General features: G+C 53.1%; 32 protein-coding genes, 1 long non-coding RNA gene, 1 other non-coding gene and 3 pseudogenes across 75 annotated transcripts; 21 read left to right on the top strand and 16 right to left on the bottom strand.

Moving 5' to 3' along the window:
* Positions 1–1,080: 1,080 nt before the first annotated feature.
* On the top strand, positions 1,081–9,134 carry PRDM7 (PR/SET domain 7; the record flags this gene model as incomplete). Its single annotated transcript, XM_036311476.1, is given in 8 exon segments — positions 1,081–1,130; positions 3,200–3,356; positions 3,952–4,053; positions 4,253–4,524; positions 4,947–5,014; positions 6,126–6,319; positions 7,315–7,328; positions 8,793–9,134. Coding segments are annotated over 8 exon segments (1,199 nt in total), but the record flags the coding sequence as incomplete, so codon positions are not given.
* Positions 9,135–20,098: 10,964 nt separating this feature from the next.
* MZF1 (myeloid zinc finger 1) lies at positions 20,099–28,923 on the top strand. Of its 4 annotated transcripts, none has more exons than XM_036311427.1 (6): positions 20,099–20,364; positions 21,876–22,319; positions 22,560–22,746; positions 23,383–23,450; positions 23,548–23,668; positions 27,659–28,923. In XM_036311427.1, the coding sequence occupies exons 2-6, from the start codon at positions 21,936–21,938 to the stop codon at positions 28,786–28,788; spliced, it is 1,890 nt and encodes a 629-aa protein (XP_036167320.1). In that variant the 5' UTR covers positions 20,099–20,364; positions 21,876–21,935; the 3' UTR covers positions 28,789–28,923. The 4 variants fall into 4 exon arrangements, with proteins under 4 accessions (XP_036167320.1, XP_036167315.1, XP_036167317.1 ...); XM_036311422.1 differs by having other exon boundaries at positions 27,584–28,923; XM_036311424.1 differs by having other exon boundaries at positions 21,805–22,319; positions 27,584–28,923.
* A 1,980-nt stretch (positions 28,924–30,903) lies between these two features.
* Positions 30,904–33,990, top strand: UBE2M (ubiquitin conjugating enzyme E2 M). Its single transcript, XM_036311451.1, has 6 exons — positions 30,904–31,570; positions 32,571–32,665; positions 32,794–32,832; positions 32,924–33,027; positions 33,331–33,394; positions 33,478–33,990. The coding sequence occupies exons 1-6, from the start codon at positions 31,462–31,464 to the stop codon at positions 33,616–33,618; spliced, it is 552 nt and encodes a 183-aa protein (XP_036167344.1). The 5' UTR covers positions 30,904–31,461; the 3' UTR covers positions 33,619–33,990.
* Positions 33,991–34,418: 428 nt separating this feature from the next.
* Positions 34,419–36,780, top strand: CHMP2A (charged multivesicular body protein 2A). 3 transcript variants are annotated; one of them, XM_036311446.1, is made up of 6 exons: positions 34,419–34,575; positions 35,163–35,359; positions 35,985–36,164; positions 36,232–36,362; positions 36,437–36,498; positions 36,588–36,780. In XM_036311446.1, the coding sequence occupies exons 2-6, from the start codon at positions 35,192–35,194 to the stop codon at positions 36,713–36,715; spliced, it is 669 nt and encodes a 222-aa protein (XP_036167339.1). In that variant the 5' UTR covers positions 34,419–34,575; positions 35,163–35,191; the 3' UTR covers positions 36,716–36,780. The 3 variants fall into 3 exon arrangements, with proteins under 3 accessions (XP_036167339.1, XP_036167340.1, XP_036167341.1); XM_036311447.1 differs by having other exon boundaries at positions 34,420–34,575; positions 35,175–35,359; XM_036311448.1 differs by having other exon boundaries at positions 34,421–34,575; positions 35,159–35,359.
* Positions 36,781–37,251: 471 nt separating this feature from the next.
* TRIM28 (tripartite motif containing 28) lies at positions 37,252–43,053 on the bottom strand. Of its 2 annotated transcripts, none has more exons than XM_036311402.1 (16): positions 42,368–43,053; positions 41,924–42,039; positions 41,609–41,741; positions 40,169–40,304; positions 39,983–40,099; positions 39,786–39,900; positions 39,528–39,674; positions 39,342–39,456; positions 39,156–39,265; positions 39,033–39,069; positions 38,889–38,934; positions 38,565–38,814; positions 38,037–38,477; positions 37,857–37,943; positions 37,640–37,777; positions 37,252–37,568 (listed from the first exon to the last, which is right to left on the bottom strand). In XM_036311402.1, exons 1-16 carry the CDS (start codon positions 42,726–42,728, stop codon positions 37,392–37,394), a joined length of 2,526 nt encoding a protein of 841 aa, XP_036167295.1. In that variant the 5' UTR covers positions 42,729–43,053; the 3' UTR covers positions 37,252–37,391. The 2 variants fall into 2 exon arrangements, with proteins under 2 accessions (XP_036167295.1, XP_036167296.1); XM_036311403.1 differs by having other exon boundaries at positions 41,924–42,036; positions 42,368–43,052.
* Positions 43,054–55,325: 12,272 nt separating this feature from the next.
* LOC118657428 lies at positions 55,326–57,198 on the bottom strand (annotated as a pseudogene).
* ZBTB45 (zinc finger and BTB domain containing 45) lies at positions 57,047–62,872 on the top strand. 2 transcript variants are annotated; one of them, XM_036311432.1, is made up of 3 exons: positions 57,047–57,138; positions 59,231–60,503; positions 61,636–62,872. In XM_036311432.1, exons 2-3 carry the CDS (start codon positions 59,231–59,233, stop codon positions 61,890–61,892), a joined length of 1,530 nt encoding a protein of 509 aa, XP_036167325.1. In that variant the 5' UTR covers positions 57,047–57,138; the 3' UTR covers positions 61,893–62,872. The 2 variants fall into 2 exon arrangements, with proteins under 2 accessions (XP_036167325.1, XP_036167326.1); XM_036311433.1 differs by lacking the exon at positions 57,047–57,138 and adding an exon at positions 57,849–58,628.
* An 862-nt stretch (positions 62,873–63,734) lies between these two features.
* On the top strand, positions 63,735–72,260 carry SLC27A5 (solute carrier family 27 member 5). Its single transcript, XM_036311414.1, has 10 exons — positions 63,735–64,509; positions 65,489–65,698; positions 66,003–66,161; positions 68,202–68,326; positions 69,565–69,759; positions 69,836–69,926; positions 70,737–70,935; positions 71,211–71,308; positions 71,418–71,548; positions 71,638–72,260. Exons 1-10 carry the CDS (start codon positions 63,741–63,743, stop codon positions 71,812–71,814), a joined length of 2,154 nt encoding a protein of 717 aa, XP_036167307.1. The 5' UTR covers positions 63,735–63,740; the 3' UTR covers positions 71,815–72,260.
* A 2,402-nt stretch (positions 72,261–74,662) lies between these two features.
* ZNF446 (zinc finger protein 446) lies at positions 74,663–80,705 on the bottom strand. 4 transcript variants are annotated; one of them, XM_036311443.1, is made up of 7 exons: positions 79,223–80,705; positions 78,278–78,658; positions 78,008–78,194; positions 77,736–77,830; positions 76,437–76,521; positions 76,099–76,200; positions 74,663–75,960 (listed from the first exon to the last, which is right to left on the bottom strand). In XM_036311443.1, the coding sequence occupies exons 2-7, from the start codon at positions 78,617–78,619 to the stop codon at positions 75,548–75,550; spliced, it is 1,224 nt and encodes a 407-aa protein (XP_036167336.1). In that variant the 5' UTR covers positions 78,620–78,658; positions 79,223–80,705; the 3' UTR covers positions 74,663–75,547. The 4 variants fall into 4 exon arrangements, with proteins under 4 accessions (XP_036167336.1, XP_036167334.1, XP_036167333.1 ...); XM_036311441.1 differs by having other exon boundaries at positions 78,278–78,743; positions 79,223–80,704; XM_036311440.1 differs by lacking the exon at positions 79,223–80,705 and adding an exon at positions 79,036–79,215 and having other exon boundaries at positions 78,278–78,743.
* An 818-nt stretch (positions 80,706–81,523) lies between these two features.
* LOC118657419 (zinc finger protein 324A-like) lies at positions 81,524–87,242 on the bottom strand. Of its 2 annotated transcripts, XM_036311419.1 has the most exons (4): positions 86,715–87,229; positions 84,457–84,583; positions 84,065–84,181; positions 81,524–83,485 (listed from the first exon to the last, which is right to left on the bottom strand). In XM_036311419.1, the coding sequence occupies exons 1-4, from the start codon at positions 87,177–87,179 to the stop codon at positions 82,101–82,103; spliced, it is 2,094 nt and encodes a 697-aa protein (XP_036167312.1). In that variant the 5' UTR covers positions 87,180–87,229; the 3' UTR covers positions 81,524–82,100. The 2 variants fall into 2 exon arrangements, with proteins under 2 accessions (XP_036167312.1, XP_036167313.1); XM_036311420.1 differs by lacking the exon at positions 84,065–84,181 and having other exon boundaries at positions 86,715–87,242.
* Positions 87,243–91,892: 4,650 nt separating this feature from the next.
* ZNF132 (zinc finger protein 132) lies at positions 91,893–97,689 on the top strand. Its single transcript, XM_036311413.1, is given in 3 exon segments — positions 91,893–92,239; positions 93,857–94,025; positions 95,293–97,689. Coding segments are annotated over 3 exon segments (2,238 nt in total). The 5' UTR covers positions 91,893–92,053; the 3' UTR covers positions 97,176–97,689.
* A 4,345-nt stretch (positions 97,690–102,034) lies between these two features.
* ZNF584 (zinc finger protein 584) lies at positions 102,035–106,466 on the bottom strand. Its single transcript, XM_036311445.1, has 3 exons — positions 106,224–106,466; positions 105,120–105,246; positions 102,035–103,680 (listed from the first exon to the last, which is right to left on the bottom strand). Exons 1-3 carry the CDS (start codon positions 106,239–106,241, stop codon positions 102,701–102,703), a joined length of 1,125 nt encoding a protein of 374 aa, XP_036167338.1. The 5' UTR covers positions 106,242–106,466; the 3' UTR covers positions 102,035–102,700.
* Positions 106,467–106,599: 133 nt separating this feature from the next.
* Positions 106,600–111,164, top strand: LOC118657435 (centrin-2). 8 transcript variants are annotated; one of them, XM_036311459.1, is made up of 3 exons: positions 106,600–106,736; positions 107,711–107,774; positions 108,284–111,164. In XM_036311459.1, exon 3 carries the CDS (start codon positions 108,329–108,331, stop codon positions 108,821–108,823), a length of 495 nt encoding a protein of 164 aa, XP_036167352.1. In that variant the 5' UTR covers positions 106,600–106,736; positions 107,711–107,774; positions 108,284–108,328; the 3' UTR covers positions 108,824–111,164. The 8 variants fall into 8 exon arrangements, with proteins under 8 accessions (XP_036167352.1, XP_036167349.1, XP_036167346.1 ...); XM_036311456.1 differs by having other exon boundaries at positions 108,187–111,164; XM_036311460.1 differs by having other exon boundaries at positions 106,658–106,736; positions 108,279–111,164.
* A 3,037-nt stretch (positions 111,165–114,201) lies between these two features.
* RNF225 (ring finger protein 225) lies at positions 114,202–116,443 on the bottom strand. The gene is made up of 2 exons (XM_036311449.1): positions 116,028–116,443; positions 114,202–115,737 (listed from the first exon to the last, which is right to left on the bottom strand). The coding sequence occupies exon 2, from the start codon at positions 115,724–115,726 to the stop codon at positions 114,758–114,760; it is 969 nt and encodes a 322-aa protein (XP_036167342.1). The 5' UTR covers positions 115,727–115,737; positions 116,028–116,443; the 3' UTR covers positions 114,202–114,757.
* A 210-nt stretch (positions 116,444–116,653) lies between these two features.
* Positions 116,654–122,593, bottom strand: RPS5 (ribosomal protein S5). Its single transcript, XM_036311450.1, has 6 exons — positions 122,449–122,593; positions 121,725–121,833; positions 117,786–117,995; positions 117,526–117,654; positions 116,871–116,969; positions 116,654–116,774 (listed from the first exon to the last, which is right to left on the bottom strand). Exons 2-6 carry the CDS (start codon positions 121,830–121,832, stop codon positions 116,706–116,708), a joined length of 615 nt encoding a protein of 204 aa, XP_036167343.1. The 5' UTR covers position 121,833; positions 122,449–122,593; the 3' UTR covers positions 116,654–116,705.
* A 6,016-nt stretch (positions 122,594–128,609) lies between these two features.
* Positions 128,610–133,806, top strand: A1BG (alpha-1-B glycoprotein). The gene is made up of 8 exons (XM_036311434.1): positions 128,610–128,695; positions 128,786–128,821; positions 128,972–129,253; positions 130,166–130,438; positions 130,678–130,986; positions 131,871–132,167; positions 133,082–133,351; positions 133,670–133,806. Exons 1-8 carry the CDS (start codon positions 128,662–128,664, stop codon positions 133,675–133,677), a joined length of 1,509 nt encoding a protein of 502 aa, XP_036167327.1. The 5' UTR covers positions 128,610–128,661; the 3' UTR covers positions 133,678–133,806.
* Positions 133,807–135,731: 1,925 nt separating this feature from the next.
* Positions 135,732–143,391, bottom strand: ZSCAN22 (zinc finger and SCAN domain containing 22). 4 transcript variants are annotated; one of them, XM_036311436.1, is made up of 4 exons: positions 143,303–143,391; positions 141,842–142,019; positions 140,181–140,619; positions 135,732–138,373 (listed from the first exon to the last, which is right to left on the bottom strand). In XM_036311436.1, exons 3-4 carry the CDS (start codon positions 140,581–140,583, stop codon positions 137,349–137,351), a joined length of 1,428 nt encoding a protein of 475 aa, XP_036167329.1. In that variant the 5' UTR covers positions 140,584–140,619; positions 141,842–142,019; positions 143,303–143,391; the 3' UTR covers positions 135,732–137,348. The 4 variants fall into 4 exon arrangements, with proteins under 4 accessions (XP_036167329.1, XP_036167332.1, XP_036167330.1 ...); XM_036311439.1 differs by having other exon boundaries at positions 141,866–142,019; XM_036311437.1 differs by lacking the exon at positions 143,303–143,391 and adding an exon at positions 143,089–143,201.
* A 3,949-nt stretch (positions 143,392–147,340) lies between these two features.
* ZNF274 (zinc finger protein 274) lies at positions 147,341–206,339 on the bottom strand. Its single transcript, XM_036311475.1, has 14 exons — positions 206,216–206,339; positions 205,744–205,816; positions 203,647–203,773; positions 202,622–202,717; positions 190,031–190,522; positions 188,109–188,206; positions 187,253–187,379; positions 185,560–186,471; positions 179,815–179,893; positions 179,067–179,256; positions 156,793–157,299; positions 153,403–153,529; positions 153,044–153,139; positions 147,341–150,972 (listed from the first exon to the last, which is right to left on the bottom strand). Exons 2-14 carry the CDS (start codon positions 205,774–205,776, stop codon positions 149,609–149,611), a joined length of 4,248 nt encoding a protein of 1,415 aa, XP_036167368.1. The 5' UTR covers positions 205,777–205,816; positions 206,216–206,339; the 3' UTR covers positions 147,341–149,608.
* ZNF544 (zinc finger protein 544) lies at positions 166,090–179,188 on the bottom strand. 3 transcript variants are annotated; one of them, XM_036311417.1, is made up of 5 exons: positions 179,067–179,188; positions 171,763–171,854; positions 170,413–170,539; positions 169,728–169,811; positions 166,090–168,010 (listed from the first exon to the last, which is right to left on the bottom strand). In XM_036311417.1, exons 2-5 carry the CDS (start codon positions 171,793–171,795, stop codon positions 166,227–166,229), a joined length of 2,028 nt encoding a protein of 675 aa, XP_036167310.1. In that variant the 5' UTR covers positions 171,796–171,854; positions 179,067–179,188; the 3' UTR covers positions 166,090–166,226. The 3 variants fall into 3 exon arrangements, with proteins under 3 accessions (XP_036167310.1, XP_036167309.1, XP_036167311.1); XM_036311416.1 differs by lacking the exon at positions 179,067–179,188 and having other exon boundaries at positions 170,413–170,796; XM_036311418.1 differs by lacking the exons at positions 169,728–169,811; positions 170,413–170,539; positions 171,763–171,854; positions 179,067–179,188 and adding an exon at positions 169,316–169,696.
* Positions 206,340–206,807: 468 nt separating the features above from the next.
* Positions 206,808–210,589, top strand: LOC118657436. Its single transcript, XR_004968012.1, has 3 exons — positions 206,808–206,867; positions 208,320–208,547; positions 209,775–210,589. It is a non-coding gene; the product is annotated as an uncharacterized LOC118657436 (long non-coding RNA).
* Positions 210,590–220,938: 10,349 nt separating this feature from the next.
* On the top strand, positions 220,939–222,377 carry LOC118657448 (annotated as a pseudogene).
* Positions 222,378–224,037: 1,660 nt separating this feature from the next.
* Positions 224,038–238,742, top strand: ZNF329 (zinc finger protein 329). Of its 4 annotated transcripts, none has more exons than XM_036311428.1 (3): positions 224,038–224,187; positions 231,607–231,733; positions 236,901–238,742. In XM_036311428.1, exon 3 carries the CDS (start codon positions 236,921–236,923, stop codon positions 238,538–238,540), a length of 1,620 nt encoding a protein of 539 aa, XP_036167321.1. In that variant the 5' UTR covers positions 224,038–224,187; positions 231,607–231,733; positions 236,901–236,920; the 3' UTR covers positions 238,541–238,742. The 4 variants fall into 4 exon arrangements, with proteins under 4 accessions (XP_036167321.1, XP_036167324.1, XP_036167323.1 ...); XM_036311431.1 differs by having other exon boundaries at positions 236,776–238,742; XM_036311430.1 differs by having other exon boundaries at positions 231,562–231,733.
* An 18,358-nt stretch (positions 238,743–257,100) lies between these two features.
* ZNF135 (zinc finger protein 135) lies at positions 257,101–264,296 on the bottom strand. The gene is made up of 3 exons (XM_036311421.1): positions 263,242–264,296; positions 262,997–263,123; positions 257,101–260,163 (listed from the first exon to the last, which is right to left on the bottom strand). The coding sequence occupies exons 1-3, from the start codon at positions 263,272–263,274 to the stop codon at positions 258,272–258,274; spliced, it is 2,052 nt and encodes a 683-aa protein (XP_036167314.1). The 5' UTR covers positions 263,275–264,296; the 3' UTR covers positions 257,101–258,271.
* Positions 264,297–267,987: 3,691 nt separating this feature from the next.
* On the bottom strand, positions 267,988–268,122 carry LOC118657472. Its single transcript, XR_004968021.1, has one exon. It is a non-coding gene; the product is annotated as a U4 spliceosomal RNA (small nuclear RNA).
* Positions 268,123–278,005: 9,883 nt separating this feature from the next.
* Positions 278,006–296,168, top strand: ZNF606 (zinc finger protein 606). 8 transcript variants are annotated; one of them, XM_036311405.1, is made up of 7 exons: positions 278,006–278,065; positions 280,243–280,344; positions 281,233–281,349; positions 281,595–281,704; positions 290,528–290,654; positions 291,068–291,163; positions 292,964–296,168. In XM_036311405.1, exons 2-7 carry the CDS (start codon positions 280,314–280,316, stop codon positions 294,937–294,939), a joined length of 2,457 nt encoding a protein of 818 aa, XP_036167298.1. In that variant the 5' UTR covers positions 278,006–278,065; positions 280,243–280,313; the 3' UTR covers positions 294,940–296,168. The 8 variants fall into 8 exon arrangements, with proteins under 8 accessions (XP_036167298.1, XP_036167297.1, XP_036167301.1 ...); XM_036311404.1 differs by lacking the exon at positions 278,006–278,065 and adding an exon at positions 278,072–278,368; XM_036311407.1 differs by lacking the exon at positions 278,006–278,065 and adding an exon at positions 279,264–279,315.
* A 1,164-nt stretch (positions 296,169–297,332) lies between these two features.
* CUNH19orf18 (chromosome unknown C19orf18 homolog) lies at positions 297,333–305,282 on the top strand. Of its 2 annotated transcripts, none has more exons than XM_036311511.1 (4): positions 297,333–298,323; positions 299,517–299,619; positions 302,699–302,865; positions 304,846–305,282. In XM_036311511.1, exons 2-4 carry the CDS (start codon positions 299,579–299,581, stop codon positions 304,908–304,910), a joined length of 273 nt encoding a protein of 90 aa, XP_036167404.1. In that variant the 5' UTR covers positions 297,333–298,323; positions 299,517–299,578; the 3' UTR covers positions 304,911–305,282. The 2 variants fall into 2 exon arrangements, with proteins under 2 accessions (XP_036167404.1, XP_036167405.1); XM_036311512.1 differs by having other exon boundaries at positions 297,333–298,898.
* A 1,917-nt stretch (positions 305,283–307,199) lies between these two features.
* LOC118657468 (zinc finger protein 345-like) lies at positions 307,200–325,102 on the top strand. 3 transcript variants are annotated; one of them, XR_004968019.1, is made up of 4 exons: positions 307,200–307,428; positions 312,259–312,385; positions 320,144–323,006; positions 324,395–325,102. XR_004968019.1 is itself a non-coding variant. In XM_036311510.1 (3 exons), exons 1-3 carry the CDS (start codon positions 307,396–307,398, stop codon positions 322,456–322,458), a joined length of 2,475 nt encoding a protein of 824 aa, XP_036167403.1. In that variant the 5' UTR covers positions 307,200–307,395; the 3' UTR covers positions 322,459–323,835. The 3 variants fall into 3 exon arrangements, 1 of the variants encoding a protein (XP_036167403.1); XR_004968020.1 differs by having other exon boundaries at positions 320,144–323,021; XM_036311510.1 differs by lacking the exon at positions 324,395–325,102 and having other exon boundaries at positions 320,144–323,835.
* Positions 325,103–328,900: 3,798 nt separating this feature from the next.
* Positions 328,901–347,471, top strand: LOC118657437 (zinc finger protein 271-like). The gene is made up of 3 exons (XM_036311461.1): positions 328,901–329,134; positions 332,207–332,333; positions 341,080–347,471. The coding sequence occupies exons 1-3, from the start codon at positions 329,102–329,104 to the stop codon at positions 343,905–343,907; spliced, it is 2,988 nt and encodes a 995-aa protein (XP_036167354.1). The 5' UTR covers positions 328,901–329,101; the 3' UTR covers positions 343,908–347,471.
* A 6,669-nt stretch (positions 347,472–354,140) lies between these two features.
* On the bottom strand, positions 354,141–360,817 carry LOC118657441 (zinc finger protein 883-like). Its single transcript, XM_036311469.1, has 3 exons — positions 360,613–360,817; positions 358,433–358,559; positions 354,141–356,224 (listed from the first exon to the last, which is right to left on the bottom strand). The coding sequence occupies exons 1-3, from the start codon at positions 360,643–360,645 to the stop codon at positions 354,657–354,659; spliced, it is 1,728 nt and encodes a 575-aa protein (XP_036167362.1). The 5' UTR covers positions 360,646–360,817; the 3' UTR covers positions 354,141–354,656.
* Positions 360,818–364,635: 3,818 nt separating this feature from the next.
* Positions 364,636–366,778, bottom strand: LOC118657443 (zinc finger protein 501-like). Its single transcript, XM_036311472.1, has one exon. It carries the CDS (start codon positions 366,494–366,496, stop codon positions 365,219–365,221), a length of 1,278 nt encoding a protein of 425 aa, XP_036167365.1. The 5' UTR covers positions 366,497–366,778; the 3' UTR covers positions 364,636–365,218.
* A 9,237-nt stretch (positions 366,779–376,015) lies between these two features.
* Positions 376,016–405,273, bottom strand: LOC118657440 (zinc finger protein 256-like). Of its 3 annotated transcripts, XM_036311468.1 has the most exons (6): positions 405,119–405,273; positions 403,385–403,511; positions 393,647–393,849; positions 385,038–385,164; positions 377,522–377,962; positions 376,016–376,619 (listed from the first exon to the last, which is right to left on the bottom strand). In XM_036311468.1, coding segments are annotated over exons 1-6 (936 nt in total). In that variant the 5' UTR covers positions 405,155–405,273; the 3' UTR covers positions 376,016–376,617. The 3 variants fall into 3 exon arrangements, with proteins under 3 accessions (XP_036167361.1, XP_036167359.1, XP_036167360.1); XM_036311466.1 differs by lacking the exons at positions 393,647–393,849; positions 403,385–403,511 and having other exon boundaries at positions 376,016–377,962; positions 405,119–405,251; XM_036311467.1 differs by lacking the exons at positions 393,647–393,849; positions 403,385–403,511; positions 405,119–405,273 and adding an exon at positions 386,732–386,880 and having other exon boundaries at positions 376,016–377,962.
* A 1,023-nt stretch (positions 405,274–406,296) lies between these two features.
* Positions 406,297–407,827, bottom strand: LOC118657444 (annotated as a pseudogene).
* A 528-nt stretch (positions 407,828–408,355) lies between these two features.
* On the top strand, positions 408,356–410,298 carry LOC118657447 (zinc finger protein 215-like). The gene is made up of 3 exons (XM_036311473.1): positions 408,356–408,402; positions 408,531–408,765; positions 409,981–410,298. Exons 1-3 carry the CDS (start codon positions 408,356–408,358, stop codon positions 410,173–410,175), a joined length of 477 nt encoding a protein of 158 aa, XP_036167366.1. The 3' UTR covers positions 410,176–410,298.
* Positions 410,299–423,086: 12,788 nt separating this feature from the next.
* Positions 423,087–445,592, top strand: LOC118657442 (zinc finger protein OZF-like). Its single transcript, XM_036311471.1, has 5 exons — positions 423,087–423,291; positions 426,130–426,256; positions 430,224–432,249; positions 438,319–438,530; positions 445,554–445,592. The coding sequence occupies exons 2-3, from the start codon at positions 426,223–426,225 to the stop codon at positions 431,912–431,914; spliced, it is 1,725 nt and encodes a 574-aa protein (XP_036167364.1). The 5' UTR covers positions 423,087–423,291; positions 426,130–426,222; the 3' UTR covers positions 431,915–432,249; positions 438,319–438,530; positions 445,554–445,592.
* On the top strand, positions 441,736–458,764 carry LOC118657438 (zinc finger protein 345-like). 4 transcript variants are annotated; one of them, XM_036311463.1, is made up of 4 exons: positions 441,736–441,980; positions 442,083–442,118; positions 443,392–443,518; positions 455,998–458,764. In XM_036311463.1, exons 2-4 carry the CDS (start codon positions 442,089–442,091, stop codon positions 458,148–458,150), a joined length of 2,310 nt encoding a protein of 769 aa, XP_036167356.1. In that variant the 5' UTR covers positions 441,736–441,980; positions 442,083–442,088; the 3' UTR covers positions 458,151–458,764. The 4 variants fall into 4 exon arrangements, with proteins under 4 accessions (XP_036167356.1, XP_036167358.1, XP_036167355.1 ...); XM_036311465.1 differs by lacking the exon at positions 442,083–442,118; XM_036311462.1 differs by having other exon boundaries at positions 441,736–442,118.
* Positions 458,765–467,607: 8,843 nt separating this feature from the next.
* On the top strand, positions 467,608–482,748 carry LOC118657459 (zinc finger protein 154-like). Its single transcript, XM_036311499.1, has 5 exons — positions 467,608–467,849; positions 474,459–474,550; positions 474,983–475,241; positions 478,660–478,786; positions 480,072–482,748. Exons 3-5 carry the CDS (start codon positions 475,209–475,211, stop codon positions 481,397–481,399), a joined length of 1,488 nt encoding a protein of 495 aa, XP_036167392.1. The 5' UTR covers positions 467,608–467,849; positions 474,459–474,550; positions 474,983–475,208; the 3' UTR covers positions 481,400–482,748.
* Positions 482,749–489,974: 7,226 nt separating this feature from the next.
* Positions 489,975–499,323, top strand: LOC118657460 (zinc finger and SCAN domain-containing protein 4-like). The gene is made up of 6 exons (XM_036311500.1): positions 489,975–490,493; positions 490,851–490,979; positions 492,819–492,964; positions 495,382–495,763; positions 496,709–496,874; positions 497,726–499,323. The coding sequence occupies exons 4-6, from the start codon at positions 495,383–495,385 to the stop codon at positions 498,454–498,456; spliced, it is 1,278 nt and encodes a 425-aa protein (XP_036167393.1). The 5' UTR covers positions 489,975–490,493; positions 490,851–490,979; positions 492,819–492,964; position 495,382; the 3' UTR covers positions 498,457–499,323.
* Positions 499,324–506,576: the final 7,253 nt, after the last annotated feature.

The following is a 506,576-nucleotide window of genomic DNA, read 5'->3' as shown; positions in this document are numbered from 1 at the left end:
GGAGACAGAAACATCAATGTGAGAGAGGAACATCCATCAGTTGCCTCCCGTGTACACCCCAAGAAGGATCAAACCCGAAACCTTTGGTGTAAAAGATGATACTCCAACCAACTGAGATGCCCAGCCAGGGCTAGGCCGCTCGACACAAATAAAAGAGAAACATGCAAATTGGTGTCACTCTGCCAGGCCCATCAGCCAATCAGGATACGCATGCAAATTAACCCAACAAAGATGGCAGTTAATTTGCATAACCAGGGCAGCCGATGAGGGAAGACTGAAGGCTGATTAGGCTTGGCTTCTCCTCTGTGGCTGGATCAAAGGCCTGGGACCCGGGTGCCAGAGGAAAACTAGTGCCAGCAGCCAGGGGAAGGAAGGCCTATTGCGTGAATCTTCGTGCAACGGGCTTCTACTTTAAATATATATATTGAACAGAGGATGAAGTACAGATGGGGTTTTGTCTATTTTTTTAAAATATATTTATTGATTTCAGAGAGGAATAGAGAGAGATAGAAACATCAATGATGAGAGAGAGCCATCGATTGGCTGCCTCCTGCACACCTGGGGGATGAGCCCGCAACCCAGGCATGCACCGTTGGCCGGAATAGAACCAAAGACCATTCAGTCCGCAGGCTGACGCTCTATCCACTGAGCCAAGCTGGCTAGGGCTATTTTTAAACATTTTAAGAAAATTAGCTGATGCTCCCAATAAAAGCATAAGCCTAATGAAACCTCAGAAAACATTTTCCAATCATCCTTCGTCTGTCCTGGGATTACTCTATAATTCAGAATTCTGAAAGATAAGAATCTCCAGATTTTGAAACAATTACCGACCAAAACTGATTTCTCACCCGGCAGGTGTGGCTCAGAGACTCAGTGTTGACCTATGAATCAGGAGGTCACAGTTCGATTCCCGCTCAGGGCACACGCCCAGGTTGTGGGCTCGATTCCTGGTGTGGGGTGTTCAGGAGGCAGCTAATCCATGATTCTCTATCATCATTGATGTTTCTATCTCTCTCTCCCTTTCCCTCTCCCTTCCTCTCTGAAATTATATATAATTATTGATTTCTCACCATCTTTTAGCTAAACCTTCTTGGGTGGCCTTCAGAGTGGAACAGAATAAACATCAGAAGGTGAGTATTTCCCAAATCCTGTTGAAAAGAAAATCTTCCTCCTGGATGCAAATGCAGGGAAGAGGAGGAAAAATCACAGTGCACCCTGGGAACTGCCACCTTCCTTTCCTGACCTCTTCAACAAAATGACCAATATCATCTTAGTCGTTAATAACATCAGCAACAATAGTAGCTACCACGGGTTTTATCTTCACAATGCTTCAGACTCTATGAATTCTACGTGAATAAACTCACTTAAACCTTAACACAACCCTATGAGGTAGGTACTATAACTATCACCATTTCTGATGAGGAAACTGAGGTTTCAGACATATACAAGTGTTTGACTGTATGTCTGAGATCACAGTATCCGTGGTCATGCAATCTAATCCATAGCTTCATCTCAAACCACTTACAAGCTCATTAAAATTTCCATAGTTTTATGCACTTTCCACTGTCTCATCCATACATGATTACATCTTTCACTGACTGATGATTCCAAACGCAGTTCTTCTCTGCTATGCTGCAGTGAGAGATACACTAAGACTTCCGACTTGCAGAAGCTCACTGACATATAGGCAGTTTGCACGGTGCATGGACCCAGATGAAGAAGGATATAGCAACCCCAGCATCAGAGCCTCCCAGTCAAATAAAAGAAAGCATCTCTCAACTCTGGGGAGCTTCAAGTTTGACGATTCAGAAATAATTAACAATAAAGTGACTTAGGAACTTCATAGAGATGACACACTATTCAATAGAAGCTCATCTGGAACTGGTTTTGAATGCTCATTCCAGCCAGAAGAAGTATGGCTTCTTTCTCTGAGCTCTAATTAGGCCAGTGTCATCTTGTTTGAATCATTGGCTCCGCCTGCCTACCTCTGCATTGTGAGCTCTTTGGTTCACACCAGATTCTTCTCTTCTCAGAAGTCCCAGGCCCAGCTCAGGGTCCCTGAAGACCCCCTGAATGTTTGCTGAAAGAGTGCTTTCAAATTTACAAATTAAACTAGAGTAGGGTCAAAGAATAATGAAGATAAATTACATGTGATTTCAAATATAGAGATGGCTGAGAGGTACATTGATAGCAGGACTGTAATCTTACATTCATACTGTATCAAAGTGCTCACAGAACACTTTGGTGAACATCATTATATTTCATGTTCATTATAACATTAAGAATTAGCATGTTATAGGTCAGGAAAATGAAGAGAACTAGCTAGTAGCACAACCTTATTCAAACAGAGAATTGCTGGGAACCAACTAATCTAATTACAAATATTCTTTCCATGATATAGTAAATTGCACATTTTAGCATAATTTCCTTTATTGTCATGATAGGTTTCTGCCAGCCATTTCTTTTTTTATAAAATATGTTTTTACTGATTTGAGAGAGAGAGGAAGGGAGAGAAGCATCAGTGAGAGAGAAAAACATGGATCAGTAACCTCCTACACAGACCCCAACCTGGGAACTAACCTGTAACTGGGGCATGTGCCCTGACCGGGAATGGAACCGGCAACCCTTCAATTCAACCAACTGAGCTACACCAGCCAGGGCTCTGCCAACTATTTCTTTCTTCCTTTTTTTCTTAATCCTCACCCAAGGATATTTTCTCATTGATTTTTAGGGGGAATAGAAAAAAAGAGGGAGAGAAAGAGAGAAATATCGATGTGAGAGACACACATAATGACTGGTGGCCTCCTGCATAAGCCCAGACCAAGGCCCAGGCCAGGGAAGAGGAGCCTGCAACCAAGGAACTCGCGCTTGATGAGAATTGAACTCAGGACCCTTCAGTCCGCAGACCGACACTCTATCAACTGAGCTACACTGGTTAGGGCCCAATTATGACTTATTCTCCTCCCAGTATCCTTCACTCTCACTGTTCTATAAAAGAAAGAGCCTTAAGGCATGGGTTCTAGTCTTCGATTCAAAACCCACATTGGCCATTTCTTTTTCCTCTAATATTCATACTTCCCAGGTATTTCGAAGAGTTGTTGAAGTGTTCATTAAAGTCATCTATGTCAAAATATATCATAAACCCTACAAAATTAAATAAATGCATATTACCTTTTAATATGTGACTTTCACACTGAAGGCAAAGTCCAGGGCGCCATTAAGTACTGAGTCTAGTTTGAAGGAATTGTCAGGAACAGCAAATTTGTTGACCACAAGTGGCTCAGAGCAGACCCAGAAACCAGTGCCCCCTCCTGGAGAAGCAAGTACTTCCGGACAGCACCCTAGATCGAAATTGGGTAAGTTAAATAATTTGGAGATTTCAGTTCCACTAATTCTTCTAGAAAGGCTGATCAGTATAGCCTAGGTATGTGGGGTGGACTTTCCATAGGCCTGGATTTGAAACTGGAGTTAGCACTGAAGCTTTGAGCTAATCTTACAAACTCTCTGAACTCCTGAATGCTAATGTGTAAAGTGAACATAAGGAAACATGGGGCACATATAGTTTGAAAGCATTAAATTATATTTCAAACAATTGACACATACAAGTTGTCCAATAAATCCATCTGCGATAATAGCAACCATATTATCTTGGTGTTGTGTGCCCAGGTCTTTACTCAGTGCCTAACACATAATGTGCCCTCAATACATACTTTATGAATGACCAAAGCTTGGAAGGTTGAACCTGATAATGGGATCATCTAGAAACTAAAATTGAATCAGCCACCGGTAGTCAGTGTGGAGTGCTAGTCTTTTAGTTAATGGAGGAAAATACCAGATACTATAATAGAACAGGTGATCATTTGATGGGAGGACATTGTGTGTTTTCTGATAAGATAGGGACTCATGTTCCAGACCTCATCCCCTCAGTTCACCTGCTCTTCTCCCATGTAGACCTCAGGAGAAAGCAGATCGAAGTGAAGATGTATAGCTTACGAGAGAGGAAGTGTCGTGTCTACCAAGAGATCAGCGAGCCCCAGGACGATGACTACCTCTGTAAGCTCACCCTCACCAAGGAGCATGTTATGTCCTTGATGCAATAATTTCACCTGGTCTTTGGGTGCCCAAATCATTCCCTTCCTCTCGTGACCGGGAGTACAGGATTGAGGCTCACTGATGTGACCTCTTTCCGAAGCTCTTCATGTCCAGGAACATGCACTGCACCCTGACTAATCCCTGTTGCTCTTGCCTCCAGATTGTGAGAAGTGTCAGAACTTCTTCATTGACAGCTGTGCTGTGCATGGGCCTCCTACATTTGTAAAAGACAGTGCCGTGGACAAGGGGCATGCCAACCGCTCAGCCCTCACTCTGCCCCCTGGGTTGAGAATCGGACCATCAGGCATCCCTGAGGCTGGGCTTGGAGTGTGGAATGAGGAATGTGATCTGCCCGTGGGCCTGCACTTTGGCCCTTATGAGGGTCAGATCACAGAAGATGAAGCCACAGCCAACAGTGGCTACTCCTGGCTGGTGAGAACTTTACCTCTTCCCTGTCCTCTGGCTTCCCGTCCCTCCTGTGGCTTGGGGGGCCCCACCTTCTACATGCTGGGACATGGCTGGGGACCATATGGTTAGTCAGCTCTGTGTACTGGGCGGACTTTGCATGAACATGGAGCTCCTCTCTGAGGATCAGAGGGTAAATGGGAGCAAAGTGGTACAGACTCCTCCCTTGTGGGGCTCCTGCTTAGTGGACAAATCGACTCCGACGTGTAGATGAGAGTAAGAAAAATATCCTGTGATCACCATTGGCAGTTGAATCACCATGCAGGCTGAAAGAGATTTGATGACAATAGAGTAATTATTCTATTATGTACACACAACCACACACACACACACACACACACACACACACACACACACACACAGCCTTTAACTTCTTTTCTGAAATGCAGATCACCAAAGGGAGAAACTGCTATGAGTATGTGGACGGAAAGGATACATCTCAGGCCAACTGGATGAGGTAAGGTCACTAGGCTTCTGGGTGCCAGAGAGGACACTCATGCCTCACAACCCACACGTCTGTCCTTCCCATCATGCCTCCCTAATGGTCTCCCTCAGTCCTCTGTTCCCCTTTTTTCTCCATACAGTGATCTTCAACATCAAGAGACATTTAGGAAAAGAGGAGGTAAAAGTATAGCATATGTCCTCAAAATACAAGTCTCCAGTTTGGGCACTGACTGGGAAAACCTTGATGACCCTGGATTACTCTGTGATTTATCTAATGGACATTAGTTAAACACCTACTATGTTCCAGTTTAGAGGAAGGAATTCATTACTTACACAGATCACACAATCCATGACCCTAGGGAGGACTTACTGCAGATGGACATGAAACAACATTTTATTTCATTAATATTTAACTATAATTTTCCTATTTTTCAAGAAGTGCCCAGTGCCCAGATAGCCTTAATCCAAGGATAGTCTAAACCTGTGAGGGCAGCACATCATCCCAGCCTCAGTTCTAACTACAACTGGGTGTTGGAGCCGGCAGAGTAATAGTGCTCACGGCCCTTTCCTGCGGGGCTCTCTTGTATCAGGGGACACAGATTATGAATAAACTACTATTGTTCTCTGTTATTTTTCTAACACAGAGAGACCTCCACGTTTCTGTGGGAACCTGGGGGAGGCAACTGAATGATGCCTTCAATAAAGTGTGGGGAGACTCAGGAAAGGCCTCTGCAGAGAAGGTAGACTTGGACTGAGTGTTGAATGATGTGAGCTGATCCAGAAGCAGAGTCCTAGATCAAGCCCCGAGTTCTGCGGTGTGACACAGAACCTGATTTAGAGCTTAGAGAAGCTAGAGGACACCGGGTTTGATGGGGAAGTCTGGAATGAGGCTTTGGGAATGACATTAGGCAGGATGAGCACTGTGAGCAGGACTTAGAGACAGGAATTCACATGACATTGTGACAGAGGCTCGAACATTGAACAGAAGTTTCCCCAGGAGCATGGGTGTGGGTGCCATCAGAGCTGAGGGCCTTAAGCGTCAGTGAGGAGCTGGACACAAATATGACAGGTAGCAGAAATTCATCACCTGTGATTTTCTTTCCTTTCATCTGCCTCAACCCCAGGTACGTGAACTGCGCCCGGGATGACGAAGAGCAGAACCTGGTGGCCTTTCAATATCACAGGCAGATTTTCTACCGAACCTGCCGGGTCGTGAGGAGGGGCTGTGAGCTGCTGGTCTGGTATGGAGAAGAGTATGGCCAAGAGCTGGGCATCAAGTGGGGCAGCAAGTGGAAGACAGAGCTTGTGGCCGGGAGAGGTGGGCACCACTCTTCTGCAACATGGAAAGAAAGAATTCTTAGAAGTTTTCAGGGTCCAACTCTCAAGTGGAGTAAAATCCACTCTAGAGTCAGCAAAGCTTCAAATCAGATGCTTCAGAAATGGATGACTCATCACATAGGTCTTTGATTCTTAGGAACAATTTTAATATTTTTATTTTTGTTCTAATTTTTAAAAATATGCTTTTATTGGTTTTAGAGACAGAGATGAAGGCAGAGGGAGAGAAATATCAATCTGCTGCCTCCTGCATGCCCCCTACTGGGGATCAAGTCCACCACCCAGACATGTGCCCTGACCAGGAATCAAACTGGCTACCCCTGGATGAACGGGACAATGCTCAACCAACTGAGCCACACTGGCCAGGGCCAATTTGTGTTCCATTTTTAAAAAATACTTCATGCACAAAATGCACAGCCTCATATAGTGCTGAAAGGGTTAGAGGCAAAAAAAAAAAAAAAGTTTTTAGGCACTTAACCAGCTCTCTCACCTAGGTGGTTGTTTGTGGGGGTTTTTTTTTTAAACACTTTTAGCTGTTTCTTCTTCACTTACTGCATATTTCTAAATGAAATGTGTGTGTTAACATGCATTCATTCATTATTTCAGTGACTTGTCATGTGAATTCCTACTCGGTGCCACACAGGGCTCTGGGAGCTGGAAAATACAGATTAACACGATGTCAGAATCACTGCTCCTGAGCAGCTGGCTGGTGAAGGAGGGAAACCCAGGCAGATATATGTGCATGTGCTTAATATTACACAGTGATTAGCGCTTCGGAGAAAACGGGCCCAGGACTAGTGCCTAGGGATCAGTGTGAGGGTAGGGTGTATGTGTCGGATTCCAAAGATCAGGGAAGGGCTTTCTCCGGAGACAACATTTACAACAGCTGTGGCACAGGGTCCTGGGCAGAGGGAGCAGCTGGTGCAGGGAAGGAAAGGGGTGCGGTGTTGAGCTGGCTGAGGGCTACTCCCGTCTCAGTCTCAGTACAGAGGGTGAGAACGGAGGTTGGACAGATGCCTAGCAGCCTGGAAATACAGTGCCTATGACCCAAGCTGAGATACTGGGGACTTTCTTGAGTGAGACGGGACAATTGGGCAGTTTTCAGCTGCAGAGTGGCATGTTCTAAAATTATGCTTTGTGAATTTTTTTGGAAAATAAACTTCAGTGGGGAATCCCCTCCGAGATTATTTCAACTCCAAGTGAGAGAGGAAGGCGGACTGGCTGGAGAGGGACGGGAATCGGGAGTGTAAGAAGCAGGTTGGGGAAATATTTTTGTTGTTGTTATTAATCCTCACCAGAGGATATTTTTCCAATGATTTTTTTTAAGAGAGAGTAGAAGGGAGGTAGAGAGACAGAGAGAGAAAGACATCAATAGCTTGCCTCCCACACACCCCAACCAGGGCTGGGGATTGGGCTTGCAACCAAGGTACATGCCCTTGACTAGAATTGAACCCAGGACCCTGGAGTCCCCAAGGCGACGCTCTATCTACTGAGCCAAACTGGCTAGGGCATGGTTGGGGAGATATTTTGAAACAGGACTTCCTATTGTATTTGAAATAGGCTAACACTGAAAGAAATCAAGTAGGAATACTGTGAGAGGAAAGACATATTTCCGTTTTATGATTTGTGGAAAACTGAGAGAGAAGCAATTGCTAGTTGGGGCCTATGGTTCCTCTATTTTTAAATGTTTTTAGTGATTTGAGAGAGAGAGGAAGGGAAACGAAGAGAGAGATAGAAATATCAACATGGATCAGTTGCCTCCTGCTGGAATAGAGCACAAATCCTGGGCACGTGCCCTGACCAGGAATCGAACTGGTGACGTCCTGGTTCATGGGTTGCTGCTCAACCACTGAGCTACCTGGCCAGGCCTGTGGTTTTTCTCTTTAACATGACTTAGAAGATACATGTATATGGAAAGGACACAATAGTCCCACCCATATAAGGAGTGAAATGGCTTCTATGGTCCTTGATCTGTAAGACCTTTTTTCTTTTCAATCCTCACCCCAGGATATTTTGCCATTGATTTTTAGAGAGAATGGAAGAGGGAGGGAAAGACAGAGAGAAATATCGATGTGAGAGAAACACATCGACTGGCTGCCTCCTGCACACGCCCTGACCAGGGCCCAGCCCGGGGAGAAGCCTGCAACCAAGGCACATGCCCTTGCTGGGAATCGAACCCAGGACCTTTCAGTCCACAGACTGGGGCTCTATCCACTGATCCACACAGGCCAGGGCTGTAGAAAAGAATTTTGATATGGGGTCTCTGGATTTCTGAAGAAGATGAAGTGCAGACAAAGAAAAAGAAAAATAGACTGTGAAGGAACACTTTGTGGGAGGCAGACCTTCCACTGTCAACACAGTAAGAATGATTCCGGGGACAGGTCTTACCAGGAGACAGAGCGTACGGCACAGGCAGCCTTGCCCACACCTGCCCTGACCAAAACTTTCTCCTTCAGCAGAACCAAAGCCAGAGATCCACCCATGTCCCTCCTGCTCTGTGGCCTTCTCCAGTCAGACATTCCTCAGCCAACATGTGAAACGCAATCACCCCTCTAAGATTCTGCCAGGAGCACCTGCAGGAAAACACCTCCAGTCAGAGGAACCCGGCCCAGAGGGTCAGAATCAGCAGCAGCAGCAACATCCTGGTCCACATGGCTGGAATGACAAAGCTGAAGGTCAAGAGGTCAAAGGAACGTCCAAACCTTTGCTTAAAAGGATCAGGCACAGGGGAACTTCAAGGGCCTCTTTCAAGCCTCCCAACAGACAAACAGGGAGCTCCAGTGAGCGAGAGAGAATAATGGAGGAAGAGCCCAGCACAGGCCAGAATGTTAATCCAAAGAACACAAGCAAATTATCTGTGGGAGTAAGAATGTCAAAAATTGTAACAATCAAGCCTGGAGGGTGTGGGCAAGGCTTCAATGATGGCTCACATATCAACACACACCAGAGAACATACTCAGGGGAGAATCCCTATGTGTGCAGGGAGTGTGGGCGAGGCTTTAGAGATAGGTCGACTCTTAACAGACACCAGAGGACACACTCAGGGGAGAAGCCCTATGTTTGCAGGGAGTGTGGGCGAGGCTTTAGAGATAGGTCGACTCTCATCAGACACCAGAGGACACACTCAGGGGAGAAGCCCTATGTGTGCAGGGAGTGTGGGCGAGGCTTTAGAGATAGGTCGACTCTTAACAGACACCAGAGGACACACTCAGGGGAGAAGCCCTATGTGTGCAGGGAGTGTGGGCGAGGCTTTACAGATAAGTCACATCTCATCACACACCAGAGGACACACTCAGGGGAGAAGCCCTATGTGTGCAGGGAGTGTGGGCGAGGCTTTACAGATAAGTCCAATCTCATCACACACCAGAGGACACACTCAGGGGAGAAGCCCTATGTGTGCAGGGAGTGTGGGCGAGGCTTTACACAGAAGTCACATCTCATCAGACACCAGAGGACACACTCAGGGGAGAAGCCCTATGTGTGCAGGGAGTGTGGGCGAGGCTTTACACAGAAGTCAACTCTAATCATACACCAGAGGACACACTCAGGGGAGAAGCCCTATGTGTGCAGGGAGTGTGGGCGAGGCTTTACACAGAAGTCAACTCTAATCGTACACCAGAAGACACACTCAGGGGAGAAGCCCTATGTGTGCAGGGAGTGTGGGCGAGGCTTTACAACGAAGTCAGATCTCATCACACACCAGAGGACACACTCAGCGGAGAAGTCTATTTTTGCAGGGAGGGTGAGTAAGTCATTAGCCCTAAATCGCACCTCAGCAGCTGTAGGTCAAGTGTAGGCACCACATACCTCATACCGCAGCTCTGAGGGGGCTTCAGAGGAAGACTGCTGGCCCCTTTCCCTCCCCAAGAGTGTAATTAGTACAGAAGTAACTGGTCAAACATCCTCCACTTTCAAGAGGAGAGGCAATAGACAAGCAGTTCCTTAAGTGCTGCCAGGATGTCAACACCAATGTCCCCCATGGGTGTTTTTTTTGCCTCGTTTTAATAAAGTTTGTGTCCAGACAAACCTGAAGCCGACATGCCTCATTCCTCTTATCACTGAAAGCAGAGTTCCAGGAGGGCCTCAGAGAACCCTCAGCCACAGACCTGAACCCGGGAAGGCGGAATCTGGCGTCAGTCCAGTGAGGTTCCTGCCAGGGAGAGGGATTGAGACAGACTCACCAGGAACGGGAATAGCCCCCACCAGCCCCTTGGCTTCTCCTGGCTCCTCCCCTGATTCCTCCGACCTCTGTAGCCTCAGAGGTGAAAGCCAGGGAGGGCGTGTGCAGGTGCGTGTGTGCCCGTGTGCGTGTGTGCGCATGTGCGTGTGCGTGTGTGTTGTGTGTGTGTGTGTATTTGTGCGTGCGTGTGTATGCCCCTGCACGCACCTGTGCTGCCTCAGTCTGGGCACTGGTCGCCCTCACCCTTCTTGCTGCCTCTGTAGCATCGGCATCTCGCCTGGGGCACAGCATGTGGGCGCCAGGTCTGTCCACAAGGGTTTGAGTCTCAGCTCTGCCTTCACTACTGTGTGACCTAAGGCAAGACCCCCAAGGTCTCTGCCTCTTTCCAATCTATGAAGTGGGAGGGTGACCTGGCCTTTGGAGTGCCATTCAGAGTGGGGTCAGCACCAGCGCCTCTGGCTCAGGGTGGCTAGAACGCGCGTCTCTCGGTGAACAGCGTCTGCCAGGCCTTGAGGTGACAAGGGAGGCAGAGGGCGTGGGGCCCGGGAGCCAGTTCAGAGCTCGAGCAGCCCCACTGTTCTGCGTGGACTCGGCTGCCTGAGCAGGAGGCGTGGGGTCAGGCATGGGCCTCCCCCCAAGGCCACCCCCTCCCACTGAGGCTGGGCAGGCGGCACCGAGAGTGACCAGGACACAGGCCCTCGCCACCCTGCTGAGAGCTGCTGGGTGCACCTCACCTCACAGTGTGTGCGACGCCCACCTCGCAGCAGCTCCTGGTGCTGGCCTTGTACCTGGGTCCGCGGGTCTAACCCTCCCCTGACCCGTCTGAAATCCTTAATTGCACGTTTCTTATGGGGAGTCTGATGGGCCATGGACCCGCGTGAGCAGAGCAGGCAGGCCGTGTTGGTCATTCCTGGCCACCGATTCACAGGTAACGTCCACCGAGGCCAGGAGCACCGACCCTCGTGGGCCCATGGATGGGAGTCCAGCGAGGCTCCAGGGAGCAGGTAAGCGTCTGCCTGGAGAGGCGACGGGGCCACAGCAACCGGAGGCCCCGCTTTCTTTACAACAGAGCGGACATCAATGCAGGGAGCAGGCACACGCGGTGAGGGCCCGTCACCCCCAGCCTGAGGGACCAGCACAGCACCTGTTCCTGGAGGAGGGCTCCTGAAGGGGCACCAAACCCACGACCTGGGACCATGACCTTCCCTCTCCCGCCCGGCAGGCGTGGCTCAGGGCTTGAGCATCGACCTATGAACCACGAGGTTAGGGTTCAATTCCTGGTCAGGGCACATGCCCGGGTTGTGGGCTTGATCCCCAGTGTGGGGCCTGCAAGAGGCAGATCATCAATGATTCTCTCTCTCTCCCTCTCCCGTCCCCTTGGAAATCAATAAAAATACATTTTTAAAAAATGACCCGCCCTACCTAGTTTGGCTCAGTGGATAGAGCATCGGCCTGCGGACAGAAGGGTCCCAGGTTCGATTCCAGTCAAGGGCACCTGCCTGGGTTGCAGGCTCAATCCCCAGTAGGAGGCATGCAGGAGGCGGCCAATCAATGATTCTCTCTCATAAATGATGTTTCTCTCTCTCTCTCCCTCTCTGAAATCAATAAAAAAAAATTTTTTTTAATGGCCCTTCCCTTGCCATGACCAGGCTTGTGAAGAGAGTCTACATGAACTAGGTGATTTCAATGATAAGTATCCATTATTCTTTTCTCTTTTTCATGCTTTTTAAGGAAGGAAGGTGTGTGTCTTCAGTTTTGTTTTCTTTCCCTGTGCAGGCCCCACCCCCAACCCCAGAGAAAACACCATGAACTGTCCATGTTCTGTGGCATCCGAGATGGGGATGGGAGGGCAGATCCTGGCGTCGCTGGGTGAGAAGCTGGGACTGAGATACAGTGGGGAGGGGACCCCACACCACCAGGTGCTGCTCACTCCCCCCCGCCTCCCCAGTGTGGCCATCTGCCCCCATGATGGCCCCCACTCCACCTCTGTCTCCCAGGCCCATGAGGTCCCTCCTTCACAGCAGGGCTGACCTGTGCTGTGCAAATGGCATGTGGCTCCCAGACCAAAGTCACAAAAAGGCACTTTTGCCTCAGCCTTGCTCACAGGGTCTCAGGGCCCCATGAGCAGGAACTGGGAGTGTGCACCCCCCCACACCTGGCAGCTGCTGGAGCTGAGTCCCTGTCCTGTCCCAGGGACACCTGCTGCCTCCAGGGCCACTCCAGCTGCACCTGGTGGCTCCTCAGCTCCTGCACCTGGCCCTGTGCTTGCCCTCGATGGGGCCGGCCACAGTCTCGAGGCAGAAAGGACATCAGCCGCCGAGGCAACAGGACAGCCTGGCCACTGCCTCCATCACACCCCCCGCTCTGTGACCCCAGCGGCTGCCACGGGTGTTGTGGGCTCCATCTGCTTTCGCTCAGCTCATCTGCCCCCAGGTAAGGGCACGGCCAGCTTGGCTGGGGACCATCGCTGGGCAGGTGACAGGGGTCACTCGCCAGAACGGTCAGCCAAGAACCCAGACCAGCTGACCACCCTCCACATCCAGGTCCAATGAGCCTGGTCTGAAACTTGGCAAACTTGTCTTGACTCCCAGACATGCCCGGCTTCTGGCTGGAAGCACACTGATCACCAGGGGCAGCTCCTGCATTGAGTGTCTGCCCCCTGGTGGCCAGTGCGTGTCATAGCGACTGGTCTTTCCACCATTAGGTCAATTTGCATATTACCCTTTTATTATATAGGATTAACTCTATTTTAAAATTCTGCACACTTTTCCATAACATACGTAGTTGAAGTTGTTTCTTATACAGTGGGGCCTTGACTTACGAGTGTCCTGACTAATTAGTTTTTTGAGATATGAGCCGTCTCTCGGCTGATTTTTTGCTTTGAGTTGCGAGCTAAAATTCGGGTTACAAGCCGGCTTCAGATACCCCACCGCGAGCTGGCGCAGCGAACGTCACAGTGAACGCCACGTCAGCCCGGCACCACGTGTCTCACTCGTCCACTTTATGATCTGACATACGAGTAATCTGAGTGACGAGCTCCGTGACAGAACGAATTAAACTCCTAAGTCAAGGCCCCGCTGTGTGTGACGATTTTGACCGAATTTTCTGAAATGCAAAGGTTTTGGCCATTTCAGACCTCAGGTTTCTGCTGGTGATGTGTAGTTGGTTTTCCAAGAGGTTCTTCTATCTTTTCATGGAGGTAAAAATACCTCAATTATAGCCACTCCTGCTGCCTTACCATTTCCATTTCCTGTGCCAAGCTCATTGTTTTGCATCGTAGTTCTTCAGTTATCTTCTCCACTTCATTTCCACAACATTCGCTTGTCAGAGTACTTCTTAGTACGGTCCTTCAATGCTAAACCAAATCCTGTTTTCATCTGTGTTTGGAGGTTTCCAAGGTTGACTTCTGTCTTCCCTTGAAAACTGGGTCGATTTTGCTTGGAGACACTTCTTTTGCGCCGTCCTGAGCCACCAGGACCTGCCGAGTCCACGAAGCATGTTCAGCCCCCGTTGCATTGAGGGCTGCACCTGGGGGCTGAGAGGGTGGAGGCGGGCAGAGCACGCCTTTCACGCGATGGAGGAGCTCTGTGGTCGTGCGGAAGCGCTAAGACTCGCTGGCAGGGTGATTCCATGCGAGGCAAGCTTCGGAGCGCAGAGCGGACAGCAGGCGCTGGAAGGAGAGGAATGGAACATTCCGTGGAAAGGACACTCTGACGGCTGTTTCCCTGCCCTCCGACCTCCACAGGCAGCCCTCGCGCTCTCCCCCTCCCTCCCCTTCCCACCTCGTGGTGCTTTGTCCCCACAGCAAACCTCTGCTCACCGCCAGCACCAAGTGTCCCTCACCACCAGGAGGGCACCGCCGCCTCAGGCCTTCCAGGGACCAACTCCAGGCATCCCTGCTCAGCACCCGCTGCTCATCCAGCTAGAACACGGGAGCACCTTCCCTTGCTGTCTGTAATCTGGTGGCCCATGTGGTGTGTCTGCAGAGTCAGGTCGACACCCCAGAGCACCTGTTTTTAAAATGTGGGGACAGGAAAACAGGCTGGAATGAGGGGAGATCATGAGACTGTCCAGGGGAGAGGCTGGGCTGCAGCCAGTGTACTGAGAGGCAGTTCTGAGGTGGCCACTGAGCCCTGAAGACTGGACTGGATCTCCCAAAGAGCTGGGACCGGAGGCCATGCGGCACAAAGGCTGGAGAGAAGCCACGACAACGTGCCACAGAGGCCCAGGGAGGAAAAACATCCCCAAATCCAGGACGTGGACCTGGTACCAAAAGCCACAGTGGCCACCCTGGCCCGGTGGTTCTGTTGGTTGGAGTGTCACCCTGTGCACCAAAAAGCTGCAAATTAGATTTCCAGTCAGAGCACATACGGGAAGCAGCCAATCCATGTTTCTCTCCCACATCAATGTTTCTCTCTCCCTCTTCCTCTCAAGAAAAAAAAATCAGCCCTCGCTGGTTTGACTCAGTGGATAGAGCATCAGCCTGTGGACTGAAGAGTCCCAGGTTCAATTCCGGGTCAGGACACAGGCCCAAATTGCCTCTGCCAGTTGGAGAATACCACCCTCCTGTGCCCCAACCCTGGTGGGCTGTGTGTCACTGTAAAAAAGGAAAAAAGAGCCAAACCGGTGTGGCTCAGTGGATAGAGTGTTGGCCTGCGGACTGAAAGGTTCCAGGTTCCATTCCAGTCAAGGGCATGTACCTGGTGCGGGCACATCCCCAGTGGGAGTGTGCAGGAGGCAGCTGGTCGATGTTTCTCTCATCGATGTTTCTAACTCTCTATTCCTCTCCCTTCCTCCCTGTAAAAAATAAATAAAATACATTAAAAAAAAAAAAAGTAAGGCTCTTAAAAAAAAAGAAAGAACACAGTGCACAAGACACGAGAGCCATGGGTGAGAAGTGGCAGTGTCTGTCCTCCAGAAACAAAATGTCATCGGACACCAGGCCCAAGCCCCCATCACGCAGGCCAGCTGCCGAGGTCTGTCCTGCATGGCCTGTGGCCTGAGCCACTCGCCCACCAGTCGGCCCCACCTGAGGTGAACTCGGGCTTCCTGCCAACTCCCGTGGGGCCGGCACCACAGGGCCTCCTGACGAGGCCGCGGCCCGAGCCTGCCGCCTCCTTTCGCGGTGCCGTTCCCGGAGGGGCGAGGGCGCAGTGGACGCCCCGGGACACCCGCAGGCGGCGCTCCCGGGTGGGGCCGTTCTCTGTGAGGACCCGCAGGCCAGCGGTGAAGTGGGACAGGGCCTGGGCCGGGTGCTCAGAGCTCAGCGCACCCACACCAGCTTCCTCCGGCCCTGCACCCACCACAGCCTCAGTGAGAGCCAGTCCGGGCCTGTCGGTCAGGCCTTTCCCTGCCTCCCAGGCCATCCCAGAGCCGCTGGCATCTCCATCCTCAGCCTCCTGGGGGGTTCCACAGGGTGGGGGTTCCACGCGGGTCTGCAACAGGCGGGCAGCATCGGCCTCCACCACGTCCCCGAGGCCCACGTGGCTGGCTAGTGCCCCGATGCCGCGGCGAACCGGGGGTCGGTGTCGGGCGCCACAGTGCCAGGGGGCACGCACTCAGGCCAGAGCTTCCTCCAGGCTCTGTTCATGGTGGCGGGCTGCAGGTCTGCCCAGGCGTGGGCGATGTTGTCCACGGCCCTCATGACGGTATAGCTGCGCCAGAACTCCCGCGTGGAGGGCCGGCCTCCGCCAGCCTTCTCCTGGACCAGCTGGCCCAGCGCGCGGCGCAGGTAACGGGCCTTGAAGGCGGCGATGACACCCTGGCTCATGGGCTGGACCAGGGCCGCCATCTTCCTGGGCAGGAACTCCACACGCACGTGGGCGGAGAGGCTGCCCAGGTGGGAGGGTGGCAGGGGGCGCCGTCCAGGAGCAGCAGGACCCGGTGCGGGAGGCCGTGGCTGGCGCAGTAGCTCTCCACCGCAGGGCAGAAGCAGCCGGTGAGCCAGTCCTGGAAGATGCTGGGTGTCAGCCAGCTGCTGCGGTTGGAGCGCCAGACCACAGGCGGAGGACGCGCGGGTTCTCGGAGGGGGACACCAGCAGCGGCTTCAGCCTGAAGTCACCAGCTGCATTGGCCCCCAGCAGCAGGGTCAGGTGGTCCTTAGGGGCCTTGGGCCCGGGCCTGGCTGCCCCCTCCAGCGCCAGCAGCATGCGCCCGGGCAGCCGCTTCCAGGAAAGGCCCGTCTCGTCCATGTCGAAGACTTGCTGCGAGGAGGAGCAGCCCTCCTCCAGGATGTGGCACAGCACGGAGGGGTAGCAGGCAGCGGCCTGGGCGTCAGCCACCGCCGGCTCATCCGTGAGCAGCAGGTGGTGGCGTGCCTTGAAACGGGCAAACCAGCCATTGCTGGCACCAAAGGTCTCAGCCTGGGCGTCATCGCCCTGCTCCTGCTGCAGCTGGGCGAAGAGCCGCCGCGCCTGGGCCTGGATGAGCAGCGTGCTGACTGGCAGGTGCCGCCGTCTCTGCTCCTCGATCCACAGGCTCAGCCAGCGCTCCATCTGCCCCATCACCACACCCCGGCAGCGGGTCAGCTGCTTGGCGCTGACAGGCGCCGAGGCCTGAAAATTGGCCCGGATCTTGTCTTTGTTGACACGGATCGAGGCGACTGTGGAGGTGGCCAGCCCCAGAGCCCGGGCGATCTGCGTCAGCTTCTCACCCTCTTCAAACCTGCGAAGCCCCTCCAGCTTCACGTGCAGGTGATGGACTTCCGGTCCCGCTGGGCACTGTGGCGGAGGCCGATCCCACCCAGGGGTGCCGTGCCCGACACCTGACGGTGGGGGGTTGTCTTCACTCCGCCTCGGAGCGCCAGGCACCTCGACGAGCTCTGTGCCCCTTGCCCCGCCTCAGTAGCTCCCACTGTGCCCACAACGGCAGCCTCATGACCTCTCTGTAAGAGGGGGACACACAGGCATTACTACGTGAGCACGTGGGAGTCCCACCACTGCCCAGCTTTGCCACGCACTGACACGGAGCACGGAGCCCGCTCAGAGGCATGCCTGGCCCTTCTCCCCGCTCCCCGCCCGCTCCCCACTGCTCAGAGAGCTGCACACTCATTTTCAAGCATTTCTGCATCCAGGAGAGCGTGTCACTTACTACTTTTAGCTCACGACATCAAAACACAGGTGAGACTTCACTCTTTCTTCACCTCCCAAACCTCCTATAACCACACGGGAGCCAAGAGCATCCAGAAACCATCACCACCTCCCAGACACGGACGGGCAGAAGAGCGACCCAGCTCCATGCTTCTCCTCAGACATCGGTCCTCAGTGAGGGAGGCGGGACCAGGACATCTCATCCTAACGCAGGGGCCTATGAACAAATAACTGTACGCGGCAAGAGGCACCGCGGTGCGATTGATTATCCTGAGAGGGGAGGGAGCCCTGGGTGAGCCCAATGGGCCCTCAATGTGGTCACGGGGTCCTTGTAAAAGAAGGCGGGGTGGGCACTGAAGCCCAGAGCCTCCAGCGGAGCCAGTCCTGCCGGAAGCTTGATTTTCTTTTTTTTTCTTTAATATATTTTATTGATTTTCCACAGAGAGGAAGGGAGAGAGATAGAGAGTTAGAAACATCGATGAGAGAGAAACATCGACCAGCTGCCTCCTGCACATCCCCTACTGGGGACGTGCCCGAAACCCAGGTACATGCCCTTGACCGGAATTGAACCTGGGACCCTTCAGTCCGCAGGCCGACGCTCTATCCACTGAGCCAAACCGGTTTCAGCTGGAAGCTTGATTTTCGCCCAGAGGAACCCACTTAAGATTCCCGAGCTCCGAGATCTAAGACATTTAGCACTAAGTTAGTAGTGATATGCGACGCAGTCACAGGAAACTCACGCGGAAGGGAAACTCCCTAATTCCTGCTCCCACCGCCCCCTGAGGGAGAGCCACAGCCTGGCCAGCTTCCTGGAGGGCGTCAGGGGCCCTCCTCTCCTTTGCTGAACCCGGACCCGGGCCTTTGCTCCTGTGGCTCCTTCGGCCCAGAGCTGGGGCCCTTCCCTCCTGTCTGTATAGCCTGCTCCCTCTCCTGCAAACCTCTGCCGGACGGTGCCCTCCCCGCCTGCTTCATTGTGCATCTGTCACAGGCGGCCTGCGGACTACAGCCTGTCTGCCCAGCTCTCTGGAATACACCTGGCACTTTGCAGGCAGCTAGTGTGTCTTACTGAGTAAGTGATTACGTGAAGCACATTAATGGGACGAGCTTCCCGCCTTATCCCCTTTGCATCTGAACGCTGTGAGAGTAACGGCCGCCTGGCTGGTCTGGCTCAGTGGACAGAGTGTCAGCCTTTGGAATGAAGGGTCCTGGGTTTGATTCCCATCAGGGGCACATGTCAGGGTTGCGGCTGGATCCATACTGGGGTGGGGGGTGGGGGCGTGCAGGAAGCAGCCAATCAATAATTCTCTCTCATCATTGTTTCTATCTCTCCCTCCCTTCCCCTCTGAAATCAATAAAAATATTTTTTTTTAAAAAGAGGAAAATAGCCCTAACCGGTGTGGCTCAGTGGATAGAGCGTCGGCCTGCAGACTGAAGGGTCCCGGGTTCGATTCCGGTCAAGGGCATGTACCTTTGTTGGGGGCACATCCCCAGTGGGGGGTGTGCAGGAGGCAGCTGATACATTATTCTCTCTCATCATTGATGTTTCTCTCCTTTCCTCTGAAATCAATAATAATATTATATATATTAAAAAAACAACAACACGCAGTCGGATTATTGCCCTAGAGGGCAGCAGGTGGCCCGAGGTGTGTGGTGTCCTGCTTTGTGCCCTACTGGGTGACACAACTCAAACCCTGGGCTCTCTTTTCTCAGGACAGAAAGCATTTGCATCCTATTGACCTTTGCAACCTAGCAGCTACTTCACAGCGTCTGGACTCTGATCAAAGTAGCAGGAAGCAGTTGCTTTGCTGAGGGAGTCACACAGGCTCCCGGTCATCTTTGTTCTCTTTGTCAAGTTTTGGGTGAGTTTTCCTCACAAGTCTCCCTCCAACTTTCTCTCTTGTTGCTGTCACCTTCTCTTAATCTTTGCAAACCTCAGTCCATCTTACTGTGCCTCTGATTTCTGTCTCCTTCTCCCTTCTGGTGTCGTCCTGTGTCCCTGTCTGTGCCTTGACTCTCCATGTCTGCACTTCTGGTCTCTCTCCTCTCTCCCTTCTCTCCCTCCCACCCCTTACTGCTCTCGCTCCCTGTTGCTAATTATTCTGGCCACCGGCCTCCCAGGGCCTGAATCCCCGACCCGCTGGCTTCTCACCACATTCTCTAGGTCTGAGAGAGCAGAGCCCTTTCCCCGCTGTCTTCTGTCTGTTCACAGGCTGGAGCCTCTCACCTGCAAACTCTGGGTCCCTCCCTGCCCCCGGTCAGTCACCCCTCACTCCCCCCTCGTCCCTCCCCTCTTTATCCCAGTCCCCTCCCTACGCCCTCATTCCTCTTACTCGGGCTTTTCTGACGCCCGGGGTTGCGCTGGACCAGAGTCGGCTCCACTGGTTACCATGGACACGCAGGGACGCCTACCGCCTGCCGACAGGAACGACCGTCGCGATGCGCACGCGCGCAGGGAGGGCCGGCTGACTACACCTCCCAGGAAGCTCCGGGCCCAGCCTCTCCTCCCCCCGGTGTGCGGGCGGTGCACCTCCGCAAATCTCCGCAGGGGCTGCCGTGGAGACCGGGGCCGACGGCGTCTCAGCGAGGGCCGTGATTGGAGCAGAGCAGCTAATCCTCGGGAGGCGTGGGAGGCATGCGCGGTTGGAAGGCAGCGCTGCCGCGGGTTCCCCCCTGAGAGGCTTGCGCACGTCGCTGGGGCCCCAGACGCCTGGAGCAGAGGCGGGGAGCACGGGAAGCGGCGACCGGAAGTGTGACCTGATGGTTGGGAACAGCGCTACCCCGGGGAACAGGGTGGGAACAGAGGCGAGGGCTGGGGAAGGGCCCGGAGGCGCTGGGACTGCTGTGTAGTTTCCCCGGGAGACATAGTGCAGCTGGGAGGGGAGCCTGCGAGCGCGCATGCTCAGGAGAGCGGCCGCTGAGCGTGGGGGTAAGGGCGGGGACGGGTGGCGGTGCGCACCGGGGATTCCGGCCGCCCTGCGGGACCGGGAACGCGGGACAGGGACCTGGGCGCTCCCTGCTGGCGAGCCCGGCGCTGTCGCCGAGGCCCGTCAGTCACCGCATTGCCACGGCGACGGGAGCCCCGCCCCCGGTTGCCATGGCGGCACCTGGACCTGCCTGGCTCCCTAGAGCGGAAGTTGCCCGCCGAGGCTTCTGGTAAATGTAGTCCAGCAATCTCCGCGAGGCCCGGCTGGCTGGACGATGGTCCAACTTTCTCCCAGGGTTTTGGGGTTGACCTGGGACCTAGAGGAGCGGAGGGTTGGCTCACAGGATCAGGCGGCCTCTGAAACCGATTCCACACCCTTAATGAACAGATTCCTGCACAAAGCCCGCGCCTAACAGCTGCAGGAGCAGCGGAGTGAGGGCGGGGGGGATGCTGGTCGTCCTTATTTGCAGATGACACATTCACCGAGACCAGCCTCCGGTCCGTGGTCGCAGGGCTGGTGTGGGCCCCGGGAAGCTGCCCTCTCACCTCCCGCGTCCACCTGTCGGGAAGCTGAGGAGACCGTGATTTGCACGGCGTGATAAGCAGGGCTCAGAGGAGGGAGCTGAATTGGGGGAGGAGGCCACCTGGGGGCTGAGCCACACGGGTGACTTGGCACAGGTGCTGGGGGCGACAGGTGCAGGGAGACTGCCCTGTGGAACCAAGATGGCAGGGGAGTGGTCTGAGACCGGGTGGAAGTGGGGGTGGTGCAATGATGGGCTGGCTTAGAGGGGTGGTAATGGGGCTGATGCCCGGGTGCTGGGTGTTGGTGACAATCACCTGTGAGAGGGAGAACTACAGGGCAGGGATGAGGTGATGTACATAGAAAGAGAGCAGAATTGCCCTGACTGGTTTGGCTCAGTGGATAGAGCATCGGCCTGTGGACTGAAGGGTCCCAGGGTCGATTCCAGTCAAGAGCATGTACCTTTGTTGCCGGCACATCCCCAGTAGGGGGTGTGCAGGAGGCAGCTGATCTGATGTTTCTAACTCTCTATCCCTCTCCCTTCCTCTCTGTACAAAATTCAATAAAAAAAAATTTTTAAAAAAAAGGAAAGCAGGATTTAGGGGAGAGAAGAGGTAACTTCTGAGCCTAAGAATTCTTTGGGGCTGGGGGTGACCGGAGATTCTGCAGGCACAGCTAGAGAGGCCAGGGACTGGTGGCTCCTCCAGGGCCTGTGATCACCTCCCTGAGCCTCAGTGTCCTATCGGCCTTCCCCCAGGCAGGACTGAGGATGGGACAGCGCAGCATACAGTCGGCACTCAATAAGCATTCACTCCGCTGTCATTGCAGCAGCCTCATCCCATCCGTCCCCAGGGTGAGCAGTAGCCTCAGGGCCAAGCCATCTTTCCGATGAGGCCGGCAGCACTGTGCTCCCCAGGGCACACAGCCCCGGAGGACGAGAGCCCCATCGTGGTGAAGCTGGAGGAGGTGGAGGCCACCCCATGGGATCCCGGCCCAGAGGCTGCGTGCTGGTGTTTCTGGCACTTCTGCTACGAGGAGGCAGCAGGGCCCGGAGAGGCCCTGGCCCTGCTCCGGAAGCTGTGCCGCCAGTGGCTGCGGCCGGAGGTGCACTCCAAGGAGCAGGTGCTGGAGCTGCTGGTGCTGGAGCAGTTCCTGAGCACACTGCCCCCCAAGATCCAGGCCCGAGTGCGAGGGCAGCGGCCGGGCAGCCCCGAGGAGGCCGTGGCCCTGGTGGAGGGGCTGCGTCGGGAGCCAGGAGGACCCCGGAGATGGGTGAGTCGGTTGCCCTGAACATAACATGGGGCGTGCCGTGCTCAGCTGGACACGTGTCCCATGCGGGGTCATGGACACAGGGAGAGATGCAGGGCGGGTGTCGACACAGGACACCCCCTGCGCATTCCCCGGGGGATGGGTTCCCTGAAGGACCTACTTAGTCCAGACCTTGAAGTCCTGCATTGGGGTCCAGCCCCAGCTCCCGGCCTGGGCCCCTAATGAGACGGGGCACCTCCCCAGGTCACAGTCCAGGTGCAGGGGCAGGAGGTGCTGTCAGAGAAGGTGGAGCCCTCCGACTTCCAGCCCCTCCTGCAAACCAAGCCTCAGACTACGGAACCTGGGCCTGAGACAGAGGTCACCACGCAGAGGTCGCCACCAAGCCCTCAGGTGAAAAAGGAGCCTGAGGACCCAGCTGAGGACAGGCAAGGTAGGCAGGGCCCAAGGCCTCACTGGATGGACCTGGGAGCTGGGCCTGGACATCCTGAAGCCACTGGGCCAGGCACCTAATGGGTGGGCCATGGCCATGCACTGGGCCCCTCCTCCCAGCCAGCAGCTGTCAGGACCCCTCCCAGCCAAGCCTGACTGTCGGCTGTCTCCATGCTCTCCCCTGGCAGCATGAGACGAGCTGCTGGGGTGTCCACGTGGGGGAGGCGTGCGGGGTTCCCTCCGCAAGGAGATCCATTGAGGGATGTCAGCCGGTCACAGGAGAGGCGACAGCAGGCTGGGGGGTATGGGTGGGTGCAGATGAGGGAGGGCCCCAAAGTGCTGGGGGCCTGACCCTCCCGTGCACACCTCCCGGGCAGGTGCCACAGCTGGCCACCCCCTCCACCACTCCTGTGGTCCCTTGGGCAGTGCCCCCCTCCCACCTTCACTGTCTGTATGCCCAGGTCTCACGCAGGCGTGCAGGGCACAGACCTGAGCCGCCTCCTCCTGGGCCTTCCAAGGGCCCCTGGAGCTACCCTGCAACCATCCCTCCCCACCTGGATCCCAGTACCCAGCGTGCCACTGGGGAGAGTCGTGGGGTGGGAACCGTGGGACCCCTCACCCCATCCCTCCTCTCCAGAGTTTCTGGGTTCTGAGGCTCCGGTCAACCCCCAGGAGGCCGCTTCCAGTCTCCTGCCTGAGGCCCAGGTGAGTCCCACAGACCAGGAGCCTCAGCTGGTGGAGGTTGGGAGGTCCCTCCCTGGGCCTCGCGGGGAAAGACGAGCCGTGGCCACTGTGGTTTCAGGACTGTGGGATGTTGCTGGACCAGGCCTCTCCCCACAGCAAGACTGAGCCTGAGGGCTCCTCGTGGAGGGAACACCCTGGGGCCCCATGGAAAGAGGAAGCTGGGGGCATCCCCTCCCAAGGTGAGTGAAGACGGGCACGGTGGGGCGGGCCCTGTGTGGGCAGAAACCTATCTGCCTATCCCATTCCTAGCCCTGCTCCCCACTCCCTGGACCATCCCTCGCAGCATCAACCTTCAGCATCTCCAAGCCTCAAAAGCCCCGCTCTCCCCTTCATCCAGCTGCTCCCCCACCTCAGTGACGCCTCCAAGACCCAGGCCTCTGTTCCCCAGCCCACACCTCCCAGCTCTGGCATCCCGTGGCCAAACTGGAGTGTCGGCATAGGGAGGGTCAGGAATGGCAAGGACAGGTTAGCAGACGGGGGCGGGCAGCACAGCGGGAGTCACACCATCTCCCAGGTGTCCGCTGGGCACTCAGCCCGAGGCTGGCCGTCACCCAGGTCCTGGTCTCTCTTCCTGTTTCCGTGACCCCTCCTTCCTGGTTCCTTCCCGTATTCTCAGACCTCGCTCTGAACTCTGGTGTGGGACTTAAGTAATGTTCCGAGAGACACCCATCTACACACCCCCTCACACAGAAGCTTGCCGGATAAAGGATTCGTTTTATTAACGCTCTCACGGGGTTTTTTTTAATATATTTTATTGATTTTTCACAGAGAGGAAGGGAGAGGGATAGACAGTCAGAAACATCGATGAGAGAGAAACATGGATCAGCTGCCTCCTGCACACCCCCCACTGGGGATGTGCCCCCAACCAAGGTACATGCCCTTGACCAGAATCGAACCCGGGACCCTTCAGTCCGCAGGCCGACGCTCTGTCCACTGAGCCAAACCGGTTAGGGCTCTCACAGGTTTCTGTATCACATGTTGGTGAGCCTTACCCATCTGAGAAGCACATTCAATCGTGGGACACTGGCTGGAATGGTTTCTTTGATTTCCTTCTCATTGTTTCGTTCCGACTCCAATGTTCTTCTCACTCTGACCGTCGTCCCTTTCTTTGTATTCTGTGGTCCAGAGTCCTTCACTGACGTCTTCCAGACCCTCCGTGGAGACGCTCGTATCTGCTCGTTGGTTTTAACTTCCAGGAGGTTCCATTCCCTGAGCTTTCGTTTTTATAGCCACTTCCTGTTGTCCTCACAGTTACAGTGTCTTTCCTTATTTCTCTGAGAATAGCAGTAACTTGTTCTAGGTTTTCTTCTCCCAATATGGTCTCTGTTCCCTCCAAGTTGTCTGCTTACGTTTAAGACGGGGACCACCAATCTGGGGGCTCAGAGCAGGTGGGTGAGGGGCTGGGAAGGACATGGAGGCATCACTCCCCAAGACTCACATCTTGGGGGATATGAGTGGGAAGAGGGGGTGTCAGTGACGGATCTGTCGGGTACTCTGGCTGGTTTGGGGCACCCGAGCCCCCCAAGAAGGCACTTCCAGCCTTCTGCCAGTATCCCAGGAGAGGCTGCTGCTCAGCACACAGTGTGACTTCACTTAACCCCTTAACTTCCTCAGTTGGTCTCCTGCCTCAACCCAGCCTTTTGCCAGGATGGGAGGAGACCCAGAATCCAAGCGACAACAGAGCCCGCTGTCCCCTCAGCATCCTGTGCAGACAGCCTAGAGCTGGTCCTTGCCCTTGCCCAGCTGCTATCAGTCTCCCTGACCTGCATGGCACCCCTCACCCTGCACGGCCAGATGTGCCTGGTACCTCCGACTCCTGAACTTTCTGAATCTTCTTTGGGGTAAAACAGGTTGATTTTGTTTGTTCCCCCGCTGCTGACTTAGTGTTCGCCTTCTCCAGTCTCTACAGTCATCTGCCCCTCGGCTTTCCAGAGGACAAAACATCAGTGGTGTTTCCTTTTCTCTTCATCTTTGGGGATTTGATGCCTTAAAAGAAAAACAAAAAGGATTTTATTGTCGTCTTACTGCTGTTTCAGGATGGAGCAAATTTAAATTGTTTTCCACTCGTCCCCGTCTGCTGGTCACCAGCAAGGATCCTAACTCACTCTTTTTTCATCTCTTTGTTTCAGAGATGCTGGTCCCCCTTGGAGGCTTTGGAATAATTTAGCTTCCTCCCCAGACTGGTTAGTTAGCTCAGTGTGCTGGGCTGGGTTCTCCCACTGGGAGCTCGCTGGTCCCTGCCCTCAGCCTAGTCCTGGGTGAGGGGCGGCCACAGGGCCCATCGAAACCCTGCCGTGAAGGTGCACCCAGGCCCCAGCCCATCCAGGGCGCTCCCTCTGCAGCCCAGGTCTGTGGGTGGCCCGGCGGACCCACCCCGGACCCTCAGCCAAGGCTCTATAGCTCACCGCCAGCTGTGGATCCTGGGTCTCACCAGCCGGCCTTTCTTACTTGGGCGCTGCCCACAGTGTTCTTAAGTCACCTTCTGTGTTTTGGAGCCGAGAGCAGGATCGGGCACTTGCCCTTGCTGCTGTTTAATTCTCAGCTGCCAGCGAGGCCCAGCCTGTGCCACGGGGCTGGCTCCCCCTCTAGCTGGGCCTGCTTCTCAGTTCACCCGTCTTCCCAGCCCACCGGCAGCACCACCTCACAGCTCCATTCTCTCCTCAGGCTGCACTCCCTAGACAGCCGCAGCGCCCACCTTCAAACTGGTCCCTCAGCCTCCTGGGTCCCCATCAGCCTCCTGGCTGCTCGCCGGCACCTCCAGTGAGTGTTCTCTGTGTAGCCAGCATCTTCACCACAAGAATATTCCGAGTAACTCACACGTTAGAAAGTTCAAAAGGCAGAGGGAGTCCTCAGTGAGCCCCCCTGCCTGTGACAGCCCTGCTCCCCCGCAGCCAGCGTGACGTGTCCTCCAGAGCGCGTGCACACAGGAGCAAACACGCTCAAATGCACTGCTCCACGCCTGGCATCGCGTGCAGCCAGGGCCGTCCTTGGACGGCTGCAGAGCCCCACTGCGCACTGCGTCCGTCCAGGCTCCTGCTGGCGTTTGGGTTACTTTCCAGTGATGAACTGAGAAACCAAGTGTGTAGGTCACTTCACGGGGGGAACACAGCTGCAGGACCAGTGTGGGGAAGGTGCCATCTGACATCTCTTACAATACGGGCTTCCCGTCTATGTCCACCAGCAGTGCACGCCGAGGCCTGGTCTTCAGTGAGGGTGGGAGACCGTGGGTGCGTGCAGCGCTTAGGTACAGAAGGGACTACGCGTATTTTGTGGGATTTCAGTGTTCGTCACGTTTCCTTCCCTGTTGGCATCCTTTGCCCACGCGGATCAGGTTGCTGGTCTTTCGTGTCGGTTTACTAGAATTCTTAGATTAATTAGACCTTTGCCTCTGCGGTTTCTGATTCTCGTTTGTTTTATTTTTTATTCTTAAGTAGCTTTTGCTGTGCAGTTATCTCCTTTTATGTGGGTTAGCTGCCCTTTGATAACTTAGGGTTTTCCTGCTGCCATTGAAGCCGCTGGGTCTCCTCGGTCTGACCTCCTCCGGGCTTCCTCTTCTCCGGCCCTGCTGCTCAGTGGCCTCTGCTTGCACCAGGCCAGTCGCCCAGCATCTCCTGCTCTTCAGACACCTCTCCACGCCCCGTCCGATCTCATGCAGGCCCAGGGCTCCCTATGCCGTGCACAGGTCGCAGCACAAACATTCAGGTTCCCATGAAGACCCCCGACTCCTGCACCCACAGCCTGCAGGCACCCACTGCCCCTCAGAGGCCCACTCAGCTCTGTGCTTTCTGAAGGCACTCTCGCCCACCCGGACGGTGCAAGCGCCACCTTGCACCACAGCCCTTCCAGAAAGGTGATGATTGCAGACTGAAGTAAGACCCGGAAAGCTTGTCCGGCTTCTCAGTCTTCCTCCTCATGCAAGGTCCGTTCCCTTGTCGCTCCCTGGGGAAGCTGCACAGATACAGTCCCTGCCCCGGCCCGGCCCTCTGTTTGCCTCCTTGGTCAGTCAGGAGCCTCCAGTTCACACTGCGGACCCAGGGCTGGGATGCCCCGGGCACAGCGGGCTGTCACCGAGAGGGTCCCCTTGTGCAACACAGGGTCTGCGCCCCAGATGGACAGCGTGTCTGCCGGCCCGGGCGCTGTGAGCCAACGCCAGTCATGCTCCCGACTAGGTGGCTCCTCGCATGCGCTCATGCCCCCCGAAGACCCGGGAGACGAGCGGGACCGCACAGACAAGAATCCCCACCGGGGCACGGGCCGCATCGTGCGAGGTGGCCGTTGCGACGTGTGTGGAAAGGTGTTCAGCCAACGCAGCAACCTGGTGCGGCACCAGAAGATCCACACGGGAGAGCGGCCGTTTGTGTGTAGCGAGTGTGGCCGCAGCTTCAGCCGCAGCTCGCACCTGCTGCGCCACCAGGTAACGCACACGGAGGAGCGGCCGTTCGTCTGCAGCGACTGCGGCCAGGGCTTCGTGCGCAGCGCGCGCCTGGAGGAGCACCGGCGCGTGCACACGGGCGAGCAGCCCTTCCGCTGCGGCGAGTGCGGCCAGAGCTTCCGGCAGCTCTCCAACCTGCTGCAGCACCGGCGCACCCACGGCGACCCTCCCGGCCCGGGCGCCGGGCCCCCCACGCCGCCCGGTGCGCCCGAGCCCCCGGGCCCCTTCCCGTGCAGTGAATGCCGGGAGAGCTTCCCGCGGCGCGCGGCGCTGCTGGAGCACCAGGCCGTGCACACGGGCGAGCGGCCCTTCGCCTGCCCCGAGTGCGGCCAGCGCTTCCCGCGGCGCGCCAACCTCACGCAGCACCGGCGCATCCACACCGGCGAGCGGCCCTTCGCCTGCGCCGAGTGCGGTAAGGCCTTCCGCCAGCGGCCCACGCTCACGCAGCACCTGCGGGTCCACACGGGGGAGAAGCCCTTCGCCTGCGCCGAGTGCGGCCAGCGCTTCAGCCACAGCACCAAGCTCAGCCAGCACCAGCGGGTGCACACGGGCGAGCGGCCCTTCGCCTGCCCCGAGTGCGGCCAGAGCTTCCGGCACCGCGTCAACCTCACGCAGCACCAGCGCATCCACACGGGGGAGAAGCCCTTCGCCTGCGCCGAGTGCGGCAAGGCCTTCCGCCAGCGACCCACGCTCACGCAGCACCTGCGGGTCCACACGGGGGAGAAGCCCTTCGCCTGCCCCGAGTGCGGCCAGCGCTTCCGGCAGCGCGTCAACCTCACGCAGCACCTGCGCACCCACCGGCGCGAGAAGTGCTCCGGCCAGAGCGCCCAGCTCGCCCAGCACCAGCGCGTCCACAGCGCGCAGTAGGGCGCTCACCGACCCGGCCCACCTCGGCCTCTGTGCCCACGCGGGGAGGGGACGGTACACCTGCCCACGGGTTGTGAGGCCTCCGCCGCAGGGCCCGGCCCCGGTAGATGCTCAATAAACAGTAGAAGGAACCTGGTCTGGGTCTCCGCGCGGGTCCCTCTCCAACAACTAACTCCACACACCCACCCTTCCCACTGCGACCTCGCGGTCCCCGAGAGCCGTGACCCCCGAAGAGGGGCTCCTAGCAGCGCCAGCACGTCTGTGGGTGCCTCCTCTTAGGACTCCAGTGCAGTTTGCACAAGACACACACCCGCTGCCCGAGCCCGGTGCCGGGTGGGCCTGGAAGGCCTCGTTCTCCTTGGCTGGCAAAGCTCATCGGATGCAGACGAAGCAAGCCGGTGCCCAGCAGCCCAGATACGGCCTGGCGTGTGTTTGTCAAACTTTAAACCTGGGAAGACATCCCTGAGGTGAAAAAGCTGGAAGGTTTTATCTGGAAATACACATTCTTGCAGACTTTCCCGCATCCTCCTATGGGAACAGGGTGGGGGCAGGCCCCAGGCCAGTTCCCAGCCCTCCAGCGGGCATTCCCACCCCCGGGCTGCACGTCCACCCTCATCCTCTCCATCGTGCCCTGCCTTCCCGCCAGGCTCTGGCCCTGGCTTCCCTCGGGGCTTTTGCAGGTGCCAAGCGCTTGCTGCCTCCCAAGGGCTCGGGCCCCTGCACAGGCAAACTGGCTGTGCCCTCTGCACCTCCGGTGGCCAAAAGACGCAGCTGCACCGCTTCCAATCCGGCCCCCGCCTCAGTCCGGCCACCCCCTCCCACCCTCCCTCCCTGGTCCGGCCCCCATGGCCTCCTTTGCCCAGAATTGTTTGCACGGCTGAGTCGAAGCCATGACGTTAGCCCAGCGTCACCTCTCCACGGCACCCACTCCCTATGCCCAGGGACGGACACGCGGGCCAGAACCGCCACCCCCGAGACTCTGGCTGGGAAAAGGATGGTCATCCACCCGCACGAGAAGACCAACACGACAAGAGCAGAGCGGCCGGCAAGAACGGGGAGGCAGGCCCCTGACTCCCAGGACCAGTCCCGCCTGCAGCCTGGGAACGCCGGCGTGCACCCCCGCACATCGCCAGCACCCCGCTCTCCTGGGGCTGGAGGGGGCCTGTGGGTCGGCGGCAGGGAGGACGGCAAGGCCGGGAGGAGGGGCTGTTACAGAAACACAGCCGGGGTCAGTCCAGGGGGCCCGGGCGCCGAGGGGCCCGGCACTCACGGGGCACAGCCAACGCCGAGGCCGCGGTAACTCGCCGGTTGAGGGAGGGTGTGCGGTGGATGCCGGTCTGTCCGAGGACGAGGAGGGCGTCCGGGCGACTGCGCCGAGCTGAGATCCGCGCGCCTGAGACCGGCGGGCTGCGTCTCCCACAATGCTCCGGGCGCTCCGCTGGAGCTGCCCATCCCGGTCCTGCGCTCGAGACCCACCTCCTCACCGGCCGGAAGATTTCTGCGGTGACGCCGGAAATTACGGAACCACCCACGTCGCTGCCTCCCGCCCTCCGGAGCATGCTGAGCCGTGATTGGGGGAGAAGCTGGGCCCGCCCACCGCGCCCGTGGCGGCGCCGCGTGACCCCGCCCCCCAAGTTCCCCACATAACACTTCACCGTGCTGACCGTTCTCTGGTACAATAGGTGTTTGGTTACTTTAGCTCAACTAGCATCTCCGCGAGCGGGTGGTTGGGGTTTGCGATGGGACATGAGGGTGCTCCATCCCTTACCCTCCGGACAACACCCCTGGCCTCACCCCAGGCCCTGGCCCCGGCATCACCATGCCCCTGTCTGACCTCCGGGACAAGGGCCTCATTTGACCACCCCCCGCCGCGGTCTGCAGTAGGGCAAGTGGGAATGGCCGGAGCGCGACTGAGGTGGACTGCATCTGCCCCACTTAAAGATGGCGGCGACACCGTCCCCTGCCAGGAACCTCGAACGTTTCCGGAAGTGACCGAGGGACGCCCCGCACGAGCGGAAATACTCGAGCCCAGCCGAAGGAACCCGAACGCAGCCCCGTCGCTGACGAACGCTGGGCGGGGACCGCGGCGGCTGCGCAGGCGCACAGCGCAGGCCGGGCGGGAAGAGCCGAAGCGCGGACTGGAGGCGGAAATATCCGAAGTGGTGGGGCGCCCGAGGCCGTTGCGGACCTCCGCGCCGAAGCCGCTGCTGCCGCGGAAGCCGGCCTCCTCCAGGACACGGCCGCCGCCACTGCGGTCGCCACCGCCTCCTTTCACCTCGAGCCGCATCCTCTTCACGGAGGGAGCGAGGGAGCGGACAGGCGGTGCGGCCCAGGGAGCCCGCGTCCGCGGCCGCAGCGGGGCCTGAGCGACCGGAGCGGGCGAGGGGGCGGAGGGAGCGGCCGGTGGGGGCGGGGCGAGCGGGCCGAGGACAGCCGAGTCGGCCCGAGTGCCGCCGAGCGAGGCCGAGGCGCCGGGCCAGGCCGGAGCCGGACTACGGGAGCCGACGCGGGCCGCGCTGTGGGCGCGGAGCGGCGCGGCAGGCCGGACGGGCCGCGGCAGCAGCGGAGGAGGCCGCGTCGGCCGGTCCGAGTGGCGGAGGCGGCGCGGGCAGCGGCAGGGGGCCGGGCGGCCGGGGTCCCGGGCCCCGCGGCGGCGGCGGCGGCGGCAGCAGGATGATCAAGCTGTTCTCGCTGAAGCAGCAGAAGAAGGAGGAGGAGTCGGCGGGCGGCACCAAGGGCAGCAGCAAGAAAGCGTCGGCGGCGCAGCTGCGGATCCAGAAGGGTAGGGGTCGGGGGTGGGGTGGGGTGGGGTCGGAAGTCCGGGACCGGGGGCGGGGGGGGGGTGGCGAGGGAATCGGGGGGGGGGGCACTGCGCGCGCGGGGGTCGGTGGGGTCGGAGGTCATGGCCTGGGTGATGGGGACCAGCGGTGGGGTGATGCAGTCAGCGGCGTTTCAGGGACTGGGGGCACCGGATGGGGCATTCGGGGTGCTCAGAAAGCCGGGCGCCTGGTATTGGGGACCGAGGCGGGGTCCGGCGGGCACCTGGATGGCAGGCAGAGGAGAGGGGAGAGCAGTGGGCTGCGCTGGGGTCCCCGGGAACATGCGAGTCAGACGCGGGAGCAGGTTTCAGGGCTTGGGATTCATGTGGTCTGATTGGGTGACAGGAGGAGGAGGCAGGGCTAGGGGTGCCAGAGAGGATCAGACAGGACTGGTGGAGGTGGGAGGCCGGGGCCTCCCGGGTCGGGGGGTCAAAACGGAAGCTGGGTTTGGGGTGACAGGCAGGGAGAAGAGAGGAGGGATGGTTGGGACCCGGGATTGGTGAGGGGGTGATACGGGGTAAGAGGGGCAGGGTCCTTGAGTTTGGGTGGACAGGTGGGGGCCAGCAGAGTCCGCTAGATAATGGGTTATGGCTGCGGATCCTGGGGTTTGAGGCAGTCAGAGGCTTTTGGGGAACACCTGGGAGTGGGGCTGCTAGGAGCTGGGTTGGGGGGCCCGGCTGTTGAGTAAAGGGATTTGGGGCGGTGGGTCCAGAGGGCCTGGAGTTTACGCTCGGCAGACGCTAGGCCACAGGCACCTTTGAATTTGCATGTTTGGGGTGTGTGTGGATCCAGAAGATCCTGCTTGCAGACTGGGGAGGGGAGTAGGGAGAGGGTTGGGGATGTGGGGCACAGCCCGGGACAGAGCCCCAGGGTCCGGGAGGGACCGTGGGGCCTGCTGAACACCCTCCTCTCTCCTCCCCCTTCCTTGCCTCTTTGTTCCCCGTCTCTGCTGTACGAACCCAGACATAAACGAGCTGAACTTGCCCAAGACGTGTGACATCAGCTTCTCAGACCCAGACGACCTCCTCAACTTCAAGCTGGTTATCTGCCCTGATGAGGTGAGGACACACCCCGCCCCACACCCAGGCACTGGCTGGGCCCTGGCCGGTCCTGTGGAGGGAGACCTGGCTCACCTGCCAGGCCCTGCAGGACGCGCGCTAGGGCCCTCCTCCTCTCTTCCTCGCAGGGCTTCTACAAGAGCGGGAAGTTCGTGTTCAGTTTTAAGGTGAGTCTCAGGTGGGCTGAGGAGGCAACGGCTGAGGCCCCGCCAGACCCTGCTGGGCGCCTCTCCACCTCCCCTCTCTTCCCGGAGCCAGGTGGGCCAGGGTTACCCGCACGACCCCCCCAAGGTGAAGTGTGAGACGATGGTCTATCATCCCAACATCGACCTCGAGGGCAACGTCTGCCTCAACATCCTCAGGTGAAGGCGCGGCCCCCACCCCCAGCTCTCCCTGCCCTGCCGGCGGGGCCCCTCACGGCCTCTCACTGAGCCAGTGCCCAGCCCGTTCCTCCCGCTGTGGTCTGTGTCCCTGTGCCTCTGCATTGGTTTCCTTCCTGTGGCTTGACCTTGACTGTCTCCCTGGCCTGTGCTGCTCTGTGTACGCCTCCCCCCGGCCTCCTGGCCACCCTGTCCTGTGCCCTGGGCCTGACCTGTCCAGTCCCAGCAGGGCCTGTGGCAGCCGCCCCCCCACCGGCCCCTGAACCTCATGCTCTCTGCCCACAGAGAGGACTGGAAGCCAGTCCTTACGATAAACTCCATAATTTATGGCCTGCAGTATCTCTTCTTGGTGAGTAGGGGCGGTGGGTAGGGCTGGAGAGGTGGGCGCCTCTGCCCCTCAGGCCTGTTGACCCCCACTCCTACTGGCCACAGGAGCCCAACCCTGAAGACCCACTGAACAAGGAAGCCGCTGAGGTCCTGCAGAACAACCGACGACTGTTCGAGCAGAACGTGCAGCGCTCCATGCGCGGCGGCTACATCGGCTCCACCTACTTTGAGCGCTGCCTGAAATAGGGTCGGCCCACACCCACCCCTGCCAGGGCCACAGCCCCGGCGTCCCCTACAAATATTTATTGGGGGCCACAGGTGGAGGGATGGGGCAGCAGGTGGGGCCATTCCACGCCCTGGCCTTGCCTCCCCTTCCTGCCACCGGCTCCTAGTTATTTTTTTTTAACCACCATGTGATTAAGGTCGGAGCTGCCTCCTCCCGACCCGCTCAGCGATGGGAAATGAATTGGCTTGTCTAGCCCCCCGCTGGGTGCCGCACAGCCTCCCACTCTGGGCTCTGGGGTGGGTGGCCAAGGGGACTGGGTGGCTGGAGCCCCGCCACCCCATTCCTCCGCCAGTGGAGGTCCCGCCAGGCTATTAAAGGGGAATGTTACTGCATGGCCTCCGCCTCTTCCTTCTGTGGGGCGGGAGGGCGGGCGAGGTCCCCTTAGGCTCCTGGGACGAGAGTGTGGTCCCAGGGTGCCCAGTGCTGAGGGCTGGGTGGGGCCGTTCCGCTCGGGGTCCCGCTGCCAGTCGCCGCCCCGCCCCCTCTGCCTTGGGGGGGCCAGGGGAGGACCCTGCCTGCTGCGACCGGGTGCCTGAGAGCCGGGGACATCAGGGAGGAGTCCGAGTTCCTGAATTAGCCGCCCCTCGGTGCGTGGTGTGGCGGGATGTCGGACCTGCGGGTCCCGCGCTCCGGGCGTGGCTGGACTCGGGCGAACCTGTGCACACCCTCCGCCGGTCGCGGGGAAATGGGAACCAGTGCGCATGCGCCTGGGCCCCGGCCAGCGGCAGAGCGCGTGCGTGTTTTTATGCCTCCTCGCTTTCCGGGGGTGGGCGGGGCCTACGACGTCAGAGCGTTTAATCCGGAAACGGCGGCGGCGGCAGAGGCGACTGAACCGAGGGGCTGTTGGTGGGCGCTCCCGGGATTCGAGCGAGAGGCTCGTAACCCGGAAGCGGAAGCGGGTTCCCGTCCCAGCTTCGGTAAGTGGCCCCTACCAGGCCTCGGTCCCGGGTGGGCTCGTGGGCGGCCAGGTACGAGGGGGCCTCGCCCTTCCCGGGGCCCTGGCCTCACGGTCCGGGCGCCCACAGCCGCCTTGTTGTCGGCGCACGGGTCCCGCCCCCCGTTGGTGCACAGAGGCCCCCGACGCCCCCCGCGTCCCCCCCGTTTACCCTCCGCAACCGGGTTTCCTAAGCGTTCAGGTCTCCCGATCGGAATGGCGTCCCTACACTGTCAGCTCGGCACTCGGGGCCCCCACTACTGCCCTGAGCCCAGCGTCCAGGGGACCCCTGACCGCCCCCCTCCAGTCTCCCCCCGGGCCAGCCGGCGTCACCCGGCTGCAGGGCTCCGGGCGCCGATGGAGAGGAGCTGGCGTGGTCGCGCTCAGTCCGCACCCTGCTGTCGCCGGTGCCCCTGGGGCACCCACCCCCACACTTCGGGCCGCGCGCTCTGGCTTCCATTCAGCCTCCTTCCCTGTTCCCCCTCCCCGCTTTGAACACTCCCTCCTGTCTGGCCCCTCCATTCCTGCTGCCTTTGTCGCCGCTCTGGGCCCCATGCCGACCGCAGCTAGGCTTCCCACCAGGGGCGGGCCCCGCCGCCATGGACCTGTTGTTTGGGCGCCGAAAAACGCCGGAGGAGCTGCTGCGACAGAACCAGCGGGCCCTGAACCGCGCCATGCGGGAGCTGGACCGTGAGCGGCAGAAGCTGGAGACCCAGGAGAAGAAAATCATCGCGGACATCAAGAAGATGGCCAAGCAGGGCCAGATGGTGAGGTCGGGGCGGAGGCGGGGCGCCGGGCGAGGTGCTCGGGCACTGAGGGCGGCCAGCAGCGGCGGGCATCACCTCCAGGGAGGCAGGTGCTTCCAGGAAAGCGGAGGGAAGGGTGAGCTCGGCTCCCCCGTCTGGGGGCCAATAGGGCCGCCTCCCTGGAGGTGATACCCGAGGCAAAGCCTGAGGAATGAAGATGAAGATCAGGTGGCGATCCAGGCAGCACACGTCAGATGAGAAGTGATGGTGTGGGGAGGGGAGGGGAGCGGAAGGGCTGATTGCAGGAGACGCAGGCTCACCCTGCCTGAGCCAGAGCGAGCGGAGCCTGTGGTGGCTGAGGAGCTGGGTGAGGTGGAATGTGGGCAAGGCCAGGAAGGGGTTGGGGGCTGAGGGTCAGGCCTGGGGAGAGGTGGAAGGGCAGCAGGTTCTTGGCCACATGGGAACTCGGAACGGGTGCTGTTTTGTCTTCCGGGCACTTAATGTGTTAAGGGGGGCCTCAGGCACAGGGTCCGAGAAGTGAGGAGCCGTGCAGTGGCTGCTGGGAGCAGTGTGAGCACTGGGTTTAGCCACGGGGAGGCCTCGAAGTTCTCCACTGAACGTAGGTCCCTGCCACCTGTCCCCTCAGGACGCTGTGCGCATCATGGCCAAGGACCTGGTGCGCACGCGGCGTTACGTGCGCAAGTTCGTGCTGATGCGGGCCAACATCCAGGCCGTGTCCCTCAAGATCCAGACACTCAAGTCCAACAACTCCATGGCGCAAGCCATGAAGGGTGTCACCAAGGCCATGGGCACCATGAACAGACAGGTGCGTCCCTCCCGTCCCCCTCGCCGCCCCACACCTCGGGGCCACACTCACCCTCCCCCCATTGCAGCTGAAGTTGCCCCAGATCCAGAAGATCATGATGGAGTTCGAGAGGCAGGCAGAGATCATGGACATGAAGGAGGAGATGATGAACGATGCCATCGACGATGCCATGGGAGACGAGGAGGATGAAGAGGAGAGGTTTGTGGACACCAGGTGGGGGAGGGGATGGAGGCCTGGCCCCCAAGGGACTGACCCACGTTCTCCTTCCCCAGTGATGCTGTGGTGTCCCAGGTCCTGGACGAGCTGGGACTGAGCCTGACAGACGAACTATCCAGTGAGTGTGTCCGGCCTTGGGCCCTGACCCCACCCCGACCCCCCTCTGCCTTGCTGCTCTCACAGGGGCTCCAACCCCTCTCCCTGCAGACCTCCCCTCCACCGGCGGCTCCCTCAGTGTGGCTGCTGGAGGGAAGAAAGCAGAGGCCGCGGCCTCCGCCCTGGTGGACGCCGACGCAGACCTGGAGGAGCGGCTCAAGAATCTGCGGAGGGACTGACTGCTCCGGGCCCCCCAGGGGCCTGCTCGCTGTACCCCTTCTGCAATAAAAGCAATTGGACACTAGTCCCTGGGCCTGTGTGACTGGCCTCGTGTGGGCCAGACCGGGGTCCCTTGGGCAGGAGTCACTCAGGGCGGGTCAGTGTGGCTGCCCAAGGGATCAAGTGCCAGACACGTTGGGGGGGGGGGGGGGGGGGCTGGGAGGACAAGGATGGACTGACCCCTCCCAGGCTTCCAGCACCTCAGCCTCCACAGCATCACCTCCAGATGGGTGGTGCCCACTCCGCTTGGCCAACAGGAGTCAGCCCACCAAGCTCAGATGGTTACAGGCCAGTGCAGGACAAGCCTCGTGTGGGCCCTCCCAGAAAACGAGGGTGCTCCTCCATCACCAGGGCCGAGAGGGATGCTCTTCCCACTCCCTGGACATCGGACAGCTGGGAACGAGTGCCCCCGGCCCTACTCGGCCCACAGAGCTTGGGAGGGATAGATGTCGGCAGAGATCAGACCCAGAAAAACTGCCCCCACCAACCAGGACACGAACTTGTGACGTTTTTATTAAATCCACAGAAGTAAAAACCATATTGTGAGGGACCAGGGAATGGGGCTACCAAGGAATGGGAGCCAGACCACCAGAGGGGAAGGGCAGGGCTGACAGGACACACCCAGGCTGAGCTGGCTCAGGGGCCATCACCAGGGCCACTGGACAGCTCCTGGGAGCTCAGGCCGGCACCAGGCAGGCTCAGCGGTGGGGGCTCCACCAGCACAGCAGAGAACTTGGTGTCACCAAAGGCCTCATTCATCCGAGTCTCAAAGAAGCGCTGCAGGCCGATGATGGACTGCACGTCCGCCTTGTCCTGGGCACACACAGGTGGGCGGTGGGTTCCTACTCTCCCCAGCCCCAGCCCCAGCCCTCGCACAGACTCACCTCTGTCAGCTTGTTGAACTGCTTGAACATTCGGCCCACGTCCTGGGCAAACTCTTGAGGAGAGCTATAGGGGGGCGACAGCTTCTCCTGGAGGCGGGCGCGGATCAGCGTCAGGTCCAATGTGCCACCAGGCTGATCCTAAAGGCAGAGGCCACAGACTAAAGGTGAGGCCAGGCAGCCATGCCCCCCACACCCCACCCCAGGTCCCAGGACTCACCACGGAAAAGCTGGAGTCGGTCGCCAGCTGGTGCAGGGGCCGGCAGGGCTCGTGGCAGAAAAGGGCCAGCAGGACACGCTCACACTTCTGTGGACAGTCGGGCAGGACTCATCAGAGCACAGTTGCAAACGGGAGCGGAGCATGCAGCTGCTGAGCAGCCAAGGGAACGGCCCCCCTCACCTGCTGGTTGGCTGGCGAGAGCTTGGCCACCACACCACTGCTGTCCCCACCGTCCAGGCTCAGGCTGCCATCCTCCTCCTTCAGATCAGGCAGCACGTGGCAGAGCGAGCAGCTCCACTCCTCCCCGGGCACATCCTGCAGGGCCGGCAGGTGGCAGTCCAGGTGGAAGCAGAACTCGCACTGGTTGCACATGACCAGGTCGCCTGGCTTCTGACAGACGCGGCAGATGGTGGCACTGTCATCCAGGGCACCAGGGCCGCCAGCTGGGGCTGAGGTGCCCTCTGGAGCCACCACCTCCAGGCCGGAGCTGGTGCTGCCACTGGGGGAGACCAGGCGGGGACCCTCCGCACCGGGGCCCTCCGCCAGAGCCATCAGCACAGGCTTGGTCTCCGGGCCCTCGGTGGCAGGCGGGGCGCCGATGGCAGCCTCTGTCTCTTCCTCCTGGAAGGAGATGCTGGGGTTCAGCAGGGTGCAGGCCTCAGCAGAGGTCCTTTATTTACCAGCCACGTCAACTGGGGACAGGCTCACCTTGACAATGGCCATGCCAGGCAGGGGCTGGGCACCAGGGGTGCCAGGCGCAGTCCCCGGCTGCCCGGCAGCAGCAGCGGCAGCCCCGCGCTCAATGACGATCAGGTTGTAGTCCTCGGTGGTGCTGCCTGGGAAGACCTTGAAGACTGGCGGCTGGCTGTCGGCTGTGAGGTCAAGATCCAGGCGCTCGAGGCTCACCCGGGGCACCTTGCGCATGAGGCCGCTCACTTCACCCTCACCTGAGCGGGACCTGCGGGGGCAGCTTGGTGTGAACACCCCTACCTATCCCTATGCCCACCGGCTCCAAAGGACAGCCACACTCACCGTTTCATGCCTGACACATGGGGCTCTGCACTCATGTAAGAGTCATCTGCTCAGAAGACAGAGAGGGGGACGGTGGGTGGGTGGGTGGAGCTGGCGCCCTGGAGCTCTCCCACCTGCCCACAGACCAGACCCAGACCCACTCACCTGACGCGAAGCCATAGCCTTCCTGCACGTCCATGGGCTGCAGACAAAGCAGATGGACTTCAGTGGGCAGGTGTCCCAGAGGACCCCCCCCCCCTCCTCCCCAGAGGCCCTGGCCTTGCTCACCTGGCTGCCGCCAGAGCCCTGCTTGCTGCTCAAGGGTCCCGGAGCCCGGGGAGGGGCCATGGGCGCAGGGCCTGTGGAGTTGGTGCCAGGACGCTCCGCCACGATCTTGCCTGCAGGAAGGAGACACACATGAGGCACGGTTCCTGGAGAGACGGTCAGGGCGGCAAGAGGACGACCAGGACCCACCGAAGGCCTCGGCGCTCTTGGTCCAGGCGTTGAGGTCCCACTGGAACTTCATCTCGCCGTGGGGCTCCACGGGGTCCACGATCATCTTGAGAGCCCGGTGTAGCTGGAAGTAGATCTGAGGGTGGAGGGGGGGGCGTGAGCTCCTGGCAGGAGGTGCCTGAGCCCCCACGGGCACCCAGCACACACCAGCTTCTTGGAGAGCAGCAGGGCCGTGTTGTTGTCGCTCTCCAGAGCCCAGGAGGCGAAGCGCAGGATGTGCTCCTGGTGCTTCTGGATCTTGGTCATGGTCCAGTGCTGCCGCTCCAGGCGCTCCTGCTGCCCCTCCGTTACCTTCTGCGCCCGGGGGAGGGGGGTGTCAGGAGGGAAGAGGGCCAGGGCCCTCCCCATGCAAGGACAGGGCCAGCAGAGGGTGCCTGTCCCCGGGACTCCCGCCCGTAGGTGTACCTGGGCATCATTGACCAGCACGCGGCCCCGCTTGTTCAGCTCCTTCATGATCTGCAGAATAGCCATCTTAACGTCCACCTGGACGCGCTTCTGCACGTCGGACACTTGGCGAATGCTGGGGGAGGGTGGGCCAGGTTAGGTCTGTCAGGCAGATGGCAGCAGCTCAGGGACGCCCCCAGGCCCTGGCATTCACTTACGAGCTGCGAACCTCCTTGGTGTTCTTCTGCAGGGTGGCATGCTTGTCCCCGAGGCGCTTCACCAGCGAGGCCAGGAGCTTGCGCTGGTTCCTCACGGCATCCTCCAGGAACTGGTACCTGAGGGCAGACAGGTGAGCCTGGGCGCTGAGCACGGAACAGGCAGGGCCCCACCCCCGCGGGACTCACTGGTGGTCCTTGTGGGCGTTGAGCTGGCAGTCCCGGCAGGTGAGGGTGTCGCAGCTCTCGCAGAACAGCACCAGCGGCTCGTGCTTGTGCACGCTGCAGTAGACGGTGCGCTCCCCATCGCGGGACTTGGCTGGCCCTGGGGAACAGGCGCCGTGAGGACAGCGCATCCTCAGCACCTCCAGCTGCGGGGGCCTCACTCCCGTCTACTGTGAAGCCGAGGGCCCTGCAAGGGTGGCCAGGGAAGGGCACAGGCCCCCAGGCCAAGTCCTTGCTCTCAAAACCCTCTGCCCAAGCCCCGCTGAGACCCCCCACACACAGGTCAGTCCCACTTCCAGCTCCTCCAGGAGATGCAGTGAGGAGGATGGACACGCAGAGCTTCTCCGCCTCCAACAGCCCCCCTTCTCCTCCACTCAGCTGGCTGTCCAGCAAGGGGGGATTCCGGGGCTGTGGCAGCCCAGCACAAAGAATGTTTGCTTTCTGGCACAAAGGCGTCAAACCAGGGCCTAGAGACCACTGCTGGGGGTGGTGCCCTCCCCGCTCCTCCAAGCACAGGCCCACAGGGGCCTTGTGAGCCTGAGGCTGGGAGGTGAGATGTCAGCCCTGGTTGCTGGGACAGGTGCAGGCCCCTCCTGTGAGGGAGGGTGCGGAGCTCAATTAAACCACCCAATGGGGACACCTTCCTGTCCCACCTCCGAGCCTGTCACCACGAGGAAGCTGTTGGGGAATCCGGTCCTTTCCTCCCCAAATCCACAGACATCCCACCTACACCAACCCTTCCCGCCAGGCCGGGTCCCTCCAACACTGCCTCCTCCTGCGCCCTGACCTCTGCCTGAACCCCAGGATCCTGAGACCTCCCTCCCCCCTCCTCCCTCCTCCCCCCACCAGTACCGTCCTGGACCGGAGCAGCCAGGGCAACTACCGAAGGGCTACTCGTGGGGAGTTACAGACCAAAACCCAAGGCAGACTCAGGAAGGCATCCAGCCTGTCTTCACGCCACTGACAGCAGCCAGAGAAGGTGTGGAAGCCCCGATGACCTTGCAGATAAAACCCTCCAGGACTCACTGCAGGTTCCGGCCGGAGGGCTCTCTCAGCTCATGAGGTAGATACCGCCACAGGCCTCTCGCCCACAGTCCTGAGCCAGGTGCCAGGCGCCAGGTAACCCCAGGTCCAGGAGGCCCCTCGCTTTCCAGGTCCTCACACTCACTTCAGTGTCTGCACCTGCAGTCCCTCCACCAGCGGCTCTTCCCCTCCCTGGGGCTTCCCTGACCCACTCCCCCACCCCCTCTGGCCGCTCCCCTCCCACCTGGACCAGTAGAGCCCCCACTCCTGCCCTGGCCTTTGCAGTCCTGTCCCCCAGAGAAGCTCCAGAGCCCACCCCCCCCCCAGCCACGTCATCAGCGAGGACAGCATGCCCAGGGCGGGCCTCCCGCGGGCGCGTACCGGTGGAGCGCACGGTGTGGTCCTTGGTGTACTTCACCCGCTGGTGCGCCTCCACGCAGGTCTCACACAGGGGCTCGGAGCACTCCACGCAGTAGCTGGTGGCCGGGGCGTTGTCCTCGCAGCTGGTGCAGCACTGGGGGCGAAGGCAGAGTCAGGGCGCCCCCCAAAGGCTCCCAGTTACACCGCGGGCAGCCTAAGGGGCTGGGGCGGGTGGTGCCTTCCCAGGCGGCGCAGAGCCTCCTCGCAGGGGGAGAAGCCCGAAGCGGGTGCCGCTCCTCACGGCCCGGGCCTGGGGGTGGCTGGGGCAGCACGCACCTGGTTCGCGTCCTGGGAGTCCGCGGGGGCCTTGCTGCCGCTGTCGCGCATGAAGTAGTTCTCCACAATGTCTTTGGAGAAGCACTGCTGCTTGCACACGGGACAGTCCACGACTGCTGAGGGCGGGGGCGAGCCAGGCATTGCAGGTCGCAGCCGGGAAACCGGCCCTCCCCCGCCGGCCCCAGCCTCGGCCCCACGCTGGGCCGCCCGCCCCTCCCGCCGGAGCCAGAACCTTCCATCAAACTGGAAGCAGACACCCCTGCCCCCATCGCAGCGCCGGGCCCGGAACCCACGGCTCGCACCCGACCCGACCCGACCCGGCGTTTCCCGGCCTCCATCCGTCCTGCGGCCGAGGCGGTCCCCCCACCGACGCCGCGCTGAGCGCGAACCCCAACCGGCGCGCAGCCGGGGATGGAGATGGGGGAGGGGCCCGACGGGACTCACCGGCTCCGTCGCCCGCCGCCCCGGCGTCCCCCGAGCTGTTGGCGGCGGCCGGCGCGGGGGGCCCGAGGCAGGCGCTGCAGGCCGAGTGCAGGCAGGGCAGCAGGCGCGGCTCCCGCTCGGGCCGCAGGCGCTCCCGGCACACGCCGCAGTGCTCCAGCAGCTCCAGCGCCTCGCCGCCGCCCCCCGCGGGCGACGACGCGGAGGCCGAGGCCGAGCCCGAGGCCGCTGCAGGGGCCGCAGTCGAAGCCGCGGCCGCGGCGGGGGCGCGCTTATCGCCGCCCGCCGAGCCCTCGCTCGGGCCCGGGCTGCTCGAGGCGGCTGTCGCCGCCGCCGCCGAGGCCGCTGCCGCCGAGGCCGCCATTCACACGCCGCCGGGGGCGCCCAGGGGGGGGAGGAGGGGCTCGGGCCTGCCGCGCAGGCGCAGACACGCTCGCCGCCAACGGCTGGGTCGGCGCCGCCGCCGCCGCCGCGAGGCCGACGCTGCCGTGCGCCGCCTGGGACGCCGCCCGCTGCGCGCGGGGCGCTGCCGAGGCCCGGTCGGCCGCTGCCTGCTCGCGCTGCACCGCCGCCGCCGCCCGCGTCCGCTCCTCAATGGCCGCCGAGACCCCGGACGCGCGCCACGCGACCAGCCGCTCGCCGCGCGCCCCTCGCAGAAAGAGCCGCGGCTGGGGGGCGGGACAGAAATAACTGGCGCCGCCGCCGCCGCGCACGCGCTCTGGCAGGCTCGCGGCCGGGGGCGGAACCCAGGCGGGGGCTGCGCACCCGGAGGCCAGTGCGCACGCGCCTCAGCGGGGTCCGCTCACCGCCGCCTGCACCGCCTGGCCAAGTCCAGGAGGAAGGGGCGGGGCCTGCGTGACGTCGTCCCTGCCTGGGGGCGGGGCGCGCGCGCCGCATTTAAAGCGCGTTCCCCGCCCCTCCGCCGCGCAACCCGCCGCGGGTCGGCTTGATCCTGTCGGCGGACTCCGCCTCCACCGCAGGCCCCGCCCCTTCGGCGGCCCGGAGACGTCACTGGCATCGCCAGACGGGGAGGGGCCGAGACTGGGAAGGGAGGCGGGCCAGGGAGAGGGGCGGGGTCCCCATCCCAGAAGGCCGTGCTGTCCAGAGCCCCGAGGCTGTTTCCTATTTTTATTGTTTTTTAAAAATGTATTTTCGCCGATTTAAGACGGGGAGGTAGAGGGAGGGAGAAACAGCCACGAAGAAGGAAGAAAACACCGGAGGCACCGGGGACGAGAGGGCGTCACCCAGCGGCTGCCTCCCGCGCGCCCCGCACGCCCCGCACGGGGATGCAGCCCGCAGCCCGGGCCTGTGCCCTCCGGGCTCCCAGGCCGACTCTCAACCTCCCAGCCTCACCGGCCCGGCCCTATTTTTTAGTCTTTTTGTTGTTTAACGTCAAACACACGGGAACCGGTCCAGCCCGCCGGCTCCCAGGAGGCAGCACAGGCTCGGTCCGCAAGGCCGGTCCGGGCGGGCGGGCCGACCCTCCCCGCGGGCCCCGGTCCCGGGCGGAAGGAAAGTCGGGGAGGATCCGGAGCGAAGGGGCGGCCCCGGGCGGGTGCGGAGCCTCCGGGCCTGCAGGTCCAGCCCGGACCCGCTCGCCTCCCGGGCTCGCGCCCGCACGTGGCGGCGGGGGCGTGGCGGGCGATCGGGCCGGGTGCGGCTTTGTTCCCTGCGGGGCCGGGGCCGGGGCCGTGGGCTGTGTGCGCGCGGCCTTTGTTCCAGCCCCGGCCCCGCCCCTCCGCCCGCCGCAGGGCCCCGCCCCCCCTCCCCCGCCGCTGGACCCCCGCTTCCTCCCTGGGGTACCGGGACCCGGGAAGGAAAGTGGGTGCTGGCACCGCCCTGGGGGAGCCGGGCGTCCTGACTAACAGCTGCTGGACTCTGCACGGCTCATCGCCCCTGGGCTTCCGGGGGGGGGGGGGGTGTCCAGGGACCAGGGAGCCAGAAGGAGCAGGTGATGGTACAGAGTGTGGGCGGGGACCCCCATGCACCCTCTGAAACCCCACCGCCCCCAGCACCCGCAGGGGGGGCAGTTCCAGCAGAAGGAAAGGGCAGAGGCCTGAGGCTGGCGGCCCTGGGTGCAGGTGCGGAGGGTGGTGGGAGGCTCCGGGCTGCACAGACGCCTGGGGACCCTGTTACACACAGGCCCTCACTGGCCACTGGGCCTGTGGCTTCTCTCTCCTTTCTTCCTTTTTCTCTCTTTCTTCCTTTTCTTTCTTTTTCTTTCTCTCTTTCCGGACAGGGTGAACATGCACTAGGGTCTCTTGGGGCTCCCCAAACTCACAGTGGCTGCCTGCCCAGGAGCCCCCCGTCTCTGGCCACCAGGCCTGCAACTCTCTAAACAGTCCCCCCTTCCTCCCTCTGGGCCCAGGACATTCCCTTCCCAGCCCAGAGCCCCCCCAAAACCAGCAGAGTCGCAGCAAAGGCCTGAGGGCCCCTCACACCCCGGCCAGGCCACACCCAGCCCCTGGCTTAAGTGGGGTAGCCACACACTGCCCCCCCCATGGCTCAGAGGTTGGGCCTGGACCCATAAACCAGGAGGTCAGGGTTCCATCCCCTGTCAGGGCACATGTCCGGATTTGGGACTCAATCCCCAGGGGGGCCGGGCAGTAGGCAGCTGATGGGTCCATGATTCTCTCATCACTGATGTTCCTATCTCTCTCTCTCTCCCTCTCCATTCCTCTCTGAAATCAATGAAAATATATTTTTTTGAAAGTCCTAACCGGTTTGGCTCAGTGGAGAGAGCGTCGGCCTGTGGACTGAAGGGTCCCGAGTTCGATTCCGGTCAAGGGCATGTACCTTGGTTTCGGGCTCATCCCCAGTAGGAGATGTACAGGAGGCGGCTGATCCATGTTTCTCTCTCATCCATATTTTTAACTCTATCCCTCGGCCTTCATCTCTGTAAAAAATCAATAAAATATATTTTTTTAAAAAAAGAAATAGAAAATAAAACAGTGACAATCATTGACACCCAAAGAATCCACCCTATCCATGAGTCCTTGACGGTTCTCAGCCAGAAAAGTAGCCCATCTGTCAGCATCGGACGCCAGCCCCTCGCCAGCCCCTGGCTCTGAGAATCCGGCCCAGATCCCGCCTCCCAGGGGAACTGTCGTCCAGAGGAACACATGGGCCGGTTCTGCTTTAGATAATGACACGCTAGGATCTGGAAAACATCCAACCGATAACGAGATTCCTGAGCAGGCCAGGGTTATCCGTGTGGACACCCTGAGGTGCACAGAGGGTCATGGGGCCAGCGTGGCCATCCAGGGAGGGGGCACATGAGTGGGCAGGGCCGGCCAGGCTGTGACTGCCCCCGAGTCAGGGTGTGGGAACCCTAAAGAAAGCACGGCGATGTTCAAGGCCAGTGTGAGCCTGGGGGCCTGTCCTGGGTACACGGGGGCTCAAGGCCGACGTTACCAGCTGCAGGTGCAAAAGCGAGGACACAGGACACTTACTTTCCTACCCAGGGGAGCCTTCCATAGCCCACAGGCTGAGGTTCAGCCAGAGGCCTCCTTTGTCTAAATTGGTACAAAGTATGTTACTGACCAGCCGTATGTGGCTGCTTGGTCCACTGCTAGGTTTGTTTGTTTCTTTTTCAATATATTTTATTGATGTTACAGAGAGGAAAGGAGAGGGAGAGTGAGAAAAAAATCAATGAGAGAGAAACATTGATCAGCTGCCTCCTGCACACCCCCTCCTGGGGATAGAGCCTGCAACCCAGGTACATGCCCTTGGCCGGAATCGAACCTGGGACCCTTCACTCCAAGGGCCAACACTCTACCCACTGAGCCACACCGATTAGGGCGGGGCTGCTCAGCGGACAGACTATCGGCCCCAAGATGGAAGGGCCCCAGGTTGGGTTCGATTTCCGTCAAGGGCAGGTCACTCGGTCACAGGCTCAATCCCCGGCCCCGGTCGGTGCACCTGGGGGAGGCAACCAATCGACATGTCTCTCTCTCAAATCATGTTTCTCTCTCTCTATCCCTCTCCCTTCCACTCCCTCTAAAAATCAATGGGAAAATATCCTCGGGTGAGGAATAACAACAAAGATAATAAAAAATATATATATTCTTAAACACATCACTTGTAAAATAAATATATATATCCTTGGGTGAGAATTAACAAAAAATAAAATAAGGTGCTGGGTCACAAGATGGTCAGCTCACTGACAATGGTCGATTGTACACTGGGAACGAGAGAGCCCTGGGAGCCAGGTGTCCCGCGGGAAAGGCTGGGAAAGAGAGAGAGAGAGAGAGAGAGAGAGAGAGAGAGAGAGAGAGAGAGAGTTGGTTAGAGCGTCTTCCCAATATGCCACGGTTTGGGCACATACAAGAAGCAACCGATGAATTCCTAAGTCAGACGTGGAACAATAGGTTGTTAGGTCTGACCAAATAATTGAATCCAGCCCCTGGCTGGTTTCGCTCAGTGGGTAGAGCGTCGGTCTGCAGATTGAGGGGTCCCGGGTTCGATTCCAGTCAAGGGCACATGCCTGGGTTGCGGGCTCAATTGCCAATATTCGGCGTGCAGGAGGCAGCCAATCAATGATGGCCATCATTGCTGTTTCTCTCTCTCCCTCTCCCTTCCTCTCTGAATCAATAAAAATATCTTTAGAAGAAAAAGCCAGCCTAGAGTCCTTTAAGACCTCTGACTCCCAGTCCCTGGGTGCTGGAGCCATTTTGGGGCTTATCTCATAATAATAAAAGTGTAATATGCTAATTAGAATGCTAATTAGGCCGATGTCCTTCCAGACAAAGTGGGGGAGGGCAGGGGGGTGCGAGGGAAGCCAGGGTCCCAGGTTCCAGAAGGAAGCCTGTGCTGGTACCTGGCAGCCGGCAGAAGGATTGCCTACTCTTTTTTAAAAAATATATTTTATTGATTTTTTTGTAGAGAGGAAGGGAGAGGGATAGAAAGTTAGAAACATCGATGAGAGAGAAACATCCATCAGCTGCCTCCTGCACACCTCCTACTGGGGATGTGCCCACAATCAAGGTACATGCCCTTGACCAGAATCGAACCTGGGACCCTTCAGTCCGAAGGCCAACACTCTATCCACTGAGCCGAACTGGTTAGGGCAGGAAGGCCTAGTCTTGCACCAATTTCGTGCATTGGGCCTCTAGTAGATTTATAATCCCTCACCACCCTCAGCCTCCTCGTTCCTCCTTCAGCGACCCTAACACAAATTGATCTCTCTCTCTCTCTCTCTCTCTCTCTCTCTCCTCTCTCTAAAATCAATCAATAAAATAAAAATTAAAAACACTTTTGGGCTCAAATTTTGCTTTTAGTAAACTAAATACAGGAAACACACAAAAAAGACAAGGAAAATAAATTTCTGGCTTGCAGATGAGAGTGTCCCAGCGTGTTCTCCATGTTTCCTGGCCTTTTTAACTTTTCAAAATCAACCCCAGCCCTAACCAGTGTGGCTCAGTGGATAGAGCGTCGGCCTGTGGACTCAAGGGTCCCGGGTTCGATTCCGGTCAAGGGCATGTACCTTGGTTGCGGGCACATCCCCAGTGGGGGTCGTGCAGGAGGCAGCTGATCGATGTTTCTCTCTTATCAATGTTTCTGACTCTCTATCCCTCTCCCTTCCTCTCTGTAAAAAATCAATAAAATATATTTTTTTAAAAAATCAACCCCAACAGCCCAGGTATGTGGGGACCCTGGATGGTGGAGGTACTTGCTATAATAGAGATGATTTCAATGCAAGTCTCCTGCCCTCCCGGTTTCCTCAGGCAGGAGGCCGAGAGGACGTTCTTGATCTTTGCGTTTTACATATGAAAGCAAATTAAACCTTTCTGTGTTGCAAATATTCCTCACCCCTGCCCCACCTGATACTGGCTGCTTCCTTTTTCCTAAATCTTTTCTCCATCCGATCAGGGAGACTAAACACCTCCCTGCTGGCACCTCCCTGCTCAGGGGCCACCCTGTCTCAACTCTGTCCTGGTATCAGGATGTATTGTTTTTTAAATATATTTTTATTGCTTTCGGGGAGGGAAGAAGAGGGGGAGAGAGATAGAAACATCACTGATGAGAGAGAATCATGGATCAGCTGCCTCCTGGGCCCAACATGCCTTTTTCCTGGGGACATGCCCATTGTTCCAGGGAGGCTGCTGGCCTCCTGAGGTGTGTGTCTGGGTCGTGGATCCCGCATCCCACTCCTGGCACAGCCAGAGGGCTTGGTGGCTGAGGGCTGGGCTGCAGCCAAGGGCAGTGGGTGCAGGGAGCTGGGGGCCCAGGCTGAGGCCTGAGGGGAGGGAGGGCCCTGTCTCAGCTGCTGAGTTCACCTCTAATGCTCTTTCCTGTGAGTCTGCGATCCTTGGGGCTTCCCCGGCTCTTCTGTGGCCGCCCAGCCTGGTCCCTGGCCCCTTTTCACCCTTGGGGCTTCCCTGGCCCCTCCCTGGCCGCCAGCCTGGCTCTTCTGTGGCCGCCCAGCCTGGTCCCTGGCCCCTTTTCACCCTTGGGCCTTCCCTGGCCCCTCCCTGGCCGCCAGCCTTGTCCCCGGCCCCGACGGCCTCGGAGATACTGACAGGCCTGGAATTTTCAGTCCTTCAGGCCACGCCAGCCCCTCCCTGGCTCACTAAACTGGCTCACTAAACCTGTGCCCCAGGCGGCTCTCTCTAAGGAACACATTTAAGCCTCCTCACCGCCCTGTTACGGGAAAGGGGGCCTGGCCCTTGGTCCAGATCTGCCTAGGGCTGGTGTGTGGGTTCTTGACTTTGTGCAGGAGAAATTTCACAACAAAACTCCAGATGATTGCGAGGGAACATTTATTAAAGCCGGGGACAATCAGACAAGAAAGAATCAACAGGAGAGCTAAGCTGGGCTGCCCTAGCTTTCGGAGGAAGTCAGAGAGAAGGCAGCCTGGGGACCAGGTTCAGGGGTGAGCCTGGGACGAGCTGCTGGTACCCAGGGCTCCGCTGGTTGCAAGCCTCATGGGGTCCTTCAGGGTTCGGGAGACGCAAGGCTGTGGGGAAGAAATGGAGGAAGAAGAGGGGACAGAGAGTGGACGGACTGTAGGGAGGGCACAGCCTGGGCCCTTTGTCCTGAGTCCTGTATCTGGAATGCGGAAGCCCTAGGGGAGTCTCGAGGGAGGGTTTCAGTGTGTCAGTGTTTGAGGGGTGCTGCTTCAGGGCCGGGGCCTCCTAGGATTGGCCAGTGGCAGGGGAGGGAGCTGTCAGTCATCACAGCTGGTCCTGCTGTCGCCCACCTGGTTCGGCTGCTTTTCTGGGCCTGGAGCTCTGTTATTTCCAGGGAGGCGGCCTTCCGGGTCGGCTGTGAATTGCTCTGCGTTTGTTCAGCTCTTGTCTCAGTTTCCCGTTCATTCCACTGGTCCTGGCTCACCGGCCTGCGTCACCCCCACCCCTTCGCCCAGGGGCAGCTTCCTCACCTCTGTGGGTTTCTTTTCCTTTTTTTTTTCTTTTTTTTTTTTTAAATATATTTTATTGATTTTTTACAGAGAGGAAGGGAGAGGGATAGAGAGTTAGAAACATCGATGAAAGAGAAACATCGATCAGCTGCCTCCTGCACACCCCCCACTGGGGATGTGCCCGGGACCAAGGCACATGCCCTTGACCGGAATCGAACCCGGGACCCTTCAGTCCGCAGGCCGACGCTCTGTCCACTGAGCCAAACCGGTCACGGCCTTTTCCTTTTAAATCATCGATGCCAAAACACATACAAATAAAGCATCCATGCTTGGCCTGTGCGGCTCAGTGGTTGAGCATCGACCTATGAAACCGGAGATCACAGTTCAAGCCCTGGTTTCGGGCTTGATCCCCAGTGGGGGGGCGTGCAGGAGGCAGTCGATTAATGTGTCTCTCTCATCATTGATGTTTCTATCTCTCCTCCCTTCCTCTCTGAAATCAATAAAAATATTAAAAAATTAAAATCCTTATTGATTCTAGAGAGAGAGAGAAACATTAATGGAGGAAGAACTGGCCTGTTGCTTCCTGTACCATCAAACCCACAACCTGGGTATGTGTCCTGACCGGGAGTCGAACCCTCAACCCTTTGGGGTTTAGGACGGCACTCTAACCAACTGAGCCACACTGGCCAGGGCTGCCTTACTGATTTTCTAAGAAAATTTTCTCTCTCTTTCTCTCTCTCTCTCTCTCTCTATATATATATATATATTTATTTCAGAGAGGAAGAGGGTGAGAGAAGCATCAATGATGAGAGAGAATCATTGATCCGCTGCCCCCTACATGCCCCACACTGGGAATCGAGCCCGCAACCTGGGCACGTGCCCTTGACCGGAATCAAACCCGGCACCCTTCAGTCCGCGGACCGACACTCTATTCACGGTGCCAAACCAGCTAGTGCTGAACTTTCTCTTATAATTTGGAAAAAAAAATAAATAACCATAAACCCGTGCCCTGGGCTGCACTATTCCCCCAAATGCCCCCGTAACCACGGTGGCAAAGGCCTTTGGAGAGAAAAGCAAAACATGTCTCCCTCCTGTTCCGCACCCTCCCTCCTCAGCGTCCTCACGCATTCCTTTCCACCTGCCCTGATGCTGTTCCAGCCTCTATGTCTGGACAGTTGGTTCCCCTCTGACCCCCAAGTCCCCCTGCACGTCGGACCTCGTAGGATGGGAGAACAAGACGGTGGAGGTGCCTGACACGCTGGTAGGCAGAAAGGAGGCGTCTGGCCTGAGAGAGGCAATGGGAGGGTATTGGTTCGATGGAAACAGTGGCCTTGGCCAGACGCTTACCAAGTGTGGGTCCGGAGTCTCTGTATTTGATTTTAGGGAGAGAGGAAGGGACAGGGGAAGAGAGAGAAACATCAGCTGCGTCCTGCACGCCCCCTACTGGGGACTGAGCCGGAAACCCAGGCAGGTGCCCCCACCACGCAGCCTGGTGCCCTCTGTGCCTGGGACAAGTCCAGTCAACAGAGCCACACTCGCTGCAGCCAGAACCCCAGGCTGCGGCCTTGCTGGGTCTCACAAAGGCTGCGCCCAAGGGTGGGCCGGCCCAGGCCCTCCCGGGAGCTCTGGGGAGAAATCCGATTCCCAACTCATCCAGGTGGTCAGCAGGAGGCATCCAGGGCCCTGCGGTTGTAAGACTGAGCCCCTGTTTTCTCTCTTTTTTTTTTTCTTTTTAAATATAATTTTATTAGCTTTGGAGAGGAAGGGAGAGGGAGAGAGAGAGACATCAGTGATGAGAGAGAATCATGGATCGGCTGCCTCCTGAACGCCCCTCACCAGGGATTGAGCCCGAAACCCAGGCATGTGACCCCAACTGGAATCGAACCCGGGACCCTTCAGTCCACAGGCCGATGGATGTTGTTTGTTGGTTTGGGGTTTTTTGTTGTTGTTGTTAATCCTCACTTGAGGATATTTTTCCATTGATCTTTTTAAAAATATATATATTTTATTGATTTTTTACAGAGAGGAAGGGAGGGGGATAGAGAGTTAGAAACATCCATCAGCTGCCTCCTGCACACCCCCCACTGGGGATGTGCCCACAACCAAGGTACATGCCCCCGACCGGAATCGAACCCGGGACCCTTCAGTCCGCAGGCTGACGCTCTATCCACTGAGCCAAACTGGCTAGGGTGGCTTCTTCTCCTTGTCCCTGTCCCTGTCCTTGTACTTCTCCTTCTCCTACTCCTTCTCCTTCTTTGTAACAGCACATTTATTGGGCAAATTACAGCGGTAGAAAAAGTAAATTCTAGCCTTAGCTGGTGTGGCTCAGTGGATAGAGCGGCGTCGGCCTGCAGACTGAAGAGTCCCGGGTTCGATTCTGGTCAAGGGCACATTCTGGGGTTGTGGGCTTGATCCCCAGTCAGGGGGCCTGCAGGAGGCAGCTGATCCAGGATTCACTCTCATCGTTGATGTTTCTATCGCTCTCTCCCTCTCCCTTCTTCTAGGAAATCAATAAAAATATGTATTTTTTTAAAAGTAATTTCCAGAAGAAATGGGCTTAGGAAACAAGTGATGGAGGCAAAGGAAGGGTCCTTGGAGCTTGAGAGTGAGGAAGCTCATGGTGAAGTGTTGGGGGAGGGGGAGTGAGGGAGAGACGGCCCCTGTTTTTTTGCTGTTCTTTCTTTTTTTTTTTTTTAAATATATTTTATTGATTTTTTACAGAGAGGAAGGGAGAGGGATAGACAGAAACATCGATGAGAGAGAAACATTGATCAGCTGCCTCCTGCACACCCCCCACTGGGGATGTGCCCACAACCCAGGTACATGCCCTTGGCCGGAATCGAACCCGGGACCCTTCAGTCCAAAGGCCGAAGCTCTATCCACTGAGCCACACCGGTCAGGGCTTATTGCTGTTCTTCAGCTCTTCTCAGATTCCGGACCCCACACTCACCCCTATATTCCCTGTCACATGGCCCCTTCCACCTTCAAAGGCCACGGAGTCCTTCTAACTCAAGTGCCTCTCCTGTTCCTCCTCTGCCGTGGTCGGCAAACTGCGGCTTGCGAGCCACATGCGGCTCTTTGGCCCCTTGAGTGTGGCTCTTCCTAAGCCTGAGGAGCACCCTAATTAAGTTAATAACAATGTACCTACCTGTATAGTTTAAGTTTAAAAAATTTGGCTCTCAAAGGAAATTTCAATCGTCGTACTGTTGATATTTGGCTCCGCTGACTAATGAGTTTGCCGACCGCTGCTCTAAGGGCCTTGCTGATTGTCCTGGGTCATCTCCGTACTGTGAGGTCAGCTGACTCATAACCTCAGTGACAGCTGCCGTTTTGTGGGAGTTCCAGAGGGAATCCTGGAGGGGGCATCTTTAGAATTGTGCCCCCCTCCAGGACATGACTCCCGATGCATTAGAATCCAATGGAGTCGGGTCCGGGACAGGCTGACACAGCCGTGGGCACCTCCATTCCTATTTGGGTGGTAGAGGCAGCGGCTGTCTGTCCAGGTGAAGGGCAGCATTGACCTCTTGCCCTCACAAGCCCCCTGACAGAGGATGGGGGGGAAACTCGAGATCAGGGAGGGTCCCCGAGGGAGGAGGGAGGTGGTGGCAGGTGAGCAGTGTGAGAGGGGACTGCGCAGGCCAGCCTGGGGGTGGGCCCAGCAGGAGAGGGGTGGCTGAGGTTGAACGGAGCAGACACAGGGGACGAGGCAGGCCACGGTGAGGGGCCACTTTCTGAGCGAAGAGGAACGAGTTTTATTATTTATTTATTTACAAAAAATATATTTTTTAAATATATATTTTTTTACTGATTTCAGAGAGGAAGGGAGAGGGAGATAGAAACATCAATGATCAGAGAGAAAACCATTGATGAGCTGCCTCCTTCACGCCACCACTGGGGATCGAGCCTGAAACCTGGGCATGTGTCCTGACCGGGAATCGAACTGTGACCTCCTGGTTCATAGGTTGATGCTCAGCCTCTGAGCCACGCTGGCCAGGCTAGACTTGAGTGTTTTTTTTTAAATTTATTTTTTCATTTTTAATATATTTCTATTGATTTCAGAGAGGAAGGGAGAGGGAGAGACAGAAACATCAATGATAAGAGAGAATCATTGATCGGCTGCCTCCTGCACACCCCCCACTGGGGATCGAGCCCACAACCCAGGCAGGTGCCCCCAGCTGGAATTGAACCTGGGACCCTTCAGTCCGAAGGCCGACGGTCTATCCACTGAGCCACACCGGCTAGGGCTGGACTTGAGTGTTTTTTGTTTGTTTGTTTGTTTTTTAAATATATTTTTTATTGATTTTTTACAGAGAGGAAGGGACAGGGATAGAGAGTTAGAAACATTGATGAGAGAGAAACATCGATCAGCCGCCTCCTGCACACCTCCTACTGGGGATGTGCCCGCAACCCAGGTACATGCCCTTGACCGGAATCGAACCTGGGACCTTTCAGTCCACAGGCCAACGCTCTATCCACTGAGCCAAACCGGCTAGGGCTGGACTTGAGTTTTAATGAGCTTCCTCAGGTCAGGAAAGGCTGCAGGGGGAGGAGGGGTAAGCCCCGCCTGGCATATTCCCCTTCCCCTCCACCACATGAGGCTGCTGAGGCTCTGGGGGATCTTCTGACCCCCGCCTCCCCCCAGCCCCCAAGGGTAGAGCATGAGGTCAGGCTGGCCCCAGTGCCGCACACCATGGGGTGGGCCTGGTTCATGCAGGAAAGAAACAGGAGAGACCTAGGCTGCTCCCTGTGCCCAGACAGCTCTTCCCACAGCCTCTGCCCTCGTGGCTTCCGGCCTTTGGTGTCTGGTACCCCACGCCCTCCTGCAGAGGTAGGACCCATCCCACCCCTACCCCAGTCCCTTTTCTGAGCTCTGGGGCAGGTCTTTCAGGTCCATATGATTCCATTTATTTGTCATGACTCGCCCTGGGGCAGTTAGGCCTGGGGCAGGAGGAAGGGGCATAAGGGACATCCAATCAGGCTACCTCCACCTTCTACCTGGACCCAGGACCCAGGACCCAGGCTCAGGCACGAGGCAGAAAGTGGGCATCAAGGTCGGATGGGGTCTGCTCCCCCCCACTACTAGCGAGCCTTCCTCCTGTTTGCACCCCCACTCCTGCTCGTACCCCTCCTACTGCTTGCACCCCCACTCCTGCTTGCGCCCCTCTCCTGTTCACACCCTTCCTCCTGCTTGCACCCCCACTCTTTCTTGCACCGCGACCCCTGCTCGCACCTCCCGGCGTCCCAGAGTGCCTTCCGACCCTTTATTGTGGTGCAGCACCTCCAGCCCCTCCCCGTCCAACACAGGGGCCTGGCCCGTTGATTGACAGCGCAGGCCCCGCCTCCTCCCCGTCTCTAGGGCGACGCAGGAAGCGTACTGCGGCCCAGAGAATCCTCGCCGCCCGGCCGTCCCTGTGCCTGCGTCTTTTTTTTCTTTCTTGATGCTTCAATTTATTTCCTCTCAGAATTTAGGATCTTCCCCTTTATTTTTTATTTAAAAATATATTTTATTGATTTCAAAAAAATATATTTTATTGATTTTTTACAGAGAGGAAGAGGGATAGAGAGCTAGAAACATCCATGAGAGAGAAACATGGATCAGCTGCCTCCTGCACACTCCCCACTGGGGATGTGCCCGCAACCCAGGTACATGCCCTTGACCGAAACCGAACCCGGGACCCGCAGACCGACGCTCTATCCACTGACCCAAACTGGTCAGGGCAGGATCTTCCCCTTTAATTAACCCCCCAAACCTTCTTGGCAAGAGATGAACAAACAGAGTCACATCCAGAATCTCAATTCAAGGCGGGAGCAGGAAGTTGCAGCTCAGAGCACCAGGGAGTAAAGGCAGGAGGGAGGCCCAGCCCCGCCTCTGCTGGCAGGAGAGTGTGGGGAGCAGGGCGGGGCCAGCCCCCCATCAGAGGTTCTTGAGTCAGGAAGTGGGAGAATGAACACATCTCCCATCACTTGGTCCCCACAAGGCAGCTGCCTCACGCTCCAGAAGCTGAGAGAGGCACGTCAGAGCCCTGGGCGCGGCCACTACTGGCAGCCTGAGTGTAGCTCCCTCCATTCCCACCTGAGCGCCTCCTCCCCCACAGAACAGCTCCAGCCACAGCCTCCAGCAGATCCAGGCCCCCAGCGATGCCCATGTGATGAAGAAGGTCTGAGAAGGCGGCTCCCTTCTCAGGGTCAGGGGCTCGGGCAGCCCCTCGTGCTGCACATGGCACCTATATCTCTGCTCCTCTCCCGGGGGCACCCCCACGGCCGCGGCCGCGGCTGCCCACTTCTGGAAGGTCCCGTCCCCCCCAGGCCTGGTCTCCACCAGCTGCCTGTCCTGGGTCTGGTCCTCCCCGTCACGCTGCCAGGTCAGGGCGATGTCCGCAGGGTAGAAGCCCAGCGCCCAGCACCTCGGGGTGGCCTCAAGGTCAGAGATGGGGCGGCGGGTCCCGTGTGCCTTTGGAGGGTCTGCGCGCTGCAGGGTCTCCTTCCCTTTTTCCAGGTACAGGAGGAGCCACTTCACACACAGGCCCTCCAGGTAGCTCCTGTGAAGCTCTGCTGCACCGGCCGCCTCCAACTGGCGCCGGGTGACGTGAGCCGCCATGTGGGCCGCGGTCCGGGAGGTCAGGTCCTCGTTCAGGGCGCTGCAGCCGGCGCCATCGTAGGCGGATTGCTCGTACCCGCGGAGGAGGCGCCCGTCGGGGCCCACGTCGCAGCCAGACATCCTCTGGAGGGTGTGAGGCCCGTCCTCGCTCTGGTTGTAGTAGCCGCGCAGGTTCTGCAGTCCCACTCGGTAAATCTGTGCGGTTTCCTTGTAGATCTGCGTGTTCCGGTCCCAATACCCCGGCATCTCCCGTTCCACCCACGGCTGCTGCATCCACGGCGCCCGCGGCTCCATCCTCGGACTCGCCGCGTCGCTGTCGAACCGCACGAACTGCGTGTCTCCCAAGTAGCCGACGGCGAAGAATCGGGGCTCCCCGCGGCCGGGCCGGGACACGCTGGTGCTGAAATACCTCAGGGAGTGGGGGCCTGGGGGGCGGACGGAGGGCAGGGCCGGGGCTGGACACGCGCCTTCCCGGCCCTGCGCCCCCGCCGGGTCCCCTCGCTCCTCCCCGCACTCACCGGCCCAGCTGGGGGTCAGGACCAGCGCCCCCGAGAGCAGCAGGAGGGGGGCGGGGGCCCTCAGGACCCGCATCCTCGGTGTCGGGGGCACGATCTCCTGTGTCTGTGTCTTGGCTTCCCCCGGAACTGCGGCCTGGCGGCGTCGTCTCGTCTCCATGGAAACACCGGAAACGTGCTCCCCGGTAGCGCTCCCCAGGGCCGCCGCGGCTGCGGACTTGGGTTCCGCCGGCGTCGCGGCCGGGAAGCGCGGCCTTGCGGGTGGTGGCGGCCGGGCCCGGCGCCCGCGGTGGAGCTGGTGGTGAGGTTGGGCGGCGGGAGGCCGGGGCGCGCCCGGGAGCGGCCCCCACGCTGGGCCGGGAGCGCAGGCTGCGGACGGGAGTGGGCGCTGTCGGGCGCGGGCGGGGCGGACCGGGAGGCCTGGGGTGGGGGCAGCCGGCGCGGGCCTCAGGGGGACGCTGGGCGGGGGGCAGGGCGCGTGCCGGGCCGCGGGGCGAGGGCGCTCGGGGCTGTGCGTGGCGCGGGCAGAGGGGTGGCGGCGGCACCGCGGCGCGGCCGGGCCTAGGGGCCGCGTCCTCAGGCGGCCTTTGTTCCGCGGCGCTTGGGAGGCCTGCTGCCGCTGCACCGGGGAGTCGGAGCCTGGCGGGGAGCAGGGCGGGGGGCGGGGGGCGGAAAAGGAACGGCTGCTCCCCTGCGGGTCGATGCACAGGTTCCTGCCCCAAACCCCGCGCGCACATTGCGAGTCGTTAGACGCCGGGCGAACGGACCCGGGGAGGATGCTGGAGCGGAGGCCACAGCACGTGCAGACTTGGCGCATTTGCGAAATTGCCAGGAATTAATTCTTCGTACGGCGGCCTCTGAGCCGAGGCGGGGCCCGGACCTGTTAGGAGGGAGCAGGCGCCCCCTGGCGGCCGCGTGGGCGACAGACTGCGAGTGGGGGGTGGGGTGAGAAGGGGCGGTCCCTGCATCCAGCCAGCAGTCCCCGCAGGTGGGAGGGGGGGGGGCGGTGGAGGTGGGTGCAGTGGTCTCAGGGGCTCGTGCAAGGAAGGGGCGTGGGTTCTGGCCCCAGCAAAGAGGGTTCGGGCTGGAGGAGCTGCAGGGGTGAGTCAGATCTCCGTGGGCCAGGCCAGGCTCACTTCCTCCCCGACCTGGAGGTGTGTGGCCTGGGAGTGGGGTGAGCGTGGTAGATGGAGGGGAAACTGAAGCCGAGAGAGCGTGGTGCCCACTTGACGGGGGAAACAGAGCTGCTCAGATTCCCAGAATCCCTTGGGGGGTGTGTGGTAACCCCTCTTTCTAGTGCCTGCGGGTGGGCAGTGCGTGGATAGTGAGGCCACATTGCTCAGCGATGCTCCACCTGCACCCACGGTCACACACCCCTGCACAGGCCACACAAGCCCCTCTCTGCACTCAGGACCCCTCCGTATTCCCACCCATGGGGGGGGGGGGGCAGAAGCCACGTGTTTCCCTCCCGTGGGGCAGCTGCTTGGCCAATGCCCCTCCTACTCCGAACCCTGTGTGACTGTGCACACCCCTGGTCACTCAGTCCAGGGCACACCTGCCACCCCACCCCGCGAAGGCCTCCATGTTAAACCCCCGGTTCTGAGGCAGCAGACGGGGTCCCGGCCGCGATGCTCTGAGGTTGGGGTGTGGGGCAGGGGCAGATCAGAAAGCAGCCACAATGGAGGGGGTGCAGCCATCTGGGGTGGTCAGTGAGCCAGTGCAGGATGCAGGTCTCTGCCCTCGTCTCCGCAGAGCTGCCCCTGGAGGGGATTCGGGGAAACTGATTGATAGGTATTGGAGTTGGGGGGAGGGGGGGTGGGTGGGTGGTCTAGACAGGGGACCCGGCCCTGGAGCTTGCCTCGCCTGCCTGGGTAGTAAGCAGCACTGGGGGAGGGGGAGGCGGGGTGTACACCTTTACAAAAATATTCATTTTTTAATATATATATGTATTTTATTTCAGAGAAGGGAGAGGGAGAGAGATGGGAGCATTAATGATGAGAGAGAATCATTGATCGGCTGCCTCCTGCACGCCGCCTACTGGGTGGGGATGGAGCCTGCACCCCTGGCATGTTCCCTTGACCGGGATCGAACCCGGGACCCTTCAGTCTGCAGACCTATGCTCCATCCACTGAGCCAGGGCCCTGGGTGTAGAGTAGACCCTTGATATTCCCACCCCTCTCCCTGGGTCTGCAGGGAGCTGTGGAGATGGCAAGACAGGCAGGAGTCCTGGAGAGAGAGAGAGTGGGCGCTGGGTGGAGCCCTGCAAGGATCTTTTTTTTGGGGGGGAGGGGCGCTGCGGTTCGCCCTGTCCCGCGACCAGGGCTGGTGGAGCGGGGACACCAGGGCAGAGGGGGTCCCTGTCTGACCTCCCGCTCCCCCCTCATCCGGTGCAGATGGCGGCGGCCGAGGCGGTGCATCACATCCACCTGCAGAATTTCTCCCGCTCGCTGCTCGAGACCCTCAACGGCCAGCGGCTGGGCGGGCACTTCTGCGACGTGACCGTGCGCATCCGCGAGGCCTCGCTGCGCGCGCACCGCTGCGTGCTGGCCGCCGGCTCGCCCTTCTTCCAGGACAAGCTGCTGCTCGGCCACTCGGAGATCCGCGTGCCGCCCGTGGTGCCCGCGCAGACGGTGCGCCAGCTCGTCGAGTTCCTCTACAGCGGCTCGCTGGTCGTGGCACAGGGCGAGGCGCTGCAGGTGCTCACGGCCGCGTCCGTGCTGCGCATCCAGACGGTCATCGACGAGTGCACGCAGATCATCGCCCGGGCCCGCGCCCCCGCCCCCGCCGCGGGCGCCCCCGCGCCCCTGCCCCTGCCCACGCCCGTGCCCCCGCCGCTCGCGCCCGCGCAGCTGCGCCACCGCCTGCGCCACCTACTGGCCGCGCGCCCCCTGGGCCTCCCCGGGGCGGCTCACACCCGCAAGCAGCGCCAGCCCGCGCGCCTGCAGCTGCCCGCGCCCCCCGCGCCCGCCAAAGCCGAGGGGTCGGTCGCTGACCCCGCCCTGCCTGCCGCCCCAGAGGAGGGCGGGGACGAGGAGGAGGAGGAGGACACGGAGGACGAGACGGACGGCGAGGACGGCGAAGGCGGGGGCCCGGGCGAGGGCCAGGCGCTCCCTCCCTTCCCCGACTGCGCCACCGGCTTCCTCCCCGCGGACAGCGCGCGCGAGGAGCCGCCTGCGCCCGCCGGCCTCTCCGACTACGGCGCCGGGAGGGACTTCCTCCGCGCGCCCCCGGGGGCCGAGGACGTGTTCCCGGACAGCTACGTGTCCGCGTGGCCAGAGGAGGACGCCCCCGCGGCGGAAGGCTGTCCCCCCGAAGCCCCCGCCCCGCCGGACTGCGTCCTGTCCGGGCCCCGCCAGCCCGCCGTGAAGACCCCGGCGCCCCCCGTGGTCCTTTTCCCCTTTCACCTGGGCGCCCCCGGGCCCCCCGCGCAGCCCCCGCCAGCATCCTCCGAGCCGGCCCCTGCGCCCCCGACCGCCTTCTACCCGGCGCTCCAGCCCGAGGCGGCCCCCAGCGTGACTCTGGGGGAGGCCCTGGCCCCGCCCGCCGCCCCCGCCCCCGCCGCCGCGCGCCCCGCGGGCTCCGAGCCGCCCGCCTACGAGTGCAGCCACTGCCGCAAGACCTTCAGCTCGCGGAAGAACTACACCAAGCACATGTTTATCCACTCGGGTGAGAGGGGATGTCTCGGGGCGGGTGGGTTTGGGCACCGGGCGGGGGTGGCAACTCCGGCGCGGCCTGGAAATGGAGCCCCCAGGCGCTCCGTGTGGGCAGCAGGCGCTCCTGCCGGTTTCCTAGCCCCGCTTCATCGGGCGGGGTGTGTCCTGAGCCGGGTTGTGGAGCAGGAGCCTGCCCCGGAGCCTTGGGAACCTGGCGGTGGAGCCAGGATGGAGCTGGGGATGGTGGGGGGTCGGGGGCATGGCCAGGTGGGGAGAGGGTTGGGGGGTCATTGCCGGGGGGTGGGGGAGAGCAGTGCTGGCACCTCCTGGGCCCAGTGCCTGGGGCTGGATGCAGAGCAGTGGGCTCTGGGTTCGCTGGCCGTGGGGCAGCGTGGGGAGCAGGCAGAGAGGGGGTCTGACCCGGGCTGGCGGAGAAACTGGGCTCCCCACGGCTGCAGGGAGGCACTCGGGGACCTCAGCTGGTCAGGGAGGCGGCTCTGAAGCGAGGCAGCCGGGGGTTGTGGAGGGAGGCCCAGGTGATGGCCGGCAAGACCTGGGCGGTCGCAGGTGCAGGAGCCCCTGGGAGGACAGGTGTGTGCAGTGCCACGGGCGGAGCTGGTGTGAAAAGCCGGAATGGGTCCGGACGGCAGGTGGGAGTGGCGAGGGGAGATCTGGGCCAGGGGCTGGGTGGGTTTCGCTGTGAAAGGTGGGAAGGCACCCGTGTTCTGGGAGCGGAGTGAGAACTGAGATGCGGTTTACATTTGAAATCGCCCCCTGGCTGCCTTGGGGAGGAAGGAGAGGGCAGGGCCACGGTAGTACCAGCCAAGATTTGCCAGCTTCGCGGGGCCTGAGCCGGGTGCCAGGCCGGTTGGTTTGGGAGAACCCCTCCCAGGCACTGCCGCTGAGAAGGGCTTTTTGTTTGTGCCGAGGACTCCAAGGGCCAACAGCTCGCCTCCTGGTCTCAGCCTCGTGAGGGGGTCACCCTGCTCTGTCCCCCCCGGGACATCACGGTGGTCGGCGGGCAGGGGTGTGGGCAGCAGGGGTTCCAGCGGAAAGGGAAGGGGGGGGGTCCCTGCCTGGCAGAGGCGCCGGGCGGGGGGGTCTCCTTCCGGCTGACACCCGCGCGCCCCACTTGTCGCCCGCAGGGGAGAAGCCGCACCAGTGCGCCGTGTGCTGGCGCTCCTTCTCGCTGCGCGACTACCTGCTCAAGCACATGGTCACGCACACGGGCGTGCGCGCCTTCCAGTGCGCCGTCTGCGCCAAGCGCTTCACGCAGAAGAGCTCCCTCAACGTGCACATGCGCACCCACCGGCCGGAGCGCGCGCCCTGCCCGGCCTGCGGCAAGGTCTTCTCGCACCGCGCGCTGCTGGAGCGCCACCTGGCGGCGCACCCCGCGCCCTGACCCCGGCCACGCCGTGCGGGGTTGACCACGCCCACTGCCGGGCTCCTAACCTTCCTGCCGGGCCGGTCAGACCAGCAGGTACCTTGACCACAGCCGGCCACAGTGTCCCCTGAGCACAGGCCCTACCCCTGCTCCACCCTCATCCCCACTGACCAGGGGCCCAGCGCGCCTGACTCCTCCCACACTCGGATCCTTCCAAGTGGTGGCTGGTGGGGGATCCGACTGCCTCAGAACTGGATCGTCAGGCTTGGGGTGGGGCCCAGGATTCGTGCTCCAACTCGCCCAAGTGGGGTGGGGTTCAGAGCTGCTTCCCTACTTCAGCTTCAGACGGCGAGATCCGGGGTGCACTCCCCCAGCCGCCCTCACCTGGCACCTAAGGGCACCGGGATGGACCCATTGTGGACCAATATAGGACTGCCGCCGGGCCAAACCCAGGAGCTGTGAGCTCCCGGACTGGGGTTTCTCGCTCTCACTGGGGAAAGACAGAACTGTCCACTTGGTCGTCCGGGGCTGTCCTCTGGGCGGGAGGGGGCATGCATATGGCCAAGCCTGACTCCTGGCCCGCGGTCCTGTGGGCAGGGGACAGGCCAGCCCCTATGTCATAGGGGCCTATGAGGTGTGTCTTCAGAGAGGGAGGCCACGTGCGGGACCCACCCCCGCGGCCCTTACTGCTGCCTGGGAGGAACGTTTCGTCTCGAAGCCTGTTCCCCTCCCTGTTCTGATGGGCATCATGGGGGCACCTTATTCTGGGGGCCCAGGAGTTCTCTGGGGGCTGGCCTGCCATGAGGGGACCTGAGCCCTAGCACACCTGCCCTGGAGGCCAGGTCTGCAGTGCTGGGCGGGCAGGTGTCGGAGCTGCAGCCGGGACCCTGGGGTTGCCTGCTGGGTGGTGCCGCTTTGTCACCAAGCCCTGCGTCAGCTTGGCGGGCACCCCAGAGGGAGGCTGCTCCTCTCTTGCCTCCAGTGTGGGGGGGGGGGGGGGGGGGCCTAGGGATTTGGGGATGGTGCAGCCGGGAGTGGGTGATCTGCTGGCTTCCGGGCCAGTGGCAGCGCCTTTCCGAACTCCCCCATGACTGCCTGCCAAGGGTGCGGCAGAATCCGCCCCCCTCATGAGCAGGGGGCAGGTACTTCAGGTATTCCTTCCATTGTTTACTGAGCACCTACTGTATACCTGGCTAGCGCCCGGGTCCAGCCAAACCCCACCGCCCCACAGGTGAAGGGGGGGTCGCAGGTGAGGTGTGAAGGGCGTCAGGCTGTGTGGGCAGCCCACGGGCCCTGCTGTCCTGCTCGTGGCCCTGGCCAGCGGGTGTCCATCGAGGCAGAAGGACCCTGCAGAGCTAAACAAATAGGTGGGGTGAGGGGGGCCGGGACAGGTGGGGGCCGGTGGACAGGGTGAAGGTGAAGAAGGAACAATGTCAGTTACAAAATAGGAAGATGTCCAGCACAGCGAAGGGATTAATCGATGCTCAGCACCTGGACCGGGCCAGGGGCGGACTAGATAGAGGAGTGATCGCCTCGGAAGGCATGAGGGTGTCCAACCGCCCAGCCCACTTGGCTCAGTGGATAGCGCCTTGGCCCGTGGACAGAAGCGTCCGGGTCAAGGGCACGTTCAGGGGTTGCGGGCTCCAACCCCAGTTGGGAGCGCGCAGGGGGCAGCCGATCAATGATTTTCATCCTTGATGTTTCTATCCCTCTCCCGTCCTCTCTCTGAAATCAATAAAAGTGTTTTTAAAAAACAACGAAGTGTTTGGCCACACCCCAAGCGAATCTGCTGTTGAATGTTAACTATCTTTGAAAAATAAAAACAAGTTCTGGGGGCGGAGTCCCGCGGCGGGTCGCTCCGCCCCGATGCCACCTGAACCCCCGCCAGGGGCCAGAGGTCTCCCCGCGGCCCGCGCTCCGCTCGGAGGACAGACAGCGGGTGCCATGGGCGCGGGACGCCGGTCGCTGCTGCTGCTGCCGCCGCTGCTGCTGCTCCTGCGGGGCGCGGAGCTGCCCGCCTGGCCCATGGCCGCGGCCCCCGCGCTGCGCTGGCTCCTGGGCGACCCGGCCTGCTGCGCGCTGGTCGGCCTGGCGGCGCTGGCGCGGCCCTGGCTCCGGCCCTGGATGCCGCCATGGCTGAGCCTGGCGGCCGCGGCCCTAGCACTGGCCCTGCTGCCGCCCCGGCCGCCCCCCGCGCTGCGCTGGCTGCCCGCGGACCTGGCCTTCGTGGCTGGCATCCTTCGCGCGGGCCTGGCCATCCGCGCGCGCTTCCGCCGCGCGCCCCCCGACACCTTCGTGGACGCCTTCGAGCGGCGCGCGCGGGCGCAGCCGGGCCACGCGCCCCTGGTGTGGACTGGCCCCGGGGCCCGCGCGGTCACCTACGCGGAGCTGGACGCCCGGGCCTGCCGCGCGGCGTGGGCCCTGAAGGCGGAGCTGGTCGACCCCGAGGGCGCGGGGCCCCGGGAGCCCGCCGCCCTGCTGATGCCGGCGGCGCAGGCCGTCCCCGCGCTGGGCCTGTGGCTGGGGCTGGCCAAGCTGGGCTGCCCGGTGGCCTGGATCAACCCGCACGTCCGCGGGGCGCCCCTGGCGCACTCGGTGCTGAGCTCCGGGGCGCGGGTGCTGCTGGTGGACCCTGGTGAGGACCCCGAGGCTGAGGGGGTGGGGGGCGGGAGGGCACAGGGGCCAGGAAGGGGCCGCACGGGAGCCCCTTGAGCCCGCTCGCCCCACAGGCTGGGAAGGAATGCTGAGGGCGCCGGGAGGCTTGTTTTTGTGTTTTTTTGTTTTTTCCTTTTTAAAAAAATATATATTTTATTGATTTTTTACAGAGAAGAAGGGAGAGGGATAGAGAGTTAGAAACATCGGAGAGAGAGAAACATGATCAGCTGCCTCCTGAACACCTGCTACTGGGGATGTGCCCACAACCAAGGTACATGCCCTTGACCGGAATCGAACCCGGGACCCTTCAGTCCGCAGGCCAATGCGCTATCCACTGAGCCACACCGGCGAGGGCTGCTTTTTCCTTTTTTAAAAAAATATTTTTATTGATTTCTGAGAGGAAGGGAGAGGGAGAGAGAAACATCCATGAGAGAGAATCATGCATCGGCGCCTCCTGCACGCCCCAAACTGGGGGTCGAGCCCACAACCCGGGCAGGTGCCCTTGACCGGGAATCTATCCGTGACTTCCTGGTTCATGGGTCAGGTCAACGCGCAACCACCGAGCCATGCAGGCTGGGATCCTTCTTCTGCGCCATGGCTATTTCAATCCTTTTTGCCAATACTAACCTTTTTTTTTTAATCCTCACCGGAGGATATTTTTCCCATTGACTTTTAGGGAGAGTGGAGGAGATTGGTTGCCTCCTGCACGTGCCTTGACCAGGGTCCGGGCAGGGGAGGAGCCCGCAACCAGGGTACCTGCTCTTGATGGCAATTGAACCCGGACCCTTTGGTCCGCAGGCCGGTGCTCTATCCACTGAGCCACACCGGCCGGGCCATGGGGTTCTTTACAAAAGTGCAGAAGCGTCCTCTGCCGGCTGCACCCTCTGCGGCTTGGGTTTCCCCTCGCCACCTGGAAGGGGGGGCCTTGCCTCAGTTTCCCCTCCGGTGCGTCCCTGCAGACCTCCGCGAGAACCTGGAGGAGATCCTCCCGCAGCTGCAGGCGGAGCACGTGCGCTGCTTCTACCTCGGCCTCACCTCCCCGACGCCGGGGGTGGAGGCGCTGGAGCCCGCCCTGGACGCCGCGCCCCCGGGCCCCGTGCCCGCTGACCTGCGCGCGGGCATCACACGGAAGAGCCCTGCCCTGTTCATCTACACCTCGGGGACCACCGGTGAGGGCACCCGGCAGCCCTGCCCCAACCTCTGACCTTTCACCCTGACCTGACCCAAGCCCGGCCTCCAAAACACAGGCTGCGCTTCCATGGGGACATGTGGCCTGGACTCTGCCCCGAAATGTCATTGGAGGGATCAGGGCCAGAATCTTGCCTTTTCCTAGCGGGCAGCCGCTGAGGCCCTAATGGAGCTCTGGGATTCGACCTCTGAACCCCAAACCCAACCTGACCTCCTTAAAACCGCCCCCCCCCCTTGGAGACCCAGCCCTACACGCCCCCCACCCTCCCACTCTCCATCCCCCAGGGCTCCCGAAGCCGGCCATCCTCACGCACGAGCGGGTGCTGCAGATGAGCAGGATGCTGGCCCTGAGCGGGGTCACAGCTGACGATGTGGTCTACTCTGTCCTGCCCCTGTACCACGCGATGGGCCTGGTCCTCGGGGTACTCGGCTGCCTGGAGCTCGGTAAGCCCTTCCCTGGGGACGCCTCCTGTCCCCGGGGGTGCAGGCTGGGTTGTCAGGGTGACAAGGCCTCACAGGTCACCCAGCACCCTGGGTGCTCACCTGGGACAAGGAGCATACAGCAGGGAGCCCCAGGACCCCCGGGCAGAGGGGCGGGCACCCAGGTGGCTCCCCAGGGCTGTGTTGTGGTCAGGAGGTGACAGCAGCTGTGTGAGGTCACGTGTCAGTGAGGACGTGCTCAGCAAACACTGCTCTGGCCGCCTCCCTGGACACCTGACTAGGAAGTCACCTGGGGCCTTTCCATGGTCATTGTTTTTGTGGGGTTTTTTAAAATATATATATTTTATTGATTTTTTACAGAGAGGAAGGGGGAGGGATAGAGAGTTAGAAATATCGATGAGAGAGAAACATCGATCAGCTGCCTCCTGCACACCCTCCACTGGGGATGTGCCCGCAACCCAGGTACATGCCCTTGACGGAAATCGAACCTGGGGCCCTTCAGGTCGCAGACTGATGCTCTATCCACTGAGCCAAACCAGCCACGGCAAAGCATTGATTTCTTGTTCCACTTACTTATAAGTACTGCACGCTAACCGATTGCGCCACTGGAGCTCTGGCCTGTTCCACCTACTTATGCATTCATTGGTTGCTTCTGTATGTGCCCTGACTGGGAATCCAGCCGTCAACCTTGAGCTATCAGGATGACGCTCTAACCACCTGAGCTATTCAGTTAGGGCTTAAAAGGTTGCTGGGGTTTTTTTTTAGATCATGCGCAATTTCAAACATACACAAGAGCAGAGCAAAGCGTTTGATGAAGTCCCCAGTGTCCTCACCCAGCCTCCACAATGACCATGTTGCCAGTTTTATTTCATATGCACTTCTCTCCTTCCGGATTATTTTAGAACAAATCTATTATTTTAGAACAAAACTACTGCAGTAGGAATCTCTAACATACAAGGACTTACGTGAACAGCAACTCCATTATCATCTGATGTGCGCTTCCTGTTCACATTTCCCCAATTACCAAATTGTCTTTTTATCGCTAGTCTCCTCATTGGTCTCTGCTCCTCTGTGACCAGTTAGACTGGAAATTCCCTCTAGAGCTGTTGGTACATTCAGTTCAACTATTCTTTTGTTCTTTGTTTTGAGAAAGAGAGGGAGGGAGGGAAGGAGGGAGAGAGAGAGAGAGAGAGATTGTTGTTCCACTTATTCATGCATTCACTGTTTGATTCTTGTGTGTTCTGACTGAGGATCAAACCCCCAACCTTGGCCCACTGGGACGACACTCTAACCAAGTCAGCTACCCAGCCAGGGCCTTCAGTTAAATTATTCCTGGCAAGGCCTAGCCGGTTTGGCTCAGCGCATAGAGTATTGACCTGGGGACCAAAGGGTCCCGGGGTTCAATTCTGGTCAAGGGCAGGTACCTCAGTTGTAGGCTCCTCCCCAGGCTGGGGCCCTACATTGTCACTGTTTCTGTCTGTCTGTCCCTCTCTCTTCTACTCTCTCCAAACCAATGGAAAAAATATCCTCGGGTGAGGGTTAAAAATAAATAATTCTTGGCAGGAACCTGGGGGGTGTCCTTTCCAAGGACCCAGCACCCCTTCTATATGTTACCTCCCTGTCAAAAACACAGCATCAAAGAAGACACCACTGCTACTAACCAAGCTCACAAGCAATCGTCCCTTTGGGTTCAGGGATAATTAACCCATGTGAGCTCCCTTCCAAACACCACCCACTCACTTTTCCATCTACCTATCTACCCACCTATCCATCTGCTCGGCGAAACATTCATAAAATATGTATCATAATCAAGAACGACTGATGCTCACAGCCCTTACTGAGCCGTGCGCACTGTGTCGGGCACCAAGCTTCCCACACATTCTGGAGGCAGGATCTGAACCCAGGCCCAGCCCTCCTATGCCTGGCTGGACCAGGGACCAGAGAGGAGCCGGGATCACCCTGTGCTTCAGGGGCCACTGATCAAGGCAGCTTCTCACGGAGGCTGGAAGCAGGGCCTGAACCCGTTCCTCTCCTGCCTCCCAGGAGCCACCTGTGTCCTGGCCCCCAAGTTCTCCGCCTCCTGCTTCTGGGAGGACTGTCGGCGGCAGGGAGTGACCGTGATCCAGTATGTGGGCGAGGTACTGCGGTACCTGTGCAACGCTCCCCAGGTGAGGCGCCAGGCGAGGGCTCCAGGTGAACACCGTCGGTGTAAAACCGCAGCTGCCACCCTGGGCGGCTTTGACCGGTGGTTAGAGCGTTGGCCCGTGCACTGAAGGGTTGTGGTTCGATTCCCAGTCAAAGGCACGTATGTGGGGTTGCAGGTTCAATCCCAGGCAGGTCCTGGCACGTGCGGGAGGCAACCAATCAGTGTGTCTCTCTCACATCAACATTTCTCTCTCTCCTCTCTCTTTCTCTCTCCCCTTCTCTCCCTTCCATTCTCTCTGAAAGGCAATGGAAAAAATCTCTTCCTCAGGTAAGGATTAACCAAAAACAAATCAAACAAAAATAATTGCCCGGCTGACATGGTTCAGTGGTTGAGACTTGACCTATGAACCAGGAGGTCACCGTTCGATTCCCAGTCAGGGCACATGCCCACTTGCAGAAGGCAGCTGATCAATGATTCTCTCTCATCAGTGATGTTTCTGTTTCTCTCTCGCTCCCTCTCCCTTCTTCTCTGAAATGAATAAAGATATAATGTAAATTGCAGCTGTCACACCAGGTAAAGGTCTCAGGTACATTCAGGTGCAGGACTCAAGCCAGTCGCTCAGGTAACACATCCCAGACCAGAGCCACGTACAATGATCACCCAATATCCTGGCTTCTTGGATGATCCCCTGAGCTGCCTTGAGCAGGTGACTCACCTCTTTCAGCTTCAGGGTCCTCATTTGGAAATCAGGGGTAACGTCCGAGGGGATATTGTGAGAACTAAACGTGCAAAGTGGCTAGAACACGATGGGGCTCAGGGAAAACCCATTAGAGGGGCGCAGCCTCATCCGTACAATGAGTTACCCCGGTAACTGTCTCCAGGCAAGGTCCCCCGGTCCCCCCTAGATAAAGCCTGGAGGCAAGTCTCCAGGTAACTGCCCCGGAGGAAGGCCCCTAGTAACCCCCCAAGATGAGGCTTCAAATCACCCCCAGGTTACTTCCAGGTAAAGGCCCCTAACTAACGCCGCCAGCTACAAGCCCCAGGTGTCTATCCCCACATGAAACCCCAGGTGAGGCCTCCAGGTAGTATCTGCAGGTAACCCTCCAAGTACAGATGCCAGATATCGGATCCCAAGTGAGCCCCCCTGGAGCCCCCTGGGTATATACCTCCCACCCAGAGATAGCCTCTCAGGGAAGGGCCCAGGGCACCTCCCACCGACCGAGGGCACCTCCTCCTGACCCTCCTTGGGCATCTCTGCAGCGACCCGAGGACCGGACGCATACCGTCCGCCTGGCGATGGGCAACGGGCTCCGCGCGGACGTGTGGGAGGCCTTCCAGCGACGCTTCGGCCCCATTCGGATCTTTGAGGTCTACGGCTCCACGGAAGGCAACGCCGGCTTCGTCAACTACCCCGGGCGCCGCGGGGCAGTGGGCAAGACGAGCTGCATCCTCCGGGTGAGTGGGTCGGGGTGGCCAGGACCCTGGTGGGAGCTGAGCGCCCAGCGCCTCTGACACCCCGCCCTCCACGCAGGCGCTGTCCCCCTTCGAGCTCGTGCAGTTCGACACGGAGGCGGCGGAGCCCGTGCGGGACAGAGCAGGCCTCTGCGTGCCCGTGGGGCCAGGTACCTGGGGACCCTCCTGGGAAGCAGGGACCCGTCTCCTCCGCGGCCGGGGGTCGTGCTGGGCGGTGGTGTCTGCAGCGCTCACCCGACCCTGAGTCCCCGTCGGTCCGGCCCCTGCCCGGCCCCCTGCCTCTCAGCTTCTCGGTTCTCGCGGGCACCCCGGCCCCAGCCTCTCTCTGCTGAGCCTCCGGGTGCCCGCGGGGCCTGCTCTCTCCGCCTCCCAGGCACCCACCTTCCCCCACCTTCTCCTCGGGTGGGTCTTCTCTCCTGGCCACACCCTTTCTTCCCGCCACCGTTTGTCTCCATCCCTCAACCATCCGTGTTATCCTTTTCCTATTTTTAAACATATTGTTATTGATTTCAGGGAGGGAGGGAGAGAGGGAGGGAGGGAGAGGAACATCGATGATGAGAATCACTGACCCGCTGCCCCCTGCAGGCCCCACACTGGGGATGAGCCCACAACCCGGGCAGGTGCTCCGACCGGGAATCGAACCCTGACCTCCTGGTTCAGTCACTGAGCCACGCGGGCCGGGCATCCTTTTCCTATTTGTTTTATTTTATTAATTTAATCTTATTTCATGTTTTAGTTTTTTTCCTTTTCCCATGTTTAATGGGCACCCCATGCCACCCTCTCTCCCCGTCCGTCCCTCCTCTTCCGTCTCCCTGTCCCCGGGTCTCCCCGTCTCCATCCCTGGGTGTCTCTCCTCTGAGGGTCCGGGAGGTGGAGTCCACCTTGTTGGACTCTCGGGCGGGAGCCGTGGGCTCCGAGAGGCCTGTCCTGGTTCACGCCCGCCTCCCGCTCCCGCCCAGGGGAGCCCGGGCTGCTGCTGACCCGGGTGCTGGGCCGCAACCCCTTCCTGGGCTACCGCGGGCCCCGGGAGCTGTCGGAACGGAAGCTGGTGCGGAAGGTGCGGCGCGCGGACGACATTTACTACAACACCGGGGACGTGTTGTCCATGGACCGCGAAGGCTTCCTCTACTTCCACGACCGCCTCGGGGACACCTACCGGTGCTGGGCGGGGCTTCGGGGGCGGGGCCACCGGGACATTCTGATCCTAGAGGGAGGCGGAGCTTCTGGGGCGGAGCTTGGAGGCGGGGCCCCGGGGCTTTCAGATCCCAGGGGCGGGGCTTAGGGGGCGGGGCCACTGGGACTTTCAGATCCAACAGGGAGGCCGAGTAAAGAGGCGGGGCTTTCGCATTCCAGGGGGCGGGGCTTGGTGGGCAAGGGGCGGTGCCCCCTCGTTCCCAGGGGCGTGATCTCAAGCACCTGCTCTCACCCCGCAGATGGAAGGGTGAGAACGTGTCCACGCGGGAGGTGGAGGGCGTGTTGTCACTCGTGGACTTCCTGCAGCAGGTGAACGTCTACGGCGTGTCCGTGCCAGGTGCGGAGGGCGCCCCTCACTTAAACCGGCAGCAGCGGTGCGGGTGGAGGTGCGCTGTCCCGATGCGAGCGCGGGGGGAGCTGAGAGTGCCTGGCGGGTGCGCTTCCAGGGTGTGAGGGCAAGGTGGGCATGGCCGCTGTGCAGCTGGCCCCCGGCCGGGCCTTCGACGGGCAGAAGCTGTACCAGCACGTCCGCACGTGGCTCCCGGCCTACGCCGTCCCCCATTTCATCCGCATCCAGGTGAGTTCGGGGCGGGGAGGACCGTGGCTGGGAGGCGGGAGGTCGTGGCCGCGGGAGTCGCGGGTGGAGTTGCAGTCCCGCCCCTGCAGGACGCCCTGGAGATCACCAACACCTTCAAACTGGTCAAGTCCCGGCTGGTGCGCGAGGGCTTCGACGTGGGCGCCATTGCGGACGCGCTGTTCGTGCTGGACGGCCAGGCCCAGACCTTCCGGCCGCTGACACAGGACACGTACCGGGCCGTGTGCGAGGGCACCTGGAAACTCTGAACCGCTGGCCGGCGGACGGGCACGTGAAGGGGCCAGGCCAACGCTGACCGCTGTCGAAAAGCAATAAAAAACGGGAGCACTTTGCCATCGAGCTGCCGCTGCAATGCCAGAGGAGCCACCGTGCAGGTCTCACGTCTCAAGCCTTTTGACTGTGAAGACGGGGCCTAATCGACCTTGTGTCCTGAAGATCTGTTTGCAGGAATAACAAGAAAGCATTAGGACCAGTGGACTGGTGGCTACAGAGCTGAAAAATGAAAAACAATAGCACTGCCTTCCGTCTATGGATGTAACTGCGCCCCTGCCCTTTCCCGTGAATGTCCCTGGCCTCTGTCTCCTGATCAGAACACTACTGGGCGTCTGCCTGAGTCAGTACTTCAGGAATAGTTATCCCCTCCCCCCCACCTGCCTAATTTTCAAATAAACGCTAGTTTCTTCTCGCTTTGGAAGCCTCTTTCTCTTTATAATGTTTTTATTGGTTTCAGAGAGAGAGGAACGGAGAGAGAGAGAAAGATCAATCGGTTGCCTCCCGCATGCACCCCAACCGGCACCTAACCCCAACCCGGGCAGGTGTCCGACTCCAACCAGGGACCTTCAGGTGCAGGGAAGACACTCAGCCAACTGAGCCGCACTGAGGGCGACCGGCCCGGGCGGGCGTGCAGGCGCTGGACCGAGGCGCGAAGGTTGAGCAGGAAGAAAAGGGGGGATCGCCGGGGGGAGGGCGGGCGCAGAGGCCTCTGAGGTCCGGTCTGCAGGGTCTGCAACCGGACGTGCCCTCGGGGCGCAGTGGGCGCTGCAGACCAGAGGTCACGAGAAAGGAGCCCCCAGCGCAGAGGCCTCCAAAGGGTCCCCAAGGCTGAACGTGTTCCCCGGGGCATTGTGGAAGTTGCGGGCAGAGGCCAGCGGACGTCCACGCTCCTCGCTCCCGGCATGTGGAGTCGGAGCCGCTGCAAGAATCCACCAGGAACGAGGGGGCCCACCAGGGACTAGCGACCACCCAGGGCCACGGGAATTCCCTGAGGCCCACCAGGGACACCGAGACCCACCGTCCTCGTCACGTCCCCTGCGGATCTCGCCCGCTCGCCCACCTGTGACCGCTCCATCTCCAGCCCGGACGCTGCCGCAGGCCCAGTGTGAGCCCCGGGTCAGAAGGTCCTCGGATTCTGGGGGTGGCGGAGGCGGCCCCCGCCCTCTCCTGGCTCCAGGCTGCAGCCAGGTCCTGCCCTGCCCAGGCCATCCCCCGGGCCGCCCATGTCACACACACACACACACACACCCCCCCCTGCCCCTGCATGTGTCAGAGGCTCCTTCCTTTTATTTTGTTGTTTTGAAATTTCAGAGAGAGGAAGGGAGAGGGAGAAATAGCAACATCGCTGATGAGAATCATTGATTGGCTGCCTCCTGCACGCCCTACCCTGAGGATCGAGCCTGAAACCCAGGCATGTGCCCCGACCTGGAATGGAACCATGGAATCGTGACCGCCTGGTTCACAGGTCAGTGGCCAACCACTGAGCCACACCCGGCCCCGGGAGGGCTCCTTTGTGGAGTGCACCTGCTTCCTGGACACTATCCCCACCAAGATGCCCTTTAGTTTCAAAGTAGGAAGCAGCTGGAGGAGGTAACGTCTTCCAAAGACATGCATGTCCTAATCCAGTGGTTCTCAGCCTGCACATGAGAATCACCTGGGAATCTTTTCAAAATCCTGATTTCTGGGCCTCATCCTCCGGAAATTCTGTTTCTTTGTGATGGGGTGGGGCCACAACATTAGGAACAAAAAAAACAGAATTTCCGGAGGATGAGGCCCAGAAATCAGGATTTTAAAAAGATTCTCAGGTGATTCTCATGTGCAGCCAAGGCTGAGAACCACTGCTCTGAGGAGAAGGCAGCAGGGTCAGAGCTGGAGGGCCGGCAGCACAAGAGAGACGTTACCACCACTGCTGGCTTTGCAGGTGGAAGGGGCCGAGGGATGAGGCAGCCTCTTGAAGCTGGAAAAGGCAATAAAACGGCCCTTGCCAGTTTTCTCAGTGGTTAGAGCGTTGGCCCGAGGACTGAAGGGTTGAAGGTTCGATTCTGGTCAAGGGCTAGATCCCCAGCCCTGGTCGGGGCACGTGCAGGAGGCAACTAATTGATGTCTCTCTCTCACATTGACGTTTCTGTCCCCCCCCCCCCGCCCCCGCTTCCATTCTTTCTGAAAATCAATGGGAAAATTGGTGAGGATTTCAAAAAAAAGGCAATAAAATGGATTTTCCCCTAGAGCCTCCAGGAGTGGCCTGCCCTGATGACACCTGGATTTAACTCAGTGAAACTGTTTCACAGTCACGAGGAAACAAACGTGTGTTGTCTGGAGCCCCCACGCTTGTTGAAACTATAATTGCACTGAGAATGTCGGATGCCTGCGGGGAACCCAGCTGTGCCTCCATGGGCAGCAGGCCGCTGGCCCTTTGCTCCCCTGCTCTCCGCTGACCAACTGCATGGGCTATGGGGGCACAGACCCGACCTGCAGCTGTGCTGGGCGAAGGGACTTGTCCTCAGAGGCCCCTTCCTACTCGTGCTTAAAGGAGGCCCTGCTGGACCTGGACAGCACGATGCTCAGCAAAATAAGCCAGTCGGAGGAAGATAAACACACATGATCTCACCCATGTGTGGGGTATAATGATCAACATGAACTGATGACCAAGAATAGACCCAGAGACAAATGGCAGGGGAGGGGGTTAGAGAGCAACCACAGGGCTTGTGTGCAGGCACACCAGCAGAACCGATGGACACAGACACGGGGCGGCGGGGGCTTGCCCGGGTGGGAATGGCTGGGGGGAGGGGGTTCAATTGGAGAAAAAGGAGACAAATGTAAAACTTCAGACAAAAAAAAGACTTTAGAGCTTAAACAACAAGATCTAATATGTTCTATAACATGAGATAAACAATAAATGAGCGTGTCACCGAGAAAAGAAAGAAGTCCCTGCTCTGACCGAAGCTCGGCTGGTTGGAGGTTTGGATTTGATCTCCCGCCAGCGCATGGCACCCAGCCGGTGAACGCACACGTCAGTGGAACGGCAACTTGATGTCTGTCTCTCCTTCCCCTTCTCTTTAAAGTCAATTTTAACAAACAGTAAGTCCCCTCGGCGTCTGCTCAAGCTGGGACCCAGGAGCCCAAGGACAGCAAGGCGGGAGGGGCCGGGGCAGCGAGGCCGGAGCGCGGAGCCTCCTTCCGGGTTCGGGGCTCTGGGGCCCCAGCTGCCAGACGGGAGGAGGAGCCGCTGACCGCTGACCGTCTGACCGGCAGAAGCCAGAGGCCAGCGTCGCGGCCAGGAACCTCCCGACGGGGAAAGCGGGGTTCATTGCAAACCCACAGCCGCGGAGAGCGTGCGGCTCCCTCCCGGGCAACAGCGGCCCTGCCTCCCGGGCTCCTGCGTCTTCCAGGGGAGACCGGCCGCTCGGGGCGGAGGGAGGAGGTTTCTGAGCATCGCACCGGGGCTGGCAGGTCCCGGGGCAGGAGCGCCGTCAGCCTCCGTCAGTCCCACGTGGGGAGAAGGGAGCCGGGAGGTCACCCTGGCGACCCAGGCCCCAGGTCGGGGGAGGGGAAGCGGGCTTCCCGGCGCCGGTGGCTTTCGGGAGGGATCTTCCCGGGGACTCGCCCCGCTCCTGCGCCCTCGGCTGCCCCAGGTCCTCCAGGCGGCAGCCAGCAGCCTGCGTCCAGGCCCCGAGACCCGAGGCCCGAGGGGGGGCCGCCGCCTCCCGCTCAGGGGTCCCCGGGCCGGTGGCCCCGCCGGTGGATGACCAGCTGGGATTTCCAGTCGAAGCCGCGGCCGCAGTCCCCGCACACGTGGCGCTGGCGGGCGGCGTGGCTCTTGCGGTGGATCACGAGCTGCGACTTCCAGCTGAAGCCGCGCCCGCACTCGGCGCACGTGTAGCTCCGGGCGCCCGGGGGCGCGCGCCGGGGGTGGCGCGGGGCGCCCGGCTCCCGGGGTCCCTGCAGCGGCCTCGGGGCGCCCGGGCCGCCCTGGTGCGCGCGGTGGTGGATGACGAACACCGACTTCCAGTCGAAGCCGCGGCCGCACTGCTCGCAGGTGTAGGGCTTGCTGCGTGCGGCGTCCGGCTCCGGGGGCGGCGGCACCGACGCGGCGGACCCCGACGGGCCCTCGCGCTCAGCTCCTGGGAAGGACGGGCGGGCCCGGTGGCCCGGCGCTGGGACGTCGGTTCCCCTTCCCCCTGGGCCCCCGCGTGTGCGCCACCCCAGCCGCCACCCGCCCGGGTCGGGTGCCCGCGTCTTATGGGCGGGGCTGCGCTCACCCGTGCGGAGGCTGCCCGGGCCCTCGGCCCCCGCGCTCGGCGACCCCGGCTCCAACCCCGGCTCCAACTCGGCCCGCGGGTCCGGCAGGGGAGGCGGTAACCCTGATGGGGGCGGGTGAGAGCCCAGCTCACCAAGGGGCGGGGTGGGGCCTGGGCGCCCCACAGGAAGGAGGGAGAAGGTGGGGTGCAGGCAGCGGCGGGCGCAGGGAGGCGGGTGCAGGCAGCTGGGGGTGGGGGCGCGCAGGGTGCTGGCAGCTGGGGGGGCGCGCAGGGAGGCGGGGTGCAGGCAGGGGGGGGGGACGCGCAGGGTGCAGGCGGGGGCGGGGCGCCGTCCTCACCCTGGGAGACCACGGAGCCGTACTTCTCCAGCATCGCGTCCCAATACAGCTCCTTCTGCGACGGGTCCAGCAGCCCCCACTCCTCCTGCCCGGAGTTGGCCATCACTGCGAGGCCTCCATCCGCCCCCCGCCCCATCACAGCCTCAGATGACTCCGAGATGGGGTGTGAGGGCTGGGGAAGCCGGGCAGGGAGGGAGCGGCCCCACCCCACTTCTGGCCGGACAGACCGAGCTCAGGACCCCTGGGCTGTGGGAAGGCAGGGACAGGCCAGCCCGCCCCGCCCTGTGGCTTGAGCAGTGTGTCCAGGGCAGAAGACCAGGGGCCTCCGGGGCCTCCAGACACCTCTTCTCTCCCCCTGGAGACCCTCCTTGGGACAGCTGTGCAGGGTCACGGCAACCAGATGTGGGTGCCTGGCTGAGGGGGGCTCAGACAGAAGGTGCAGCCGCACCCCGGGGGGCAGTGATGCAGGTGCAGGTGCTGTGCATGGGCGGGGCAATGGGCTGTGTCCTCTGTGTGCACAGGGGAGCGCTTTGGGGCTCCCCCCACCCCCAGACGCACTCCTGGCCCTTGGGGTCCCCCCTCCTAGCCCATGGGGTGTCCCCTCATCAGCTCCCAGAGTCCCATCACTGGGAGGGGCTTTGCTGGGCTGGGAAAATCAGTGGTGACAGGGCAGGCCGCAGCCACAGGGAGCCACAGCCAGGACGGTGCTGGCTGGAGGTGAGGACTTGAACTCTGCCTCTGCCACCCCCTTGCTTTCCTAGGGCGCCATCAGGTGCGGAGGGAGCTTCCAAGCTCATCTGAGCTGGTCCTTCCACTGGCACGTGGAGGGGAGCGGCTGAGGAGCAAGTTGGGGGGGGGGGGAGCGGACAGGGCCTGCTGTCCACACTCAGAGCAAACACTCCAGGCAGCAGGGCCCGCGGAGCCCCCACACCCGGCGGAGGGAGGGGCTGCGGGCAGTTCCCAGGGGGAACCTCTCACTGGCCTCCGAGGGGCTGGGAGGCAGGGCTGCTGCGAGGTGCTCAGGCTTCTCTCCACGCTGGTCATCGTGTCCCTCCCCCCTGCACACCAGGGTGCAAATCCCCGGGGGCGCAACCCCCCACTGACTGCTCGGTGAGGAGGCCAGCCCCCAACGCTTCCCCTCACTCCGAGCCCCGTTTCTAAACCCCCCCAACTGCAGAGACCACCCGTCTGTCCCTCTATCCCGCTGTCCTGCAGGGAGATCTGACCCCGAGTCCAATCTGGGCAGCAGAGAGCCCACCATGGCTGGCCAAGGAGCCTGGAAAACCTGGGGCCGCTCACCTGCATCCTGGGCGGGTGGAAGGAGGCCGCGTCCGGTTCCCCAGGTCCAACTAGCCCCTCTTGGGACTGGACCGGATTTGGGGGGCTGGCGGAGGCTAGGAAGTGAGGCCGATGGGGGTCAGGGCGGCCCCGAGCTGCAGCTGCCGCCCTCCTCCGCCAGCAGGCACAGGGCTCACAGCCATCCTCGCGCCTCTCGGGCCGGCTCTGCAGCCCCTCGGGGTCCCCACCCGGCGATGGCTGCCCACACTCCCGCCAGGAGCCCCCACGCTCACCCATCTCCTGCGCCTCAGCCTCAGGCTCCCTCTTCACAGGGCAGCCTCCGAGCTGGGCACCCTCCGGCCCCTCCCCAGCGGCTGCCCCGAGGGGCTGCCCTCTCTCTGGGGAGTGGAGACTGGCCAGGGAGTCCTCTGCCTTCTGTGCCGCCGGGGGCACCGGCTGCTTCAGGACCTGGGCTGTGATCTGAGGGGGGGAGGCCTGTCACCGGGGGCTCCCGTCTCCCTCTGTCCGTCTGTCCCTCCACGAGGACGGCCGGCCGCACTCACCCAGCCCAGCAGCTGCCCGGGGTCCCGCTGGAGCCCCTCCACCAGGGCTGCGGCCTCCTCGGGGCTGCCCGGCCCCTGGCCCTGCACCCAGGCCTGGATCTCGGGGGGCAGCGCGCCCAGGAACTGCTCCAGCACCAGCAGCTCCAGCATCTGCTCCTTGGAGTGCGCCTCGGGCCGCAGCCACTGGCGGCACAGCCCGCGGAGCTGGGCCAGGGCCTCCCGGGGACCCGCCACCTCTCGGTAGCGGAACCCCCGGAAGCGCAGGCGCGCGGCCTCGGGGTCCTCCGGGGCGGGCGCGGGGCGCACGGAGGGCGGGCGCGGGGCGCCCAGCGGGGACGGCATGGTCGCGCCGGGGGCCTTCCTGGAGCCGCCGAGCGGGACCTGCAGAGACGGAGGGTCAGGGCGCCGACCTCGGGCCACGAGCTTGGAGCAGGTTGCCCAGTCCAGCGTCCAGGAAACAGCCAGCCTTTGGGGACAGGGAGCGGGGGAGAGGTCGGTCCCGGGTCAGGCGGTGCAGCCGCGAGAAGCGGGACCGGGTGGGGTGGGGTCGGAGGGGAAGGGCCCGTGGGCGGAGGTGGGCGTCCTGCGGGGTGGGCTATGGGGGGCCCCGGCGGCGCCCGGGGTCGAGGCTGGACTTGGGGGCTCCGTGCTCGCCGACCACAGCGCGCTGAGCGTGCCGCGCGCAGCCTGGACGGAGCGTGGGAACGGAGCCCCGGGCAGCGCGGAGCCGCGAGCCGGACACTGAGAAACTCGCCCACCTGGGGGGCTGCCCGACCCGGGACCAGCCTCCGGGGCTCGTCTCCCGCAAATGGGAGGAGGGAGGAGGCCTTCCCGGAGGAGGCGGGGGAGGCGGGGGAGGTCGTCGGCGGCCCCCGAGCGCAGGGAGGAGGGGCCGGGTTCCGGGAGGTGGGGAAACCGCGCGCTGCCCAGCCCCACCGCGCTCACCGCCGCCACCGCGCCGGCGCCGGAGGCCGCTTCCGGGTCAACGGCACCGCGACGCCCCGCCCCGCCCCTCCGTTCGTTGCCCTGGTGACGTCGCTGTGGCCAATCAGGCCCCTGCTCCCTAGGCACCACCCTCCCTATGGACTACATTTCCCATGAGCCTCCGTAAGCAAGGACAGGCGCGGCGTCCGCCGGCGGAGGCTCATTGTCAGAGGCCTCTCACGCTGAGAACTGCTCCCGTCCTCGGGGAGAGGAGTCTGCAGAGCAGCTCAGTTCGCGGGACTCCTCTCCCTCACTGGCGGCCGTCCTTTTTGCATCCGGGTCTTAGGACTCACCAACTGCTCGGGCCGTTAAAATCCTGCGCATGTGCAAAGCGGACCGGGGTCCTATTGGTTAAGCGAGGTGAGAGACCTGCCTTTTCGACCAATCAGAGTTGGCACACTGCGCAGGCCCCACCCCCAGCGCGCTGCAAGAAGCTCGTTTTTTTGGTCGCCGAGTCGTCGCCTTGGTAACGGCGTTCCAGCGTCCGCGCGCCAGAAGCAGTTTCTAAGGCAACAGCGGGAGCGTCGTCCCGCCCTGCGCGGAGGCCCGGGTTGTGTAATAGCTTGGCAGAGACTCGTCTCCGGGTGGTCGCACAAGGAAGCGGGGTCCGGCTAGGACGGCCCTCCTGACCCGTGGCTTTCTCCAGCGAGGAGGGTGCTGGTCCCTCCCTCGACCTCCGCGGGGCGCCCTCCCCTGGTGGGCACGTTTACCGAGGAGGAAACTGCCCCATGATTTACATCCCGAGTCTGACACACCTTCAGATAGAAGAACTGTACTGCAAGGTGAAGGATGGGGGGGTTGTCCAGGCTTATGGGACGTGCTCAGCCTCTCACTTACTTTGGGGGCCAGAACTAGTAAGCTGACCTTTATTTTTAGTTTATCTCAGTAGGCAATGTACTCGTTTTTAAAATCTGACCGGGTTGAGGCCAATTTTGCTTCCACACATCAAGTGGCTGGAACATAACCTATTCAATCCCAAAATGCATCTACCTGTTTGTCTGGTTTCTTCTGAGGCCGAGGAACCCCTGGCTGCCAGCTCGAGATAAAGAGCTGTGGTCTTTCTTCATCACCGACTGGAGGGGAGCTCTGAGCGGTGCATGGCTGGGCTTGTCAGCTCTTCCCAGCAGCATCATTAGATGGGGCTGTTGTGTGGGGGCTTAGGGAGTGGGGATCCCCCAGAAACGACTCTCACCGTTCCCACTTAGGTGCAGAATGCCCTTGCTATGGGCTCCTTCTCCATCCTCATCCTCAGGGTTTGTCTTAAACACTCTCCTGTGTGGTCTCTGTAGGCTTCTGAGTTGGGTTCAGTTCACCACCTTGACCCAGAAAGACCAGGGACACTTTTACCGTCACCGGCTGTTTGGGGTTAAGAGCAAGGTAGGCAGCCTGGCAGGAGGGGGCACCTCATGACCTGGGGAAACTACGGCACAGAGAGGGGGTGCGAGTTGGGGGCACAGAGAGGGGGTGCGAGTTGGGGGCACAGAGAGGGGGTGCGAGTTGGGGGCACAGAGAGGGGGTGCGAGTTGGGGGCACAGAGAGGGGGTGCGAGTTGGGGGCACAGAGAGGGGTGCGAGTTGGGGGCACAGAGAGGGGTGCGAGTTGGGGCACAGAGAGGGGGGGGGGTGCGAGTTGGGGGCACAGAGAGGGGGTGCGAGTTGGGGGCACAGAGAGGGGGTGCGAGTTGGGGGCACAGAGAGGGGGTGCGAGTTGGGGGCACAGAGAGGGGGTGCGAGTTGGGGGCACAGAGAGGGGGTGCGAGTTGGGGGCACAGAGAGGGGGTGCGAGTTGGGGGCACAGAGAGGGGGTGCGAGTTGGGGGCACAGAGAGGGGGTGCGAGTTGGGGGCACAGAGAGGGGGTGCTCAGCCGGGCCCAGCATCCAGACAGCTCACTTCCACCCCCACGCTCTGGTCTGCTGGCTGTGAGGGGGGGGGGGGGGCGGGGGGCCAGCCCACAGGAGGTGGAAGTCTGAGGGGAGACAGAGCGATGGCTCCCAGCCATGCTCCTCCCGTCTGCCCTGCTGCAGGTTCGCATCCCGGCCTCAGCACTGGCCTGGCCTGTTACCAAAGTCCAGCTTCCAGGAGCCTTTACGTCCTCACTGCCCTGACAGGAGGAGACAGGATGGGTCTCTGCCCGTGTGTGGCGCCCTCCTGAGGTCCCCCCCCTCAGTGTGACACCCCCACGCGGTGGGGACACTGAGGCAGGCAGGGGGGGTGGGCCCTTAGCACACCAGGGCCCGTGTCGACCTTCAGCCTCACTCCCAGGAAAGTTAATTGTCTTTTTACTGAGGGAAAAGGGTAGCAGTTGTACTCGGAACAGACACAGATGGTCAATCTGGCACAGCTTCAGCCGCCCTCCCACCCGGTCCGGAGCGGCTCCCGACAGACCACGTGGGTGGTAACAGCCCGCAGACCGGCACCAGGGCGTGTCGCCCCCCCCTCCCCCCCCCAGAGCTGCAGGGACTTGGTTTCAACCTAGGTCCCTGTGAGAGGCCACAGGTAGAGCTTCAGCCTGTCTGTGGACCATGGGGGGTGGGGGTGGGTCCCCTTGGCAGCCAGGGATGCACTGCCTCCACCCCCATCGCAGCACTCCCACTCCCCTGGGTCCAGGCATAACCCGGGACAAGGGGCGCCACCATGCGGCCTGCCCCCGGTTCTGACCGCCATGCCCCGGCCCCACCGAAGTGCCCGCCTCCTCTCCGTTCTGCAGAGCGGTCTCTGGGATGGAGGCGGCGCAGTGCCAATCCCGTCACCACTGAGGCTGGAACCCGAGCGCACGCACAGGCTTCCCCAGGGGGACCCCCGTTGGCCGTGGGAGGGGCTGCACGGGCGGAGCTGGGCCTCAGGCCTCTGCCTGCTTGGACGCCGGCCCGGTTGCCGGGCCTGCGGCGAGGGCGGGCCGGTCCCCGGGAGCCCCACGGCGCCGCCGCGCGGGCTTCTCCCCGGTGTGGATCCGCTGGTGGTGGAACAGAGCCGGGCGCTCGCGGAAGGCGCGGCCGCACTGCGCGCACACGAAGGGCTTCTCGCCCGTGTGGATGCGCCGGTGGCTGAGCAGCACGGCGCCCTTGGCGAAGGCCTTGCCGCAGTCGGCGCAGCGGAAGGGCCGCTCGCCCGTGTGCAGCAGCTGGTGCTGCGTGAGGTTGGAGCTGTGGCTGAAGGCGCGGCCGCACTGCGCGCAGCTGAAGGGCTTCTCGCCCGTGTGCACGCGCTGGTGCTTGAAGAGCGAGGAGCCCTGGCTGAAGGCGGCCCCACACAGCGCGCAGGCGTACGGCTTCTCGCCCGTGTGCGTGCGCTCGTGCTGGATGAGGTGCGAGTTGCGGCAGAAGCGCCGGCCGCAGCGCGCACAGGCGTAGGGCCGGCCGCCCGCGTGGATCTTGCGGTGCTGGCTGAGGTTGGAGCCGTGGCTGAAGGCCTTGCCGCACTCGCCGCAGCGGAAGGCCTTCTCGGCCGTGTGGATGCGCTGGTGCCGCACGAGCGAGGAGCTGTGGCGGAAGGCCTTGCCGCAGGCCGGGCAGGCGTAGGGCGTCTCGCCGCTGTGGATGCGCTGGTGCTGCGTCAGGTGCGAGGTCTGGCTGAAGGCCTTGCCGCACTGCGCGCACTCGTAGGGCCGCTCGCCCGTGTGCGTGCGCAGGTGCTTGAGCAGGTCCGAGCTCTTGACGAAGACTTTGCTGCAGGCCCGGCACTCGAAGGTCTTCTCTCCGGGCAGGAGGCCGGGGCCCGCCGCGTGCAGGGCCTCGCCCAGCTCCGCCCAGGGCGGGGGCTCCCGGCCGGCGGCGGCGGCGGCGGCGGCGAGGAGCGTCCGAGGCTCGTGCCAAGCTGCCCCCAGGCCTAGCTGCCCCGCGGGGTGGCCGGCCCCGAGGCCGGGGACGCTCTGGAAGGTCCTCCCAGGGGGCTCCTGCGGCTGTGCGCCCGGCTGGGCCAGGTCGGTGAGAGCAGCCCCTGTAGGTGCGCTGCCCGCGGGCGCCCGCAGCTGGGGCGTCAGCCGCAGGCTCACACCCGCCTCCCCGCTGCCCGGGCCCAGCAGGAGCCGCTCCCAGTAGATCACGGAGACCCCCGTGGGCTTTCTCTCCCCAGACGAGGAGCTGCCCCGACGCCCCTCCAGGCGATCTCCGGGCTCACAGGCGGCAGGGGTGCGGGGGACCCCGGGAGGTGTCAGGGGGCGCCTTTCCGGGAAGGGCCACGCTGCTTCCCCAGAACCAGCTCTGTCCTCTGCCAGGCGCTGCGAACCTGAGGGACCAGAAGCAGTGGGTGCCTGGGTCACCTGACCAGGAGGAGGGGACCCGGGCTGGCGGACAGGTGGGCAAGGGGCGCCCCAGGTCTGGGGCTGGAAGCTGCAGAGAACTCAGCCATCCTGTCGGCAGCGCCCCCGACTGGTGGCTGCCTGAGCCGAGAGTTTGATCAAGGACCCTGTTTGCTGCCTCCCCTCCTCCAGCACAGCCAACGCCAGGCCGGCAGCACCAGGAATGTCCCGGCCAAGGCAGGGTCCCTGGTGGCCCCGAGAAGCGGCCTGGCCACTGCAAGTGCTCGAGAAACAAGGAGCGCGGGAGGGAAAGTGAAGGGCCGGCCGCAGAGGAGGCCACGAGGGGAGACAGGGAAGGTGTGAGGCCAACACGCTGGCTGGGGTGGGATTCTGAGCTCTCACCGCGGCCTGGGTGCCCTCGGAGCTCCCCCTTTGAGGGCAGCCAAGGCTGGAGCCTCCAGGAGAGGCTCCTGGTGGAAGGAGAACAGGAGGGAGTGAGGGGGGAGGCAGCAGAGTGTGGGGAAGAGGGACCCCCCCCCCGGCCGGCCCCTGGGGGCCCCACTCACCAGGGCTGGGCCTCCTCTGGGCGTCCCTGGCCAGGGCCACATCCAGCCCCCTGAGAACCCAGGGCTCCTCACCCCGCTCGAGCTGGAGGACTATCCGAGGTCGGGAGGCAGAGAGTCCTGCGAGGGGCAGGCGAGCGAGTGAGGGGCCGGCTCCAGCTCATGCCAGCCAGCGGCCCCACAGGACTGTCCACGTCAGGGCTCCCAGGGACAGCTTCCTGTGCCCGTGGGGAGGACCGCGTCGGCAGGGCCAGAGGAAGGGCGCGGAGCCCAGGCCCTGAGGTGCCACGGCCAGGGGAGTGGGGCTGCTCCGAGGCCCCTGGGAGGAGAGGGGGTTCGTGCTGGCAGACCAGCCTGGCAACGACGAGCTTTCCCAGGGGGACCCAGGGCCTTACCCAGCGAGGCCACGTGGGCGAAGTTCTCCAGCATCACCTGGCGGTACAAGGCCCTCTGCGCCGAGTCCAAGAGCCCCCACTCTTCCCGGGAGAAGTACACGGCCACATCCTCAAAGACCATCAGCGCCTGCGACAGTGGGCGGGGGGAGACCGGTATGGCCTACGTTACGGCCCTGTGACCCAGGACTCCCTGTCCCAACGGCCACTTCCCCCAAGGGCCCGCAGACATCCCCCCTCCCCCTCCCCAGGGCTCTGCAGGTGCAGCCCCCCTCACCCATGTGGGCCCCTCTTTGTCTGGTCAGGGGTGGGACCCTTTTTTCTGCCAAGGGCCATTAGGATGTGTATAATGTCATTCACAGGCCATAAAATTATCAAAAAGTAGCCTGCTTGCCCGAGCCGGCTTGGCTCAGAGGATAGAGTGTCAGCCTGCAGACTGAAGGATCCCAGGTTCGATTCCGGCCAAGGGCACATGCCTGGGTTGCGGGCTCAATCCCCAGTAGGGGGCGTGCAGGAGGCAGCCGATCAATGATTTTCTCTCATCATTGATGTTTCTATCTCCCTCTCCTCCCTTCCTCTCTGAAACCAATAAAGAAATACATTTAAAAAAAAAAAAAAAGTAGCCTGCGCTATTTGGTCAAACATTTCATTAACTCACCCCTCGGGCCTTGGCAGGGCCAGATCAAATGACTTCACGGCCTTCTGTGGCCCGCGGGCCGGGCGTTCCCCACCCCTGGGACACCTTAGATGCCTCCTCGCCTGCCCGCTGGCCACTCCAGACAAGGCAGCCAGAGCCACCCCGGCCGCCCACTGGCTGCCACCCCACGGGCAGGCCCAGGCCATCCCACAGCTGGTGCTCCAGCTGCGCCTCCCCAGATGTGCTCCCACTGCTCTCGCCATAAGCAGCCGTAGGATTAATTCCTAGTTGTCCCACCGCACGGCCTCACTGAAACTGCCCGAAGGACTGGCTGGTCCCCTCAGTCTCCACTCCGGCGGGCAGACAGGAGCCAGTTCCTCCCCTCCTAGCCATGCCCCTTCATCTTTTTTAAAAATATATTTTTATTGATTTCAGAGAGGAAGAGAGGGAGAGAGAGAAACATCAATGATGAGGATCATGGATCGGCTGCCTCCTGTATGCCCTGCACTGGGGATGAAGCCCACAATATGGGCATGTGCCCTGATGGGAATCAAACCATGACCTCCTGGGTCATAGGTTGATGCTCAAACCACTGAGCCACGGTGGCAGGGCCATGGCCTTTCTATGTCCTTCTCACTCGGCTGCCACCTGCCAGACTTCCTGAGAGCCGTGGGCACTGCGGGCCTCCTCCTCTCCTTGGAGCACTGACTGCCCGTCTCTGGGAGGTGGTGACCCTCCCCGACCTGACTGCCTGCCTGGGCTCAGGACACCAGGACTGGCTCCAAGGTGGGGCAGACCCCTGCTGATTGCCCCCTGAAGCCAGATGTCCCTGCAAATTCCGGATTTTGTGTCCAGCAGCTCCATTCTTCCGGTGCTCAGACTAGGAAACCTGTGAAGGTCCGTCCCTCAGGACACCGCCCCCCTCACATACCTGGAACTAGATAATGGGCCTCTGTGCTGGGAATGCAACTGATTTTCCATCTCCAGTCTGGTCCGCCTGCCATCATCGCCTGCTCCCTGCACCCCTTACCCCACCACCTCCCCGCCCCCCACCTCCCACCCCCCAACTACCCTCCACGCGGAAACGGCGAGACAGGTTACACCTAACAGACCAGGTGGCTCAGGGTGGAGCGTCCACCTATGTCCCGGTCCCGGCACAGGCCCGGGTTGCAGGCTCATCCCCAGTGTAGGGCCTGCAGGAGGCAGCTGATCAATGATTCGCTCTCATCATTGATGTTTTTGTCTCTCTCTCCCTTCCTCTCTGAAATCAATTTATACATACACACACACATATTTAAAATTTCTGACCTAAAGCATCTCCAAACCTCCCGCAGCTCCCGCGCCCTCGCCATGGTCCACTCTTGGCCTGACCGGCCATCCTCTCCCCAGGGAGCTCCACGCGGCGCAGCTCTGGTCCGGAAGTGCCTCCCACCCCAGCTTTCCCACGTGGGGGACCCCCTCCCCCATCGGCCGCCAGAGGTGGGGACCCCGCCCGCGCGCGCTCCGCTGGCCTGGCACCGCGCCCGGGGCGCATCCGGGAGGGGAGACCCTTCCCGCTGGGGCTCGGGTCCGAGGAGGAGGAGGAGGAGGAGGAGGAGGAGGAGGAGGGGGTCCCCCTACTCACCTGCGTCGCCGCGGCCATCGGAACCGGCGCTGGCGGCGGCCCAGCCGGACCCCCGCTCCTGGCCTCAGTCCCCCGGTGCGTCCAGGGCGCGGACCGCCACGCACCAACCCTGCGGCGCCGCGGAGGCCGGAGAGCGCGCGGGTCGGCGCCGCCCCGAGGCCCCTGGGGGCTGCCCACGCTGCACCCGAGCGACCGCGGCTGCGGGGCGGGGGCGTGGCCGGGGGCGCGCGTGGATCGGGCCGGGCCCCACGCCTCCGGCCCCCAGAACCTCCCGGAGAACCGGCCGGGCCAGCCGCGCTCGGGCCCCCAGCACCGGGGACGGCCCAACAGCCCAGAGCCCAGTGACAGTCTCGGAGGCCGGAAGTCCAGCCCCGGCCAGCGCTCATTGGCCCCGTGCGGGAGGGGCTCACGCGCAGAGCCTTCTGGGAAAGGTAGTTCCGAGTGCTTGCAGCCCAAGGTATCCATGGCAACGGCCAAGCGTCACCGCGTGGGACGCTAGGAAGCGGAGCGGGGGCCCAGGGCTGCTTCCCCTGGCTCACTCCTGGGCGGGCTCCAGGCTGCGAGGCTCTGAATGAGGCGGATTAGTAAGAAACTGGGAAAATTCCTTGGAAAGTGGGGAAACTGAGACACTTAACCAAGGCCGAGCGATTCACAGCCAGAGAACAGACCCTAAGGTCTGCCTGGCTGGTGTGGGTCCGTGGTTGAGCGTCCACCTATGAACCACGAGGTCAAGGTTTTGTTCCAGATTCCCCAGTCAGAGCAAATGCCCGGGTTGTGGGCTCAATCCCCAGCAGGGGGCGTGCAGGAGGCAGCTGATCAATGATTCTCCTCATTGATGTTTCTCTCTCTCTCCTGCTCCCTTCCTCTCTGAAATCAATAAAAATACATTTAAAAAATAAAATAAAATGCTCCCCCCCCCAAAAAAAAAAAAAATCCTCACCTGCCCACCCTGGCCAGGATTGATCAACTGCCTCCTGCACACCGCCCATTGGGGATAGAGCTCAGTGGTTAGTGTCAGCCTGCACAACGAAAGGTCCAGGGTTCGATTCCAAGGGCACGTACTAAGGTTGTCGTTTCTATCTCTCCCTCTCCCATCTCTGAAATCAATAAAAATATATTTTAAAAAACATATGAAAAGGGAAAAAAAGGTAGAAGAGGCAAGATCACAGCAACAGGATTGAGCCTGGCAGGGAGCTCCAGCCATGGCACAGACAGGAGGAAACTAAGCTACACATCAATGTTTCTCTCCCTCTCTTCTACCATCTCTGAAAATCAGTGGAGAAATATCCTCAGGTGAGGATTAAAAACAACAGAAAGACCTTGCCCTGCCCTGGCTGGTGTGCCTCAGCTGGTTGAACTGTGTCCTGTGCACCCAAAGGTCACCGGTTGGATTCTGGGTCAGGGCACCCATAAAAAGAAAAGATCCTCCCCTCACATCTTCCCTAAAATTCCCACCTTTAGAAAACAAATTTAAAAACCTCAGATAAAGGAAGCCAGAGCATGCTCTCCTTAGAGCATGCCCACACCTTCCCCCAATTCTTTTCCGCAGGGCCCATCTTTGTTCTCTTTCTCCTAAGCTCTCAGGGCTCCAACAAGGCTTGCAACCAGGGAGCAGCAGGCAGTGGCAGCTTGTCCGGGCTACACCCCTGAAGGGCTCTCCTTCTGCCGCTGTAACTTGCTTCCTGCGTCCACGCAGCCCAGCGGGCTCACTTCTGCCTCTGTGACTTCCCCAAGGGCCAAGGCAGCGCTCTGCCAGGCTCACTCCTGTTGCTATGATCTTGCCTCTTTTATCTTTTTTTTCTCTTAATATGTTTTTTTTAAATATTTTTTATTGATTTCAGAGAAGTGAGGAGAGATAGAAACATTAATGATGAGAATCATTGATCAACTGCCTCCTGCACACCCCACATTGGGAATCAAGCCCACAAACCGGGCATGTGTCCTGATCAGGAATCGAACTGTGACCTCCTGGTTCATAGGTCGACGTCCAACCACTGAACTACACTGCCTGGGTTTAATGTTTTTATTGACTTTGGAAGGTAGAGGGAAATAGAAAAATCAATGATGAGAGAGAATCATCAATTGGCTGCCTCCTGCACGCCCCCTACTGGGGCTTGAGCCCAAAACCCAGTCATGTGCCCTGACTGGAATTGAACTGTGATCTCCTGGTTCATGGGGTTGACCCCCAACTGAGCCACACCGGCCGGGCCTGCCTCCTTTAGCTTAAGCACTTTTTATTTCACTGTTCCCATCCTATCCTATATAATAAAAGGGTAATATGCAAATCGACCAAACAGCGGATCCACCGGTCGCTATGACATGCACTGACCACCAGGGGGCAGATGCTCAATGCAGGAGCTGTTCCCTGGTGGTCAGTGCGCTCCCACAGGGGGAGCATTGCTCTGCCAGAAGCCGGGCTGACAGCTGGCCAGCTCACGAGGTGGCGGGAACCTCTCCCACCTCTGCGGCAGCGCTGAGGATGTTCGACTGCAGGCTTAGGCCTGCTCCGGAGCTCCCAGACATCCTGCAAGGGCTCCCGGACTGCGTGAGGGTGCAGGCTGAGCTGAGGGACCCCTCCCCCCATTGCACAGATTTTTGTGCACTGGCCTCTAGTCTTTAACAAATGAACTCTCAAAATCACTTGGACTCGTATCGTGAAGTTTCCTGCACGAAGTCAAGAACCCGCACATTCAGACTGTGCTGGGGCAGACCCTCCTGGGTCCCAGCCCCTCTCCAGTGACACTAGTGCGTTCCCTGTGCAGCTCACATCCTGAAACATGGGAAGTTGTCCTTTCCAGGCTGGGGGCACTTGTTCCCTCTGGGGATTTGGGGCCCTGGTGTCTCTGACTCTCTGTAGTTTGGCACCCCTGTCCCCGGCACTGAGGCCTGGAAGAATCCCATTTGCAGACAAGCTCTTTGCAGAAGGCCCTCTTTCAGGCATGCCCGGTCCTGTGCAGTAGTCCCTGGGCAGGCTCTCTGGGGCTGCGCCCAGGGACTCACTCCTGGCTGAAGCCGTTCATGCAGTGGGGACACAGGAGAGGTGTTAGGGGCAGACAAAGAGTACTGGGGACCATATACAACAGTGGTTCTCAACCTTCCTAATGCCGTGACCCTTTAATACAGTTCCTCATGTTGTGGTGACCCCCAATTTCACTGTTACAAATTGAACATAATTAAAGCATAGCGATTAATCACAAAAACAGTATGTAATTATATATGTGTTTTCCGATGGTCTTAGGCAACCCCTGTGAAAGGGTCATTTGACCCCCAAAGGGGTCGCGACCCACAGGTTGAGAACCGCTGATCTACAATGATAAGAAATATGAATCCTGCTCTGTTAACAGTGATGGTGCTGTTCTGATTAGAGAAAGCACATTCTAACCTGCCTGGGAGTTGTACGCCCTGGGACATGGGAGCTCATGTCGGAATGCAGTCCATCTTCCTGCCCCGAGAACTGCCTGTCATTATGGAAAGATTGACCACCTCGTGGCTGAAACAACGTGGTCTCGGAGGCACCTGCTCTTTACAACATGCGGCCCTGACTGCCTGTAATCTGGTCCTTGGGCACCCGGGGTGCCTGGAGGCGCCTATGCTCTGTGACAGCCATCCCCCTGGCCCCCCACCCCCCCACATGACTTGTGACCTGTCATGATTATACCTTGCCTACTTTCCCACGTACTCTTTGTCCTTCTACCCCATATAGGCGGCTGGCTTATGGAGAGAAGCAGAGTAGGTTTTCGTGGATGACCTGCTGCTCTCCCATAACTGCTAGCAGGACTGGAATAAAGGCTCATATATGAAGGCTCCTGGTTCAGTCCCAGCCTCCACCAGCACCAGAGGCAGCCCCGTGGAAACGCTGCAAAAAGTGGGTGGGTTGCCCTAACTGGTTTGGCTCAGTGGATAGAGCATAGGCCTGCGGACTGGAGGGTCCCAGATTCGATTCCAGTCAAGGGCATGTACCTTGGTTGCGGGCACATCCCCAGTAGGAGGTGTGCAGGGGGCAGCTGATCGATGTTTCTAACTCTCTATCCCTCTCCCTTCCTCTCTGAAAAAATCAATAAAATATATACTTTAAAAAAATAGATCACTGGGGAAGTAGGAATGACAGGCCTGGGGGATTAGGCACGGAATACCCATTGCAGGTTACAGATCTGACCCTTTACCAGGAATTAAGCAGCCAGGGTTGAATCATATGTGAGTGGAGTGGGGGCGGGGCGGGGGGAGGCTCACAGATAGGGCGCCCACGGAGGGACCAGATCACAGGCAACAGGGACGGGGGCGGGGTGCCTCCGGGACTGGACTGTTTCCGCCAGGAGGTTGTCAATCTTTCCGGAATGACAGGCAGCTCCGGGGACAGGCAGCCCGGACCCCGTGGTTGTCCGGTTGCAGGTACCGACGGAACTTCCCGAATGCCCCCAGGTCGGCCTGGTGCACCCTCCGCATCTTACCCTCCAGGACCGTCCTGAACGCCGGGGACGGGGGCTCAGGAGGGCCCTGGGGACACGGGGCTGGGAGTCCGGCCGGGCGGGGCCCGGAGACCCTTCCTCGCCGCTGCCTAGTCGCTCGGCTCACGCGCCACGCCCGCCCGCAGTCGGGGTCCCGACCCCGGAACCAAGGGCCTCGGTCTCGGGTTCCGCAAAGCCGACGCCACCCCTCGGGCCCGAGGGGCCGCCCCCTGGCGGCCAGGGGAACCCGGGCGGGGGGAGGCCGGACTCCCCTGCAGTCACGGGCGTCCGGGCAGAGGCGGGACCTCCGGACCCTCGTGCCTCCCCAGCTCCCGTTTCCTTGGGCGCGGGGAGCCCCCTGGGCGCGGCGCTCAGCCTGGCAACTGGGTCCCTAACCCCCGTGTGAACCTCAGGACCCGACGCGGAAGAAACAGTCGCTGCAGGGAAGTCCCGCCCCATCCCTGCACCGTCATTGGCTAGGGACCTCCCAGAAACGCCCCCCTCCTGATTGCTCATTGGCCGGCTCTTAGGGACGCAGAGCGAGCGGCTTGGAGGCGTCGTAGTTCGGGTCCATTCAGCAGCGACGCCAGGGCGTGCTCCCCGATCACCTAGGCAACGACCAAGCGGCACCGTGATTGGCTGAAAAAAAAGAGTTGTTGTTGGCGGCGAGCCTGGAGCCAATCAGGCGCCGAGGGGCGTTTCCAAGGCGGGAGCGCAGGGCGCGGGGCGGGGTTTCCGTAGCTGCTGCGGGTATTTGTTTCGCACGGGGAGCCCCGCACCGGCGGCCGCTGGAGCGAAGGAGACGGGCTGGGGAGTGTCGGACCTTCGCCGCGACTCTACAGACAGTCCCACCCCCGCGAACGGTGCCGCCTTCGGTTTCCCGGAACCGACGCGATGGGTCCCACGGCCTCGGAGGGAGGAAGGTCCCGGGTTCTCAGTTCCGTTGATACCGGGAGACCGAGGCCCCGAGTGCGACCGACCGACCGTTCGCGCGCGGTCGTCCACCCGGTGGTGTGCGGGGTCCGGTTGGACCCGCAGGGTCCGACCTGGCCGGCAGCGTCGCGGATGGACTCTGGGCAGGTGAGCGGGGATCCCCACCCTCACGGTCCCGGAGCCCCTGGGTCACGTGCAGCTGGGGGTTGGGGTCAGGGCGGGGACCGAGCCACCTGGGGTAGCAGCATGAAGCGTGCAAGCGAGAGGGGCAGGAGGGCTGGGGCCTGGGGTTAGGGCAGGTGACGTCTCTAGCTCAGCAGGGTGGGGACCAGTGGGTCCGGGATTTGTGTGTTAAGAAGAGTGAGGACAGCCCTGGCCGGTGTGGCTCAGAGGTTAGCGCGTTGGCCCGTGCCCCAGAGGGTCGCGGGTTCGATTCCCGGTCAAGAATACGCACCTGGGGTTGCAGGTTCGAACCCCCTGCCCCGGTTGGGGGGGGGGGAATGTGCAGAAGGCGGCCAATCGGTGTGTGTCTCTCTCATGCTTCTCCCCCTCCCGACCTCCTCTCCTTCCCAATCTCTAAAAACCAGTGGGAAAAATACCTCAGGTGAAGATTAACAATTTTTTTTATTAAAAAAAAATATTTTTATTGATTTCAGAGAGGAAGAGAGGGGGGGAGAGAGAGATAGAAACATCAATGATGAGAGAGAATCATTGATCGGCTGCCTCCTGCATGCCTCCTATTGGGGATGGAGCCCGCAACCCGGGCATGTGCCCTTGACTGGAATCGAACCTGGGACCCTTCAGCCTGCAGGCCGATGCTCTATCCTCTGAGCTAAACTAGCTAGGGCACAATATTTTTTTAGTAAAAAGAGAGAGTGTGTGAGGACAGGTCTGACTGGTGAGGGCGTGTGCAAGGGAGGAGTGTTTGAGATCGACTCAGGGTTCCACGGAGCAGAAGGTTGAAGCAACTGAGCATGGAGCGAAAGCATTCACTAGGCGCAGTGGTTCTCAACCTTCTGGCCCTTTAAATACAGTTCCTCATGTTGTGGTGACCCCCAACCATAAAATTATTTTCGTTGCTACCTCATAACTGTCATGTCGCTACTGTTATGAATCGTCATGTAAATATCTGATATGCAGGATGGTCTTAGGCGACCCCTGTGAAAGGGTGGTTCGACCGCCAAAGGGGTCGCAATCCACAGGTTGAGAACCGCTGCACTAGGGGGTGGTGGCTGTCTCTGGCCGCGGGGGTTTTGGAGGTCTGGGCAGGCCAGGTCAGTACTGGGTCCTGGTGGTCTTTCTCACGTCAGCTGTGTGCATAACAGAATATGGGGACTCCAGGGAGACGCCTGAGGTGTGGACAAGGGGTGGCGGGGAGGAGAGTGTGGAATGTATGGTCCCTGTACAAGGTAAGGGGATGTGAGCCAAGGGGCCCTGGTGCTCGAGGCTTGAGGAAGAAAGGAGAGCCCCAATGCTCTCGTACCTGGGGGACATAAAGGAAATGGGCCCGTGGCGGGAGGGGCAGCCTGCCTTTTGTTGCTCTCGGTTGGATTGGCCTGAATATGGTGACTGCAAGGGGTAGGGGACACCAGTGGTGCCGGGGCCGGTTACCTCCTCTGAAGTGGGGGCCTGAGGAGGAGGAGAGGGTGCGGGGAGGATGGACTGAGGGGGTCACAGGAGGAGAGGACAGTGGGAGAGGTCATCTGAGTCCCAGGTCAAGGGCCTGGCTGTGTCCACTGGAGCATTTGTGTGTCTGTTTCCCAGCCGGCCCTTTGGCCCCCTGGCTCCGCCGTCTCCTCATTGCAGAGCCCAGTGACCTTCGAGGACCTGGCCGTATTCTTCTCCAAGGAGGAGTGGGGGCTCCTGGATGAGGCTCGGAGGCGCCTGTACCGCGACGTGATGCTGGAGATCTTCGAGCTCATGGCCTCACTTGGTAAGACCCTGGTGCCGGCCGCGCCATGGCGACCAGCTTCCGCCCTGTGCCTTTCCCCATGGAAAGCTCTGTTTGTCCCAAAGCCCAACCATGGATGCTGCTTCCTCCCCAGGTTTCATGTTGCAGGAGCTGGGCCCTGGCTGTGTGCACGCCTCTGTCTCTTCCTGGGCAGCCTCATGAGTGGTCCTCATAGCAGTGGCCTAGGATCCTGTGGGAGCAGAGGTTGGGGATCAGGCACCTCCAGGCTGCCTAATGGACCCCACTGAGCCTGACCCGGTGTGGGGCCGTGCCCTGGTTCTGTCCCTCTTCCATAAGACGATTTTTCAAAACAGCTTTATTAAGAGACACCATAAGTTCACCCATTTAAAGGATATATTTATATAGGTGTCTGACGATCACAATCCAATTTTAGAATATTTTCATCACCTATAGGGAGACTTTGTACCCATTAGCAGTCATGCCCTATCCTCCCTCATCCCTTTTCCCCAAGTCCTGGGCAACCTCTAATCTACTTCTTGACTCTACAGACTTGCTTATTCTAGACATTTCATTTAAATGGAGTCACACAATATGTGACTAGCTTTCATTTAGCTTATGTTTCAGAGGTCCATCCATGTTGTAGCATAGACAGCATTCATTCCTTTTCATGTATGAAGAATATTCCATTGTATAAAACTTGTTTATCCAGTTGATGGGCATGTGGCTTGTTTCTATGAAACAGTGGCTGCTGTGAAAAATGCTGCTGTGAACATTCGCAGAGGAGTTTTTGTGTAGATATGTTTCCATTTCTCTTCGGTAGACACATAGGAATAGAACTTCCCAATTGTTTTCCAAAATGGTGGCACCATTTTACATTCCCACTGCCGTGCCCGAGTGTCCCAGTTTCTCTGTTTCCTCAATAACACTTGTTTTTTTTCCTTATAGCCATCCCAGTGTGTGTGAAGTGGTATCTCCTTGTGGTTTGGATTTGCATTTCTCTCACGACTAATAAGGTTGAGCATCTTTCATTTGCGTGTGTCTGCACACATTTTTCTCTTCAAGGAATGTTTATTCGTGTCCTTTCCCCCGTCTCTGTCCTTGCCTCTGGTGAGGCCTCCTTCATTCTGTGGCGTGGCTGGGTGCCATTCTACACAGTGGGCCCTTCAGTCTTAATTCTGTCAACGATCCCTTGGTCCCCTTCCTATGTGTGTCAGTTACACATTTCTCATGAAGTCACCCTTTGCACCACATTGAACATTCAGTTAACGAGAAATTTCTCTGTTTTTAGGTTGTTGGCATGAAGTGGAAGACGAGGAGGTCTGTTCCAAGCAGAACGTTTCTGTAGAAGGGGTCTCCCAGGTCAGGATCCCCAATACACATCCTTACACTGAGAAGACTGCTGCCTGTGACATGTGTGGCCCATTTATGAAAGACATTTTGCACCTCGATGAGCAACAAGGAACGCATCCTGAGGAGACCCCCCACACGTGTGGAGCATGTGCAAGGAGGTTTTGGCTCAATGCAAACCTTCCCCAGCGCCAGGAGGAGCGCAGTGGAGAGAAGTCCTGCAGGTGGGACAAGGACAGGGATGCATCTGTGAAGAGTGCTGTAGTCTCCCTATCAGAAAAGCCCTTCATGTGCAGGGAAGGTTGGAAGGATGTCTCAGACAGCCATGCCCTCCGCCAGCGCCCGGCCAGCCACAGCAGTGGGAAGTCACGCAGGAGGACAGAGTGCAGGGAGGCCTTCCCACACAGTTCCCACCTTGGGCGATCCCCAGGAGTCCATACCACAAAGAAGCTCCTCAACCACATGAGAACTCACTCTGAAGTGACACCATTTAGATGTCCAACAGTTGTAGATTCCTTAGAGGAGAAATCAGCCCTTGCTAATGACCAAAAATTCCACACTGGAGAAACATCTCGGGTGTGTAAAGAGTGTGGGAAGGCCTGTAGTTACCCATCGAAGCTGAGGGAGCACCAGAAATTTCACACTGGAATAAAACACTATGAGAATAGTGACTGTGGGAAAACCTTCAGCCGCAAACGCACACTTGTTCATCACCAGAGAATTCACACAGGAGAAAGGCCTCATGAGTGCGGTGCATGTGGGAAAGTCTTTAATAACAGGTCACACCTCACTCAGCATGAGAAAGTTCATACCGGAGAACGGCCTTTTGAGTGCAGTGAGTGTGGAAAAGCTTTCAACAACAACTTTGACCTTGTTAAGCACCAGAGAGTTCACACTGGAGAGCGGCCTTTTGAATGTAGTGAATGTGGAAGAGACTTCAGGCAAAGCTCCCACCTCCTTCGACATCAGAAAGTTCACACTGGAGAGTGGCCCTTTGGGTGCATTGCGTGTGGGAAAACCTTTAGCACTGGCACCACCTTCATTCAGCACCAGAGAACACACGCCAGGCAAAGGCCATATGAGTGCAGCAAATGTGGGAAAACCTTCAGCCGCAGTTCCAGCCTGGTTCAGCACCGGAGGATTCACACTGGAGAAAGGCCTTTTGAATGCAGTGAGTGTGGAAGAACTTTTAACAAAAACTCCAACCTTGCTCAGCACCAGAGAGTTCACAGTGGAGAGCGGCCTTATGAATGTAGTGAATGTGGAAGAGCTTTTAACAAAAACTCCAATCTTGCTCAGCACCAGAGAGTTCACAGTGGAGAGCGTCCCTATGAATGTAGTGAATGTGAAGTAGGCTTCAGCCGAAGATCCCACCTCCTGAGACATCAGAAAGTTCACACTGGATAGTGGCCCTTGGGGTGCAGCAAATGTGGGAAGGCCTTCAGCACTAGCACCATCCTCACTCAGCACCAGAAAGTACACACCAGGCAAAAGCCATACGAGTGCAGCAAATGTAGGAAAACCTTCAGCCGCAATTCCAGCCTGATTCAGCACTGCAGGATTCACACTGGAGAAAGGCCTTTTGAGTGCAGTGAATGCCTGAGGGCCTTCAGCACCAACTCTCACCGGATTTGTCACCAGAGAGTGCACACACAAGAAAAGCCCTACAAGTGCCGTCAGTGTGGGAAAGCTTTTAGTGAAAAATCCACACTTGTTCAACACTAGGTAGTTCACACCAGAGAAAGGACTTACGAGTGTGGCCACTGTGGGAAAGTCTTCAGCTGCCTCTGCAGCCTTGCTCAGCATAAAAGGATTCATACCTGAGAGGAGCCTTATGGATGTGAGTCCAACTTCATGCAGCAGAACCACCACAGAGAAATTACTTCATGTACCACGGATGTCGAGAAAACGTCAGGAGCTACTGTGCCCTTTCTGAGCAGCCGAGGAACCTGGACAGAGCTGTGTCCCCTGGAGCAGAGTCCACTTCCCAGCCTGCCTGGATCCCAGTATTTGCAGTGGTCATTTGCATACGCACGGAGAAAACATCTTCATGGGCCTGCCTTCCCCTTTCCCAGAGCTAATCGGGAGTCCTGGACCCAGTGGAATGGCTTCATTCCCATTGCCTCTGAGAAGGTTCAGGAATGAACTGGGCCGGTGCTGGGGGAGGGGCCTTGAGGGATGTCCAGTTGGGGCTCCTTGGGAAGATGTATGTTCCCTAAGGGTGGGTGGTATTCCATTGAAAATTTTCCCACTAGTCCCAGTATTGTTTTTCTGATGTTAATCTTCACAACTGCCACTAATTTGTTTTATTTTATAAAACCGACATTTTGTCTGGTCACCATGAAGACTAAGCCCTTCATATACTAGAGTCGCAAAGAGTCACTTTGCTTCCTTAGGTGACGTTGTGGACGAATGTTTGCATCCCCCAAAATTCACAGGTTTAAGCCCGGCCCCCTCCGTGATGGGCCTTTGAGAGGTAAACAGGGTTAGGGGAGGTCAGAGGCTGGAACCTGATGAAGGGATTACTGTCCTTATTAGAAGGGATGAGAGAGCAGAGCTTCCTCTCCAAACCATGTGAGGACAGCGGAGCGATGGCTGTCCGCAAGCAAGGAAGGGAGCGCTCATCCATCCACACGCCTGGACTGAAACTGCCAGCACCTGGATCTTGGACGGCCCAGCCTCTAGAAATGTGGGAAATTCCTGTGTGTAAGCCACCCCAGCTGGGGTACTGCTACAGCAGCCAGAGCAGACTGCGACAGCAGAGATGAGGAAGGTCCCCCTCACGGGCATCTACAGAGCAAAATGATGTCTGCCCTCGTGAACCAGTTCAGTCTTACAAGACAAGGTATCAAACAGAGCACTGAGTTTCAGCCCTGCCCCTGCTTAAGTAATGTGGAGACGTGCCCGTTTATTCATACCTGTCACCAAACTGATTTGTTTACTGTGAGAAAACAGACTGACGCTTGCCCTGCTGACATGGGGTCCAGGCATGTCACATACCAGTGAAAAAATAAGCATTTTACCTCTGTAGCTGAACTATAAAAGGCAAGAAACACTATCGTTGTCAGTATCAATGAAGCCCTGAGCCCTTTTGGTATACTGGTATGTCTTTAACAAGCACAAATGCAGCCCTGATTTCAAACGTCCAGAGTGGGGTGGAGGGTTCGAATCCTCCCTGACATCGAGGCACAGAGGACACAGAAAGGGAGAGAATGACTCTTCACAGGGCAGTGAGTGCAGGGACTCATGACGAGAGGCCATCTTGGCTCGGCTGTTGAAGGGGTGTCACTGGGAGAGGCAGAGAGGACCAGGGAGGGGCAGGCACCCATGACAAGCTGAGGGAACCCAAAAAAAGTGTCCTGGGGCCAGGAGCTGCTGTGTGGCTTCTAGAACAGAATGTGGGGAGAGGACAGTCCCAGGACGGAGGCTGTGGCCATGGGCTGCTGGTGCTGGTTTGCCAGGTGAGGTTTTGGCTAACATGATGGCATTAGGGCGGGATAGCGAGAAGCTGGGGAAATTCCCGGGCAAGTAGAATGGGGAAACTGAGACAAGAAAATTAAGGCTCAACAGTTTGGGCAGTTTGCAGCCTGCCTGTGAACTGCAAGACCTTATCCTCCCTACGCAAGGGCATTTGAGAGCAAATGGCTTACACCCGAATCTCTTACTAGGAAATACACAGCTTAACTCACCCTGGCCTGGGAAAGCAGAGAACAAAGACCCAATTCATGTCACTTGTGGCAGCTAAACCCACGGACGGACGAAGTTGGGGAGCCAGTAACAAAAACTCCCATGAAGCCAGACAGACCGAAGATGAAACAGGCCAAAGAATAATCCAAAACTCCCCTATACACCCATGTTGGTGCATCAGCATATTAAAAATGCCCCTGTCCCGTCTGGCGTGGCTCAGTGGTCCGATTTCCTGTCGGGGCACATGCCTGGGTTGTGGGTTCGATTCCCAGTGTGGGGCGTGTGATCAATGATTCTCATCATTGATGTTTCTATCCCTCCCTTCGCTAAAATCAATAAATATATTTTTAAGAAATGCACTTGGCCATGGCTGGTGTGCCTTAGGGGTTAGAGTGTCGGCCAGCATACCCCAGGGTTGCAGATTCGATTCCCTGCGTTGCAGGTTCAATAGCCGGCACATTCCGGGGTGCTTGCGGGAGGCCACGGATCAGTGTGTCTCTCATGTAACGCACGTGGTGAAGTCTTTCCTACAAAATCAAGAGCCCATGCCCTACAGGTTGGGGTGAGGCCGACCTGCTCGGTGCCGGTCCCTGTTCAGTAACAGGATGAGTCCCGCCCAAACTGGCACCCTGGACGGGCCAAAGGGTCCACGCCACTGGCTTTGTTGAGGATGTCCCAGCATCACCATGGCAACGTGACTCTCCACCCGTCCCCCATCAGGTTGGCTGCTGTTGGAGCCCCAGGCAAACACCAGAAGGCAGATTCAGGGCAGGTGCGGAGGGCCCTTCACCCGGGTGCAGGGGCCGCCCTCCAAGACCTAGGCAGGGCCACCCCCACACACACACAGCGACTGAGCTCTATGACCAGTGTCACCAAACCCCACTTGCTCGGAGACCTGAGCTCCACCTGGCTCAGCGGGACTTTAATTTTTAAAAATATATTTTTGTTGATTTTAGAGAGGAAGGGAGAGGGAGAGAGATACACGTACCCATGATGAGAGTCATTGATTGGCGGCTTCCTGCATGCCCCCTACTGGGGATGGAGCCCGCAACCCAGGCACGTGCCCTGGCTAGGATTCGAATCGTGAACTCCTAGTTCATAGGCTGACACTCAACCACTGAGCCATGCTGGCCAGGCTTTAATTTTATTTTTAGTTTTTTAGAGAGAGAGGAAGGGAGAGAGAGAAACACCCACCGGCTGTCTCCTACATGCCCCCTGCCGGGTCTGAGCCCACAACCCTGGGCATGTATGTGCCCTGATGGGGAATCAAACCGGTGACCCCTTTTTCTTTTTTTTACTGATTTCACCGAAGGAGAGCGAGATAGAAACATCAATGATGAGAGAGAACCATGGATCGCCTGCCTCCTATACGTCCCCCACTGGGTATTGAGCCCGCAACCTGGGCCTGTGCCCTGACCAGGAATTGAACCCTGACCTCCTGGTTCATAGATTGACGCTCAACCACTGAGCCACACTGGCTAGGCTGGCGACCTCTTTGTGCATGGGTCTACGCTTAACCACTGACCCACACCCGGGCAACTCGGCTGGACTTTAAATATGCTCTCACACAGACGCCCAAGTTGGAGGCAGACGATTATTACACCCGGGGAAGACGCCTGAACAGGCTTAGAGGTAAACTCCCTGAATGCAAGCTCGTCTGGGGTTCTTCCCGTGTGGTCATCACTCTTCCCGCCATCAGCAGGACGTTAGGTCGCCAAAGGAGGAACGCACAAGGCCAGGGTGGGGCCGGATTACGAATTTATTCCATCACCCCGCACGCCCGGCGGCTGAGCCTGGCTGGCTCCGGCCCCCAGCGACGGGAGTGAGCGGCTTTTAAAGGACTTTTGGTGGGATTTCTCCTGGGAGGAGACTCCTTTGTGCAGACCCCGAGGGGAGAGAATGGAGTGTGGTCTCAGCAAAGGGAAGGTCCATAGTGAAATGGCCCGAGAAGCCAGTCCTGGGGTGGGGGGTGGGGTATCAATTGCTCCATCCAACCTGACAGAGGAGGGCGAGAAGCATCACCCTGGAGAGAGGCAGCCCCGGTGGTTTCCAGCCCAGCACATAGTAGGACGACGCTCCCAACACAGTGCCCACCAACAGGAAGCACTTCGGGGCCAGGGACACAGCGATGGGCAGCGTACAGTTTTGCTGAACTGACGTTCTACTTGCGGCGAAATGTCCAAAACGTTTTAAAGCAAAAGGCCCCACAAACCAGGACATCTGGATCTGCATGTTGATTCAAGCACTTCTCTCCCTGGAGCCCAGAAACAGGCAGCAAAAGCAGCGAAGGCCGTGGTGTGCAGATGCCAGGACCGCTGGGTCACACAGGCCGCGTCCCGGGTGAGGCCACGGGGTGAGCACGCCCAGCGGGGCGAGGAGAACCCAGGAGACTGCAGACACGTGGTGAGCGTGACCCTGGCCACAGGTCACAGGCCCGCCGTTGGGGGGGGGGGGCGGGGAGGGTTAAGCAACCCGCAGCTCCCGAAACCACAGCTGCTGGAACATCTGTGGAAGCCCCTTGAGAGCCCGCTCAGACCCCCTCCCCCCGTGTGCAGTGTCCCTGTGCCCCGTCTCTTCCCACAGGCCCTGCGGGTTTTGTGGTTTGTCTATCAGACCTACTGCCGCGTCCGAGTTCAGACGACACAGCTTCGGAGTGACTCTGGGAAGAGCCTCCTCTGGCCAAGGCTGCGGACCGAGCAGCGTCCCCGGAACCAGGGCCCTGGGAACACGTGGGCCATCCGGTAGCAGCTCCCCCATTCCTGATCCACCAGGAAACCTGACAGCCAGGCGACACCATTCACCACCAGGCCTCTGGGGTCTCCCTGCAGGTCTCAGGCCTGTGAGCCAGGCCGGCCAATCAGAGCTGTGCCCTGCCATCCGGCCGGCCCCCCAGGCAGGTGGACATCAGGGAGGCCGCTCCCTCTGTTCATGAGCCCAATCTCGTCCTTTATCCCCTCACAGAGAGACCAGGATCCCCAGGATTAAAGGTGACAAGGCCTTTTTTAAAAAATGGTTTTATTGATTTGAGAGAGAGAAAGGGAAAGGGAAAGAGAGAAACATCCATCGATGAGAGAGAACCATCGATCTACTGCCTCTCTTGCTGGGGATCCAGCCCGCAAACGGGGCACGTGTCCTGACTGAGAATCGGATCAACAACCTCTGGGTGCACGGGATGTCCAACCCCCTGAGCCGCACTGGCCAAGCCAACAACAAGGCCTCATTGCTGTGCCCTCCGGAGCAGTGTCAACAGTACGAGGGACCGTTCAGCTTCCCCGCACGCCCCAGTGGGCACTGCTTAGCGACCGTTGGCCACAGCGGGGCGATGCCCACACCTGAACCAGTCGGGACGTAACGCCCAATGTGGGCTCCAACACTCAGGACTCTGTTCTACACGGAGCAGGGAGCATGGAGGTCTGCTGTCCCTGAGCACACTGGGCGGCAGATGCCACCTTGGGGAATGCCGGATGGCAGCGGCCTGGGCAGGTCAGCGTGCAGCACAGCTCCCGGAAGCTTCCCGCACACGCGACCCCTCCCGGCGGGGTGTGGGGTGTGCCTGGCTCACCTCTCAAACGGCTTCTCTCCTCAACCTCCTCCCTGGAGAGAGACCTTCCGCGTTGAGCAAGGTGCCGGCTGTGGCAAAAGGCCTTCCCACATCCCGGCCGCTACGACCCTGCTCCCGTGTGGACTTTCTTGTGCTGCAGGAGCGTGGAGCTGTGTTTGAAGGCTTTGCCGCACTCCGCACACTCGTGGGCCCGCTGCTCCGTGTGGAACTGCTGGTGCCGGTTGCGGTAGGACCTGGTGGTGAAGGTCTTCCCGCACAGGCCGCACTCGTAGGGCCGTTCGCCGGTGTGGGCCTTCCCGTGCTGGTACAGGCCGGAGCGCGTCACGTACGCTTTCCCACACTGCGTGCACGCGTAAGGCTTCTCTCCAGTGTGAACTCTCTGGTGGAGCACGAAGCTCTGGCTGTACTTAAAGAACTTCCCACATTCCCGGCACTCGTAGGGCCTGTCTCCGACGTGCACCTTCCGGTGCCGGATGAGGGTGGACAGAACGCTGAAGGCTCTGCCGCACTCGCCGCAGGCGTAGGGCCTCTCCCCGGTGTGGATCCTCCGGTGCAGCACGAGGGCGTCTTTGCGGCTGAAGGTTCTCCCGCACTCGCCGCAGCCGAAAGGTCTGACGCCCGTGTGCACCTTCTGGTGCTTCCTCAGTTTCGACGGGTAGCTGAAGGCCTTCCCGCACTCGTGGCACACGTGGGGCGTTCCTCCCGTGGGGCTCTTCCTGTGACCAGCCGGGGCCCCGTTCTCCCCGGGGGCATCTCCGCCTTTGGGGCACCCGCAGGGTCTCTCCTCACAGCGAGTTACCAGGTGGCCGAGGAGCGCGGAGGCCTCCGGGAAGGCTGTCCCGCAGCCGCTGCACCTGACTCCCTGCTGCTGGCGCCGGGAGCCGGGTGGCAAGGGCTCCCGGTGCCCCGTGCTGCTGTGTGGCCTCCCCTCACCGAGGGTGCCCTGGTGCCGGGGGCGGCCGGGCGGGGCAGGGCCGTCCTCCTCAGGCTCCCCTTGCCCAGGGTGCCTCTCTGGCAGGTGGACTCTGCAGCTCCTCACCTGCGGAGGGGCCTCCGGGTCGTCCAGTCTCCGGGGACACCCTGAAACAGCAAGGTCAGGTGCCAACAGCTGGGAGAGAGGGAGGAGGCACCTCCACCCCCATGTGCGTTCGACGCGCCCGGACAGGAGCCGCGACGGCCAGGAGGCGGCTGGGGACTGTTTGGGGGAGAAAGGGGCGAGGAGCAGGGCGGGGAGCGGGGTCTCCGCATCGCGCCCCTGCAGCAGGCTTCCCGCGGGGCCCGAGCTGCCGGTGACAGTGAGCTCTGCGAGAGGCTGCGTCTACGCCGAGGAAAAGACGGCTGAGCACAGGGAAGGGGCAATGACAGGGCGCAGAGGCAGAGAGGCAGGTCATGGGGCCTGGCCAGGGGAGAGGAGAAAGGAGGTGGGAAATGCCAGTGCACCAGACCCCGCAGCCAGCAGGCTGAGGTCCACCCCGAGAACGAGGCACCTCCGGCCCCACCGGCCGAGACCAGGACCCTCCCGGCTCCCGCTGTGCTGACCAGTCTCGCCCACCATGATGGGTACCCAGGGCTCCGCTTCACCCTGCAGTTGGGCCACCACATGGAACCCCGAAGGCACAAATCCTAGGAGACAGTGTAAGAGGACCCCCTCCCCACAAGTGAAGGCTGACCCAGCTGGCCACACACCCCAGGAAGCTCATGTCGCCATGGCAACCAGAAGGAACCTGAGTCTTAGAAAAGAAACCTCCCCCGTATATTTAAACATTCACTGAGGCCCGGCCAATGTCGCTCAGTGGTTGAGCATCGACCTAAGAACCAGGAGGTCCGGTTCGACTCCCAGTCAGGGCACAGGCCCGGTCACAGGTTCGGTCCCCAGGGTGGGCCGTGCAGGAGGCAGCCAGTGGATGATTCTCTCTCATCAATGACCTTTCTTTCTCTCTCTCTCTCTTTCTCTCTCTCCCCCTTCCTCTCAGAAAACAATAAAAATATATATTTTTAAAAAATTATAGAACAGCCCAAGCTGGTTTGGCTCACTGGATAGACCGTCGGCCTGTGGACTCAAGGGTCCCGGGTTCGATTCCAGTCAAGGGCATGTACCTGAGTTGCGGGCACATCCCCAGTAGGGAGCGTGCAGGAGGCAGCTGATCTATGTCTCTCATCGATGTTTCTAACTCTCTATCCCTCTCCCTCTCCCTTCCTCTCTGTAAAAAAATCAATAAAATATATTTTTAAAGAAATTACAGAACAGCTAAATAAATGGAAAGACATGTCATGTCCGTGGCTCAAGCCTGGCCCGGGGAGGGCCCTAGCGAATTCCTTTAGTTGGAAGAAGGCAAAACCCGGCGCAAGAGGCCATGGCTTCCGCAGGGTCACGGAGGGCGGCCGAGAGGCGGAGACCAGCCCACGCCCAGGGCCCGCCCCTGCCCTGGGCACCAACCCCGGGGCTTTAGGAGGAACAGGAACCCCGTGGGGAACAGCCCTTGGCGGGCCAGTGTGCGGGCGGAGCCTGAGGGCCTTACCCAGCGAGACGGTGAGCGCGAAGTTCTCCAGCATCACCTCCCGGTACAGGCTCCTCTGCGTGCGGGTGAGGAGCGTCCACTCCTCCCGGGAGAAGTACACGGCCACGTCCTCGAAGGTGACCGGGCCCTGTGGGGTGGCGTCCACTCAGCCTGGGGGTCCACAGCGGCCAGAAAAGCCAGCCCGAATGCAGACCAGGGGGTCCCGACCTGTCTGGCCGTGCCCCCCCTAAGCACCTCTAAAATCCTGATACCCACTCCCCCCTCCCCATAGCATATAATTCTTATTATTCAAAAAATGAACTGTTGCCCTGGCCAGTTTGGCTCAGCGGATAGAGCATCGGCCTGCGGACTGAAGGGTCCCGGGTTCGATTCCGGTCAAGGGCATGTACCTGGGTTGCGGGCACATCCCCAGTGGGGGGCGGGCAGGAGGCGGCTGATCGATGTTTCTAACTCTCTATCCCTCTCCCTTCTTCTCTATGAAAAAAAAATCAATAAAATATATTAAAAATAATAATAATACAAAGTGATATGGAAAAAATAGTAAACAAAGTTTCAAAACATAACAGAGATCTGATGTGCATAAATATGCCACAATATACGTTTATAAACTGTCCATGAGGCCCCAGAGCCATAAGAAATGCAAAAAACTCACTGTTAATAACTCAATTCTCCAGTTGCCCCCCTTAAACACCAAACTGCCCCCCGTGGGGCGTCTGTGGGGCGATGGGGACCCCTGATGTCGACGGGACACATCCAGCCCCGGACTTGGGGGTCCGAGCCCTGCTCCGCCCTTCCCTTTGCGCCCCAACACCCCCCCGACCCTGCACCCGCCAGGAGCACCAGCCGCACCCCATCTGCTGCCACCAGGCCCCCCGGATCCAGGGGTCACCCCTTAGAGCCCAGCCTTCTCTCTCCGGCACCAGAACCTGGTCTGGGGTCCCCCCACCCCCAGGCGACCTTTGCGCCCACCAGGCACCCAGCCCCGCGCCCCGCTCCCCGTCCGCGCTCCACGGCCAGAGAGACAGCGCGGAGAGCAGCCGCCCTCCGCCCCTCCCAGCCTGGCTCCCTCCTGGGCTCATCGGAACCGGACCCCCTGCCGCTCACCCGCGCCTCCTCGGCCATCGGAACCTGTGGGCGCAGCGTGGCTCGGAGCGCGTCATCCGCGGGGAGCGGGGCGCCGCGGGCGGGGAGCCGTCTCCGGAGGCGCGGGGGACGCGGCCTGACGCAGACGGGGCCGCCCTTCTCCTTCGCCGCCCGCGGGTCCGCCACACACTCTCCGGGAGACCGCACGGACGCGCCGCCGGAGCCACCGGAAGTCCCGCCCCGGCCGTGCTGCGGCCGCTTCAAGCTCGCACTCCATTTCCCAGCGCCCCACGCGGGGCCGCTCGCTTGTTGCCACGGCGACAGGGGAGCGCGCTCCCAGCCGCGGCTGGACGCACCGGAACTACATTTCCCACAGTGCCTCGCGGGGCGACCGTGACGTAGCAACCGACAACGGCCGGGAAAGGGGCGTTTCGGAGGGAGCCGCGCTAGACGCTTCGCTCCGTTACTACGGACCCACTCGGGGCGGCGGAGCAGGTTGCTGCGCGGCCGCCGGCGTCCGGGACACGGGAGCGGGTGAGGCGAGCGAGCGGGGCGGCCCCACGGCGACCTGCGCGCCCGGGGCCTGGCCGGTGGCGGGGTTAGCGAGGCGGGGGCTCGGGCGGGGAGAACGGCGGCGGCGGCGGGTCTGAGAGGGGCGGGAGGGGCAGGGACCCGGCGTGGAGTTGAGGGGACGGGGGGTTTCCTTTTTCATTTTTTAAAAATATTTATTTTTATAGATTTCAGAGAGGAAGGGAGAGGGAGAGAGAGAAACATCCCTGATGAGAGGGAATCAGGGAGCGGCCGCCTCCCGCGCGCCCCCTACCGGATCCAACCGCCACCCGGGCGCGTGCCCCGAGCGGGATCCAACCGTGACCTCCGGGTTCAGAGGTCGAAGTTCAACCGCTGAGCGACTCCAGCTGGTCCTAATTAATTAATTATTTTAAATATTATTTTCAGCCCTGACCGGTGTGGCCCAGCGGATGGAGCGTCGGCCTGCGGACTGGACGGTCCCGGGTTCGATTCCGGTCAAGGGCATGTACCTTGGTCGCGGGCACATCCTTAGTGGGGGGGGTGCAGGAGGCAGCTGATCCATGTTTCTAACTCTCTATCCCTCTCCCTTCCTCTCTGTAAAAAATCAAAATATATTTTTTTAAAAATAAAAAATATTATTTTTATTGATTTTATTTTTTTATTGGTTTCAGAGAGGAAGGGAGAGAGAGATAGATAGAAACATCAATGATGAGAGAGAATCATGGATCGGCTGCCTCCTGCACAGCCCCTACTGGGGGGCATCGAGCCCGCAACCCGGGCCTGTGCCCTTGACCGGAATCAGACCCGGGACCCTCCAGTCTGCAGGCCGACGCTCAATCCATTGAGCCACACCGGCTAGGGCTGGTCTTAATTTTTTATTTATTGATTCTTAGAGAGAGAGACATACACACACACACACGGATTTGTTGCATCTTCATACGCATTCATTGGTTGGCTCTTTTCTGTGCCCTGAGCAGGGATCGAACCCACAACCTCGGCGTACTGGGAAGACGCTCCCGCCAGCGGCAATACTCAGCCAGGGTGAGCGGAGGTGCTTTGTAGGGTGCTCCCCAGTCCAAGCCCCGCCCAGCCTGCCAGCCTCAGTTTACCCATCGGTCATCCTGGACACCTCCGCTCCCTCTGAGGAGAAGGGGGGAGCTGGAGGGGTCCCAGGAGCCTGAGGGGGAGGCCATGTGGCCAAGAGGATGGCTCTCTCCTGAGTCCTCTGGGCATCACCCGCCTGGTGAGGTCCCCTCCTCGGGCCTGGGGGCCCCTGTGCACCGTGGGTACACAGCAGGTGCCCAGTAAACACCAGTGGGTCAAAGCGTCCCCCTTCCTCTGCCGCGTCCTTTCCCAGAGGCTGAGCCCTTCCCAGGTCTAGGCCGCCCCTCAGTCCTTCCTGCGGGTTCTCGGCTTGGGCACACCCCTCCCTCCTCTGTTACCTTTCTCCCAGGCCCCGAAGAGACGCAGCCTCCTTGCTGGGCCTGGGCCTTGGGCTGGCTCCCCTTAACCCGCCTCCCTGGCCCCCTCGGCCGCCTGTTCCAGGGCAGAGCAGACTCGGGTCCCCAACGGCCTCCGGCTTTCAGAAGGCAGACATGGCAGCGGCGTCCTCCCAGCGCAAGAGGGCGAGTCCCAAGCCCGAGCTGACCAAGGAGCAGATCCAGGAGATCCGGCAGGCGTTCGACCTCTTTGACACAGATGCCACTGGGACCATCGACGTCAAGGAGCTGAAGGTGGCGATGAGAGCCCTGGGCTTTGAGCCCAAGAAAGAAGAGATTAAGAAAATGATCGGTGACATTGACAAGGAGGGGACCGGGAAGATGAACTTCAATGACTTCCTGACGGTGATGACGCAAAAAATGTGCGAGAAAGACACCAAGGAGGAAATCCTGAAGGCGTTCAAGCTCTTCGACGACGACGAGACCGGCACCATCTCCTTCAACAACCTGAAGCGCGTGGCCAAGGAGCTGGGCGAGAACCTCACGGACGAGGAGCTGCAGGAGATGATCGACGAGGCCGACCGCGACGGCGACGGGGAGGTCAGCGAGCAGGAGTTCCTGCGCATCATGAAGAAGACCAGCCTCTACTGAGCCTCCTCCTCTCCTCTCTCCTCTCCCCTCCTCTCCTCTTCGCTGGGAGCACCGTTCCCGTGAGCGTCTTCTCCTCTCCTCGCTGCGAGCACCGTTCCCGTGAGCGTCTTCTCCTCCTCGCTGCGAGCACCGTTCCCGTGAGCGTCTTCTCCTCCTCGCTGGGAGCACCGTTCCCGTGAGCGTCTTCTCCTCTTCGCTGGGAGCACCGTTCCCGGGAGCGTCTTCTCTCCTCTTCGCTGGGAGCACCGTTCCCGGGAGCGTCTCCTCCTCTTCGCTGGGAGCACCGTTCCCGTGAGCGTCTTCTCCTCTTCGCTGGGAGCACCGTTCCCGTGAGCGTCTTCTCCTCCTCGCTGCGAGCACCGTTCCCGTGAGCGTCTTCTCCTCTTCGCTGGGAGCACCGTTCCCGGGAGCGTCTCCTCCTCGCTGCGAGCACCGTTCCCGTGAGCGTCTTCTCCTCTTCGCTGGGAGCACCGTTCCCGGGAGCGTCTCCTCTCCTCGCTGGGAGCACCGTTCCCGGGAGCGTCTCCTCCTCTTCGCTGGGAGCACCGTTCCCGTGAGCGTCTTCTCCTCTCTTCGCTGCGAGCACCGTTCCCGTGAGCGTCTTCTCCTCCTCGCTGGGAGCACCGTTCCCGGGAGCGTCTTCTCCTCTCTTCGCTGCGAGCACCGTTCCCGTGAGCGTCTTCTCCTCTCTTCGCTGGGAGCACCGTTCCCGGGAGCGTCTTCTCCTCCTCGCTGGGAGCACCGTTCCCGTGAGCGTCTTCTCCTCTCCTCGCTGCGAGCACCGTTCCCGTGAGCGTCTTCTCCTCCTCGCTGGGAGCACCGTTCCCGGGAGCGTCTTCTCCTCTCTTCGCTGGGAGCACCGTTCCCGGGAGCGTCTTCTCCTCTCCTCGCTGGGAGCACCGTTCCCGGGAGCGTCTTCTCCTCCTCGCTGGGAGCACCGTTCCCGTGAGCGTCTTCTCCTCTCCTCGCTGCAAGCACCGTTCCCGTGAGCGTCTTCTCTCCTCTTCGCTGCGAGCACCGTTCCCGTGAGCGTCTTCTCCTCTTCGCTGCGAGCACCGTTCCCGTGAGCGTCTTCTCTCCTCTTCGCTGCGAGCACCGTTCCCGTGAGCGTCTTCTCCTCTCTTCGCTGGGAGCACCGATCCCGTGAGCGTCTTCTCCTCTCCTCGCTGGGAGCACCGTTCCCGTGAGCGTCTTCTCCTCTCCTCGCTGGGAGCACCGTTCCCGGGAGCGTCTTCTCCTCTCCTCGCTGGGAGCACCGTTCCCGGGAGCGTCTTCTCCTCTCCTCGCTGGGAGCACCGTTCCCGGGAGCGTCTTCTCCTCTCTTCGCTGGGAGCACCGTTCCCGGGAGCGTCTTCTCCTCTCTTCGCTGGGAGCACCGTTCCCGTGAGCGTCTTCTCCTCCTCGCTGGGAGCACCGTTCCCGGGAGCGTCTTCTCCTCTCTTCGCTGGGAGCACCGTTCCCGGGAGCGTCTTCTCCTCTCTTCGCTGGGAGCACCGTTCCCGGGAGCGTCTTCTCCTCCTCGCTGGGAGCACCGTTCCCGTGAGCGTCTTCTCCTCTCCTCGCTGCAAGCACCGTTCCCGTGAGCGTCTTCTCTCCTCTTCGCTGCGAGCACCGTTCCCGTGAGCGTCTTCTCCTCTTCGCTGCGAGCACCGTTCCCGTGAGCGTCTTCTCTCCTCTTCGCTGCGAGCACCGTTCCCGTGAGCGTCTTCTCTCCTCTTCGCTGCGAGCACCGTTCCCGTGAGCGTCTTCTCCTCTCCTCGCTGGGAGCACCGTTCCCGTGAGCGTCTTCTCCTCTCCTCGCTGGGAGCACCGTTCCCGTGAGCGTCTCCTCCTCTTCGCTGGGAGCACCGTTCCCGGGAGCGTCTTCTCCTCTTCGCTGGGAGCACCGTTCCCGTGCCCGCTGCTGTGCGGACCTGGCTTTTGGGAGCACAGATGTTTCTTCCCCACTAACCTCCCTGCACAGCTTTAGTAACAACCTCACACCCGCTTTCAGCTTTTGCAACTGTTCTCGGAAAAGTTCTTTGTGAGGTGACCTGCTGCTTCCGTTAATTCTCCGGAAAAGAACAAGAGCTCATCGGAGGGCTCACCCACCCGCCGTTCCGCCTTGTGCTGCTTCCCTCTGGCATGAGCCCACCTTATGGCGCCACAGAAAGACGTCGCAGGCAGACACACGTCGTAACTTTGTCACCACAGACAGCAGGCATCTCTACGACGGTTCTGGTTTGAATCGACACCTGAGTGCAGCTTTCTCTTTTAAAAGATCCAGTGAACTCTCTCACTTGCAATTGAATATTTTTTTCCTATGTTTTGTGTTAAAATAAAGCCTAAAAAAAAAAAAAAACATTCCCCGTGCAAGTGGAGTGTTTAATGGGCCTTCTTTACTGCGGCCCATTTTACAGAAAGAGAGAACCAAAGCCCCAAGTCCAGGCCTCTCAGGCACCCTACCAGGACCTGCGCTTTGGGGGTTCAGAGGACCTGGGGGGAGGAGCAAGCCTGGGACAGGTGTGGGGGGCGGTGCCCAGCAAGGAGGAGTAGGCAGAGGGAGAGCTGGGTGGGCACAGCTCCAGGCGGCCACAAAGGCTGTGAGGCGAGCATGGGGCCGGGAGGCAGGGCAGGCCCCATGACCCGGGCCCCCATGATCCGGGCCCCAGGCTGGTTTCAGCAGCTCCTTTGTTTCCGGCGCAGTGGGCGGGCGGGTGGGCATCGAGGTAGCAATCAGCAGCCGGGGATGCCCAGCAGTCCCCGGCTCTGTCATCAGCCCCATTTTACAGGAGGAGAGACTGAGGCCACAGGCTCCCAGCTGGGAGGGTGGAGAAGCCCAGCTTCCTTGTAGCCCCCAGGAGGAAGCTGGTTAGCGGAGGGAGGGGCCAGCCCCCCCTGGACCCTCAGCCACCACCTCACTGGTCCAGTTACCCCGAACTCAGTGCCACCTGTCATCTCCCTGAGTGTCCTTGAAGATACAGCGCTGAGGTCTCTTCCTCCAGGCAGCCTTCCTTGAACACACTCAGGCAGAGAGCATCATCTTTTGCTCTTCTGTGAACTGCCAGTCAAGGGTCCCTTTCTGGTCCCCCGGCTGGACCCATCCCTGGCAGGTCTGTCCCCTCCTGGGGCGCAGGAGGGAAGGGATGACGAGGGCGCTGTCTGGGACTCGATATAAACTAGATAATGGCCCCCACAGATGTGCAGACCCCGATTCCTGGGATCTGATACCTTCATGGCAAGATGGGCCTGTGGACGTGGTTGAGGGGAGAGTGTGCTGGCTAGTCGGGGTGGGCTCACTTCGTCGCAAGCTTTTTATTTAGTTTTTTCTGTTAATCCTCACATGAGGATATTCCACTGATTTTTAGAAAGAGTGGAAGGGGAAAGGAAAGACAGAGAAACATCGATGTGAGAGAGAGATGCATCGATTGGTTGCCTCCTGCACGCCCCCTGACCAGGGCCAGGGACCTGCAACCAAGGTACGTGCCCTTGACCAGAATCGAACCCAGGACTCTTCAGTTCATGGTCCAACGCTCTATCCACTGAGCCACACCGACCAGGGTCAGAGAGAGATACAGAGATACTACCCTGCAGCCGGGAGGACAGGCATTCACCCCTGGAGCCCCTGGGAGGAACGGACCTGTGATCACCTGGACTTCAGTCAGGGGAGACCGATTATACACGTCTGCCTGCAGAACTGCGAGGCCCTGCGTGTTGTTCTCAAGAACCGAGTTGGCAGAAGGATGTGGCAGCCGCCAGAGAATACGGCACATCACCAGCCTTGCTCCTGCCTGACCGGCCCCTCCCTGCGGGCTGGGCTCCAGTGACGGGGTCACGCAGGTATGGGACTGGGACTGGTCTGGGAAGACACTCCCTCGGTGCCCTGCTGCTCCCGGCTCCAGGCTTTCCCCCGGGAAGCGGCAGCTCCCATCCACAGGAGCTCCGCCAGCTGCCAGGTCAGGGTGGCGGGCGGCCAGCGGGGGGGGCCCAGTGTCCACAGGCATCCTGGGCGGCTCCCTGGTCCCCTGCGAGGCTGTCCCTCCCTCCCTCCCTGTGTGCCAGCTGCCGAGGACCCAGTGTCAACAAATCAAACGGGAGCCTTCAGCCCCATGGAAGTCACGTTGGAAAACGCTGGGTGCCCACGGCTGGCGTGGCTCGGGGGCTGAACGTTGACCTATGAACCAGGAGGTCACGGTTCCAGCCTCAGTCAGGGCACATGCCCGGGTTGTGGGTTTGATTCCCCGGTGTGGGCCGTGCAGGAGGCAGCCAATCCGTGATTCTCTCTCATCATTGATGTCTCTATCTCTCTCTCCCTCTCCCTTCCTCTCTGAAATCAATAAAAATATATTTTAAAAAAGGAAAAGCCAGGTGCCCACCCGCAACACACAGCACCCCAACCCTGGGCCTGGGGTGGGGCAGGTGACTGGAGTTTAGCTGGTGCAGAGGTGGCTGCCATCTACTCTGCTGTGACTAAGCCAGGAAGACTTCTGAGAGGAGGAGGCCGGGAACCCTAGGGCTGCCCGCCCTGGAGGCGGCTGTCCACAGGGAGGACCTAGTCTGCACCTGGGGGCCCAACAGGGATGCCAGGAAGGGGCACAGCTGGCCCCAAGGAACGAATAAATGGAGATGGGGTGATAGGGGCTCCGGTGGCCAGGGAGGCCCCGGAACAACCCCCCCAAATCAGGCGGCACTGACCCAGAGGGCAACTCTGGCCTCGTTGAGCCTGGTGACACGGCGGCCCCAGACTCTGGAACCCGGCCGCCCCGGCTCAGTGGCTGAGCACCGACCTGTGAACCAGGAGGTTCAGTTCCTGGTCAGGGCACGTGCCCCGGTTTGCAGGCTCAATCCCCAGTGGGGGGGCCTGCAGGAGGCAGACGATCAGTGGTTCTCATTGTTGATGTTTCTCTCTCTCTGAAGTCAATAAAAAAAATATATAAAGAAGCCAGGACCCATGGGGGACGTTGAGGCCTCCCTCTTGGCAACTCGGTACTCAGCACCCAGCTGGATGCAGCCACTGGTTGAATCCTGGATGTGCCCTGACCGGGGATCGAACCCCCAACCCTGGCGTATTGGGAGGGCTTCTAACCGAGCTCCCCGACCCGGCAGCGCTGTGAGCCCGTCTTGGAGGCTCAGGCCCGTCTGTCCTCCCAGGCCTGGACCCAGCCAGGGGCGCAGGGCGGCAGCCCAGGACCGGCCCTGACACAGCTGGAGCCACTCGCCCAGCTGCAGGCGGCAGAGAAGACAAACCCCCACCTGACACCTGGCAGGTCAGCCCTGTGCGCCCAGGTGGGGCGTTTCCAGCAGATGGCATCTGCCTCCCCCCGCCCCCCGCCCCCCCCCCCCCAGCCTCCTGCTCCCCAGGGCTCTGAGGAGGGCGGGGTGCACTCCGTGGGGCCCGTGTGAGGATCAGGGTTGGGGTGCCACTGGCAGGCCCCCTGCAAGGGGCGTCCCACAGGGATACGGACCAGGTAGCCCACTTAGGGCGCCTCTCAGCAGTCTTTTATTTTAAGCTTCTCCTGAGGAGACGTTTCCATTGGTTTTTAGAGAGCAGCAGGGAGAGGGAAAGAGAGAGAAACATGGAACTGGTTGGGCCTCCTGCACACGCCCCGGGGGGCACCCCGACAGGAGCCTGCACACCAGGTGCGCGCCCTGGACCGCTGACCAGAGTCAAACGCGGGTCCCTGCAGTCCGCGCGCCCAGGCTCTGTCCACTGAGCCGAGCCGCCAGGGCCCGCTGGGTCTTTGTAAAGATGGGGTCCGGGCGCCCCCCGCTGGATGCCCGCGGGGGTCGGGGTTACTTCCTGGGGCGCTGTGTCCGGTGGCGGTGACCCCACCAGGCCTCGCTCTGGAGACATGATCCCTGCGGCGCCGGGAGGGGCGGGGGCGAGGGGCTGGCAGGGCCCCCGGGAGGACGCGAGGTGCCCGGGACAGGAGCCCGGATCTGCCGGAGGCGCGTCTACCGCGCCCCCCACACCCGCCTCCTGCCCCGAACCCAGCCGGGGCCGCCCTCGCCTTCCCACGCGCGGTCCCGCACTCCCTCCGCCTCCGCCGGGTCCTCTGGGTCCCCGGGGGGCTCCGGCGTGTCCTCCGCGGCCCCGGGCAGCGTGGCGTCCAGGTCACGGCCGGTGGGGCCCGGCGTCCAGGCGGGGGTCCAGGGCGCCCCGGGCTCGGGCCGCGCGGGGAGCCAGGAGAAGCCGGGCGCGGGGGCGAACGCCACGAACTGCGGCCGCGCGGGGGCGGCGCGCGGGATGAGGAAGAAGATGTAGACGCCGGAGACCACCAGGCCGGCGGCCACGAGCGCGGCGAGCGCCACGGCGGCGTTGAAGGCCCAGGTGGGGCTGTCCAGGGTCAGGCGGCGCGACAGCGGGCGGCCGAGGCGCAGCGGCGGCGGCGGCGGGGGCGGCGGGCGCGCGGCGCGGGTCTTGCGGGGCCCGGGCGCGGACGGCGGGCGCAGGTAGAGGAGCCCGCGGCGCCGGTCGAAGCGCACGGAGCCCTGGCGCGCGGGCGGGGCGCGGGCCTCGCTGGGCAGCAGGCCGACCTGCGTGGGCAGCGCGGGCAGCCCCCCGCGCGGGGCCAGGCGCGTGGGAGCGCGGCACACCGGGCAGGCCACCGCCTCGCCGCCGCCCGCCGTGGCCAGCGACAGGCGCGCCAGGCACTCGAGGCAGAAGACGTGGCCACAGTCCAGGCGCTTGGGCAGCTTGAAGGCGCCGTCGAAGGGCGACACGCAGATGAGGCACTCGACGGGGGACGCGGGCGGCAGGATGGGGGACGCGCCCGGGCTCGCGCCGCCATCCCCGTCCTCCTCCTCGTCCTCGGTCTCGCCCTGGTCCGGGGACCGGGGCGCGGAGAGCGCGCCCGGGGAGCTGGGGCCGGAGCCCGGCGAGACCCGCGGGCGGCGCAGCCAGGGCGGCCTGGGGCAGGGCATCCGGACCGGGCCTGCGGGGAAGGCGGCGGGAGGATGGCGGCTCTGGGTGCCGCGGGGGCCCCCCTCAGATGGGAAAATTGAGGGGTTCTGCAAAGGGTTGGGGGTGGGGGCGAACCCAGGGGTCAGGGCGGGTTATGCCCCGGGGACGGGGGCTGAGGGGCTGACAAGCGTGGGGAGGGGGGTTCCCAGAGCCGGACCCACAGGCCCCGGGCGCACAGGGACCCAGGGGGGACCCCAGGGATGACGCCCACAGCAGGGGAAGGGCCACCACCGAGACCCCGGGGCGCCGGCGGCTTCCTACCTGCGGAGCCTCCTCCCTCGGCCGGCAGGTCAGCTTTGACCCGTCCCTGGCCCAGTGGCCAAGGGACACCGAGCGCCCCGCCCCGTGGGAGGTACCCCGAGGCGGAGTCACGCCCTCGGGTTCCGGTCTGACTCGTTGGACCGCCCGTCACGCCCACCGGCCGGATGTCTGGGGGCGGCGGGCAGGTGATGGCCCAGGGCCCTCAGGTGAGCGATGCCCTCAGCACCTCCTGGCGGACTCCCCACCCGGAGGCATCGGTGCAGGGAAGCGGGAGGCAGTGCCCCCTGCAGGCCGCCGGAGGGCAGGATGGGGACCAGCCCGAGGGACTGGAGTCTGCGGGCGGGAGGCAGCCGACCCTCCGGAGACTGCACAGCCGGCAGAGGAGCAGGAAGTGGCCGCAGCCGCACCCACCAGCCCCCTCCCCCCACCAGGGGCACCTCCGTGAGGACAACCCCGCCCCCACTTCCAACGGGCGGGACACTCCCGGTGGCGGGCACCCTGGCTGCCATGGTCCTGAGTCAGTGCTTCCCTGGGGAATCCCGGCCCCAAGATGTGCCAAGAATGTGGTCAGCTCTCAGGACTTGGGGACCCCCGCTCCCGCGACCCCCAAGGACAGACAGCGCAAAGGCAGGCAGTGCTGCCCGAGGGCAGAGGGTTTATTAGAGCCGCAGCCGGGGATCAGCGGTTGGACTTGGCCACGCGCTCCAGCTCGTCCTTCTTCTTGATGGCGTAGGAGTTGGAGGAGCCCTGCGGGAGGCACGGGGTTAGCTCCGGGGGGTTAGCTCCGGGCGGGCAGGACCCCCTCCCGCCCCCCCCACACACACACACAGCGTCCTCACCCACCTTGGCCGCGTTGATGAGCTCATCTGCCAGGCACTCGGCAATGGTCTTGATGTTCCGGAAGGCAGCCTCGCGGGCGCCCGTGCACAGCAGCCAGATGGCCTGGGGAGCACAGGGGTCGGCTAAGCCCGGGGCAGAGGACACCCCACACCAGGCAGGGCCGGGCCATGGCCCCCAAGGAATGCTGGCGACCACACTGCCGCTCAGGAGGCAAGCCGCCAGGTCTGGGGTCAGACTGGGGCCACTAAAGTGCAGACACAAAGGGTCCCCGACTCCTGGAGACCTGCCATGACAGGGGTGCTCCCGGCCTGGACCCTGGGTTGAAAATGAGCAGCTAGAGCACTGGGGACGGCTGCATACACAGGACAGAGGGAGCCCAGACTGGGAGGTAGTGGGAATAGAACGTCCATGTTCTCTGAGAACGTCAACTGATCCTCCAATGGTCCAAGAAACACACACAGTGACAAAATATACACCAGACTCAGCCCAATGCCGCCCCAAAGGTCCAGAGCTGGGATCTGCCCTGCACGGCCAGGAATCCAGGAAGGCTTCCCGGAGGAAGTGACACTCCAAGCAAAGCATGCGGCTGGGCGAACCTTCCCACTGGCCGGCCCCTGCCCCGGGCAGGACTCCTCTGAGGCCGCAAGCCCAGGCCCACCTGGTTCACCCGGCGCAGGGGGGACACGTCCACAGCCTGCCGCCGCACGGTCCCAGCGCGCCCAATGCGGGTCGAGTCCTCCCGGGGGCCGCTGTTGATGATGGCGTTCACCAGGACCTGCAGGGGGTTCTGGGAGAGGGGAGCCAATGAGCCAAGGCAGGCGGGACCGTCCATGGTCACCCCAAACCCTGAAGGCCCCCCCCCCCCCCCCCCCCCCCCCCCCGCGCACTGTGGGCGGCGGCTCTGCCCGGCCCGCCTACCTCGCCCGTGAGCAGGTGGATGATCTCGAAGGCGTGCTTGACGATGCGCACGGTCATGAGCTTCTTGCCGTTGTTGCGGCCGTGCATCATCATGGAGTTGGTGAGGCGCTCCACGATGGGGCACTGCGCCTTGCGGAAGCGCTTGGCCGCGTAGCGCCCGGCGCTGTGGGGCAGGTACTTGGCGTACTTCTCCTTCACCGCGATGTAGTCCTGGGGCAGAGGCAGGGACCCGTCAGGGCAGGGGGGACCAGGGGCCCGGGCGACCACGCAGGTGGCCCCTCGCCGGCGGGTCTGGCTGTGCAGCGGGAGGGGGCAGGTGGAGGACGAGAGAGAACGCCCCACACTCCCCGCTGTTTCCAACGTGCACCTCAAACTGCACAGGGACGTTCTGAGTTGGACGCTGTGGGGCTCGGGGCTGTGCTGTGCTGAAGGAACCCTCTAACTTCTGAGACGGTGCTGGTTTTTTAAAACACGTTTTTATTAGTTTTAGTGAGAGGAAGGGGAAGGGAGACTAAGAAACATCGATGTGACCGATAGAAACACTGATGGGCTGCCCCCTCGTGCTCCCCACCCGGGACTGAGCCCCAAACTCGGGCCTGTGCCCTGACCAGGAAGCAACCTGGTGCATGGGCCACACCAGCCAAGGCTCAAAATGTGTTCTTTTTTCTTGTTTTTTAATGGATTGATTTTAGAGAGAAGGAAGGGAGAGAAACACTGATTTGTGGTTCCACTTATCTATGCATTCATCGGTTGATCCTTGTCTGAGCCCTGGCTGGGGATCAAATCCGCAACCTTGGCACAAGATGCTCTAACCAACTGAGCTACCTGGGCAGGGCCCAAACCGTGGTTTTAAGAATCACACAGGCCAAAACTGGTTTGGCTCAGTGGACAGAGCATCGGCCTGCGGACCAAAGGGTCCCAGGTTCGATTCCGGTCGAGGGCGTGTACCTTGGTTGTGGGCACATCCCCAGTGGAGGATGTGCAGGAGGCAGCTGATCGATTCTTCTCTCTCATCAATGTTTCTAACTCTCTATCTCTCTCCCTTCCTCTCTGTAAAAAAATCAATAAAATATATTAAAAAAAAAAAAAAGAGAATCACACAGAAGTCCTTCCTATACATACATTTCCCAAGAAAATGTCTAGAAAACACGAAAATGTTGGGGAGGGGTTGGGACCAGGAACTGTTGTGTCCTATGAAACACGCCCCAGGCCTCTGACTCACACATGAGGACACGGCCCAACAATGCTTTTCTAACGACACAAGCAGCGCTGGCATCTCAGCGGATGGAGTGTCAGCCCGATACCCAAGGGTGAGGGTCCGATCTCTGTTCAGGCCTCAAACAGGAACCAACCAATGAATGAACTGGAACAGCCGGCCAGCATGGCTCAGTGGCTGAGCATCAATCAATGAACCAGGAGGCATTGGATCAATGATTCTCTCTCATCATCGATGTTTCTCTCTCTCTCCCCCTTCCTCTCTAAAATCAATAAAAATATGTTTTAAAAAAATTGGCACAATTGATGTTTCTCTCTCTCAAGCCAATAAAAGTTTCAAAACATAATAAAAATACAAGCAGTAACAGGGAAAGGACAGGGGATGAGGAGGCTGGTGTCTACTGCACGAGGCAGGTGACCGGTGGGCGTGTCCATGTCTCCGCCGGGCAGGTGACCCTGCGGACACAGCCGTCCCATCGAGGGTCTGGTTCACGGGCCCCGGCCCAGGGCAGAGAGAACCCGGGGCCACGATGACACCTGCTTCCCGTGAGGGCACCAGGGAAAAGTGAAGACAGGCGTAACATTTTTCACGGGTTGTACACACACATGACAGAGACCACAGGCGACCCAGAGGCTGAAGCACTTGCTATGTTGTCCTTTGAGTTTGCAGACCTGCAACGTCGTCCATGAAGGAAAACGATCCCCAAGACATTCAGAGTGAAAAAACGGGGCCGAGTTCTCCAATAGGCAGAGGGCGCCTGGGCCCCAAATACACGCAGAGGCAACAAAAATGCTTCTTTTAAAACGAGAAGGGGAGTTCTGCCCGGCTTGGCTCAGTGGATAGGGCATCAACGGGCAAACTGAAGGGTCCCAGGTTCGATTCCAGCCAAGGGCACATGCCTGGGTTGCAGGCTTGATCCCCAGTGGGGGGGGGGGGGGGCGTGCAGGAGGCAGCCAATCAATGATTCTCTCTCATCATTGATGTTTCTATCTCTTCTCCCCTCCTCTCTGAAATCAATAAATATATTAAAAAAAAAAAATAACGAGAAGGGGACACAATAAATATAATCCCACCTGGACTTCATTCATCTCCGTACAAACGCAATCACAAAGCAGTTTTTGTTTTGTTCTGTGAAGGGCCCACAGAAGCGATGCCGAGGCCAAGCGGACAATGTATGGGGGTGAGGCCTCCCATTTCCAATCTCAAAACCCAGTGCAGCTGCAGCAAACAGACCGTCAGGCGTGAGGACAGTCAAACGGAAAGAATCAAAGGGGCGGGAATCACTCTGGCCCGTGGGCTCAGAGTCTTGGTCCGATTCCAGGTTAAAGGCACCAGGTTCCCCGGCCCCGGTTGGGGCACGTGTGGGAGGCAGCCAATCGATGTCTCTCTCACTTAGATATTTCTCTCTCTCTCTCCCTTCCGCTCTCTCTAGAAATCAACGGAGGAAATATCCTGGGTGAGGATTTTTTTAAAAAAATAAGAACAGTGCAGGAATTCAAGGGCGCCACATCCATTCAACAGGGGAAATACCCTTTAACAAACGTTGCTTGTAAACATGCGTGTAGAGCATAAAACAGGTTTAAACTACAAACAGCCTATGGCCCAAGTTTGTTAAATAAAATGGGCAGAACTGACAAATAAAATGAGGTGCTGGGACAAATGGACCTCCACATGCAAAACAATGATGTTGGACCCTTGCACTTTAAAATGGTTGCCATGGTGATGTCTGGGTTATGTGTATTTTACTAAAAAACTGCAGCGCCCTGGCCCCAGGCTCAGCCGGCTGGACTGTCCGCTGGCACCAAAAGGCTGTGGCTCAGGCCCTGGTGGCGGCATGTGCAGCAGGCGACCCGTGGGCATTCCCTTCTCCCTCCAAAATCAGTGAGCAGCCCGGCCGGGGGGCTCAATGGTTGAGCGTTGACCTATGACCCAGGAGGTCAGGGTTCCACTCCAGGTCAGGGAACAGGCCCGGGTTGCAGGCTCCATCCCCAGTGTGGGGGCGCGCAGGAGGCGGCTGATTGATGATTCTCTCTCATCATTGATGTTTCCCTCTTCCCCTCTGAAATCAATAAAAAATATATATTTTTTTTAATTTTTATTTTTAAAAATATATTTTATTGATTTTTACAGGGAAGATGGGAGAGGGATAGAGTTAGAAACATCCATGAGAGAGAAACACCGATCAGCTGCCTCCTGCACACCTCCTACTGGGGATGTGGCCGCAACCCAGGTACATGCCCTTGACCGGAATCGAACCCGGGACCCTCCAGTCCGAAGGCCAATGCTCTATCCACTGAGCCAAGCCGGTTCGGCATAAAATATATTTTTATTGATTTCAGAAAGAAAGGGAGAGAGAGAATGAAACATCAATGAGAATTATTGATCGGCTGCCTCCTGCACGCCCCCTACTGGGGACCGCGCCTGCGACCCAGGCCTGTGCCCTGACCTGGAATCGAACCCAGGACCTTTCAGTCCCACTGGGCCAAACCGGTCAGGGCAATAAAAACATATTTTAAAAAAATAACAATAAAGTCAACAAGCATATCCTTTGGTTAGTATTAAAAAACAGGAAACTGTAGCAGCCTCTGTTCAGGACACGGGGGTGTGGTCCAGGCGTCTCCCGTCCACCTGTCACTTCAGCTCACGGCCAGCAGGGCAGCTCCACGTTCCGAGTGACCCCCCGGGAGGCCCCCCGCGCGCCCCCCACCCCGAGCCCCGCTCACCTGCAGGGAAATGTCATTGATCTGCACGTCGTCGGTGCTCCACTTGCCGAAGAGCTTGATGTCGGGCGTCTCCGCCACCGCGGGGGCGGCCGTCTCCCACTCGCTCATCCTGGGGGCACAACCGCAGGGCCCGCTCACCGCCTGGCACCCCGGAAGCCACGAGGTGTCCGGGCCGCTGCTCCACGTCCTGAGCCCCGAGGGACCCCTCCAGGGTCAACCAGGAGGAAGCGCCTGCCCCCCAGGAACCCCGGGTCCACCCTGCTGGGCTGTTCAAACCCAAACCCCGGGGTTCAGGGGGTCCGCGCCCCCGGGAGAGTCCTCAGCCAGGACCCCGCTCCCCCATCGGCAGCACCGACACGTGATCTGCCATCGAGGATCCCCGCGCAGAACCAGGCCGAGCCGACGGGCCGTGTCGGGCGCGAACGGGCACGAGGACTAATCCGTGTGCAGATCGGAGGGTGCACCGCGCACCTCGGGATAACGGGGGGCCCCCGTGTCAGCGCGGGAGGCAGGGGCGCACCCACTAGCCGCTGCCCGGCAGCCAGCAAAGCGACGGCGGCGGCCGGGCGCCCACGACTTCCCCGCGCCTCCCCGGGTCCGTCCGCACGTTTTCGGGAAGAGAGGCGAGGGCGCCCCAGGGCACCCCCAGGCCTCGCGGCCGACCCGTGGCTCCCCGGGAGACTCTGTTGCGCTCATCCGACCCCCGACCCCGCGGCGGCCTCACCTTAGGGCTCAGCCGGTGCGTTTGGGGCGTCTCGGTCGCTCGGCGCGGACCACGCGCTCCGCTGACACAGACAGGAAGAGGCCGCGGGCCGCGGGCCTACGCTTTTAACAGGGACGAACACTTCCGGGTCACCGGGCTGTACTTCTGAACCAATCCGGACCAAGCAGATAAAGGCTCTCTTGACGAACGCGGCATGCGTCAATTCCGGACGCATGCGCACAAGCAGAAGCGTGCCCACCAGACGGCCTGGCGGAAGTCGGACCTCTAACTCTTGCCCGGCCTTGAGGGATCCTGCGCACGCGCGGAGGCCTCCTTGAGGCCAGCGCCGCCATGTCTACTGAGGGCAGATGTCCCGCCAGGGTTCGCCGCTGTGTTCGGCCGCTGATTTCACGTCCCACCTGCTGCAGGTTTCGAGCGCGGCCAGTCGGTTCGGCACCGTCTCGTTTTCCGTGATGTCCGCTCCGCCGGCACGCACGCGCCAAGGGCTCGGGCGGCGGCGTGGGGTCCAGTGATGACGACCGCCCTCCGCTGGTCCCGGCCGCCGGGCGCCACGCGTGCGGCCACTTCCTCCCCGCCCCCGACACTCGCGAGCTCCGGGCTGCTGCGGGCCTGCGTCCCAGGAGGAGACATCGTTCAGTTCGGCCTCACCCATCACCCGTCCGGGGCCCCCCCATCGCTTCTCCTCTACCCCCGTTACCACGCGCGGGCGGAGGCCGGGGAGGGGCGCTGTCCTGTGGCCTAGGGCGGCGCCCAGACGGTTGCCTAGGGAACAGCCCCCACGCCCTGGGGTCGGTCCGGAGCCGGAGTTGACGCTGAGCTGAGGTCGCTGGACGGGTGCAGGGAGTCGGCGTGGTGGAGGGTCCCCGACCTCTTTGCAGCCATACCCAGTGACCCCCACCCTCACCCTCACCCCATCTGTTAGGCGCCTCTGGCCTGGGGTGGGCATCTGGTGGAGCCTGGGGCCCCCCACCTCCCGGAGCCCACCTCAGCACCCAAGGAGGGTCCCCCCACCCAGACCCCAAGGCCCTCAGCCAGAAGGGCCAACATCTGTCCCCAGCGCCCCCCCCCCGCCCACCCCCGGGTGCTCATCAGCTGTATTGCTTGTTGACTGATCCCTGAGGCTCACCCTGCCCCTCCCCCAAGCCCAGGAGCGTCTCAGAGACTCTGGGTGCCTTGGGCTGGGCAAGGGGTTCGATCTCAGTCTCCGGCAGGAGGCACAGGAGCTGCACCCCAACACCCCTGCCTGCAGCCCGCGGCCCATGGCCCTGCCCTCCTAACCATGGGCATGACCAGAGCAGCAGGCTTGGGCCTCCCAATGGGGAGTCTGGGGCTGGGGAGGGGCTGGGGTGGGTTTCTGGCCCTGGAGGCACCCTCCCCGGCCCTTGGGGGTGCTCCCTGGTCATGGGGATGCCCCCCACGAGGTGCTGAAGGACCCTCACACTCGGCAGGACCCAGAGGGCCCCCAACCCGGCCTCTTCCTCCTCAGAGGCAGACACGGGCTCCCCCTCAGAACCTCGGTTTCCCCCCGCAGCATGGAAGGGAGAACAGAATCGGAAAAGGTCCCCTGGTAACTGACGTAATACAGACGTCACGAGAGGGACCCTGCTTGCATTGAAAGGCTATGAATTCAGGAGTCGCACGGACACGGATTCCTGGTGGCTACGATTTGGGGGTGCAAGGCACCAAGTAAGGCAGAAACGGGGACCTAGAATTGGGGGGGACCCAGAGGCAGGAGTTGGAGAAGGACTGAAGACGAATATTGGGGGAGAACGAGGCATCCGATTTTGATGGAACTAGAGACGGGAATTTAGAAAATTATAGGTCACGAAAACGGGGGTCCCTGGCCATCGGGATGTGGGGGCCCGAAGACGTGGTGCCAGCATTTGCGGGGCTCTCGGGCTCTTCTGGGCTCTGAACATGGGCAGGCGGACAGCCTGGTACCCGACCTGAAGCCACGCCCTCCCCTGGGAACGACCAATCACGAGCATCCAAGTGCCTAGAAGGCGGGACGATGTGGGGAGTCTCCAAGGCAACGGCGAATCGCAAGCCGACGTCTCCACCCCCTCCCGCCCCCAGGGCTGGGGAAACAGGCTCCGCGGTCGCCATGGTAACCCCGACGCTCAGTTAAGTTTCCACAGGATCATTCTTTCCTCTCCTGACGGATTTCCTTCCTTTCTTTCTTTCTTTCTTTCTCTTCTTTCTTTCTTTCTTTCTTTCTTTCTTTCTTTCTTTCTTTCTTCCTTTCTTTCTTCCTTTCTTTCTTTTGTAATATATTTTTTTGATTTTTTACAGAGAGGAAGGGAGAGGGATAGAGCGTTAGAAACAACAAGGAGAGAGAAGCATCGATCAGCTGCCTCCTGCACGCCCCCCACTGGGGATGTGCCCGCAACCCAGGTACACGCCCTTGACCAGAATCGAACCTGGGACCCTTGAGTCCGCAGGCCAACTTTCTATCCACTGAGCCACACCGGCTAGGGCACCTCCTGCCGGATTTTCGACCGCAAAGGACCCGGCGGAGAGTCTGGTTCGGACCCGAGGCGGAACTACACCTGGAGCCCAGATCCGCCCACTCGGGGCGCCGCTGGGGTGCGAACGGCTGGACCCCTGCCCTTCAGGTGCAGGCGGGGCCAAGGCGGGTTGTTGTGTTGGTTCCGGGCTCTGGCTGGCCCGGTTGGGCCGAGACCTGGAGAGACAACCAGCCTGGGCACCTGCCCCGTCGGGCTTCTGGGGCCTATCGCCTCTGTGTGTGGAGTTCAGGCTGTGGGCAGGGGTCTGGGGGCTCCAAGTTCCAGACCTGGTGGGGGGCGGGGGGCTGGAGCCTGGCACACAGCAGCAGCGTCCCCTACATGTCTGCAGAGTGAACAGCCCATTTTATAAATTAGTTAAAAGCAGCCGCAGGTTTTCGAGCGTCGGCTGGACACCAGCCAGCCCTGTGCCCAGACCGTGACACGGATGGATTCATTTAGACCTCACGCCAGGGGTGGAGAGGTGGCAGCATCGCGTCTCTGTTATATTTTATTTTATTTTTTATTTTTTATTTTTTTTGCGTCTAGTGTACAGATGAGAAAATGGGGACTAGAGAGAGGAAGCCAGGTCTGGGCTTCATTCTTAGCCTTTAGGTCTAAAGGAATCTGAAAATGTTAGCTCCAGAGCCACCACAAGGATTTAAGAAAAAAAACAAACAGCCCTGGATGGTGTGGCTCAGTGGATAGAGCGTCGGCCAGCGGAGTGAAGGGTCCTGGGTTCGATCCCAGTCAAGGGCATGTACCGTGGTTGCGGCCACATCCCCAGTAGGGGGTGTGCAGGAGGCAGCCGATGCATGATTCTCTCTCATCATTGATGTTTCTATCTCTTTCCCCTCTCCCTTCCTCTCTGAAATCAATACAAAATACATTAACAAACAAATACATGTTTTTATTGATTTCAGAGAAAGGAAAAGAGAGGGAGAGAAAGAAACATCAATGATAGAGAGAATCATCTATCGGCTGCCTCCTGCACACCCTTGACCCCACAACCCAAGCATGTGCCATTGACTGGAATCAAACCCAGGACCTTTCAGACTGATGCTCTATCCACTGAGCCAAACCAGATAGAGCAATAAAACTATATTTAAAAAAATAACAATAAAATCGATAAGCATATCCTCTGGTGAGTATTTCAAAAACAACATAGCCCTGGCAGGTTTGGCTCAGTGGATGGAGCGTCAGCCTGCGGACTGAAGGGTCCCAGGTTCGATTCCGGTCAGGGGCATGTACCTTGGTTGCGGGCACATCCCCAGTGGGGAGTGTGCAGAGGGCAGCTGATCGGCATTTCTCTCTCATCGATGTTTCAGTCCGCAGGCCGACGCTCTATCCACTGAGCCAAACCGGTTCCGGCTCTCATCGATGTTTTTGACTCTCTATCCCTCTCCCTTCCTCTCTGTGAAGAATCAATAAAATATATTAAAAAAATAAAAAATACATAAAACTATAGCAACCCCTCGCTTCTTCTCTGAAATCAATAAAGAAATATATAAAATAAATAAATAAGGAATGTGTTCTGTCTCTGTGCTGGAGGTCAGAGTCTGCAGTCAGGGTGTTGGCAGGGCCGCGTCTCGAAAGGGTCGCAGGTGAAACCTGTCCTGGCCCCTGGCTCCTGGCTCCTGGCTCCTGGCTCCTGGCTCCTGGCTCCTGGCTCCTGGCAGGTCCAGGTGCTCCTGGCTGCTGCCCTCCAATCTGGGCCTCTTCCTCTTCTCCCTACGCCTTCCTCTTGTCAGGACACGGTCATTAGCCGTGGGGCCCACCCAGGGAATTCCCCATGAGCTCATCTCAAGATCCTCACTTCCATCTGCAAATGCTCTTTCCCCAAAGAAGGTCCCATCCACAGGTTCTGGGGATTAGGGTGTGGAAGCACCTTTTGGGGGTGCGGGCACGGTTCAATTACTACGGCCTCCTTCAGGGGGACCTGCTCAGCTGTGGGTGACTCGATGCCCAGGACACCTGTCCACCGATTGGTGGCGATTGGCCATCTGGCTGCCCAGGGCGTTTTCTCCCGTCCTGGTGGGTCCTTGGCCTCTGGATCTCTGATGATCCTGGAGGTCACGCTGAGTGCTGGCCGGGGGCCGGCTGTTGTGCAAACCGGGACACAAGGCCAGCAGCCATGACCCCGGATTCCCTGGAAGCCCTGAGGCAGGGTCAGGGCGGGTGTCCAGGTCCCACCGTCCCTCACGCCCGCAGCACAGAGAGCTGGCCTCCTGACGGCGAGATCTGGGTCCCGGCTGGGGGTTCCAGGATGCGCTGGTACCCATGCCCGGGTGCCTCCCAGGGGTGCCGTTGAGAACCATGGGCACCTGCCCTCTTGCTGCTCAGTGGCCTCTGTGTGAGGGGCCACAGCTCACTCTGGGGTTCCAGTTGTACCAGGAGGAAGGGGGTGGGAGGGTCCCCCACATCTGTGGTCATGGCTGAGGGGCCCCCTTCCCCGTGTGGGGACCTTGGACCCCAGCCTGGTCATGTCCCGGGACTCTCATGTGGACGGTGGCAGGGAGCCACGGGCCACCTGGGTGTGTGTGTGGGGGGAGCTCCCTGGCCACACAGGTGGGGGTTCGAGTGCCGGTGCCCCATCCTGCCGAGTCAGAGCTGCCCATCTGGAATTCAGTGCCCGCAGCGCCCCAGGGCTGGGACCCCACGAGGCAAAGTGGGCCGAAGACTAACACGCTGCCCGGGATTCCCACAAAGAGCTTTCTGCCTGGGCTGCGTGGACTGAGACACGTTTGTGGGAGAAAAATCCGTGTCCAGGGGCAGAACTCAGAGTTTCAGCGTCTGATGTGAACACCGGTGCGAAGATCCCTGGCCCAGGTTCACGCTTTATTCTTACCTAGCAATTCTGAAGACCTTGCTTTCTGGGGAAAAAAAAAAAAAAATATATATATATATATATATAGCCCTAACTGGTTTGGCTCACTAGAGCGTCAGCCTGCGGACTCAGGGGTCCCAGGTTCGATTCCGGCCAAGGGCATGTACCTTGGTTGCGGGCACATCCCCAGTGGGGAGTGTGCAGGAGGCAGCTGATCAATGTTTCTCTCTCATCGATGTTTCTAACTCTCTACCCCTCTCCCTTCCTCTCTGTAAAAAATCAATAAAATATATTTAAATATATATATTATTACTATTTTTTAATATATATTTTTATTGATTTCAGAGAGAGAGAGGGAGATAGAGTAGAAACGTCAACGATGAGAGAGAATCACTGACTGGCTGCCTCCTGCACGCCGCCCACTGGGGATCAAGCCCGCAGCCCAGGCCTTGCCGCAGCCGAGGCCACTGAGCAGCAAGAGGGCAGGTGCCCATGGTTCTCAGCGGCACCCCTGGGAGGCACCCTGGCATGGGTACCAGCTCATCCTGGAACCCCCCAGCTGGGACCCAGATCTCGCCTGAATGGAACCCGGGGCCCTTCAGTCTGCAGGCGGAAGCTCTATCCACTGAGCCACACCAGCTAGGGCTTAATTTAGTTCTTTTTTTTAATGCGTATTTATTATTGCTGAGGTTCCTAAAGCCGCAGGTGATCTCCCTGTCACCCCACTCTGCAAGGGCGCGCACATGCACACACACACACACCCCTGGCCTTGGGGAAGGACAAACACCAGGAAGAGGTCAGTGCCCGGCTCCACCCACTGCCCCCTCCCTCCCTGGGGCCTTATGACCTCCCCCCCTCACCCGCTGGAGCCAGGCTCACACCATGGCCACGCTGGCGGCCTTCCTGCTGCTCTGGGGTGAGGCGCCCTGGGCCCGGGTCCCCTGAGGAGGGGGGCGGGCGGGCGGGAAGGGGCAGGAATGGGGGCCTCACCGGCCTGTCCCCACAGGTCTCTCGCTGAGCCCGGCGGCCGAAGCGGCCACATGTGAGTCGGGGCCTGGGCTGGGGCGGTGGTGGGAGCACTTGGGACCTGAAGACGTGGGGTGCACAGGGACTTGGGGAAGGTGGGCGCACACAGGGGGTGCCCCTGTCCTCCTCCCTGGGTCTGACCTTCGCGCCCCCCTCGCCCCCCCAGTTATTGATACCCGGCCGGACCTGTGGGCAGAGGCTGGCTCGCTGCAGGAACCCTGGGCCAACCTGACCCTGGTCTGCCGCGCCCTCCTGGGCACCTCGGACTTTCAGCTGTTCAAGGACGGGGAGCTCCAGGAGCGGGTGCGCTTCAGTGAGGGGGGCTTGGAGCATCGCTTCCCACTGGGGGCGGTGACGGCGGACACGCAGGGCCTGTACCGCTGCCGCTATGCCATGGGCGAGAACAGATGGACCTCGCTGAGCAACCTGGTGGAGGTGACTGGGGCAGGTGAGTGGGGGGCCCCCTCCCTCCTCACTCTCCTTGTCGGCCCCACCCCGAGCGCCTGCGGGGCTTTGGGCCAGACCCTGACATGTCTGAGCCTCAGTTTCCCCGTCTGTAAAACGAGGGTGAATTTGCACTGACCCCAGAGGGTTTGTGAGGAATCCATGACTGAGTTCCTACTGTTCGCCTGGCGCACAGTAGGACCTGTCACACAACTTCCTCCTGTTTTTTGTGTTTTTTAAAAAATATATATTTTAATGATTTTTTACAGAGAGGAAGGGAGAGGGATAGAGAGTTAGAAACATCGATCAGCTGCCTCCTGCACATCTCCTGTTGGGGATGTGCCCACAACCAAGGTCCATGCCCTTGACCGGAATCGAACCTGGGACCCTTCAGTCCACAGGCCGACACTCTATCCACTGAGCCACACCGGTTTCGGCCCTTCCTCCTGTTTTATGTCCCTGTCCATCTCCCTGGCTCCCTCACTTTATTTATTTATCGATTTATTATAACACTAGAGGCCCAGTGCACGAATGTGCAGGGGTGGGGTCGGCCTGGCCCCAATCGGGGCAGATCAGGGCCAGGCCTGTTGGGAGGAGGAGATGGTGGGTGGTTGGTAGGAGGCCTGCCCCCCACCCCATTGGGGTTGGGGGGCTGATTGGGGGAGGGGCCCATGCGGGGGTGGGAGGCCAGGGGGAGGGGCTGCAGGAGGTTGGCTGGCCACCGGCCCCCTATTGGCTTGGGGGGGAGTGACCAGGGGTGGGGCCGGCTGGGGGGAGGGGCTGACGGCCGATCAGTGTGGTGGGGGCCCATCGGGGGTGCGGCCTGTGGGGGGAGGGTCTCCAGGCCCAGCCAGGCCATCCGGCCGCCTAAGTCCGGCCAACCATCCACCCTGCCCGCCCCCCCCGCTCCCCGCAGACACCCTGCCCGCACCCGAGCTCTCCAGCAAGCCCGTGTCCTGGATCTCACCGGGCCTGACCCCCACCCTGCTGTGCCGAGCGGGACTCGCGGGGGTGACCTTCCTGCTGAGGCGGCAAGGCGACGACCAGTTCCTGGAGGTGGCGGAGGCCCCCGAGGCCGTGCAGGCCACCTTCCAGGTCCACCGGGCCGGCAACTACAGCTGCAGCTACCGCACCCACGAGGCCGGCGCCCCCTCTGAGCCCAGCGCCACCGTGACCATTGAGGACATGCGTGAGCCTGGGGGCCACCCGGAGGGCTTCCTGGGGGAGGCGGCTCCCGGAGGCCAGGAGAACTGCCTTTACCTGGACGCCCCTGCCCAGGCCTGGGTCTGGGAAACAGTGGCCCACGCGGTGCGGTGGGGCGGCCTGGGCTGCCGCAGGGCGGGCAGAGGTCTGGGGGCTGGAGGCTGGGCCTCCTCAGGGAACAGGGGTGGGGGACGCCGGCGCCCCAGCTGCCCTCCTGCCTTGCAGCCAGGCCGCCGCCGCCCAGGCTGAGCGTGGAGCGGGAGTCCGGGGAGTCCGCCGCCGTCCTGTTCCCGTCGAGTCCCCAGGTCTCGCTGAGATGCGTGGCGCCCGTGGAGGGCGTGGAGTTCCAGCTGCGGCGCGGGGACCAGGAGCTCCTGGTCAGCAGCTGGGGCACCACCCCCGGCACCGTCAACTTTGAGCTGAAATCCCTGAAGCCCGCGGACAGCGGCCTGTACACCTGCCGCTACCAGCTGCGCGGGGAGGACCTGCCCTGGTCCCTGGACAGCGCGCCCGTGGAGCTGCTGCTAAGCGATGGTGAGCTGGGCGCTGCGCCCCGGGGGCGGGGGACGGGCGCTCAGGGAAGCGGGGGGCGCCCAGGGGAACGGGGTGTGTGTGTGGGGGGAGGCCCAGGGGAAGGGAGGGGCTCGCCCGGGGGAGGTGCCCGGCCTGATTCCCAATGAGCTCAGCAAGCTCGAGGCCTCGGGAGGAGGAGTGATTGAGTCAACACTCAAGTGTGGCGCTTGGCCAAGCAGGCGGCGCGCCGCGCACCCGGGGACCCCCCGGCAGAGCAGACGCCAAGTGGGACAAGACAGGACTCCCTCCCCCAGCCTGTTCCTTTAATTTATTTTTATTTTTTAAAATATATTTTATTGATTTTTGTACAGAGAGGGAGAGGGAGAGTCAGAAACATCCATGAGAGAGAAACATCGATCAGCTGCCTCCTGCACACCCCCTACTGGGATTGTGCCCGCGACCCAGGTACATGCCCTTGACCGGAATCGAACCTGGGACCCTCCAGTCCACAGGCCGACGCTCCATCCACTGAGCCACACCGGTCAGGGCAAGGCTGTTCCTTTTGTTTTTATTTTCATTGATTTCAGAGAGGAAGGGAGAGGGAGAGAGAGAGAGAGAAACATCAATGACGAGAATCACTGATCCGCTGCCTCCTGCGCGCCCCCCGCTGGGGATGGAGCCCTGTGACCTCCTGGCTCCCAGGTCTGCGCTCAGCCTCCGAGCCCGGCCGCGGGGGTTACAGACAAACAGATGGACAAGGACGCGAGGAGGAGACCCAGGAGGACCGGCGGGAGGGTGGGCGTCCGGGACGGGCGGGCGGACTGTTCCCGACGGAGGAGGCCTGCTCGGCGGGTCCCGGACCCCCCGCGCTCACCGGGCCTCCCGCCCCCCGCCTCCCCGCGCAGAGTCGCTGCCGGCGCCCGAGCTCTCCGCCGAGTCGGTGACCCCGCTCTCGGGGCCGGGCGCGCGGGTGAAGATGCAGTGCCGCGCGCCGCGGGCCGGGCAGCGCTTCGCGCTGGTGCAGGAGGACGCGGGCGGGCGGCGCCGGGTGCGCGGCCTCCAGAGCCCGGAGGGCAAGGAGGCCCGGTTCGAGCTGCGCGACGTGTCGCCGATGGACTCGTCCAACTACAGCTGCGTCTACGTGGACCCCGCGCGGCCCGGGGGCTCCGCGCCCAGCGCGCGCCTGGAGCTGCGCGTGGACGGTGAGGGCGCCGCGGGCGGCTGTTTCCCTGGGATGTGAGCGGGGAGGCGGCTGAAATCCCCCCCGTTTCCCGTGTTGTCTTTTAAAAAATATATTTTATTGATTTTTTACAGAGAGGAAGGGAGAGGGATAGAGAGTCAGAAACATCGATGAGAGAGAAACATCGATCAGCTGCCTCCTGCACGGTCCCCACTGGAGATGTGCCCGCAACCCAGGCACATGCCCTGGACCGGAATGGAACCCGGGACCCTTCAGTCCGCAGGCCGAAGCTCTATCCACTGAGCCACACCAGTCAGGGCTATTTTTTAATCTATTTTTATTGATTTCAGAGAGGAAGGGAGGAGAGAGAGAAACATCAATGATGAGAATCGCTGATCAGCTGCCTCCTGCTCGCCCCCCACTGGGCAATCCCGCTACCCAGGCAAGTCCCCTGAGCGGGAATCGAACCCGGGGCCTCTTGGTTCCTGGGACAGCACACTCCGTTGAGCCACGCCAGGCCCTGTGCGCGGGGTGAAGGGTTAATGTGCAGCCCTCGCGGCCCCGGGTCCGCCTGTCCCTCCGATGTCCTCACCAAGGTCCCCGCGCAGGAGGCTGGGCGCGCAGGTCCTGCCTCCCGACCTTCCGCTGCGCCGCGCTCTGCTCCGCGGGGAACACCATTTCCACCCTCATGTCTTCCTTCCCTCGCCTGGGGCCCTGCTGTCACATGCGGCCCCCCCCCCCCAAAGCCCCAGAACTGGGCCCAGGTCCGGGGGACTCTCAGGGTCCTGAGGACACCATCGGTTTCCAGGGACGAGGTGTGAGGGCGGTTGTCTCCGTTCAGGGCCAGGAAAGGGGAGAAGGGTGTGGAGGGGAGGGCCTGGTGCCGGGGTGGCTGCCGTTGGAAGGGGGACTGACCCGCCTGCCCCCCCCCCCCAGGACTCCTCCCCAAGCCGCGGCTCCGGCCCCTGTGGAGCGGGAAGGTGAGTCCGGGCCGGGACGCTGCCCTGCGCTGCGAGACCCCTGTGGCCCACCAATCCTTGGAGCTGCTGGCAGCAGGCGAAGTGGTGGCCTCCGCGTATGGCCCCTCCGAGGACCTGGTGCTGACCTACGTGGGGCCCCAACACGCCGGCAAGTACAGCTGCCGCTACCGCTCCTGGTGGCCCCTGGTGTCTGAGCTGAGCGACCCCGTGGAGCTCCAGGTGGCAGGTGAAGTCCCCCTGGGTTCTGAGAGCTGGATTCCTCCCCTCCACACCCCTCACCTCTGCCCAGCCTGCGCCCTCTATCGGGCGTGCCCTCCCGGGTGCATCAGTTAGTGCGCTCTGCTGGAGTTGGTGGGGGAAAGAGCAGGTGCAAAGGCCCTGGGGCAGCGAGGAGCTTGGTCAGCTGGAGCGCCAGGAGGGAGGCCTGGGCAGGGTTTTGGGGCAGCTGACTCATCTGCTTCCTTCCTGCGGGGGCTCCAGGAGGTCTGCCAGGGTTGTACCCAGGGCGCCTCCCTCTCCTACCATTTTTGTCAACTTTGTCTAGAACGCTGATCCAGCTGCAGACCTGGCTGCTGAGGGTCTCCTGGTTCCCTCTGGCCCTGCTCCTCCTGCTGCAGCTCGAGGCTGGACCATGCCCGGAGCAGGGAGAGTGTGTGTGGGGGGCGTCAGGAGGGCTCCCCCTCACTCCTCCCAGGAATTAATAAATGTGAAAAGACCTTAAAACATGTCTTTTGCCAGTAGCAGCCCTGCTGAAGGGCTGGATGCCCAGGGCTGAGGGAGGTGGGTGGGTGCTGGGTTGGGACCTCGGGGTAGAGGGGCCGAGGACTGGCTCCAGGGCCCACCTTTTTCATTTCCTTTTTAAATTTTAAATATGTTTTGATTGATTTCAGAGAGGAAGGGAGAGGGAGAGAGAGAGAGAAACATCCATGATGAGAGAGAATCACTGACCAGCTGCCTTCTGCACTGGGGATGGAGCCCGCAACCCAGGAATCGGACTGTGACCTCCTAGGTCAGTGACGGCGAACCTTTTGAGCTCGGCGTGTCAGCATTTTGAAAAACCCTAACTTAACTCTGGTGCCGTGTCACATATAGAAATTTTTTGATATTTGCAACCATAGTAAAACAAAGACATATTTTTGATATTTATTTTATATATTTAAATGCAATTTCACAAAGAAAAATCAACCAAAAAAATGAGTTCGCGTGTCACCTCTGACACGTGTGTCATAGGTTCGCCATCACTGGCCTAGTTCACAGGTTGATGCTCAACCACTGAGCACACTGGCCGGGCTGGAGCCCACCTCTTACAAAACCTCTTCCTCCACCCAGATGCCTCCCTCCTGGCTGCTGGCCCCAGCCAGTGTGCGTAGGGAGCTTGAGGCTCCAGACACCCAACCCCTCCCACCCGGACCAAACCAGCCCCCACCCAGGGAGGCAGTTCAGAGGCTGCACTTTGTTCTGTCCCGGGCTGAGCGGCCACCAGGTGGCGGTGCTGGGCTGTGTCCCCGCCAAAGGCCAGGCCTCCCATGGGGGAGCATGAAGCTGTGGGAGGGGCGGGACTCCTCTCTGTTCTGTCCCTGCGATCCCAGCCCCCTTTGCCCGCAGGACACTCTGTGAAATCAATGAAAACATTAAGAACAAAGATTCCGCCCTAGCCGGTTTGCTCAGTGGGTAGAACGTCGGCCCACAGACCGAAGGGTCCCAGGTTCGAGGGCACACACCTCAGTTGCAGGCTCAATGCCCAGCCTCAGGTCTGGGCAGTCTCTCTCTCTCTCTCTCTCACATCGATGTTTCTCTCTTTTCCTTCCATTCTCTCTAAAAATCAATGGAAAAGTATCCCAGGTGAGGATTAAGAACAACAAAGACTCCTCTCCCTACCCCGCCCCACCCCCCACTCCACCCTCTTCCTGCTTTAGACAGACGTGGGCACACACCTGGCGACAGCGGGCTCTGGAGATGCTGAGTGTCAGCGGAGGGAGAGCCTGCTCCTTGGGTGACAGAGATGGGCCAGCCGTGCAGAGGGAGGTGGAGACGCACGTGCCAGCCAGAGCCAGGCCAGGCCCTGGGCCAGGTGCTGCAGACAGGCCCCCCGGGTTGAGCGGAGTCACTTCTCCGGGTCCCTCTGCAGCTGGACTGCAGGCACACGTCCGTCTCCTCCACTCCCCGCAGCCTGTCCCAGGCCCGAGCCAGGTGCGTGCTGCAGCCATGTCCCTGGAAAGACATGTCCCACATCTCGGAGTTCCTCCCTCTGTCCATCAACTTCCTCTCCACCTGTCCGCCTTGGCGCATTGTAGGTGGGCATCTGTCCGAGTCCGGGTGTCTCTGGGACCCTCGTGGAGATACTGACACAAGATCTTTGTCTCCCCAGGGATTTGCCTTCTGTTCTGAACCTCTTTCCTTGGTCTTTTATAAAAAATATATTTTTATTGATTTCAGAGAGAAAGGGAGAGGGAGGGATAGAAACATCAGTGATGAGAATCATTGATTGGCTGCCTCCCGTGTGCCCCAAAAGTGGGGATGGAGCTGCAACCTGGGCATGTGCCATGACAGGGAATCAAACCGTGACCTCCTGGTTCATAGGTTGACGCTCAACCACGGAGCCAGGCTGGCCGGGCTGGTAACATTTTATTGAGGCCACTGCGTGCTGGGACCCTGGGAGAATCCGGTTGCTCTTGCCTTGTAGAGCCCATGGTGGTGGGAGACAGCCCAGAACACACACACACAAGGACATGCAGCCGCCTGGGAAGGCATGGGCCCCAGCAGATGCATTCAGCAGACAGGAGTCCGGGTCTGCTGGGTCCTGTGGGAATATCTGGTGGGTCAGAGAGTAAGACAGGGCCCTGCTCTTGAAGCTCACAGCATCTCGGGAAACACGTGGAGTGACTACCGTGTGGTAGGTTTAGGAGGCGAGCCGCAGACACAGATACAAAGGCACGTGGGCAGGAAACATGGCTTCTTTAAGAGCTGCGAGTCGTCCCCGTGGCCCGTGGGGCCCCATCACGAATGGCAGGCACCGGGGTTTGAGCTCCGTCCCTGAGGGCAGGACTTGGAAACCATTTCATATCACTGCGCACTCGCAGCAAGGGGACCACATCCGGGCGCACGTGAGGGTGCGTGGTGAGGTGGTTTGGCCCAAAGTGACTCCTGTCTGGGCAAACCCGTATCCTGTTCAGGAAGCTCTGCGGTGGAAGGTGAGGCATCAGAGAGCTTCCCATCGCCCAGAACAAGGTCAGATGCAGGGAGTGGAGAGGGTGGCCTGGAGGCCGGAGAGGCGAAGGCAGGAGGGGGCCCTGCTGGAACCGACGTGGGCGGCAAGGAGGCCGCACAGGAGGTCCGGATGGTGGAGAAAGCAAAGCCGAGGTGAGTGTAGGTAGAAGGAACAGGGCCGATGGCTGGTGGGAAGCGGAAGGAGGGGCAGGAGCCCAAACGGATGCCGCTCGGGGAGGGTCAGCAGCTCCCCCAGCGACGGTGGGAGCATGAGGGAGCGGGTCTGGGAGCCTCACAGAAGAGGCAGACACCCCGGCCGGCCTGGGCGTGGAGCACGAAGTGGAGGAGCAGCCGGTGGAAAGGCACAGCCCTGGCTGGTGTGCTCAGTGGTTAGAGCTCTGGCCCTTCCACCCGAGGGTTCGACTCCCCGTCAAGGGCACGTCCCTGGGTTGCAGGTTCTTCCCGGGCCCTGGCCTGGGCGTGTGTGGCAGGCAACCAGCCCATGTCTCTCCCCCATCGGTGTTCCTCCCTCCCTCCCTCCTACCCTTACACTCTAAAAATCAATGAGAAAAGTATCTTCGAGTGAGGATTAACCAGAAAAATAAAAATAAATAATAAAAAACGGAAGGCACAGAGGTAGCGTGGGCCGTGTGCCCCCGGGCTCGGCAGGCGAGGACCCCGAGTGTGAACCTGGGGCCCAGATCGTCGTCCTGGGACCACCGAGTCCTGACAGAGGCGCCACCCCTGCCCTGGCTGCGAGGACCGACACCGTCCGCAGCGCGCAGTCCTCTGAGACGGGCCTGGCGGGGACGGAGGGCGGCGGGTCCTTCCGGAAGCGGCCGTCTTGGCATCGCCCGGGTCCCCCAGTGCAGAGCTGCTCCCAGACAGCCCCAAGTCTGTCCTCGAACCTCCTCATTCCGGGGGCGTCCTCGATGCCCCACCCCATTCTTCTTGGCTCCTTGGAACTCGGGGTCTCCCTTCCACTCCCCGTTGCGCAGGAGGCCGCTGCCGGCGGGTCACCGCAGCACCGGGCCGTGGACCCGCAGGTGCGCCAGGAGGGCGGAGCTGCGGCTGAAGGCCTTGCCGCAGTCCCCGCACCGGTAGGGCCTCTCCCCCGTGTGCACCCGCTGGTGCTCGATCAGCGAGGAGCTCTGCGCAAAGGCCTTCGGGCAGACCTGGCAGCGGTAGGGCCTCTCCCCCGAGTGGACCCGCAGGTGCCGGATCAGCGCCGAGTAGTCGCTGAAGGCTCGCCCGCAGGCCTCGCACGCGTAGGGCTTCTCGCCGGTGTGCGTGCGCAGGTGCTGCGTCAGGTGCGCGCTCTGGCTGAAGGCCTTGCCGCAGGCGACGCACGCGTAGGGCCGCTCGCCCGTGTGCACCCGCTGGTGCTGCGTGAGGTGCGTGCTGCGGCTGAAGGCCTTGCCGCAGTCCCCGCACGCGTAGGGCTTCTCCCCGGTGTGGATGCGCCGGTGCTGCGCCAGGTGGGTGACGCGGCTGAAGGCCCTGCCGCACTCCTGGCACGCGTGGGGCTTCGCCCCCGTGTGCACCACCTGGTGCTGGGCCAGGTGCGTGCTGCGGCCGAAGGCCTTCCCGCACTCGCTGCAGGTGTAGGGCGTCTTGCGGGAATGGCCCTTCCGGTGCGCGTCCAGGGCCCGGGCGCTGGAGGAAGTCTTGCCGCACTCCCCGCCAGCACCGCCCAAAGGACCGGACTCCTCCGCGGAGGGCGCCTTGTCCGGCCAGGTGGCCTCTGACCACACGCTGGGGACGTTCCCGAAGGCACCGGAGTCACAGCCGGGCTGGTCCCTGAGGGCCGCCTCGGGAGGCCCCGGAGCGGCCCTGAACCCTGTCTCCGGGGCGCAGGGCTCGGTCCAGCCGTCCCCCGGGAGCCCCACCATCCTCTCCGAGCTGCCCTGGGGTCCAAAGGCGTCACCAAAGCCGTGTCCGAGGGACGCGCCCCCCGCGAGGGCCTGGGCAGCGGCCTCCGCCTCCTCCGAATCGCCGTGCTTGCAGCTCGGCCCTGGGGGCTCGGCTCCCGGCTTCCAGCCTGAAACATGGAGCCGCAGCGTCAGGCCTCGGGCATCAGCCTCCCTGACATCAGCCTCTGGACTCGCCCGGGGGTGGCCTCCCTCTGTGAGGGGACACGCGGGCCACTCCTGACACACCCGCTGGGCGCTGCTGAGAGCATCCAGTCCCTCACCCCCCAAATTCAGAGAGAGAGAGAGAGAAACATTGATGAGAGAGACAGCGATTGGCTGCCTCCCTCACACGCCCGACCCCAGGCGGGGATGGAACCTGCCGCCCTCCGGTGCGCAGGCCCGCTCTAACCACTGCACCGTACCGGCCCGGGTCTGAGGCCCGGCCTCTCCGAGGTGCTGGGCGGGCCGAGTGTGGCGAAGGGCAGCCGGAGGTGGGGTTGTGTTCCCACGAGGGAGCACCTGCCCCGGCCTCCCCTTGAAGGGAGCACAGAGCCCGGTTCCTGGAGGACCCCAGGAAGGAGGGGAGGAGGGGGCCCCGGCGATCCACCCCGGTCTAGCCCCCCGTTTCCTCATCTGTGAGGGAGGAAGGACACGCTGCGGCCCGGGCTGCTGGCCGCTATCAGGCTTCAGTGCAGTAGACACTGGCCATGGCCTCTTTCAGCTTCAGCCTGCGGTTCAGACCGGGAACGGAGGCCCAGCTGAGGGAAGCTCTTCAGTAACTGATGCGAGGCCACATCATCAGCCCAGAGAGGCCGAGTCACTGGTACAAGGTCACACAGCAAGTGGCTAAGCTGGGCTTCGGCTGGTGAATCTCATCGCCCTTGAATCCCCCAGGGGACCCCACTGGCCTCGGGCTGCCCCCCTCCCCGTCTCCCTCTGGTCCAGGAACCTGCTCTTCCCAGGACGCACGGGGTCCATACACACCACAGGGCCTCGGCCCCACCTCTCCATCTGGCTCTCCCTCTTCCTTTCAGCCCCGTGTTGCCTTCCTCTCCCTCCCTCCCTCCTCTCCCCGGCCCTATGACATCCGAGTGGGCACAGGCGATGGGACCAAGGGTGGGCACCTAGCCGACCTCTTCCAGAAACGCCTGCTTCTCGAGGAGCTGAACAAGCTGCCCCGACAGTGGCTGTTTCACGGGCTGCAGACGCACCGCCATCCCCATTTTACTGACAGGGAAACTGAGGCATAAGAGAGTCACACAGCCGCCCGCCCGCATGGCTCAGTGGTTGAGCGTTGACCTATGAACCAGGAGGTCACGGTTTGATTCCTGGTCAGGGCACAGGCCCGGGTTTCGGGCTCTATCCCCAGTGTGGGGCGTGCAGGAGGCAGCCGATCAATGATTCTGTCTCCTCATCAATGTTTCTTTTCTTCTTCTTCTTTTTTTTTAATCCTCACCCGAGGATATTTTTTCCGTTGACTTTTAGAGAAAGTGGAGAGAGAGGGAAAGACAGGAACACCAATGTGAGAGAAACACATGGGCTGGCTGCCTCCCGTTCGCCCCCGACCAGGGCGGGGAGCCTGCAACCGAGGTGCCTGCCCTTGACCAGAATCGAACACGAGACCCTGCAGTCCGCAGGCCCACGCTCTATCCACTGAGCCAAAATGTCCAGGGCTCAGAGCTCCTCATTGATGTTTCTCTCTATATATCCCTCTCACTCTCCCTTTAAAATGAATAAAAACATTAAGAAAGAAAAAAAAAAAAAAAGTGTGCTCCGCACAGTGTGAGCATTTGGGTGAATTACAAACAGGGGGGCATGCACTGGGCGGCCTGAACCCTGGCCCCTGCCCTCCCCCATACAGCCCAGCCCTCCCCCATACAGCCCAGCCCCTGCCTGGGGTGTCCTGTGAACACCTGCCCACGGCTGTACCCTCACCTTTCCGGTCCAGTGCCTGAGTCAGATCCTCCACCAGCATGGCGGCCTCCTTGCCGCTCCTGGGGCACTGGGCCCCCACCCAGGCCTGGATCTTGGGGGGCAGCGCACCCAGGAACTGCTCCAGCACCAGCAGCTCCAACATCTGTTCCTTGGAGTGCACCTCCGGCCGCAGCCACTGGCGGCACAGCCCGCGGAGCTGGGCCAGGGCCTCGTATGGGTCGGAGGCCTCCTCGTAGCAGAAGCGCCGGAAGCACAGGCGTGCAGCCTCCTCGGGGTGGGCCGCGTGGCCGAGGCTACAAGCCTGGACCTGGGAGAGGCTGGGGTCCTCATCCTCCACCTTCACCTGCAGGACGCCATCCAGTTCCCAGGGCACCGGGCTCAGGGGGGCCTGGGGGACGGCCATCGGGCAGGAGCACGCCAGCGAGCCTGGGAGCTGGGTCTGCAGGGAGATCAGAACGGTGTCATCAGGGAACCTGGGTGCTGCCTCACACCCAGAGCAGGACAGACGCTGGCCTGGGGCCTGGGACACGAGACGCACGCTCACAGGAAACAGATCCTCAAAATAATCAGGACAGCGCGACTGGCGTGGCTCAGTGGTTGAGCATCAACCTATGAACCAGGAGGTCGAGGTTCGATTCCCAGTCAGGGCACAGGCCCGGGTTGCAGGCTAGATCCCCACTGTGGGGGTGCAGGAGGCAGTCCATCAATGGTTCTTTCTCATCACTGATGTTTCTATCTCTCTCTCCCTTCCTCTCTGAAATCAATAAAAATATACTAAAAACATAATCAGCCCTAGCCAGTTTAGCTCAGTGGCTAGTGCACCGGCCTGCAGACCGAAGGTTCCCGGGTTCTATTCTGGTCAAGGGCACGTACCTCGGTTGTAGGCACCTTCCCGGCCGGGGCCCTGGTTGGGGCATGTGCAGGAGGCAACCCATTGATGTGTTTCTCTCACATCGATATTTCTGTCTTTCCCTCTCCCTTTCTCTAAAAGATCAATGGAAAAATAGCCTTGGGTGAGGATTAAAAATAAAATAAAATAAACCTCATTTGTTAAAAAAAAAAAAAAATTCACAATAGACTCAGAGGGTGGGAACTTTCTTTCCAATGAACAGATCTGAAAACAGACACAGAGAAGAAAAACATTGGCCCAGTTTCCTAATGATGGGATGGGCAGTGGCTGCGTCGAACAATCCAGGCAGCCCGACCCTATGGCCGGCCTGCTTAAAGTGCACGCCTCCCCCCTCCTCTCTCACATGCTCCCCAGGTAGCCGTGTGTGTGTGTGTGTGTGTGTGTGTGTGTGTGTGTGTGTGTGTGACGATGCTTAAACCTACTGAGCCACCTGGCTGGGGGGAAAGTGTTTTTTTTTTTTTCTTCAATTTTTATTTTATTTTTAATTTTCATTTCAGAGAGGAAGGGAGAGGGAGAGAGAGACAGGAAAAAACCTCAATGATGAGAGAGAATCATGGATCGGCTGCCTCCTGCACGCCCCACACTGGGGATTGAGCCCGCAACCCGGACATGTGCCCTTGACCGGAATCGAACCCGGGGCCCTTCAATCTGCAGGCTGACGCGCTATCCACTGAGCCAAACCAGCGAGGACAGAGTGGTTGTTTTCCATTTCTCGCTCCTTACTCGTACCCGACCGGATAATGGCACCCACCTCAGAGGGTGGTGGTGAGGTTACCCAAGGCGATCCATGATGTGTGTCCAGCGCAGGCCGGGCTCACAGCAAACACGCAGGGAACGTCCAACCTGATGACTCTGCAGAGCCTCAGCAGACGCCAGCTCCCAGAAGGCACTGGGGACACATCCATAAACCGCTGGTCACACGATTTCCGCTGCAGACAAGGCAAGACACAAATTCTTCGTCATATAATTAATAAACACTGCAAATCCTTCACATTTCAGCCCCCCTGACAAAAATGACAGTCAGTCGCACAGGTATGTGCACACACCCTACCTCAGGCAGCCTGTCAGTCATACCCCAAAATATTCCCAGGCACATACAATTTCTTTCTTTCTTTTTTTTTCTTTCAATGTTTTTATTTATTTCAGAAAGGAAGGGAGAGAGAGAAACATCAATGATAAGAGGGAATCATGGATCGGCTGCCTCCTGCGCGCCCCCTACTGGGGATCCAGCCCACAACCCAGGCCTGTGCCCTTGACTGGAATCGAACCCGGACCCTTCAGTCCGCAGGCCGAGGCTCTACCCACTGAGCCACACCGGCTAGGGCCATTTTTTTTTTTTTAATGTATTGATTTGGGAGAGGTGGAGAGGATGGGGAGCGCGGGAGAGAGAAACATCGATGTGAGAGATGCATTGGTTGCCTCCCAAACTCACCCCGAGCGGATACTGAACCTGCTACCGAGGCATGTGCCCTGACCTGGGATCGAACCCACAACCTGCTGGTGTCGGGGAGGCCGCTCCAACCAGCCAGGACCCCGCCAGGGCCGGGAGCACAGTCTCTGTCACACACAGACCGCCAAGCACACAACCTGCTGGTTGTGTGTCTCAGGGGGTGAACTTTGACCTATGAACCAGGAAGTCCCGGGTTTGCTTCCGGGTCAGGGCTCCATTCCCCCTCCCCCCCAATGTGGGGCTGTCAATCAATGATTCTCGTCATTGATGTTTCTCTCTCTCTCTCTCTCTCTCCTCTCCCTTCCTCTCTGAAATCAATAAAAATATTTAAAAAATAAATAAACAGATAAACACACAGTCTCGGGGCATTTCCACTGCTTGGTCGCCTCCGCAGCCAGGCCCACAGGGAGGCCCGGTCACCTGGGGCCAGGCGCCAGCCTCTGACGTCACGCCCCCACCTGCGGCCTCCCACGCCCCCGCCCCCGTCGGCGCCGCACACCCGGCCCGACCGTCAGACCCCGTCCCACCCACGGACCCAGCGCCCCTACCCGTCTGCCAGGCGCCCGCGCCGAGGCCTGGGGTAGACCCCTCGCCCCGCGCCCGGTTAGCGGTCCCCACCTTGGACCAGTTAGTTCCGCGCAGTCAGCCCCTCACACCCGCCCGCCCGCCCTCCCGTGCCGCGTCCAGCCCGTCTCGCTTTGGGGCGCACCGGGCGCTAGCGGCTTCCGGGCCCCACCCCAGCGGGAGTCCCCTCGGACCCACCTCACTGTGGGGCTAGGGGACACTTCCGGGAGCGGACGCTTAGGCGCCCGACTGAGGAGCCCGCCAGCGCGTCGGCACGCCGAACTACAACTCCCAGAATGCGCCGCGCAGCCCGCCGGGACCACAACTCCCAGAATGCGCCGCGCAGCTCACAAGAACCACAACTCTCAGAATGCGCCGCGCAGCCCGCCTGGACCACAACTCCCGGAATGCGCCGCGCCACACGGACCGGGCGTCGCCCAGGGCTACAGTTCATGGAAGGTGCCACGCAGGAGCCCACCAGCAGCCCGAGGCCCGCCGGGAGTTGTAGTCCAGGTGGGGCAGCGGGACGGTGAGTGCAGGATCTAGCTGGACCGTGCGTGGGAGGTTGAAGGTGTGTGTGCGAGAGGGTGAGGTGTGTGTGTGCTGGGTTGAGGGGTGTGGGTGCCGGGGTGAGGGGTGTGTATCGTGTGTGTGTGTGTGTATCTCACTGGGACCATGTACAGGGATCCCACGTGTCTGTCGTGTGTTTGCACACGACCTGGAGGCTGAGCTGTGTGTCACCGCTCCGTCCCTTTTCTGGATTTTGGCTGATAAACAGCGTGGCCACAGGAGCCTCTGTCCCAGATCTGCCCCCTCTCGTGACAGGGTCCTGAGCCCCACCCTGAGGTGAGAAGAGGAGGAGCGGCCGGGGCAGAGGAAAGGGCTCTGTCCCAGAATACGAGCTCCCTGTTTCGGATGCACGGTCCTCGTCCTGGGATGCGTGGTGCCCGCTGGGACCACTGACAGTTTTGGAAACTCGCGTGGACTGTCTGCCCGGGAACGTGGAGTCCGGGTGTGGCCAGGAAACCGGATGTCATTTTAATTAAGTCATTTCAACCAATTCCCTTTTCAGCAACCGCAGGGCGTGTCAGCACCTCGGACAGCTCCCGGTTCGCCCTGCAAGGGGGGTGGGGAGGGGGTGCTCTCTGAACGTCATACAAAGTGAATTCCCTGCTGTGTGACAGCCTGAGGCCTCCGCTCCGCTCTGCCAGGTGTGTGGACAGCAGCAGTGGCAGCAGATACCTGTTGGCATGCTGCTGCTGCTTCTTTAAAAAAAAAAATTATTATTACTGATTTCTGAAAGGAAGGGAGAGAAAACCATCAATGATGAGAATCATTGATCGGCTGCCTCTTGCACACCCCCTACTGGGGATGGAGCCTGCAACCCCGGGGGGCACGTGCCCTGACCAGGAATCGAACCCTGATAGGTCCATAGGTCGAGGCTCAAGCACTGCGCCACGCTGACCTGGTGTCAGCGTGCTTCCTTACGGGGGCTGTCAGGTGGGGGAGTGCTCTGCAGTCCCAGCTATCCTACATCCAGACCCTAGCGAGACTCGCAGGAGGGAAGGGCTGATGTGTGTGTGCATGGGGATTGGTTGCCTCCCACAGCACCCTGACCTGACCGGGGACCGAACCCGAGACCCTTTGGTGTGCAGGCTGATGCTCTAACTACTGCTCACCGGTCAGGGCGAGTAGCAGCTATTTTACATTAACCAGGTTCCGCTAACACACACACACACACACACACACACGTGCGTGCACCTGTGTATATATAGAGCAGGTGTGGCCAAGACACAGTCATATGGATGTTTTAATGCAGCGGTTCTCAACCTGTGGGTCGCGACCCTTTTGGCGGTCGAACGACCCTTTCACAGGGGTCACCTAAGACCATCCTGCATATCAGATATTTACATGACGGTTCATAACAGTAGCAACATGACAGTGATGAGGTAGCCACGAAAATAATTTTATGGTTGGGTCACAACATGAGGAACTGTATTTAAAGGGCCAGAAGGTTGAGAACCACTGTTTTAATGGGAGAGAGAGACAGTAAACAATGGAAGAAATGATTACACTTACTTTCATGTGAGAGTTTTTTATTTCTTGAACTGGTAGTACTTTTCCATGTTTCAAAATTCCAAAAATATCAAAAGATACAGAGTGAAAATTATTCCTCATCCCTTTCTCCTCCCCAAGAGCAGCTGGTACGTTGCACCCTTTCTCACAGCGAATGTGTGAGACACAAATGGGAGACACAGCACACACGGCTGCCACTGTCTCACTTAACCACGTGTCCTGGAGCTCTGCCCACGCTCGTACACGGAGACACCCCCAGTTTTTTTTTAAGTATATTTATTGATTTCAGAGAGGAAGGGAGGAGAGATAGACACATCAATGATGAGAGAGAATCGTTCATCAGCTGCCTCCTGCACGCCCCCTATTGGGGATCGAGCCCACAACCCAGGCATGTGCCCTTGGCTGGAATCAAACCTGGGACCCTTCAGTCCACAGGCTGGGGTTCTATCCACTGAGCCAAGCCGGCCAGGGCGACACCCCCAGTTTTACGGCCGGCAGTTCTCCACTTCACACCACAGGCCACTCAGCTAGGCTCCCCGTGGTCGACGCGAAGGTGGCTTCCGCATTTTTACTTTTGACATGAGGTGAGAAACGGTACATTTGCAGAGGTCTCGGCTGCCTGGGAGGCAGGGGGGTGCCCGCCCACGGCCCACTCTGAACCGTGGAAACAGCCCTTCAGGTGCTGCCGTCGCGGGGCCGGTGGAGGGGACGGGGCAACCTCAGGCCAGTCCCGGAGCCACCGAGAACACGGAGCCACAGCGGGGTCCCCCTCCCGGGAACGCCGGCCGGTGGAGCCGTTCTGAGTCTGTACCCCGCACAGCAGAGGGGCAGCGAGAAGGGACTGTCCGAGGGGGTTCAGGGCGCTGGCCTGCTGGTGGCCTGTCCCTTCCTCTGGGGCTGGAGGTGGGGGAGTGGGAGCAGGAAGAGCCGACGTGCAGGTGGTGAGGTCTGCAGAGCAGGAGGCCACCGAGGCCAAAGCTCATTTACCTTCTGGCTTGGGGGGCCGTGGGGGGGGCAATGGGGGGGGCAGACCCCGAGAAAGGGCCCTGGAGCAAGGGGCCGGCTCTGCTGCTGTTCTGGCCGGAAGTTAGAACTCCCAGAGGGGGACAGAGCAGCAAAGCTGTGGGTGAGGAGAGGATACGTGGGGAGGGCGAGGAGCACAAGACGGGCCCCGGGGCACTGTCCTGGGACCCCCAACATTTAAGAGGGGTGGGGAGGGGAGGACAAGGAGGTGGAAGGGATCAGAGGGGCAGGACCCCAGGATGTAGGAGGGCCCGGCCGCAGGCTGGACGACCCAGGGGATGAGGGGATGGGCCAGAGGCAGGGGTGTCTGACCCAGGGATCAGGCCTGTGAGGCTGGAGGAGGGAGGCGCAGAGGACGCCAGCTGCCTGTCACCCACTCTACTCCCCACGCCCGTGTCTCGGGGTGCAGGTCTGCACCATGCAGCCTGGAAAAGCTGAAGACCAGCTTTCCGAGCCCCCTGTCCTGAGGGGGGGGCCGTCCTGGCCCATGAGACGCAGTGGGCGTCTGCTGGAGGCCTGTGCGGGCCTGCCCTTCCCGCTTCTCTTGATCTGGATGCAAGGGCTGGGGCCACGGTCCCCCGAGACGCTGGGGGAGGTGGAGAGGCTGCAGAGCGCGGCGCTGGCCCCAAGGGGGCCTCCAAGGAGCCCCGACCTGCTGAAGCCACTCGGACGTCAGTGTAACGGGCGGCTCCGTGTCCTGTGCCCCCCTTCCTTCCAGGCCACGCCTTCCTGTGCGAAGGGAAGGCTCCCGCCCGCAGGGATCCAGAGGGCGGGGCGGCCGCGGAGGCTGAGCAGGGACACACACCCGGGCTCCGTGGGGGCCCTGCAGGCAGAACCTCAGCGCTGGCTGAGCCGCCAGACGCCCGTCTTTCCGGGACTCTGGGCTCCGCCGGCCTCACCTGCCTCCCGCCGGCTGCAGTGCCTCCCACCCCAGGGCCAGTGCTGCTTCCTTCCTACTTTGGATGGGAATGGCTGCAGCTAACTTCCCTGCGATGCCCGTGCCGGGGGAACAGCAAACAGGGAGGCCGCGTCTGTGTCTCGGAGGAAATGACTGATGTGCAGCAGGGCAGGTGCCGTGTCTATGGGGTCCACTTGGCTCCACTCTAGGTTAGAAAGCGGGAGATTCAAACCCTGGGCTTTTGTTTTTATTACATTTATTGGGGTGACACTGGTCAACACGATCATATAGGTTTCAGGTGTGGGCTTCTGTTACAAGATCCATACACTGCACCGTGCGCCCCCACCCAAGATACAATCCTCTCCTGTCACTTTAAAAATATGTTCTTTATTGATGTCAGAGAGGCAAAGGGAGCGAGAGATAGAAACATCAAAGATGAGAGAGAATCATGGATCGGCTGCCTCCTGCACGCCCCACACGGGGGATCGAGTGTGCCACATGGGCATGTGCCCGACCGGCAATCCTCACCCGAGGATGACTTTCCACGACTTTCTAGAGACAGTGGGTGGGAGGAGAGAGAAGGTTGACATGAGAGATACATCGTTCGGTTGCCTCCTGCACGTGCCCCTACTGGGGCTGGGGGGCCTGCAACTGAGGTACGTGCCCTTGACCCGGAATCGAACCCGTGACCCTTCAGTCTACGGGCCAAGGCTCTAACCGCTGACTAAACCAGCCAGGGCTATCACAGTGCTCTGTACGTCAACAACAGCGTGGACCAAGTTGGCCAGCTTGGCTTTGCTCAGGTTTAAAATTGGAGAGCAGTAAGATGATCGAGGCGGGGTTTGCAACTGTGAACATGAAGGTCCCGTGAGCATGCCCCGCGTCACACAGAAATAAACCATGTTCTCAGAAGTCTGGCCTCACCTGGCACGGACATCTGCGGCCTCCAGCAGAGCCCCCATACAAGGTGACGTCACACAATTCACGAGGAGCCCCAGCACACCTGGGGTGTGAGGCCAGATCAGAGGGCATTTCACCAGGCAAAGCGAGGAGCAGCTGGTGGGCAGGCTGGAGATGGCGACAAAATTCCCCCCCAGAACGAATATAGACGGAAGAAGAGCCCTCGCTGGTGCGGCTCAGTGGACAGAGTCCCAGGTTCCACTCCTGTCAAGGGCACGTGCTCCGGTTGCAGGCTCGATCCCCAGTGGGGGGCATGCAGGAGGCAGCCCATCAAGAATTCTCTCTCATCATTGATGTTTCTGTCTCTCCCTCTCCCTTCCTCTCTGAAATCAATAAAAAAACAAACAAACGTAAAACATTGTTAGCACAGCCCCGCCCAACCAATATACAGTTTGGGAAACGGCAGCTGGTGCTGGGCGCGGTGCCTCTCCCTTGGCAGCGTGGACATTATGGGATGGTGAGCAGCATCCCTGCCCGAGCCCACAAGACGCAGTGGCCCTGCCTCCTGCAGTCCTGACAACCAGCCGTCACCGATGGAGAACCAGCCGGCGGCTCAGAGCAGCGCCGGCTTTCCCAGGCAATGGCTTTCCCAGGAGCAGTGGCATCTCAGGGCTTCCGTGCCGTCTGCCTTGGGCATGAGGGTGGCTGACGTGGCTGATGGGGGTGGGGCAAGCTGCTCTGAAGCCCGCGAAGTGCAGACTGGCCCTGGGGACGCCGCGTGTGCCTATGAAACAATCTGTGTGTAAGTGTGAACGGAGACCCTCGGCCGGCTTCACGGGTGAACACACTAATCCCGCACGCTGAGAACTTCCCAGAAATGCAATGGCATTTTGTTTTGCTCAAAATTCTTCCAAGAGCGAGTCAACTCTCTGAAGATCCACCTCCCGCCTGGCAGGTTTCTCAGTGGTTAGAGCACCGGCCTGTGGACTGAAGGGTCCAGGGTTAGGTTTCTGGCCAAGGGCACGTACCTTATTTGCAGATTCAATCTGTGGCTCCCTTTGGGGCACGAGTGGGAGCAACCAATGGATGTGTCTCTGACACAACAATGTTTCTCTCTGTCTCTCTCTCCTCTGCACCGGTCCCTTCCACTCTCTAAAAAAATAATCCATAGGAAAAATTTTTTATTCTTCTGGTGAGGATTAAAAAAAAAAAAAAAATCCGGTCCCGGACAGGAATGCCCCTCTCAATGCTTCCCAACCTCAGACCCAGTTACTAGACGATGCCCACAGGCCCTGCCAGGTCCCCGGCATGACTGCTCGGTTGGGAGCTTCCGCACCGGCTGGGACACGTTACTCCATTACAGTTACTTTTGCTTCAATCATCCTGCACAGAACGGGGCCCATGTGGGCTTCCTGACGTGACCTGTGAACCCGTCTCAGGGTCCCAGAGGCAACAGAAAGTAAGAGTTTAAAGGGTGCACCGGGCTCCATAGACCGGAGGCCCCCCAAGCTCCGGCGTCTGGGGAGAGCGGGGGCGCCCAGGCCTTCCTCCCCGCGTCAGCCCCACGCGGCCCCTGCGCCGGGTCGGTCGCTGCGGTGCCCGTCCGCCTAGGGGGCCTCCTTGATGTCAAACACCACGGACGCGCCCACGGGCGGCTCCTCCACCGCAATCACGTGCACGGGCTTCCTGTCCTGCACGATCCCCTGGATGTCAAACAGCGCGAGCGCCTTGCTGGCAGGCGGCCCTGCCCGGGGCCCGTCCCCGGGGGCCTCGCCTGGGTGCAGGTGAGGCACCAAGCTGCGGCCCAGGGGCTGCTCCGGCCGCCGCCGCCGCCGCCCGCGAGGCCCGTCCCGCGTGTGCGTCACCTGGTGCCGGATGAGGTGCGAGCTCTGGATGAAGCACTTCCCGCACTGGCCGCAGCGGAAGGGCCGGTCACTGCGCGGGGCGCTCTCCCCCGGCGCCAGGGCCGGGTCGCAGCCCAGGGCGCCCGCCCACGGGTGCGCCGCGAGCGCCGCCTGCTGGAAGATGAGCCGCTGGCGGCACTCGTAGGGCTTCTCGCCCGCGTGCTTGCGCTGGTGCTGCGCCAGCGAGGAGCTGTGCCGGAAGCCCTTGCCGCAGTGGCTGCACTCGTAGGGCCGCTCCTCCGTGTGCGTCCGCAGGTGCAGGAAGAGGCAGGTGGTCCGCGAGAAGGCCTTCCCGCACACGCTGCAGGCGTAGGGCTTCTCGCCGGTGTGCGTGCGCCGGTGCCGGCCCAGCGAGGAGTTCTGGTTGAAGGCGCGGCCGCAGTCCTGGCAGGCGTAGGGCTTCTCGCCCGTGTGGATGCGGCGGTGCACGGTGAGGTGCGTGCTGTGGCAGAAGGACTTGCCGCACTCGGCGCACTTGTAGGGCTTGTCGCCCGTGTGGATGCGCTCGTGCTGCACCAGCGAGGAGTTCTGGCTGAAGGCCTTGCCGCACTCCTTGCACATGTACGGCCGCTCCCCGGTGTGGATGCGCTTGTGCACCGTGAGGTGCGCGTTGTGGTTGAAGGCCTTGCCGCAGTCCGCGCACTTGTAGGGCTTCTCGGGGGGGCCGGCCGCGAGCTCCGCCAGGGCCCCGCCGTCCCAGGGCGGCTCCGAGGAGCCGGGCTGCTGGCCGGGGGCGCGGGGATGGGCCCCCGAGTCTGTGGCCGGCGAGTCGGAGGGACAGGAGGCCGCGCTCCCGGGGGCCGCGGGGAACGGGCCCAGGTCTGCGCTCGGGGCACGGCTCTCCCCGGGGCCGGGGCTCTCGGGGCTCCTCCCCGGAGCGGGTGCTGCCTCGAGGCGGAACTCCGCGGGCCGGGAGCCGCCCTGGTCCTCCTCGCCCCAGCCTTCCCCCGGGGCGGGGCGGGCGGCGGCCCCCGGGAGGCCTGTCCTGTCCGCGACGCTGGACGGCGCCTCCTCAGGAAGGACCTGCCCCGCGGGCGGCGCGGGCCCTTCAGGTCCCGGGTCCCAGCCTGGAAGAAAGCAGAGCTATGAGGCCGGGAAGGAACAGGGGAGTCGGCCTGCCCCCCCCGCCCGCCCCCCCCCAGGCCGAGGTCTGCTCTGATGCCAACGCCAGTGCCCGGCTGCACCCACCGCTGCCCTCACCCATCCTCCGACCCCATTCCAGGCCCCTCCCCGGGCGGGGCGGCCGCCCAGAGCACAGGCGGAAAGCGAGGTACCCCAGCGACGGGTGGCCTTTATGTTAGTTTGTTTCTAAACTTTAGTTTTTACTTTTTCACTCACAGCTGACATACAATACCGGTACCGGTATATTTAGTTTAAATGGACAACCCAGTGATTAGACGTTATATCACATAAGTGATCAGGATTTTGTGTTTGAAAAGGGTCTGTCTGTAGAAAAAAAAAAAAAAATGCACCACAGGCAGAATTCTAACCTCCGGCCTGCGGTCCAGTCGCAGCCACGGGGGCACTGCCTGGAGGGTCTGCAGGCGGCAGGAAGGTCGCCATCAGCTGCCCTGGACCCTCACAGCAGGGAGATGGGCCCCGGCCGGTGTGGCTATTGGCTGAGCACGTCCAGTGCACCGAAGGTCACCGGTTCGATTCCCGGTCAGCGCACATGCCTGGGCTGTGGGTCTGGTTCCTGGTCAGAGTGCATGAGGGAGGCAACCAATCAATGTTTCTCTCTCTGCCCTTCCTCTCTCTAAAATCAATAAAAACATATTTAGGGAACATGTGGAAGCACCCTATCAGTGGGCCTCTCTCCCTCATCAATTTCTCTCTCTCTCTCTTGCCCCTCCTTCCCTTCTACTCTCTTTAAAAATCAATGGAAAAAATATCCTCTGGTGAGGATTAAAATAAAAAATACAAAAAAAGAAAAAAGAATCTGGGTTACCCGGGTGGTCTCAAAGCCACCCCCTCAACGTTTACGGGACGAGGGAGGAGGACGGGGAGCGCTTGTGCAGGGGCATCAGTCAGGAGTGCAGGAGCCTCTGAGCTGAGAACAGCCCTTGGACGATGGTCTGCAAAGACCCGGGACCCTCAGTCCCAGGACGCACAAAGCTGAACTTGGCCAGCAGCCCGGTGCGGCCTCCCAGTGAGCCCACCCCAGCCTGGCTGACGTGACTATGGCCACGTGACCCGGAGCAGGAAAACCAGCCGGGTCTGACAGACAGAACTTAGACATCAGTGTGTGTGACTGTTTTTATAAAACTTACCTTTATTGTTGAAAGTATTACAAATACCCCTTTTCCCACCATTGACCCCTTCTAGCCCACCCGCTCTCCCTGCCCAATGTGTGTTGTTTTAAGCTGTTATTTTCATGGTGATAGAAAACAGACTACACGCAGCCTGCAAAGCCTAAAACACTTGCTATCTGACCTCAGATGCTGGGGATCAAGCAGTCACCCCAACAGAGGGAGAGCCTGCCGTCAGGAGCTGGGAGCAGACGCTGAACGAAGCCTGGAGCAGCAGCCTGGGGGCTCAGGGCAGGCGAGCAGCTCAGTTTTATAAAACCCGAGTCACAGGCCACAAGCAAGCAGGGTGCCCACCTCAGGACACCCTGGGGAGCTGCAGGGCCGAGGCCCCCAGGCCCAGGAGGGCTCCCTGCTTAGTGCACTGAGGTGAAGGTGGACCCATTTTCTCTGGCTGCTGCAACCACCACCAGACTCAGCACCAGGGGAGCAGCGACCCGGGGCCCACGGGGACAGCGGCCCGGGGCCCACGGGGACAGCGGCCCGGGGCCCACGGGGACAGCGGCCCGGGGCCCACGGGGACAGCGGCCCGGGGCCCACGGGGACAGCGACCCGGGGCCCACGGGGACAGCGACCCGGGGCCCACGGGGAGCAGCGACCCGGGGCCCACGGGGACAGCGACCCGGGGCCCATGGGGACAGCGACCCGGAGCCCACGGGGACAGTGACCCGGAGCCCATGGGGACAGCGGCCTGGAGGCTGCCTTCCTCTGGACTTGGCCTCGCCCGCCCTTTCCCCTTTCTGGACCTTCCCCGTCACCTTTCGCTGTGAGCACTGGTCTGGAGGACCCGGCTCACCACCCATTCCCAGCAGCGCCCCATAGGGATCCCCACCTGGACAGCAGCCCTGGGCGAGTCCGTGCTCCACCACCCACAGCTCAGCGCCTCGCTCCAGCTGGGAGATGACTTCCGGTTTGGGAAGCTCAGGCCCTGGAAACAGAGACATGGAATGTGGGTTCTGCTCGGGACACGAAGCAGCAGCCCGCCCCCAGCCCTGGACCCCTGACCGCCAGGCGGGGAGTCTCACACAGGAGGAGGCTCTGCCACGGGACAGAGAAGGGCGGACACCTCCCCGTCCACACGTCCCTCAGGGAAGAACCCAAGGTCCTGGTCCCCAGCCCCAGGCAACTACGACCTGCTACCCATGAAGAATTAGTGCAGGAATCTGCTCTCAGCTCGGGCAGCGGCCTCACCCACAGAGAGCAGGTGCCCGAAGGTCTCCAGCATCACGTCCCGGTACAGCGTCCTCTGCGCCGGGTCCAGCCGCCCCCACTCCTCCGGGGAGAAGTCCACGGCCACGTCCCGGAAGGTCACCGGCTCCTGAAACATCACACACAGGATCAATCAGCTGGGTGTCCCCTCAGCGTTCGCAGGAAGAGGAGGAGACGGCAGCCAGGGTCCTGACAGTGCATGTTCTGGGGATGTGAGCCGGGTCTCGCTGGCACCTACGGGGCTTCTATATGTCCCTGTGGATGGCAAAGCGAGGACATGTGAGAGCCGCCAGTGAGATCAGAACCACCCCCGCAGACCTACAACTGGTCTCAGACAGGTGAGGGTGCGGACAGAGGCCGTCTGCACTCCTGCCTCGCAGATCTGTGGGCCACGGAACGGCTGCTGTCAGGCCCTGGGCCTGGGAGGGTTTGTTATGCATCTACAGTTAACACGAACCCTCAGGCTCAAAGCCAGGCCTGGCCGCTCTGACAAGAGGGCTACAGTGAAGAGTCGGAAACCCCCTGCCCTCAGGGACCGAGCAGGCTCCCAGGGCTGGCGTGGCCAGTGCGAGCGTTTAACCCGAGGCCGACACTGGAGGGGACAGGGGATGGGCCCCGTGTACAGGGGCAGCCGGACTCAACTGACTGTGGGGAAACGCGGCCTCAAGTGGTCAGAACTGCCCGTCTCTGGTGAGAAGCTGAAAATTAGGTCATGTTTTCAAGGGAAAACTCTTAATTTTTAGACACTGATACAATGTACCTAAAATGTGTCCCACAGCCCTGGCCAGTGTGGCTCAGTGGATAGAGCACCGGCCTGTGGACTGAAGGGCCTCAGGTTCCGTTCCAGTCAAGGGCACGGACCTCGGTTAGGGCTCGATGCCCGGGCCTGGGCAGGGTGCGTGCCAGAGGCAACCAATGGATGTGTGTGCCTCTTCCTGTCTCTCCCCCGCCCTCCCACTCTCTCTAAAGATCAACAGAAAAATGTCCTCGGGTGAGAACTGACAACAACAACAAAAAGCAGCCCGGAGCAGGGACCCACACGGCCTCCTCGTTTCCTGCCTCCTCGGGGCTGTGGCGGGGCCTGCGTGGCTGAGACACGTCCTCCAGGACAAGCAGGGAGCCGCGTGCACAAGCATAACGTCGGTCCCCTGCCTCACGTAAACGTAGGAGCCGAAGCGACTGAACTCTTAGAAGAAAACACAGGGATAATCTTCATGCCCTTGGACTTGGCAAAGGACTCTTAGAGACACAGCAAAAAGCACAAGCAGGAAGTAAACGGAACGCCCTCAACAGGAAAAACCTGTGCCCCAGAGGAGACTCCAGCGAACAGACACCCACGTAATGGAAGGTACTAACTGCAACACACACACTAATCCGATAGAAGATCTGGATCCAGAAGACACAAAGAAATCGTACAACTCAAGAGTAAAGGCCACATAACAAAGCTAACAAAGGAGCTAAGAGAAAACCTCCAAGCAGATGGAGCCCTGGCAGGGAGAGCGCCGTCCCCATAGGCCTCGGGTGCAGGGGTGAGCCCAGGTCCGGGCACGTGCAAGAACCCACCAACGGGCTGGACAGTGTCTCCAGGCCCGGCGCCCTCCCCTGCGCAGAAGGGCTGCCCATTGGCTTCTCCCTCAGGGCACCTGCCTGGGTTTCGGGCTCAATCCCCAGTGGGGGGCGTGCAGGAGGCAGCTGACCATGTTTCTATCTCCCCGCTGAGCATAGACCTAAGGACCAGGAGTCCCAGAAACGCCAATCAGAAAGGAGATATGCACCCCTATGTTCACAGCAGCACAAGTCACCATAGCTAAGATCTGGAAACAGCCCAAGTGCCCATCAGCAGATGAGTGGATTAGAAAACTGTGGTGCATCTACACGATGGAACACTACGTACGCTGCTGTAAGAAAGAAGGAACTTTTACCATTTGCAACAGCATGGAGGGACCTGGAGAGCATTATGCTCAGCGAAATAAGCCAGTCGGAGAAGGAAAAATACCACATGATCTCACCCATGTGTGGGGTATAACGATCAACATAAACTAATGAACAAGAATAGATCCAGAGACAAATGGAAGGGGAGGGGGGTTAGAGATGAACCAAAGGACTTGTATTCATGCATATCAGCATAACCAACAGACACAGGCCCTGGGGCAGTGGGGGCTTGCCCGGGTGGGAATGGCTGGGGGTGGGGGGGGGGGCGTCAATTGGGGAAAAAGGGACATATGTAAAACTTTAGACAAAAAAAAAAAAAAAATTATAAAAATAAGCAAACAAATAAATAATAATGATAAATACAAAATATATATATATATATATATATATATATATATATATATATAGAACCAGATGGTCACAGGTCAATTCCCAGTCAGGGCACATGCCCGGGGCTCAGGCTCAATCCCCAGTGGGGGCCGGTGCAGGAGGCAGCTGACCCATGTTGCTCTCTCACATCCATGTCTCTCTCTCTCTCTCTCTCTCTCTCTCTCTCTCTCGCTCTTTGTCCGCCCCCCCCCCGCCCCTTTCTGCTAAAAATCAGTAAACATATCCTCCAGTGAGCATTTAAAAAAAAAAAAAGTTCAAAGATGCCAGCTTCAGGAATTCTGACTTTTGTCTCCTTACAATGGGGAGAAACAGCACTTTTATTATTATTATTATTTTTTTAAATAAAGTTATTCTTTTTTAAAATTTATTTATTGATTTCAGAGAGGAAGGGAGGGGGACAGAGCGATAGAAACATCAACGATGAGAGAGAATCATGGATCGGCCGCCTCCTGCACGCCCCGCACTGGGGATCGAGCTCACAACCCAGGCAGGTGCCCTTGGCTGGAATCGAACCCGGGACCCTTCAGTCCGCAGCCCGACGCTCTATCCACTGAACCACACCAGCTGGGCGGCATTTTTTTTAAAAAAAAATTTGATTTTAGAGAGAGGAAGGGAGAGGGAGGGAGAGAAACATCAATGAGAGAGGATCAGGCATCAGCTGCCTCCTGCACCCCCCCCTCCCCCACGAGCCCGCAGCGCCCCGACCAGGACTTGAACCTTGACCTCCCGGTTCATAGGTCACGCTCAGCCAGACAAGCACAGGCAGCGGCCACTCCGCCTGGACTCGCCGGGGCCCGGGGTATCTCTCCGCCCCTCACGGGGGGCGGGGCCGCCTGACGTCTCCTCGCCTCCCGAGGGGCTGCCCGGCCCGCAGGCCAGGGTCCCGGGAAGGACCCTCAGCCGCATCCGAGCCCGGGAGGCGGGGGAGCGGCCGCGCACGCCCGCCTCGCCTCAGTTTCCCCGCGCGCCGCGGGGGTGAAAGGTCAGACGCGGAGGGAGACGTCCGGCCGGGCCCGCGGCCGCCGTCGTTACGGCTATTGTTACTGTTACCTGCGGCCGTCCCGGCGGCGGCCCCGGCGCCACCGCCATCGCCCACGCGGCCGCTTCCTCCTCAGGGTCCATCTGGGGCCGAGAGGTCAAGGACGAGAGCGCGGGGAGACCCCAAACCCGCGAGCCTCCCCCGCCGCAGGGTCCGCTACTGCTCGCCCACCGCGGGACAATGGCGGCCGCTCCGGGGACGTCCAGACTACAACTCCCAGAAGGCCGCGCGGCGCGTGGCAGCGCGCAACCAATGGGGTCTCCGGTTGTTGAGGCTTCGACCAATAGGAGGCTTCTGGCATCGGGCCAATGGGAGCCTCCGCCTACCGACTTCCGGCCAATGGGGCCCGAGGCGACTCCGGGATGCGGTGACACGAGGCGGTGGGGCGACCGGGGCCGTGTCGCCGGGGAGACGCGGGGGGCGGGGATGGCGTCCCAGCCTCCGCGGTCGGCACCTCTTCTCCGGCGGCTCCCGCCTGCGCCCCCCTCACAACACTCTCTACGCCGGAACTGGATGAGCTGGTGTTAAGTCGGGCGTTGGGGGGCCCCCTTTTTATCTTTTTTAAAAATATATATTTTTATTAATTTCGGAGAAGAGAGAGATAAAACATCAATGATGAGAGAGAATCGTGGATCGGCCGCCTCCTGCACGCCCCCTACTGGGGATCGAGCCCGCAACCCGGGCGTGTGGCCTTGACCGGAATCGAACCGGGACCCTCCAGCCCGCAGTCCGACGCTCTGCCCACTGAGCCACACCAGCCAGGGCCCCTTTTTATCTTTGGGGTACCTTGCTGCCTCGGACTCTAAAAATATTTCTACCGCCTTGGCTGGGTGGGTCGGTTGGTTGGAGCGTCATCCCGCACATGGAAAAGGTTGCGGGTTCGATTCAGGTCAGGGAGCGTGCCGAGGTTGAGGGTTTGATCCCAGTTAGGGCGCAATAAGAATCAACCGATGAAAAAAAACAAAAAGAATCAACCAATGATTGTGTAAGTGGAACAACAAATCGGTCTCTCTCTCTCTCTCTCTCTCTCTCTCTCTCTCTCTCTCTCTCTCTCTCTCTAATAAATCAATAAACCTGGCAGGTGTCGCTCCGGCTGGGAGTTGAGCCTTGAACCTGAGAGGTTCCCAGTTTGACGCCCAGTCAGGGCACGTGCCTGCGTTTCAGGCTCCATCCCCAGTAGGGGGCGTCCAAGAGGCAGCGGACAGATGTTTCTCATCAATTTCTATCGATCCCTGATCCCTTTCCCTCTCTCTCTAAAAGAAGTCAATAAAAAACCATATTAAGCCCTAACCGGTGTGGCTCAGTGGATAGAGCATCGGCCTGCGGACTGAAGGGTCCCGGGTTCGATTCCGGTCAAGGGCATGGACCTTGGTTGCGGGCACATCCCAAGTAGGAGATGTGCAGGAGGCAATTGATCGATGTTTCTCTCTCATCGATGTTTCTAACTCTCTATCCCTCTCCCTTCCTGTGAAAAATCAATAAAATGTATTAAAAAAAACATATTAAAATCAATAACAAATAAACCAGAGCCAAGGAACTCAAATCCAAGCAGAAGTATATTTAGAAAGTCACAGAGGTAGAAGTGACACGTGGAGGAAGTGAGCCAGCCAGGCTGCGTGGACTCAAGAAGCAAAGGCAGGTGACTCAGGGAAGAGGGGGGTGAAGGAAAGGCTCTGGCCGGCCCAAGAGAGAGAGCGCCTTAAATTGAACCTTATATTATTTATTGGGGTGGGGGAAATGCAGCATGATTTTTAAAAATATACATTTTATTGATTTTTAAAAAATATTTTATTGATTTCTTACAGAGAGGAAGGGAGAGGGATAGAGAGTTAGAAACATCGATGAGAGAGAAACATCGATCAGCTGCCTCCTGCACACCCCCCACTGGGGATGTGCCCACAACCAAGGTACATGCCCTTGACCGGAATCGAACCCGGGACCCTTCAGTCCGCAGGCCGACGCTCTATCCACTGAGCCACACCGGTTAGGGCCTGCAGCATGATATGATTTTTTGATGACGTTCTCTTATCTCAAGACTACAAGATGGAATCATGGCAAGAAACATCATGCACACTGAGGTGTGAGGACAGGTTCCTGAAAACCAGTATGAAGCAGGAACTCGATGACCCGTGTGCTTTCTCCATGTGTGTAGCCAGAGCTGCTGTTTCTTTTTGTTTGTGGTTTTTTTTTTTAAAATATATTTTATTGATTTTTTACAGAGAGGAGGGAGAGAGATAGCTAGAAACATTGATGAGAGAGAAACATCAATCAGCCGCCTCCTGCACACCCCCTACTGGGGATGTGCCCGCAACCCAGGTACATGCCCTTGACCGGAATCAAACCCAGGACCTTTCAGTCCGCAGGCCGACGCTCTATCCACTGAGCCAAATCAGTTTCGGCCAGAGCTGCCGTTTAAGCAGCTTAATGGAACAGGCTCTGTGGCTAACTGTATTCATGTTTGAAGAGGTATGAAACTTACAGAAAAAGGGTGAACACGGCAGACTGAGGCTGCACATGTTCAAGGTCCTAAAATGTAAAGTGGGCCCTTGGCTGTCACCCGGGAAGTAGGCTTTGAGTGTTGTCTGTGCCCAGTCTCTGGAAAGAAAAAAAAAAAAAAAAGTAAAAGAACGTTATTTGCACTGAGCCCCTGCTTTGCTTCTGGGAGTGTGGACTTTGGCACATGCTGGGCAGAAGGTGCCCGCTTGCCAGGTTCTGTGCTGTGTGTGACCACCTCAAAGGCGGGCCAGCGATGTTAACCTACACATGCATTTCCCCAGACTCTGCCTGAATTTTCCTTTACAAACCAACCGTGTATCCTCGGCACATCACCTGCACAAAACTACACATGGGGTCCCATGAAATCTGGAAAATCTCTGGATGTGGGGGGGATCCAAGACCAGGCAAGGGATTCTTTTTTTTTTTAATTTTTTTTTTATTGATTTCTGAGGAAGGGAGAGGGAGAGATAGAAACATCAATGATGAGAGACAATCATTGATTGGCTGCCTTCTGCACGCCCCCTACTGGGGATCGAGCCTGCAACCCAGGCATGTGCCCTCGGCCATAATCGAACCTGAGACCCTTCAGTCCACAGGCCGATGCTCTATCCACTGAACCAAACCAGCCAGGGTGAGGCAAGGGATTCTTCTGAGAGCCTTCACAGGGAGCTGCTGACACCCGATCCCAGAATTCTAGTCCCCAGACTGTGACAGAACAAACTTGTTGCAAGGCATCTCATGGTGGAAATTTGTTGTGCGGCCATAGGGAGCGAGTGCAGGCTCCATCAGGGGTCCCGTGCTGTGCTGTTCAGTGGGGATGCCCAGAGAGCGGATGAACCTCAGCAGACGGAAACTGGAGCTTCCCTGGGGCCAAGGAAAGAGGAAAGCAACCTTTTTTCTTTTTAATATATATTTTTTATTGATTTTTTACAGAGTGGAAGGGAGCGGGATAGAGAGTTAGAAACAGATGAGAGAGAAACATTGATCAGCTGCCTCCTGCACACCCCCCACTGGGGATGTGCCCGCAACCCAGGTACATGCCCTTGACCGGAATCGAACCTGGGACCTTTCAGTCCGCAGGCCGACGCTCTATCCACCGAGCCAAACCGGTTTCGGCTTTAATATATATTTTTTATTGATTTTTTACAGAGTGGAAGGGAGCGGGATAGAGAGTTAGAAACAGATGAGAGAGAAACATCGATCAGCTGCCTCCTGCACCCCCCCCCCCCCCCACTGGGGATGTGCCCGCAACCAAGGTACATGCCCTTGACCGGAATCTAACCCGGGCCTTCAGTCCGCAGGCCGATGCTCTATCCACTGAGCCACACCAGTTAGGGCGGGAAAGCAACCTTAAAGGCATCCACCTGATAAGAAAATGGTAGGGAAAAGACCCCCAGGGATGGAGTATCCCTAAGAAGCCCATGAAAGTGCCCGCATGAGAGAGACTTTGAACCACCTACACGGCTCAGAAAGCACAAAACCACCTTATACACGTGTTAGAGAATTAAGAGGGATCCCATTCCCTTCTCCTCTCCGCGTTCTTCCCTGGCAGCATCCCCAGTGGAGTCAGAAACTACAGCCAGAGAGACGGAGGGAGAAGAGGAGGGAGCGGAAGGGAGCTGCCTTCCCCTCAGGTGGCTGGCAGGAAGCTGAGGGAGGGAGAGGGCCTGTAATTTTGAAGGAAGTTCATGAGCTATTTTGTGGCACTGGATCCTCTAAGCACCTTACCTAAAAGTGTTTTCCAGGCGGAGTTATCTGAAAGGGAACGGAAAGGTCATGGGACAGAAGAACTTCCATTGAACAAAGGCAAAAATTAAGTTGCTTTATAATAAAAAAAACCCAAAACACATTATGTGTAGGATTATGAACCGGGAATTCTGTTAGATTCCCGGTCAGGGCACATGCCCTGGTTGTGGGCTCGATCCCCAGTGTGGGGCATGCAGGAGGCAGCCCATCAATGATTCTCTCTCATCATTGATGATTCTCTCTCCCCCTCTCCCCTCCTCTCTGAAATATTTAAAGCAGCCGGCGGTAAGACAAAATAGGTGTGGTTTCTCTTTCGGGTCTTCTTTTGACCTAAGTGACAACTTCAAGTGAAACCAACAAAAAGGAAACATAAATATACAATTTTAAAAAGTATATTTTTATTGATGTCAGGGAGGAAGGGAGAGGGAGAGACAGGAACATCAGTGATGAGACAGAATCATTATTGGCTGCCTCCGCATGCCCAACACCGGGGATCGGATTCACAACCTGGGCATGTGCCCTGAACCAGGAGTCAAACCATGACCTCCTGGTTCATAGGTCGACGCTCAACCACTGAGCCACACTGGCTGGGCATAAATATACAATTTTGAGAATACAAAATGTTTACAAATATAGGTTACAGAAAGTGCCCTCAAACTACACAAATATCCAGGTACCACCTAAGCCTGACCAGATGGACTCTCTGAAAATGGGCCCAGAAACCTGCAATTCCAACACCTTTTTCAGGTGGGTCCTACGCACAGTATGAGAATCATTTCAGGTGGGAAGGTCTTAGGTTCCCATTTTAAATGAGCCCAGTTCTTGGGTCCTTAAGAGCCTCAGGTTTCTGATTTGTTAAGGGCAGAAGACCTCTCAGGCAGGGCCGGACGCACTCACTGCAGACACCCCGTCCTCCCACTTCCTGCACACAGATGTCTCTGTGTGATTCCCACTGGGGGTTGCCTCCAGGAGCACATAGCCACAGAGCCTGTGTGGGCTCCCCATTTTGGAGAGAAGGGACGTGAATAGTACCCTGGGACCTCAGACACACATTCTGAGACTCCAGTAGCACCTTCACTGAACAAAGCTACTTTCAGGACTTACTGAGTGGAACTTGCTTAGATGTCTGGACAAGAATGTCACACAAGCCCTAGCCGGTTTGGCTCAGTGGATAGAGCCTCGGCTTGCAGACTGAGGGGTCCCAGGTTCGATTCTGGACAAGGGCACATGCCTGGGTTGCGGTCTCCCTTCCTCTCTAAAATCAACATATATATATAGTGGGGCCTTGACTTACGAGTGTCCCGACTAATGAGTTTTTTTGAGATACGAGCCATCTCTCTGCCGATTTTTTGCTTTGAGTTGCAAGCTCAAAAAAATTCATGTTACGAACCAGCTTCAGATATCCCACCGCTAGTTGGCACAGCGAGCGTCACAGTGATTTGACAAGTAATTTGAGTTATGAGCTCCATCATGGAATGAATTAAACTCGTAAGTCAAGGCCCCACTGTATGTATGTGTGTGTGTGTATAATGTCAAACATTCACTTTGCTGGATCTGTTGGGTGGGTCCTTCCTCCCAGGCTCCACCTTCTGAAAGCTGCAGAACTGTACTGGTTGGGGCAGCAGGGCCAAGTGTCCCAAGAAGCAAAGCCCCCACCAGCCCTGTACAGACCGCCCATCACAAGGTGGTCCCCTATGAATCACAAGGGCTGTTACCTAAAGGATGTTATGAAAGGTGCCATCAACTGCCTGAAGGCACTTGGGGAAATACAGTGAGTAATTGTGGCTATGCCAATTCCCACACGTCTTATTTATTAATCCTCACTTGAGATTATTTTTGTCCATTGGGAGTGGGAGAGAAATATCCATCGCTTGCCGCCTACACTGGTCCTGACTGGTGCCGGTGATCGAACCTGTAACCCGGGTACGTGCCCTTGACCAAGAATCAAACCCAAGACCCTCTGGTGCACAGGCCAAGGCTTTAACCCTGAGCAACACTGGTTAGGGCCACACACTTGCCTTTCCTCTTCAGACGGACCCTGCCTAGTTGTCCCAGGATACGAACCCCCTCTCCAGGCCCACAGTGACTTCCTGATGAGGCTTCTGCAGTATCAAGTCTTAAAAACAGCCCATCCAGTGTGGCTCAATGGTTGAGCATCAATCTATGTGCCAGGAGGTCACGATGCAATTCCAGGTTGGGGCACATGCCTGGGTTGCGGACTCCGTCCCTAGTGAGGGGAGTGCTGGAGGAAGCTGATCAGTGATTCGCTCTCATCATATGTTTCTGTTTCTCCCTTCCTCTGAAATCAATCAAAACCAAACCAGCCCTGACCGGTTTGGCTCAGGGGATAGAGCGTCGGCCTGCGGACTGAAGGGTCTTGGGTTTGATTCCGGTCAAAGGCATGTACCTTGGTTGCGGGCTCATTCCCAGTGGGGGGTGTGCAGGAGGCAACTGATCGAACTCTCTATCCCTCTCCTTTCCTCTCTGTGAAAAATCAATTAAAATATATTAAAAAAAAACAAACAAACCAACAAACAAATAACATTAACCCATCTTTAATTCCAATGACTTCTACGAAGCCAAGGAGACTTTCTGTCCTACTGTAATGAGGCAAACAGGAGAGTCTGACGTATTTTCCTCTCACGCCTGCTGCTTAAATTGCCAGTTTACTTTTACAGCAATAGTGAATCAAAAAAAGGGAAAGTGTACATAATCCCACAAATCACCTGCAATTGTCCTCATGTACACTGTCTTGCTCACCTATGGGTACATATATGAAGTTACTCGAATAAGAAGTGTGCCAGGGAAGGAAAGACAGGCTTAACGTGGAAAGCAACTGTCTCCGGCTCCACCCTACCCAACAGCCACACATTCCACCGACTACTTTTAACCGTTTTTACTCCAGTTCCTAAATAAGGCTGTGTCTGTAATTCTGACCTTCCATGGCTTACACACTGTACTGCCTTCCTTCTTGGATAAGGAAGTAAGATTTTACTTAGTTCTGTGATCCTCTTTGATTCCAATTTTTGTCCCATCACTGTTTCACGTTATAATTTTGGCCTCCTAAGTAACCTAACCTATTCTATCTAAAAGCTAACTTCCTAAGATGAGGATGCAGAGAAACTCCCCTACACCCCACCCCCAAATTCGCCATTACACCTCCGAGTTTCTTGGTAAAATGCAAAACCAGCACCTACTGTTTATACTAGTTATAAAAATAGTGTTTAGTGAAGGGCCAAGCAAAACAATCTGAGTATATTTCTCCCTCTTTTATTCCAATCTCATGAGTCCTCTGCCTTTTCTAGGATGAAACATTAACATCACAGTCAAATGAAGACTCCTTTCTAAAGTCTGGCTCACACCTGGACTACAACTGTCTCGTATATTTGTTTCTTTTTAACAATTTGTTTACCCTAGAGTTCCGATACACACCCCTTCTCCCCCACCGTTAGAACACTCCTTTTTAAAAAAATTCCCTTAAACTTATACTCTCCAGAAGTTTCTACAATGTTTTCTTGACTACAGTATTCTCAATTTCTCAAATTCTCATGCTACATGGATCCCACTAATCCTGGACAGTATTTGGCATGATCTTAAGATTTTCTTTCAGCTCTGCAGGAGTTTCCTTTTCTCCAACTTTCTTTTTTTTTTAGCCAATTATAGTGTATTTTTGTCCTCATAACTCTCTAGAGTTATCTTAGACTTATTTTCATTTGCAATTATTTCTTGGCTCAATCTCCATTTTAAATGTTCGGTTGCCCAAGTATCTGTTCTTTCTTTTCTTAATCCGTTTTCCTTTCACATTGAAAGCTTTCACGTCTCTTGCTCCCTACCTTCCATCTATATTGAAGAGACTATCTGGAAAAACATGGGAGCCTCCATAGATGGGGAGGGAAGCTTGTTTAATGGCAAGATTTGCTTTGAAGGGAGTGGGGCCAGAACCAGGTATTAGGATGAAGGGAACTGAGATGCCAAGAAAAGGCAGCCCTTGTTCTGGAGCATCAATCTCCTAGTCTCCAGACTAAATTTTTTTTTTTGGGGGGGGGATACCTCATTTACTCCCTATTTTATTTTGCTCAGCCACAGGCAGATAATGCAAAACAAGAAGAGGGAGGAAACTTGGAATTTCACCAACGGACCATCAGTTAACCCTGCTTTTCTGCCCCAACTGTTAGTCTGAAACTCTGCCAAGGGGCTGAGACCTCCAGTGCCACAGCCCTCTCTTCATGGTCCTGGCTTTAGCCTTTTCCACTCTGCATCTCCAGGCGATGGTCTCCCACCTGCTTTCACTTTGCTCAAATCTGCAGTGATGGCCTCTCCACTTCACCATTATTGATACACACTTCAGCCTTTTTTGGGGGGGAACAAACCTTCCAATACCTTATCATTTCTACGAATGTATTATAGGGATAACATCTGATTAAGTTTGGGTGGTTGTTTGCAATAAAATGATAGTGTGATGGACACAGTTCCATTCTGAATTTCCCATTTCCTGCTAAAAGCTTTGAAAACTTTCCATCAGCTGTCATGGTCATACCTTCTCACCTAAATGTATACGTACACACATTTTAGTGCACATACAGGTAACTTGTGCTGTTTTGGGAAATGACAGGCTCTTGGGTTTTACTGATAGAGATTCTGACTTTGTAAGTCAGGGTAAGATTGGTAATCTGCAGTTTCAATGTACACACCAAGCAATTCTGGTGCATGTGGTTGTCTGTTGTCTAGAAAAGAAGTTCTGGCGTTGAGCTCTTCCATCTTAATTACTCACAGGGTTCCTCTCCCCCGAGTTGTCTCATATTGAATAAGGGATTTGTAATAATTGAAAGCCTTCTCACATTCATTACACTTATAGGGTTTCTCTCTAGCATGAACAGGCCTCTTCATAGTGATTACATTTATAGGATTTCATGCCAGTGTGTTCTCTGGTGCATCTCCATTGGAAACCTTTTGTACAATGACTGTATTAATAAGGTTTCTTCCCTCTAGAATGAATCTGCAGATACACAAAGCTCTGATCACTGCTAAAAAGTTTCCCCACAGTGGTTACATTCATAGGGCTTCTCTCCAGTGTGAATCCTTTTATGTGCAAGAAAGATAGTTACAGCAGAAGGACTTTCCCCAATGAGCACACAAATATGGTCTCTCCAGTGTGAATTCACTGGTGCCTGCCCCATAAAGAACTTTTTCACAATGATTACATTCATTCATGGGGTTTCTCGACCATGTGTGTCTTCTCGTGTTTTTTAAGAGCTAAACGACCACTGAAGGCTTTCACACACATGGCACACTGATAGGGCTTCTCTCCAGTGTGTGTTCTCTGATGCACAATGAGGAGATATCTCTGGCTGAAGGCTTTAACACAAATTTTACACTTATAGGGCTTCTCTCCAGTGTGTGTTCTCTGATGCACAATGAGGCCAGATCTCTGGCAGAAAGCTTTCCCACAATGACCGCATTCATAAGGTTTCTCCCCAGTATGGGTTCGCTTGTGCACGACAAGCTGTGACTGTTGCCGAAAAGATTTCCCACACTGGTCGCAGTGGTAGGGTTTCTCGCCAGTGTGTGTTCTCTCATGTTTTCTAAGAGATGACCCATCACTGAAGGCTTTCCCGCAGTCAATACACTCATAAGGCTTTTCTCCAGTGTGTGTTCTCTGATGCAAAATGAGGTGAGACCTCCATTTGAAAACTTTCCCACAATGACTGCATTCATAAAATGTCTTCTCTCCAGCATGAGTTCGCAGATGCGCACGAAGCTGTTTTCGCTCCCAGAAAGATTTCCCACAGTGGTTACATTCGTATGGTTTCTCTCCACTGTGAATCCTTTTATGTGCAACAAAGTCAGAGCTACGGCTGAAGGAGTTTCCACAGCGAGTACACAAGTACGGTTTCCCTCCACTATGAATTCTCTGATGCCTAGTAAGGTGACGCTGCCAGTTAAAGAACTTTTCACAATCATTACAATTATGGTGTTTCTCACCCGTGTGGGTTCTCTTGTGTTTTAGAAGAGCTGACGGACCCCTAAAGGATTTCACACACAGGTGACACTGATAAGGCTTCTCTCCAGTGTGCGTTCTCTCATGCGCAACGAGGAGATATCTCCATTTGAAAGCTTTTCCACAATGACTGCAGGTATATGGCTTCTCTCCAGTGTGTGTCCTCTGGTGCGCAAGCTCAGAGCAACAGCTACGGGATTTTCCACGTAGATTACATGCGCGTGGCTTCTTTCTGGTCTGGATGATGTCACCGTCATGAACAGATGAGGCCGCACAGAAGGCACCATAATCCTCCTCACATCCAGGATCACCGACAATTATTTCAGTTTGTACAATGCGTTTGTCACATGTGTCCTGACTTTTTCCAAAATGCACTGGCTTGTTTTCTTTCAGGGACATGCTGTGCTTAACATATCCAATGTCCTTACAATCATCTCTGTTCTCTACTGAAAAACTTCTATTATGGAAACGCACATATGTGCCATAGAGGAAAGAATCACTGTCAACAGTATAATCATAAGTCTTATTATTTCCCGTTTCAACATTTGCAAGTTTATTCAAGTGAATGCTCTGAGAGAAGGCCCTGGCACTTTCAAGATTTTCACAGGGCTGCAGATGGGCACCACCTTTCTGATGATTAATGAAAACTGAATTCTGTTTCAACTCTTGAAACTGTGAGTCAAGTTTGTGCAAATGTGTTCTTGCAGGTAATGTCAGAGGTAGAAGGCTTTCACTCAGATCACTTCCGCCAAGGTCATGCTCACAATGTTCCACTTTAGCAGACACATTTTCCCCCGAGGTAGGTACAATCTGACTCAAAGATTCCTCCTGGTGCTCCTCTGGCTGGTCCCTCCAATCCTGTATTTTTCCTACTGACACAGACCAGGGGCCCTCTATACAGCGTTTCATTTCCATGTGGAAGGATGGTTCTTCCACACCAATAGCCTCTTCAGAACTGGACTCTTTCTTTTCAAGTGAAGTCTTCCACTCTGAAAGAAATCCAAAATGCCTGAATGACTGCAAAAGCCTTAGATGGGAAGGAGAATGAAGGAAAACACCAAGTATGAGAGGTGTCTCTGGGTTTGTTTAGAGTCCATGAACTATAATTCCATGCAGGATGTAAAAGAGTGGGATGGACCAGCAAATAGGAAATCAGTGAAGAAGCACAAAAAACAAGCAAAGGTAATGAAGAGCTGATTGAGGAGAGCTGATACCCAAAGAGGGAGTAGGGAAGTAAGAATAAGCACGAGCCCTAGCTGGTTGGGCTCAGTGGCTAGAGCGTCGGTCTGCGGACTGAAGGGTCCTGGGTTCGATTCTGGTCAAGGGCACATGCCTGGGTTGCAGCCTCAATCCTCAGTGGGGGGCGTGCAGGAGGTAGCCTATCAATGATTCTCTCTCATCAATGATGTTCTATCTCTCCTTTTCTCCTTCTCCCTTCCTCTCTGAAATCAATAAAGATATATATATAAGCACGAGAATGTAAGTATTTCTTTTTAAAATATATTTTATTGATTTTTTACAGAGAGGAAGGGAGAGGGATAGAGAGTTAGAAACATCGATGAGAGAGAAACATCAATCAGCTGCCTCCTGCACACCCTCTACTGGGGATGTGTCTGCAACCAAGTACACGCCCTTGACTGGAATCGAACCTGGGACCCTTCAGTCCACAGGCCGACGCTCTATCCAATCCACTGAGCCAAACCGGTCAGGGCGAGAATGTATAGAAGGAACTGATCTGAGGACATGTGGTCCTCAATAAGCACAAAAGATATTGAGGCCAAGTTGCTGGGACCTAAGAATATGGTACCTTATTTATTTTTTTAATATGTTTTTAATTAATTAATCCCCACGTGAGGATATTTTTCTATTGATTTTTTTAGAGCAAGTGGAAGAGAGAGGGAAAGACAGAAACATCGATTTAAGAGAAAGACATTGATTGGTTGCCTTCTGCACGAGTCCAGAACAGGGCCCAGGCCAGGGAGGAGTCTGCAACCGAGGTACATGCCCTTGACTGGAATTGAACCTAAGACCGTTCAGTCCGCAGGCTGACGCACTATCCACTGAGCCAAACTGTCTAGGGCTCAAATATGTTTTTATTGATTTCAGAGAGAGGAAGGGAGAGGAAGAGAGGGACAGAAAGATAACTGATGAGAGAGAAACTGAAAGGACACCTGAGGACTGGTTCCTCAAGTGGAAGCTAGGATGAGGGGCTGGTGAAAAAGAGAGGGCAGGAGGCCTGGGGACAGGACAAGGTGGCTGAGGGTACAGAGAGGGAAACGGGAACAGAAACAAACCCAGGCCTGAGATATGTGCAGGCGGCAGCAGCGAGTGTTCCTGCTGGGCTGGACCCACGGATGACGACATGGCTGTCTTGTTGGACATGAGGAGGCAGCAGAGAACGCCGAGGAAGCTTCCGCAAATGGCCTCCCCCCTCCTCTGCCCAAGTTAACGAAATGCTCTCACCTCTGGGCGGTTCCTGCCCCGCCCTCCTCTGCCCAAGTTAACGAAATGCTCTCACCTCCGGGGGCGGTTCCTGCTCCCCCTCCTCTGCCCAAGGTAACGAAATGCTCTCACCTCCGGGGGCGGTTCCTACTCCCCCTCCTCTGCCCAAGTTAACGAAATGCTCTCACCTCTGGGTGGTTCCTGCCCCCCCTCCTCTGCCCAAGTTAACGAAATGCTCTGCCCAAGTTAACGAAATGCTCTCACCTTCGGGCGGTTCCTGCCCCGCCCTCCACGGACCAGCACCTCGCTCCAGGCAGGAGGTCACATCCGCAGTGGGGAGCAGAAGTCCTGGTCAATAGGGAAAAACCAAGTACTTGATGCTCTGCTTCCAGAGAAAGAGATTGTGTCCCCAGGCCCAGCCCTCTCCCCTGGGGTCAGACCGGGACGGACCAGGAGGGCCCGGGAGCCATTCCTAGGAAATAAGTCACAAACATGCAGTGGAGGCTGACTGAACAGCAATACCCAGGATCGGCATCTAAAAGGGACTCACTTCTGTCCTGAGTATAGGGTTAGCTCTTAAAGACACAATTTAAGATGAAGGATAAACAAACAACAAATGAACAGAAATATATATATATTCTGTAATTTTACAAAATATAAGGTGTTCTAGCAGAATAACTGAATAGACAGTCCAGAAATATGTTTCCTCCTAAGAGAAAGGATTATCAGTCTTTATATTAGTTTCTCTTTACTGTAAAGAATGACAGTTATCTGTGGACCTTACTAAAGTGTAGGTTTTATTTGCAAGCAAACGCGTGCGCACGCACACACACACACACACACACACAGTCACCCACTCTGGGGATCACCCAGCACAAGCACCTCCCTGGAGTCAGAACTCGGAGTTCCAGGGGCAGAAAGCCCATGCGATGGGTAGAGCCCAGCTTACCCAGAGAGACAAGGTGGTCACATGTCTCCAGAGTCACGTCGCGGTACAGTGTCTTCTGGACCAGGTCCAGCCGTCCCCACTCCTCATGTGTGAAGCTCACCACCACATCCTTGAGGCTCACGGGGAGCTGAAACATCGCCTGTGTTACCAAGGGGCCCTGCCCCCCCGACAGGAAGGTTGAGGGGGGCAGGACGGCGAAGGGAGGGAGGGGGTGTGGGTGGTGTGGTGTCCAGAGCATCCACAGGGTTCCCGCCTCTGGGCAGTGCTCTGGTCGGACACCAATGCAGTCAGTCCACAGCGTCTTCACTTCTGAGGGCCTGTCTGTTGCTGGTCACTCCACTGATTCTGACTTTCTGTCCCAGGAAACAGCAGGAACTCCACCCACTACTTTTCCACAAAATCACAGATTTAAAGGCAAAGAGGACGTTCAAAGTTGTAGATGAGCAAAACACAGCCCGGCAGACAGGCCAAGACTGTGTGCGCTCTCAGAAGGTTAATGCCAGGAGCTAAACTGTTCTCCCCCAGATTGACACGTTGAAGTCCTACCCCACCATGTGACTGCATTTGGGGAGAGGGCCTTTATGAAAACAATGTTATGGGGGTTCTATGGGCAGAGCCCTAATGCAGTGGGATTGGTGCCCTCAAAAGGAGACCACCAGAGACTTCGTTCTCCACCGTTGAGGACACAGAGAATTAGCAAGCGGGGAGGAGGGTCGTCAGGAAACCAACTGTGCTGGCCCCTGGTCTCAGACTGTTGGGTTTCAGAACCGTGGGAAAATGAATGCTGCCTGAGCCACACAGTCCGTGCTATTTTGTTACAGCAGCTGCAGGAGACCTAACGCAGCTAAAAAGGGATTTTACTGTTTTCAAAGGCCAGGCACAAAAAGAACATGGGGGAGCGAACACAGGTGGCCTGCAGAGCCTAAGGCAGTTCCCACCACCTGGTCCTTTACAGAAAACACGGATGGAGCAGGCGTTCGAGGAAGGCTGGCAGGTGAGGGGTCACGCACCCTGACCCTGGGTGCCAGGCCCAATGTGGCATCTCAGCTTCACAACTGAGTCCCTGAACTTCTCAGGCGTGAGCTGCCCTGACGTGACCATGAAGGCAGCATCCCATCCCCGTCTGGACGCGAGGGAAAGAGACCTGGCCCAGGGCACCAGGTACAGGAGGCCCCAGGAACCCCTGGCTCACCCACACAGGGAGGGAGCTGGATCTGCAGGGAGCCCGGGGGTCTCACCCAAAGGAATAAGGCAGCATCGTGGCTCCTGGGGCGGCGAATGCTATATTCCTGGACCCACTTTACAGCTGAGGAGAGAGAGAGGCAAACATAGCCAAGGTCTCCAACTCACCTGGGATGGGACTGGCTGAGCACACACTTCCATTTCCTCCTCAGACCTGAAGACGCCGTCTCAGAGGGGGCAGCCGTCCTCAGGGGGCAGTGCTAGTGGTGGAGGCACAATCAGGGAGTCAGCCCCTCCTCAGCACCCCCACACCCCCGAGCCCACCCCACCCCCAAAAAGGAGAGAAATGTTCCAGCTGAAGGGCATTGCCTTTGGGTATGAGGGGCAGGAAGGCAGGACTCTGAGGAAAGCCACGCCGGCTTCCCAGTGGGGAAGCGGGTCCAGCCTGCTCAGGTCTGGGCTGGGGATGGTCCTGAGCTGCCCCCAGGCTAAAGGAAATAAATGCTCAGGCGCGTGCTGTGGTGTCTGAACTGTGATCTCACAGACACAGTTTTCCCTCAACATACAAACAAACAGGTCAGTTTTTTTTTTTCCTGTCATTTCAAGAGAATGAATGGGAGAGATAAAGGCAGGGTGTCAAAGCAATTGTATAATTTTTAATTATTGCAATGAGCCTGGGCGGTGTGGCTCAGTGGTTAAGCGTCTACCTACGAACCAGGAGGTCATGGTTCGATTCCCGGTCAGGGCATACGCCTGGGTTGTGAGCCTGATACCCAGTAGGGGGCGTGCAGGAGACAGCTGCTCAATGATTCTCTATCTCCGTTCAACTCTGAAATCAATTAAAAAATATATATCTGAGTCCCGGCACCAAATAAATAAATAAATAAATGAATATATATAAAATATTCTAATGGTTTGGAAAAAAAAAGAAAGAAAGAAAGCAAAGAAAACCTGTACAGTTCTCAGACAATAGTGAAGCATGACCTGGTTTCAAAAACTGTTTTTGCACAATTTAAAATATTACAAGGAAACATCTGCCAGTTTCAAAACATGTGTGTGGGGGATGGTGACAAGGAGGATATGAGAATCCCCAGGACAGCAAAGGACACTACGAAAGAGGGGTGTCGTCCCACATGCACCCTCCCTCCAGACATCCTGGAGGTGCCAAAATGCTGCCCCACTGCCTGGGCCAGAATAGCAGGATAGACAGTCCAGAAATAAAACCTCGCTTATATGGTCAACCCATGACAAAAGGTTAAGACAGTCTCTTCAAGAAATGGTGACGGGAAAAACTGAACAGATAGATGAAGAAAAATGAAACTAGGCCACTTTCTAACTCCACATGCAAAGATAAACTCACACTGGATTAAAGACTTAAATGGAAAAAAAAAGGAAAAAACTTTTGACACTGGTCTTACCAATAATTTTTATTTATTTAATTTTTAAAAATCCTCACGAAAGGATATATTCATTGATCTTAGAGAAAAAGAGACACACACACACACAGAAATGCATGTGAGAGAAACTTCATTAGTTGCCTTCCATAAATGCCCAACCAGGGATCGAATCCGCACCCATGTGGTGTATGGAACGATGCTCCAACCAACTGAGCCACCCAGCCAAGTCTATCAATCATTTTTTTAAATACACACACACACACACACACACACACATGTATGTATGTATGTGTGTATATATATATATACATATTTATATTTTATTAATTTCAGAGAGGAAGGGAGAGGGAGAGATGGAAACATCAATGATGAGAGAGAATCACTGACTGGCTGCCTCCTGCACGTCCCCCACTGGGGATCGAGCCCGTAACCCAGGCATGTGACCAGAATTGAACCCGGGACCCTTCAGTCCACAGGCTGACGCTCTATCCACTAAACCAAACCAGCTAGGGCCTACCAATCATTTTTAGATATTGTATCCTAGGGCAAGGGAAACAGAAGCAAAAATAAACAAACGGAAGTATATTAAACTATAAAGCTTTTGTGCTGAAAGGAAACCATCAACAAAACAAAAAGGCAACTTATGAATGGGAGAAGACATCTGTAAAAGACATATCTGATAAGGGGTTAATATCCTATATACTAGTGTATCAAGAACTCAGACAGCTCAACATAAAAAAAGAAAATCCAACTGAACAATCTGCAGAGCCCTGGCTGGTGTGGCTCATTTGGCTAAAGCATCGTCCAAACGGAACCCGAGTGCCCTGCTGGTGAGCATGCAGAGGGCACAGCCACCGTGGACAACAGTGTGGAGTCACCGCAAGAAATTTAAAATGGAGCCGCCTTATGACCCAATGACTCCCTTTGGGAACTTTATCCCAAGAAACCTGAAACACTGATTTGAAAGAACGTATCCACCCTTAGGTTCACTGCAGTATTATTTACAATAACCAAGATATGGAAGCAACCCGTGTCCGTCAATAGATGAGTGGATGAAAAAACTGTGGCACACATATATCTACAAACAGAATATTACTTGGCTAAGAAAAAGAATGAAATTTCGTCATTTGTGACAGCACGGATGGACCTAGAGTGTATTATGCTCAGTAAACTAAGTCAGAAAAATAAAAACTATAATTTCACTTACATGCAGAATCTAAAACACAACATAGAAACAAACTCACAGATACAGAGACAAACTGATGGTTGTCAGATAGGTTGAGGGACGGGTGAAAAGGTCAAGGGGATCAAGAAGTACAATCTGCCTGTTATAAAAATAATCCCATGGATTGGAAAGTACAGCCTCGGGAATGCAGGCACTAACATCACATTAACTGTGAATGGTGCCGGGAACCAGACTTACCAAGAAAAGCACCAGGTACCTAAATGCCTAATCACTATGTGTACACCTGAATCTAAGAGTGCACGTCAACTATAATTAAAACAGACTTTTTTAAAAAAAATAATAATCCTGAGCACATTGTCACCCTGGTTTTCACCTTGCCCCCCCAGCACAGCCCTGCCCTCTCAGCCCCTCCCACCTGGGTGCCTGCCCCATCTGCCCCGTGCTACCGGATGCTTCTCTCTGCCTTCTCCTGCTGGTGTCTACGTTCTGGGTGGTATGAGACTGCCAGGACATCGACATCCAATCCATCTCCATCCCTTACAACTGCAAGGTCTGGCTCTCGCTGCCCCTTCTGGCCCCACTCCCCATTATCTCTTCTCTGCAGACAAACTTTTTTAAAAAAAATATAACTGTTTTATTTCAGAGAGGGAGAGAGAGAGAGAGAGAAATATAACGATGAGAGAGAATCATTGATCCGCTGCCTCCCGCATGCCCCACACGGGGATCGTGCCCTGACAGGGGATCGGACAGTGACCTGGTTCTTAGGTCGACACTCAGCTGCTGTTAAACCTCGCCCGAGGTTATTTCTCCATTGATCTTTGAGAGAAGGAAAGACGGAGAGAAACATCCATGTGAGAGAAACACGTCGATGGGTTGCCTCCTGCACACGCCCCAACCAGGGCCCGGTCCAGGGAGGAGCCTGAAACCAAGGTCCGTGCCCTTGACCAGACTCGAACCCGGGGCCCTTTGATCCCCAGGCCGATGCCCTATTCACTGAGCCACGGTGGCTCGGGCCCATCTCTGCAGACAAACTTCTCAATTCATTCCAATCAATGATCCGGGACGCCCCCAAGTCCACACCCTTCGAAGTGGCTCCTAGGCAACTTCTCAGGGGAGGTTTTCCTTCGGTGTAAGCCCCGCCCTTGCCAGCTGGGTGGCCAACACCCTCAGTCTCTCCTCGCCTCCCTGCCCATCCTCGCCCTGCCCTCTCACCTATGCACGCTCACAGGCACACCACACCCAAGAAGGCTGCCCACAGCTGAGATAATGCCGTCTTGTTGGGACACTCCAGCCCAGCGGTTCTCAACCTGGGGGTCGAACGACCCTTTCACAGGGGTCGCCTAAGACCCTCGGAAAACACATCTATAATTACATACTGTTTTTGCGATGAATCACGATGCTTTCATTACGTCCCATTTGTAACAATGAAGTTGGGGGTCACCACAACATGAGGAGCTGTGTTACAGGGTCGCGGCGTCAGGAAGGTTGAGAACCGCTGGTCTCGCCCGTCCCTGAGCAGTCTCCTACTGCCTAACCATCTCCACCCTCTGATCCCCTCCGTCCTTGTCTGGAGGCACCCACGGGCCAGGTCTCGGAGCACCCACTCTGCAGCCAGACTGCTGGCCCCCCGATTTTTTTTTTTTTTTTTTAAGAAAAGTTTGTTGATTTTTGGAGAGGAAGGGAGAGGGAGAGAAACTCATTGTGAGAATGGAACACCGCCTGGCTGCCTCCTGCACAGCGCCTACCGGGGATCGGGCCAACAACCTGGGCACGTGCCTGGACCAGGAATCAAACTGACAACCCCATGGTGCACAGGATGACACTCAACTCACTGAGCCACACCGGCCGGGGCCAGACGGTCTGCATTCAGAGTCCCAGCTCTACACTGCCTCAGTAGGAAGGACCCCAGCAGACGTTAACCCCCTGGGCCTCCGTCTCATCTGTGGACTTCTGGGAGAACAGCAGGCTCTGCCTCATGGTGCTGCTGAGAATGAGATGAGCCGATCCCTGAGCCGACACCCAGGATGGGCACAGCACATTCACATCAGTTACACACAAACATGAAATCCTCCTTCCGTGTCGCATGCTGGACCTGGGAAAGGGCTGCTCTGGCTGGGACCCTGCAGCACTGGGGAGGAGGCGCCTTCTCTTTACATTTCCAATTTCCTCTTTCCCTGATTATGGGGTGCGGTTTCAAGTGCTGCCCCAGGCTCCCGGACACTGCCATTCCCTCCTCCGCATCTAGTCATACCCCCTTTAGCACTGATGGCGAACCTATGACACGCGTCTCAGGGGTGACACGCGAACTCATTTTGTTGGTTGATTTTTCTTTGTTAAATGGCATTTAAATATATAAAATAAATATCAAAAATATAAGTCTTTGTTTTACTATGGTTGCAAATATCAAAAGATTTCTATATGTGACACGGCACCAGAGTTAAGTGAGGGTTTTTCAAAATGCTGGCACGCCCAGCTCACATATAGAAACGTTTTGATATTTGCAGCCATAGTAAAACAAAGACTTATATGTATATTTTTTATTTTTATTGCTTAAAGTATTACAAAGGGTATTATATATGTGTCCTTTTTTCCCCCCCGCCCTTGACAGTCCCCTAGCCTCCCCTACCCGCCAGTGTCTTATGTCCATTGGTTATGCTTATATGCATGCATACCAGTCCTTTGGTTGATCTAGACTTATCTTTTTGATATTTATTTTATATATGTAAATGCCATTTAACAAAGAAAAATCAAACAAAAAAATGAGTTCGCATGTCACCTCTGAGACGCGTGTCATAGGTTCGCCATCACTGCTCTAGGGAAAGGGTGGGGATGTAAGGGGGGGGGGGGGGGGGCAGCTCTCCTGGAGAACGTTTCTAGTTCATGGAAGCCAAACAGAGAACACACCTAGAAGCAAGATCTCCGCAGACTGACAAAGGGCTTTCCCGGAATGAGCCTGCAGCTTCTTTTAGGCCAGTGGTCGGCAAACCGTGGCTCTTCCACAAAATACCACGTACAGTGCGAAGTTGACTTAAAACTTTAAGTAAAGTTTATTAAGTTAATTTTAGGGAACGCTGTGGATGGAGTGAAAGAAGATGTAGTGTCGAGGACGGAGAAAGGTGTGCGGAGATGGTTTGGACACAGAGAGAGGATGAACGAAAGGAGACGGACGGAACAAGTCTACAAGACGCGTGTGGGTGGGAGAGTTGGAAGGGGTCGACCTCAGCGGACGTACCTCCATCAGATGGAGGACGTTTTTAGCAAAGGCCAGCTCAGGAGGACCCTGATTAAGTTATTAACAATGTACCTACCTATATAGTTTAAGTTTAAAAAATCTGGCTCGCAAACGAAATTTCAATCATTGTACTGTTGATATTTGGCTCTGTTGACTAACGAGCTTGCCGACCACTGTCTTAGGCATTCAGAATTAAGGAAGGAACATGCGAAGATTACGTGCAAGGAGGGGAGGGGAGGAGGAAGCAAGGCTGGGATCAGGGATGACACAATATTCAACAGCAAAAGCATTTCAAAGGGGTGCTAACCCCGGGCAGAAACACGGAAACAATGGGCATAGTCTGCCTAAGACCAGCGGTTCTCAACCTTCTGGCCCTTTCAATACAGTTCCTCACGTTGTGACCCAACCATAAAATTGTTTTCGTTGCTACGCCATCACTGTCATGTTGCTACGGTGACGAATCGTCATGTAAATATCTGATATGCAGAACGGTCTTAGGCGACCCCTGTGAAAGGGTCGTTCAACCGCCAAAGGGGTCGCGACCCACAGGTTGAGAACCGCTGGGGCCCTAAGACAATGATAAGCTTTTTCTCTACAGAACAGCCCTGGGGCGAGACCACCTGCCAGGACCTGCCTGGTTAGGAATTTTCGACCTTCTTAGGACCCTGAGGGGTCACTTTTCACAGAGGACTCCCTTTCTTTATCCACAAGGAGGACTAACCTGGGCTACCGGCTCCTGCACCTATACCGAGAGCCTTGGGGGGGGGGGGGCGGGAGGGTGGGCAGTGTGGTTTAACCCTTTGAGTGACAACCCAAATCCTAGGAACTCTGCTAAAATTGCCAAGGCATTTTTTGCTGATTTTACAGCAGTTTTTTTGGGGGAAAAAAAATTATGAATCGCAAGTAAATGAAGTTACATATTCAAAACCTTAAGGAAACCTTTACTACATTGACATACTTAGCAATACCGTCGTCACTAATAAAAGCAGACTTAGAGCCCTGACCGGTGTGGCTCAGTGGATAGAGCGTCGGCCTGGGGACTGAAGGGTCCCGGGTTCGATTCCGGCCACGGGCATGGACCCGGGTTGCGGGTACATCCCGCCAGTAGGGGGCGTGCAGGAGGCAGCTGGTCAATGTTTCCCTCTCATCGATGTTTCTAACTCTCTCTCCCTTCCTCTCTGTAAAAAAAATCAATAAAATATATTATTAAAAAAAAAAAAGCAGGCTTAGAACTGGACGCCCTTTCGAAGCTTTGCTAGCGCTCCCGGCACTCTAGGGGTTAACAGAGGGACAATGGAGGCGCCACGTCCACAGACGTCCGCCTGCGTCCCGGCAAAAACACTGCAGCCCGGGGCCTGCTTTCCGGCAGAAGACGGCCCACGAGAGGCGCCCCGCCCGGTCCTGCAGCGGGAGGGCCGCCGCCACCACCGGGCGACAGCGAGGGGCCCTGGCGGGACCGACCGGCCCTCTCCCCGTTCCCGCAGCCGGAGCGCCGTGAATCGGACAGGCCCCTGCCCGGCCCCGCAAGAGGAGGCCTCCGGGCCGGTCCGCTCCCTCCTTCCCCGGCGCCGTTCGGGTCACCTCGGCCCGGTCCAGCGACCCGCTCCGCCCCACTCACAGCGGAACCTCCGCGCCCGTCGAGTCGCGCCTGACTCACCTGCGCGGGCGAGGCAATGGCGGCGCTTCCGGTGCGCGGCGGAAGTGCGCGCGCTCGGCGCCGGCAACTACAAGTCCCAGAAGGCAGCGCGCCGGGGGTGGGGGGGGGTGCCTGGTTCTCGCGCGCCTTTGGCCGTTTCTCGCGTGGCGCGGTGCGGCGGTTGCTCACCGCAACGGCGGCGGCGTAGTGACTGGGGGTGGGTTTAGGGCGCGGCTGGCTTCCCCTCTGTCCCCCGCCTCTCGCCCCCCGCACGCCGCACCCCCTTTTACTGAGGCTCACGCTGCGGCCCGGACCCTCGCTTTCTTCCGGTTCTGCCCCTGGGGGCGCCCTCTCTTCCGGGATCGATGATTCTCCTTGTCCGGCGTCCGCGGCCGACGCCACAGAGAGGGGCGCTGACACCGCGGACGGACGCTGAGACCTACGGCGAGGGCGGGGGTCGAGTCTGAACTGCGCTTGGCCTTTCTTCTTCCTTTTTTAAGCCCTCACCGAGGACATGGGGATTGTTTTTAAAGAGACACACATTGATTACCGATGTGACAGAGAAACGTGCCCCGGAGGCACCCCGCCTCCCCCGAATGTGCCTGACCCGGGGGTCGAACCCGCCACCTGGGTACCTGCCTGACGGGAATGGAACCGAAAGCTTTGGTGCTGGGGAAGGACGCCCCAAGGAATGGATACCCCCCACCACCCCCACCCCGGGACACACAGCCTCCTCTCCTGGGGGGACCTTTATGACGTCCGCCCGGACCTGCCAGGGAAGTGGAGGAGGACCCCGATGGGGGAGCCCGAGTTCACCGCATCCCGTGCGTTTGGCGGAGGCTGAAATGCTGGGCGCAGACAGTGACCATCAGGAAAAGCGGAAGCGTGTCGCCTGGTTGCGTGTCGCCGGGGCTGGAAGCCGGAGGCAGGAGGACCAGAAGCGGGTCGTGTTTGCCTCCCCATTGGCCCTAAGGACGGGGGCGAAGACCAGGGAGGCTGGCAGTTTCGGATCCAAGTCTTTTTTTGAAATTCGCGCCCAAGGATATGTTTTTATTGTTTTCTTTTTTTAAAGAGTGGGGAGTGTGGGGGAGAGAGAAACATGGATGTGAGAAACATCCGTCGGTTGCCTCCTTGCACGCACCCGACCGGGAGGGAACCCGAAACCCAGGTATATATATATGCCCCGGACCGGGAGTCGAACCCGCCACCTTTTTGGTTTACCGGATGACACTCCAACGCACCGAGCCGATTGGAGCCCGTTGGCTGCAGGGAGGGTCGGCAGGGCCGTCGCTTGCAGAGTCAGTCATTGCACGGTGTGTAGCACAGAGTCAGGCCCGACACCCGCCCTGGCTCTACAAGAAGGACGTCTTCCCAGGCAGCCGATTGGTGGGAGCCACTCCCCATCTCCTGAGACACTCCTCCTCCTGGACTCCTGGATTGTGCTCCTGTGTCTGGGGTGCTCCTGGCACGCACCTGGGACCCACCTCGTTGGTTGCTTTACCCAACAGCCATTGCTTTCCTACTCACAGATACTTGTTACTTGCTACTATGACCCTGCAATTTGCGTATTCCAGAAAGTCTGGAATCTACATTCCAAAGGATGTCTTTTTAAAAAAAAAAAAAAATATATATATATTATTGATTTCCGAGAGGAAGAGAGAGGGAATGGGGTGATACCACACCCCTCAGGGAGTCTCCCAGAAAGTCTGCGGGACAGTGGTGGCAAAAGGCCTGGGCGTGGGGGCTGCTGGCCTGGTGCGGTGGGACAGTGTCCCCTTCCTGTTAGAGGGTGGACGGTTGGCTGGGAGCGGGGAGATGAGGTCTCCAGGACTCCTGGGCTGGGAAGGGGGGTCTTGGCCAGGCTATAGGGGTCTCTAGGTAGGGGAGGCCTCAGGTTGAGCTGGGAGTGGGTGGTTCTCTGGGTGCTGAGGAGGTAGGTGTCAAGCCTGCCTAGGGGTTGTGGACCGGGCTGAGCTAAAGTAAATGGTCCCTTGGGCTGGTCTGAGGGCCCTTGGGCGTGGGGTGGGGCTGAACTGGAGGGCCAGGGCACGTGGTGAATTTGGGACCCCATTCCCACCGAAACTTCCCAGGTTCAGTCAAACAGCCTAGAATGCAGGCCTCTCTGACCGTCCAGCCATAGTTGAGAAAGGGACCCGGGGACTCACCTTGTGCTGGAGGCCCAGGGTGGTCACCGCCCGTCCCTCCCGGATTCCCTTGCCCACCTGGCACAGGCTAGGGGCGTTTGCGCAAGTACAGTTTGGTTTCGTTCAGCCATTGGGAGGGGGAGAATTGGAGGGGCTAGAGTTGGTGCCCTGAGCATAAACTTAGTTGAAGGAACTGAGAAATCTTGGGGGACCACACCCAAGGGCATGCCTGACTGCAGGGGAGCAGCAAAGGGGAGCCATGTGGGGGCTGCTAGGAAAGGCCTCTCAAACTGGGTATCCACTCCCATCCTTGGGTTTTGCCATGTCCGGTACTCTCCAGTTGATTCGCTTAATAATCTCTAAATCCACTCACTTGTTAAAACTCAAAACTCCATTTGACCCAGCAATCCCACTTCTAGCAATATATCCTGTATTCAATAGCAGTGTTATTTACCATAGCCAAGCTCTGGAAATAGCCCACGTGCCCATCAGTAGATGAGTGGATAAAAAGAAAAAGTGGTATATTTACACAATGGAATACTACGTGGCTGTTAAAAAAAAAAGAACCCTTTCGCTTTGCAATAGCGGGGATGGACCTGGAGATTATGATGCTAAGCGAAATAAACCAGTCAGAGAAAGACACCTATATGTGGAACCCGATGAACAAAATAGGACCAGAGACATGGACGCAAGGACCAGACAGATCTCAGAGGGAAGGGGCCTTGGAGGGGACTGGAAGGGATGAGCTAAAGAACGTATGTGCATATATATATATATAAAGCCCATGGACACAGGCTACAGTGTGGTGAAGGCAGGGGGTGGGGCTGGGTGGGGGATAATGGGGGACATCTGTAATAGTGTCAATAAAAACCCTCAAAACTACTTTTAAAGGGGTCTTTCAGTTATTCACTTATTAAACATGAATTACATTCAGTTGAAACAAAATATTGAATTTTAGCCGGATTATGTTGCCTCTGAAAGCCTGTTCTTTTTATTATTTTTTAAGTCCTCACCCGAGGATATTTTTCAATGTTTAGAGAGTGGAAGGGAGGAGGAGAGAGAGATATGGATGTGAGACACATCAATTGGTTGCCTCCCGCATGTGCCCTGAGAAGGGCCAGGGATGGAGCCTGCAACCTAGGGTATGTGCCCTTGACCAGAATCAAACCCAGGCCCCTTCCGTCTGCAGGGCAACGCTCTATCCACTGAGCCAAACTGGCTAGGGCATGAAAACCTGTTCATTCTGTTAAAAAAAGGTTTATTTGCCAAGTGCGAGAGAGGCTTAAAAAACAGCACCAAACCAAGACCTTGATATTGGGAATCTTTGGTGGAAAACCACGAAGGGAGCCTCTTCCTTGCTTTGAGGGTTGGTATGAAGGGCAGATGATTTAGTTGCTCAACTACACCGTTCCTGGGTGATTCTAGTGTTAGACCAGGGGATGATCTTTCCATCGACCCTGAGAGGAGGGGTGTCATGGAATTCCAGGGATGGCCATCCTGGGAGGAGAGATGGTTGTGGTTGGGGGATCCGTTTGTTGATTGAGAGGCAGATGATTTATGGGTTGCTGGTGTGTGCTCTGACTAGGGATCAAACCTGCAACCTGGGGGATCAGGACACGCTCTAATCAACTGAGCCACCCTGCCAGGGCCCAGCAAATGTTTCTTAAGGGGAGAGTAGTGAACAGCCACGCCCAGTCTCTGCCGGCGTGGGCCTCATGTTCCAGCCAGAACCACAGGCCTGTAGTTCCATTGGTCATGCAGGGCTATGGGAGCTATGAGGCTGAGTCAGGGTGAGGGCTGAGGGCATGAGCAGGGCGGCTGGACGAGCCATCCCAGAAGGAGGAGAGTGTCAGCAAAGAAGATGGAGCCACATCCTTCTAAGACAGTGGTTCTCAACCTTCCTAATGCCGCGACCCTTTAATACAGTCCCTCATGATGTGGCGACCCCCAATTTCATTGTTACAAATGGAACATAATTAAAGCATCGTGATTAATCACAAAATATGTAATTATATATGTGTTTTCTGATGGTCTTAGGCGACCCCTGTGAAAGGGTTGTTTGACCGCCAAAGGGGTCGGGACCCACAGGTTGAGAACCGCTGTTAAGACCTTGTCTCAAGGAAGTCACATGGCATTATTCTGCTGCCGCTATTGGCCGGAACAAGCCCAGGTGGTTTCTGGGGAGGAACGGCTAAGGATTTGTGGCCACGTTTGAAATTGCCGTGGACAGGAAGGCAGTCGGCTCACCTCCCGTGACCACCTTCTCAGCACAAACCAGTGTGTGACATTTAGGATGAAGGAAGCTGGTTTGAGGACATGGCTGTGAACTCACCAGCCAGTGCTGGGCACCCCGGTGAGGCGCGTCTACATCGCTGGTTCTCGGAGAACTGCTCCTTCTTCCTAGGAAAGGTCTCCCACTCATGCATGGGAGGGCAGCAGCACCCACGTACCTTCTTCAACCCAGATGTTCCCATTGCTCCAAGCCAACAGGGCCATGTCGGGTCGTGGAAAAGACTAAATGTGATACCACAGCCAGGAGCCTTTTGCCTGGAGAGGCCGTGCAGGCAGCACCCAACCACTAACCGCTGAACGTTCATTACTTCTGACCCAGGGGTCTAGAAAATGTTTTGAAATGTTTATGCAGACCTCAAGAGAACGAAGGTGGAGGAGGAGTGGAGGAAGGGGTAGAATGGGCTGCGGGTTACAGGCTGTCACCTGGAGAAATTTGTAAAGAAATACATTTTTGCCGAAACCGGTTTGGCTCAGTGGATAGAGCGTCGGCCTGCAGACTGAAAGGTCCCAGGTTCGATTCCGGTCAAGGGCATGTACCTGGGTTGCGGGCACATCCCCAATGGGAGATGTGCAGGAGGCAGCTGATCGATGTTTCTCTCTCATCGATGTTTCTAACTCTCTCTATCTCTCTCCCTTCCTCTCTGTAAAAAAATCAATAAAATATATTAAAAAAAAAAAAAAAGAAAAAAAAGAAATACATTTTTATTGAATTCAGAGAGGAAGGGAGGGGGAGATAGAAGCATCAATGAGGAGAGAGAATCATTGATCGGCTGCCTCCTGCACACCCACTACTGGGGATCAAGCCTGCAACCCAGGCACGTGCCCTAACCCGGAATCAAACTGTGACCTCCTGGTTCATAGGTTGATGCTCAACCAACTGACCCACCCCATTTGGACCTGGAGGATTTTAATGTCATCTCACCTGAAACACGGGCGTCAAGTACATGTCCCTCCCTCCCACAAGTCCCTCAGGGAAGTGGAAATGTGACGCGCACATGCCTAGGTGTCCATGCTTGCCTGGGGTTTCCAGCTCTCTGGGTCCCTAGGACAGTGATGGCAAACCTGACACGCGTGTCAGAGGTGACACGTGAACTCACTTTTTTGGTTGATTTTTCTTTGTTAAATGGCATTTAACTATATACAATAAATATCAAAAATATAAGTCTTTGTTTTACGATGGTTTCAAATATCAAAAAATTTCTATATGCGACACGGCACCAGAGTTAAGTTTGGGCTTTTCAAAATGCGGGCACATCGAGCTCAAAAGGTCGCCATCACTGCCCTAGGACTTCCTCTCTCTGTCCCCATGCCCTGCACCTAACTGTATCTTGATGGGACAAGGGACCCAATGACATTCATCCTGACTCACTTGCAATCTTGGGCTGGAGGGATTGCAGCCTTGCACAGAATCTGCCAGAATTGGTCTGACAACCTCCATCCTTTTTTTTAAAAAAAAAACAATTTTGTTACCCACCCACCCCACCCCCAAGGATTTTTAAATATTGATTTTTTTAGAGAGAGAGGAAAGGGGAGAGAGAAACATTGATCAGTTGCTGCCCATAGGCGCCCTGACTGGGAATCAACCCGCAACCTTTTGGTGAATGGGACGATGCTCCACCCAACTGAGCTGCCTGCCAGGGCTCCATTCTTGTGTGTTAACATTGCTTATTTATCAAAACAATAATGAAGGGTATTTAAACAGGAAAATACACACACAGACTCTACCACAGAAATATAGTTTACTTATCCATCTTCTCTTTTAGTCCCTGTTCATACACATAAATACTTTACTACAAATATCAGTGCACCCACTTCATTGTAAGCACTTCGCTTTCAGTAACATCCCTCGTAATGACCAAATCACAACTGCAAATCCATTGAGTAAAAAACTAGATCTGTTTTCCGGCTGTCACATTCATTATCGACGATGCCCACGTCCCCTGTGTGTGCAGGACGGGGCCCCTGGAGGTCCTTTGGTCTTGAGAACACCGTCCTTCAGTGCTTTGGGGTCAGGCCCGAGTCCCAGCACACCACTCAGGTTCTGGTGCAGGACTGGGCTGAGAAGGCAGCGTCTCATCAACTGGCTTTAGCGCTAGATCGGTGTCTCTTCTTGCGTTTAGCCCCACTGTGCGTCTTCTGGTGCCCGATGAGGTGTGAGCTCTGGGTGAAGGCCTTCCCGCATCTGTCGCAGACATAGGGGCGCTCCCCGGTGTGGATCCTCTGGTGCCGGATGAGGTGGGAGCTCTGGCGGAAAGTCTTGCTGCAGAACTTGCACAGGTAGGGCCGGGCTCCGGTGTGAGTCCTCAGGTGCTGGGAGATGGCCGAGCGGTCATTGAAGGTCCGCCCACACTCTCGACACTTGAACGGCCTCTCTCCAGTATGAATCCTCTGGTGCTGTGTGAGGGAGGAGCTCTGGATGAAGGCCTTGCCGCAGTACCGGCACACGTAGGGCTTCTCTCCCGTGTGGATCTTCCTGTGCACGGAGAAGTACCTGGGGTTCCGGAACAGTTTGCTACACGCGCTGCAGCGGAACACCTGGCTCCCCTTGTGGATCTGCACAAACGTGACCTGCGGGGTGCCCCTGCTTTCCCGGGCTCTGCTCCCTTGGCGGCTCTGCTGGGTTTTTACCTGGGAATCGAGCGCTGCCTTTCTAAGGCGTGAACTATGCCTGCGTGAGCTATGCCTGCGCAAGCCTTTCCGGGGTAGAGTTTTCCGGAGGGAGGCGCGGCTTGTGGCGAGACCCCTGCCTGCTGGGGACTTGGGGCTTTCACGCTGCTGCTTCTCAGAGAGGGCTTCCTCCTGGGCCAGCCCCACAGGCGGCAATGCCGTGTCCCCAACTTCCAGGGCCCCCCGCTGCGGGGCCTCCCCTGAGGTAGAGGGTTGGGCCTCAGCCCCCGAGAGCTCTTCCACTTTCAGGTTGGGGGCTGGTTCTGCCTCAGGAAGAGCTGACTTTGGGGGTAACTGCTCCCCTTCCAGTGTAGTCTCCCAGCCTGAAAGACACCAGAAGGTGTGGGTTACGCAGAGGAAATGCTGAAGTGGGCTGAGAGCAGGACAATTACGTTTGAAAGCTGGGGGATGTCTTATGTGTTTTTTAATCCTCAGCTGAGGGTATGTTTTTATTCATTTTATTAAGGAAGGGGGAGATAAAGAGAAACAGTTGCCTCCTGTACATATCCTGACCGGGGAACGAACCCACAACCCAGGTATGTTCCCTGATGGGGAACTGAACCCGCAACCTTTTGGCGTGCGGGACAACACCCCCACCAACTGAGACACCCCGACAGGGCAAAGCTGGGGATGGTCTCCCCCAAGTGCAGTCTTGCAACCTGGGGAGCGACTGAGAAAAGCAGTGATGCAGCCAAGCGGGGACACTGTGCTTGAGACCAGGCTGGGGTGTCTGCCAGCTCTCCATCTCCCATGCGGCCCTCAGACGCCCACAGTGAGGTCCTTCAGTGGGACTGAGGCTGCCCCGTGCACACAACACCCACCCCTTCAAGGCCACAGGCCAGTTCAAGGCCCTGGTTGGAGCAAGGGACTTGAGAAACATCCATGTGAGAGAGACACATCGACCGGTTGCCTCTTGTACGCGCCCTGGCCCAGAATCGAACCTGCAGCCTTTCGGAGTACAGGACGATACTCCAACCAACTAAGCCCCCCAGCTCCTGAGGGCACACCCATTCCTCCAGCTGGGCCCAGAGAAGGCACTACCTGACGCGGGGCACCCGTGCCACCCCTGTCCTGAGGGCAGTGCGGGCGAGGGCAAGGCCTCACCCACGGAGACCAGGTGTCGGAAGGTCTCCAGCATCACGTCATGGTACTCGGTCCTCTGTGTGGGGTCCAGCAGCTCCCACTCGTCCCTGTTGAAGTCCAGGGCCACGTCCAGGAAGGTCACTGGCTCCTGCGAGGCCACGGTGTGCTGATCAGCGGGAGGGTCAGGAGCCCTCGAAGGGGACAGAGCCTGCTCTGCAGGGAGGGGTGCCTTTGCTTTGGGGAAGAGTGTGGGCTGAGGCAGAGCCCCATTTCACCAGGAGTAGCAGGTACCTCCGCTCCCCACACCTGAGTGCAGCTCACCTTTCCCCACGCTCCCCACGCGCCCGGCTCCTGGGCAGCCGACCCACGTGGGGGAACAACAGCTGCCGTGCGGGGTGTCCCCCGGCCGCTGTGACCGGGATCAGTCCTTTCCGAGGGGCCCATGAGGACTCCAGGGGCAGAGGCCTCCCACGGCCCTTTGCCTGGACCTGGGAGGCATTTTGCCCACAAGAGGCAGAGCCACAAGATGGGCTGGAGAGCCCTCCACCACCGGGGAGCCCCTGGACACAGCCTTGCCTGAAGCACCCCCAGATCACCCCACACGAGCGCCAGCACCTTCCTGCAGAGGCAGCTTCCGCCAGGAGCAGCCCTGGCCAGGGCCACACAGACACAGGGCTGGGGCCCACCTCTGAGCCTCAACAACTCTGGTTCTTTTGCAGCGAATCTCGACCGTCTCTGTCACGCTCTCCTGCCCTTGGCGCTAGGGAACTCCGAAAGGCCTGGCCCGGAGGCTGCGGGGTGGGGTGGGGTGGGGTGGGGGTGGGGTCCCTCACAGGAGAAGCTGTGACAGAGCAGGAAGGGGTGCCGCTCCCCTCACCTCTGGCAGGACCTCTGCTGGGCAGGTGGTCTCCTTCTCCTCCTTCTCCTCCTGAGCTGGGGTCTCCGGGGGGCAGGTGGGGCCCGAGGCAGGCAGAGCTGGGAGAGAGCAGCACAGGGTCAGGGGGTGGCAGGACAGGGTCAGCCCGTCTCTGGCCCGACGGGGCTCCGTGTGCTCCACTCACCTTCTCCTCAGAGGCTAAGCCCGCACCTCTGGCCCCCAGTCCTCCGACCGCCTGTCCCCACCTGACACTGTGGAGGGTGGGGCTGTCCGGCCCCAGGACAGACCTGCTCTCTGACACACCCGTCCTGATGTGAATTCTGCCAAGTCTCCTCCAATTCAGGAAACAGCCCTGCTCAGCCTCATAGCCCTGCTCAGCCCTAACTTTCCCCAACCTCCGTGTAGCCCATCAACGTCTCTCTCTCTCTCTTCCTCTAAAATAAAAAAAATATCCTCAGGTGAGGATTTAAAAAAAGAAAGAAAAAAGCCCATCAGGTGCTGCATGGGGCAGGGAGGTGAGCAAAACGGACCTCAGCCACACAGAGGCCAGTCCCATGGACTCGGCTCCCAAACGCAGCCACCCCTCCTGGCTGGGTGGCTCAGTGCTTAAAGCGTCACCCTGATATGCCAAGGTTGCGGGTTCCATCCCTGATTGGGGCATAGGTGAGAGGCAGTTAATTGATGTCTTTCTCTCTCTAAAATAAATAAATAAGTAAATAAACAAGACCCCAGTGGGTGTGGCTCAGTGGTTGAGCGCCAACCTATGAACCAGGAGGTCAGGGTTCAATTCCTGGGCAGGGCACATGCTCAGGTTGTGGGCTCCATCCCCAGTGGGGGGCGTGCAGAAAGCGGCCGTCAATGCTTCGCTCTCATCATTGATGTCTCTCTCCCTCCCGTCTCTGAAACCAATAAAAATACACTAAAAAAAGAATACATAAATAAGTGGAACAACAAATCAATGTTTTTCTTTCCTAAATAAATAAATAAATTTAAGGAAAAAAAGCAACCCGTTACCCACCAGCCACACCTGCTGCCAATGAGGAGTCTGGGAAGCTCCCTCCGACCTGCCGCTGCCCCTGAACTCAGGGCTCGGTGCCCCCTGAGCCAGGGAACTTCCCAAGGGACCTGCCCTGCCCTGTGCTCCTGCTGGTGGACCTACCCCACCTTCTGATGCCGAACAGACTGACGGCTTCCCCCGTGGCCTGTGCAGGGGATGCTCCCCGCCTGGCACACCCATCCTGCTGCCTCTGAGCTCTGCTCCGGCCAGGTGCTGGCCTCCACGGCCCCACTACCAGCGCCCTCTGGTTCCTCTCAACTCCACCGTCTCACACGCATTCCTTCGTCACATTCGTCTCACACGCATTCCTTCGCCATATTCCCACCTCACACTCTCATCTGTCATGTTCCCGTCTCACAAGCATTCCTTCGTCACATTCGTCTCACACGCATTCCTTCGCCATATTCCCACCTCACACTCTCCTCTGCCACGTTCCGTCTTTGCTGGGAGACTGGGGCCTGCTGCGCTCAGGAGCCTGCGTGTCCCGGTCACCACGGTGTGCACAGCCCACCGCATGGGAGACACGGGACGGCGCCCCAGGACCGTGCCTGTGGGACTGAAGTCAGGGTTCCTCCTGGCTGTGGGCAGAGCCGACGGAGGACACTGAGCGGCTCATTGGACAGCTCCCTGAGAAGCCTGGGGTGGGGCCCCTTGCATAGGCAGGCCAGCCCCCGCCCCAGGGTCCCATAGCTGGGGTGGGGCCTGAGGCCTCCATTTCCACAGCTGGGTCCAGGGAGGATTCGCCAAGCCCTTGATCTGGAGGCCACGGCAGGGACCCCCGCAGCACGGACGCACAGGGCACACCCACCCCCACCCTCCAAACGCCCCACAGGGGTGCCCCCTCCGCACCCGTCCCTGCACCCACCTTTCTCCTCGGATGCCCAGGTCACATCCTCCACCAGGGCCACCGCCTGCTGGCAGTCCTGCGGGTGCTGCGACTCCACCCACACGCGGAGCTTCGCGGGCAGCGCGCCCAGGAACTGCTCCAGCACCAGCGCCTCCAGCATCTGCTCCTTGGAGCGCGCCTCGGGCCGCAGCCACTGGCGGCACAGCTCGCGGAGCTCGGCCTGGGCCTCTCGGGGCCCCGCCGCCTCCTCAAAGCGGAACCCCCGGAACCGCTGTCGTGCGGCCTCGGGGTCGGCGGGGCGGCTGCCCGGGGGCGTGGGCTCCCCGCGGCCCTCGGGGCTCAGGCCGTCCTCTCCGGCGTAGAGGGCCCAGAGGCCGGCGTTCCGGGAGCGCGCCGCCTCCTCGTTCAGGGAGAGGACCTCCACCACCTCGATCTGCATCAGCGGCGCCCCGGCGGGAAGGAGGTCCGACGGGGGGTCCGGTGGGGGGTCCCGTGGAGCCTCAGGACGCCCTGGAGCGAGAAGCGGAGGAGCCGTGACCACGAAGCACATGCGCCCTCGGCGGGGCTCGGGGGCTGCACATGGACCTGTGAACCAGGTCACAGCTCCATCCCGGTCGGGGCACAGGCCGGGTTCGGCTCCATCCCCAGTGGGGGGAGGAGGGGGCGGCTGCAGGAAGCAGCCTCTCGTCACCCATGTTTCTCTCTCTCCCCCTCTTCCTCTCTCTGTAAACAACCAATAAAATACATTAAAAAAAGAAACACATGAAAAGACGTTCAGCATCATTCGCCACCTGGAAAGCGCAGAGTAAAACCAGGTGAGATACCTCCTCCCGGAACAGGGCGCCAGCAGTGTGCGCCCGGAAGGCCCGGCCGCCTGGAGGGGGAACCACAACCTGAGAGACGGGGAGGCCGGCACCCCCCCCCCCCAGGGCAGGAGCCCCGCAGGCACCCCCCCTTCCGGGCAGGAGCCCCGCAGGCACCCCCACCCCGGGGGCAGGAGCCCCGCAGGCACCCCCGCCCCCAGGGCAGGAGCCCCGCAGGCACCCCCACCCCCCCGGGCAGGAGCCCCGCAGGCACCCCCACCCCGGGGGCAGGAGCCCCGCAGGCACCCCCACCCCGGGGGCAGGAGCCCCGCAGGCAGCTCCTCGGAAGTGACACCGAGCCGCTGCCCCCGGTGCAGCCAGGAGACCCGAACCTGCCGCTCGAGCCTCAGGCTTATGCTCATTGGAACTAGGCGGACATATTTGAGAAGTTGCTTTAAAACAAACAACGACGAAGAAAATGGGCGTGGACCCCGAACTACGTCCCCACAGGGAGCGGGTGCCGCGAGGAGGGGCGCAGGGCTGACTCGCTGCGGGCGGAGGACGAGCCCGGAGCCGGGGGAGCGGCCAGGCGCCCAGGCCGGGCTGTGGGACTCCATCCACCTGAAGGGCGGGCAGGAAGCGGGCCGGGGCGGCCAGGCCTTCCCGGGCAGCGGGGCAGCGGGGCTGCGCTGACGGAGGAGGGACCTTAGGAAGCGCGGCAGCGGCGGGTGCAGAGGCCTGGCCCCAGGTCCGAAACCAGAAACAGCCCAGAAAGGAACCCGAAGGCAGACAGCCCGCAGTCCCCACGGGAGAGAGGCCGGGGCGGCCCACGGAGGGAGGGCGCGGGGACAGCCAGCGGGCGGCTCAGGCAGGCGGCGAGCACAGGGGCGGGGCGGCGACTCCCGGGAGGCGGCCCAGCGCGGGCGGGGGGCGGGGGTCTGGGAAGAAACGCCCCCCCCCCCCCATCGGATCGGCCAGAGACGGAGACCAGGCGTGACCGGCACGCCCGGGACAAGTGGGGGAGGCCAGCGGGTGCTGCTCCCGGAGCCGGGCAGCGGCCAGGGGACGCTGGTGCCCGCCCGCGCTGAGCCGCACCCGGCAGCGGCTGCGGTTGGCGGTCGGCGGGACGGAGACAGAGCCGCGCCGGTCCGTCCCCCGGGGACACTCCAGCCGCCGGGGGTGCAGGTGCGGGAAGGAAAGGGGACCCGCGGGCAGGCGGTTCTCGGGGACCGCGAGGGAGGCGCCAGGAGCTTTTCTCGGGCTCCAAAGGGACACCGGGCTCTGCTGAGGCCTCACTGGGTGCTGGGCTGTTCCTTTAAAAAATATCTTTACCACATTTCCATTTCCAGAAGTAAAAACAAAACCAAGAAAGAAAGAAAAACTACGCTTTCGAACCCAGGATTTGGGGGGGGGGGGGCCAGAGGGAGCGAGCCCGCCCTTCCCTGCACCCGGCCCAGCGCTGCGACGCCGGACGCGGTTCCCGAAGCCCGTGGAGCCCACGGAGCCTGAACACCCACACGGACCTCAGCCTCATCACCACAGGAAAGCGGGGGGAAGGCAGGACAGGAAGTCACCACCAGCGGCTGCGGCTGCGAAAAAGGAAAAAAAACCGACGCAAATAATGGATGCAATGTTAGGAGCGAGGGCGCAGCCACGCGGGCCCCCCTCAGCCCCGCAGCGAGCGGTCAGCCAGGCGCCGGAGGGAGAGGGAGGGGACGCCGCGCACTACATTTCCCAGGAGCCTCCGCGGCGCGGACTTCCGGCGCCGCCATGTTGCCTTGGGTGCGGCGCGGCCACGCCCCCAGGACGGAGGTTCGGCCGGTAGCCCGGCTGGTCTCGGGTCCCCCGACCCCCGAGGAGCCACCGGCGCCTCACCGTCTGCTAGTCCGTCCCTGCGGCCCCGCGGGAGCGAGCGCGGGCGCCTTCCCTCCCGCACCGCAGCCGGCATCCCGGCCCCTTCGCCCGCCATTACCGCTCCCCGCCCCCCCCTCCCCCCCTCCCCCCCGCCTCTCGGAGGCCTCCCCGGTTCCCATCCAACCCCCACGTCCTTCTAACAGGGCGCGTCCGACGTCGCGGTGTCCCCGCCTCCAGACCCCACAGGGACGCAGACGCGGGAGCGGGAAGGGCGCGGCCCGCGGTCCTGCCACAGCCCGGAGCTGAGCTGAGTTGAGCGGGGCTCGCTCTCCGGGTCTCACCGCCACCCAGGCCCTCCCGTCCCGGGTCCAGGGGGGCGCTCCCGTCCCAGGTTCGGGGTGCCCCCCCAAAGAATGACAGCGCTGCCCCGCCCTCCCGCCCTCCTCCGCAGCAGGCGCCCCGGGCTCCACGGGACCCGCTCTCGCTCCTTTTCCCGCTCCCTCTGGCGCTGACCTCTCAGCCGGGGCTTCAGGGCTTCGGGGTTCGCCCTGCCCCCACCCCAATCCTGGGTTCGAAGGCGTAGTTTTCTTTCCTTTTTTTCGGTTTTGTTTCACTTCTTGAAATGGAAGCTCTAAGGCTTGAAACTTCCCTCCGAGGTAACGCGGCCCCTGGCAGTGCCCCCAAGGGTGCGGGCGGGCGCCTCCCCAGAGGCCGGACTGTGGCAACCAGCAGGCCTGGCCCCTAAACATGGGGGTTTTGGATCCTGGTTCGTCAGGGCGTTTTACTTGGTGCCTCCCCTTAAAGTAACTGCTGGGTTCTTATCCGCCGCCCCGGTTCGGACGGACTTATTTCTCCTTTAATGTTGGTCATGAATTTAGTTTCTTCTCATCCTTGGGGGCACTGGGGTGCTTTTCAAAATCTTGCGTTGAGTGCTCGCTCAGAAATGTGAGCTCGTGTTGTTTTAAGCCGCAGAACCTTCTGGGTCGGGGTGTCAGGAGCTCAGTGGGTCCTTACGGTGCCGAGCGCCCAGGGGACCCGCAGGCCAACACGGTTCTGCACAGTCACCATCAACACCCCTGACAGCTGAGCTCCAGCTTGACTTCCAACCTCACAAACCACCCGCAGTTGAAACTGAATGCGACCCCGGACCCAGGACTCTCCCCGCTGAGCCCGGCCCGCCCCCTCACACAGCCCAGACCCCAGGCCGGCCGCAGCCGCTCCCATTCCACCAGGAGCAGGCGAGCAGGTGGGCGCTCTGTGGCTGATGGGAAGGGAAACACAATGGTCCCAAGACGCTGGCAACACGGTTCCTCCCGCGGTCACGTGGCTGACTGCACATGGCGCGTGTTACTCCCGTGGTCACGTGGCTGACTGCACATGGCGCGTGTTACTCTGGTGGTCACGTGACTGACTGCACATGGGTGTGTGCCTCCCGTGGTCACGTGACTGACTGCACATGGCGCGTGTTACTCCCGTGGTCACGTGGCTGACTGGCGGCGAGCATAGGCTCTGCCACTGCCAGCATTGGGAGAGTGTTGTGACACCCCACCCACCACTAGCCCAGGGAGAGATAAAAACTCTGGGTACGGTTTCTATTGCAAGCACACTGCTTTTGAACCTTCATTAAAAAAAAAATAAATAAATCGTAGTGTGAACCATCTGCCGGGGAACAGAGGTCCTGGCTTTCGGCCCACCAGCCGAGTGCCCCCAGGGAAACCTGGGCCACGTAATCCGCTCACTTGCAACTAGGACAGGCTAAAGGGAGCTGCTCTTTTCCTCTCATGCGCCTTCTGTCACCTGCTTCTCTCTCAAGGTAAGTGGCTCCCTCACAGCAGTTTCCTAACGAAGCTGACAACTAACCAACCAGGTGTATGTCAGCGACGGCCCACAAACCTAAGTTACCTAATTACAGTGACTGCTGAGGCCGCCAACTGGGTTTTGTGCACCGGAAACACCAAACCCAGGCCCAGAGAAGGACCTGCTGAAGGTGTGGATGATCACCTTGACATCAGCCAAAGTCTTGGAATCCACCACAGCAGCTGCCATTTCATTAAGGCCCCATAGTCTCAGTAAACAAGTGTCCAACCTTTACACAAAGAAGATCATGTTGGGAGAGGCTGGGAACCCTGCCCAGGGCCCCTCGGGAAACGTAGCAGGGATACAAACCCTGCTCTCTTATGCCCTTTACACCAAAGGGGACTTCTCATAACCACCACCTCACTTTTTCTCAGATGTGCCCAAGTGTGTCTCACCCAGGGGTCTTCACATTGGCCCCCTCCCTACCAGGCCGTTTTTCCCATGTTCCCATCCAGCTCTCAGCTCATGCGTCACCTCCTCAGAGCTGTCTTCCTGCCCACTTCCAAAGCATGCACACTACCCACCCTCCTCGGCAGGCCCCATTGTGTCATTCTCTCAGAGCACTGACTCATCTCCAAGTCTCTGGTCCAGTAATTACTGTCACCTCTTCACCTCTATAGCAGCCCTGCCCAGGGAATTTGATCGACAGACATCCTAGATCTGCACTGTCCCACTCGAAGCCACCAGCTGCACATGACCAAGGAACATTTGAAGGAAGGCCAGTCCCACTAAGTTCAATCAGCTGCATGTGCTCTGGAATGAAAGAGGCCAATGAGATGGGCCTCCCCACTTGGTTCCTCACCGTGACCCACACCTGAGACAGCGCTAGGCACTCGGGCAGGTGCTCAAGCAGTATTTGTGGACTCAACACGGCTTCTAAGGGCCTTTTAGTCTTCTGCCTGGATTTCCCATTTCTGTCAAATTCCAGAAAATCTCACTGGCACTGAAACTGTGTCCTATGTAGAAATTATCCTGGGAGGATTGCTGCTGCTACAAAGTCCCCACCTGCTTGGGAGTCTGAGCCATGGCTTGAAGTACAGGCCTCAGAGTAAGAGGACACCTGGTTCACACCCCCACCTGCTGCTTCCCAGAGGAGCCAGGCCAGCAGGTGGCATTCCTACTCCCACGGTAAAGTGGCTCCAGCGGCACTTCCCTGGGGGCTATAGGACTTAAGTCCTAATTTTATACACTTCTAGCCTTTGTAAGCCCTCAAAAGTTAATATTTATACTTATTCAATTCTTCTACATTCCACTAACATAACTTTCTTCAAATAAAGCCGGTCCATTCCTTAATTTATTCTTGGGTACAATTTCCAAAAAGTATTAACAAAATCTTTCCTTCATTTGTATTCAATTGATTATTCCTGGTATAAGGCAAAACTATTAATTTCTGCATTATCTTATAATTTGTCACACTTTTATATGTATATTTTTTTTATTGATTCCAGAGATGGATAGAAACATCAATGATGAGAATCACTGACTGGCTGCCTCCTGCATGCCCCCCGTTGGGATTTGAGCCTGCAACCCAGGCATGTGCCCTTGACCCGAACCGAACCTGGGACCCTTCAGTCCCCAGGCCAACAACCTATCCACTGAGCCAAACCGGCTAAGGCTAATTGGTCACATTTCTGAGCTCATTACTATTTCAGAGGGTCAGCCTTTGCCAGTCTGTGTTCTATTCTGTCTGAATTGTTAATGTTCCATGAAACCATCTTTCTTTTTAAATATATTTTTGATTTCAGAGAGGAATGGAAGAGAGAGATAGAAACATCAAAGATGAGAATCATTGATTAGCTGCCTCCTGCACGCCACCTACTGGGGAGTGAGCCCAAAACCTGGGCATGTGCGCTTGACCTGAATCAAACCCAGGACCCTTCAGTCAGCAGGACGCTCTATCCCTGAGCAACACCAGCCAGGGCATGGAAACCATCTTTTAACAGAAAGCTGGAAGGTAGTCCCTGCCCAGATCAGGACTGAGATGTAACTGGCCGCTGCATAGTTACGGGCAGCACCTCTAAGATGGAATATCGCCCCCCCCCCCCCACAGTTTCCTTCTTGGGCTGTATTCACAACCTCTCAGTTTCTACATCCTGCCAGTCACAAGCAATCAACACACATTCATATTTGTGTTTTATGTGTATGTTTTTAAGAAAAAGGCATAGATGATATGTGCATCCATGTATCTTTACATATGTAAGATACATGTGGTTAAAAGATATTTTAAGAAAGGCACATATTAGAGATTTTTTCATCCAGTACACAGATTTGGCTCAACCTTTCTAACAGTTGTGCAAAGCAGTATAATGAAAACAACTACACATGGTGCTGAATATCTGTATAGTTTTCCCCTGTATAGTCTTTTACCTTGACTCTTTATTTGCTTAATCAAAGTTACCCCCAAAATGGGCTCTTGGATCATTTTTTTCTCCTCCATTTTGGATTCAGTTATTCCTGCTTTGATCTGATTTATCCTCTTTCCTTAGATCTTTTGGAGGTGTTCCCCCCCCCCAAATGTTTGCTATGCTTAGTTGATTTGTTTCTCTTCATATTCAATTAATAGGTAAGGAATTACCCTGGGGATTACATCTGGATATCCAGTGGTGCCAAGTAAAAGGATCAAGATTGCATGGGCCTTAGAGAACAAAACAGGTATGTGGAAGGTGACAGAGGACATAGTGTTTTCAAATAAAGATTGCACAGTATGTGACCGCACTCTTCCAGGCTGGGTTCCTATCTCCAAGGACATGAGCTCTCAGAGTTCTTCATAGCATCATTTCATCTCAAGATTTCCTTCATCATCCCTTACGCACTCTCATCGCAAAGCCTTGCCTTGTCTTCAAAGCCTCCTCTCTTTAAGACACGCTCGTGCAGCACTTATTCACTCAAGTTTCCTGAGTCAGAGATTCAGTGACTGTCTTAGCAACTGGGGACACATCACAAATTGAAATAAGGATGCCTGTCTTCACCCATGTTACTTAATATTTGTTCCAGGTGTTCAGGTCAGATAACAGGACAAGCTGGGGAAGCAGGACCTGTTTTATTTGTATACTTTTATCATCTGTTTTATGCAGTTTGCCTCCTGTATGACTTATTTGGTATAAAAACAGAGTGAGACATTTCATTCTTCTTCAATATGGTTGGTTCAATCCAGTGTAAGGCTTTCTGTTTGCTTGTTGTCAGGTAAGGTGAGACCAAGGCTGTGGCTTTCACCTGCACAGGTTGCATTGAGAGTGACCTCTCATATGAGTCCTCTGTTGCGGGACATGACGAGGACTCCTACTGAAGGGCTTGCCATGGACTTGTGATTCCTGAAGCCTTCCTAACACTGGCCACATCCTCAGGCGCATTCCAGTATGACTTGTGAAGCTGAACGAGAGAGCTACTCCTCGGGCCTTTTCCACAGCAATCACATCCCCATGGTTTCAGATTTCTCAGATGTAATTACTTGATGTTAGAACTTTTTCCATATGACTAGATTTTTTTGGGGTCCAGTATGAATTCTCTCAAAACTGACTGAATCAGACCAGAAGCCTTTCCTGCTATGGCCATAATTCCTCATATTACGTCTGTTTGAGTCATCATGTTGAAAACTCATGAAGAGGTCTAACTCCGTTCAGTCTCTGCATGGTAGTCTCCCATGTGTAGGGAAGGATTTCCTTCTCTTCCAACAAAATTCTCATGTTTTTTTTCCTACTAATGTTAGTACTCCTTTGAGAGTTGCCACATTCATATTTGTAGGGCTCACCTTCTGCTTAATTTCTTGACAAATCAAAAAAGTTAAATGTCCTGCAAGCTTTCCTACAATCATGACCTTCAAAACAGTGTCTTCACTCCATTGCTTTCCTAAGGGTTAAATCTAGATTATGCGTCAAGTTTTCTACGCAAACCACACATATGGCAAAACCTTCTTTAAAGAACACTGTGTGATGGTTGAAGATCTGAGTACCATCAAATATTTCTCCACATATGCCCTAGCCAGTTTTGATCGGTGGATAGAGCATCGGCCTGCAGACCAAAGGGTCCCGTGTTAGATTCCAGTCAAGGGCATGTACCTTGGTTGCAGGCTCCTCCCCGATGAGGGCCCTGGTCAGGGCTCATTCAGGAGGCAACCAATAGATTTGTTTCTCACACATCAATGTTTCTCTCTGTCTTTTCCTCTCTTTTTCACTTTCCCTAAAAAATCAATGGAAAAATATCTTTGGGTGAGGATTAACAACAACAAAACAACGACAAAATATTTCTCCACATTCCTTATCTTCACAACATCTTTTCAAATCAGCACCTATATGAAAAGGAATGCCCTCTGTCTCAAGTGTTTACCATTTCCTTCTACTTCCACCAACACCCATGCTGCCATTGTTGCAATCATGGAGAGCCAGAGGGGCATGTGAGGTGAGCTGAGCTGTGTCAGAAAGGTCTGGTTTCCGCTCATTTCCCCTCCTCTGCATGAGCTGTAGCACAGCTATAGCAGTGTTGGGAGAAAGTGACCACTGCAAGAGATGGCTGTCTCCTCTAACAGTAAAGCATGCCATTCCAAACACCTATGATTCCTATGCTTTTAATACATTGCCCGGGCCTCCTGAGGTTCAGAAAGGTGCACTCAACTCACAAACTTCTAAGGCCCCTCTCATTCATAACTCATTAACAGAATGGGTCAAGACATGGGACAATTCCAAACACTTGAATCTAGGTGAAAGTTACTAGGGAGTTCTTTGTACTCTTCATGTAACTCTTTTGTTTAAAAAATTATTATTATTATTATTATTATTATTATCATCATCATCATCATCATTTATAAGTGCCCTTGACAGGTATCGAACGCGGGACACTTTGGTCCACACGCTGACACTCTATCCAGTGAGCCAAACCAGCTAGGGCAAAAAAATTATTTCAACATTATAAGAAAAACTAAACCTCTATTTCTACCCTTCAAAAACCTATGCCTTAACCAGACTTCCCCGTGTCACTGCACAATGCCAAAAGTTCTTCATTATTGTATTTTAAGAATGAGATACAAAAAGAACTTATGTGGTAAATACACATGCAACATATACTAGACACAGGAAGTTCCTGGAAGCCTTTGCCTGTGGGGGATTGCCGGCAGGTTCCTCACTTGCCCCCTTGGTCAGTCACTCGTCCAGCCCACTGCGTCCACCTCTGAATGGGGAGAAGCACCATGCCAGCCCCACGACTGCTCTCTCAGGCCCAGTACCATCACCTCTTCCCCAGATGCTACCTCGGCCACGGCTTCCAGCTGCCTACCACCGTTCTTTCTTCACAAGCCCCCAGAGTGAGCTGTGAAAAGCCACATACACCTCATTGAAAATCAAACCACCTGCAGAGCGGGCCCTGTGCACCTGCTGAACTTCAGCTGCATGTCAATTCGTGACAGTTACCTGCCCCCTGCCCCCAATTGGGTGACATGTTGTTCCCCGAATATGGTGCGCTGCTACAGTGTTTTGGACAGGTTCAAGCCTTGGACTGAAGAGAGGGCACAGTCCTCTCATTGCCACGTGCAAGTCCTAGCTTGGAGGGCAGAGCCTTCCCAGCACAATTAGCCAACAGCTATAGCTGTAAGCTTGAACCTGTGGTCCAAACACGTGGCCCCCACGTGCCTGAGTGATAGAGTTCAGGTGCATGTAGTTGAGTAGGGTTGAAACCAACGAGAATGTTGTAAACATCTTGACCACGCCCCTACTTTGCCTCATGGCATCTGCTATAAAATAAAGACACGGCTTGTGGGCGCTGTCTCTCTCCATCAGAGAGGGCAGCGTCCTCCGAGACCCAGCTTTTGTTCTCATGTCTGTCTTCTAAGTCTTTCATCACCCCCACTCAGGTTCACCCTTGGCCATGCTGGCGCGGCACACCCGAATATGCCAAGCTCCAACCTGTCACCCCAAACTCTGTCTCCATGCCTGGAAGCTCTCTTCACCATCACTCTTAAAAGTCTGCAGAATCCCACCTACCCACCCCACCCCCGGAATCAGCTTAAATCTCACCCCACAGTGTCCACTACCACCTCCTGTGGTCCATCCCCACGCTCCCTTTACGCCAGGCCCTTTCCCTCCAGACGCACCACTATTTATATGAGCACGGTCCCATCTGTGCAACTTGTCTGCAGAAGCTACAAACTACCAGACCACAAAGTCCAAGACGGCACCACCAGAGTGATTAGTGCCTTGCACAGGGCACAGGAGGGCTTCCACGGTGCCGGGAGGTGAAGGGACTCTGACATCAGAGGAGCTAGGCACCGTCCCTCAGGGACACACACAGACAGGACCTGATGGCAGAGGAGCCAGGCGCTGTCCCCTGATGCCTGGCCAGGGCGAGTGTCCTGCTGAGCCTCCTACACATGGTTTCTGCGCTGGCACAAGCCCTGATCTCATCCTCCCTGGCAGCTGGAGTCAGGAAACCCCCAGGTCAGGCTGAAGTGCACTCAGGTGAGGACTGAAAACAAACAAACAAAAAACCTAGTTCATGATAAACAGGGTGTTTCCAATAAGTGGAAGAACCTAGACTGAAAATGGGCACTGAAAGAACACATGCCCTACGCAACACAACATGAAGAAATGCCAGACAAGTAATACAGCTAAGAAAAAACCCAAAGAAACTAGGAAACAAAAATACTTGTACAACCTACCTATGTATGATATAGAGCCTAGAACAGGAATAAAAATAAATAAATTCTAAAACTTATTTTTTTTACTCCTCACCAGACAATATTTTTCCCATTGATTTTTTAGAGAGAGTGTAAGGGAGGGGGACAGAGAGAGAAACATCGGTGGGGGATCAAACTTGCAGCCCAGACAGGTGCCCTGGACTTGGAATCGAACCTGCAGCCCTTTGGGGAATGGCCAACACTCTAGCCACTGAGCGCACCAGCCAGGGCTTAAAGAATTTTACGCAGCAATTTGTTGCTACCACTTTCAGCTTACATCTTGGTTGATTCTCAAGTTCCATTTCTATAAATCCTACCTACAAGAAAAACCAACTTCAATGTGCCAAAAAATAAAATGTATACAAGGAATTTTTTTTCCAACAACTTGAATGTCCATCAAGCGAAAAATTAAATATGAACTATACTGCATCTTTTAAAATGAAGTAGACCTGTATTAAGAACAACCCAAAATATAAACATATACAAATGTCCCTCGACTTAGGGATGAGTTATGTCCCAATAAACCCATCCTAAGTTGAAAATATCCTAACTTGAAAATGCAGTTAACCCAGCCTACCTTAGACACACTCAGAACACTTCCATTAGCCCACAGCGGGGCAAAATCATCTAACACGGGTGGGGAACGTCTGGCCCACAGGCCTTATCATTTAGTCTGGCCCTGTCAAGGCATTAGGGGTGAGTTCATCAAATGTTTGACCAAATGTAGCAGGCTAGTTTTTAAGTGGATAATTTTGTATGGCCTGAGAATGATTTTATAAGTATCTAAATGGTCCCTGGCAGAAAAAAGGTTCCCCACTCCTGATCTAACACAAAGCCTGCTTGATAATAGTGTTGAACATCTTAAATTGTTAAATACTATACTGAAAGCACCACCATAAAGTTAAAAACTTCTTTCAAACTATAGCTGAGTAGGGGACAGAATTCACATACATATATGTAAACATAAAAAGAACAGGCTGGTGTTGTTCAGTGATTGGAGCAGCGGTCGCCAACTGGTGGTCTGTGGATTAGAGTGTCTTGAGGGTTCGATTCCTGGTCAAGGGCACACACCTGGGTTGCAGTTCACTACCCACCCCTGGATAGGGCGTATGTGGGAGGCAACCAGTTGATGTCTCCCTCCCTCTCTCTGAAAAGCTATGGAAAGAATATCCTCAGGTGAGGATTAATAATTTTTAAAAAAGTCTGGCCAGGGACACACCCCAGTTAGTGGTGGTTACATGAGGGGAGAGCAGTCGACAATGATTGGAGCCAACCGACCACCAGCACCAGGTTCACGTTCAACCAAGCAGCACACCCTGACCCTGAGGCCCGAGGAAGAGGCAGCGTGTCTGCAGACACTCACCCCAGCACCCCGCCCAGTTCCCTGTCCAGTCAGTCCATTCCCTGCCAGGACTCCGCGTGCCTGGCTCTCACCTGAAGAGGTGTCTTGAGGAACTCCTCTCTCCACCGACCAGAGCTCTTCCTCCTCCTCTAACCGAGACACCACCTCTGGCTTGGAAAGCTGATATTCTGCCCAAGGGAAGAGAGACAGGACTTGGGGGTCGGCGTTCGGAAGAAAATGCTTTCCTGCTGTGGCACCTGGTCTCCTAGAATGTGACTTCGGCCTAGGGCAGTGATGGTGAACTATGACACGCGTGTCAGAGGTGACACGCAAACTCATTTTTTTGGTTGATTTTTCTTTGTTAAATGGCATTTAAATATATAAAATAAATATCAAAAAGATAAGTCTTTGTTTTGCTATGGTTGCAAATATCAAAAAATTTCTATATGTGACACGGCACCAGAGTTCAGTTAGGGCTTTTCAAAATGCTGACACGCCGAGCTCAAAAGGTTCGTCATCACTGATCTAGGGCAGTGATGATAACCCGCCCACCGACTATGTCCGCTGCTGCTTGCTTTCCGGGACTCCCTTGCTGGTAAAGCTGGCAGTGGACCCAGTTCTGGCCAGCAAGTAATCAAGGGAAGTGTGTCAGAGGGGCCATAGGGCTTTTTCTCTTTTGCTAAATACAACAGCTGTGAAAACACCACCAACCGGGGCTGCCCATCCCCTTCGTCCTGCTTTTTAACAGGAAAGTGATGCTTGGAGTCATGATGCAGTTACCCAGTTACCGACCTAAGACTGGAAACGTTCACCCTAACCCCAGAGGTGGAAGGGGTCAGGGTCTGGGACGCCACCCCTGAGCTGCTGGACGCGGACACCATGCCCTCTGAATTCAAGGCCTCTGAGGGGTGGGCTAGGTGACGCTTGCTTCCGAAGTCACAGGTGGAAGATGCCCTTTACCCAGGGGTACAAAATAAAGCCCTCTCCCTCAAGCTCCGGGCCTCGACTCTTGCACTCTGACCCCTGCAGCCTGAGCCCAAGCAGACACACACAGGTCAGCAGCACCACAATCGAGCAGCAAAGCGCACATCTTTCTCGACGCGGAGGCTGGGCTTACCCACGGAGGCCAGGTTCCTGTAGTTCTCCAGCACCACCTGTCTGTACAGGGACTTCTGCTCAGGGTCCAGCAGTTCCCACTCTTCCGGGTCAAAACCCAGGCTCACATCTTCAAAAGCCACCAGTTCCTAAAAGCCACAGGTTCCTGTTCAGCTGGGGCGTGTCACCTTTCCGAGTGACAGGACGATGTGGGGGGCTGAGGACGGGCAGGCACAGGCTACCAGAGGACCGGAGAGGGTGCCCGGGGTCTCATCGGGTGTTCCTGCGTCCGCCTGACTCTGAGCAATCCCAAGCTGGGCTTCACTCAGGCCATGCGGCTGAAGAGGGTTTTTGATGTTCTTAGAGCCCAGTGGTTCTCAACCTTGGCTGCACATTAGAATCATATTGGGAATCTTTTTAAAATCCTGATTTCTGGGCCTCATCCTCCGGAAATTCTGTTTCTTTGTTATGGGGTGAGACCACAACATTAGGAACAAAGAAACAGAATTTCTGGAGGATGAGGCCCAGAAATCAGGATTTTTAAAAAGATTCCCAAGTGATTCTAATGTGCAGCCAAGGTTGAAAACCACTGTTAAAGCCTCCCAATTCCTTATGAATCTAAGGCCTAGATTCTAGGGTTTCCAACACTGGTGTCAGGGTGTCTGCCTCCTCCTAGGGGAGTCCCTGTGCTGAATCCTGGCACCCCAGCCGTCATCCCCCACCCCCTGCCCGCACTGCTTCTACTTCCTTCAACTGCCAAGGAGCCACCTTTCCTAGTGGCCGAGCTCATGTCACCTCTAGCTTTGCTGCTAGCGTGGCTGTTGAAATCTAAAAAAGAGTGTGATCTGCCTGGTGGGCGTGGCTCAGTGGTCAGGGTTGGATTCCTGGTGGGGGCACGCTCTGGGGTTTTCGGGCTCGATCCCCAGTGTGGGGTGTCAGGAAGCAGCCGATCCATGATTCTCACTCATCACTGATGTTTCCATCTCTTTCCCTCTCCCTCCCTCTCTGAAATCAATACAAATATTTTTAAGAAAATAAAAATTAAATATGAAAAATATAAATAAATAGGAGTGTGGTTGGCCTGGCCAGTGTGGCTCAGTGGTTGTGCATTGTCCCAGGAACCAAGCGGTCCCGGTTCGATTCCTGGGGGTTGCGGCCTGGTCCCCAGCAGGGGGCGTGCAAGAGGCAGACCACCCCTGGTTCTCTCTTATCACTGATGTTTCTATCTCTTTCCTTCTTCCTCCCTCTCTGAAATGAAGAAAAATATACTTAAAAATATGTATATTAAAACATATATATGCCCTGGCATCAGTGGTCAACAAACTCATTAGTCAACAAAACCCAATATCAACAGTACAACGATTGAAATTTCTTTTGAGAGCCAAATTTTTTAAACTTAAACTATATAGGTAGGCACATTGTTATTAACTTAATTAGGGTACTCCTAAGGCTTAGGAAGAGCCACACTCAAGGGGCCAAAGAGCCGCATGTGGCTCGTGAGCCGCAGTTTGCCGACCACGGCCCTAGCTGGTTTGGCTCAATGGATAGAGTGTCGGCCTGTGGACTGAGGGGTCCCAGGTTCGATTCTGGCCCGATTCCCAGTGGAGGGTGTGCAGGAGGCAGCCCATCAATGATTCTCTCTCATCATTGATGTTTCTAGCTCTCTCTCCCTCTCCCTTCCTCTATAAAATCAATAAAATATATTAAATAAAACCACAAAAAACATACACACACACACACACACACACACACACACACACACACACACACACACACACACTAGAGGCCTGATGCACGAAATTCATGCAAGGGGCCCCTGGCAGCCCCAGCTTTGTCAGGAAGGTAGTCCGGAAGGACATCCGGAAGGTCGTCCGGCTATCCAGTCTAATTAGCATATTATGCTTTTATTATTAATGATTATTATTACAGATGTATTAGAATCCCGGTTAGGGACCTCAACAGTAACACTCCCTTGGGAAGCTAAGCACCTGCGGCCCCTCCCTCCACCCAGCTCTCCCGCCCGGGCTCGAGGTCCCAGGGGCACCCCACCCCCGACCGCTCCCCCCTACCCCCCCATCCAGGCCCGGGTACCCTAAAACCTAAGGAGGCCTCTACTCACATGCAACCAGGCCATCGGAAGCCCGGAGGCCATGCCTTCCTCTCCGACGCGGCTGGCGGGAAAGGGCGGAGTCCTAAGAGGATGGAATTGGGAGGCGGGAGCAGCGTGAGGGCAACGCCCAGGAGCCCCGCCTCGGTCCCCAAACGGCCGGGTCAGCGGAAACGCCCCGAGGGGTGGCCTCCACCTGCCCCCAGGCGCGTGGACGCCGCTTCCCGCCGCTTCCCGCCGGACAGGGATCCCCTCCCACGTTCCGCATCTGGCGGGAGCCGCCTCCGGGCCTCACCGCCCACGCCCGGTGGGGGAGGGGGGAGGTGAGGAGAGGGCATTGGCCAGCCCACGCCCGCAGGGAGTTGCCTTCTTGCTCCGACCCCCAACACCCACCACAGCGCCCCTCCCAGCCCCGCGGCGGAGGCCCCGGGCTGGGCCGGCACCGCCGAGTCCCCGACGGGCGGAAGTTTCCCTCCGGACTCACCCGCGCGTAGTGCACAATGGCGCCCGTCGCCCCGAGGCCAAGTGCGTCAGTGCTCGGGCCAGGACTACAACTCCCAGACACCCCCGCGGCGCGCCGCGCCGGCCGCTCCCAGGCGGCGGCCATCTTGTCTGGGCAACTCGGGGCGGCCGACGAAGCCAAGGCGGCCAGGAAGAGGGCTTTCACCCGTGTGACCCCGGCGGTCCCGCCGGGCAAGGGGACACCTGCGGGGGAAGGGGTCTGTGCACGCCAGGCCGCAAAGTCCCAACCACCCCTGCGTGGGCGGCGACGCAGGCCGGGAGACAAGTGATGCCCGACCAGGAGGGCGCCCACGCGTGGGGTGAACCGGAAGTTGGAGCTAGAAGGAGCGGGGGGGGGGGGGAAGACTGTGCCGGAAGTGCTGACTGGGTTAGAACTAGTTGGTAGGAGACGAGACTGGTTGTTACGTCCTTTGGGGAGAAAGCAGGGCGCCTAGGGTCGGACGTGTAGGAGGCGTGGATAATTCTCGCTGTGGAGGAGGGCGGGGCGGGAACAGGAAGGGCAGCCTTTGGGGGGCGGGGCTAATGTCCACCAAGTTCCTAGGATCGGAAGAGGGGCAGGCCGGAAGCTTGGGGCGGGGCTAACGTCCTCTGGTTGAGGGAGCGACAGGACTGAGGTACGTACGCGGGGGCGGGGCTAAGTGTGCGTCCATGGCAAGACGGAAGGGGCGGGGCTTGCAGTGCTGGGGGCGTGACTAAAACCAACCCAAGGTCTCTTGGGGACTTTCCCCGGAAGCCTAGGGAGGGGCGGTGAGAAGGTTTGGGTTAAATGTGACACGGACACCGCGGTTCAGCGGTTCTCAACCTGTGGGTCGCGACCCCTTCGGCGCTCGAACGACCCTTTCACAGGGGTCGCCTAAGACCATCCTGCATATCAGATATTTACATGAGGATTCATAACTGTAGCAACATGACAGTGATGAAGTACCAACGAAAATAATGTTAGGGTTGGGTCACAACCTGAGGAACTGTATTTAAAGGGCCAGAAGGTTGAGAACCACTGCAGGTGGGTCTTGTCAAAGATAAACCAGAGCTGGGTAGAAGTTAAAGCGGTGAAAATAGATTTTTTAAAAATATATATTTTTGCTCTAACTAGTTTGGCTCAATGACTGAAGGGTCCCGGGTTTGATTCTGGTCAAGGGCATCCCAAGTAGGGGCCGTGCAGGAGGCAGCTGATCGATGTTTCTAACTCTCTATCCCTCTCCCTACCTCTCTGTAAAAAATCAATATTTTAAAAAACATTTGAAATAATTAAATTATTTTAAAAGTATATATGTTGATTGATTGATTTCAGAGAGGAAGGGAGAGCGAGAGATAAACATAAATGATGGGAGAGAATCACTGATGGGCTGCCTCCTTCACCCTCTCTACTGGGGCTGGAGCCCGCAACCCGGGTTTGCTGCGTCCTGACCTCCTGGTTCACAGGTCGATACTCAACCACTGAGCCACCCTGGCTGGGCTGAAAATAGATTATATTCCATAAAAAAATTATAACAAGAGAAGAGAGACTGCATTATTGAACCTGGCTTAATTCTGAGTACAACCAGAACAAGTGGGGTTTATTGACCAGGAGAAAGATTGGGATGGGATGGGGTTGGGGGGGCGGGGAGGTTGTTAGTGGATAGAAAGTGAGAAAGAGGAGATATCAAGTCGTTTGGGGGGAGGTGGAGAGGGTTCTGGTTGAACCCACCTGAAAGGATTCTTGCTAGGGGTAAGGCAGGGAGACCGGATGTCCCCTGGGGGACTATAATGAGGATGAGGAGTTTTATTAGATATCAAGGTTAGGGAATTCTTGACAAACTGAATTACCATGATTCTTGCTAAGATGATTCCAGAGATGAGCCTTGGTGGAGAAAGGGTGCAGAGGGACCTGCCTACAGTTTGCTTAAGCAAAGAATCCTTGTCCGAGGAGCCAAGGTGCCCATGTCTCGGAAATGGAGCAAGTCTGTCACTGCCAGGACATGACATACCTTCTTCTTCAGGCCCAACAGTCTTCTTCCTTGAGAGCCTGGAAAAAGTATTCTCTTGCCTTCCTCAGACTCCAGCATCCAGTGTTCTCTCTTCCTCAGGCCCCAGGATGCAGGCTCTGATGTTCTCTCTCTCGGTGCTTTGGACTCTCCCATGCTCCTCAGGCCCAGGACCTGGTCTCCTTGCAGATCTCAGCAGCCCTGTGCCTCCCTTGGGTCCTCTTGTTTACTGCCTGCTGGAATGTGTTTCAGAATTTATTAAGTCTTATGGCCGCCGTGGAGAGCATCCGCTTGCAGGCTGTGCATTGTTCATAGTATTGCAGTTACCCAGTAAGTCTGTCGATTTTTTTGCAGGTAAATATTTACTCGGAGACCATCCAGATGTCTTTGATCCTAACAGCATTTCTTTGGATTCTTTTGGCCATTATAGATAAAACACCATCCCCATTCCATGATAATGTAGTTTCTTCAGTTTCCATAGTTGGACTTAAAATGGATGATGTGATATTGCCCTAGGTCGCGTGACAGAGCCACGTTAATTACTCATGTTGTTTTATTTTGTTTTGGATTTGTCTGGGGATGCTTCCAGTGGTTCACCATCAAATTTGATGGAAGCTTTTAACATCTTAAGGAAGCAAACCCACTTGGAAGTTATTTTACTTATTTCTTTCTTTTTATATGATATAGAATAAAAGCATGACTTTAGATTAAAAGTGATGACAAATTAATATATTACTGAAGGTTGATTTATGAAAGCCACTTTAATACAACTTTTAATGATTAATTTTGTCCTTTTTTCCTCTTTAGCGAATTAAGCATGCTATTTAATTGACCATAATTTGATTATGTAAAAAAAAAGAGCATTTCTGAACAAATATTAACTATTATGCATGTAAGATGTCAAAAATGTTTTGCATACAGGGGCCCAATCCCTCGTTGAAAACCTTAAGGGCCAGTAGTATTTTGGAATTCACAAGTGTTTGGATTTCAGCAGGATAGTAAGGTAGATACATTACTCAATATGTACATACCAATAGGTCTGGGCCCCCTCTGGCCGTTAAACACTTGAATTTATGTGAAGGGTCACACTAGGTTCGAGAAAGACAAAGTTAGCTTGTTAGTTCAGGTAAATTTTGCTGATACATAATATATAAGAAGAAACTTTTCATTAGAAATGTATTTGGAATTTAGAATTGCAGCAAGGCGTTGTGGATCACATATGAAAATCGATGGATTCTCAATAATAGTTGTTTCACTCAATTGCAAAGTTCAAGTTGTACTTTTTCTTTTTTAATATGCTCCATGTAGTCAGACTCACATGTTTATTAAGATACTGAATTGTCAAAATATATTAACATTCTTCATATGCTTTCTTTAACCAATAGTCCACTGTCTGTTTAATTTAAATAACTTATGACTAAGAATAACAGATACAAAACTATATGCTGTCCAAATCACTATGGTAGTGGGTGGCATTCAGTTGAGTCATAAGCCAGTCATGTGACTGGATCATGAACTTGTGATTTGATCACCATTGTCTCTTGTTTCATTGCACAGAGCATCTCAAATGTCTTCACATGCAGAGGAATACATGTTACATTCATTTAAAAGGAGAAGAAAGGTACACCTTTCTGTCTTTAAAACATGAACCTCTAGGACCCTTCTTGGAACTCCTTGGAGCTTGAGAACTTCAGGTCGAAGAAGCAGGAATTAATTATTTGGCATTTTACCTGTACCATAACTATTTCCCAGAAAATATGCTCTGGAGTCTATTTATTACGGCTACACATTCCCTCTTCACCTGTTCTCCACACCATCAAAGATAAGATCAACTTTAAGATCATCCAGATCTGACGTAGCACCTGGGGGAAGGGGAAGACTCTGAGCTCAGAGCAGAGGCAGACCACACCGGGCTTCCAGAAATGGCACGTCTCCAAGAGGAATGTGGGGCGTCCACAGAACGCCGGACAAACCAGTCAGTCCGGTTTGGAGTAAGCCAGTGCTTGCCTTTGTATCCTGTGTCCCACAGTGTGTGTGTGGTTGTAAATAACTGAAAACCCAACTGATTTAAAGAACAGACAGTGTTCCCGCAGCGGAACAAAAAGTCTTTAAGTCGGTGGCTCCTGGTACTGGCTAAGCTGCCCACCAGTGTCACCGGGGACCAGACCCCTCCTTTCCCTCTTGTGATCCTCAGTGTGGGAATGTTTCATACTTCAGCCACTACGGTGTAGACAGAGGACAAGCCGGCCACACGCTCACTGCTGGTCCTGGACTCGAGCCATTTCAACATTTCTCTCAGCCTGATGAAACTCTGATGAAACTCTACTCCCATCTTTCTTCTTTTTTTAAAAAAATAACATTTTATTGATTTTTTACAGAGAGGAAGGGAGAGGGATACAGAGTTAGAAACATCGATGAGAGAAAAACATCGACCAGCTGCCTCCCGCACCGCCCCCACTGGGGATGTGCCCGCAACCAAGGTACATGCCCTTGACCGGAATCGAACCTGGGACCCTTCAGTCCGCAGGCCGACGCTCCATCCACTGAGCCACACCGGTCAGGGCCCATCTTCCTTCTTTTTTTCTTCTTCTCGGTTTTGTTTGTTTGTTTCTTTTCCATCTTTCTTCTTGAGTCTCTCTTGTTTATTCACAATATGCACGAATAGATATACAAAATGAAAGAAGGATCTGCCCTCAGCCATCTGAATGTAAACATTTCTGGATTTCCTGTTACCACAAGTCAGATATAAAACAGACCTAAATGCTTGCTGTAACTATCTGGAAGATAAATAACATGGGCACACTTAAACCCCACTGGAACATTTTAAAATTCAATGAGATTCCAGTAAACCAGGCAGAATAGCAAAGATACAGAAATCAACACATACACACAAAATCTCTATAACCTTCACAGGTATGTTGAAAAGGAGATTGCTTTCACAGTAGACTCATAAAAACATAGAATGCCTGGGATTGTGGGAAATGCCGGGGGCCTACAGGAAAATAAGTCTCTGGAAAGAATGACAAGTGAGCCTGCATGAACGAAAATGCTCACCACGTGCCAGAATGGGGAGGCCAGTCGTGAACCCCAAATTATCATTACGCTCAATGCGAGAGCAAACGGGATTCCATCCGGCCTTTTGGGAGCCTGGTCCTTGGACTTGGCTCTTTACTCCCTCGAATGTGAGGGAAGGAGATGATGGCCGTTGTTCACAAGAGCAGACAAGTTGGATTCAAACTCATCTCGAGGAGAAACGTCCCCAGCAACTACTGGTTTGAAAAATGTTCCTTGTCATTTTGCTAATAAACAAAGCCATCAGTAGCACACAGTTATAATCACAGGATGGTTTTTTGGAGGTGGCTGGGGGGTTCATCTTGTACATCAGCAAGATGGCACCACTGTTTTGAATTGAGGTGTGTGGTTTGTATCAAGCACCTTTTTATTTTTTCTCACCCAGAGAGGACTCTTACGTCACCAGTGACTGAGGAATAGTGTTTGAGAGGTGAAGTGACCACTTCCTCTTGGTCCCACTGTGGTTTTTTGTTTGTTTGTTTTATTGATTTCAGAGTAAGGGAGAGAGAGAGAGAGAAACAATGATGAAAGAGAGTCATGAATCGGCCACCTCCTGCATGCCGATTGAGCCCACAACCCAGGCATGTGCCTCTGACCAGAATCGAACTTGGGACCCTTCAGTCCGCAGGCCAACAATACTCTCTCCACTGAGCCGAACCAGCCAGGGTCCACTGTGTGTTTTTACATCATACCCTTGGGACTCTGGAGTGTCTCCTCGCCTTCTCTGCAGCCGCATGTCTGAGGAGATGGCCCTTCCTGCCGACTACGGGGACCTCTCCTCTGTGGGATGTCCTCCTCCCTAGAGGAGTGACTCTGGGTCAGGTGAGCTGGTTGGGAGCAAGAAGGGGTTGTTGTGTACGATGTGTTTTGGCCACAAGTAACAGAATCGGCCACCATCTGTTATCTGACATCGCGTGACGCCCAGAGACATGGCTTCCAGGGGTGGTTCCGGACTTTGACTGTCACCCTTCGCCAGGCACCCTCCGTCTGTTGGCTCAGTCCGCCTCACTGTTGCCTGGGTTATTCCTAAGGCTTGTGTCCTCATGGTCTCAAGTTGGTTGTCACAGTTCCAACCATCGCATAGGGCAGTGGTTCTCAACCTTCTGGCCCCTTTAAGTACAGTTCCTCATGTCGTGACCCAACCATAAAGTTATTTTCGTTGCTACCTCATAACTGTCATGTTGCTACTGTTATGAATCGTCATGTAAATATCTGATATGCAGGATGGTCTTAGGCGACCCCTGTGAAAGGGTCGTTCAACCGCCAAGGGGGTCATGACCCACAGGTTAAGAACCGCTGGCATGGAGCCATGCCATATTTGCCTTAAGTTACTGGCATAAGAGAGTGTATTTGTTTCCTTTGCCATTATACCAAATGACCACAAACTGTATGGCTTTAACAGAGCACATATTTATCACCTCACACCTCTGGAGGTTAGACATCCAAAATGGATCTTGCCAGCCCTAGCCGGATTGGCTCAGTGGATAGAGCATCAGCCTGCGGACTGAAGGGTCCCGGGTTTGATTCTGGTCAAGGGCACATGCTGGGTTGCAGGCTGGATCCCCAGTAGGGAGTGTGCAGAAGACAGCTGATCAGTGACACTCTCTCACCATTGATGTTTCTATCTCTCCCTCTCCCTTCCTCTCTGAAATCAATTAAAAAAAATGGATATTGGCAGGGCTGTGTCCCTTCTAGAGTCTTTAGGGAAAATTTGTTTCCTTGCCTTTTCCGGATTCTAGAGACCACCTGCATTGCATTCCTTGGCCTCTTTCTCCATCACCAAAGGCAGCAGTGTAGTATCTTAAGTGGTTCTCTCACTCTGACCTCTGATTCTGTCATCACATGGCCTTCTTTTAAAAATTAGTATTTATTTATTTATTTCACTCCTCACACAAGGATATGTTTAGTGGTTTGAGAGAAAGGGGAAAGGAGGGAAAGAGAAACATCAATGTGAGAGAAAAATCAATTGACTGCTTCCCGTATGCACCCCAAACAACGACTGAACCCACAATCTAGATACGTGCCTCTACCAGGAATTGAACCCACAACATTTTGGTGTATGGGACAGCACTCTAACCAACTGAGACGCCTGATCAAGGCATCACATTGTCTTCTTTGACTCTTCTGCCTATTTTAAAAATATATATATATTTATTTCAGAGAGAAAGGTAGAGGGAGAGGAAGATTGAAACATCAATGATGAGAGAGAATCATTGATTGGCTGCCTCCTGCACTCCTCCCATTGGGGATCGAGCCCACAATCCAGGCATGTGCCCTTGACCAGAATTGAACTTGGGATCCTAAAGTTCGCAGGCCAATGCTCTGTCCACTGAGCCAAACTTCTTCTTAAATAAGAGCCATTGTGCTCTGGCTGGGCACCTCAGTTGGTGAGAGCATCATGCACATACACCAAAGTTGTGGGTTCGATCCCTAGTCAGAGCACATGCAAGAATCAACCAATGAATGAATACAGAAGTAGAACAATAAGCCCTAGCTGGTTTGGCTCAGTGGATAGAGCATCGGCCTATGGACTAAAGGGTCCTGGGTTCGAGCCCAGTCAAAGGTACATGCCCGGATTTTGGGCTTCATCCTCAGTGGAGGGCATGCAGGAGGCAGCTGATCAATGATTCTCATCATTGATGTTTCTATCTCTCTCTCCCTGTCCCTCCCTCTCTGAAATCAATAAAAATGTATTTTAAAAAAATAACTAGAACAACAAATTGATGCTTCTCTCTCTGAAAAAAATCAATAAACAAAGAAAACAACAAGCAAAGGCAATTGTGATGACATTGGGCTCAGAAGTAATCCAGGATAATTTCCCTATCTCAAGATCCTTAATTACATCTATACGGTCTTTTTTTATCCTGTAAGAACTTCCCCTTCTCCCTTTCCCCAGAACACTTCCGATACCCATTGGGGCATCTGTGGGTCAGATTGCCTCCCAAACCCAGCTTTTTAGGGGATTTTGGTCAAAGCTTGTGAGGTCTGCATCATCCTTGGAGTATGAATACTTCACCAGGTTGTGGTGTGTCATTGCAGTCCTGACTGGACACTGGCGAGGCCCCTGGAAGAGTGAAAATGCACACCATTCTCTGTGATGCTTGTTTTAAAGTTAATAGCAGAACACCACCTGTGAAACGTTGGTGAGTTGCTGTAAAGCTCCGTGATTTGTTTGAAGGGACAGCTTTTGGATTATGCAGGAAAAACATGGGTGGTATGTTTTTCAGCTTGCTTCTCTGAATATCCTATAGAATGAAGAGCTAATATGCAAGTGGTTGTCATGCTGGAGCCAGGGGACCTGAGGCCGGGCTGGGGGACCTGAGGCCGGGCCCCCCCCCCCCTCCCGTGGGGCTTGACGGGGTGGGGCCGGCTGGGTCTGGGTCTCACGCAATATCGAGGCATGCGCAGGTGGGCAGGGACTTGACTCTGGGTCCCGTAGCACGCCCCAGACTCTGACAGAAGGGAGATTTTCATATACATTTTACTAATTTTCATCTCTGATACTTCTATTATAGAGAAAGGGCAAATAGCAATAGTAAAATATTTCCTTTAATTTTCTTTTAATGTGCATGAATTTTGTGCACCAGGCCACTAGTTCTATAAAGAGTGATCCCTGTGATACTAAAAGATGAATGATCTCTGCATGACACTTTAAATTGGGTGGTTCTCTGATTCATATATGATGTAAAAAAATAGATGCTGTCCTGGCCAGGTGGCTCTGTTGGTTACAGCGTTGTCCAAATACACCAAGGTTCCAGGTTCAATCCCCGGTCAGGGCATATATGAAACAACCAATGGATGCATAGATAAGTGGAACAACAAATTGATGTTTCTCTCTCTTAAAAAAAAAAAATCAATAAAGGGGGTCTCTTTCCACCTTCCCACGTGGGAGTCTATACTTGTTCTTCAATAAATTTCCACCTTTGCTATAAAAAGTCAATAAATAAAATATAGATGCTGTTGTCTTTAACATTTACATTTTGTTATCTAGGGCAGTCATTTCCATGAGACATTGTCATTCAGGTCTAGACTCTGAGTCCCATTGAATTGTGTTTCTAGGGTGAATCAAGGGCATATGTAGAGCATAACGGTTCATACCTGCTCATCCATGATTGCAGGGAGCCACAGCCACAGCTTTGTTATATTATATCCAACTATAGGCCCGGTGCACAAATTAGTGCATGGGTGGGGTCCCTTGGCCTGGCTGGCGATTGAGGCCTATTGGGGAACTGGCTGGCTGTGGGGAGGGACCTCAGGAGGTTAACTGGCCAGCCCCCCAATCGGGGCCTATTTGGCGGGGGGCTGGCCAGCAGAGGGGAGGGACCACGGGAGGTTGGCCAGCTAGTCGGGGGGCCAGCCAGGCGAGGGGAGGGGCCACGGGAGGTTGGTAGGCTGTGGGAAGGGGCCACAGGAGGTTGGCTATGGGAGCACATAGACCACCAGGGGGCAGCTCCTGCATGGAGCATCTGCCCTTTGGTGGTCAGTGCATGTCATAGTGACTGGTCGACCGGTCGTTCTGGTCATAAGGGTCGCTTAAGCTTTTATATATATATATATATATATATATATATATATATATATATATATATACAGATGAGTTTCTCTGTATGAACTTCCTGGTGTCAAATAAGGTGACAGTCATCCTTCAAAACCTGCCACGTTGACCCTCCGTGTCCTGTTCTCTAGTATGAGTCCTTGTGTTGAAAAAAGCGAGGACACCCCCTGAAGTTCTTCCACGCCGACTCTGCGTATAGGGCTCCTCCCAGTATGAGTTCTCTGACGTCGCATCACAAGTGCTGAGCTGTGTTCGATGCCTTGCCCACGATGACCACACCCATGTTTCTCTCCAGTGCCCGTTCTGTGATGTGGAGTAAGGAAGGAGGAAAGGCTGAGACTTCTCTCTGAAGGCTCACATTGTAAGGTTTCTCTCCTCGATAGATCCTTAGGTGTGAAGCAGTCTCTCCTGGAAAATAACTTCCTGAATTCACTGCAAATATAGTTTCTCATAAGTGTCAATTCTCTCCGACTGAGAGAGGGGTGATTTGTGCCTGCACATTGGTAGGGTTTTTCTCCCATGTGAGTTCTGAAACATACAGTAAGGCAAACTTTCTCCAAGGCTACCCCACACTCAACACAGAGGTAAGATTTGTCTCCTGGTCTGGCTGGTGTGGTTCAGTGAGTTGAGCGTTGTCCCATGAACCAGTTCATTTCCCAGTCGGAGCACATACCAGGGTTGTGGGCTTGATCTCCAGTGGGGGGCAGTGTGGGAGGCAGCCAATCCACGTTTCTCTCTCTGTGTTTCTATCTTCCTATCCGTTTTTCTCTAAAATCAATAAAAACATTTTTTTAAGAGATTTGTCTCTTGAGTGATTTTGCTCATAGTTAAAAGGGTTGAGCTCTGTCCAGACATCTCTACGTCCATTACATTTATACGATCTCTCTCTACTATGACTTCTCTGATGTCATTGTACCGTGGGAGGAGGATTGAGTTCTAGTTCACTTTTCCCCCAAAGTCATTATTCTTGCTGCCTCTGTCCTGAATCACTATTTCCTCAAGGGCCATATATTCCACCATCTCTCCTGGTTCTGCTGCTGCTGCTGCTGCTGCTGCTGCTGCTCTAAGTGGGTCTCACATTCCTGGTCTTGGCCAAATGTGGAAGGATATAGTTCATCGCTTGGGCATCTGTTTCCAGGACAGCATATGGTTCTAAGAGAAATGTACTGCTTTTTGGTTAACTCTGCTTTTGTTGTTGTTGTTAATCCTCACCCAAGGATGTTTCTTCCATTGAATTTTAGAGAGTGGAATCAAGGGAGGGGTGAAAGAGAGAGAGAAACAAAAAAATGCCAGGGAGACACGTTGGCTGCTTCCCACCTGTGCCCCCAAGTTTGTCAGGGATCGAGCCTACAACCCAGGTAAGAGCCCTTGACCGGGAATTGAACAAGCAACCCCTCAACCTATGAACCAGGAGGTCACGGTTCGATTCCCAGTCATGGCACATGCCGGGGTCACTGGCTTGCTCTCCAGTGGGGGGCATGCAGGAGGCAGCCCATCAATGATTCTCTTATTATTGATGTTTCTATCTCTCCCTCTCTGAAACCAATAAAATATATTTTTTTAAAAATGTAAACCAGCCCTAACCGGTTTGGCTCAGTGGATGGAGCGTCGGCCTGCGGACTCAAGGGTCCCAGGTTCGATTCCGATCAAGGGCATGTACCTTGGCTGCAGTCACATCCCCAGTGGGGAGTGTGCAGGAGGCAGCTGATCGATGTTTCTCTCTCATTGATGTTTCTGACTCTCTATCCCTCTCCCTTCCTCTCTGTAAAAAATCAATAAAATATATATTTTTAAAAAATGTAAACCAGCCCTAACTGGTTTGGCTCAGTGGATAGAGCATCAGACTGTGGATTGAAGGGTCCCAGGTTCGATTATGGTCAAGGGCAAGTGCCTTTGTTGTGGGCACATCCCCAGTAGGAGGTGCAGGAGGCAGCTGATCGATGTTTCTCTCTCATCGATGTTTCTAACTCTCTATTCCTCTCCCTTTTTCTCTGTAAAATCAATAAAATATATTTTAAAAAATGTAAAACAGATCATGTCATTGTCCTGCTTAAATTCAAGTGATGGTTTCACATTGCCCTTAAGTATTTATAATTTTCTGGTAGAATAGTCACCTCTACTTGCGGATGGCTACATACAAGAAATACCACATCTCTTTGTTTATCCCTTTAGTCCCAACATCTGGTATACTGACCAATACCCAAGGTCACTTGCACCCCTCACCGCTTCACACTTGAGTGCTATGCAGATGACTTCCATGTCAAGATTATTCATGCAGGAGGCCGCTGGTCAATGATTCTCTCTCGTCACTGATGTGTCTCTCTCTCTCTCCCTCTCCCTTCTTTTCTGAAATAAGTAAAAAAGAGTATTCTTTCCCAACTTCCGAATTTGTCCCACACAGCAGGCAGTGAGCTTCTAAGGATGTAAATCAGATGATGTCATTCTCCAAGGTAACCCCACCCATGTTGCTTCCCACTGCATCAGAATGAAGCCTGAACTCACTGCCTGCCATCCGCTTCTTCCTTTAAAAACAATTTTGCAGCCCTGGCCAGTGCGGCTTAGTTGGTTGAATGCCACCCTTCACACCAGAAGCTCACAGGTTCAATTCCAAGCCGGGGCACGTGCCCAGGATGCAGACTCAATCCTTGGCCCGGGTGCTTGCGGAGACAGCTGTTTGATGTTTGTCTCTCACGGCAACGTTTCTGTCTCTCCCACCCCCTCCCTTCCTCTCCCTAAATTCAATAAAAACATATATTTTATTGATTTTTTTATAGAGGGAGAGGGATAGAGAGTTAGAAACATCGATGAGAGAGAAACATTAATCAGCTGCCTCCTGCACACCTCCCACTGGGGATGTGCCCGCAACCCAGATACATGCCCTTGTCCAGAATCGAACCTGGGACCCTTCAGTCCGCAGGCCAACGCTCTATCCACTGAGTCAAACCATCCAGGGCCCCCTGTACTGTACTTTATTTATTTATTTTTTTAAAAATATTTTATTGATTTTTTACAGAGAGGAAGGAAAAGGGATAGAGTTAGAAACATCGATGAGAGAGAAACATCGATCAGCTGCCTCCTGCACACCTCCTACTGGGGATGTGCCCACAACCAAGTACATGCCCTTGACCGGAATCGAACCTGGAACCTTTCAGTCCGCAGGCCGACGCTCTATCCACTGAGCACACCGGTCAGGGCTGTACTGTACTTTAAATCCCAATTTGTGCCTCTTAATCTCTTCATCTTTTCACCCATCCACCCAGCCCTTCTCATCTTTTTCTTTTTTTTTTTTTAAATGTTTTTATTGATTTCAGAGGGAGAGAGAGAAACATCAATGATGAGAACCATTGACTGGCTGCCTCCTGCGTGCTCCACACGGGGGTTTGAGCCTGCAACCTGGGGATGTACCCCGACCCGGGAATCGAATCATGACTTCCCGGTTCATGGGTCGACACTCAATCACTGAGCTATGCAGGCTGGGATCATCTTCAGTTTCTTGATTGCACCGTATTCTTTCCACCTGAGATCCTTTGCTAGCGCTTCTCTTTCTGCCAGAATGCTTTTTCCCAACTCATGCTAGCAGCAGCTGGCTCCTTCTCAGACCTGAGAGGTCAGGTTTAAGTGGACCTGTTCGAAAAGGCTTTCATGCCTGGCTGGTTTGGCTCAATGGATAGAGCACCGGCCTGCAGACTAAAGGGTCCCAGGTTCGATTCTGGCCAGGGGGACATGCCTGGGTTGTGGGCTCAATCCCCAGTGGGGGGCGTACAGGAGGCAGCCAATCAATGATTCTCATTCATCACTGATGTTTCTCTCTTTTTCCCTTCCTCTCTGAAACCAATAAAAACATATTTTTTTAAAAACCCAAATGATCCCACTTTTGTGGACCCTTAAAGGTATCATGGGCCCTGGGCACTGGGCCTTCTGAAGTGTAGGAATGTAACCCTTTGAGGGCCAACCAATATCCTAGGAACTATGCTAAAATTGCCAAGGCATTTTTGCTGATATTACAGCAGTTTAGGGAAAAAATTATGAATCGCAAGTAAATAAAGGTACATATTCAAAAACTTAAGAAGGCCTTTACTACATTTGTTTTCATCTTTGACATACATTGTTTGCTGATTGTATTATAAAATACTAATAGAAAAAAATTGAACAAAACATATAATGTTAAAATAGAGGGACACCCTTCTCCAATATCTTCCACAAAATCGTCATCTTCGTAGCAAGAATTGACATATTTAACAATATCATCATCACTAATAAAAGTAGACTTAGAACTGGACGCCATTTCGAAGCTTTAAGGCTACAAAATTTGAGTAAACTTCATAAAATCGTAGTAACTGTAAAAAAATTAGGCAGCCATAGCCGGTTTGGCTCAGTGGATAGAGCGTCAGCCTGCGGACTGAAGGGTCCCAGGTTCGATTCTGGTCAAGGGCATGTACCTTGGTTGTGAGCACATCCCCAGTAGGGGGTGTGCAGGAGGCAGCTGATCAATGTTTCTCTCTCATCGATGTTTCTCTCTGTCCTTCTCCTTTCCTCTCTGTAAAAAATCAATAAAATATATTAAAAAAAAGAATCAACCAATGAATGCATAAATAAATGGTACAACAAAACAAAATAAATAAAATGCTCATACTATTCAGCAGAGGCCTGCAGACTGAAGGGTCCTGGGTTCGATTCCAGTCAAGGGTACATGTCAGGGTTGTGGGCTCAATCCCCAGTAGGGGGTGTGCAGACGGCAGCCGATCAATGATTCTCTCTCATCATTGATGTTTTAGCTTTCCCTCCCTCTCCCTTCCTTTCTGACATCAATACAAATATATTTTAAAAAATGTTCATACGATTCTCTCTAGCACTTAGGAAGTTCACTTCTAGCAGTTCATCCTAAAGTCCCTTAGGAACGGTAGTGAATTTGCATTGAAGGTTAGTGTGCCCAGAGCAATTCCAGTATTAGGGGGGGTGCCTGAAAAGAGATATCCAAAGGTGTGTTAATCTAGATGCACAGAAACAAACCCAGTATTAGAAAAAAATTTTTTTTTTACTGCCTTAGCAAATCCAGTCCTCTCACAGCCCTCTACTTATCCTGATGTACAAATAATGAAGGTGCGTTTTAGAGAGTTGAAGCCTTTTGTTCTAAGTTTTGGAGTTAGAAAGCATCTGTGCTAATCTGAGGCAAAAGCTTGTGTCTGAAACCATAGCCACTCAATCCCATTTTGCATGTCATCAAAATAGACCCAATGATGGATAAGTGGACAGTGACAAAGCACGTATTGTCAAATGTTCAGTGACTTGACTAGGGGCTGGGTACACAATGCTGATGAGGTTTCCGAACATTTGGAAATATTCTTAATAGTAATGCTGAGGAAATGTACGTCCAATAAATGCAATACTTTTTAAGGTCCACACATCTTTGGCTGAAGAAATGATCTCATTAGTTTTTAGACAATCCACTGATGCTTCCTTTTATTTAAAAAATACTCTAGCCGAAACCGGTTTGGCTCAGTGGACAGAGCGTCGGCCTGCGGACTGAGGGTCCCAGGTTCGATTCCGGTCGAGGGCATGTACCTGGGTTGCGGGCACATCCCCAGTGGGAGATGTGCAGGAGGCGGCTGATCGATGTTTCTCTCCCATCGATGTTTCTAACTCTCTATCTCTCTCCCTTCCTCTCTGTAAAAAATCAATAAAATATATTAAAAAAAAAATAAAAAATACTCTAAACTTAGGGTGATCACTTAACAAGTTGTATAAATGTCCAATCATTATGTTGTTCACCTGAAACAAATATTGTATGCCAACTGTCATTGAAACATTTTAAAAATTATTAAAATATTCTGGTAAAAATAACCTAGGGTGGCACTAATTTCAGCCATGAGATAAATAGTCCTCTACCGCCCCCTATAGGCCACAGTTGGTCCTTCATGTGTAGCTTCAAAGTGTGAATCTGGAGTTTTATGGCTGCAGTGAGTGAACCCTTGGGAGCCCTTGGGCACCAACGATTCTGGCTTTGTGAACTTCTCCAGGCTACATAAGATCACACATATTCAAGCGGAAATCAACCAGAAAAAAAAAACACCGAAATTGAACTTCTAAGATTAGAAAAAGATACCGCAGATGTTTCTTCATCCTTCCTTTTTGGCTCAAAAGCGTTGTGCTTTGCAAAGCATGAATAACCCTTTGGAAGCAGGGCTGAAAGCGAAGTGGTCCGTCAGGCAAAGACAAAGTCAGGAAAACCTGCCCATCGAAGCTGTTTATCACGGGGACCTGGTCCATTTGCTGGGAGTTGGCAGTAACTTTTCCAATCTTGACACAATTAGAAATATTCCTCATGTAGATGCAAATACAAAACCAATGAGCAAGGCTTTGGCCAAGGTGGATATTTTGGCGAATGAGACAGAAGAATACGAGGCAGAGAATACATTCAGGTGGCAAGAACAACAAAAGGAAGTTTCCATTGAATCCCCAAAATATTTGCTGGAGAAAATGATCTTCACAAACAGGATGCTAGTGTATCGCCTTCCTTTACTTTTCACGTCTAAAGTTCCTGTCCAAAAGATGAATAAAATGAAGTTCGTGTCCAAACCATGAATGGTCAAATCATTCAACTGCTTGTTTTTGCTGATGTGCAGCCACTTGAAGTCCGTTTCTCCTCAATGGTAACGGGGGTGTTTATAGGCGTTGTTGCTAGCGGTACCGAAAGAGCCCTCTCTAATCGAAGTACTAAGGTTCCAAGTCCATGAAGACCAAACTAAAACTTCCTTTGTTTTGCATATACTCTCATTCCACTTTTCAATAAAACTCATGAAGCTAAAACAAAAATAGCCCTGGCCGGTTTGGTTCAGTGGATAGACCGTTGGCCTGCGGATTGAAGGGTCCCAAGTTCCATTCTGGTCAAGGGCACATGCCAGGGTTGCGGGCTCAATCCCCAGTTGGGGGGAGGGGGCATGCAGGAGACAGCCAATGGCTGTCAATGATTCTTTCTCATCAATGATTGGCTGTCAATGATTCTTTCTCATCAATGATTGGCTGTCAATGATTCTTTCTCATCATTGATGTTTCTATCTCTCTCTCTCTCCTTTCCTCTCTGAAATCAATCAATAAAATTAAAAAAAAAATACAATAAAAATAGCCTGGCCAGGTGTAGGTCAGTGGTTAAGCATCCATCTATGAACCAGGTGGTCACGGTTTGACTCCCTGGTTGAGGTTGTGGGCTGGATCCCTAGTGGGGGCGTACAGGAGGCAACCGATCAATGATTCTCATCAGTGATGTTTCTATCTCTCCCTCTCCCTTCCTCTCTGAAATCAATAAAAAAATAAATAAATAAATAACAAATTGTGACGGGTCTCAGGCTCTTATCGACCTGTTGCTTGAGTTTAAGGACTTTTCCTTTCACCTGTGGGGTCATATAAAAGCCTCATGGCTCAGAGCCCTAGCCGGTTTGGCTCAGTGGTTGGAACGTAGGCCCTCGGACTGAAAGGTGCCAGGTTCGATTCCCGTCAAGGACACATTCCGCAGCCCCTGTGGGGCGTTCGAGGAGACAACCAATGAATGTGTTTCTCTCACATCCATTGTTTCTTGCTGTTTCTCCCGCTCCTAAAAATCAATGGAAAAAATATAACCTTGGGTGAAGACCAAATAAAATAAAAGAAAGAAAGAAAGAGCCCTACCCCATTTGGCTTGGTGGATAGAGCGTCCCGGGTTCGATTCCAGTCAAGGGCATGTACCTTGGTTGCGGGCACATCCCCAAGAGGGGGTATGCAGGAGGCAGCTGATCGATGTTTCTATCTCTTTCTCTCCCTTCCTCCCTGTAAAAAATCAATAAAATATATTAAAAAAAGAAGAAGAAGAAAGAACACTATTTAAAAAAAAAAAAAAAAAAAGTCTGGTGTGCCCGGGGTCCTCCCCGAGCGCCATAAGGACCCTGACTTCAAGGACCCGCTGTCATTGCGCCTGGACGCCGCTAGATGGCGCTGCGGACCAGGCGGAGGCGACCGGCGGGGAAACGGGGCGCGCGGGAGGCCTTCTGCGCCGGTGTCAGCCAATCAGAGCCCCTCCCTGTGAGCCAATCAGAGCCCCTCCCTGTGAGCCAATCAGAGCCCCTCCCTGTGAGCCAATCAGAGCCCCTCCCCCGCGGGCGACACCCGAAATCTCTGGAACAGTCACCTGAGAAGAACTAAACATCACACGGCAGCGGCACCCCTCACAGCACGCTGCGCGCGGCGGCGCCCCCGGGGACGCGCACATCCGGGTCCCGGCGCGCGCACGCACGCACGCGCACGCGCACTCGCCCCAACATGGCGGCCGCCGTCCCCGCCGCAGCCCCCGCCGCCGCCGCCTTCCCGCCTGCGGTGAGTCCGCCGCGCCCCCTCGTCTCTCGGGGTCTCGGTTTCCCTCCGCGGGGAGGACCTGCCGGGTCCCGCTGGGGCGCGAGCGGCGCGTTGCGGGCGGGAATCAGGGAGTCGGTGGGCGCGGTCGGCTCGCGGGGCGGGGTCGGCGCGGCTCGGCGGCCGTCGCCCGTGAGGACGCCCCCGGGGCGGGGGGTGAGGACCCTCGGCCTTCCGGGCCTCGGGGAGCTCCGCCGGGCCGCGGGGTGTCTGTCGGGCCGGTCTCAGGGACCGCTCGGCGCCCGCCCGCCTGGTGTCCGGGCCGCGGGGTGACCCCCCTCCCGCCTGCAGGGTGACCCCTCTCCCGCCTGCAGGGCTGCGGGGTGACCCCTCTCCCGTCTGCAGGGCGACCCCCCATCCCGCCTGCGGGGTGACCCCTCTCCCGCCTGCGGGGCGCCCCCCTCTCCCGCCTGCGGGGCGCCCCCCCATCCCGCCTGCGGGGCGACCCCTCTCCCGCCTGCAGGGCGCCCCCCTCTCCCGCCTGCGGGGCGACCCCCCATCCCGCCTGCGGGGTGACCCCTCTCCCGCCTGCAGGGCGCCCCCCTCTCCCGCCTGCGGGGCGACCCCCCATCCCGCCTGCGGGGTGACCCCTCTCCCGCCTGCAGGGCGCCCCCCTCTCCCGCCTGCGGGGCGACCCCCCATCCCGCCTGCGGGGTGACCCCTCTCCCGCCTGCGGGGCGACCCCTCTCCCGCGTGCGGTTCCCCTGAAGGGCCGTGTTTTTCCTTCTGTTTTATGGCCGTTTTTTGCGTTTTCTCTGCCTTGGTTTTCGGGGTTCGTTTCCTTGGCTCCTCTCCCCGCAGGAGTCCATGGTGAGTTTTCCTGCAGATGGAAAAGGGGGAGCCCTGGCGCCCCCTTATGCCGACCGGTGAATGCCTCCTGTGCTTGGTCTCATAGAGAGGAGGTCCCCCAAAATGTAGACACGCTTCGAGTAACCATAGAGGCAGCGTTTAGTAAGATGCGTTTCCTTTTATTTTATTTATTATTTTTTTAATATATTTTATTGATTTTTTACAGAGAGGAAGGGAGAGAGATAGTTAGAAACATCGATCAGCTGCCTCCTGCACATCTGCTACTGGGGATGTGCCCGCAACCCAGGTACCTGCCCTCGGCCGGAATCGAACCCGGGACCCCTCAGTCCGCAGGCCGACGCTCTATCCACTGAGCCAAGCCGGCTAGGGCAATAAAACAATTTGTTTAAAAAGTGATAAAAAAAAAAAAAATGAAAACAGCCAACAGAATAGCCATCCAGTATAAATGGATCAAAATTAAACCTATATTTTTTGTGAAAAAAATAAAATAAATAAAAAATTAAAAAATAAAAACAATTGTAATAGAATCAGCTGTTAAAGTGTGTATACATTTTTTTAGGGGAAGGCACGCTGTATTTCTCCCTGTCATCCATTAAATATTTTGGGGGGAGACTTTTAAATTGAGTGGCAGGTACCATCGAGCTTCCCCCTTACATACCTCCCTGTGCTTCCCATCAATTAGAGTTCAATACTATTTTTTTAGGGGGAAAATGTAGTTTTTATTTCTTTTCTTTACTGATTAAGGTATTACATATGTGTCCTTATCGCCCCATTGCCCCCCTCCCCACTCCCGCACTCATGCTCTCACCCCCTGGTGCCTGTGTCCATTGGTTAGGCGGATAGGTGTGCATACAAGTCCTTTGGTTGGTCTCTTCTCAATAATATTTTAAAAAAAAAATTTAAGAGACTTATTACTACTATTTTAGAGAGAGAGAAGGGAGGAGAAGCATTGACTTGTTCCACTTGTTTATTCGTTGGTTGATTCGAGTTCAGTACTCTTGTTTTAATTTCGAGGCACCGTTGAGGCACAGATCTTCGTTGTGCCACTGGATGAGTTTGGACAAATGCAGCCCAAACCTCAGAATTATCATCACCCGAGAAAGATCACTTAGACTTGGCCAATTTATTTTGTTTTTTAATATATTTTATTGATTTTTTACAGAGAGGAAGGGAGAGGGATAGAGAGTTAGAAACATCGATGAGAGAGAAACATCGATCAGCTGCCTCCTGCACGCCCCCCACTGGGGATGTGCCCGCACCCCAGGTCCATGCCCTTGGCCGGAATCGAACCGGGGACCCTTCCGCAGGCCGACGCTCTGTCCACTGAGCCACACCGGTCAGGGCGTACTTGGCCAATTTAAAAAAATCTGGTTGTTAGGCACTGGGGCTTATGAAAACGTTTTCAGGACCAAACCTTTGTGTGGTGTATTTTCCCCAAGTGACTCTCCTCCGTTCCGTGGCTTGTTGCCTCTCCCTTCCCAGCCCGCTTTTTAAAGTTTAATTTTCCAGTGACAGTTGACATTCAATGTGTTAGTTCAAGGTGTACAGCGTAGTGGTTAGCCGTGTATATAATTCATGCAGCGATCCCCCTAGTGGTTACAATACTATTATTATGTTAATAATAAAGTGTTATGCACTTAATTTTTATTATCATTATTATTTTTAATCCTCATCTGAAGCTAGCTTTTACTGATTTTAGAGAGAGGGGAAGGGAGGGATGAAGGGAGGTAGTAAAGGAGGGAGGGAGGAAGGGGAGAGAGAGAGAGGTGGGTTGCCTGCTCTTAGACCACAGGGATGGAACTCGAAACCTAGGGATGTGCCCTGGTCAGGAATTGAACCCCAAACCTTTTGGTGTATGGGATGATGTTCCTGCCAACTGAGCCACCTGGTCAGGACTTAAAGTAATTATTGATAGGTATGTGGTGACTGACATTTCATTATATTTTTTTCTTCTTTTTCTTAAAGAAGTCCCTTTAACATTTCTTGTAACACCGGTTTGTTGGTGATGAGCGCCTGTATCTTGGTCTTGCCTGGGACCAACTTTTTGCTTATTTACTTATGTATTTATTTATTAATTAAATATATTTTTTATTGATTTCAGAGAGGAAGGGAGAGGGAGAGAGAAACATCCATGTTGAGAATCACTGATGGGCTGCCTCCTGCATGCCCCCTACTGGGAACAAAGCCCGCACCACAGGCATATGCCCTGACCGGGTTCATATGGCTGGTTTGGCTCAGTGGATAGAGTGTTGGCCTGTGGACTGAAGAGTCCCGGGTTCGATTCCGATCAAGGGCACATGCCTGTGTTGTGGGCTTGATCCCCTGTAGGGAGCGTGCAAGAGGCAGCCGATCAATGATTCTCTCTCATCATTGATGTTTCTATCTCTCTTTCCCTCTCCCTTCCTCTCTGAAACATATATATATATGTGTGTGTGTATATATATATATATATATGAAAAGTTGCAGGAACAGTTCAATGAACACTTGTAAAACCATCCAGATTTTCAAGTTAATACTTTGCTACATAAGCTTTACCTTTTTTTCTCCCTGCCTCAAACACACACACACACACACACACACACTCTATGTATTTTACACACATACGCACTATATTTTACACACACACACACTATATATTTTACATACACACACTCTATGTATTTTACACACACGCACTATATTTTACACACGTACACACACTCTATTTTGCACACATACACTATATTTTACACGCACGCTATATATTTTACACACGTACACTCTATTTTGCACACATACACTATATTTTACACACACACTATATATTTTACACACGTACACTCTATTTTGCACACATACAGTATATTTTACACACACTATATATTTTACACACGTACACACACTATTTTGCACACACACTATATATTTTACACACACTATATATTTTACACACGTACACTCTATTTTGCACACATACACTATATTTTACACACACACTATATATTTTACACACGTACACACACTCTATTTTGCACACATACACTATATTTTACACACACGCTATATATTTTACACACGTACACTCTATTTTGCACACATACACTATATTTTTAACACACGCTATATATTTTACACACGTACACACACTCTATTTTGCACACATACACTATATTTTACACACACGCTATATATTTTACACACGTACACTCTATTTTGCACACATACACTATATTTTACACACACACTATATATTTTACACACGTACACACTATTTTGCACACACACTATATATTTTACACACACGCTATATATTTTACACACGTACACTCTATTTTGCACACACACTATATTTTACACGCACGCTATATATTTTACACACGCACACTCTATTTTGCACACACACTATATTTTACACACACGCTATATATTTTACACACGTACACTCTATTTTGCACACATACACTATATTTTACACACACGCTATATATTTTACACACGTACACACACTCTATTTTGCACACATACACTATATTTTACACACACGCTATATATTTTACACACGTACACACACTCTATTTTGCACACATACACTATATTTTACACACACGCTATATATTTTACACACGTACACACACTATTTTGCACACATACACTATATTTTACACACACGCTATATATTTTACACACGTACACACACTCTATTTTGCACACATACACTATATTTTACACACACGCTATATATTTTACACACGTACACACACTCTATTTTGCACACATACACTATATTTTACACACACACTATATATTTTACACACGTACACACACTCTATTTTGCACACATACACTATATTTTACACACACGCTATATATTTTACACACGTACACACACTATTTTGCACACATACACTATATTTTACACACACGCTATATATTTTACACACGTACACACACTCTATTTTGCACACATACACTATATTTTACACACACGCTATATATTTTACACACGTACACACACTCTATTTTGCACACATACACTATATTTTACACACACGCTATATATTTTACACACGTACACACACTCTATTTTGCACACATACACTATATTTTACACACACGCTATATATTTTACACACGTACACACACTCTATTTTGCACACATACACTATATTTTACACACACGCTATATATTTTACACACGTACACACACTCTATTTTGCACACATACACTATATTTTACACACACGCTATATATTTTACACACGTACACACACTCTATTTTGCACACACACTATATTTTACACGCACGCTATATATTTTACACACGCACACTCTATTTTGCACACATACACTATATTTTACACACACGCTATATATTTTACACACACGCTATATATTTTACACACGTACACTCTATTTTGCACACACACACTATATTTTACACGCACGCTATATATTTTACACACGCACACTCTATTTTGCACACATACACTATATTTTACACGCACGCTATATATTTTACACACGCACGCTATATATTTTACACACGCACACTCTATTTTGCACACACGCTATATATTTTACACACGTACACACACTCTATTTTGCACACATACACTATATTTTACACACACGCTATATATTTTACACACGTACACACACTCTATTTTGCACACATACACTATATTTTACACACACGCTATATATTTTACACACGTACACACACTCTATTTTGCACACATACACTATATTTTACACACACGCTATATATTTTACACACGTACACACACTCTATTTTGCACACATACACTATATTTTACACACACGCTATATATTTTACACACGTACACACTCTATTTTGCACACATACACTATATTTTACACACACGCTATATATTTTACACACGTACACTCTATTTTGCACACATACACTCTATTTTTCACACACGCTATATATTTTACACACGTACACTCTATTTTGCACACATACACTCTATTTTTCACACATACACTATATTTTACACACACGCTATATATTTTACACACGTACACACACTCTATTTTGCACACATACACTATATTTTACACACACGCTATATATTTTACACACGTACACTCTATTTTGCACACATACACTATATTTTACACACACACTATATATTTTACACACGTACACACACTATTTTGCACACACTATATATTTTACACACACACTATATATTTTACACACGTACACTCTATTTTGCACACACACACTATATTTTACACGCACGCTATATATTTTACACACGCACACTCTATTTTGCACACATACACTATATTTTACACACACACTATATATTTTACACACGTACACACACTCTATTTTGCACACGTACACTATATTTTACACACACGCTATATATTTTACACACGCACACACACTCTATTTTGCACACGTACACTATATTTTACACACACGCTATATATTTTACACACGCACACACACTCTATTTTGCACACGTACACTATATTTTACACACACGCTATATATTTTACACACGCACACACACTCTATTTTGCACACGTACACTCTATTTTGCACACACACTATATATTTTACACACACACTATATATTTTACACACGTACACTCTATTTTGCACACACACACTATATTTTACACGCACACTATATATTTTACACACGTACACACACTCTATTTTGCACACATACACTATATTTTACACACACGCTATATATTTTACACACGCACACACACTCTATTTTGCACACGTACACTCTATTTTGCACACACACTATATTTTACACACACACTATATATTTTACACACGTACACTCTATTTTGCACACATACACTATATTTTACACACACGCTATATATTTTACACACGTACACACACTCTATTTTGCACACATACACTCTATTTTACACACACGCTATATATTTTACACACGTACACTCTATTTTGCACACATACACTCTATTTTTCACACACACTATATATTTTACACACGTACACTCTATTTTGCACACATACACTATATTTTACACACACGCTATATATTTTACACGCGTACACTCTATTTTGCACACACACACTATATTTTACACGCACGCTATATATTTTACACACGTACACACACTAAGAGGATAAAGGGTTGATTACTCACATAGTGAGGCTGTCTTGGGAGAGCAGGGTAGTGCTCTCAGATAATCCAAAGTAGCCTCAGCGAGCAGGAACAGGAGACGGACTGGTTGGGCTGTTCTTGTGAGTGGGGAGTGGAGCTGGGATGAGGGTGGCCCCACCTTGCTTGGGGCTTGCGTGGTTAGAACTTCCTGCCAACTCCAAGGGGATCGATAGCATCGGGCTTTTCTGTAAGCCTCCTTAGATGTCGGGTGGAAGGAGGTGACGGGGAGGGAATGGTGCTGGAAAGCTGGCAGCAGTCAGTCATCGAAAACGGAGTCAGACTTTATCACAGTGGGTGGTCAGGTGGGTGACTTTGTGAGGACAGGGCTAAAGTTGGTGGCAACGGTTTATTTTTGTTAAAGAATACATCATTTGAACAAGCAAACATGATCGTGTTTGGTCCACAGAGATGGCAGGAGCCATGCGATGGGCTTGTACAGCTGAGGTCTGGCAGCCGTTGACGTCAAACATGCAGGCACTGGCCTCAGCGGATTTCTCTGCAGCGTCGTAGAGACGGGATAAGGCCCTTCAGAGGTGAGTGCCTGGGGAAGGAATTCTACACCATCTTGGCTCATCCTATAAAACTGTTACTTCATGAAGTCTTAACGCACCAGAATCGGGCCATGTGGGGTCTAGACCAGTGGTTATGACCCTGACAGACTCAACACCTGCTTTTTTTTTTTTTTTTTTTTTGCTACTTTTAAAAAAAAATGCAGATTTATTGAGAGATAATCCACAAACCGTTACCATTCACCATCTTAAGGTATAAAATTCAGTGGTTTCCACCATTGCCAATAACAATTGTAGAATATTTTTATCATCCCCCAAATGAAAGCTTGTGCCCCGTAGCAGCCACTCCCCCTCTCCTCGATCCCTTTCAGCCCATGGCAGTCATGCATCGACTCTCTGTCTCTCTGTTTGTGAGTTCTAGACATTCCATAAAAATGGAAGCACAGTGTGCGGTCTTTTGTGTTGGCCCCTGTTGCTTAGCATAATATTCTCAAGGTTCATCCGCCTTTGTAGTGCGTATTGGTGCTTAGTTCATTTTTATGGGTGAGTAATGTTGTGTGGATATACCATATGGTGTGTATCCGTCCGTTCATCAGCTGGTGGACGTTTGAGTGGCTTCCGCTTTCCTGGATATTAATGTATAATGTTCTGTGGACATTCATGGACAAGGGTGTTTGTGTGTGTGGTGTGGACATGTGTTCATTTCTCTTGGACAAGCTGGGAGTGGAACTGATCATAGAGATGGAGTGGGAGTGAAGTAGTATCTCACTGTGGTTTCAGTTTGCATTTTCATACTGGTTAATGGTGTTGAGCATCTTTTCCAATACACAATTATGTTTATTGGCAGTTTGTATATCTTCTTTGGAGAACTGTTTGTTCAGATCCTTTGCCCATTTATTAAATGGGTTCTTGATCTTTTTGGGTTTTTTTTTTTTAAGAATCTTTTAAAAAATATGTGTTTTTTATGGATTTCAGAGGGAGAGAGAGAAAGAAACACTGATCGGCTGCCTCCTGCGTATCCCCTAATGGGGATTGAGCTCGCAACCCACCTGGGCATGTGCCCTGACGGGGAATCAAACCAACAATTCCCTGATGTTCAACCAGCTGAGCCACCCTGGGTAGGCAGGTTATTGGTCTTTTTATTATTGAGTTGGAAGAGTTATTTACTTACTCTGGATACCACTGCTTTATCAGGTATATGATCGCCAAGTATTTTATCCTATTCTGTGGGTGTCTTTTCACTTTCTTAGTGATGCTATTTGAAGCACAAAAGGTTTTAATTACCTACTTTTTTTTTTTTTGTCACTTGTGCTTCTGATGTAAACAAATTTCTGAAGATTGACAACTGTTCTTCTTTTAGGAGTTTTAGTTTTAGATCTTAAATTTAGGCCTGCCATCCACTTTGAGTTAACTTTTGTGTAATGCTCACTTTTTATGATCAAGTTTGTCGTGTGCCTTTTACCATCCTGAAAGGAATTTTATAGATAACATTACATATCCACATAATTAAAAAAATTCTCAAGTCATATGTGCAGGTAAAGAGTCAATGAAAGGAAAGTATTAAAATATTTGTTTCTACATTTAAGGACTTGGGCGCAGCTACCCTAGAAGACGTAGGAAGCAGTCCCGTGTTGGAGACTGTAGGTTTGGATTAAGAGAAACAGGACTGCCAGGAATCATTGTCTTCAGTGCAGTTGAGTGCGGCGAGCTATGGGCGGGTGCTGCTGGAACACTGAGGATCGGGGAAGTGGATCCAGACCGGGTGTGTGAAACAGGAAAGGAAGGAAGGCAGCACCTTGGTGGGGGCAGGCTCTAAGCGCTTACACTAGAGGGCACCCCAGGCATCCAGGTGAACGGGGTCTTATCCACAGGCGAGTAACCCCGTGTCATGACCTGGAACGGCATCAGGACAAGTTATCACAGAAGGTTCTCCAGACCTGAGGTCTCAGCATGTGCTGAGGCAACGTTCAGTGTGTGAAGAGCCGCGGATGGCCATGGGGAGAGAAGGACAGACTGGGCTCAGAGCAGTGGGTGGCGGCTCTCTGAGGACAGGGCCCGAGGATGGGGGAACATGGGGGTGCTCGCTGCCCGGGCTGGTATGGCTCAGTGGGACATCATCCCGTGAACCGGAAGGTTGCTGGTCAGGGCATACGCCAAGGTGGTGGCTGCCTCCTGCACGTCCCCTGCTGGGGATCGAGCCTGAAACCAGGGCCTGTATCCCGACCGGGAGTTGAACTGGTGACCTTTCAGTGCACTGGAGGACACTCAACCAACGGAGCCATGCTGGCCAGTCCTGTGGCAGCATTTTATCTGGTCTGCGCTGGGTTTATTTAAATACACCTTTATCATTTCCTTTTCTTTCCTTTTATTTTTTCTTTTTTGTGCAGGGGGGTGGTGGTGGTGGTATGTTTTCTTGAAGAACAACTTCTCTATTATTTTTTAAAATTCTATGTATTGATTTTAGAGAGTGAGAGAGGAAGGGAAAGAGAGAGAAACAACGATTTGCTGTTTCATTATTGATGTATTCATCGGATGAGTCCATCGCCTTGGCATATTGGGACAACGCTCTAACCAACTGAGCCACCCAGCGAGGACTTCTCTTTTGCACAATGACATATTTGATAGTTTTTCCCTCCGCACTCTGAAAGTAACCTGCCATTACCTGCAGGTTTCTAGTTTGCTATGGAGGGGTCTTTCACGATACTTTTCTTTTTAAAAAAAAAAACAAACAAAAAAAACTTTAATGTATTTTTATTCTGTTATATGTGGAACTTTGTCAACTCTTTTTAAAAATATATATATTTTATGCCGAAACCGGTTTGGTTCAGTGGATAGAGCGTTGGCCTGCGGACTGAAAGGTCCCAGGTTCGATTCCGGTCAGGGGCATGTACCTGGGTTGCGGGCACATCTCCAATGGGAAATGTGCAGGAGGCAGCTGATCGATGTTTCTCTCTCATCAATGTTTCTGACTCTCTATCTCTCTCCCTTCCTCTCTGTGAAAAATCAATAAAATATATTTTAAAAAAAATAAAAATATATATATTTTATTGATTTTTTACAGGGAAGAAGGGAGAGGGATAGAGAGTTAGAAACATTGATGAGAGAGAGACATCAATCAGCTGCCTCCTGCACACCCCCCACTGGGGATGTGCCCACAACCAAGGTACATGCCCTTGTCCGGAATCGAACCTGGGACCCTTCAGTCTGCAGGCTGACACTCTACCCACTGAGCCATACCGATGAGGGCAATCACAATACTTTTCATTTCTTTACCAGTGGTGAGTCTTCTCCCTGCTGGTCTTTACGACTGTCACCTTCCCCTGTCGTTGTGGCTCAGTTGGTTGAACATCTATGCACCAAAAGGTCCCTGGTTCGATTCCCGGTCAGGGCACATGCCCAGGTTGTGTTTGATCCCCAGTGGTGGGCATGCAGGAGGCAGGCAATCGATGTTTCTCTTTCACATTGAAGTTTTTCTCTCTCTTTCTCCTTCTGTCCCTCTCCCTTCCAATCTCTAAAATCATTAAAAAAAATTTTTATTTTTTAAAAATAAAAACATTTTTAAAAATTTAAAATGTGTCTCCTTGGTATCGAGTAATGTGGACTTATGCTCGGGACTCATGCTTTCTGAGCCTGAGATGGCTGTAGGTGGATTCACTGGGTGAGAAATGTGCCCATTTTATGTTTCAGCTGCTGCTAACAGATCACCGACTGGTTGTCCACTTCCAATGCCCACCAACCCTTTATGACCTGCCCAAGCTTTATGTTTTCATACCTTGTTTTACTTTTTTACTTTTCAATTTATGTATTGATTTTAGAGGGAGGAAGAGAGAAAGAAACATTGAGTTGTTGCTCTAGTTGTTTATGCATTCATTGTTTGATTCTTGTATGTGCCCTGACCGTGGATCAGACCCACAACCTTGGCATATGGGGACTACACTCTAACCAACTGAGCCACCCAGTCAGATCCCTTGTTTTACTTTTACTAGTATGAAGTGTGCATATTTTGTGTTATTTTTTGTTGTTGTTAATCCTTACCAAGGATATTTTTTCTTTTTTTAAAAAAAATATATATTTTATTGATTTTTTACAGAGAGGAAGGGAGAGGGAGAGTTAGAAACATCAATCAGCTGCCTCCTGCACACTCCCTACTGAGTATGTGCCCGCAACCAAGGTACATGCCCTTGACCGGAATCGAACCTGGGACCCTTGAGTCCGCAGGCTGACGCTCTATCCACTGAGCCAAACTGGTTAGGGCAAGGATATTTTTTCCATTGGTTTTTAGAGAGAGTTGAAGGGAGGGGAGAAGGGGAAGAGAGAGAGAGAGAGAGAGAGATGGATGTGAGAAAGATACATCGATTGGTCGCCTCCCCTGCATATAACCTGACCTGGGACCAGGGATCAAGCCTGCAGTCCAGGTACATGCGCTTGACCCAGAATCGATGCATGGGCCAGTGCTCTAACCACTGAACCACCGGTTGTGCTGTATTTTGTGTTCTTGTAGTTGCACTTTGATCTTGGGCAGTGTGGTTTAGAGATTGGAACATCATCCATGCACTTAAGGGCCATGGTTTGATTCCCAGTCAGGACACATATGAGAGGCCACTGATTGATGGCTCTCTGTCACATCAATATTCCTCTCTCTCTCTCTCTCCCACTCCTTTCCTCTCTCTCTCTCTAAAATCCATAAAAACATATCCTCCAGTGAGGATTAAAAAGAAGTTGCAGTAGCCCTAGCTGGCTTGGCTCAGTGGATAGAGCGTCGACCTGCGAACTGAAGAGTTCTGGGTTCGATTTTGGTCAAGGGCACATGCCCGGGTTGCAGGCTCGAACCCCAGTGCGGGGCATGCAGGAGGCAACTGGTCGATGATTCTCTCTCATCATGGATGTTTCTATCTCCTCCTTTCCTCTCTGAAATCAATAAAAATATATTTTAAAAAATAAAAGTAAAATAACACTTTCCTGGTGTTTTCCCTTTAAAAAGCAAATTAAAAAAACCTCTCTGTAGCTCTCTCTGACCCTGTTCTCCTCCTCCTCCCCTGATTCTCAATTTATCTCCCCCGGTACAGATATGAATTTGAGAAAGAAAACAATAAAAGAGCACACCCCTATTCCTGCCTGCCACCATTTTTATTATTCTTGAAGACATAGCTCCATGTCTTGAACCCCGTCTTTTTCCTTCTTCACTTTTCAGCCTGCGACACGAGCCTGAAAATGACAGCTCAGAGTATTCCTGAGGAAGCACTGCCGTGTGACGTGGAAATGGAAGGATTCACAAGAAAGGACCCCCGTTTCACCATCCCAGGTGACAGGTGGGACTCTAAGAACTGGGAGGGACACCTGAGACAATTAGCTTCAACTAGGGAAAAGCCTGGGGCTCAGGAAGCAATTGGTGAGTATCCTGGACTTGGGAGGCCTTTGAGTGCCAGCCCTGACCTTCCAACATCTCGGAGGATTCCTGCAACAAATGGTTTCCGTGTACATGACTCAGAGGGTATACGTGTGGATTGTGACCCAGCTTTACATGGTTCTCAAAGAAGTTGTGTAGCTACAAGAACTGGTGACAGTGTTGCCTGTGAGAAAGCCTTCTGCCATTCCATGGAAGTGATTCAACAACTGGGAAGAAATCCAATGAGAGAGAACCTCTATAAATACCCTGAAAGTGTTGAGTCTTTCAGCCATTTTACCCCTCTTGGTGAACAAAAGATAACAAAAAGAGGGAAGAAGCTATATGAAGGCAAGGACTTTGGGGACATCTTTACCTTGACTTCATCTCTTAATGAAAGCAGGAGAAGTCACCCTGGGGAGAAGCTGTATAAATGTATGGAATGTGGCAAGTGCTTCAAACGGAACTCTTCTCTCATTTTGCATCACCGTACTCACACTGGAGAGAAACCTTATACATGCAACGAGTGTGGAAAATCCTTCTCCAAGAACTATAATTTGATTGTGCATCAAAGAATCCACACAGGAGAGAAGCCCTACAAATGCAGTAAGTGTGGGAAAGCCTTCAGCGATGGGTCAGCTCTGACACAACACCAGAGAATTCACACCGGGGAGAAACCTTACCAATGCCTAGAATGTGGAAAAACCTTCAACCGAAACTCATCCCTGATTTTGCATCAAAGAACTCATACGGGGGAAAAGCCATACCGATGTAACGAGTGCGGGAAGCCTTTCACAGACATCTCCCACCTCACCGTGCATCTCAGGATCCACACTGGGGAGAAGCCCTATGAATGTAGCAAGTGTGGCAAGGCTTTCCGGGATGGCTCGTACCTCACTCAGCACGAGAGGACTCACACCGGAGAGAAGCCCTTTGAATGTGTAGAGTGTGGAAAGTCCTTCAACCGTAACTCTCACCTCATCGTGCATCAGAAAATCCATTCTGGGGAGAAGCCCTACGAGTGTAAAGAGTGTGGGAAGACGTTCATCGAGAGTGCTTACCTCATCAGGCACCAGAGAATTCACACTGGTGAGAAGCCCTATGGCTGTGACCAGTGTCAGAAGCTTTTCAGGAACATTGCTGGCCTCATCCGGCACCAGAGGACTCATACTGGGGAGAAGCCCTACGAGTGTAGTCGGTGTGGCAAAGCCTTCAGGGACAGCTCCTGCCTGACCAAGCACCAGAGAATTCACACCAAGGAGACCCCGTACCAATGTCCAGAGTGTGGGAAGTCCTTCAAACAGAACTCTCACCTTGCAGTACATCAGAGACTCCACAGCAGAGAGGGTCCCAGCCAGTGTCCCCAGTGTGGGAAAATGTTCAGAAGGAGCTCAGCCCTGGTCCAACATCAGAGGACACACCCTGGAGAGCAGCCCATGGAAGCATAATGGATGTGGGCACACTCATTTCCTGAGTGCCCTCGAAAACCTGTGTGAGCGAGGGGTGTCTTCAAGGGTGACTCCTCCCAGTCAGTGCAAAATAATTTTTTTTTAATTTGAGTGATGAAGTCTTTGTGTGTGTGTGTGTGTGTGTGTGTTTTTAATTTATTGATTTTTTTTGAGAGAGAGACACTGATTTGTTGTTCCCCTTAGGCATTCATTGCTTGATTCTTGTTATGTGCCCCAAACAGGAATTGAACCCGCAACCTTGGTGTATTGGGATGACGCTCTAACCAACTGAACTACCTGGCCAGGCCCAAGAATTTGTTTATTTATTTTTTTTAAGGAATAAGTCAGTCACCTGCAATGACCCCCCTCTGGGATAATCATCATTAGTATTCTGGTGGCCTTCCTTTCCCCCATCTCCTTACGTGTACATAATTTTGCATGTATGGGGTCCCGTCACACATGTGGCTTTTAAGTATAGAAACTTATTTTTAAGTGTTTCTCTTCCCTATCCAGTAAATGGAATGTGAGGCATTCCTTACCCATATTGTTAAGTTGATAGATTACGAACTCCTGGAGGGAACCCAGGATGGCGGTAAACGTGGCAAAGGCCTCGGGGATGATCACCCCACCCTGTATGGAACATGAATAGGCGACACTGGAATAACACCTTTGGGAGACACCCAGCTGCTCCTGCGTGAGAGTGCGTGGACTGGAGAGAACCTGTGAATGTGTTCAGTGACTGATCAGTCTGATGAATCCTTGAAATCAGGAGTGTCTGCCTGTTGTACGTAAGCAAACCCTTAGCAGAATCCAGTGTGATCAGTGAGAGCGGCTTTCAGCAGGAGCTGTACTGACTGGATCAGCAGTGATGTCCCGGGGAGAGGCCCCCACGATGGTCCACACCCCAGCAGACACAGAATTCACGGAGGTTGCTGTTTGGATGTATCCCCGCCTGCCGGGTGCTGAGGACTCGTTTCAGAAGAGGCACTTGGAGGAGGATGTTGCTTGTGAACGAACAGTGACATTATCGTTCTTCACCATTTGTACACCGCAGCCGTCTATAGATGCAAGCGGCGGACCTATTCTAATTAAATTCAAGCTGTTGTGGCAGTTAACTGGTGAAGGAAAGACTGAGCACTAGGAACGGGCCGCGGGCTGCTGTAGGAATGTGAGGCACGGCTTTAGTCGTTGAACCAGAATGACTGAGCTGGTATGTTTACCTTTTATTGTTCACTTAGGACACTTGCGATGTGTTCGATCCTGAACCATAATTATAAAGGTTTTGTGGCCATATTGAAATGTTACAGTGGGGCAGGCAACAACAGAAAATGGCATAAAGTAGAAGATTTGCCGTGTGAAGGTGTGTTTACATGTGGATGTTGTTCATGGAGAAATAAATGTGGTTTTCTTAGGGAACTGCAATGGCGTATGATTTTTCTTCTCTCTGTTACAAGTCACACATGGTTGCTGTAATAATTTCAAAAAGAAGACAAGGGCCCAGGACATAATAAGTTCCTTCTTAGGAACTTGGATTATGAGGGGGTGTCACTGTGGAGGAGAGGGTGGGCCTCAGAGAAGGAGGAGTAGGAGGCCACAGAGGTGAGGGATGACTGGGGACATCCTTCCCGTAGCAGGTGGCCAGGTGAGAGCCACTTCAGCTGTCTGGCATCACATCGGAGACGGGGGTTTTGACTTGCTCCTGTGGAGCCAGAGTCACAGTGAAGGCCACTGAGGTCTTAAGGCTACGGTAGCCCTGGCCGGTTTGGCTCAGTGGAGAGCACGTCAGCCTGTGGACTGAGGGTCCCAGGTTCGATTCTGGGCAGGGCACATGCTCGGCTATGGGTTCAATCCCCAGGGTGGAGTGTGCAGGAGGCAGCCAGTGATTCTCATCATGGATGTTTCTCTCTTTCTCCCTTCCTCTGTGAAATCAATAAAAAAAATGTTTTAAAAAATATAAGCCTGGGATAGATTTGTGTGGTCACAAGCTGCAAAGTTTGTGGTCATTTGTTCCTGCAACAATAGAAAACTTATAGCCTTGAAGGACATTCCTCCCCTGCCCTTTCCCTCTCCCTCTGTCCACCTTGCCCTCGCTGGCCTGCTCCCACCGACACTCCCGTTCACATCTCGCTTTTCATACAAACTAGGAATGCTCTCCCCTTGCAGAGCCCGTGCTCTGGAGACACTTGAACAGTGATGGCGAACCTTCTGAGCTCGGCGTGTCAGCATTTTGAGAAACCCTAACTTAACTCTGGTGCCGTGTCACATAGAGAAATTTTTTGATATTTGCAACCATAGTAAAACAAAGACTTATATTTTTGATATTTATTTTATATATTTAAATGCCATTTAACAAAGAAAAATCAACCAAAAAAATGAGTTCGCGTGTCACCTCTGACACGCGTGTCAGAGGTTCGCCATCACTGCACTAGAACTAAAACACCAGGCTCACAGCTGGAGCTGCGAAAGGCTGATGGACTGCGAGGGGCCCAGCGCCTTGTCCCACAAGCCCTTCCCGACTCAAGGCCAGTCGGGCTAGTTGGTGTTTTTGTTTTTATTTTTTTTTAATTTTTTGTTTTGTTTATTTTTAAATTTATTTTTATTGATTTCAGAAAGAACGGAAGGGAGAGAGAGAGGAAGAGAAACATCAATGATGAGAGAGAACCACCAATCCGCTGCCTCGACCCATGAACCAAGAGTTCATGATTTGATTCCCAGTCATGGCACATGCCCAGGTTGCAGGTTTGATCCCCAGTAGGGGATGTGAGGAGGCGGCCGATCGGTGATTCTCTCTCATCACTGATATTTCTATCTCGCTCCCTCGCCCTTCCTCACTCTGAAATCAACAAAAACATATTTTTTTTTAAAAAAAGAAATTATATCCAGCATCTCACCTGTCACCCGCAATCAGTCATGTCTCAGAAAATGTTTTCCAATTCAATCAACAAAAATTTTATCAGCATCCCCGATGTCAGCCAGGCCAGTCCCCAGGATAGTCTAACTGGGAGCATAACTGTCCAGCCTCATGGGGCTGTCCGGCTAGAGAGCAAGATGGGCATTTACCAAACAATCGCGAAAACATCCACGTGAAATGTAGTTGGGAAAAGGACCAAAGTAACAGAACCAAGAGCTATGAGAGGAGGAGAGATTGGCCATGGGGTAGGGAGGGAAGACTGCCCCGCACAGGGATTGGTGTGTGCTGATGGGGGGGATGCAGGGGCTTTGGGAGGGAGAGAGGTGATGGGAGTGGGCAGGATGGGGTAGGTAGAACCTTGTAAACCTCAGGTTCTGTTAGGTCAGTGGTTCTCAACCTTGGCTGCACATTAGAATCACCTGGAAATCTTTTTAAAATCCTGATTTCCGGGCCTCATTCCGGAGGTGAACACTCAGCATGGAGACACAAGAAGCAAGTGACCACGGGGAAAACGGCGAAAGAAGGCAGCCAGATGAAGAAAAAATGGCCGAGGCGGGAGGAGGGCAGCTTGAGATGGGTGATGGACCAAGAGAGAATGGGATTTACGGAGGAGAGACCCCCCCCCTCCACCATGTCAAATACCAGGAATGGGCCATAAGGCCAGAGGTGGGATCCCTTCAACGGGCAACTCTCAGCGAAGTGACCTCACTGCAGGAGACGGGGTGTGGGGTGCAAGACTTCCTTTCCCAAATTAAAAACCCACATTTACAAGGGCAAGCGTTCATACCCCAGGTGACAAACGGCTTGAGAGTATGTTGTGGGAAACGGCTTATTGTCTTCACTAGCTGATAAGCGTCGACAGAGAACCGCCCGAAGGCTGGGTGCCTTTGAAGCCCTAGCAAAGGTTGGAGCTGGGCGCCACCTCTGTTTGTCCAGATGGTGGTAGCTGAAGCAACTTCCCCATTTATTATTATGTAAATCCTTGCTGATGGGCTAGTCTGCCTGTTGCCGGGGGTGTCTCGCCTGCCTAAGGGCTATGCTATGGGTGCATCCCAGATCAATAAAAGCTTGGTGAGGCCTGAGCACCGCTGGAAGTCCTTCCCCTTGAGTTGGACTTGCCTGCCTGGTCCCCCAATATTTCCAAATTATCTCTTGTCTCTTCTCGTTCATTTGTGTGCGGCTCCTCTTCCAGATCCTGAACCCTGAACCACGCGGGACGTGGAGGGAAACAGTTACCACAGGATGTGTACTAAGTGCCAGTGAAAGGGTGAGGACTACGCCCTCCATCTGACCCTGGGTTCTCCATTTTTGGGCAGAGCCATGTGCTCAGCAAGGCTTCTTCCCGGAAGCCCCAAGCCTCTGCTAGCCACACCCAGGATTTCCCTGGACTAACCAATGATAATCAAGGGAAGTGCACGCCATCAATATGACCACATCCTGTGTAATGAGACACCGACTTGCGCCTGGCCAGTCGGCGGGGCCCACAGTCCCCTCTCCTGCCCTTACTCCACCCCCCTATAAAACTCTTCCCATCGGGGCTAGCTCTCTCTCTGCCACTGGGCTTACCGTTGCATTGGTGAGTGTGGTCGGGGAGCCGAACTAGTTCGAAATAAAGGACTCTTTGCTTTTGCATCGGACACAGCTGGCTCCCTCGCGTGGTCTGTTGGGGATCCTGAAATCTGGGCATAACACCAGGAGGAGAAAATAGGAAATACATCAGTACGTATGGACGTCTAGGTGTGGAGGGCGGCTACAGCGTTGGGACGGGTTCAAGCCTCGGACTAATGAGAGGGCACAGTCCTCTCATGGCAAAGCCACATGCACGTCCCAGCTTAGAGGGCAGAGCCCTCCCAGCACAATTATAGCCAGAGGCTATCATTGTAAGCTTGAACCTGTGGTCGGAACACGTGGTCCCACGTGTCTGAGTGCTGTGGGCTTGATAGAGTTCAGGTGCATGTAATTGAGTAGATTGGTATTAACATCTTGACCTTACCCTTACTTTTTACCTCGTGGAATCTGCCTATAAAATAAAGGCTTGGCTTGTGGCCACGGTTACTGTCTCTCCATCAGAGAAGCCGCGCCCCACCGAGACCCAGCTTTCATTCTCTTGTCTGTCTTTTCTGATTCCTTCACGGCTCCCCCTCAGGGTTCACCCTTGACCATGCTGATGGGGCACATTGAGGCTGAGCGTGACCAAAGGAACTTAACTGGATCAGTGGCTATTTCTGGTAGAAAAAAAGAGGAAACAAGATTTTTTGGTCTTTTTAAAAATATATATATTTAAAAAATACTGATTTTAGAGAGAAAGGAAGCGGGGAGAGAGAGAGAGAGAGAGAGATCAATTTGTTGTTCTACTCATTTATGCATTTATTGGTTGATACTTGTATCTGGCCTGACCAGAGATTGAACCTGCAACCTTGGCATATGGGATGACACTCTAACCAACTGACCTAGCCAGCCACAACGTATAAACACTTTTTAAGCTAACATTTTCTAAGTGCACAACTGAGTGGGGTTTTTTTATATATATTTTTATTGTTTTCAGAGAGGATGGGAGAGAGAGAGAAACATCAGTGATGAGGGAGAATCATGGATTGGCCGCCTCCTGCATGCCCCCTAGTGGGACTTGAGCCCACAACCTGGGCATGTGCCCTTGACCAGAATTGAACCTGGGACCCTAAGTTTAGCAGCCCGATGTCGGTTCTACCCATTGAGCCAAACCAGCCAGAGCCTGAGTGGTTTTTAGTATTTTCCCAAGGTTGTGCAGTCACCACCATTCTTTTATATATATATATATATTTTTTTTATTGACTTTTTACAGAGAGAAAGGGAGAGGGATAGAGAGTTAGAAACATCGATGAGAGAGAAATATCCATCAGCTGCCTCCTGCACACCTCCCACTAAGGATGTGCCTGCAACCAAGGTATATGCCCTTGACCAGAATTGAACCCAGGACCCTCCAGTCCTCAGGCTGACGCTGTATCCACTGAGCCAAACCGGTTAGGGCTGCCATTCTTTAATTCTAGTACATTTCATTACCTCCCCAAAGAAACGAAATACCAATGAGCAAATACTCTTCATTCCTCCTTCTGTCCTACTTTCTGTCTCTATAGATTTGACTATTCTGGACATTTCATATACGTGAAATCATGCAATGTGTGTATAACCAATGGACACGGACAATAGTGTGAAGGCCTGGGGTGAGTCAGGGGCTGGGAGGAGGGGGGCCTATGAGGGTAAAATTAGGGGACATCTGTAATACTCTCAACAATAACAAGTAAATCCTTAAGCTGCCACTCTTCCCTTGTTTTTGTTTTTGTTTTAAATATATTTTTATTGATTTCAAAGAGAGAAAGGGAAAGGGAGAGAGAGAGAGAGAGAGAGAGAGAGAGAGAGAGAGAGAGAAACATCACTGATAAGAGAGAATCATTGATTGGCTGCCTCCTGCAGGCCCCCCACTGGGAATCCTGTGCTCCAACCAGGAATCAAACCTTGACCTCCTGGTTTAAGGGTCGAGGCTCCACCACTGAGCCACGCTGCTGGGCCCTTCCCTTGTTTTGCACCACAGAACTCACACTGGAGAAAAAAAAAACCGTTCAAATGTAACAAGTGTGAAAAGTCTTTCCCAGATTTCTTCCACTTTATTGTCCACCAGAAAATGCACACTGGAGAGAAACCCTGTGTGTATGGATTGTGGGAAAACCCTCAGCGGTGACTCTCACGGGATTGTGCGGCAAAAAAATGCATTCTGGAGAAACCCTACCTGTGCAAGCAGCGTGGGAAGACTTTCATCGACAGCGCCTACCTCATCCAGCACCCGAGAATTCACACTGGCCAGAAGCTCTGTAGCTGTTATCCAGTGTCAGACACTTTTCAGGGACATCCCCTGGGGCACCCGGCCCCAGAGGACTCATACTGATGAGATGCCTATGAATGTCGCCAGGACTGCAAAGTTTTCAGGGAAACCGTACCGGGTTCAGATGTGGGGAACATTTCCAGAGCAGGGTTGGCGCACCCTGTGGGGGACTCGGTGAATATGACAGCATCTCTGTCTGCTTCTCTTTACTGACTCAGGGGTGTATGTCTCAACAGCTGTGTGATCTTAGGTGAATTATTCAACCTCTCTGTGCCTTAGTGCCGCTCTTACAAAACGTGGACAAGACCTGCCTCATTCGGATGAAGAGAAGCGAGGTATGTAGAATGCTTGGGACATAACTGGGTTCTGCATGAATTAGCTGGCCCTGCTCTTACCTCTTTTTGACGTGATTGTTCATCCTCTTATTACGGCTGCTATTGTTGTTGATGTTTTTATTGTTGATAATTTTTTAATAGATTTTTATTGATTTCAGAGAGGAAGGGAGAGGGAGAGAGAGATAGGAACATCAATGATGAGAGAGGATCATTGATCGGCTGCCTCCTGCACGTCTCCTACTAGGGACTGAGCCCACAACCCAGGCATGTGCCCTGACCAGAATCAAACCCGCAGGCTGATTCTCTATCCACTGAGCCAAACCAGCTAGGGCTTATTGATAATTTTTTGTTGTTGCCATTAATGATGATGATATTGATGCTACTCTTCTCTAACTAGGAGGCGGGAAGAGGTAGATGCTAGCCACCGCCCCACAGCTCTGTAGACCAAGCACGTCAAACTCAAAGGCGAACACGGGCCAAATAAACAAGGTTTAACTTTATGTGGGCCGCAAAAAAAACAAAAAGGTTCAATTTTCATAGAAACAGAGGATTATTTTGACAGAAACATGCTGAATACAAAGGGATGAAATAAATGAGTAATTGTTAACATAAAATAATAGAACATTTTAATAAAAATTAGTATTTTTTTCTTTTTTTTCTTTTTCTTTTTAAATATATATTTTATTGATTTTTTTTTTACAGAGAGGAAGGGATAGGGATAGAGAGTTAGAAACATCGATGAGAGAGAAACATCAATCAGCTGCCTCCTGCACACCCCCTACTGGGGATGTGCCCGCAACCAAGGTACATGCCTTTGACCGGAATCGAACCCGGGACCTTTTAGTCCGCAGGCCGACGCTCTATCCACTGAGCCAAACCGGTTACGGCAGTATTTTTTTCTTGAACATTAACTTACCAGACACTGAATAACAGCACAAATTCATAAGCGTCACACAAATAAACCTATTTTTTTTTGTTCTCTGAAAGCGAAATATTTCCTGTTGCGCACACCCAACAAGTCAGTCCAAGACTAATGATGTGGCCATCGGCTGCTAAAATATTTGCTGCTACTATTAGTGGAGAGAAATGGTGCGCCTGCACGTAAGGCGATTATAGTCATCAGTCATTAGCGAATGTTGTAGTTCGTTATTAATAATTATGCATAACAGGATATTGTAAAAATTAAGTTAGGAAATTAAATTTTTATTTTATTTTTTAAAATATATTTTATTGATTTTTTACAGGGAGGAAGGGAGAGGGATAGAAGGAGTCAGAAACACCGATGAGAGAGAAACATCGATCAGCTGCCTCCTGCACACCCCCTACTGAGTATGTGCCCGCAACCAAGGTACATGCCCTTGACCGGAATCGAACCTGGGACCCTTGAGTCTGTAGACCTACGCTCTATCCACTGAGCTAAACCGGTTACGGCAGGAAATTAAATTTTTTTTTTTTAAATATATTTTATTGATTTTTTACAGAGAGGAAGGGAGAGAGATAGAGAGTTAGAAACATCGATGAGAGAGAAACATCGATCAGCCGCCTCCTGCACACTCTCCACTGGGGATGTGCCCGCAACCAAGGTACATGCCCTTGACCGGAATCGAACCTGGGACCCTTCAGTCCGCAGGCCGATGCTCTATCCACTGAGCCAAACCGGTTAGGGGAGGAAATTAAATTTATATTAAAATGTTTCTTACATACCATTAAATTGGCTGGGCTGCAAAAATATTTGTCGTGAACTGCATGCGGCCCGAGAGTTTGACATGCTTGCTGTGGACTCTCAGAGCCTCTATCACCAGTAGTTCCTAGATGGCTTTGCTTCTCCAACTCTAGCGTCCGGTATTGGCTGGAGGCCTCCTGACGTGGGCAGAGTTGAAGGAGCTAGCGGAGAGAGGAGCAGAGGTCAAGAGGGCTAGGAGATGGATGATGGCGACTGGGGTTCACGTGGAGTGGGGCTCCAGGCCCCCGAGAAGATGAGGTCGCAGCAGGTTGGCCATTGGGCCTCTGTGCTGTAGAGAGAGGGCATGTGTTGGGAGGAGAAGGAAGATGCTGCCCAGGGCTCACTCCACTGTGGTCCACATCCATCCATCCATCCCATGGGAGTTTGGGCGCCACACTCCTGGGCTCACGACCACAGGGACTTCTGTCCCATGTCACAGCCTCTCCCACCGACCCGACTCCCCAGCGACCCTGCCCAGCAGTTGAATCAGTGAGGTAATTGCTGCTCCCAGGGGAACCGAGTCAGACACGTGGAGTCCAGTGTAGGGTTAGACTTCCCAGGAGATGGTTCGTGTGGGTCACGTGAAGAGTGAGACATGTGCCCCGGGAATATGGTTGACCTTATGTGCCCTGGGACTACATGGTCAGGAAGCAGCTCTGTAGCATCTCAGACAGCCCAGCCTCTTGGAGGCCTACAGGCTCTCTGTTTCCACAGTGATGCTTTTCTCCCTCTCCCTCTCTCTCTAAAATAAATATCCTCAGGTGAGGATTAAAAAAAAAAAGAATCGCCAAAGCCGGTTTGGCTCAGCGCATAGAGCGTCGGCCTGTGGACTGAAAGGTCCCAGGTTCGATTCCGGTCAAGGGCATGTACCTGGGTTGCAGGCACTTCCCCAGTGGGGGATGTGCAGGAGGCAGCTAATCGATGTTTCTCTCTCATCGATGTTTCTAACTCTCTATCTCTCACCCTTCCTCTCTGTAAAAAATCAATAAAATATATTAAAAAAAATCAACAAGTTAATGCATAAATCAGTGGAACAACAAATCATTGTTTCTCCCTTCCTCTCTGTAAAACCAATTAAGAAATTTTTTTTAGCCCTGAATGGTTTGGAGTTGCCTAATAGAGTGTCGGCCTGCGGACTGAAAGGTCCCAGGTTCGATTCCGGTCAAGGGCATGTACCTTCATTGCGGACACATCCCCAGTGGGAGATGTGCAGGAGGCAGCTGATCGATGTTTCTCTCTCATCGATGTTTCTAACTCTCTCTCCCTCTCCCTTCCTCTCTGTAAAAAATCAATAAAATATATTTAAAAATTTATTGATTTTTAAATCAATAAATGAGGAGAGAGAATCATTGATTGGCTGCCTCCTACATGCCCCCTACTGGGGACCTAGCCTGTAACTGGGGCATGTGCCCGACAGGAGTTGAACTATGGCCTCCTGGTCCATTGGACACTCAACCTCTGAGCTACACTGGCAGGGCAAAAAAAAAAAAAAAATTGTTTTTAAACTTAGACCTGAATACCCCAAAATAAATAATATAAACTGTTTAGATAAACCTTTTAAAAATCAGCTTACACAAAATGACAGCCTCATAAACTCTGCTATCTAGAATATTCTGAAATGGGAAGCGGCACTCTAGCCCTCATCCTGTTAGTCCGGCTTGCTGGAGCAGTGACATTTATTTTGGGCTTCTGAGCGCATCACTCACCCCAGTTGCTTCTCTCTTAAAATTTCTTCCATTTCAGCGTCTCTCTCTCTCTCTCTCTCTCTCTCTCTCAAGATCTTTTATGCTATTCAAAGGAGATTCACTTATTCTTTTTAAAAAATATATATATTTTATTGATTTTTTTACAGAGAGGAAGGGAGAGGGATAGAGAGTTAGAAACATCCATGAGAGAGAAACATTGATCAGCTGCCTCCTGCACACTCCCTGCTGGGGACGTGCCTGCAACCAAGGTACATGCCCCTGACTGGAATTGAACCTGGGACCCTTCAGTCCACAGGCTGACGCTGTATTTGACACTGAGCCAAACCAGCTAGGAGGGCTCACTTATTCTTTGTTGTTAATCCTCACCTGAGGATATTTTCCCATTGATTTTTAGGGAGAGTGGAAGAGAGATGGAAAGACAGAGGGAAACATCGATGTGAGAGAAACACATTGATTGGTTGCCTCCTGCAGGAGCCTGCAACCAAGGTACATGCCCTTGACTGGATTAGAGCTTGGAACTCTCTGATCCACAGGTCTGCTCTATCCACTGAGCTAAACCAGATACGGTGAATATTTACTTTTTATTTATTACTATTATTATTTTTATTTTAGTTAATCTGAGGATATTTTCCATTGATTTTTAGAAAGAGTGGAATGGTTGGGGGGTGGGGGGAGACCCAGAGACGGTGAGACAACGGTGTCTCGTTGTTAGAGAGACACAATAATTGGTTGCCTCCCACACATGCTGGGGATCTAGCCAGCAACCCAGGTAAGCGCCCTTCACTGGAATCGAATCCGAGACCCTTCAGCCTGCAGGCCACCACTACCCACTGAGCTAACCAGGCTAGGGTTTTAGCATCTCTTGACGTCCCCAGCTATGGCTGCTCTTCAAACTTTAGTAGTCCCCGGGATATGCAGACTGGGCCTCCACATCTCTGTCATCTCCCTGCTTCTGCTGCCTTCCTCTCTACCTTCATTTCTTTTATTGATTTCAGAGAGGAAGGGAGAGAGGGAGGGAGAGGGAGAGACAGAAACGTCAATGATGAGTGAGAATCATTGATCAGCTGCCTCCTGCACGCCGCACACTGGGGATGGAGCCCCGGCTGGGAATGGAACGGTGATCTCCTGGTTCACAGAGGAACGCTCAGTCACTGAGCCACACCGGCCAGGCCTCTCTCTTCCTTTCTAGGTCGTCTGATCTCCCCAGTTCTGGGTGGACCCCCTTCGGTGTGACCCTGCCTCTGGGTCTCTGTCCATGCCTGCGTTTCCTCTTCTGCGTCTTTCTCCCTCTCACCGTCTCTCTGCCGACCCCTGAGCGGCCGTGTCTCCCGGCCCCGCCTCACCGTCTCTGGGTCCTCACGCTTCTGTCGCCCTGGCCCCGTGTCTGCGCCTCTTTCTCTCCGTCCGTGTCCCTTTCTGTCCCACTGCCTCGCTCTCTCCCCGGGGCACTGCGTCTCTGGTTGCCAAGGCGATGCCTTGTAATTCTCTTGTTTACCAGGTTGCCATGGTATCCATAGTGACGCAGGCGCGCAGGGATTGGTGAGGCGCCAGAGGCTAGCTCCGCCGCTGGTTGGCTAGCTCCGGAGGAGGCGCGTGGCATTCTGGGAGTTGTAGTCCGCGGTGCGCAAGGCGCGTTCTACCGGCCGCGGTCCGGCAGCGAAGAACGGCTCGGGGCTGAGGTGGGTCTTCGCGGCGGCCGTGGGGCACCCCGACCTGGCTCTCCTGAGCGGTTCGGTTCGAGGCGGTCGGGTCCGAGTGCGCGGCGAGGTGGGGGGCCCGCGTTCCGGGAGGGCCGAGGGGTAACGGCTGGGTCTGCGGGGGCGGGGGTGAGGGGGCGGGGGAGGCTGTGGGCGCCCCGAGTGCGACCCCTGGGAGCCCGCAGGCTTCCGAGCGCCCCGAGGTGGGGCCGGGGCGGGGGTGTGGTTTCTCCCGGTCACCGGGGGTGGGAGGGGGGTTGGGGGGGTTATAACGGTCTGGCGAGGGGACCCCATGGGTGCTGCCTGTGGCGGGCAAGAGGGAGTGGGGACCATTGAGGTGTGTGTTGTTGTTGTTTTTTTAAATATATTTTTTATTGATTTGTTTACCGAGAGGAAAGGAGAGGGATAGAGAGGCAGAAACATCGATGAGAGAGAAACATCGATCAGCTGCCTCCTGCACGCCCCCTACTGGGGATGAGCCCGCAACCCAGGTACATGCCCTTGGCTGGAATCGAACCCAGGACCCTTTCAGTCTGCAGGCCAACGCTCTATCCACTGAGCCACACCGGCTGGGGCTGACATGATTTTTTTTTTAATTGTTTTTTTTTCTTTATTGATTAAGGTATTACATATGTGTCCTTATCCCCCCATTGCCACCCCCCCCCCACGCATGCCCTCACCCCCCTGGTATCTGTGTCCATGGGTTAGGCTTATGCATGTATACAAGTCCTTTGGTTCTTTCTTAAAAAAAAAAATATTTTTATTGATTTCAGAGAGGAAGGGAGAGGAAGAGAGAGAGAAACATCGATGATGAGAGAATCATGGATCGGCTGCCTCCCGCACGCCCCCCACTGGGGATCGAGCTCCCAACCGGGGCCTGTGCCCTTGACCAGGAATTGAACCCTGACCTCCTGGTTCCTAGGTCGAAGCTCAGCCACTGAGACGCATCGGCTGGGCCTTTTTTTTAAAGTCCTGGTAGTACTCGTCTTAAAGAATGAGTTGCCCCTTTCCACTTTTTGTGGTCGTTTTGTCTACACGAGTCCAACCCTCCACCGATACTTAACAAGGGAGTTGCTTGGAAATAGTCTTGCATGGACTCCGGGTGTGAGGGTGCGGGCTGGTGAGTTCGGATGCCCCTGCCGTTTCTCTGTTGTGGGTGCCCCGTGGCCCGCTTCTCACCACCTGGGCACGTCCTTGTCCGTCCCGTGCAGGTCTGGACTCCGGCCGGCCGAGATCTCACAGGATCCTGTTGCTTGTTTTGTGTCTTCCTTGGAGCCATGGTTACGTGAACCTGCCCTCGACAGCGCTGCCCTGCCCCTGGCTGGCACGGTCACGTCTCCCAGCGTAGATATGGGAAGATGCTGCCTCCGGAGAAGGCGCCGGCCCCCCCAGGACCTCCCCGACTCCCCCCGCGCTGCCCGAGCCAGGATGGCTGCGGGGGACCCGCCGGAGGAGCGCGGGACCACCTGCAGGAGGACTCCCGCCGACCTGGACGTCTCCCACCTGCTCCGGAACTTCACCCCCGAGGCACTCGCCCAGCTCCACCAGCTGTGCCACCGGCGGCTGCAGCCCGAGGCGTGCTCCAAGGAGCAGGTGCTGCCGCTGGATGCGTTCCTGAAAGTCCCCCTGCCCGGCAAGGTCCGCTCGGCCCTGGCTGCTGGCGTGTCTTCCCGAGAGCCGCGAGAAGGCGGCCTTCCTGGCGGAGGGCCCCCCCAAGGACCGGGAGGAGGAGCCAGGTGAGGGGAGCACGCCGCCCAGCAGGGGTGGGGAACGTCCGGCCCGCGGGCCGAGGAAGGCCCGCAGAACCATTTGGTCCGGCCCTGCCGAGGCGTGAGGGGCGAGGTAATTAAACGTCGGACCAAATTCGGCAGGCTGATGTGTAAGCGGGTCGTTCTGTCTGGCCGCCGAATGATGCGATAAATACCCGGATGGCCCGCGGCAGACACAGGCTCCCCCCCTGGCCTCAGAGGAAAGGACAAGGGGCCGGCGCTGGGAGGTAGGCGTGAAATGGACCTCCGGTGGCCTAGATCCCAGGCAGCCGCTCCCCTGAGAGAGAGGAGTTCCCCCACGTGTGAGGGGCCCAGAGGTGAGCATCCCTCCGCTGATGGGGCAGCTCCCCAGTCCGCAGGAGCCAGTCCCCCCACCCTCGAACCTGGACCCTGGGTTCTGTTACCAAAGGTTGGCCTGGGCGACTGACTCCCTCACGGGGCTTTGGATGGGGCACCCAGTGTGCTGTCTGTCTGGGCTTGAGGGCGTTGTGAGCGTATCTGACGTGGCCTTACATGAGTTTGCCAGGTGCCCACCTGGGCCTCTGCCCTCCCTGGGCCTTGGAGCCTGCGGCCCCCGCCTGAGACCTGCAGCTCCCGGATTTGGAAAGGCTCCGTGGCCTGAAGGCACCGGCTTTCCTGTCCTCCCCGCTCGGCCTTCGCGGGGCTCCCCTCTCCGGCGGACAGTAGGAGGGCCCCACAGACCCCGGAGCCCCTCATAGTTTTAATTTTAGGTCCTTTTCAACTTGGCTTGCCTCTGAATTGCCACCACTTCCCACCTGCCCACCCCCCCACCTCTTAGCCTGCCCATCCCCCAACCCCAAGCTGGGTGTGGCCCCGGTAATTTAAAAAAACAACCACCACTAAATTTACTATTTCAGCTCTTGCTCCCAGCCGGACCCGTGAGTCCCGTTCTGCCTCGAGGAGACCCTCCCAGCATGCGTCCCCCTCAGCTCCCAGGCCCACGGTGACTCCTTTGTCACCAGGACGTCCACACGCCGTGCCCTCAGCTCCCCACCCCGTGTCCCAGTCAGTGCACAGCCGGATCCTGTGCCTTGTTTGCTTTATTTGGAAATTACTTAAACTTTATAGAAAAGGCACAGAAATAGTGAAAGCAGTACAAAGCTCACACAGGTGTCCTCACCCGGACCCACCTGTTCCCATGTTCACACACACACACACACACACGCACATGCACACACACACCCCTGGGGGTGTGCAAAGCCCACAGTGGTCCTGTCGGTGACTCTCTTGTTACCCAGTGTTGCCCAGTTTCTCCCCCACGTAGTTACTACTTCCCCCCTGAACTAACAACTGATCCATGGGGAGACCTTGGAGATAACGCAGACACCCAGTTTCTCACCAAAGCCCGCCCCTGGGCCAGCCTCCACTCGTTCCTGCCCGAGCCAGTCCTTAGCACTGAGGGCTGCAGGGTGTCGCTTACCCAGTGCCAGCCCGCCCTCCGTGTTCCCGCTCAGCCCTGGGCACGCCTTTCTGCCCATTTGTCTGTCATCAGACGCACTCATGGGCTCCTGTTTTCTCAGTGGTGTGTAACCCACTGCCGTCCTTACTGGTTTCGGTGCCCAAGTTGTGCCAGATGTGCTCACGAGTCTTACAGGAATCCCGCACCCTGTGCTATACCTCCGCCACTTTGGGAACGGTCAATTTCTTTTTAAGTATAGGATGTTCCAAGCTTATCTTTCTGCTTGCTTCAGCTCTGAAACCAGCCATTTCTCCAGTTTCAAACAACTCATCCCCTGTAGTAGGGGGCTGCCTGAGGGCCCCAATCTGAGTGCCAGGTGTGGTCCTTGCTACTAGCCTTGTCTTCTGCCGCGTTAGAAATACAGGCACATACATGAGCGCATATCCGTACACAAATGAAGGTCTGTATGTGGGTGGACAAACACAATTCCAATCTATACGATTTTATAACTGCATAGTTTACAACTACATTTTCACTCCCCCATATTTTTATGTCCCTATAATGAGAACTCTGGTACCCACACAATTAAAAGAATGCTGGATGCTAAAGTACCTCTACAATAGGTTCAGGCCCTGACCGGTGTGGCTCAGTGGATAGAGCGTTGGCCTGCGGACTGAAGGGTCCCGGGTTCGATTCCAGTCAAGGGCATGGACCTTGGTTGCGGGCACATCCCCAGTGGGGGGTGTGCAGGAGGCAGCTGATCGATGTTTCTCTCTCATCGATTTTCTAGCTTTTTATCACTCTCCCTTCCTCTCTGTAAGAAATCAATAAAATATATTTTAAAAATATAGTTTCAGAATTGCTTTCTCGAATCACTCCAAACCTACTGAAAAGGATTAATTTATTGCAAAAATAATGCAGATAATTTAATTCTGTTTAAAATGCACTGATACCTCACATGGGATTCAAATCTGTGAGACTGGTTGCCATGTATCTTTTTTTTAAGAGAGAACATCTGATTTTATTTTTAAAATATTGGTATCATTTTGTCTTGTAAAGGTGGGGCCAAGCACCCTAGCTTTGTTCTGAAGGGGCAAGACACGTGCACAGATGCAATCAGGGAAGGCAAGGAGAATGGGTAACATCATCACTCGCATTCAGAGCCTGGTCATTCCCACTGGGGACGGATATTTCAGGGGAAACTCAAACATTAGCTGTGTTCTTGGACCAGGTAAGTGATTTATACTCAGACCGGAAAACTTTGTGGTGAGACAGCTGAGTATATACACTTGCGTGTGTTTATATCCGTCAGTTGACACCACTCATACGCACGCCCCAACCCAGAGAATAGAATGTGAATCAATGATCAAGTCTCACTGCCCTTGGTTCTTACCTATGAAAGGCACCTGTTGGGTTTCCACCAGTGGGAACCTTGTGAACCTGTGGACCTAAGTCACGTCCGAACTCAGGGCATTCTCCCGCGTCTCTCTCCTGCGATGTTGGTGGGCACTCGCGGCTGAGGGTCCTCCACGTGGGTCACCGCCACCTCTCCCCGCTGCTCGGACGACCCGAGGGGTGCTGTGTGTGAAGGCCTGTGTGTGCCCCCGTGCTCATCAGCATAACCGGGCTCAAGTCTAGGAAGGGATGAACCGTGGCTTCCAGGGGTGGGCAAACTTTTTGACTCGAGGGCCACAATGGGTTCTTCAACTGGACCGGAGGGCCAGAACAAAGGCCTGGATGGAGTGTTTGTGTGAACTAATATAAATTCAAAGTAAACATCATTACATAAAAGGGTACAGTCTTTTTTTCTTTTTTAGTTTTATTCATTTCAAACGGCCGGATCCGGCCCGCGGGCCGTAGTTCGCCCACGGCTGGTCTAAACCCAGAAGCAGACGAATAAGGACTGTTGTGTGCACCTCAAGTCTCCGGAAAGGGCGCCTTGAGGAAAGCTTCATGGGTCAGAGATGGGAGAGGATGTGGACATAACCTAGTGGCCGGTGGAGGGGGCAGCCCCGTCAGGAGGCAGAAAGGGCCTTCCACCAGGCCCTGAGAAGGGCAGCAGGACCTTCACCACGGGGGGGATATAACCGCCAGCCTCCTCACCCCACCCCAAAGATTTGGACTCATCTGTGGGGATGCAAGGCCCAAGAGTCGGCATTGGTGAGCAGCACCGGGGTGATTCTGGTGACAAGCCCTGGGTCCCACTGTGAGACGCTGGTTCCGAACAACCAACACGGTCTGGGCGGCTGGCACACAGGCGTCTGGGGCAGACTGAGAACCCAGTGGGGCCGATGCCCAGGCTGGAGCACCTTGTTGGAAGGTGTCAGTCAGGGGTTTCTCTTTATCTGAAGTGGTAGGAACCACTCATTGCGGGGTCGGAGGCGCGACTGACCCCATCACATTTGTATGAAAAGAGATTCTCTCCCAGTGCTATTAGTTACTGTCGCCGTGTGGCAACCGACAAGGGTGGCAAGTCGCCCTTTAAGGGGCGTGGTTGTCAGCCAGATGCTTTTAGAGGATTTAAGGTTCAATGAAATACAATGGATTTTCAAGTGAAATTATAATAGAAACAGTGAAGAATCAATGAAAACATGCTGCAAGAAAGGGCTATCTTTTACATTTATCAAAGGACTAGATCTTGCAAAATAAAAGGTTACAACATGGAATTCCTATTGTTTATGAGAGGGGAATTAGGAAAAACCTTGCTCTTTTTGTGCAATGGCACCATCTGTCTTTTTCTTTTATCTTTTTAAAATATGTTTTTAGCCCGAGCTGGTTTGGCTCAGTGGATAGAGTGTTGGCCTGCGGACTGAGGGGATCCTGGGTTTGATTCCAGTCAGGTGCACATCCCTGGGTTGTGGGCTCCATCCCCATTGGGGGGCGTGCAGGAGGCAGCCAATCGATGATTCTCTCTCATCACTGATGTTTCTATCTCTCTCTCCCTCTCCCTTCTCTGAAATTAATAAAAATCTATTTTAAAAATTAAAAAAGGAAAATTAAAAAATGTTTATTTTTATTGATTTCAGAAAGGGAGAGATAGAAACACTAATTATGAAAGAAAATAACTGATAGGCTGTCTCCTGCACGCCCCACACTAGGGATCAAGCCTGCAACCCATGCATGTGCCGTGACCAGGAATCAAACCATGACCTCTTAGTTCATAGGTCGATGCTCAACCACTGAGCCAAGCCGGCGGGGCTCATCTGTCTTTTTAATTCCTATGAGTCCTGTAAAAAAATAATAATAATAATAATTATAGCCTGAACAGAGTAGCAAAAGCCATCACAGAACCTGCAAGGCTCCATGGAACTTGCATTTCAAGACTTCCTATTCCAGGGATGGCGAACCTTTTGAGCTCAGCGTGTCAGCATTTTGGAAAACCCTAACTTAACTCTGGAGCGTATCACATATAGAAATTTTTTGATGTTTGCAACCATAGTAAAACAAAGATTTATATTTTTGATATTTATCTTATATATTTAAATGCTACTTAACAAAGAAAAATCAACCAAAAAAATGAGCTCGCGTGTCACCTCTGACACGCGTGTCATAGGTTTGCCATCATTGTCCTATTCAAAAGTTTTCAATTCCACGACAAAGATTTATTGCAAACTAATGCAGAAAACTCGTTTAAAATGTTTACAGTACACACACACACACAAAAACAAAATTTAAAAAAATTTTAAAAAAAATGTTTACAGTACACTTGGTACTTTGTCATATGGGATTCAAATCTGTGGGGCTGTTTACCATGTGCCTTGATCAAATGCTTTACACACAGATCAGAAGGTCTTACTGGGACAGTTGAGTGCATGGGGATTGCACATGGATGCCACTCTCACATGCGGGGCACTGCCATGGTGTTTACAGGGAGTATCAGTGTCAGCTACACCATTCATGGGCACGTCTCCCCCCTCGAGCATATAATGTGCATGAAAGATAAAATGTCACTGCACTTGGTTCTTTTTTATGAGCAGCATTAGCTGGGGTCTCACCATTTTGAAATTCTCAAGTTTGGAATCTGGTGAATTCTTGTTAAGTCATGCCCAAATCCAATACCTTTTCCTAATCCTCATTTCTGTGGCTTCTATAATACAGCATTGACGGCACTCACATCCGAAGGTCTTCAACACTGACCATCCCTACATTTCCCCACTGTCAGAGTGATCTGAGGCGCATGTGTACTACTAACAGTTGTGAAGGCGTATGCATAAGTCTGTGATATCACCCAGGAGTATGACTGGGGCAAGCGCAGGAAGGGAAGAGACGAACTATGGCTGCAGGCTTCCTGTGGCCCAGCTCCTGCAGGTGCCTCTACCCAGGATGAGTTCTCTGGTGCTTGGCCAGGGAGGAGCCGTGTGTGAAGGCCTTCCCACAGCCCCTGCACTCGTACGGCTTTTCTCCTGTGTGGTTCCTCCGGTGCTGGGTGAGGTGAGTGCTCTGCCTGAAGGATTTCCCACCATCTGGGCATTCGTATGGCTTTTCCCCGGTGTGTGTCCTCTCGTGCTGGCTGAGGGAGGAGCTGTGACTGAAGGACTTCCCACATTCGTTGCACGTGTAGGGTTTTTCTGTGGTGTGGGTCCTCTGGTGTTCTACGAGGAGGGAGCTCTGACTGAAGGCCCTGCCACACGCATCACACGCGTAGGGCTTCTCCCCCGTGTGGACCCGCTGGTGCTGAACGAGGAGGGAGCTCTGACTGAAGGCCCTGCCACAGGCATCACACTCGTAGGGCTTCTCCCCCGCGTGGACCCGCTGGTGCTGAACGAGGAGGGAGCTCTGACTGAAGGCTCTGCCACACGCATCACACTCGTAGGGCTTCTCCCCCGCGTGGACCCGCTGGTGCTGAACGAGTGGAGCGAGCTGGCTAAAGGCTCTGCCACACGCATCACACTCGTAGGGCTTCTCCCCCGCGTGGACCCGCTGGTGCTGGGTTAGAGATGAGCTGTGGGCGAAGGCCCTGCCACAGTCGCTGCACTTGTAGGGCTTCTCCCCCGTGTGGATCCGCTGGTGCTGACTGAGGTGTGTGCTCTGCCGGAAGGCCTTGCCACACTGACTGCACTCGTAGGGCTTCTCCCCCGTGTGTGTCCGCTCGTGCTGGCTGAGTGACGAGCTGTGGCTGAAGGCTTTCCCACACTCGTGGCACCCGTAGGGCTTCTCCCCGGTGTGGATCCTCTGGTGCTCGGTCAGGAGTGTGCTCTGGCTGAAGGCTTTCCCGCACTCGTGGCACTCATAGGGCCTCTCCCCCGTGTGCGTCCTCTGATGCTGGATCAGTGGTGTCATCTGGGTGAAGGCTTTCCCGCACTCGTGGCACGCGTAGGGCCTCTCTCCGGTGTGGATTCTCTGGTGCTTCGTCAAGGACGAGCTGTGACTGAAGGCCTTCCCGCACTCGGGACACGCGTAGGGCTTCTCCCCGGTGTGGGTCCGCAGGTGCTGGGTGAGGTGGATGCTCTGCCGGAAGGCCTTCCCACACTCGCTGCACTCGTAAGGCTTCTCGCCCGTGTGGGTCCGTGCGTGTTGGCTGAAGGAGGACCGAAAGCTGAAGGACTTGCCGCATTCGCTGCACTCGTAGGGCTTCTCGCCCGTGTGAGTTCTCTGGTGCTGGATCAGTGGGGGCGTTTGGTTAAAGGTCCTCCCACAATGCGTGCACCTGTAGGGTTTCTCGCCAGTGTGGATCCTCTGGTGTTTGGTGAGTGCCGAGCCGTTTCGGAAGCCTTTCCCGCATTCCTGACACTCATACGGCCTCTCTCCTGTGTGCGTCCGGCGGTGTTCAGTGAGGGCGGAGCTGCGAGCAAACGCCTTTCCACATTCCAGACACCTGTAGGCTTTCTCTGTTGCGTAGGTTTTCTGTTGTGCGTTTGTTTGTGAGCATGGATTCTCTTTTTTTCTGTGCATTCTCCATGCATGGGAGTCTTGTTTTTCAGGAGTCACGGGTTGACTTGGGAGATCAGGGCTCAGAGTGAAGTTTTCCCCAAACCCATTCCCAGGCTGCTGCCGCTGAACAGAGGTCTTCACAGGTGTGCAGGCCGCCTGCACCCCACGGCCATCCAGGCTCTCACAGCTCTGTTCCCGGGACCCCTCGGCGTCTTCACCCTTAGAGCTCCCCAGACCGTCCCACAGGAACCCTTCTACCAGGACAAGGCTGGACAGTTCCTCAGAGGCGTCTTGCTTTGCAGCTGACAGTTCCGTTTTCAATTTCGTTTCCAAGTCTGAAAAAAAAATAAAAATAAAAAGGAATCGTCCCGCAATCGCTGTTCTGGGAGGAAAAGTTTATTGGTGAACATGTGAATGGGAGAATTAAACCGACATTTTCTAAAAGCTCAAGGCACGAGTGGCTTTGACCATTGAACCGTATGGTTTTGCAAAGCCGAGAAGGAAGAGAGTGTTCAGAGAACAGGAAGCTGAGTTAGTATAATGGGTAGAGATGGAGTTGCACAGAGAGTTTTGGAGGAAGTCGGTGCTGAAAAAAAAGAGTGAGCCTTCAGGGAAAATGCCGCAGACACCCAGGCTTGGAAGGAGCGGAATAAGTCAGGTACAGGCTCACACAGCCTGCACTGCAGCAGACGGTGGGAGAGCAAGGGTGGGCAAGGTGCGGCCTTTAGGCTGTGAAAGGCCCGCTGAATCGCTTGGTCTGGCCCTGCCACGGCACTAGGAGGGACTTAATTAACTGTTTGGCCAAATAGAGCAGCTAAATTTTAAGTTGGTGATTTTACATGCCCTGCGAATGATGTTATAAATATCCAAATGGCCCTTGACAGAAAAGAGGTTCTCCAACCCTCAGCCCCCCCGTTTCTCAGAGCCCGTCTGCTCCTGGAGGTCCCTCCCTGCTGTGCCACTCACTCCAGACGTGAAGAAACCCGTCAGATCCCCACCGTGGGAACTGCTGACATGTCCGTCTACGAGAGGATTGACAAATGGCTGTGGTGCGTTACAGCCCGTTGAGCTGGTTCAGTCTGTCTGTTTCCCTAAGCGAGAAGACCCCTCGGGCAGGATCTTACCACTGTACCCCCAACAACAACAGGGGGCCACACACATGCTGAATGGAAAATAGAGGCAGTGTCTCCCCCTCCTTCCTGGCAGGGTGGCAGGGACCCAGCCTCAGCCCTGCAGCCTGTGAGTGTGCTGTCACCTGTATGTGGACAAGGAATGAAGGGTGCTAATCTTTGACATTAGCCCGTCACCTGACATCGCCCTGGACTGTTGGGGTGGCCCCGAGTAACCACAGGTTCTTACATGTGCAAGGGAGGCAGGAGGTCGGGGCAGGGGGACGTGATGCGTGAAGACCTGACCCGCCTCTGCTGACCTGACACTGAGATGGACAAGGCCACGCGCCCAGGAATGGGCCCCTCTAGATGCTGGACACGAAAGGCCATGGAGCCTCCCGGCCCTCGGGAAGGGACGCTGGCTGCTGGCCCCTCGCACGTCGCCCGGCAAGACCCCTCTGGACTCGTGACCTCTAGAACTGCAAGGTCATGTGTGTTGCTTCACATCCTACATTTGTGGTCATCTGTTACAGCAGCAAGAGGCGGCTAACATACGAGGTGAAGGCTGGTCATTATTTGAGGCAGGGGAGACCCTGCTGTGACCCCCTCGCACACGTCCATCCTTCCTGGGCGCTGGTGATGGTCACTGTTTACACGGCGTCACGGCCGGATGCCAATGGGAAGTTGGTTGTCGATGGGCCAGGACAACCCCACTTCCTACAGAGGTGGCTGCCTGTCTCGGGAGCTGGACAGCAGGTCCGAAGAGAAGAACCACCCAGCCAACCTCGGCATCCGGACGAGCCTGGCCTAGAGCCACAGGTGCCCGAGTCGTAAACGGGTCTCTGGTTTAAAGCCCGAGGCGGGAGTGTCTGATCCGCAGTAGGAGACCTGCACCACCCAGTGCCTCTGCACCTGCCGTTCCCTCCGCCTGGATTCTGTGCCCATGGCCCAGCTTCACCTCCCTCATCACCTCCTTCGAGAGGGAAGCCCTCATCTCTCTGCTCAAGTCCTCGCCCCGATTCTGTCCACCCCATCACCTGCTGTCACGTCTGTGATCACCCCTTTCGCTGTTGTTATTGTGTTCTAGCTATTTACGGTGTGCCCCTCTCCCTCAGCAATTTGTGTGTTCGGTGAAGACAGGAGCCAGGTCTCCTCGTAGCAGAACGGTGCCTGGTGAATGTTCACTGCGAGAATGAGGAGTCAGTGTGCTCTGAAGGACCTGGGAGCAGATACGAAGAGAGAGATGTGGGGTGCGGGGAGCGGGGGCTCCTCCCTGCCCTGCCATCCTCACCTCACCTGGGCACACACCTGGCGGAACCTCCCGGCCCCCAGCCCCCGCCCGGCCTCCTGCTCCCGCAGCGAGATGAGGGTGGGTCTCGGGAGCCACCGTCCAGCTCAGGGGGAGACCCAGGACGAGAGCATTCGTGTCCCAGGGCCTTTCCCACCCCCCTGCCCACTCTGCCGTCACCCTTTCAGGACTCAAGTGGCTGGGAACCCAGACAGGCCCCAGTGACTTAGGTGAGAACAGCCTCTAGTTGCCTCCACTCACTCTCAGCCCCAACCCCACCTCTGGCTCTGGGGTGGACACGTGACCCAGATCTGGGCCCCCAGTGAGAGTTCTTCTTCCGCTGTCCACTGGCAACAACGACCAATAGGGAGGGGGCCTGGTGGCTGAAACAAGACAGCCCACAGGCCTCCCCTGGACCCCTGGACGCTGGCAACTGTCTTTTCACCGCCAGAAGGCCCCTGTGTGAATCGTGACTGAGAGAGGTGCAGAGGGAGAGGGGGCAACATGGGAAGACCGCACCTGGGGTTCTGCAGCTCCGGACCCAGTGTGGCCCCTCTGACCCCATGATTCCTGCCCCTGGCATTCTCAGGTGGGATCTGTCACTTGTAGGCAGAACATCCTCACGGACACCCTCTAAACCCAGGCTGTCTGGTCCCTCAGGCCTAAGGCACAGGAGTTTTCTGCTCTTCATGCCAAGACCCACCCCCCCTGTGAACCCAGGCGAAGTGGGGTCCACCCAGGGGAGGACGGTGAGGAACGGGGTGGCCTTACCCACAGAGACCAGGAGCCCCCAGGTCTCCAGCATCACCTCACGGTGCAGGGTCCTCTGGGCGGGCGTCAGCTGCCCCCACTCCTCCCGGGTGAAGTCCACGGCCACGTCCTCAAAGGACACCTGCTCCTGGAACGTCACACAGGAGTTTCCTCACCGGGGAAGCGGGACAAGGCCACGCCGGACTGTCAGGGGAGGGGGTTCCCTCACGTCGGAGGCCCGAGCGTGAGGGCCGTGGTGCACTCACCGGGAACCCCGCGTCCAGGAGCCCAGCGTCCATTCCTTCCTCCTCTGGCCTCTGGCGGGAACGGCTGGCTGCTCTGCAGGCCGTTCTGGGGGGAGAGGATGTGAGGCACCGAGCAGGTGCCCGTGGTGACCAGGAACCAAGGACCTGAACCCCTGCCTTGAGGTGGAAGGAGCTATGGTGTCAGAGAGCCTGGAGCCCAGGACCCAGGCCAAGCCCAACAGCTGCGAACCTCAGCGTGGCATTTCCTGGGCCCCTGCGGTGAGCCAGAGCTGTTCCGGGCACGGCTGATGGACGATGGCAAATTTACGCACGCCCATTCCAAAGACGGGAAAACTGAGGGCCAGCCTGGGCAAGGGACTCGGCCCTGGTTACACAGATGACCTTCAGGGGGGCGACTGTTTCTGTTACCAGGACAGGAAGCCAGACCTTTCTGGGTTCCCTGGGCACGGCTTGGTGTGCCTCAGTTTCCCTCTCCCCGACAGTGAGGGTGAGGACGGGACATGGAGGTCACCAGAATCACAGTGCGACAACGTCTGAACCCGGAGCAGGAGAGCAGTCTATACATGACAGTGACTGTGACCGTCGAAGATACGCCTCCTGCTCCGTGTTCCCGGTGCCTGACAAGCTGGACCCCGTCCGACTGCCCAGAATGAAGTCAGGCCCGAGGTCGCATGCGTTTCCCTCGTGTTCGTACCTGCCCTGGGCGGCCCTGACTGTGCGTCCGGATTCCGCCTCGTCGTGTTTGTTCTGTGTCGTCCTCACTGAGGGTTCAGGATGGGAGCTGGTTGGCTGTGAAGTGTGCACGGCTTTTGAAAATCATCTCCCTGACAACCCCCACTCCCCGCCCTGCCGGGGCCAGAGACCACGTTGGGTCTACACAGAGGCTCTCGGGCATAGGTTGGGGCTTGGCATCTGGGACGTCTAGGTACGTGGTTGAACGCCCGGCTGGCATGACTCAGTGGCTGAGCATCGACCTGGGCAACTGAGCCCGGGTCTCGGGCTCCGTCCCCAGTGTGGGGCGTGCGGGAGGCAGCCATGAGTTATTCTCACCGTCGATGTTTTTTTCTCTCTCTCTCTCCCTTCCTCTCTGAAATCTATAAAAATATATATTAAAGCCGTACCAGTGTGGCTCAGCGGTTAAGCAGTGACCTAGGAACCAGGAGGTCACGGTTCGTCTGGGTCAGGGCACATGCCTGGTTACGGGCTCCATCCCCGTGGGGGGCGTGCGGGAGGCAGCCATCAGTTATTCTCATCATTGATTTTTTTTTCCTTCTTTTTTTTAAATCAATTTTTAATTTTTTGTTTATTTTCATCATTGATATATTTTTTAAAATATATTTTATTGATTTTTTACAGAGAGGAAGGGAGAGGGACAGAGAGTCAGAAACATCGATGAGAGAGAAACATCGATCAGCTGCCTCCTGCACGCCACCCACTGGGGATGTGCCCGCAACCAAGGTCCATGCCCTTGACTGGAATCGAACCCGGGACCCTTCAGTCCGCAGGCCGACGCTCGGTCCACTGAGCCACACCGGTCAGGGCCATCATTGATATTTTTATCTCTCTCTCCCTTCCTCTCTGAAATCAATAAGAATATATTTAAAATCTTATATATATAAAAAATATATATATTTTAAACATTAAAGAAAACTAACTGGCTGATTAATGAGTAAAGGAGCCTGGATGGTGCCTGGCATAGTCAGTTCCTCTCTTTCCTGGGTCCCAGTGTCCGGGATTAAAATCTGGTGTTTCAGCCCTGGCCGGTGTGGCTCAATGGATAGAGCATCGGCCTGCGGACTGAAGGGTCCCGGGTTCGATTCCGGTCAAGGGCATGCGCCTTGGTTGCGGGCACATCCCCAGCAGGGGGCGTGCAGGAGGCAGCTGATGGATGTTTGTAACCCTCTCTCTTCCTCTCTGTAAAAAATCAATAAAATGTTTAAAATAAATAAAATGAAATCTGGTGTATTTAGCGCCCCCCCCCCCCCCCCCGCTTTGGGGACAGAAGGCCCCTTAGGAAGGCGCGGACGCACCCTCGGAACCCGCGCCCCCCCACAGCAGGCGAGGGGTGCCGGTCAGGCTGGCCCGGTCCCTGATGGCGCGGCGGCCGTCGCTCCAATTGCGCCCCAAAACCGGGAGGCTGCCCCCTGGCGCCACGGCGAGGACACCCCCCATCCACCAGGCCCCGCCCCCCCGCCCCCCTCCGGCTGCCCCTACGCGACCCGCCCGGGGGCAAAGGAACAAACGGACCCGACACGATCGCGTGCGGTGGGTACGGACTGAGGCCGCGCCCCCGGGCAGATGCCGCGTCCGGCCAGCGCGGCCTCTCCGCCCGGCCGCCCCGTTTCCGCTTACCCGCCGGGCGTCAGGACGGAGGCCGCGGCCGGTACCGACGGGGACTGCGCCTGCGCCAACAGAGGGCGGACTACAGCTCCCATAGGGCTGCGCGCTCGCATCCGGGTTGTTCCCCGCTTCACCAGTCGCCAGCCCGCGGCTCCAAAATTGCTTACGCGAGGATCGGAATCCGAGCGCGATCTGTGGACCAAGGCCGCAGGCCACGTCGTTAGCGGTGAACTACATCCCCCAGAGGGACCCGCGCGCGCTTCCGGTCACGTCCGTGTTCGCTAAGCACCAGGGCAGCGTCCTAAGGCGTTAGGCTGGATCCAAGCTGGGTTCGCAGAACCAGCCGGTCCTGCCCAAACCTCCCACTCCGCACTGTTTCATGGAAGGGCTGTCGAAGGCCACGGTCGGCGTTCGCCTGTAGTGCGCCTGCACAGGCGCGCTTGGAACTACAACTCCCAGAGGGCTACCCGCGGGTTGCGTGCGCAGCTTCCCCTCCTGGCTGAGTGTTCAGGACCCTAGTTCGATTCCCGGAGGGGTACTTATTTCCCCCTTATACATATTCACTGCCCTGCCCGTCACGTCATGGTCTTTGCGGACAGACAGCCAGCTTGGATGGAGAACAGAGACATAAAAAAGGAGTGAGGCAAAAAAAAAAAAAAAAGATACAGAAGAATCAAGGATGATGGTCTGGGATATTCGATAGTTTCCTGGGTTCCATCCTAGGAGGCATAAAAAGGACGGGTCTGGGACAGTGACATAACATTTAAGGGTCGTCTTTTTCATATACAGAAAGTACATTGTGACATTTATTCTCATTTCGTCCCAGGAATATGTCTATTTGAAGGTGGCATATTTGAAATCCGATCTGCAGACCTGAGACACGGGGAAGCCCACGGCGTTGTCGCACGGCCTCCTGGGAGATGTAGTCCGCAGCTCTATCGGGATGAGGACTACAACTCCCGAGAGGCTTCGCGCCTACATGAGGTTCATTTGCCGGAGCCGCCCACTCCGGCCCACTGTCAAGGTGGACACTGGTGCCGCGGTTCCTTCTGGGAGAAGTAGTAAGGCTGTGTGTGTCCGAGAGCGGCTCCTGGTGGAGGAGGCTGGTGTAACCACGAGTCCCGACGACCCGTTATTCTCAACCCCGGGTTTCCCGGACCCTGCGGAGCCTCCAACCGTGTCGTCGGGGGTCAGCACCGTGAGCATCACAGCGGGGCCCAGCCCTGGCCGGGAGCCTGGGCTTCACGTCCCCAAAGACCGAGGTTTAGGTCCTGGGTGCACATCTTCACTGGCCCGCTTTCTGGAAAGTCGGACTCTCCGGGCACCAGTTGCTCCCACTGTTGGACCCAGGTAAGGCTGGGGACCTTGGGACTACAACTCCCAGAAGAACTAGCGCGGCTTCCCTAGGGCGGCACAGCGATTGGTCAGGTGGCCTCGCGCGGAGACTTCTGGTCACGCTAGTTCGCTTTTCTCTGAGGCCCATTGGCTGGTCCGGAACTGACTCCAGCTGGGAGTCCTGGTGCCCTTGGTGCAGTCTGTCTTGGGGCCTGAGGGGGGCAGTGTGGCAGGTGGTCCTCTCACCACTTTCCATACAGGAGCCTCTTCTGAACTCTTTTTAAAAAAATATTTTTACTAGAGGCCCAATGCACGAAATGCGTGCATGGGTAGGGTCCCTAGGCCTGGCTAGCAATCAGGGCCAATCTGTGGGGCGACTGGCAGGGCCATCAGGAGGCCCCCCTCCTTCCTTGGCCCCCCCACCCCCACCCCCTGCTGGCACCTGTCTGGGCTGGCCTGGGCCTGCGGGCTGGGGGCAGCTCCTGCATTGAGCGTCTGCCCCCTGGTGGTCAGTGCGCATCATAGCGCCCGATTGTTCCACCCCTTATTCTGCTATTTGGTCCATTTGCATATTAGGCTTTTATTATATAGGATTGACTTCAGAGAGGACTTGAGAGAGATGGAAACATGAATGATGAGAGTGAATAATTGATCCGCCGCCTCCTGCACGCCCCACACTGGGGATCAAGCCTGCAACCTGGGCCTGTGCCCTTACCTGGGATTGAACCTGGGACCCTGCAGTCTGCGGGCCGATACTCTATCCACTGAGCCTCACCGGCTAGGGCCCCTTCTAGGCTTTGAGACTTAGCTCATGGGGCTCCTGGCAGCTCATCGCTGGTTTAGTGGCCGATGGGATGGACGTATGGGGCATCCTCACTTTCCCTCTGGACGGCCCCTTAGCCGGTCATTTGTCCACGGAGGGAAACAGAAGAGGCGGTAAATCCAACGAGTCATACTGTCCCTTCAAGGTACCAACCAAGCCCCATAACTCTTCGGCCACCTCACACAAGGGATGAACAATTCTGGTCTTTCCATCATCTGGAATAATCCGTCTAAAAGAAGGAACATCTCTCGATGAGTCGACTTTTTAAAAAATCCTCACCCAAGGATATGTGGGTTTTTTAAATTTATTTTTGTTTTTTCAATTAGCAATTATCGTGCCTTGGATAAACCTCATTGGCTATGATATGGCCATTGCACAAAGCTTGTTTTTTATTTTTATAGAAGAGAGAGAGAGAGAGAGAGAGAGAGGTGGATGTGAATGTGAAAGATAAATCTATTACCTACCAGTTGCTTCTGATTCACACTTCAATGAGGGATGGATCCTGGACCTACATACGTGCCCTGATCTGGAACCGAACCTGCAAGCTGACGCCAGCATAACCGCGATTCCATACTCTGGACACATTGGGAAAACAATAACAACAAAAAAAAAAACCCGGCTGTAGTTTAGACTGGCCCCTTCGCTTCTCCCCTCCCTATGCTTCCGTTTCCTAATCTCTAAAATGGGAACCATTGGCTCCGATGATGTCCTGAGACACCTTCCAGCCCTGAGCAGCCTGACTTTATAAAGCAGGAGACAGAGCAATCATTCACTCTCTTCCACCTGAAGAAACGGAGGCTCAGAAAGTAGAAGCAACCTACCCAGCCGCACGAATTCCGACTGTCATGCCTGGCCGCGTCCTCCCATCACCATTCTCCAGGTCTTACGATGCGTTTGCAGTTGGGGGCCAGCTAAGGCGTTACTCTTTGCAAGTTTCTGTGCCTCCTTTTTTCTCTCAAGTCACTGCAAAGCCCGCCTTACAGGCAATTCCATAGCCTCCTCCCCATGGTCAGAAAGTGAAGGCATCGCCACCTGAGGGGAGTCAGGCTGCTGGGGCGCACAATCAGGTACCCTGTGTGCACGCCTCACAGACTCGTCCCGTGAACCCACAATAGCTCAAGTGCTGTGCTGGTCCCTGGAGACATAGTGTGAACAGAGCCTCACCTCTGTGGAACTTAAAATCTATAACTTATGGTTTCTGGGGAAAGGCAGACAAAAAAAAAAAAAAAAGAGCAAGGTGATGTTAAATAGCACCAAACTGTGCTAGGATGCCAATCAAACAGGATAGTGAGGAGAAACCATATTTTTGGCTGGGAGGTCAGCGTGGGTCTCTCAGAGGAGGTGACCGGGGATTCCACACATAAATGAGGAAACGGGGAAGGGTGGGTGGCCCCTGAGACATTGGGGATCAAAGGAAGTTCTTTGGGCGGATCAGAACTGGGTATTCATGGGAGAAAGGGTCACACAGAGTGAGAACTAAAGGAACTCAGAAGACAGGGTAGAGCGGGCCAAGTGTTGAGCAGGTAGGCGATGTAGGGAGAGAGAGAGGTGATGTCTAGGGGAGAGAGCCTTGTAGAGACTGGGGACTGAACCGGGGACTAAGTATAAATAAATTAACGGGCAATAAATAAATAAATTAATAGGACAAGAATAACTGTGGTAGTTTCACCCTGATTCTGGGTGCTTGGGAGAGCTGGGCCTGAAGAGGTATTTTCTTGGCGTTGTGAAACCGGTTTGTTAGAAAGATTAACATGGTGTCAATTACAGGAGGAATGGACCTAAATAGGCAGATGTGTCAGAAGTCTGAGATGTCTAATGATTAAAGAAGGGATGCTGTCCTGAACGTTTCATCTTTAGAAATGTCTGCTTATTTTGTACAAGAGGCATGACGCATGAAAATTTATGCAAGAGCAGGCCTTCCTTCCCCCAGCTGCCGGCACCCTGGACCCAGCTGGCTTCCCTCCAGCCCCAGCTTTCTCAGGAAGGACGTCTGGAATGACGTTCGGAAGACGTCCAGTCTAATTAGCATATTACCCTTTTATTATTATAGATTATTTCCCCCAATGGTGTCCTCTCCATCTGTTTTCTTGATCACCCTTTTTGTTGATCAACCTTTCTGTAGATTACTTCTGTGGTTTCTCTATTTATGGTTCCATCTCTTCCCTTGATATTTTAAAACCTCTACTTGTGCCATGCAAGTAACATACTTGTTACTTTTATCTAATCATTCTCAGACTAAGAGTCTTTCTTTTTTTAGTACCCAGATTGTTTTTCATTATCTTCCAGAATGGAAGAACAGACCTAGAAGCCAGGAGTTATCATCAACCAAGGCCATTTCTGGTGAAGAATTGCCTAGCAACGTGAACCTGGTTGGATCCACAATGGGAGATTGAGTTCTAGAATAGCAGGTGATTGGGAATCTGAGGACGAATCAGAAAAGCAGAAGGGAACACGTTGGAAGTATTGTGCCAGTGGAATATAAACAAAGGCAAGTAGTGACCCAGGACGGGGATCGGAGGAAGTGCTGAAGTTGTGGGGAAAATGAAGCTACAATTCAGATTACTTTCTTCACAAAGAATTCTTACTAAAGAAACATTCCATCCAATTGATTCAGGAGTTCAAAGCTTATAGCATAATTTTGTTTTTAAAAAAATCATCAGGAAATCTTGTTAGGAAAGAAACCTTGTAAAGGCAATCCACGTAAACCTTGGAAAACCTGTATAACAGGAAAGAAATTTTATGAATGTAAATGAAGTGGAGATTTTCTTTTCTTTTCTTTTTTTTTACCCATAGGTCATATCTGTCTCGGGTAATGAGAACTCATAGTGGGGAGAAAACCTATGAATGTAATGAATGTGGGAAAGACTTTGAGAAGCTTTCATCTCTGACTCATCATCTGAGAAATCGTAGTAGAGAGAAAACCTGTGAACGTAATGATTGTGGAAAGTCCTTGGCACTTCATTTTGCAACAACAACAAAAAAGTGTGCACCAGGGAGAAACCTTGTGAATGTGACAAATGAGGAAAAGCATTTAGCCAGAATTCTTACCTTAGTGTGTATCAGAGGACTCATACTGGAGAGACGCGATGAGTGTGATGAATGTAACGAGTACGGCAAAGCCTTTAATGACCACCCGTCACATGGACAACATGAAAGGACGCAAATTGGAGAGAAACCCTACAAATGTAATGAATGCGGGAAAGCCTTCACCACCGCTCTCACCGCACAGCTCACAAGGGAATCCTTGCTGGTGAGAAACCATACACATGTCCTCAGTGTGGGAAAGCTGCCAATTAAGGCTCTAACTTTGTTGGGCACCAGAGAACTTCGACCAGAGGGGGCAAAACTGCACATTTTAATTTTAATACGTAAATGCGATGCAATTCTGTTTAGAGGTTGTCATTTTTGACCCGTTCCTAGAGAAGGGCTGAGCCTGGGTGCCATTTTTTTTACCCAGGGAAATTGCCAATGAGAAATATAATTACTAAGATCAAAACTCACTTCAATACTAGTTAATATGGTTAACCAAACAGTGTGGGAGGGGAAGGCTGTTGCTGAGATGGCAGAATAGGTTGGCGATGTTTGATTAAATGACAGGGGACTATTCCCAAAAGCCTGCGTGCCATTGTCCTCTGATGCTAGAAAGCTAAGCGGGGCCTAATTTATTTCAGGAAGTCACTATCACCTGTAATCATGAACGCCCGTGCAGACACATGGAGAACAGCTGGAATGAGCAGGAAAAGGTGCAGAATCTCCCTGGCCCTTAGCTTAGTTGATGGGAGCATCGTCCCGATAGGCCAAGGTTGTGGGTTCAATCCCCTGGTCAGTGCACAAGAGTCATAAATGGAACAGCAAATCTCTCTCTCACACCCTCCTTCTAAAATTAAAAAAAAAAAAAAGCAGAATTGTGGCTATTTTACATTCTTTGTACATTTGGACAAGCGCTTAAAAGGAAACAGAAATGAACATAACTAATTAATAAGAGTCTTGGAATATTGCGAGTTTTTATTACATTTCTCTCAAAATTGCTATAATTTTGCAGTAAGTGAAAAGGTGAGAAGAAAGAAGTGGATCAGATGTCAGTCTGAATCATTAGCAATGGATGCACTAAGGTAGCGAAAACAAGAAATGGAAATAAATTTTAATGGTCAGCACAAGAAGTTAGAAATTATTTGTGATCAAAGCAGAATATTTTTTTTAAAAAAAGAAATAGGAACGCTTTGGTGTACAGCCGTTCCAGAACACGGAGAAAGCTGAACAAATTGCCTCTTTCATGTCACCAGTCTGTCAACGCTTAAAGAAAGAATCATTAAAGGACGAATCACTCAGGCATATGAATGCAAAGGTTCCAGATCAGGCAACGCCAGCCCTGACCGCACAGCCAGTCTCCCGGGATTTTGGAGCATTCGGCCCAGCAATTGAGGTTCTTCCTTTTCGGAAATATACAATGTCCTGTTCCCCCTTAATCAGTGAACAAAAACCAGTCATCTCGATGATGACGGAAGAGAAAGTGGATAGAATTTAATGTTTATCAATTATTTCAGAACCTGTAACAGGAAAAAGGTATTTTTTTAAAATATGGACATTATCAGGCTTAATGGGGACTCCAGAGCCAAGGTCGGCCAACCAGGGCCTACAGGCCACATTCAGCCCAATGTGTTCCTGTAAATAAAGTTTTATGGGAACACAGCACACCTATGCCTTTCCAGATTGTCTACAGCTGTTTCATAAGGCAGGGTTGAGTAGCTGTTAGCGTGCACATGGCCTGAAAAGCCAACATTTTTACCTAAAAAGCTTTGCCAATCCCTGATCTAGGGCCATCTCCACTTCATTCAGGGCAGACCACGGCCCGGCTGCTCACAAGGGTGACCGCATGAGCAGGCGGTTCACGGGAGGAGCCCAAATGGACAGTAAATCCAGGTAACCGTGTGTTTGCGTCTTGCCAGTAACTGAAGAGATGCAAATGAAAACGGAAAACGTGTGTACTTGCGCACTTTGATGAGGCAGGCAGAGTTCCAAGCCCTCCATCTATGTAACATCGTTCACTACAGAAGCCCTGGTGAGGGAAGCTCTGTCATTTCCGTTTTCACCGATGCAGGAAATGCACTGCAAAGAGGCCAACTGGCAGGTAAAGATGGGCAATGATCTATTTATTAATTATTATTATTATTATCTTTAAAATATATTTTATTGATTTTCTACAGAGAGGAAGGGAGAGGGATAGAGAGTTATATATACATTAGAGGCCCGATGCATGAAATTCGTGCACGGGGGGAGGTCCCTCAGCCCGGCCTGCACCCTCTCCATCCGGGACCCCTCAGGGGATGTCCTCCTGCCTCTCGCAATCCGAGACCGCTGGCTCCTAACCGCTCACCTGCCTGCCTGCCTGATGGCCCCTAACTGCTCCCCTACTGGCCTGATGGCCCCTAACCACCTCTGCCTTGCCCCGCACCTGGGACCCAACTTCCCTCCCTCTGGCCGGCTGCAGTCACCCAGGACCCCGGCCGGCTTCGCCCAGGCGCGCAGGACCGCAGGGCAGGCAGCTGGTCCCTCCCCTGGGCCCCAGCCTGGCCGCTCTCTGTTTCTCTCTTGGGAGCTCATGTGTGCCCGGCTGGCCCCCATCCCTCTCTCCGCAGTGTTGAGTGTCTGAGCCGTGATGGCGTGACAGCGTGAGGGCGTGACAACTATTTGCATAGTAGCTCTTTATGGCATAGGATATTTAAAAAATAAAAATAAATAAAGTGGAACTACCATTTCCTGAACAGTTATAAAAAAATAAAAAAAATAAAAGGACTCGGGGTTAATCCAGGGAAAAGGCGACATATGTAAAACTTTAGACAATAAAAATAATAAAAAGATTTTAAAAAAATAAAAGGACTGTGTTGGGTGCAGGTGAAAGTCGTGGGGACATGGGCCCTGCGATTAAGCACTGGTGGAAGGCTGTCTGGGTGCACCGTCTTTGCAGGGTGGTCTGGATGGACGTGTCCACAGGTACGTTCATGAGCTGATTCCGCAATCTCGCCGTTCCTGGTCCCTCGTGGAGTTCACCGCCCAAGTCTGAAAGCTTGCAGGCCTAGGACCTTTGTAACGCTACGTTCCGTAACAGCAAAATCCTAAGTAAGCAGGCTCAGCAATCGGAGAATGTTTCTTTTTCTAATTTATTGATTTTAGGGGAGGAGGGAGAGAGAGAGAGAGAGAGAGAGAAAACCATCGATTTGTTGTTCCTCTTACTTGTGTATCCATTGGCTGCTGCTTGCCTGTGCCCTTATCGGGGATCGAACCTGCAACATTGTTCTATCGCAACGACGGACGTTCTAACCAGCTGACCGGGTCGGGAGGATGTTTTAGCAATTATGGTGCAGAATTTAAATTTCATCTTGTTGGGAGACAACGTTAGGTTCCTAGCAACCTGGGTGGTCCCAGCGCTCTGTAGCCGTACGTTGACCTGGTTACATATATGGACATGGGTTAACACTGGTTATCCGTGGGCGTGATTTTAACGTCTTTACAGTGAATTGTATCATTTGAGTGAAAGGGAAATTTACACAGCCGTGCAAAGAAATGAAAGAGAGCTTCACGTATCCAAAAGGACACATCTCCCCGGCCAGCATAGCTCAGTGTTTGAGCGTGGACCTAGGAACCAGGAGGTCATGGTGTGACTCCCGGTCAGGGCACAGGCCCGGGTTGCGGGCTCGATCCCCAGTGTGGGGCGTGCAGGAGGCGGCCGATCCATGATTCTCTCTCATCGTTGATGTGTCTATCTCTCTCTCCTTCTCCCTTCCTCTCTGAAATCAATAAAAATATCTATACTAATAAAAGGGTAACATGCTAATTAGGACAGACGTCTTTTGGACGACCTTCTGGATGTCCTTCCGGACAAAGCTGCAGCAGCTGCAAGGGCCAAGGATCAGGCAGCAAAGGGCCCAGGCTCAGGCTGGCAGTGGCAGCAGCAGCAGCTGGGTAATGGGGGCAGCGCCTTCCCCTGATCTGCCAGGTTGCCTCCTGCAGAGGGAGGCCAGACAGTGGCTTAGGCCTGGAGCTGAGGCAGAGGCAGTTAGGGGCGATCAGGCCGGCAGGGGAACAAGTTAGGGGTGATCAGGCCAGCAGGGGAACAAGTTAGGGGCGATCAGGCCGGCAGGGGAACAAGTTAGGGGCGATCAGGCCGGCAGGGGAACAAGGTAGGGGCTATCAGGCCAGCAGGCAGAGGGGTTAGGGGTGATCAGGCACGCAGGCGAGCAGTTAGGAGCCAGCTGTCCCGGATTGCGAGAGGGATCCCAGATTGGAGAGGGTGCAGGCCGGGCTGAGGGACGCCCCCTCCTGTGCACAAATTTTGTGCACCGGGCCTCTAGTCCATTATAATAAAAGTGTAATATGCTAATTGCACCAGATGTCCTTCCGGACAAAGATGGGGCTGCGAGGGCCGAGCCCGTTGCGCGAATTTTGTGCATCGGGCCTCTAGTATTTTTTAAAAAATATAAATGTCTTTATTGATTTCAGAGAGGAAGGGAGAAGGAGAGAGAGAGAGAAACATCAATGATGAGAGAGAATCATTGATCGGCTGCCTCCTGCACACCCCCAACTGGGGACCAAGCCCACAACCCAGGCATGTGCCCCTGGCCGGAATCGAACCCAGGACCCCCCAGTCCGCAGGCCAATGCTCAATCCACTGAGCCAAGCCGGCCAGGGCAAGGGCCTCTAGTATTTTTTTTAAAAAAAGAGTGATCCTTTGATGTGGCCAGACCTCCACCCTGCCCGGCTCAGAACCGTGCCCTGGCCCTCCATTTCCCTCAAAGCCAGAGCCATCACAAACCCCCGCAACTCGCTGCCTCTGCCCCCCACCCCCACCCCCCTGCCTCACTGCCCACCGAGCTGTTGGAAAGAAGGCGGACAGAGGAATAGACAAGGTGAATAGGGAGCCAGAAGGAGGGGCCTGGGGGGGGGGCGGGGCAGCTCTGGGCGAGGGTCGCCCCCAACACAGGCGGGAAGGAGGCTCTGAGGGCCCCAGGGGGCTGCCTGTGGGCTGGGCCGCCAGGGAGCCCAGGGTCAGCCGGGGCCGGACGCCGGGGGTGGGCGCCCAGCGGTCCTCCCTGTGCTGGGTGAGCAGCCCTTTCCTCCTCCTCCCTGCCCTGCTCTGGGACAGTGGCCTTGATGGGCAGCTGCCAGGGGAGGTTTTGTTGGCCGCGTTCCCCACCCTGATCCTCGGTGCCACTCAGTAAATGCTGACTCGCGGTGGGGTGGGGGGAATCACAAAACAGCCCTGGCCCGTGTGGGTCAGTGGATAGAGCGTCGGCCTGCGGACCGAAGGGTCCTGGGTTCGATTCCGGTCAAGGGCATGTACCTTGGTTGTGGGCACATCCCCAGTAGGGGGCGTGCAGGAGGCAGCTGATCGATGTTTCTCTCTCATTGATATTTCTGACTCTCTATCCCTCTCCCTTCCTCTCTGTAAAAAATCAATAAAATATTTTTAAAAAATGATGAGAGAGAATCATGGATCAGCTGCCTCCTGCACGCCCCCTACTGGGGATGAGCCTGTAACCCAGGCACGTGCCCTTGTCCGGAATCGAACCCAGGACCCTTCAGCCTGCAGGCCGATGCTCTCTCCACTGAGCCACACCCGTTACAGCTATTATTATTTTTTTATATGTTTATTGATTTTAGAGAGGAAGTGAGAGGGAAGGAGAATCATTGACTGGCTGCCTTCTTCAAGCTCCGCCCTGGGCATGGAGGCCCCAGCCTGGGCCTGTGCCCTGAAGGGAATGGAACTGTGAGCTCCTGGTCCACGGGTTGACGCTGGCGGAGCTGGGCAGGGATTTTTTTTTTTAAATTATTTTTTAAAATTTTATTTTCTTGTTTAAAGTATTCAAATAGTAGTACATATGTCTTCTTTTTTCCCCAATTGACCTCCCTCCCCGCCTCCCCCCCCCCACATGCCCTTACCCCCCCCCCCCCCCAATGTCTTGTATGCATATAAGCCTGACCAATGGACACAAGACACCAGGCAGGGCTTTCTTAGGGTAAAGGTAAGCCTGTTCCTGGAAAAGCTGCCTGTCTGGGCCGTGACTACCCACCACACCTGCCCAATTAGGAACTTAGGCCCTGGCCGGTGTGGCTCAGTGGATAGAGCGTCGGCCTGCGGACTGGAAGGTCCCGGGTTCGATTCCGGTCCAGGGCATGTACCTGGGTTGCGGGCACATACCCAGTAGGGGGTGTGCAGGAGGCAGCTGGTCAATGTTTCTAACTCTCTACCCCTCTCCCTCAATGTAAAAAAAAAAAAAAAAAATCAATAAATTTAAAAAGAAAGGAATTTAGGGTCAGATCACCCTCTGAGGTTCCATGGGGCCCCCCCTTTTCGTCCACACTTGCAGCTATTCAACTAAGGCAGTGGTTCTCAACCTTCCTAATGCCGCGACCCTTTAATGCAGATCCTCATGTTGTGGTGACCCCCCGAATTTCATTGTTACAAACTGAACATAATGAAAGCATGGTGATTCATCACAAAAACAATATGTCATTATCGCTGCGTTTTCCGATGGTCTTAGGCGACCCCTGTGAAAGGGTCGTTGGGCCCCCAAAGGAGTCGCGACCCACAGGTTGAGAACCGCTGAACTAAGGGCTTCCCCCCAATAGTTCAGAGATCACCTTCCCATTGCTCAGTGTGGCTACCGTGAGCACCCATTTTTTTTTTTTTTTTTTTAAATATATTTTATTGATTTTTTACAGAGAGGAAGGGAGAGAGATAGAGAGTTAGAAACATCGATGAGAGAGAAACATCGATCAGCTGCCTCCGGCACATCTCCTACTAGGGATATGCCCGCAACCCAGGTACATGCCCTTGACCGGAATCGAACCTGGGACCCTTCAGTCCGCAGGCCGACGCTCTATCCACTGAGCCAAACCGGTTTCGGCCCGTGAGCTCCCATTTCACAGACGGGCAAACTGAGGGCACCACGGGCAGGACAGACACACGGACGCCGCCCCTGACCAGGGTGGGGAGGGCGCTCAGGGCCCGGGCAGTACCGCCCGCCTCGCACCCGATCAGCCCAGGGGCTGGGGGGACTCCAGGCTGAGAAGAGCCCACCACCTGGCCACCCAGCGCTGGCGCCCAAACCGGAAGTGCGCCGCCTGGAACTACAACTACCAGCAGCCCGCGCGGCGCGCCCGGATCAGCCGAGGGGCTGGAGCGGAGGGACTCCAGGCGGAGAAGCGCCCGACACTTGCCCGCCTGCCCAAACCGGAAGTGTGCCGCCTGGAACTACAACTCCCAGCAGCTCGCGCGGCGCGCCCCGGTCGACGCCGGGGGAGCGATCGCCATTGTCCGCGGCCGAGGTGAGGCGGTCGCGGGGACGCCGTGGGAGGCGCCCGGGGGGTCGGGAGCGCCGGGCGGGAGAGGCCGCGCCGCCTTCGGGGCCGCGGGGCGCCAGGGGGGTCCAGCCCCCGCCCTCCGCGGGGCGGCTGCGCTTCCGGTCCCCGTGGCCCGCGCGGACCCTGCGACCCGCTCGTCGCTGGACGCCCCGAACTCGACCCCGCGCGTCCGCCTTTGTCCCCGAGGCCGCGCGGGCCGACCCGGCGCCGAACAAAAGCCGAGGGTCCCCGGGTGCCTCGGGGGGCGGCGTGGCGGCTGCGGACCAGGTGAGGGCGCTCGCGGGCGGGGGGCGGGGCGGGAGGCCGGGCCGGGGGTGGCGGGCGCCCCGGTTCCTCCCGGCGGGCGGCTCGGTTCGGTCCGGCCCGTGCGCTCCGGGCCCGGGGGCGGGGCTGGCGGCCGTGTCGGGGCGCAAACCGCGGGGCGCAGGCGGCTCCGGGGCTTGGATCTTTTATTCTCGGACCCGAGTCCGCCAGCCCCGCCCCCGGCCCCGGAGGCACTGGGCCTCGGGGCGCGGACGGGCCGGGGGCGCGGCGTGTGGGGCGATCGGTGGGTGTTTCTCTCTAAAATCCTTAGGAACGTGGCGGCGGGTGAGGATTGAAAGGAAAATTAAAAACAAAGGCCCGGGAGCCGGGCGGGGGGCCCCTCACTGGGGGGGGGGGGTCGGGGGGGGGACGGACGGCCTTCGGCTGGTGCGGTTTGCGGAGGACTTTTTTTTTTTTAGAAAAAAATTACAATGAGCGGTTTTAGTGCACAATTGGGTGGGTTGGTTGTGCGTTCAGAAGGTTGTGCGGTTGTCGCTGCTCTGTATATGTATTTTATATGTTTTTTAAGTATGTGTGTGTTATACATGTGTGTGTAGAAGTACATACGTTTTATTACTTTATTTTTTTTTTAATCCTCGAGGATATTTTTCTTTTTCCTTTTTCTTTAAATCTATTTTTTTAAAATGAGAACACGAAAAATAAAAACTAAAAAGAAAAAAATCTATTTTTTGTTTTGTTATGTTTTAAAAATATTTTTATTGATTTCAGAGAGGAAGGGAGAGGGAGAGAGAGACATCGATGATGAGAGAGAATCATGGATCGGCTGCCTCCTGCACGCCCCTCACTGGGGATCGAGCCTGCAACCCGGGGACATGCCCTTGACCAGGAATCGAACCCGGGACCCTTCAGTCCGCAGGCTGGCACTCTATCCACTGAGCAACACTGGCCGGGTGAGGATATTTTTCTGTTGATTTTTAGAGAGAGGGGAAGACAGGAATACATCGCCCGGTGCCTCCTGCAGGAGCCCTGACCAGGGTCCAGGGCGGGGAGAAGCCTGCAGCCCAGGTCCCTGCCCTCGACGTGAACCAAACCCGGGCCCCGTCGGTCTGCAGGCCCATGAGGCTCTATCCACTGCGCCACACCAGCCAGGGCTAAATGTACAGATTTTGCATTTATATTTAAATTGACTTCAGAGAGGAAGGGAGAGGGAGAAAGAAACATCACTGATGTGTGCGCATCACCCATGGACACAGACCACAGGGTGCTGAGGGCCTGGGGCGGCCGGGGAGGGGGGGCAGTGGGGGGAAAGGGGGCACATGTCGTCCTTTCAACAATAAAGATTAAGCCCTGGCCGGTGTGGCTCAATGGGTAGAGCGTCGGCCTGTGGACTGAGGGGTCCCAGGTTCGATTCCGGTCAAGGGCATGTACCTGGGTTGCGGGCACATCCCCAGTAGGGGGCGTGCCGGAGGCAGCTGATCCATGTTTCTGACTCTCTGTCCCTCTCCCTTCCCTCTGTAAACAAATCAATAAAATGTATTAAAAAAAACCAATAAAGATTAAGAAAAGTACCATCAATGGTGAGAGAGAATCACGGATCGGCTGCCTCCTGCTCACCCCACCGCGGGGGGATGGGGGGGCATGTGTCCTGACCGGGAATCGAACCCTGACCTCCTGGTTCAGAGGTGGATGCTCAGTCCTGACCCTCGCTGGCCGGGCAGTTACCACCCCTCTTTCCAGAACATTCCCATCCCCCCTGCCCCCGCCCCAGGGAGCCCCTTAGGGGCGAGGGCTCCTCACGGCCTCCCTGGGCCGAGTTCTCTGTTCCCACGGCCTCCGCCTCCGTGTGAAGGGGCCGCCTGTTTCTCGCTGTGTCGCAGGTGGCGCTGCCCTCGCCCTCCGGCCGCACCGACTCCCGCACCCGCCTGGTCCGTCCGTCCGTTCGTCCGGGATGGCTGCCGCCGGCCCCCGGGCCTCCTGGGGTGAGTCCCAGCCGGTTGCCTGGGGGCTGGGGGGTGGGGAGGGGAGGCTGGGGGTGTGGGGGGGGTTGGGGGTCGGGGAGGGGGCCGGGGGTTTCTGGGGCTCAGGGGCGGGTCTGTTCTTGGGCAGAATTGGGCGGAGGGGCTGTCAGTGGGCCCGGTGTCTCCGCAGACGGTGTGGTTTCCCCGATGCCCGGCCCCCTGGTCCCCTGGGGTTTCTCGGGGGGCGGCCCCTCCGCTCCTGGGGGTGCATGTACTGCGGCTCCGGCCGCGCGGCCAGCGGGTGTCAGTGTGCGATTTACACTTCGGCGCGGGCTCCGGGCTCAGGCGGCCGCCCCAGCACGGCGCGGCGGTGTCGTTCTGTTACTTGTGTTTTTCTGTTTTGTTTTTTTTAAAATAGATTTTATTGATTTTTTACAGAGAGGAAGGGAGAGGGACAGAGAGTCAGAAACATCGATGAGAGAGAAACACCGATCAGCTGCCTCCTGCACATCCCCCACTGGGGATGTGCCCGCGACCAGGGTCCATGCCCTTGGCGGAATCGAACCCGGGACCCTCCAGTCCGCAGGCCGACGCTCTATCCACTGAGCCACACCGGTTTCGGCGCTTGTGTTTTTGTAAAATCCGGGGAACGCTGGCCATTGGGTCGGTCGGCCTCGGCCGCTGCGGGCGGGTTGCCGGTGGCCGTGTCCCCGGCGCTCCCGGCAGTGACAGCGCCGCCTGCTGCTGTGCTCGCCCCCGCGGGCTCCGGGCTCCGGGCTCCGGGCTCCGGGCTCCGGGCTCCGGGCTCGGCCTGGCTGTGCCCGTGGGAGACGCCCCTGCCGTGGGGCCTGTTCAGCGGATGGGTCAGCGGGTGGGTCACGGGCTCCCCTCTCCCTGGTCTCCTCGCAGGTGCCCTCGCCGACCCGCCCCGGGGGGCGCCGACAGCCTGTGCTGCCCCCGGCCCATCCGGCGGCCGCGCTGTGACCCCCGACCTGCCGAGGCCGGGCACCCGCCCCGAGGAGCCAGGTGGGCGGGTCTGGGCCAGCTGGGGGGGGGTCTCACCCTGTGGGTGGAGGGTCGGGGGGGCGCCTCCAGGGCGGAGCAGACGCTGCAGACGGGCTCGGAGCAGGGCGGGCGGGCGGGACTGCACCGGGCTCACCCCTCGGGCCCCTCCATCAGAGAATGGGGGGGGGGCTCCCCTGCCAGCGGCGGCCGGGGCGGGGGCGGGCGGCGGCGGAGGGAGAGCTGCTCCAGCTTCGCGTTCCCCGCAGCCCCGAGTCCGCGGGACCCTGCCCGGCGGTTGGAGGAGGAGGAGGAGGAGGAGGCGGCGGCCCCCGAGGCCGGGAGCGGGGCTGCCGGGCCCCCACCCGCCCCGGTGCAGGTGAGATGGGCGCCCGCTCCCCTCGCGGTCCCTGCTCCCCGGTCCCTGCTCCCCGGCCCCCCCTCCCTCCTGTGGCTCCGTGTGGTTCCGTGTGGGTCCGTGTCCACAGCTGGTCGGTGCAGGAGGAGTCGGTCCTGGGCTCGGGAGGCTCAGCTTCCACCGCCCGGGGCCTCGCTGTGCTGGGGGTGTGGTGGGCGAGGGGGACCCCCTGGCTGACAGCCCCCCCGCCCCCCGTGTTCAGTGTGGGTTCAGCTGTGCTTGCTGGGGGGGGGGGGGGCGCGGGGAGCGCTGTCCGAGGAGCCCCCAGCGGCTTCCCTCCGCCCCAGGCCTCCCGTCTGCGGGCTGTGCACGGGGTTTGGGGTTTGGGGTTTGGGACGGACGCTGAGGCCGAGGCTCGTGGACGCCTTGAGGGGGGCGGTGTCTGCACAGTCGGGGTGCAGAGCAGCCGGGGCTTTGCTGGGGCGCCTGGGAGAGGGACTTGCCTGAGCCAGAGGACCATGGAGTGGGGTGGCTGGTGCAGGGCCGCCTCCGGGGACCACGATGGGGGGGGGCCGGACCCCGGGAGACCGGCTGGTGCTACAGGCCCGGCCCGGCCCGTCCTGGTGACTGATCGGGAGGCCGGGGTCCCGGTGCCGGGCTGGGGGGGGCTGGGGGAGCAGCTGGCATCGGGGCCCGGGAGCAGGAGCTGAGACCAGGGGGCGGAACAGGGACTGCGGCTGAAGGGCCCGCGGGCTCCCGAGAGGAGCGGCCATGGTGCCCACAGGCGGCCTCCCCTCCCCGTGGCAGGGGCTCTGGTTGGGCATCGACCTGTGAGCCAGGAGGCCACCTTCATTCCCGGTCAGGGCACCGGCCTGGGGTGCGGGCTCGATGGGGGGGGGGGGGGGGGGTGCAGGAGGCAGCTGATCCGTGATTCTCTCTCATCATTGGTGTTTCTGTCCCTCCCTCTCCGTTCCTCTGAAATCAATAAAATATATTTAAAATAAAAGAAAAGGAAAAAAAAGTTTGTGATAACAGCTTCATTAAAATACTGTTCCTATACCCTGAAGTCTGACCCCTTAAAACGCACAGGTCTTAGGGGATCGCAGGGGGTGTGACCGCCACGGGCAGCGAATTCTGGGCGTTTTCGCCCCCGTCCCCCGGCAGCCCCCCAGCCCCTGAGCCCCGGCCTGTCCACGGGAGGCGCGTGTGTGCCCCTGGGCATCGTGTCGGGTCAGCGTTCTCTCTCGATGACGCCAGCAGCCGGTTTTCACGTCCTGTTTGGGTTTCCTAGGGCCCTCCCTGTCCCTAAAACTGCAGATGCGGTTCACGCTGCGGACGCCCTGACAGGAGAGGGCAGGGAGCCCGTTTCACCGCTGTGTTCAGGTCTCTCGTTTCTAAACTAAAAAGCCGAGTCCAGCAAACGTGCGGTAACCGATGCACAAGCAGCAGAAGTGCCTCAGCCTCTGCCTCCCCCCAAATTAGAAAGGAGTTCAGAGCCTCCCAGAGTCTCCACGGCGCCCGGCGCCCGCGCTGTCCTGGCTGGCGGAGGCCTGCGGCCGTGGAGCCCGCGTGCCTGTCCGGCCTCGGGACTCGGTGGCCGGGTGTTCGCTGCTGCTGTGCAGGTCGCTTTCCGATCCTGACGGTCAGGGGTGCGGCCGGCGGGCGGGAGGCGGCGGGTCCGTCTCCGGACGGGAGTGAGTGTGATGAAGGCTCTGAGGAGCCCTCGGCCCGGGCTGCTCTGTGCGTCCCTGCAGGGGAGGGCTCCTGAGAACGGAGGCTGATGCTGAGAGTGAAACGCAGGCTCGGTAACCCCCCCCTGTGCCGGCCGCCAGCCTGTCCGCATGGCCCACACGCCCGTAAAACCATTGGCCGACACCGCACCCTCCTCGGTCGGCCCAGAACACAGTCTGGCCACATGTCATTCTCTGAAAGGGCTTGCACTAAAATATTAATAAATAATGAAACTCCGGGGATCCCAAAGAGGCTATCTGCGGCCCCTTGGCCCCAGGAAGGGGCGTGGTCAGAGCTCAGGCCGTGCAGGAGCCGTCCCCCGAGATCCCATGGGCGCAGGCCCTGCGGCCCCCAGCCCCTGGTTCAGCCCTGCGGCTGGAGTGCTGGGAGGCTCCAGCCCTGGGATGCCTAGGGGAGCACGTGTGTGAAAGCCCGTGAGCAGGAGTGTGTGCAGGACTGGGTGGCTCGTCTCTGCCAGTCCGAGCAGGTGACTGGAGGGGTCCCCTGTGGACCAGACGGCCGGCAGGGCCCTGCTCTGTCCCCCAGTGTCAGGTAGCGGGAACCTGCGGGTCCTCTGCTGGGGGGGGGGGGCCCTGGTCCCCACTCCGCCTCCCCGTGTCCGGCCGGGTTTGCATCCCTGAAGCCTCTATGAGCTGTAGACCCTGGCACGGGGCACACTCAGTTGGGGTCTGTCCCCCCTCCCCCCAGTCCATGGCCCTTCCAGTTTGACACCACCTTCGATTCTGCATGTGCCTTAAAAATATTTTGACAAATTCCGTAATTACTAGAAAATAAAAAGTAAACAAAACATGGTCCTTCTCACTCCAAGGTAACCGTTGTTAATGCCGGGCCCATTCGCATTCCTGTCTTTATGCAGCCCCCCTCGTCCCTGCCCAGCCCTCCTCAGGGCAGTGCATGGTGTGCATTTTCGTTCTCACATGCAGGTACTAAGATTTATTTTAAAAAGCCACATTATTATTGATTTCAGAGAGGAAGAGAGAGAGAGAAACATCAATGATGGGATTCATGGATCGGCTGCCTCCTGCACGCCCCACCCTGGGGACCGAGCCTGCAACCCGGGCCTGTGCCCTTGACCGGGAATCGAACCCGGGACCCTTCAGCCCACAGGCCGGTGCTCTATCCACGGAGCCACACTGGCCAGGGCTGCACACACAGCTTTTCTGCAGCTCTGCACACAGAGTCAGCGCCAGCCCGTGCCTGTGCAGGGTGGAGGTCAGGCTCTCACGCTTCGCCCCATGGGGACTCTTCCCTCTGGACGAGCTGGGAGCCCGCCTGCCCGCCCACCCCCACCAGGCTTGCGTCCGCCCCAGGCTGTGTGCACGACCCGTGGTTTCGCCCTGTGGCAGTCGAGGGGTTTTCTGAACGTTGGCGCGTGTTTTGCTGCCGTGGTCTCAGAAGAGGCAGGACGTCTCCTTCCGTCTGCAGCCGCTGGGCCGTGGTTCTCAACCTTCTGGGCCTTTAAATACAGTTTCTCATGTGGTGACCCAACCATAACATCATTGTCGTTGCGACTTCATCACTGTCATGTTGCTACTGTGGTGAATCGTCATGTAAATATCTGATCTGCAGGATGGTCTTAGGCGACCCCTGTGAAAGGGTCGTTCAGCCGCCAAAGGGGTCGCGACCCACAGGTTGAGAACCGAGGCACTGGGCCGTGGTTCGTCCTTGCGGAGGAGGGGGGCGGGGGGGCAGCGTGGCGAGCTGTGCGTGGTTTGTGTCCCGTGGTGGCTGGTGGGTGGGAGCCGGCCCTGCCCCTCGGTCTCCGGCTGTGACTCAGCCGACGGGGGCATTTCTCACGCATCCTGGTCGTGGTCCCCACTGCAGCTCCTCTGAACTGGGGTGTCTTGCTTCACTCGGCTGCTTTCAGTACTTGGTGTGACACGGATCTGCCTGGTGGCTTTTGTTGTTGTTGTTCAAAGAAGGCTGGTATTTTATAAATTCCCTTCTGCATTACAGTCCCTTCCTGGGGTCGTCCCTTAGCTGGGTGCGTCCTGAGCGAACCGCGGAGTCTCCGTCCTGTCCTTGCTGGGGGTGGGGGCGCCGGGCCCTCCTTCTCGCCAGCACGGAAGCTCCCTGGCTCCTGCCCTCGGGGCCTCCTAGCTGTGCTGCCTCCCTCCTCTGTATTCTGAGTGTCCCTCCCGCCTGGACAGCCTCTCCCTCACCCCGTCCTGCTCCACGGAAACCTCTCTCCGAGTCGGGTCTCGGGCAGTGGATGACGCTGCCTGGGCTGTGGCCTCGGGCCAGGTTCAGTCCCGCCTCCTGGCTCCTCGCAGGGTCCGTGTTCACAGGAAGAGCCTGAGGCCGGTTCAGAGGCAGGTCTGGCTCCTGAGGGGCCCCTCACCCTCCTGTCCCTGTCTCCGTCTCCCCACAAGTCTCAGGCCAAGCTCCCCAGGCCTGGGGGGTGGGGCCGGGGGACCAGGCCGGTTCCGTGCCCAGCTCCCTGGACACAGCGGCTGTCGGGCCACCGCGCCCTCCCCTCCCCCGGGGCTGAGAGGCCTCCGCGCCTCCAGTGCCGCCCTCACTCCAGGCCGTGCCAGGGCTGCTGGGGCCCTGCCCGCAGGGGGGTGGCTGGGTGGGGAGGCAGCCGGCTGCGCTGTCCCGCACGCACCTGTGTGCCGTGCTCACTCCTGCCTCCCTGCCTCCTCCAAGCCCGAGCCCAGCGCCTCCCTGGGGCCTGCACTGCCTCAGCCCTGCTGTGCACTGCATCCCGGGCGGCCCCCCCTGCTCCCCGTCTCCCAGGAGCATGGGGACCACCACGGCCACTGGCCGCTTCCCGGCACTGGCTGGGATGTTTCTTTCACTTTTTTTAAAACACAAAACCTTTTTGTAGGAGATCTTTCAACGCGCAGGGGAGCTGAAGCGAGTGTTGGTCTCCTGTGGCCACTAACGTTCCCTCAAGGTGGCAGCTCAGAGCCGCCTCCGACGTGCTCTCCTGCCGGGAGCCCAGCCGTGTCGGGGCCCAGCCGTGTCGGGGCCCAGCCGTGTCGGGGCCCAGCCCTCTCGGGGCTCAGCCATCCTGGGGCCCAGCTATGTTGGGGCTCAGCTGTCTTGGGGCCCAGCCGTCTCGGGGCTCAACTGTCTTGGACTGCAGGTGCCTCCCTCCTGAGCCCCTTTCCCAGCTCCCAGGCTCCCGAACCCCCGCTTGCTTCCGTGTCACTCCTGCTCCGACCCCCCTGCCTGCCTCCTGATGAGGACCCTGTGGGAACACGGCCCATCTGACCACTCCCCCGTCTCAGCCCCTCTTTTGTTTTCTTTTTTTTAAAATACATTTTATTGATTTTTTACAGAGAGGAAGGGAGAGAGATAGAGAGTTAGAAACATCGATGAGAGAGAAACATCAATCAGCTGCCTCCTGCACATCTCCTACTGGGGATGTGCCCGCAACCCAGGTACATGCCCCTGACCGCAATCGAACCCGGGACCTCTCAGTCCGCAGGCCGGCGCTCTATCCACTGAGCCAAACCGGTTTCGGCCTCTTTTCTTTTTTGAGAGAGAAGCATCGCTGCCCTGGATGGTCTGTCCCACGAACTGGTGCTCTGTGTGCGCCTGACGGGGACCAGACCTGCCCTCTCGGTGCGTCAGGGACGAGCTCCAGCCGCCGAGCCCCCCCAGGCTGGGCACAACCTTTTCTAAAAGCCAGAGTGTCTGCAGCACGTCTCAGACGCTGTCCACCGTATAGCCGCCTCCTGTCCACCTATAGCCGCCTCCTGTCCACCTATAGCTGCCTCCTGTCCGCCTATAGCCACCTCCTGTCCACCTATAGCCGCCTCCTGTCCACCTATAGCCGCCTCCTGTCCACCTATAGCCGCCTCCTGTCCACCTATAGCCACCTCCTGTCCACCTATAGCTGCCTCCTGTCCACCTATAGCCGCCTCCTGTCCACCGTAGAGCCGCCTCCTGTCTGCCTATAGCCGCCTCCTGTCCACCTATAGCCACCTCCTGTCCACCTATAGCCGCCTCCTGTCCCCCTATAGCCGCCTCCTGTCCACCGTTAGAGCCGCCTCCTGTCCGCCTATAGCCGCCTCCTGTCCACCTATAGCCACCTCCTGTCCACCTATAGCCACCTCCTGTCCACCTATAGCCGCCTCCTGTCCGCCTATAGCCGCCCTCCTGTCCACCTATAGCCACCTCCTGTCCACCTATAGCCGCCCTCCTGTCCCCCTATAGCCACCTCCTGTCCACCTATAGCCGCCTCCTGTCCACCGTAGAGCCGCCTCCTGTCCGCCTATAGCCGCCTCCTGTCCACCTATAGCCACCTCCTGTCCACCTATAGCCGCCTCCTGTCCACCTATAGCCGCCTCCTGTCCACCGTATAGCCGCCTCCTGTCCACCGTATAGCCGCCTCCTGTCCGCCTATAGCCGCCTCCTGTTCCCCTTATAGCTGCCTCCTGTCCGCCTATAGCCGCCTGCTGTTCCCCTTATAGCCGCCTCCTGTCCACCGTATAGCCGCCTCCTGTCCGCCTATAGCCGCCTCCTGTCCACCTATAGCCACCTCCTGTCCACCTATAGCCGCCTCCTGTCCACCGTATAGCCGCCTCCTGTCCGCCTATAGCCGCCTCCTGTCCGCCTATAGCCACCTCCTGTCCACCTATAGCCGCCTCCTGTCCGCCTGTAGCCGCCTCCTGTCCACCGTATAGCCGCCTCCTGTCCACCTATAGCCGCCTGCTGTTCCCCTTATAGCCGCCTCCTGTCCACCTATAGCCGCCTCCTGTCCACCTATAGCCGCCTCCTGTCCACCTGATAGTCACCTCTGTGCGCTTACAGAAAGAGGCCACTCTACACAGCAGCCACAGCACCCAGCAAAACGACAGCGACTCCTCCCACCACCCACTACCCGTCCATGCTCAGTCGTCCCCGTGTCCTCCCACCACCCAGTACCCATCCATGCTCAGTCGTCCCCGTGTCCTCCCACCACCCAGTACCCATCCATGCTCAGTCGTCCCCGTGTCCTCCCACCACCCAGTACCCATCCATGCTCAGTCGTCCCCGTGTCCTCCCACCACCTAGTTCCCATCCATGCTCAGTCGTCCCCGTGTCCTCCCACCACCCAGTTCCCATCCATGCTCAGTCATCCCCGTGTCCTCCCACCACCCAGCACCCGTCCATACTCAGTCATCCTGTGCCCTCCCACCACCCAGTACCCGTCCATGCTCAGTCGTCCCCGTGTCCTCTCACCACCCAGTACCCATCCATGCTCAGTCATCCCCGTGTCCTCCCACCACCCAGCACCCGTCCATGCTCAGTTATCCCATGTTCTCCCACCACCCAGTAACTGTCCATGCTCAGTCGTCCCCGTGTCCTCCCACCACCCAGTACCCGTCCATGCTCAGTCTTCCCCGTGTCCTTCCACCACCCAGCACTGTCCATGCTCAGTCTTCCCTGTGTCATCCCACCACCCAACACCGTCCATGCTCAGTCATCCCGTGTCCTCCCGCCACCCAGTACCCATCCATGCTCAGTCAACCCGTGTCCTCCCACCACCCAGTAACCGTCCATGCTCAGTCATCCCTGTGTCCTCCCACCACCCAGTACCTGTCCGTGCTCAGTCGTCCCCGTGTCCTCCCACCACCCAGTACCTGTCCCTGCTCAGTCGTCCCCGTGTCCTCCCACCACCCAGTACCCATCCATGCTCAGTCTTCCCCGTGTCTTCCCACCACCCAGTACCCATCCATGCTCAGTCTTCCCCGTGTCCACCCAGTACCCATCCATGCTCAGTCTTCCCCGTGTCTTCCCACCACCCAGCACCCATCCATGCTCAGTCTTCCCCATGTCCTTCCACCACCCAGCACCGTCCATGCTCAGTCTTCCCTGTGTCCTCCCACCACCCAACACCGTCCATGCTCAGTCACCCCGTGTCCTCCCGCCACCCAGTACCCTTCCATGCTCAGTCATCCCGTGTCCTCCGACCACCCAGTACCTGTCCATGCTCAGTCATCCCTGTGTCCTCCCTACACCCAGTACCCATTCATGCTCAGTCATCCCGTGTCCTCCCACCACCCAGTACCCGTCCATGCTCAGTCATCCCGTGTCCTCCCACCACCCAGTACCCGTCCATGCTCAGTCAACCCGTGTCCTCCCACCACCCAGTACCCGTCCATGCTCAGTCATCCCTGTGTCCTCCCACCACCCAGTACTCGTCCATGGCTCCCCGATGGCACCTTTCGGTAAGGAGGTGACTGACCCAGCGTGTAGCACAGCCATCCAGGAAACAGGCCGGCTGGTCTGGAGGAGCAAACCCAGACATTGGCCTCGATGGGAGTGGGGTGGGGTTCAGCAGTGGAGGCGGCGTCGGCCCGTTAACATGCTTTTCGGAGTCGGGATCGCAGGGGCAGGACAGGCCTGTGCTTTGCACCCGTCGTCCTGGGAGGGGAGGGGAAGCAGGTCAGACAGAGGCCAGCAGGAGGCCAGCCCTGAGCAGGGAGGACGCAGGGACAGGAGGCGGCCGTTGGGTGGAAGGGAGGACTGCACCTGGGGAGGGTCTAGGGGGGGCCAGAGAGCCAGGCTCCAGGCCGAGGGAGGGTCAGGGGGCCCCCGGGGCTCGCGCTGACGGCTCCTTTAAGGACCAGACTCGGTGCTTTCATTGCAGAAGTCACTTTCCTGTGCGGGCTCTAGTGAGTGTTTCTGGATCTGCTTTTCCTAAAATCCTCAGGGTGGCTTGTTAGGACTCGGCTGCTTGACAGCAGCGTGACTGGTTCCCGTGGCTGAGTCCTGCTCCCCCCACCCCCAGCCTGGTCCTCAGGAAAGAGGGCTGTGGCTGCAGGAAGGGTGTGCGTGTCGGGCCCGCCCAGCTCCCAGCTCCCAGGCCTGCCCCGCCCTGTCCGCCTCCTGAGTGCCTGCATCTCCAGAGAAGGTGCTGGGGGGCGTCCGTCCTCACAGTCTGTGTCCCCAGGACTGGGTCGGGGTCTCAGGAGACGCCTGCTCATCGGCTGTGGTCGTTGTGGCCCGGGGAGCGAATCCCGAGTCCAGGCGACCCGCCCTCCGTGAGGTCATTGGTGTTGCCAGGTGTGTCTCCACACCCCTCTCCTCCCGGCTGTCAGCCCCTCGTCCTCAGGAAGCCCCGAGGGGCCGGCTGAGGGGCCTGTGCTCTTTCAGGAGCCGCTGACCTTCCGGGACGTGGCCGTGGACTTCTCCCCGGAGGAGTGGGGGCGGCTGGGCCCTGCGCAGAGGACCCTGTACCGGGACGTGATGCTGGAGACCTTCGGGCACCTGCTCTCTGTGGGTAAGCGGGTGCTGCCCACGTCATGGAGCAGTTTCCATTCCCAGCCCTTCCGTGCTCCAGGCTGAGTGCTCACAGGCCTCAGGCCGAGAGGATGCCCGGCTGGTGTGGCTCAGTGGTTGAGCACCGTCCCATGAACCAGGAGGTCAGGGTTTGATTCCCCGTCAGGGCACGTGCCCAGCTGCGGGCTCGATCCCCAGTAGGGGGCGTGCAGGAGGCAGCCGATCGATGTTTCTGTCTCTGTCACTCTCCCTTTAAAGTCAATAAGAACATTTAAAAATAAAGATGGGCTGAGATGATCATGAGCGAGGTTCTAGGGTGAAATTCCTGTTGCTTATCCAGCTCGAAGCGGGAGAGTCGGGGAGGGAAGGGCAGGGAGCTCTCCAGGTGACGGCCGCTGCTCTCCTCCCCTGCAGGGGCTCAGGTCACCAAGCCCGAGGTCATCTCCCTGCTGGAGGAGGGCGCGGAGCCCTGGCGGGTGGAGCAGCCACGGCCCCGGAGCCCGTGTCCAGGTGAGAGCGCGGGTGGGAGGGGGTCTTGTCTGAGGAGTCAGGGCCTCAGACCCTCAGGTTCCTCTCCGGCGCGTGGTCCCTGCTGGAGTCAGAGCAGACGTGCCCACCTTCACAAGCTGCCTCCTCGCAGCTGCAGTCCCACCGGCCGCCCCCCCGAGACGTCTCACACTCTCTGCTGCGCCTTTCCCTCTGGCAGCGTCTCCTTCTCTCACCTGCTTCTTCGTTCTTAGTTGGTTTATTGCCAGACCTGTAGCCTGTACCTCAGACCCGGCTTTAAAAAACCAAACAAGAAAACAGGTTTGTAAGGTAGGTGATATATTCACGTGGCTGAAAACACTCTGAGCTGTATGAATTGTAAGCTGAAAGGAATCTCACTTATACTCCTGCTTCCACACGTTATTCTTACCCCCAGACACAGAGACACACATGAGCACACCCAGGCACACGCACAGGCACATGCACAGGCAACCAGTGTTTTTTCACTGTGATTTTTTTTAATATGTTTTTTAAAAAATTGAATTCAGAGAGAGGAAGAGAGAGAGAAACACCAAAGATGAGAGAGAATCACGGATCGGCGGCCTCCTGCAGACCCCACATTGGGGATGGAGCCTGCAACCCAGGCATGTGCCGTTGGCCAGGAATCGAGCTGTGACCTCCTGGTTCATAGGCTGGCACTCAACCACTGAGCCACACTGGCTGGGCTTTCCTGTGAATTTTTCAGTTATTAGTAACATCTCAATTTATAATCATCCATTTTGAACTAATACCACTTAAACTGGGGCAGTCTGTGGAAACTTCGCTTCTGGGTCGCCGTGTCTTCCACTCAGAGTCATCACCCTCAGGGTGCTGCTTTGTTCTAGTGAAAAAGACACCAAAAGGCTCTGGAGCTGAGTCTAGAGGAGGACACCAAGTACCAGTTGTTGTTTTTTCCCCCTTTTGCTTTTTTAAGTACAAGCTTTTTTATTTTTTTAAATATATTTTTCATTGATTTGAGAGAGGAAGGGAGAGGGAAAGAGAGATAGAAACATCAATGATGAGAGAGAATCATTGGTTGGCCGCCTCCTGCACGTCCCCTACTGGGGATCGAGCCCGCAACCGACGTTCTATCCGCTGAGCCAAACCGGCTGGGACTCAAGTACAAGCTTTTGATAGTCCTTTCCCAGTGGAATTACAAAGGACACACTTAATTCTTTCAGCAACAAATGGTGGCCGACGTGAAGTGTCATACACGAGGGGAAGCTGGCCTGGGAGCCCAGGGTCTTTCCTGGGGGTGGGTCACACGGGCCCACACGACTGGCTGGGACCACGGAAGCTCCAGACTCTGGAAGGAAAGGTGTTCACCGTGGACAGTGTTGTGTGTACAAACCATGTAGGGAAGCTGGCGCCCTTGCTCCAAGGCCTCAGGCATGTAAAACACTCTCCTGAGTTAGACATTCCGAGACCTCACTTCCTAGGAGTTGGCCAAGGGCCGGTCATGACGCAGGCCTTCTTGGGAATGTGCAGTTTGAGCAGCTCATGCAGGGTAGTCACCCCTTCCCTGCACACCCTTATCGATCCTTCCTTCCTTCTCATGGAAAAATACTCCATAGATTTTATTAGCACTCAGCACACTTCATAGTGTGGTCAGCTGCTTTGTTCACTCTTCACTGTTTTCCTTTTCCCTGTTACGCTGCTCCTCGGAGTTGTGAGTCTATGTGAAACCAAGTTCACACCTGCCTTCTCAATAATATGACAAAAACCCCAGCTTTTCCACTCGATTCTTAAACGTTCTTTCTCACGACTTTTTTCTGTTTACTTCAGAAATGGTGAGAAATCCTGAAAGTAAGGCGTTGATCCCAGCACGTCGCATTTTTGAGGGAGACCAGTCTCACAGCATGAAGTTGGAACGATTCGTGTGGGATGATCCTTGGTTCTCCAGGTTAGAAATTTTGGGATGTGACGACCAGTTACAAATGTACCGTGTGAACCAGAGTACAGCTATGAGGCAGATGGTCTTCATGCAGAAGCAAGTGCTGTCTCAAAGAGGCTCTGAATTCTGTGACCTTGGAGCGGGGTGTGGCCAGAGCTTAAACTTTATTCCCTCTCAGAGAGTTTCTCAAATAGAACATTTCTATAAGCCTGATACACATGTGGAAAGTTGGAGGTGTAAGTCAGCCATCATGTATGCAGATAAGATTCCCTGTGAAAATAATGATTATGACACAGCCTTCTACCAGTCCATGCCACCTATTCACCCTGCAAGGATGCAAACTGGAGATAATCTTTTCAAGTGTTCTGATGCTGTTAAATCTTTCAATCATGTACTACATTTTGGTGATCATAAGGGAATGCACACAGGAGGGAAACTCTATGAGTATAAGGAATGCCATCAAATCTTTAACCAGAGCCCATCATTTATTGAACATCCGAGACCTCTGATCAGAGAAAACCAGTATGGTTATAAAGAATATGAGAATATCTTTTACTTCTCGTCCTTTATGGAGCGTCAAAATATTGGCACTGTAGAGAAAGCATATAAATACAATGAGTGGGAGAAAGTCTTTGGGTATGACTCCTTCCTCACTCAACATACAAGCACTTACACCGCAGAGAAACCCTATGACTACAATGAATGTGGGACGTCTTTCATCTGGAGCTCTTACCTTATCCAACATAAGAAAACACATACTGGAGAGAAGCCCTACGAATGTGATAAATGTGGGAAAGTTTTCAGGAATCGTTCAGCCCTTACTAAACATGAGCGGACTCACACTGGAATAAAACCCTATGAATGTAATAAATGTGGGAAAGCCTTCAGCTGGAACTCCCATCTGATTGTGCACACGAGGATTCACACGGGAGAGAAACCTTATGTGTGTAATGAGTGTGGGAAGTCTTTCAACTGGAACTCCCATCTGATTGGCCATCAGAGGACTCATACCGGAGAAAAACCGTTTGAATGCACTGAATGTGGAAAGTCCTTCAGCTGGAGCTCCCATCTGATTGCCCACATGAGGATGCATACTGGAGAGAAGCCCTTTAAATGTGATGAGTGTGAAAAAGCTTTTAGGGATTACTCGGCTCTCAGTAAACACGAAAGAACTCACTCCGGAGCAAAACCGTATAAATGTACTGAATGTGGAAAGTCCTTCAGCTGGAGCTCCCACCTTATCGCCCACCAGAGAACTCACACGGGGGAGAAACCCTATAACTGTCAGGAATGCGGCAAAGCATTCAGGGAACGCTCGGCCCTCACTAAGCATGAGATAATTCATTCTGGAATTAAGCCCTATGAATGTAATAAATGTGGAAAATCCTGTAGCCAAATGGCTCACCTTGTTAGACATCAAAGGACTCACACTGGAGAAAAGCCCTATGAGTGCAATAAATGTGGGAAGTCCTTCAGCCAGAGCTGTCACCTTGTGGCTCACCGGAGAATTCACACGGGCGAGAAGCCCTATAAGTGTAATCAGTGTGAAAGGTCCTTTAACTGCAGCTCTCACCTGATTGCGCACCGGAGAACTCACACTGGAGAGAAACCATATAGGTGTAACGAGTGTGGGAAAGCGTTTAATGAGAGTTCTTCCCTCATTGTCCATCTGAGAAACCATACTGGAGAAAAACCCTACAAATGCAACCACTGTGAGAAGGCTTTCTGTAAGAATTCTTCTCTCATCATTCATCAGAGAATGCACAGCGGAGAGAAACGCTTTATATGCAATGACTGTGGGAAGTCCTACAGTGGCCACTCGGCCCTGGTGCAACACCAGAGGAGCCACAGTGCAGAGAAAGTCTGAACTGGACTGATGAGAGACTTCCTTTCCTTGTACATTTGATACTTTGAAAAAAGCACTATAAGTGTAATCAGGAGGGGTTGTTTACTAGTAAGAGTTCAGGGAGGCTCTTCCCCTTACTACTCAGTAGAAACATCTAGAAGAAACGTATGAATGAAAGTGATAGAGGAAAGCGTAGCGGTTATGTAGCCCTTATTTAACGTCAGATTATTGCAGTGAAGAAGGAAAGCCCCACTCCTCACGGTCCACCAGGAACTTGCTTGAGGAATGTAAATGTAGGGATGAGACACCTTTAGTAAGAGATCTCAAGGATTTGTGGACCAGAGTGCATTGATGGGGGAGAAAAACCTTGTTCTAGGAAGTGCTTCAGCTGGAAATAAGCTGTTTTGCATCGAGCTGGAGTATTGGGTGGGAAGCTTTATAATAACATTCTGTGCATAATTGTGAAAATACAGATTTTGCTATTACTAGGGGGAGGGTCTGGGTGCCCTTTAAGGAATAGACGATGGAATACTAAGTTTGAGGTTAAGAAAAAAAATAGTATTGAATGGGATATTTACTGTTAGTCGAGATTAACCTTAGAAAAATTAGTAAATGAGATTACTAATGGTGGAAAAGTTATTTTCTAGAAGTATGAGGCTGATGTTGTTGGGACAGAAAGTGACATTTAATATCACAGTGTGTCCATGTCCATGGTTTACTCATGGTTGGATGTTTGTAATTTGTTTTAGGCGATCACGATAAGTTATAATTATAGACACTGCGTCAGAGTACATACCCTGAAGGAATAACAGGGACACAGAGTTGTATATACATGTCCTCTATAACATCTAAAATCGTGTATGGATAAGGACTGGAAAACCCCATGGATAAATTAACCGAGTTAATTTTAAAAATGTTAAAGTTTTGTAAACACATGCAGCACTTACCACGTGCTAAGCTTTGTCTTAAATGCTTCTCAGCTGATTAATGTGTTCAATCCCCTTAGTTCTATGAGGTAGATGCTGTTGTTATCCCAGTTTTACAAATGGAGAAACTGAGGCAGAGATGTGAGAAACCGACCTCAGGACACAGTTCAGAGTGGCGCTGAGAGTGTTGGGCCTCAGAGGCCCTGTGTTTAACCACAGCTGTGCTGGCTCTCTCCAGCGATCCCCCGATGTTTTTGTTACTGTTCAGTGTTTCTATGGTAGATATTTGCTAATAAAAATCAAGAAATTCCTAAGTAATGAGAACTGAAGTTACCCGGCTCTCTGTCCTGACGGATGTCTGGTATCAGGGCTGAGCTCCCTTCGGAGTAGGAAGTCTGGATTGGACAGTCAGACCCACTGCATCTCCTGGAGCCGGGATTTCCTAAACTCACCACCCACAGCCTGAGGCTGAGAGCGGACCAGGAGCTGGAAGACTCCCTGGAGGTGCAGACAGGTCGCAGGGGTGCTCGTCGACGGGTGTCGCCTGTCCTCACCGCAGAGGGCAAGACCCAGCGCTGCCCGTGGGCGCAGCAGTCCTCTCGGTCTCCCTCGAACTCAGGTTTACACTTTCTCGTCTTCTCCAGACGGAGAGCTTGCCTCAGGGCAGAGAGGATTCCGACGGGAAGGGAAGGGAGCTCACAGGCCCCGGAGCGTGAGGAAGCCTCTCTGGGTTAGGGCTGGGGATGAGCGGAATAGGGCGACTTGGGTGGCTTCTCTCCAGTTCACAAGCATTTCCCGATCTCCTTAGAGATTGCCTGTCGGGCTGCCATGAGGGGCCAGCAGTCCTTCCTGGAGCGGCTTCCAGGGTCTTGGTTAGAAATCCCGGGGCAGAAGGTCCATCTGGGTGCCGACTCCCCAGCGTGAGAAACGGTCCTGGAGGCGGAGGAAGCTCCCGGCCTGAGTCCGGTCACCAGCTGCCACAGGCACCTGCTACCTGATCCCCCACCGTTCAGGGCTCACTGCATCCTGGCCGCCCAGCGGGTGCTGCCGGAGGGAATTCAAGCCGCTGAATGTTTATTTTTTAATATTATAGACTGGACGGCTTAAACAACTGAAATTCATTTTCTCACGGTCTTCTTAAAAATATAGATATTTTATTGATTTTTTACAGGGAGGAAGGGAGAGGGAGAGAGAGTTGGAAACATCGATGAGAGAGAAACATCGATCAGCTGCCTCCTGCACACTCCCCACTGGGGATGCGCCCGCAACCAAGGTCCATGCCCTTGACCAGAATCGAACCCGGGACCCTTCAGTCTGCAGGCCGACGCTCTATCCACTGAGCCCAACCGGCCAGGGCCATTGTATTTTATTTTTAAAATATATTTCCATTGATTTCAGATGGGTCCAGGTCTGCCTTGAGAACACGCGGCTAAGGAGGCAGCAAAGGGTGGGGTGAGGGGTGCGCCCAGGAGGGAGAACCTGGGGAGACAGAGGAGGGGCCAGGCCTGGGACCAAAACCAGATGGAAGAGGAACATCCCAGGAGGCAGGGGCAGGGCCTCGCTCTGCCTCCTCCGAGGTCTGTCCCGTCCTCGTTCCTGTCCCCCGACCCCCCCCCCCCTCAGCCTCCCATTGGCTGGCACGGTTCCGTGGAGGGACTCCACGTGGCAACCTGGGCTGACCTCACACTGGTGGCTCCAAGGCAGAACCAGAGGCCGGGCAGGGAGCCTGGCCCCAGCGGAACGGCTCCTTTCGCCCGCAGGATAAGAGAGGACGGTGCTGGAGAGATGGGCCAGCCTCGGCGTCCCTTCGCCCTCCTAATTTTGTTTTTAATGGGATGGCCGTTGCGTGTGTGCTTGCCTGATGCAGGTGAGTTCAGACCTAGTTGGAAAAATGACAGGCCTTTTAAAATATATGTGGTTTTTTTTTTTAATTTATTTCAGAGAAGAAGGAAGAGCTGGGTGAGAGAGAGAGAAAAGCATCCAGGATGAGAGAGAATCATGGATCGGCTGCCTCCTGCACTTGCCCTGCTGGGGATCGAGCCCGCAACCTGGGCGTGTGCCCTGACCCAGAATGGAACCGTGACCTCCTGGTTCATAGAGTCGACTCTCTCAACCAGCCGGGTTATTTTTCCATTTTAACGAGAGTGGAGGGGAGTGGAGGAGACAGAGAGAAACATCGATGTGAGTCAGACACATCTATTGGTTGCCTCCTGCATTGAGCCTGCAACCTGGGCATGTGTCCTTGACTGGAATCGAACCCGGGACCCTTCAGTCCTTAGGCCGGCGCTCTATCCACTGAGCCGCACCGGCCAGGGCTCACCTCTTGCGCCTTTGTTCAGTCTGTACAAACAGTGCTTCTCTGTGTGTGTGTGTGTGTGTTGCTTTCTGTTTCCAGGCGATAGGAAGGGTGACATACCTGAGCTGGTAAAGGACGACTCGTCGCGTTCGCCGGCCCCCAGCGCCAGCACCTGGGATGCAGGTGGGTGGCACGCCCCCGGGCTGCCCTGTGGGGTCCTTTCCTCCCAGCACGAGCCCCCCTGGGCCCATCAGGGCAGCCCTGAGCTATAAACAAGGCCACCTTCCTGGGGTTCGGGCTACGTAGGTGGCAGGTGCGGCCGCCCTGGACAAGCAGCCTGGCCAGTGTGGCTCAGGGACGCACGTCTCCACAGAGCAAGGCGGGCAGGTGGGAGGGGAGCCCGCAATGATGTGGAAATTCAGATTATCCCTGTTCACACAGGCTGGGCAATCTCGCCTCCTTATTTTATTTTATTTTTATTTTTTACTTTATTTTATTTTATTTTATAAGTAGTTTTTTATTGTTGATGGTATTACAGATGCCTCCCATTTCCCCCCGCCTCCCAGCCACTATCCACCCCCAGGGCTTCATCACCCTATTGCCCGTGTCCATGGGCTGTGCATATAAGCATATACGTTCTTTGGTTTATCTCTTCTCGTCCCCCCACCCTCACATCAAGGTATGTTAGTCTGTTCCCTGCCTACCTGCTTCCGGTCTTATCCTATTGGTCAATTCATGTTGTTCATTAGATTCCACAGGTAAGTGAGATCATGTGATATGCCTCCGTATTTTAAAATGCTATTTTTTTTAATATATTTTATTGATTTTTTACAGAGAGGAAGGGAGAGAGAGAGTTAGAAACATCGATGAGAGAGAAACATCGATCAGCTGCCTCCTGCACATCTCCCACTGGGGATATGCCCGAAACCCAGGCACATGCCCCTGACCAGAATCGAACCCGGGACCCTTCAGTCCGCAGGCCGACGCTCTATCCACTGAGCCACACCGGTTTCGGCTTAAAATGCTATTTTAAAAAACTATATATATTTCTATTGATTTCAGAGAGGAAGGGAGAAGGAGAGGGAAACATCCATGATGAGAGAATCATTGACCCGCTGCCTCCTGCACACCCCACACTGGGGATCCAGCCGTTAACCCGGGCATGTGCCCTGACCGGGAATCGAACCGTGACCTCCTGGTTCATAGGTTGATGCTCAACCACTGAGCCACACCGGCCAGACTAATATGCTATTTTTTGATGGTATCTCTGACTGTATCTCCCATTCCCCTTTGTGACAACAGTATGACTGACTACTATATAACCGACAGGCACAGCGACAGTGAAATTAGATGAGAACGTCTTTTCTCCCTTTTAGCGCCGAGTCCGCGTCGACGTGCTCTTGTTCGAGTCGTTACCGTCGCGTGCGCGGCCTTGAGCATGGCCTTGGTCTGCGGGGTCGCTGTTTCCTACGTGCTATAGTAAGTCCTTGTTAGTAGCATTGCCAGCCTTAAGTCGGACACACATTACCTGGGTCGTTATTTGGTGGTGGTGGTGATGATGACGATGATGACAATGTTTTTAAAAATATATATATATATTATTGATTTTTTACAGAGAGGAAGGGAGAGGGAGAGAGAGTTAGAGACATCGATGGGAGAGAAACATCGACCAGCTGCCTCCTGCACACCCCCCACTGGGGATGTGCCTGCAGCCAAGGTACATGCCCTTGACCGGAATCGAACTCGGGACCCTTCAGTCCACAGGCCGATGCTCCAAGCCGGCCAGGGCTGATGACAGTTCTTATAATCACTAAATTATAACCTTCATACATTCCAAGACTAGTGTTTTTAGAATGTGGATTATGACATCAGTGGGTGGTGGGTGAGAAGAGAAAAAGAAAGAAAGAAAAACAGAACCAAATGTAATTTATTTAGAAGAACAGACTGTGTTAAAAAGCATTCCGTGTATTGAAGTAAGTAAAAATGAATGAACACACACAAAGGCGTGCTCCGTCTCCGTTTGGACTCAGGCTCCCTCCCGGGCTGTCACGGTTGGATCCTGTTTTTTTAAAATATATTTGTATTGATTTCAGAGCAGAAGGGGGGGAGAGGGAGACACTCTACCCACTGGGCCAAACCAGCTGGGGCCCAACCCTATTTTATTTTTATTATTGATTTCAGAGAGAAAGCAGAGGGAGAGAGCAATAGAAACATCCATGATAGAGAATCATCAATTGGCTGCCTCCGGCACGCCCCCCACTGGGGATCGAGCCCACAACCCAGGCATGTGCCCTTGACCGGAATCGAACCTGGGACCCTTCAGTCTGCAGGCCAACGCTCTATCCACTGAGCCAAAGTGGCTAAGCCTTTAAAGCAATAATTTAAAAAAATATATATATTAATTAACGTCCCCCAAATCCATGATGAACAAAATATCAACAGTTTTTTCATCTAGTACTTAAATCAAGATGCTTCCTTTTATAAAAATTTTATTTATTTTTTTGTATTTCTTGATTTTAGACAGAGGAAGGGAGAGAGAAGAATATCAATTTGTTGTTCCACTTATTAATGCATTTGTTGGTTGTTTCTTGCATGTGCCTTGACTGGGGTTGTACCCTCAACCTTGGTGTAGGGGGAGGACACTCGAACCAACGGAGCTACCCAGCCAGGGACAAAGCATCAACCATTTCAGCACGGGATCAGCAATGGTGCTGGGACAAGCCATACTGTAGACTGACCCACAGGAAAAATCTGTAATACCTGTAATGTCTTCATTTCATATGTTGGTGTTTTGCTCATCATGGGTTTCTTGGCATTTATTTTTCTTTTGTACGCTATTACATTAAGATGTTACCCTGACCGATTTGGCCCAGTGGATAGAGCGTCAGCCTGTGGACTGAAGGGTCCCAGGTTCGATTCCGGTCAAGGGCATGTATCTTGGTTGTGGGCACAACCCCGGTGGGGGGTGCGCAGGAGGCAGCTGATCGATGTTTCTCTCTCATCGATGTTTCTAACTCTATCCCTCTCCCTTCTTCTCTGTAAAAAAAAAAAATCAAAATATTTTTTTTTAAAAAAAGATGTTATCTACGTAACCCTAGTGGTTTGGCTCAGTGGATACAGCGTCAGCTGCAGACCAAAGCGTCCCAGGTTTGATTCCGGTAAAGGGCATGGACTCGATTTCAGGGTCCTCCCTGGCCCGGGCCCTGATTGGGGCACGTGCAGGAGGCAACCCATCGATGTGTTTCTGTCGCATGGATGTTTCTCTCTGTCTTTCCCTCTCTTTCATTCTCTCTAAAAATCAATGGAAAAATACCCTCAGGTGAGGATTAAAAAAAACACCACCACAAACACAAAAAGATATTATTATTATTTTTAATATATTCTTATTGATTTCAGAGAGGAAGGGAGAGGGAGAGATAGAAACATCACTGATGAGAGAGCGAAACATTGATTGGCGGCCTCCTGAATGGCCCCCAGTGGGGACGGAGCCCGCAACCTGGGCCTGTGCCCTGGACTGGAATAGAACCTGGGACCCTTTGGTCTACAGGCCGACGCTCTATCCACTGAGCCAGACCAGCGAGGGCGAGATATTATTTATATTGATGATGGAGTTTGGAACCCAACGTGATTGCCTCACACGCCCAAGGGGCGGGCTCCATCCCCAGTGGGGGGCGTGCAGGCGGCAGCCGATCCATGATTCTCTCTCATCCTGGATGTTTCTCTCTCTCTCTCCCTCTCCCTTCCTCTCTGAGATCAATTTAAAAAATATATATATATAATGTGAAAATCAATAAGAATATTTGGGGGATGGGAAACAAAACTAGCCCCAAACTTCTCTAATCCACATGGGCATTCTCAGTGGCCCCGTTCCTGCTGTCGGCACACAGTTAAGGTCTGTGACCACGTTGATCCCGCCGTATCGTTCTGCCTCCCTCTCCCACCCACCACCTCGTTCTAGGGACTCTTCAGTCAAAAAGTCACATGATTCAGACACGACGGGTCCTGGCCCGTGTGGCTCTGTTGGCTGGGTGTCACCCTGTGCACCCAAGCGTTGCTGGTTTGACTCCCGGTCAGGGCTCATGTCCAAGTTGCCGTCTGGATTCCCCAGTGTGGAGCCTGCAGGATGCAGGAGGCGGCCGATCGATGCTTTGCTCCCATGTCCGTGTTTCTCTTTCCCTTTCCCTTCCTCTCTTTCTAAAAATCAGTAAGAAGCCCGGCCCTCATGGCTCAGTGGCCGAGCGTCGACCTATGAACCAGGAGGTCACGGTTCGAATCCCAGTCAGGGCACCTGCCCAGGTCACAGGCTCCATCCCCAATGCAGGGCGTGCAGGCGGCAGCCGATCCATGATTCTCTCTCATCTTTGATGTTTCTATCTCTCCCTCTCCCTTCCTCTCTGAGATCAATTAAAATATTATCTAAAGTGAAAATCAATAAGAATATTTGGGGGGTGGAAACAAAACTAGCCCAAGTTTATTAACCTCCCCCCACCCCCCAAAAAAAGACACGAGGACATGTTGTGGGCGCTGTGCTCCCGAACTCACCTGTGTTACTCTCCAGTCGACTGGGACAGGATGAGGAGAGGGAACAGCTTGCCGCGCTTCATGAAAATATCGAGATACCACTGTCCGGAGACGAAGAGGAGGCCTTCAGGGCCGGGCGCCCCGGCGAGGCTGGGTATCTGCTTTCGGGGAACGAGAAGGAGCTGGCGGAGTTCATTAATTCAGGTAGGAGCCGACCCGCTCATCTGGGCAGATCTGCAGTCACAGCAAAGCTGAGCTGGCCGTGAGGGCTTCGTTTTCTTTTCTTTAAAAAAAAAAAATTTTTTTTTCTTCTTGATTTCAGAGAGGGAGAGAGATATAGAAACATCATTGATGAGAGAGAATCCTTGATTGGCTGCCTCCTGCACGCCCCCTACTGGGGATTGAGCTCACACCCCGTTGGTCCTGTGCCCTGGTCGGGAATCGAACCCGGGACCCTTCAATCTGCAGGCCGATGCTCTGCCCACTGAGCCACACCGGCCAGGGCGATGGTTGGTTTTCAAAGGCCAATCAAAGTGGGAATTGATGGAGTTTGAGGGAAGGAAGGTGAATATCGACAGCCCCACCCACAGACACGACCTGGTCCCGTCCCGTTGTTCGCGCGGCAAACCCCTGTGTGGCTGCTTGGCTTCCTTCGCGAGGACGTTCCCAGGGTTGAAAACAGAGGTTAGGAAACGGCCCTTTTCCCAGAACAGACGTTTCCTTACGGATACTGATTAGAGTGACACGACTCCCACGCTGAGAACCCAGACAAGCAGACGTCCCGCCTTCACCGGGGGCCTCAGCCCCACGTGAAGCCAGGACCCAGGCCCAGAAACAGAGGCCACTGCCCCAGGCTCAAAGACCCCTGTCAGCCCCGCCTGTCTCGCCTGCCAGCCCCTGTGAGGAGCGGGCCCCATACACGTGCATAGAAGCCTGACTGGGTAGACGCTCTGACATCCTTCGATACTTGCTTTGAAAAATTCCTAGCCCCGGCCTGTGTGTCTCAGTGGATAGAGCATCGGCCTGTGGACTGAAGGGTCCCGGGTTCGATTCCGGTCAAGGGCACATGCCCCGATTGTGGGCTCGATCCCAGAGAGGGGTGTGCAGGAGGCGGCCAATCCATGATTCTCTGTCATCACTGATGTTTCTATCTCTCTCTCCCTCTCCTTTCCTCTCTGAAATCAATAAAAATATATGTAAAAATATTCCTAGAGCACAGGTCTGTAGAGAAGGCATTATCTCGTTCAGTTTTATTAACCACACCCTGGACGGGGCGCCTCCCTGACTGCCCTAGACACAGACAATCCTGAAGAAGCTGCCAGGCCGGGGGAGCGATAGCTGATGCTCACCAGGCAGACAGCCCTCGGCAGCCTTCAGAAGATAATTTTTCATTGTCTTTTCATTACTTTGACGTATACATTTCCTACATTCTCTCTTTACTGGCCATTTATAAAGACTGAGTACAGCGACAGCCAGTTTGGCTCAGTGGATAGAGCATCGGCCTGTGGACTTTGAAGGGTCCCGGGTTTGATTCTGGCCAAGGGCACATGCCTGGGTTGCGGGCTCAATCCCCAGTGTGGGGTGTGCAGGAGGCAGCCGATCAATGATTCTCTCTCATCACTGATGTTTCTATCTCTCTCTCCCTCTCCCTTCCTGTCTAAAGTTAATTTAAAAAAAAAAGTAAATATACACACACACACACACATACACACACACACACACACACACAGAAAAGGACTGAGTACAAACTCACAGATACAGACAAGGGTCATGTTGGTTACCAGTCAGGAAAGGGGTTGGGGGGAAGTAGAAGAGGTATGGGGGGGATCAGCGGTGATGGGAGGAAACGACGTACGGTGGTCAGCACATAATACAACATACAGATGATGTATTATAGAATCGTATAGCTGAAACCTATATAATTGTGCTAACAAACCTATGTAATTGGGGTAACTAATGTTACCCCGCTAAATTCAATGGAAAAAAAAATAATGCTTGAATACGGAAAATGGGACAATAATTTAAACTTTCAAATTGTCACCGTCCTTATCAAATCACATGCGTTATGTCCTAAAAATCCCACTATTCGCACCTTTATTTTTCCATCCTTTTTTCATCGGCCCTTTTCCTTCCTTTCTATTCCTCCGTTATTTGTAACTTAACAACACTATGCCTCTGTTTTAGCCATTAGGTCAAAAAGGAGACAGCATCTCGAAGGAGCAGGATTGGAGAGCGCGCAGAAGCAGTAGAGGAAGCAGAACGCTGAATGCCGGGCCCCTTGCAAACGTGGGAAACCGTGAAAGCCAGCGAGAGCCGCAGGCCGCGCTGCCCCGTGTGGGGAACACATGGTGGGACGTCAGCTTGAGGACATGCGGACCCTCAGGGAAGAGAACTAGAAATAAATCACACAAAATAAATCCACAACATAGTCATCCTTGCCTCTTAGCTCTCATGGTTCACGAATAATTATAGTGTAACAGGAAAGAGGAAAATCCAACTTCGTAAGTATGAACGAGAAATTGTCTGCATTTTCTTTCCTTGCTCCCAACCAGAAATACAAGGAATTTCTTTGGGGAACCTCCCAGACCATGCTGGGGAGCCCCGTTCCCTAAACCGTATGTTCCCACTGATACCTGTTAATTCCAGTAGCTTGTCTTTACAAGAGGAGCCTGAGAATGTGAACTGGGTACCAGAATAAGGAGTCGAGGGGCGGGGTGGGGGGGGGGGAGGACCTAATTCCTTGTGGGTTTTATTTTATTTGATTTTTTAAAATATATTTTATTGATTTTTTACAGAGAGGAAGGGAGAGGGATAGAGAGTTAGAAACATCAATGAGAGAGAAACATCCATCAGCTGCCTCCTGCGCACCCCCTACTGGGGATGTGCCCGCAACCAAGGTACATGCCCTTGACAGGAATCGAACCCGGGACCCTTCAGTCCCCAGGCCGACACTCTATCCTCTGAGCCAAACCGGCCGGGGCTGACACGTGAGTGTGTGACCAGAAAGGAGGCTCCATCGTTCAAGCTCCTGGGAGTTTGGGATCCTGTGAACTGCACCTGGTGGTTTGAAAACAAGTGTGTCCTGCTGACGTGAAGAAGTGACCAGCTCCTGTCGGGCTCCCACACTGTGTCTCAGAGGGGATAGCGTGACGGCTCAGGGGACACGGCTGCCGCTCCAGGTCTGGCCTTGACTCTGTGGCCGCCCAAGGCCTAATGTGTCGCCCGAACCCCACGATCTCGTGTGCGTTTAGGCATCGATCTGTGGAGGGGGCGGTGGTGGTGACAACCTGTGGTGTTTCAGGAGCAACATGACACTGTTCTCACCATGGCTGCTGCCGCGTGCTCAGCCCTCGTGAGGGAACCCCGTTACCCTGGTCCTTCACAGGAGCCATGGCCCCAGGGCTCAGCGTTCCTCGGGGAGTGTCGTAAGATTATAGGGGGATGCCTAGCCGGTGTTGCTCAGTGGATGGAGCCTCGGCCTGCGGACTGAAGGGTCCCGGGTTCGATTCCGGTCAAGGGCATGTACCTTGGTTGCAGGCACATCCCCAGTAGGGAGTGTGCAGGAGGCAGCTGATGGATGTTTCTAACTCTCTATCCCTCTCCCTTCCTCTCTGTAAAAAATCAATAAAGTATATTTTTAAAAAAATGTATATGATCCCAGACTGTTCAAATTTGGACTTATCATAGCATCATTTACTTCAAATCCATACTAATATTTTGCTTATTAATAGTAAGTTATTAAAAGGCGAAAGATTTATGCGATCTGAAGAGAAACCAGAATATAATAGTAAGTTATTAAATAACAACAAGTGAGTAATTGGGGTTTAAAGTTTAGGGAGCATCAGACTTGAAAAAGTGCAAGTTGGTGACCATAAATGTACTAACAAATGAAAATGATTTCTGGGAGGAAACAGTCGTCACTCCGGTATTACAGAGCGTGGGAAGTGGAATATGAAAACGTGGAATATGAAAATGGCAACCACTGTATGTGCAAAGGTGCACAAACCTACACCCCATTTTCTAAACAAGGAACAGGCTTGATAACACATACTGAAAAAGTTAAAAGTGTACCCCTTGACTCACACCCCCTTCCGGTCTGCCCTCTTCCCTTCACCATTTATTAAAAAAAAAAAACTTATTTTAATTAATTTCACAGAGGAAGGGAGAGAAACATCCATGATGAGAATCATGGATCAGCTGTCTCCTGCGCGCCCCCTACTGGGGATGGACCCTGCAACGCATGTGCTGGCGTCTGGAATCGAACCTGGGAAGCTTCAGTCCGTAGGCCGACGCTCTATCCACTGCGCCACACCGGCCGGGCCCCTCACCATTCCTGATCATTCCTCAGGCTGGCCCATTCTCTCATCCCAGCCTGAACACATTCCTTCTGATGCTGCGGGCTCTGGGAACTACATTGCCCAGGAGACCGTGCGCGAGAGACCGGATGGTGAGCCAATGGCGGCTCAGGGACGAGGCACTTCCGGTCTGCGGATCCCGCCAAGGCGGGACTTCCGTCCTCTTGCCTTGGTGGTCACTCGGCTCCTCACGGGCCTTTTGACCGCGTCGGAGGCTTGCGGGTCGGTGGGCCCCGGACGACCCGCTGGAACCTGCGGGCGCCAGAAGCCCGGTTCCCGCCGCGCGGACGCGGGGGTGAGGCCGGCGGCTCCACCGGGGACTCGCGGGGACGGGGACCCACAGCCGGGCCGCCCCCGCCCGCTCCGCCCGCAGTTCCCGATGGCGGGGGCCGCGCCGAGGCGCCCGGATGAGGTGAGCGCGCCCCCCTCCCGGGGCCTCCCCGCCGGCCTCGCCCAACCCTGCAGCCCCGGCCCCCGTCAGGCCCGCGAGGGGGTGCCCCCCGGTGTGACGGGGATCGGGGGCGGGGGGGCGGGTAGGAGATGGTGCGGGGCTGAGGGGCCCCGGGGAACCGTGCAGGGGCGGCTGGGCCAGAGCATCCGGGAACCTGGCTCCTCTTTACCGCGTCGTGGAAGATTGTGGACAGCAGAGGGACACTTGCGGGACAGGCCTTTTTATCTGCTTCCTCGGGGCCCGGTGCACAAAATTTGTGCACTGGCGGGGGGTGGGGGTGGGGGGAGGTACACGTCCCCCTGAGCCCAGCCTGCGCCCGCTGGCAGTCCGGGAGCCCTTGGGGGATGTCCGACTGATGGCTTAGGCCCCTCCCCGCGTCTGCCGCAGCGCTCCCCCTGACCACCAGGGGGCAGCTCCTGCATCGGGCATCTGCCCCTGGTCGGTCAGTGCATGTCCGTGATGGCGAACCTATGACACGCGTGTCACCTCTGAACTCATTTTTTTTTGGTTGATTTTTCTGTTAAATGGCATTTAAATATATACAATAAATATCAAAAATGTAAGTCTTTGTTTTGCCATGGTTAAAAAAATACCAAAAAATTTCTCTATGTGACCCAGCACCAGAGTTACGTTAGGGTTTTTCAAAATGCTGGCACGCTGAGCTCAAAAGGTTCGCCATCACTGGGGTATGTCATAGCTTCCAGCCGAAACTGGCTCCCTGCCATCCCCCAGGGGTCCCGGGTTGCAAGAGGGCGCAGGCCAGGCCGAGGGGCCCCACCCATGCACGATCAGGGCCGGAGAGGGACAGCGGGAAGGCTCCAGAGGGTGTCCAGCCCATCTCACCCCGTCCCCATCAGCTGGACCCCAGGAGCAAGCTAACCTACCAATCAGAGCATCAGAGCATCTGCCCCCTAGTGGTCAGTGCACGTCATAGCGAGCCGTTGAGCAGCCTTAGCATGTCACAAGCATATTGTGCCTTGATTGGTTAAACGGCCAACCAGACGATTGGACACTTAGCATATTAGTTTTTTATTATACAGGATTTTTTTTTTTAATATGTATGGCTTTTTAAAATATATTTTTTATTGATTTTTTACAGAGAGGAAGGGAGAGGGATAGAGAGTTAGAAACATCGATGAGAGAGAAAAATCAATCAGCTGCCTCCTGCACACCCCCCACTGGGAATGAGCCCACAACCAAGATACATGCCCTTGTTCAGAATCGAACTCGGGACCCGTCAGTGCGCAGGCCGATGCTCTAGCCACTGAGCCAAACCCATTAGGGCTATACAGGATTTTTATATCTACACCCGAGGCTATTTTTCCATTGATGTTTAGAGAGAGGGAAAGACAGACAAATATCCATGTGAGAAAAGCACATCGAACCCAGGACCCTTTGGTCCGCAGGCCAGACTCTATCCACTGAGCCAAACTGGCTAGGGGATGTGACAGGCCTTTTAATGTTTTACAAAAGCGGCTCAGAAAAAAAAAAATAGCTGCTCAGAGAGAGAGCAAGTCTAGGATGGGCGTGAGGATGCCTGGAGAGTTGTGTTCTTGCCCAAGGTCACAGCTGACACGGGCAGCACTGAGGACACCAGACTCCAGGGCGGCCGCGGATTCAGCGGAGACCCGCTCCCTTGGCGCCGAAGGGTGGTTGTCTGCATCTTCCCACAGGTCCCCAAGGTTGAAAACCAATTCTAGAACCCACACAAGGAAGGACAGGGTGTCCCAGCCCCTCCGCGGTCCTGACACCACCCCTGTGATGTCTGGGATGGCCAAGTTCATCTCTTTTCCAAGATGTAGGGTCTGAGACCGTTAGAGATACCTGAGCCTGTCCGAGGTTGTGGTGTCTGCAAACTCTCCCCTTGGTATGTTCCCATCTCTTGGATGTGGGGACCCTTGGGATACCCCCAATCCCTGTATCCTGAGGGATGGGGCACAGGTGACACGAAGGGGCTCCCATTTCTGGCAACCAATGTAAGCAGGTGTAGGAGGTTAACCCAGGGCCGACACCAGCAGGTGCAAATGCTTGGAGGTGCCACGAAGCTGGGCATACGGTAGGCAGTGCAGATCTCCATTCTTTCCTTTTTCTATTTTTACTTTTTTATTTTAATAATTTGTTTTTAAATCCTCCCCCGAGGATATGTTTATCGACTTGAGAGAGAGAAACATTGATGTAAGAAACACCGATCGCCTATACGTCCTGACCAGGGATCAAACCCCCAAACTAGGTCCGCGCCTGCAATCTGTTGGCATACAGGACAGTGCTCCAACCACTGAACCTCCTGCCAGGGCAGGTCTCCATTCTTTTTAATAATAAAGTGTTGTTGGGGCGGGGGGGGGGGCGCGTCTTAGCCGGTTTGGCTCAGTGGATAGAGTGTCAGCCTGCGGACTGAAGGGTCCCGGGTTCAATTACGGCCAAGGACCCATGCCTGGGTTGCGGGTTCAGTCCCCAGTAGGAGGCGTGCAGGAGGCAGCGGATCAATGATTCTCTCTCATCATTGATGTTTCTATCTCTCCTCCCTCTCTGAAATCAATAAAGAAATATATATATATATATATATATATATATATATATATTTATATTTATATATTTTATTGATTTTTTACAGAGAGGAAGGGAGAGGGATAGAGAGTTAGAAACATCTATGAGAGAGAAACATCGACCAGCTGCCTCCTGCACACCCCCCACTGGGGATGTGCCCGCAACCAAGGTACATACCCTTGACCGGAATCGAACCCGGGACCCTTGAGTCTGCAGGCCGACGCTCTATCCACTGAGCCAAACGGGTTAGGGCGAAATATATTTTTTTGAAAAAAGAGCAGGGGGGTCAGTAATCATGCCTGTACTGCTGCTGCCTAAGAAGTGGGGCATCTGTTGTGGAGGCAGATGGAGGTTGGACAAGAAGAAGGAGCTGGTCTCTCCTGGATGAAATCGGTTTCTTCTGGCTGCACATGGAGGACAGATTGTGGGGCTGAGGGAGGAGTCAGAGCCGGGGAGGAGGCCACTGCTCTAATCCAGACGGAAGTTGTTGGACAGCAGAGGTGACTGGAGGTGGAAGAAGTTGGATTCTGGGTCCATTTTTAAAGACGGGCCGTGGAGGTTTTTGGATGCTGTAGGTGAGGGGGAAGGAGGAGGTGGAAACAACCTCAGGACTTTGGTCTCAGCTTAGCGGCTGAAGCAATGGAGGCGGTCCATGCTGATGGTTGACCTGGAGCAACCCTCGATTTTGTGTTTGGGATTCTCAAGATAAATCCACTTTTCATCGCCAGTCACAACTCGATGCAAAAAAGACTTTCTTTCGTGCCGTTGAAGCCACATTTTACTGATGACTTTTCGGTTTTCCGTTCAGTTGATGTGGCACCATTTTCCTCCCTTTAAAATCGTTCCCGTTGCTTGTAAACGATCGGACAGTGTTTGCTGAGCAACGTTCAATCTTTCTGCGAGTTGTTTCTGAGTTTGACACGCGTCTTCATCCGATAATGCTCGTCGTCGTTGGTCGAAGTTTCAGAGAACAGTGAGCAGAGGCATCAAGTGGGCAACGGGCCACACGGCCGGGAAATCTGGGAGGGTTTCATGATGGAGACATGCAGTAGGGCGGCTCTCATTGTGGACCAGGGCGGCGGTGGATCACACGTGAGGAGGGGAGTGCAGTCCGTGGTGGGAATGCTGATTGTGGGGTCAGGAAGAAGAGAGTGCGGGCTGAGGAGGGCAGCGCTGGCGGGAATGGTGTGGAGGGAGGTTGACCTGGCGGGGGGGGGGGGGCCCAGGCGTCCATGGGACGGCCATGAAGGCAGAGGGGCAGTTAAGAGACGACACTCGCCCTGGCCGGTTTGGGAGCGTCAGCCTGCGGACTGAAGGGTCCCGGGTTCGATTCCGGTCAAGGGCACATGCCCGGGTTGCGAGCTCCATGCCCAGTAGGGGGCGCGCAGGAGGCAGCCGATCCGTAGTTCTCTTCCATCATTGATGTTTCTATCTCTCCCTCTCCCTTCCTCTCTGAAACCAGTAAAAACATATTTTAAAAAAAGAGAGGAATGACACTAGGGGACAGGGCTTCTGTTGACCCACTGCTGTGTGGATTCACAGATCTTTGTGGTGAGTTGGATGGAATCTGGGGAGTTTACACCTCGCCGGTGGGTAAGGCCTGGGACAAATGTGGTCCTTGTGTCACTGACCTGCAATGAGGTCGGGCGGAGGGAGGAGGATGGTGGCTGCTGTGTGGGTATCAGGTACAGGGCAGAAAACAGAGGGGGGTTATTATCTGAAATTCACGTGGTTCTGGGGGCTGATACAGACGTAAATATCAGAGGCGGCAGGGAGGTCTTCAGAGCCTCATTTGGGGCTTTTCGTGGCTGGGAGGTCCGGCAGAGGACGGACTGCGCACTCTTTGGTGTCATGTGCCAAGTACCTGGCTGAGTCCAGAGACATGCCTGTGGTATGGATCAGGAGGTGGCAGAGCTGTTGGACTGAACATGCAACCAAGTTTTGGGCTGTGTCTTAGAGGCACAATGTGGGGAGCCCCAGGTGAATTGCTTCCCAGGAGGGGTGCAGGCCCGGTTCAGAGCTTAGATAACATTGATCTGCGTTCTCCCCCTTCCCCCCACCCGCCGGCTGCTGTTGCTGAGAGCGAGAACAGTGGTTAATGGCGCGGCGACAGATGGCACCACCGGCACCAGGGCCTGGTATCTCCTCCGAGAGGGGGAGCCCCAGAGGGTGAGCAGTGGAAAGATGTTCGAGGAGCTGGGCACCGAGAGGCACGGTTCATGGTTTTGTTTGTTCTAATCCTGGCAGGATCGCGTAACCTTTGAGGATGTCGCTCTGCGCTTCTCCAAGGAGGAGTGGCGCCGCCTGGCCGAGGCTCAGAGAAGCCTGTACCTTGACGTGATGCTGGAGAACTTTGCCCTTGTTTCCTCTCAAGGTAAGACCCTCACTCGCCCCAGTGACCTGGACTGGCCCCAAGTCCCCCTTCCCCAGGGGGCGCTCTGTCCTCACGTGTGGCCTGCGGGCTCTGCTTGCCTCCCGGTTTTCTGGGCAGTGGCTGTCCGTGGTGGGGCCCGTTTGTTCGCACGGCCCCCATCTCTCCCTGCAGCCTGAATGCATGCTGTACAGTCACAGGGGCCTCGTGACCCCCTGGCTGGGCCGTGTATCCAGGTAGATGGCACCTCAGTTCCCCCCCTTTTTTATTTGACATTTTCTTGTGCTGGCCTGTGCTGGCAATTACAGGATCATCATGGTCATTACTTACCAGTCCTTTGGTTACTTTTATTTTATTTTAATTTTTTGATATTTTTTTATTGATTTCAGAGAGGAAGGGAGAGGGAGAGAGAGATAGAAACATCAATGATGACTGCCTTCTGCACGCCCCCTGCTGGGGATTGAGCCTACTTTCCGGGCCTGTGCCCTTGTCCAGAATCGAACCCGGGACCCTTCAGTCTGCAGGCCAGTGCTCTATCCACTGAGCCACACTGGCTAGGGCTCCATGGGTTAATTTTTAAGACTGTCCTGTCTGGTTCTATTTGTAGCATTTAGATCTTTTTTTCTGGCTTTATTGGGGTATAATTGACAAATACTGTTGTGCAAATTGAAAATGTATTATGTGATTTATTGTACATATACATTGTGAAATGATTAGTCCAATCAAATTAACACACCCATCACCTTATGTACGGGGCTGGATACTACTCATGGCTGCTTGGACTGTGTCACCCGTGATGAGAGAAGACTATTGTGTTTACCTTTTTCATGTGTGAGATACACTTAATATCTGGTCTCTTAGCAAATTTCAAGTATACAATAAGCATTATTAACTACTAGAGGCCTGGTGCACGCAATTCATGCAGCAGGGGGTCTCCTCAGCCCAGCCAGCCCCCCCTCCAATCTGGGGCCCCTTGGGGGATGTCCAACTGCCGGTTTAGGCTTGGTCCCGGGGATTGGGCCTAAACCGGCAGTCAGACATTTTTCTCACAATCCAGGACCATTGGCTCCTAACTGCCCCCTGCCAGCCTGATCATCCCTAACCACCTCTGCCTGCTGGCCTGATCGCCCCTAACTGTCCCCTGTGCTGGCCTGGTCACCCCCAAATGCCCCACCCGCCCCCGCCAGCCTGGTTGCCCCCAACTGCCCCCCCCCACCTGCCTGATCACCCCTTACTGCTGCCCCCTTCCGGCCTGGTTGCCCCACGCAGCCTGCTGTTTGGTCGTTACTATTACTGTGACAGTGTCCTGGGCAATTTGCATATTCCTCTATTATTGGCATAGTCACCATGTTTTACATTAGAGTCTCAGAACTTAATTTTGTAACTCTCCAATATCTCCCATTTCCCTTAACCCCCAGTCCCTGGCATTCTTTTTGTTTTTATGATTCAACTCTTTTTTTAAGATTCCACATATAAGTGATATTATACAGTATTTGTCTTTCTCAGTCTGGCTTATTTCACTTTCCATTATGTCCTTCAAGTTCATTGATGTTGTTACAAGTGCATGATTTTCTTTTTGTGGCTGAATAATACCCCAGTGTGTGTGTGTGTGTGTGTGTGTGTACCAGACTTTCTTTATCCATTCAATTGCTTACAGATACTTTTTTTTTTTTAATATATTTTATTGATTTTGTACAGAGAGGAAGGGAGAGGGAGAGAGAGTTAGAAACATCATGAGAGAGAAACTTGGATCAGCTGCCTCCCGCACCCCCCCCCACTGGGGATGTGCCCGCAACCCAGGTACATGCCCCCGACCGGAATCGAACCTGGGACCCTTGAGTGCAAAGGGTGACGCTCCATCCACTGAGCCAAAGCGGTCAGGGCTGCTGACAGATTCGTGAAGTAATTTCTTACCATGGCTGTTATGAATAATGCTGCAGTAAACATGGGAGTGCAAATACCTTTTTCAGATACTGATTTTTGTTTCTTTTGGATAGAGTATAACAGAAGTGGGGCTGTTGGACCATATGGTCGTTCTATTTTGAATGTTTTGAGGAACTTCCCTACAGGTGGTCTGAATGGCTGTATTGAGGTGCCGTCCTCCAGTGTACAAAGGCTTCCTTTCTAGCACATCCTGGTTAATACTTTGTATCTCTTGTTGTTTTTTTTGTTAGTAGCCACCCTAACAGCTGTGAGGTGGTATCTCATTGTGGTTTGAATTTGCATCTTTGTGGAATCTCTTTGCCATTTGTATGTCTTTGAATAAATGTCTATACACATCTTCTGCCATTTTTAATTGAATTGTTCTTTTGTTGTTGAATTGCGTGAGTTCTTTATATATGCATTCTGGATTTTTTTTTTCCTCACCTGAGGACAGGTTCATTGATTTATTTATTTAGAGAGATAGGGGAAGGGAGTAATGGAAGGAGAGAGAGAGAGAGGGAGAGAGAGAGAGAGAGAAACATGGATGGGGTTGCCTCTCACACTCATTCCCCAACGGGGGCAGGGGATCGAGCCTGCAACCCAGGTATGTGCCCTGACTGGGAATTAAACCTGTGACCTTTTGGTGCAGGGACGACACTCCAACCAACTGAGCCATACCAGTCAGAGCTATGTATTCTGGATATTAACCCCTTATTGGATACATCGTTTGCAAATATTTTCTCCTATTTCTTAGGTTGCCTTTTTGTTTTGTTGATTATGCCTCTTGCTGTGTAGAAGCTTTCTGGTTTCATATAGCCCACTTGTTTATTTATTTATTTTTTTTTTAAATATATTTTATTGATTTTTTACAGAGAGGAAGGGAGAGGGATAGAGAGTTAGAAACATCGATGAAAGAGAAGCATCGATCAGGTGCCTCCTGCACATCCCCTACTGGGAATGTGCCCGCAACCAAGGTACATGCCCTTGACCGGAATCGAACCCGGGACTCTTCAGTCCCCAGGCCGACGCTCTATCCAGTGAGCCAAACTGGCTAGGGCACCACTTGTTTATTTTTGCTTTTGTTGTCTGAGCTGTTGCTTTCATATCCAAAAAAATCATTGCCAACACCAATGTCAAGGAGCTTTTCCTTTACGTTTTCTTCTAAAAGTTTAACAATTTCAGGTCTTAAATATTTTTTACATTCAAGTTACTTTTAATTTTTGCACATGATAATTATCCATTTATCTCATCATTTGTTTATTTTTCCTTTATTGATCTGAGAGAGAGAGAGAGAGAGAGAGAGAGAAGCATCACTTTATTGTACCACTTATTTATGCATTAATTGATTCGTTCTTGTTGTATGTACCCTGACCTGGGATCAAACCCGCAACCTTGGTGTATTGGGATGATGCTGTAACCAAGTGAGCCACCTGGCCAGGGCGCATCATCATTTATTGAAGAGACTGTCCTTTCCTCATTGTGTGTTTTTGGGTCTCTCATCAAAGATTATTTGACCATAGATGCATGGGTTTATTTCTGGGCTCTGCTGATTTCCATTGGTCTATTTTTATGCCAGTACCATAGTGTTTTGATTACTTACAGCTTTGCAATATTTTGAAATAGGAAGTGCGTTTTTGAAATAGCTTTGCGTTTTTGTTTTTCTTTCTTTTTTTTTCTTTTCTTATTTCTTTTTTTTTAAGATTGCTGCCTTGCTGGCATCAACCTATGAATCAGGAGATCATGATTCCATTCCCAGTCAGGGCACATGCCCAGGTTGCCAATCAGTGATTCTCATCGTTGATGTTTCTGTCTCTCTCTCCCTCTCCCTTCCTCTCCGAAATCAATAAAAACATATGTATATATTTTTTAAAAAGATTGCTTTGGCTATTTGGATTTTTTGTGTGTGGTTCCATATGGATTTTAGGATCACCCTCCCTTCTTATTGAATTTATTGGGATAACACTGGTTAACAAAATAACACTGGCTTCAATTCTATAATACATCATCTGTCCACTATGTTCATCATCCCAAGTCTAGTGGGTTGTTGTTTCTGTATCCATGAAAAGTGTTATTGGAATTTTGATATGAATTACATAGAATCTGTAGATCACACTTGGGAGATTACCTGGGTAAAATGGTCATAACAATATTTATTCTTTCAATCCAAGAACACTGGATATTCTTCTATTTATTTGTGACTTATTCAATAATTTTCAGAATAAAGATCTTTCACCTCCTAGGTTACATTTATTCCTGAGTATTTTTCATACTATTTTTTTTTTATTGTTAATCCTCTCATCAGGATTTTTTTTCATGGATTTATTTTTTTAAATATGTTTTTATTTATTTTAGAGAGAGGAAAGGAGATGAGAAAGAGATAGAAACACTCATGAGAGAGAAACCTCAATTGGCTGCCTCCCGCCCGTCCCCTATTGGGGACCAAGACCCCAAACCCAGCAGGTGCTCTGCCTGAATCTAACCAGGAATCAATATGGTGACCTCTTGGTGCATGGGACGACCTTCACTCCATTGAGCCACACCGGTCGGGGCATTGATGCTATTTTAAGTGGGATTTTAAAAATTTTCTTAGCAGATAGTTTATTATTAGTGTATATAAACACAGCTGACTTAAAATTTTTCTAATACATTTTATTTTGTTTTCTTTTGTTTTTAGCTGTTTTTAGAAGATATTTATTAAATCTGGGGACAGTGAAACAAGGAATGGCCTAGGATAGAAGAAGCAACAGGAGAGGGACTAGGTGGGGAAATGAGCCAAGCCTCAGCCACTTTGGCTTCCTAAGAAGTCAGAAAATGTGGCTTTGGGGACAGGCTCAGGGGGTTAGCCTGGGACAAGCTGCTGCTGCCATTGCTCCCTGGTTGCAAGTCTCATGGGCTCCCTTTTTGTTTAGGAAATGCGTGGGTATGGAGGAAGAATAGAGGAAAGAGAAAGACACAGGTGTTTTCCTGGGAGGGAAAATAATAGGTTATTTGTTTTTATGGAGGAGGGAGGGAGAGGCACAGAGGGAGAAAGAAACATTGATTTGTTGTTCCACTTGTTTACTAGTATGCATTCACTAGAGGCCCGATGCACGAAATTCATGCAAGAGTAGGCCTTCCTTTCCCGGCTGCCAGCTCCAGTTTCCATCCGGCACCCTGGCTTCGTCTGGAAGGTCTTTCAGAAGGACGTTTGGTCTCATTAGCATATTATGCTTTTATTATGATAGATTGGTTGCTGCTTTAAAAAATATATATATATTTATTGACTTCAGAGAGAAAGGGAGAGGGGGAAAGAGAGAGAAATATCAATGATGAGAATCATTGATCGGTCGCCTCCTGTATGTCCCCCACTGGGGATCGAGCCCGCAACCCAGGCATGGGCCCTTGACTGGAATCTGACCCAGGACCCTTCAGTCCACAGGCCAACTCTCTATCCACTGAGCATGGTTGATGCTTTTCATGTGCCCTGATCAAGGATTGAACCTGCAACCTTGGCATATTGGGATGACTCTAACCAACTTAGCTAACTGGCCGTGGCAACTGAGTTTTGTATATTGATTTTTTTTTTTAATCCTGCAACTTTGCTGAATTCATTGATTAATTCTAAGGTTGTTTTGGTGGAGTCTTTAGTGTTTTCTATATGTAAGATGATGTCATCTGCAAACAGACAGTTTTACTTCTTCCCATTCTAATTTGGGTGTTCTTTATTTTACTTTCCTACTAGAGGCCCAATGCACAAAGTTTGTGCATGGGGAGGGTCCTTATGCCTGTCCAGCGATCAGGACTGATCTGAGGGGCAACCGGCAGGGTGATTGGGGCCCCCCCGCTCACCCCTGCAGTAGCTTGGCACCACCCGCTCACCTGCTCCGTCATCCCGCTGCAGTCCCACTCTCGTCAGGGCCCATCAGGGCCGGCAGTGCCTCCACTGCCGCCCACTGCCAGCGCCCAGTCGCTGACACCCACCATGTTCTGCGCCACTCCCTGGTGGTCAGCCCACATCTAACTCCCGGTTGGTCAAACTCCCGCCCATGGGGGATAATTCACATAATTAGCCTTTTATTAAATAGCATTGCATTCCAGTACTACCAGTTGTGATATCTCCTTTTATTTCTGATCTTATGTGTCTTTTCACTTAGTTTAAATGCTTATCAATTTGTTTATCCTTTCAAAATACCAATTTTTTTTTTAATCTTTTTTTTTTAATATATTTTATTGATTTTTTACAGAGAGGAAGGGAGAGGAATAGAGAATTAGAAACATCGATCTGCTGCCTCCTGCACACCCCCCACTGGGGATGTGCCCGCAACCAAGGTACATGCCCTTGACCGGAATCGAACCTGGGACCCTTGAGTCCGCAGGCCGACGCTCTATCCACTGAGCCAAACCGGTTAGGGCCTTTTTTTGAATCTTTTCAGTTGTTTTTCTCTCTCTCCTTTTCACTTTTTTCTGCTATCTTTGTTATTTGCTTTCTTTACTAACTTTAACCTTAGTTTGTTGTTTTCTTCTTCTTTTTTTAATCCTCACCCAAGGATTTTTCCATTGATTTTTAGAGAGAGTGGAATAGAGAGGGAAAGATGGAGAGAAATATCAATGTGAGAGAAACACATTGATTTGTTGCTCTCTGCACGGGCCCTGACTAGGGCAAGGGCCAAGGAGGAGCCTGCAACTGAGGTGGTAACCTTGACCAAAATTGAACCTGAGACCCTTCGGTCTGCAGGCAGACACCCTGTCCACTGAACCAAACAGGCTAGGGTTGTTGTTTTTTCTTATACCTTAAAATATAAAGGCAGGTTGTTTGAGATCTTTCTTTTATCTTAAGGTAGGCATTTATTACTATAACCTTACCTCTGCTGCTTTTGTTGCATTTTGGTGTGTTATGTTTCCATTTTCATTTGTCTGAATATGCATTTTTGATATCTTTGATCCATTGATTTTTCAGGAGTTTGTTGCTTAAATTTTACATGTTTTTTATTTTCCAGCTTTCTTCCTCTGATGATTTCCAGTTTCATGCCACGTTGTTTGGAAAAGACACTTGATATGATTTCAGTCTTAAGTTTGTTAACACGTTAAGTGCCCAACCCGTTTTGTCTTCGAGATGGAAAGTATAGTGTCAGCCACTGGTGACTGACTGGGTACTTAACATGTTAAGACTTGTTTTGTGACCTAATATGATTTCTTATATGTTCATTTTGCACTTGAGAAGAATGTGTATTCTGCTACATGTTCTGTATATATCTGCTGTTTTTCAATTTTTTATTTATTGATTTTAGAAAGTCAGAGGAAAAGAGGGAGAAATACTGATTTTTTTGTTCCACTTATTTATGTATCAGTTCATTGGTTGATTCTTGGATGTACCCAGACCAGGTGTTGAACCTGCAATCTTGGCATATCAGGACCACACTGTAACCAAATGAGCTACCTAGCCAGGGCCAGGTCCATTTGCTCTTAAGAAAAGTTTAGATTCGATATTCTTTTACTTATATTTTTGTCTGGGTGATCTATCCATTGTTGAAAGTAGAGTATTGAAGTCACCAACTATTATTGCATTGCTGTCTATTTCTTTATTCAGATCAGTTAGTACTTCTTAAATATAGTTAGGTGCTCTGATATTGGTTACATATGTACTTTCCTAACAGTTACATTTTCTTGATGACTTGGCTGCTTTATCATTATATAAAGAAGTTCTTTGTCTCTTGTGACAGTTTTTGACTTAAAGTCATGTTATCTGACATAACCATAGTTACCCCTGCTCTTTTTTGTGGAACTTTTACACATTTGTGGTTGGGTTGCCCCTTGCCAATAAAGTCAGCGTGCAATTTACCATCATTTCTTTGCACTTAGGTTGCTGTTGTGGAACAAAGAATGTGGAGGCACCATCTGAACAGAGCATTCCTGTGGGAGTGTTACAGGCCAGGACTTCAAGGGAATCTCAGTCTTCCCAGAAGACCCACCCATGTGAGATGTGTGGTCCAGTCTTGACAGATATCTTCCGTTTGACTGAGCACCAGGAAACACTACACAGACTGAGGTGTGGGGCGTGTGGAAAACAATTTTATTTCAGTGCAAACTGTCAACATGACCAGGAGCAGCTCACGGGAGAGAAACTCCTCCTAAGCATTGTGGATAGATCCTCGTTTGTAAAGAGCTGCAATTTCCATATTTCACGGAAGCCCTCTACCCGTGAGGGGGTTGAAAAGGACTGCCTGACCTCCTCAGGACATCTCCAACAAGCCACTCACACCAGAGAGAAACCAAACAAGATCTCCAAATGTAAGGGGACTCTTCAGCACAGAAAAAGTAACTATAATAGGGAAGAATGTGAGAAAACCTTCAGTCCTAAACACACACATGTTCCGGACTCAGGAGTGCACATTAAAAACCAGTGTTTTGTGTGCCGTGAGTGTGGGAAAACATTCAGGTACAAATCCTCATTTGTTATTCACCAGAGAGTCCATGATGATGACAGAATTCATGTATGTGATGACTGTGGGAAATCCTTTAGGGGAAGCTCAGCCTTCACTCAACACCGAAGAGTTCATTCTGCGGCGAGGCAGCACAAGTGCGGCAAATGCGGGAAATCCTTTAACCAAAAATTTGTCCTCATTTACCCTCAGAGAAGCCACACTGGAGAAAGTTGTTACGTCTGCTGTGAATGTGCACCATCTTTCAGGCAGAGCTCTGCTCTTATTCCACAGCAACAGACAGTCTATTCTGGAGAAATGAGTTTTGAGTGCACCGAATGCGGGAAATTCTTTAAGCGGAAATCTGACCTCATTGAACATGGGAGAGTTCATACAGGAGAAAGGCCTTTTGAGTGTAATGAATGTGGGAAGTCTTTTACTTCGAGCTCTGCCCTCCGTTATCATCAGAGAGTTCACAGTGGAGAAAAGCCTTATAAATGCAATGAATGTGGGAAGTTTTTTACCTCTAGCTCTGGCCTCCGTTATCATCAGAGAGTTCATACAGGAGAACGGCCATTTGAGTGTAGTCATTGTGGGAAATCTTTTACTCAAATAAATCACCTCATTATACACCGAAGAATTCACACAGGGGAAAGGCCTTATGAGTGCAGTGAGTGTGGAAAGTCTTTTAGCCACAAATCTTATCTCTCCCAACACCAGAGAGTTCACACTGGAGAGAAGCCCTTTGAATGTAGTGAATGTGGGAAATCTTTCACCTCTGGCTCTGCCCTCTGTTATCATCAGAGAGTTCACTCCGGAGAAAAACCCTATGAGTGCAGTGACTGTGGGAAGTCTTTTACCAATGGACCAATACTCATTCGACACCGCAGAGTTCACACAGGAGAAAGGCCTTATGAATGCAGTGAATGTGGGAAAACTTTCACCCAAAGAAATCATCTCAATATACACCAGAGAGTTCACACAGGAGAGAGGCCTTATGAGTGTCGTGAATGTGGAAAATGCTTTACCTCTGGCTCCTCCCTTCGTTATCATCAGAAAGTTCACATTGGAGAAAGGCCTTATGAGTGTGGTGAATGTGAGAAGTCATTTATCTCTAGCTCCGCCCTCCGTTGTCATCAGAGAGTTCACACAGGAGAAAGGCCTTTTGACTGCAGTGAATGTGGGAAATCTTTTAGGGATAGTTCCCAGTTGAATCAACACCAGAGGGTTCATACGGGAGAAAAACCTTATGAATGTACTGATTGTGGGAGAACCTTTAGCCAGAATTCGTACCTCTCTAAACACAGGAGAATTCACACTGGCGAAAGGCCTTATGAGTGTAGTGAATGTAGGAAGTCTTTTACTTCTGTCTCTGCCCTTGGATATCATCAGAGAGTTCACACAGGAGAAAGGCCTTACAAGTGCAATGAATGTGAGAAGAGTTTTACAAATAGCTCCATACTCATTCGACACCGTAGAGTTCACACAGGAGAAAAGCCTCATGAGTGCAGTCAATGTGGTAAATCCTTTACCCAAAGAATTCACCTCATTATTCACCAGAGAGCTCACACAGGAGAAAGGCCTTACGAATGCAGTGAATGTGGGAAATCTTTTACTTCTCGTTCCACCCTCCAATATCATCAGAGAGTTCACACGGGAGAACGGCCTTTTGATTGCATTGCATGTGGCAAATCTTTTAGCCGAAAATCTAACCTCGCTCAGCACATGAGAGTTCACACTGGGGGAAGGCCTTAGATGTGTAGGCCTTCTAAGGTGGTTTTGTTTGTTTGCTTGTGTTTTTTGTTTTCAGTGTTAGTAACACTGGAGGAAACACTGAGGTTCCATTTGTCTGAATTTAATTTCAGGCATAAAACATCAACAGTAAGGAGGTTCCCCATAAGTTTTAGTTATGTGGGAAGCATGTGTGTCTACGTTGCACTTTCTGATCTACACACATCTCTTGCCAGATTTATGTCACTACAGATATCTCTGGTCGAAGCTATTTCACCGATAACATCTAGAAGATTCCCAAAGTTTGTATCAGTCACCAGACTAATGTGCTCAGGGCAGCTTACTCTGTTTCTTGGTTTGTTGAAGGAAATTAGAAATAGCCTGAGCACTTAGGGGATCTGCATTCTGTTCACTCTGAATAGTTGGGGAATGGACCTGACTCGGTGATAACCCAGAGAACGTCATCTGAATTCAGCTGGCAGCTTGAGAAGGACTTTTTCAGGGACCTGGTTTCCTTGGATACCTGTGACGAATATTTCCAATTTCCAAGTCACCAATGCAAGAAGTACCAGGTCCGTCATCCTTTGGTTTGTAAAATAATGAGTATCTTACTGTTTTAAGGACTCTTCAATCTTGGGTATCCTAGTTAATGTGTGGCGTAACTTATAAGCAAATTTGGGTTCTACAAACAACTTTTTATTGGAGGGGCCTCAAAATTTCTCTGTATCACAGGATGGCCTAGGGACAGAAACTAGCTCACCAGGTTTTTGCCAAATTTGCATTACTGTTCACACCTTTTGAGGAAAGGTTGCAGGGCTTTCTGGTCATGTGAAGCCTAAATGCTATGAACTTTAGGAGCCTCAGAAATCACCCTCAGGAGGGTCAGGTGTTGCAGCCTCAAGTGCTTCTGGGAGCAGCATTAATTTACACCTTGTTCACAGGTATGCCAACAGTTTTGAAGGGAATTATTTTCCAAGTTCTTATGAAGAGCCATGTGCCCGTATGTCTACACTTACATAGTTGATAGCAGCTGGTTGTGGGGACGTAGGGGTGAGGGGAAAGCCATGATTGCTACAGAATCACTGGCCTAATTGGCATTGTTGGAGACTGCATCCAACTGGATGGAATGTGCCTCTTCTAAATGTGCATCCAGAAATGTTTCCGCGAAAAAGAATGTATCAGTGTGTACACACTGAGGATCTCCAGGCATGTTTATCTTCTGTGACTTACATCATTTTCATCAAAGATAATCAAAAGATTTTTAGGCCTGGATAGTATTGCTCAGTGGTTGAGCATTGACCTATGAACCAGGAGGTCACAGTTTGATTCCTGGTCAGGGCACGTGCCTGGCTTGTGAGCTAGATCCCCAGTAGGGCATGTGCAGGAGGCAGCCAATCAGTAATTCTCATCATTTTATTTTTCTGTTGTTGATCCTCACCCAAGGATATTTTTTCCATTAATCTTTTTTACAGAGAGGGAAAGACAGAGAAATATTGATGTGAGAGAAACACATCTACTGGTTGCCTTCTGCATGGGACCTGACCATTGGGAAGTAGCCTGCAACCAAGGTACATGCCCTTCACCAGAATTGAACCCAGGAACCTTTGGTCCACAGGCTGATGTGCTACCCACTGAGCTAACATGCTAGGGTTGATTCTCATTGATGTTTCTATCTCTATTTTTTACAAAAAAATTTGTGGACTGGCTGGCATGGCCCAGTGGTTGAGTGTCGATCTATGAACCAGGAGGTCATGGTTTGATTCCCGGTCAGAGCACATGCCCAGGTTGTAAGCTCGATCCCCAGTACGGGGAATGCGGAAGGCCACCAATCAATGATTCTCTAATCATTGATGTTTCTATCCCTTCTCCCTTCCTCTCTGAAATCAATAAAGATATATTTAAAAAATAAAATAAAATGTCAACACTTAAAAAATTTTTTTGTATGTGTGAATTTCTGTAGGGTCTCAGATGTTCACCTCAAGACCATTGATGCCCAGGCAGGAAATCAAAGATAAAGAAAAGGGGTCAATTCCAGGGATATGACATTTGTTACCCAGCCGGCATTCCTGTTGATTTCAATGGAAGTCCATTGTTTGATATACTTGTCACTAAGAAAGACTGACCCCCAAGGGTTATGAAGACGTGGATTGAATATAGAGTTGCAAACTGTATTTTTAAAGAGTTGAAGATAATTTTTTTAATCTTGAGACATTTTAAAAAATCTTTATTAGTATGGAATAATATACATGTGGTAAATGACATTTAAGTATAGTATCTGATGAATTTTGACATGTATTAAACTGAAACCATCACCATAGTCATAATACTAACCATATGTGTTACTATTTACTTCATGTCCTTTTATAATCTCTCCTTGTCATTAATTTACTTTTCATTTTAATAGCTGACTTTGCATTTCATAGAATTTATATGATGGCAATAAAAGTGGATTTTCTGCCTTCAGTTCTGTTGCATAAATAGTTGAAGATGTATTTAATGATGTATCAGTACCTCATCATTTCTTTTCCAGAGAAATATTATCTTTGAGTCTATTACCTTCAAATATGTAAACCATTAGTTTATCCATTCATTTTGTACATGCACATTGGGTTATTTCTACTTTTTGACTATTGAAAATAAACCTGGGCCCTGGCTGGGTAGCTCAGTTTGTTAGAGTGCTCTCCTGATACGTCAAGGTTGTGGGTTCAATCCCCTTTGAGGGCACATTGGGGAATCAACCAATAAATGCATAAACATTGGAAAAACAAATGTATGTTTCTGTCTCTATTACTGTCTATCTCTAAAATAAATAGATTTTTATTTTATTTTAAAATAAATAGATTTTTAAAAATAAAGCTGGTACAAGCGTATGTGTATCATATAGATATGTTTTTGTTTACTTTTGTCAATAACTCAGTGAATAGTCTGAGTCCTATGAATATTTAACTTAACAGTATTAGCAAGTTGTGGTATAAACTGATTATACTTTTTACCTTCTTCCAGCAATATATGAGGGAGTCAGTTCCTCTGCATCAGTGATAGCGAACCTATGACACGCATGTCAGAGGTGCCACACGCGAACTCATTTTTTTGGTTGATTTTTCTTTGTTAAATGGCATTTAAATATATAAAATAAATATCAAAAATATAGATTTTTTTTTTTTACTATGGTTGCAAATATCAAAAAATATATGTGACACAGCACCAGAGTTAAGTTAGGGTTTTTCAAAATGCTGACACGCCGAGCTCAAAAGGTTCGCCATCACTGCTCTATATCCTAGAGAATATTTGGTTTGGTCAATCATTCTTTATTTCAACCCGTTTTATAACTTCGTTGTGCTCCACACTGTGACTTGATTGCATTTCCCAACAGATTTATGGGGAGCCTTTTTTTCAGATGTGTATTTGCTATATATCTGTATATTGGGTAAAATGTGTGATCATATGTTCAGCCTAATTGGCTATCAATTTTGGCGATTTTCATGTATTTGTTAAATCTTTTTTTAAAAAGAACAGTAAACCCTGGTCAGTTTGGCTCAGTGGATAGAGCATTGGCCTGCAGACTGACAGGTACAGGGTTGGATTCCAGTCAAGGGCACATGTCTGGCTGCTGGATCCTCAGTAGGGGTGTGCAATGGCAGCCAATCCATGATTCTCTTATGTTTCCATCTTTCCCTCTCCCTTCCTCTCTGAAATCAATAAGAAACAAACAAACAACATTTTGCTGACCCGAGGTCAAATCACTAGGAACAACTGGTGTGGGCTTGCCAACAGCTCTAGCAACTTAATTTAACCTGAAGCGGGCGTCATAGGAATCTCTATTTCTATTTTCCCTTTTAAATTCTTATTTATTATTTCTAAATTTTTATGGATTGACTTGAGAGAGACAGAGGGAAGGAGAGAAAGAAACGTTCATTTTTAGTTGTTGCTGTTTCACTTTTTTAAATCTTTACCCAAGGATATGTTTATTGGTTTTTAGAGGAAGGAAGAAACATTGATCCATTGACTCCCCTATGGGACCCAACACGAGATCAAACCTGCAACCCAGGTATGCACCGTGACTGGGAATCGAACCTGCAAACATTTGGTGTACAGGAGGATGCTCCAACCAAGTGAGCACTCAGCCCGGGCTTGGCCCACTCACTGATGCATTCATTAGTAGATTCTTTTATGTGCCCGGACCAGAGATCCAACCCACAACCTTGGCATATTGGGATGACACTCTAACCCACCGAGGGACCCAGCTAAAGTAAAATTTTTACTTATTGACTTTAGATAGAGTGTCAGGGAGAGAAAGAGAGGAACATCAATTTGTTCAATTTATATGTGGATTCGTTGATTGGTGTTTGTATGATCCACAACTTTGGCATATCACGATGACACTCAAACAATGAGTATATCCGGCCATGATTGTGTTAAAAAATAAAATTCAACGGAGTAAATTTAAAGGTCTAATTGGCTTCAAGTGATTGATAAATGGGCAGCACCCCACTAGCAAATTGAAGGGTATATTGAGAGTTGTAAAAATAGAACATTTTTATTGGTAGAAACGGGAAAGGTGGGGACTAAGAAGTTAAGAGAGTGCCTTATTTCAGGCCATCACCTTCACGTAGGGCAAGACAGGGGTCTTATTTAAAAGGTTTTCTAGGAGCGAAGCAAATAACGAAACTAAAAGTATTTTTGAGAAGGGACACCTTTTCTTTTGGGAGAAAAGACCTGGAAGAATTTTTTTAAAAATATATTTTATTGATTTTAGAGAAAAAGGGAAAGGGAGAGAGAGATAGAAACATCAATAATGAGAGAGAATCATTGATTGGCTGCCTCCTGCACACCCCTTACTGGGGTCAAGTCCGCAACCCAGGCATGGGCCCTTAAGCGGAATCAAACCTGGGACCCTTCAGTCCGCAGGCCGATGCTCTACCCATTGAGCAAAAACCAGCAAGGGCCCACCTGGAAGAATTTTTATCATAAGATTGCCTCTTTTACCTATGGGGGATGGAAAGCGATTATGAGACACTTCACATAGCGGACCGTTTAACACTGGATGATTAAGATTGTTTCTGGGAGAGGGGGAAACTGCATTCTATCAGGTGTTAAACTAGGTGGGATCATGGGCTTTCAGCATAAGTGATGCCATTTGGGCCTCTGGCTTTCTGTTGAAAAACAGCCTGTTGTGTCCAGCTACTGTGGCTCAGTGTCTGATTGCGCCTCCATGCATCAAGGGGTCCCCAGTTCCATTCGGGTCCTGGCACATGCTCAGCCGGATCCCCCAATAAAGGGTGTGCAGGAGTGTTTCTCATGGATGTTTCTCTCACACTCCCTCTCTCAATTCAATTTTAAAAACATATTTAAAATAAATAAAAAAACATATTAAATATATAGCCTGTTGTGCCCTAATGAGTCGGTTTGGCTCAGTGGATAGAGCATCCTGCAGACTGAAAGGTCCTGGGTATGATCCAGTCAAGGGCACATGCCCGGGTTGCAGGCTCCATCCCCAGTGTTGGGCGTGCAGGAGGTAAGCGATCCATGATTCTATCTCATCATGGATGTTTCCATCCCTCTCTTTCTCTCGCTTCCTTTCTCTGAAATCAATAAAAAATATATTGAAGAAAAAAAAATATATATATATATATATAGCCTGTTGTACTGAAGCACAGTTAACATGTGTACTTGAAATTGACATCTGAGGGGAGGGTTGTGCACAGACTTGTGGGGCTGAGCCCATAACCAGTCTCCAGGTGGATGGGGTCAGAATGGAACGTTTGCTGCAGTCACCCAGGAGCCAGCCCTTCCCTCTGGGCAGCAGCATCACTACAGGATCCCTCCAGGGGAAAAAGTCCTAGTTGCATTGAGTGGACTGTCAAACTACAGCGAGAAGGTTGGGGAGGGTTGGGGCGGGAGGTAAGAGATCAATGCATAACCAATGGACAGAAGCCACTGGGAGGGGGTGAGGGCATATTGGAGGGGGGGTGGAGGGGGAGGTCAATTGGGAAAAAAAGGAGACATACGTACTATTTGTAAGAATTTAAACAATTAAAAAAATAAATAAGCCCTAGCCGGCTTGGCTCAATGGATAGAGCATCAGCCTGTGGACTGAAGGGTCCCAGGTTCGATTCCGGCCAAGGGCACATACCTGGGTTGAAGGCTCGATCCCCAGTGGGGGGTTGTGCAGGAGGCAGCCGATCCATGATTCTCTCTCATCATTGATGTTTCTATCTCTCTCTCCTTCTCCCTTCCTCTCTGAAACCAATAAAGAAATACATTTTTAAAAATTTAAATTAAAAATTTAAATAAAAAATAAAATCAATAACAACAAAAAAGTCCAGTTGCTTTCCAGGGAGAAATCTGTGGCCTTTGGAGCGCTAGGAACTACACTACCCAGAAGAAGATGCGCTGAGTCGAGCCAGTGACGGATGGGGGTAAGGGAATTTCCGGGAATTGGGGCGGGACTTCCGGCGTCGTCCTCCTCGCGGCCATATTTGCCGCTTTTCGGAGTCTTTGCTGCTTTTGGGGGTCTGTGTGTGTATTTTCAGGCGACGAAACGGAGACGGCGCCCAGGAGTCGCGGTCCCCGCCGCCGCAACACGCGTGGGCGCGGCTCGGCGACCCCGCGAGGGACCCGCTCAGGGCGGACGGGGTCCCCCCTCGCCCGCCGCCCCGCAGGTCCGATGGCGGCGGCCGCGCGGAGGCTCCCGGCTGAGGTGAGCGCGTCCCCCTCCCCCTCCAGACCCGCAGCCCCGGCCCCGGCGCCCCCGTGCAGGCGGGACGGGAGACAGGTCCCGGCGGCGGCGCAGCGGGTCGGGGAGGAAGCGCAGGCCCCGCGCCCTGAAGGGAAGGGGGAGGCGGAGGTCACGTGACTCCCGGTCGGGCGGCTGGTCGGGCGGGCGGCTGAGGCTCCGGGAGGAGACGCGGCCCGGACGGTGCTGGAGGCGGAGGATCCGGGAGCCGAGATGCAGCTCCCGCCTCCCCCTCCCGCGTGGAGCCCCCAGAATGTGGGGGTGCGCACTGGGGGCGCGGGAGTTTCCGGTTCCTGGTGGGTGAGACCTGGCCCGATGCGGCCTTTTTTTTTTTTTTTTGAATTTTAGGAAATGGATTTTATTACCCAAATAGAATGCCATAGTCCCCATATGCTTTGCCATTGTTGTCCATCACCATGATTTCACAAAAACAAATCTTTAATAAACGTAAAATTTATGAACATCTTTTTAAAAAAATATCCTATCTAATAAAAGAGAAACATGGTAATTGGCGTACAACTGCTACCCTTCCCATTGGCTAATCAGGGTGATATGCAAATTAACTGCCAGCCAAGATGGCGGCTGGCAGCCAGGCAGCTTAAACTGAACATGAGGCTTGCTTGCTACAGTAAAGGAGGACTCCAATGTTCCCCGCCTGCCTTGCCGGCCTCTGAGCCTGCAGTTTGAAACATTGTAACGAATATAGAAGCTAAACAAAACCCCAGAAACCAGCTTTCAGCGAGCCGGGATCTCAGAGCTGGAGTTGATACAGAGTTTCGATTATAGAACCGAAACAAACCAGATACCTGCTTTCAGCAGCTGAGGCCTCAGAGCTGGAGCCAAGCCTCATAGCTAAAGCTGGCCCAGAATAATAGAGAAAAAGAAAAGGAGCCGTTGGGAGCTTCAGTCCCAGCCTGAAAACAGCCCTCAGCCCCTCACCCAGACTGGCCAGGCACCCCAGTGGGGACCCCCACCCTGAAGGGTGTGTGACCAGCTGCAAACAGCCCTCAGCCCCTCACCCAGGCTGGCCAGGCACCCCAGTGGGGACCCCCACCCTGATCCAGGACACCCTTCAGGGCAAACCAGCCAGCCCCCACCCATGCATCAGGCCTCTATTCTATATAGTAAAAGGGTAATATGCCTCCCAGTACTGGGATCAGCGGAGTCTCGAGGCCTCCTGGCACCGGGATCAGCATGACAGGGGGCAGCGCCCAAACCCCCTGATCGCCCTGTGGCTCTGTGTGTGACAGGGGACGGGGCCACAACCTCCCTATCGGCCCTGCTCTGTTCCTGACAGGGGAAAGCGCCCCAACCCCCTGATCGGCCCTGCTCTGTGCCTGATAGGGGGGGAGCTCCCCAACCCCCTGATCGCCCTGCGGCTCTGTGTGTGACAGGGTGCGGCGCCCCAACCCCCCCACCACGAGGGCCCTACTGTGTGTGTGACGGGGTAGAGCCATAACCTTCCCATCGGCCCTGCCCTGAGTGTCAGAGTGGCGGCGCCCCAACCCCCTGATCGGCCCTGCTCTGTGCGTGACAGGGGGCACCGCCCCAACCCACTGATTGGCCCTGCTCTGTGTGTGACAGGGGGCAGCGCCCCAACCCCCAATCGGCCCTACCCTGAGCATGACTGAGGGTGGCATCGCAACCTCCCAATCTGCCCTGCTCTGTGCATGACAGGGGAAGGCGCCCCAACTCCCCAATCGGCCTTGCTCTGAGCCCGACCAGGGGCTGCACCTAGGGATTAGGCCTGCCCTCTGCCACCCGGGAGCAGGCCTAAGCCAGCAGGTCATTATCTCCCAAGGGGTCCCAGACTGCGAGAGGGCACAGCCGGGCTGAGGGACCCCCCATCCCCCCGGAGTGCACAAATTTTTGTGCACCGGGCCTCTAGTATATATATATTTCTTTATTGATTTCAGAGAGAAAGGGGGAAGGGGAGAGAGAGAGAGAAACACCAGTGATGAGAGAGAATCATTGATCAGCTGCCTCCTGCACGCCCCCCACTGGGGATATAGCCCGCAACCCAGGCATGTGCCCTTGGCCGGAATCGAACCCGGGACCCTTCGGTCCACAGGCTGACGCTCTATCCACTAAGCCAAGCCGGATAGTGCAAATTTATGAACATCTTAAGATAACTTGAAAAATATATAGTTAAATGAAATCCACGAATTACAAAGATTATAATAATATGCACACTGCCAGTCCATCTAAATTCGGCACAAGCCAGTCCACTTGGTCCATTGGGGTATGAATGACATATTATGCCCTTGACAAAGGTGACAAGTGTGATAGTGTTTTGACAGAGAAAGCAAAATATAATTCCTGGCTATGTCATTGTTCTGGCTCATCAAAGCTAATAAAATAGGTGAGGGTGAGGTTCTGCCATGCCCAAGGTGTCGGCAAATGTAATAGAAGGTATGCGGTCCTTGTTGATGTCCCTGTGTCTGGCGTGGTGCCCTCAGGCCTGGGGTGAGCGCAGGGGGGACCACACAGGAGTGGGAGGGGGTCACGGCCTCTGAGCTTCAGGGGAGCCCCTGGGGGGAGGGGGAGGCCAGATGCCCAAAGGAGGCCTTCCCAGTGGCGTCTCCCCAAGTGCGAGGCAGTGGGGTGCCCCTGGGGCCTGGAGGTTGAGGGGTACAGTCCGCAGAGGGCTGTGTGCATTGGGGGGAAGTGGGAGTTAGGGTTCCGGGGGCCGAGCATTGGGGACTGACAGGTGAAGCCTGAGCCTAGGCTTGGTGGGGCCTCGTCACCATCTGAAGACCCCGAGGGGAAGGCATGGCATGAAGGGGGCCCTGCCCGCCAGGAACAGGACTGGGGTCCATCTCTGTGCCCTCCTGCCTGGAGCTGCTGAGGGCAGAGCCTCCTGCCTAAAGGGACCCTGAGGGTCGAGTGGGCTCCCCTGGCCCCTGTGCCCACCTGTGGGGTTCCCCTGAGGTGGGAGCTGGGGAGGAGGAGGCAGGAGGGGCAGATGGGTGGGAGAGGGACTGTGGGTTCTCAGGCACAGGATGGTCATGGTTCCCTCTGTCCCTGTCATTTCAGGCCGGCGTGACCCTGGAGGATGTGGCCGTGCGTTTCTCCCGGGAAGAATGGAGGCTGGTGGATGAGGCACAGAGACACCTGTATCTGCATGTGATGCTGGAGAACTTTGCACTTGTCTCCTCTCTGGGTAAGACTCACAGCCTCACCAGGGACCTGGACTGGACTCGCCTCCCTCCCCCCCGACCCCTCTCTCAGTCCTGGGGCCTGGACCCCAGCACTGCTGCCTCCCCAGTGTTCTGGGCAGTTGCTGTGTTGCTGGGGCTGGTGGGTGTACAAAACCCTCTTCTCTCTCCTGCAGCCTTCATACTGAACCCTTTGGGAAGGACTCAGGGTCAGTAAGTAGTACTACATTGAGCTTCATGGATTCGCCTCTCAGTGTCTGGGTGAATGTGTCCAGATCCACACCACTTCTGTCTCCCAGGGTTCGATCCCTTCTGGTAGCCGTCATTTCCTCCTGCCCACCTGTGCCAGGACTTGCAGGTGTTGTCTGGGTAGCTGTTTACCTGAAGCCTGGGCTTTGCTTTAAGACTCTCCTAAAGTGTGTAGTGTTTAGATCTCTTTTCCTTTTTTGTTTCCTAACCTGGTTGCAATACAGACTTGTATACATTAAAGTGTACAGTGGACTGACTTTATTATATATACTAGAGGCCCGGTACACAAAAATTTGTGCACTCTGGGGGGTCCCTCAGCCCGGCCTGTGCCCTCTCGCAGTCTGGGACCCCTCGGGGGATGTCCACCCCTGGCTTAGGCCCGCTTCCTGGGGGGATTGGGCTTAAACTGGCAGTCATACATCCCTCTGGCAGCCCGGGAGCCCTCGGGGATGTCCACCTGCTGGCTTAGGCCTGCTCCCTGGGGGATTGGGCTTAAGCTGGCAGTCAGACATCCCTCTGGCAGCCTGGCAGCCCTTGGGGATGTCCACTTGCCAGCGGGGAGAAGGCCTAATCTGCAGTCGGACATCCGTAGCACTGCTGAGGAGGCAGGAGAGTCTCCCGCCACCACCGCTGTGCTGGCAGCCGTCAATCTGGCTTGTGGCTGAGCAGAGCTCCCCCTGTGGGAGCGCACTGACCATCAGGGGACAACTCCTGCATTGAGCTTCTGCCCCCTGGTGGTCAGTGTGTGCCATAGTGATCAGTCATTCCCAGTTCTGCTGTTAGGGTCAATTTGCGTATTACCCCTTTATTATATAATTAAACAAATTTATTTTATTTATTATCCCCCCAGCAACCCAAACTCCCAGCCTCTACTGTCTTGTCTTTTCTTTTTTCTGGGATTTATTTATCTTCTATAATTGAAACTTTGTAGCCTTGAGCAGAGCCGAGGGCCGTCTAGGGCAGGCAGGAAGCTTGGCTTCCTCCATCGCTCAGGGCAAGCCAAGCCTCCTGCTCATTCCAGTTCTGTGGCTGCTGCCATCTTAGTTGGGTTAATTTGCATACTTGCTCCTCATTGGCTGGTGGGCGTGGCTTGAGTGTAGGACAGGGACAGTTAATTTACATATTTCTTTTTTATTACATAGGATATATATAAAGACTAGAGGCCTAGTGCACAAAATTTGTGCACTGGAAGGGGATGTCCCTCAGCCCAGCCTGCACCCTGTCCAATCTGAGACCACTTGGAGGATGTCCGACTGCTGGTTTAGGCCCCATCCCTGTGGTGGGATCGGGCCTAAACCGGCAGTCTGACATCCCTCTCACAATCTGGGACTGCTGGCTCCCAACCGCTCACCTCGCTGCCTGCCTGATTGCCCCTACCTGCTTCTGCCTCTGAGCCTGATCACCCCTAACCACTTTCCTTCCAGCCTGATCAACGCCTACCTGCTCCCCTGCTGGCCCAATTGCCCCCAACTGCCCTCCCCTGCCAACCCGATTGCCCTCCCCTGCTGGCCTGGTCGCCCACAACTGCCCTCCCTTGCCAGCCTGTTCACCCCTAACTGCCCTCCCCTAGCGGCCTGGTCGCCCCTAACTGCTCTGCCCTGCTGGCCTGATTGCCCACAACTGCCCTACCCTGCCAGCCTGTTCACCCCTAACTGCCCTCCCCTGCCAGCCTGGTCACACCTAACTGCCCTCCCCTACCGGCCTGGTTGTCCCTAGCTGCACTCCCCTGCTGTCCTGATTGCCCACAACTGCCCTCCCCTGCCGGCCATCTTGTGACCACATGGGATTGGCCATCTTGTGCAAGGGTGCGATGGTCAATTGGCATATAACCTCTTTATTATATAGGATAATGGCCACAGTAAAGTTAATTAAACATCTTTTCCCATTTGAAGCTTCCTGATATTTTTATGCTGTGAATGCTTAAGATGTACTCTCAATAAATTTCAATTATATCACATTATTAACTGTAGTCACCATGATCTTAAGTACATCCTTAGAACTCACTCATCTTATAAAGGAAGCTTCCTACTCTTTTTTTTTTTAAATACATTTTATTGATTTTTTACAGAGATGTAGGGAGAGGGATAGAGAGCTAGAAACATCAATGAGAGAGAAACATCTACCAGCTACCTCCTGCACACCTACCAGGGATGTGCCCGCAACCAAGGTACATGCCCTTGACCGGAATCGAACCTGGGACCTTTCAGTCTGCAGGCCGACGCTCTATATACTGAGCCAAACTGGTTGTCCCTACCCTTTTTTTGTTTTGTTAATCCTCACCTGAGGATATTTTTTCCATTGCTCTTCAGAGAGAGTAGAAGGAGGGGAGGAGGGGAGGGAGAGAGAGAACTATCGATGTGATGGCTCACATAGACTGGTTGTCTCCAATATGCTCTCCAAGACCCTCTGTTCTAGGGCTGATGCTCTAAACACTGAGCCACACCGGCCAGGGCTGCCCATTTTTTAATTGGATTGTTTGTTGCTATTAAGTTGTATGAACACCTTGTATATTTTAGCTCTCCCTTATGAGACAGCCTTTACACATATTTTCTCACTTTTCATTTCTTTTTTTAAATTTTTTTTATTTTTATTTAAGTATATTTTGTCCAAGGCACCCCTCCTTCCCCGCCCACTTCACTTTTCATTTCTGATGACTCCATTCTTTGCTGTGCAGATGCCTTTTAGTTTGATGTAGCTCAGCTCCTGTATTTTTGTCTTTGTTGTCTGCTGGTAACATCCAAAAACGTCATTGCTAAAACCAATGTCAAGGACCTCTCTTTCCCCAAGGAGTTTTAAATTTTCATACGTCACATTTCAGTTTTTAATGCATCTGAATTAGTTTTTGTCAATGGTGTAAGGTCGGGCCCCAATTTCTTTCTAGCAGGTGCATATCCAGTTTTCTCAACATTGTTTTTCATTGGTTTATGTTTAGAGACACAGAGCAAGTGAGAGAGAGAGGGAGTGAATGAGAGAGAGAGAAACATTGATTTGCTCTTACACTTATTTACACATTCATTGGTTGTTTCTTATATGTGCCCTGACTGGGAATTGAACCCACAACTTTGGCTTATCTGAACAATGTTCTAACCAACTGACCGACCTGGCCAGAGTCTAACACTGTTTATTGAAGACACTTTTCTTTCCATTTTGTGTGTTTGGTTCTTGTCAAAGAGTACTTGACCACCATATATGTGGATTTCTTTCTGGGCTGCATGTATTCTGTTCTTAGACCTGTGTGTCTATTTGTGTTAGTTTTGATTAATTTGTTTTGTAATATGGTTTAAATCATGAAGTTTCATGCCTGTCACTCTAGTGATGATCTTGTTTATCAAAATTGCTTTGACGGTTAGAACTCATCTGTAGTTTGAATTTTAGGATTCGTTTTCTATTTCTGGTAAAAATTCCATTGGATTTTGGTAGAGAGTGCATGGAATCATGTTGCTTTGGTTAGTAGAGATATTTGAACAATAATTCTTCCTATCCAAGAACACAGGATGTCTTTTCATTAATTTGAGTCTTCAGTTCTTTTCATGAGTTGTCATGGTTTTCATTGTCCGGATCTTTCACCTTCTTTATTAACTTTATTGCTAAATATTTTATTGTTTTTAATGGTATTATAAATGAGATTGATTTCTAAATTCCTTATCCAGATATTTTATTGTTAGTGTGAAGATGCAACTGACTTGTATGTGGATTTGGGATGCTGCAAATTTATTGGGCTTGTTTATTCCTGCTGGAGGTGTTTTGGTGGAGTTTTTAGGATGTCCTTTATATGAGATAATGTCATCTGCAAACATAGGCAGTTTTACTCCCTTTATATGTGTGTGTGTTTTATTTCAGAGAACAAGGGAGAGGAGAGAGAGAGAGAAATATCAGTGATGATTAGTGGCCACAGATAATGCGTTCCGGTTGACTCAGTGGTCTCAAGACCAGTACAATTACTCTAAATTACCTCGATGGCTCTAGATAATGAGTTCCTGGCAACCCAGTGGTCTCAAGACCCGAGGGCTCTAGATAAGGTGTTTCTGTCAATTCAGTGACCCCAAGACCCAAAACTATAATTAACATGCTTAATTCTGCTTCTGTAAACTGCTTTTTGGCAAACCAGGTTCCTCATTCCAAACCTTGAGATGTAATCAATACCTTTGTGATCTTTGCCTATATAAGTCTGGTTTTGCCACCATCTTAACACTATGAGATTTGGGAATGGCCCCTCATAGTCCCGGATTGCAATACATAGGACTCTTTAATTCGAAAAATAAAAAAAAGTATCAGTGATGAGAGAGAATCATTGTTCAACTGGTTCTTGCATGCCCCCCTACTGGGGACTAAGCCTGTTACCTGTGCATGTGCCTTGACTGGGAATCGAACTGTGACCTCCTGATTCCTAGGTTGACGCCCAACCACTGAGCGACACTGACCGGGTAATTTTAAATGTTTTTAAATTTCATTCAGGGATACTTTCTCCATTGGTTTTTAAAGAGAGTGAAAGAGAAGGAGGAGGAGAGAAAAGAGAAACATCGATGTGAGAGAGACACGTTGACCCGGTTACCTTCTGCACTGGTGGGCTATGGACCCACAGCCTAGGCTTGTAACCTTGACCAGGAAAGGAGCCTGTGACCCCTTCTTCCAAGGGCCAAGGGTCTAATCACTTAACAACACAGGCCAGGGTGATTTATCTTTTTTGTTATAAAGGAAGAGAGGAATGGAGAGTGAGAAAGAGAGATGGGGAAACTTCAATTTATTGTTCCGCTTATTTATGTATCTTTTATTCCTTCTTTATGTGTCCTGATTAGAAATCAAACCTGCAATCTTGGCGTATTAGGTCGACATTCTAACCAATTGAGCTATCCAGCCCAGTCCTCTACATCTAATATTTTGTGAGGTTTTTATCATGAAAGAATTATGAATTTTGTTAAATGCTTTTTTTGCATCTATTGTGATGATAAGATTTTTTTCGCCTTCATTCTGTTAATGTGCTAAAGCACATTTATTTATTTTTAAATATATTTTATTGATTTTTTTCACAGAGAGGAAGGATGAGGGATAGAGAGTTAGAAACATCGATGAGAGAGAAACATTGATCAGCTGCCTCCTGCACACCCCCTACTGGGGATGTGCCCGCAACCAAGGTACATGCCCTTGCCCGGAATCGAACCTGGGACCCTTCAGTCCGCAGGCCGACGCTCTATCCGCTGAGCCAAACCAGTTGGTCCGACTCTCTCTGGGAGTGCAGTGTTTCAGCTAAGAAAACCGCTCCTGCCTTTATCACCCTGGTATTAATGAGATGAGTTTCTTTTTCCTTGCAGCTTTCAGAATTCTCTTTGTCATTTCTTTTTGGGTTTTATTCTAATGTTTCTTGGTGCAGCCTTTTTTGAATGGAATGTGTTTTTGGATTTATGAGCCTCATGCACTTAGGGGACCGCTTCTATCTCGAGATTTTCTGAGTTTGTTTCCGTTATTTAAAAGTTTTGTTTTTGTTGATCCACATTTGAGGATATTTTCCCACTGAATTTTAGAGAGAGTGGAAAGGGGAGGGGGAGAGACAAAAACATCAATGTGAGAGAGACACATCGATTGGTTGTCTTATGCACATGCCCCATCCAAGTACATGCCCTTGACTTTAATTGAACCCAGGACTCTTCATTCTGCAGGCCAACCCTTTATCCACTAAGCCAAATCAGCTAGGGCCATTATTTAAATAAGCTTTCTATCCCTTTTTTCTGTCTTCTCTTTCTAGAACTCCCATAACGTGAATATTGTTATTTCATGACAACCCATAATTCATGTACGATTTCTTTATTCTCTTTTTCTAAATTTGTTTTGACTGCGTAATATCAAAGGACCAACATTCATCTTCAGAATCATTGTTTTGATTGATCAAGTGAGCTATTGATGCTCTCTATAGCACTTTTTCATTTCATTTATTTTTCAGCACAATAATTTTCATTTTCTCCTCTTGTTTATTTTCTATTTCTTTGGTGAAAAGTCTTATTTTATTTGTATATTGTTTTCTGGCCTTTTTTAATTTGCATTTTTATTTTTTAAATTGATTTTAGAGAAGGAGAAGGGGGGTGAGAGAGTGAGAGAAACATTGATGTGAGAGAGACATTGATTTGAGAGAGACATTGATTTGTTGCCTCTTGTACGCACCCTGTCTGGTGATCTAACCCACAACATAGGTATGTGCCCTGACTGATAATCAAACCTGTTTCCTTCCTGTGATTAGGACTGCACTCCAACTCACTGAGCTATCTCAGCCAGGGCAATTGTGTGTCCTTTATTTTATTTTATTTATTTTTAGCTTCCTGGGCTTGCTTAAATTATTTATTTTGAAATCCTTTTCTGACCATACACAGATGTGCATTTCTTTGGAGTGATTGTTAAATTAGTGTGTTCCTTTGGTTGGTGGGATGTCATGTTTCCTTGATTTACAAAAAAATGTTTTGTTTGCATGTTTGTTTTTTGTAGACTTGTGTTGATGTCTGTACATTTCATAGGGTGAATTACTTTGACTTTCTGGAAAGGTTTTGATGGGAAGAGCTTCACCTGTGTTGTGGTGTCACTGCGGACTTGGTTGGTGTTGCAGTTCTGACTATAAGAAGGCCAAACCGAGTAATGTCTGCAGCTGTGTAACCCGGAGTCAGTGTTAGTGAAATTGCAGGTTCCTCAGTAGCTATGGCTTTGTGTGCTCACACCTATGGAGAGGATGGCTGTAGACAAGCTGGTTTTGTTTTCTCAAGGGAAATGTTTTTGGCTTAGTTGTTCCCTTTAGGTCAGGGGTCCTCAAACTTTTTAAACAGGGGGCCAGTTCACTGTCCCTCAGACCGTTGGAGGGCCGGACTATAGTTTTAAAAAAAACTGTGAACAAATTCCTATGCACACTGCACGTATCTTATTTTGAAGTAAAAAAAACAAAACGGGAACAAATACAATATTTGCATTTGCATGTGGCCCGCGGGCCGTAGTTTGAAAACCCCTGCTTTAGGTGCTGAGTGCAGGGTGTCCTCGTGGTGATGGGGGAATTCGTGTCTGATTGTAACAGCCTCCAGTGGCATTGACTTTGCTCTGAGATGCAGTCCCACACTGATCAGTGATCGAGCCTGTGAGCAGAGCACAGGGACACACACAAGGAGCTAGTGTCTGAGGGCTCAGCTACTCCGTATTGCCTATGGCTTTGGTACCTGAGAACCGGGCATTCGTGTGACAGCAATGGGGTCAGGTTATCTAATATTGGCATTTCAGGAACAGTTGTGGCTCCGGGGTCTGGCGGGTATGGGGTGGGGCCTCTGGAGAAGGCAGCTGGGATCCATGCCTGTGGTCACTCGGCCAAGTCTGCTGTGCAGACTGGGTGTCCTCAGATGTAGTGTGAGCTGTTGAGGGTCTTTCTGGAAAAGGTTTCTGGGGTCCTCCACAGAGCTGGACGGTGCAATGGAATGGCATTTGCCCTTTGGCTGATACACATGGCTCCTGCCTTCCTTATTTCTCTTTCTTTTCCAGGTGTCTTCACTATGCTGATATTTATTCTTTGTGTGTTTATTCTCCTTTTTATGCTCCATGGGCTGCTGTTGTGTCTTAATTGTGTTCTGGAGAACTCTAAGGGCAAATTTTGCTTGTAAAGAACTGCCTTAATTTTTTTGTTGTTTGTGACAAAAGCTGGTGTCCTCGACCACATTGCTGACATCACTCACCAGATGTGTGTCTAGGTGTGTTGTGTGCTGAGTTACTGTGGAACAGAGCTCTCCATTCACATGTTCTGTTTTCATCTTGTATCATCCATGTTGTATGTAGTTGCCCTGCTAGGACTTTTGGGGAAGAGTCCTTTCTGCGTGTATCACAGGATGCGTCTCTGTCCAGCCATGGCCAAGTGGGGTCACAGAGGGTGTGGTCCTAGTGATTGGCAGTTGTGAAAATTGTGCTGTCAGGACATTGTTCAGATCATACCATGAACCTGTCTTTGCTCAACCAGAGGGTTTGTGTCATTGCCAATAGCCAGACCCATTTCCCTTCTTCCTCTTGCAGCTTTGGCACTTTCCCGTGTCTACTGTGGTTTCTAGCCCAGGAATAGTGCCCCCTCCCTGGACTCCCATCTCACCTGCCCTCTCACCGCTCTTTCCTCAGTGCTCTTCAACACTGCCCCTCACATATCTGCTGTGAGATGTTGAAAGTTTCCGTATTGACCTTGGACAGCAGCTAGTGTTTGCATAGTAATGTTCCTACATGCATGCTTCCCCCCAGCTCTGCTTCAGCAGCAGAGAAGATATGCAGGAATCGGTTGCAATAGAAAATGCATTGTATGCTGTGCCTCTCTTTGTTGTGTCAGACCCATATCCTCCCCCTGGTGTGTTTTCACCATTTTCTGACCTTAGAAGCCTAGGAGCACAAAGTAGTCAGCCAGTCCTTCCACTGAATTCTCTTCCTTTGCAAAGCATTTCATATATCGATGTGTTTCTCCCCTCCCTTTAGTCAACATGTAATTCAAAAGTATTTCTCTGCATTCAGGTTGCTGCTGTGGAGCCGATGATGTGGAAGTACCCCGCGAACAGAGGGTTTCTGTGGGAATCTCACAGGGGAAGAATCCCAAGGCAGCCTCGTCTTCCCAGAAGAGACACCCCTGCGAGAGTTGCGGGCCGGTCTTGAGGGACATTTTCCACTTGGTTGAGCAGCAGGGGACACAGCACAGCCAGAAATTGCTGAGGTGTGGGGCGTGCGCAAAACGATTTTATTTCAGTGCAAAGTGTCACCAGCCAGAGGGGCAGCACATGGTAGGGGAGCCCTTCAGAAGTCGTGTGGACAAGGCCTCATTCGTGAAGAGCGGCAGCACCCACCTGTCAGGGAAGACCTTGGCCTCTGAGCAGGGTGAGAGGGACTTCCTGCCCAGCTTGGGACATCAGCAGCCACAGCCCACTCCTAAAGCGAAGGAGCCGAAGGAGGGCCCCCAGTGGGAAGCATCTTCACAGAGCAGAATACGTCTTGACCATCCAGGGAAATGCAAAAAGGCCTTTAACCCCAAACGCCTGCTTGTTCAGGACCAAGATGTCTATATTGCAAGGAAATGTTTTGTGTGCAGTGAATGTGGAAAGATATTCAGGTACAAATCCTCATTTGTTACTCACTGCCGAGTCCACACTGAAAAAAGTATTTATGTGTGTGACAAAGGTCGGAAAACCTTTAGTGGACGCTCAACCCTCAGTCAGCATCGAAAAATTGATACAAGTCAAAGGCAGTACAAGTGCAGCAAATGTGGAAAATCCTTAAGCCACAAACCTGTCCTCATTAATACCCAGGAACAACACAATGGCGAAAACAGTTATGTGTGCGGTGAATGTACACTACCGTTTAGTCATAGTTCAGTGTCCATTGAATATCAGAAAGTTCAAACGCAAGAAAAACCTTATAAGTGTAAGGACTGTGCAAAATCGTTTACCTCTCTTGCTGCCCTCAGTTATCATCAGAGCTCTCACACAGGAGAAAGACCTTATGGGTGCAGTGATTGTGGGAAATCTTTTATCTCTAGGTCTGACCTCCGTTATCATCAGAGAGTTCACACTGGAGAAAGGCCTCATGAGTGCAGTGAATGTGGGAAATCTTTTATCACCCGTACAGCTCTTCGTTATCATCAGAGAGTTCACACTGGAGAAAGGCCTTATGAATGTAGTGAATGTGGGAAGTCCTTTACCCGAAGAAATAACCTCCTTATACACCTTAGAGTTCATTCAGGGTACAGGCCTTATGAGTGTGGTGAATGTGGGAAATCTTTTACCTTTAGTTCTAGCCTCCGTTATCATCATAGAGTTCACACTGGAGAAAGGCCTTATGACTGCAGTGAGTGTGGGAAATCCTTTAACAATAGGTGGACACTTGTTAGACACCAGAGGATTCACACAGGAGAAAAGCCTTACGTATGCAGCAATTGTGGCAAATCTTTTACTTGCAGTTCCACACTTCAGTATCATGAGCGAGGCCACCTTGGGAAAAGGCCTTATGAGTGCAGTGAATGTGGGAGATCTTTTACTACTAGCTCTGCCCTCCGTTATCATCAGAGTGTTCACACAGGAGAAAGGCCTTATGAGTGCAGTGAATGTGGGAAATCTTTTATCTCCAGATCTGACTTCCAGTATCATCAGAAAACTCACTCAGGAGAAAGGCCTTATGAGTGTAATGAATGTGGAAAATCCTTTATTCGAAGAAATAACCTCATTTTACACCAGAGAGTACACACAGGAGAAAGACCTTATGAGTGTAGTGAATGTGGGAAATCTTTTAACAATAAGTCGACACTCATTCAACACCGGAGAGTTCACACAGGAGAAAAACCTTACGTGTGCACTGAATGTGGAAAATCCTTTACTTCCAGCTCCACCCTCTCCTATCATCTGAGAACTCATGCGGGAAAAAGGCCTTATGCATGTAGTGAATGTGGGAAATCATTTACATCTAGTTCCACCCTCAATTACCATCAGAGAGTTCACACAGGAGAAAGGCCTTATAAATGCAGTCAATGTGGAAAATCTTTTACTTTTAGTTCGAGCCTCCGTTATCATCACAGAGTTCACACTGGAGAGAGGCCATATGAGTGCAGTGAATGTGGGAAAACGTTTAAGGATAGATCACAATTCACTAAACACCAGAGAGGTCACACTGGAGAAAGACCTTATGAGTGTAATGAATGTGGGAAATCTTTTAGCCACAAATCTTCCCTCTCAATACACCAGAAAATTCATAATAGAGAAAGGTCTTACAAGTGTGGCGAGTGTGGTAAATCTTTTACCTCTACCTCTGGTCTTGGTTATCATCGGAGACTTCACAGGGGAGAAAGGCCATATCAGTGCATTGAATGTGGGAAATCTTTTACCAGTAGCTCGATACTTGTTCGACACCAGAGAGTTCACACAGGAGAAAGGCCTTATGAGTGTAGTGAATGTGGGAAATGTTTTGCCAGTAGTGACACACTTTCTTATCACCAGAGAGTTCACACAGGAAAAAAGCCTTACAAATGCAGTCAATGTGGAAAATCTTTTGCCTCTGGTTCCACCCTCCGTTACCATCAGAGAGTTCACACAGGAGAAAGGCCTTATGAGTGCAGTGAGTGTGGGAAATCTTTTATCTGTAGTTCCAAACTTCGTTATCATCATCGAGTTCACACTGGTGAAAGGCCTTATGAATGCAGTGAATGTGGAAAACTGTTTAGGGATAGTTCCCAATTCAGTCAACACCGGAGAGGTCACACTGGAGAAAGACCTTATGAGTGCAGTGAATGTGGGAAACTTTTTATACGAAAATCTACGCTCTCTCAACATCAGAGGGTTCATGTGAGGGAAAGGCCTTAGAAGTGCTAGACGTGCAATTTTCTGTTCAGTGTAAAAGCCTTGGAGGAAATTCTTTCAGAACTCATACGTCTGAAAATATGTACAGTGGATAGATTCCCTGTAAGTTTCATTTATGAGAAGCCTGTGTAAATATGTTACACTCTCTGATTGGCTGGGGCTCTTCCTAGGTTTATGTGGCTAAAGTTTTTCACCTTTCCCACTGGCATGTCCTTAGAATTTTTGCAACAGTCTTGGCTTAAAGTGTTCTGGGAAGCTGACCTCTGGTTTCATATATTGTAGAAATCTCGGAATAACCAAACCCTCAGTGGTCAGCTTTCCCTTTATGACTAATTTGGACATGGATTTCCGGGAATGTCCTGACTTCTGCTTCAAGCTTACAGAGAAATGACTACCGGTTCCAGGGATGCGTTGGTCTCACATGACACTTGTGGTGGAATTTACCGGCTTCCAGTTCATAGATTTGGAAGTGCCTATTGCTCATTGCTTTGCCTTGTGAAACAGTCGAGGCCTTATATTTTCTTTGTCATTATTCCTCACCTGAGGGTATTATTTTCGTTGTATTTTAGAGAAAGTGGAAGGGAAGGTGAGAGACAGAAACATCAGTGTGAGAGAGACAGATTGGATGAGATGACTCCCACACATATTCCAATCAGGTGCCAGGGACTAAACTTACAACCCAGGTACATGCCATTGACTAGGATCAACCTGAGATAATTCAGTATGTGGACCCATGCTTTAACCATTCAGTCATACCTGCAAGGGCGAAAAGACATCTTTAATATGGGAAACCAAAATCAGGGAATTATGCTCTCCTCTCTTTTTATGTCTAAAATGTACTTTGGGTAAACATAAAGTTAGTAAAACTTAGAGATGATTTCTATTTAATAAGTGCTAACATCCTGATAAAGTTTTGTAGAATGCAGACATGTCTCAACAGCTCATAAAATAATTGATTTAGCCCCAAATCATCAACCAATTACTTCAACCAAATATATTCAATGACAGCTGGCAGAGTAGACAAAATTTCAATGGGTAAAAATGATACTGAATGAAAAACCTTTTAACAGTTAAACTCACTATGCAACGTTCACAACACAAAAATGACACTGATACTTCATAGCATCTGTGCCTAAAGCAATCAAAAGTCTAAGCTCTGCCTGTGCAGCAGTGTGGCTAGAATCAAGGAGGATTTGATCTAATGCCTTTGGCTCCAACTACGTATTTATTGCAAACAAAGGAGTACAAGTTAAGGACATCAATGCTGTGACATACACGCGTTCTGGGAAGACAAGTGTTTGGTTCCAGAACAACTGTAATAAAGCCAGTCACACAGGTTTAATGGTTCACCGTGCACATAAAAATTACGTTTACACTCTACATCACTGTAGTCTGTGAAATATGCAATACCGTTATGTTTTCAAACAATAATGTACATCATTTAAAAAAATATTTGTGTTGCCCAAGCCAGTGTGGTACAGTGGTTTGAGCATCGACCTATGCACCAGAAAGGTAGCAGGTTTGATTCCAGGTCAAGGGCAGGTACCTGGGTTGCAGGTTCCATCCCCAGTCGCCAATGAGGCGTTTGGGGAAGCAATCCCTGTGTCTTTATGCTGATCGTCCTCTTTTTTCCCTCCTCCCGACCCTCCGCTCTAAAAACCAATGGGAAAAATGTCATCTGGTGAGGATTTTTTTTTATTATGAGAAATACTAGAGCAAAGTATGACAGGAGTAGAAAAATGTCCAGACATTTCCCAGAAATTATAAAAACTTTACTCCATTGTGGGTCGATTCACAGTCCTGGTCACTTGCACCTGGCAATGATATAACTCTTACAATTCAACAAAAGGAAGATAATCCAATTAAAAAAATGGGCAAGGGACCTAAATAGACATTTATCCCAAGATGATGTACAGATGACCAATATCCTATATAATAAAAAACTAATATGGAAATAGACTGAATGGCAGAACAACGGGTCACTATGACTTGGGCTGACTACCAGGGGGCGCATGCCGAACATGGCAGGCATTGGCTGCAGCGGGATGGTGGAGCAGGTGAGCAATTGTGCCAGACCAAGATGGGGCGCTGGGCATGCTCATCAGGGCAAGCCGCTGGTGGTTACTGAAAATTATTTGCTCCTGCACGCCACGGCCCCCTTGCAGCCACTGCTGGCCCCAGTCGCCTCTGAGGGCTTCTCCATCTTCCCCTGCTCCTGAAGGGCGATCGGGCCCATCAGCTGCTGCTCGCACCCGCAGCTGGCAATGGCCCCACTTGCACCTGCTGCCAGTGCCACCTGCAGGTGTGGGCGAGGCCGGCAGCGGGAGTGGGACTGCAGCAGGAAGGGCTGGGCAGGGGCATGGAGAATGGGCTGAGACCTGGTCCTGTGCCCACTGCAGCCTCATGGCCCACAGTTCCTTTTAAGGTGCACAGATTTGTGCACTGGGGCCCTAGTATGTACATGAAAAAGTGGTCCAGGTCAATATAATGATTACCTCACACCTACTAGACTGGCCGCTTTGAATAAATCAGCAGAACAAGTGCTGGTGAGGAGGCAGACAAGAGGATACTTCGTGCTCTGCTGGTGGGAATGCACATGGTGCAGTCATGTGGAAGGAGGATGGAGTTCCTTCAAAAAAACTAAAAATGGAACTGCTGTTTCACCCAGCAATCCTATTTCTGGGACTGCTTCCTAAGAATCCTGAAACATAGGAAAGAATATATGCACCTCTGTGTTCATCGCAGTATTATTTACAATAGTTAAGATCTGGAAGCAGCCCAAGTGCCCACCAGTGGATGAGTGGGTAAAAAAGCTGTGATGTATTTACACAATGGAATACGATGGGGCTGTGAAACGGATCTCTTACCAGTATAGATAGACCTGGAGATTATGATGCTCAGTGAAATAAGCAGTTAAAGGCAAATGTCACATGATCTTGCTTATCTGTGGGATCTGATGAACAAACTGAGGAAAGATGTTCTGATGCATGGCACAGTTCGACATCTTAGAATAAGGGTGTGGGTAGAGGTGGGGCAGGGTGGAGGGTCTACAGGGGTGTATGGGAGACATCTGTTATGCTGTCAACAATAACAAATAAAATATAAAAATAGTCTCCAGCACACGGCTTCTGGCACAGTGATTATAGGCCTGCTCTGACACTCCAGGGAAGCTCCTGGAATAAATCATTTTTCAGGTGTGTTTTTTTGGGGGAACATCTTCCAGTTGTAATAAAATCTCTTGCCCTGGATGCTCAGTGGATAGAGCATCGTCCTGCAGACTGAAGGGTCCCGGGTTCGATTCTGGTCAAGGGCACATGCCCGGGTTGTGGGCGCCACCCCGAGTGGGGGCTGTGCAGGAGGCAGCCGGTCAATGGTTCTCTCTCATCATCGAAGTTTCCCCCACTCCCTCACTGAAATCAATAAAAATGTGTGTGTTTTTTAAATTCTTTCTCCTTTCCCTTAAATGTAAGCTCTTAAATTCCTCAGGATTCCATATTTGTTCTTCCTGGGTGCTGCTGTTTTTACATTTTCACACCTGTCTCCTGTAATATACTGTAACTTAAAATATTTCATTTTAATCTACTGGCTACTCCTTCCACAAAGGCTTTGCACAGCCTGCCTGAGAACACCCATATTCACTGATGTATAACAAAATGAAGTGAGAATCTGAAGCAGATATAATTAACAAAGTCCCCCTCCTGCCACCCTCACTCTTAAGCCTGATCCCTCTTCATAGAGAAACACTGATAGCAGCCTCATATTGTCAAGTGAATTACTTTGTCAATGAACAGTAAGCTGTGAAGTGAGCCTCACACCTGTGTCTGTGTGACTGGGACCACTACTCCTTCGTGCCTGCTCTGTTGTGTCTCCTCAAACCCCACAGTGAGCCCAGCCAGTTTGGCTCAGTGGATAAGAGTGTTGGCCCATGGACTGAAGGGTCCCAGGTTAGATTCTGTCAAGGACACATGCCTGGGTTGCGGGCTCGATCCCCAGTTGGGGGGCATTAAGGAGGCAGCTGATCAATGATTCTCATTATTGATGTTTTCTATCTCTCCCTCTCCCTTCCCCTCTAAAGTCAATAAAAATATATATTAAAAAGCAAACACCTGGCCCTAGCCGGTTTGGCTTAGTGAATAGAGCATCATCCTGCAGACTGAAGGGTCCCAGGTTCGATTCCGGTCAAGGGCGTGTACCTTGGTTGCAGTCACATCCCCAGTAGGAGGTGTGCAGGAGGCAGCTGATCGATGTTTCTGACTCTCTATCCCTCTCCCTTCCTCTCTGTGAAAAATTAATATTTTAAAAAGCAAACATCTGCACAGCAACCCACAGGCCATAAGTAGGACAAAGCCAGACGCCCTGCCCTAACTCGGGGGAAATGTCAGGGAAATGCTTTCATCCTGATATATCATTGCCTCAACTCCGAGCACTGTCTTCTGGGTAATGTAGTTCCCAGCACCCTAGAGGCCACAGAGCTCTCCATTGTGAGTTACTAGGATATTTGCCCCTGGATGGATTCTGTAAAGTGATGCTGTTCTCTGGAGGAAAGGGCTTGCTCTTGGTTAATTTAACTACAGAACAGAACTCCCTTCTGACCCCATGTACCTGGGGATTGGTTACAGGTTCAGCACCACAAGGCTGTGCACGCCCCTCCCCTAAGATGTCAATTGCGAGTCCAGTTGTTATCTGTGCTTCAGAACGATTCTGAATATACCCTTCAATTTCGCTCATGGGTTGCTTTCCATCTGAATCACTTAAAGACAATTCGATATTCAAATTTACTCCACTGGATTTTTCTCCTGATTTTTAAAATATTTTTTATTGGTTTTAGAGGGGGGAGGGATAGAAGCATCAATGATTTAATTGCTTTTAGAGAGAGAAAAAGGGATGGGGGGGAGATAGAAACATCCATGAGACAGAAACACTCTTCCATGCCACTTACTGGGGATCCAGCTGAGCCCGGGGCAGGCACCCTGACCAGAACGGAACTGGGGGTCTCTTCATGCGTGGGACCTCACTCAGACAACCGAGCCGCACGTCAGGGCACAACAGGCTCATTTAAAGATATACGTTTTTATTCACTTCAGAAAGAGGAAGGGAGAGGGCGAGAAGCATCAGTGATGACAGGATCATGGATCGGCTGCCTCCTGCAAGGCCCCTCCTGGGCATGGAGCCCGCAACCCGACCATGTGCCCTGACCAGGGATTGAACCTTGACCTCCTAACTCAAGGGTCCAAGCTCAACCACTGAGTCACACCAGCTGGGCACAACAGGCTACTTTTTGAACAGAAAACCACAGGCACCAAATGGCATTCCTCTTTCTTTTGGTTTTTCCGAGGATAATTTGCTTTTTCATGAGAACAACGTGTGTAAATCACAGAAGGCCGCTGCCGTGCAGAGATGGTGGCCGAGACCACCCAGCGAAAGCATTCTGACCAAGGGAGGGACGGAGGGACACAGGGCTGTGAGCTGGCGACCCAGGCTTCGGCCATGGACCCGCGGGCGCCTCTTGAACAGTTAAGCGGATTGAGAGCACAGAGGCAGGAAGTCTGGGTTAGTCCTTGGTTGCGTAAAACATCTGAATTCATTGCAGGTATCAAAAGCACACGCTGTAGCCGGAATGGGTTTGGCTTGGTGGATAGAGCGTCGTCCTGGGACTGAAAGGTCCCAGGTTCGATTCCAGTCCAGGGCATGGACCTTGGTTGCGGGCACATCCCCAGTAGGAGGTGTGCAGGAGGCAGCTGATCGATGTTTCGCTTTCATCAATGTTTCTAGCTCTCTATCCCTCTCCCTTCCTCTCTGTAAAAAATCAATAAAATATATTTAAAAAAAAAAAAAGCACACGCTGTAAACCAGTACAGCATTGACACCGGCCTCTCTCCCCCTCCGTTAGCTGCGGCCACCACGTGCTAACAGAAGGTCCAGTTCCCGAACCAAGCTCGCCCCAGGGCCACTCTGCCCTCTTGCCCGCCCATTGTCCACCGGGCCTGAATGTCTCTCCAGCAGTTCTTGGTGGCGGGGGGGCAGCCCTTGGGGGCCGGGATGAGAGCGCTAGGGTTTGGACTGGGCCCCTGTCCATCTGCCAGAGCGCTCAGCAGGGTGGGAGTGGAGGGAGGGCGCTGGGGGGCTGCTGACTCAGTTTACACTTTGGTTCCTAATGCATTAAGGAGCGGGGAGGGAGGCAGTCGCATGGGAGGTGCGTGGTCATCCGGCTTTGGGTCCCCGGATCTCCCAATATTTGCGCCTGGCCCCGCCCCTTCCGGGCACCAGGTAAGCGTCCCCTGAGAAAGTCACTCTATAGGGCCAGCGGCGGGAGGAGTCCTACTGACGGCTTTAGACAAGCAAGGACTGGGCTCCGGACAACCGGTGGGCAGATGGACGCACAGGCAGACTCCGGGACTTCCTCACTGGGGAGGTGGCCGACGCCCGCCCCTCACCTGGCTGCCCTTCACTTGGCCACTCCGGATGCTCTCTGGCCCTGGCGCCGACCCCACCCCCTGGGAGCAGCCACTCCCTGCGGGAGAGCATCTCCTACAGCCGGCAGGGCCTTGGCTGGTGCTTCTCTCACTGGTTGGCTGCCTCCTGCAGGCCCCACACACGGGACTGAGCCCACATGGGCCATGTGCCTTTTCCTGGAATAGAACCATGGCCTCCTGGTTCATGGATTGTCACTCAAATACTGAGCAACCCAGGCCAGGCAAGTTCTATTTGTTGTTGTTGTTGGTTTTTTAAAATATATTTTATTGATTTTTTACAGAGAGGAAGGGAGAGGGATAGAGAGTTTGAAACATCGATGAGAGAGAAACATCAATCAGCTGCCTCTTGCACACCCCCTAATGGAGATGTGCCCGAAACCAAGGTCCATGCCCTTGACTGGAATCGAACCCTGGACCCTTCAGTCCATAGGCTGATGCTCTATCCACTGAGCCAAACCGTTCAGGGCTGTTGTTTGTTTTTAACACTATAAATCAACTGTGGCCAGGTAAATCACGTAGAGTGTCAACCTGATAAACCAATATTGTGGTTTAGATCTCTGGTCAGGGCACACGCAAGCATCAAACAATGAAAATATAAAGAAATGGAACCACAAATTGATGTTTCTCTCTTTCACTCTCTCACACTCTCTCTAAAGTAAATAAATAAAAATTTAGCTTTGGCCGAGGACCTCAGTTGGTTAGAATCAAGGTGGTGGGTTTGATCTCCGGTCAGGGTACACACAAGAACCTCCCGGTGACTGCATCAGTGACTGGAAGAAGCCATGGCTGAGTGGCTCAGGTGGTTGGAGTATCGTCCTGTACACCAAATGTTTGCGGGTTCAATTCCCAGTCAGAGCACATTACCTGGTTTGCAGGTTTGATCCCCAGTCAGGGCACACAGGGACGTGAACAAAACAATACTTATTCCCTTCCCTTCCTGTCTCCAAATACCAATAAACATATCCCTGGGTGAGGATTAAAACAACAAAGTTTAACAGCAACAACAAAAACATCAATGTTTCTCTCTCACCCTCTCTAAAATTAATAAGTAAAAATAGAGAAATAAGAATTTTCAAAATCCTATGAAGCTCTCCCCAGGTTAAATTAACTTGCTAGAGCCCTTGGTGGCAAACCGACACCAGGTGACGACTTGACCTCAGTTCAGCAGCAAAAAGGGGGGATTATGGAGAAATCGCCTGTAAGTAGACTACACCAAGCTTTAATTACTTTAAATTTTTTCACTTGTGATGCTGATGGCAAGACCCCCATGGAAGTACACACTGATGTCAGAATAAGTCAAAGGAAAACCGTCTGGTTAAATGGAAAGATCCTAAGTCTGGGTTATGGAAGGGCCCCGATCCCCTCTTAACATTCGGCCGAGGGTACGCTTGTGTATTTCCAGAGAATTTCTCCAAGCCCGTGTGGATTCCCGCAAGGAATATTAGACTTCAACATGGATCCAAGGGAGGAACTGGCCAGGTTAATGAGAACCCTGCACCTGGAGCCATGCTTTACAGCTGCAGACAATCAACTAACCCAGCCAGCCGCAGACAGCAGCAGCTTCAAACAATCCACTGAAGATAAGGAGTGGGAGGAGGACGAGAAAGACAGCAAACAGCCCAGAGGTCACCTGGGGCATGGTGAAGAAGACAGTCCAGAAATCTGAGCGAATTTGTGAGGAGACCAAAACCCCAAGAACGCCCGAGAACATGCTAGCAGTAATCAGCTGTGCCGTAATATTACCAGGGGCAAATGGGCAAGTATTCTGGACTTAGGTTCCTGACCCACCATGGGTGAGACCCCTTACGTGGGCTGGTAATGTGGTCACCAATAATACCAAACGCCTTGGTCATCCAGGAGGACCACGGGTGGGACAAGGAAGTATACGGGCAAAGTATAATTACACGGGTGTCGCCACCCAGCTTCCCTCTTGTATTACACAGAATCAAACCACTGCTCCTTGGTGTGTAAAATTAGAGAGAGGCTTCTGGTTTGCATGGACACCAAAGGAAGGGGAAGAAGGTGCCCCAATACTATCACTCCTTGCTCGGGGAGAGGTGCAGAAAATGTAACTGTACTAAGTCACCCCCCGACTAAGCCATTATGTATAAAGTCTTACGAATGGCACCTCACTGAGGAAGAAATTATTGGCAAGACTACTATAGTGACCACCCCACCAGCAGCAAACTTAATAACAGTTTTTCCTTTGTGGATTGGAGCCCACACGGGTCTGCATATAGTAACAATTGCATCCTAAAATGGGAGGGGAACACATCTTGTCTATATGTTAAAGCTAATCACCCGGTTTTATGGCGTGGAGGAGGATTTGTTGGATCTCAACTACAACATGACAATTGGCCCCTACAAAATACGCAATGGAAATTAGCTGCTGCATTTGCACCTATCAAATGGTATAGTTTTCATTATGGCTCAGATAATTCCATTCATACCTTATGGGGAACTCCTAATAAGACAGTATTTGCCACTGCCTGTGTGTTTGATCCGTTTGTACTCCTCTCAGGCCCCATCCAGATGCACCTTAATGTTACAAGCCATCTATATGAAGTGTCATGCACAAGCTTCACCCTATCCCATTGCATTAATTATACATTCCAGACGGACTCCCTTATGATTTTAAAACAACCAGCTTTCACTTGGGTTCCTACTAACATAACCAAGCCTTGGGAATCTCATCAAACCTACCAACTGTTACATGATCTGGTAAGAAGCTTAAAAAGACAAAAAAGATTTCTTGGAATGTTAATTGCAGGAATCTTTGCCCTCGTAATGTTACTTACTTCTGTGGGCATCTCTGCTTCATCCATGGTACAAACTGTTCAAACTTCTCAGTTTGTGCAACAAGTTAAGGAAAATGTAACTAAGACCTTGTCTATACAAAAGAAAATTGACAGCCAGTTTGAGACTGACTTGACAGCACTGACGTCTACAGTCCTGTGGATGGGTGATAAAATCCACGGCCTAGAGCAAAGAATATCCTTGCAGTGTCATTATAATTTTTCTCAGATTTGTGTTACCCCTGTTCCTTATAATAGTACCTTGCACCCTTGGGAATCAGTAAAAAAATCACTTTCTTGGTACTTGGGGTAAAGGTAACACAACCCTTGATATTGTAGAATTACAACAGCATATTGTACAATTATCCAAGGCAAACTTACCAATTCCTTAGATGCCTGGCAACAATTTAAAAAGGACATGAAAGAATTCAACCCCTTTCGTTGGATCTCAGTACATTTGCCTCTCAGCATAACCACTATTGCGTGTCTCATTTTTGTTCTCATATGCTTATTTCTAGTCTGCAGATGCGGAATGAAGAGTCTTAAAAGGACTCGAACCCTTCAGGCAGCAGTCACCTTTCAAGAATTATTAAGGAAAAGAAACAGGGGAGATGCGGGAGATGCAGGACGCCACCCACTGTCTTCACTAGCAGAGAAGTGCAAACAAGGATCCCAGAAGGCTGGTGACCCTTGTACCCATGGCAGGGCCTGAGGTATGCACCGATTGTCTCGTCCTGACAATGGGGGCTCAAGCTATTTCCTGATCAAATAGTCTCAGAGTAAATCCTTCTAATATATTTTTTAAAAATATATTTTATTGATTTTTTACAGAGAGGAAGGGAGAGAGATAGTTAGAAACATCGACAAGAGAGAAACATCGATCAGCTGCCTCCCACACATCTCCCACTGGGGATATGCCCGAAATCCAGGTACATGCCCTTGACCGGAATCGAACCTGGGACCCTTTAGTCTGCAGGCCGACGCTCTATCCACTGAGCCAAACCGGTTTCGGCATTCCTTCTAATATTTACTGACCTTTAAGATACCCTGTCTGCTACTGCAATTACCAGCCTAAGGGCTTTATGTTTAACCAAAGCTGAATAAAAGGCTGGCGAGGCCTGGGCACCGGTGGAGATCCTTCCCCTTGAGTTGGACTTGCCCACCTGGCCCCCCAATATTTCCAAATGAGCTCTTGTCTCTTCTCTTTCATTTGTGTGCTGCTCCTCTTCCAGATCCTGAACCCTGAACCACGTGGGACGAGGGGAAACAAGCATACAACAACTAACTTTATGCAAAATCTCCCTACTGTTGAGGTTGGGATTTATGAGCTGAAAGTCCGATATCTGAAGCCTGAATTTCTTTCAGTGTTGTTAACACTGAACAAGGAAACTACAGTTCCTTCACATCTAAAAATTTCCTCTAATGTGTAAGCTCATTTGTCCTGAGGCTAGAATTTTTGTTAAATTTACCCACCTTCACAGCACTCAAAAAGCCTTTCTTTTATGTGAACTCTGATGAGTACGCACATGACAATTGCTGATAAAAGATTTCCCACAATCAGTGCACTCATAAGGTCTTTTTCCACTGTGAACTCTCTGATGATAATGGAATCCAGAGCTATGGGTAAAAGATTTCCCACAATCATTGCACTTATATGGTTTTTCTCCAGTGTGAACTCTCTGATGTTTATAAAGGTCACTGTTCCTGATAAAAGATTTCCCACAGTCATTGCACTCAAAGGGTCGTTCTCCAGTATGAAGTTTCTCATGGTTATGAAGGTCACAGTTCCTGATAAAAGATTTCCCACAATTAGTGCACTTATAAGGTCTTTCTCCGTTGTGAACTCTCTGGTGATAATGGAGTCCAGAGCTATGGATAAAAGATTTCCCACATTCACTGCACTCATACAAACTTTGTCTAGTGTGTAATCTCTGATGATAACAAAAGAGAGATTTCCTCTTAAAAGATTTTCCACATTCATTACACCCATAAGGCCTTTCAGCAGAATGAAGTCTCCGATGACGACGAAGGCAGGCTATTCTGGTAAAACACTTTCCACATTCGCTACAGTCAAAAGGTTTTTCTCCAGTGTGAACCCTTTGGTGTTCAATGAGGCTGGAACACTGGGTAAAGGTTTTCCCACATTCGCCACACTCATAAGGCTTTTCTCCAGTGTGAGCCCTTTGGTGGTGAATGAGGCTGGAATTTTGGCTGAAGGATTTCCCACATTCACCACACTCATATGGCTTTTCTCCAGTGTGAACTCTCTGGTGTCTAGTGAGGCCAGCACTTTGGCTAAAGGACTTTCCACATTCACCACACGCATAAGGCTTTTCTCCAGAATGAACTCGACAGTGTTGAATAAGGATCCAGTGTTCTTTAAAACATTTTCCACACTCACGGCACTCATATGGCTTTTCCAATGAGGGAACTTTCTGATGACAATTAAGTCCAGAGATTTCTTTAAAATATTTTTTATTTTCGGTGCCCACAAAACACTGCCTTCCAGTATGGACAGCTTGATCTAGACCAAGTGTGTCGTTGCCTCTCATGGCTTTTTTACAGTCTTTCTTGCTATGGTAGCTTTTTCTGTTTTGCAATGTCACCCCAGACATGGAGGTTTCACTTGGTTTCGTCCTGGGATGAGTAGCCTGGTGCTGGAGTTGTCCGGAGGCAGTAAGGATGCTCTCTCTGACCTTCTGACAGGTAAAAAGCTTCTGGGACACACTGAAGGTGCATCTCTTCACAAGTGAGGCCCTGTCCACACCTCTTATCAAACACTCTGCTCTCACGTGCTGCTTATGGTGCTGGTGAAGCTGTGTACTAAAATAAAATGATTTTGCACATGCACCACACCTCAGCAGTGTCATACTATATTGCGTTCCCTGCTGCTCAACCACCTGGAAAATGTCCCTCAAGACTGCAGCACAACACTCACAGGGATGGCTCGTCTGGGAAGACAAAGCTACGTTGGTCTTCTGTGCCTGTGACACTCTTACAGAAACGCTCTGTTCAGTGGACGCCTCCAGATCCTGACTGCCACAGCAGCAACCTGAACAAAAGGAAAGCCTGGTGAATTACATGTTGGTCCTATAGCAGAAGGTAATCTTGCCGGCCCGCAGTGGTTCGACCTATGGACCAGGAGGTGAGGATTTGACTCCCAGTCAAGGCACATGCCTGGATTGTGGGCTTAATCCCCTGTCAGGGGCTTGTAGGAGGCAGCCAAACAATGATTCTCTCTCGTCCTGGATGTTTCTCTCTCTCACTCTCTCCCTCTTTCTTCCACTCTGAAATAAATGAAAATATATTTTAAAAAGAAAAAAAAAATGGAAATCTCATCATAAATGTCCATCTATCACACCAAGGCATGATTCTATTGAATGATGTTCAAAACACGTCTTAGAATCTGAGAAAATGGCTTTTATACATTAACTGGTCCCTAAATGGGGCGGGGGAGGAATCCACAAAGAGAGTAACATGGTCTAGAATGATACACAACGAGGAAGGATCTACTAGCTGTTCCTCTGCACATGGCTTCCTACAGGACATTTCTTGCTAGTTCGATGAGACTTTGTACAAGAATGTGAATGTGGCCCAGCCAGCATGTCTCAGTGGTTGTGTGTTGAGCTACGAACCAGGAAGTAAAGGTTTAATTCCTGGTTCGGGGACATGCTGGGGTTGAGCTATCGATCCTCAATGTGGGGCCTGTAGGAGGCAGTCAATCAATGATTCCCACTCATCACCGATGCTTCTACTAACTTTTTTTTGATGTTTTTGGTTTTTTTGTTCCTTTGTTTGTTAATTCTTTCCTGAGGATATTTTTTCCATTGCTTCAGAGAGAGTGCAAGGGAGGGAGGGAGGAGGAGAGAGGAAATAGAAACACAGATGTGAGACACATTGACTGGTGGACTCCTACAGGGGACGGGAAATGAGCCCACAACCCAGGTACATGCCCTTGACCAAGAACTGAAGTCGAGATCTTTGGAGTCCTAGGCCGATGCTCTAACCATTGAGCAACACCAGGTAGGGGGAGCTGTTTTTTGATAAGATGCACAAAATTGGCAAAACATTAGTTAGACTAAAACAGGAGAAACAAGATTCAAGTAAACAAAAACAGAAATGAAAGACATAACACCTGACACCACTTTGAACCACAAAGCATCATGAGTTGTTGGGAGATTATATGAGTACAGTAGGGATTAGGGCTGCAGTCAGAGAAAAGGGGATTGCCAATAACCAAGCCCAACCAAACACAGCCACTGCCCGGAGTGGGGCCCACAGCACACATGTGAGAACCAAGCACCCTTTCACGAAAGGCGGTAGGAGGAAATGTGAGGCCAAGTCCAGGTCCCTAGGGAGAGGGGGTCTTTTTTTGTTGTCGAAGTGAAAGTTTGTTAAACTTTAGGACAAGGAGGAAAAAAGAAGGAACCTTAAAAACAGATGAGGAACCCTAACCGGTTTGGCCTGTGGACTGACAGGTCCCGGGTTCGATTCCGGTCAAGGGAATGTATCTTGGTTGTGGGCACATCCCCAGGAGGGGGTGTGCAGGGGGCAGCTGATCGATGTTTCTCTCTCATCGATGATTCTTTTCTTTTTCTTTTTAAAATATATTTTATTGATTTTTTACAGAGAGGAAGGGAGAGGGAATAGAGAGTTAGAAACATCCATGAACTGACTCCTGCATACCCCCTACTGGGGATGTGCCTGCAACCAAGGGACATGCCCTTGACCAGATTCGAACCTGGGACCCTTGAGTCCGCAGGCCGACGCTCTATCCACTGAGCCAAACTGGTCAGGGCTCTCATCGATGTTTCTAACTCTCTATCCCTGTCCCCACCTCTCTGTAAAAAATCAATTAAAAGCCCTGACCGGTTTGGGTCAATGGCTAGAGCGTCGGCCTGTGGACTGACAGGTCCCAGGTTCGATTCCGGTCAAGGGCATGTACCTTGGTTTCAGGCACATCCCCAGTTGGGGGTGTGCAGGAGGCGGCTGACTGATGTTTCTCTCTCATTGATGTTTCTAACTCTCTATCCCTGTCCCTTCCTCTCTGTAAAAAACAATTAAAAATATTTTTAAAAATATATTTAAAAAAAAGAACAGATCAGGGTTAGCCAAAGGGTAGTTGCCGCTGCCCATAGCTGCCTGGGGGCAAGTCTCCTCAAAACCCTCAGAGCTTCAAACAGGAGAAACAAAGTACAATCCTGAGTTAAGGGGGGTGCGGGCGAGCGCAAAAAAGGAACCAGGAGAGTGATGGCCTTACCCTGTGAGGATACGAGAGCGAAATTCTCCAGCATCACCTCGAGGTAGAGGCCTCTCTGGGCCTCAGCAAGGAGGCGCCATTCTGTCCTGGAGAAGAACACGGCGACATCCTCAAAGGCCACACCGACCTGTCCGAATGAATACATCTGAGTCAGGAACAGCCCGTTGGAGAACCCACAATCCTCCTCTTCCCCACAATCCACCACCTCCAGGGCCCCCAGTTCTGAGAAGACACTCAGCCCTGGTGCCAGGGCTGCCTGCTCTGTCTTCACAGCCCCATTAACCACTCTTATCACCCTCACGACAACAGGCAGGACAAGGGGAAGGGGGGTAGGGGGGCAGGTAAATGCCACCTAAGGGCCCTGCCAGAAGGGCTCCATCATTCCTGCCCCGCAAATCCACTGGGATGTCCCAGGTCATTCCTGCAGGACGCAGCAAAACATGGGCTGTGTGTCACCCTTAGATCCACACTCCAGCCCTAGCCGGCTTGACTCAGTGACTAGAGTGTCAGCCTGTGGACTGAAGGGTCCCGGGTTCGACTCCGGCCAAAGGCACATGCCCGGGTTGCGGGCTCGATCCCCAATAGGGGGTGTGCAGGAGGCAGCCGATCAATGATTCTCTCTCATCATGGATGTTTCTATCTCTATCTCCTTCTCCCTTCCTCTTTGAAATCAATAAAGAAATTTATTTTTTAAAATAAATCCACACACCAGGTACCCAGGACCATCAGCTCAAACATCCTCTAGTCTGCACACCACTGTGTAACCTCCAGCTGCTTCCCATCTTCACACCCCAGGTTCCCTCCATCAGCTCTGTCTCCTTTGTCCTGGTGCACAAAAGAGCTACCAGTTTTTTAAAATTTTCTTTATTGATTTAATTATTACATACTAGAGACCTGGTGCAAAAAATTTGTGCATGGGGGGGGGGGGGGTCGGGGTCCCTCAGCCTGGCCTGTGCCCTCGCAGTCTGGAGGTGGGAGAGGGTGCCGCCAACGCCACTGCACTGGCCAGCTGTGAGCCCAACTCAGGGCTTCTGGCTGAGCAGCACTCCCCCTGCGGGAGTGCACTGACCACCAGGGGCCGCTCCTGCGTTGAGTGTCTGCCCCCTGGTGGTCAGTATGCATCATAGCAACCAGTGATTCTGCTGTTCGGTCAATTTGCATCTTAGCCGTTTATTATATAGGATGTGTCCTTATCCCCACATTGCCTCCCCTCCAAACCCCCACTCATGCCCTCACCCCTCTGTGGTCTGTGTCCATTGGTTAGGCCTGTAAGCATGCACATAAGTCCTTTGGTTGATCTCTCCCCCAAGAGCTACCACTTTTTAAAAAAATTTCTTGATTGATTGAGTTATTACATATGTGGCCCTGACCGGTGTGGCTCAGTGGATAGAGCGTCAGCCTGCGGACTGAAGGGTCCCGGGTTCGATTCCGGTCAAGGGCATGTATCTTGGTTGCGGGCACATCCCCAGTGGGGGGTGTGCAGGAGGCAGCTGATGGATGTTTCTCTCTCATGATGTTTCTAACTCTCTATCCCTCTCCCTTCCTCTCTGTAAAAAATCAATTAAAATATATTTTTTAAAAATTATTACCTATGTGTTTTTATCTCCACTCATGTGCCCCACCCCGTGTCTGTGTCCATTGGTCAGGCAGAGAGGCATGCATACAAGGCCTTTGGTTGATCTCCCCCTTATCTTTTTAAATATATCTTATTGATTTTTTACAGAGAGGAAGGGAGAGGGACAGAGAGTTAGAAACATCGATGAGAGAGAAACATGGATCTGCTGCCTCCTGCACGCCCCCCACTGGGGATGTGCCCGCAACCCAGGTACATGCCCTTGACCAGACTCGAACCCGGGACCCTTCAGTCCACAGGCTGACGCTCTACCCACTGAGCAACACAGGCCAGGGCAGGAGCTCCCACATTTGCAAGCCTCCATCCCGGGCCTCCCTCCCCGATTTCAGCCCCACGCGTGCAGGTGCTCGCGGGGTGTTCCCACTCAGTATTCCCCGGGGAACCCTCAGCCCCGACCCCTCCCTCCTCCATCACTCCGGTGTCACCCACGGGCGCCTCGCTGTCCTGACGCGGGGCCCGAGCTGCAGGAGGGGAAGGGCGCCCCCACCCCCACCCCTGGCTGCGGGGTTGGGTGAGGGAGGCGGGGAGGCCCCGGGTGCGCTTTCACCTCAGTCGGGCGCCCCGGCGCGGCCTCCGCCATGGAGCTCAGCGGGCGGGGGCGGCGGGCGGTCCCCTCCCGCCCGGAAGCGGTTGCCTCGCGGGGTCGCGGGTCCTCGGGGCTCCGTCCGCCCGTCTGTGCGGCGGGGGCCGCGCCTCCTCTGTTCCGTCGCCTCAAAACCCCACAGAGAACTCCGAAGACCGAAGAGGTTCAACCGGAGGAGGCCGGAAGTCAGGTGGAAAAATCCCGGAAATGCTTTCCTGCCGGTCTCTCCCGAGCGGGACACCGCGCACGGCCTTCTGGGTAATGTAGTTCCAGGCGGTCCAGAGGCCACAGGCTCGCTATTGTGAGCAACTAGGACATTAGCCCCTGGAGGGATCCTGGCATCGGTTCTCAACCTGTGGGTCGCGACCCCTTCGGGGGTCCAGCGACCCTTTCACAGGGGTTGCCTAAGACCATGGAAAACACATCTATAATTACATATTGTTTTTGTGATTGATCACTATGCTTTCATTATGTTCAATTTTAACAATGAAATTGGGGGTCACCACAACATGAACTGTATTAAAGGGTCGCGGCATTCGGAAGGTTGAGAACCGCTGCTGCAAAGTGGTGCTGCTCCCGGAGGGAAGGGCTGGCTCCTGGGTAACTGCAGCAAACGCTCCATTCTGACCCCACCCACCTGGAGACTGGTTACTGGGGCTCAGCCCCACAAGTCTGTTCGCGACCCTCTCCTTAAATGCAAATGGAAAGCCCACATGTTGTCTGTGCTTCAGAACAACAGGCTATTTTTAAACATATATATGTTGATTTTTTAATGTTTTTTTAGAACATCTTAAAATTTTTTTCATACTTTATTGATTTTTTTAACAGAGAGGAAGGGAGAGGGATAGAGAGTTAGAAACACTGATCAGCTGCCTCCTGCACACTCCCTACTGGGGATGTGCCCACAACCAGGTACATGCCCCTGACCAGGACCGAACCCGGGACCCTCGAGTCTGCAGGCCAACGCTCTATCCACTGAGCCAAGCCGGTCAGGGCGAATTTTGTTTTTTAACACTATAAATCAATTATGGCTGTGTAAACTCATTTGAGTGTCTTCTTGATATGCCAAGGTTATGGGTTCGAGCTCCGGTCAGGGCACATACAAGCATAAATAAATGGAACAACAAATTGATGTTTTTCTCTTTCACTCTCTGACATCTTCTCTAATGTGAATAAATGAAAATTTAGCTTTGGCCGGGTCCCTCAGTTGGTTAGAGTGTCATCCCAAATTGCCAAGTGGTGGGTTTGATCTCTGGTCAGGGCACATACAAGAATCTACCAGTGAGTGGATCAATAAGTGGGAGAAACCCTGGCTGAGTGACTCAGTTGGAGCAACCTTCTGTACAAGACAAGTTTACGGGTTCGGTTCTGAGTCAGGGCACATACCTGGTTTGCAGATTTGATCCCTAGTTGGGGCACATAGGGAAGTCAACCTATCAATGTTTCTCCATTCTTCTCAGGAAGAATCAATACACATATCCTCTGGTGAGGATTTAAAAAAAAAAGGGGGGGGGGGCTAGCTAGGTTGGCCTAGTGGATAGATGTGTAATGAAGGGCCCCATGTTTGATTCTGGTCTAAGGCACATGCCCGGGTTCCAGGCTCAATCCCTAGGAGGGAGCGAGCAGGAGGCAGGAGCTCAATGATACTCTCCTCATTTGTCTCTCTCTTTCCCTTTTTCTCTGAAATCAATAAAAAAATATATTTTTAAAATGGAGCAGCAACAACAAAAAGTCAACGTTTCTTTCCGCCTCTTTCTCAAATCAATAACCAAAAATTTAGAAATAATAAGAATTTAAAAGATACTATAGCCCGGCCGGCATGGTTCAGTGGTTGAGCGTTGACCTATGAATCAGGAGGTCACGGTTTGATTCCTGGTCGGGGCACATGCCCAGGTTGCGGGGTTGATCCCAATAGGGGGCGTGCAGGAGGCAGCTGATCCATGATTCCCTCTCAGCATTGATGTTTCTATCTCTCTCTGTCTCACTTCCTTTCTAAAACCAATAAAAAAATATTTTAAAAAATAAAAATAAAAGTTACTATACATCAGAGGTTCCTAAGACACCCTCCTCAGGTGAAATTAACTTGCTAGAGCCGTTGGTGCAAACGAATGCCAGTTGCTACTGGTGTTTTGTTTTGTTTTTTAAATATATTTTATTGATTTTTTACAGAGAGGAAGGGAGAGAGTTAGAAACATCGATGATGAGAGAAACATCGATCAGCTGCCTCCTGCACATTTCCTACTGGGGATATGCCCACAACCCAGGTACATGCCCTTGACCGGAATCGAACCTGGGACCTTTCAGTCCGCAGGCCGATGCTCTATCCACTGAGCCAAACCGGTTAGGCTCATACTGAAATATTGACTTCCCTCTGCACACCACCTTCTGGGGATCAAGACTCCAACTGGGCATTGCCCTGATCAGGAATTGAACCAGTGACCTCTTGGTGCATAAGAAAATGCTCAATCCATTGTGCAACACTGTCCAGGGTTGGAGGCCTTTTATTGCCCATCTAGTTCAGCAGTTATGTCCCTTGTATAGATTAGTAAAGAAAGGAGTCGTATGGGGTTGGAGACAAGAGCACACAGATGCCATTACTAGTACAAAGAAAGAGTGAAATGATAAGACATGAAGTAAACTCAGTGACAGATATTGGTAATTCTATAACCATAGTGATGGTTTCAGTTTCATGCACATGTCGAGACTCATCAAATACTATAAATGAAATATGTTCTTCACTAATTAAACCTTTTGAAAAATGGTTCAAAAATTTTAAAAAGTTTTGCATGTCCAACTTTTAGAAAATAGGTTTGGTATCTCTCTACTCAATCCAGGTTCTCATAGCCTCTGGAGGTCAAATATTGTTTCAGTGACATCAAATATACCAAGGAATGAGGGACTTTCATCAAAGTCAACAAAAATACTGGCTGGGTCTCAAAAGCTACATCCTTGGTCTATAGATGCCACTTTTTTTTAATCTTTCATTTCCTTCCTAGGCACTATGACCATTAAGCAAACATCTAGTAAGGTACAGAAATCCATGAAACTCTTTATTTTCAAGGACAAAGACTTTGACCACAGAAGATAAACATATCTGGAGATCCTCTTATTTGTGAATTCACTGATCTTGTCTTTTTCACAGAAACGTTTCTGGATGCATGTATAGAAGAGGCAGATTCCATGTAGCTGTGGCTACAGGATTCTCCAATTCCGATTGGGCTAGTGATTCTGTAGCAATCATTCTGTAACCAATATGGTCCTAAAACCAGTGATCACCACCCATGGAATTGTAGTGATTAAGACAGTTGGCCCATTGTAAAACCTTAAAGAGAAATCCCATTCACATGGACTGGCATAGCCCTGGCCTGTGTGACTGGTGAGCGCATCGGCCCTGATTTCGATGTGTTTTGGGTTAGATTCCTACTCAAGTGCACATAAATGAGTTGTAGGTTCAATGGATGTGTCTGTTTCTCACACTGATTTTTCTCTCTCCCTCGCTTGTTTCCACTGTCTCGAGATGTCAATGGAATAGATGTTGCCACGTGATGATTTACAACAACAAAAGTACTGGCATAGCCTGTGTGAAAAACAAAATTCCTGCTGATCCTAGAAGCAGGTGAAGTTGTCACAACAGCTAAGTTTTGAAAGGATGTCTAAGTCTTCGAAAACTCATAGGATTCAGGCTTCTCACGAGTACCGGAAAACTCTGCAGTCTTTCCTAAAAGGAAGGGGGTAAGCAATGCAAATTCGGTGAAACGTGCTGAGCTAATTCCCCCATCATACTCTACCCTTGGAGGTAGAGAAAGGTTGAGACCAGAGTAAAAATTGTTCACGTCTTCATACTTGTAGAGCCCAAATATGCTTACAAACTACCCCACAAAGAAAACATCCAAAATTAGAGAGGATTTAAAACAAAAAGGTTTTTATTATGTTAAAAACCCAAAGGACATCGACCCAAGCAATCTTCTGATAGTGGCATCAAGAGTGGTAATATTCACCAGAGGTATCTACAAAATTATCAATCATCTTCTTAAAAATATTTTTTTTTTTTCCTGGAAGCTGCCAGCTGAACTCAGATGATGTTCTCTGGGGTCAACAATGGGTAAGGTCCCAAACAGAGCAAATGAAATGCAGATCTCCTAAGGACTCACCGTTACTCCTAATTTCCTTTAACTAATAAGAGAACAAAGTCAGCTTACCTGAGGACAATAGGATGGTGACTGATGAAAACTGTGGGGACCTGCTCATTGTTTGTACAGGTAAAATGGATTCTGTCACAGAAATTTGCAGTGATATAAATCTGCACTAAGCCCTGGGCAGGTTAGAATGTATAACATAAGCAGGTTAGCATGCTTCCCATGTAACTAAACATTATGGAAAATCTTCCTACTGTTGAGGACGGGATTTATGAGATGAAAGTCAGAAAACTGAAGCCTGAGTTTCCTCCAGTGTGCTTAACACGGAACAAAGAAAGTACATTTCCTACACATCTAAGAACTTACTCTAAGGTGTACTCTCATGTGTCCAGAAGTTAGGATTTTGGCTAAAAGATCACCCACATTCATAGCACTCAAAGAGCCTTTCTCCCGTGTGAACTTTCATGCTGAAGAAGATGAGTTTTCCTTATAAAAGATTTGCCACAATTAATGCACTCATAAGGCCTTTCTCCAGTGTGAACGCTCTGGTGGCGACGGAGTGCAGAGCCATACAGAAAAGATTTCCCACATTCCCTGCACTCATATGGCCGTTCCCCAGTGTGAACTCTCTGATGATACTGGAGTCCAGATCTACCGGCAAATGATTTCCCACAATCTGCGCACTCATGTCTTTCCCCAGTGTGAACGCTCTGATGATAATAAAGTCCAGCGGCACTGCAAAACGTTCTTCCACATTCATTGCACTCATATGGCCTTTCTCCCGTGTGAACTCTCTGGTGACGACGAAGGTGGGATATTCTGGTAAAAGATTTCCCACATTCCCTGCACTCATATGGCCGTTCCCCAGTGTGAACACTCTGATGATACAGGAGTCCAGACCTACCGGTAAATGATTTCCCACAATCTGTGCACTCATAAGGTCTTTCCCCAGGGTGAACCCTCTGATGATAATTCAGTCCAGCGGCACTGCAAAAAGTTCTCCCACATTCACTGCACTCATATGGCCTTTCTCCCGTGTGAACTCTCTGATGACGACGAAGGTTGGATATTCTGGAAAAAGATTTCCCACATTCAGTGCACCTATAAGGCCTTTCATCAGAGTGAATTCTTGTATGAAGATGAAGGCTATACATTCTGGTAAAATATTTTCCACATTCACTACACTCATATGGCTTTTGTTCAGTGTGAATTCTCTGATGTTGAATGAGGCTGGAACTTTGGCTAAAGAATTTCCCACATTCACCACACTCATAAGGCTTATCTCCAGCGTGAACTCGACTGTGTTGGATAAGGATCCACCGATCTCTAAAACATTTCCCGCACTCACTGCATTCATATGGCTTTTCCAATGAGTGGACTTTCTGATCATTACGAAGGTCAGGGATTCCTTTAAAACAGTTTTTACTTTCAGGGCTCACAACACACTGCCTTCCAGTATAGACAGCTCGGTCTGGAACAAGTGTGTCGTTGCAGCCAATGGCTTTTTCAGATTCTTTCTGGCAAAGGAATTTTCCCCCGTTTTGAAATGTTACCCCAGACAAGGAAAGTTCGCTTGGTTTGTCCCTGGTAAGAGGAGCCTGTTTCTGAAGTTGTCCTGAGGCAGTAAGGATGCTGTGTCCAACCTCCTGACCAGTAAAAAGCTTCTGGGACACACTGAATGTGCTGCTCTTCACAAGAGAGTCCTTGTTCATACCTCTTATCAAACATTCCGCTCTCACGTCCTGCCCATGGTGCTGGTGCAACTTTGCACTGAAATAAAATGGTTTTGCACATGCCCCACACCTCAAGAATTTCGAACTGTGTTGTGTTCCCTGTTGCTCAACAAACTGGAAAATGTCCCTCAAGACTGCACCACAACTCTCACAAGGGTGGTTCTTCTGAGAAGACAAAGTTCCTTTGATCTTCTTGGCCTGTGACACTCTTACAGAAACATTCTGTTCAATGGACGCCTCCAGACCCAGTGTTCCACAGCAGCAACCTGAACAAAATGAATCGCTGAGTGAATTACACGTTGAGTCTATGGCAAAAGGTTATCTCACCCAGCCGTCGTGTCTCAGTGGTTGAGGGTGGCCTATGAAGCAGGAGGTAATGGTTTGATTCCTTCTCAGGGTGCATGCCCTGGTTGTGGGCTACATTGCCATTAAGGGGTATTCAGGAGGCAGCCAATCAATGATTCTCTCCCATCATTGATTACATTTCTCTATCTCTCCCTTGCAATAAAAATCAATAAATATTTATTTTAAAAAGGGGAAAAAAAGATAATCTCATTACAAATGTCCATCTGTCGCACGTGGAATAATTCTATGTATTGATTTTCAAGACAAACGACTTAGAATCTTAGGAAATGGCTTTTATACATTAAGTGGTAACTAAATGGGAGGAGGGGAATTCAAGAAAAGAGGAACATGGTTATAGGATGGGACACAAAATAATGAGGATCAATCTACTAGCTGTTCTTCTGCAAATTGCTCCCTCCAGGACGTTTCCTGCTAATTCCATAACACATTGTACTAGAATGTGAATGTGGCCCACCCAATGGAGGTCAGTGCTTGAGCATCTGATTATGAATCAGGAGGTTAAAGTTTGGTTTCTGGTCAGGGGACAAGCTGGAATTTTAAATCCATCTTTAGTGTGGGACCTGCAGGAGACAGACAGGCCATGATTCTCTCTCATCACTGATTTTTCTCCCTCTCTCTCCCTTCCTCTCAGAAATAATTAAAATTATATGTGAGAGGAAAGAAAGAAAGAAAAAAAAGTAATGGGAATGTCCACAAGCCCATAAAAATTAACTGCAAAGGAGTGGATGATGTTCCAGGTCAACACAAAGATATATACATATCCAAAGTTCTGTAGGCAGCAGTAAAGTGAGAGAGGGGGTGGCAGACTGGGTGAGCAAACCCATGTGGAAATGGCAGGGGTCAATATACAAGGGTTGAAGATGCTTCAGTTATCTGCAGAGCTTGCACTAGTGCGCCCCTAGTGGCCTGCTCTGTGATGGACCTTTGGAAACTTTGTTTCAGGAATCAGGAGTACCTCCTGCAACGTTGGTGAAACCAACCACACTTTACACATCAGAGGAACCTGCAGAGCATGTCGGCGTGAATTCCAACAAAAACCCCATGGCCACAACCTTCCCCATGAAGGTAACAAAAATCAAGAAGATAATAAACTTATGTAATATGCACCCAAGGACAGAAAAACTAAGTACAATAAGCAAATAATATCAGATCTGAAAGCAGAAAAAAGGTTAATAGAGAACTTCAACATTCTCCTTTCACAAAGTCTAGATCAGTGGTTCTCAACCTGTGGGTAGCGATCCCTTTGGGGGTCGAACGACCCTTTCACAGGGGTCGCCTAAAACCATCGGAAAACACATATATAATTACATATTGCTTTTGTGACTGATCACTATGCTTTAATTATGTTCAGTCTGTAACAATGAAATTGGGGGTCTCCTCAACATGAGGAACTGTAATAAAGGGTCGGGGCATTAGGAAGGTTGAGAACCACTGGTCTAGATCATCCCATCTAAAATGAGTAAGCAATTATTGAAGTTTGATTCCTCTTGAGAGGAACTCTAATCCTGAATATATACAGGGAATTATATCCAAATGCAACAGCAGAGGCCTTCTTGACCAGCCACACACGAAACATTCTCTCGGTACATCAAGGTGTTACCAAAAGGGGACCAGGGTGCAGTAGGTCTGCCTCCGAGCAGACTATCCTGGGTGGGTTCTTGAATTAGAGGAAAGATCTGTCAACAGGAGTCCAGGTGACTATGAGACTGCACTTCTTAAAGCAAAGGACATAGAAACGGAGAAAGAACTTAGGGTAGAAGCAGCAACAGGAGAGAACAGGAGAGAGCCTGGGCTGTGCTCTGCTCTGGCCCCTTGGAAAAGCTACTGGAAAGCAGTGAGCCAAGTGTGGGCTGCGGTTCACTCAAGGGGAAGTGACGATCAAAATGAGCTCTAGCCGGCTTGGCTCAGTGGATAGAGCGTTTGCCTGAGGACTGAAGGGTCCCATATTAGATTCCGGCCAAGGGCACATGCCTGGTTGCAGGCTCAATCCCCAATAGGGGGCGTGCAGGAGGCATCCGATCAATGATTCTCTCTCATCATTGTTGTTTCTATCTCTCTCTCCTTCTCCCTTCCTCCCTGAAACCAATAAAGAAATATAAAAATGGAAGAAGTGAGTCAGGACAGGCCTGCTGTTAGCTCACTGGGATGTCAGAGACAAGCGGAAAATGGAGATAGGGTGAAAAGGCCCGTTGCTCCTCTGGTTGCATATCTAGTGGGGAGCCTTAAAATTTGGAAAAAAGTTAAAACTACAATCCTGAGGAAGGGGGAGGGGGGGAGGAGGATGCAGACGTGCTGAAAGAAGAATACACCAGGAAAGGATGGTCTTACCCTGTGAGGATACGAGAGCAAAATTCTCCAGCATCACCTCGAGGTACAGGTGTCTCTGAGCCTCATCAAGGAGGCGCCATTCCTTCCTGGAGAAGTACATGGCGACACTGTCAAAGGCTACACCAACCTGTTGGAATGAATACAACAGAGTCAGGAAGAGTCTGTCTGAGAACCCACAATCCTCCTCTTCCCCACAACCCACAGTTCTGAGAAGACACCCAGCCCTGGTGCCAGTGCTGCCTGCTCTGTCATCACAGTCCCATTAATCACTCTTATCACCCTCACAACAACCGGCAGGACAACGGGAAAAAGAGGGTAGGGGGCAAGGTAAATGCCACCTAAGCTTGGGGCCCTGCCAGAAGGGCTCCATCATTACTGCCCCGCAAATCCACTGGGATGTCCCAGATCATTCCTGCAGGACGCAGCAAAACATGGGCTGTGCTTCACCCTTAGATCCACACACAGGCACCCAGGACCATCAGCTCAAACAGCCTCTAGTCTGCACACCACTGTGTCACCTCTAGCTGCTTCCCATCTTCACACCCCAGGTTCCCTCCCTCAGCTCTGTCTCCTTTGTCCTGGTGCACAAAAAAGCTACCACTTTTGCATGTATCCATCCCGGAGCCCTCCCCTGACCCTGACCCTACCCCTACCATGTGACCAGCTGCTCACTGGATATTTCCACTCACTGTTGAAATTTCTAAAAAATGACCAAAAGAACCTTCTGAAATTCTCCAACAAAATTAACCTTCTACCATCTTCCCCAGCCCAGTTGACAGGGCCAGCATCAGTTTGGCTGGTAGGACCAAAAACCCTTTAGTTGTCCTCACCTCCTCCCTTTCTCTGCCGCAGTTGTGGACAAAAACTATCCACCTAACAGATAACCTGAAAGGCTCAGGGAAGGCCGGGAGAGTGAGCTTGCAAGCACAGAAAGGTGACACAGCAAGAAAGTAAAACTATATTCTTACTTTTTTTTATAATGTATTTTATTTATTTTTTTTAAAATATATTTTATTGATTTTTCACAGAGAGGAAGGGAGAGAGATAGAGAGTCAGAAACATCGATGAGAGAGAAACATCGATCAGCCGCCTCCTGCACAACTCCCACTGGGGATGTGCCCGCAACCCAGATACATGCCCTTGACGGGAATCGAACCTGGACCCTTCAGTCCGCAGGCCGACGCTCTATCCACTGAGCCAAACCGGTTTCGGCTATAATGTATTTTATTGAATTTTTACAGAGAGGAAGGGAGAGGGATAGACAGTTAGAAACATCGATCAGCTGCTTCCTGCACACCCCCCACTGGGGATGTGCCTGCAACCAAAGTACACGCCCTTGACCGGAATCGAACCTGGGAGCCTTCAGTCCGCAGGCCGAAGCTCTATCCCCTGAGCCAAACCGGTTAGGGCTCACCTTGTTTTATACATTATACATTACATGCAAAGGAGAAGAGGTACGTGTATTAAGTGAAATCCATTGGTGATTGATCAGGGAGGCAGGAGAAAGTGAGGGGGGAGGGGAATCATCTGGAATGGGACAAAAAGTAAAATGCTAGACACAGACTTCCAGTGAGTGGCTGGGTAAAGGGTAGTTAACAGTCAACAATTAACGTAATGACCATAACAATGAAGGAGCTTATGGCCCCAGAGAATTCCTTTTTGCCCATCGGGAGTCCTGGAGGTCGTTAATGGGCTGAAAAGGGGGACATATGTTATACTTTCAACCATAAAGATTTTTTAAATAAAAAAATTAAACAAACATCACAGTGACCTTTGTCAGGGAAGATTCTTGCCTAGGACAGGGCTACACACCATAGGCTTCTTTTAGCTAAGTTTTAATTTCAGACCATCCTTTGAGGTGACTTCCGGTCTTTGGGTTTGCAGGGTGGCCATGCAGGCCTCCCCTGTGTCCCACAGGTTAACACGTGGCCCCCTTTTCGTCCACACCCCACTCCAGTCTGTCCCCTCCCAGGGGCATTGAAAACCCTTCCAAACCCAACACAGCCCTGGCCGGTTTGGCTCAGTGGATAGAGCCTCGGCCTGCGGACGGTGTGTGTGGGTGTGTGGGTGTGTGTGTGTGTGTGTGTCCCGGGTTCGATTCTGGTCAAGGGCATGTACCTGGGTTGCGGGCTCATCCCGTGGGGGGTGTGCAGGAGGCAGCTGATGGATGTTTCTCTCTCATGGATGTTTCTAACCCTCTATCCCTCTCCCTTCCTCTCTGTAAAAAATTTTACAAAAACCAACACAGCCCGTGCCCCCCCTGTTCACACCCCCGCGGCCCCGCGGGCACTCAGAGCGAAGGCACAACCTCTCCGCCTCCCAGACCAGACGGGACTCCGACCCACACTGTTCGGGGCGCAGGGAAGACGGACCCCAGGACCCCGCGTCCTCCTGGGTCAGCGGCCCCTGCGCTGCTCCCCGGTCGGCCCCTCACCCTCTCCCTCCCCCTCACACCGGGGGTCACCCCCCAGCGCCTCGCGGTCGCGATGCGGGGCCCGGGCTGCAGGGTCGGAGGGGGCGGCGGGGAGGCCCCGGGGACACGCTCACCTCCTCCGGGCGCCAGGGCGCGGCCCCGGCCATCGGGCTCTGCGGGCGGAGCGGCCGGGACCGGGACCTGGACCCCGACCCCGTCCCGCCCTGAGCGGGTCCCTCGCGGCGTGGGGAGCCAAACCCGCGTCGGCGGCGGGACCAGCGGCCCTTCTCGCCTTCCCCTCCGGGCGCCTCCACCTTCCCTCCGACCCAGTCAGGTGACCCTGAGGGAAGAAATGGCGCGAACCGGGAGAAACCGGAAGTCCCGCCCTCCCCGCTGGGCTCTATGGAAAAGCGTGTTCTGGGCCCTCATTGGCTCAGGGCTCTGCACTTCACCGACGGCCTTCTGGGTAATAAGGCTCTGAGGTCCAGGTGGGGTGGTGGCCAGGCCTTTCCCACCAGCCTCCAGGACAGCGGTTCTCAACCTGTGGGTCGCGACCCCGTTGGGGGTCGAACGACCCTTTCGCAGGGGTCTCCTAAGACCATCGGAAAACACATAAAATAATTACATACTGTTTTTGTGATTAATCTGTGCTTTAATTATGTTCAGTTTGTAACAATGAAAATACATGCTGCATATCCGATATTTACATGACGATTCACCACAGTGGCGACATTACAGTCATGAAGTAGCAACAAAAATTAACTAATAATTTAAAAAAATAAAAATAAATAAATTTAAAAAAGAAAATAATTTTATGGTTGCGGGTCACCACCACATGAGGAACTGTATTAAAGGGTTGCGGCATTAGGGAGGTTGAGAATCGCTGCTCTAGGAGGAAATCTGGGACCCACCGCTAGGGACTCTGGGACATGGCAGTCGCTGTGCCCAAGGGACTCCTGGGAAATGGCCACAGAAGGCGCTCATGGAGCTCCTACCAGGACGCCCGGGTGATTAGAACACCTTCCCGATGGGCCCAATGGAGCTTGGGTCCCGGGTGAGGGCTCATGAATCAGCCAATGAAGGTGTCAATAAGTAGGACCACAAAGCGATGGTTCTCTCTCCTTTCTCAACAACTCTAAAAAACCGCAAAGTAAACAGTTTTTAAATATATATTTTGTTACTGATTTACGAGAAGGGAGAGGGAGGGAGATAGAAACATCAATGATGAGAGAGAATTATTGATCAGCTGACTCCTACTCGCCCCCCACGGCAGATGTTGCTTTCAAGTGCCCGGAATGGGAATCGAAATGGCACCTCCTGTTTCATGGGTCGATGCTCAACCACTGCGCCATGTTTGCCGGGCTCAACCTCAGTCTTGAGTTCAGCTAAGAAGAAATTCGGAGCCATAGATCTCTAGTGCAAGGGAAAATTTATTCAGCAGGAAACACGAAGCCAAAAGAATCGAGTATGGCTCATAGAGCTGCCCCATGGTGTTGGCATGTGCTTCTTGTCAACATAAGAAAAATCCAGCCCTAGCCGAAACCGGTTTGGCTCAGTGGATAGAGCGTCGGCCTGTGGACTGAAGGGTCCCGGGTTCGACTCCGGTCGAGGGCATGTACCAGGGTTGCGGGCACATCCCTAGGAGATGTGCAGGAGGCAGCTGGTCGATGTTTCTCTCTCATCGATGTTTCTGGCTCTCTATCTCTCTCCCTTCCTCTCTGTAAAAAATCAATAAAATATATTTAAAAAAAAAAAAAAAAAGAAAAAAAAGAAAAATCCAGCCCTAGCCGAAACCGGTTTGGCTCAGTGGATAGAGCTTCGGCCTGCGGACTGAAAGGTCCCGGGTTCGATTCCGGTCAAGGGCATGTACCTGGGTTGCGGGCATATCCCCAGTAGGAGATGTGCAGGAGGCAGCTGATCGATGTTTCTCTCTCATTGATGTTTCTAACTCTCTCTCTCCCTTCCTCTCTGTAAAAAATCAATAAAATATATTTAAAAAAAAAAAAAAGAAAGAAAGAAAAACCCAGCCCTAACCGGTTTGGCTCAGTAGATAGAGCATCGCCCATGGCACCAACTCGTGCACCTTGGAAGAAACTGTGGGCCAAAAGGTTGCGGTGGGCACAGGGGCGGGTCTTGGCCCATCTTCCATGCCCCCGCCCAGCTCCTCCTATCACGGCCCGGTCCCCTGTGTGCCTACAGGGCCGCTCAGGCCAAGGTTGCTGCTCCCAAACACTGGCGGCGCCAGCCCAGCTCGCACCCGCTGGCTGGTGCTGTCAGCGGGTGCAAGTGGCGAATGCTGCCCCGATTGCCCCTCAGGAGCAGGGGGAGGTGGAGAAAACCTCAGGCGCAATTGGGGCCAGCAGCTGCCACTTGCACCCACTGATGGTGCTGAGCAATCAGGACCTGTGCCGGGAGCTGACAGCAGGTGCGAGCGGAGGCTCCGGTGCCAGCTGTGGGTGGGAGCAGGGCCAGCGCCGGCAGCAGATGTGAGCAACCGCGGCGCACACGGGAGCAAAGAATTTTCAGGAACCAGCAGAGGCTCATCCCTATGACAGCAACTGGTGCCCCGCCTTGGTCTGGCGTCCCCACGTTCCTGCTCCACCATCCCGCTGTGGTCGATGCCCTCCATGTTCCACGCTCTGTCGCTTGCTGCAATGCCCACATGTTCTGCGTGTGCCCCCTCGTGGTCGGCGAATGTCATAGTGACTGGTTGTTCAGTTGTTCAGCCGTTAGGTCTATTTGCATATTAGCGTTTTATATATATATAGACGGTACTGGAAATCATAACCACAGCAATCACACAAGAGGAAATAAAAGGCATCCAAATTGGAAAGGATGAAGTAAAGCTCATTATTCGAAGATGACATGATACTGTACATAGGAAACCCTAAAGACTCCACCAAAATACTAGTAGATATAATAAATGAATTTGGGAATGTAGCAGGATCAAAATCCACACCCCAAAATCGATGGCTTTTTTATACAGCAATAAAGAATTCTCAGAAAGAGAAACTAAACAACCCCACTTATCACTGCAAAAAGAAAAAAATTATGATACTTAAGTAAAAAAATTTTTTTTAAGTTTGAGAAAATTCCAAACAGGCGTCACCTAGCTAGACTAGAGGAAAGGCTTTTCTTGAGCAGAAAGGAAGTAAAATAAGAAAATTATTTAAATGGCAACCGCTTAAATAGTTGCCTCAGTTGTGAGAACCTCGTTTGTTATTTGTGACTGATCTCTCTTAGGTTTCAATTCTTACCAGTGAGGCTTTGACAAGATTCTCCTCGGGTTAGATTTGCCACTGTCCACATGTAGGCAGCGTGGCATTGGAGCCACCTCAGTCTCATGGCATCCTTGTTTAATGACAGTTCCAAGCCCAAGAAGCAGGTCGCTTCAGTGTCTGAAGGTTCTGGGGATCAAGACCTTATACCAGCAAGCAGCTTGGCCCACTGCAGACACTCAAAGGGTGTCCCCTAGAAACCCGAGCTCAGCTGCCCTTGCTGAGTGAGCACGTCGATCGCCCCACGGCCTGGAACAGGAGGTAACCATCCTGGTGGCCACCAGTTAAGTTCTCAAGGTTTCACCTCGGCACCGACCCTGCCCACCAGCACCACCTGGGACTGCTTAGAAATGCTGCTTCCCAGTCCCAAGCCCAAACCTATGGGGTCACTTTGGGGGTGAGCCCCAAGAATCAGCGCTTTGAGGCACCTTTAGGTCGTGCTGTGGTTCCTGTGGACAGAGCACGGGAGGTCATGTGACAGCCATGAATCTCCTCCACAGCTGCAAGATTTCACAACTGAGGTGACAGAAGTTGGCAGGACGCATTACCTCAATAACAATAATTTAAAAAACCACAGAGAAACACTTCAGCCCTGGCCGGTTTGGTTCGGTGCAAAGGGCACCGGCCTGGGGACTGAAGGGTCCCAGGTTCAATCCCGGTCAAGAGTACGTACCAGGGCGGCAGGATCAATCTGTGGTCCTGGTCGGAGCATGTGTAAAGGCAACCCATGAGTGTGACTCTCTCACATCGATATCTGTCTCTGTGTGTCTCTCTCCCACACTTCCATTCTCTAAAAAATTCAATGGGAAAAATATCCTCAGGCGAAGATTAACAAAACAAAAACAAACTTGCCCTACAGGTTTGGCTCAGTAGATAGTGTCCCCCGCGGAGTGGAGGGTCCCAGGTTCCATTCTGGACAAGAGCACATACCTCAGTTGCAGGTTCCATCCCCAGCCCTGGTCAGGGCACATGCAGGAAGCAACCCATCAATGTCTCTCTCTCTCACATTTATGTTTCTCTCTGTCTCTCCCCTTCCCTTCTAATCTCTAAAAATCAATAGGAAATATCCTGGGGTGAGGATTAACAAAACAAATAAATTTAATACACAAAATGTCCAAATTTCAATTGTTTATTAATAAATTACAAGGCCAATGTATGAAAAAGAATGGTCATTTAAATTGCGTTTTGCACGTGCATAGATTGCAACTTAAATCTAGGAAGGTTGATGGGCAAGTCAAAAGTGTAACATATTTACACATCCTTGCTATATAAATGAACTATGGGTAATTTTCAGTCTGCATGTTCAGGGATACGAGTTTCAATACAAACAGATGGCTCCAGGGTTGTTACACAGAACAGAAAGTTGCATATTCTCAGCACACTTTCAGGCAGTGATGGTGAACCTTTTGAGCTCAGCGTGTCAGCATTTTGAAAAACCCTAACTTAACTCTGGTGCCGTGTCACATATAGAAATTTTTTGACATTTGCAACCATAGTAAAACAAAGATGTATATTTTTAATATTTATTTTATATATTTAAATGCCATTTAACAAAAAAAAAAAATCGACCAAAAAAATGAGTTTGCGACGGTTCGCCATCATTGCTTTAAGGACTTACTCCAGTGTGAAGTCTCTGATGATAGCGAAGTCTGGAATGATCGATAAAAGATTTCCCACATTCACTGCACTCATAAGGCCTTTCTCCTTTGTGAAGTCTCTGATGATAAGAGAGAGTGTCACTATGGGCAAAACATTTCCCACATTCACGGCACTGATACGGCCTTCCTCCCGTGTGAATTCTCTGGTGTTTAACCATATTTGACTTCGACTTAAAAGACCACCCACACTGACTACACTGATAAAGTCTTTCTCCTGTGTGCACTATCTGATGATTCTTGAGGATGAAACGACAGGAAAACGATTTCCCACATTCACTGCACTGATAAGGCCTTTCTCTAGTGTGAATTCTCTGGTGTGTAACCATATTTGACTTCCTACTAAAAGACTTCCCACAATGACTACACTGATATGGTCTCTCTCCTGTGTGCACTATCTGATGATTCTTGAGGTACATACGACAGGAAAACGACTTCCCACATTCACTGCACTGATAAGGCCTTTCTCCACTGTGAAGTCTCTGGTGTGTAATAAGATAAGATTTTTGGGTAAAGCTTTTCCCACATTCACTGCACTGATAAGGCCTTTCTTCTGTATGTGTTTTCTGGTGTTTAAGAAGGTAATAGTGAAGGGTAAAAGATTTCCCACATTCACTGCATTGGTAAGGTCTTTCTCCTGTGTGGACTTTCTGATGACTACAGAGTTTGGATCGAATTGGAAATGATTTCCCACACTCATTGCACTGATAAGGCCTGTCTCCAGTGTGAATTCTCAGATGGTAACGAAGCCCATATTGAGAGGTAAAAGATTTCCTACATTCACTACATTCATAAGACTTTCTTCCACTATGAACTATCTGATGTTGAGTGAGGGAAGACAGTTGGCTAAATGATTTCCGACATTCAAGGGACTCATAAGGCCTTTCTCCAGAGTGAACGGTCTGTTGTCGAATGAGGATGCATCTACGGCTAAAACATTGTGCACATTCACGGCACAACTCACAGTTTTCCCCAGTGTGACTTCTCCAGGGATAAATGAGCACAGATTTTGGGTGAAAGGACTTCCCACAATTGCTGCACTTGTACTGCCTTGGGCCACCACGAAATCTTCGATGCTGATTGAATTTATCGCTCTTCACAAGCAGAGCCCTGTCCACACAGCTTCCTAAGGGCTTCTTTGCCAGGTGCTGCTTCTGGTGAATTTGGAAGTTTGTACCCAAATAAAATTGTTTCCTACCTACCCCACACCTGACCACGTTCTGGCTGTGTGGTGTTCCTTGGGGCTCGGCCAAATGGAATATGTCTCTCAAGATGGGTCCACAGCTCTCACAGAAGTGGGTCTTCAGGGAAGACACAGCCACCTTGGAGGGCCTGGACGGTGACCCTCCTACAGAAGCACTCTGTTCACAGGGAGCGTCTGCATCCTCTGCTCCACAGCAGCCACCTGAACACAAATAAAGGCTGGTGAAGTACAGGTTGACTAAAGGAATGGGTTAATGCCATCACAAATGTGTATTTGTCATATGTAGAAATGAGTTTGTGGGATGCTGTTCAACAAAGGGAATTAAAATATGGCCACTGGGCATGAATAAAAGTATACTTCTTGTATGTGTTTAATGGTTATCAGATTAAAACCAAGTGCTATAACTCTAAGATGTTTTAAGTAACCCTCATGGTAATCACAAAGCAAAAGAAATGAAGGAAAAGAAATGAATGCATACCACTATGGAAAAATAATTAAACCAGAGAGTTAGCAAGAGAGAAAAAACAAACAAAACAAAACAAAAAGGGTACAAAATATGTACACAAAAGCTGACAAGACAGACAACAGAGGACAAGGGTGAGGGCAGGATTTGGGGGGTGGGAGGGGAATAGAGGGGTAAGGACACATTTGTAATACCTTAATCAATAAAGGGAAAAAAATAGTTAACAAGACGGCAATCGTCAAGTACTTACAAAGTTATCAAGTTATACACAGTAGCTTAACTTATTAAAAAAACAAGTTTCGCCCTAACCGGTTTGGCTCAGTGGATAGTGCGTTGGCCTGCGGACTCAAGGGTCCCAGGTTCGATTCCAGTCAAGGGCATATACCTTGGTTGCGGGCACATCCCCAGTGGCGAGTGTGCAGGAGGCAGCTGGTTGATGTTTCTCTCTCATCGATGTTTCTAACTATCTGTCCCTCTCCCTTCTTCTCTGTAAAAAATCAATAACATATATTTTTAAAAAACAAACAAGTTTCAAACACATGTTGCCTGAAAAAGTCTACAGTGTTAAGGACAGGAAGGATCTGAAGGTGAAGAAGTTGAAAACAATAATTCATGTAAATGGAAGTAAAAAGAGAATAGCCCAAACTTATAAGTAGCTATACTTTACCAGAAAAATAGACTTCAACTCAGAATACTAAGAAAGTCATTATCCTATCTAATAAAGAAGGAATGTAGTAATTGACCGCCACGCCCTCACAAGATGGCAGTGCCCACAGCCAATAAAGTGGGAATATGCTAATCGACTGACACAACCGCAAAGACGGCGACACACACAGCCACAAGATGGCGGCGCCCAGTCCCCTAAGCCCCTACAGGGCGGCAGGCGCACGGCACAGCCAGGCCTGCCCCCAGGTGGGTCCAGCCACTCCGTGCACCTGCCTCTGGAGTCCCCCAGTCCCCTCAGCCGCCAGCTGCTCAGGGCCAGCCCCAGGCGCAGGCAAGCCTCGGATGGCGGCTGCCCAGCTGCCCAGGGTGGGCCCAAGGCTCAGGGAACGATGGCCGGCCGAGGCTTGCGTTGCCAACAGTGGCAGCAGGAGAGGTGGGATGGGGGTGTCGCCTCCTGCCCCTGAGGGCTCCTGGACTGTGAGAGGGGGCAGGCCGGGCGGAAGGATCCCCCTACAGTGCATGAATTTTCAGGCACCAGGCCGCTAGTCTATATAATAAAAGCCTAAGTGACCTTTACGGGGGAACGACCAGAACATCTCGTTGCAATGATGCGCACTGACCACCAGGGGGCAGACACTCAACACAGAAGCTGCCCCCGATGCTCAGAGGGCTCCCACATGGGGAGCGCCGCTCAGCCAGAAGCCGGGATCGTGGATGGCAAGCGCAGTGGTGGTGGCAGGAGCCTCTCTTGCCTCCGCAGCAGTGGTGAGAAGCAGCAAGCAGGCGGCAGGTAAGGAGCAAGGGGTCCTGGACTGTGAGAGGACACAGGCCAGACTGAGGGACCAACCCCTCCTCCCCACTGCAAGAATGTCATGCACCAAGCCTCTAGGATAATGATAAAGAAATTGATTGATCAAGAGAATAAAAACATACATTTTTTCTTTTAAACATGTTTTTACTGATTTTTTTCAAAAGAGAGGTAGGGCCGAAACCGGTGTGGCTCAGTGGATAGAGCGTCGGCCTGCGGACTGAAGGGTCCCAGGTTCGATTCCGGTCAAGGGCATGTATCTGGGTTGCGGGCTCATCCCCAGTGGGAGATGTGCGGGAGGCCGCTGATGGATGTTTCTCTCTCATCGATGTTTCTAACTCTCTATCTCTCTCCCTTCCTCTCTGTAAAAAATCAATAAAATATATTTAAAAAAAAAAAAAAAAAGAGAGAGGTAGGGAGGGTGAAACAACTCTGAGAGAGAGAAGGATTGATTGGCTGCATATTGCCAATCCCTGGTGGGGGGCAGTGCAGGAGGCAGCAGAACAACGTTCTCTCATCTATTGGTATTTCTCTGACTCTCTTTTTCTCTCTCTGAAATTAATTTTTTAAGAAGAAGTAAAGAGCCCTGGCCGGGTTTGCTCAGTGGTTAACACCCTGGCATACAGACCAAAGGGTCATGGGTTCTATTCCTGTTCAAGGACATGTACCACCGTTTCAGGTTACTGAGCCATGGTAGGGGAGTGAGAGGGAGGCAACCAATCAATGTTTCTCTCTCTCTTTCTCTTCCTCTCCTCCCTCCCTGCCACTCTCTCTAAAAATCAAAGGAAAAAATATCCTCAAGTGAGGATTAAAAACAAATAATAAATAAATAAATAAAATAAAAGAGGAGACATTACAACCAATACCACAGAAACATAAATATCTTTTTTTTATAAAATAGAATTTTACTGCCGTGGCCGGTTTGGCTCGGTGGATGGAGCGTCAGCCTGCGGACTGGGGGTCCCGGGTTCGATTCTGGTCAAGGGCATGTGCCTTGGTTGCGGGCGCGTCCCCGGTGGGAGGTGTGCAGGAGGCAGCTGATAGATGTTTCTCTCTCACTGATGTTTCTGGCTCTCTGTCCCTCTCCCTTCCTCTCTGTGGAGGATCAATGGAGTATATTAAAAAAAAAAATTGAATTTTACTGATTTCAGAAAGGAAGGGTGAAGGAGAGAGAGATAGAAACATCAATGATGAGAGAGAATGATTGATCAGCTGCCTCCTGCACTCCCCCCCACTGGGGATGGAGCCTGCAACCTAGGCATGAGACCTGACCCAGACAGTATGGCGTTTCCTCAACAAATTAAAAATGGAACTCCCATTTGGCCCTGTGATCTCACTTCTAGGAATATATCCCAAGAAAACAGAAACACCAATCAGAAAGGATATATGCACCCCTATGTTCATAGCAGCACAATTCACCATAGCTAAGATCTGGATACAGCCAAAGTGCCCATCAGTAGATGAATGGATTAGAAAACTGTGGTACATCTACACGATTGAATACTATGCTGCTGTAAAAAGGAAGGAACTCTTACCATTTGCAACGTCATGGATGGAACTGGAGAGCATTATGCTAAGTGAAATAAGCCAGTCAATGAAGGAAAAATACCACATGATCTCACTCATTTCTGGATAATAAAGACCATTATAAACTTATGAACAAAAATAGATACAGAGGCTGAGCAGCCTCGAACAGACTGTCAAACTGCAGCAGGAAGGCCGGGGAGGGTTGGGGGGCGAGAGGGGGGTAAGAGATCAACCAAAGGACTTGCATGCATGCATATAAGCATAACCAATGGACATAAGACACTGGGGGTAGGGGAGGCCAGAGGATTGTCAAGGGCAGGGAAAAAAGGAGACATATGTAATACTCTTTGTAATACTTTAAGCAATAAAACAATTTAAAAAATAAAAATAAAAAAAATAAAATAAAATCAGGAACAAGCCTTGGCTGGGGTGGCTCAGTTGGTTACAGCATTGTCCTGTGCACTAAAAGGTCATAGGTTGGCTTCCCAACAAGGTAACACACCCAGGTTTCGGGTTCAATCCCATCAGGGTGCATGCGGAAGGCAACCAATTGATGTTTCTCTCTCACATCCAAGTTCCTTTCTCTTTTTTTTGCTCTCCCTTCCACTCTCTCTGAAAAATGATTCTCGCCTAAGGATTAAAAAAACAAGTAAAAAATAAAATCAGGAACAAGATAAGGATGTCCACTCTCCTCATTTCTATTCACAATAGTCCTGGAATTCCTACCCAGAGTACTTAGGCAAGCAAAAGAAACAAAAGGCATCAAAATCAGAAATAAATAAAACTGTTTACAGGACACAAGTTTATACATATAAAACCCTAAATACCTATAGCATAAGACTGTCAGAACTAATAAATCAATTAGTAGAGTTGCAAGATATAAAATCAACATAGAGCCCAGCTTGTGTGGCTCAACGGTTAAGTGTTGACCTATGAACCAGGAGGTCACTGGCTTGATCATAGGCTGGGGCACATGCCCAGGTTTCAGGCTCGATCCCCAGTAGGGGGCGTGCAAGAGGCAGCTGATTGATGTTTTTCTCTCATCCATGTTTCTATCTCTTCCTCTCCCTTCCTCTCTCTCTCTGGTAATAAAAAAAGCATATTGAAACAAACAAACAGAAATCAACAAAGAAAAATCAGTTGTGTTTCTACACACTAATAATGATATTTTTAAATAAGAAATTAAGCAAGCGCCGAAACCGGTTTGGCTCAGTGGATGGAGCGTCGGCCTGCGGACTGAGGGGTCCCGGGTTCGATTCCGGTCAAGGGCATGTACCTGGGTTGCGGGCACATCCCCAGTGGGAGATGTGCAGGAGGCGGCTGATCGATGTTTCTCTCCCATCGATGTTTCTAACTCTCTATCTCTCTCCCTTCCTCTCTGTAAAAAATCAATAAAATATATTAAAAAAAAAAAAGAAAAGAAATTAAGCAAGCAATCACATAGACAAATAGCATCAAAAACAATAAATATATACAAATTAACATAACCAAGAAGGTGCAAGATCTGGACACTGAAAATGAAAAGACATCACAAACAAATGGAAAGATATCCCATGTTCTGGATTGGAAAAATTAATATTGTTAAAATGTGCATACTACCCAATGGAATTTATAGATTCAAACCCATTCCTATTAAATTTCAAACTCGACTGTTCTGCCCTGACCAGGGTCGCTCAGTTGGGTGTTGTCTCGTGCACTCAGGTTGCTGTTCGATCCCCTGGTGAGGACACATGCCCGGGGTTGATGGCTCCTTTCTCGGTAGAGATTGTGTAGGAGGAAGCCAATCCATGTTTCCCCCTCATATGGATATCTCTCTCTCTCCCTCTCCCTTCCTCTTTCTCGAAAAATCAATTAAAAGCCCTAACCGGTTTGGCTCAGTGGAAAGAGCAGGGGTGGGCAAACTTTTTGTGAGTGGGTGCCAAAACCAGCAAAATCTCTGACTCAAAACTCTTCTGGGTGCCAACCCTAATTTTTTGAGAACATGTGACGCTGACTTGATATCTCTTAAGGTGTACGCATGTGAAGAACCTTGAAGAAATAATAAAATTCATTCAAGCGACAAAAACACAGCCTATGATGATGAAAAATACATTTATTTTTTAATGTGTACATGTACACTGACAGTCCGACAGAAAACTTTATGGCTCCGTTTGATATTATCAGTGGGACTTTTGCTGCTGCGTCACTGATGACAGAGATTTTACATCAGGTTCATACCGTGACCTTCAGAGATATGCACGAGCTACTACTTTCATCCGTCAGGCTACTCCTGTTACGAGACTTAACAAAATTCATCACTGAGAACAAAGATTCACACGCGTATGTGGATGAAACCAAAACACTGGTCGGATCTAGGGAGGCAGGGAGAGTTAAGGCAGAGGCCTAGAAATTGCTCTTCCCCTCTCTCGTCAATCCATGTCTATGGTCTTTAAGATAACTTGTTATGTAAAATTACTTATTTATCTAAGATGCACCTATACTGAATTTATCTGAAAAATAAAAAAGTCGATATTAAGCAAAAAATTGTAAATGGAAGATTATAAGAGAGGGTTTCACGTGCCAGTAAAAAGTTACTGGTGTGCCATGTTTGGCACGCGTGCCAGGGGTTGCCCACCCCTGGGATAAAGCGTCAGCCTGCGGACTCAAGGGTCCCAGGTTCGATTCCAGTCAAGGGCATGTACTTTGGTTGCAGGCACATACCCAATAGGGAGTGTGCAGGAGGCAGCTGATCAATGTTGCTCTCATTGATGTTTCTAACTCTCTATCCCTCTCCCTTCCTCTCTGTAAAAAAAATCAATAAAATCAATTAAAAGCCTTAAAAAAATAGAATAAATAAATAAATAACATTTTACAGATCAGCAATACTGGAAAACAGAAGAAAAAAGGAAATCTCTCTTTATTTGTTTTTTTGTTTATTTCAAAATAACGTTAGGAACTGTGGAAAAAGGTCTTGAAAAATAGCCCAAGGTCCAGGAAAATAGTGACCATGACCATGGCTGCAATTCCTCCAACAGGCAGGTCCTAGGAAGTGTTGGCTAAAGGAAGGGATCAAAAGAAGGACCATGGACCACTGGGCACTCCAGGTCTTACCCCCACAGCATCCCTAGTGACTGTTCACACTCTCTGTCCCTGTGTGCACACTAATGGAAACAAAATAATCCAAGGGGTTAGGGTCATACAAAGGCAGGGAGCTCAATCCACAGTCATCATTTAAAGGACACTCACCCGGACAAGCCTCCTGGGTCTCCTCAAACTGTAACAGCAGCAAGAAATAAATATAGGTGCTAAGCCATAGAGAAATGAGGGCTCTTTGTCATAACAGCCAGCATTAACTACCCTGACTAGTAAAGCAAACCAGTTCACCTCTTGGAGCCACAGTTTCCACAACTGTAAGTAGGGATGATGTAGGGAGACTTAATGAAATAATGTATGTGGAAATATTTGGCACAGACTCGGGGCTCAACAAATGCTGGTTAAAAAGCAAAAAGAGAAAAAAAAAGAAGGGAAAAGGAAGGAAGGAGGAAGAAGAAGGGAGGTGAAGAGGGAAGAGGGAGGAGGGGGAGGAGAACTATGGATCTGGACACACGGCCCTGGCCAGGGAGGGGGCAAGCATGGTGGACGGCATTAGGCTCACGGCATCCCGTCCCTACGAGAAGAGTTCAGTGCAGCAGGTATTGGGGCTGCAGCAGGGAGAAGAGGGCAGGGATGGGGTCCACAGGGAGCATGTGGGGCCCACAGAGCAGCCTCTGGGGAAGGAGGGGAGGCAGGGCAGAGCCTAGTCCACGTCCCCGGTGAGACGGTGAGTGTCTTACCCACAGAGGATGCAAGGGCCAAGTTCTCCAGCATCACCTCGTGGTACAGGCGTCTCTGAGCCTCGTCCAGGAGCCCCCACTCCTCCCGGGAGAAGTACACGGCCACGTCGTCAAAGGTCACGGGGTCCTGTCGAGATGGGGACAGAGGTCACCATCCACTTGGTCTTTCTGAGACCCTCACAGTCCACCCCTCACACACCTTCCCAGGCTCCTCCTCCTCCAGGGCAGCCTCCCTCCCAGGAGACACCAGGCCCTGGGGACCCTGATGTCTGCTCACTTATTAGGGTTCCATAGTGACTGTGTTTATCTTTTAACTTTTATTTTTAAAATATATTTTACTGGCCCTGACCCGTCTGGCTCTGGATAGAGCTTCGGCCTGCAGACTGGAAGGTCCCGGGTTCGATTCCGACCGAGGGCATGTACCTTGGTTGCCGGCACATCCCCAGTAGGGCGTGTGCAGGAGGCAGCTGGTCGATGTTTCCCTCTCATCGATGTTTCTAACTCTCTATCCCTCTCCCTTCCTCTCTGTAAAAAAGTCAATAAAACATATTTTTAAAAATCAATAAAATATATTTCTAAAAATATACATATATGCATATATATGTTTTATTGATTTCTGAGAGGAAGGGAGAGGGAGTCCTATGGAAACATCCACGGTGAGAGAGAACCATTGCTCGCCCGCCTCCTGCACCTGCCCGACTGGGGTTGGAGCCTGCAACCCGGCCCGGGCCCTGAGGGGGATCGAACCTTCACCTCCTGGTTCATAGGTCAGAGCCCAGCCCCTGAGCCACAGTGACTGTGCTTAGCCCTCAGCCAGGGCAGCGGGGACACGCAGATGCCCCCCGAGCTGCGGGCCAGGCCTAGGGCCCCCCTCCCGCCTGCAAAGCAGCTCCCTGTGGACGCAACCAGAGGGGGCGCTGCTGCACCGGGTCCCCGCACCAGGGCCTCGGCGCCACCGGCTCACAGCGCCTCCCCGCGGGCACCCCGTTCTGCACCCGCTGCCTCCCTGTCCCACCACGCCAGCGCCCCTGGGGGGAGCCTCACACCCACTCCCCTTGGCGGGACGTTCCAGCCACGCCCACCGCGTCGTCTCTCCCGTTCGCTCCAATCGCGCGCGCGCGCGCTCGCGAGGCCAGCAACTGGCGAGTCCAAAGGAGACCGAACTCTCACCCCCAGGACGCACGCCAGGAAAGGCCCTATCAGGATGCCAATGGACGGGTTCGGGTGGCCTTCTGGGTAATGTAGTTCCTAGCACTCTATCCTCGGCCCACCATCCCTGTCCCACCCCCAGGACGCACAGCAGGAAAGGCGCTAGCAGGCTGCCAATGGCTCGGTTCGCGTGGCCTTCTGGGTAATGTAGTTCCTAGCACTCTATTCCCCAGCCTCGCGTCACAGGCACCTACCCCCTCACCCGTGTCCGTGCTCACGGCGCCCGGTGACTCACACGCTCAACACCGTCAGCCGCGACCCCCGCCCCGAGGGTCCCGCAGCCAGGAGCCGCCCCACCTTCCCTTCCCCATCAGGCGCCAACACCCCTTTTCCACCGGGCGCGGACCTGCTGGCGCCCCAGGAGCCCCGACCCGCCTCCCGGTCCTCGGCCTCCCTCCGGGACCCGGGGCCAGGAGGGACGGGCGCCGCCCCCCGGGCTGCGGGGTTGGGAGGGGGAGGCGGGGCGGCCCTGGGGACACGCTCACCTCAGCCGGGCGCCTGGGTGCGGCCGCCATCGGGCTCTAAGCGGGGAGCTGCGGGTGCAGGCGGCCCAGCGCCCGGTCCACGCGAGCGACCCAGGCGCCTTGGGGAGCCTCACACCCACTTCTCTCGCGGACGTTCTAGCCACGCCCACCGCATCGCCTCTCCCGGTTCCTCCAATCGCGTGCGCGCGCGCGCTCGCGAGGCCAGCAACTGGCAGGGCCAGAGGCGACCAGAAGTCCCACCCCCATGACGCAAGCACGGAAAGGCGCTATGAGGTTGCCAATGGATCGGTTCGCGTGGCCTTCTGGGTAATGTAGTTCCTAGCACTCTAGAGACCTGGTGTTCTCCTAAGGCAGTGGTTCTCAACCTTCCTAATGCCGCCACCCTTTAATACAGTTCCTCAAGTTGTGGTGACACCCCCCCCCCCATAAAATTATTCTCGTTGCTACTTCATAACTGTAATTTTGCTACTGTAAACAATATGTAGCCCTAACCGGTTTGGCTCAGTGGACAGAGGGTCAGCCTGCAGACTGAAGGGTCCCAGGTTTGATTCCCGTGAAGGGCATGTATCTTGGTTTTGGGCACATCCCTAGTAGGGAGTGTGCAGGAGGCAGCGGATAGGTGTTTCTCTCTCATCGATGTTTCTAACTATCTCTGTCCCTTCCTCTCTGTAAAAAATCAATAAAATATATTTTTTAAAAAATGAGGTCCTGAGGCAAAAATACAGTCACAGGTTAGGTCATTACTATAATTGAATGGTGTTTTCAGTTTTAAATGTGTGTCAAAACCTATCAAATACTACACTTTAAATATGTGCAGTTTATTACATAGAAATTATACTTTTAGCCCTGACCAGTTTGGCTCAGTGGATAGAGCATTGGCCTGTGCACTGAAAGATCTGTTTCGATTCCAGGTCAGGGTATGTGCCCAGGTTTCAGGCTCCATTCCCTGCTGGGGTGCATGCAGGAGGCAGCTGAGTATTTCTGTCCCCCTCTCCCTTCCTCTCTCTCTAAAATCAATAACAACTTGTTGTTGTTGTTAAAAGAGACATTAAAAAAATCTAGCCCTAGCCGGCTTGGCTCAGTGGATAGAGTGTCGGCCAGCAGAGTGAAGGGTCCCTGGTTCGATTACAGTCAAGGGCACATCCCTGGATTGTGGGTTCGATCCACAGGAAGCAGCCGATCAATGATCCTCTCTCATCATTGATGTTTCTATCTCACTTTCCCTCTCCCTTCCTCTCTAAAATCAATTAAAAAAAAATGCAGGCTGTTATGAGTATTGCTACCACAGCTTTTTTGTTTGTTTGTTTGTTTGAATTTGCACGGAAGACTTTTTGCCATTCCTTCACTCTCATCTTATGTGAATCTTTTGTTCTGGAGTGGGTCACTTGTAGACTTTCAACAATAAAGATTAAAAAATAAGAAAAAAAGAATGTAGGCTGGGTGATGAGAGCCATATCCCTGCAATACTTTCCTTTATCTTTATTTCCCTATCTGTGCAACAATGGCCTCGAGGTCATCATCCCTACAGGAATACACAAAACTTTTATTTTCTCTGAAAAAAAACTTCAGCTACAGCCCTAGCCGATGTGGCTCAGTGGATAGAGCGTCAGTCTGTGGACTGAAGGGTCCCAGGTTTGATTCTGGCCAGGGGCAGGTGCCCGGGTTGCGGGCTCGATCCCCCCCCCAGTGGGGTGCATGCAGGAGGCAGCTGATCAGTGATTCTCTCTCATCATTGATGTTTCTATTTCTCCCTCTCCCTTCCTCTCTGAAATCAATAAAAATGTATATTAAAAAAATGTATTGCCCTAACCGGTTTGGCTCAGTGGATAGAGCGTCGGCCTGCGGATTGAAAGGTCCCAGGTTCGATTCCGGCCAAGGGCATGTACCTTGGTTGCGGGCACATCCCCAGTGGAGGGTGTGCAGGAGGCGGCTGATCGATGTTTCTAACTCTCTATCCCTCTCCCTTCCTTTCTGTAAAAAATCAATAAAATATATATTTAAAAAAAAAAATGTATTAAAACAAAAAAAAAAGAAAAGAAAAAAGAAACTTCAGCTACACAAGACAAACATGCCTGGAGAATCTGACGTTTGTGTACACTCTGGTCCTGCACAGCCACTGTGACAGAAACATTTGTGGATTTACATTGGAAGAAGCACAGTGCATCTCTTTGGCTAAGTCCCCTCTAGTCCCTACTAGTCCAGTGTCGTTTCCGTAGCCGTTGTTGTCTCCCCTAACCCATAAGACCATAGTGGTTAGGGGAGAACAACGGGAAAACTTTTTTGGGGGGGACCTAAGAAACAGATTCCCCTCAACATCCCCTGAGATTATCTCCTGGGAACAAGGCAAAAATTCATGCTTCTCCAAGAAGCACTTGAGAATGTCACATCTGACCCCATCCTCAGGGTGGTTCCTCTTTTTTTTCTAAATGGCCCTGACTGGAATCAAACCTGAGACACTTCAGACCACAGGCCGACCCTCGATCCACTGAGCCAAACCAGCTGGGGCGAGCTCAGAGTGATTTCTGAATCTCCTGAAACTCATAGCATCCAGGCTTCAAATGAGCACCAGAAAGCGCCGCCATCTTCCCTAGAAGGTTGTTGGCAGGAATGGAAACTTGGCAAAACCAGTAAGCTGTATGTTGCCATTATACTATGCCCGTGAAGAACACAAAGTTGGATATCCCTATATAAAAGTTCACCCTTTGCCCTAACTGGTTTGGCTAAAATGCCTAGAGTACTGGCCTGCAGACAAGTTTCCAGCCTTGATTCCGGTCAAGGACACATGCCTGGGTTGTGGGCTTGATCCCCAGTAGGGGGCATGCAGGAGGCAGCCCATCCATGATTCTCATTATTGTTGTTTTTACCTTTCTCTCTTTCTCCCTTCCTCTCTGAAATCAATAAAAATATATATTTTTTAAAAGTTCAACCCTAACCAGTTTGCTCAGTGGATAGAGCATCGGCCTGTGGACTGAAGGGTCCCAGGTTCGATTCCAGTCAAGAGCATGTGCCTTGGTTGTGGGCACATCCCCAGTGGGGGGTGTGCAGGAGGCAGCTGATCATCGATGTTTCTGACTCTCTCTCTCTCCCTTCCTCTCTGTAAAAAATCAATAAAATATATTTTTTAAAAAAAGTTCACCCTTCACACTTGTGGATTCAAATTATGTTTATAAAACATCCCACACAGTAAATGGAACATCCAAAATGAAAGAGGACTTTCAGAGCAGGGACTTAGACAGTACTGTAGAAACCAAAGCAGTGTGCAGGGGACGGTTCAGGCTGGCGAAGCGGAAGTTGAAAAGATTCATGGGAGAACGCAGCCCTCTAGCCAGACTCATGCCATCGTCTCTGAGCCCAATGGGAACTCCAAAGAGTTGAGGTTACGCCTAATTTCCTCCAATAAATGGGAGAAGAGCAGTTAGCTTCCTGGAGCACGTGAGGATGGTAACTGACACAACCTGTGGAGACCAGGTATGTGGGAGGGCGATGTGGCTTTGAAAACAGAAAACGTCAGGTTAGAAACTGCAACAGATATAAAGGGTGTCCCAAAATTCACGCAAGATTTGAATTTTGCGTGAGGATTAATAACAACAACAACAAAAAAATAAAAGCCTAATTTTACTTGGTGTATTTAATCAGATTCTAATATCTGTTGCCCTTTGATGTCAATCCCTTCAATTTTATAAGCATCACCAGTACCAATGATGGCCCAGGAGCAGGGACAATGAAGACCAATGAAGAGCAAGGCTTTGCGTATGTGCCAGCAAAGCCATGGAGGCCACTGACCTGATGTGCTATTCCATACATAACCCTATACTGTATACTCTATGAATCAATAAAAGATTTATAATTTTTAATTATAAACCTGTGTTTTCTATCAAAATTACTTCTTGCGTGAATTTTGGGACACCCTTTACATGCTTCCCACGTAACTACAACTTAAAGGTTATCTCCCAACTTTGATAATGAGACACAGGAGATTGAATACAGACAGATGGTTTCTCCTGGATTCTTCCAGAGTCTAGAAGGAAGAAAATTTCTCATTCCCTTGCGGGTCTGAAATATTTCTCTAGTGCAGTGGTTCTCAACTTTCTGGCCCTTTATTTATTTTTATTTTTTAAATATATTTTATTGATTTTTTACAGAGAGGAAGAGAGAGGGATAGAGAGTTAGAAACATTGATGAGAGAGAAACATCAATCAGCTGTCTCCTGCACACCCCCTACTGGGTATGTGCCCGCAACCAAGGTGCATGTCCTTGACTGGAATTGAAACTGGGACCCTTGAGTCCGCAGGCCGACGCTCTATCCACTGAGACAAACCGGTTAGGACAACCTTCTGGCCGGTTAAATACAGTTCCTCATGTTGTGACCCAACCATAAAATTATTTTCATTGCTACTTCATAACTGTAATGTTGCTACTGTTATGAATCGTAATGTAAATATCTGATATGCAGGATGGTCTTAGGCGACCCCTGTGAAAGGGTCGTTCGACTGCCAAGGGGGTTGCGACCCATAGGTTGAGAACCGCTGCTCTAGTACACTCTATACTGTACAATAAGGTAAATTCTTTCGGAAAAGGATTTCCACACATTCCATGCAGCCCTAAGACCATTCAACTGAGTGAACTGACAGGGACGGAAAGACTGGCAAGCTATGGGTAAACGATTTTTCACATTTGCTGCACCATACAGCCTTCAACCTACGTGAACTCTCAGATAAAAACAAACACCATAGATACAGCTAAAACATCTCATACGTTCAGTACACTCATGAGACCTTTCACCAACATTAAGTCTCAGGTGCTAAGAAAGGGAAGATTTACGGCTAAAGGATTTAGCATATTTTTGGAATGAAGCACCTTTCTACCGTGTGAACTATCCACTGTTAATTGGACTAGAAAGTATTCTTAAAAGATTTCCCGGGGGTGGGGGGGTAGGGGGGAGAAGATCGCCCATATTCTCTACAATCCTCAGGCTTTTGTGTGAATGCGCTGGTGTTCAACAAGACGATGCCTTCGGATAAAGGATTTCCCACATTCAACGCACACATAAGGCCTTTCTCCTGTGTGAGTTCTTTGATGTCGAATGAGTGCTGAGCTACAGGGAAAAGATTTCCCGCATTCACTACACTCAAAAGGCTTTAATCCGGTGTGAACACTCTGATGATAACGTAGGCCTCTTCTAGTTGAAAAGGATTTCTCACATTCTCTACACTGATAAGGCTTTTCTCCAGTGTGAACTCTCCAGTGTTCAATGAGGTAAGAATTTGTCCTAAAGGATTTCCCACATTCAGTACACGCATAAGGTCTTTTGCTTGTGTGAACTCTCTGATGTTTATGGAGGGCGTAATTAGTGGTAAAAGATGACCCACATACACTGCACTCATAAGGCCTTTCTCCTGTGTGAATTCTCAGATGGGTAAGAAAGTAACATTTTTGGATGAAGGATTTGCCACATTCACTGCACTCATAAGGCCTTTCTCCGGTATGAATTCTCTGATGATTTCGGAGGTTAAAACCAGAAGCAAAAAACTCCCCACAGTCCTTGCACTGGTGTGGCCTTTCTCCTGTGTGAACTCTCTGGTGTGTAATGAGGTGATGCCTTTGGATAAAAGACTTCCCACATTCGCTGCACTCATAAGGCCTTTCTCCGCTGTGCACTCTCTGGTGGTTACTAAGCTTAGAACCAGCTGAAAAAGATTTCCCACACTCGCTGCACTGGTGTGGCTTTACTCCCGTGTGAACTATTTGGTGTATATGAAGGTGTAGACTGAGCATAAAAGATTTCCCACACTCACGGCACTGATGAGGTCTTTCTTTTCTGTGGACTCTCTGATGATGATTGAGGATGAAAACAGATGAAAAAGCTTTCCCACATTCACTACATTCATAAGACTGTCTTCCACTGTGAATTACCTGGTGCCGACTGAGGTAAGATTGCTGGCTAAAGGATTTCCAACATTCACTGCACTCATAAGGCCTTTTTCCTGTGTGTACTCTCTGGTGTAGAATGAGTATGGAACTACCGGGAAAGGTTCTCCTACATTTGCTGCACTGAAAAGGCCTTTCTCCCGTATGCACTCTCCGGTGTAGAGTAAGGACTGATCTCCTGGTGAAAGATTTCCCACACTCACGGCATTCATGGGGCCTTTCTCCAGTGTGAACTCTCCAATGCAGAATGAGGTAAAATTTTCTTCTAAAGGACTCCCCACACTGCGTGCACTCGTAACGCCTTTCTCCAGAGTGAATGATCCGTTGTCGAATGAGGATGCATCTCGGGCTAAAAGATGGTGCACATTCACGGCACAAGTCACAGTTTTCCCCAGTGTGACTTCTCCAGGGATATATGAGCACAGATTTTGGGTGAAAGGACTTCCCACAATTGCCGCACTTGTACTGCCTTGGCCCACAATGAAATCTTTGATGCTGACTGAGGGTTGAGGTTCGCCTAAAGGACTGGCCACATTGGCCACACACACAACGCTTTCCACTTATGGGAACTTTTTGCTGAACAACTAATGAGGACTGATCTCTGAATGTGTTCCCACGTTCACGGCGCACAACACACTGTCTTTCAGGGTGGACATCCGGGACCTGAGCATGTTTCTTTCTAGGGCTGAATGGTTTCTTACAGTCTCCCCAGGTAAAGTGACTTTTTCTGTTTTGTGCAGTTGCCCAGCACGGGGCGATTTTGTTGGGCTCCTGTCTGGTGGGAGTCGTCTGCTGCTGGAGACGTTCTGAGGTGGCCAGGAAGCCCTTCCCAACTTCATCGCAGAGAGAGGGCTTCTCTGAAACATGGAATTTATTGCTCTTCACAAGGCGGGCCCTGTCCACACAACTTCTGAAGGGCTTCTTTGCCAGGTGATGCTTCTGGTGATTTTGGAAGTTTGCACCCAAATAAAATTGTTTCCTACCTACCCCACACCTGACCACCTGCTGGCTGTGTGGTGTTCCTTGGTGCTCGGCCAACTGGAATATGTCGCTCAAGACGGGACCACAGCTCTCACAGAAGTGGGTCTTCAGGGAAGACAGAGCCGTCTTGGAGGGGCTGGATGGTGACACTCCTACAGAAACCCTCTGTTCACAGGGAGCGTCTGCATCCTCTGGGCCACAGCAGCCACCTGAACACAAATAAACGCTGGTGAAGTACAGGCTGACTATAAGAATAGCGCCATGCAGGGGTGTGGGAGCGGCCGGGGAGAGGTCAAAGGGGGAGAAAAGGAGACATATGTAATACTTTAAACAATAAAGAATTGAAATTAAAAAAAAAAAAAAAAGACGATGCTATCCTAAGTGTGTATCTGTCATATCTAGGAATGAGTCTATGTGATGATGCTTTCCAATGAAGGGAACCAAAACCTGTTTGTGAATGTGGCTACAGTATGACTATAGCTTTTTTTAAAAAAATATAAATTTTATTGATTTTTTACAGAGAGGAAGGGAAAGGGATAGAGAGTTAGAAACATCGATGACAGCCGAAACCGGTTTGGCTCAGTGGATAGAGCATCGGCCTGCGGACTGAAAGGTCCCAGGTTCAATTCCGGTCAAGGGCCCCTTGACTTTGATTGCGGGCACATCCCCAGTAGGAGATGTGCAGGAGGCGGCTGATCGATGTTTCTCTCTCATCGATGTTTTACTGATTTTTTTCAAAAGAGAGGTAGGGCCGAAACCGGTTTGGCTCAGTGGATAGAGCGTCGGCTTGCGGACTCAAGGGTCCCAGGTTCGAGTCCGGTCAAGGGCATGTACCTGGGTTGCGGGCACATCGCCAGTGGGAGATGTGCGGGAGGCAGCTGATCGATGTTTCTCTCTCATCGATGTTTCTAACTCTCCATCTCTCTCCCTTCCTCTCTGTAAAAAATAAATAAAATATATATTTTTAAAAAAAAAAGAAAAAAAAAGAAACATCAATGACAGAGAAACATCCATCAGCTGTCTCCTGCACCCCCCCACCCCCCCACTGGGGATGTGTCTGCAACCAAGGTACATGCCCTTGACCGGAATCGAACCTGGGACCCTTCAGTCCGCAGGCTGACGATCTATCCACTGAGCCAAACTGGTTAGGGCTGACTATAGCTTTAAGGTAAAAGAATGGTGGCGTCCTCACCAGAGGCAGATCATCAGAGGTGTAACACAAACAAGGGAGGCTTATTGTCAAACGTGTTCCTCTGCTGGAACGTTCCTGTAAAACCTCTACGTCTGGTGACACGAGGCTGTGTAGAAGCACACTGGCTTTTCCTACACCCAGGAAAGACCATTGCCACAGAGCAATAGTGTTTCAAGGTCCACATCAGGTTGCTTGCTTGTCTCGTGGCACGTGTGGAGCAATATTGCAGAGCAAAACAGGAATACAGGAGAGAAATGTGTGAGATATGAAGTCCCGAGAGGTGGAGCTTCTCCATGGGCAGGGGTCTGAGTAACAATGTAGTAGAAGTAACCAGCCAGGAACGTAGCAACAGTGACAAAGGAAAAGTAGAAATGGGGTTTGGTACCGGCAAGGACAACAAAATTCGGGGTACATATAAAATGTTCCTGGGCTCTGACCGGTTTAGCTCAGTGGATAGAGCTTCAGCCTGCGGACTGAAGGGTCCCAGGTTCGATTCCGGTCAAGGGCATGTACCTTGGTTGTGGGCACATCCCCAGTGGGGAGTGTGCAGGAGGCAGCTGATGGATGTTTTTCTCTCATGTTCCTGGTATGACGGGAACCCAGTCCTGATGGCACACACCTTACCCAGGTTCAACATGACCAGACACCTGTGAGTTCACCTTGCAGCCTTGGCTATTGAGAATCCCTATAATATTTGCCATCTCCGGCCTCAGCGGACACAGCCGCACTGTGACTTATGGCTGGTTCCTCTCCAGAAGAAATGCCAACACCTGGTGAGCCGATGACCTCACAAGAGTTCAAGATGAAGACCTTTCCACAGAAAACTGAGCCTGTATTGACTGATCCATCAAAAGTGGAGACATGCCCTGATTGGTTTGGCTCAGTGGATAGAGCCTCGGCCTGTGGACTCAAGGGTCCCAGGTTCGATTTCGGTCAAGGGCATGTACCTTGGTTCCGGGCACATACCCAGTAGGGGGTGTGCAGGAGGCAGCTGGTCGATGTTTATCTCTCATGGATGTTTCTAACTCTCTAGCCTTCTCCCTTCCTGTCAGTAAAAAGAAATCAATAAAATATATTACAAAAAAGAAAAAAATGGAGACATACCCCCTGGCCAGTTTTGTTCAGTGGACAGAGCATCGGCCTGTGGACTGAAGGGTCTTGGGTTTAATTCTGGTCAAGGACACATGACTGGTTGGGGGCATGATCCCCAGTAGGGAGTGTGCAGGAGGCAGCCAATCAATGATTCTCTTACATCATTGCGGTTTCTTTCTTTCTTTTTTTAAAAACATATTTTTATTGATTTTAGAGAGGAAGTGAGAGAGAGGGAGAAATAGAAACATCAATGATGAGAGAGAATCATTGATGGGCTCCCTTCTGCAAGTCCCCTACTGGGGATCGAGCCCATAACTGGGCATGTGCCCTTGACTGGAATCGAACCTGGGACCCTTCAGGCCGCAGGCCAACGCTATCCACTGAGCTAAACCAGCTGTGGCTCATCATTGCAGTATCTCTCTCTCTCTCCATCTTCCTCCCTCTCTGAAAGCAATAAAAGCATACAGTTTTTTAAAAAGTGAAGACATCAACAAAAAGGCTATAAGAAACACACAAAAACCAAGGAAAGATGTCATCACCAAAGGAGCAAAGGAAAATAAATTTCCAGCAAGTGAACTCAACAAACTGCTGGACAAAGAATTCAAACTAATTGCTTTATAGAAGCTCAGCCAGCTCCAAGATAATGCAAAGAGATGACTCAGGGAAATCGGGAAAACCACATGAACAAACACATCAAGTTCAGAGTCAGAAACTTTTTCTTAAATGAGTCAAAAAAATTTCTGGGGGGGTACCTGAAGAATACAAAGAGTAAACTGAAAAATGCAACAGAGAACTTCAAAGGAAACTTAATGAAGCAGGAGAAAAACTTGTGATCTAGCATCAGGTCATTTCAAATAATTCAGTCAGAGGAGAACAAAGACTGATTCCATCAAGGGAATTAATATTTGCAATATGGGAGTGCCACGAGATATGAGGATAAAGGGTCAGAAAACTCCTTGAAAGGAAGAATGGCTGGCCCTAGCTGGTTTGGCTCAGTGGATAGAGCGTTGGCCTATGGACTGAAGGATCCTGGGTTCGACTCTGGTCAAGGGCACAAGGCCCCGGTTGTGGGCTTGATCCCTGCCGGGAGCCGGTCCATGCTTGCTGTTTCAAGGGACCTGGCATATATGGCATACTGTTCTTAATATGTTTGCTCACCTTCTTGGCACTATGTGTTTTAACCAAGGTCTCCTCTCTGAGAAAGATTGTTTCCCCAGGTAGGGATTTTCCCCTGAAGTTAGGGAGGGAATAAAGCCTCTTAACTAGTGCCAGGTGGGTAATTAATCACTTTAACTACGAGCAATCATGCTTAAGCTACATAATCTTTACTCCCTGGAATGGAGATAAGAAACGCCCTAACCTTTGTAATAGAGATTGATAGGATTGAATCAACTGGTATAAATACAGATGTAATAAGACAGTAAGAGACAGAACTTAGAATACGGAACCAAGAGAGAGACGGAACCTAGGCACAGAACCTACACAGAACGTTCTCTAGAGACAGAAGAACTTCGAGGGAGAGAACATGGCAAAAGTTCCTGGACAGAAACTGGCCTCAGAACCTAGAGACAGAACGTAGCGAGAGAACATGGCAAAAGATCCTGGACTGAACCTGACTACAGAAACTGGCAAGAGAATCTGACTAGAACCTAGTGACTGAACCTGGCTGGAGAACCTGGACAGAACCTGGCTGGAGATCCGAACCAGAACCTCTCTGGAGATCCAGACCAAAACTTGGCTGGAGATCCTGGCTGGAGATCCTGGCTAGGCTGCTGATCAACTGAACACTGTCTCCGTGTCCTTCCTTCTTCGCCGACTCCATCCACACCTTTGGGGACCCCTGGACCCGCTGGGGTTGGACCCCGGCAGATCCCCAATGGGGGGCGTGCAGGAGGCAGCCAATCAATGATTCTTTCTCATGATTGATGTTTCTATCTCTCCCTTCCTCTCTGAAATAAATAAAAATATACTTAAAAAAAAATAATGGCTGGCCTGGCTGGGATGACAGGATGGCTCAGTTGGTTAACCCAGAATGCACCAGAATGTCTTCAGTTCCATTCCTGGTCAGGGCATATGCCTGGCTTGCAGGCTCATCCCCAGTAGGGGGCATGTAGGAAGCAACTGAATGATGTTTCTCTCTCATTGATGTCTGTATCTCTCTCCATCTCCCTTCCTCTCGCTCTAAAATAAATAAATACACATTTTTTTTTTTTTTTTAAAGAGCCCTAGCTGGTTTGGCTCTGTGGATAGAATGTCAGCCTGCAAACCAAAGGGTCCGGGTTCAATTCCAGTCAAGGGCACATACCTCAGTTGCAGGCTCGACCTCAGACCACCAGTTGGGGCGTGGGCGGGAGGCAACCAATGAATGTGACTTTCTCCCACACCGATGTTTCTCTCTCTGCCTTTCCCTCTCTCTTCTACTCCCTCTAAAAATCAATGGGGGGCAGTTGGGGGGGGGGGAGAACAAAAAAAAAGAGAAAGAAAAACAAGGAAAGAGAAAAAAATCAATGAAAAAAATATCCTCGAGTTAGGATTAAAAAAATTATATATATGCATATAAAGAAAAAGAGCCAAAACCGGTTTGGCTCAGTGGATAGAGCATTGGCCTGCGGACTGAAAGGTCCCGGGTTCGATTCCGGTCAAGGGCATGTACCTGGGTTGCAGGCACATCCCCAGTGGGAGATGTGCAGGAGGCAGCTGATCGATATTTCTCTTTCATCGATGTTTCCAATGAATGCATAAATAAGTGGGGAAATAAATGTATCTCTCTCTCTCTCTCCCGCCCCGCCCTCTCTCCCCACTGCTATCTTTCTTGAAAATCAATAAAAAAAAAAAAAAAGAAAAAAAGAAAAAGAAAAAGAAAGCAAGCAAGCAGGCACAGGAGTGGCACTAAAATACTAAGTGTACTTTTTGTATGTGATCAATGGTTATTACATTAAACAGAGTATTTAAGATGTTTTAAGCAAACCTCATGGTAATCACAAAGCAAAATCCTACAGTAAATGAACAAAAATTAAGGTAAAGAAATGAAGACATACCGCTATGGAAAAATCAAATCAAAAAGGAAGGTAGCAAGAGAGGGGAAAAAAAAATCAAAAGAACGACAAAACAGCCAGACGAAAATGGACAAGATGGCAACTGTCAAGTACTTAAATTCTCCAATCAAATTGCACACAGTAGGTTAATGAAATAAAAAAAGACGAGTTTCAAGTATACGTTGCCTTAAAGAGTCTTACTTCAGCTTTAAGGACAGAAATGGGCTCAAAGTGGAGAAAACTGAAAAAAAATATCCAAGCAAATGGAAATCAAAAGAGAGGAGCTTATACTATTATCAGTAGCTATACTTCTACCAGACAAAATAGACTTTAAGCCAGAACTTGTCACAAGAGACTAAGAAAGTCATTCTATAATGATAAAGATATCAACTCATGAAGAGGATATAAGCATCGCTGTGGCTGGGTAGCTCATTTGGTTAGAGCATATTTCTGATATAGCAAGGTCATGGGTTTGATCCCTGGTCAGGGCATGTATAAGAATCTATAATAATAAAAGGGTAATATGCTAATTAGACCGGACATATTCTAAACGTCATTCCAGATGTCCTTCCTGAGGAAGCCAGAGACCGGAGGGAAGCCAGCCCGGGTCCTGGGTGCCTGTGGGCAGCCAGAGGGAAGCCAGCTGGGTCCTGGGTGCCTGCCAGTGGCCGGAGGAGGGAAGCCGGTGCCAGCAGCCAGGGAAAGGAAGGCCTACTCTTGCACGAATTTTTGTGCATCGGACCTCTAGTCAACCAATAAATGCATAAGTAAGTGGAACAACAAATCTCTCTCTCCTTTCCTCTCTCTCTAAAATTAAGAGGATATAAGCATTATAAATTTATATGCACCTGAGATCGATGCAACTAAATATATTAAGCAAATATTAACAGACTGGACTATAGAAAGGGCAGCCAACATAACCATGAAAGCACACTTCAATACTCATCTTTCTGGTATGTGTAGTTCATCCAGACAGAAAATCTATAAGCAAATATTTGACTTGAACAACACTTTATGCCAACTAAATTTAACAAATATATATAAAACACTTTGTCTAGCTATAGCAGTATATACATCTCAAGTGGACACAGAACATTCTCTCAAAGAGATCATATGCTTGGTTATATGTCTTAACAAATTTAGGAAAACTGAAAGCATATTAAGAATCTTATCTGGCCCTGGCCAGTTTAGCTCAGTGGATAGAGTGCTAGCCTGTGGACTAAAGGGTCCCAGGTTCAATTCCAGTCAAGGGCACATGCCTGGGTTGTGGGATCGATCCCCAGTAGTGGGTGCGTAGGAGGCAGTAGATCAATGATTCTTTCTCATCATTGATGTTTCTCTCTCTCCCTCTCTGAAATCAATAAAGAAATATATATATATTTTTTAAAAAGAATCTTATCTGACCACAAGAGTTTGAAAATAGAAACCAATTACAGGATAAAAGCTGGCAAGTTTACAAATATGCCGTCATTAAATAATATATTATTGATCAATGGGGTTGAAAAAAAAATGTGCAAAATATCTGATTAAGTGGCTAACAGGTTCATTTTAATGGAATATTGCTGTTCCTCAATAATCATCAGGAAAATGTAAATTCAAACCACAATCTGTCCTTGGGCGAGGATTTAAAAAAAGACCACAAGATAGTAACTCATACATGTTAAAAGGATTATCACCAAGCCCTGGCTGGTTTTGCTCAGTGGATAGAGCATCAGCCTGTGGGCTGAAGGGTCCCAGATTCAATTCCGGCCAAGGGCACATGCCCAGTTGCAGGCTCAATCCCTAGTAGGGGGTGTGCAGGAGGCAGCCAATCAATGATTCTCTCTCATCATTGATGTTTCTATCTCTCCCTCTCCCTTTCTTTCTGAAATCAATAAAAACATATTAAAATATACACATACATAGAAAAAAAGAAAGAAAAAAGGATTATCACCAAAAGGCAACAGGTAAATATTAGGAAACATGTACAAAGAAATGCTTGTACACCAATCATGTCAAACTCAGAGGCTAACCCGGGCCAATTAAACAAGGTTTAAGTGTAGGTGGGCCGCAAAAAAAAACAAAAGCTTTAATTTTCATAGAAACAAAGGTTTATTTTGATAGAGTCATGCAGAATACCAAGGGCTGAAATAAATGAGTCATCACTAATGAGTATTCGTTGTTTGACATGCTTACCTCACACTGTTGGTAGAAATGTGAATCCCTAAAGGCAATATGAAAAGCAGTATGGAAATATCTCAAAAGTTCGTATGAACCAGCAATACCACTTGTAAGAATATACCCAAAGGAAATGAAATAAGAATATGGAAGAGATACCTGTACCGTCTTCGCTGTACTACTCTTACAAATAATACACAAAATAAAGAAACAACCTAAGTGTCCATTCATGTATAACAGGATAAAAAACAGGTACACACACACACACACACACACACACACACACACGGAATATTATTCAGCCTTAAAAAAGAATACCTGGCCCCTACCCAAAAGAAATGAAAATGAAAAATAAATATGAAAAAGGAGAAAAAAAATAATACCCTGCCATATGCAACAACTTGAATGAACCTGAAGGGCATTATGCCACATAAAACAAGCCAGTCACAGAAAGATAAATACTGGTGGCTCTGGCCAGAGTTGCTCAGTGGTTACAGCATCGGCCTGTGCACCAAAGGGTCTTGGGTTTGATTCCTGATCCAGGGCAGGTACCTGAGTGACAGGTTTGATTCCTGGTGTGGGACAGGGTGTGTGTGGGAGGTAACCAATTGATGTGTCTATCTCACATTAATCTCTCTCTCCCTCCTACCCCTTCCTTACTCTATCAATAAATCAACAGAAATATTCACTGGTAAGGATTACAAATATACACACACACACACACACGCACTGTATGATATCACTTAGATGTGGAAAATAAAGAAAAAAAATGGTGAACTCACAGAGTCGAATGTTAGGATCATGAGAAGGGAGAAATGAGGAGTTATTGATGAAAAGGCACAAAACTTCAGTTATGACAAAGTTCTGAGGATCTAATGTAAAACATGGTGACTATAAATAATAATACTGTATTTTACACTAAAATGTTACTGGAAGAGGGTATCTTAAGTGTTAATACCAAACAAACAAACAAACAAAAGTGAGTCAATTGATGAAAGGTGTTCAGTAACTTCACTAGGGCAATTATTTCACAACATATATACATATATATATGTATATGTATATGTATATGTATATGTATATGTATATGTATATATGTATATGTATATAGAATCACCACATTGTACAATTTATTTATTTTATTTATTTTTAAAATATATTTGTATTGATTTCAGAAAGGAAGAGAGAGGGAGAGAGAGATGGAAACATCAATGATGAGATTCATTGATTAGCTGCCTCCTGCACGCCCCCTACTGGGGATGGACCTGCAACCCCGGGCATGTGCCCTTGAACGGAATCGAACCTGGGACCCTTTGGTCCGCAGGCCGACGCTCTATTCACTGAGCCAAACCAGCTAGGGCTGTACAATTTAAATATATACCATTTTACAGAACAGCAGCACTGGAACAAAAACAAATAAACAAAAAACAGAGAACTAGGAAAACTATAACCCCTGCCAAAGGCTCTTGAAACACAGCCACTGGTCTACCTAAGCAGTGACCAGGACAATGCTTACAATTCCTGGCAAGGCTGGCCCTAGGAAATGTCAGCTACAGGAAGGGATCATGTTGATCAGTAGTTGAGCATCAACCTACGAAGGAGGAGGTTGCAGTTCCATTCCGGGTCCAGGCACATGCCTGGGTTGCGGGCTCGATCCCCAGTGTGGGGCGCGCAGGAGGCAGCCGAACCATGATTCCCTCTTATCATTGATGTTTCTATCTCTCTCTCTCCCTCTCCCTACCTCCCTGAAATCAATAAAAATATTTTTTTAGAAAAACAACAACAGCCCTAGCCGGCTTGGCTCAGTCGATAGAGCGTCAGCCTGCACACTGGGGGGGGGTCGCGGGTTCGATTCCAGCCAAGGGCACATGCCTGGGTTGCGGGCTCCATCCCCAGTGGGGAGTGTGCAGGAGGCGGCCGATGAATGATTCTCTCTCACCATTGGTGTTTCTATCTCTCTCTCCCTCTCCCTACCTCCCTGAAATCAAAAATATTTTCTTTAAAAAACAACAACAAAAAAGACCTAGGATCTGGACACACTGCCCTGGCCAGGGAGGGGGCAAGCATGGCGAACGGCATTAGGCTCACGACATCCCGTCTCAATGAGAAGAGTTCAGTGCAGCAGGTATTGGGGCTGCAGCAGAGAGAAGAGGGCAGGGATGGGGTCCACAGGGGAGCATGTGGGGCCCACAGAGCAGCCTCTGGGGAACGAGGGGGAGGCAGGGCAGAGCCTAGTCCATGTCCCCAGTGAGATGGTGAGAGTCTTACCCAGAGAGGATGCAAGTGCCAAGTTCTCCAGCATCACCTCATGGTACAGGCGTCTCTGAGCCTCGTCCAGGAGCCGCCACTCGCGCCGGGAGAAATACACGGCCACGTCGTCAAAGGTCACAGGGTCCTGTTGAGATGGGGACAGAGGAAAAGGGCGCCAGGTGTGAAACATGGCAGACGATGTGGACCAACACTGTAGAAGAGCCCCTGCATCTTATCGGGCTCAGCCTGGATGAGCGAATTTATGTGAATCCTAGTGGCCCGGTGCAGAAAATTCATGCACTGGGGGGTCTCCCCGCCCATCCCCACCTGCTGAGCATGCAGCCTGCTGATTGGGCCTTATGTGACAGCAGCCCAAACAATTTGCATATTACCCTATTATTGGTATAGATGAGAAATGACAGAGAGCTTTGAGGTAGATGACATGCTTATGATTAACATTTAAATATGCTATAGGGCCCTAACTGGCTTGGCTCAGTGGATAGAGCGTCGCCCTGCGGACTGAAGGGTCCCGGGTTCGATTCCGGTCAAGGGCATGTACCTTCGTTGCGGGCACATCCCCAGTGGGGAGTGTGCAGGAGGCCGCTGGTTGATGTTTCTCTCTCATCGATGTTTCTAACTCTCTATCCCTCTCCCTTCCACCCTGTTAAAAATCAGTAAAATATATTTTAAATAAATAAATAAATAAATGTGATATTGGGAGATGTAGAAGAAACTATGGCCCCTATAGAAATTGATGAAGAAACATATGAGGAGACATATAAATCAACAAAAGGGAATATTCCCATATTTTTTGTCCGGGGAGATGGTGTCGTCCTGGTTGCCCCTCCATTGAGAGTTGGTTGAAACCAAGAATAAACATATCCTGTGTGGAGATTAGGAGACTTTATGTAATTGCGTCTTTAAAGGTAGAAGATATTCAAAAGAGAAACCTGCCAATTTTGATTTTAAGAAATGGCCAAGCCCTGGCTAGTTTGGCTCAGTGGATGGAGCGTAGGGCTTCGGACTGAAGGGTCCCGGGTTCGATTCCGGCCAAGGGCACATGCCCGGGTTGCAGACTCCATCCCCAGTGGGGGGTGTCCGGGACGCCGATCAATGATTCTCTCTCATCATTGATGTTTCTCTCTCTCCCTCTCCCTTCCCCTCTGAAATCAATAAAAATACATTTTAAAAAAAGAAAAGAAATGGCCAAGGATTCTTCTGCCCCGGAAATGAGTTTATTTGCGCGGAACTCACAAATCCTCAAGCTAAATGGCATTTTTATTTTTTCTCCAACCCTTGCAATCAATGTGCTCCCCAAAACGCAGCCCTCTTTTCTAGGAGTTGCTTTGCTCCATTGCTTTTTTTCCCAGACAATTTCTGATTTTTTAAAAAATTTAAATTAAATTTGATGTTTTCTTAAAAAAAAAAAAAAAAAAAAAAGATGGGGACTGAGGAAACCATACACTTTTTCTTTCTGAGACCCTCCCAGCCCATCCCCTCTCACACCTCCCTCCAGGGCGGCCTCCCTCTGAGAGGACCCCAGGCCTAGGGGACCCCAATGTCTTCTCTTCACCATCAGGCCCCAGAAGGGGCGGGGACGTGGGGCGCCAACACCCCCTTTCAGCCGGACGAGGACCTGCTGGGCCTTCAGGAACCCCAACCCGCCTCTGTGCCCCCGACTTTCCTCAGGGACACGGGGCCTGGGCTGCGGGGTTGGGTGCGGGAGGCGGGTGGCCCCGGAGACACGCTCACCTCAGCCGGGCGCCTGGGCGCGGCCGCCGCCGCCATCGGACTCTGAGGCGGAGCGTGCGGGGCGGGGCGGCGGGCGAAGAGGGGTGTCCCTCCTGGTGTCGCCGAGCCTCACCCCGAGTCCGTGCGGCGGGGATGACGACTCTTTTTTTTTTTGCCTTTTTTCAAATTCCTGTCAGCTTCACCCCAGCGGGTCCGGCGGAATCTGAAAAAAACGCCCGCCTAGAGCAGGACAGCACACGCCCCGCCCCTTATGGACACGTCACGCGAAGAGGATGACGTTCTGGTTTGTCATTGGCTACACCTGGCGCATGAGCTTCTGGGTAATGTAGTTCCACGCACTCCAGGGCTTGCAAGGGACTTCTGCAGGCTGGCCCGCTAGGTTTGCTATTGGACAAGTCTGTAAGGGTAGTGATTCTATTACTGTATTTTTAAAAAATATATTTTATTGATTTTTTACAGAGAGGAAGTGAGAGGGACAGAGAGTTAGAAACATTGATGAGAGAGAAACATCGATCACCTGCCTCCTGCACACCCCACACTGGGGATGTGCCCGCTACCAAGGTACATGCCCTTGACAAGAATCGAACCTGGGACCTTTCAGTCCACAGGCTGACGCTCTATCCACTGAGCCAAGCTGGTTAGAGCGCTATTACTGTATTTTATTGTTCAAATTTTAAAAACTTTTTCTTAATCCTTACATGAGGACATGTTTTGATTGATTTTTATATATTTTTTTTAAATTTGATTTTAGAGAGAGAGGAAGGGAGAAAGTTCATTTCAGAGCCTCCTTGTCTCCCCCACCCAACCCAGGAGCCCTGGGCGGGTGCCCCTCCCTGCTGCAGCCCAGGCCCGTGTCCATGAGGAAGATCAATGGCAGAGAGGAGGGTTGGGGCTCCAGTGGAAAGGGGTTGTTGGCATCTGAAATGCAGAGAAACATCAAGCAGCTGTCTCCTGCACACCCCCTACTGTGCATGGAGCAGCACCTGAGGGATGTGCCCCGATGGGGAATTGAACTTCGACCTTTGGGGACGAATGCTCCAACCAACGGAGGCACACAGGCCAGGGCTTTGCTTCTTCTTTTTCTTTTCTTTTTTTATTTTTATTTTTATTTTTTTTCCGGCACTAAGTCAAGTTCTTTACTTCCCAGAAGTGATGGCTAAGGGAAGGGGGAAGGAGGAAGGGGAGGGCGAGAAAAGGGAGACAGAAAGAGCCAGAGAGAGCAAGGAGGAGGGAAGAGAGGGGACAGTAAACCACTGTTCTATGAAGTCTCAGGAGGCAAGTGCTCAAGGTAAAAAAGAGTCCTGGAGGATCGTCCGCGGCTGCGGGAAGCATCTTGGTTTCCTTCTGTGTTTAAGTCCTTGGGGGGAAGGGCTGCTGCCGCCGCCGCTGCCGCATTAAATAGTTATGTACATCGCAGAGTCCCAGGCCGTGGGCAGACGGGGGAAGGGGGTCATTTCACCAGGAGCCGATTTTTATCATCACCGCACTGATGGGCTTTGTACTTTTTCACTTCTGCCATGTACTTGGCCCATGCATCACCTTTACTTGTTAATACCTCATCCTCCGTCTTCTGCTTCTTGGCTACTATTCCCGTCTTGAGGGCTACTTTGTTTCCGCCTCTGCGCTTGCCCACGAAGCTGAGCGTGGGGCCCGGGCTGCCCTTCCTCTTCGGATCCCCGGGACCCCCGGCAGCGGCGGTCTCTGGCTGGTCGGGTCGCGCCGGGCCCGGAGGCGGCTCCTCCTGCCGCTGCCGCTGCTCCTCCTCCATCTTCCGCTTGAATAGTGTTGTGCCCAGATTTCAAGGTTCCCAAAAAGCCCATCAGGGAGCCAGCGAGTCCGATGCAAAAGCAAAGAGTCCTTCATTTCGAACTAGTTCGGCAACCCGACCACACTCACCGATACAACAACGGTAAGCCCAGTGGCTGAAAGAGAGCGAGGCCTGATGGGATTGTGGGTTTTATAGTAAGGGCAGGGGAGGGGACTGTGGGCCCCGCCAATTGGCCAGCCGTGAGTCAGGTCTTGTTACACAGGATGTGGTCATCTCTCTGGCGTGCACGTCCCTTGATTGTCATTGGTTAGTTTAAAGAAATCCTGGGCGTGGCCAGCAGGGGCATGGGCTTCCGGGAAGAAGGCACTCTCCTGAGCACATGGTGGCCGCCCCAAAAATGGAGGACCCAGGGCAAGATGGAGGGCGCAATCCTCGCCCCCCCAAGGGCGAGCTGAGCCCGGGCTCCAGGGGCCAGTCCGGTTGCCGGCGGTCCAGCAGATCGACCAGTTCCAGCCCAGACAGGAAGTCCACGTCCTCCATCTCATTCCGGGGGCGCCGGCGATCGCCTCCTCCTCCATCTCCTCGGGCAAGGGCACGTGCCCCGCCCCACCGCCGCTGCTGCTGCGTGGATCCGGTCCAGGGGCGGCGGGCGGGTGGCAGCCTGTGCCGGGCTCCCGCTGTGGGCTGGGGAGTCCGTGCCCGAGGCCGCCAGCAGCGTGGTCAGGCCCTGCGATGACTCGCCCTTTCAAATAGTTCGAGGAAGCTGCCTTCGTTGGCGAAGAAGTTCACGCCGCCCGACACCGGGCTCTACATCTCCTCGTCCCCACTCTCGGGCGATGTCCCCGGCCCCGACTCAGCCCATCGGCTCCCGCCGCTGCTGCCCAGCACAGGCCCGGCGCCTCCCGGCCCGGAGGCTCCGCCCGCCTCCCTCGGGCAGCCATTTTGTCCTCTTTTCTTTTTTTAAAAAAAATATACTTTTATTGATTTTTTACAGAGAGGAGGGGAGAGGGATAGAGAGTTAGAAACATCGATGAGAGAGAAACATTGATCAGATGCCTCCTGCACACTCCCTACTGGGGATGTGCCCGCAACCAAGGTACATGCCCTTGGCCGGAATCGAACCCGGGACCCTTGAGTCCGCAGGCAGATGCTCTATCCACTGAGCCAAACCGGTTTGGCTATTATTATTATTTTAAACATTTTTATTGATTTCAGAGAGGAAGGGAGAGGGAGACATGATGCGAGAGAATCATTGATTGGCTGCCTCCTGCACGCCCCCTACTGGGGATCGAGCCCACAACCCGGGCATGTGCCCTTGCCGGATTCCAACCTGGGACCTTTCAGTCTGCAGGCTGATGCTCTATCCACTGAACCAAACCCGCCAGGGCCATAAAATTATTTTCCTTGCTACTTCATCACTGTCATGTCGCTACTGTGATGAATCCTCAAGTAAATATCTGATATGCAGGATGGTCTTAGGCAGCCCCTGTGAAACGGTGGTTCGGCCTCCAAAGGGGTCGCGACCCACAGGTTGAGAACCGCCGTCCTATAGGCCCACTGCAGAATTCCTCCCCGCCACCTCCAGAGCCTGGGAACTACATTACCCAGAAGGCACAGCGCCCACACTAGCCAATGACCGAGCAGGACGTTGCCTCGCTGGGGGCTAAACCTGCTGGGTCCGCCTCCCAGGCGTCCTTTCCAGCTTCACTCGGGAGGGAGCCTGGAAGGCGCGGAGGAGCCGGTGTCCCCGCAGCACAGACGCGAGTGTGGGGCTCGGCGACCCCGCGAGGGACCCGCTTCGGGGCGGGACAGGGTTCTCTCCCCGCCCCCTGCGCCCGAGAGCCCAATGGCTGCGGCCGCGCCGGGGCGCCCGGCTCAGGTGAGCGTGTCCCCGGGGCCACCCGCCTCCCCCTCCCAACCCCTCAACCCGGCCCCGCGTCCGCGAGGAAGGCCGAGAGCCGAGCGGCGCGTCAGAGCTCCTGGGGCGCCAGCAGGTCCGCGCCCCGTGGAAAGGGGGTGCTGGCGCCTGATGGGGAACGGAAAGGGGGGCGCAGGGCGGACTCCGAGCCTCCCTCGGGGCGGCTCCTGCTGGGGGCCCCTGGGGGCGGGGGTCGTGACTGACGGTGTGGAGCGTGTGAGTCACCGGGCGCCGTGAGCACGGAAACGGGTGCGGGGGGAGGTGTCTGTGACGCGGGGCAGGGATGCCGCGGGGCTGGGATGCCGCGGGGCTGGGATGCCGCGGGGCTGGGATGCCGCGGGGCTGGGATGCCGCGGGGCTGGGGAATAGAGTGCTAGGAACTACATTACCCAGAAGGCCACGCGAACCGAACCATTGGCATCCTGATAGGGCCTTTCCTGGCGTGGGTCTTGGGGGTGGGGATTCCGGTCTCCTCTGGACCCGCCAGTTGCTGGCCTCGCGAGCGCGCACGCGACTGGAGCGAAAGGGAGAGACGACGCGGTGGGCGTGGCTGGAACTTCCCGCCCAGGGGAGTGGGTGTGAGGCTCCCCCCAGGGGCGCTCGCCTGGGGGAGGACGGAGGCAGCGGGTGGAGGACGGGGTGCCCGCGGGGAGGCGCTGTGAGCCGGTGGCGCCGAGTCCCTGGTGCGGGGACCCGGTGCAGCAGCGCCCCCTCTGGCTGCGTCCGCAGGGAGCTGCTTTACAGGCGGGAGGGAGTCCCTAGCTTCCCTGGCTGAGGGCTGATCACAGACACTGTGGCTCAGGGGTTGGGCTCCGGCCGATGAACCAGGAGGTGAAGGTTCGATCCCGGGTCAGGGCATGTGCCCGGGTTGCAGGCTCCAACCACAGTGGGGCAGGTGCAGGAGGCGGCTGAGCAGTGGTTCTCTCTCACCGTGGATGTTTCGATAGGACTCCCTCTCCCTTCCTCTCTGATATCAGTATATTTTAAAAATAAAAGATAAACACAGTCACTATGGAACCCTAATTAATGAGCAGACATCAGGGTCCCCAGGGCCTGGTGTCTCCTGGGAGGGAGGCCGCCCTGGAGGAGGAGGAGCCTGGGAAGGTGTGTGAGGGGTGGGCTGTGAAGGTCTCAGAAAGACTAACTGTTTCGTTTCCTCTGTCCCCATCTCAACAGGACCGCGTGACCTTTGACGACGTGGCCGTGTACTTCTCCTGGGAGGAGTGGGGGCTCCTGGATGAGGCTCAGAGACGCCTGTACCAGGAGGTGATGCTGGAGAACTTGGCCCTTGTATCCTCTCTGGGTAAGACTCTCACCGTCTCATCACTCAGCTTCAGTTCCCGCTGGTTTTTACAACCAGAGTTTGGCTAGGTTCCTGGTCTGGGGCCGAGCCCCCTTGCTCCTCAGGTACCTTCACAGCCTAGATATCCCGACCAGTTTCTATCTGCCACATGTAAAAAAAAAAAAAAAAGTTTCTGGTCATTGGGGCAAAAATATGAAAATGTAAACATTTTTCATTTTTTAAAATTTTCCAGAGTATTCAGTTGGCTGACCATCCTCCCAGGCACTGAAAGGCTCCTGGTTTGATTCTGGGTCAGGGCACATGCCCAGGTTGTGGGCTGGATGCCTGGTTGGGGAGCCTGAGGGAGGCAGCCGATCAATGTTTCTCTCTGATATTGATGTTGCTCTGTCTCTCTTTCTCCCATCCTCTCTCTCTCTCTCTCAAATCAATAAAGCATACCCTATATAATAAAAGCCTAATATGCTAAGTGTCTGGTCGTCCGTTCAACCAATTAAAGCGTCATATGCTAATGATATGCTAAGGCCACTCAACCGCCCACTATGACATGCACTGACCACCATGGGGCAGATGCTCCTACTCGTAGGTTAGCCTGCTACTGGGGTCTGGCCAATTGGGACCAAGTGAGACCGAGTCAGGCTGGACACACCCTGGAGCCTTCCCTGGCTGGCCAACCTCCCACGTCCCTCCCCGGCCCCGATTGTGCACCTGTGGGGTACCTTGGCCTAGCCTGCGCCCTCTTGCAATCCAGGACCTCTCGGAGAGATGTAGGAGAGCCGGTTTTGACCTGATCCCGCAGGCCAGGCCGAGGGACCCTACTGGTGCATGAATTTGTGTACTGGGCCTTTAGTTTAAAAAACAAGTGAGTAAAGGACTTGTATGCATGCATATAAGCCAAACCAATGGACACGGACAACAAGAGGATGAGCGCATGGGGGGGGGGGGGGGGCTGTGGGATAATGGGGGGATGAGGACACATTTGTAATACCTTAACCACTAAACAAATTAAAAAGATAATAAAAAAAATAAGTTAGTAAAATAAAATAAAGTTTATGTCTCTAAACTTGATGTGTTCATGTAGTTTTCCTGATTTCCCCGAGTGGTGTCTCTGTGCTCTCTTGGAGCTTGGTGAGCATCGGTGAAGCAATTACACAGAATTCTTTGCCCAGCACTTTGTTGGTTTCACTTGCTGGAAACTTATTGTGCTTCTTTGGTGATGACATGTTTCCTTGATATTTTGGGGTTCCTTCCAACATTTTCTTGGTGTCTCCACATTTGATGGATCGGGTACCTTTTCCTGCTTTTATACACTCCTCTTCATGTGCAAAAGTTTTCATCTTGAGTTGGTTGTCAGGTCATTAACCTTCAAGGCTGTGGCAGTTTGGGCTCTGGGAAGGAACCAGACCTGCAAGGGATGGCTAACGTTGTAGGGATTCTCCATAGCCAAGGCTGCCAGGTGAACTCACAGGTATCCCATCCGGTCATGTTGAGGCTGGGTAAGGTGAGCGAGCAACCTGTGTTCCTATCCTACCAGGAACGTTTTCCATGTGACCCGTGTTTTGTTGTCATTGCCAGTGCCAAAGCTTACTTCTACTTCCCCTTCCTCACTGTTGCTACTTGGCTGAGTCGTCTATTCTACTATGTTGTTGTTGCTCCGACTTGTAGTCCATGGAGAATCTCTGGTCTTTGTAGCTCACATATTTCTCTCAGCTCTTCTATTGCTTTGCAACATCTGTCCACATGTGCCATGAGATCAGTGTCTGTTTTGAAATTGCCCTTCATGGCAGCTACTCTCTTGCAGTTGGTTTTTTTCCCATTTGTGCCTCTGTTTCTAACACAGCCTAATGTCACAAGAAGGAAAGGTCCTGTGGAAACTCCTTTGCATCAGAAGTAGTTTTATTTTTATTTTTTGAAGGTTATTTTTTTTAAAAAAAGTAATTCCTTATTGTTGAAAGTATTACATATGTCCCCTTATTTCTGCCTTTGACCCCCTCCAGCCCGCTCCTGTCTCCTGCCCCAGGCCCTCACCTCCCCATTGTCTGTGTCCTGGGGACATGCATATATGTATACAAGATCCTTGGTTGATTACCTCGCACCCACCCACCTAACAGAATTTGTTTTAGAACATCTCTCTTTTTTTTTAATATAGAAAATAGTTTTAATTCAGTCGAACACAGAATACAGTGCAAAAAATTAAGCAGAAAGCATCAAAAGTCCAAATCCAGAGAGACTTAAAAAAAAAAAATTATTTATTTATTTTATGGAGAATACTAATGATTAATCTGAAAGGGATTTTTTTTTTTAAATCTTCACCCGAAGGTATTTCCCCACTGATTTTTAGACAGAGTGGAAGAGAGAGAAAGACACAGAGAGAAACATCATGTGAGAGAAACACATTGATTGGTTGCCTCCTAATGGGTCAACCAGGGGCCAGGCTGGGGAGGAGCCTGCAACCGAGGTACTTGTTTTTGACGGGAATCCAACCTGGGACCCTTTGGTCCACAGGCCGATGCTCCATCCACTGATCCGCACCAGCTGGGCAGGGATTTTCTTTTTTAAAAAAAATACATAGTTTTTATTTCAGAGAGAGAGGGAGAGGGAGAGAGAGAAAAGCATCAATGATCTGGGAGAGAAAAAAACATGATGAGCAAATCATTGATTGGCTGCCTCCTGCACAACTCCCACTGGGAATCAAGCTCATGGTAGACTTGAACTGTGACCTCCTGGTTAATACATGGACGCTCAACCTTTGAGCCATGCGGGCTTAGCCATGGGGACTTTGAAACAAATTTCAAGAGGAACAAAAAAGCTACTTGTTAATATTCCTACCTGAGTTAGTCAATCTGATAATCATACATCTCCAAATCTGGAGATCTCTGAACTTGACAAGAGACTTTCCTCCCTACTCACAAATCCCTTCTCAGCATGGCTGAGGAATGGGTGTCTGGCCTATCCATCACAATTTCAGTGTTTGACCTCCTTCCATTGCCTTATATTAATCCAGTGATTTTATTTTTATTTTTTAATATATTTTTATTTATTTCAGAGAAGAAAGGGGAGGGAGAGAGAGGTAGAAACATCAATGATGAGAGAATTATTGATCTGCTGCCTCCTGCACCCCCCACCCTACTGGGAATCGACCCCACAACCCATGACCGGAATCAAACCTAGGAGACTCTTCAGTCTATAAGCCAATGCTCTATCCACTGAGCCAAACCTGACTAGGGCAATGCAGGGATTTTCAACCTTTTCCATCTCATGGCACACATAAACTAATTACAGTAATTCTGAGGGGCAGCAAAAAATTTATGTTTTGTCCATCTGACCAAAAATTAGCTACAATAGATGTGAATATCTTTTTTTGTGTTACACCCTATTCTTATATCCTTTCTCTGGTAAGTCCTCTCCCATTCTTTTGCCTTAGAATATGCCCAGTAGCAACTTCCCCCACCAGGTTTTAACTCCTTTCATCTAAGAGCAAGCCATAGCCCTAACCGGTTTGGCTCAGTGGATAGACCATCGCCCTGCGGACTGAAGGGTCCTGAGTTTGATTCCAGTCAAGGGCATGCACCTTGGTTGCAGGCACATCCCCAGTGGGGGTTGTGCAGGAGGCAGCTGATCGATGTTTCTCTCTCATTTATGTCTCCGACTATCTATTCCTCTCTCTTCCTCTCTGTAAAAAAACCAATAAAATATGTTTTTAAAAATAAAAAGCAAGCCATACACTCAGTTCTCGATGTGACGAATGCACATTTGTAATGGTGTTGCTCCATCCTCAAAGTCAGCCTGTACTTCACCAGCGTTTATTTGTGTTCAGGTGGCTGCTGTGGAGCAGAGGATGCAGACGCTCCCTGTGAACAGAGTGTTTCTGGAGGAGTGTCACCGTCCAGCCCCTCCAAGGCAGCTGTGTCTTCCTTGAAGACCCACTTATGTGAGAGCTGTCGTCCCGTCTTGAGAGTCATATTCCAGTTGGCTGAGCACCAAGGAACACCACACAGCCAGAACGTGGTCTGGTGTGGGGAATGTAGGAAGGAATTCTATTTGGGTGCAAACCTCCAAACACACGGGAAAGAGAGAAAAGCTTCTTTCACCTGCGGAGAATGTAAGAAAGGCTTCAGTCTGAGAGACACACGTGCTCAGGACCAAGATGTTCGCACTGCAAAACAGTGTTTTATGTGCAGTGCATGTGGGAAAACATTCAGGGATCAGTCCTCATTCGCTGTTCACCAGAGAGTGCATCCAGGTAAAAGCCTTCCCGTGTGTGGCCAGTCTTTTAGGCGAACCTCAACCCTCAGTCAGCATCGAAGATTTCACTGTGGCCCAAGGAAGTACAAGTGCGGCAAATGTGGGAAGTCCTTTCACCCAAAATCTGTGCTCATTTATCCCTGGAGAAGTCACGCTGGGGAAAAATGTGACTTGTGCCGTGAATGTGCACCAACTTTTAGCGAGAGATGCATCCTCATTCGACAACGGACAGTTCACTCTGGAGAAAGGCGTTACGAGTGCACACAATGTGGGGAGTCCTTTAGAAGAAAATTTTACCTCATTCTGCATTGGAGAGTTCACACTGGAGAAAGGCCCCATGAATGCCGTGAGTGTGGGAAATCTTTCACCAGTAGATCAGTCCTTACTCTACACCAGAGAGTGCACACAGGAGAAAGGCCTTTTTGGTGCAGCAAATGTAGGAGATCCTTTCCCGGTAGTTCCATACTCATTCTACACCAGAGAGCACACACAGGAAAAAGGCCTTATGAGTGCAGTGAATGTTGGAAATCCTTTAGCCAACAATCTTACCTCAGTCGGCACCAGGTAATTCACAGTGGAAGACAGTCTTATGAATGTAGTGAATGTGGGAAAGCTTTTATCTCTCACCGTGGCCTTAGTCATCATCTGAGAGTTCACTCTGGAAAAAGGCCTTATCCGTGCAGTGATTGTGACAAATCTTTCACCTCACAATCGGGCCTGCGTTACCATCTGAGAGTTCACACTGGAAAAAGACCATATCAGTGCCGTGAATGTGGGAAATCTTTCTTATATGGTTCCTACCTCAGTATTCATCAGAGAGTGCACACAGGAGAAAGACCTTATCAGTGCAGTGAATGTGGGAAATCCTTTCTCCGAAGACATCACTTTCTTACACACCAGAGAATTCACACAGGAGAAAGGCCTTATCAGTGCAGCGAATGTGGGAAATCTTTTACATCTGGTAACAACCTAAGTAATCATCAGAGAGTACACACAAAAGAAAGACCTTATCAGTGCAATGAATGTGGTAAATCCTTTCTCCGAAGACATCACTTTCTTGCACACCAGAGAATTCACACAAAAGAAAGACCTCATCAGTGCAGTGAATGTGGGAAATCTTTTATCCTAAGACAGCACCTCCTTGTACACCAGAGAGTTCATGCAGGTCAAAGGCCTTATCAGTGCAGTGAATGTGGGAAATCTTATTGTTCAAAGTTCAACCTCATTCAACATCAGAGAGTTCACACAGGAGAAAGGCCCTATGAGTGTAGTGAATGTGGGAAACGTTTCACCTCAAGCTCTGTCTTTAATTATCATAAGAAAGTTCACTCTGGAGAAAGGCCTTATCAGTGCAGTGACTGTGGGAAATCTTTTTTCTCAAGTTCCAACCTCAATACTCATCAGAGAGCACACACAGGAGAAAGACCCTATGAGTGTAGCGACTGTGGGAAATCCTTTTTCCGAAGATCCCACCTCCGTACACACCAGAGAGTTCACACAGGAGAGAGGCATCAGTGCGATGAATGTGGGAGATCTTTTGCATCCGCTTTCAATCTCAGAAATCATCAGAGAGATCACACAGGAGAAAAGCCCTATGCGTGCACTGTTTGTGGGATCTCTTTCACCACTCAGAGGAAGCTTCGTTATCATCGTGGAGTTCACACCGGAGAAGGGCCCTATGAGTGCTGTGAATGTGGGAAATCTTTTACCTCTCATTATGCCCTCCATGACCACGAGAGACTTCATACAGACAAAAAACCTTATGAATGCACTAAATGTGGGAAGTCGTTCAGAGCAAATTCTCACCTCATTGAACACTGGAGAGTTCACACTGGAGAAAAACCTCATCAATGTGAAGAATGTGGGAAGTCTTTTTCATCGGGCTCTGGCCTCCGTTATCATCAGAGTGTTCACAGCAGGTTGAGACCTCATGAGTGTAGTGAATGTGGGAAGTCTTTTATGCAGAGACATCATCTTCTTGCACACCGACGGGGTCACACAAAATAAGGGCCTTACGATTGCAGTGAATGTTGCAAAAACTTTAAGGATTGTTCCCAGTCCAATTAACACTGGAGCATTCACGTTGGAGGTAGGCGTTTCAAAAAGGGGGGAACATTTTTCAGCCATAATTTTTACCTTTTTATTTTATATTTTTTTTAATCCTCACTGGAGGATATTTTTTCCATTGATTTTTAGAGAGAGTGGAAGGGAGAAGCAAAGAGAAAATCAATGTGAGAGAAACATCAGTTGGTTGCCTACTACATGAGCCCTAACCAGGCCAGGCCAGGGAGGAGCCTGCAACCGAGGTACATGACCTTGACCTGAATTGAACCCAGGACCCTTTGGTTCACAGGCCATCGCTCTACCCACCGAGCCAAACTGGTAGGGCGAAAATGAGAGTTTTGTGTATGCCTGTAGCAATGATCACCCCAAGGCCATTATAAGTTAAAAGAAAATTGTCTAGGGATGTGGCTCTTGTGACCCAGCCAGCACTCCTGAGTGAAGTAAAAATATCCTTTATAACTAGCCAATATTTTTTGCCACTGAGGCAACACCCTCAGATGGCAATATGAGAAATACGGTGGTGTCCATATAAGATTACCAAACCTATATCTTTTTAAAATATATAAATACATTTTTTGTATTCATTTCAGAGAGGAAGGGAGAGTAAGATAGAAACATCAATGATGAGGGAGAATCATCAATTGGCTGCCTCCTGCACACCCCACACTGGGGATGACCCCAGAACTCAGTCATGTGCCCTGACTGGGAATCAAACCATTATCTCCTGATTCATAGGTCTACACCAGGGGTGGGCAAACTTTTTGACTCGAGGGCCACAATGGATTCTTAAACTGGACTGGAGGGCTGGGACAAAAGCATGGATGGAGTGTTTGTGTGAACTAATATAAATTCAAAGTAAACATCATTACATAAAAGAGTATGGTCTTGGTTTTTTTGTTGTTGTTGTTAGTTTTATTCATTTCAAACGGGCTGGATCCGGCCCGCGGGCCGTAGTTTGCCCATGGCTGGTCTACACTCAACCACTGAGCAACACCAGCAGGGCATTAAACCTATTAATACAAAGTTTTTAAATACTTCAATAAGGTGTAGCTTACATGTAATAAACTGTACATATGTAAATTGTATTTGATAAATCTTGACATTCATGTGAAACCGAAAACACCACTGCAATTACGGTAATGATTTAAATTTCGGTGTATTTTTGGCTTATGTCCTTTTATAATCTCTCCCTGCTCTTCACAGCCTTCCAAATAATTTGGTTTACTTTCCTTTAGTATAGATACCTTTGTATTTTCTATAATTTATATGATGGCAATCATTGAATGTTTACTTTTTTTTCTGGTTTCCTTTATGTTGTATTATTACTTAGAGATTCATCTATGATATATTTGCCTCAACTTCCCTCCCTCCCCCACCTTTGGATGTGCCACAATGGGTTTAGCCATTCATCTCTTTGTGGACATTTGGATCATTTCCATTTAAAAATATGTTCTTGATTTTAGAGAGAGGGTAAAAAAAACCATCAGTGTGAGAGTGATACATCAGTTGGCTGCTTCCTGTAAGTCCCCTACTTGGAATCTAATGCACAATATTTTGTTGCACAGGAGGTTGCCAAACCAACTGAGTCACACTGGCCATGGCATATTCTACTTCTTTATGCATTCACTGGTTTATTCTTGTATGTGCCCTTACTAGGGATTGAACCCTCAACCTTGGTGTGTTGTGATGGTGCTCCAACCAACTGAGCTCCCCAGCCTGGCCTCTTAATTATTTTCAAAAATTTTGTGCTGTGCACAATATAATGGAAATATACACCATAAACTTTGTTTTTTGTTGTTGTTGTTGTTAATCCTCGCCCGAGGATATTTTTTCCATTGATTTTTAGAGAGAATGGAAGGAATTAGGGAGAGGGGGTGTGTGAGTAAGAAACATCAGTGTGATAGAGACACATTGATTGGTTGCCTCCCGCAAGCACCCCAAACCAGGGCTGGGGATTGAACCTGCAACCCAGGTACATGCCCTTGACCAGGAATTGAACCCGTGACATTTTGGTTGGAGAGTGGAGCGTGAGAGAGATTTTCTGGGAGCCGTGCACACTGGTCAGCAATGGTGCCCTCAGCACAAATGCGAGAGAGTGGACTTGACTCCAGCTCTGATCCAGCTGTGGAATGACAGAAATGACTTTGGGGAAGGAGGGAGGACAGAGACACACTCAGGATACCGGGAGGGATGTGAGGCTCTTACTCGTGGATGCAGTAAATGCAAAGTTCTTCCACATCCCATCACGGTACATGAACCTCAGCCTCACCCAGGAGGCCCCACTCCAGGGAGAAGGTAATGGACATGGTCTCCAATGTCATACTCCATCATTATAGAGGTGGTTTATTCTACTATAGTAGCTTCTCTCCTAACACCAGAATGATGTCCCTTCCTCCCCCAAACATCCCCACATCCATTCTCTGGTAACCCTGTTCCCAGTCACCCCACCTCAAAGAAAACCACAGGTCCTGGTGCTCGCTTTCAACCCACGGCCACAATGGTCACTGACTGCACAAAAGAACAAAGCAGGCATCCGGACCTGATGCGAGGCCCAGTACTCTTTTTAAAAAATAAATATTTTTATTGGTTTTAGTGAGGGAGGGAGAGAAAGACAGAAAACATCAATGATGAGAGAGAATCGTTAATTGGCTGCCTCCTGCCTGCCAAGAACTGGGGATTGAACCCACAACCTGTGCATGTGCCCTTGACTGGAATCAAACCTGGGACCCTTCAGTCCGCAGGCCGATGCTCTATCCACTGAGCCACACCGGCTATGGTGGGGCTTGATACTCTGTTACTAGGAAGACCAATATATATACAACAGGCTTCCCTGTCATTTTGCTTTAATAGCACCTATGCCTCCACGACCATTTCATGTCCCCTCCTTCCTCAGAAGCCGTGGCCGCCAGCTGGGTTATCCTCGATGCCCAGCCGCACCCCGGTGCCCAAGCTAGATCTGCACTCGGGCATCCAACGTTCGCTTCCTGATTCACTGTTAGCATTACCATCATGGTTAGGATTCCTCTTACTGTTACTCAGAGTTCCCCCTCTCCACACACTGCCCACCACCTTTTGTAAACTGTCCATCTGACAGAGGTCCAGAATGGTGTGTCCAGCTGCCCACTGAGGAATTGCACTCCTTTGTTCTCTGGAACATCGCACACGCTGAATATGTCTAGAAGAAAAACTCCTGCCCTAACCGGCTTGGCTCTGGATAGAGTGTCAGCCTGCAGACTGAAGGGTCCCAGGTTCAATTCTGGTTCAAGGGCATGTACCTTGGTTGCGGGTACATCCCCAGTGGAGGGTGTGCAGGAGGCAGCTGATCGATGTTTCTCTCTCATCCAATGTTTGTAACTCTCTATCCCTCTCCCTCTCTGAAATCAATAAAAATATATTAAAAAAAATAAAATTGAGCTAATCTTCCATTTCACCAGCAACAAATGAAAACACACACACACACACAGAAAATATCCACAGCGCAATTTCCTTGAGATGTTAACAGTGTGAGGTTTAGCTGCAAACTGACTGGCATTCTCTCCTTTGTTAGCGGCCTGAGAGACACACTGTCATGTTGATGTATCAATGTGAAAGTGTTGTCCAGTCAAGAACTGAAGTTTTGTATAAAAACGGAGACCATTTTTTTCCAAGAACAACTTGGTCGAGAAATGAATTGTTTGAGATGGGAGACATTCTAGAACCAAGGTTTTTGTTTGTTTGTTTGTTTGTTTTTTAAATATTTTTTATTGCTTTCAGAGAGGGAGGGAGAGAGAGAAATGTCAGTGAGAGAGAATCATCGGTTGGCTGCCTCCTGCACACCCCACACGGGTTCAAGCCTGCAACCCAGGCATGTGCCCTGACCAGGAATTCAACCGTGACCTCCTGGTTCATAGGTCGATGCTCAACCACTGAGCCACACCTGCCGGCCTTGAACCAAGGTTTTGAAACCTGACAACGAATGGGTCCGGGCTGCCTGTCACTACCTGAGCCAATTAAGCAGAGACAGGGTGAATTCCTATGCTAGGGTTTCTTCTAATACCGCTGCCATTATGGGAGAGTAGCACATCATCCACAAAAATCTGCTCTACCCCCCACCCCCACCATAAGCCACCTGCTTATATTGGGTAGGAGTACAAATTACATGGGAAAGTAGGAATTACAGGCCTGGGGAAGTAGGCACCGTATAGTGGATATACCTAGGTCCCAGGCAACCAGGGCTGGGTTCTAAAGGGCAGGCACCTCTGGGACTCCATTGTTTCTGCAATAAGGTTGTTAAACTTGCCGTGATGATAGACAGTTCTCAGAAAAGGAGAATGGACTGCATTTTGAGATCACCTCCCATATCCCCAGGCATACAACTTGCCTGGAGCCAGTCCATCCTTGCTGTTTCAAGGGACCTGGCATATATGGCATACTGTTCTTAATATGTTTGCTCACCTTCTTGGCACTATGTGTTTTAACCAAGGTCTCTGAGAAAGGTTGTTTCCCCAGGTAGGGATTTTCCCCTGAAGTTAGGGAGGGAATAAAACCTCTTAACTAAGTGCCAGGCGGGTAATTAATCACTTAACTATGAACAATCATGCTTAAGCTACATAATCTTTACTCCCTGGAATGGAGATAAGAAACGCCCTAACCTTTGGAATAGAGATTGATAGGATTGGAATCAACTGGTATAAATACAGATGTAACAAGACAGAACTTAGAAGACAGAACCTACACAGAACCTAGAGACAGAAGAACTTCGCTGGAGAGAACATGGCAAAAGATCCTGGACAGAAACTGGCAACAGAACCTAGAGACAGAACCTAGCGAGAGAACATGGCAAAAGATCCTGGACTGAATCTGACTATAGAACATGGCAAGAGAACCTGACTAGAACCTGGTGACTGAACCTGGCTGGAGAACCTAGCCAGAACCTGGCTGAAGAACCTGGCTACAGAATCTGGTGACCGAACCTGGCTGGGGAACCTGGGGAACCTGGCTGGAGAACCTAGCAAGAGAACATGGACACAGAACCTGGCTGGAGTTCCTAACCAGAACTTCGCTGGAGATCCTGAACAGAACTTGGCCGGAGATCCTGGCTAGGCTGCTGATCAACTGAACGCTGTCTCCGTGTCATTCCTTCTTCGCCTACTCCGTCCACGCCTTTGGGGACCCCTGGACCTACTGGGGATGGACCCCAGCAACAACTCTCAGCCACGTTAAAATGTGCTTTTTCTAATCAGAACCATCATGGTTAACAAATATGAAAAATATTTCCTATAACCATAGCTCATCGACACTATTCCATTTCTGCCCCTAACAGTTTGACTGTATTCTGTAACAAGTAATTTTTACTTCTTAATCCCTTCACCTTCATCAACCATTTTCTCAACCAGCTTGACCTCTGACAACCCTCAAAATGACCTCTGCATCTATAAGTATGTTTCTGATATGCTCAGTCAAATATTTCGATTTTTATATTCAATTGTTGATACACATGTAGGACCTTTTTTGTTGTTGTTAATATGTTTTTATTGATTTCAAAGAGGAAAGAAGAGGGAGAGAGAGAAACATCAATAATGAGAGAGAATCAATGATCAGCTGCCCTTTGCAAACCCCCAGCCCACATTGCCCACGTTGCCTGTCATCTGTAACCATTATACCCAATCCATGTTTCTTTCCCAGTTTCTCTCTCACTCCCTGTCCCTATCTCTCTCTAAAATAAATAAAAACATATCCTCAGGTAAGTATGAAAGTAATAAGAACTATCCTATCTAATAAAAGCTTAATATGCTAATTGGCTGACCATTTTGACCATTTGACCAGTCACTATGACACACACTGACCACCAGGGGGCAGATGCTCGGACTGGTAATTTATCTTGCTGCTAGTCTGGCTGATGAGGACTGGGCGAGATGGACCAGACACGCCCTGGAGGCCTCCCACGGCCCCTCTCCAGCCGGCCAATCTCCCATGGTCCCTCCCCAGCCAGCGGGCCCCAATCAGCCCAGATCAGGACTGGGCGAGAAGGGCTGGACACGACCTGCAGCCAACCTCCTACAGTCCCTCCCTGGCCTCTAAAATATTTCTTCTAGTCCTGACCCGTTTGGTTCAGTGGATAGAGCGGCGGCCTGCGGACTGAAGGGTCCCAGGTTCGATTCCGGTCAAGGGCATGTACCTTGGTTGTGGGTGCATCCCCAGTGGGGAATGTGCAGGAGGCAGCTGATCCATGTTTATCCCTGATCGATGTTTCTAACTCTCTATCCCTCTCCCTTCCTTTCTGTAAAAACTCTCTCTCTCTCTCTCTCTCTCTCTCTCTCTCTCTCTCTCTATATATATATATATTTAAAAAGGATACATTTAAAAAATAATAAAAATAATAAAATATTTCTTCTAATTAAATTCCTTTCAATATACACGAATCCGTGCACAATAAAATGAACAATAAAATGATGGGTATACTACTTTCCCAGGATTCCTCCAATTGCAAACCTTCTAGGAGGCCAGTAAGCAGAAGTCCTTCAGTGCAGCCTCTGGAACCCTGCGGACTACATTACCCAGAAGGCTGTGGCTCGAGCAGAGCTAATAGCAGGTCAGATGTAGGCATATGGTTGAAAGGGGGCGGGACTTCCGGTGTCCTCTGCTCGGGGCACTCCCACTTTCCCCCTTCCCCACAGTACCGCTATCCTTTCGCACTGAGGTGAGAGGAATCCAGACATCTTGGCCAAGGGCGCCTCCTGCCTGGGCGCGAGGATGGGGTGCGGCTCAGCGCCGTGGCCCCGGTCAAGCCTAAAGGACCAGGGACGGGGGGAGCCGCCCCCTCGGCCGCCGCCCGCTGCCCGCGCCCGCCCCGCCCTCAGAGTCCGCGGGCGGCGGCTGCGCCCGGGTGCCCGGCTGAGGTGAGTGCCTGTCTCCGGGGCCTCCCGCACGTCCGTGCCCGGGGGAAAGGGGTTTGGGTATCGTTGGGGGCAGGAGTCGGTGTTTTGGGTTCGAGCTCTTCGTTATGAAGAATAAATTATGAGAAATATCCAGTCACGCTCTGTCCGCCGGGGTGGGTTTGTTTGGATGTAAGAAAGCACCGTCTGGCCCTGGCCGGTGTGGCTCAGTGGGTAGAGCGTTAGCCTGCGGACTGAAGGGTCCCGGGTTCGATTCCCGTCAAGGGCACTTGCCTGGCTTGCAGGCTCGATCCCCAGTAGGGGGCGCACAGGAGGCAGCTGGGTAGTTCTCTCATCATTGATGTTTCTCTCTCTCCCTCTCTGACATCAATAAAAATATGTTTAAGTTAAAAAATAAAAAAAAAGAAGCACAGTATGCGGGCCAGCGTGTCTCAGGGGTTGAACGGCCACCTTTGTAGGAACCAGGAGTTTCGGGTTCGATTCCCGGTCAGGGCACCTGCCCGGGTTGCGGGCTTGATCCCCAGTAGGGGGCGTGCAGGGGGCAGCCCATCCATGATTCTCTCGCTCCCTCTCCATTCCTCTCTGAAAAGTATGTTGAAAAAAGAAAGCACAGCCCTGGCCGGTGTGGCTCAGTGGATAGAGCATCGGCCTGCGGACTGAAGGGTCCCGGGTTCGATTCTGGTCAAGGGCACGTGCCCGGGTTGCAGGCTCCATCCCCAGTGGGGGACGTGCAGGAGGCAGCCGATCCATGATCCTCTCTCATCACTGATGTTTCTGTCTCTTAGCCCTCTTCCTTCCTCTCTGAAATCAATTAAAAATACATTTTAAAAAAATTAGAGAAAAAAAAAGAAAGCACAGTTCGACCCGCCTGGGACTTGTCCGCGGGACCTGGACGTGTGGCCCCCCCTCCCCACTGGGCCTCTGCCCCTTGTCATGGAACAACGAGCAACCCCTGGAGGACAGGGAGCCGGGGAGTCCCAGGTGCCCCCTGGCCTCTGCAAACCCCACATGCCTGTGATCGCTAACCATTTTACCCAGTCTTTTTACAAAAAATATATATTTTATTGATTTTTTTACAGAGAGGAAGGGAGAGGGATAGAGAGTTATTAACATCGATGAGAGTTAGAAACATCGATCAGCTGCCTCCTGCACACCCCCTACTGGGAATGTGCACGCAACCAAGGTCCATGTCCTTGACCTGAATGGAACCTGGGACCCTTCAGTCCGCAGGCCGACGCTCTATCCACTGAGCCAATCCTGTTAGGGCTTACCCATTCTTTTTAAAAAAATATTATCATTGACAGCATCTTAATTTAAAAATATATATATTTCTTTATTGATTTCAGTGAGGAAGGGAGTAGGAGAGAGAAAGAGAAACATCAAGGATGAGAGAGAACCATTGATCGGCTGCCTCCCGCACACCCAGGCATGTGCCCTTGGCCGGAATCGAACCCAGGACACTTCAGTCCGCAGGCTGACGCTCTATCCACTGAGCCACACCAGCCAGGGCCGTTTTACCCATTCTTATTGCTTTTGCCCACTTCCTTATCTGATCTTTGTCCTTGCACCGCATTCAAGCAGCTGGCTTACGGGGGAAGGTGGGGGGGTGCAGAGTAGATTTTTGTGGCTGACCTGCTGCTCTCCCCCCCTGCCTGCACTGTTGGAATAACCGCTCCTGGAGGATTCAACCCTGTCTCTGCTGAATTGGCCCAAGTAGTGACAGGCCGCCTGGACCCATTGGTTGTCCTGTTTCAGTTCTGGTGCCTGATGGTGATGTGAAGGGGGGAGGGGGGGCTGCAGGGAGGACTTCCGAGCCTCCCTGGGGCGGCTCCTGGCTGGGGGCCCCTCAGGGTGGGAGTGTGGCTGATGGTGTTGAACTTGTGAGTCGCTTAGGGCGCCCTGAGCACGGACACGGGTGAGGGGGGAGAGGTGTCTGTGATGCGGGGCAAGTAGGCAGCGGGGCTGGGGGTGGAACAGAGGACTGGGGATGTTAGGGAGGCAGTAGATGCAGAACGGGGTGCCTGCGAGGGGGTGGTGTGAGCCAATGGCGCCCAGGCTCTGGTGTGGGGACCCGGTGGAGCAGCGCCCCCCTCTGGCTGCGTCCGGCAGGGAATTGCTTTGCAGGCGGGAGGGGCCCCTAGGCCTGGCCCGCAGCTCGATGGCATCAGTGTGTCCCCGCTGCCCTTGCTGAGGGCTAAACACAGTCACTATGGAACCCTAATAGATGAGCAGACATCAGGGTCCCCAGGGCCTGGTGTCTCCTGGGAGGGAGGCCGCCCTGGAGGAGGAGCAGGAGCCGTGGGAAGGTGTGTGAGGGGTGGACTGGGAGCGTCTCAGAAAGACAAAGTGTGTGGAGAGCGGCTACAGCGTTTGGACAGGTTCAAGCCTCGGACTAATGAGAGGGCACGGTCCTCTCGTAGCAAAGCCACGTGCAATTCCCAGCTTGGAGGGCACAGCTACTCCCAGCACAGGTACAGCCAAAGGCTACGGTTGTAAGCTTGACCTTATGGTCCGAACCTGTGGTCCCAGGTGGCTGAGTGATACGGGCTGCGGGAGGTGCAGCAAGTTCTGTAAAAACAAAGCTTGATAGAGTTCAGGTGCATGTAATTGAGTAGACGCGAGAACATGGTAGACATCTTGAGCACGCCCTTACTTTGCCTCGTGGAATCTGTCTATAAAATAAAGACTCGGCTTGCAGGCCGAGGTGCTGTCTCTCCATCCGAGAGCAGCGTCCCACCTAGCCCCAGCTTTATTCTCTTGTCTGTCTTCTTTAATCCTTCACCCTGGCCGTGCTGAGTGAGGTACAAAAGTGTATGGTTTTCCCTGTCCCCATCTCGACAGGACCGCGTGACCTTTGACGACGTGGCCGTGTACTTCTCCCGGGAGGAGTGGGGGCTCCTGGATGAGGCTCAGAGACGCCTGTACCAGGAGGTGATGCTGGAGAACTTGACCCTTGCATCCTCTGTGGGTAAGACTCTCACCGTCTCACCGGGGACGTGGACTAGGCTCTGCCCTGCCCCCCCTCCTTCCCCCAGAGGCTGCTCTGTGGGCCCCACATGCTCCCCTGTGGACCCCATCCCTGCCCTCTTCTCTCTGCTGCAGCCCCAATACCTGCTGCACTGAACTCTTCTCGTAGGGACGGGATGCCGTGAGCCTAATGCCGTTCACCATGCTTGCCCCCTCCCTGGCCAGGGCAGTGTGCCGATCTGAATGATGGTTCTGTAGTTTAGTTGTAATTTTGATGTGGTTGTGGGTGGAGGTTAGTACCACATTCACCTCTGCAGCCCTCTTGCCCAGAAGCTCCATTGGTTGCATTTTGTGTGTGCCCTGACCAAGGAAGGAACCTGTAACCTGAGTGTATCAGGGTGATGCTTTCACTAACTGAGCCACTTGGGCAGGATCTGAGTCGATTTCTTTATATATATATATAAAAGCCTAACATGCAAAGTGTCCCCTTGGCAGTTCGACCACTCGCTATGACGTGCGCTGACCACCAGGGGGCGGCGCAGAATGAAGGAAGGTACCGGGCAACAGTCGGCAGCCGCTAGGGACCCTAACCGTGCATGAATTTCGTGCACTGGGTGTCTAATCATTAATATAATGAGTTTTTGTGATAGGTTTTCAGTTAAAGTCTATTTTCTCTAGAAGTATGGCTACTTACAAGTATAGTCTACTCTATTTGACTTACATTTGCATAGCTTATTTTTTCAATTTCTAAACTTTCAGCTTATATATTTGGTTAAAGCTTGAGTCTCTTACAGACAACATATGGTTTGAACTTTTTTTGTTTAGTTTTTTAGTCCTCATCTGAGGATAAGTTATTTTATTGATTCTAGAGAGGGGAACGCAGAGGGAGGGAGGGAGAGAGAAACATCGATTGGTTGCCTCACGATGGAATCGCCCAGTCCTGGGATCGCTCTCACAACCTGGGTACGTGCCCTGACCGGAAATAGAACCCTTGACACTCTTACTACTGAGCCATACTGGTCGGGGCTTAACTTGTTTTTCTAATCCATTCAGCCCCTGTGTGTGATTTGATTGAAGAGTGTTTAAGTACTTGAGGATTGGTATCTTGTCAGTTTTTGTCTGGTTGTTTTGTAGTTCCTCCGTTCCTTTTTTTACTCTCTTGCTATCTTCCTTTATAAATTTATGATTTTACATAGATGTGTGCTTTAATTCCTGCACCTATATTTTTGGTTTATCTATTGTAGGTTTTTTGCTTTGTGATTACAGTGATGCTTATAAAACATCTTAGAACAGTGTAGTTTAATCTGAAAAGAATCAGTCATATGTAAAACTACCATTTTACCTTGGTTAGTGTGTCTCAGTTCATTGGGTGTTTTTCCTTGCACCGAAAGGTTTCCGGTTTGATTCTCTGTCAGGACACATGTCCCAGTTGCTGGCTAGATCCCTGGTAGGGGATGTGTTGGAGGCAGCAGATCCATGTTTCGCCCTCACATCAATACTTAACTCTTTTCTTCTTCCTTCTTCTCCCTGTAAAATAATTAAGAAATCTTTCATATTGTTGAAAAGCTACCCTTTTAATATCCCATCTCTCTGCATTCTATGTTTCTGAATTTAAGATTTTTTTTTTCTTTATTTACTAAGTTGACAGAGAAAGTAAGGGGTGGGGGGAGAGAGAGAAAGAAAAGAAACTTTAATTTGTTTGTTCCAGCGTCCATGCATTCATTGGTTGACTCCTTCATGTGCCCTGACCTGGAATCAAATTCACAACCTTGGCATATGGGGACATTCCAACCAACTGAGCTATCTGGTCATGGCAACGTTGTGCTTCTGAGTCACAATTTACATCGTTTTATTGTTTAATTATTATTAAATTATTGTAGCGAGGGCTTTTTAACAAATGTATTTGTGTATTATTTATTTTTTATTTTTTTAAATATATTTTTATTTCAGAGAGGAAGGGAGACGGGGAGAGAGTGAAACATCAGTGATGAGAGAGAATCATTGATTGGTTGCCTCCTGCATGCCACCCACCGGGGATCAAGCTGGCAACCCAGGCCTGTACCCTTGACCAGAATCAAACCTGGGACCCTTCAGTTCACAGGCCAATGCTCCATCCACTGAGTCAAACCAGCCAGGGCTGTATTTTATTTTTAATATATTTTTATTGATTTCAGAGTGGAAGGGAGAGGGGGAGAGAGATAGAAACATCAATGATGAGAAAGAATCATTGATTGGCTGCCTCCTGCATGCCCCCCATAGTGGATGGAGCCCACAACCCAGGCATGGGCCCTGACCAGGAATTAAAAGGTGACCTCCTGGTTCATAGGTTGATGCTCAACCACTGAGCCTCTCTGGCTGGTCCTTTTTCTTTTTCTTTAATATGTTTTTATTGATTTTTAGAGAGAGAGGAAGAGAAAGCGAGAGAGAGACATCTATTAGCTGCCCACTGCACACCCCCTACTGGGAATGGCTTTAAAGCCAGACATGTGGGCTGACTGGGAATGGAACCAGCGACTGCTAGTTGCATGGGAAGATCCTCCACCAATAAAGCCATACCAGCCAGGGCTAGAATTTCTCTGCAGCTCATTGAAAAAAAAAAAAAAAAGTTTCTGCCCGGCCAGTTCCTGTGTTTACGGGCTCCTTTTGGTGTAGAAAGGTCTTCACCTTCACTGGATTGAGAGGTCATTGGCCCGTCTGGGTGTGGCGGTTCTGGCTGGGGAGGAACCAGCTGTGCAGTCACAGTGCAGCTGTGGGAGCTGAGCTCAGGGATGGCTAATGTAGGGGTTCTCAATAGCCAAGGCTGCCAGGTGAGCTCATGGGTATCTGGTCATGTGGAAGCTGGGTAGGGCCTGACATCACCACTGTGTTCCAATCATACGTGAACTATTTTCCATGGAACCAGTGTTTTGAGTCCTCTACCATTCTTTGGCCTTAGAGGTGTACTAATGCCCAGTAACAAACCTTACGTCAACTTTCCCTTCCTCACTATTGCTACTTTGTCCTTGTTACTCTGACTTGTAGCCCGTGGAGAATCTACACTTCTCTGGCCTTCATAGCTCACATATTTCTCTCACTTCTTCCTCTCGTTTTGCAACATTGGTCCACCTGAGCCGTGAAATCAGCATTCATTTTGAAATTGGCCTTATTGGCAACTACTCTGTTGTGATGGTTTTTCCCCCCCTCAGTTTGGACCTGTGCTGCTGATTCTTCTATTTCTATTTTTTTTTAAAAAATATATTTTATTGATTTTTCACAGAGAGGAAAAGAGAGGGATAGAGAGTTAGAAACATCGATGAGAGAGAAACATTGATCAGCTGCCTCCTGCACACCTCCCACTGGGGATGTGCCCGCAACCAAGGTACATGCCCTTGGCCGGAATCGAACCCGGGACCTTTCAGTCCACAGGCTGACGCTCTATCCACTGAGCCAAACCGGTTAGGGCTATTTCTATTTTTTTAATATATTTTTATTGATTTCAGAGAGGAAGGGAGAGAGATAGAAACATCAGTGTTAAGAGAGAATCTCTGATCAGCTGCCTCCTGCATGCCCCACACTGGGGATCAAGCCCACACCTGGGCATGTGCCCTTGACCAGAATCGAACCCAGGACCCTTCATTCCACAGGCCTATGCTCTATCCACTGAGCCAAACCCCTACAGTTGGACCTGTGCTTCTATCACAGCCTTATGTCTCTAGCACGAAAGGTCCTATAGAAATCCTTCCACAAGAGAAGATTGCCAACACACACTTGTGTTATACCCTGTTCTTGTCTCCTTTCTTCGGTGAGTCCTCTACCATTCTTTGGCCTTAGAGGTGTACTAATGCCCAGTAATAGCTTCCTAAACCAGATTTTAACTCCTTTCATAAAAAGCAAGCCATAGGCTCATTTCCCGATGTGACGAGTGCACATTTGTGATGGTGTCATTCTCAGAGTCAACCTGTACTTCACCTGGTGTTATTTGCATTCAGGTTACTGCTGTGGAGCAGAGGATGCACAAGCAAACTGTGAACGGAGTGTTTCTGCAGGAGTGTCACGGGCCCGCTCTTCCAGGGCTGCTCTGTGTTTCCGCAAGACCCACTTCTGTGAGAGCTGTGGTCCAGTCTGGAGAGACATATTCCATTTGCCTGCGGACAAAGGAACTCCACACAGCCAGAACGTGGTCAGGTGTGGGGTATGTAGGACACGATTTCATTTTAGAGCAAACCTCCAAAAACACCAGAAAAAGAGAAAAAATTATTTCACCTGGCGAGAATATAAGAAACCGTACAGGCCCAGGTGGACACGTGCTCAGGACCAAAATGTTCGCACTGCAAGACCGTGTTTTATGTGCAGTGCATGTGGGAAAACATTCAGGGATCAGTCCTCATTCGCTGTTCACCAGAGAGTGCATCCAGGTAAAAGCCTTCCCGTGTGTGGCCAGTCTTTTAGGCGAACCTCAACCCTCAGTCAGCATCAAAGATTTCACTGTGGGCCAAGGAAGTACAAGTGCGGCAAATGTGGGAAGTCCTTTCACCCAAAATCTGTGCTCATTTATCTCTGGAGAAGTCACGCTGGGGAAAAATGTGACCTGTGCCGTGAATGTACGCCATCTTTTAGCCGGAGATGCATCCTCATTCGACAACGGACCGTTCACTCTGGGGAAAGGCGTTACGAGTGCACGCAGTGTGGGGAGTCCTTTAGAAGAAAATTTTACCTCATTCTGCATTGGAGAGTTCACACTGGAGAAAGGCCCCATGAATGCCGTGAGTGTGGGAAATCTTTCACCAGGAGATCAGTCCTTACTCTACACCGGAGAGTGCACACGGGAGAAAGGCCTTCCCGGTGCAGCAAATGCAGGAGAACCTTTCCCGGTAGTTCCATACTCATTCTACACCAGAGAGCACACACAGGAAAAAGGCCTTATGAGTGCAGTGAATGTTGGAAATCCTTTAGCCAACAATCTTACCTCAGTCGGCACCAGGTAATTTACAGTGGAAGACAGTCTTATGAATGTAGTGAATGTGGGAAAGCTTTTTCATCTGCTTTCATCCTCAGTCGTCATCAGAGAGTCCACAGAAAAGAAAGACCTCATCAGTGCAGTGTATGTGGGAAATCTTTTATCCTAAGACAACAACTTCGTATACACCAGAGGGTTCACACGGGAGAAAGGCCTTACCAGTGTAGCGAATGTGGGAAGTGTTTTATTGCCAACCATATCTTTAACTACCACGAGAAAATTCACACTGGAGAAAGGCCTTATCAGTGCCATGAATGTGGGAAGTCTTTTATTTCCAAATCCAACCTCACGCAACATCAGAGAATACACACAGGAGAAAGACCTTTTGCGTGCAGCGACTGTGGGAAATGCTTTTTCCGAGGCCACCAACTTCGCACCCACAAGCGAGTTCACACAGGAGAGAGGCATCAGTGCAATGAATATGAGAAATCTTTTTCATCCGGTTTTAATCTCAGAAATCATCAGAGGGATCACACAGGAGAAAATCACACAGGAGAAAAGCCTTATGTGTGCACTGTATGTGGGATCTCTTTCACCACCCAGAGGAAGCTTCGCTATCATCGGGCAGTGCACACTGGAGATGGGCCCTATGAGTGCTGTGAATGTGGGAAATCTTTTACCTCTTGTTACTCCTTCCGGAATCATCAGAGAATTCATACATAAGCAAAAAGTCTTATGTCGAGCATGTGGCAAATCTTTTTCATCTGGCTCCGGCCTCCGTTATCATCAGAGTGTTCACACTGGGTTAAAGCCTCATGCATGCAGCGAGTGTGAGAAATCTTATCTTAAGCACTCCGAACTCATTCAGCATCAAAGAAGTCACACAGGAGAAAGGCCTTATGTGTGCAGTGAATGTGGGAAATCCTTTATGCGGAAACCTCACCTTCGTGTACACCAACGGGTTCACACAAGATAGAGCCTTCACGATTGCAGTGCATGTGGGAAAAGCTCTAAGGATAGTTCCCAGTCCAGTTGACAATGGAGAGCTCACACCGGAGGTAGGCGTTTGAGTCCAAAAATGGGGGAAATGGGAATTTTTTGGCCATAATTCTTACCTTTCATAACACTTGAGTCTTCATATTGGAAAAAGGTCCTATGAAGGTAGTGAATGTGTTAATTGTTTTACCTGTATTTATGGAGTTTTTGATTATCTGTGAGTTCATACAGGATGTGGGCTCTATGATGTAGCAATTGTGAAAAATATTTTACCCATGGCTTGACACTCTTTCACCTCCAGAGAGTTCACCCAGGAGATGGCTTTATGGGTACACTGAATGTGGGAAATTTCTCCCCTCGTATTTACCTTATTATACAGTGTGAAATTCACGCTGGATAAATACCTCCGATGTGTAAGGGAATGTGCAATTTTCTTGTTCCATATAATGATCCTGGAAGAAGCCATGAGACGCCATCTGTCTGCATTCAGTCTCATATTTTCCTTTGTCACAGGTGGGAGATTAAGTTTCAGTCATGTGGGAAGCATGTATATCTGTGTGCTTCCTAACTTCCCTGGGCTCTTTGCCATTTTCTTCCCTTTTTTTTCTTTAATATATATTTTTATTGACTTCAGAGAGGAAAAGAGAGGGAGAGAGATAGCAACATCAATGATAAGAGAGAATCATCATTGATCGGCTACCTCCTGCACACCCCCCACTGGGGATCTAGCCCGAAACCTGGGAATGTGCCCTTGACTGGAATCGAACCCAGGATCCTTCAGTCCTCAGGCTGACGCTCTATCCACTGAGCCACACCTGCCAGGGCGCCATTTTCTTTTGTTAAAGCCATTTACTCTACCACATGGCAGGTTCCCACCGTTTGTGTCCGTTACCATCCACATGTGCTCAGGGCAGCTGACCTCTATTCTCTCATTTATTACAGAAAATTAGGGGTAACCTGAGCTCTTTGGGGTTCACATTGGACAGGAACCCAAACCTTTGTTGACAGAAAATTTCATGAGTCTGGCTGGAGGGCCATGTTCTCCCATGAGTTTTTTCCAGCTCCTGGGTCACCAACCTGAACTTGCTGCGCATTGCTTTGGTTTGTACAATACTGTACAAGTCCGTACTGTATAAGTTCTCTTACACACTGGGTGTTCTGTTTACTGTGTGGGGTATTTTTTAAAATATATTTTTATTGATTTCAGAGAGGAAGACTGAGGGAGAGAGGGAGAGACAGAAACATCAATGATGAAAGAGAATCACTGATCAGCTGCCTCCTGCATGGCCCCTACTGGGGATGGAGCCCGCAACCTGGGCATGTGCCCTGACCGGGAATCAAACCATGACCTCCTGGTTCATCGATCGACGCTCAACCACGGAGCCACGCCGGCCGAGCATGTAGGGTATTTTATAAACATTTTGGCTCCACCAGTGTGAAGGGTGAGCATTTTTATGGGCCTACCCAACTTTGTGTTCTTCATAGGGATACTGTAATGGTAAACTATATCTCCCTGGTTTTTGCCGTCTTTGCATTCCTGCCAATAACCTTCTAGGAAAGATTGCAGGGCTTTCTGGGCCCCATTTGAAGCCTGGGTGCTATGAATTTTAGGAGATTCTGAAATCACCCTGTGCCCTGGCCTGCGTGGCTCCTTTGTTTGAACATCATCCCGTGCACCGAAAGGTCATCAATTCCATTCCTAGTCAGGGCCCGTGGGGTTGCTGGCCTGATCTCCGGTAGGGGGCGTGCAGGAGGCAGCAGATCAGTGTTACCCTCTCCCTCTCCTTTCTGTCTCCCTCTCCTTTCCTCTCTCTCTAAAAATCGGTGAATACATATTTATAAACAGAAAAGAAAACCACCCTGAGGAAAGGTCACATGTGACATTCTCAAGTACTTCTTGGCAAAGCATGAATTTTTCCTTTCTTCACAGGATAATTTCAGGGCTTGTTGAAGGAAATCTGTTTCCTCGGTCCTGCAAAGACCCTAGGCCCGTGGTTGGCAAGCTGCGGCTCGCGAGCCACATGCGGCTCTTTGGCCCCTTGAGGGTGGCTCTTCCTAAGCCTTAGGAGCACCCTAATTAAGTTAATAACAATGTACCTACCTATATAGTTTAAGTTTAAAAAATTTGGCTCTCAAAAGAAATTTCAATCGTACTATTGATATTTGGCTCTGTTGACTAATGAGTTTGCCAACCACTGCCCTAGGCCAGTGGTCGGCAAACTGCGGCTCGCAAGCCACATGCGGCTCTTTGGCCCCTTGAGTGTGGCTCTTCCACAAAATACCGACTTCTGCGCATGGGCCACGAAGTTTCAATCGCACTGCACGTGCGCGCCCGCACGTGGTATTTTGTGGAAGAACCACACTCAAGGGGCCAAAGAGCCGCATGTGGCTCGTGAGCCGCAGTTTGCCGACCACTGCCCAAGGCCTAAAACTTCTTCAGTGCAAGGTTTTAAGGAAGCCCTGTCCATTGTTCTTGTGCCTCTAGGTTAACACCTTTTTTTTAATTATTATTATTATTGATTTTGGAGAGAGATGAAGGGAGAGAAAGAGAGAGAAACATTGAGAGCTCAACATTGATTGGTTCCCTGCCACACGGTCTCTACCAGGGATGGAGCCCTGACCGCAGGCATGTGCATTGGGAACTGAACCAGCAGCCTTTTGGTGCAGGGGATGCTGCCCACCCAACTGAGCCACACTGGCCAAGGCTGGTTTACCTTTTAACAAACAGAACAGTGAGACATAAAAAATAAATAAATGAATAAATAAATAAATAAATAAATAAAATTAAAAAAAAAAAGAACAGTGAGACATCAAAGATGTATTGTAATGTGATCCATTTTCACTCCTTAGATAATAGGTGTGATTCTTGGTTTATGAAATAATTACTTTGGTGTTTTTTTTTTCCTTAAACAAGGTTTTACTTATTTATTCAGTGTGGCTCAGTTGGTTGAGCATCCCTGCATACATGCAGAGGTTGCTGGTTCAATTTCTGGTCAGGGCAAATGCCTGGGTTGCAGGCTCAATCCCCAGAAGGGGGCATGCAAGAGGCAGCCAAGAGATGGTTCTCTCTCTCTCTGTTCCTCTTTCTTTCTCTTTCTTTCTTTCTCTCTTTCTCTCTTTCTCTCTTTCTTTCTTTCTTTCTTTCTTTCTTTCTTTCTTTCTTTCTTTCTTTCTTTCTTTCTTTCTAAAAAAAGAAAAAAGCTGAAAACGGTTTGGCTCAGTGGATAGAGCGTCGGCCTGAGGACTGAAAGGTCCCGGGTTCAATTCCGGTCAAGGGCATGTACCTGGGTTTCGGGCACATCCCCAGTAGGGGGTGTGCAGGAGGCGGCTGATCGATGTTTCTGTCTCATCGATGTTTCTAACTCTCTATCTCTCTCCCTTCCTCTCTGTAAAAAATCAATAAAATATATTTTAAAAAATCAATAAAGACATTTTTCAAAAATTAAAAATCAACAGTAATCAGGTAACAACCTTTCTCCTTTTTAAAATGTAAAGGAAATATCATATTGAAACATAACCCAGCCCTAGTCGGTTTGGCTCAGTGGATGGAGCATTGGCCTGTGGACTAAAGGGTCCCAGGTTCGATTCCAGTCAAGGACATGTACCTTGGTTGCGAGCACATCCCCACTAGGGGGTGTGCAGGAGGCAGCTGATAGATATTTCTCTCTCATCGATGTTTCTAACTCTCTATTCCTCTCCCTTCCTCTCTGTAAAAAATCAATAAAATATATTTAAAAAGAAAAACATAACCCAAAATTTCAAAAATGGTTAAGCTAAGACAAGTAACAGAAGAGTTGAAAAAAAAAAAGTATAACAACAGAAATTATGAAAAGAACTTATAAAAATCACTTCTAGCCCTAACTGGTTTGGCTCAGTGAATAGAGTGTCGGCCTGCGTATTGAAGGGTCCCAGGTTCGATTCCAGTCAAGGGCATGTACCTGGGTTGCAGGCACATCCCCAGTAGGAGATGTACAGGAGGCAGCTGATCAATGTTTCTCTCTCATCAATGTTTCTAACTCTCTATCCCTCTTCCTTCCTCTCTGTAAAAAATCAATAAAATATATATATTTTTTAAAATCACTTCTAAACTACAATAGGAAATCTCTCCATCACACTGGCTCTGGCACAATGGTCACAGAGGTGGTCGGACACTCTAGGGAAGGCCCTGGCACAGGAGCATCGTGCTGTGTGTTTTTGTCCATTAATCCCCTTCATGCTGTATTCAGATCACCTCTCCTACTTTATTTATTTATTTGTTAATCTTCACTCCAGGATATTTTTTCCATTGATATTTTTTAGAGAAAATGGAAGAGAGGGAAGGAGAGAGAGAAACATCGATGTGAGACACATCAATTGGTTACCTTTTACATTCCCCCACCCCCAGCTGGAGCTGAGGATGGAACCTGCAACCCAGGTACATGCCCTTGACCAGGAATCAAACCTGCGACCCTTGGGTGCTCGGATGATGTTCTGGCCACTGAGCAACACTGGCCAGGACTCTCCCCTACTTTAAATGTACCCTTAAAACCCTCTATCTCCACGTTTCTCATTGTTAGGAGCTCCTTTTTTTTTTTTAATATATATTTTATTGATTTTTTACAGAGAGGAAGGGAGAGAAATAGAGAGTTAGAAACATCAATGAGAGAGAAACATCGATCAGCTGCCTCCTGCACATCTCCTACTGGGGATGTTCCCGCAACCCAGGTACATGCCCTTGACCAGAATCAAACCTGGGACCTTTCAGTCCGCAGGCCGACGCTCTATCCACTGAGCAAAACCAGTTTCGGCAGGAGCTGCTATTTTTATATTTCCACAGAACTATCACATTATCCTATATAATAAAACCCTAATATGCAAATCGACCCAACGGCGGAATGACCGGTCGCTATGACATGCACTGACCACCAAGGGGCAGACGCTCAATGCAGGAGCTGCTCCCCGGTGGTCAGTGTGCTCCCACAGGGGAGCACCGCTCAGCCAGAAGCCAGGCTCATAGCCGGCAAGTGCAGTGGTGGTGGCCGGAGCCTCTTCCACCTCTGCAGCAGCGCTAAGGACCCCTCAGGGGATGTCCACCTGCAGGCTTAGGCCCACTCCCGAAGGGTCCCGAACTGCAAGAGGGCACAGGCCGAGCTGAGGAACCCCCACACCTTGCCCAGTGCACAAATGTTGTGCACCAGGCCTCTAGTGTATTATAACAAAAAATACATTTTTTTAACTGATTGCTTACTCAGTTAAAAAAAAAGATTTGAAGAAGCCTGGTTGCAATCACATTTCTTTATTGATCTATAAGACAGACCTAGGTGAGCTTCTGAGGCTGATGAGATAATTAGTAAATGACGGTGAAGCAACGAAACATGAGGCCATGGCTTTCCTTCCACTCTTCCACGTTTTTTGTTTAGCTCACATCTTCCTATATTTTTCTCACCTCACTATTATCCCCCCAAGTTCACATGAATGAAGAAGGTTTCCCACTTTGTTGAAAAAAAAGAATTGCATTGTTGCCAGGATTCCAGCATAGCTAAAGGCTCCATTCTCTCACATCTTAGAATAAAGTGTCCTTTTTGTTGTTGTTAATCCTCACCCAAGGATATTTTTCCATTAATTTCTTGAGAGGGTGGAAGGGAAGGGGAGAGACAGAGAGAGAAACATTGACGTGAGAGAAACACATTGGTTGCCTCCTGCATGCCTGGACCAAGCCTGCAACTGAGGTCCGTGCCCTTGACCGGGATCGGACTCATTTTCCTTCAGTTCGTGGGCCAGCGCTCTATCCATTGGTCAAACCGGCTAGGGCTGGAATTGTTGCTTTCCATAGTGGGATAGTATTTCCTATATTTCCAGTTGTTTTTGTTATGCACAACATTACAGACACATCATCTATAATAATAAAAGGGTAATACGCTAATTAGACCGGATGGTCGAATGACCTTCCAGATTTCCGGATGAAACCGGGGCTGCTGCTGCCTCAGCCCTTGGAGCCCCTTCCACGAATTTCGTGCATCGGCCCCTAGTACACTTTAAAGAACAATGTGCAATGTTAATACACTTTATCACTTTTGTAAGTTCAGATATATAATTGCAATTCAACCTTAGTTGAATAATACTTAGTAGTATAATAAATCCTTGCTTTTTAGTCTTCATCCATTTTCCTGGTCTACCTGGGGGTTGCTTGGCTGCAGCAGGACACAGAATTGCACCCGGAGGTGTGAGGATGAATGGGTATTTTCTGAGCCTCAAAGTCTTCCTGGAAGCCAAAGAGAAGAGATGAGGGATCGGTCTCCCCACACCTCAGATCATGCGAACTGGGTGGAAATCCCAGATCTTCAACAGTCAACCGAGAAAGCAGGTGAATGATCCACTCTCTAAGCCTCAGTTTTCCCATTTTTAAAATGGGGGTTAAGAGCTCCCCTGCCCATCCAGTGTGGCTCAGTGGTTGAGCATCGACCTGCGAACCTGGAGTTCATGGTTCGATTCCCGGTCGAAGTGCGAGCCCCGGTTGTGGGCTCGATCCCGGGTGTGGGAATGTGCAGGAGGCAGCCGATCAGTGGTTCTTCCTCATCATTGATGATTCTGTCTCTTTCTCCCTCTCCCTTGCTCTCTGAAATCAATAAAAATATATTTAAATATATATATATATATATTAAAAAACACAAGTCTTCTTGTATCTTGAAAGCAAGGAAATTCCTTGTCGTTTTAGCAAAGTGGAAAAGAACCAAATTCCAATTCTGTATTAGCTTATTTTTTATTTTAAAATTAATTTAATTAAATTTATTATTCAGGAGAGTGCATGCTGAGCCTTCATTTTGAGGGTTTTAAAGACTGGGTTTTATTAATTCTGGGAAAGTGTTATGGAGTGAGCAAACTACCGAATGGTGTTACTGTTAAAAAAAAAAAAAAAAAAGATTGTTTCTCGGAAAATAGAAAAAAGACCAAAAAAATAGTAGCCCTGGCTGGGGTTGCTCAGTGGTTAGAGCATTGTCCTGCGCCCTGCAGGGTCTTGGGTTGGATTCCTGCTCAAGGGCTTAAGGGCACATCCCTTCGTTACAGGTTCAGTCTCCAGTCTAGGTGCAGGCAGGAGGCAAGCGATTGATTTCCCGCTCTCTTTGACGTTTCTTTCTCTTCCTTCCTCTCCCCTCCCCTTCCTCCCTTCCACTCTTTAACAACTCAATGGAGCCCTAGCTGGTTCGGCTCAGTGGATAGAGCGTCAGCGTGTGTACTGAAGGGTCCTGGGTTCGAATCCAGTCAAGGGCACATGCCCAGGCTGTGGGCTTGATTCCCAGTAGGGGGCTTGTAAGAGGCAGCCAATCATTGAATCTCTCTCATCATTGATGTTTCTATCTCTCCTCTCTCCCTCTCCCTTTCTCTGTAAAATCAATTAAAAAAAAAACTCAATGGAAAAAATATTGTCCTGTGAAGATTAACAACAACAAAATAACTTAAAAAGAATGCTTCTGGGAGAGGTTGAGCTGCAATGATATCAGGTATTTACATTTGGTATCATGGGCTTTTAGCATGAGTGATACCATGTAAACCTGTGGTTTTTCTTTTTAAAATTTTTTTATTCTTTTATTTTTTATTAAAATATATATTTATTAATTTCAGAGAGGAAGAGAGATATAGAAACACCAATGATGAGAGAGAATCATGGATCGGCTGCCTCCTGCACGCCCCCTACCGGGGATCTAGCCCTCAACCTGGGCATGTGCCCTTGACCAGAATTGATCTTTTATTAATTTATTAATTATTTTATCTTTTATTAATCCTCACCTGAGGATATTTTTCCTTTAATCTTCAGGGAGAGAGTGGAAAGGAGGGAAGAGGAGTGGAGAGAGAGGGAAGCATGGATGTGAGAGACACATGAACTGGTTGCCCTACCACATGCACCCCCAACTGGGACTGGGGATTGAACCTGCAACCCAGGTACATGTGATTGACCGGGAATTAAACCTGGGCTCACGCTCTAACCATTGAGCAAAGTCGGTCAGGGCAATTTTTTTATTTCTTGCCGAAACCGGTTTGACTCAATGGATAGAGCGTCGGCCTGCAGACTGAAAGGTCCCGGGTTCGATTCCGGTTGGGGGCATGTACCTGGGTTGTGGGCACATCCCCAGGAGATGTGCAGGAGGCAGCTGATCGATGTTTCTCTCTCATTGATATTTCTAACTCTCTATCTCTCTCCCTTCCTCTGTAAAAAATCAATAAAATATATTTTAAAAAAAAACACAAAAAACCTGGGCTGACGCTCTAACCATTGAGCAAAGTCGGTCAGGGCAATTTTTTTATTTCTTAACTTTAGACAGAGATAAAACACACACACACGTTGATTTATTGTTTCACTTATTATGCATTCATTGATTGATTCTTATATGTACCCTGACCCGGAGTCAAACCTGCAACCTTGGTGAATCAGCAGGACCAACTGAGCTACAGAGTCAAGGCCAGCCTGTCATTTTCTTTATTTTATTTTATTTTTTAATGTTATTGGTTTCAGAGAGGAAGGGCGAGGGAGAGAGAGACAAGAAACTTTAATGATGAGAGAGAGTCATAGATCGGCTGCCTCCTGCAAGCCGCCCCCCCGCCCCCCCCGCCCCCGCTGGGAACCACGCCCACATGTGCCCTAACCCGGACTCCTGCCCTCACCGGGAATTGAACCTGGAGCTCCTGGTTCCTAAGTGGATGCTCAGCCACTGAGCCACGCTGACCCACACCAGCCAGGCCCTGTGGTTTTCTGTTTCAAATAGCCTGTTGTGCCCTAACCCAGTGGTCCGCTAACTGCGGCTCGCGAGCCACATGCGGCTCTTTGGCCCCTTGAGTGTGGCTCTTCCACAAAATACCGACTTCTGTGCATAGGCCACAAAGTTTCAATCGCACTGTACGTGCGTGCCCACACGTGGTATTTTGTGGAAGAGCCACACTCAAGGGGCCAAAGAGCCGCATGTGGCTCGCGAGCCGCAGGTTGCCGACCACTGCAACCGTTTTGGCTCAGTGGATAGAGCGTTGGCCTGAGGACTCAAGGGTCCCAGGTTCGATTCCAGTCAAGGGCATGTACCTTGGTTGTGGGCACATCCCCAGTAGGGGGCGTGCAGCAGGCAGCTGATCGATGTTTCTAACTCTCTATCCCTCTCCCTTCCTCTCTGTAAAAAATCAATAAAATATATTTATAATTTTTAAAAATAATAGCCTGTTGTTCTGAAGCTCAGATGACCACTGAATTTGCAATAGGTACCCTAAGGGGGGGGAGCAGTGAGCCCTTATAACCCATCCTAAGGTCGATATGGTCAGATTCGAGTTCTCGCTGCAATTTACACAGAGCGGGCCCTTCACGCGGGTCGCAGCTGAACCACAGGACCCCTCCAGGGGCAAACATTCCAGCAGGGGTCCTCAAACTTTTTAAACGGGGGGGCCAGTTCACTGTCCCTCAGATGGTTGGAGGGGCGGCCTATAGTTTTAAAAAAAGCTATGAACAAATTCCTATGCACACAGCACATATCTTATTTTGAAGTAAAAAAAACAAAAACGGGAACAAATACAATATTTGTATTTGCATGTGGCCCTCCGGCCGTAGCTTGAGGACCCCTGTTCCAGGTGCTCGGAGGCTGAACTCCCTTCTGTGACCCCTTAGCTCTGGGAACTACATTTCCCAGAAGTCGTTGCGCTGAGTGGAGGCACTGACAGGTCTGGATGAAAGCGTTGCCTGGAGAGCTCCCGGCCTGGAGGCGGGACTTCCGGCCTCTCGCCAGCCGTCCATCTTTGCAGGTTGGCCCGAGTGGATTCTGGCGCCAGAGCCCCTTTTCAGGTAACAAAGCGGCGGGGCGCCGAAGAGGCGTGGTCCTCCGTGCACGGGTCCGAGGCCGGGGGCCGGGAAAGGGACCGTGACGCCCACGCCGGCTCCCCGCAGATTCCGATGGCGGCGGCCACGAGGCGCCCGGCTGAGGTGAGCGTCTCCCCGGGGGCACCCCGCTCCCCCCAACCCCAACCCTGCACCGGGGGGCGGGCGCCCGTCTCCCCTGCAGCCCAGGCCCCGGGGGGTGACATTTAGGCGGGAGGCAGGTCATCGTGGCGGTGCAACTAGCTGCTCGGAAAGATCGGGGTTCATAATGAGCTTTTTTCCCCTTTTTTTATTTTTTTGCTCGGCATCGGGGTCAGGGCGCCGGGCGGGAGGTGGGCGGGGGACTCCGTGGGAGGGAGGACGGTCCGCAGGCGCGGGGGCCAGGGGGTCCTGCAGGCGGAGGAGGCCTGGAGATGAGATGACATCGCGGGCCAAGCTCCGCCTCTTCCCTCCCGCATGGAGCCCCCAGAATATGGGGGTGCGCTTCGAGGGGGCGCGGGAGTTTCCGTATTGCATGTGGTCACTTTAAAAAAATTTTTTTTTTTTTTTTTTTTTTTTTTATTGATTTCAGAGAGGAAAGGAGAGGGAGAGAGAGAGAGAAACATCCATGGTAAGAGAGAATCATGGATCGGCTGCCTCCTGCGCGCCCCCCACTGGGGATGGAGCCCGCAACCCGGGCAGGTGCCCCCCTTGACTGGGAATCGAACCCGGGACCCCCTGATTGACAAGCTGAAGCTCGACCACTGAGCACCCCGACCTGGCGTCGATGTGGTCCTTTTTGATGTCCCTGTGCCTGGCGTGGTGCCCTCGGGCCTGGGGTGTGCGGGGAGGGTGAGTGCAGCGAGGACGCGGTGGCTGCTGGGGGACCGCACAGAATTTGGGGCGGTCGCGGCCCCTGAGCTGCAGGGGAGCCCCCAGCGGCGTCTCCCCGAGTGCGAGGCGGTGGAGTGCCCCTGGGGCCTGGAGGTTGAGGGGTACAGTCCGCAGAGGGCTGTGCACATTGGGGGGAAGTGGGAGTTAGGGTTCCGGGGGCCGAGTATTGGGGACCGACAGGTTTACCCTGAGCCGAGGCTTGGCGGGGCTCGTCAGCATCTGGAGACCCCGAGGGGAAGGCATGGCATGATGGGGGCCCTGCCCGCCAGGAACAGACCTGGGGTCCATCTCTGTGTCCTCCTGCCTGGCGCTGCTGAGGGCAGAGCCTCCTGCCTAACGGGACCCTGAGGGTCGGGTGGGCGCCCCTGGCCCCTGTGCCCACCCGTGGGGTTCCTCTGAGGTGGGAGCTGGGGAGGCGGAGGCGGGAGGGGCGGATGGGTGGGAGAGGGACTGTGGGTTCTCAGGCACAGGATGGTCACGGTTCCCTCTGTCCCCGTCCTTTCAGGCCGGCGTGACCCTGGAGGATGTGGCCGTGCGCTTCTCCCGGGAGGAATGGAGGCTGGTGGACGAGGCTCAGAGACGCCTGTACCTGCGGGTGATGCTGGAGAACTTTGCACTTGTCTCCTCTCTGGGTAAGACTCACAGCCTCACCGGGACCTGGACTGGACTCTCCTCCCTCCCGCTGACCCCTCTCTCAGTCCTGGGGCCTGGACCCCAGCACTGCTGCCTCCCCAGTGTTCTGGGCCGTTGCTGTGTGGCTGGGGCTGGTGGGTGTACACGGCCCTCTTCTCTCCCCTGCAGTCCCCATAGGGAACCCTTTGGGGAAGGGACTCGGGGTCAGTAAATGGTACTGCATTGAGCTTCATGGGTTCGCCTCTCAGTGTCTGGGTGAATGTGTCCAGATCCACACCACTTCTGTCTCCCAGGGTTCGATCCCTTCTGGTAGCCGTCATTTCCTCCTGCCCACCTGTGCCAGGACTTGCAGGTGTTGTCTGGGTAGCTGTTTACCTGAAGCCTGGGCTTTGCTTTAAGACTCTCCTGAAGTGTGTCGTGTTTAGATCTGTTTTCCTCCCCCTACCCCCGTAGCCTTGTCGAGATATAAACTTGTGTATATTAAAGTGTTCAATGTGCTGTTTTTATATATACAGAGCGTCACCCCCCAAAAATGTATACAAACTTTAACAATGGATAGCCACATTTTGAAAATGCCATGTATTTTAAAAAACACTGCCTTTGCCCCAGCTGGTTTGGCTCGGGGGATAGGGCGCAGGCCTGGGGACTGAAGGGTCCCTGGTTTGATTCTGGTCAGGGGCACATGCCCAGGGTTGCAGCCTCGATCCCCAGTAGGGAGCTTGCAGGGGGCATCCGATCAGTGATTCCCTCTCATCACTGATGTTTCTATCTCTGTCTCCCCACCTCTCCATCCCTCCATGAAATCAATAAAAATATATTTTAAAAAAACAGACACCCAAAACACTGCCTTTACAATTATGCAAAGTATGTATACATTTCTGGTGGATACCCTATATCTACATATATCAAAGGCTAATATGCAAAGTGTCCCGTCAGGAGTTCGATCACTCGCTATGACGTGGGCTGACCACCAGGGGGCGGCGCAGAACAAAGGGAGGCCCTGGCCAGCAGCCAGAAGGCCCCAGTCGGTCCTAATCACTGGCCAGGCTTAGGGACCCTACCCATGCACTGATTTCGTGCACTGAGCCTCTACTAGTAAAATAATTGCCACACTGAAGTTAATTAAACATAGAAAGCTAATTTATTATATTTTTTTATGCTAGGAATGCCTAAGACCTACTGTCAATGAATTTCAAGTAAAACATTATTGACTATAGTCACCATGATCCTAATTACATGCTCAGAACTCACTCAGCTTATCATAAAACGTTCGCTGCATGTTTTGACCGTCATGTTTCCATTTTCCCCTACGCCCCAAATACTGGCATTCTATTCTTTTTCTATGATTTTGACTTTTTTTTAAAAAATATATTTTATTGATTTTTTTTACAGAGAAGAAGGGAGAGGGACAGAGAGTTAGAAACATCGACCAGTTGCCTCTTGCACACTCCCCACTGGGGATGTGCCCGCAATCAAGGTACGTGCCCTTGACGGGATCCGGACCTGGGACCCTTTGGTCCGCAGGCTGATGCTCTATCCACTGAGCCAAACCGGTTAGGGCTGACTTTTTTTTTTTAACACTTCGACCACAGTGCCCAGTGGTTCCATCGTATCTCTACCTGCACCAGCACTTATCTCTGCTTTTTGGATGGTGGCCATCTTAGCTTATTTATTTGTTTTTGTGCCAAAATGGGTAGGAACAACATCTTTGGACATTGTTAGATCTTTGATGAATGTTTATCCAGGTTTTTTGCCCATGTTTTCATTGGGTTGTTCCTTTGCTGTGAAGTTGTTGAACACCTTATATATTTAAATACTTACCCATTATGTGGCAGCCCTTACAGATATTTTCACACTTTTCATTGGGTTAATTGCCTTTTTTTTATGCAGAAGCTCTGTGGTTTCGTGGTGCCTGGCTCATTTACCTTTGCCCTTGTTGTCTGCCTTTAGTGTCATCCAAAATATTCGTGCCAAAACCAATGTCAAAGAGCTTCTTTTTTTCTTTTTTAAATGTATTTTATTGATTTTTTACAGAGAGGAAGGGAGAGGGATAGAGAGCTAGAAACATCGATGAGAGAGAAACATCGATCAGCTGCCTCCTGCACACCCCCTACTGGGGATGTGCCTGCAACCAAGGTACATGCCTTTGACCGGAATCGAACCCGGGACCTTTCAGTCCTCAGGCCGATGCTCTATCCACTGAGCCAAACCGGTCAGGGCCATGACTTGCTTTTTGATGAAAGGAGTTAAAACCTACTGAGCCAAACCAGCTAAGGCTTCTCTTCATTTATTAATAATATTGTGTATGTAAAGAGTAAAAAATAAGAACTATCTCAAATTTTTTTTTTTTTAGTCACGTTCTGGAAAAATATTTAATACTAAAGCTAGTCTGAATTTGTTTCATGTCTTTTAAAATCATTAACAAAATATGTTTTACCTGGTTTGCAGGAATACTTTTTTTAAAAGTATTTTTTTATTGATTTCAGAGAGGAGGGGAGAGGAAGAGAGAGACAAACATCAATGATGAGAGAGAATCATTGATTGGCTGCCTCCTGCATACCCCCCTATTGGGGATCGAGCCTGCAAGCCAGGCATGTGCCCCCATCTGGAATCGAACCCAGGACCCTTCAGCCTGCAGGCCGACACTATCCATTGCGCCAAACCAGCTAGGGTTCGAATAAGTTACTGTTTTTATCTCCTGTTACAAAATTTGTCATGAAAATGACATCAGTAATTAACTTTAAAATCTCATAGTTTTGAAGAAATAAGTGGAGCCCTGGTCAAGATTTTCGATAAATCTGCTACTTTTTTAGTCTCTTTTAATTTTGCCTTTTGACTAGGGCTCTACTTATTTGTCAAATGATTGTGTTAATCATTTATCAGATACTTGATTTACTTTCAAGGAAATTCATCTTCAATCCTAAGAATTAAAGTTTTGCCAGTCTGTATTGTTTCATACTTTTTATTGCCACCTTAGCTAAATAATTATTTAATTTTATTTCGTAACCATATATAATCCTTAGATCAAGCATGTTTGACAAAGCTTCCCAAGTTTTGAATTTTAAGAATTTTTCTTAACCTAGAAGTGCCTTGGAGTTATTCTATTTTTTAAAAATATATTTTATTGATTTTTTACAGAGAGGAAGGGAGAGGGATAGAGAGTCAGAAACATCAATGGGAGAGAAACATCGACCAGCTGCCTCCTGCACATCTCCTACTGGGGATGTGCCCGCAACCAAGGTACATGCCCTTGACCGGAATCGAACCCGGGACCCTTCAGTCTGCAGGCTGACGCTCTATCCACTGAGCCAAACCAGTTAGGGCTAGAGTTATTCTAAAGGGCTCCTGTAGTACCTCAAGGATTTATTCTTTCTCCTTATAAAAGAGAAATTTTGGACTTATCAAGCTTATTCAATGTTTGAAAATACATGGAAAACTTTGTCAAATAAAAAAAAAAGATAACTGTGCCCTGGCTGGTTTGGCTCAGTGGATAGAGCCTCGGCCTGCGGACTCAAGGGTCCCGGGTTCGATTCCAGTCAAGGGCATCCACCTTGGTTGCGGGCACGTCCCCAGTGGGGGGTGTGCAGGAGGCGGCTGATCGATGTTTCTCTTTCATCGATGTTTCTGACTCTCTATCCCTCTCCCTTCCTCTCTGTAAAAAATCAATGAAATATATTTTTTAAAAAATAATAAATAAACTAGGATGATTTATAGAACTCTCATAAACTGAGTTAGTGCTTCTTCCCATGTCCCACATCCGGGTACCAGCGGCCTCATGCCGGGTCATCGGCTGTACTGTCTACCTGTAGGTAAAACAGAGACAACAAGGGCGGCACCAAAAGCAGGCCTCAAATCCCCTCCTCGGACGTCTTAACATTGGTCCACCTTTAAGGTCAGTAACCAGAAGAAAAAACAAAACACCCCTTATTTTATTGATTTATTGATTTTTTAAAATATATTTTATTGATTGTTTACAGAGAGGAAGGGAGAGGGATAGAGAGCTAGAAACATCGATGTGAGAGAAACATCGATCAGCTGCCTCCTGCACATCTGCCCACTGGGGATGTGCCCGCAACCAAGGTACACGCCCTTGACCGGAATCGAACCCGGGACCCTTTGGTCCACAGGCCGACGCTCTACCCACTGAGCCACTCCGGTTAGGACCCCTCATTTTATTTTATACAAACTCAGGGACCGGGAAGTCTGGCCTGTAAATAGGTCTCTGAATTATAACAGTATTCTCCATTGAGATTTGTTTTGCAAATCTCAAGACAATGCCCTAGTCCAGTGGTCGGCAAACTCATTAGCCAACAGAGCCTAATATCAACAGTACAAGGATTGAAATTTCTTTTGAAAGCCAGATTTTTTAACCTTAAACTATATAGGTAGGTACATTGTTATTAACTTAATCAGGGTCCTCCTAAGCTGGCCTTTGCTAAAAACGTCCTCCATCTGATGGAGGTACGTCCGCTGAGGTCGACCCCTTCCAACTGTCCCACCCACACGCGTCTTGTAGACTTGTTCCGTCCGTCTCCTTTCGTTCACCCTCTCTCTGTGTCCAAACCGTCTCCACACACCTTTCTCCGTCCTCGACACTACATCTTCTTTCACTCCATCCACAGCGTTCCCTAAAATTAACTTAATAAACTTTACTTAAAGTTTTAAGTCAACCGCACGCCCGCACGTGGTATTTTGTGGAAGAGCCACACTCAAGGGGAAAAAGAGCCGCATGTGGCTCGAGAGCCGTGGTTTGCCGACCACTGCCCTAGTCTGTTTGGCTCAGTGGGTAGGGCCTCGGCCTGCAGACTGAAGGGTCCCAGGTTCAATTCCAGTCAAAGGCACCTGCCTGGGTATGTGCCCTGACCGTGCAGGAGGCAGCCGATCAATGATTCTCTCTCATCAATGTTTCTATCTCTCCCTTTCTCTCTGAAATCAATAAAAATATTTTTTTTCTTTTTGTAAAAAAAGATATATTTTATTGATCTTTCACAGAGAGAAAAGGAGAGGGATAGAGAGCCAGAAACATCCATGAGAGAGAAACATCAACCAGCTGCCTCCTGCACACCTCCCACTGAGGGGATGTGCCCACAACCAAGGTACATGCCCTTGGCCGGAATCGAACCTGGGACCCTTCAGTCCGCAGGCCGACGCTCTATCCACTGAGCCACACCAGTCAGGGCTAAAAATATATTTTAAAAATAAAATAAAAATTAATTTAAAAAGCAAAACACCCCAAGTCTGCCAAGAGCTGAGCACTTCTGGGGATACATTTAAACACCAGAAGCGCATCACAGAAGTTGCCTTGGGACTCCAGGCCCCACAGAGCAACTGGTGGAAATCGATCCCAGTGTCCTTGACCACTGAGGCAGGGCCGAGGAAGAGTAAAAAGCTGTGCCCGGTGCAAACGAAAGGCGCCCCTGTGCCCCTCAGGGTCACCCTGCGCCCGGACTACAACAGACTGCAGAGGGATGGTGTTATTCCTGAGGACAAGAAGGGGTGCTCACCAGTCTCAGGGTCAACCCCTTGCAGGAGCACACCCCCCCCCCTCCCCCCCGCCGCCATACGGAGGGAGGGCCATTGGAGAAGGGCGTGTCCTGGGCTCCAGAGGTAAACCCACTGCATTTCTTTTGAATATATATTTTTTTAATTCGATTTCAATGAGGAAGAGAGAGAGAGACAAAGAAACATCAGTGATGAGAGAGAATCGTGGATCAGCTGCCTCCTGCACACCCCACACTGGGGATGGAGCCTGCCCCCTGGGTATGTGCCCTGACCGGGAATTGAACCTTGGCCTCTTGGTTTGTAGGTCGACTCTCCGTCACTGGGGCATGCTGGCCGGGTCCATTGCATTGCTTTTATTTATTTATTTATTTATTTATTTATTAATATATATATTTTATTGATTTTTTACAGAGAGAAAGGGAGAGGGATAGAGAGTCAGAAACATTGATGAGAGAGAAACATCGATCAGCTGCCTCCTGCACACCCACTACCTGGGATGCACCTGCAACCAAGGTACATGCCCTTGACCGGAATCGAACCCGGGACCCTTCAGTCCACAGGCCAACGCTCTATCCACTGAGCCAAACCGGTCAGGGCTGCATTGCTTTTAGACGGGGGGCTGCTTTCGCTGCTCTGACTCACTCAACGGGCCTCTTTCTTCCTAAGCCTGTTTAACCACCGGGGTGAATACATATCCTCAGTGGTACCCTCAGTGGTACTGTTACACTCAGCCCCTCAGCTGCAGCCTCAGGAAATCTCCCTCAGTCACGTCTTGTAGTTCCGGGGTGCCCCATTCCCTTATTATGCGGGGACATACTGACTAAGAACTACCGTACCCCCAAAGTCACCTTCCTCCTTCTCCACTCGATGCCAGTACAACACCGGGGCACGTACCCCCGAAAGGAATGGCAAGTTGATTTCACTCGAGTGCCCCCTAAAGCTTGTCTTTATAGTCACTTTCACCAGATAAACAGAAACTTTTCCTACAAAAAGAAAAGCTACTATGGAAGCCAAATACTTAACTAAAATAGAAATCTCACCTAGATTTGGATTACCAAGAAGCTGACAGAGTGACTACAGCCCCACTTTTATAACCACAATTACACACAGCTGCCTCAAACTTTAAAAATCAACTATCGCGCCCTAACCGATGTTGTTCAGTGGGTAGAGCGTCCGCCTGTCTGCTTCTGTGTATGTGTGTGTATGTGTGTGTGGTTGTTTGGCAAGTGGTTGTATGTAGGTATATGTGCAGCCTGCATGGTGAATTTGAGTCATGTGTGTGTTTGTGTGTGTGTGTGTGTGTAGGTGTGTGATGAGTAGAGGTTTCTCCATGACTTGAGTTTGTATGAAAGTATAGGTAGTGTAGACTGAAGGGTCCCAGGTTCGATTCCGGTCAAGGGCATGTACCTGGGTTGCGGGCACATCCCCAGTAGGGGGTGTGCAGGAGGCGGCTGATCAATGTTACTCTCTCATCGATGTTTCTAAGTCTCTATCCCTCTCCCTTCTTCTCTGTAAAAAATCAATATATATATATATATATATATATATATATATATATATATATTTTTTTTTTAATTAACTATCGCCCCAGTTGGTTTGTTCAGTGGATAGAGTGTCCGCCTGCGGACTGAAGGGTCCCTGGTTCAATTCCCGTCAAGGGCACAGGCCCCGGTTGCAGGCTCCATGCCCAGTAGGGGGCGTGCAGGAGGCAGCCGATCAATGGTTCTCTTCATTGATGTTTCTGTCTCTCCCTCTCCCTTCCTCTCTGAAATCAATAAAACAAAAAAATCAGCGATCACTTACACTCATCATGGATACCTCCATCCTCGGGTAAGATAGACACCAGGCAGTCAGTCTCCTAAAAAGATTCTAGGCAAGCGATGACAAAAAAACTGAGTCCTGGTAGGTCTGTGTGACCCCGAGGTCCCATGGGAGTAAAAGCGACACCTGAAGAAAAGTTACAGGTGAGCCCCTTGGAACTCACCTGTGCAGGCCCTTCCTCAGGTCGGACCTGCTGAAAGATGAGGCAGCCTGTCAGCTGTGATGTTACTCCCTTAATCTAGCCCAGCGGTTCTCAGCCTGTGGGTCGTGATCCCTTTGGCGGTCGAACGACCCTTTCACAGGGGTCGCCTAAGGCCATCGGAAAACACATATAATTACATGTTGTTTTTGTGATTGATCACTATGCTTTAATCATGTTCAATTTGTAACAATGAAATTGGGGGTCACCACCACATGAGGAGCTGTATTAAAGGGTCGCGGCATTAGGAAGGTTGAGAACCACTGAGCTAGACAGATGCCAAAGGCATTCCAGGAATGTGGAAACCTAATTTTACATGCCCGTAATGAAGGCTACCAAGTTTAGCCAAGGGAGAGGGTCTATTTAAAAATCTAGAGGTGGTCCTAACTGGTTTGGCTCAGTGGATAGAGCGTCGGCCTGCGGACTCAAGGGTCCCAAGTTCGATTCTGCTCAAGGGCAGACACCTTAGTTGCAGGCACATCCCCAGTGGGGGGTGTGCAGGAGGCAGCTGATCGATGTTTCTAACTCTCCATCCCTCTCCCTTCCTCTCTGTAAAAAATCAATAAAACATATTTTTAATACATAAATTAATAAAAATCTAGATGTGTAGCCCAGCCTGTGTGGCTCATTGGTTAAGCATCAAACTGTGAACCTGGAGTTCACCCTTCAATTCCCGGTCAGGGCACATGCCCAGGTTGCAGGCTCCATCCCAGTGTGGGGTGTGCAGGAGGCAGGCAGTGATTCTCTCTCATCATGGATGTTTCTATCTCTCTCCCTCCCCCATCCTCTCTGAAATAAAAAATGTATTTAAAAAATAAACTCTCCCAACCTGCATAGCTCAGTGGCTGAGCGTCAACCCGTGAACCAGGAGGTCACCTGTTCGATTCGCAGTCAGCGCACATGCCTGGGCTGTGGGCTGGATCCCCAGTGGGGGGCGTGCAGGAGGCAGCCGATCAGTGATTCTCTCTCATCCTTGATGTTTCTATCTCTCCCTCTCCCTTCCTCTCTGAAATCAATAAAAATATATTTTTAAAAATTAAAATAAAAACAAATAACCTTACTCTCCTCCCCCAGAAAAGGAGTTTTTCTGTCTTTGTCGTATTGAATGAACCCTTACCAAGTAATGCCCCAGGCCCCCCACTGCACAACACGTCTTGTCAGAAGTGTCTCCTTTAGGACGTTGCAGTTCCGTGGCTGCATGACGGTTCTCTGGGATCTCAGCCCGCTCCCCCTTTAGCAGACTCAGCCAGCGGCCTCTCTCTTCCAGCCTCAGGCCCCACTCCCTTGCCTCCCTGAGGTCAGATGGGGAGACCTCCAGACCCAGGCCAGGTCTGCCGCCATTGTCAGCAGAGAGCAGATACTGAAAATACGCAGCCTTCCTCACCAACCCCTAAGTCACTTCAGGGCTGGGAGTCTTGAGGGGGGACGTGTGGCAGGATAGTAAGGAGCTAGGAACGTCCCTGGGCAGGAGGGATAGGGAAACTAAGACAAGAAATGAAACAAGGCCAAACCATGTGAACCACATTCAGCCAGCTGGTGATTCCCAAGACCTTATCTTCCCCAGTCAACGAGACTTGGAAGCAAATGATTTGTAATTCCCCTCCCCAACCAGTTACCACGGTCGGGAAATAGAGAACAGAGACCCAATAAATGCCATGCATGCCAGCTCACCCACAGGACAGATGAAGTCAGGGGAACACGTAACAAAAACCCCATTAAAGCCCGACAGACCCAAGATGAAAGTAAAACAGTGAAACAGACCAAAGAACAGTAAAAAAATTCCCCTAGGCCAGTGATGGTGAACCTTTGGAGCTCAGCGTGCCAGCATTTTGAAAAACCCTAACTTAACTCTGGTGCCGTGTCACATATAGAAATTTTTTGATATTTGCAACCACAGTCAAAGATTTATATTTTTGATATTTATTTTATACTAGAGGCCCGGTGCACAAAAATTTGTGCACTTCGAGGAGGTCCCTCAGCCCGGCCTGCGCCCATTTACAGTCCAGGACCCCGTGGGGGATGTCTGCCCGTCGACTAAGGCCCACTCCCCGGGGGATCAGGCCTAAGCTTGCAGTCAGAAATCCTTCTGGCAACCAGGGAGCCCTCGGGGGCTGTCCGACTAAAGGCTTAGGCCCCCAAGGGAGCTGTGATGAGGAAGCTGGGGTGACAGAGGAGCCACGCTGTCCCGCCCCGCCTCCCCTGGTCGGGTCGCACACAGGATGCCCAGGTGGGCCAGCCGATCGCTGCTGCCCCGCCCGGCTGCCCCGGGTCGGGTTGCACACGGGACGCGTGCCCCCCCCGGGTAGCAAATAGCAGGCCCAGATGGCGGCGGGGCAGGCGGGATGGTGCTGACACGCCCTGCCTGCAGTATGCAAATTAGCCGCCATCTTTGTTGGTGGTTAATTTGCATATCATTCTGATTAGCCAATGGGAGGCATAGCGAAGGTACGGTCAATTACCATGTTTGTCTATTATTAGATAGGCTATTTAAATGCCATTTAACAAGGAAAAATCAACCAAAAAAATGAGTTCGCGTGTCACCTCTGACACGCGTGTCATAGGTTCGCCATCACTGCCCTAGACACTCATTTTGATTCACCAACATGTGAAAATCACCGGCGCCTGGCTGGCATGGCTCTGGCTGAGCAGAGGCCCGTGAACCAGGAGGTCATGGTCCGGACGAGTGCCCAGGTTGTGCGCTCCATCCCCAGTGTGGGGCGTGCAGGAGGCAGCTGATCCATGGTTCTCTCTCATCATTGATTTCTCTCTCTCTCCCTCTCCCTTCCTCTCTGAAATCAATAAAAATATTTTAAAACAAAAATGAAAAGCTCATGAGTATGCTGCTGACTCTGCCCTACGGTTCTCACCTGCAGGAAAAATAAAAGGGTCTCAGGACAAAGACTCAGAGCAGCCTTCCACTTAACGGTGTGTGCCGGGGTCCAACCCCAGCAGGTCCAGGGGTCCCCAAAGGTGTAGACGGAGTCGGCGAAGAAGGAAGGACACGGAGACAGTGTTCAGTTGATCAGCAGCCTAGCCAGGATCTCCAGCCAGGATCTCCAGCCAAGTTCTGGTCTGGATCTCCAGCAAAGTTCTGCTGTTTATTGTCTTGTTACATCCGTATTTATACCAGTTGATTTTAATCCTGTCAATTTCTATTACAATGGTTAGGGCGTTTCTTATCTCCATTCCAGGGAGTAAAGATTATGTAGCTTAAGCATGATTGTTTCTAGTGATTAACTACCCGCCTGGCACTTAGTTAAGGAGTTTCATCCCCTCCCTGACTTCAGGGAAAAATTCCTACCTGGGGAAACAACCTTTCTAGGAGAGGCATCCCCTCCCTGACTTCAGGGAAAAATTCCTACCTGGGGAAACAACCTTTCTAGGAGAGGTGACCTTGGTTAAAACACACAGTGCTAAGGGGAGCAAACATATTAAGAACAGTATGCTATATACGCCAGGTCCCTTGAAACATATGCTGTGCAGATGTTTCTTTCCTGCAGCGACTGTGTCAAGCAGCAAGGATGGGCCGGCTTCCAACAGGTGTGGACTTTTCATTCCTAAACTCTAAGGTTCTCCAAGAAGCTATGATCAGGGGAGCAGTGGGCAGTGGTTGCTTGACCTGGAGTCCCTGCTCCCCACATCCTGTCTCCAAGGCCCTCTTCTCCCCTGACTTCCCAATGAGCTAAAGCAGCCCCACCTTGGCTTTCCTTCACTCTCCCAACTTTTTAAATAGGTGGAGTGAGCATTGTCCCATGCACCTAGAGGTTGCCGGTTCGATTCCTGGCCAGGGCCTGACGCACAGTATTCGTGCATGGGGAGGGGGTGGTGTCCCTCAGCCCAGCCTGAACCCTCTCCAATCTGGGACGCCTCGGGGGATGTCCGACTGCAGGATTTTGCCTGATCCCCCTGGGCCTAAACCGGCAGTTGGTCATCCCTCTTGCAATCTGGGAAAGCTGGCTCCTAACCGCTCACCTGCCTGCCTGCCTAATCACCCCAACCACTCTGCCCGCCTGCTCGCCCCCAACTGCCCCCACCCCTGCTAGCCTGATCGCCCCCAACTGCTTCCCTGCCAGCCTGCTTGCCCCCACCCTGCTTGCCTGCTTGCCCTCAACTGCCCCCACCCCTGCTAGCCTGCTCGCCCCCAACTGCTCCCCTGCCAGCCTGCTCGCCCCCACCCTGCTTGCCTGCTCGCCCCCAAATGCCCCCCACTGCCTGCCGGCCTGTTCACCCCCAACTGGCCACCCCGCCAGCCTGATCACCCCCAACTGCCCTCCCCTCCTGGCCTGATCGCCCCTAACCGCCTTTGCCTCTTCCCTGCCACCATGACTTTGTCTGGAAGTATGTCCGGAAGGTCTCCTGGTCTAATTAGCATATTACCCTTTTATTAGTATAGATGTTTGTTTGTTTTGTTTTGTTTTTAATCCTCATCTGAGGATAATTTTCCATTGATTTTTATTTTTTAATATATTTTATTGATTCTTTACAGAGAGGAATGGAGAGGGATAGAGAGTTAGAAACATCGATGAGAGAGAAACATCGATCAGCTGCCTCCTGCACACCCCCTACTGGGGATGTGCCCTCAACCAAGGTACATGCCCTTGACCAGAATCGAACCTGGGACCCTTCAATCCTCAGGCCGACGCTCTATCCACCGAGCCACACCGGTTAGGGCTCCATTGATTTTTAGAGAGAGAGGGAAAGACAGAAGTATTGATGCTAGAGAAACACATCCATTGGTTGCCTCCTGTATGCACCCCGACCAGGGCTCAGGCCCGGGAGGACCTTGCAACTGAGGAGTGTGCCCTTGACCAGAATCAAACCCAGGACCTTTCGGTCCGCCAGCTGATGATCTATCCACTGAGCCAAACCGGCTAGGGCTGACACGTGAGTATGTGTGATGGGGTTCTCCCCTCCCTTTAGTCAACATGTATCTCACCGGTGTTTCTTTGCGTTCAGGTTGCTGCTGTGGAGCCGACGATGTGGAAGCACCCGGCGAACAAAGGGTTTCTGTGGGAATCTCACAGGGGAAGAATCCCAAGGCAGCCTCGTCTTCCCAGAAGAGACACCCCTGCGAGAGTTGTGGGCCGGTCTTGAGGGACATTTTCCACTTGGTCGAGCAGCAGGGGACACAGCACAGCCAGAAACTGCTGAGGTGTGGGGCATGCGCAAAACGGTTTTATTTCGGTGCAAAGTGTCACCAGCCAGAGGGGCAGCACATGGTAGGGGAGCCCTTCAGAAGTCGTGCAGACAAGGCCTCATTCGTGACGAGCGGCAGCACCCACCTGTCAGGGAAGACCTTGGCCTCTGAGCAGGGTGAGAGGGACTTCCTGCCCAGCTTGGGACATCAGCAGCCACGGCTCACTCAAACCAGGGAGGAGCCAACCAAAGTCACCCCGTGTATAACTCCACAGAGCAGAATAAGCCTTGGCTCTTCTGGAGAAGGCAAGAAAGCTTTCAACCCCCAACGCATGCTTGCTCAGGACCAGAATTTCCATACGGCAAGACCATGTTTTGCGTCCAGTGAATGTGGAAAACCGTTCAGGTACAAATCCTCATTTGTTAGGCACCCCAGAGTCCGCACAGGGAAGGGTTTTCACGTGTCTAGCGAAAGTGGAAAATTCTCCCATGGAAGCTCAACCCTCAGTCAGCATCGAAAAATTCATCCAGGTCCCAGGCAGTCCAAGTGCAGCAAATGTGGAAAATCCTTCAGCCACAAGCCTGTCTTTATTTATCCCCGGGTTCGGCACAGCGGAGAGAACAGTTACATGTGCAGTGAATGTGCGCAATCTTTTAGTCGTGGCTCAGCGTTCATTCGCTATCAGAGAGTTCAAACTGGAGAGAAGCCTTATAAGTGTACCTACTGCGCCAAATCCTTTACCTCTATTGCGGGCCTCAGTTATCATCAGAGCTCTCACACGGGAAAAAGACCTTACGTGTGCAGTGAATGTGGGAAATCTTACATCACCCCCATGGCCCTTCGCTACCATCATAGTGTTCACACCGGAGAAAGGTCTTACGACTGCGGTGAGTGTGGGAAATCCTTTAATAACAGGTGGAAGCTTGTTCGCCACCAGAGAATTCACACAGGAGAAAAGCCTTATGCGTGCGGTACCTGTGGCAAGTCTTTCACCAACAGCTTCACCCTTCGGTATCATGAGCAAGGCCACCTGGGAAAGAGGCCTTACGAGTGCAGCGAGTGCCGGAAATGTTTCACCACGAGCTCCGGCCTTCGTTACCATCTCAGTATTCACACAGGAACGAGGCCGTATAAATGCAGTGAGTGTGGCAAGTCTTTTATCTGTCGATCGACCTACCAGTCTCATCAGAAAACTCACTCGGGAGAAAAGCCCTATGAGTGCAGTGACTGTGGGAAATCCTTTACCCGGAGAAGTAGCCTCCTTTATCATCAGAGAGTTCACACTGGAGAAAGGCCCTTTGAGTGCAGTGAATGTGGGAAATCTTTTACCAGGATCTATGCCCTTCATTGTCATAAGAGAGTTCACACAGGGGAAAGGCCTTATGAGTGCAGCGAGTGTGGAAAGTCGTTTCCCACAAGCAGTAGCCTCGGAAAACACCGGAAAGTTCATCCTGGAGAAAGGCCTTACCAGTGCGGCGAAGTTGGGAAATCTTTTGCCGGTAGTGACATCTTCTGTTACCATCAGAGAGTTCACGCAAGAGAAAAACCTTTCAAATGCAGCCAGTGTGGGAAGTCTTTCTCCTCTGGTGCCTCCCTCCGTTATCATCAGCGAGTTCACACAGGAGAAAGGCCATATGAGTGCAGTGAATGTGGGAAATCTTTTATATATAGTTCCAAACTCCGTTATCATCAGCGAGTTCACACTGGCGAACGGCCTTACGAGTGCAGTGAATGTGGGAAGTCTTTTATATATAGTTCCAAACTCCGCTATCATCAGCGAGTTCACATGAGTGAAAAACCTTATAAGTGTGGCGAATGCGGGAAATCTTTTATCTACAGTTCTACGTTTCGTTACCATCAGAGAGTTCACACTGGCGAGAGGCCTTATAAGTGCAGTGAATGTGGGAAATCTTTTATCTATGGCTCCAAACTTCGTTATCATCAGCGAGTTCACACTGCGGAACGGCCTTGAGTGTGCTGGGAATGAGCAATTTCCTGTTCGGTGTAACACCACTTGAGGAGGAAACATTTTGGGGAGTCATTTGTCTGAATTGAAACTCTTATATCTGAATATGCACAGGAGAGAGATTCCCCATAAGTTTTATTTATGTTGGAAGTGTGTGTAAGTATTTTACTCGTTCTGACTTTCCCAGGCCTTCTTCTTCTTGGCTTATGGTGCTCCTAGATTCTGAGGCTAATTCCTTTCATCTTTCCCACCTGGCAGGTCCAAACACATTGCAATAGTCAACACCCCAATGTGCTTATGTACGCTGACCTCTGGTCTCATGTATATTGTGGCAAAATGGAAATGACCAGGGGGTCAGCTTTCCTATTAGGACTAATTTGGACACGGACACGCTGCAGTAATGAATTGCAGCTTGCAGAGGAATGACTACGTGTTCATCTTGGGTGATAATTTGTGATGAGATAATTCCGCCATCCAGTTTATGAACTTGGAACTGTCTGCTGCTCATGACGTTGGCTTATACAATAATTCAGAATTTACTCTTTGTAAAAATATTTTGTTATTTATTTTAGAGAGAGGGAGAGGAGAGAGAGAAACATTGATTGATTGCCTCATGCACTCGCTCCAATCAGGGATGGAACCTGCAACCTGAACATGTGTGTGCCCTGACCAGGAATTGAACCCGCATCCTTTTGGTACATCAGATAATGCTCAACCAACTGAGTCACACTGGCCAGGACAAGGCCTTACTCTATTTTTTAATGTATTTTTTATTGATATCAGGGAGGAAGGGAGAGGGAGAGAAAGAAACATCAGTGATGAGAGAGAATCATTGTTCGGCTGCCTCCTGCATGCCCCCTACTGCAGATCGATCCCATGACCCAGGCATTTGTCCTAACTGGCAATGGAACCATGACCAGCTGGTTTATAGGTCGATGCTCAACCATTTAGCCATACTGGCTGGGCGACGTCTTACTCTTTCAAGTCTTTTTGTTGTTATTGTTTTAATCCTCAAGGATATTTTCCCCATTGATATTTAGAGAGAATGGAAAGGAGGAATGGATGGGGAGGGACAGAAAGAGAGAGAGAGAGAAACACTGACGTGAGTGAGACAAATGGCTTGGTTCCCTCTTACACACACCCCAGCTGGGGCCAGGGATGGAACATGCAACCCAGGTAAGTGCCCTTGACCGGGGATCAAACCCATGACCCGTGGGTGCACAGGGCAAATTCTCTAATCACTGAGCCACACCGTCCAGGGCATTTAATTCTTTTTAATCTTGCTTATTCTTTTTAATGAATGGGGTTGTGTATAACCTGATTCAGGCTCTACAAGCATGAAGAGGTGAACAACGGTGTAAGGGGCGTCTCAACATTTCTCTGCTTACGGACAGGCTGTGCGATGGCAGAAAATGACTGGCCAGTTTTTTTTAAAATATATTTTATTGATTTTTTACAGAGAGGAAGGGAGAGAGAAAGAGAGCTAGAAACATCGATGAGAGAGAAACATCGATCAGCTGCCTCCTGCACATCTCCCACTGGGGATATGCCCACAACCCAGGTACATGCCCTTGACCGGAATCGAACCTGGGACCTTTCAGTCCGCAGGCCGACGCTCTATCCACTGAGCCAAACCGGTTTCGGCGACGGGCCAGTTTTGACCAAATTTGAGTCGCTGTCCACAGCCTCCCAGGAAGGACTGAAAGACTTTCTGGTCCTGATTTGGTTGCTCTGCGTTTGAGGGGTCTTGGCGCTGACCCTGAGGGAGCAGGTGAGATCCTCAGGCACCTATGAGAGTAGCATGATGGTTCCTTCACCCAGAGCAGATCTCGCAGATTATACCAGCACCGTCCAGGGGATATATTTCTTTGGTCTCAACGTGTCACGTGCCCTGATTTCCACAACTCGCTGGGCTGTGGTCAGTGGTTGGAAGACGGCCCAGGGAAAATCAGTGTTTGGTACAGAATCACTGGCCGAATAGGGACTGGAGGAGACTGCGTCCGACTCGGTGGCCCGTTCCTCTTTAAAACATGCGTCCAGAAATGTGTCTGTGACGGTGACTGCACCATTAGTGTGCACAGAGCTCAGGACCCGCTGGCATGTTCATCCTGGGAAGCTGCCACCACGGTCAGAAAAAATAAAAACGATCAACAAATCGTGTTGTGGATTCCTGAAGCCTCTCAGTTACGTCCGCCTCAAAGCCGTGACGACACGACGAGAGAAGAAAAGAGAGGCCTGGGGTCCATGATGTGGCCGTGGAGCTGGGTCGCATTCCTGTTGACTCAGGTGGAAATGTTCATTGCTTAACGTACTCTGTTATTTAGGACAGTGGCCGGCAAACTCATTAGCCAACGGAGCCAACTATCAACAGTACGACGATTGAAATTTCCTTTGAGAGCCAGATTTTTTAAACGTAAACTATGTAGGTAGGTACATTGTTATTAACTTAACGAGGGTCCTCCTAAGGCTTAGGAAGAGCCACACTCAAGGGGCCAAAGAGCCGCATGTGGCTCGCGAGCCGCAGTTTGCCGACCACTGATTTAGGGAATACTGATCCCTATAGAGTCTATATGTATAGAGTTTATAGTATAGACCATAAGGAGGAAGGCAGTGGAGTGAATATAGCATAGTCAAACCTATTTTTCAAAAAGATTGGGACATAAAGTGTTATTTTTTGTTTTTTTTTATCTTGAGCCATTGTTTTTCAATCCACTCTCAAGCATATGTTTAGAAAAACAAAGGGAGAGAGAGAGAGAGGGAGAGAGAAATATCTATGTGAGAGGGAGACATTGATCGATTGTTTCCCATACACACCCCAACAAGGGAGGTATGTGACCTGGCCAGGGGTGAGACCCCCTATCTTATCTTTTGTTGTACAGGATGGAACCCCAATCAACTGAGCCACACCCGCCAGGGAAATCTTTAGCCATTTTTTTTTTACAGTTTGACATTAGTTGCTTATGAACCTAAGAAACAGTTATCACAGTCCTGATCGTGACCACATCTGCCCTTCATTGCTGACCACATCCCACTGAGGACAGGCTGACCACACGAGGACAGAAGAGCTTTGGGGTCAATATGGAGCTGCCACACTTCCTGAGTAGAAGGTCTAAGTTTTTTGTTTTGTTTTTAATATATTTTTACTGATTTCAGAGAGGAAGGGAGAGGAAGAGAGAGACAGAAACACAAATGATGCCCTGACTGGTTTGGCTCGGTGGATAGAGCGTCGGCCTGCGGACTGAAGGGTCCCAGGTTCAATTCCGGTCGAGGGCATGTACCTTGGTTGCAGGTAAATCCCCAGTAGCGGGTGTGCAGGAGGCAGCTGATCGATGTTTCTGACTTTCTATCCCTCTCCCTTCCTCTCTGCAAAAAAATCAATAAAATATATTAAAAAAAAAAAAAAAAAAAAAAGAAACACAAATGATGATAGAGAATCATTGATTGGCTGCCTCCTGCACGCCCCTACTGGGGATCAAGCCCACAACTCCGGCATGTGCCCTTGACCGGAATCGAACCTGGGACCTTTCAGTCCACAGGCCGATGCTCTATCCACTGAACCAAACCGGCTAGGGGCCTAAGTTTTTGTTTTTAACAATTTTTTTTTCAAATTAAAATTTTTATTTTTATTTTTATTTTTTTTATTTTTAACAATTTTTAGATAGTAAAGTATAACGGATATGCAATAAAGCATTAAAGTTTATAGTTTTTTTTAACTTTAGAACATTTTTATTTTTTAAAATATATTTTTATTTCAGAGAGGAAGGGAGAGGGAGAGAGAGAGAAAGATCAATAATGAGAGTCATTAATTGGCTGCCTTCTGCACTCCCCCTAGTGGGGGGTCAAACCTGTAACCCAGGCACGTGCCTTGCCCGGGTATTGAGCCGTGACCTCCTAGTTCATAGGTTGCGGCTCAACCATTGAGCCATGCCCGTGGGGCTGGACCCAGAGAAGCAGAGGGGATATATTCTGAAGTTCCCAGAGGCATGGTCCCACTCCCTGTACTTGCCTGGAATCTCTCCCTTCATGTTTTCTCTTATAACCTGTCCAGGGTATTCTCCTTATTGCTGACCATACACGGAACCTGACAACATCCATTCCGGTAGCGTAATGCAACATGAAGTGAAGAACAAGAAGACGGTGTTGTACTTGCGATTTTTGGTGTGAACATTTAGTGTCATTTTAGCAATAGTTGGTTAAGCGTATTTTGTCTCTTGGGAGGATGATTTGCAAGTGGAATCCTTAGGAGAATTTTAGTAACACATCTCCGATAAAGGGGAGATACAGAGGTGAGTAAAAGAATACAAGTTAACATATCAAGGCAATGCCTGGCTGGTGTGGCTCAGTGATTGAGCATCAAGCTATGAAGCAGGAGGTCACAGTTCGATTCCCAGTGTGGGCACATGCCTGGGTTGTGGGCTCGATGGACAGTAGGAGGTGTGCAGAAGACAGCCAATCAATGAATCTTTCTCCTCATTGATGTTTCTATCTCTGTCTCCCTCTGAAATCAATAAAAATATATTTAAGAAAATAGCAAGGTAAGCAGGAATGTAGAGTCTCAATCCATAAATGTTACCATGTAAGAAAGCATATCTTGCCTTAGCGGGTTTGGCTCAGTGGGTAGAACGTCAGCCTGCGGACTGAAGGGTCCCAGGTTCGATTCCAGCCACGGGCACATGCGTGGGTTGCGGGCTTGATCCCCAGTAGGGGCCGTGCAGGAGGCAGCTGATCCATGATTCTCTCTCATCATTGATGTTTCTATCTCTTTCTCTTTCCTTTTCTCTCTTAAATCAATAAAAATATATGTTTCGCCGTAACCGGTTTGGCTCAGTGGATAGAGCGTCGGCCTGCGGACTGAAAGGTCCCGGGTTCGATTCCGGTCAAGGGCATGTACCTTGGTTGTGGGCATGTCCCCAGTGGAGGGTGTGCAGGAGGCGGCTGGTCGATGTTTCTCTCTCATCGATGTTTCTGACTCTCTATCCCTCTCCCTTCCTCTCTGTGAAAAATCAATAAAATATATTAAAAATAAAATAAAATAAAATAAAAATATATGTTTCAAGTGTGTCATCTAGAACTTAAGAGATGGCTTGTTCTAACCAACCCTTTTACAATCCTTAGTCTCTGATGAGTGTCTTTCTCTCCCTTTTGTGGACATTAAAAATTTCTAGATAATGTTAGAGAATAAAGCACTGATGACATCAGGAATCTATTGTAGCCAATAAATTATTTTATGCATCTTGACTGCCAATTTTTTTAAATTTTAGAGCAGGAGGGGGAGAGAGCTGGAAAAACATCGATGTGAGAGAGAAACATAAATTGGTTGCCTTCCGCACAGGCCCCAACCAGAGCAAACCACCTGGGTATGTGCCCTCATGGGGAATCGAACCCACCACCTTTGGTGTACAGGATTGCACTCCAACCAGCTGAGCCACACCAGCTCAACCACGAATTTCAGGCTTTGGACAGTGGACAGCACAGGGCTGTAGCCTTGAAGGGAGGATGGTATAGCAGGTGAGGTGGCACCTTCCCATCAGGCCCAGGCACTTTCCAAACCTGCTTAGGGACGGGGAGCCAGAGAGCCCAGGGCGGAGGTAGAGAGCTCCGAGCCCAGGACCCTGGAGGCCGCCTGGAAGTTCTGTAGCTGTGTCTTTTGAGTGAGCCTTCCTGATCAGGAGATGATTTAAATTCAGGCACTGGAACTGCACTGCCCCTGAGTGTCAGGACGATGCCAGCGACCAGTAAGGAGGGCAGGACACAGAATGGTGGGGCTCTTGTTGCTGCCTCCCGGACTTCTTCAAGAGCTAGGAGACCGCCCTAACTGGTGTGGCTCAGTGGATAGAGCATCGGCCTGCGGACTGAAGGGTCCCGGGTTTGATTCCGGTCAAGGGCATGTACCTTGGTTGCAGGCACATCCCCAGTGGGGGGTGTGCGGGAGGCAGCTGATGGATGTTTCTCTCTCATCCATGTTTCTTACTCTCTATCCCTCTCCCTTCCTCTCTGTAAAAAACCAATAAAGTATATTAAAAAAAAAAAAAAAAAAAAAGATAGGGCACCAAACCCGACACCAACCCCAAGGACAGGACTGATCTGGGTCCCAAGACTTAGGAATGCTTCATTATGCTTCAGTCTTTTTTTATTATTATTATTGATTTTTTACAGGGAGAGGGATAGAGACTTAGAAACATTGATCAGCTGCCTCCTTCACACCCCCTACTGGGGATGTGCCCACAACCAATTTACATGCCCTTGACCAGAATCGAACCTGGGACCTTTCAGCCTGCAGGCCGACGCTCTACCCACTGAGCTAAACCAGTTAGGGCTGTGCTCCAGTCTTAATACCAACATTACCTGGTACTGAGTGTTGGTCCTGGGGCTCTGGGGGCCCCTGAGGAACCAGCCTGGGATGATGTCAGGCATCTAAATGGAGTTTCCCGGGGCCATTAAGGGGGGATCTTGCCGGCAACAAAGAGCGGTCAGCCGGCTTGGTCTGGCTCTTGCCCCCTGTAGCTAGCCAATCACAGAGCATGCATTCTTTTGAAAAACTTTTATTGATATTTATAGACAGGAAGGGAGAGAGAGACAAACATTGAGGTGAGAGAGAAACATTAATCGGTTGCTTCCCACATGCACCCCGACTATCAAACCTATAATGTGGGTCTGTGCCCTCCCGGGAATTGAACCTGCCACCCTCTGGTGTACAGGATGATGCTCCAACCAGCTGAGCCACACTGGCCGGGGCGAGCATGCATTTGTTAAGGGCAGGCTTCTGTAGGCCCACGACGTGTGGCGATAGGAGGGACTGTGGACAAAAACGGGCCACATACTAACCCAGGCTCAGGGGAGGCCCGGGTGGCAGCCTTACAAACTCAGAGACCTAAAGTACCCGCATAGGATGGCCTGAAATTACAACTTTAACTAAAAGCAGTTTATGGTGGGTAGTTCCTCTCACCAGTGTTTCCATCTCTCTATCCTCCCTCTCTCTAAAACCAATAACATATTTAAAAAATAAAATAAGATGCAACACTGCCATCGTCTGGAGCATTTTCTTAATCGGTTGAGATGTGCTTCCCAGCAATTATCATTTTGGGTCAAGTAAATGCATCAAGATTATCTACAGGTTTGACTATTTCTTACCGCTCACAGCCCGAGCCAGTTTGGTTAGTGGATAGAGTGTTGGCCTGAGGACTGAAGGGTCCCGGGTTCGATTCCAGTCAGAGACACATGCTGTGTTGTGGGCTGGATCCCCAGTAGGGAGCATGCAGGAGGCCGCCAATCAATGATTCTCATCATTGATGTTCCTATGTCTCCCTTTCCCTTTCTCTCTGAAATCAATAAAAAAATAATTTTTTAAAATATATTTTATTGATTTTTTAGAAAGAAGAAGGGAGAGGGATAGAGAGCCAGGAACGTCGATGAGAGAGATTAATCAGCTGCCTCCTGCACGACCCCCCCCCCCCCGCCCCCAGTGGGGATGTGCCCGCAACCAAGGTACATGCCCTTGACCAGAATCGAACCCGGGACCCCTGAGTCCGCAGGCCGATGCTCCATCCACCGAGCCAAACCGGTTCGGCAAAAAAATAATTTTTTAAAGTATGAAGAATCACAAAACCTTGGGTGACCATTCCAGTCATGCACTCACCTTAATTTCGCTTTCTCAGACTTCACTGCTAAAACTTCCCTGAGGCCCTGCCTGGTTTGGCTCAGTGGATAGAGTGTCTGAAGGGTCCCGGGTTCCATCCTGGTTGGGGGCACATGCCCAGGTTGCGGGCTCGATCTCCAGTGGGGGGCGTGCAGGAGGCAGCGATCAGTGATTCTCTCTCATCACTGATGTTTCTCTCTCTCTCTTCCTCTCTGGAATCAGTAAACATATATTTTATTTTATTTATTTTTTTAGTAAACATATATTTTAAAGAATAAAATAAAACTTCTCTGAGGTCTTTGTTTTCACCATCCACCAATGCTTTACCAGAACTCTATTGCCTAATCACTATACGTATAGTCCCTTGTTAATAGCTTTCTGTAATTTTGCATTTTGTTTTTATTGATTTTTTAGAGAGGAAGGGGGAAAAAAGAAACTTCATTGTGAAAGAGAAACATCAATAGGCCGACCAGCCTGGCTCAGCGGTTGAGCATCGACCTATGAACCGGGAGGTCACGGTTAGACTCCCTGTCGGGGCTTATGTCCAGGTTGTGGGCTCAATCCCCTGCATGGGCAGTGCAGGAGGCAGCCGATCCCTGATTCTCATCATTGATGTTTCTATCCCCATTCTCTGAAATCAATAAAAATATATATATATATTTTTAAAAAGCTGCCCTGGGAGGGAGTGAAATTTGCCACCTCTGGGTGCAATGGACCTTGTTCCAACTAACTGAGCCGCACAGGTCAGGGCAATTTTGCATTTTAAACCTTTCTTTTCTGAGATAGGTTCAACTCCCCATGGAAGTCAGTCCCTGCAATGACAAGAAAAGTGGTAATTACTTCCCAGTGAGGAGTTAAAATCCATGGAAGGCACTCCCAGCATGTGAAATGCAAATTGCGCCCTAACCGGTTTGGCTCAGTGGATAGCGCATCGGCCTGCGGACTGAAGGTTCCCCGGTTCGATTCCCGACAAGGGCATGTACCTTGGTTGCGGGCACATCCCCAGTAGGGAGTGTGCAGGAGGCAGCTGATGGATGTTTCTAACTCCTTATCCCTCTCTCTTCCTTTCTGTAAAAAATCACTCACATACATTTAAAAAATAAAAAGTGCAAATTGCAAAGACCTATTACCAATGTCTTTTTAGTGATTCAAAGTCGGGAACGGAAATAATTCCGGTGAAAACTCTGGAAGGGTCTGCTCATTTGCATCCGTAGCCCTGAGGGGGGCGGGGTGTGCATCTGAAATAGTACGTTTATCTCCTGAGAACAAGGCAAACTTCACAGAAGTTGGAGCTAATGTCCCCAAACACTCGGGTGAGAAGGGGCAGGCAGCACCCGACTCCCCCCAGAAGCCTGGGTCCCGGTGCTTTATGGAGGAACCCAGGTCGCTCCAAAGCCAGTGGTTCTCAACCTTCTGGCCCTTTAAATACAGTTCCTCATGTTGTGACCCAACCATTACATTATTTTCGTTGCTACTTCATCACTGTCATGTTGCTACTGCTATGAATCGTCATGTAAATATCTGATATGCAGGATGGTCTTAGGCGACCCCTGTGAAAGGGTCGTTCGGCCGCCAAAGGGGTCGCGACCCACAGGTTGAGAACTGCTGCTCCAACCCCTCGCACCCAGGGACCCCGTTTCCCAGCGCGGGGCGGGTCTAAATTTCCCTGAGGCAGACGCAGCGCCAGCATCCGTCCCTGGGAACTGCATTACCCAGCGTTCCTTGCGCCGAGTGGCAGCAGGCTGGGCCAATGAGAGCTTGGGATGGAGGCGTCCCCTGGCGTGGCCCCGAGCGTGGGGCGGGACTTCCGGCGTCCTCCTCGCCGGCGGTCATTTTGGCCGGTTGGGTGTGTTCCTCCCAGCGGCGGCGGTCCCAGATCGCGGTGGTTGTGTCCGGGTGAACGAGGCGGAGAAGACGCCGGCAGGGTCGCGTCCACCGCAGAAAGGCGGGTCGGAGGCTCGACCGAGGCGCCGCGGGAGATGGTCCGCCCCGGGGCCGGGACGCGAACCGCCGTCCTGCGCCGCCCTCAGACCCGGATGGCGGCGGCCGCGCCAGGGCGCCCGGCGGAGGTGAGCGCGTCCCCCGGGGCCTCCCCGCCGCCCCCTCCCGTCTCCCCCTGCAGCCCGGGGGGCGGGTCCCGTCCCCTCCTGCCGCCCAGGCCCCGCGCCGGGACCGCGAGGCGCGGGGAGCTGGGGTCCCTCCCGCTTGTGCACGCGGGGCGCCCTGTCGGGGTGCGATGGGCGGGGTGCGATGGGCGGCGGGGGAGGGTGCAGCCCGCGGAACCGGTCGGGGCGGAAGCCGAGGGTCGGGGAGCCGGGGGCGCGGTGTCCGCGGGGCCCTGGGTGGAGGCCGTGTCACGCCCGCAATACTAGTCTGTGTGCCCTGCCTGCTTCTCCTCACGCCAGGGCGGGTTTATTTAATTTAATTAATTTACTTGTTTGGTTTTATTTTTTAAGCGAAAGCAGAGGGGTTTTTTTCTTTTCTTTTTTTAATGCCCTTGACCAGAATCGAACCCGGGACCCTTCAATCCGCAGGCCGACGCTCTAGCCACTGAGCCACACCAGCTGGGGCCAATTTGTATTTCTTAATCCCTTTCCCCTTTTCACCTAGTCCCCCAATACCCCTTCCATCTAGCGTCCATCAAAATGTGCAGTGTATCTATGAGGTTTTTCCTGTTTTGTGTGTTCATTTGTTTTTTGGAGTCCACGTGAAAGTGAAATCATTAGTATTTGTCTTTGCGTCTAGTAAGATTTCATTTTTGTTTTTTTGTTTTTAAAGGAAGGTGAGGAAAGCGAGGATAAGTTCCAGATCCAGAACTGAGGATTTTTAAAAAGATCTTTTTATTTTATTTTATTTATTTATTTATTTATTTTTAAAATATATTTTATTGATTTTTTACAGAGAGGAAGGGAGAGGGATAGAGAGTCAGAAACATCGATGAGAGAGAAACATCGACCAGCTGCCTCCTGCACATCCCCCACTGGAGATGTGCCCGCAACCAAGGTACATGCCCTTGACCGGAATCGAACCCGGGACCCTTCAGTCCGCAGGCCGACGCTCTATCCACTGAGCCACAGCGGTTTGGCAAAAGATCTTTTTATTGATGTTCATTTTTTAAACACACACATACACTAAATGAACACACACTCGTATGTCTGTGTGTGTAACTGATTTTAGAGAGAGAAACGTCGAACAGCTGTCTCCCACACACACCCCAGCCGGGGATGCAGCCCACAGCCCGGGCATGTGCCCCGACCGGGAAGTGAACTGGCAGCCTTTCCGTGCACAGGGCAGTGTCCATCCAGCTGAGCCACACCGGCCAGGGCTGTTGATTTCTTGGTGATCGCCATTCTCATAGATGTGGGGTGATAGCTCTTTATAGTTTTAAACTGCATTTCTCTGTTGATTAGTGACAGCGATTGTCGTTCCATATGTCTATTGCTCATCTGCACGTCATCTTTGGAGAAATGTCTCTTCAGGTGCTCTGCCCATTTTTTAATTGGATTGCTGGGGGCTTTTCTTGGTGTTAAGTTTTATGAGTTCCTTACATATTTTGCCTTTCAACCCCTCATGTGCTATTGAGGACTATTTTCTTAATAGATTGGTTTTTTGTTTTGTTGATGGTTTCTTTGCTGTGCAAAAACTCTTTAAGAGGAATATCAGTTTACTGCCTATGTTTTCTTCTAGGAGTTTTTGGTTTGGGGTCTGACATTTAGTTCTTTAACCAATTTTGAGTTTATTCTTCTATATGGTTTAAGAGAGTAGTTTCTGGTTTGTTTGTTTTTTTGCATGTTTCTAAGTTTAGTTTCTCCTTCTGATAGTATGTTATTGGTATAAAATGCACCTAGTTTCTGAATATTCCTTTTGCATCCCACTGCTTTTCTGAATTTGTCAGTTCTGATAGATTTTTTTGGTGGATTCTTTAGGGTTGTCCATGTACAGTATCATGTCATCTGCAAATAATGTCTGTTTTACTTCTTCCTTTCTAATTTTGATGGCTTCCCCATTGAGTATGATGTTAGCTGTGGGTTTGCCACATGGTCTTTACTATGTTGCATTATGTTCCTTCTGTTCCCACTCTACCAGATGTTGGGCTCTGGTTGGTGTGGCTCAGTTGGTTGAATGTTGTCGGGCCAATCAAAAGGTCACTAATTCGATTCTGATCAGGGCACATATCCAGGTTGTGGGTTTGATCCCCAGTCAGGGTGCATATGGGGAGGCAACCGAACAATGTTTCTCCCTCTCCCGCTCCTTCTCTCTCCAAAGTTAAGAAATATTTATATATATAAGGATGTAGGATCTTGTCAAGTGCTTTTTCTGCCTCTATGGATATGATCATACAGTTTTGCTTATGTGGTATCATGTTAATTCATTTGCATATATTGAACCATCTTTGCATCCCAGCAATAAACCCCACTTGATCATAGTGTGTGATCTCTCTGTGTGTGTTTTTTTTGTTGTTGTTAAAATATATTTTATTGATTTTTTACAGAGAGGAAGGGAGAGGGATAGAGAGTTAGAAACATCGATGAGAGAGAAACATCGATCAGCTGCCTCCTGCACACTCTCCACTGGGGATATGCCCGCAACCAAGGTACATGTCTTTGACTGGAATTGAACCTGGGACCCTTGAGTCCGCAGGCTGACGCTCTATCCACTGAGCCAAACCGGTCAGGACTCTCTCTGTTTTTTTGTTTTGTTTTTAATCCTCACCCAAATATATATTTTTATTGATTTGAGAGAGAGGAAGGGAGAGGTGGAGAGAGAGTGAGAAACATCAGTGTGAGAAAGAAACATCGATGGATTGCCTCAAGCACACACCCCAGCCAGGGATTGAACCCACAGCCCTGGGTATGTGCCCTGACTGGGAATCGAACCTGCAGCCTTTTGGTGTAGGGGCACCAGGGCTGATCTTTGTGCTGTATTGCTGGATTCAGTTTGCTCATTTTCTTTTCTTTCTTTTATTTTTTTATTTGAGGGTTTTTGGCCTATAACATTCTTTTTTTGTGATGCCTTTCCCTGGTTTGGTTTCAGGGTAATCATGGCCTTGTAAACATGTTTGAGAGTCTTCCCTCTTGTTGAATTTTTTGGACTAGTTTGGTAAAATTCACCTGTGATGCCATCTGGTCCAGGGCTTTTGTTTGTTGTTATTGGTCTGGTGCCATGGTCGGCAAACCGCGACTCGCGAGCCACATGCGGCTCTATGGCCCCTTGAGTGTGGCTCTTCCTAAGCCTTAGGAGGACCCTAATTAAGTTTATAACAATGTAACTACCTATATAGTTTAAGTTTAAAAAATTTGGCTCTCAAAAGAAATTTCAATCGTTGTCCTGTTGATATTTGGCTCTGTTGACTAATGAGTTTGCCGACCACTGATCTGGTGTATTCAGTGTTTCTGTTTTCAGGAATTTTTCTCTTTAGGCTAATTTGTTGGCATTTACTCAGATTATCTATAATAATAAAAGCATAATATGCTAATTAGACCGGCTGTTCTTCTGGACGACCTTCCAGTCGAAGCCCTGTTCCCAGGGGACAGAGGGAAGCTGGTGCCGGCACCCGGGGAAGGAAGACCCACCTTGGCACTGATTTCGAGCACCGGGCCTCTAGTTTTCTCAGTGCTTTTGTATTTCTGTGGTGTCGGTTATCATTTCTCTTTCGATTCTGATTTCATTCGGGTCCTCTTATGTCCTTGATGAATCTGGTTAGTTTTTCAATTTTGCTTATCTTGTTAAAGAGCCACCTCCTGTTCTCATTAAACTTTTGTAGTTTTTAGACTGTTTTGTTTACTTCTGGTCTGACCTTTATTCTTTTATTTGTGTTTTTTTTTTTTTTTTTTAAATATATTTTTATTGATTAAGATATTACATATGTGTCCTTGTCCCCACGTTACCCTCTACCCCCCACGCCCCCCACCCCCGCTCATGCCCTCACCCCCCCGTTGTCCATGTCCATTGGTTAGGCCTATATGCTTGCATATAAGTCCTTTGGTTGATCTTTCCCCCTTACCCCCACCCTCCCCTACCTTCCCTCCAAGTCCCGACAGTCCAATCAATGCCTCTCCGTCTCTGGATCAGTCCTTGTTCATCAGCTTATGTTGTTCATTATATTCCACAAATGAGTGAGATCCTGTGGTATTTATCCGCTCTCAAGTTCCATCCATGCTGTGGCAAATGGTAAGAGTTCCTTTTTCTTCTTCCTCTTCTTAAAGAATACCTTTCAGCATTTCATATAATGCTGGTTTGGTGGTGATGAACTCCTTTAGCTTTTTCTTATCCGTGAAGCTCTTTATCTGACCTTCTATTCTGAATGATAGCTTTGCTGGATAAAGTAATCTTGGTTGCAGGTTCTTGCTATTCATCACTTTGAATATTTCTTGCCAGTCTCTTCTGGCCTGCATGGTTTCTGTTGAGAAATCAGCTGACAGTCGTATGGGTACTCCCTTGTAGGTAACTGACTGTCTTTCTCTTGCTGCTTTTAAGATTCTCTCTTTATCTTTTGCTCTTGGCATTTTAATTATGATGTGTCTTGGTGTGGTCCTCTTTGGATTCCTTTTGTTTGGGGTTCTCTGCGCTTCTTGGACTTGTAAGTCCATTTCTTTCACCAGGTAGGGGAAGTTTTCTGTCATTATTTCTTCAAAAAGGTTTTCAATATCTTGCCCTCTCTCTCCTTCTGGCACCCCTATAATTCTGATGTTGGTACGCTTGAAGTTGTCCCAGAGGTTCCTTACACTATCTTCATATTTTTGGAATCTCTTTTCTTTTTTCTTTTTCGGTTGGGTATTTTTTGTTTCTTTGTATTTCAAATCTTTGACTTCATTCTTGGGATCCTCTTTTCTGCTGCTGGATCTCTGTAAATTATTCTTTACTTCAGTCAGTGTATGCTTAATTTCTAGTTGGTCCTTTTTCATGTCCTCCATGGTCTCCCTATACTTATTGAGGGATTCATTAAATTTATCGGCGGTTTCCATAAAATTCTTGAAAAACCTTATAACCGTGGCCTTAAACTCTATATCCAATCGTTTGCTTTCCTCCATTTCTGCCATTTGTGACCTGTTTCTTTGTCTCCGCATTTTGGTTGCTTCCCTGTGTTGATAGAGTGGCTTTGTGTGCTAGGTGTCCTGTAGGGCCCAGTGGCTCAGCCTCCCCAGTTACCTGAGGTGGACACTCTTGGTGCACCCCCTCGTGGGCTTTGTGCACAGTCTTGTTGTAGCTATGCCTTGGTTGTTGTAGGATCACTGGGAGGAATTGACCTCCAGGGCAATTGGCAGCGAGAATCAGCTGCCCTGATGATGCTCAGCTGTGTAGCAATGCAAGCCGCTGTGGGGCCTTGGGCCTTCTCTTGGAAGCTCTGGGTCTATCTGGCCCGGCTGCGGTTAGGTAATTACAGGTTGCAAATGGCCGGGGCATTCATATGCAAAAGCCTCTGCTGCAGCCTGGGCGGGGCGGGGTCTCAAGGAATCAAAGGGCGGAGAAAGCAGCTATGGCGGAGCCTCAGCCCCGCCCTAAGGAGTCCGAGTCCCAGTGTCCCGGCAATGGCTGCAAGCACCTCTGAGGGAAAGCCGCTCTCAAGCTCGCCCGCTGCCAGACAGTCCAGTATCTCCCCGTATGAGTCCTGGGTCCCCAGAGACTTCCCGGAACCGGATTTCAGAGCCGTCGGGAGCTTGTGTCTCCCTCCGGATTCAAAAAGACAGCCGCGTCCTCAGGTGCCAGACCCTTTCCGCGCGCGCGAGCCCCCGTACCTCTGCACGCCACCTCCGCAGCTCCTCCCGCTCGCAGTGTGCTTTTCTCTCCTTCTAGTTGTAGAATTTACACTCAGCCAGCCCTCCTGTAGCTCTGGATGATGTCCACCTTGTGTTTTTGATGCATTTATCGATTGTTGTGGGAAGCAGCAATTTCCCGGTGTTTATCTATGCCGCCATCTTAGTTTCTCCTATTCTTTTATTTGTTGATATTTTTCTTGTGTTTCTGTTTGTTTGTCTGTTTGTTTGTTTGAGGTAGGCCTATATTGCTATAGGTTTTTCTCTCAGAACTGTCTGGCTCTGCCCCATAGATTGTGGGTCTTTATGTTTTTATTTTTGTCTCATGTCTTCCTCACCCGCAAGTTTATTCTTTATAATGTTGCTCAACTGCTGTTTTATTAAAATATAGTTTATTGATCTCAGAGAGAAAGGGAGAGGGAGAGGTAGTGACGTCAGTGATGAGGGAATTGCAGGGAATGGCGTGGGTGTTCCCGGCAGGAAGGCCTCCTGAGCAGGTTGTAGGTCTGTGGTTTTCTCAGCTCCTGGTCTTGCCTCTGCGGCAGCGGTTCTCAACCTGTGGGTCGCGACCCCTTTGGCGGTGGAACGGCCCTTTCACAGGGGCCGCCCAAGACCATCCTGCAGATCAGATATTTACATGACGATTCATAGCAGCAGCAGCATGACAGTTGTGAACCAGGAACGAACATAGTGTTAGGGCTGGGTCACAACCTGGGGAGCTGCATTCAAAGGCCGGAACGTTGAGAACCGCTGCTCTACTGGGTCCTGAAGCCCTCGGCGTATCTACTGACATTTTGAGAGCGACACGCCCATTCCCTGGAATTTCCGACAGAACGGGGAGAATCAGGGAAATGGGCAGAATCTGATTTTCGGGTAATGTGTCGGCCTCATGGGAGACCAACGGCTCTGTGTCCTGCCTGACAGCTCTGAGCCGGGGGCGCTGGACACGCGGCACCGACTGCGCCCGGACCTTCGGACCCTCCTGGGAGCCGGAGCCGCGGCGCCTCCCGATCCCGGTGAGCAGTGGGCTTCCTTTACTGTCGGCGCCCCTGGGGGAGGGAACCCTCCCTTCCCCTCCCCTCTCCCTCCCCTCTCCCCCCCCCTCCCCTCCCCTCCCCTCTCCCCCCTCCCCTCTCCCGCCTCTCCCCCTCCCCTCTCCCCTCCCCCGCCTTTCCCCCTCCCCTCCCTTCCCCTCCCAGAGAGCATCGGGGTCGGAGCTGGGCTGTGACATAAATGGGCGGATAGAAGAGTTGGGAGAAATGGGGGGGGGGGGGGGACCTAAAAGGGTACCTGGCAGCTTCCGGTCCTTCCCGGCGCCTGAGATCATGTCTCTAAACACGGAGGGGATCGGTTGCTGGCAGCGTCCCAGGATCCGGGCACGGCCCCTTTAAGGACAAGCTGCCCCGATGCCTCTGATGCCCCTGGCACTGCCGCCCCCTCTGTTCCAGGCGCTCTGTTCCAGGCGGTTCGCTGGGGCTGCCGCCCGGAGGCCCGTGTGGCTGCGGGAGCGTCGCCCAGAAAGCCCTGCGCGGAGCATTGTCTGCGTGAGCCAATGAGGGTCCCGGGCTGGCGGGGCGCCCCGGTGACGGCTCCTCGTCCGTCCGGAGACTCTGGGCGCCCAGACCCCACGGAGGAGGCGGGGCGGCCGCCGCTGTCCTGGGGGCACCGAGCGCCATGGCGGCGGCCTCGCTGGGGGGCCTGGCCGAGGTGAGTGGAACCCCCCCCCCAAAAAAAAACCCTAAAGCCCGGGGGGGGCACCCAGGACCGTGAGGCGCCGGTGGTGACACCCCGGGGCCAGCCGTGCCGGGACGGAGCTGCCCTGAGCCAGGGGACCGGAGCCGGGGCCCTGCTGCTGCCGAGGGCAGAGCGGAACCGGAGGGCAGAGCGGAACCGGAGGGGGTAGTCACAGGCGGGGGGCGGGGCGGGGGAGGGGGGTGGAGCCGGGGGGAGGGGGGCGGTCACCGGAGGAGAGACGATGCGCCCGGAGGCTGCGCACCAGAGCAGAGCAGAGGGTGGGTGACGGGCTGGCGCCGAATCCCGAGGAGACAGGCGCCTGGTCTCCAGGCTCCAGCGGTGGCCCCGGTGCGGGGGTCGGCGCCCATGGGCTCCCCTCCCTGTCCGTCCCGCCCTCTGCCCCCCGGTTCCCATCGCTGTCGGCTCGCGGGAGGGGGTCCCCGTCCTCTCTGCTGTCCCCGGGCCCCTGGGGCAGCGTCCGGCCCAGGCGGGTCCTGTGCAGGCTTTCCGGGCACCGGGGCCAGGACGCGCAGATGGAGGGGACAGAGCCCCGGGATGGACTGGGGGGGGGGGGGCAGCGTGTGGAGAGGAAGGAGTCGGGGCGGTTCTGTCTTCGCAGCTCGGGGTGGGGAGGGGGGGGGCTCCCTGGCGGCTGAGCGGTCGGGACCGGCGTGGTTTCAGTCCAGAGCTGGGCGCCACTCCGAGAACCGAGTGCGGGCCGTCGGCTGTGAGGGTCGCAGGGGGAACCGTGGCCCATGCCCCCCGCTAGGCCCCTGGCAGTGGGGGCGCGGGGTGCGGCGGGGCCGGGGCGGGTGAGTGACGGTGGGAAGGAGAGTCCCTGCGCGTCGGGGCCTCCTTCCGGGCCGGCTGGAGGGACGGCCTGTCGATCACACGTGAGGGCGGGAAGAGGAAGCGCCGGGTGCCAGGCTTCCGGGAGCGTGGACGGGGGGCGGGGGGCGGGGGGCGGGGGTGGTGGGAGCGGGGGCCCAGAGGTCACTCCGAGTCGCCGGAGCGCTGGGTGTTCCGGAGCCGGGTGTCGGTCCGGCTGTTGGGTGAGCTCGTCTGCGAGCTGAGGGCCGAGTCGTGTCCCCTGATGCGGGTTCAAGTCCTCCGTCCCCCGCCCCAGGGCGTGGCTGTCCTCGGCCACAGGGTCCTTGGGGTTGGGCTCTGACACGGGGTGACGGGGTGACGGGGGCTGCTAGCCCAGCAGAGCCGTCGCCCGGGGGCGTGAGGAGGTGGGGACCAGGGCGGGGCTCCTCGGCAGCACGGAGTGGGTTAGCGCGGCCGCTGGGTGAGAAGGAGAGGTCCGGCCGCTGGGTGAGAAGGAGAGGTCCGACCGCTGGGTGAGAAGGAGAGGTCTGGCCGCTGGGTGAGAAGGAGAGGTCTGAACGCTGGGTGAGAAGGAGAGGTCCGACCGCTGGGTGAGAAGGAGAGGTCCGACCGCTGGGTGAGAAGGAGAGGTCTGACCGCTGGGTGAGAAGGAGAGGTCCGACCGCTGGGTGAGAAGGAGAGGTCCGACCGCTGGGTGAGAAGGAGAGGTCCGGCCGCTGGGTGAGAAGGAGAGGTCTGACCGCTGGGTGAGAAGGAGAGGTCTGGCCGCTGGGTGAGAAGGAGAGGTCTGACCGCTGGGTGAGAAGGAGAGGTCTGACCGCTGGGTGAGAAGGAGAGGTCCGACCGCTGGGTGAGAAGGAGAGGTCCGACCGCTGGGTGAGAAGGAGAGGTCCGGCCGCTGGGTGAGAAGGAGAGGTCCGGCCGCTGGGTGAGAAGGAGAGGTCCGGCCGCTGGGTGAGAAGGAGAGGTCCGGCCGCTGGGTGAGAAGGAGAGGTCCGGCCGCTGGGTGAGAAGGAGAGGTCCGGCCGCTGGGTGAGAAGGAGAGGTCCGGCCGCTGGGTGAGAAGGAGAGGTCCGGCCGCTGGGTGAGAAGGAGAGGTCCGGCCGCTGGGTGAGAAGGAGAGGTCCGACCGCTGGGTGAGAAGGAGAGGTCCGGCCGCTGGGTGAGAAGGAGAGGTCCGGCCGCTGGGTGAGAAGGAGAGGTCCGGCCGCTGGGTGAGAAGGAGAGGTCCGACCGCTGGGTGAGAAGGAGAGGTCCGACCGCTGGGTGAGAAGGAGAGGTCCGGCCGCTGGGTGAGAAGGAGAGGTCCGACCGCTGGGTGAGAAGGAGAGGTCCGGCCGCTGGGTGAGAAGGAGAGGTCCGACCGCTGGGTGAGAAGGAGAGGTCCGGCCGCTGGGTGAGAAGGAGAGGTCCGGCCGCTGGGTGAGAAGGAGAGGTCCGACCGCTGGGTGAGAAGGAGAGGTCCGACCGCTGGGTGAGAAGGAGAGGTCCGGCCGCTGGGTGAGAAGGAGAGGTCCGGCCGCTGGGTGAGAAGGAGAGGTCTGGCCGCTGGGTGAGAAGGAGAGGTCTGAACGCTGGGTGAGAAGGAGAGGTCTGAACGCTGGGTGAGAAGGAGAGGTCTGACCGCTGGGTGAGAAGGAGAGGTCTGACCGCTGGGTGAGAAGGAGAGGTCTGACCGCTGGGTGAGAAGGAGAGGTCTGACCGCTGGGTGAGAAGGAGAGGTCTGACCGCGGGGTGAGAAGGAGAGGTCTGACCGCTGGGTGAGAAGGAGAGGTCAGACCGCTGGGTGAGAAGGAGAGGTCAGACCGCTGGGTGAGAAGGAGAGGTCTGACCGCTGGGTGAGAAGGAGAGGTCTGGCCGCTGGGTGAGAAGGAGAGGTCTGGCCGCTGGGTGAGAAGGAGAGGTCTGACCGCTGGGTGAGAAGGAGAGGTCTGACCGCTGGGTGAGAAGGAGAGGTCTGGCCGCTGGGCCCGGTCAGCGGGAGGCAGGACCCTGGGCGTGTTCGAGGCGGCTGAGGTGGAAGCGAGAGCCCAGCGGACCGGCCTTCACGGTGGGCTGGAGGGTCCGTTTGGTCTGACAGTTCGAGGTCCTGTGTGTGCCCCGTTCTTTACCGACTTCGGAGAGGAAGGCAGAGGGAGAGAGAAGCGTCAGTGACCAGAGAATCCCTGGTCTCCTGCAGGCCCCGCACTGGAGATCGAGCCTGCAGCCTGGGACTGTGCCCTGACCGGGCCCCTAGGTGGACACTCGGCCCCTGAGCCTCGCCGGCCGGGCTGGGCCCTGTGAGGGGTGACATGTCAGAGAAGAGCAGGTGGAGAGTGTGGGAGGCAGTGGCCCCGGTCCTAGGCACTAGGGACGTAAGTGAGGGTGCAGGCACAGTGGGTGTAGCGTGGAGGCCCGCTGGGAGGGTGTTGGGGAGCCGTCTGGCTGGGTGCTGGTGAGCGCCCGGGGGCCGCCTGGGGGGAGGCCTGGCATTCCTCTGAGCGGGTGTTGGGCAGGGGTGAAGGGAGAGGGGCTGCCAGGCCTGCACAGGGTTTGCAGCTTCATCTCTCCCTCGTGGCAGGGCCGCGTGAGCTTTGAGGACGTGGTCGTGTTCTTCTCCTGGGAGGAGTGGGGGCTCCTGGACGAGACGCAGCGATGCCTCTACCACGATGTGATGCTGGAGAACTTCGCCCTGGTGACCTCGCTGGGTGAGTCCCCGCGCCCACCCAGTGACGGCTTAGACTCATCTTCTCTTTTACAAAATATTGTGACTGATTTCAGAGTGGAGGAGAGAGAAAGGTAGACATCAGTGATGAGAGAGAATCAGGGATCGGCTGCCTCCTGCAGCCCCCCACTGGGGATGGAGCCCGCCTCCCCGGCCTGTGCCCCGACCGGGAATCAAACCTGACCTCCTGGCTCACAGTCGACGCTCAGTCACCAGGCCGCCGGGCTCCACCTTCGCAGTTGCAGTTGGCGTTCATGTTGTTGCCTTGGTGTCCGGCAGCACTTGGCCCCGTGTTCTCCTGGAGACCCCGCCTGTGCTTGCTCTCCCAGGGTGCACTGCTCTGCTCGTGTCCAGACCTTTCCCCAGCTCCCTGCCCAGGCAGACTCGCCACAGACCTAGAGCCCAGAGTGCTCCTCAGCTGGCCCTGCCTCTCCGTCCCGCCTGCCCGGCCGGATCACTCCCAGGCCGTTCTCCCCGTGACCCCGTCTATGCCTGTCCGTGTCGTCACTGCTGCGTCCCAGGGTTGTTCTCACAGAACCCCCGCCCGTCTGGACAGCATTTAGTTGTTTCCCGTCTGTCACGTTCAGAACGGCTCGGGGCAGTGCTGGCCCCTCACTTCCTGCCTGAGGGCTCTGTCCCCTGGGCCCCACCCCTGCTCACCTGGGGTTTAGGGAGCAGCGTCCTGGGTGCCCCGTGAGGGGCGTGACGGTGAACGGCAGCAGTGGGCATAGCGGGGGCGTGCTCAGGCCCCACCAGGAGCCTGTCCCAGGCCCCACCACATGCCCGCCGGCCCGTCCCCCTTCTGGACATTTCTCTCAGCCTCTTTCTACCCAGACTCTGATCCTCTGTGGCCTATTGTTCTCTCACCTGTAATGTTGCGAGGGCCGCACACACCTTTCAAACCATCTCTGGCTGGTGCAGCAGTTGAGCATCGACCCATGAACCAGGAGGTCACAGTTCGGTTCCTGGTCGGGGCGGGTGCCCAGTTGGCAGACTCAGTCTCCAGTGTGGGCTGTACAGGAGGCAGCTGACTGTGGTTCTCTCTCATCATGGATGTTTCTCTCTCCCCCTCTCCCTTCCTCTCTGAAGGCCATAGGAAGAGGAGTCACTTGGTGACCCCCTTAATTCTTGGGGCTTTTCGAGCTCCAGTCCTTGGTACAAAGCAGCCCCATTCACCAACCTGAAAACCATCCCTGCATTCAGTTCTTGGGCGACCCTCACGCACGTCTAAGGTCAGCGTGCACTCAGCAGCCTCTCTGTGCCCCCAGGTTGCTGGTACGGAGCGGAGGCGGCAGAGGCGGAGGAGGAGGAGGAGGCAGAGGAGGCGGAGGCGGTGCTGTCTGCGCAGGGTGTGTCTGTGGCACGGACATCCCTGGGCCCGACGCCAAGTCCATATCCAGCCACTCAGGATGCTCAGCCCTGTGAGAAGTGTGTCCTGGTCGGGGGAGGCGTGCTGTGCCTGACCGAGCTCCCAGGGGCCTGCGAGGCCTGCGGAAGGCAGCCCTGGCTCGCGGCGGGCCTGCGCGGGCAGCCCCAGGACGAGAAGCCGCCCTGGAGCGCCGTGGACGCCGTGGACGCAGCCTCGTGTGTGACGAGCTGCAGGTTCCACACGTCGGGGAAGCCCTTCGCCTTCTGTGGGGCCGTCAGGGAGGACTTCCTGGCCATGGTGGGTCTCCTGCAGCATCAGGCCTCCCTCAGAGGGGCACCGCCCCCCGGCAGCTTCCAGCGAGGGGCTGGGGAGGCCTGGCACCACGGGGGGAGCCATTATCCCGGCACTGACTACGGACAGCCACTCAGCCACGAGTACAAACCCCTTCAGCACCAGCAGCTTCCCGCTCAGAGTCACTATGACTGTGATGACGGCGAGAAGCCCTTTCAGCAAAGCCCCGCGGTCCCCGACGGCCAGGCCCCCGGCCCGGCAGCGAGGCCCTACGAGTGCAACGAGTGCGGGCGATCCTTCAGCCAAAGCTACTACCTCATCCAGCACCACAGGATGCACACCGGGGCCCGGCCCTACAAGTGCAGCGAGTGCGGGAAGGCCTTCACCTACAAGCTCCGGCTGGTGCAGCACCTGCAGATCCACAACCGGGTGAAGCCGTATGAGTGCGGGGAGTGCAGGAAGGCCTTCAGCTACAGCTCCACGCTCATCAAGCACCAGCGGGTGCACACGGGCGTCCGGCCCTACACGTGCGGCGAGTGCGGGAGCTCCTTCAGCCAGAGCTCCAACCTGGTCCAGCACCAGAAGATCCACAACGGGGCGCGGCCCTACAAGTGCGGCGAGTGCGGGAAGGCCTTCAGCTACAAGTGCAAGCTCGTGCAGCACCTGCGGATCCACACTGGGGAAAGGCCTTACGAGTGCGGGGATTGTGGGCGATCTTTCAGCCACAGCTCCACGCTCAACCAGCACCGGAGGATTCACACCGGAGCCAGGCCTTACAAGTGTGACGAGTGTGAGAAATCCTTCAGCCAAAAGTCCAACCTCATCCAGCATCAGAGAGTTCACACGGGAGAACGGCCTTACGAGTGCGGGGAGTGTGGGAAATCCTTCAGCCAGAGCTCCCACATCATCCAGCACCGGAAACTTCATGCCCGATGACCTCAGGGATGCGCAGTGACTTCGGGCGCCTTGTCAGCCACTGCTCTGTTGTCAGTTTAACGCGACAGCTTAACCCAGAGATTCTTTCAAGATATTAACCTTGTTTGGCCCCAGAGTCCACACGGGAGAAGCCTGAGACCCGCCTCAGGGAACACGCCCCTTCCTGCCGGGAAGCGTCCGCTGATGGTGAGCTTCGTGCTGCAGCGGCACAGCAGGGAGGTCCCCCCCATGGATTCTTCCGGATGCACAGGAGACGTATTTCTCCGCCGCCGCCTCCTTTGCCTGAATTCGTGCCCCTGCCCCGGCCACCGCACACTCTGCCAACCTCCCCAGGTTCCTCGATGCGTCTGAGGGGGAGGGAGGCTCTTCCCTCCTTTCTGACCAAGGCATCATCTGGACTCAGTTTCATTGCTCAGGTTGGGCCGGGTGACGGTGTCTTGAGAAGAAGAAGGGTGGCCCCTCTGCCAGGCCTCCCGGGAGACGGACAGCACTCTGTGGTCCTCACGCCTGGGTGCCAGCCCCGAGGAGGAGGCCAGGCTGGGACAAGCTCCGCTGCTCCTGCCAGGGCAGGTCGGCTGCCTCCCGGGAGGCCACACCGAAGGCCGAGCCCCATCGTGAGGAGGCTGCTTCCCGGAGGGATCATGTGCCTTCACGTCTCCAGTTGGGCGGCTGCTGCTTGTGGGACTGCAGGGGCTGGGCTGAGACCATCATTTGTTGCAAGACACGGTGAGCCATGGGCCACGAGAGGGCGTGCCCTCCGTGCGTGTTCCAGCGGCTGAAGGCTGTGGGGACGAGTGGCCTGTAGGGAGGCTGTCGTCCGCACATACAGGCTTGGTCACTGCCTGTTGCAGTTGCTGCGCTGTGGCCTGTGTCCCGCACGGTCAGAGTCACAACGACCAGTTGTTCTCACCTCGTGCCCTTTTTACTCTCCCTCTGCTCTCAGCTGGAGGGGCTGGTGTTAGTTTCTTTCACAGACTCTGTGTTTTATAGAATTTTATAGGATACGTGTCATGAATTGTCCTCAAAGGTTTTAAGTTTTGGTTTCCCTCATGCTCATGGTATTACATCAATCACACTTACGTGAAGTCCTTCTTCCTTCTGTTCTTGAGAACCGTTCTGTCTATGAATGTTTATGTTTAACGGAGGACATTGGACTTGGTTCCAGCTTTCTGGCTCTTAGTGTAAATGCATGTCCTTCAAGAAATCAGCTCTTCCAGCCACTCGCCCTGAGAAGGCACTGTCACTCCAGAACTCTAGCTCTTCTCCAAAACACCCTCCCAACTTCCTCCCGCCCCCAATCACAATTCTCTCTTCCTGAATAAACACACTGCTGAGAAAAGGGACTTTAATTTTTAATGTCAGCTTTATATACTTATTAACACAACAGAAGCCGTTTGAGCAGAGGATTCGTGACATTGTGAAGTGGTCCAGTTAATACCTCCCAAAAGTTAATGTGATACATTTTTAAAACAAAATCTTTTAAAAAAATTACACACACACACACTGAGTGGCCAGATGATTGTGACCACCTGACGTTTGTAGGCAAATTAGCTATCATTTCGCGCTGAAGTTGCTAGAGGGCCAGACCATCATAAATAGGGAAGCAGGTTGTTTACCACGACAGTAGAAGTGATTTTTTTCCCTGAAGATATGGGTAAACAGCGCGATTGAACAGCCTTTGAACATGGGATATATTGGAACGCGAGCAGCCAGATGATTATGACACGCACACCCCGCAAGGCCTTAGCACCGTGACTCAGTGACGTGGCATCTTGCTGGCTCCGCCCTAGCCCCCCCCCCCCCAGTTGTGCTGCAGACCCCTGTGCTGCGAGCTGGTGGGATGCCGATGGGTGGATGGAGAACAGGGTGGTGATTACCAGAGAGGAAAGGAGGTGGGGGGAGCAGACGAGGGTAAAGGGGGCGTAAGTGGTGATGGGAGGAGACTTGGAGTGGTGAACGCACAGTACAATACACGTCATGTAGGCTGTACACTTGGAACCTATATACGTTTATCACCCAATGTCACTGCAGTAAATTCAGTAAGAAAGAAGAAATAGAAAATATTCCCAAAGCCAAGGTACACGTTACGTCATGAGAAGCGTGTGCCCATCCTGGGTATCGGTTAATAATGTATGATCCCTGATGATACATGCAGCAAACTACCAGCTACCAGTGGGTGTCCACTTGGATTCGCTTCATTGAGTCTGAAACCTAGACACTTCCCTGACCAGTAGCCCCCACAACTCCCCAGAAATAGTCCTGCTGCCCTTTTGAGAAAGAGCGAAGCCGGCTCCGGTGTTCTGGTGCCCGTTTGAGGGGTTCATGGGTTGGTTCCTTAGAAGCTCGGGCTTGGGCTCCAGGGGGTGGGGGCAGCGCTGCCCGCGAGCCTGGCCTCAGGACCTCTGTGCCAGGGTCCCCGCCCTGGTCGCCCGGCTATCACCTCCACTCGGGCCACCGGGTCCAACGGCAGCGGCCGCGCTGAGGCGCCCAGCTGAGGTGAGCGCGTCCCTGGGCCTCCACACCCAACCCTGCAGCCCGGGCCCTGCGTCAGGACCTGAGGTGCTCTGGGGGTGATACCGGGTGTGATGGGGTGGGAGACGTGAGGGGCCGTCTATCCACGCACGCAGGGGCTGCTGACCCAGGAGGACCCGGAACCTGGGGTCCTTGTTGCTTTTGCAGGAAACAAAGTTTGGGTGATCCGAGAAAAGCAGATATCACATGATCTCACTGAGGGGTGGAATCTAATGAACAACGTGAATTGACCCATAGAATGAGACCAGAAGCAGGGAGGCAGGGAACAGACGGACATACCTCCATTGGGGGGGCGGGGGGAGCGGCAAGAAGATAAAAACCAAAGTGCTTATATGCTTACTAGAGGTCTCGTGCACAAAATTCATGTATGGGGGCAGGGAGGATGGGGGATGTCTGACTGATGGTTTAGGCCTGATTACGAAGGGTCTCTCCCTCTCAATCTGGGACCACTGGCTCCTAACCACTTGCCTGCCTGCCTGATCGCCCCTAACTGCTCCCCTGCCTGCCTGATCGCCCCTAACTGCTCCCCTGCCTGCCTGATCGCTCCTAACTGCTCCCCTGCCTGCCCGATCTCCCCTAACTGCTCCCCTGCCTGCCTGATCTCCCCTAACTGCTCCCCTGCCTGCCTGATTGCCCCTAACTGCTCCCCTGCCTGCCTGATCGCCCCTAACCCCTCTGCCTCGGCCCCTGCACCCAGGACCCGGGCTTCCCTCCCTCTGGCTGGCCCAAAGCACCTGGGACCTGGGCTGGCTTCCCCTGGGACCGCAGGCAGCTTCGCCGGGGCCTGACTTTGTCAGGAAGGACTTCCGGAAGACATCTGGTTGAATTAGCATATTACCCGTTTATTAGTATAGATATGCACAGCCCATGCCCAGGGGCTTCAGGGTGGTGAAGACCTGGGGGGGGGGTGGGCGGGTAGGGGCCAGGAGGGGGTGGTAGTAAAGGGATGAGGGGCCGGGAATGGGAGGCATCTGTAACACTATCAACAATAATAGATCAAGCAAACAAAAAGATAACCGTAACGTTTGGGTCCAGTCCCACCCACAACGGCAGCCTGAGGAGTTGCGCCTTCGGTCCTAGGGCCCTGGGAGCCGTGGAGGATGTTGAGGCAAAGAGGCAACATCCTATATAATAAAAGCGTAGTATGCAAATTGCCCCCTTCACTGTCCGGGAGTTCGACCAGGGGGCGGCTGGCTGGGGAAGGGAGGGGGTACCCGGCCGGCAGCCGCGAGCGACCCTACCAGTGCATGCATTTCGCGCACTGGGCCTCTAATACAATGAGTTTTCAAAGTCCCTCAAAGTCCACTCAGAACAGGAGCAGGCTGGGGGTGATGAGGACATTGAGGCCGAGGGAGGTTTAGCCTTTTTCCAACGATGCACAGCTGGCCAGAGGCAGCCCAGAGGTGAGACAGTTGCCCCAGGGTACCTGGCTCTGGGGGACAGGGAAGGCCCCAGCCTGGGAATCCTGCTGTGGTGACAGCCCCCAAAGATCTGACTCTTTTTTAAAAATATATTTTATTGATTTCTCACAGAGAGAAAGGGGGAAGGATAGAGAGTTAGAAACATCGATGAGAGAGAAACATCGACCAGCTGCCTCCTGCACACCCCCCACTGGGGATGTGCCCGCAACCCAGGTACATGCCCTTGACCGGAATCGAACCTGGGACCTTTCAGTCCGCAGGCCGACGCTCTATCCACTGAGCCAAACAGGTCAGGACCTGACTCTTACTTTTTTTTTTTTTTTTAATGTTTTTATTGACTTCAGAGTGGAAGGCAGAGGGAGAGAGAGAGAAACATCAATGATGAGAGAGAGTCACTGATCAGCTGCCTCCTGCACGCCCCCTGCTGGGGATCGAGCCCACAACTGGGCGTGTGCCCTGCCGGGGAATCAAACCATGGCCTCCTGGTTCATAGGTGGACGCTCAGCCTCTGAGCCACGGGGCGGGGCTAGCATCTGACACTCACCACCGGTTGCCATGGCTGCGGAAGAGCTTCTGGAGCCTCCGCAGGTGAGTGAGGTGCCCCAGACCCTAATTGGTCCCAGCCCACATCTCTGGATTTGTGGTGTCGTGAGCCCCTCCCCTGCCTTTCTCCCAGCCCTTGGTTTGGGGGACCCTGGAGACTCCCCAACCAAACTCAGGGGCTCAAGTCTAGGCCAGAGGTTATATGGCAGGGGTGGGCGACGTTTTTGTGAGTGGGTGCCAAAACCCGCAAAATCTCTGACTCAAAATTCTGCATGCCAACCCTAATTTTTTGAGAACATGTGACGCTTACTTGATCTCTCTTAAGGTGTACGTATGTGAAGAACCGTGAAGAAATAATAAAATTCATTCGAGCGACAGAAACACAGTCGACGATGATGAAAGATACATTTTTTAAATATATATTTTATTGATTTTTCACAGAGAGGAAGGGAGAGGGATAGTCAGAAACATCGATGAGAGAGAAACATTGATCAGCTGCCTCCTGCACACCTCCCACTGGGGGGATGTGCCTGCAGCCAAGGTACATGCCCTTGCCCGGACTCGAACCCGGGACCCTTCAGTCCGCAGGCCGACGCTCTATCCACCAAGCCAAACCAGTCAGGGCTGCATTTATTTTTTAATGTATGCATGTACACTGGTAGTCCGACAGAAAACTTTATGGCTCCGTTTGCTATTATCAGGGGGACTTCTGCTGCTGCATCACTGATGGCAGAGATTTTACATCAGGTTTACATTCCGTGACCTTCAGAGATATGCATGAGCCACTACTTTCGTCCGTCAGGCTGCTCCGATTACCAGACTTAACAAAAGTCATCACCGAGAACAAAGATTCACAATTGTAAATGGAAGATTATACGAGAGGGTTTCGCGTGCCAGCAAAAGTTACTGGCGTGCCATGTTTGGCACGCGTGCCAGGGGTTGCCCACCCCTGTTATATGGAGAGGGTCCCATTCGGAGACGTCAATGGAAAGAGACCTGGGAGCTTATCCCCAAAACAGGCTACAATACATGGAACTGCTGGGCAGGGAAGCTAAGCTGGTTATGGGACTCGTAGGCCTCCTTCTGGGTGAGAACAAAAGAGGGAGAGGCAAGAGTCAGGCTTGGACCGGAGCCAGTGGGAGGTCCAGATCAGAGGTGGGAAGTGATTTTATCTAGATCTTTTTTAAAAAATTATTTTTAATCCTCCCCTGGGGAGAGCATTATGCTAAGTGAAATAAGCCAGTCAATGGGAGAAAAATACCACCTGATCTCACTCATTTATGGATAATAAAGACCATTATAAACCGATGAGCAGAAATAGAGAAGACGCTCCGAAACCGGTTTGGCTCAGTGGATAGAGATTCGGCCTGCGGAGTCAAGGGTCCCAGGTTCGATTCCGGTCAAGGGCATGTATCTGGGTTTCGGGCACATCCCCAGTGGGAGATGTGCAGGAGGGGGCCGATCGATGTTTCTGACTCATCGATGTTTCTGACTATCTCTCTCCCTTCCTCTCTGTAAAAAAATCAATAAAATGTATTTTAAATAAAATAGATAAGAGGCAGAGCAGCCTTGAACAGACTAACTACAGCGGGAAGGCCGGGGAGGGTTGAGGGGCGGGAGGGGGGTAAGAGATCAACCGAAGGACTTGTATGCATGCTTATAAGCATAACCAATGGACACAAGACACTGGGGGGTAGGGGAGGCCGGGGGAATTGTCAAGGGGGGAAAAAAGGAGACAAATGTAATCCTCTTTGTAATACTTTAAGCAATGAAACAAAATTTTAAAAAATCAATAAAAACATTTAAAAAATTATTATATTTAATCCTCCCCCGAGGATTTTCTTCCACGGATTTTTTTCTTTTCTTTGAGAGAGTGGAAGAGAGAGGGAAAGACAGAGAAATAGCGATGTGAGAGAAACACCTCGATTGGTTGCCTCCTGCACACGCCTGGTCCCGGGAGGAGCCCACAACCAAGGTACATGCCCTTTACCAGAATCGAACCCGGGGCCCTTCAGTCTGCAGGCTGATGCTCTATTCCAGTGGTTCTCAACCTTCCTAACACTGTGACCCTTAAATACAGCTCCTCATGTTGTGCTGACCCCCAACCATAAAATTATTTTTGTTGCTACTTCATCACTGTCATGTCGCTACTGTTATGGATCGTCATGTAAATATCTGATAGGCAGGATGGATTTTCATTGCTACAAATTGAACATAATTAAAGCATAGTGATTCATCACAAAAACAGTATGTAATTATATATGTGTTTTCCGATGGTCTTAGGCGACCCCTGTGAAAGGGTCATTCGACCCCCAAAGGGGTCGGGACCCACAGGTTGAGAGCCACTGCCCTAGTGAGTATGGGAAGTGCCCTCCCAGCCAGATTTCTAACCAGGAGCCTCTCACCTTTAGAACCCCTTCCACTCCATCCGTCCGCAAACACCTATCAATCATCATGTGTTTCTCCCCATGAAATACCACCAACCTCTTCCCTCTAAAAGGACCCTCCTCGCCCTGACCGGTGTGGCTCAGTGGATAGTGTCGGCCTGCGGACTCAAGGGTCCCGGGTTCGATTCCGGTCAAGGGCATGTACCTTGGTTGCGGGCACATCCCCAGTAGGGGGTGTGCAGGAGGCAGCTGATGGATGTTTCTCTCTCAGCGATGTTTCTGACTACCCCTCTCCCTTCCTCTCTGTAAAAAATCAATAAGATATGCCGAAACCGGTTTGGCTCAGTGGATAGAGCGTCAGCCTGCAGACTGAAAGGTCCCAGGTTCGATTCCGGTCAAGGGCATGTACCTGGGTTGCAGGCACATCCCCAGTAGGAGATGTGCAGGAGGCAGCTGATCGATGTTTCTCTCTCATTGGTGTTTCTAACTCTCTATCTCTCTCCCTTCCTCTCTGTAAAAGTTCAATAAAATATATTTTAAAAAAAAAATCAATAAGATATATTTTTAAAAAATAAAAAAAAATAAAAGCATCCTCCTCACAGCCCCTTCGGTGTCCCTGCTGGACTCAGAGCCCCTCCTCTGGGGTCCCAGGACCCCTGGGACTCACCAGCCTGGGATGGACACAGGAGAGAACATGAGACCGTGCTCCACTTGCCATTCACACATCTCGCACAACTAGGAAATTTTTAGGAGGCCGGACGGTGTGGCTCAGTGGTGGAGCATCAACCTGTGAACCAAGAGGTCACGATTCGATTCCTGGTTGGGGCACATGCGGGGGTATTGGGCTGGATCCCTGGTAGGGCATGCAGGAGGCAGCCGATCAATGATTCTCTCTCATCATTGAGGTCTCTCTCTCTCTCTCTCTCTCCAGTCCTAAAATATACACTAGGTGTACTAGTTAATAATGCAGATTTTGTAATCAATGAAAACACGATAATTTCAAGAGAAACATCAGAAGTGCTTTATTCAAAGTCATGTCCATCACTAGCTATACATTTTCCCATCTTTCACATAATTTGTGGAGACCGTCCCAATAGAACTTTTCTTGTTTTGAGGCAAACTAGAGGCCCAGTTTTCCACTTCTTCATCCGTTTTTGAAGTGCTGCTCAGAAAGTGCAGGTGCCATCAATCGGAACAAGTGGAAATCTGAGGGAGCCAGGTCTGGTGAATACGGCGGGCGGACTAATCCTTCCCAAGGCAAGATCTTTGAACGTGTCTTTGACTGGTTTTGAAGTGTGTGATGGTGCGTCATCATGAAGCAAAATTACTTTGCCGTGTCTTCTGGAACATTCTGGTCATTTCACGATCAAAGCGTGGTTCAGATGGATTATTTGTTGTCGGTAGCGATCAGTATTAACGTTTTCACCTGGTTTTGGAAGCTCATAGACACCACACCTTCCTGATCCCACCAAACGCAGAGCATTGTCTTCTTTCGACAGCGATTTGGCAGCCCTAACCGGTGTGGCTCAGTGGATAGAGCGTCGGCCTGCGGACTGAAGGGTCCCAGGTTCGATTCCGGTCAAGGGCATGTATCTTGGTTGCGGGCACATCCCCAGTAGGGGGTATGCAGGAGGCAGCTGATCGATGTTTCTCATCGATGTTTCTGACTCTCTATCCCTCTCCCTTCCTCTCTGTACAAAATCAATAAAACATATTTTTAAAAAATCTATGATGTTAACACCTTCAGCAAATTTGACATATGAAGTTTTGAAGCTTGCTGTCAATACAACAAAATAGCATACGTATCAAACCGCATATATATCCACAGATGTGTAACTCCATCTATTGAAAAAAATCCAAATTATTAACCGGTGTCCCTGGCATATGACTTTCTCATGACCTAACCTGACCAGAACGTCCTTGCGACGATGCTCACCTTCGCATGCCCCTTAGTGAGAAGGTCCGATGGCCCTGCAGGCAAGGAGTGTGTGTGAGGATGGCCCCAGGGGGGTGTAGACCAGGGGGGTGTAGACCAGGTGTTAGAGCTGGAACCTGAGGGCAAGGATACCACCGGGACCGTCCCAGGCTGAGTTTATCCCATCACAGGCTTTAATTTCATCTTGGACCCCAGGCCCTATAAAAGGCAGGAGCCTTGGGCAGCTCAGCGTTGGGCCAGGATCACCCAGTGTGAACGTCTGTGTCCGTGAGAAGGTGAGTCTCAGGAAGGGAAGGCAACGTTCCCCTGGTGTGTGTGTGTGTGTGTGTGTGAGTGTGCACACAGGCATGTGCATGTAGGCTGGGCTGTGAGGAGAAGGTTCCCAGGGACACAGGGAGGGGGTCCCTCAGGCACCGGAAGGTCTGACTCAGTGGATCAAGCGTCCGCCCATGGATTAAAGGGTCCTGGGTTGGATTCTGGTCATAGGCATGCAGCTAGGTTGCAGGCTCCATCCCAGGTCCTACTCAGGGCGGTGCTGACGGGGCGGGGCTGGGCTGGGCTGGGTGGTGAGGGGCGGGGAGGGGTGGGGAAATGCTTCTCTTTCTCACCTAGAATCCTTTCCACTCCCTCAGCCTCAGCACACACTTCAATCTCCACCCCTTGGGAAGCACATCAGAGCCACCAGCGCTGACAGCCAAGCACCCCAGCAGCTCAGCGTCGGGCCAGCATCACCCAGCGTGAACGTCTGTGTCCGAGAGGGGGTGAGTCTCCGGAAGGGAAGGCAACGTTCCCGTGTGTGTGTGTGTGTGTGTGTGTGCGTGTGTGTGTGAGTGTGCGCGCACAGGCATGTGCATGTGGGCTGGGCTGTGAGGACAGGGTCCCCAGGGACACAGAGAGGGGGTCTCTCAGGCACCAGAAGGTCTGGGCTGGCTATGGCTCTAGATGGGCAGGAGCTGGCGGGACTGCAGGGGACCCCATCCGGGCAATTCTCTGTGTGTGGCTGTTGTCCTGTTCATTGTATGTTTCTAGGAACTCATTTTCATGGCATGTTGGGAAGCTGTTGGTCCCTGGCTTTCAGGTTGAGGATTGGGGTGAGGGTAGGAGCTGACATTGAAGGTGTGACTGTCAGCCCGGCCGGCGTGGCTCCGTGGTTGAACATCGACCTGTGAACCAGGAGGTCAGGGTTAGACTCCCCGTCAGGGCACAGGCCTGGCCTGTGGGCTCTATCCCCAGTGTGGGGGGGCCTGCAGGAGGCAGCTGGTGGATGATTCTCTCCTCCCCCCTCATCGATGTTTCTCTCTCTCTCCCTCTCCCTTCCTCTCTGCTATCAATAACCATGAAAAACAACAACAACAACAAAAAAACAAGACGTGACTGTCAACCCTTGAGGTTCGGCTGGGTGGAGAGAACACGGGCCGCGGACTGAAGGGTCCTGGGGTCCATTCTGGTCACAGGCAGGTCACTTGGTTTGCAGGCTCCAACCCAGGCCCTGGGGGTGGCGGGCGGCCCGTGCAGGAGGCAGCCAGACCCGGATGCAGGTTCTACAGCTCAGGGACCTGCACCTGGGGGACCTGCACGGCTTCTCCCTCTGGGTCCATGGCCTCCCCGAGGTCCCCCACTCCCCCCCCAAACCCAGGCCCTGGGGGTGGTGGGCGGCCCGTGCAGGAGGCAGCCAGACCTGCATGCAGGTTCTACAGCTCAGGGACCTGCACCTGGGGGACCTGCACGGCTTCTCCCTCTGGGCCCATGGCCTCCCCGAAGCCCCCCCAAACCCAGGGCCTCCGGGGGGGGGGGGGGCACGGGGCTGGGGGCGGGGAATGCGTGTCTCTCTCTGCAGCCTTAGAACCCCCTGGGCTCCCTCCGCCTCAGCACAGCCCCCCGGGAAGGGTGGGGTTCCGCCAGGGACGCTTTGGGGTTGGAACCCCATGGCGGGCTGCCCCAGATCTAGGCCCTTCCGCCCTCGGAAAGCCAGTTAGGACCACAGCCTCTGGGCCTGGCTCATCAGACAGGATTATCGCCCGCCTTCCCTCCCTCCACGACCCGGAGGGACTATTTTTTTTTCTACCCAATCCTCGTCCACTCTCTATTCCACTTCCTGGCCGCTGGCCACTTCCTGTGGGAGCCACCCCCCCCCCCCAAGCAGAGACCCCCCTCCATCCATCCGAGTGTCTGCAAGGCCTGGGGCAGCTCCTAGCAGAGGAGGGAGGGCAGCCCGGGCTGCCAGGTCCCTTGTGGCTGCTCGGGGAACAGACTGGAGGCAGGTAGGAGCTGAGCTCCATAATCCAGGTGGGGAGGGAGGGGAGGAGGGGGAGGTGCTTAATTCTGGAAAAAATCTGATGGGAGAGGACACAGGAGGAGAGAAGAATGTGCCTGTTCTGCACAAGCGATTCGCAAACCTGGGAAGATTAGGAAGTGAGTAGGAGCCGGGCCTGCCTGGCTCAGTGGCTGAGGCAGGAGCTCAGGGTTCGAAACCCAGTCAGGGCCCATGCCCTGGCCCCTGGCTCCTGCCCAGGGGGGTGTAGACCCGGTGTTAGAGCTGGAGCCTGGAGGCCTAGGTGCCACCTGACAACCCGTCACAGGCTGAGTTTATCCAATCACAGGTTTTAATCTCATCTCGGACCGAGGGCCGATAAAAGGCAGGAGCCTTGGGAAGCACATCAGAGGCACCAGCGCTGACAGCCAAGCCCCACAGCAGCTCAGCGTTGGGCCAGGGTCACCCAGCGTGAACGTCTGTGTCCGTGAGGAGGTGAGTCTGGGGAAGGGAAGGCAACGTTTCCGTGTGTGTGTGTGTGTGTGTGTGTGTGTGTGTGTGTGCGCGCTCGCAGGCATGTGCATGTGGGCTGGGCTGTGAGGACAGGGTCCCCAGGACACAGAGAGGGGGTCTCTCAGGCACCGGAAGGTCTGGGCTGGCTGTGGCTCTAGCTGGGCAGGAGCTGGCTGGACTGCAGGGGACCCCATCCAGGCAAGTCTGTGTGTGTGGCTGTTGTCCTGTTCATTGTATGTTTCTAGGAATTCATCTTCATGGCCTGTTGGGAAGCTGTTGGTCCCTGGCTTTTGGGTTGAGGATTGGGGTGAGGGTAGGAGCTGACCTTTAAAGGGTGACTGTCGCCCTAGCTGGTTTGGCTCAGTGGATAGAGCGTCGGCCTGAGGACTGAAGGGTTCGATTCTGGTCAAGGACACAGGCCCGGGTTGGGGGCTCGATCCCCAGTGGGGGGCGTGCATGAGGCAGCCGATCCATGATTCTCTCTAACATCATTGATGTTTCTCTCTCTCCCTCTTCCTTCCTCTCTGAAATCAATAAAAATATTTTTAAAAAACTAATAAAATAAAATAAAGGGTGACTGTCAGCCTTCTCCGGCGTGGCTCAGTGGTTGAACACCGACCTATGAACCTGGAGTTCAATAAATCACACAGCTGCTCCTTTGGTAAATAAGGAAAAATTCCTTGTGCAGGACTTTTCATTTATTTATTTTTACTTTTTAATATATTTGTATTGATTTTAGAGAGGAAGAGAGGGAGAGAAACATCAGGGAGAGAGACTCATGGATCGGTTGCCTCCTGTACGCCCCCTACTGGGGATCGGGCCCATAAGCCGGGCGTGTGCCTTGACCGGGAAATGGAACTGTGACCTCCTGGTTCCTAGGTGGACACGGAGCCACGCCAGCTGGGCACGCGGCCTGGTTTTAAATTCGTAGGTCTTCCCCACGGTAGTGCTCCACCGCTGTGTGTGTGTGGGATCGCATGCCTGCAAGTGTGGCCACGATGCCTGCGTGTGCCTGGGGTCATCCGGAAGGAGGGCTTGTGGGGAGGCTGAGGAGGACAGGGCACGGGTCCTGCAGGAGAGACGCAGACAGGTGCCCGTGCGCCTACAGGCACGAACCGGCCACCACAACTCAGGTGGGGCCGAGTCGGAGGGAGGGGGGACAGGGGAGGGCTCTCCGGACCAGAACGGACTGGGGACCTTTCTCAGAGAGCAAGAGGGATCCACTAACCGGTTTGGCTCAGCGGATAGAGCGTCGGCCTCCAGATCGAGGGATCCCGGGTTCGATTCCGGTCCAGGGCATGTACCTTGGTTGCATGTACCTAGTCAGGGTGTGTGCAGGAGGCAACCAGTCGATGTGTCTCTCCTTTCCACTCTCTGAAAGTCAATGGAAAAATATCCTCTGATTTGCTTTGGATTTTCACACGTACATTCCTGAGATATTGGCCTGTAGACAGACAGGCTTTCCTTCTTTCTTTCTTTCTTTCTTTCTTTCTTTCTTTCTTTCTTTCTTTCTTTCTTTCTTTCTTCCTTCCTTCCTTCCTTCCTTCCTTCCTTCCTTCCTCCTTCCTTCCTTCTTTTCCTTTCCTTTCCTTTCCTTTCCTTTCCTTTCCTTTCCTTTCCTTTCCTTTCCTTTCCTTTCCTTTCCTTTCCTTTCCTTTCCTTTCCTCTTCCTCCCTCCCTTCCCCCCCCCCTCTTTCTTTCAGAGAGGAAGGGAGAGGGAGAGAGAGAGAGAGAATCATCAATGATGAGAATCATTGATTGGCTGCTCCTGCATGTCTGTCCCACACTGGGGATTGAGCCCACACCCTGGGCCTGTGCCCTTGACCAGAATCGAACCCTGGACCCGTCAGTCCGAAGGCCAATGCTCTATCCACTCAGCCAAACCAGCTAGGGCAGAGTTGCTTTCTTTAATGTATTGGTAAGGTTTTGCTCTGAGGGAGCTACTGCCCTTAACTCCTTCACCAAAGGGGGAATGTTTCCCCGTTTTTTCCTTGTCTTATTTTCCCCCCACTTTTTGTTGTTGTCGTTGTTGCTAATCCTCATCTGAGGATATTTTTACAGTGATTTTCTTGGGAGAGTGGAAGAGAGAGGGAAAGACGGAGAGAAATATCCATGTGAGAGAAACATGGATTGGTTGCCTCCTGCTTGAGCCCCGACCAGGGGCCTGGCCAGGGAGGAGTCTGCAACCGAAGTATGTGGCCCTTGGCCAGAATCAAACCTGGGACCCTTTGGTCCGCAGGTTGACACTCTATCCACTGATCCAAGCCAGCTAGGGCTCCACTTAATTTGTACACGCCCCAGGAGAGTTTGTGTAAAATCAGAATTTTCTATGTCTTCAGTGTCTGGTAGAACTCATGCGTGGATTTATCTGGCTCTCAACTTTTCTGTTTGTGTCTCAGAATGGCATCTCAAGACGAACCCGCCAGGAACGGTCCCCGGGCAGGAAATTTCAGGCTCAGATTTCGCGGAGGACCGGTCAACCAGGAGGGGGAGGAGGTGGAGGAGGTCGCCTTCCTCCCTGGGCCCATCTCATTGCACCACGGCAGCCACCTGCATGGCGTGGCGGAGCTTCAGGGCATCATTTGGTCTTTCTGCTCGTGGCTGCAGCCAGACACCCAGAGTAAGCAGGAGATGATTTTCCAACTGTCAGTGGAGCAGTTCCTGCTCAACAGGCCCAGCAGCGAGAGGGCCGCATGGCAGGAGAAGTGGGAGTCGAGCGGCAGGGACATGGCCGTGTTCATGGAGCACCTGCGGGGTGAGGTCCTGAGGCCCCCGAGCATGGTGAGTGGCCGGTTCCGACCCCTGGGGTGAGGGACGGAGCGGAGAAAGGAATCGTACGTGCTCTTGGGGGTCCCAGAAGTAGACAGGGAGCTACTGTCGGTTCAGTTCTTATTCTTCATCAAGGGGATGCTTTTAAACATAGATACTAGAGGCCCAGCGCACGAAATTCCTGCACTCAAGCAGGGTCCCTCAGCCCAGCCTGCACCCGCTCCCAGTTCGGAAGCCCTCGGGGGATGCCCGACTGCCAGCTTAGGCCTGCTCCCCATGGACATCCTTAGAGCGGCTGCAGGGGCCTGAGCCTGGCTTCTGGCTGAGCAGTGCCCCCTGGTGGTCAGTGCACATCATAGTGACTGGTCTCTCCACCATTTGGTCAATTTGCATATTCGCCTTTTATTATATAGGATGTTTATTAATTTCAGAGAGGAAGGGAGAGGGAGAGGGAGGGAGAGAGAGAGAGGGAGAGAGAGAGAGAGAGAAACATCAGTGATGAGAGAGCATCATTGATCAGCTGCCTCTTGCACGCCCCACGCTGGGGATGGAGCCTGCGACCTGGGCCTGTGCCCTGACTGGGATTCGAACTGGTTTCAAAAGTCGATGCGCAACCACTGAGCCAGGCTGGGTTGAGCTTCCAGTCTCTCTACAAATCAATGGAATAATATCTTCGGGTGAGGATTAAAAAAAGTAAAAATAAAAAAGCCATTCAGGATTGAGCAGAAACCTGCAGGATGAGGAGTGACCGAAGGAGAACTGCTTCCTCATATGAATCCTTGTTCTCCCTGAGGGAAGGCACCAACCAGGAATTGCAAGGTCCAGAGATAGGGCAGGACAGTGGGCACGAGGGCAGGACAGCGAGGGATTGTGGGAAAGCTGGAGGGGGAGGGTTCCCACCAAGGGTTCCATGGCCGTGGGGATGCGGCACCGACAGCGACCAGGCTGTGTTCACAGATACATGTCAGCCTGGAGGGGCGGGAAGCCCTGTTCTCAGAGAACATGCCCTTAGGAGAGGTCCTGGCCATCCTCCAGGAGCAGCGTTCAGCAGCAGCCCCCATGGCGCTCACCCCGGGGACACCCTCCCCGACGTCCCCAGAGACACCCCGACCAGCAGCACCAGGTGAGCGAGGGGGGCCCAGGGTCCGGAGGGCTGTTCTGTGTGGACTCTGTCTTGGGTACAGTTTCTGTGATTGATTGATTGACTGATTGATTGAAATATATTTTTATTGATTGTGTACAGAGAGGAAGGGAGAGGAATAGAGAGCTAGAAACATCAATCAGCTGCCTCCTGCATGCCCCCCGCTGGGGATGTGCCCGCAACCAAGGTGCATGCCCTTGACCGGAATCGAACCCGGGACCCTTCAGTCTGCAGGCCGATGCCCTATCCACTGAGCCAAACCAGCGAGGGCTGTTTTTCTTTTTCTTTTTTTTTTTTTTAAATATATTTTATTGATTTTTTACAGAGAGGAAGGGAGAGGGATAGTTAGAAACATCAATGAGAGAGAAACATCGATGAGAGAGAAACATCGATCAGGTGCCTCCTGCACACCCCCTACTGGGGATGTGCCCGCAACCCAGGTACATGCCCTTGACCGGAATCGAACCTGGGACCCTTCAGTCCGCAGACTGAGGCTCTATCCACTGAGCCACACCGGTCAGGGAATCTTTTAAAGAGGCTCTTTCTTCTTCTCCCTTCCCTCCCTTCCTCCCTCCCTTCCTCCCTTCCTCTCCTTCCTTCCTTCCTTCCTTTCTTCCCTCTTTCTTTTTTTTAAAAAATAGTTTTGTAGATTTCAGAATGGAAGAGAGAAGGAGAGAAAGATAGAAACATCTGTGATGACCAAAAAATCTCCCACAACCTGGGTCCTGGGGAATCAAACCCGGGACCTTTGCGTGCCCAGCCTGACGCTCCATCCACTGAGCCACACTCACTAGGGCTTGGGCGCAGCCTCACGGACACCCTTTATTTCACAGATGAAGATGCAGAGGACGCTGGCGACAGTCTTTCCAGTCCAGACGACCACCCCCCCTTTACGCTCCTCCTGGCGGAAGAGAGCCCTCAGGTCCCCGCAGAGCGCGCGGCGTCGGGGGAGAGTCCACGCAGCTCCGGTTCAGCAAGTCCGGGCGCCCCCACCGCCCAGGAAGAGCCCCCCCGAGAGGAGGCGCCCCGGGAGGCGGGGGGCGCCCGGAAGCGGTACCGGTGCGACCGGTGCCCCCGGGTCTTCGAGTTCCTCTGTCGGTTCCAGCTGCACCGGAGGAGGCACGACAACGAGCGGCCCTTCGCGTGCGCCACGTGCGCCAAACGCTTCTTCCAGGCCTCGGACCTGCGCGTGCACGAGCGCATCCACGCGGAGGCGAGGCCCTTCCGCTGCGGCCGCTGCGACCGCGCCTTCAGCCACCCGACCAACCTGCGGGCGCACGAGCGCATCCACACGGGCGCCAAGCCCTACGCGTGCGCCCAGTGCGCGAGGACCTACCGCCAGTCCTCCACCTACCACCGCCACCTGCGGATGCACCAGAGGAAGGCCTCGGAATCTGGGGACTCCACACCCCGGGCCTCCACATCCAGGGACTCCACGGCCCCGGCCTCCACATCCAGGGACTCCACACCCCTGGCCTCCACATCCAGGGACTCCACACCCCTGGCCTCCATGCCCCGGGCCTCCACATCCAGGCATTCCATGCGCGGAGCTTTCTCCCTGTAATGTGTGTGTGTAGATAGATTTATTTTATTTTATTTAATATTTTTATTGATTTCAGGGAGGAAGGGAGAGGGAGAGAGAGAAACGTCAATGACGAGAAAGAGTCATTGATCACCTGCCTCCTGCATGGCCCTCCACGGGGGATGAGGCCCCCCCCCCCCCCCCCCCCGGAATGTGCCCGAGAAAGTGGCTGACACGTTTCCAATGACCAATAAAGTTGTTGAATAAATAAAAGGGTATTGTTTATTCCTTAAAATCCAGAGATGGCCTGAGGTGGTGTGGAAGGCGGCTCCCAGGTGGCTAGGGATATGGGCTGCGGGAGGTGCAGCAAGGAAACAAAGCTTGAGCAGGTGCATGTAATTGAGTAGATTCAAAACCCAGGAGAACATTGTAAACATCTTGGCCACACCCTTACTTTGCCTCGTGGAATCTGGCTATCAAATAAAGACTCGGTTTGCAGGCTGTGGTGCTGCCTATCTTCTTTAACCCTTCACTGCCCCCCCCCCTCCCCGCCCTCCAACCCCTCAGGCTCACCCACGGCTGTGCTGGCCCCGCCCAAGGTAGGACTACAACTAGGCCCAACCCCAGGACATAAACCCTACCTGTGACCCCATCCTCTGTCCACATCCTTCTTTTACTTATTTATTAGAGGACTGGTGCATGAAATTCATACACAGGTAGGGTCCCTAGGCCTGGCTGGTGATCAGGGCCAATCTGTTGGGCGATTAATCGCTGTCCCCCTCAACTGCACCCACCTAGGCTGGCCTGGGGCCTGCAGGCTGAGGGCAGCTCATGCATTGAGTGTCTGCCCCCTGGTGGTCAGTGCACGTCTTAGCAACTGGTCATGCTGCCTTTTAGTTGACTTGCATATTAGGCTTTTATTATATAGGATTTATTTATTATTTTTGGGTTTTTTTAAAATATATTTTATTGATTTCAGAGAGGAAGGAAGAGGGAGCGAGAGAGAGAAACATCAGTGATGAGAGAGAATCATTGATTGGCTGCCTCCAGAATACCCCTTACCGGGGATCAAGCCTGCAACCCAGGCATGTGCCCTTGGCCGGAATTGAACCTGAGACCCTTCGGTCTGCAGGCTGGTGCTCTATCCATTGAGCCAAACCAGCTAGGGCTCATTTATTATTTTTTTTTAATATTTTTTTATTGATTTCAGAGAGGAAGGAAGAGGGAGAGAGCGATAGAAACATCGATGATGAGAGAGAATCATGGATCCGCTGCCTCCTGCAAGTCCCCCACTGGGGACTGAGCCCACAACCCAGGCATGTGCCCTAGACCGGAATCAAACCTGGGACCTTTCAGTTCACAGGCCAACGCTCTATCCACTGAGCCAAACCAGCTGGGGCCATTTATTATGTTCAATGTGCCACTGATGGAAAATGAACCCAGGACCCTTCAGTCCTCAGGCTGACACTCTATCCATGAGCCAAACTGGCTAGGGCCACATTGTTTTAAAATCTGCAGCTTCAATAAACATACTTTCAAAACGTTCTGAACTCGTGTTGTGAAAATGTTTCTGCATGACGTCAAGAACTCAAATACTACAGGCCGACCTGAGGCAGAACCCCTCCAGTCTGCTTCCTGTTTGCGAAATCAGTTATGCCTGGGACATCTTGTATAAAGACAGACCAAGGCATGGTTTCACTGACAAGGGTTGGGAGGAAATGTGAGGGCCCACACTCACTTTGGTGTTGAGTCCATTCAATCTTAACACTATTCTTTTATTTTAAATGTTTTCATTGATTTTTTGGAGAGAGAGGGGAGAGAGTGAGAAACATCAATGGTGAGAGAGAATCATTGATTAGCTGCCTCCTGCATGCCCCCTACTGGGATCTAGTCCCCAACCTGGGCATGTGCTCTGACCGGAAATCTAACCAGCCATCTCTTGGTTCATGGGTCCTCCACCGAGCCATGCAGCATAGGCGTCACCCCCCCTACTGTCTGCCTATTGGTTATGCTTATATGCCTCTATACAAGTACTTTGGTTGACATCTTACTTACCCCTCCTCCTCTCCCTTGTCTTACGTCTGAGGTTGACAGTTCAATGCTTCCATGTCTCTGGATTTATTTTTGTTCCATCTGTTTATGTTGTTCCTTATATTCTACAAATGAGTGAGATCATGTGATATTTATCTTTCTCTGATTGGCTTATTTAGTTTAGGTCCATCGGTGCTGTTGCAAATGGTAAGAGTTCTTTTTTATAGCAGCGTAGTGTTCCATTGTGTAGATGTACCACAGTTTTTTAATCCACTCATCTGCTGATGGGCACTTAGGCCGTTTCCAAATCTTAGCTATTGTACATTGTGCTGCTGTGAACATGGGGGTGCATATACAGGCAGTCTTTGGGTTAAGTGGAGTCTGACATATGTCGTTTCGTGGTTACATCACCATCTCCCATCTAATCTAATAAAAGAGAAACATGCTAATTGACTGCACCTTCACTACACCCTAAGCCACGCCCACCAGTCAATCAGAGTGACTATATGCAAATTAACCAAACCAAGATGGCAGCCAGCAGCCAGGGAGCTGGAGCAAGCAGGAGGCTTGGTTGCCCTGGTGATGGAGGAAGCTAAGCTTCCCACCTGCCCTGGCTGGCTCCGAGCTCAATTCAAGTTAACAAATTTTCAATTATAGAAGGTAAATAAATCCCAGATACCTGCTTCAGCCAGCCTCCACTGGGAGCTTGGGTGGCTGGGGGCCGTGGCCAGTCTGCAAACAGCCATGAGCCCATCACCCAGGCTGGCCACACCCTCATGGGATGAGGGTCCCCGCTGGGGGGCTTGGCCAGCCTGCAAACAGCCATGAGCCCCTCACTTAAGCTGGTCAGGTACCCCAATGGGGACCTCCACCCTGAAGAGGGTGTGGCCAGTCTGAAAAGGGCCCTCAGCCCCTCTCCCAGGCTGGCCAGGCACCCCAGTGGGACCCCCACCCTGATCCAGGACAACCTTCACGGCAAACCAGCTCTCCCCCACCATGCACCAGGCCTCTATCCTAAATAATGAAAGGGTAATATGCGAATTGACCCTAACAGCAGAACAACTGGGAATGACTGGTCACTATGACACACACTGACCACCAGGGAGCAGACGCTCAATGCAGGAGCTGCCCCTTGGTGGTCAGTGCACTCTCACAGGGGGAGCTCTGCTCAGCCACAAGCCAGACTGACAGCTGCCAGTACAGTGGTGGTGGTGGGAGCCTCTCCCACCTCCTCAGCAGCACTAAGGATGTCTGACTGCAGCTTAGGCCTGCTCCCCGCTGGCAAGTGGACATCCCCCAAGTGCTCCGGGCTGCCAGAGGGATGTCTGACTGCCAGCTTAGGCCCAATACCCCCCCCCCCCCCGGGGAGCGAGCCTAAGCCAGCAGGTGGTCATCATCCCCCAAGGGGTTCTAGACTGCGAGAGGGCACAGTCCAGGCTGAGGGGACCCCCCCCCCAGTGCACAGATTTTTGTGCACCAGGCCTCTAGTTTATTTATAAAACAAAAAGTTCCTTCATTTCGACATATGTACATATGTGCTTTATGTTTTTTATTATTTATTTACCACAAGTAAAGGTCAGGAATTGTTATCTTTCTTTTAAATTTTTTTTTTTACTGTTTCACTTAATTACTGCTGTGTATGACCTCCATGTGAATGACGTAGTTGCTTATGTAGGTGGGTTTCAACTTATGGCGAAGGTCTCGTTACGTCGCACCATAGGAACAGATCTCCGACGTAACCCAAGGACCTACTGTATTCTTTCTCATTGATGCTTCTGATTTTTTGGGATATATTCCTAGAAGTGGGATTACTGGGTCAAATGCAATTTCCATTTTTAATTCTTAGAGGAAACTCCATACTGTTTTCCACAGTGGCTGCGCAAGTCTTCATTCCCACCAGCAGTGCATGAGGGTTCCTTTTTCTCCACATCCTCGCCAGCACTTGTCCTTTGTTGATTTGTTGATGATAGCCATTCTGACAGGTGTGAAATGATACCTTATTGTCATTTTGATTTGCATCTCTCGGATGATTAGTGACTTTGAGCATGTTTTCATATGTCTCTTGGCCTCTTCTGTTTGTTCTTTTTCAAAAAGTATCTATTTAGGTTCTTTGCCCATTTTTGACTGTATTGTTTATCTTCCTTTTGTTAAGTTGTATGAGTTCCCTATATTTTGTAGATTAAATCCTTATTGGATGTAACATTAGCAAATATGTTCTCCCAGGCAGTGGGTTTTCTTGTTGTTTTGTTGATGGTTTCTTTTGCTGTACAGAAGGTTTTTATTTTGATGTAGTCCCATTTGTTTATTTTCTCCTTAGTTTCCATTGTCCTAAGACAGTGGTCGGCAAGCTGCAGCTCGTGAGCCACATGTGGCTCTTTGGCCCCTTTAGTGTGGCTCTTCCACAAGTACCACGTGCGGGTGCGCACGTACAGTGTGATTGAAACTTCATGGCCCATGCACAGAAGTCGGTTTTCGGCCTGGGTGAGTCTATTTTGAAGAAGTACTGTTGATATTTGGCTCTGTTGGCTAATGAGTTTGCTGACCACTGTCCTAGGAGATGTATCTGTAAACATATTGCTACAAGAATTGTCTGAGATTTTGCTGACTATGGATTCTTCTAAGATTCTAAGATTTTTATGGTTTCCTGTCTTACATTTAAGTCTTTTATCCATTTGTGAGTTTATTCTTCTGTATGGAGTAAGTAGGTGGTGCTACATGCCAGGTCCAGAGCATAGATGCCATTTATCTACCCACCTGCCTGTTGTTTAGGGCTGTTAGAGTGATCCATAGGAACGAGGTAGCATACATCAGTGTCACTCAGGCTTGCAAATCTCCACTTGCGTGGGAAAGGGAGAAGGGTAAGACAGAAATAGATTATGGAGGTGGTAAACTATAATTTTGGAGAAGGTGATTAGGAAACAACCGGTCCTCACAATAGCAGATTTGTGTTATCTCTGAAGTTGTGCCTCTGAGAATGAAGCCGTATAAGAGAAGTGTGTTTCAAAGAATTATGTGGAGCAGGTACTGCAAAGTGGTGGCCTTAGCACTCTGGGGTGGGGTTAAAGGGTGAAATAAAAGAAGAAAGTGACTTTGATGAGACCAAATCCTGGTGTCTTTTCTGATGTGGGGAGTAGAGGGAGCCACTGGATGTGGAGGGTGGGGAGTATGACACAAATAAAATCCTAGGAGAGAAGCTGATCAAGAACTGAAGTGTCCCCGTTACGACAGGATATGAACTTTGAGGACGTGATGATTGCCTTCTATCAGGAAGGGGGCTCCTTGATGAGGGTCAGAGAATTCTGTGATGTGATGCTAGAAGTGTTTGCACTTGTAGCATCTGTAGGTAAGACTTTCACATCTGGCTTAATGTCCTAAAGTGATGTGCTCACTTCGTGTATTCTCCAGCGTAACTTTCTCTCCCCCACAGCCAGTCCATGGACTCTGCTGGTTCACCCCCTTTCTTGTCTGTGCTGCGGCTGCCAGTGCTGAGCTTTGTGGAGAGTCGTGAGCAATGAACTCCTCCAGCATCGCTAACACCCATTGTTTCCCAAAGTGCAGAAAGTGTCTGGAGTCACGAGTTTTACGGACACCTTCCCCTCAGAGGTATGGACAGTCATCCTGAGGGGGCACCAAGCTGGCGGGCATCCTGCCCCTTCTCTCCTGGCAGGTAGGCCTGGCTGGCCTCTGATTATGGGAGATGGTGGTCTTCATCCCAGCAGCTGGGGGAGTGTCCTTCACAGAAGAGAGGAAGAACTGAAAGGCAGGCGTGAGGGCAGGAGTGTCCTCAGAGAGCCCTCCCTTTCCCTACCCTCCTCCTCCATATGTCCCCTGTGCAGGCCACATAGCCAGGACCAAAATTTCCACTATACTCAGCCTGTTCACAGTCTGGCATCACTCCGACACACAGCGCCCTTGGTCAGGATGGCTGGGGCTGGGTGGCTAGGTCAGTGGAGGCACCTGTGCGGTCAAGGCTGCCTCTGTGGGGGGCCCCTCTCTTTGGTATTAGGTCCCCAGGGCCTGGGGCAGAGAAGGACAGTGACAGATGGGGCTGCAACATCCCATGCCAAGGTGGGGCGATCACACCAAGGCCTAGAAGCAGAGGCAGCAGGGAACACGGAGCCCTGGGTCAAAAGTGGGGCCGCGTTCCTCACGGACTGTGGTCTGAATGGGAGCCCCTGGCTGCAGACCTCAGCTGAGGCCCTGGGAGGCCAGCCCTTGCTCTATCCATGGCTCAGAGGGTGAGCCCTGAGCAGCTGGGAGAAAATCCTCATCTCTGCATGGTGATTTTGACCGCAAAATCAGTTTTACCTTGTATTTTGTGCTTTTCTCCAATCTCTGAATTTTCTACCATGAACATATACTCTTGTCAAAGGTAATTGAAGAAAAAAAGAATTAGGGAAAAACCCCTAAAAGACCTTCAACTCACTCATAGTAAGTCAGGGGATGGGCTCTCCAAATACAAGTGGAAAATGCATGCGGTTGGAGTTCCAGGACCATTAGGACAAGGCTGTTTGGCACAGCGTCTGGCTCCAGGCCACCTGAGGACTGTGGGCTCAGAGCCACGGCCACTGTTGGGATTCCTGCCCCTTCCACAGTCTCCTAGGACCAGACCATCTTAGCCCCCAGCCATTCAGTGTCTGCACTGACCGTGAAGTTTTGTTTCTCAAAAAATATCCTTTTGTGAAGTTTAAAGAAAGTAAAAATAAGTAAGTGAAAACAGTGTCTGGCTCAAGCTTCCTTCCCAAACAAATACATGGTTTTCTAGGTCCTAAAATCTTGAGACAAAACCCGATACTCCTGCTTTAGTGGCTCTAAACCACAGACTCTCTGTCCCCTTACAGAGCCTCATGGCCAGCTGGCATTCACCATCCCTCACAGGAGACCCCTGAGGGCAGGACGGAAAGAAACTCTGGCCAAAACCGGTGTGGCTCAGTGGATAGAGCGTCGGCTTGCGGAATGAAAGGTCCCAGGTTCGATTCCGGTCAAGGGCATGTACCTGGGTTGCGGGCATATCCCCAGTAGGAGATGTGCAGGAGGCAGCTGATCGACGTTTCTCTCTCATCAATGTTTCTAACTCTCTATCTCTCTCCCTTCCTCTCTGTAAAAAATCAATAAAATATATTTTAAAAAAAAAAAAAAAAGAAAGAAACTCTGAATTGGCTCAGTGCTGGGAGGGACCTGCCATCGCGTAGAAGATGCAGGCCCAACAAACTGCTCACTGCTCTAGATGCTACCGCTTTCCCCACTCGTGAAGATGCAAGCTTCCTGTTCTGTGTTTAACTTACTGCTGCTTGAATCAACTCCCTTCTTGGGAACAGGATCCTGGGATTTTTTGGATCTGTAATTGTGTACTTTTCTTCCTTTATTGTATGTAAGGCATTGGACTTGTCGCTATAAACAGGGGAAAGAAAAGTCTTGTTTTTAAAATAAAACATGTACATTGACTCACTGGCCCAGGCTGGGACCTGGCCGAGAAAGGCCGGCGGCATTTCTGGGACTCAGAGATCACGGTGCTCATGACCGTCATGGTCACGGGGTCGGGAATATGGGGATGGAAGCACATGACGTGGGTCTGGGAACCCTAAATGTCAACATCTGCTGAAGCATCGAGGGTCAGGCTGTACATCATCTCAGGAGAGCAAACCTTGAACCATCTGAACCTCGGCTCAGAAATGCCTGGGCCTTGACAGGTCAGACCCTGGTTCTCTTGCTTGAAAATGATTCTGCTGGATGGAAGCAGCTGTTCAGGCTCCTTTGGCCTTGAAGCTGATGAGGTCCCACCTAATTCGAGGGCTCTTCTGAGAGTCACCATGAAGTGAGCAGCCCGTGAACAGTGATGGCTCACAAACCGCTGGGCTCCTGACCACTGACCTTGCTCTGCTCCCAGCATCTGTGGCTCGGCATCTGTTCTTCTAGTCTGTGTTCTCCTCTTCCCACAGCCCTGCTGCTGGGCCTCATGTAGAGCACTTTCCTGTCTGGCTCTAACTGACCCCCACCCCTAGGCACACAAACTCACGGAGGGCAGGCCCCACAACCTTCCCCGGGCTGCGGAAGATTCCGCTCGGAGCAGACCCTGGAAGCCTGCCAACTTCCTGGCCTCCTGCAGACACTGTCTAATGCACAACCATCAT

This window comes from Myotis myotis, unplaced genomic scaffold (genome assembly GCF_014108235.1).
Source record: "Myotis myotis isolate mMyoMyo1 unplaced genomic scaffold, mMyoMyo1.p scaffold_m19_p_55, whole genome shotgun sequence".
Taxonomy (NCBI): Eukaryota; Metazoa; Chordata; class Mammalia; order Chiroptera; family Vespertilionidae; genus Myotis; species Myotis myotis.
Note: the sequence above shows the minus strand (reverse complement) of the source record. Positions and strands in the feature narration are given on the sequence as shown.

Excerpts from the sequence above, each read along its gene's own strand:
- CUNH19orf18 (XM_036311511.1), top strand. The coding sequence starts at position 299,579 with ATGGCCTTGGTCTGCGGGGTCGCTGTTTCCTACGTGCTATA. Across the intron at positions 299,620-302,698 it reads GCTGTTTCCTACGTGCTATA|TCGACTGGGACAGGATGAGG; the intron begins GTAAGTCCTTGT and ends GTTACTCTCCAG. Across the intron at positions 302,866-304,845 it reads GGCGGAGTTCATTAATTCAG|CCATTAGGTCAAAAAGGAGA; the intron begins GTAGGAGCCGAC and ends CCTCTGTTTTAG.
- CHMP2A (XM_036311446.1), top strand. The coding sequence starts at position 35,192 with ATGGACCTGTTGTTTGGGCGCCGAAAAACGCCGGAGGAGCTGCTGCGA. Across the intron at positions 35,360-35,984 it reads TGGCCAAGCAGGGCCAGATG|GACGCTGTGCGCATCATGGC; the intron begins GTGAGGTCGGGG and ends CTGTCCCCTCAG. Across the intron at positions 36,165-36,231 it reads TGGGCACCATGAACAGACAG|CTGAAGTTGCCCCAGATCCA; the intron begins GTGCGTCCCTCC and ends CCCCCATTGCAG.
- LOC118657438 (XM_036311463.1), top strand. The coding sequence starts at position 442,089 with ATGGCGGCGGCCACGAGGCGCCCGGCTGAG. Across the intron at positions 442,119-443,391 it reads CCACGAGGCGCCCGGCTGAG|GCCGGCGTGACCCTGGAGGA; the intron begins GTGAGCGTCTCC and ends CCGTCCTTTCAG. Across the intron at positions 443,519-455,997 it reads TGCACTTGTCTCCTCTCTGG|GTTGCTGCTGTGGAGCCGAC; the intron begins GTAAGACTCACA and ends CTTTGCGTTCAG.
- ZNF135 (XM_036311421.1), bottom strand. The coding sequence starts at position 263,274 with ATGGACGCTGGGCTCCTGGACGCGGGGTTCCCG. Across the intron at positions 263,124-263,241 it reads TCCTGGACGCGGGGTTCCCG|GAGCAGGTGTCCTTTGAGGA; the intron begins GTGAGTGCACCA and ends GTGACGTTCCAG. Across the intron at positions 260,164-262,996 it reads GGGGCTCCTGGTCTCTGTGG|ACTTGGAAACGAAATTGAAA; the intron begins GTAAGGCCACCC and ends TTTTTTTTTCAG.
- LOC118657447 (XM_036311473.1), top strand. The coding sequence starts at position 408,356 with ATGGTCTTAGGCAGCCCCTGTGAAACGGTGGTTCGGCCTCCAAAGGG. Across the intron at positions 408,403-408,530 it reads GTGGTTCGGCCTCCAAAGGG|GACGTTGCCTCGCTGGGGGC; the intron begins GTCGCGACCCAC and ends ATGACCGAGCAG. Across the intron at positions 408,766-409,980 it reads CGCCGGGGCGCCCGGCTCAG|GACCGCGTGACCTTTGACGA; the intron begins GTGAGCGTGTCC and ends CCATCTCAACAG.
- ZNF446 (XM_036311443.1), bottom strand. The coding sequence starts at position 78,619 with ATGCCGTCCCCGCTGGGCGCCCCGCGCCCGCCCTCCGTGCGCCCCGCG. Across the intron at positions 77,831-78,007 it reads GGCTGAGGCGCAGGAGATGG|CCTCCGCCAGCCCCCCAAAT; the intron begins GTGAGCGTGGGG and ends CTCACTTCCTAG. Across the intron at positions 76,201-76,436 it reads CGGCTCCGTGGTCTCCCAGG|GGTTACCGCCTCCCCTGCCG; the intron begins GTGAGGACGGCG and ends CGCCCCCATCAG.
- ZNF329 (XM_036311428.1), top strand. The coding sequence starts at position 236,921 with ATGACAGCTCAGAGTATTCCTGAGGAAGCACTGCCGTGTGACGTGGAA.
- TRIM28 (XM_036311402.1), bottom strand. The coding sequence starts at position 42,728 with ATGGCGGCCTCGGCGGCAGCGGCCTCGGCGGCGGCGGCGACAGCCGCC. Across the intron at positions 39,901-39,982 it reads ACCAAGGAGGTTCGCAGCTC|CATTCGCCAAGTGTCCGACG; the intron begins GTAAGTGAATGC and ends ACCCTCCCCCAG. Across the intron at positions 37,778-37,856 it reads CCGACTCCAGCTTTTCCGTG|GATCAGCCTGGTGGCACATT; the intron begins GTGAGTCCTGGG and ends CTCTGCCTTTAG.
- A1BG (XM_036311434.1), top strand. The coding sequence starts at position 128,662 with ATGGCCACGCTGGCGGCCTTCCTGCTGCTCTGGG. Across the intron at positions 129,254-130,165 it reads GGTGGAGGTGACTGGGGCAG|ACACCCTGCCCGCACCCGAG; the intron begins GTGAGTGGGGGG and ends CGCTCCCCGCAG. Across the intron at positions 130,987-131,870 it reads GGAGCTGCTGCTAAGCGATG|AGTCGCTGCCGGCGCCCGAG; the intron begins GTGAGCTGGGCG and ends CTCCCCGCGCAG.
- LOC118657419 (XM_036311419.1), bottom strand. The coding sequence starts at position 87,179 with ATGGATACCTTGGGCTGCAAGCACTCGGAACTACCTTTCCCAGAAGGC. Across the intron at positions 84,584-86,714 it reads CGATGGCCGCGGCGACGCAG|GCGCTGATGGTCTTTGAGGA; the intron begins GTGAGTAGGGGG and ends CCACTGTCGCAG. Across the intron at positions 84,182-84,456 it reads CGCCCACGTGGCCTCGCTGG|GACTCTCTGCCTCCCGACCT; the intron begins GTAAGGCCCTGG and ends TGCCCCTCGCAG.
- LOC118657437 (XM_036311461.1), top strand. The coding sequence starts at position 329,102 with ATGGCGGCGGCCGCGCGGAGGCTCCCGGCTGAG. Across the intron at positions 329,135-332,206 it reads CGCGGAGGCTCCCGGCTGAG|GCCGGCGTGACCCTGGAGGA; the intron begins GTGAGCGCGTCC and ends CTGTCATTTCAG. Across the intron at positions 332,334-341,079 it reads TGCACTTGTCTCCTCTCTGG|GTTGCTGCTGTGGAGCCGAT; the intron begins GTAAGACTCACA and ends CTCTGCATTCAG.
- SLC27A5 (XM_036311414.1), top strand. The coding sequence starts at position 63,741 with ATGCCACCTGAACCCCCGCCAGGGGCCAGAGGTCTCCCCGCGGCCCGC. Across the intron at positions 65,699-66,002 it reads CTACACCTCGGGGACCACCG|GGCTCCCGAAGCCGGCCATC; the intron begins GTGAGGGCACCC and ends TCCATCCCCCAG. Across the intron at positions 69,760-69,835 it reads AGACGAGCTGCATCCTCCGG|GCGCTGTCCCCCTTCGAGCT; the intron begins GTGAGTGGGTCG and ends CCCTCCACGCAG.
- RNF225 (XM_036311449.1), bottom strand. The coding sequence starts at position 115,726 with ATGCCCTGCCCCAGGCCGCCCTGGCTGCGCCGCCCGCGGGTCTCGCCG.
- ZSCAN22 (XM_036311436.1), bottom strand. The coding sequence starts at position 140,583 with ATGGCCGTCCCCCAGGCCCCCCTGAGCCCGGTGCCCTGGGAACTGGAT. Across the intron at positions 138,374-140,180 it reads TCAGGCACTGGACCGGAAAG|GCTGGAAGCCGGGAGCCGAG; the intron begins GTGAGGGTACAG and ends TCCATGTTTCAG.
- RPS5 (XM_036311450.1), bottom strand. The coding sequence starts at position 121,832 with ATGAGCGAGTGGGAGACGGCCGCCCCCGCGGTGGCGGAGACGCCCGAC. Across the intron at positions 117,996-121,724 it reads TCAATGACATTTCCCTGCAG|GACTACATCGCGGTGAAGGA; the intron begins GTGAGCGGGGCT and ends CCTCTGCCCCAG. Across the intron at positions 117,655-117,785 it reads TCCACCTGCTCACGGGCGAG|AACCCCCTGCAGGTCCTGGT; the intron begins GTAGGCGGGCCG and ends CCCCTCTCCCAG.
- ZNF544 (XM_036311416.1), bottom strand. The coding sequence starts at position 170,650 with ATGCTCTGGACACCACACCACCCACACCCCCTCCCTCCCTTCGCCGTC. Across the intron at positions 169,812-170,412 it reads TGACCACCTTGTCTCTCTGG|GACTTCTGCTCCCCACTGCG; the intron begins GTAAGCTGGGCT and ends CCTATTGACCAG. Across the intron at positions 168,011-169,727 it reads GGGGCAGGAACCGCCCGAAG|AGTGGAAGACTTCACTTGAA; the intron begins GTGAGAGCATTT and ends GATTTCTTTCAG.
- LOC118657459 (XM_036311499.1), top strand. The coding sequence starts at position 475,209 with ATGGCGGCGGCCTCGCTGGGGGGCCTGGCCGAG. Across the intron at positions 475,242-478,659 it reads CGCTGGGGGGCCTGGCCGAG|GGCCGCGTGAGCTTTGAGGA; the intron begins GTGAGTGGAACC and ends CCCTCGTGGCAG. Across the intron at positions 478,787-480,071 it reads CGCCCTGGTGACCTCGCTGG|GTTGCTGGTACGGAGCGGAG; the intron begins GTGAGTCCCCGC and ends CTGTGCCCCCAG.
- LOC118657440 (XM_036311466.1), bottom strand. The coding sequence starts at position 405,154 with ATGGCGGCGGCGGCCGCGCCCAGGCGCCCGGCTGAG. Across the intron at positions 385,165-405,118 it reads CGCCCAGGCGCCCGGCTGAG|GACCCCGTGACCTTTGACGA; the intron begins GTGAGCGTGTCT and ends CCATCTCGACAG. Across the intron at positions 377,963-385,037 it reads GGCCCTTGCATCCTCTGTGG|GTGGCTGCTGTGGAGCAGAG; the intron begins GTAAGACACTCA and ends ATTTGTGTTCAG.
- LOC118657441 (XM_036311469.1), bottom strand. The coding sequence starts at position 360,645 with ATGGCGGAGGCCGCGCCGGGGCGCCCGACTGAG. Across the intron at positions 358,560-360,612 it reads CGCCGGGGCGCCCGACTGAG|GTCGGTGTGGCCTTTGAGGA; the intron begins GTGAAAGCGCAC and ends TCATTCGGACAG. Across the intron at positions 356,225-358,432 it reads CGCTCTCGTATCCTCACAGG|GTTGCTGCTGTGGCAGTCAG; the intron begins GTAAGGCCATCA and ends CCTTTTGTTCAG.
- LOC118657443 (XM_036311472.1), bottom strand. The coding sequence starts at position 366,496 with ATGAACAAGGACTCTCTTGTGAAGAGCAGCACATTCAGTGTGTCCCAG.
- ZNF584 (XM_036311445.1), bottom strand. Across the intron at positions 103,681-105,119 it reads CGCGCTCACCGTCTCGCTGG|GGTGTCCCCGGAGACTGGAC; the intron begins GTAAGGCCCTCA and ends TTGCTGTTTCAG.
- LOC118657460 (XM_036311500.1), top strand. The coding sequence starts at position 495,383 with ATGGCATCTCAAGACGAACCCGCCAGGAACGGTCCCCGGGCAGGAAAT. Across the intron at positions 495,764-496,708 it reads TCCTGAGGCCCCCGAGCATG|ATACATGTCAGCCTGGAGGG; the intron begins GTGAGTGGCCGG and ends CTGTGTTCACAG. Across the intron at positions 496,875-497,725 it reads ACCCCGACCAGCAGCACCAG|ATGAAGATGCAGAGGACGCT; the intron begins GTGAGCGAGGGG and ends TTTATTTCACAG.
- ZBTB45 (XM_036311432.1), top strand. The coding sequence starts at position 59,231 with ATGGCGGCGGCCGAGGCGGTGCATCACATCCACCTGCAGAATTTCTCC. Across the intron at positions 60,504-61,635 it reads GCACATGTTTATCCACTCGG|GGGAGAAGCCGCACCAGTGC; the intron begins GTGAGAGGGGAT and ends TGTCGCCCGCAG.
- ZNF274 (XM_036311475.1), bottom strand. The coding sequence starts at position 205,776 with ATGGCCTCCGGGCTTCCGATGGCCTGGTTGCAT. Across the intron at positions 179,257-179,814 it reads CTCCTCCACTTCCCTGGCAG|TCACTACGCCGCCGCCGTTG; the intron begins GTCCGGGCGGAC and ends ACCCACCCCCAG. Across the intron at positions 150,973-153,043 it reads CGCCCAGGGCTGCTGTCCAG|GCTGGGACCCGGGACCTGAA; the intron begins GTGGGGATCCCT and ends GCTTTCTTCCAG.
- LOC118657468 (XM_036311510.1), top strand. The coding sequence starts at position 307,396 with ATGGCGGGGGCCGCGCCGAGGCGCCCGGATGAG. Across the intron at positions 307,429-312,258 it reads CGCCGAGGCGCCCGGATGAG|GATCGCGTAACCTTTGAGGA; the intron begins GTGAGCGCGCCC and ends TAATCCTGGCAG. Across the intron at positions 312,386-320,143 it reads TGCCCTTGTTTCCTCTCAAG|GTTGCTGTTGTGGAACAAAG; the intron begins GTAAGACCCTCA and ends CTTTGCACTTAG.
- MZF1 (XM_036311422.1), top strand. The coding sequence starts at position 21,936 with ATGAGGCCGGCAGCACTGTGCTCCCCAGGGCACACAGCCCCGGAGGAC. Across the intron at positions 22,747-23,382 it reads CCCAGCTGAGGACAGGCAAG|AGTTTCTGGGTTCTGAGGCT; the intron begins GTAGGCAGGGCC and ends CCTCCTCTCCAG. Across the intron at positions 23,669-27,583 it reads TGGGGGCATCCCCTCCCAAG|GGTCTGCGCCCCAGATGGAC; the intron begins GTGAGTGAAGAC and ends TGTGCAACACAG.
- LOC118657442 (XM_036311471.1), top strand. The coding sequence starts at position 426,223 with ATGCTGGAGAACTTGACCCTTGCATCCTCTGTGG. Across the intron at positions 426,257-430,223 it reads GACCCTTGCATCCTCTGTGG|GTTACTGCTGTGGAGCAGAG; the intron begins GTAAGACTCTCA and ends ATTTGCATTCAG.
- UBE2M (XM_036311451.1), top strand. The coding sequence starts at position 31,462 with ATGATCAAGCTGTTCTCGCTGAAGCAGCAGAAGAAGGAGGAGGAGTCG. Across the intron at positions 31,571-32,570 it reads GCAGCTGCGGATCCAGAAGG|ACATAAACGAGCTGAACTTG; the intron begins GTAGGGGTCGGG and ends GTACGAACCCAG. Across the intron at positions 32,833-32,923 it reads AGTTCGTGTTCAGTTTTAAG|GTGGGCCAGGGTTACCCGCA; the intron begins GTGAGTCTCAGG and ends TCCCGGAGCCAG.
- ZNF606 (XM_036311405.1), top strand. The coding sequence starts at position 280,314 with ATGGCTGCCGCCGGCCCCCGGGCCTCCTGGG. Across the intron at positions 281,705-290,527 it reads CCCCACCCGCCCCGGTGCAG|GAGCCGCTGACCTTCCGGGA; the intron begins GTGAGATGGGCG and ends GTGCTCTTTCAG. Across the intron at positions 290,655-291,067 it reads CGGGCACCTGCTCTCTGTGG|GGGCTCAGGTCACCAAGCCC; the intron begins GTAAGCGGGTGC and ends CCTCCCCTGCAG.
- LOC118657435 (XM_036311459.1), top strand. The coding sequence starts at position 108,329 with ATGGCAGCGGCGTCCTCCCAGCGCAAGAGGGCGAGTCCCAAGCCCGAG.